At 44.2% G+C, this 497,984-nt stretch overlaps 3 protein-coding genes and 1 long non-coding RNA gene across 6 annotated transcripts in view; 3 read left to right on the top strand and 1 right to left on the bottom strand.

Moving 5' to 3' along the window:
* The window catches only part of FEM1B (fem-1 homolog B), a 28,676-nt gene extending 23,098 nt beyond the window's left edge, over positions 1–5,578 (top strand). The window contains 1 exon segment of the mRNA XM_077263237.1: positions 3,276–5,578. Coding sequence (XP_077119352.1) covers positions 3,276–4,911 — 1,636 coding nt within the window. The 3' untranslated portion in view covers positions 4,912–5,578.
* A 19,368-nt stretch (positions 5,579–24,946) lies between these two features.
* On the bottom strand, positions 24,947–271,508 carry ITGA11 (integrin subunit alpha 11). Of its 3 annotated transcripts, XM_077263233.1 has the most exons (30): positions 271,374–271,508; positions 242,896–243,007; positions 166,620–166,735; positions 160,277–160,368; positions 159,836–159,950; positions 157,825–157,952; positions 157,598–157,746; positions 157,354–157,498; positions 157,012–157,180; positions 144,069–144,139; positions 141,149–141,293; positions 119,756–119,904; positions 119,232–119,372; positions 98,825–99,028; positions 98,153–98,283; positions 95,362–95,528; positions 95,077–95,222; positions 88,565–88,675; positions 78,948–79,033; positions 48,854–49,061; positions 47,164–47,262; positions 45,802–45,878; positions 45,025–45,114; positions 39,241–39,331; positions 35,552–35,662; positions 35,377–35,463; positions 34,127–34,237; positions 33,855–33,950; positions 30,117–30,230; positions 24,947–28,545 (listed from the first exon to the last, which is right to left on the bottom strand). In XM_077263233.1, exons 1-30 carry the CDS (start codon positions 271,438–271,440, stop codon positions 28,486–28,488), a joined length of 3,588 nt encoding a protein of 1,195 aa, XP_077119348.1. In that variant the 5' UTR covers positions 271,441–271,508; the 3' UTR covers positions 24,947–28,485. The 3 variants fall into 3 exon arrangements, with proteins under 3 accessions (XP_077119348.1, XP_077119350.1, XP_077119351.1); XM_077263235.1 differs by lacking the exons at positions 242,896–243,007; positions 271,374–271,508 and having other exon boundaries at positions 160,277–160,421; positions 166,620–166,716; XM_077263236.1 differs by lacking the exons at positions 242,896–243,007; positions 271,374–271,508 and having other exon boundaries at positions 160,277–160,364; positions 166,620–166,709.
* Positions 198,234–309,560, top strand: LOC143775280 (uncharacterized). The gene is made up of 3 exons (XR_013215615.1): positions 198,234–198,325; positions 242,916–243,055; positions 309,323–309,560. It is a non-coding gene; the product is annotated as an uncharacterized LOC143775280 (long non-coding RNA).
* A 19,702-nt stretch (positions 309,561–329,262) lies between these two features.
* On the top strand, positions 329,263–347,364 carry LOC143775278 (uncharacterized). The gene is made up of 4 exons (XM_077263232.1): positions 329,263–329,374; positions 330,192–330,363; positions 337,275–337,326; positions 346,259–347,364. Exons 2-4 carry the CDS (start codon positions 330,211–330,213, stop codon positions 347,281–347,283), a joined length of 1,230 nt encoding a protein of 409 aa, XP_077119347.1. The 5' UTR covers positions 329,263–329,374; positions 330,192–330,210; the 3' UTR covers positions 347,284–347,364.
* Positions 347,365–497,984: the final 150,620 nt, after the last annotated feature.

Below are 497,984 nucleotides of genomic sequence, written 5' to 3'. Positions count from 1 at the left end.
TTTTGCACTGTGGATTTTCCAAATCCGCGGCGGAAAAATCCGCAGCAGAATCCGCAAGGTGTGCACATACCCTAAAACCGTTATTCAGTTTCCAACCATGATAACACACTAGGCATAGGTATGGAAGAATATGGCGCATAAAGACTGAATCCCTAAAAAGATCTTAATCAAACTTGGAAGATAACCTTGTTGCACTAATATGAACTTATTCCAATAAAAAAAACGGAGCTTAAAACAGTTATTCAGTTTCCAAAAAAGTGAACCCCTACATTCATGTATAGCAACTTTATGTCAAATAAATACATAAGTAAATAAATTGGTTACTCTGCTTCAAATAGAGTGAAGTGGAAAGGAAAACTAAATTAAGAAAATGAAACTGTAAAAAAAATCTAAAATGGGCATAGGTATAGATGAATACGACTAAAATATCTACCATAGGTATAGGTTAATTTGGCACATAGGGTTTTAGTATGCACCTGTCCACACTACTATGCAGAAGGGAAAAATGACTGCTCCAAAGGGAAGTCACGGTCCCCACATAGAAATCTGTGTGGTTACAGTCCCATGTGCTTCTCCAGAATTTGGCTTCATCACAGGTAGTCTGATGGCAACCAAACATAGTGCATGGATTGGTGCTGGCGTACACCTGTAATTACACAGGAAAAGGGTTATGGATGAAACCTGAAATAGATGCTAATTACTGAAAGAGCAACAAGTGTCAGGGTCCCGACCACCTCCACACACAATCACAAAAGTAGCATTCCATGTATTACCTGTGAACCGCTCATAACTATGAAAGGATTGATTCCCGCGTGATGTGCTCAGCCATAGGTTGTATAGGATGCTACTCTCAGAAGTAGCGACAGCCGATATTAGCGCGGATGGTCAGTAGTAGGCTTCATCATGGCTAACGTACAGGGTTTGTAGTAATCTGGAGTATGACAGCAGTGAAGAGCAGGGAGGGTTTTCATCTACATGCGTCAGAACATATGTATGAGGATATGTGCACATGTTGCGGTTTCCATTGCGAATTTTGTGCAAATTTCACCTGTGGTTTTACATCTGTGGATTCCTATTATGAGCAGGTGTAAAATGCTGCGGAATCCGCACAAAGAATTGACAAAAAACGCTTTTCTACGTGGAATTTTCTGCAGCATGTGCACTGCGGATAGGTTTTCATGGTACTGTACACCGCATGGAAAACTGCTGCGAATCCACAGCCAAATCCACAACGTGTGCACATACCCTGAGATTTTTTATTTTTTTCTTCCCCCCCATGAAAAAGGCTACCTATATGTAGGATAGGTGCTAAATGGCTGAAACACCGAGCCCCCTGTGAAAATATATATATATATATATATATATATATATATATATATATATATATATATATATATATATATAATTATTATTTTTTTTTTTTTCTGTATAGCTACAGTAGGGGAATGATTGAAAACTGTGACGCTGGAAAAGAAAAGTAGAAGAGCACTTAATCAATTTAAACTTCCTCTCTCCGTCGGTCTCATAGACTTTGAATTATGTCGTGCTTGGGACCCCCAGCGATCAGATGTTTACCAGTTAATGTGTGGTTATGCAAGAATTTTTTTATTTTTTTTTTCCCCATTGGTGGGAATCAACTTAAGGGGAGCCTGTTAGGTCCTGTAAGTAGCCAAAGATGCTGATTTGTCACATCAGTAGTGTGGTGTGTTTGTTTGTTTTTTTTTTGTTGTTGTTTTTTTAACAGCAGTTTCTGATTAATTGCATAATAATTTGTGCATAACACCAGCCAGTAGTCTGCTGGGAGAAAAGGAGTCCAGTGTACTGGTAGCAATGGCTCCTCCACCCTCGAGTCACTGACGTATTACTGAACATTGGGGGAACCTGTCGGTCACACTGTAGCCGTATTCTGTGGTGGGATCATTGTTCTTCTCTAGAAATCTCTGTGTTTCTCGTTGATTGCGTTAGTGCAGACTATATTTTAGAGTGAGTAAGCCTCTTGTAATGTGGTTTTCCTATTTAATTGCCCTTTAGGCTGTAGCATATACCTCCTGCCTGAGTGCACACACCCCGGTGTACGGGTTCAGGGGTGAGCACAGGCTGTGGTCTATACTTTGTATTGAATCTGTACCCCACTCTGCCTGCTTGCTCAGCCATGAACGGGTTTGAGTGATCGCTGGGGATCTCAAGACCTGGGCTCAACAATGATGTCATTGCAATTAAATAGGAAAAACCTTACAATGATTTATTTACTAGGTAAGAAAAAATGTCTCCTTGTATTGCATTAAACAATGCTGTTGAGCTGGATATTGCACATTTCAAGTTGCTGTGAAGTTCTGGCCTGAGTGTTCTGGTTATTCCTATTTCCTCACTTGTATAGTAAGGGAGTCATCAAATTTGGGATGCAGGATAGTAGTATTGTGCCTTTTGAAGCATCTTGGTCACGTCCTGGAAGAATTAACTCTAGCAGTATATGTGCCATTAACAATGTACTATGCCATTGAGCGTTTATGCTATGAGGTGCTCGCCTTATAGAGTCCGTGACATCTGTCCACCCTGAGGACTCATTGCAAAAATAAACAAAAGAACAAAACCTATACTGCCCTGTGAACGTCTGCCTAAGGCTTCTTTCACACTTGCGTCGGTACGGGGCCGTCACGAAGCGTCGGTGCGACGTACCGATGGACGTTGTGAAAATTGTGCACAACGTGGGCAGCGGATGCAGTTTTTCAACGCATCCGCTGCCCATTCTAAAGTCCAGGGGGGAGGGGGCGGAGTTCCGGCCGCGCATGCGCGGTAGGAAATGCAGGACCCGACGTACGAAAAAACATTCCCTTGAATATTTTTTTCGTGACGACGGTCCGCCAAAACACGACGCATCCAGTGCACGACGGACGCGACGTATGGCCATATGTTGCGATCCATCAGCAATACAGGTCTATGGGGAAAAAAACGCATCCTGCGGGCACATTTGCAGGATGTGTTTTTTTTCCCAAAATGACGCATTGCGTCGGAGGCCTTACGACGGAAGTGTGAAAGTAGCCTAAGATGGTGCAGTCTGCTGCACTGTTCTATAAAGATAAATGATAGACACTTATCAGTCTGACCTGAGGCCTCTGTCTGGTGATTGAAGGACTATGGGAACATTAGCTTTTACGTCAGGATTTTTTTTTTTTTGTGAATGTTTGGCTAAATGCACAGTCACAAAGCTAGTTAGGGAGTCCGGCTGCTTTAGGTGGATGGTTACTCATCGCTATTATTTCTTCTCTTTCCTCTAGGTATGTCATTGATGGAGCTACTGCCCTTTGGTGTGCAGCCGGTGCCGGACATTACGAAGTGGTGAAGTTGCTAGTCGGTCATGGAGCCAATGTTAACCATACAACTGTAACCAATTCTACTCCACTAAGGGCTGCCTGCTTTGACGGAAGACTTGACATTGTCCAATTCCTTGTGGAAAATAATGCAAACATTAGCATTGCTAACAAGTATGACAACACGTGCCTAATGATCGCTGCTTATAAGGGCCATACTGACGTAGTGCGATACCTCCTGGAGCAGCTTGCCGATCCAAACTCCAGGGCTCATTGTGGAGCTACAGCTTTGCACTTTGCGGCTGAAGCTGGACATTTAGATATTGTCCGTGAACTGGTTAAATGGAAGGCTGCAATGGTCGTTAATGGTCACGGCATGACGCCATTAAAAGTGGCAGCGGAGAGCTGCAAAGCGGAGGTGGTGGAACTGCTTCTCGCTCACTCTGATGTTGATATTCACAGTAGGGTAGAAGCGTTAGAGTTGTTAGGTGCCTCCTTTGCCAATGACAGGGAAAATTACAATATTACCAAGACTTATCAGTACTTGTACCTGGCAATGCTGGAACGTTTCCGAGATCCCGACAACATACTGCACAAAGAAGTCCTTCCCCCAATTGCAGCCTATGATATGAGAACTGAATGTAGCACACCGCGAGAGTTGGATGGTATTCGCCATGATACGGATGCATTACACATGGAGGGCTTAATTGTACGAGAGCGGATTCTCGGATCTGATAATATTGATGTGTCCCATCCAATTATATACCGGGGTGCTGTGTACGCAGATAACATGGAGTTTGACCAGTGCATTAAGCTTTGGTTACATGCACTGCAGCTACGTCAGAAGGGAAACCGAAACACGCACAAAGACTTATTGAGGTTTGCTCAGGTATTCTCACAAATGATTCATCTGAATGAGCCGGTTAAAGCACACGATGTGGAGAACGTGTTGCGATGTAGCGTTTTGGAGATAGAACGTGGTATGACGCGAGTTCAGAACCCACAAGAACCTGATGCTCATTCTACACTGGAAAATCATGAATGCAATCTGTACACTTTTCTCTACCTCGTCTGCATCTCCACCAAGACTCGGTGCTCAGAAGAGGAGCAATCGCGCATCAATAAACAGATCTATCGGCTGGTGCACCTGGACCCCCGCACCCGGGAAGGATGCAGCCTGTTGCATTCATCCGTTGACTCTGGCACCCCCGTAGATGACTTCCACACTAATGATGTTTGCAGCTTTCCCAGTGCCCCTGTAGCCAAATTGCTTATAGACTGTGGGGCAAATGTCAATGCTACAGACAATGTAGGCAACACCCCTCTTCATCTTATTGTCCAATACAACCGTCCTATAAGTGACTTTTTGACGTTGCACTCCATTATTATCAGCTTGGTGGAGGCTGGTGCTCATACAGATATGACTAATAAGGAAAAGAAGACACCGCTGGACAGGAGCACTACAGGTGTGTCCGAGATCCTCCTAAAAACACAGATGAAGCTGAGCCTAAAGTGCCTGGCTGCCCGGGCTGTGCGGCTCCACAACATAAAGTACCAGAACCAGATCCCCCGAACACTTGAAGAGTTTGTAGAATTTCACTAAATGCCTGCATAGTCTAAGCCCACACATGTGCACGCCAATACCTCCAGGGTGGGAGGTGGACATCATTTCTTGACTTCATTTGCCTAATCTGGCAGATCAAGGGTCTGATCCAATGCCAAGTCCTTTTTCTTTTAGTTTATTTGTTGGTCTTCCAGCTTTGTGCAGAACATTTTGGACAGACCTGCCATAAGGCAGGGAACTGCTATCTTTACTATTGAGTAGACATCAGTGACACCCAAAAATAAGGTGCTTTAATTTAGAGTATAGAGGTCCTGCCGGGACAGGACATCTCATGGGGAACCATAACCCCGCTGTCTTTTTAATTCCATGAAATTAGGCTTTGCACAATTTTACTTTTAATGAGCAGAGTGACTTGATATTTTCATGAACCAAGCAGCAGCTTTTTAGTTTTTGCTTTAAGAGATGTTAATGCCTTATGGGAGAAAAATGTGACTGACTCCGCGTCTCCTTGGGTCTTCACATCTTTTGCGACAGATTATGTGAGACTTTTGAGATATGTGACGTCATTGAATGTGTGCCATTTACTAGTACTGGATGTAATCCAGTTAGCCATAGGTATGAATATATTTCTGCTGGCTTTTTATATGGTTGATGTCTGGATTCTCACCTTTTCTGTCTTAAATAAAATCTCAGGCTGGCTCCTTAATGCTTGTGTCTGATATTACTCATATCCTCCTTTTATAAAAGGACAATCATAATTTATATGAAGGCTTCAGGAATCGGCACAGGTTTTTCCACTGTGGGAAATCCTAAAAAAAAAAAAAAATTGTATAAAGCCTGGCTGGTGGATCTCACATGCCCAAGTGCACATGGCACTAGAAGAAAGGGCTTCCATCCCCTGCAAATGATCAGAGCCGTACTGTTACATGCAGCATCCAGGTCCTGGCACTGGTGGTCTCAAACTCCTGCTGTGCGAAAGCTGTGCAAATTTTCCATTCCGTTCGTGCTATGGGCTTGGTCCAAATATAATAGGACTGTGGGCACTACTGTGAAGGGGAGAGGGTGCAGTATTGCTGTCTAAGGCTACTTTCACACTTCCGTCTTTTCAGATCCGTCACAATGCATCAATTTTTGAGAATGCAGGATCCTGCATTTTCCCATAGACTTGTATTAGCAACGGTTTGTGACGGATGGCCATCCGTTTCATCCGTCGTGCACTGGATCCGTTGTAAAATAGCGGTCCGTCATACAGAGAAAACGTTCATTGTAACGTTTTTTGTGCACTTTGGAAAATCGGTTAGCAACGCATCCTGCGCTGCCCGTCGATGGATCCAGTTTTTCCCCTCTGAGCATGCCCGGAAGGATTTTCAAGTCCGGGAAAAAGGTTTCTTTCTTTCTTTCTAATAGCGGTCCGTCGTGCGGAGAAAACGTTCATAGGAACTTTTTTTTTTCTGCACGTCAGAAAATCGGTCAGCGACACATCCTGCACTACCTGTCGTCTGCTGTAATGGAAGCCAATGGATGCAGGATCCGTTCCTGACCATCACACACTGAAATCCAGCGACGGATTACGCTTTTCCCCTCTGAGCATACCCGGAAGGATTTTCAGACTCCCCCTTCGTCATTACACTGGATGCGTCACACACTTTTTCCCTATTTTCATGACGTCCGTCGACACGTCATTTTGCTGCACCACGATGTACAGCACAAAACGCAAGTGTGAAAGTAGCCTAAGAAGGAGCAAATACAATTAAGTGGAACAGCTTCCAAGTGTAAGGGTACCGTCACACATTGAAATTTCCATCGCTACGACGTTACGATTCGTGACGTTCTAGCGATATCGTTACGATATCGCAGTGTCTGATACGCAGCAGCGATCAGGGACCCTGCTGAGAATCGTACCTCGTAGCAGATCGTTTGGAACTTTCTTTCGTCGCTTGATCACCCGCTGACATCGCTGGATCGTTGTGTGTGACAGCGATCCAGCGATGTCTTCGCTTGTAACCAGGGTAAACATCGGGTAACTAAGCGCAGGGCCGCGCTTAGTAACCCGATGTTTACCCTGGTTACAAGCGTAAACGTAAAAAAACAAACCGTACATACTCACCCGTCGGTGTCCTTCAGGTCCCTTGCAGTCTGCTTCCTGCTCTGAGTGCCGGCCGGAAAGTGAGAGCAGATCACAGCGGTGCTGCGCTCTGCTCTCACTGTACGGCTGCACTCAGAGCAGGAAGCAGACGGCAAGGGACCTGAAGGACACCGACGGGTGAGTATGTACTGTTTGTTTTTTTTACGTTTACGCTGGTAACCAGGGTAAACATCGGGTTACTAAGCGCGGCCCTGCGCTTAGTTACCCGATGTTTACCCTGGTTACCCGGGGACTTCGGCATCGCTCCAGCGCCGTGATTGCAACGTGTGACCGCAGTCTACGACGCTGGAGCGATGATCATACGATCGCTGCGACGTCACGGATCGTGCCGTCGCAGCGATGAAAATTTCAATGTGTGACGGTACCCTAAGTGTGTTCAGAAAGCATAAAATGTTTGCATTGCCCCCTGTGAAATCACCTTCCCCACCAGTCTTTGTGCATCCTTTTTTGCTGAGGATCTACATGTGACCTATGTCCCTCATTGGTTGTTGAGGTCTGTCCAGGGAGTATCTGCAGTAGTCGTGCTCATACACTCAGAGCAGGGTATACAGAGACACACCGCTGCAGCCAGTGATTGTCTGCAGCAGTCGCACACCCTTCCCTGTCAGAAAAAAAAACAAAAGTCCATTGGGTATGTGAGCGATGCTGGTTGAGGAAAGGCAGCCACTGCTTCTCTGAAATAAAGGAATGAGGATATGGATTTTTATCAGATTTTTGCGAGGCTCACCAATGCATCACACCTACCCAGTGGCATTTATCACATTGTGCTTTCGTTTTAGCTCCTTTCGGTCCACTTCAAAATCTCATGAGATTAATCCTTCAGAAAACACTGTGCTACTTTACTGTGTTTTATGTGATTAATCTGAAGAGATTAATCCGTTCAGCCAACTTCCCTCCTAAAAGAGACTTAAACTGGGATTTACTGCCCAGAGTGACCTGATTTGGTGAGTGCAATTATAGGGAACCTGACCGCTTCCCCTGGACCCCAAACTATCACCATGTATTTGTTGGTATCTCTATACCATTCGTAACAAGCCTTTTTAATTATTATTAATTACTAGTGATGAGTGAATATACTCGAGATTTCTCGAGCACGCTCGGGTGACCGCCAAGTATTTTTTAGTACTCAGAAATTTAGTTTTTATTGCTGCAGCTGAATGATTTACATCTTTTAGCCAGTATAAGTACATGTGGGGGTTGCCTTGTTGCTAGGGAATCCCCACATGTACTTATGCTGGCTAACAGATGTAAATCATTGAGCTGTGGCAATAAAAACTAAAACTCCGAGCACTAAAAAAACACTTGGAGGACCCCCAAGCGTGCTCGAGAAATCTCGAGTAACGAGTATATTCGCTCATCACTATTAATTACTGCAAATGCCCAAACAGTTTTCTGACTGCAGTGGCGATATGCTAATGAGTGGGTGACTAGCCGTGGGGGTGGTGTTTTTCCCAAACTAGTCAGCCCACTAATTTGTTATCGCGACACCGTAGCCATGACAAACCAACGTTTGCAAGAGCCGCATCATCGCCAGCTCTTTGTAAATCTCTGACAACGCACCCTGGCTGCATCCGTGCACACTGTGGCAGACAGCAGTGATGTAGGACACAGCCAGTTGTGAGATTTGCAGAGCCGCTGGTTGGCTGTGTCCTACATCACCATTGTCTCACTTGACATGCGCAGTGCACAGTCAAAGCTTACGGTGCAGAGCTGGCGGTGATGCTGCTCTTGCAAGTCATGTTGGTCATGCCCACGGGAGTGTGATAACATGATTAGAGGGATGACTAGTCTAGGGAGAACATCACCCCTCATGACTAATCACCCACTATTGCACATTGTCCCTGCAGTTATAAAATTGGCTCATGGCATGTCAATAAAAAGAGCTTGCTCAGGTATAGAGGAAGCAATGAACACATGGTGGCTCTTTGGGGGGGGAGCCTGGGGAAACTGTCAGGTTCCATTTTTAGAGATTCTTTCTGCTATTAACCTTGTATCTTGGATGTTGCATTGATTCTGTTCTTTCCTTATGTGAAAGTATACTACAACTACAAAAAAAGCAGATCACAGACATGGCACAAAACTAAAGTAATTTCAAATGGCAACTTTCTGGCTTTTAAGAAATACTAAAAAAAAAAATCAAGAACACAAAATGTGGTAGTCAGTAATGGTTACTTTTTTTAACCAAGCATAGGGGAAAAATTATGGAATCACTCAATTCTGAGGAAAAAATTATGGAATCGCCAAGTAAATTTTCATATCCAAAACGAACACCTGCATCAAATTAGATCTGCTCGTTAGTCTGCATCTAAAAAGGAGTGATCAAACCTTGGAGAGCTGTTGCACCAAGTGGACTGATATGAATCATGGCGCCAACATGAGAGATGTCAACTGAAACAAAGGAGAGGATTATCAAACTCGTAAAAGAGGGAAAATCATCTCGCAATGTTGCAAAAGATGTTGGTTGTTCAGTCAGCTGTGTCTAAAATCTGGACCAAGTACAAACAACATGGGAAGGTTGTTAAAGGCAAACATACTGGTAGACCAAGGAAGACATCAAAGCGTCAAGACCAGAAACTTAAAGGAATATGTCTCCAAAACAGGAAATGCACAACAAAACAAATGAGGAACGAATGGGAGGAAACTGGAGTCAACGTCTGTGACCGAACTGTAAGAAACCGCCTAAAGGAAAAGGGATTTACATACAGAAAAGCTAAACGAAAGCCATCATTAACACGAAACAGAAAAAAACAAGGTTACCATTGGCTAAGGAAAAGAAATCGTGGACTGTGGATGACTGGATGAAAGTCATATTCAGTGATGAATCGCGAATCTGCATTGGGCATGGTGATGATGCTGGAACTTTATAAATCTCATTGGAACGGCACCAAACTAAAGATGACTGCCTGAAGAGAACATGCAAATTTCCACAGTCATTGATGATATGGGGCTGCATGTCAGGCACTGGGGAGAAGGCTGTCACTACATCTTCAATAAATTCACAAGTTTATGTTGATATTTTGGACACTTTTCGTATCCCATCAATTGAAAGGACGTTTGGGGATGATGAAATCATTTTTCAAGATGATAATGCATCCTGCCATAGAGCAAAAACTGTGAAAACATTCCTTGAACAAAGACACATAAGGTCAATGTCATGGCCTACAAATAGTCCGGATCTCAATCCAATTGAAAATCTTTGGTGGAAGTTGAAGAAAATGGTCCATGACGAGGCTCCAACCTGCAAAGCTGATCTGGCCACAGCAATCAGAGAAAGTTGGAGCCAGATTGATGAAGAGTACTGTTTGACACTCATTAAGTCCATGCCTCAGAGACTGCAAGCTGTAATAAAAGCCAGAGGGGGTGCAACCAAATACTAGTGATGTTTTGAAGGGTTTTTTTGTTTGTTTTTCATGATTCCATAAATTTTTTCCCCTATGCTTGGTTAAAAAAAGTAACCATTCCTGACGACCACATTTTTTGTTCTTGATTTCTTTTAGTGTTTATTAAAGCCAGAAAGTTATTTGTGCCATGTCTGTGATCTGCTTTTTTTCTACAAAATTAAACAACTGAATGAACATCGTCCAATGCCGGTGATTCCATAATTTTTGCCAGGGGTTGTAGAACAATGTAGCCACTCTCACCTTTTTGGCCAAAACAAAATCCCAAGTTTCATTCAAGATTCAAAGATTAAAAGGTCTTCAGTTCTAAAAAGGTAAAGTATTGTGCGGTGACTGGGTTCAGCTGAGCCTGTGGGGCACTCTGGTGTCCTCTTCAGTGTGCACTAAATCTTCCTCTTTGTACAGGATGTTTTACTCACCAGAAACTTCAGCAGCCTCCTCACTAGCTACTGAAATATCCCGATGTATTGCAGGGAGAGTGCAAGTGCTAGGCTAGCCCTTAAAGAGAAACTACCATCAGAAAAAGGCTTATTGTTTGAATCCTGTTTTGTGTGTTTAAAAAAAAAAATCTTTAACTTTGTCTTTATCTTAATAATCTTGCTATTTTCACACTGTCCAAAGAGGCTCCTTTCTTTTTTCTTTTTGGAAATTCCAGGGTGGATTTGATTTAAATCTAACTGATTTAAATCACTAGTCAGTAAGGCTTGATTTAAATCAGTGATTTAAATCAAAGTTTCTACCTAAACTAGTTCTTGCTACTTTAACATGCAAGTAGATGAAGATTTTTAGAATCACTTTTTATATTACTTTTTTCTCCCCAGTTTAATGGGTTAATCATTCATATTTGGACACCACTGTTCTGTTGTACTTAGGAAGGAGAAAAATGATCCTGACCTTAATAACAATTTAAATAGATTTATTCAACTGAAACAATAACATTACAGCATAAGTTATTTGCTTAAACAAACATCCATGTTTGTTAACTAATTTGGCTAAACAAAATATATATATATTTTAAGAAACTTAGACTGTCAGCCCAGCCGACACATGAAAAACTTAAATACTACTGTCCCTGCTGTCCTCTGTAGCTCACTTGTCGTCATCTTCATCATCATCTTCTTCTTTGTTCCTATTCATAATCTGGAAAAGAAAAACAAGCTTTCCTGCTTTATTGGGTCCCAACCGATTTCTCAATTTAGAATGAATGAGTCCAATGGAAGAGAATATTCTTTCAACGCCTGCAGAAGAAGCTACTGCTGTTAAAAGTGAAATCATTACTTGAACAGTCTCTAAATCCAAGCGCTTAAGTGACTTCCACCAGTTTACTGGTGTGACCTTCCTTAAAATATCTTCAGCAAACATATATTTCTTGAATGGTTCCCCCTTAGCTCTGAAGTTTATTATAGTTGGCATTAAAGATGGATGATTGCTGGATACCCATGTCATAGCTAACTCCTCTTCCTTAGCACTTAGGTTTTGACCCTGATATTGGATATTGACAATTTGCCAAAAAATGAGCTGGAGTCAGTGCTTGTCCCATTCGTTTGTTTACTGCTTGTAATTTAATTCTGTCCATGTGTAGTTCTGTTTTTAAGTGTTCACTCAGTTCCTTCCAAATTTCAACAGCATCCGCAATAAAACAGCTATTTTTCTGTATTTTGTTTAAAGCTTGAGAGATGGGTTTCAGGAAGCTCAGCATATGTTCAACATTTCTCTTAAGCCCAATGTTGAGGATTTTGGCCGTGACAGTGCCATCTATTTTATCTCGATTTTCTTCACAAAGTGTCATCAGAATAAGCCAGTTTTTGATATACTGCTCAAAACAGTCCACCACAGAGTTCCATCTAACATCTTATGGGAGCGTTAGCTTGGTTCCACCCATCCTTTTCAGAGCTGCTGCAGCAAAATGATTATTACGGAAGTATTTAGCAATTTCAACAACATTAGCCTTTATTTCTGGAACACTTAAGTCTTTGGCTAAGAGGTGCAGCAAATGAGCACTGCAACCATATGTTGTTAGCAGCTTTGTATTCCCTCCCTGCTCTTCTAAATCTCTTCTCATCTTGGATACGTTTGCAGCATTGTCAGTGACCAAACTGAATACTAGACATTTGAATTTTTGTTCACATGTCGTTATAGCTTTTACTGCCACTTCTTGTAAGTATTCTGCTGTGTGTGCATTTCCTGACGTATCAGTTGTTTGTGCAAGGAAGACTTTACCTTCTGTTGTTATACAAGCACATACAATAGGATCATTGTGGACATTACTCCACCCATCAATACTTAGGTTAACAATTTTACCCTCCAGAGCTGTTGCACATTGCTCCATTTCTCTGTCTGCTTGCCCTTCCTCCTCACACTTAGATTCACATTCTTCTTGTGTTGTGCAGATCTATTCCACTCCAAACAATCAGAAACATATTGTCTAACTTCTTGGACTTGGCACTGAAGGGGTTGATTCAGTATTCATAGGTTTGTAGAACAATAGGATTAAGGTCTTTTTCTCAACTCTGTTCATGTTGTAACATTTTTGCTGTGAAGAAGAGGCTGGGACCTCTTCGGAGTCAAATTCAGTTTTGAGAACTGCGTAAGTAAAGCGAGCGTCTGTGATAATATAGGAGAGAAACTGCCCACTAATCCTACAGAAACCTCTGGAAGAGCATGGCATTGTGAATGTTACACATATACAGCCTTTATTCTACTGAGTTAAACAACTCCGCTTTATCTCATGATGGAAGAACCTTTGGATGGTAAAATATTTTCCTCAAAAAGCAGTTTATTGAAAAAAATCCGATTTAAATTGAAAAAAATCCGATTTAAATAAAAAAAATCCGATTTTTTTGATTTTTTTTTTTAAAACATTGATTTTTATCCACCCATTCACATGTGCATTAGCCACAATGAACAGACTCGCTTCTTTATTGAAGCATGTAATAAGCGTGTGCGAAGGTGATTGGGTTAGTCTGCTCCTCCTTCCTCCAATCGAGATCCTTCCCTGACTAAGAGATGTCAGCCCTAAACACATTGCACAGTCGGCTGAAGTCATCGGTATCGGTGGGTTCAGCCTACAGTGTTTGGGAACCTGCGTTTTTGAGGCAGTTTTTCTGCGCGGAAATGGGTCAGAAACGCTATGGAATCCTTATGCAAGCTAATTCAATGACAATCTTGAAGTGTTGTGCACATGATCAGTAAATTTCCTTAAGTATTTGCAGTGTTTGACTGAATTGAGGTCAATGGGTGAAAAACGCTGCAGAAAAAAAAACAGCTCTGCAGCAAAAACACAGGTATAAAAATGTTTGCAGATTTGCTGAGTTTTTGTTTTGCATTTTACAGGCTTTCTATGGTGTTTTCCATGCTGTCATCTGTGTCGGAAACACCGGCGTGGTAGTTCTTATCGGCCGGTAAGATAGGTGGTCAGAGCGCTGCGGGGGTCATCCTGTCGGATGTCAGCGTGACCTGCAGTAAAATGCTTAACGCAGGTCAGCAAGCATGGGCTGATCAGACTACTGGTCCCATTGGGCTGTGTCTGCTGTCAGTGATAAGTGACAGCAAGTGCCAGTGATGGGAGATGTCTCATCTGTCAGCGCCTGTGCTCACAGTTAAAAAATAAAATTGCATACATATTCAAATAAAACAAAAACCACTCTCCTAACACCAAGTGCCCCAACACCTTTGTCTCCTAGAAATAATGTAAAATAATAGACCAACATATACTCGCCTGTTCGCCATAGTCCACCTAATCCTGAGTGTCCCACGACAATCTCACGTGTAGAACCGTTTGATCGGGAGATGTAACTGCCCTACCCGTCCACCGGCGATACACTGCAGGAGGGATTACCTCCCGTCATTGTATCACTGAGCTGCCATGAGAGTTCACCGGAGTTTATCAGCTGATCAGCTCCGGTGATCTCCCCATTGGCACCACTGCTTGAGAACTTTCCCACACAGCAGTGGTGCCGTAAGGGAGATCACCGGAGCTGATCAGTTGGTGAACTCTCTCATGGCAGCTCAGCGCTATACACTGCGGGAGTGATTACCTCCTGTCAGTGTATTGCTGGCTGTCTTCGAGACCAGTCACATCAAACCTGTAGGTTTGATGTCACCTGACAATACAAAGGTGACATCAACCTCACAAATATGAACCCCACTTGCCACCGCTACAGGGCAAGTGGGAAGAGCAAAGCTAAGTGCCAGATTTGATGCATCTTATAGATTCGCCTTTTCTGGGGCGACTGAGAGCTGATGGTTTTTACTCTGGGAGGGGCCAATATCTATGGCCCCTTCCTAGGCTATTAATATCCGCTCGCAGTTGTCTGCCTAGCCTTTGCTGGTTAGATTTAATAGGGGGACCCTATGTCAATCTTTTTTTCTGGGGTCCCCCTATAACCTAGCCAGTAAAGTTTAAGCAAACAGCTGTGAGCTTATATTAATAGCCTGGGAACATTTATGGCTATTGGCTCCTTCCCAGAATATTAACAGCCCTCAGCTTTTCCCTCTGCTGGTTATTAAAATTACGCGGGAGCCCACGCAATTTTTTTTTTTTTTTTTTTTTTTTTTAAATAGTTGCTGTTTGGTTACAGCCTATGTATGTTCATTCTGTGAATGCTCCTACATAGGCTGATGACAATGTGTGTGTTTACTTATCGGCTTAGTAATGAGTGTATCTGGCTAACACCTTTTCATTACTAAAGGTACCGTTACACTAAACGACTTACCAACGATCATGACCAGCGATACGACCTGGCCGTGATCGTTGGTAAGTCGTTGTGTGGTCGCTGGGGAGCTGTCACACAGACCGCTCTCTCCAGCGACCAACGATCAGGGGAACGACTTCGGCATCGTTGAAACTGTCTTCAACGATGCCGAAGTCTCCCTGCAGCACCCGGGTAACCAGGGTAAACACCGGGTTACTAAGTGCAGGGCCGCGCTTAGTAACCCGATATTTACCCTGGTTACCATTGTGAAAGTTAAAAAAAACAAAACACTACATACTCACATTCTGATGTCTGTCACGTCCCCTGCTGGCGTCCACAGGGTTAAAACTGCTTTCGGCAAGAGCGCTGCTAATATGCACGTGCTGCTGCCGCCGAGAGCTTCCCTGCACTGAATGTGTCAGCGCCGGCAGTAACAGCGGTGACGTCACCGCTGTGCTCTGCTTTACGGCCGGCGCTGACGGTCAGTGCAGGGAAGCTCTCGGCAGCAGCATATTAGCAGCGCTCTTGCCGAAAGCAGTTTTAACCCTGTGGACGCCGGGGGACGTGACAGACATCAGAATGTGAGTATGTACTGTTTTTTTTTTTTAACTTTTACAATGGTAACCAGGGTAAACATCAGGTTACTAAGCGCGGCCCTGCACTTAGTAACCCGATATTTACCCTGGTTACAAGTGAACACCTCGCTGGATCGGCGTCACACACGCCGATCCAGCGATGACAGCGGGTGATCAGCGACCAAAAAAAGGTCCTGATCATTCCCATCGACCAACGATCTCCCAGCAGGGGCCTGATCGTTGGTCGCTGTCACACATAATGAGATCGTTAGCGGGATCGTTGCTACGTCGCCAAAAGCGTGACGTTGCAACGATATTGTTAACGGTATCGTTATGTGTGACTCAGCCTTAAGCCTGGGCTTGGTATCAATGCCAGCTGCTGACACCAAGCCCCATTACCCTCATGCTACTGCATCAGCATGAAAAATGTGGTGTTAAACTAAGAAATTACATCACAAAACTTTTTTTTAAATCTCTTTATTTAGCTTAAAAAAGCATTAATTGCTCTACGAAAATGTGGCAAAAACACAGGTTTTGTCCTGCCAAGAGATGCAGAAACATTGCAGTAATTTCTGCAAACAAATACTCAGTGTGCGCATCTAGCCTAAGAGTCTACAAAAGCTCCCGAATGAAAATTGCAAGATTATTTAAAAAAATATATACGGTATGTGTAAAAAAATAAATAAATTTTTTTTTAAGTATGCATGTAACACAAAAATCTAATTTAACCCCTTTCTGCCATCCGACGTACTATCCCGTCTATGTGCCCGTCTGACTATGGACAGGATAGTACGTCATGAGCGATCAGCTGCGCTCACAGGAGAATCGCGGCTGGGTGTCAGCTGATTCTCACAGCTGACACCCGGCACTATGTGCCAGGAGTGGTCCGTGACTTTAACCCCCGAAACACTGCGATCAAACATGATCGCAGCGTACCGGAGCCGGCAGAGGGGCTGACTGCCCCTCTGCCTTTGGATCGGAGACCCCGCGAGGTCCCGAACGCTGCCATGGAGACCCGATGTCGTCATGATGACATCCGGGTCTCCAGACCTGAGAGATTTCCTGTCATGCGCAGCGATCACCAGGAAGTCTCTCAGGTCAGTGTAATAGAAGCTCCAGCGCGGACACAGTGGGACACAGTGGGACACAGTGTAAAACGAAGAATAAAATTAAAAAAAGTTATAAATAATTGTAAAAATATATTTTTAAAAATAATTAAAAAATCAACATTTATTTGATCACTAAATAAATATTTGAATGAAAAAAATCTAAATGAAAGTACACATATTAGGTATCGCCACGTCAGTAAGGACCTGACCTATAAAACTGTCCCACTAGTTAACCCCTTCAGTGAACCCTATAAAAAGGCAAAAAAATAATGCTTTATTATACCGCCGAACAAAAAGTGGAATAACACGTGATCAAAAAGACATATAAACATGGTACTGAAAACGTCATCTAGTCACGCAAAAAAAGAGCCGCCATACAGCATCATCAGCGAAAAATAAGTTACAGCTGTCAGATTAAAACGATGCAAAAACAATTATTTTTTTCTATAAAATAGTTTTTATTATATAAAAGCGCCAAAACATAAAAAAATATAAATGAGGTATTGCTGTAATCATACTGACCCGAAGAATAAAACTGCTTTATCAATTTTACCACACGCACAACGGTATAAACCCCCCCCCCCAAAAAAAAATAAATTAAAGTTAAATTAAAAAGCGATCAAAAAATAGTGAAAATGGTACCAATAAAAACGTCAACTCGTCCCGCAAAAAACAATACCTCACATGACTCTGTGGGCCAAAACATGAAAAAATTATAGGTCTCAAAATGTGGTGATGCAAAAACAATTTTTTGCAATAAAAAGCGTCTTTTAGTGTGACCGCTGCCAAACATGAAAACCCTCTATAAATAGTAAATCAAACCCCCCTTTATCACCCCCTTAGTTAGGGAAAAATAAAAAAAAATGTTTATTTCAATTTTCTCATTAGGGTTGGGGCTAGAGTTGGGGTTAAGGGTGTGTTAGGGATGGAGTTAGAATTGGGGGGGTTTCCACTGTTTAGGCACATCAGGGGCTCTCCAAACGTGACATGGCATCTGATCACAATTTCAGCCAATTTTGTGTTGAAAAAGTCAAACGGCACTCCTTCACTTCCGAGCTCTGCCATGCGCCCAAACAGTGGTTTACCCCCACATATGGGGTATCTGGTTCATAAACTTCTTGAATGTGATTTTGAGCACCTTGAGATGTGCAATTTTTAGAATGGTGTCACTTTTGGATATTTTCTATCATATAGACCCCTCAAAGTGACTTCAAATGTGATGTGGTCCCTAAAAAAAAAAAAAAAAAAAAAATGGTGTTGTAAAAATGAGAAATCGCTAGTCAACTTTTAACCCTTATAACTTCCTAAATAAAAAAAAAAAAATTGGTTCAAAAATTGTGCTGATGTAAAGTATATGTGTGGGAAATGTTACTTATTAAGTATTTTGTGTGACATATCTCTGATTTAAGGCCATGAAAATTCAAATTTGGAAAATTGCGAAGTACAATATGTGACGAGAAAACAATGTCAGAATCACCGGGATCCGTGGAAGCATTCCAGAGTTATAACCTCATAAAGGGAGTGGTCGTTAACATGCAAACCACCCGTGGGGGTAAAGGGGTTAAGCAATAGGTACCGTAATTGTCTGACCTATTTAATCTAAGGATCTGCTCTCTAGGTATTATCTGTTTATTGGTCCCCAGCTGAATATGAAATAACACATGTATTGTAGGCATCACACAATGGGCAAATCGTGATCACAGGGCAGTAGGGCATACAGTTGAAACATGAAATCAGAATAAACCTTTACTGTTTTAGGTCAATTAGGATTACCATAATTATTAAATTATGTCAGGAGGAATGGGCCCAAAATCCGACCAACTATTGTGAGAAGCTCGTGGAAGGATATCCCAAACGTTTGACCCAAGTCATTCAGTTTAAGGGCAACGGTACCAAATACTAATGAAATGTATGTAAACCTTTGACTTTGCAGTAAGTATTAAAAATGCCTTAAAACATTCTCTCTGTCTTATTCTGGCATTTGGAAAATATTAATAATTATGGTAATCCTAATTGTCCTAAAATGGGAAATATTTACTCAGATTTCATGTCAGATATTGAGAAAAACATGCAGATGTGTCTTTTTATATAGTGTATGTAAACTTCTGGTTTCAACTGTATATGACTCTCCAGCATAAAGTCCTGATTGGCAACACCACAAGTCCAAACTGTTCCAGATGCGGGGACTGAGGCACATCATTACCACTGTTTATGGGAATATCCCCAGAGTCACTAATTTCGGGCAAGAATATATACACTGCTCAAAAAAATAAAGGGAATCTGTCACCCCAAAATTCAAGTATGAGCTGCGGCCACCGGCATCAGGGACTTATCTACAGCATTCTGTAATGCTGTAGATAATCCCCGATGTAACCTGAAAGATAAGAAAAACAGGTTAGATTATACTCACCCAGGGGCGGTTCGGTTCGGGTCCGATGGGTGCTCGATGCGGGTCCGGCGCCTCCCGTCTTCATACAATGACGTCCTCTTCTTTTCTTCCTGTTGCGGCTCTGGCGCAGGCATACTTTATCTGCCCTGTTGACGGTAGAGCAAAGTACTGCAGTGTGCAGGCGTCGGGAAAGGTCAGAGAGGCCTGGCATCTGGGCACTGCAGTACTTTGCTCTGCCCTTAACAGGGCAGATAAAGTACCCCTGTGCCAGAGCCGCGGCAGGAAGACAAGAAGAGGATGTCATCGTATGAAGATGGGAGGTGCCGGACCCGGACCGTGACACCCGTCGGACCCGAACCGGGACCGTCCTTGGGTGAGTATAATATAACCTGTTTTTCTTATCTTTCAGGGTACATCAGAGGCTTATCTACAGCATTACAGAATGCTATAGATAAACCCCTGATGCCGGTGGCCACAGCTCATACTCGAATTTTGGGCTGACAGACTCCCTTTAAACAACAGAATATAACTCCAAGTAAATCAAACTTCTGTGAAACCAAACTGTCCACTTAGGAAGCAACACTGATTGACAATCAATTTCACATGCTGTTGTGCAAATGGAATAGACAACAGATGGAAATTATTGGCAATTATCAAGACACACTCAATAAAGGAGTGGTTCTGCAGGTGGGGACCACAGACCACATCTCAGTACCAATGCTTTCTGGCTGATGTTTTGGTCACTATTGAATGTTGGTTGTGCTTTCACACTCGTGGTAGCATGAGACGGACTCTACAACCCACACAAGTGGCTCAGGTAGTGCAGCTCATCCAGGATGGCACATCAATGCGAGCTGTGGCAAGAAGGTCTGCTGTGTCTGTCATCATAGTGCCCAGAGGCTGGAGGTGCTACCAGGAGACAGGCCAGTACACCAGGAGATGTGGAGGGGGCCGTATGAGGGCAACAACCCAGCAGCAGGACTGCTACCTCAGCCTTTGTGCAAGGAAGAACAGGAGGAGCACTGCCAGAGCCCTGCAAAATGACCTCCAGCAGGCCACAAATGTGTATGTGTCTGCACAAATGGTTAGTAACTGACTCCATGAGGATGGTTTAAGTGCCTGACGTCCACAGATGGAGGTTGTGCTCACAGCCCAACACTGCAGGACGCTTGGCATTTGACACAGAACACCAGGATTGGCAAATTCACCACTGGCGCTCTGTGCTTTTCCCAGATGAAAGCAGGTTCACACTGAGCACATGTGACAGACGTGACAGAGTCTGGAGACGCCGTGGAGAGCGATCTGCTGCCTGCAACATCCTTCAGCATGACCGATTTGGCAGTGGGTCAGTTATGGTGTTGGGTGGCATTTCTTTGGAGGGCCGCACAGCCCTCCATGTGCTCTCCAGAGGTAGCCTGACTGCCATTAGGTACAGAGATGAGATCCTCAGACCCCTTGTGAGACCATATGCTGGTGCGGTTGGCCCTGGGTTACTCCTAATGCAGGACAATGCCAGACCTCATGTGGCTGGAGTGTGTCAGCAGTTCCTGCAAGATGAAGGCATTGAAGCTATGGACTCGCCCGCCCATTCCCCAGACCTGAATCTGATTGAGCACATCTGGGATATCATGTCTCGCTCCATCCACCGTCATGTTGCACCACAGACTGTCCAGGAGTTGCCAGATGCTTTAGTCTAGGTCTGGGAGGAGATCTCTCAGGAGACCATCCGCCGCCTCATCAGGAGCATGCCCAGGCGTTGTACAGTATGGAGGTCATACAGGCAAGTGGAGGCCGCACACAATACTGAGCATCTTTTCCTTGTCATGAGGCATTTCCACTGAAGTTGGATCAGCCTGTAATTTGATTTTCCACTTTGATTTTGAGTATCATTCCAAATCCAGACCTCCATGGGATATTCATGTTGATTTACATTGATAATTGTTATGTTTTATTGTTCTGAACACATTCCATTATGCAATGAATAAAAATGTATAACTGGAATATTTCATTCAGAGATATCTAGGATGTGGTATTTTAGTGTTCGAAATAAAAAATATTGCATTTTATTCTCTGTAATTGCTGATGTTTTTATCCTCCACTGAACACATTTTCCAAGTGAATAAAGAAACGTTTTTTTCACTATCTCATTGAGCTGGATTCCTCATCATTTCTTTGTATTTTAGTGTTCCCTTTATTTTTTTTGAGCAGTGTACTTTTACCTCTATGCATACATCCTATAATATGGAGCTTACTCCAACCAGGCCCTTTGATCTTTACAAAAAGCAGCATATATTCCCCCAGCTCATAAGAAACTTGTTTTCTGTATATCATCTGGTGCCCATAAGACCATTCTGCATCCATGGTTAGTCCGACTGGTGGATAAGCAGCCCCAATCAAGTTCCAAAGCAATAGAAGCTGTACTGCAGGCTCAGGGTGCATCAATGTCAGTGCAAACTATCTTCCGACATTTGCATGAAATGAGACGCTGTGGCAAGAGACCCAGGAGGACCCTACCGCTGACACAGAGACATAAAAAAACCTAGACTGCAGTTTGCTAAAATGTGTGTGAGTAAGCCAAAATCACTTTGGGAAAGCATGTTGTGGACAGAGGAGACTACGTTAGAGCTGTTTGGTAAAGCACATCATTCTACTGTTTACAGAAAATGAAAAGAGGCCTTCAAATAAAAGAACACAGTACCTACAGTCAAACATGGTGGAGGTTCAAAGATGTGTTGGGGTTGTTTTGCTGCCTCTGGCACTGGGTGTCTTGACTATATGCAAGGCATCATGAAATCTGAAGATTATCAAAAGGATTTTGGGTCGCAATGTAGTGCCCAGTGTCAGAAAGCTGGGTTTGCATCCTAGGTCTTGGGTCTTTCAGCAGAAGGACTCCAAACAAACTTCAAGAAGCAACCAGAAATGGATGGAGACAAAGCGATGTAGAGTTCTAAAGTGGCCAGTAACGAGTCTGGATCCAAATCCCATTGAACATCTGTAGAGAGATTTTAAGATAACAGGGGGGAGAAGGCACCCTTCAAATATGAGAGACCTGGAGCAGCTTGCAAAAGAAGAGTGGCCTAAAATTCCAGCTGAGAGGTGTAAGAAGCTTGTTGATGGTTATAGGAAGCGATTGGTTGCAGTTATTTATTCCAAAATGGTGTGTAACCAACTATTAGGTTGAGGCAACAATTGTGTCTGACCCATTTTGGGGTTTTTGTGTAAAATTACGTCCAATTTGTCTTTTTCTCTGTTTCTTTTGTGTGTTATTCCAATACACACAAAGGAAATAAACGTGTATAACAAAGCATGTATAATTGCAATAATTTTCTGGGAGAAATACTTCATTTTTTGGAATAATTTCAAGGGTGCCAACACTTTCGGCCAAAACTTTATAGACCTGGATACTACTGGTCATGTCAACTCAAAGCATGATTACCCATCATATCTGATCACCCCTTATTTTCCTCCCTTCTCTACCTTGATCTTTGCTTTTCCTGTTACTCCACTGTCTGTTTGAAAAATGGTGTTCAATATTTTAATTTAAAATATTAAAAAAATAAACCCCTGGGAAACACCGTATGTAAAATATGTTGCGTGTGCGTTTCAGGACATCATCCATGCTCTTCCTCCTATACACTGTCTTGTGTGTGGCTGTAAGACAACTGCCTGCAGCAGAAGCCTCCTCTTCTGTCCTATCTGCACCTTTGCTTTGTGGTATTGGCTTAAGGTGTTTATAGTTTCTTAGAATAATAAATGTTATGGAGAACAAGTTTTTTAAATGGTATTTAATCCTTTTTTTTTTTTTTTAAATAGCACAAAATACAAAAGAACATGTATTGCACCACATTCTGCATCACCAGAACAGGTAACTAGCAGTCATAGAAAGAGAGGCCTGATTGTCCTTGTGGTGGTACCACTGTATTACAACACGGACATAAGCGATGCCATCCATCTGTCCCACTCTTCATCATGCGTCTGTCCTGAGGACTGGTGACTGTATCCAGTACATGCTGCCTGGTATACAATCATGCACTAGGACGGTGTTTGTTGGCAACCCATGAACCAATATTTGAGCTCTAATTGTACAGAAATTATTGACATCCAGATCATCCCTTCTTGCAGGGAACCTGTCAGGTCCCTTTACTGTCCCCAACAAGACATAGCAGTCCTACCATAATGAGTATTGTATGCAAGTTGTCAATCACGCTTAGGAAGGTGTTCCACCAGGATGCGATGTCCTGCCGGACTAGTCCTGTCTCATTGGCATATATACGATGCTGCAGAATAAAACTACATTCTTTAAATATTGCAGTGCTAGTATGGCACATTAGAGAAATCTTCACCCATACCTCTATAGTGCCAGCTGGAGACAGGGAATGTGTCAGCAGGTTTTTGCTACCTCATCTGAGATCAGCATAATGTAGAGAAAGAGGCCCTGAATCCAGCGATGTATCATTTATTTTACTTGGTGCAGCAGTTGTGACTAGTGATGAGCGAATGTGCTCATATAAGGTGTTATATGAGCATGCTCGTGTGCTGAGTGTCTTTGGCGTGCTGGAATAACATGTTCTAGTCCTCACAGCTGCACGTCTCACGGCTGTTCAACAGCTGCAACACATGCAGAGATTTCCTGTTTGTTAGGCAATCCCTACATGTGTTGCGGCTGTCAAAAAGTCACGAGACATGCAGCCGCGGGGACTCAAACATATTATTCCAGCATGCTAAAGATCCTCTGTTAGCACCCGAGCATGCTCATATAACACCTTATCCGAGCACATTCGCTCATCACTAGTTGTGACAAAAACAGAGTTTTTAGATGCGGCATGTAGCAGAGCTGAGAAAGCTAACCGCACCTACACCAGGCTCTGTATGTACATTGTCTATTCACAGTGAGCTGCTTATCAGAGGAAGGGGCAGAGTTAGACTAGCATGCAGGAGCTGCTGTAATCCAGACAATGGTAATCACCAGGTGATAAAACCTTTAGTGTAAATAAATAAAAGCACACAGCCTGACATGTGACACATCGTTGAATTCAGTGTTTTAACCCCCTACCTCATGCTGTCCTCTGATTATACAGCAAAAACCCGCTGACCGATTCCCTTTAAGCAGGCTGTAGTAATATTATGATAGGAATGAGGCATTAATTTAAAAAAAGATAATCTCCGCAATGTGAATGATTTTTCTCAAGAAAAACTTTCATCATCACAAGTATTGTACATTTTCATATCCACAAATGTATTTTTTCCATCACATTTGAAAATCCTGTTCTGGTTAATGTGACAAATATCTGTTGGTCAGAAACAATTATTCTCTTGGAGGTGCTAAAATTATTGATGATAAAAATCACTCAGCCTTAGTGTTATTATTTCCTCTGTGTAGAGCTTACATCATGGCTGAAGGTCTGGTTACACACTAAACCATCGCTGATAAATATCTAGCGGTCGGCGGATGTTTAATAGCCTGTTCACAATGTGAACTGTAGTAGGTTATTCCGTGCACTTAGGCTGCCATTGTCCTCGGCAGCACAGGTCCTGTTTACACAGGGTGATGTGCTGCCGAGACTATTTGTCTGTTGTGTTCCCCAAAAGGTCATTGCTCCCAATGAACAAGTGTTTCGCATTTTGCTTTCTCATCAGTTGATCTTGCAGTCTGATTAGAAGGAATGATTATTGTGAACGAGCGTCCTGATTTACAATAATTTTTCATTGTAAATGCACCTGTGTTTCCGCTTTCTATGGCCGCTTTCACACGTCTAACATGATGTCCATCCCGGCCATAGGTCTCCTGATCGGAACTCAGCAGCCTTATACCTGCCCATGAGGCTCTGAATTCAGATCAGGTGACCCACGGCTGGTCTGGACATTACTATCAGTACTCAGACCATGAAGGTCGGAGACATGAAACCGGCCCAAAGCCTCATACACCTATGACCATTTCCATCTTTTCCTTGGACAGAGTCATAATACAACACCCACAGAACTTTATTTCCATATTGTGCCTACACTTTAATATTAAATCCCCCCCAAAAAACTGGTTTGCCCCACCGGAGACTGTATTATGGAGCAATGTTTTTAGGGGAGACATCTACATAATATGGTGTCATACGGAGGTTCCATGCAGTGGCTCATGGAATACCTATACCTTCAGTGTATGTAGTGACGATCCATTAGTGGATGCTCTTGAGCCCATTTGTCGGCCTAGACAGGTCCTAATATAAATGGGGCCTGGTTACAAGCTTAACCTAAAAATACTGCACTCAAAATAAGTGTTGAGAATTGTCTTTTTTTCTCATTTTGAATAAATTATAGATTTATCACCAACACCTCAAAGAAATTTTAAGATGAATCATTTGAAATGCTTGAACAGATTTCGAAACCATGGCCGCCTTCATCCAGAACCCGCCCCACCACAGAGCACAGGTTGTGCCTGATTTTGTAGCCCTGCTTTATTGAATTAAATGAGGCAGAGCTTCAACCTGTTGGTAGGTAAAGTGCTGATTTGGTATAAAGTGGCTTTTTTTTTCTAATTTTGTGCAATACTTTTAAATGCAAAAATGTGAACAAAAATTATTGTCAATTATTTAACAAAATCTTTTATGATACAAGGTATAAAACATTTGCTAGATTAGAACGTCTTAGGCTATGTTCACATGGAACTTTCATATGATTTTTTGAGCAAATTTGCTACAAATCCTTGATAAAAATCTATTTCTATGTTGTCCATATTAGGAGTTTTTTGAGAGTTTTTTTTCTAAAGCCTTTTTAAAAATTGTCTTGTGGGAAGAAAAATGCATGTCACTTCTTTGAAGCAAATCCTGACCATGCTTGGTGCTGTCAAGTCAATAGACTGCAAAAAAAAGTGCAGAAAAAAAAAACAGAATAACTTCTCCAAAAACTCCACAAAGAAAGTTTCCTGAAGCAATTTTGAGCTCAGAAAAAATCAGTCTGCACACAGCCTAGCACAGCTTTTGAGGCGGTTAGTGTAAATAAAGGTATCACGTCTAGAATATTCTTGTCTTTTTGGGGCATAAAAGTATTTACATAGTTTTTTTCTATTTTTTACTAACACGGTACCACAATATAATCTTTATTGTACATCACATTGACGAGTTTTTCAAGCATAAAAATGTTTCAGGAAGCTTTTTTTGAGAAGTTTTGTGGGGGATTTTCTTTTTCTGAAGCGGCGTTGAGTTTTAGGGTATGTACATAGCATCTCGTAGACAGTGGGGAACCCACCGGGTTTTCATAAGGTGAAGACGCTTGAGGGAAATGCCAGAATTTTCTTGAAGCGACTTCACCGGCGTCTGTTCAGAAGTTTTTGTGGCGACTCCACTGCCAGTGTCTTCCTTTCTATAATTTCAAGTATAGAGAGTGGGTGGCTTCCTAGCAGAAGCTGCCTGAAGAATGGACAGATCACTTCTTTTAACCTCTTCAGGGTTTCAGAACCTTGAAGCAGTTAAGAGACACGACGTAAGAATGGAAACGTGCACAACAATGTCGTTTTGACATTACTATGCAAAATAGGCTGAATCTGCCTGAAAAAGAAGCCGCGTATAGTATTTTTAGGTAGTTTTGGAGTGGACTTTGAGCCTAAATTCTCTAAATCCTCCTCAAAATCTGAAAATTCCTCAAAAACATGGAGGTTCTGCTCAGTTTCAGCTCCAAAAATGTATCACAAAGTCTCGATGAGCACATACCCTGAGTGCATGTTCACATGGCGTCATTTAGACACCGGCATAGCTGTCGAGTTTTGCCAGGTAAATTCGCTTCAGGAAAATTGACTGAGGTGATTGGTGGCGTATTGCATTAAGAACATGCCGAAGAATGAGTAGGTCACTTCTTTTAACCACTTCAGGGTTTCTGAATTCTGAAGCGGTTTTAAAAAAAAGTGACATAAAGAAGAACATATGCACAGCAACGTTGTTTTGTTCAGTTTACGGGGCATTTTTGTTGTGGTTTTTTTTCAGGCTCAATCCACCTGAAAAAGAAGCAGTGTACACATATCCTTAGAATAGTTTTGTCCTGAAACACCCTTTTGATAGGACAGTGCTAGTTTGAAGAGGTTTCCTTCAGGATCAGCTTCAAAGAAGTGACATACACATTTTCGATCTATCAGGCAGTTTTTAAACCATTTTAGGGTGAAAAGAGATCAAGAAACTCCTCAAATGAACAGCAAAGTTGTTACACACGTTTTCCAAGAGTTTGTGAAGTGTTGTTGCGGATTTTGGATCGAATCTGCTCCAAAAAAACTCAAAAAACATTGTGTGAAGTCAGCCTTATGGTGCGCTCACATACTGCTGCTGGTCTTGTGGCCGAAACTCCTGCTACCTGCAGTGGGCAATGTCTTCTTGGTTGTGGAACAAAACTGCAGCCACTGGCGCTCCTTGGATGGGCAGAATTATGTCAAGGAGTGCGTGATGCCGCACCTTTAAGAATAGGACGTTTTGATGGAAATTATGAATCTGTTGCTTATTGCATCCATATAAATATTGCTTTTCATTTTCCAACCTGCATTGGAAAGATGATATTTGGAATATGATACATTTCTATGGGAAACTGCTCCAATATCTGACTGCTCTAGTTATAAACATGAAGCCTGATGGTTATAAAATGGCTCCGATTTTTGTAATATATAAGTAGTCCAGTTTTGCGCTTGTGAACATTGTCGTCAACTAAAGCATGAAACAGTTATTTTCTACGAGTTACTAAAGAACGTGATCAGTGCATGATTGTAAACTATGGCTCTACTGTTATCGTAACATTCTTTTTCATCCTACTTTCCGTCATTTCATCAGACAAATTACTGCGGTTTCTCATCCCCTGCTCCCCGGCCATGTTACAGTGGTCTTTCAACAGAAACTAAAACAAAAACCCTAGAAAATGAGAGTAATAAGGATAGTAATTTCAGGTATAGACCGTGACTTCCAGGGAAACAGGCAGTGGTCTCCACCTTTTGGTAGTGACTGATAGGTTGATCCCTGAGCAGAACCTGTCACAATACGCAAGTTCAGTCTTTGGTTGTGAGTTCCTTGAATGTCAGGTCAGACAGAAATAAATATAGAGGCCAAAGAGGAAGCAGGAGCCGGTCGCCCTACTCCCCGAGGCAGCATCTGGTGGGAATGTTCAAGTCACCATCTCGTCTTCAGCCCTGTGCAAGTCGGCCTTTCTGAGATTATTGCATCTGTCCATTTGTTTTCCGCTCTCGGAGTTGCAGCCATCTTCTCCCCCTGGGCCCCTTGGGTTGGTACATATATGTAGTGGCACAGGTTGCGGGCCAAGAGTCTTATTCTGATGTTGCATTTTCATTCCAAAACGTTATCTTCTTCCTCCTTCTCATGGTGGCTCCGTTTAAAGAATCCCAACTGCATTAGAAAAAAGCAAGTTATGGGTGACCAAAAGATAAATGCTAATGTTGTATAGTCTCAGAGACTGTCGGCGTTGGAGTTCTATCACTTAACCAAAGCTTTATCGACACCTTTCTGCCAAATGGTGATGGACAATTACGTATCCAAGGTTTTTAGTGTTTGCGGCAGGACTATGTGCACTCGATGCTGCCAGTGAATCTGCAGGTCCCATATGCACCTGTACATTAACCCCAACCTATTTTGCCTATACTGTATTAGGGCAGGCGCTGACAAGTGTATTTTCAGTCAGAGTGTGATTTGCCAAAACAGCAGATCGCACTCAGCCCAGTGTTAGCCTATGGGACTGTGAACATGTTAGATATTTTCCTTGGACAGAGACTGTCCAAGGAAAAAGTCACTGCGTGCAAGGGGTGATCCGATATTCGGATTGCACTCAGCCATGCAAGTCAATGAGTGCGTGGGAAACATCGGACTGCGCTTGGATGACATCTGAGTACAGTACGCTTTCGCGCTTTGATAGAATGGAGGAGAAATTTTTTCTCCATCTGCTTCTCATCCGAGAAAATCGGATCACACTATGGTGACACTGATCAAACACAACCTTGTCTGCCCTGCTAAAGATAAACTTGTCTAAAACATATTTTTCTACAGAAGGAAGCCATTGTATGTATACATATGTCCATCTTACGCTTTAAAACCAAATAAAGGACCCACTAGTGTTGAGGAGGGTGGGAGAACTGTATGCATCTGAATGTATATATAATTATGTATACAGACACTATACAATAGCACTCCTCAGTTAATTAATCCATGAATTATAATATTGCAATACACATAAAAAAAACCTTGAGGTACACAGTTTACAGTTTTGATCAAAACGTTTTAACTCATTCACCAGTTATAAGGTGGGACCCTAAATTCTACAGATTCACCACCCCATGTGTCTGTGCCTGAAAGGAACTGGGGATGAACAGAACAGGGAATAGCTTTACCACAATTAAAAAAAACAGTCTGGGAAAGATGGTAAATAGGGTGAATGGCCCAGGAGGTGGCCAAATCCCCAGTGCACAATACAAAAAGTAAATGATAAGGTCAGCACTGCTACAGTATTAAACTAATAAGCAGCTCACATACACTGTGGCCACAGGTATATATAGAAACACTACTAAACTATATTAACCCCTGCACGAGGTATTCCAGCGCGAAACGCGCGTTGGGTATGGTGGATCCCTGGACTGATTGTTGAGGTAATGTTATGAACCTTATTTATTTGACATTGCTTTAATCAAGCCATCATTTGCTTCCTATAAACATAAGGATGAATGACCTCGGGGAGATCAAAACATCCAACACTGCGGAGACACCATCACATGTTTCTCAACGCAGTGATCCAGAACACTGCCCCCATCCCTAATGGGAAATATGCAAAAATAAAATAGTCGAAATGTATAAATGGCATTTTTATATTCTTATAGAGTTTGTAATACAAAGATGTGACCATGAATTAAAGGTAAAACCTATAACTTCATATAGGATAGCAGACTGGCTTCAGCATGACAGCGGCTTACCTTCCACAGAGCCAGGACTAGGAGCGCCAGTAGCAGGAGCCCACCTATTGTACTGATGATTATGATCCATATTGGAACCTCCCATTCTTCCTGCTTGGAAATTTCAAAGGTGATCTAAAAAAGAAATCAATTACGTATTTTCAGGTCAGTGCAAGTAATGTTACATAAGGCTAGTTTCACATTTGCGTTTAAAAACGCAGGTTAGGATCCCTAGGGTTAGGGGTAGGGTTAGTATCCCTATGGTTAGGGGTAGGGGTAGGGTTAGGATCCCTAGGGTTAGGGGTAGGGTTAGGGGTAGGGTTAGGGTTATGATCCCTAGGGGTAGGGTTAGGGTTTGGATCCCTTTATCACCTTGATGGTGGGGGCTGGCTTATCATTGTGTATTCTTGTTTTTTTCTATGGAAACGCATGCGTTTAAAAACGCAACCAAATGCATGTGCTTAAAAACGCATGCGTTTACATAGGCAGCAATACATTTTTTTGCCGCAAAAAAAACGCCTCTAGAAATTACTACATGTTGCATTTCTGCAACAAAATGCAAGCATAGAAACGACGCATGCGTCATAAAATGCAGCAAAACACATACAAAAAAACACATGCGTTTTTAATGTTAAATATAGGAAAAAAACGCATGCATTTTTTTGCGCAAAAACGTAGCGGCAAAAAACGCAAATGTGAAACCAGCCTAAGGCTACGTTCACATTTGCGTTGCGTCGGGCGCAGCCGCGGCGACGCATGCGTCATGCGCCCCTATATTTAACATGGGGGGCGCATGGTCATGCGTTGTGTTGCGTTTTGTGATGCATGCGTTTTTTTGGCGCAAGCGTCAGGGCGCAGAGGACGCAGCAAGTTGCATTTTTTGTGCGTCAAAAAACATGCCAAAAAAGGACGCATGCGTCACAAAACAATGCGTTTTGCATGCGTTGTGCGTTGCGTCGCCGATGCATCGCCGACGCAACGCCCAACAACGCAAATGTGAACTTAGCCTTAGAAGGACATTTCTAAACACAATTAAGACAGCACTAAGTAAAAAGCAGAAGGTAAATGGATGTACTCTCCAGTAGGGGGCAGTAAGAGCCTGTGTTTTTTGTAGTAATTCCGTCTTCTATGGCGTTTTTCATACTATATGCTAAAGTCAGATTTCTCCATACAATGATATATGGAATATGGATGTTCCTACAATCGAGCAGCGTGACTGACCTAAATACATTAAATATTCAGACATACTCTACTGATTCAAAAATGAAATAAATTAATTTTTTTTAATTAAATTAAACAGTCAAAGGGACCCTGTTTTTTTTTACACTTTCATATTTTACTGCTGAACACTTTCACAAACCCTTGTCAACCAAAGTACAGAGTCACACCAGGTTTTGTAGACAACTTTCATACATTGTTCACTGCGGTAAAGCTGGGTATTAAAGGGTCATTCAATGGAGAGAACGGCAATGACGGGTATGATTTTTTTGTGAGACATTTTCTCTTGGTGTACAAAAGGTATTGATGTAGGGTTTACTCACTAATGACCACAGCAGAGCTCCCGTCATCTTATGTTAGGGATTAGCTAATTGATTTGCAGGAGCCTGGTTCGGCGACCAGGTCAGTACACTGTGGCTGCCGGATGGGATCCCTGAGAGCCACCTATGACCTGCCGGCCTACACGGATGGCTCTTCTCTTGATTAGTTGGCCCGACGTAATGTTTTGTGTGAGTCACACAACAACAGTGTGCCAGGCCAGCTAATCAAGAGAAGAGCCACGGATGCTGTACCTGTACCCGCTGTACCACCATATCCCTCTGTCATGTAATACATAAGCCATAATATGTTGCCCTATAGAGGCACCATACTGCAGTCAATGTGTCTACTGTTCTATTGTACAGTCATGGACAAAAGTTTTGAGAATGACACCAAAATTATATTTTCACATGATCTGCTGCCCTCTGGTTTTTATTAGTGTTTGCCTGATGTTTATATCACATACAGAAATATAATTGCAATCATATTATGAGTACCAATAGGTTATATTGACAGTTAGAATGAGTTAATGCAGCAAGTCAATATTTGCAGTGTTGACCCTTCTTCTTCAAGACCTCTGCAATTCTCCCTGGCATGCTCTCAATCAACTTCTGGACCAAATCCTGACTGATAGCAGTCCATTCTTGCATAATCAATGCTTGCATTTTGCCTGAATTTGTTGGTTTTTGTTTGTCCACCCGTCTCTTGATGATTGACCACAAGTTCTCAATGGGATTAAGATCTAGGAAGTTTCCAGGCCATGGACCCAAAATCTCTATGTTTTGTTCCATGAGCCATTTAGTTATCACCTTTGCTTTATGGCAAGGTGCTCCATCATGCTGGAAAAGGCATTGTTGGGTGCCAAACTGCTCTTGGACGGTTGGGAGAAGTTGCTCTTGGAGGACATTCTGGTACCATTCTTTATTCATGGCTGAGTTTTTAGGCAAGACTGTGAGTGAGCCGATTCCCTTGGCTGAGAAGCAACCCCACACATGAATGGTTTCAGGATGCTTTACAGTTGGCATGAGACAAGACTGGTGGTAGCGCTCACCTCTTCTTCTCCGAATAAGCTGTTTTCCAGATGTCCCAAACAATCGAAAAGGGGATTCATCAGAGAAAATGACTTTGCCCCAGTCCTCAGCAGTCCACTCCCTGTACCTTTTGCAGAATATCAGTCGGTCCCTGATGTTTTTTTCTGGAGAGAAGTGGCTTCTTTGCTGCCCTCCTTGAAACCAGGCCTCACAGTGTGTGCAGAAGCACTCACACCAGCCTGCTGCCATTCCTGAGCAAGCTCGGCACTGCTGGTAGTCCGATCCCGCAGCTGAAACAGTTATAAGATACGGTCCTGGCGCTTGCTGGTCTTTCTTGGGCGCCCTGGAGCCTTTTTGACAACAATGGAAGCTCTCTCCTTGAAGTTCTTGATGATGCGATAGATTGCTGACTGAGGTGCAATCTTTGTAGCTGCGATACTCTTCCCTGTTAGGCCACTTTTGTGCAGTGCAATGATGGCTGCACGTGTTTCTTTAGAGATAACCATGGTTAACTGAAGAGAAACAATGCAACCAAGCACCAGCCTCCTTTTAAAGTGTCCAGTGATGTCATTCTTACTTAATCATGACTGATTGATCGCCAGCCCTGTCCTCATCAACACCCACACCTGTGTTAATGGATCAATCACTAAAACGATGTTAGCTGCTCCTGTTAAGGCAGGACTGCAATGATGTTGAAATGTGTTTTGGGGGTTAAAGTTCATTTTCTGGGCAAATATTGACTTTGCAAGTACAGTAATTGCTGTTAAGCTGATCACTCTGACATTCAGGAGTATATGCAAATTGCCATTAGAAAAAATGAAGCAGTAGACTTTGGAAAAATTAATATTTGTCTCATTCTCAAAATTTTTGTCCATGACTATAGAGAGCCACAGTGGCTCTGTATGCCTTTATACCAGCTCTACACAAGAAACTATAGAATAGTAATTAGCTTTATTTGGAAAGAAAGTGCCCAAACACAAAAAAATCACATGTTAATGAAATATGTTCACTGGATTCTGTCATATTCTCTAATATGTAAAGCATAGCTATCAAAGAAGCATTCAAAACACTAGTGTGAACAATACCTAACCCACACCATAAGTTACTTAGTGAAATCATAACATAAACTTGTGAAAACCCCGTAAGTAATATCCTAGGACCTATGCCAGCAATATATAATGAGAATAATCACCTGGCGGCTGGGCTCCTCCTCTCGAAAGATAAAAGGACTGTGGAACTTTCGGTGCAAGACAGCAAAACTAACCAGACTGACAGAGCGGAAATTCATCTGTAAAAGAAATGTTATTAACATTCAGAAAAGTCACTCTCCATTTATTTCCCCTATGATTATATATATATATATATATATATATATATATATATATATATATATATATATATATATATATATATATATATATATAATCTCTATCCAGCTCAGTCTTACCAGCTTCCGGTTCTTACCACTTTGAAAGATCTTCTCCACAGATATCCGTGAAGAGTGAGCGTTCCCTCCTGATTGGAAGCGAGACCCATAGTGCACTCAATGGACACCACATCCGAGTTAGTGTGATTCTGAAAAAGACACAAACTGACCCCTTATATTTGCTAATGGCTAATGAAAAGGCAGACAGCATGCGCAGAATGCATCCACCCAGCCCTAAACGTCATCCAGGGGAGCATGACAGGGTTTTGTGCAATATAGAATAGGAACAAAAAAAATATGTGTTTCTCTTGTGTTTCTAATGTGGTAAAATAGACCCCATAGACTTCAATGGCTTTTTGTATGGAGCCCTGTGTCCTAATATAGCAGTAAGTTCAGTATTTGTCCGGGACACACTATATGGTCAGTAACGCAGTGTATCCACATATAAAACCCAAAGAAAATGGGATTCACAAAACAACATGCTATGTTATGTGGCTAGGACATTCGGACCGTTTTTCTCGCTTGGAGAGAAATGACTGTGTGCACCTACCCTTATACTGACTGGTAGACTATTCAATCTCGCCTCTGACAGGATCCAATGGGCTTTTGAACTTGGCAGGCCCAGAGGCCTTTTTTAGGCCTCCGGTTGCCATATCCACCAATCAGGACCCTGTGATTGCACTGTGGCGGGCTGGAGGGGAAACTCTATAGGTGCCACAGTCACTACTGAATGTGGCATTTGAGGGGCTAAACTGCTGGGATCGGTGCCCGCTCCAGTCCCAGCAGCTGCAGTGGATTTTCAGCAGCATATTATAGCCAGGAGCAGCTGTGGATCGTACGGCCACGACTCCTCTGCCTGTGACATCCCTGGGACACATAAACCTGGGATATATAAACTTATGTCCTGAAGTGGAACTTACTCTCAATGAGCATTAAAGGGTTAAAAAAGGTATACAGCACATTATAATTTTTTGGAGACCCACCCATAATATCAGGTATGCCACTATGTTCCTGCTCCATAGAGGGCAAAATGACCTTCCATTTGACCTCTGTCAGGTGACTATGGGGCTATGGATACGTTCACTGTCAGGAGCTTTTCTATTGTATAAGCTCAATGTGAATACTTTTCGGCTCAATGATGACAATGATATCATCATTGGGCAGAAAAGTATTCACATCGATTTTTCTGGCTAACACGGTACTACAATATAATTTGTTATTGTACATTATTGTATAAGCTGAAAGAGAATAAGAATTGTGAACATAGTGTAAAGGGTGGAGACATTACCAGCTGTGGCACATGAGTAAGGTCCTCTTCAGAAGGCTTCCTTCTGTAATCTGTACTGTTACCCCAGACAGTGCACCTTTCATCCCCCTGCATCAGAAAACATAGGGTTAATAATGTGCAGACATTTAGATCTGATGTCTCAGGAATCTTCTCATATTTAGAAGCTCTGCTGTACCTGGTCATTGACTAGCTCTTGTAAAAGAAGCAAACGGTTTCCACCACGAGTAGCAACTGGGATGGTGATCTTAATGGTGACGTCGTCCGGAAAGAAGCCCAAATTTTGGATCTACAATGCAGAGCACTCAAGTTTACAATTTTAGCCATTTACAGAATAGCTTCTTGTCATAGCAGTATTGTAACAGTAATTTACTCAAAAATTTCCAGACCTGTGCCCCCTAGACTGGAACTTAAAGGGATTGTCCCATGAACAAAGTACATTTTAATCAATAGATCTTGGAATAGTAATAATTTCCACAACTGTATGTGTTAAAAGTGCTCCTGTGCTGTCTTTTTACATCAATTAATATTTGGAACTGGGAGTCCTCAGTGGTCGATACCTTTTAATGGCTAACTGAAAAGATGGTAACAAATTGCAAGCTTTCAAGACTACTCTAGCTTGCAATTTGTTACCATCTTTTCAGTTAGCCATTAAAAGGTATCAACCACTGAGGACTCTCAATTCCAAATATTATTCTATCTACTGGCTAACACGGTACAAAGATATATATATTTCCTGTATCAAAATGGAGGATACCAGAATGTGCCGAATCTTTATGGAACTAAAACCACTTCTGAAGAAACGTGCACAAACGGACAGCGACAGTTTTTTCTTATCTAAATGCAACAAGGAGAATCTAATTCCCAAAGGACTCTGGATTACAAACCCAATTCTTCATACCTACAAAACCTGTGTCACAGGACTTCTGAGAGACTAAGGAATCACCTTCTGAATGTCTGCTACAGCATAAAGAGTAAAGTCGAAGGACAATTTGAAACTCTGAGGAAAACACTTACAGAAAACACAGAGCAAAAATTACAATAATACTACAACAAACTATGGACCTTTCTGATTCATAACAAGGAAAAGAAACTACACAGATTGTGCCTCAATTCAGGACTCTATGCAAACAGATACAAAACAAAGCCAAAACCTGACAACTTGGACAACCACTCCATTCCAGGCACAAAAGCATCTAACTGTGTCATTAATCTCTCAGATTAAAAACCCAACAAAGTGGAGCTGGCCGTGCTTTCCAGAGGACTCTCATTTTGTCCTACTAAGGCCCTGGATAAAACTGAACTCTGCAGTGATATGGAACATTTTTTCAGGAGACAGCGCCTGAGGGAATATTTCAGTGATACAGAAGATTCAGAAAACATCCGACTGAAGGAAAAGGGATTCTAACATCCAAGAAGAGGTCAGACTGGACACCTTCAACCCCCATTTGGATAAATATATAGACTCCTTCAGACATGTGATAAAATCCACCATCATAGATACTAACAGGAGACAAGCATCCAACATCAGTGCCCAGGAGAGAAAGGCCATACAGTCTCTGAAAACCAACAAAGAAATCGTCATTAAACCTGCTGACAAGGGTGGTGCAATAGTCATGATGAACACATCAGATGATATAAAGAAAGCAAACAGACAACTTATGGACACACGCTACTACAAAAAATTGAAGTTGGATCCTACACAGGACTATTACAAGGAACTAAACAAGTTGGTATCTTGTCTACCCGATGAATCCATAAGAGCCGATGACCTGATACTAAAAAGTCCAAGAACAGGGACATTCTACATGCTTCCCAAAATCCACAAGTCTGGAAATCCAGGAAGACCAATTATTTCATGTGTGGGCACCCTTACTGAGCAGGTATCTGGATGGGTAGAGGGTGTTCTTAAACCCCTGGTAAAGGACACACCCAGCTTCATTCAGGACACAACTGACCTATTGAATAAACTAGCAGCAATAGGTCCTCTACCAGAAGGAACCATCCTGGCCACCATGGATGTGGAATCTTTGTACTCTAATATCCCACACCAGGATGGATTAAATGTCTGCAAATTCTTCATGGAAAACACAGGGACTGATGATGATTCTGTGGGGAAACTTATAAAATTCATCCTCACCCACAATTACTTTGAATTTGACTACAAGATATATCTACAGGAGACTGTCACAGCAATGGGAAGTAGAATGGCTCCACTGTATGCAAATCTTTTTATGGCCAAGCTTGAAAGTGACCTTTTGTCCTCTTGTCCCATCAGGCCTCTGACCTACTACCGCTACATTGATAGTACATGAACAGGGATTTGGGGATTCCCTAGCAACCAGGCAACCCCCACATGTACTTATGCTGGCTATCAGATGTAAATCATTCAGCTGCGGCAAGAAAAACTAAAACTCCGAGCACTAAAAAATACTCGGAGGACCCCAAGCATGCTCGAGAAATCTCGAGTAACGAGTATATTCGCACATCATTAATAATGACCACGGACAAGATAAAGATCCCCAATTCACATCAGGACTACAAGATCCCAGGTACTTTCAGCTGCATCACATCTAAAGTGGTGTACCTAATTATATGTACCAAATGTCCACCTGGGGGTCTGTATGTTAGGGAGACAGGGCAAAAACTGAGAACAAGGATAAATTCTCACTGCCACACAATAAGAGAAAAAAGAATGGATCTACCTGTGGCCAAACATTTTTGTATGCCTGATCATAGCACCATGGACCTGAAATTACTTGTATTGAAAGGTAACTTCAAATCTCAGAGAGACAGGAGAATCTGGGAATATAAACTTATGACGACCTTTGACACACTTAGTGCAGGAATGAATGTGTTGCATGGATTTATGTCTTTTTACATCAATTAAGGAATTTGCACTTCAGTCTTAAGGGGCATCATAACACAGAACCAGACCCCAATCAGAAAAAGCTTGCAATTTGTTACCATCTTTTCAGTTAGCCATTAAAAGGTATCAGCCACTGAGGACTCTCACGTCTAAATAATTTCCTGTGCTGAGATAATCTTATAAATGTGCCCCTGCTGTGTACTGCGTAATGGCTGTGTAATGGCAATGTCTGACCATGCAGGAACATGGTCTGATCATACCACATCTCCTGGGCAGGGGAGGAAGCAAAAGAGAGGAAACAGACAGGACAGCACCGGATCGCAGCTGCTGCTTTCTGTGAGGTAAAACATGTTTAAAAACAGGCAGACATGGCCATTACACAGTTGGTGGGACAACTGCTTCAAACTGATTTCCCATTCTGTTGGATGTCTCCTCTGACTGTTCTTACCTGAGGTGTTCTCCACTTCTAAATATAATACTGTCACTCACTGGGTCCAAATAATAATGCTTCACACTGTATATTGGTGCTACACTAAATAAAGAAAATATTTACATATTTCCTCTAAATATATAATTAGCCATACAGTTCCTTTGCAGTAAATAAGAACCTCACTCATCTGGCAACATATATCAGCCGAGTTTGAGACCCCTGCTCTACAACATCCTGCCTACTGATCAGATGCCATTTGCAGGCTCCCTTTAAGGCTCTAAGAAATGTACAGAATGGTCCTAGATTACCAGTCACACAGGCTTTCATCGTAATTTTATTATTTCACTGTAAGGCCACGTGCACATGTTCAGTTTTTTACCTCAGTATTTGTAAGCCAAAACCAGGAGAGGAACAATGAGAGGAAAAGTTTTGGCTACAAATACTGATGAAAAATACTGACCAAATACTGAACTTGTGAATGTGGCCTTAGTCTACTGCTATGAATGTCGTTGTTGGTTGGTTGTTTGATCTTAGTAACTGACTTCATCTCTTTATTACAGTTACTTGCCTTAAAGGTCCAGTTGAATGGAGGTCCAATTGCATTGTATCTGTCCGATGACCCCTGAGAGGTGATCTCATACTGGTCCAGGCTGGAATATCTGCAATAACAGGAAAGCTGTCAGGTCTTTGTCAAGACCACCAAACATCAAGCTTCTGTGGAAGCACCTGAGCTAGGAAAGTGAGATAACGAGAGAAAGATCCGGGATTGTCCCCATCATTTGGCTTCCTTAGATTTTAATCATAACCACGTGTCATAGTAAAAGGCTCATTCTCTCACAGCAGATTTCAACAAATGGGAGTCTATATCAACTGACTAGACAAGAAGCTCTGCAGCGCCCACACATTTCTGGCCTGATATGTGTCCGGGCAATAAAAGTGACTTAATATGATAAGTGTGTGACATGCACAGCCAGACACCTCGCAGACTGCGCTCCTTCTGGCTCCTGATAAAAGCGCCTACCATTTCTGCACAGTGCATGCTCCAAGTATATTTGGGGGTCACCCAAAGTTTTCTGGATTTCTGAGTCTCTTCTTAAGAAATGAAATGAATTGAAATAAGCTCCAAGATCCAGTGACTTATGATATGGAGCAATGATCTATGGCTCTTTGTGAAACAGTGGCTATCGTGACAGTGGAGGACTGCGGAAGGGGCAAGTGGCACCAAAATGTTGCCTTGTCCTGTCTAATGAGAAAAGAATCACTGTAACATTTCAGTCCCTTCTATCATTATCATCTTACATCAACTGGCTTTAATAGCAAAATCCGCACTGACGATGCTACACTGCTTACTGCAGTGTGCTGGAATCACAAATTTATCTCCCATCTTACCAATATATACGGTATGTATGTATATGCAGCGCCCCAGAGTCCTGGTCGTTGCAGTACTGTGGCTCCGCCACTAAGGGGAGCCATGGTGCGTTCGATGGCACTGAAGGAGTTCCTCCAATCAGGTATCACAGACACCAATATGTTTCACAGCTGGGCCTCCGGGGGGAGCTAAGGGTGCTATTCATTAGGCCACTCCCCACCATAGTGGGTAAACTGGGGGTCAGGCAGGAAGTTAGTAGAGAAAGCTGACTGGATCGAACGAAGCAACACCTAGTGAGAGAGGGTGTTGTGGAGGAAGAGACAGTAGGGTCTCTGCCAGGGGTGGGATCCTGGCAGAGGCTTGGCATTGAAAGAACGTAACGGGACCGTGCCTGCTCAGAATAGCGGCGGTGCCCTAAGAAAGGATTTGAAGCGAGATAGATTGTGCTGAGTGAGAAACGAAATCAAGCAGAAGGAGAATACCAGCAGGGGTTTTGTTGAAAGAGGCAGCACCTTGCTGAGGCACATTACCGGTGGCCGGAACGCCGAGGGAGTGGAATAATATACAGCTTTAAGCCATACTCCAAACAGCGGCAGGACAGTCAGTCTCAGGCGGGCTGTCTACCACATATCACCTATGAAGTCTTGGGGGGCAATTGCGGGAGAGGGGCGTCTCTAGGGTCCCGGAAGAACTCCAGGCCTACCTGACAAACGGGTGCCGTTCTTACTGTAACATCAGGAAGGGACGGAAGATTAGCAGAAGATCAGTTAATCGAGTTGTGAGGGAACTTAAGAAACAGGCACAACAGTTGTGGGGTACTTTCCGTAAGCACAGCAGGGAAGGACTACAACACAAAGCGCTAAGAAGGAAGGCACTGATTTCCACCTGTGAGGAGAACTCTGGAAGTGCCATTGGACCGGCCGGACTTGCGCAGCCTGGTGGACCGGATTCTGGACTGAGGACCGAGAGATCTCCAGTAAAGAGGTAAAGAGACTGCAACCTGGTGTCCTCGTTATTTACCGCGACCTGCACCCCACAACTGCACCGCTACACCACCGTTAACAGCACCCATTTGCAACGGACGTCCCCCACTGACAGACAGGGCCACGGACCGGGTCTAGCCACCGTGACAACCCCAGGACTGAGATCCCAGAGGCCCGGCTCCGGGTACCCCTCGGCCCTGCGGCGGTGTGGGGGCGCTCCAAATCTTGGCGTCACGAACAGGATCTACTTAAGCCTGAAGAATCAGGTCATGTGTGCCTAGAGACTGTGATTTACTGTACTTGAACCGTACTTTATTGAAAAGACTGTGTGTTGTGCCATTTGCCGCCAAAATCCGCCGCCATTGCAGCGCTGAGGAGAGCGCAGGAAGAGAAGAGGGGCGTGGAGTGGGCGTAGACAAGTTGGAGAGCGCGAACAGCAATGGCCGCCCAGTCTAAATATTTCTGTGTGTTGAGGACGTGCCCGTCAACAGCTGAGGTCCGCCTCCTGATCCTGGCCGGAGGGTGGAGACCATGGGGACGGGGCCGCCCACGGAAGAGACCGCGGGAAGAAGACGCGGGAAAAGAACAAGAAATGGCGGCACCAGGAGCACAGCGCGGAGCTGACCCGGCCCAGTCCGAGGCCGCACAAGCTGGGACAGGCTCCGAAACGCCAGCGCTGCGGGGTCTGACCCTCACCGAGCCACTGTTGGGCCGACCCCCTGTGCCACTGTCCGAAGAATGTGTGGCTGCAGCCGAGGCCCGACAGCTGGCCCGCCGCCTGAAGGCTGATGCCCGTGCCCTCACCCGGGTGGGCCAGCCCACCGAGATCAAGTTGTCTCCTGTTGCTGCTTACCCGGCCGCGGCGGAAGGTACGCTACCCGCACCGGGCCTGAAAATCATGCCGGATGCTGAGCACTTACGGCGTCTTATGGCAGAGTGGCGGAGCTGGCCCCAGGCGGAGCAAGTTAATTTGATTAGTGTTCCGGAGATTCCGTCCTCACACTGGGGTGTGGTGGTGGCCTTTAACCCCCGGTATGGAAGAGGGGTGATCCAGGAAATTGGAGAGCCGCTGCAGATCCGCGTGGACCGGGAGGAGGTGGAGCCTTGCAGCGGAAGGTTCGATCGTGACCTGGAGCCGGGAGACGCCGTCACCTACACGAGGTGGAGAAGGGGCACTGGAGAGACGGGCTGGTTCGCCCGAGGTGTCCAACGATGCGTCGCCCTCCAGGCTGCGGCGGGAGCACCGGAAGGAGATAATCCCGTAGGGAAGGCAGCAGGACCCGGCCCCGAGGAATCGCGAGAAGCTCGGCCTCGCCGTGCCCCGGAGGGACGGGTGCACCTGCCGACAAGGAGGACCTCCCGGCGAGGGATTTTATCGTTACTGGGACCGGAACGGCGTCCTGGCTCACCGGTGCGATCTGTTGGCCTGGTGAGGCCGGATAAGAGGTCGCCTTCCGCAGAACCCCAGTAAGATTTTATTGCTTCTAAAATGTAAATAGTTACTGTTTGTTCTTTAAGTTGCTGCTAAACCCGTCCAGGGTAAACTTTAAAAAAAAAAGGTGACCCCTTTGTTGACCCGGGGTCACTATTGTTGTTTTCTTGAAGTTTTGCACAAAGTTACACAAACTGCGAAATCATGGACTGTGCATGATTTGAACTTTCTTGTAAATAGTTTGCACCTTCTTAAAGGTGCTTCCTACTGGTTTTGTTTAAAGACATTTTGCGAAGATACCATTCCGGAGCCTTTGCATGGACTGGTAGGCTGAGAAGAAGAGCTACCTCAGAAAGACTTGATCTCCTCTTAAAGGGGAGGTTAGAATTGAACTTGAAAGTGATACTGTTTTAGAACAGTAATGTCGAGATAATGCTTTGAAGAGAAAGATGTAGAAAGCCCGTAGGGGTAGATGTAGAGTTCCGTTTAACTGAAAGTAAAGAAGTAATAACGAAGGTGAGGATAGAAGGTAAACCCTGCGTCCCCATAGAAAGTTAGTTCGTTACTAAGGACAGAAAGTAGACCCGTAGGGGTTAGTGAGTGAGTCCTTATAGGAGCCAAGCAGAGTGTGCTCCATGCTCTCAAATTGAAAGGAATGTTATGTCTATACTATGTATAGTAGAGAAAGGCAGTAGGCCCTGGCTGAACGGGGCGGTCCTGTAAAAGAAAGGAGAGGCAGTAGGTCTGGTGCCATAGGGACAGGCGGTCCTGCAGGTTCAAAGTAGGAGAATGTGAAGTTATCTTGCCCTGTAATGTGATTATAGGAAGGCCTTTGATAAACTAAGAGTGTATGTTTCTTAAAGGCAATGTTAATTTATTGTTCCAGCATTTGCACTTAGTAGAATACCCGGTTGGGTAATGAGAGTTAATTGTAGCCTGTTGCTATGATATTTGATTATGTTTTGTAACGTTAAAGTGTCCTCACCTCCCATAAAGGGAAGCCTGTTCAAGTATGCTTATTGTTTTGCACTCAACAAATTTGTATGTCTTTTTGCTAACCTGTATTGTTGTTTTCTTCCCAGTCCCGGAGTACTGTGTTTAACCAGGGGGGAGTGCAGCGCCCCAGAGTCCTGGTCGTTGCAGTACTGTGGCTCCGCCACTAAGGGGAGCCATGGTGCGTTCGATGGCACTGAAGGAGTTCCTCCAATCAGGTATCACAGACACCAATATGTTTCACAGCTGGGCCTCCGGGGGGAGCTAAGGGTGCTATTCATTAGGCCACTCCCCACCATAGTGGGTAAACTGGGGGTCAGGCAGGAAGTTAGTAGAGAAAGCTGACTGGATCGAACGAAGCAACACCTAGTGAGAGAGGGTGTTGTGGAGGAAGAGACAGTAGGGTCTCTGCCAGGGGTGGGATCCTGGCAGAGGCTTGGCATTGAAAGAACGTAACGGGACCGTGCCTGCTCAGAATAGCGGCGGTGCCCTAAGAAAGGATTTGAAGCGAGATAGATTGTGCTGAGTGAGAAACGAAATCAAGCAGAAGGAGAATACCAGCAGGGGTTTTGTTGAAAGAGGCAGCACCTTGCTGAGGCGCATTACCGGTGGCCGGAACGCCGAGGGAGTGGAATAATATACAGCTTTAAGCCATACTCCAAACAGCGGCAGGACAGTCAGTCTCAGGCGGGCTGTCTACCACATATCACCTATGAAGTCTTGGGGGGCAATTGCGGGAGAGGGGCGTCTCTAGGGTCCCGGAAGAACTCCAGGCCTACCTGACAAACGGGTGCCGTTCTTACTGTAACATCAGGAAGGGACGGAAGATTAGCAGAAGATCAGTTAATCGAGTTGTGAGGGAACTTAAGAAACAGACACAACAGTTGTGGGGTACTTTCCGTAAGCACAGCAGGGAAGGACTACAACACAAAGCGCTAAGAAGGAAGGCACTGATTTCCACCTGTGAGGAGAACTCTGGAAGTGCCATTGGACCGGCCGGACTTGCGCAGCCTGGTGGACCGGATTCTGGACTGAGGACCGAGAGATCTCCAGTAAAGAGGTAAAGAGACTGCAACCTGGTGTCCTCGTTATTTACCGCGACCTGCACCCCACAACTGCACCGCTACACCACCGTTAACAGCACCCATTTGCAACGGACGTCCCCCACTGACAGACAGGGCCACGGACCGGGTCTAGCCACCGTGACAACCCCAGGACTGAGATCCCAGAGGCCCGGCTCCGGGTACCCCTCGGCCCTGCGGCGGTGTGGGGGCGCTCTATATATATATATATATATATATATATATATATATATATATATATATTTCCAGTGCTTTGAAAAAGCATTCATACCCTGTTAACTCTTGCACATTTTTTCATGTTATAGCCCCCACAAACATAAATATATATTGTATTAGGATTTTATATGATATGCCAACACAAATTAATAAGTGTTCGTGAAGTATACAGGAAATAATACATGATTTTCTCATTATTTGAAATACTTAAATCTGAAAATTGTGAACTGCAATATACAGTACGCATATAGTATATATGACCAAACAGCACAAATACCTAGTAAACAGGAGATCGGATTCATACTTCAGGTTAAAGTCCAGTAAAACTTCATTATCGGAAATTGTACCCTCCAGTTCTTCACTGTCACTGTCAAGACATAGCATAATGAAATATCATCATGTAATAGCGTCACTAGATATAAAATAAGTGACAAATAACTACAGAACTCACATCACATATGCCAAGTACAAACTCTAGAGGTCTAACTTAATATTATAATTTGACGTATCTTTCATTTTCACCACACTCCATTCTATCCCCATCCATAGAATCCAGTCCAGTGCCAGATGGCCACCCATGATGTCTCCAGTACAGTACGGTTCACCTGGTTCCTGGAGCTGCTCCTCCTAAATAACCTACATACATACCTACATATACACATACAGGATATATACAGTATGCACACACTGGTGCCTGGTTCTCGCTTTCTTCAAACAGCTTTATGTTTGTTTTTTCAATAAGTTGCACCCTTTCTGACTCCAATACACCCTTTAACCTCTCAACTGCCGGTCTATCCCTGTATGTTTACTATAATGTATACCTTGCATAGAAAACTAACGGAAATTTTGTTCTTAATTCTTTCTAATGTAATTCATAATTGGAGAGAAATGTCTATTCTCCTTTAGCATTTCTATGATTTTATGTTTTTTTTTTCTTTTTTTACATAAAATAAAGAAGATAGTTTTAATTAAAAGATAGTTAAACATCAATGTTTGACATCAATCTACAGAACATATAGGCCATTTTGGGGTATAGATGCAACACATAACTTACCTGCCTGTGACAAGATGTATTTGCAGAGATGGCAGAAAAACATATTTACTGAATTCAAAATCAAGTCGGAACACCACCTATTAGAAAGAGATAAGTAGCACAAATTGGCAGCCGTCCTGACATGCCGTACACCTCCTGAACTAGGACTTCTAGTGAAAGATCCTTGTTGTATTTCCCACTTGAGCATTAAAGAGTTACCCAGAATCACAAGTTACCCTCTATCCATGGGATAAAGGATAACTAACTGATCTCTTGGGTCAGAGTATTAGATCACCCAGCAATCCCGAGAATGGGGTTCTGGATCTCGGGAACCACTGAATGGAGTGGAGGTCAAACATGTACACCTTCACTCCAGTAGAAATGTGGAGTTCAGATCCTGGGATCCAAAACCCTGTTCTCAGGATGACTGAGGGTTCCAATCAGACCCCCAGCAATCAGTAAGTTATGCCTTATCTTATGAATTCTGGGAATGAGCCTTTGAAGCTTTTTGGAACAAATCAGTCTTTAGATGAAGCCCTTTAATGTAGTCAATGTATGTAGAAGATTGCAGAGCAAAAGTTTCATTGTATTGCTCCATACAAAGCAGAAGAGAGGGCAAAGTTATTTTTAAAAGCATTTCTTGAGACATTTTCACATGTGGCCCACGAACAAGAAATATTGTTGGACTTTTTATAATCTTTTTAAATGGATTTAATGCAGAGAACATATGATTATGCCAAAGTTATAGCATGCAAACTACTGAAAAGGCTAAAAAAGAGGGGCGGTATGTATAATATTGTGCATTATAAGGAAGATCTTATGTTAAAACCAGTTACTATAAGCAGTCTATCAGATTTAGGTATCTCCCATAATCTGAATATATAAAAAGACTGACTATGAACTGACCATTTCCCTTGACCTCTCGAAACCATGTCAAACCCACGCACACGCATAGTGTTAAAATGGTTCTACAGAAGTGTCAAACTGGAGTTGATAGTAAATTACAGTCACAGAAGAAAAACTTTATATATTGTTCTCTCCAAGGCCACGTTCACACTTTCAGTATTTGGTCAGTATTATACATCAGTATTTATACGTCAAAACCAGGAGTGGAACAGTCAGAGGAAAAGTATAATAGAAACACATCACCATTTCTGTATTTATCACCCACTCCTGGTTTTGGCTTACACATACTGAGGTAAAAAAATCACCAAATACTTGTGCATGTGGCCTTATACTCATCATTTGTCTACTTATACGAATCATTTTCAGTATAAGAAGAGCCAGAACTAAACTTTTCTCGCATTCCAAGTCTAGAAGAGTAACTATATTAACTATGTCCATCCAGAGAGGTATTTGTGAACCCCAATAATTGTTTCCTACCTTGGCTTTGGCTCTGAAAAATGGGAAACTGACATTACAGATCTTGCTGTAGGGTACACGTTCAGCATTTTTGCATTCAATCTTAATGTCTGATTCTTCCTGTGGAATAAACATACAAAAGTAAATTTAGTCTTAAATTGAACCTTAGCCTAAACTGATACAAAAACTTTATATTAGTCTATTCCTGCATTACAACAAGGTCTTTTATGCTCCATACACTTATTTCTAGGTTGGAAAAATCAAGTTGCAAATCTGACTAGCGATATGCAAGTTAGCTGTACAACTCTAGCACATGAGCTCAACATTAGGGTACAGAAACTCTATTGGTCTGATTCCTCAAAGCTTTTACGCCAGAATTCCGACTTAAAAAGCTTTGGAAAGCCACAAAATGTTGGCCCAACGTGAGGCTATGCTAACATTTTGTGACTTATGGCATGCACATGCCACTGTCGCCCCGCTCTGACAGATTGGCTAAATTGGTGTGGGACGACGTACGTAGCAACCTTTCCTGTTTAGCTGCTGGAATCGCCTTTCTTCCACCTGTAATGAGTGCCCCCTAGCTCTTAGTATGGTCTTTGGAAGGAATAAGTCATGTGCCAGTGTTTTGTGATGGCCACACATAAATTTATACATGTAAATGAGATCTCCTCGGAGATGTCTTTTTTTTTAGCTAAACAAGCCCAACTTTTCCAACCTCTCATCATATGAGAGGCCTTCCATCTCTTGTAATATTCTAGTTGCCCGTCTTTGATCTGATTCTAACTTGTGAATATACTTTTTAAAATGAGGAGCCAAAAACTGGATCCCAAATTCTAGATGTGGCCTCACCGGTGATTTGTAAAGGGGTAATAATACGTTGGGATCGCAGGATTTTATCTTTTTCGTACATCCTAAAATCTTCTTTGCTTTTGCGGCTGCCGTTTCACATTGAGTTCTGCTGCTCAGCTAACCTGTAACCATAATACCCAAGTCCTCCTCCGGTTCTGTAGTCCTGAGTATTGTCCCATTTAATGTATATGCAGTAATAGGATTACTCCGTCCCAGGTGCATTAATTTACATTTATCTACATTAAATCTCATTTGCCAAGTGTTTGCCCATTCAGACATCTTATTCAGATCGTTTTGCAATATTGCAATGTCAAAGTCAGATTTGAATATCCTACATAGTTTGGTGTCATCAGCAAAGGCTGACACTTTACTCTCAATCCCAACCACAAGGTCATTAATAAAGAGATTAAAAAGAATCGTTCCTAGCACAGATCCCTGCGGTACCCCACTGATGACTATATCCCATTTGGAGAATATACTATTTATGACAACTCTTTGTTTCCTGTCATTTAGCAAGTTCCTTACCCATCTGCATACAGTTTCCCTCAGTCCTTGTTTCTGTAGCTTCAGTATAAGACTGTTATGTGTTATAAGCTAAAAAAAATCATTATGGTAGCTCTTCACTGAAGAAAATTGTCCTAAACTAAATACTGATGCATATATGGCTAAAAGAAACACAAGATGACTTGTCGTTACATGAACTTTCCTTGGTCTTGCACAGATTGCCTGGCCATGGAGGCGTCATACCACATGTGTCCATAATCTAAAGGTTCATTAATAAAATCCATCTCATTCTAAAGTCTTACTCATCATCTGAGCGACTCTCTAAAATGTGTTAATGGAGGGATATAGGATTGTTCACCTTGGTTATCAGACTGGCAAACTGAAGGTTCTGGGAGTAGGAAATGTTGAGCATAGTGCTGTATGCGTTCTCCCCGCGGTTTTCTAATGTGACTTCCAAGGCTACTCGTCTTCTGTTTCCTTCAATGATGAAGACAGAGTTGTCGAAAGAACGAGTAAAAATGGCACAGTCTGAAGGTGATCTTCTGAGAGAGCGCTGGCAGAACTCCCTGAACGTGACAAAAGGTACATGTCAGGAACATAATAACCACATATACCAGACCAGTATCCAGACTAATCATGGTGAATAGTACGACCTTCCAAATAGCTGAGTATTACAACAATTCCAGTATGGTCTGCTCTCTCATCATTTCTTAATGTTTGGATTCCACATGTAAGGGGAACAGTATGTACCGTATTCACAATTTTCCAATCTTTTAATATTTGGAAATACCATTCTAATAAGAGAACAGGCAGCCGCAGTTAGAAAGCTATCATTAGTTCAGACCTAGATAAATTACATTTCACAAGCAAAGGCCACATTCAGACGTCAGTTTTTCCTGTATGTGTCCTATCTGTGTTTTTTACTAGATGCAACATTATAGTCAATATTGTTATTGAATCCAAAGAGGTGTTAACATGAAAGCATAGAACATGTAAGATACAGTGCCTACAAGTAGTATTCAACCCCCTGCAGATTTAGCAGGTTTACATATTTGGAATTAACTTGGCATTGTGACATTTGGACTGTAGATCAGCCTGGAAGTGTGAAATGCACTGCAGCAAAAAAGAATGTTATTTCTTTGTTTATTTTGTTTTTAAATTGTGAAAAGTCTTTTCAGAGGGTCATTTATTATTCAACCCCTCAACCCACCAGAATTCTGTTTGGTTTCCCTAAAGTATTAAGAAGTAGTTCAGGCACAAAGAACAATGAGCTTCACATGTTTGGGTTAATTATCTCTTTTTCCAGCCTTTTCTGACTATTTAAGACCCTCCCCAAACTTGTGAACAGCACTCATACATGGTCAACATGGGAAAGACAAAGGAGCATTCCAAGGCCATCAGAGACAAGATCGTGGAGAGTCACAAGGCTGGCAAGGGGTACAAAACCCTTTCCAAGGAGTTGGGCCTACCTGTCTCCACTGTTGGGAGCATCATCCGGAAGTGGAAGGCTTATGGAACTACTGTTAGCCTTCCACGGCCTGGACAGCCTTTGAAAGTTTCCTCCCGTGCCGAGGCCAGGCTTGTCCGAAGAGTCAAGGCTAGCCCAAGGACAACAAGGAAGGAGCTCCGGGAAGATCTCATGGCAGTGGGGACATTGGTTTCAGTCAATACCATAAGTAACGTACTCCACCGCAATGGTCTCCGTTCCAGACGAGCCCGTAAGGTACCTTTACTTTCAAAGCGTCATGTCAAGGCTCGTCTACAGTTTGCTCATGATCACTTGGAGGACTCTGAGACTGACTGGTTCAAGGTTCTCTGGTCTGATGAGACCAAGATCGAGATCTTTGGTGCCAACCACACACGTGACGTTTGGAGACTGGATGGCACTGCATACGACCCCAAGAATACCATCCCTACAGTCAAGCATGGTGGTGGCAGCATCATGCTGTGGGGCTGTTTCTCAGCCAAGGGGCCTGGCCATCTGGTCCGCATCCATGGGAAGATGGATAGCACGGCCTACCTGGAGATTTTGGCCAAGAACCTCCGCTCCTCCATCAAGGATCTTAAGATGGGTCGTCATTTCATCTTCCAACAAGACAACGACCCAAAGCACACAGCCAAGAAAACCAAGGCCTGGTTCAAGAGGCAAAAAATCAAGGTGTTGCAGTGGCCTAGTCAGTCTCCTGACCTTAACCCAATTGAAAACTTGTGGAAGGAGCTCAAGATTAAAGTCCACATGAGACACCCAAAGAACCTAGATAACTTGGAGAAGATCTGCATGGAGGAGTGGGCCAAGATAACTCCAGAGACCTGTGCCGGCCTGATCAGGTCTTATAAAAGACGATTATTAGCTGTAATTGCAAACAAAGGTTATGACCTACTAACAGCTAAATCTAATGGTCACTACTCCATGCTAATTCTATTGGATCTTTCCGCAGCATTCGACACTGTGGATCATCAGCTCCTCCTCACTATGCTCCGCTCCATTGGCATCAAGGACACCGTTCTCTCTTGGTTCTCCTCCTATCTCTCTGACCAATCCTTCACTGTATGTTTTGCTGGTTCCTCCTCCTCTCACCTTCCCCTTACTGTTGGGGTTCCTCAAGGATCAGTCCTAGGCCCCCTCCTCTTGTCTTTGTATACTGCCCCTATTGGACAAACAATCAGTAGATTTGGGTTCCAGTACCATCTCTATGCTGATGACACCCAATTATACACCTCTTCTCCTGCTTTCACTCCGACCTTCTTAGAAAACACCAGTGATTGTCTTACCGCTGTCTCTAACATCATGTCCTCCCTCTATCTTAAACTGAACCTGTCAAAAACTGAACTCCTCGTGTTCTCTCCCTCTACTAACCTACCTTTGCCTGACATTGCCATCTCCGTGTGCGGTTCAATCATTACGCCAAAGCAACATGCCCACAGCCTTGGGGTCATCCTTGATTCCGAGCTTTCATTCACCCCCCACATCCGATCACTGGCTCGCTCTTCTTATCTGCATCTCAAAAACATTCCTAGAATTCGCCCTTCTCTTACTTTCGACTCTGCAAAAACTCTTACTGTTTCTCTTATTCATTCCCGTCTGGACTATTGTAACTCTCTACTAATCGGCCTCCCTCTTACCAAACTCTCCCCGCTCCAATCTGTCCTGAATGCTGCTGCCAGGATCATATTCCTCACCAACCGTTACACCGATGCCTCTACCTTGTGCCAGTCATTACACTGGCTACCCATTCACTCCAGAATCCAGTACAAAACTACTACCCTCATCCACAAAGCACTCCATGGCTCAGCACCACCGTACATCTCCTCTCTGGTCTCACTCTACCACCCTACCCGTGCCCTCCGCTCCGCTAATGACCTCAGGTTAGCATCCTCAATAATCAGAACCTCCCACTCCCGTCTCCAAGACTTTACACGTGCTGCGCCGATTCTTTGGAATGCACTACCTAGGTTAATACGATTAATCCCCAATCCCCACAGTTTTAAGCGTGCCCTAAAAACGCATTTGTTCAGACTGGCCTACCACCTCAACGCATTAACCTAACTATCGCTGTGTGGCCTATTAAAAATAGAAAAAAAAACCAAAACACATAATCAGGTTCCTTGCATCGTGTTCTCATACACTTTATGCAGTTAATAGCCCTCTGTGTCTGTACTGCTACATACTTAGGCTGTTAACTGGTTCATGCAGCTTTACATGAACACCCGAGCCTTACACTATGGCTGGTCCGAATAACTAAAGCAATTGTTACCATCCACCTCTCGTGTCCCCTTTTCCTCATAGTTTGTAAGCTTGCGAGCAGGGCCCTCATTCCTACTGGTATCTATTTTGAACTGTGATTTCTGTTATGCTGTAATGTCTATTGTCTGTACAAGTCCCCTCTATAAGTTGTAAAGCGCTGCGGAATATGTTGGCGCTATATAAATAAAAATTATTATTATTATATTATTATTCCACAAAATATTAAACCTAGGGGTTGAATAATTATTGACCCACACTTTTATGTTTAAAATTTATAAAAATTTAACTGAGCAACAAAACTTTTTGGTTTGTAAGATTTATGCATCTGTTAATAAATCCTGCTCTTGTTTGAAGTTTGAAGGCTCTAACTTATTTGCATCTTATTAAACCTGCTAAATCTGCAGGGGGTTGAATACTACTTGTAGGCATTGTAAATAATAGCACACGTGCATGCACTATATCAAGTTCAAGGGAGTAGGTACCATACAGGTGGACTATCACATAGTAAGGGAACCCTTGGAGATACATAATGGAGCCCAGTCTTGGTTTGTATTCTTCTACTAGTGGGATAAATGTGTACAGCACCCCCTTACTAGAGGAACCACATAGGTGTGCTGGTTTCACACATCTATGGGCCATGGTCCAAGTAAGTTCCGAGCTTCAGGGACTGGACGCGTGTCTCCTGACCCAAACTCAACAGTCTTATTAATGCCTATGAGACTGTTGAGCTTCAGTCGGAGACCCATGGCCAGTCTCTGCATTTGAGTCCATACTTTGACCATGAAACGTGGATGTGTGAAACTGGTCTTACTATGAGTGTAGCAAATAAGCCCAAGGGTCATGGAAAAAGTATTGATGTAAAAAAAAAAACATAAAACACCTTAATAAATCATAATATTTTGAGCAACATGTGACATTTGGCATTTAGATACCAATATAGGCGTAGCATGTGCAGGACTGGGAATGGCTACAATAGTCCATCAAATTCAAGATAAGTTATGCCAATTTAGTGCCCTAACTTACTCCATATTCAAATTGCCTCTTCAGAGAAAAAGAGGACTTAACTCTATAGCACCACCTGTTGGAAGTAGCGATCCTACAAGTCACAATCAACCCTTTAACGAGTCGTGCAATATGACTTAGGATAAAAGCCAAATCAGTATCTCAATTCGCAGACACGGTGTTTCAGGCTCTTGGCCCTCGCCTTTTTCTCAGAAGAGGCAATTTGAATATTTAATTTCCCAGAGGAGCATTGCAAGGCGAATAAGCCTCCTTACCTTGACAAGCCAGCTGGTATGTCACTCTCCATAAGGAGAAACGTTACCCCTTAGACCCTAACTTACTCCAGAAATGTACGCCAGTCCTTGACTGGAGTACGTTTTTGGCGGAGACGCACCGAATTAACAGATGAACCTAATTCAAAGTGGCTTGCACTGCTTAATAAATTAGGTGCATTGTACTCCACAGAGCCCCTTCATTAATACTGGTATACGCAATGCCAGTCTTAATCGACCCCTTTGTTCTTCTTCTCTGAGTACAAAAACTAGCTCATAATCAGCATCGGACTGGAGTATCTTGGGCCCACCAGAGAAAATCATTCTTGGGGCCCTCTATGTACTGTAGCTGCATAGAAATAAACACAAGACTGCCAGTTATGTGGTAAAACACGCTAATATCAGGGTATAATATAAGGGAGTACACTTGTTAAAGAGCTGGAGCTACATTTCCGTGCAAACTCCATGATAAATGTCCCCTGGTGTTTATTAACCACTAAGCCAATGTTTTATAGCACCAGTGCACTGGGTGAGATTTTATGAATTGACCAATAATGCAGACTTGACATGAACAATGTGTCAATTGATGGTGCAGATATTCATCGCCAATTTCATCCTTTCCAATATTAAGGGTCAGATCAGTGGTAAAGGTGTGTCATTGTGTAGTAGTAAATGCAGCAATATCTGCACAATGTCTGTGTGGATATAACCGCTGTTAATTTGCTGTGGGATTTCCATTGTAGAATTTCTGCAGCAAATACATTATGTGAATGTCCCCACTAATAGTGGCGGGGGCCCTAAATCACTTATGTATGACTCAGGAGTAGTGTTGAGCGATACCGTCCGATACTTGAAAGTATCGGTATCGGAAAGTATCGGCCGATACCGGCAAAGTATCGGATCTAATCCGATACCGATACCCGATACCAATACAAGTCAATGGGACTCAAGTATCGGACGGTATCCCTGATGGTTCCCAGGGTCTGAAGGAGAGGAAACTCTCCTTCAGGCCCTGGGATCCATATTAATGTGTAAAATAAAGAATTAAAATAAAAAATATTGATATACTCACTTCTCCGACGCAGCCTGGACCTCACCGAGGGAACCGGCAGCGTTCTTTGCTTAAAATGCGCGCGTTTACTTCCTTCCGTGACGTCACGGCTTGTGATTGGTCGCGTGCCGCCCATGTGGCCGCAACGCGACCAATCACAGCAAGCCGTGACGTAATTTTCAGGTCTTCAATGCCTAATTCTAGGCATTCAGGATTTTAAAATTACGTTCCGGCTTGTGATTGGTCGCGTCGCGGTCACATGGGCGACGCGACCAATCACAAGCCGTGACGTCACGGGAGGCAGGAAACGCGTGCATTTTAAAATTACGTCACGGCTTGTGATTGGTTGCGTGCCGCCCATGTGACCGCGACGCGACCAAACACAGCAAGCCGTGACGTAATTTCAGGTCCTGAATGCAGAATTAGGCATACAGGACCTGAAATTACGTCACGGCTGGCTGTGATTGGTCGCGTCGCGGTCACATGGGCGGCACGCAACCAATCACAAGCCGTGACGTAATTTTAAAATGCGCGCGTTTCCTGCCTCCCGTGACGTCACGGCTTGTGATTGGTCGCGTCGCCCATGTGACCGCGACGCGACCAATCACAAGCCGGAACGTAATTTTAAAATCCTGAATGCCTAGAATTAGGCATTGAGGACCTGAAAATTATGTCACGGCTTGCTGTGATTGGTCGCGTCGCGGCCACATGGGCGGCACGCGACCAATCACAAGCCGTGACGTCACGGAAGGAAGTAAACGCGCGCATTTTAAGCAAAGAACGCTGCTGGTTCCCTCGGTGAGGTCCAGGCTGCGTCGGAGAGGTGAGTATAGCAATATTTTTTATTTTAATTCTTTATTTTACACATTAATGTTGTTTCGATACCGATACCCGATACCACAAAAGTATCGGATCTCGGTATTGGAATTCCGATACCCGCAAGTATCGGCCGATACCCGATACTTGCGGTATCGGAATGCTTAACACTACACAGGAGTGATTTCAAAGTACCTTTCCCCCATGGTCCCCCCATACACTTTGTACAGAAATCTCTCTGTCACCTATAAAGCCATAATCTTTTATGAAGGGCCTCATTTTGTTAGTGGTGGAGGAAGAAAACTTTTAGTAAGTAAGGGGTGATACAGGGAGTAGGAGTTCAGTCAGTCAGGGGTGATAAGGGTGAGGGGCTCAGTCAGTCTGGGGTGATACAGGGAGAGTGGTTCATTGAGTCAGGGGTGATACATGGAGAGGGGGCTCAGTCAGTCAGAGGTGATACAGGGAGAGGGGTCTTAGTCAGGGGTGAAACAGGAAGAGGGGGCTCAGTCAGTCAGGGGTGATACAGGGAGAGGGGGCTCAGTCAGTCAGGGGTGATACAGGGAGAGGGGGCTCAGTCAGTCAGAGGTGATACAGGGAGAGGGGTCTTAGTCAGTCAGGGGTGATACAGGGAGAGGGGGCTCAGTCAGTCAGGGGTGATACAGGGAGAGGGTACAGGGAGAGGGTTCTCAGTCAGTCAGAGGTGATGCATGGAGAGGGGGCTCAGTCAGTCAGGGGTGATACATGGAGAGGGGGCTCAGTCAGTCAGGGAAGATACAGGGAGAGGGTTCAGTCAGTCAGGGGTGATACATGGAGAAGGGGTTCAGTCAGTCAGGCTCAATCTGATCATTATTATATGGCTTCCGCTCAGCTGTTTTGACCATTTACGCCATTTGTATGTGCTGTTTAATAAGTTGCCTTTTCAGATTCTAATAAGATAAAACTAAAAGGTTTTTATTTCTATTTTATTAAGTTTAAGTAAATTATTTAAATCTCTATAAAGGAAAATAAAAGAGAATTGTTTGGATGAAACAAGATAAGCTTGGCCTTTTGGATTACTTGCTCTCTAACTGACATCTATTTAGCTACCAGTGAGACCTGTTGTGAAATAATGTGAGGACGGCAGATCCAGACAGAGGAGTCATGTAACAGTATACTTTAAACAGTTCATCGTGCGCTACTGTGTCTTTTTCTTAGCGTGCAGAAGGAATGATGGAAACATTTACATTACAGAAACATGTGTTCTCAATAAATCTCTGCTTCATTGTGTGAATAACTGAAACAATCGGGGTTAACTATTCTATTGAAAAAAAGAGAAATTTTCAAACTATTGATAAAAAATATAATATATAATGTTATAGAAGGCTGATTGTTTTCCGAAATGCTGGAGAGCAGTAAAATAATGACTGTCTGCAGGCAACAGTGAAGCATGGTGGATGGCTGCAAGTTTGGAGCTACACTTCAGCAAAAGAAGTTAGAAATTTGGTCAGCATTCATAATGTCCTCAATGCTGAGAAATAGAGGCAGATACTTATCGATCATGCTGCTCCATCAAGGAGGCTTCTGATTGGCTCCAACTGTATTCTGCAGCAGGACAATAACCCCAAACATACAGCCAATGTGATTAAGAACTATCTTCAGCATACTGTACAGAAGCACAAGGAGTCCTGGAAGAGATTATATGGCCCCACAGAGCCTTAATCACAACGTCATCAAATCTGATTGAGATTATTTGAAGAAACAGAAGTAATTGCGCAAGTATTTGCAGGTTTTCTCCATTATACACTTAGCTCTAGTGAAGACATTGAGCTTATTACTGGGGCATACAAGGTCCAATGGCAGGTCAGAAACCCAAAAATAGTATGAATTTGGAGGATAAAGTCTGACCTACTCTACTAAATGTATTTTAGGTTGAGGAAACAGATGCTCAGAACATTTTGGTTCCATTTTTTCATAATTTGCATATCATTAACATGTAAAAACATCTAAATTTATAATCCATGCAATGAGGCTTAAATGCATTAACAAGCAATAACACTGATAATTAGACAAATGCAAGCCGTTAAAATCATGATAATTTTTTTCTTAAAAATCCACACAAAGTGTAAAAACATATAGAAAAAATGGGACACCACAGGTAAAAAACAGGGACATCCAAGAGATATTTATCCATAATGTAAGACTTGCTACCATGTAGACAAGTCTCAAAGGAGCATATGTAGGTTTGAACAACAGGTAAAGTATAATTAAATAAGTAAATGAGTGACATAGAAAGTAAGGTAATTAAGTAAAGACAACAAGTAAGTCTCCTATGCTAATCTGAGGGTATAAATTAATTCAACATATCCATAAGATAGTGAATACCCACATAGCTCCAAGACTGCTGCAAGTCACTATAGGGGTCTCACTGCACCAGACGCGCGTTTTGCATGGAAGCATTTCGCAAGAAACGTGTATCGGGTGCAGTAGGACTCCTTTAAAAGAGCCTACATATGGTCCTTTGAAACTAGTCTATATGTTAGCAAGTCTTCCATTATGGATTAATATACAGTTGTGCTCAAAAGTTTACATACTCTGGCAGAATTTATGCTTTCTTGGCCTTTTTTTCAGAGAATATGAAATGATAACACCAAAACTTTAAAACTTTTTCTCCACTCATGGTTAGTGGTTGGGTGAAGCCATTTATTGTCAAAATATTGTGTTTTCTCTTTTTAAATCATAATGACAACCCAAAACATCCAAATGACCCTGATCAAAAGTTTACATACCCCATTTCTTAATGACAGCTTAAATTCTTTTGTGGATGAGGTTCTTTATTTTCTCAGATGGTAAAGCTGACCACTCTTCTTGGCAAAAAGCTTCCAGTTCCTGTAAATTCCTGAGCTGTCTAGCATGAACTACGCGCTTGAGAGTGGCTTTCTCTGAAAAAAGGCCAAGAAAGCAAAAATTCTGCCAGGGTATGTAAACTTTTGAGCACAAATGTATATCTTTGGATTTCCCCCTTTTCACCTGTGGTGTCCCGTTTTTTCTATATCTTTGACGAAAGAAAAAGAAAAAAGAGGGACGGCACTACCTTCCACTTGGAGACCTTCAGCCTCTGTGCACATCAAGTGCTTTCATGCAGAAAAGAAGTCCAAATTCCACCACAAGCTACTGGGTGCTCCTCCAGAAATCACATGAAAATCAGTGCATTGCATAAGGAAGGAAGGAGGGCACTCACCGATCTGAAGCTTGACTTTGCTTTATTAAATGTTCATGATCGGTGAGTGCCCTCCTTCCTTTCTTATGCAATGCACCATTTTTTCTATATGTTTTTAAACTTTGTGCATTTTTCTAATAAAAAATGTATCATAATTTTAATGGCTTGCAATTTCTAATTATTGGTGTTATATCACTAACATGTGTATCGATCCTATTATTTACTTAACTCCATGACTTTTCCTTCTTGGTGTTGCAGTGTCAATGTTAAGGAGTATACATATATATATATATATATATATATATATATATATATATATATATATATATAATTTCACAATTAATTACATTTCTAACGCGGATCAATTTGGATAATTGTTACAAATATTAGCAGCATAGCCCCATTGATTAATAATATTATAATTTTATTTATTTATTTAGCACCAACGTATTCTGCAGCACTTTACAGATAATCAGGAATGTGTAGAGACAATAAAGACATTACAAAGTAACACACAGTTCAAGAATTACAGGAGGAGTGAGGGTCCTGCTCACAAGCTATTTCTATAAGGAAATATGGGAGACACAATAAGTAAAAAGTGTCTGTCATGTATGGTCCAGCCATCAGTATAATAAATTGGACCATACAATACAAGCACTTTTTACCTTTGGTGTTCCCCTATTTCCTCCTATATTAAAAGGCTGCGATCAGGGCCTTTACTCCTCTTGTTTGAATTGTTGAAAAATGTGTAATGTCTGATATTGGCTGTACATGTCCTCACGGAATTGTAAAATGCTCCGGATTATGCTATATAAATAAGGTTTATTCCTATATTCCTATATTAAGCATGAATAATAAACACAAAAATAAGGTTAGAATAACAAAACACGCCTACTCAATTTGTTTAGTGCAGCTGCCATTCATACAATACAGCAATACAGCAGAGCTGAGAAAGCAAACCCAAAATTAAATGTTATCACATGAGATCACTGAGCATACAGGAGAATGTAACAAGTTGCTAAGATTTACAGTATAAAACATAAATAAAGGTTAAAAGTTTTACATTTTATCAGTTTACTTGTTTTAAAAATGTTGGTCCCTGAGCTGAAACTTCAAGAATTGGTAGTGTATAAGGAGTATTCGGCTATACACACACTTGCCCTCCCTGCTTAGCCTAAGACAACATCACATTTTGTCACTATGTCAATTCAACATGTGTATACAGTAGTGTGAAAAAGTGTTTGCCCCCTTTCTGATTTCCTGTTCTTTTGCATGTTTGTCACACTTAAATGTTTCAGATCACCACACAAATTTAAATATTACACAAAGATAACACATGTAAGCACAGAATGTAGTTTTTAAATTATATTATTTTTATTATTATACATTTTTATAGCGCCATTTATTCCATGGCGCTTTTCATGTGAAAGGGGCAGATATAGACAAGCACAATAAGCATGAGCAAAACAAGGCACACACAAGTACAAAAGGAGAGAGGACCCTGCCCGCGAGGGCTCACAGTCTACAGGGAATGGGTGAGGATACACTAGGAGAGGGTAGAGCTGGTTGTGTGGCGGTTCAGCAGACTAAAGAAGGTCTTTAATATTAAGGGAAAAAGAAATCCAAACCTAAAGGGCTCTGTATGAAAAAGTGATTGCCCCTTAAACCTAATAACTGGTTTGTCCACCCTTAGCAGCAACAACTGCAATCAGCGTTTGTGATAACTGGCAATCAGTCTTTTGCAATGCTCTGGAGGAATTTTGGCCCGCTCATCTTTGTAGAATTGTTGTAATTCAGCCACACTGGAGGGTTTCTGAGCATGAACTTCCCTTTTAAGGTCATGCCACAGGATCTCAATTGTATTAAGGTCAAGACTTTGACTAGGCCGCTCCAAAGGTGGACTTGCTGGTGTGTTTTGGATCACTGTCCTGCTGCATAACGCAAGTGCGCTTCAGCTACAGGTCACGAACAGATGGCCTGACATTCTCCTTCAGGATTTTTTATGGACAACGAGAAAACCAACTGAATAAAAATTGCTGCATAAATTAATGAGTACAGAAAAAAAAAATATAGAAAAATATAATGAACATATATTGAATAAATATTATTATGGCAGAATCACCAGACATATATACAATCTGAACCCCCAAAACAGGTAAAAGGTGATAAGAAGAGTGCCAAGAATTGACTCTAATATGAATCTAAATAAAAAATAATTATGTATTATAATAAAGTGACTGTGCATGTGAGGCAATACTACGATAATGTGGATAATCAGCTGATGGCAGTATTGTGATAACTTTATCACCCTCATTGTGAGATCATAGGTGCACACTATGTGATTATCCACAAAAATTCATTATATTTTTCCTATATATTTTTTTCTGTATTTATTAATTTATGCAGCAATATTTATTCAGTTGCATAGAGTATATTACTTTTACTATATGACTGATTTATGTTCAGCTGGTCCTCAGTTGCATGCGTCCCTCTGTTCTGTGTTTTTGTTCCCACCTGCACCAATATTATATTTTATTATTAATAAAAATATATGTTTTAATTTACATGGGTTTACAGTCGTTTTTCTCGTTGTCCATGAATTAGTAATACTGATATACTCCACCACTTATCCGTGGCACACATATAATAACTGGAATATGTATATTACTATATGTTTTCTGTATACTCTATTTAATCTATATCAAATATTAAGTAAGTTATTTGTGTGTTTTGTTTTTGAGAATTTTGTGATCTAAGTCAGGATTTTTTAGTAGACAGCATTTCATGGTTCCAGTTACCACAGCAAGTCTTCCAGGTCCTAAAGCAGCAAAACTGTCCCAGAACATCACACTACCACCACCATATTTTACTGTTAGTATGATATTCCTTTTCTGAAATGCTGTTTTACTTCTACGCCAGATGTAATGGAACATACACTTTCTAAAAGAAAGTTGAAGTTTTGTCTCATCAATCCACAGAGTATTCATCCAAAAGTTTTGGGGGTCATCAAGATATTTTCTGGCAAAACTCAGGTGAGCCTTAATGGTTTTATTGCTCAGCAGTAGTTTTCATTTTGGAACTCTGCCATGGAGGCCATTTTTGCCCAGTCTCTTTCTTATGGTGGAGTCATGAACACTGACCTTAACTGAGGCAAGTGAGGCCTGCAGTTCTTTGGATGTTGTTATGGGGTCTTTTGTGACCTCTTGTATTAATTGTCGCTGCACTCTTGGGGTAATTTTGGCCAGCTGGCCACACCTGTGAAGATTTACCATTGTTCTATGTTTTCGCGATATGTGGATAATGGTCGGTCTCACTGTGGTTCACTGGAAACGCAAAGATTTAGAAATGGCTTTATAACTTTTTCCAGACTGATAGATCTTAATTACTTTGTTTCTGATTTGTTCCACAACTTATTTGAATTGTAGTAGGATGTCTAGCTTTTGAGGATCCTTTGGTCTACTTCACCTTGTCAGGCAGGTTCTATTTAAGTGATTTCCCCTTGGTGTAACTAGGGAATGTGAACTCAGTTTCCTAAAGATTTATTAAACCACAGTTAATTTATGGTTTAACGGGGGTGGGGTGTGGGGAGGGGTGTCAATCAGTTTTTCACAAAGGGTCTTGTACATTTGGATTTCTTTTCACCTTAATAATAAAGACCTTCATTGAAAAATGCATTTTGTGTTTACATGTGTTATCTTTGTCAAATATTTAAATATAGTAACATAGCAACATAGTTATTAAGGTTGAAGGAAAACTTTAAGTCCATCTAGTTCAACCCATAGCCTAACCTAACATGCACTAACATGTTGATCCAGAGGAAGGCAAAAAAAAACCATGTGGCAAAGAGTAAGCTCCACTGTTATGGTTTCCAATGGCAAGGAAACATCAGAAGCATAGAATAAACGGACAAGCTCTCGGGTGATGGAAACTAGAGCTGACCGCGATGCTAAACCTACACACCACACTAGAAGTAGCCAGGGGGCATTCCTGCGTTGTCTCTAGATGCCGCGCGCCAGCCGGAGAACTAACTACCCCTGGTAGAAGAAAACACAGTCCTGGCTTGCCTCCAGAGAATGTCCCCACAGGAGATAGCAGCCCCCCACATATAATAACGGTGAGAGCAGATGAAAAGACACACGTAGTATGAAAGCAGATTTAGCACAGAGAGGCCCGCTAACTAAATAGCAGAAAGATACAACAGAGGACTTCGCGGTCAGCTGCAAAACCCTTCAAAACACCATCCTGAAATTACCTTAACTCATGTGACAACTCATGCCACTGGAGTGGTAATTTCAGCCCAACAAGAGCTTCCAGCTGCAGAGATTCACATAAGTGCAAACTGGACAAAACATACAAAAATAGGCTTAAGGACTAAAGTGTCCAACTTAGCTGAGCAGAAAACTGGGAGCAGGAACATGCAACAGAATCACTCTGGATACATTGATGGCCAGCATTAGAATGACTGAGGAGCAAGGTTAAAGGGAACCTATCACCCCGTTTTTTTCGGTATGAGATAAAAATACTGTTAAATAGGGCCTGAGCTGTGCATTACAATAGTGTAGTTTGTGGACCCCGATTCCCCACCTATGCTGCCGAAATACGTTACCAAAGTAGTCATTTTCGCCTGTCAATCAGGCTGGTCAGGTCGGATGGGCGTGGCTTCTTCCCCCAGATATTGCGTAGTTTTCCGTTGGTGGCGTAGTGGTGTGCGCATGTCCAAGGTCCCCAATCCTGCACGGGGGGGTGAAAATAGCAGCGATGTCCGTTATTCCATTGGTGGTCGGTGGGCGCGGCCATCTTCCTTTGGCCGCGCGTGCGCAGAAGCGGCGCTCTGCTGGCCGCGGCTTCAGGAAAATGGCCGCCGCGATCTCCATCTGCGCACGCGCGGCATCCCGCGGCCATTTTCCTGAAGCCGTGGCCAGCAGAGCGCCGCTTCTGCGCACGCGCGGCCAAAGGAAGATGGCCGCGCCCACCGACCACCAATGGAATAACGGACATCGCTGCTATTTTCACCCCCCCGTGCAGGATTGGGGACGTTGGACATGCGCACACCACTACGCCACCAACGGAAAACTACGCAATATCTGGGGGAAGAAGCCACGCCCATCCGACCTGACCAGCCTGATTGACAGGCGAAAATGACTACTTTGGTAACGTATTTCGGCAGCATAGGTGGGGAATCGGGGTCCACAAACTACACTATTGTAATGCACAGCTCAGGCCATATTTAACAGTATTTTTATCTCATACCGAAAAAAACGGGGTGATAGGTTCCCTTTAAATAGGATACTCCCACATCCTGATAGGAACAGGTGAACTGAGAAGGCAAAGCTTGCAGGACACCAGTACCACAAGAGACCACCGGGGGAGCCCACGAACCGAATCACAACAGTACCCCCCCTTAAGGAGGGGGCACCGAACCCTCACAAGAACCACCAGGGCGATCTGGATGAGCCCTATGAAAGGCACGGACCAAATCAGAAGCATGAACATCAGAAGCTGTAACCCAAGAATTATCCTCTTGACCGTAGCCCTTCCATTTCACCAGATATTGAAGTCTCCGTCTGGAAACACGGGAGTCCAAGATTTTCTCCACCACGTACTCCAATTCACCCTCAACCAGCACAGGAGCAGGAGGCTCAACAAAAGGCACAAGTGGTACCTCATACCTCCGCAATAATGACCGATGGAAGACATTATGGATAGCAAAGGATGCTGGGAGGTCCAAACGAAAAGACACAGGGTTAAGAATTTCCAAAATCTTATAAGGACCGATGAACCGAGGCTTAAACTTAGGAGAAGAGACCCTCATAGGGACAAAACGGGAGGACAACCACACCAAGTCCCCAACACGAAGACGAGGACCAACACGACGACGGCGATTAGCAAAACATTGAGTCTTCTCCTGGGACAACTCCAAATTGTCCACCACCTGCCCCCAAATACGATGCAACCTATCCACCATGGTATCCACTCCAGGACAATCCGAAGACTCCACCTGGCCAGATGAAAAACGAGGATGGAACCCTGAATTGCAAAAGAAAGGGGAGACCAAAGTGGCAGAACTGGCCCGATTATTAAGGGCAAACTCAGCCAACGGCAAAAAGGAGACCCAGTCATCCTGATCAGCAGACACGAAACACCTCAAATAAGTCTCCAAGGTCTGATTAGTACGTTCCGTCTGGCCATTTGTCTGGGGATGAAATGCAGACGAAAAAGACAAATCAATGCCCATCCTGGCACAAAACGCCCGCCAAAATCTGGACACAAACTGGGATCCCCTGTTGGAAACGATATTCTCCGGAATACCATGCAGCCGAACCACATTCTGAAAAAACAGGGGCACCAACTCAGATGAGGAAGGCAGCTTGGGCAAGGGCACCAAATGAACCATCTTAGAAAAGCGGTCACACACCACCCAAATGACGGACATCTTCTGAGAAACAGGGAGATCAGAAATAAAATCCATAGAGATGTGTGTCCAAGGCCTCTTAGGAACAGGCAAGGGCAACAACAACCCACTAGCCCGAGAACAACAAGGCTTGGCCCGAGCACAAACATCGCAAGACTGCACAAAAGTACGCACGTCCCGAGACAGGGAAGGCCACCAGAAGGACCTAGCCACCAAATCTCTGGTACCAAAAATTCCCGGATGACCTGCCAACGCAGAAGAATGAACCTCCGAGATGACTCTATTGGTCCACTCATCCGGCACAAACAATCTACCAGGCGGACAACGATCAGGCCGATCCGCCTGAAACTCTTGTAAAGCACGTCGCAGGTCTGGGAAGACAGCAGACAATATCACCCCATCCTTAAGTATACCCGTAGGTTTAGAATCACCAGGGGAATCAGGTTCAAAACTCCTAGAAAGGGCATCCGCCTTCACATTCTTAGTACCTGGCAGATACGAAACCACAAAATTAAACCGGGAGAAAAACAACGACCAGCGCGCCTGTCTAGGATTCAGACGTCTGGCCGACTCAAGATAAATCAAATTTTTGTGATCAGTCAAGACCACCACCTGATGTTTAGCACCCTCAAGCCAATGACGCCACTCCTCGAATGCCCACTTCATCGCCAAAAGCTCCCGATTACCGACGTCATAATTTCGCTCGGCGGGCGAAAATTTTCGAGAAAAGAACGCACAAGGTCTCATCACTGAACAATCTGAACTTTTCTGCGACAAAACCGCCCCCGCTCCGATCTCGGAAGCATCAACTTCCACCTGAAAAGGAAGAGAAACATCAGGCTGGCACAACACCGGAGCAGAAGAAAAACGGCGCTTAAGCTCCCGAAAGGCCTCCACAGCAGCAGGAGACCAATCTGCAACATCAGCACCCTTTTTAGTCAAATCAGTCAAAGGCCTGACAACGCTAGAAAAACCAGTTATGAATCGACGATAAAAGTTAGCAAAGCCCAAAAATTTCTGAAGGCCCTTAAGAGAAGTCGGTTGCGTCCAGTCACAAATAGCCCGAACCTTCACAGGATCCATCTCAATAGAAGAGGGGGAAAAAATGTACCCCAAAAAAGAAATCTTCTGAACCCCAAAAACACACTTTGAACCTTTAACAAACAGAGAATTGGTCCGCAAAACCTGAAAAACCCTCCTAACTTGTTGAACATGAGATTCCCAGTCATCCGAAAAAATCAAGATATCGTCCAAATACACAATCATAAATTTATCCAGATATTCACGGAAAATATTGTGCATAAAAGACTGAAAGACCGAAGGGGCATTTGACAGACCAAAAGGCATCACCAAATACTCAAAATGGCCCTCGGGCGTATTAAATGCGGTTTTCCACTCATCCCCCTGCTTAATTCGCACCAAATTATACGCACCGCGAAGATCAATCTTAGAGAACCACTTCGCCCCCTCAATGCGAGCAAATAAATCTGTCAGCAATGGCAAAGGATACTGATACTTGACTGTGATCTTATTCAAGAGTCTATAATCAATACAAGGTCTCAAAGAACCATCGCTTTTAGCTACAAAAAAGAACCCCGCTCCAAGAGGAGACGAAGAAGGACGAATATGTCCCTTTTCCAAGGACTCCCTAATATACTCTCGCATGGCAGCATGTTCAGGTACAGACAGATTGAATAGACGACCCTTAGGAAATTTACTGCCAGGGATCAAATCTATGGCGCAATCGCAATCTCTGTGAGGAGGAAGAGAATTAAGAGTAGATTCCTCAAAAACCTCACGATAATCAGACAAAAACTCAGGAATTTCAGAGGGAATAGATGAAGCAATGGAGACCAAAGATGTGTCCCCATGATTTCCCTGACATCCCCAGCTTAGAACAGACATTGTTTTCCAGTCAAGGACTGGGTTATGAGTTTGCAACCATGGCAATCCCAGCACCAACACATCATGTAGATTATACAGTACAAGGAAGCGAATCACCTCTTGATGGTCTGGAGTCATACGCATAGTCACTTGTGTCTAGTATTGTGGTTTATTACTAGCCAATGGTGTAGAATCAATACCCTTTAAAGGTATAGGAACTTCCAGAGGCTCTAGATCAAACCCACAGCGCCTGGCAAAGGACCAATCCATAAGACTCAAAGCGGCGCCAGAATCCACATACGCATCCGCAACAATAGAAGATAACGAACAAATTAGAGTCACAGACAAAATAAACTTGGACTGCAAAGTGCCAATAGCAGAGGATTTATCAACTTTCTTTGTTCGTTTAGAGCATGCTGATATAACATGAGTAGAATTTCCACAATAGAAGCACAAATGATTTTTGCGCCTATAAATCTGTAGTTCGCTTCTGGACAGAAAGCTATCACATTGCATACTCTGTGGTGCCTCTTCAGAAGACACCGCCAACTGGTGCACAGGTTTGCGTTCCCGTAAACGCCGATCAATCTGAATTGCCATTGTCATGGACTCATTCAGACCAGTAGGCGCAGGAAACCCCACCATGACGTCTTTTACAGCATCAGAGAGACCTTCTCTGAAAATTGCCGCCAGAGCGCACTCATTCCACTGAGTAAGCACAGACCATTTTCAAAATTTTTGGCAATATATTTCGGCTTCATCTTGCCCCTGAGAGAGGGCTATTAGGGCTTTCTCAGCCTGAATCTCCAAATTTGGTTCCTCATAAAGCAACCCCAAAGCCAGAAAAAACGCATCCACATTGAGCAACGCAGGATCCCCTGGTGCCAATGAAAATGCCCAATTTTGGGGGTGACCCCGCAGTAAAGAAATAACAATTTTTACTTGCTGGGCAGGATCTCCAGCAGAATGAGATCTCAGCGAAAGAAACAATTTACAATTGTATTTAAAATTTAGAAAACAAGATCGATCTCCAGAAAAAAACTCCGGTATAGGAATTTTAGGTTCAGACCGAGGAGCATGTAACAAAAAATCTTGTATATTCTGAACTTTAGAGGCAAGAATATTCAAATTGGTAGCCAGACTCTGGGGATCCATCTTTCAACAGATAAAGTCTGAGCCATTCAGGGGTTAAGAGGAGAGGAAAACAGGAGACTGCAATTAGAGCTGGAGTGCAACTTCAGAGGAAGGAAAAAAAAAAAAAAAAAAAAAAAGGTTTCACACAGTTCCTTTTCTCTCCTGCTTCAGCCTATAGATTAAACATTTGGGCTGGCCATACTGTTATGGTTTCCAATGGCAAGGAAACATCAGAAGCATCGAATAAACGGACAAGCTCTCGGGTGATGGAAACTAGAGCTGACCGCGATGCTAAACCTACACACCACACTAGAAGTAGCCAGGGGGCATTCCTGCGTTGTCTCTAGATGCCGCGCGCCAGCCGGAGAACTAACTACCCCTGGTAGAAGAAAACACAGTCCTGGCTTGCCTCCAGAGAATGTCCCCACAGGAGATAGCAGCCCCCCACATATAATAACGGTGAGAGCAGATGAAAAGACACACGTAGTATGAAAGCAGATTTAGCACAGAGAGGCCCGCTAACTAAATAGCAGAAAGATACAACAGAGGACTTCGCGGTCAGCTGCAAAACCCTTCAAAACACCATCCTGAAATTACCTTAACTCATGTGACAACTCATGCCACTGGAGTGGTAATTTCAGCCCAACAAGAGCTTCCAGCTGCAGAGATTCACATAAGTGCAAACTGGACAAAACATACAAAAATAGACTTAAGGACTAAAGTGTCCAACTTAGCTGAGCAGAAAACTGGGAGCAGGAACATGCAACAGAATCACTCTGGATACATTGATGGCCAGCATTAGAATGACTGAGGAGCAAGGTTAAATAGGATACTCCCACATCCTGATAGGAACAGGTGAACTGAGAAGGCAAAGCTTGCAGGACACCAGTACCACAAGAGACCACCGGGGGAGCCCACGAACCGAATCACAACACTCCACACTGGGGAAAACAATTCCTTCCTGACTCCACATACAGCAATCAGACTAGTTCCCTGGATCAACGCCCTATCAAGGAATCTAGTATATATAACCTGTTACATTATACTTTTCAAGAAAGGCATCCAGTCCCCTCTTAAATTTAAGTAAAGAATCACTCATTACAACATCATACGGCAGAGAGTTCCATAGTCTTGCTGCTCTTACAGTAAAGAATCCGCGTCTGTTATTATGCTTAAACCTTCTTTCCTCCAGACGTGAAGGATGCCCCCTTGTCCCTGTCTCAGGTCTATGATTAAAAAGATCATCAGAAAGGTCTTTGTACTGTCCTCTCATATATTTATACATTAACATAAGATCACCCCTTAGCCTTCGTTTTTCCAAACTAAATAGCCCCAAGTGTAATAATCTATCTTGGTATTGCAGACCCCCCCAGTCCTCTAATAACCTTGGTCGCTCTTCTCTGCACCCGCTCTAGTTCAGTTATGTCTTTCTTATACACCGGAGACCAGAACTGTGCACAGTATTCTAAGTGTGGTCGCACTAGTGACTTGTATAGAGGTAAAATTATGTTCTCCTCATGAGCATCTATGCCTCTTTTAATGCATCCCATTATTTTATTTGCCTTTGTAGCAGCTGCCTGACACTGGCCACTAAATGTGAGTTTGTCATCCACCCATACTCCCAGGTCTTTTTCATTGACGGTTTTGCCCAGAGTTTTAGAATTAAGAGCATAGTTTTACATCTTATTACTTCTACCCAAGTGCATGACCTTACATTTATCCCCATTAAAGCTTATTTGCCATTTATCAGCCCAAGCTTCTAGTTTACATAAATCATCCTGTAATATAAAATTGTCCTCCTCTGTATTGATTACCCTGCAGAGTTTAGCGTCATCTGCAAATATTGAAATTCCACTCTGTATGCCCCCTACAAGATCATTAATAAATATGTTAAAAAGAAGAGGGCCCAATACTGACCCCCTGTGGTACCCCACTGCTAACCGCGACCCAGTCCGAGTGTGCTCCATTAATAACCACCCTTTGTTTCCTATCCCTGAGCCAGCTCTTACCCAACTTACACATACTTTCCCCTATCACCATTATTCTCATTTCATGTATCAACCTTTTGTGTGGCACCGTATAAAAAGCTTTTGAAAAGTCCATATACACTACGTCCATTGTGTTCCCTTGGTCCATGCCGGAACTTACCTCTTCATAGAAATTGATCAGATTAGTCTGACAGGAATGGTCCCTAGTAAACCCGTGCTGATACAGGGTCATGAGGTTATTCCTCTTGAGATACTCCAGCATAGCATCCCTTAGAATGCCCTCCAGGATTTTACCCACAGTAGAGGTTAAGCTTACTGGCCTATAATTTACGAGTTTAGTTTTTGTCCCCTTTTTGAATATTGGCACCACATTTGATATACGCCAGTCCTGTGGTACAGACCCGGTTATTATGGACCCTTTATAGATGAAAAATAATGGTCTATCAATGACAGTACTTAATTCCTGCAGTACTCAGGGGTGTATCCCATCCGGGCCCGGAGATTTGTCAATTTTAGTGATTTTTAGACGCTGTACTTCCTGCTGGGTTAAGCAGGTGACACTTAATGGGGAATTTTTGTTATCACTGATCATATTGTCTGCCATGGAATTTTCTTGTGTAAATACTGATGAAAAAAAGTCATTTAGCATATTGGCTTATTCCTCATCCTCATCCACCATTTCACCCAGACTATTTGAAGGGGGCCAACACCATCATTTTTTAATTTAATTTAATTTCTTACTATTTACTTAAAGAATATTTTGGGATTATTTTTACTCTCTCTGGCAATGAGTCTCTCTGTCGATATTTTTGCTGCCTTGATTTGCTTTTTACAGAATTTATTTAATTTTCTGTATTTAATGCCTCATCACTACCTACTTCCTTTAATTCTCTAAATGCTTTTGTCCCTTATTGCGCCCCTTACAGCTCTATTTAGCCATATTGGTTTCCTCCTATTTCTAGTATGTTTATTCCCATATATACTGTGCACTGGTCCTATCCAGGATGCTAATAAACGTCTCCCATTTTCTTTGTGTATTTTTGTGTCTCAGGATATCGTCCCAGTAAATTGCACCAAGATCATCTCTCATCCGTTGGAAATTTGCCCTCCTGAAGTTTAGTGTCCTTGTAACCCCTCTACTACACATCTTATTAAAGGAGACATGAAAACTTATTATTTTGTGATCACTATTCCCCAAGTGACCCCCAACCCTTTTATTTGCTATGCGGTCTGGCCTGTTGGTTAATATTAGGTCTAGCAGTGCCCCCCTTCTTGTTGGGTCCTGAACCAGTTGTGAAAGGTAATTGTCTCTCATAGTTGTCAAAAACCGATTACCTTTGCTGGAACTGCAGGATTCTGTTCCCCAATCTATTTCAGGGTAGTTGAAGTCCCCCATAATAATGACTTCTCCTTGAGTCGCATCTTCATCTATTTGCTTTACGAGGATATTCTCCGTTGCTTCCATTATTTTTGGGGACTTATAACAAAACCCCTATCAGTAATTTATTATTTTTTCCCCCCTCCCCTTATCTCCACCCACAGGGACTCTACATTTTCATTAGATTCACCTATATTATCACGCAGGATGGGTTTTAAGGATGATTTTACATATAAACACACCCCTCCCCCTCGCTTATCCGTTCAGTCATTTCTGAACAGACTATAGCCCTGCAAGTTAACAGCCCAGTCATGGCTCTCATCCAACCATGTTTCAGATATCCACACCATGTCATAATTATGCTCCAACAACATTAATTCTAATTCGTCCATTTTGTTGGCGAGGCTTCTGGCATTAGTATCCATACACTTTATGCATCTCTCTGTACCTCTATTCTTTCTTAAATTGTTAATTGATCTAACCCCACCCCCCATGCCACCCCCAACTTCCTTATTTGTGCCCAGGTCTCTATCTGCACTATCTTCCCCTCCTATAAATTGAATACCCTCCCCCCATTCCCTAGTTTAAACACTCCTCCAACCTTCTAGCCATTTTCTCCCCCAGCACAGCTGCACCTTCCCCATTGAGGTGCAGCCCATCCCTAGCGTAGAACCTGTAGCCCACTGAGAAGTCGGCCCAGTTCTGCAGGAACCCAAACCCCTCCTTCCTACACCAATTCTTGAGCCACTTATTAACCTCCCTAATCTCCCATTGCCTCTCTGGCGTGACACGTGGTACAGGCAGTATTTCGGAAAATACCACGTTGGAGGTCCTTGCTTTCAGCTTGCAGCCTAATTCCCTGAAATCGTTTTTAACCCCTTAAGCCCCGAGGGTGGTTTGCACGTTAATGACCGGGCCAATTTTTACAATTCTGACCACTGTCTCTTTATGAGGTTATAACTCTGGAACGCTTCAATGGATCTTGTTGATTCTGACATTGTTTTCTCGTGACATATTGTACTTCATGATAGTGGTAAAATTTATTCAATATAACTTGCATTTGCTGGGGAAGAAAATGGAAATTTGGCGAAAATTTTGAAAATGTTGCAATTTTCCAACTTTGAATTTTTATGCCCTTAAATCACAGAGATATGTCATGCAAAATACTTAATAAGTAACATTTCCCACATGTCTACTTTACATCAGCACAATTTTGGAACCAAAATCTTTTTTTGTTAGGGAGTTATAAGGGTTAAAAGTTGACCAGCAATTTCTCATTTTTACAACACCATTTTTTTTAGGGACCACATCTCATTTGAAGTCATTTTGAGGGGTCTATATGATAGAAAATACCCAAGTGTGACACCATTCTAAAAACTGCACCCCCAAGGTGCTCAAAACCACATTCAAGAAGTTTATTAACCCTTCAGGTGTTTCACAGGAATTTTTGGAATGTTTAAATAAAAATGAACATTTAACTTTTTTTCACACAAAATTTATTTCAGCTCCAATTTGTTTTATTTTACCAAGGGTAACAGGAGAAAATTGACCCCAAAAGTTGTTGTACAATTTGTCCTGAGTACGCTGATACCCCATATGTGGGGGTAAACCACTGTTTGGGCGCATGGCAGAGCTCGGAAGGAAAGGAGCGCCATTTTACTTTTCAATGCAAAATTGACTGGAATTGAGATGGCACGCCATGTTGCTTTTGCAGAGCCCCTGATGTGCCTAAACATTGAAACCCCCCACAAGTGACACCATTTTGGAAAGTAGACTCCCTAAGGAACTTATCTAGATGTGTGTTGAGCACTTTGACCCACCAAGTGCTTTCACAGAAGTTTATAATGCAGAGCCGTAAAAATAAAAAATCATATTTTTTCACAAAAATGATCTTTTCACCCCCAATTGTTTATTTTCTCAAGGGTAAGAGAAGAAATTGGACCCCAACAATTGTTGTGCAATTTGTCCTGAGTACGCTGATACCCCATATGTGGGGGTAAACCACTGTTTGGGCGCATAGCAGAGCTCGGAAGGGAAGGAGCGCCATTTGACTTTTCAATGCAAAATTGACTGGAATTGAGATGGAACACCATGTCGCGTTTGGGGAGCCCCTGATGTGCCTAAACATTAAAACCCCCCACAAGTGACATCACTTTGGAAAGTAGACCCCCTAAGGAACTTATCTAGATGTGTTTTGAGAGCTTTGAACCCCCAAGTGTTTCACTACAGTTTATAACGCAGAGCCGTGAAAATAAAAATTCTTTTTTTTTTTTTTCACAAAAATGATTTTTTTAGCCCCCAGTTTTGTATGTTCACAAGGGTAACAGGATAAATTGGACCCTAAAAGTTGTTGTCCAATTTGTCCTGAGTACGCTGATACCCCATATGTGAGGGAGAACCACTGTTTGGGCGCATGGCAGAGCTCGGAAGGGAAGGAGCGCCATTTTGAATGCAGACTTAGATGGATTGGTCTGCAGGCGTCACGTTGCATTTGCAGAGCCCCTGATGTACCCAAACAGTACAAACCCCCCACAAGTGACCCCATATTGGAAACTAGACCTCCCAAGGAAATTATCTAGAAAATTTTTATTTTCCCAAGGATAACAAGAGAACTTCGACCCCAAAAGTTGTTGTCGTCCAATTTGTCCCGAGTACGCTGATACCCCATATGTTGGGGTAAAACCCTGTTTGTGCGCACGGGAGAGCTCGGAAGGGAAGGAGCACTGTTTTACTTTTTCAACGCAGAATTGGCTGGAATTGAGATCGGACGCCATGTCGCGTTTGGAGAGCCCCTGATGTGCCTGAGCAGTGGAAACTCCCCAATTCTACCTGAAACCCTAATCCAAACACACCCCTAACCCTAATCCCAACGGTAACCCTAACCACACCCCTAACCCTGACACACCCCTAACTCTAATCCCAACCCTAATCCCAACCGTAAATGTAATCCAAACCCTAACCCTAACTTTAGCCCCAACCCTAACCCTAACTTTAGCCCCAACCCTAACCCTAACTTTAGCCCCAACCCTAACCCTAACTTTAGCCCCAACCCTAACCCTAACTTTAGCTCCAACCCTAGCCCTAACCCTAACCCTAGCCCTAACCCTAACCCTAACCCTAACGGGAAAATGGAAATAAATACATTTTTTTTAATTTTATTATTTTTCCCTAACTAAGGTGGTGATGAAGGGGGGTTTGATTTACTTTTATAGCATTTTTTATATCGGATTTTTATGATTGGCAGCTGTCACACACTAAAAGACGCTTTTTATAGCAAAAAAGTTTTTGCGTCTCCACATTTTGAGACCTATAATTTTTCCATATTTTGGTCCACAGAGTCATGTGAGGTCTTGTTTTTTACGGGACGAGTTGACGTTTTTATTGGTAACATTTTCGGACACGTGACAGTTTTTGATCACTTTTTATTCCGATTTTTGTGAGGCAGCATGACCAAAAACCAGCTATTCATGAATTTCTTTTGGGGGAGGCGTTTATACCGTTCCACGTTTGGTAAAATTGATAAAGCAGTTTTATTCTTCGGGTCAGTACGATTACAGCGATATCTAATTTATATCATTTTTTATGTTTTGGCGCTTTTATACCATAAAAGCTATTTTACAGAAAAAATTATTATTTTGGCATCGCTTTATTCTGAGGACTATAACTTTTTTATTTTTTTGCTTATGATGCTGTATGGTGGCTCGTTTTTTGCGGGACAAGATGACCTTTTCATCGGTACCATGGTTATTTATATCCGTCTTTTTGATCGCGTGTTATTCCACTTTTTGTTCGGTAGTATGATAATAAAGCGTTGTTTTTTGGCTCGTTTTTTTTTTTTCTTACGGTGTTCACTGTAGGGGTTAACTAGTGGGACAGTTTTATAGGTTGGGTCATTACGGACGCGGCGATACTAAATATGTGTACTTTTATTGTTTTTTTTTTGTTTTTTTAGATAAAGAAATGTATTTATGGGAATAATATATATATTTTTTCTTTATTTAGGATTATTTTTTTTGTTACACATGTGGAAATTTTTTGTTTTACTTTTTTACTTTGTCCCAGGGGGGTACATCACAGATCGCTGATCTGACAGTTTGCACAGCACTCTGTCAGATCAGCGATCTGACATACAGCCGTGCAGGCTTACCAGCGCCTGCTGTGGACCCGGAAGTAGTCCCTGCAGGACCCGGATGCAGCCCCGCGGCCATTTTGGATCCGGGGACTGCAGGGAGGAGACGCTCGGTACAAGGTGAGTACATCGCCTTGTACCGATCGTCTCAGGGAAGCACGCAGGGAGCCCCCTCCCTGCGCGATGCTTCCCTGTACCGCCGGTACACTGCGATCATGTTTGATCGCAGTGTGCCGGGGGTTAATGTGCCGGGGGCGGTCCGTGACCGCTCCTGGCACATAGTGCCGGATGTCAGCTGCGATTGTCAGCTGACACCCGGCCTCGATCGGCCGCGCTCCCCCCGTGAGCGCGGCCGATCGCATATGATGTACTATCCCGTCACTGGGAATTAAGTCCCAGGTCACCTCGACGGGATAGTATGTCATATGGGATTAAGGGGTTAAGGACCTTCCACCTACCTCTAAGTATGTCATTTGTGCCAATGTGCACCATGACCGCTGGGTCCTCACCAGCCCCTCCCAGTAATCTGTCCACCCGATCAGCAATGTGTCGGACACGAGCGCCAGGTAGGCAGCACACCGTCCGACGATCCCTGTCTTTGTGACAGATTGCCCTATCTGTTCCCCTAATAATTGAGTCCCCCACTACCAGCACCTGTCTGGCCTGTACTGCTCTCCTATTTCCCTCCTTACTGTAGCAGTCACTCCTCCGGCTTTCAGAGGACATGCCTGGCTGCAGCAGTGCTACCACTGTACTGGCAACCCCCTCATCTGCCAACTTAGCAAACTTATTGGGGTGTGCCAGATCAGGACTAGCCTCCCTGGCACTCTTCCCTCTACCCCGCTTTCTGAATGTCACCCAGCTAGCTGCTTCACTGTCCTGCAGCTCCATCCTACCATCCCCCCCCATCTATCCCACTGAGCGTCTGCTCAGTGAGCAGAAGACTCCTTTCCATGTTGTCAATGGATCTCAGTGTTGCCAGCTGCACATTTAGATCCAGAATCTGGGCTTCCAAATGCTCAACGTGCTCACATCTCGCACAGCAGTATGCACCCTCGACCGGCTGATCAAGGACTGCATACATGTGGCAAGATGTGCACTGGATGGCATTAACAATAGTGGAGCACATTTCCTAATAAGGATTGCACCACAGAGAAACGTTAAATAAAAAATAAATGCAAAGTATGAATAAAATACAGACAGCAATTCCTCCCTTGGAAACTCCCTGAATCCAAAGTCACTGAATCACAAGTCACACTTACCGCCGTTCACACTTACACTCAGGTCACACTCAGCTCGTTCACACTCGCTAAGCTGAAGATTTAAAAAAAATGTTTTTTTTCTCTTTCCCCTCAGCACCAATCCACCTTGCTGTTCAATGCACTTCCAAAAAGAACTTGAGCCCCAACCAGCTGCCCCTTATAAACCCTTAATTATGAGCCCGCACCCTAAATTAACCCCTTGTGAATATAGCTACTCCCACTTCAGCAACTCACACCAATTCACACAGGTATTTGTTAAAGGCTTTCCAAATACCTCTTCACTGAATCACAAGTCACACACTTACTGCTGTTCACACTTACGCTCAGGTCACACTCAGCTCGCTCACACTCGCTAAGCTGAAGATTTAAAGAATTTTTTTTTCTCTACCCCCTCAGCACCAATCCACCTTGCTGTTCAATGCACTTCCAAAAAAGGAAGGAAAAATATGTTTGGTGATCTGAAACATTTACGTGTGACAAGCATGCAAAAGCATAGGAAATCAGGAAGGGGGCAAACAATTTTTCACACAACTCTATATGAGGGGACGGTACAGAGACTTTTCTAATGATCTTTTTACACTTAGGTCTACATCGATGACAAAGGGGTATCCTCTACTTCCAGAGGAAAGAAGGTTTAATCATAATCACAGAAGGTGATTCTCTGCTGTAAGACTAGTGATACTGTGGATCTCTCTGCCACAAGATGTTGTAATGGTTGATTCAGTAGTCCATCAAGGTCCTGGATGCCTTTTTTGATGAACATAATATTACGAGTTCTGGGCACTAGATTCTTTGATGTGACGTATTTGCCTTCCTCTGGATCAACATGTTCGGTTATACGTTGAACTCGATTGACTTTTGTCTACCTTCAACCTTAAAAGCTATGAAATGTTAGCATTGTATGTGACATCTTAATTGAACATACAAATTTTGACTTTAAAAAAGTGCAAAAAAAATTAAAAGGCAAAAATGAAAAAACATTGAACCACATGTGCCATTTGGAAAAATTTAGTACAAAAACATTAAAAAAAAAACAAGATAAAAAAGAAAAGTTAACTAAACCCGTCTCCCCCACAAATGATGAATCGACCCTTGAGTATTTTTCCAGATGACAAATATAATTTTTTTATCTGCAATTCATGAGAAAAGTGCAGTAACATTATAACTGCTTTGTGATTACTATAGTTATGGCCGATAATGATTCTGAGGTCTATTATAGTAATGGCTGCCATCAGTGGTATTATAATCATGTTCATGGACAAGGTAGATTCTCACATGCACCCTATATAAATGTTTTAGCCACGTATGTGACCACTCGGCTGCTCTGGCCTAACTGGTGCACAAGAAAGCTGAGGGAGAGAGTGGATGTTACCATCGAACATACAATTACGGTTGTTCAGTTGTCAACCAACGTCTACCTAATGTATATGGCAACCCAAGACTACCTATAAATGACATAATCAAGGGCCAGAGCTCTGGAAAACATCGTTTCCAGATACTGAAATGATTTCCATAGTTCTACAATCTATCTAATATATAAAGCTGAATGTGTGTATGTATGTATGTATGTATGTATGTGTGTGTGTATATCCGGGATTGGCATCTGCACCGTCGCAGCTACAGCCACAAAATTTTGCACAGTCACACGTCTGGACCCTGAGAGCGTCATAGGCTATGTTGTGAGGCGAAATTTTAACCCCGCGCGTTCCAATTCACCAAACAATACAGGTGTATACTATATATAAGGGAGATGACAAATATGTATATACTGAGGGGAAAATGAGGGCTGTGAGTGCAAATTGAGAGGAGTGAGGGAAAATAGTGGAGTGATCGGAAAATGACAGATGTGAGGTCAAAATGACAAGAGTTAGGGGGGAATGAGAGGAGTGAGGGGGAAAATAAGAGGAGTGAGGTGCTATAACTAACCACAGATATTTACTATGCCCAGGCAACACCGGGCTCCTCAGCTAGTATAGAATAAAATAACAAATTCCAGTAATATAAAATGAGACCAGTAATAACAGAATATATACAAGACTTTATATTGCACTAAGGATGAATGCTCGTCAGATTGCCTACAGTTTGCAGGGTTTCATATTTTTACATAAGTGATGTGCTTGTTATATCATATTAAGTTTATAAATAATGACTGATACAAAGTGATACCCATGGCGTCCACTCACAGTGCAGTTGGAATATCGTGTTTCACATCCAAGAAGAGATCGGGTACACAACGCTCATCCTGATTGCATCCATTCCAGAAAGGGATCTGAACCAGAAGAAAAGGTATTATCACACAGGACATCATTTCCGATATAATGAAAAGGAGGATCTGCAAAACACGAGACTGGCACAACGCTCAGTCCATACATATTACTCTAAGGCTTGGGTCACACAACTGATTTTCTCCATCTGAGAAAATCAGTCCAATTATGCTAATCACACTCTGATAAGAGTTTGATCAAAATGGGATCTGATTTTCTTGGAGTTGGAGAGAATCAAAAAGTACACCTTCTCTATTATGTCAGTCATTGAAATTCAGACCCAACTCAGATGTCATCCAATTCTTTTCACAGACCTATAGACATGAATGGGCGAGTGCCATCTGACTCTTGGAGGCAAATCGTACATCCTGCAATTTTTTTTCCTTGCTACACCTGGTCCAAAGAAGAGATCAGACACGTGCACAACCCCATAGAATTACATGAGGACGAGTGCTATTCAACTAAACCCACAGATAGCACTTGTCCGATCCATATGGCCGTCTGCGCGAGCTATAAAGCTGATAAAAATGGCTGATTTCAACCAGAACAAATTTTCGAAAGGCGGAATTTACCAGCAAACAATTAACTTAGCCAACCAATGATTCCATTCATCATCTGGAACATGGTTGACTGAGTCTGGAATTTGTATTTGATCCATTCATACCTATGGACAAAACTTGAGATAAAGTAACCACAATTATATACATAGGCGAAATTGACAGACTGACATATCCACAAAACAGGCTATGGTAATTTCCTGCCAGAAAAAAAGCAATGTGTGGATGAGACTGGAGGAAACTCATCCACTTTGCTAGAACTATTTTCTGTTGCGTATAACCCATTAAAAAATCTGGACAGAAATCTTGCCATTCTTGTACTGGCCACTGGGCCTAATATTAAACTCATATTTGTTCTTTACAGAAGACTTTTCAGCAGTCTTTGTATGACAGGATTACAATGAGATGTAACACCTCAATGCACAGCTGATAACACAAAATCCACCATTCCCAATAAGTTGTTGTCACAGCTCACCTCTTCCCCCTCCTTGTACCATAACCTGTTCTGTACAGAGGCCTTTTCAGTTGCTTCACTGAAGCACTGCAGCTCCTTCAATGTTGTGCTAGAGACAGTAGCACATCAGTACATGGACTTAAAGAGGTTTAGCTGCAGTAACGGATATGGCCACATATGGTGCTTTGTGGCTATATATTGGTTGTCTGCTGATGGTTGGGGTGCAGAGAGTCAGACCCCCATTATAGGCACATTTTTGGTCATTTTGATTTTAAAAGTCTACAAAGAACTGGAAGTGGTTTATGTTAACATTGTTCATGGATATTGTGAACCTGTCACCAGACAATACGAGTTACGTCCTGCTTGCTTCATGTGGATGATGCGTCCCTGTATCATCCACACAGGCTCCCCGGAATCACGCTCCCTGGAATCACAAGTCCCACAGTGCGCAGGCGCTGGGCCTCTCTGACCTTTCCCGGGGACTGCACGTTGCAGTACTTTGCTCTGCCCTCAACAGACCAGATAAATACGCCTGCGCAGGAGCGCGATTCCGGGGAGCCTGTGTGGATGACACAGGGATGCGTCATCCACATGAAGCAAGCAGGAGGATGGCATATCAAAAAGATGGGAGGCGCCGGACCAAGACCAGCGACGCCCATGAGACCGGACCGCCCCCCCCAAGTGAGTGTAATAAAAATTATTTTTCTTCTCTTACAGGTCAGATCGGAGACTGATATACAGCATTATAGAATGCAGTATGTCTGCCCTGAAAGGTGGTGGCCGTAACTCGTATCGGCTAAACCTGGTGACAGGTTCCCTTTAACACATGATCGTCATTAATATCAATTGTCTTTTCATTATTTGGCCATGTATCCCTATATACTAACCACAGTGGTAGTTTTTTTACAGCATTGTGTCCTGTCATTGCCTCCCAAGTGTGGAAACAGTCATAGAATTAGGCAACAGTCTAATAAGTAGTAGAACATTGATTTTGTAAAATAAAATCTAATGAGTTTCAGAAGAAGTTGAGGTTTGAATTGAATTCATTTTCATGCAATATAAGTAATGAGTGTGATTCACTGGGAGTAATGTTCAATTATAAAGAAAAGATCCCCCATGATGGTTTTATATGTAGGGCTGGTTCTCTAATTGCTTTTTTTGGCTTTCCCAAAATTCCTCATCTGTATTGAAGTTGTGCATCTCAAGGCTTTGAAGGCTTTTTTGCTAAATATCAGCTCATATATTACAAAGCTTCATGCACAATTACTCTGGCACATGCCTATTACTCTCGTTGTTAAGAGAGGGATGGTAAAGCAGAATCTCTGCGCCTGCTTTAAATAGCAGTATTAACACTGTTTACCACTGCGTTCTTTGCCATCAGCCATTTAAAAAAAATCTTTGTAATCTTTCTATTGACAGTATATAGATGACATGATGGGTCCATCTCTTTGACTTATTAGTCCTTGTAGTCTCCTACCTTACAACTCCAAAGTGGCCTCATACCTTTACATTTCTCCACTCCAGCATGCTTGACGGAAGACAGGACCTCACTCGCTCTATAGGTCCTCATACAGGACCTCACTAACTCTATAGAACCTCACACAGGACCTCATTCGCACTACAGGACCTTATACAGGCCCTCACTCGCTCTACAAGACCTCATACAGGACACTCACTCGCTCTACAGTACCTCATACAAGGCCTCACTAACTCTAAAGGACCTCATACAGGACCTCGCTCACTCCACAGGACCTCATACAGGAAATCACTCACTCTACAGGACCTCATTTGCTCTATATGACCTTATAAAGGATCTCACTCGCTCTACAGGACCTCACTCGCTCTACAGGACCTTATACAGGAGCTCACTCACTCTACAGTACCTCACTTGCTCTACAGGATTTAATACAGAACCTCACTAGTTCTACAGGACCTAATGCAGGACCTTACTCACTTTACAGGACCTCACTTGCTCTACAGGACCTCATACAGGATCCCACTCACTCTACAGTACCTCACTTGCTCTACAGTACCTAATACAGGACTTAAAGGGAAGGTGCCATCAAAAAAATTTTTTTTCCAGCAATTGAAAAATTGTAAAGAATTAATGTTTACATTTTCTTAAAAAATATTTTCATTTGTTTATAATTTAGTAAAATATGAAAAATAATTTTAAAAGGTTTGGCATTTCCACTTTTAAACACTAGGGGGAGCAGCTACTGAAATTTGACAAAAACCTCGTGTACAACTAGCTCACATTACAGCACTGCAGTAATTATGGGCGGAGTCTGCTGACGTGTGTGATGTCTCGTCTCCTCCCCTTCTGGGTGTTTGCGAAGGGAAAAGAGAGGATGAGATTCAGGAACCCAGTGAGCGGCCATTTTGTTGGTGACTGCAGAGTAAGGCTGCCATCACACTAGCAGTATTTGGTCAGTATTTTACCTCAGTATTTGTAAGCCAAAACCAGGAGTGGAAAAATAAGAGGAAAAGTATAACAGAAACATATGCTCCACTTCTGTATTTATCACCCACTCCTGGTTTTGGCTTACAATACTGAGGTAAAATACTGACCAAATACTGAACGTGTGATGGCAGCCTTATACTGACAAGTAGACAGTCACCGAGGATGGCAGGCAGAAAGGATTCTGGGAGATATGTGGTGGAGGGAGCAGGGTGACAGCAGCACAGAGTATTTCAGGAGAGCAGTGTGCTGGTCTATGGGGGGCACCCTGTTTGTTGCGCGGAGCAGCCAGGGATTTACATAGAACGCTGTCTTTTATACACATGGATGGACCGTCTGCTCCACAGAAATCCAGGAAACATTTCTGCGGATTGATGGCCTGTTCTGATCCAGACTTTGCATGCAGACCCCATTCCCCTCCTCAGATCCTGTCTTCTCCATCCTGTCCTGGCGATGTGTGAAAGTGGGACGACAGGCGAAGTACGGGGTGACGCTGGGAAGGAAATGTAGCCATATAGTAAAGATAAAAATGAGACCCCTCTCTTCAGCAGCCTGACCAGCCCTGACTGCACCTAACTGGAGGTCATGCTGCCCCCTCTATTACCCCAGACCCGCGTGCAGGTGCTCAGCCAGAACCACCATAGAATGGGTCCCCTTTCTGAATAGAATACTGCCATACAGATCACACATAAAACCACCATATAATTCTCACATAATACTGCCACATAGATAGATCACACATAATCCCACAATATAGTTCTCATATAATCCCGTCATATAGTTCTTATATTATTGCACCATACTGATCAAACATAATACAACCATACATATCACATATAATACTGTCATATAGATCACACATAATGCCATCATGCAGGTCACACATAATAATTAGCGGCATCAAGTGTGGTCTATATGGCAGTGCTATGTTAAAAATATACATTATATGGTGGCATCATGTGTGATCTATATGGCAGTTTTATGTAATAAATATATCCAGCAATATTATGTTTGATCTATATGGCAGCATTATGTAACAAATATATATGGCAACATTACGTACGGTCCATATTACAGTATTATGTAATAGATATATCTGGCGGCACTATGTATGACCTATATGGCAGTACTATGTAATAAATATATGTGGAGGTATAATGTGTGGTCTTTATGAGTATTATGTTATAAAATATATATGGCGGCATTATGTATGACCTATATGGCAGTATTATGTAATAAATATATATGGTGGTATATTTATTATGCAAAGGCAGGAAAGTTGTGAGCTATGCCCTTCTGTGACCCCCACAATTATTATATTTATTTATTTTATTTTTTTTGGGGGGGGGGCAACTAGACCATATGCTTTGTCGCCCTATGATTTGTATGTACGCCCTTGGTGATGATCCTCACAGCTTGTCCTGAAAGACACGAGGCTTGCGGTGTCAGTGAGATTGAGGTGGGTTTCAGGGAGCACGAGATGGGTGTCGGGGAGTATGGGGTGGGTATCAGGGGGCATGGGGTGAGTGTCAGTATGGGGTGGGTGTCAGGGGGGCATGGGGTGAGTGTCAGTGAGTATGGGGTGGGTATCAGGGGGCATGGGGTGAGTGTCAGGGAGTATGGGGTGGGTGTCAGGGGGCATGGGGTGAGTGTCAGGGAGTATGGGGTGGGTGTCAGGGGGCATGGGGTGAGTGTCAGTGAGCTTAGTGTGGGTGTCAGGGCCCAGCCACAGTCTTTCCTCTTCTGCTCCCTGGATCACTAGTCTCAGACTGCTGCCACCTGCCCTCTGCTCTGGAATGTATAGTAGGAAGATCAGGCAGGAGACCTGAGGAGCTGCAGGACTACGACACTTAGGAGCTCAGTCCTGGCATACTGGGACTTGTAGTGACACAGCAGCTAGAGCTTGCCGAGTGTCATCACCCCCTGGGGTCTGCTTCCTTGTGCCAACCATAGCCCAAGTGTTAGAACAATATTATTGTGCCAACCATAGCCCACCTCTTTACACTGTGCAGACCTTTCACCTGATCCATAGGTGAAGCCCCCAGACTGCTGCCTGCCTGCACACTGATCTTCCTGCACCATGCACAGCAGGCAGCGAAGGGTTAACCATTACTGGCCAGCCTGGGTGCCGCCCCTTGTAACCACCCAGGGATCCCCGGCTGCAGAGAGTTGCTCTATTTTTAGAAACACGGACTCCAGGCTGCACCTACAGTCACTGTGTGAGTGTGATGAGGTGCAACACATCCAGGCTCCAGCCGCAAATCAGTGCTGCACAGAGAAGCAGCAGACATAACGCTCCATATACAGGGAGACACGCTGCTGCTGGGGGATTTCTGGCCCCTGGACTGAGGGAGGAAGCTTTCAGCAAGACAGTGCAGGTCGGCAGTGATGGCAGCCTGTACTGTAATACTAATTACAGGCTGCGATCACTGCTAGCACTGCAGATACTTACCCTGGACCCTCGCTCCCAGCAGCTTCTCCCCAACATCTTCGGTCATCGCAGCCCACAGCAAACAAAATGGCCGCGATCTCCTCTCACAGCTGTGACGTAGCAGCTCAGTGGGCGTGCCCAAGTCACAGCTGTGAGGCAGGAGATGGGGTCGGAGTCCGACTGCAGGCTCCTATGTACATGGCTGCCGTAAGTGAGGAGTGCAAGTGTCGTACCCAGACACTTTCACCCACACTAATGAAAATGGCGGCCTCCAGTGGCCAAAGTAAAAGGGAATAAATAAAAAAGTATGAAAGTAGTACATTTAGTTTTGTATTAAAAATAATTGATTATATAATCAATAATTATTAATACAAAAATTAAAATCACGGCACCCTCCCTTTAACTCGCTCTACAGGACCTAATACAGAACCTCACTCACTTTACAGGACCTCACTCGCTCTACAGGACCACATACAGGACCTCACTCACTCTATAGGACCTCATTCACTCTACAGGACCTCACTCGCTCTACAGGACCTCACTCGCTCTACAGGACCTCATACAGGACCTCACTCACTCTACAGGACCTCACTTGCTCTACAGGACTTCATACAGGACATCACTCGCTTTACATCTCATCTACTCTACTACACTTTCTTAAGTTTGATCCAAAACTCAAACTTAAGTTAGGTAAAGTTTTACATTTTATTCTTATTTTTTTCTTCCAATATGGCAGGCTTAACTTTTTCAGATATATGATACTTATGGTGGAAATCAAAGGTAATCTTATATGGGACTACATTAGCATAAGTTTGAATGGTCTACGTTTGCCTCCATCAGAAAAAATGCATATAATCACATAAAAAATTTATAGGGATTGATATCTATATCTGGAACTATATACCTTGTCCACCTTGTCTTGCCCTCTGATGGTTTTGTTAAAAATCGCACACAGGTGGAATACAGCTGCATTTCCCATTTGTAGTATGAATATACGTTCAATAAAAAAAGGGATATATTTTAAAAGTTGGTGTGAATCTAGCCTAGGACTTATCCAATTAGTTTTCTACTTTTGTGGCATTCTGATGAGTGCAGCCTGCTCGGCTCTTTCTGTAACCTCCATAGACTTCTTCAGTGAGGACTAACTGCACAAATGCAGTTTAGGAATACCACCCTAGGGAAGTCGCTAATTCAGGATCCACAAAACACATTTTTGCAAACTGAATCCTCATTTTCTTCTTCTTCCCTTTCTGTATCCAGATTGTCTACTTTTTCAAGACACTAATGGAAATCTTTAGGTGACCCCTTCAGCTACTTGTGAATATGATGTATAGAATATAAAGTTGAGCAAAAAGATTTGCATGGCTTTGTCCAGCATACAGTCCGATCCTCGATGCCACCTAGACCACTCTTCAATTCTGCACTCGACATCTTTGGCCAAAACCCTGGGTGCCTCAGTGTCATGATTTTGAATAAGGCTTTTCCACTAGGCCTCATATGACATAGTGACATGCATCATACCGTGTTGTACTGATATCAAAGGATCCGGTAACATCCATGTGTCTGGATACGCTCCGGCCACGTCGCTGAGGGGTGTTGAGCTGTGCTGCCCAGCGACATCCGTGTTGGATGTCGCTGGGCATTACAGGCATGCTTCCATTGGACTCTAATACTGCTAAGACTAAAATCCCTCCCAGCAGTTTTCTCAGTTCTCTCAGTGAGCTCATTAGTCTTAGATGATGAGTTTTCTGCTGGAGCCATGGGCCGGACTCCTTCCTATTTAAAGGGAACCAGTCATCTGAAATAACTTTACTAACTGCAGATATGGGGTCATTCTGTAGGTTTATAGCATTGTGAACCTGCGCGGCGCCAACAGTTAAACCCCCACTGCCAGGAAAAAAATAACTTATCCCCCCCGGCAGTGTTCAGGTTTCAGTCAAGGGGGCGGTGCCGGGCCGGGTTCGGTCAATGTTCTGTGTATATGGAGCGACCCCAGACGCAGGGCCGCGGGGTACTCGGTACCGGGCCTCTCTGTCTAAGTTCTGGGGTTGTCACAGTGGCTAGACCCGGTCCATGACCCTGCTAAGGGGCACCCAATGAAAGGTGTAGGTGGTGGTGCGTGGTGCAGTTCGCGGTGAATAACGAGGACACAGGGTTGCAGTCTCTTTACCTCTTTACTGAAGGCTTCAAGATCCTCAATCCGGAGTACGGTTAACAGGGCTGTCCGAGACCGGCCGGTCCGATGGCACCTCCAGAGTTCCCTTTGCAGGTGGAAATCTGTGCCTTCCTTCTAGCGCCTGTGTGTTGTAGTACTTCCCTGCTGAGCACCACGGGATAGTCCTCACAACTGTTGTGTCTGTTTCTGATGTTCTTTCCCACAACCTATGTCTGTTCTGATGTTCTTCTCCGTCCCCCAGATGATATGGCTAGGACGCACCCATATGACGGGTAGGCCTGGAGTTCTTCCGGGACCCTAGTGACGCCCCTCTCCCACAGTTGCCCCCTATGTCTGCTTAGGTGATTTAGGTGAGACAGCCAACCTATAATTAACTGTCCTGCCGTTGGTTTGAAGTAATGCTTGGAGCCCAATACTTCCTCGGCGTTCCGGCCATGGATGTAGTGCAGGCGCGGTTCCTTAATGTTCTCTCTTGTTCGCTAGGCCTCTGTCAGGATCCCACCCCTGACAGGGACCCTCCTGAATCTTCCCCTGCAACACCCTCTGACACAGGATGTTGCTTGGTTCCAACCCAGTCAGCTTCTGTCTAACTTTCTATCCAACCCCCAGTTTTACCAGATTGTGAGGAGTGGCCTAATACATAGTGCCCTTTGCTCCCCCTGGAGGCCAGACTATGAAGTGTATTGGTGTCTGTGATACCTGGTCAGGTGAACTCCTTAAGTACCATCAGACGTACCATCACTCCCCTTAGTGGCGGAGCATCAGTACTGCAACGACCAGGACTCTGGGGCGCTGCATATACAGCGTGGCAGCTGTAACCGCATCCCTGGCACTGACTGACAGCAGGCCCCTAATACCGAGCTGCTGTCACATCCCTATACAGGGGTTACAAGGTGAAGGTCAGAGTTCCCCTGATAATCGGAGTAGCTAGCGCAAATCAAGTCTATGAAAGCCTTGTTTAGAGCTTCCAGGTAACTACAGAGTCTTTTTACATGACCCGAGTAAATGCAAGAGACGCCATGGGTGCAGACACAGAAGTGAAGCCTGGTCAGGCTGCCATGGAAGACTGGACTGAACTTCAGACCTGGGCTGTCCAGTCATCAAGTCTAATATAATAGTTTTTATTTTGCACAATCACAAGTGACAGGATTCCTCAAGATTGCCGTCTTGACCTTTTGTGAACCTAAAATTGACCTGCAGTGCAGATCCCGCTTGCTCTTCAGAGCAGACCAAAACTTTTATATAGTTAATCAATAACATTTCATTATGTGGAAACGTTCACAAAACTTCTGCAGCTGCAGATTTTAGTGCAGAGTTACTGCTGAATTTATCACAGCGGAAAATGTGACATGATGCCCAAACTTCTCCAAATGACAAATCATACGTCTCATTTTTTTCCACTAGGTTTTATGTTACTTTCACTAAACGTTCTTTTTTTCTTTAAATAAATAACATACCGACACTTTGAGAGATGTTGGCCAACCCTCATCCAGTACAGGTCCCTGCTCTGGAAATGCCAGTTCATACTCCAAGGAAAATGTTATAGGCTTCACATAGTCTGCGGTATCCTAAAGAGGAAGGGTCAGATGTCAAAAGAAGACACAGAATAATATGTAGACATATAATAAAGATCTGTTTAATAGCAGTGATGTATGTAGACGTGAGCAATCTTCATAACAAAGATAAAATCAGTGCCCCTTTATGCTGCATCAGAGGCGTAGATAGGGGTTTAGCTCAGGGGGGGGTGAAACATCTGAGTGGGCCCCTAACCAGGTAACCCTGATTACAACTACAATGGCACACACCCTAATTGTGGGCATAGGGGAACCTCAGCAGATGACTATGGTATTACTGAAAATAAATCTCTATACAAAGACCAGCACTGATATTACCGCCACATGGTGCCCATATAGTGGTAGATACCAGTCCTGCAGAACATATAAGAGATTGCAGTACTGTAATGGATGGTGACTTAAAGCTGACATTCTTTCTGATGGAGTCATTCAGTTTCCCCGTCTTTGCCATCTTGCCCAGACCACCATGATGACTTCTCCAGCCTTGAACTGTCTGCAGAGGTTACAACAAAGACACATCTGACTTCTCACATTCCTAGTACTGTCCCCATCTATTCCTAACATGCACAAACTCCTCAACCTGGTGATACCTCAATGCTGTGCTGCTGCCGTGCTCATATTAATGCACCTGCCCTGTGTTACAATAACAACTCCTTTTACTGCCCCACATAATATTGGCCACAACTATGCCCCTTACATGCCTCCTTTGTGCTCTATAGATGGCAAAATTGCGCCTAGAAAATATTAATGCCCTGTGCAAGTGCCCTAGAAAACAGTGTCCACATTTAGTCCCTAGAAAGTAATAATGCCCCATGCGCACCTTTTGCAGTCACAATACCGAGTGCCCCTATAAAAATAATGCTTCTTAAGTGCCCACTTAGCATTTAATAATGCCCACTGAGTCCACCTATCTACAGCTCTCCTATACACAGTATGAGGGGCCCACAGCTTCCCTATATACAGTATGATGGGCCCACAGCTTCTCTATACACAGTATGATGGGCCAACAGAACCCCTATATACAGTATGATGACCGACAGCTTCCATATTCACAGTATGATGGACCCACAGCTCCTCTATACACAGTATAGTGGGCCCACAGCTTCTCCAAAACATAATATAATGACCCCCACAGAAGTCCAAACACTGTATAATAGCCTTCACAGTTTATATTAGTGTCTATAGTAATTCTCACACTGTATGATGGTCTCTAAACTGTATAATGGTCCTCTCATTGGCTATCACACTGTATAATGCCCCCACAGTAGTCCCCCGCACTTTATATTGCCTCCCACATATGCTCACCTAATCCAGGATCCTGATGAATACGGCTACTTTCACACTAGCGTCGTTTTGAATACGTCGCAATGCATCGTTTAGGAGAAAAAACGCATCCTGCAAAGTTGTCTGCAGGATGCATTTTTTCCCCATAGACTAACATTAGCGACGCATTGCGACGTATGGCCACACGTCGCAACCGTCGTGCGATGGTTGCGTCGTGTTTTGGCGGACCGTCGGCACAAAAAAACGCTACATGTAACATTTTTTTGCGCGTCGTGTCCGCCATTTTTGACCGCACATGTGCGGACGAAACTCCGCCCCCTTCTCCCCGGACCTTACAATGGGGCAGCGGAAGCGTCGTGAGACTGCTTCCGCTGCCCACGTCGGGCATTATTTTCACAACGCGCGTCGGCACGTTGGGCCGACGCATAGCGACGCCCGTGCCGACGGTAGTGTAAAAGCAGCCTACAACAGCAATGTGTGGGTGGACCAATGCAATGTCATTGTGCTGGCGCATGCAATTACGTCACCATGCAGGAACTCTGAAGTCCTGTGCATGCGCCGGGGCCTGGGCCAGTGCATCACCCTGAAATTCTGTAACCCGCAGGCCTAAAGCAACAAAAAGGAGAGCAGAAGTACATGTCACCCAGTATTACCGCAGAGCTTAAAGGGGTGGTCCCAAGTCAAACTAAATTTCATTCTAAATCCCTATTTATTGCTGTAATCTAGGTTATTTTCGAATATACTTGTATTAAAAATTCCCTAGCGTTACTGCTATTCAATATTTTTTCCTATATCTGGTGTGATGACACTTTGTTTGAGAATATCAGTGCTTGCTGGAATGAAGTGTCATCAGAGCAGGGGGCACAGACAGCCTCTGCCCCAACCCTATTCAGGGGCCGTGCTCATCCCCGCTGTGTCCCTCCCTGCGAGCTGTACACAGTGACAGTGTCAGCTTTGTTGTCAGCTCAGATCAATGGTCAACGGACGTCAGAGCGGTGTCAGAGCTCTCGGCATGCAGGAGATCTGTGACATCACCAGCGGGGACGGCACCAGTCTCCTGCATGCCGGATATTCTGACACCGCTCTTTTGCCGTGCACAGCTCACAGTCGAGGGACACAGCAGGGACAAGCGTCACTGATAACACTTCATTTCAGGGAAAGGGCAAGAGCTGTGGCAGTGACTGCAGCCTCTGCTTGCTCTGATGATGCTTCGTTTGAGTATCCCAATATGCACTTGCAGCGCCCCAGGTTCCTGGTCATTGCAGTAATATCATTCTCCTCTGGGGGGAGTGATGTTACGTTTGGAGGCAATAAAAGAGATCTCTTTACCAGGTACCACAAACATATAACACATTTCATACTCCAATCCACCAGGGGGAGCTATGCACCTATTTATTAGGGCACTCTTCACACTTAGGTAAAACTGGTGGCCTAGATAGGAAGTTAGGCAGTTGCTGGCTGAGCTACGGCTCAGGTAGTTGGTCCCTGACAGGGGTGGGATCCTGTCAGAGGCTGAGACAGAAGGCCACGGAGCTGAGCCTGCCCCACGTGCGGCAGTTCCTAAGAAAGGACACGAACAGAGAACTGTATTGTAGAGAGTGAGAAAGAAGTCATAGCAAAAGGAGTGGAAACCAGAAGGAGTTCTGCCCTGCACAGGCTGCCTCCTTGTGAGGCGCAGGATTCGGTAGCCGGACCACCGAGGGAACAACAGTCCTTTATGCCTTTCTCCAGAGACCGGCAGGACAGCTAATTTCACGTTACTGATCTCCCCCATACCCAGGAGGCCAGGTGGCACCCATGAGAGGTTGGGGCGTGCTTGAGTCCCTGTAAAAAGCCTCAGGCCACCGGTCATACTGGTTTGTCCTATCCATCAGGGGGACAGAGAGAGAGACATAACATCTAGAACATCTACAACAGTTGTGAGGACCTTATGAGAGGCTGAGCAATAAGGTACTACAAGACCCAGGCGCGAGAGTAAGCCTACTGATTTCCACCTGGATCAGGGGACTCTGGATTTGCCTCCAAACCGGCCGGTTTCTGCCTGCCCTGTGATCTGGTGCTCTGGACTGTGGATGCTGAAGTCTTCAGTAAAAAGGTAAAGAGACTGCAACCTTGTGTCCTCATTCTTCACTGCGCCTCTCACCATCCACCATCTACACACTGGGAAGCCCTGGGGATACACTTCACCTGTGGGAAGGTATACCATCTAGCTGCCATAACATCACCCCAGCGGACCCCTTAAAGCAGTGTCGGTCACCCTGACCGAATACCACAGGTGGCATCACGAACATTTCCCCTTTAAAGACCTTTCCCTTTTACTACGGACGTCCCTAGGCCTACGGACCGGGTCAGCCACCGTGACATCCCCCCGAGAACCGAAGGACCCGGTACAAGTACCCCTAGCCCTACACGGGGGCGATCCACACTGAGATTCTCAAATAGAGCGTCATCACACATGAAATAGGAAAAAAATAGAATAACAGTTAGACAGTGTAGTTAGGGAAGGATAAGGAATTCTAAATACAAATATATTAGAATATATCTTAGATTATGGCACGAAATAGATGGGGATTTAGAATGAAAATTAGTTTTACGCCCGACTACCCCTTTAACTATGGCATGCTGCATATGCTGATGCAGTTAGGAGTGTTGTAAGCTGCGGGTAGAGCCCTTGGAGCGAGGGGCCCTGGGTGACTGTACCCTCTGCCACATAGTAACTACGCTACTGGTGCCCCTGTAAATAATAATTCTTAAGTGTTTGCTTAACATTTAATACACAGGTCTGCAAGGGTCAAACATTTTGAAAAGTAAGAATTGATTTTTATATACTTTCGATTGCTGAACTCAGTAAAAATATTGAAAAAAATCCATCATGTACAGTTTTTTCACAAACACTGACTCTATAGGTTTTTTCTGGCACCCCACTTTGACTCCTTTGTGTGACCTCTAGTGGATGATTTTGGTGTCATTAGATTGGTTAGAAGCTAGTGAACACTGTGATGTGATTAGCAGCTGTGCACAGAAAAGATTTGGACCTTCCTAAACACTCTGCAGAACTTTTACACTGTATAATAAATAAAAAGAACCTGCTAGCTCTTGGAACCTGTTTTTCATGATACCGAAAGAGATAAAAGGAATTGCTTACATACTTTTCTCAAGTTTCTTTGCTCTAGAGTATTTCAGTGATGTTTCTGGGCTGAAGGAAAATGTAACATTGAGTACAATGTGAGTGAATGGAGACTCTTTGTTGCTGCATCCAACAAACAGTCTGAAAGCTGTGCTACTGCACAATGGCAGCAAGCATGCTGCAGTGCCTGTAGTGAATTCTGTGCACTGGAAGGAAAGCCATGAGAATTTCAACTTTATTTTCAAGAGGATCAAGGATGGTCAATATGTGGTGATCTGAAAATTCTGTCTTTGCTCCTGTGGCGGCAAGTTGGATACACGAAGTACCCAGGGATGGACAGGGAGTGAAATTCAGCACCGGCATTTGAAAGCACATAGGCCAATATTATTCCTCCCCTGATGCTCTGCCTCAACTGCACTCTGAGGATGCTGACACTGTTAACAGCATAGCAGACAATGCAGCCCACGACTGGACCAGCGCATCTGGCATTTGCCAGAATTGCCAGATAGCCAGTCCGGCCCCGGAAGTACCCATGCTTTTTATGTGAATGGGACAGCCAGTGTAGGACTCATCACTGGAGCCAAAAAAGTTGGCCAATGACAGTATCTTTGCAACATGGGACTCGAGAACATTGCTGCAGAAAGCTTAGTTGATCTCACTAAAGTTCTGCCTCCACTCCACATTTAGCTTGGTCTGATGAAGCAGTTTGTGAAAGCTCTACCGAAAGAAGGAGAGACTTAAGTATCTGTATACCAAGGTTCAGAGACTGTCCGAAGCAAAGTTGAAGGAAAGCATTTTTGTGGGTCTAGACATTTGGAAACTCATGAAGGACAAAGTGTCCGAAACTAAAATGAAAGTGGCTGAGAAAAGGGCTTGGGATTCTTTAAAAGAAGTCGTGAAGAAACTTCTAGGTAACAACAAAGATCCAATCAAGATTTTTCTTGTTTATCTCACGTGTATGTAATTTCACGCGCGTTTTGTGCAAAATCCATACATGATGGTTAAAAAATAGCAGTGCTTTTTGAAATTAGGGCATAAGAAAACATAAGAATCAGTCATGGCATTTGAACAATTTTCATAAACCCAAATTTTGCACACCTGTGTATAAGTAGTATTCGGCACTCCGAAACTGTGAAGAGGTGCTCGAGTAGGGTTCCCATCCATGATAGAAAGAATAAATGGAACTTCTCAATCAAGAGAGGTATGCAACAAGAATGACATTTTATTCACATTGGATTATGAATAAAATGTCATCCTTGTTGCAGACCTCTCTTGAGTTCCGAGTTCTACTTATATTAACATTTAATTATTTCCCCTGAGTCCCCCTCATATACAGTAATAATGGCCCCAGTATCACTCATGTGAGCAGGTGGTCATGTTACTGCAGGTACGCAACATGCAATCATGTGTCAACTACATTTTTTTGGCTTCTTTCAATTGCCTTCTATTAAAAGACGCCAAACTTATCTAGATAGATTGCACATTTTTATCCCAAACCTGGACAACCTCTTTAAAGGGGACCTGACAGGTGATACATGCTTCCCAAACCATGTTCAGCATGTTCCTGCCACTGCCTGTAGTATGTCAGCCATGTGTGTTTAGCTCTGCAACGCTGCTGCTGTTTCAGAGAAAAACATACTTTACCTAGGTGTCGGGGACCAAGCCGCGCTTTTGACTAGTCATACAGGCGGGTCCCCAGCGGCTTCTCCCCGCCCGCTGACAGTGACTGACAAGCCTCTGCCCACGTCTGTGTATTATTCAGATGTGTAGAACAATTCATTGTTCTTGATTTAATGGGGTAAGTGGGGTCTCCCTCCTCAGGTTAAAAATAAAATCTGTAGAAAAAAATCCATTTCTGGAGATGTCTGTGAACACTTACTTATGCAGCTTCTCAGAATTAGGACATGTAAATACATTTAGTTTATTGATCAAAGTAACCCAAAATAATGTCAATGTTACAGCACATAGAAAGGTTCACACTTACCAGAACATGGAAATTGAGCTGCTGGCACTGGACGTGTCCACTTGTGGCTCTGATGGTCTTGACGAAATGCTTGTCTCCTCCAATGTCATCAATCACAGCACGAGGAGTGTATCTCTTCTCATCAATCGTCACATTGTATTTAATGGCTGGAAGTACATAAAAAGCAATAGTTGTATAACGATATCGTGAGACATACAAATACTTTGTCCGTATTGTATTCCACAAGAGATATTAGAAATGGACACTAAATAGATATTGGGTTTAAAGCAAGAAAACTTCACTGACCCACACTTTGTCCTTGGAACTGTGGAGCTTTGAACCCTGGCGAGAAGCAGACAAATGCCGACATACATGTGGCCTCCCGTCCATTTCTGCGACATTCTTTGCTAAAAATGTTGATCTTAGGTGGCTCAAACCTGATGGTTGCATTGATTTGAATAACGCTGCGAGTCCTGAACAACACACATAAAAAATCAGAAATTACTACTTTTTACATTACATTTTTGTCAACCCTTTTAACAAAAAAACAATACGTGCTGATTTATTTTTATAATATAAATTATAGGCGGTCAGATTTCCAAATCACTGAACATTATGAGTTTGTGCTGACTCTTTTAGAGTTTACACTTAGTCATAATTTATTCTTATTTAATGAACAGTATTACCACCAGTTTAAAGGGAACCTGTCACCCCCAAAATCGAAGGTGAGCTAAGCCCACCAGCATCAGGGGCTTATCTACAGCATTCTGTAATTCTCTAGATAAGCCCCCGATGTATCCTGAAAGATGAGAAAAAGAGGTTAGATTATACTCACCTGGGGGCGCGGTCCAATCCGATGGGCGTCGCGGTCCGGGTCCGGCACCTCCCATCTTCATACAATGACGTCCTCTTCTTGTCTTCAGGCTGCGGCTCCGGCGCAGGCGTACTTTGTCTGACCTGTTGAGGGCAGAGCAAAGTACTGCAGTGCGCAGGCACCGGGCCTCTCTGACCTTTCCCAGCACCTGCGCACTGCAGTACTTTGCTCTGCCCTCAACAGGTCAGACAAAGTACGCCTGCGCCGGAGCCACAGTGTGAATACAAGAAGAGGACGTCATCGTAAGAAGATGGGAGGCCCTGGACCGGACCGCGATGCCCACCGGACCAGAACCGCAGCGGGACCGCCCCTGGGTGAGTATAATCTAACCTCTTTTTCTCATCTCTTCATACGGTGGAATCGTATTAGAAATATCGTTATCTGAATATCACCAAGATAGGCCTATGTTTTACTTATGAGATTCACAAGGATGCCACCTCCTTCATGGATCATAAGATTTCTAAGTCAGGCGTTGTCTATTTGTTTGTATTATTACAGTGTATCTGTTTGATTCTCTGATATATTTATCATTATCTATCTATCTATCTATCTATCTATCTATCTATCTCTCTTGCTCTCTCTCTCGGGAGGGTATGATTTTCATTAATTGGTGAAGGTTGAACTAGTTTTTGTGATTGTCATAAACATAGGTACTGTATATAATGTATGTCTATAATTTTATCTCCATTACTAATGGTAGTTTAAAAAAGTTTTAACATAACTATCCTTATTATTGAGACTCAGACTGGCCCACGGGGGAACAGGTGAATTCCCTGGTGGGCCCCTCTGCAGGAGTCAACCTCTCAACTGCTCTCATGAGCAGTGTTTTGCATAATACACCATGTGCGGAAAAGGACGGCATCTCGTCATTCATGTAACAATTCAGTTATTATTGTATAGAATCACAGGTAAATTTGTGAACAAGAGTCAGATATTACAAGTAGTACAACAGTGGGCTTTCAGAATCAATGTCACTGGTGGCCCACTGGCACACCGGTCCGACACTGTCACCAGGCCATGTGACTGGAGTGCTCCAATATGTGACAATCACTATTTCTTAATAATTACTGATATGAAGATGTAATAGACATCACAGCAGTTATTGGTGTATGATTAGCATAGGATAGCATTGGGATCTGACTACACGTAGGCTATATTTATATACATAATGCAGGTCCCTAAACATAATCTATGTTTCTTACCAGACAGTCTTTAAGGACCCTATAGGGCAGTGATCCCCAACTCCAGTCCTGAAAATCCACCGACACATCATGTTTTCATGACTTCCTTAGTATTGTACAAGTGATAATTCCATCATCTGTACAATAGTTAGGGAATTCTGAAAAAATGATCTGTCGGTGGCTCTCAAGGACTCAAGGATATATAGAGGGATGGTTATACGATCCACTATTGGGTTTACAGTGTATACATCCTTGCCAATTTTGTAATTACACGATTAGGTAACAATCAGCTATAAGTCAGAGTTTTACATGAATTGTCCAGACCGTGATACATTACTATAAACAAATCTATAGTTATCCTAGTAAGGTACATATACATAAGACGTAGGATGAATATTTTTCTGGTTAAGGATATTTATTTCTATGCAAATGAGACTCTTATTTATAAATTCAATCACCAGCTACCGGGAATTAAAGTATAAAGGATGACCTTCCCCAATTTGGGCAGATGCGTCCAGACAGTGAGTTAGGATGGTTGTAGTATAGAAATTAGAAAAATGTTTGAAAGCCATTTAATGGCAATGCTACTTTTTTGTACAGTATTGCAATTTTGTTGATTTGATAACTTATTTATTTGGTGTTTGTTCAGTCTATTTTATTTTTTTTGCTTCTAATAATAAATGATTAAAAGTCATATTTTATTGAGTCCTTGTAGTTTCAGTGCATTGCTCTTTAGTACAATTGGACTGAGTTATCATTATCAGTACAATGATTTCTTGTATATCTGAATATAATGATTAGTAATCTCATCCGTGGTGACCACCGGTAATAAAAATGTTACAATTTGCCTCCATCGTGCTGTCAAGGGGTTGGAGGCAATTCATTAGTAGACTCCTTCTCACCCCAGGTCCCCTATCAGAGGAATGGTCTGATTTGTTGGCAGGTCCATCACTGACTTAGAAGCAAAAGGAATAAGTAAAAGTAAACTAAGAACATATTTAGGCCTCACACAGCTATATATCTACCTACAGGATGTCCTTACCAAAGCAAAACTGCATTTCCCATGGAACCCACTGCCAGATCCACCAGTCCGTCCTCATTCATATCCATCTCACAATGAATATTGCAGCCAAAATATTCAAGTTTGGAGGGCAGGTCTGCAGCAGCAATGCGCTAGGGTGAAGGAACATAGCAAACATGAGTAGAGCAGTGGAAATGCTGCAACATTTTTGAGAAAATATACTTTTAAATAGCAGCCTTGGGCAATGTGAGCAGTACAACTAATCCAAAATGTAGGTTTATCACTGCCACATTCCCTAGACCAGTGTTCCTCAACTCTGGTCATCAAGAGCTACCCACAGGTCATGTTTTCAGGATTTCCTCAGTATTGCACAGGTGATGGAATTGCTGCCTGTTCAGTTGACGCATTATTCGGGTGATGTGGTCACTATTCTGTCCTGGCCATCGCCAACACAGGGAACAGCTGATGGGCACCAATCAGACATTGATGACCTATTCTACGGATAGGCCATCAATGTTAATGTCCTGGACAACCCCTTTAATCAGCTAACAGCTTCCCTTTAATATTACAGTATTTTTTTGTTATTTTGGCATTGTGGTAATTACTATCCATAAACTAAACTTAAGGCTCCCATACACATGGGTCATCAGAATAATGAAATAAGAAAACTGTAAAACATCTTTTAGTTCTCACCTGTTTATATCTTTTCAAAATATTCTTCTTAAATCCATGAAATATGTAAATTGCTCCTTTGTGATCATCTTCAAGAGGCGCCCCAACAACCACATCATTGAAGGAATCCTGGTTAAGATCTGGCACTGCAGCTATGGCATATCCAAACCGAGCGTTCTGTGAGCTGTCGATGTCCTGAAGAACGCCATCGGGAACAAAGTGCTTCTGGAACAAGAGAAGAATGCCGGAGCTAGAATAGGCTACCAGGTGTAATTCCATAGCAGAACTATATAGAAAATGAGCCAGACCAGTAAGGAGACCAAGAGCTTACTTTTCAACCTTAGTGCTGTTGGTAAATTGTTATTAGATTAAATTAGCGTAGACATGTTTATCTGCATTCAGTGCATTTAGGTGCTGTGGTGGCCCCTGGTTTGCACACTGCTAAGGGACCTCAATATAATACATATGCCACTTTATCATATCAATGCTCATAAGAACAAAAGGTAAAAAGCAGCCTAACTACTTTGCCAGGAGCTTATCTCCAGGAGAACAATGTGATCGGCCGTCCGACATCTCGCTCGACAATTAGTTGGCCGGCTCTCCCATACACATTAAAGTGTCAGCTGAACCCATCAATAATGATGGCATTAGGCTAATCTGTATAAAGAGCTGGGTTTTAAATTTTCCATAAAAGGCATGTTTTATGGAATGACAGCATCTTATTTTGGGACCAATCTTAGTCTGGGGTACATTGTTCCCACCAGAAGACACATGCATAACTGTGTGTAACTACAATCCTAATTATGGCAATTGCAGACACAAGGTGACATCATTAAAGGTGTTTTGCCAAGAACAAAAGTTCATTTTAACCAATTTGGTACTTAATGACCGAGCCAATTTTAACAATTCTGACCACTGTCCCTTAATGAGGTTATAACTCTGGAACGCTTTCACGGATCCCACTGATTCTGAGACTGTTTTTTCGTGACATATTGTACTTCATGTTAGTGGTAACATTTCTTCAATATTACTTGTGATTATTTATGAAAAAAATGGAAATATGGCGAAAATTTTTTAAGTTTTGCATTTTTCAAACTTTGAATTTTTATGCCCTTAAATCAGAGAGATATGTCACAAAAATAGTTAATAAATAACATTTCCCACATGCCTACTTTACATCAGAACAATTTTGGAAACAAAATTTTTTTTTGTTAGGAAGTTATAAGGGTTAAAAGTTGACCAGCGATTTCTCAATTCTGCAACAAAATTTACAAAACCATTTTTTTTAGGGACCATCTCACATTTAAAGTCACTTTGAGGGGTGTACATGACAGAAAATACCCAAACTTGACACCATTCTAAAAACTACACCCCTCAAGGTGCTCAAAACCACATTCAAGAAGTTCATTAACCCTTTACGTGCTTTACAGGAACTGAAACAATGTGGAAGGAAAAAATGAACATTTAACTTTTTTTTGCAAACATTATTTCAGAACCAATTTTTTTTATTTTCACAAGTGTAAAAAGACAAAATGAACCACAAAATTTGTTGTGCAATTTCTCCTGAATGCGCCGATGCCCCATATGTGGGGGTAAACCACTGTTTGGGTGCACGGCAGAGCTTGGAAGAGAAGGGGTGTCGTTTGACTTTTTCAATGCAGAATTGGCAGGAATTGAGATCGGACGCCATGTCGGGTTTGGAGAGCCCTGATGTGCCTAAACAGTAGAAACCCCCCACAAGTGACACCATTTTGGAAACTAGACCCTTTAAGGAACCTTTCTGGATGTGTGGTGAGCACTTTAAACCCCCAGGTGCTTCACAGAAGTTTATAACGTAGAGCTGTGAAAATAAAAAATCTAATTTTTTTTTACAAAAATGATCTTTTCGCCCCAAAATTGTTATTTTCACAAGGGTAACAGAAAAAATTAGACCATGAAAGTTGTTGTGCAATTTGTCCTGAGTACGCCGATACCCTATATGTGGGGGTAAACCACAGTTTGGGCGCATGGCAGAGCTTGGAAGAGAAGGAGTTCTGTTTGACTTTTTCAATGCAGAATTGGCTGGAATTGAGATCGGACGCCATGTCGCATTCGGAGAGCCCCTGATGTTCCTAAACAGTGGAAACCTCCCCAAGTGACCCCATTTTGGAAACTAGACCCCCCAAGGAACTTATCTAGATGTGTGGTGAGCACTTTGAACGCCCAAGTGATTCACAGAAGTATATAATGCTGAGTCGGGAAAATAAAAAAAAAAATCTCCACAAAAATTATTTTTTTAGCCCCCAATTTTTTTATTTTCCCAAGGGTAACAGGCTAAATTGGACCCCAAAAGTTGTTGTCCAATTTGTCCTGAGTACGCTGATACCCCATGTGTGGGGGGGACCACTGTTTGGGCACACATTGGGGCTCGGAAGGGAAGTAGTGACATTTTAAAATGACTTAGATGGAATGGTCTGCGGGCGTCATGTTGCATTTGCGCAGCTCCTGATGTACCTAAACAGTAGAAACCCCCCACAAGTGACCCCATTTTGTAAACTAGACCCCCCAAAGAGCTTATCTAGATGTGTGGTGAGCACTATGAACCCCCAACTGCTTCACAGAAGTTTATAATGTAGAGCCATGAAAATAAAAAAATCATATTTTTTCCACAAAAATTATCTTTTCACCCCAAATTTTTACTTTCACAAGGGTAACAGGAGAAATTGGACCCCAAAATGTATTGGGCAATTTATCCTGAGTATTCTGATAGCCCATATGTGGGGGGACCACTGTTTGGGCGCATGGCAGAGCTCGGAAGGGAAGGAGCGCCGTTTTGGAATGCAGACTTTGCTAGAATGGTCTGCGGGCATTATGTTGCATTTACAGAGCCCCAGATGTACCTAAACAGTAGAAACCCCCCACAAGTGTCCCCATTTTGGAAACTAGACCCCCCAAGGAACTTATCTAGATGTGTGGTGTGGCATTTTGAACACCTAAGTGCTTCACAGAAGTTTGACGCAGAGCCGTGAAAATAAAAAATCATTTTTTTTCCACAAAAATGATTTTTTTAGCCCCCAATTTTTTTTTATATTTTTGAAGGGTAACAGGAGAAACTGGACCCCAAAAGTTGTTGTCCAACTAGTACTTAGTACGCTGATGCCCCATATGTGGGTGTAAACCACTGGGCGCACAGGAGAGCTCAAAAGGGAGGGAGCACCATTTGACTTTTTGAGCACAAAATTGGCTGTCTCGTTTGGAGACCCCCTGATGTACCTAAACAGTTGAAACCCCCCAATTCTAACTCCAGCCCTAACCCCAACACACCCCTAACCCTAATCCCAACCCGATCCATAATCCTAATCACAACCCAAATCATAAGCCTAGTCACAACCCCAAAACACCCCTAATCCTAATCTCAACCCTAACCTCAAACTTAATCCTAATCCCAATACACCCCTAATCCCAACCCTAATCTTAACCCTAATCCCAAACGTAACCCTAATGCAAACCCTAACCCTAATGCCAACCCTAACCCTAATCCAAACCCTAATCCCAACCCTAACCCTAATCCCAACTCTAACCCTAACTTTAGCCCCAATTCTAGCCCTAACCCTAACTTTAGCCCCAACCCTAACCCTAACCCTAGCCCCAATCCTAACCCTAACTTTAGCCCCAACCCTAACCCTAACTTTAGCCCCAACCCTAACCCTAGCCCTAACCCTAGCCCTAACCCTAACCGTAGCCCTAACCCTAACCGTAGCCTTAACCCTAGCCCTAACCCTAGCCCTAACCCTAATTGGAAAATAGAAATACATACTTTTTTTATTGTATTATTTTTTCCTAACTAAGGGGGTGATAAAGAGGGGGGTTATTTTTTTTATTTTGATCACTGTGAGATTGAATTTTAACCCCTTCATGACCCAGCCTATTTTGGCCTTAATGACCTTGCCGTTTTTTGCAATTCTGACCAGTGTCCCTTTATGAGGTAATAACTCAGGAACGCTTCAACGGATCCTTGCGGTTCTGAGATTGTTTTTTCGTGACATATTGGGCTTCATGTTAGTGGTAAATTTAGGTCGATAATTTCTGAGTTTATTTGTGAAAAAAAACAGAAATTTGGCGAAAATTTTGAAAATTTTGCAATTTTCACATTTTGAATTTTTATTCTGTTAAACCAGAGAGTTATGTGACACAAAATAGTTAATAAATAACATTTCCCACATGTCTACTTTACATCAGCACAATTTTGGAAACAAATTTTTTTTTGCTAGGAAGTTATAAGGGTTAAAGTTTGACCAGTGATTTCTCATTTTTACAACAAAATTTACAAAACCATTTTTTTTAGGGACCACCTCACATTTGAAGTCAGTTTGAGAGTTCTATATGGCTGAAAATACCCAAAAGTGACACCATTCTAAAAACTGCACCCCTCAAGGTGCTCAAAACCACATTCAAGAAGTTTATTAACCCTTCAGGTGTTTCACAGCAACAGAAGCAACATGGAAGGAAAAAATGAACATTTAACTTTTTAGTCACAAAAATTATCTTTTAGCAACAATTTTTTATTTTCCCAAGGGTAAAAGGAGAAACTGGACCATGGACGTTGTTGTCCAATTTGTCCTGAGTACGCTAATACCTCATATGTGGGGGTAAACCACTGTTTGGGCGCACGGCAGGGCTCGGAAGGGAAGGAGCGCCATTTGACTTTTTGAATGAAAAATTGGCTCCAATCTTTAGCGGACACCATGTCGCGTTTGGAGAGCCCCCGTGTGCCTAAACATTGGAGCTCCCCCACAAGTGACCCCATTTTGGAAACTAGACCCCCCAAGGAACTTATCTAGAAGCAGAGTGAGCACTTTAAACCCCCAGGTGCTTCACAAATTAATCCGTAAAAATGAAAAAGTACTTTTTTTTCACACAAAATTTCTTTTAGCCTCAATTTTTTCATTTTCACATGGGCAACAGGATAAAATGGATCCTAAAATTTGTTGGGCAATTTCTCCTGAGTACGCCGATACCTCATATGTGGGGGTAAACTACTGTTTGGGCACATGGTAAGGCTCGGAAGGGAAGGAGCGCCATTTGACTTTTTGAATGAAAAATTATCTCCATCGTTAGCGGACACCATGTCAGGTTTGGAGAGGCCCTGTGTGCCTAAACATTGGAGCTCCCCCACAAGTGACCCCATTTTGGAAACTAGACCCCCCAAGGAACTTATCTAGATGCATAGTGAGCACTTTAAACCCTCAGGTGCTTCACAAATTGATCCGTAAAAATGAAAAAGTACTTTTTTTTCACACAAAATTTCTTTTAGCCTCAATTTTTTCATTTTCACATGGGCAACAGGATAAAATGGATCCTAAAATTTGTTGCGCAATTTCTCCTGAGTACGCCGATACCTCATATGTGGGGGTAAACCACTGTTTGGGTGCACGGCAAGGCTCGGAAGGGAAGGCGCGCCATTTGACTTTTTGAATGGAAAATTAGCTCCAATCGTTAGTGGACACCATGTCGCGTTTGGAGAGCCCCTGTGTGCCTAAACATTGGAGCTCCCCTACAAGTGACCCCATTTTGGAAACTAGACCCCCCAAGGAACTAATCTAGATGCATAGTGAGCACTTAAAACCCCCAGGTGCTTCACAGAAGTTTATAACGCAGAGCCATGAAAATAAAAAAATATTTTTCTTTCCTCAAAAATGATTTTTAGCCCGGAGTTTTTTATTTTCCCAAGGATAATAGGAGAAATTGGACCCCAAATGTTGTTGTCCAGTTTGTCCTGAGTACGATGATACCCCATATGTGGGGGTAAACCACTGTTTGGGCGCACCGCAGGGCTCGGAAGGGAAGGCACGCCATTTGGCTTTTTGAATGGAAAATTAGCTTCAATCATTAGCGGACACCATGTCGCGTTTGAAGAGCCCCTGTGTGCCTAAACATTGGAGCTCCCGCACAAGTGACCCCATTTTGGAAACTAGACCTCCCAAGGAACTAATCTAGATGTGTGGTGAGCACTTTGAACCCCCCAAGTGCTTCACAGAAGTTTATAACGCAGAGCCATGAAAATAAAAAATTATTTTTCTTTCCTCAAAAATGATTTTTTAACCCACAATTTTTTATTTTCCCAAGGGTAACAGGAGAAATTGGACCCCAAAAGTTGTTGTGCAGTTTCTCCTGAGTACGCTGATACCCCATATGTGGGGGTAAACCACTGTTTTGGCACACGTCGGGGATCGGAAGGGAAGTAGTGATGTTTTGAAATGCAGACTTTAATGGAATGTTCTGCGGGCATCACGTTGCGTTTGCAGAGCCCCTGATGTGCCTAAACAGTAGGAACTCCCCACAATTGACCCCACTTTGGAAACTAGACCCCCAAGGGAACTTATCTAGATGTGTGGTGAGCACTTTGAACCCCCAAGTGCTTCACAGAAGTTTATAACGCAGAGCCGTGAAAATAATAAATGTGTTTTCTTTCCTCAAAAATATTTTTTTAGCCCAGAATTTTTTAATTTTCCCAAGGGTAACAGGAAAAATTTGACCCCAAAAGTTGTTGTCCAGTTTCTCCTGAGTACGCTGATACCCCATATGTGGGGGTAAACCACTGTTTGGGCACTTGCCGGGGCTCGGAAGGGAAGTAGTGACGATTTGGAATGCAGACTTTGATGGAATGGTCTGCGGGAATCATGTTACGTTTGCAGAGCCCCTGATGTGCCTAAACAGTAGAAACCCCCCACAAGTGACCCCATTTTGGAAACTAGACCCCCCAAGGAACTTATCTAGATGTGTGGTGAGCACGTTCAACCCCCAAGTGCTTCACAGAAGTTTACAACGCAGAGCCGTGAAAATTAAAAATCATTTTTCTTTCCTCAAAAAAGATGTTTTAGCAAGCAATTGTTTATTTTCACAAGCGTAACAGGAGAAATTGGACCCCAATATTTGTTGCCCAGTTTGTTGTGAGTACGCTGATACCTCATATGTGGGGGTAAACCACTGTTTGGGCGCACGTCAGGGCTCGGAAGGGAAGTAGTGACATTTGAAATGCAGACTTTGATGGAATGGTCTGCGGGTGTCACGTTGCATTTGCAGAGCCCCTGATGTGCCTAAACAGTAAACCCCCCCCCTAAGTGACCCCATTTTGGAAACTAGACCCCCCAAAGAACTTATCTAGATGTGTGGTGAGCACGTTCAACCCCCAAGTGCTTCACAGAAGTTTACAACGCAGAGCCGTGAAAACTAAAAATCATTTTTCTGTCCTCAAAAAAGATGTTTTAGCAAGCAATTTTTTTTTCACAAGGGTAGCAGGAGAAATTGGACCCCAATATTTGTTGCCCAGTTTGTTGTGAGTATGCTGGTACCCCATATGTGGGGGTAAACCACTGTTTGGGCGCACGTCAGGGCTTGGAAGGGAAGTAGTGACATTTGAAATGCAGACTTTGATGGAATGGTCTGCGGACATCACGTTGCATTTGCAGAGCCCCTGATGTGCCTAAACAGTAGATACACCCCACAAGTGACCCCATTTTGGAAACTAGACCCCAAAAGGATTTTATCTAGATGTGTGGTGAGCACTTTCAACCCCCAAGTGCTTCACATAAGTTTATAACGTAGAGCCATGAAAATAAAAAATAATTGTTCTTTCCTCAAAAATTATGTTTTAGCAAGTAATTTTTTATTTTTGCAAGGGTAACAGGAGAAATTGGACCCCAATAGTTGTTGCCCTTTTTGTCCTGAGTACGCTGGTATCCCATATGTGGGGGTAAACCACTGTTTGGGCGCACGTCGGGGCTTGGAAGGGAGGGCGCACCATTTGACTTTTTGAACGCAAGATTGGCTGGAATCAATGGTGGCGCCATGTTGCGTTTGGAGACCCCTGATGTGCCTAAACAGTAGAAACCCCTCAATTCTAACTTCAACACTAACCCCAACACACCCCTAACCCTAATCCCAACTGTAGCCATAACCCTAATCACAACCCTAACCCCAACACACCCCTAACCACAACCCTAACCCCAACACACCCGTAACCCTAAATCCAACCCTAACCCTAATCCTAACCTTAATCCCAACCCTACCCACAACTGTAACCCCAACACAACCCTAACCCTATCCTTAACCCTAACCACAAGCCTAATCTTAACCCTATTTCCAACCCTAGCCCTAATTCCAACCCTAAGGGTACCGTCTCACATAACGATTTACCAACGATCACGACCAGCGATACGACCTGGCCGTGATCGTTGGAAAGTCGTTGTGTGGTCGGTGGGGAGCTGTCACACTGACCGCTCTCCAGCGACCAACGATGCCAAGGTCCCGGGTAACCAGGGTAAACATCGGGTTACTAAGCGCAGGGCCGTGCTTAGTAACCCGATGTTTACCGTGGTTACCAGCGTAAAAGTAAAAAACAAACAAACCGTACATACTCACATTTCGGTGTCCTTCAGGTCCCTTGCCGTCTGCTTCCCGCTCTGACTGAGTGCCGCCGTACAGTGAGAGCAGAGCGCAGCGGTGACGTGCTCTGCTCTCACTCACGGTACCCTAACTCTAATTCCAACCCTAACCCTAAGGCTATGTGCCCACTTTGCGGATTCGTGTGAGATTTTTCCGCACCATTTTTGAAAAATCCGCAGGTAAAAGGCACTGCGTTTTACCTGCGGATTTACAGCGGATTTCCAGTGTTTTTTTGTGCGGATTTCACCTGCGGATTCCTATTGAGGAACAGGTGTAAAACGCTGCGGAATCCGCACAAAATTGACATGCTGCGGAAAATACAACACAGCGTTTCCGCATGGTATTTTCCGCACCATGGGCACAGCGGATTTGGTTTTCCATAGGTGTACATGGTACTGTAAACCTGATGGAAAACTGCTACGAATTCGCAGCGGCCAATCCGCTGCGGATCCGCGGCCAATCCGCTGCGGATCCGCGGCCAATCCTGTTATGGTTTCCAATGGCAAGGAAACATCAGAAGCATAGAATAAACGGACAAGCTCTCGGGTGATGGAAACTAGAGCTGACCGCGATGCTAAACCTACACACCACACTAGAAGTAGCCAGGGGGCATTCCTGCGTTGTCTCTAGATGAACTAACTACCCCTGGTAGAAGAAAACACAGTCCTGGCTTGCCTCCAGAGAATGTCCCCACAGGAGATAGCAGCCCCCCACATATAATAACGGTGAGAGCAGATGAAAAGACACACGTAGTATGAAAGCAGATTTAGCACAGAGAGGCCCGCTAACTAAATAGCAGAAAGATACAACAGAGGACTTCGCGGTCAGCTGCAAAACCCTTCAAAACACCATCCTGAAATTACCTTAACTCATGTGACAACTCATGACACCGGAGTGGTAATTTCAGCCCAACAAGAGCTTCCAGCTGCAGAGATTCACATAAGTGCAAACTGGACAAAACATACAAAAATAGACTTAAGGACTAAAGTGTCCAACTTAGCTGAGCAGAAAACTGGGAGCAGGAACATGCAACAGAATCACTCTGGATACATTGATGGCCAGCATTAGAATGACTGAGGAGCAAGGTTAAATAGGATACTCCCACATCCTGATAGGAACAGGTGAACTGAGAAGGCAAAGCTTGCAGGACACCAGTACCACAAGAGACCACCGGGGGAGCCCACGAACCGAATCACAACAGTACCCCCCCCTTAAGGAGGGGGCACCGAACCCTCACAAGAACCACCAGGGCGATCTGGATGAGCCCTATGAAAGGCACGGACCAAATCAGAAGCATGAACATCAGAAGCTGTAACCCAAGAATTATCCTCTTGACCGTAGCCCTTCCATTTCACCAGATATTGAAGTCTCCGTCTGGAAACACGGGAGTCCAAGATTTTCTCCACCACGTACTCCAATTCACCCTCAACCAGCACAGGAGCAGGAGGCTCAACAGAAGGCATAAGTGGTACCTCATACCTCCGCAATAATGACCGATGGAAGACATTATGGATAGCAAAGGATGCTGGGAGGTCCAAACGAAAAGACACAGGGTTAAGAATTTCCAAAATCATATAAGGACCGATGAACCGAGGCTTAAACTTAGGAGAAGAGACCCTCATAGGGACAAAACGGGAGGACAACCACACCAAGTCCCCAACACGAAGACGAGGACCAACACGACGATGGCGATTAGCAAAACGTTGAGTCCTCTCCTGGGACAACTCCAAATTGTCCACCACCTGCCCCCAAATACGATGCAACCTATCCACCATGGTATCCACTCCAGGACAATCCGAAGACTCCACCTGACCAGATGAAAAACGAGGATGGAACCCTGAATTGCAAAAGAAAGGGGAGACCAAAGTGGCAGAACTGGCCCGATTATTAAGGGCAAACTCAGCCAACGGCAAAAAGGAGACCCAGTCATCCTGATCAGCAGACACGAAACACCTCAAATAAGTCTCCAAGGTCTGATTAGTACGTTCCGTCTGGCCATTTGTCTGGGGATGAAATGCAGACGAAAAAGACAAATCAATGCCCATCCTGGCACAAAACGCCCGCCAAAATCTGGACACAAACTGGGATCCCCTGTCGGAAACGATATTCTCAGGAATACCATGCAGCCGAACCACATTCTGAAAAAACAGGGGCACCAACTCAGATGAGGAAGGCAGCTTGGGCAAGGGCACCAAATGAACCATCTTAGAAAAGCGGTCACACACCACCCAAATGACGGACATCTTCTGAGAAACAGGGAGATCAGAAATAAAATCCATAGAGATGTGTGTCCAAGGCCTCTTAGGAACAGGCAAGGGCAACAACAACCCACTAGCCCGAGAACAACAAGGCTTGGCCCGAGCACAAACATCGCAAGACTGCACAAAAGTACGCACGTCCCGAGACAGGGAAGGCCACCAGAAGGACCTAGCCACCAAATCTCTGGTACCAAAAATTCCTGGATGACCTGCCAACGCAGAAGAATGAACCTCCGAGATGACTCTATTGGTCCACTCATCCGGCACAAACAATCTACCAGGCGGACAACGATCAGGCCGATCCGCCTGAAACTCTTGTAAAGCACGTCGCAGGTCTGGGAAGACAGCAGACAATATCACCCCATCCTTAAGTATACCCGTAGGTTTAGAATCACCAGGGGAATCAGGTTCAAAACTCCTAGAAAGGGCATCCGCCTTCACATTCTTAGTACCTGGCAGATACGAAACCACAAAATTAAACCGGGAGAAAAACAACGACCAGCGCGCCTGTCTAGGATTCAGACGTCTGGCCGACTCAAGATAAATCAAATTTTTGTGATCAGTCAAGACCACCACCTGATGTTTAGCACCCTCAAGCCAATGACGCCACTCCTCGAATGCCCACTTCATCGCCAAAAGCTCCCGATTACCGACGTCATAATTTCGCTCGGCGAGCGAAAATTTTCGAGAAAAGAACGCACAAGGTCTCATCACTGAACAATCTGAACTTTTCTGCGACAAAACCGCCCCCGCTCCGATCTCGGAAGCATCAACTTCCACCTGAAAAGGAAGAGAAACATCAGGCTGGCACAACACCGGAGCAGAAGAAAAACGGCGCTTAAGCTCCCGAAAGGCCTCCACAGCAGCAGGAGACCAATCTGCAACATCAGCACCCTCTTTAGTCAAATCAGTCAAAGGCCTGACAACGCTAGAAAAACCAGTTATGAATCGACGATAAAAGTTAGCAAAGCCCAAAAATTTCTGAAGGCCCTTAAGAGAAGTCGGTTGCGTCCAGTCACAAATAGCCCGAACCTTCACAGGATCCATCTCAATAGAAGAGGGGGAAAAAATGTACCCCAAAAAAGAAATCTTCTGAACCCCAAAAACACACTTTGAACCTTTAACAAACAGAGAATTGGTCCGCAAAACCTGAAAAACCCTCCTAACTTGTTGAACATGAGATTCCCAGTCATCCGAAAAAATCAAGATATCGTCCAAATACACAATCATAAATTTATCCAGATATTCACGGAAAATATTGTGCATAAAAGACTGAAAGACCGAAGGGGCATTTGACAGACCAAAAGGCATCACCAAATACTCAAAATGGCCCTCGGGCGTATTAAATGCGGTTTTCCTCTCATCCCCCTGCTTAATTCGCACCAAATTATACGCACCGCGAAGATCAATCTTAGAGAACCACTTCGCCCCCTCAATGCGAGCAAATAAATCTGTCAGCAATGGCAAAGGATACTGATACTTGACTGTGATCTTATTCAAGAGTCTATAATCAATACAAGGTCTCAAAGAACCATCGCTTTTAGCTACGAAAAAGAACCCCGCTCCAAGAGGAGACGAAGAAGGACGAATATGTCCCTTTTCCAAGGACTCCCTAATATACTCTCGCATGGCAGCATGTTCAGGTACAGACAGATTGAATAGACGACCCTTAGGAAATTTACTGCCAGGGATCAAATCTATGGCGCAATCGCAATCTCTGTGAGGAGGAAGAGAATTAAGAGTAGATTCCTCAAAAACCTCACGATAATCAGACAAAAACTCAGGAATTTCAGAGGGAATAGATGAAGCAATGGAGACCAAAGATGTGTCCCCATGATTTCCCTGACATCCCCAGCTTAGTACAGACATTGTTTTCCAGTCAAGGACTGGGTTATGAGTTTGCAACCATGACAATCCCAGCACCAACACATCATGTAGATTATACAGTACAAGGAAGCGAATCACCTCTTGATGGTCTGGACTCTGGAGTCATACGCATAGTCACTTGTGTCCAGTATTGTGGTTTATTACTAGCCAATGGTGTAGAATCAATACCCTTTAAAGGTATAGGAACTTCCAGAGGCTCTAGATCAAACCCACAGCGCCTGGCAAAGGACCAATCCATAAGACTCAAAGCGGCGCCAGAATCCACATACGCATCCGCAACAATAGAAGATAACGAACAAATTAGAGTTACAGACAAAATAAACTTGGACTGCAAAGTGCCAATAGCAGAGGATTTATCAACTTTCTTTGTTCGTTTAGAGCATGCTGATATAACATGAGTAGAATTTCCACAATAGAAGCACAAATGATTTTTGCGCCTATAAATCTGTCGTTCGCTTCTGGACAGAAAGCTATCACATTGCATACTCTGTGGTGCCTCTTCAGAAGACACCACCAACTGGTGCACAGGTTTGCGTTCCCGTAAACGCCGATCAATCTGAATTGCCATTGTCATGGACTCATTCAGACCAGTAGGCGCAGGAAACCCCACGATGACGTCTTTTACAGCATCAGAGAGACCTTCTCTGAAAACTGCCGCCAGAGCGCACTCATTCCACTGAGTAAGCACAGACCATTTTCGAAATTTTTGGCAATATATTTCGGCTTCATCTTGCCCCTGAGAGAGGGCTATTAGGGCTTTCTCAGCCTGAATCTCCAAATTTGGTTCCTCATAAAGCAACCCCAAGGCCAGAAAAAACGCATCCACATTGAGCAACGCAGGATCCCCTGGTGCCAATGAAAATGCCCAATTTTGGGGGTCACCCCGCAGTAAAGAAATAACAATTTTTACTTGCTGGGCAGGATCTCCAGCAGAATGAGATCTCAGCGAAAGAAACAATTTACAATTGTATTTAAAATTTAGAAAACAAGATCGATCTCCAGAAAAAAACTCCGGTATAGGAATTTTAGGTTCAGACCGAGGAGCATGTAACAAAAAATCTTGTATATTCTGAACTTTAGAGGCAAGATTATTCAAATTGGTAGCCAGACTCTGGGGATCCATATTTCAACAGATAAAGTCTGAGCCATTCAGGGGTTAAGAGGAGAGGAAAACAGGAGACTGCAATTAGAGCTGGAGTGCAACTTCAGAGGAAGGAAAAAAAAAAAAAAAAAAAGGTTTCACACAGTTCCTTTTCTCTCCTGCTTCAGCCTATAGATTAAACATTTAGGCTGGCCATACTGTTATGGTTTCCAATGGCAAGGAAACATCAGAAGCATAGAATAAACGGACAAGCTCTCGGGTGATGGAAACTAGAGCTGACCGCGATGCTAAACCTACACACCACACTAGAAGTAGCCAGGGGGCATTCCTGCGTTGTCTCTAGATGCCGCGCGCCAGCCGGAGAACTAACTACCCCTGGTAGAAGAAAACACAGTCCTGGCTTGCCTCCAGAGAATGTCCCCACAGGAGATAGCAGCCCCCCACATATAATAACGGTGAGAGCAGATGAAAAGACACACGTAGTATGAAAGCAGATTTAGCACAGAGAGGCCCGCTAACTAAATAGCAGAAAGATACAACAGAGGACTTCGCGGTCAGCTGCAAAACCCTTCAAAACACCATCCTGAAATTACCTTAACTCATGTGACAACTCATGACACCGGAGTGGTAATTTCAGCCCAACAAGAGCTTCCAGCTGCAGAGATTCACATAAGTGCAAACTGGACAAAACATACAAAAATAGACTTAAGGACTAAAGTGTCCAACTTAGCTGAGCAGAAAACTGGGAGCAGGAACATGCAACAGAATCACTCTGGATACATTGATGGCCAGCATTAGAATGACTGAGGAGCAAGGTTAAATAGGATACTCCCACATCCTGATAGGAACAGGTGAACTGAGAAGGCAAAGCTTGCAGGACACCAGTACCACAAGAGACCACCGGGGGAGCCCACGAACCGAATCACAACACAATCTGCTGCGGATCCGCGGCCAATCCGCTGCGGATTCGCGGCAATCCGCTGCGGATTCGCAGCCAAATCCGCACTGTGTGCACATGCCCTAACCCTACCCCTAACCCTAACCCTAATTCTAACCCTAATTCTAACCCTAGTTCTAACCCTAACCCTAGTAGAAAAAAATATATATATTTTATTTATTTTTTATTATTGTCCCTATGGGGGTGATAAAGGGGGGTCATTTACTATTTTTTTTATTTTGATCACTGTGATAGGCTATATCGCAGTGATCAAAATACATCTGAAACGAATCTGCCAGCCGGCAGATTCAGCGGGCGCAGTGCGCGTGCGCCCGCCATTTTGGAAGATGGCGGCGCCCATGGAGAAGCCGGATGGACACCGGGAGGCCCGGTAAGTATGAAGGGGGGTGATCGGATCACGGGGGGGGGGGACCGGAGCACAGGGAGGGGGGACCGGAGCACGGGGGGAGCGGACAGGAGGACGGAGGAGCGGACAGGAAGACTTAGGGGGGCTGACCACGCAACGGAGCACTGGGGGGGCGATCGGTGGGGTGGGGGGGGACAGATTAGGTTTTCCAGCCATGGCCGATGATATTGCAGCATCGGCCATGGCTGGATTGTAATATTTCACCGTTTTTTGGGGTGAAATATTACAAATCGCTCTGATTGACAGTTTCACTTTTAACAGCCAATCAGAGCGATCGTAGCCACGAGGGGGTGAAGCCACCCCCCCTGGGCTGAAGCACCACTCCCCCTGTTCCTGGAGATCGGGTGAAATTGGAGTTAACCCTTTCACCCGATCTGCAGGAGCGCGATCCCTCCATGACGCATACGCTGCGTCACAGGTCGGATTGACACCGACTTTCATGACGCAGCGTATGCGTCAAAGGTCGGGAAGGGGTTAATGCAATGTTGCGGTGACCAAAAAGAACGTAATTTTTTTTTCGCTACGCCGTTTACCGATCATTTTCATTCTTTTTATAGCTTGATAGATGGGGCGATTCTGAATGTGGCGATGCCAAATAAATGTATGTTTGATTTTTTTTAATTGTTTTATTTTGAATGGGGCAAAAGGGGAGTGGATTTGAACTTTTATATTTTTAAATTTTGCAAAATATTTTTAAAAACATTTTTTCTTTACTTTTTGCATGCTTCAGTAGTCTCCATGGGAGACTAAAAGCTGCAGTTGTCCGATCGCCTCTGCTACACACAGGTGATGATTAGATCGCTTGTATGTAGCAGAAATGCACACTTGCTCTGAGCGTCGACCACCAGGCGGCGCTCATAGCAATCCTGCAGTGACAATTATAGAGGTCTGCTGGAGACCTCTGGTTGTCATTCCGACCCATTGGTGGCCTACGATCACGTGACGGGGTCACCGATGGGCAGAATTTCCTACAAGCGCTCGTTAAATACCGCTGTCAGAGAGTGACAGGCATTTACAGGCATTTAACAGGTTAACAGCCGAGGGTAGATCCCGATTCCAACTGCGGCTGTTAGAGGCAAATGTCAGCTGTTCAAAACAGCTGACATATGCTGGGAAAGATGTAGGTTCCCCCACATCAAAGGGGAAGACCCGACATGTGCAGTACATGTACGGCGCATGTCGTGAAGGGGTTAATGTGCTGCTGGTCGGTCTGTGTAAACGGAACTTTAGTACATGCAAAATAAGGTGATGGAGTATATTACAAAGTTTCAAGATTATGCAAAGACTGATCAACAATTAAATAAAAAAATGTTTAGTTACTCACATATTATGTAACAATTAACAATCTTTCATTTGGAAACACATATTTGGTTTCTTGAAATAGTAAAAGGAATAATTTAAATAATTTTGTTGACCAGGCCATGAACACTTATGGAGGCCAGATGACATCACAAATATGTCTCTACTAAAGAGCATGAGAAATATGTGCATGGAGAAGATCCAGCAAGCGAGGAAATAATTTCTGTCTGGTTCAAAGCAAACCTGTCAACCATTTATACATATCATATGTTTAAAAACAAATAATAATAAACTGTTGGAAAATTTCAATTTTGTAAAAGAGACAAATCATGGAATCGTAAGGAACCGGGCTTCTGATTCATAATGATTTGCAAAGTAACAAAGAATATGTTCCCGCTGTAAAAATAAAGATCATTATTATATCAACACTTAATGGAGGCCCGATGCTATCGCATAGGAAGGGAGGTAATGTCACTATGGGGGCAGGCTTTGCAGCGCTGAGAATCTCTCCCCACCTATCCACTCTCTCTTTCCCCATGTGCTGACTTCTCTCGTCTGTGCTCTCTTCTTTGACCTGTCTACCCCATGTGCTATCCCCCTTGTCTGCTGTCTCTCTCCTTCCTGTGCCGTGTTCTCCCCTCATGTGCTGTCCCGTTTGAGCTGTCTCCCCATGTGCTCTGTCTCTCTCACCCTTGTGCGCTTTCTCTCTCCCCATCTGCTGTCTTCTCCTCTCATGTCATCTCTTCTTTGACCTGTGTACCCCATGTGCTCTCGTACACGGTCAGACACAGTCAATTTTTAAAATGAACTTCTGTTTGTGGGAAAACCCGTTTAATGTGACCGGCTTCCTCTGCCTGTAGACACATCGTGCATCTGCCATTGGGATCAGCCGAATGATTCACTGCACCTGCGTGGAATTAGCACAGCCGCAGTAAATCAGACTGCCACCATCCTTGTGCAGACAGATAGCGGTGGTCACATTAAAACTGCGCATGCGCTCCTCCTGTACAAAGATGGCGGTGGTCAGTGAATCATTTGGCTGATCCCGCCAGTGGCGTGTTTGCGACGGTGTTCCGCTGGTGGTACCAAGAGGCTGCGTACAGCGTATACAGTGTGTGTCTGGTGCGTATGACGTATACAGTGTGTGTGTGGTTCATACGGCGTACACAATGTGTGTGTGTGGGGTGCGACGGTGTACCGCTGGTGGTACTGGAGTGCCCACTAGGGCAGTGGGGTACTCGGGCCGGGTCCGACGGTTCTTAAGGGCGTGGTCACAGCAGCAGTGACCTGGTCCATGGCCCTGGGCATCCAATAAAAGTAATGAAATGAAGGGGAAATATAGTCTATAGGGAGTTAGTTCGTGACGCCACCTGTGGTGTTCGGCAATGGATGGCCGACACTGCTTAAGGGGACCACTGGGGCCGATGGTGACAGAGCTAGGATGGTTCTGCTCCCCACAGGTGGAGCGGGGCCCCAGGGCTACCGGTATAGTTAGTAAGGGATCGTTGATGATAGGATGCAGGACTGAGGGTGCGGGAAATGACTAGAGGACACAAGGATTGCAGTTTCCTTTACCTTTACTAGTTGGTGCAGGTGCAATCCGGGGCACGAATAGCAGATGATGATGGGGTCCGGGCAGCCTGAAAGCAATTCAGAATCCACCTAGCCAGGTGGGTTTGGAGGCCTTCTACTGCGCTGTTCTCTGGGTCCTTGTTGCTTTATGCTCTGCTCAAGTCCCTCTCACAGTCTGTCCATTAAATGGAACATTACCCGCATGGCAGACAGCTTGAGCCGGTTACAGGTGTCACTCCCTCGTGGTGACTCCGGGCTCTGGTATGCTGCTGTGTCTCTGGGTGTCAGATGGGGCCATGAGACCTGCGTTCTCCTGCCCTCTGGATTTTGTTGCTGGCCTCCAGTACCCACACAACCACGGACTCCGGCGTCCGGTTTTCTGGCGCTCAGCTCTGAAGGAGCTTGGACACAGCTCCACTCCCCAGGCTCTTCTCGGCTTTCCTCCTCTCACTCTCAAGACTCCTGACTGGACTGACTAACCCCGCCTCCAGGCCACAACTTATAGGGAAGCTCCCCTGAAAAAGGGTGTTAGAGCTCCCCCTTCTGGTCTGGAGTCAGGAAGGTGTTGGATGCTGGTATTACCTGGTAAGGTGATCCCTCCTTGCTTCCAGGCATGACATCACCCCCTGTGAGGGAGGCAATGCCACTGTGGCAACCGGACTTGTACATTACAAGGTAAGTATATATTAAGATTTTAGTAGACTCTAAATAAATGATCCCATCTAATTTTACAGTATCATTGGTTAAAGCATCACTCCATCGTTTTTTATTATTGCAGCGCTGGAGTGGTGCCACTAATCTAAATTCCCTGCCCCTAGTGTTATAATTACCAGCTGCCATCTTCATCTTTTATCTACTGTTCCAGTCAGTCTCCAGTAGTTTGTAACCTGCAGGATCACTCCAGTCTTTGCTGGGCAATCCTGAAGTCACAACTGAATGTAAGTCTATGAGAGGTAGAAAGAGGCCAGAACGAGGCTCTCATAGACTTACACTGAGGGAATGTGGTCGTTACCTCTTACTTCCGGTTAGACAGAATTTGGATTCATTAGAAGGCCGCGTGGGACTGGAGCGGCGCCAGGAGCAGCTGAGGACGGTGGCTGCTAAGTATAATACTGTGGGCGGGGACCTTAGATTAGTACCACCACCACTATTAAGGATTAAATTAAAAAAATGCTGGAGTTTTGCTTTAAGGTTGTGCATAGATTTGAGAACTCGTTTTCATTAGTACAGCTAGTTGGGGATATGCGGTGGGATGGGGGATCAGTTTGGGGGGCTTCTAATTGACCGCCCTCAGCATGCACTAACAGAGGAATATATTACTCGTTATGCTCATAGACAGTTTTATTGAGTACTATATGGCCGGACTCTGGCAAGTGCTGTTTATTTTGTGGGCAGTACATAGAACATCTTTAGTGAAAGCCGGTCACAATTAATTGGTACTTGTACAGATATCTTTTAAATATGACGCTTTAGCACAGCTTCTATTTTGCAATATTTATACAATGCCAAAAAGAAGCCAATGGACTGTTGGCCACTGGAGTAGACAATCACTTAAACAAGGCCACCATTAGGTAGAAAGTGGGCTTATACAGCTTGATCATAATTTGTATCACAAAAGCGTAAAGAGAACCTGTGAAGTCAGGATGTTTAGTTGATTGATGTCCCGTTCAGCACACTCACAAACTGAGTGGGATGTCAATCAGCAGTAGGCATGATGGGAGAACAGCCATGATTGCTCAGTGTTGTGCCGCGTGGGGCGCAGTGTGATTATGAGGTTGTTTTCTGTCACTGAGCAGTGCTATTACACTAGCATAGTCTGGATACTTATTATATCCCCTATACTGCTCTTCACTTACTTACATAATACTGACATGACAGGTTCCCTTCAAAGAGGTCCTGTCACCAGGTCTAAAGTGGCCAGTTTTTGCCTTTACTTTATTACCGCTTCTCCCCTGAGTATTGAATTTTTTTAAAAATCCACCATATAGTTTTAGGAATATGGACATTTTTATTTACTGCAGATTTTTATAGCCTTTACAAAGCCTATGCTTCCTATTGAACCCCTACTCCAGTCTTTCTGCACGCTCAGACAGGAGCTATGTTCTCCTGTCAGCTGAACTGCGCACTTCTTGGGGATCTATTGTGCGATTTGTGGGGGTCTCAAGACCCGGACTAACTGATCTACAGGCAATTCATGTGCTTGCTAAATATGAAAAATCAAGAACAAAGTTTAGTTACTCTTTAAATTTACCAAAGCAGGAGAGGTTCTTTTTGGTTCATGGATTACAATCTGAAGTATGTGACCCCTCTATATGACTTCCACTATGGAAAAGGATTATCCAGGTGGGACAGCCCTTTTTACATTGGATACATAGTTTTAGGAAGCAAACTTTTTATAAGGGAGACATTACTTATTTAGATAGAAATAATACAATACTAATCAATAAGATGTTAACATCTGCCTTTATGAATGCTTGAGAACCCAGTAGTGATTTTCATCAGTATTTCTATCAGACACTTACTTCTTTTATGATATATACAGACACTCGACCACGCTCCCGTCCATCACTGAAGAACATAGGTGCTCCAACCAATAGGACATCAGTTACTCCATCTTCATCCACGTCAACAGAACCAATCTCGCTCCCAAAATATGATCCAATCTACCAGGGACAGAAAAATATCACAAAATGACCTCATTAATTATCACAATATTGGGAGGGTAATCAGATTACACTATAACAGGAATGAAATGCTATGAATGGTTGTGATGAGCAGCAGTATTTTGGAGTCCATGCATAATGTCCTTCTCGGTAAGACTGCCGTCAGACTAGCAGTATTTGGTCAGTATTTTACATCAGTATTTGTAAGCCAAAACCAGGAGTGGGTAATAAATGCAGAAGTGGTGACGTGTTTCTATTATACTTTTCCCCTATTTGTTCCACTCCTGGTTTTGGCTTACAAATACTGATGTAAAATACTGACCAAATACTGCTAGTCTGACGGCAGCCTAACTATGATGTCCACAGCAATACTATGTGGTTACCTGATCCCCCAGAAGAGACTGATGGATGATGAGGTTGTCCATGCCCTGCATACTGAAGATGATCACTTTTCCAGTGTGGTTGAACCGTGGGGCCCCAGAAACATACAGTCTGACACGTTCCGGTGTCATTACAGACGTCACAGTGTAACCTGCCCAATACAGAAGAAGAAAGCTAAACTAAGCCTTATCAGACAGTTATATAGAATTATATAAATATTTAAAGGACACCACTTACTTAAAAGCTTGTCTTTTGGGCTAAAACATTTGGTTTCTAAAGCCTTTATGTATCACTGTACATACAGGTGCTTCACACAAAATTAGAATATCATCAAAAAGTTAAAGGGAATCTGTCACCTACTTTTTAGTATATAAGCTGGGTCAAAGCCATTAGGGGTTTATCTACAGCATTCTGTGATGCTGTAGATAAGCCCCCGATGTAGTCTGAAAGATAAGAAAAACAAGTTAAGGTACCTTCACACTGAACAACTTAACAACGATAACGATAGCGATCCGTGACGTTGCAGCGTCCTGGATAGCGATATCGTTGTGTTTGACACGCAGCAGCGATCAGGATTCTGCTGTGATAACGTAGGTCGGAGCTAGAAGGCCAGCACCTTATTTCGTCGCTGGATCACCCGCTGACATCGCTGAATCGGTGTGTGTGACGCGGATTCAGCGATGTCTTCACTGGTAACCAGGGTAAACATCGGATTACTAAGCGCAGGGCCGCGCTTAGTAACCCGATATTTACCCTGGTTACCATTGTAAATGTAAAAAAAAAAACCACTACATACTTACATTCCGGTGTCTGTCGGGTCCCCCGGCGTCCGGTTCCCTGCACTGTGTCAGCGCCGGCCGGCCGTAAAGCAAAGCACAGCGGTGACGTCACCGCTTTGCTTTAGGGCCGGCGCTTACACAGTGCAGGGAAGCGGACGCCGGGGGACCCGACAGACACCGGAATGTAAGTATGTAGTGTTTGGTTTTTTTTACATTTACACTGGTAACCAGGGTAAACATCGGGTTACTAAGCGCGGCCCTGCGCTTAGTAACCCGATGTTTACCCTGGTTACCCGGGGACTTCGGCATCGTTGGTCGCTGGAGAGCTGTCTGTGTGACAGCTCTCCAGCGACCACACAACGACGAAACAGTGACGCTGCAGCGATCGGCATCGTTGTCTATATCGCTGCAGCGTTGCTTAATGTGACGGTACCTTTAGATTATACTCACCTTGGGGGGCGGTCCGGGTCTGGCGCCTCCCATCTTCATGCGATGAGGTCCTCTTCCTTGCTTCCTGTCGCGGCTCCTGCGCAGGCGCAAGGAAAGGTCCGAGAAGCCCAGTGCCTGTGCAGTGCAATACTTTGCCCTGCCCTCAACAGGGCAGATAAAGTACGCCTGCGCAGGAGCCGCGACAGGAAGCAAGGAAGAGGTCGTCATCACATGATGATGGGAGGCGCCGGACCTAGACCGCTACACCCTTCGGACCCGAATTTGGACCGCCCCTGGGTGAGTATAATCTAACTTGTTTTTCTTATCTTTCAGGTTACATCGGGGCTTATCTACAGCATTACAGTATGCTGTAGATAAGTCCCTAAAGGTGGTGGCCGCAGCTTATATACGAAAAAGTAGGTGACAGATTCCCTTTAAATTATTTAAGGTCTTCAATACAAAAAGTATCATTACAAACAGAGTGATGTATTTCAAGTGTTTATTTCTGTTAATATTGATGATTATGGCTTACAGCCAATGAAAACACAAAAGTCATTATCTCAGTAAATTAGAATAACTTACAAAAAACACCTGCAAAAGCTTCCTAAGCGGTTAAAAATGTCCATAAGTTTCTTGCAGTAGCCTCCACAATCATGGGTAAGACTGCTGTGACTTGACAGATGTCCAGAAGGCAGTCATTGACACACTCCACAAGGAGTTATTTCTGTTAATGTTGATGATTATGGCTTACTGCCAATGAAAACTAAGTCATTATCTCAGTAAATTAGAATACTTTATAACACTAGCTTGAAAAATTATTTTAAAATCTGAACTGTTGGCCTACTGAAATGTAAATGCACTCAATACTTGGTCAGGGCTCCTTTTGCATCAATTACTGCATCAATGCAGTATGGCATGGAAGCGATCAGCCTGTGGCACTGCTGAGGTGTTATGGAAGCCCAAGTTGCTTTGATAGCAGCCTTCAGCTCATCTGCATTGTTGGGTCGGGTGTCTCTCATCTTCCTCTTGACAATAACCCCAATAGATTCTCTATGGAGTTAATGTCAGTTATGTTTGCTGGCCAATGAACCACAGTGATACTGATGTTTTTAAACCAGGTATTGGTACTTTTGGCAGTGTGGACAGGTGACAAGTCCTGCTGGAGAATGAAATTTCCATCTCCAAAAAGCTTGTCGGCAGAAGGAAGCATGAAGTGCTCTAAAATTTCCTGGTAGACGGCTACACCGAGTTTGGTCTTGATAAAACACAGTGGACCTAAACCAGCAGATGACATGGCTCCCCAAACCATCACTGATTGTGGAAACTTCACACTAGACCTCAAGCAGCTTGGTTTGTGTGTCTCTCCACTCTTCCTCCAGACTCTGCGACCTTGATTTCCAAATGAAATGAAAAATTTACTTTCATCTAAAAACAACACCTTGGACAACTGAGCAACAGTACAGTTCTTTTTCTCCTTGGCCCAGGTAAGACGCTTGCTGGCATTCTCAATTGGTCATGAGTGTCTTGACACAAGGAATGCGACACTTGTAGCCCATGTCCTGGATACGTCTGTGTGTGGTGGCTCTTGAAGCAATGACTCCAGCAGCAGTCCACTCCTTGTGAATCTCCCCCAAATTTTTGAATGGCCTTTTCTTAACAATCTGTCATGGTCTGCCTGGAGTTTCTGTTACGGTCCTTCTAGGGTTAATCCTATGTGGCCTCTCTTTGGTTTTGGGAGGGCTAAAAGTAACCACACTGGTGCTATGCTCGTTGTCAGTGATACGTCTGTTCCTGGCTGAGTAGCTGACCCTTGTATACCTATGTATATTGCCTGCTTCTGTACGATTGTTCTGTGTATGACCCGGTCTGTTTCCCGTTTGATATTCGTCTGCTGGTTCTATTCTTTCTGTGTTACTCTTGGTTCTACCCTGGTTACGTCCCTGACTTCCCGCCTGGTTGTTTGTTGTGAATTTGGATTCTGGGCTCCCCCGGTGGCTACTGGTGGAATTGAACTGGTGTCTTCATCTTCTCTGTTCACCTGTTCCCATCAAGATGTGGGAGTCGCTATATAACCTTGCTGCTCTGTTAGTTGCTTGCCGGTCAACAATGTTATCAGAAGCCTCTCTGTGCTTGTTCCTGCTCCTAGACAACTACTAGATAAGTTGGACTCTTGTCCATGTTTGTTTTTGCATTTTTGTTCCAGTTCACAGCTGTAGTTTCGTTACTGTGTCTGGAAAGCTCTTGTGAACAGGAATTGCCACTCTGGTGTTATGAGTTAATGCCAGAGTTTTAAAGTAATTTCTGGATGGTGTTTTGATAGGGTTTTTAGCTGACCATGAAAGTGTCCTTTCTGTCTTCTGCTATGTAGTAAGTGGACCTCAAATTTGCTAAACCTATTTTCATACTACGTTTGTTATTTCATCTTGATTCACCGCCAATACATGTGGGGGGCCTCTGTCTCCTTTCGGGGTATTTCTCTAGAGGTGAGCTAGGACTAATATTTTCCTCTGCTAGCTTTATTTAGTCCTCCGGCTGGTGCTGGGCATCTAGAATCAACGTAGGCATGCTACCCGGCCACTGCTAGTTGTGCGTTAGGTTTAGTTCATGGTCAGCTCAGTTTCCATCTTCCAAGAGCTAGTTCCTATATATGCTGATGCTATGATCTCTTGCCATTGAGATCATGACAGTTTGACCGGCCCACTAAAGGGTTAAAATCCTTGGCTGAGAAAGGAGAGAAATAAGTAGTCTGCTGAAATTTTTTTTTTTTTTTTTTTTTCTCCTTTGAATGGCTCTGTGTTCACCTGTTTGCAATGGATCTTCAGAGTGTAACTGCAGGTTTGAATAATCTCGCCACGAAGGTACAAAATTTGCAAGATTTTGTTTGTCATGCACCTGTATCTGAGCCGAGAATTCCTTTGCCGGAATTTTTCTCGGGGAATAGATCTGGGTTTCAGAATTTTCGAAATAATTGCAAATTATTTTTGTCCCTGAAATCTCGCTCTGCCGGAGATCCTGCACAGCAGGTCAGGATTGTGATTTCCTTGCTCCGGGGCGACCCTCAAGACTGGGCTTTTTCATTGACACCAGGGGATCCTGCGTTGCTCAATGTGGATGCGTTTTTTCTGGCCTTGGGGTTGCTTTATGACGAACCTCATTTGGAGCTTCAGGCAGAAAAAACTTTGATGTCCCTATCTCAGGGGCAAGATGAAGCGGAAATTTACTGCCAAAGATTCCGTAAATGGTCTGTGCTTACTCAGTGGAATGAGTGCGCCCTGGCGGCGACTTTCAGAGAGGGTCTCTCTGATGCCATTAAGGACGTTATGGTGGGGTTCCCTGTGCCTGCGGGTCTGAATGAGTCCATGACAATGGCTATTCAGATCGATAGGCGTTTGCGGGAGCGCAAACCAGTGCACCATCTGGCGGTGTCCACTGAGAAATCGCCAGAGAGTATGCAGTGTGATAGAATTCTGTCCCGAAGCGAGCGGCAGAATTTTAGACGGAAAAATGGGTTGTGTTTCTATTGTGGTGATTCTACTCATGTTATATCAGCATGCTCTAAGCGCACTAAAAAGCTTGGTAAATCTGTTTCCATTTGCACCTTACCGTCTAAGTTTATTCTATCTGTGACCCTGATTTGCTCTTTGTCATCTATTACCACGGACGCCTATGTCGACTCTGGCGCCGCTTTGAGTCTTATGGATTGGTCCTTTGCCAAACGCTGTGGGTATGATTTAGAGCCTTTGGAGACTCCTATTCCTCTGAAGGGGATTGACTCCACCCCATTGGCTAATAATAAACCACAATACTGGACACAAGTAACTATGCGTATTAATCCGGATCACCAGGAGATTATTCGCTTTCTGGTGCTGTATAATCTACATGATGATTTGGTGCTAGGATTGCCTTGGCTGCAATCTCACAACCCAGTCCTCGACTGGAAAGCTATGTCTGTGTTGAGCTGGGGATGTAAGGGGGCTCATGGGGATGTACCTGTGGTTTCCATTTCATCATCTATTCCCTCTGAAATTCCTGAGTTCCTGTCTGACTATCGTGACGTCTTTGAAGAATCCAAGCTTGGTTCGTTACCTCCGCACCGAGAGTGCGATTGTGCCATAGATTTAATCCCGGGTAGTAAATACCCAAAGGGTCGTTTATTTAATCTGTCTGTGCCTGAACATGCTGCTATGCGTGAATATATAAAGGAGTCCTTGGAAAAGGGACATATTCGTCCATCGTCATCTCCCTTAGGAGCCGGTTTTTTCTTTGTGTCAAAAAAAGACGGCTCTTTGAGACCATGTATTGATTATCGGCTTTTGAATAAAATCACTGTTAAATATCAATACCCATTGCCGTTGCTGACTGATTTGTTTGCTCGCATAAAGGGGGCCAAGTGGTTCTCTAAGATTGACCTTCGTGGGGCGTATAATTTGGTGCGAATCAGGCAGGGGGATGAGTGGAAAACCGCATTTAATACGCCCGAGGGCCACTTTGAGTATTTAGTGATGCCTTTTGGTCTTTCAAATGCTCCGTCAGTTTTCCAGTCCTTTATGCATGATATTTTTCGCGATTATTTGGATAAATTTATGATTGTGTATCTGGATGATATTCTGATTTTTTCGGATGACTGGGACTCTCATGTCCAGCAAGTCAGGAGGGTTTTTCAGGTTTTGCGGTCTAATTCTTTGTGTGTGAAGGGTTCTAAGTGTGTTTTTGGGGTACAGAGGATTTCCTTTTTGGGATATATTTTTTCCCCCTCTTCCATTGAAATGGATCCTGTCAAGGTTCAAGCTATTTGTGATTGGACGCAGCCCTCTTCTCTTAAGAGTCTTCAGAAATTTTTGGGCTTTGCTAACTTTTATCGTCGATTTATTGCTGGTTTTTCGGATATTGCTAAGCCATTGACCGATTTGACTAAGAAGGGTGCTGATGTTGCTGATTGGTCCCCTGATGCTGTGGAGGCCTTTCGGGAGCTTAAGCGCCGTTTTTCCTCTGCCCCTGTGTTGCGTCAGCCTGATGTTGCTCTACCTTTTCAGGTTGAGGTCGACGCTTCTGAGATCGGAGCTGGGGCAGTGTTGTCGCAGAAAAGTTCTGACTGCTCCGTGATGAGGCCTTGTGCCTTCTTTTCCCGTAAATTTTCGCCCGCTGAGCGGAATTATGATGTTGGGAATCGGGAGCTTTTGGCCATGAAGTGGGCTTTTGAGGAGTGGCGCCATTGGCTTGAGGGGGCCAGACATCAGGTGGTGGTATTGACTGACCACAAAAATTTGGTTTATCTTGAGACCGCCAGGCGCCTGAATCCTAGACAGGCGCGCTGGTCATTATTTTTCTCTCGGTTTAATTTTGTGGTGTCATACCTACCGGGTTCTAAGAATGTTAAGGCGGATGCCCTTTCTAGGAGTTTTGAGCCTGACTCGCCTGGTAACTCTGAGCCCACAGGTATCCTTAAGGATGGAGTGGTATTGTCAGCCGTTTCTCCAGACCTGCGGCGGGCCTTGCAGGAGTTTCAGGCGGATAGACCTGATCGTTGCCCACCTGATAAACTGTTTGTTCCTGATGATTGGACCAGTAGAGTCATCTCTGAGGTTCATTCTTCTGCGTTGGCAGGTCATCCTGGCATTTTTGGTACCAGGGATTTGGTGGCAAGGTCCTTCTGGTGGCCTTCCCTGTCACGAGATGTGCGAGGCTTTGTGCAGTCTTGTGACGTTTGTGCTCGGGCCAAGCCTTGTTGTTCTCGGGCTAGTGGATTGTTGTTGCCCTTGCCTATTCCTAAGAGGCCTTGGACGCACATCTCGATGGATTTTATTTCAGATCTGCCTGTTTCTCAGAAGATGTCTGTCATCTGGGTGGTGTGTGACCGTTTCTCTAAGATGGTCCATTTGGTTCCTCTGCCCAAGTTGCCTTCTTCTTCCGAGTTGGTTCCTCTGTTTTTTCAAAATGTTGTTCGTTTGCATGGTATTCCTGAGAATATCGTTTCTGACAGAGGGACCCAATTCGTGTCTAGATTTTGGCGGGCATTCTGTGCTAGGATGGGCATAGATTTATCTTTTTCGTCCGCTTTCCATCCTCAGACGAATGGCCAGACTGAGCGGATTAATCAGACCCTGGAGACATATCTGAGGTGTTTTGTGTCTGCTGACCAGGATGATTGGGTTGCTTTTTTGCCATTGAGTTCGCTCTCAATAATCGGGCCAGCTCTGCCACTTTGGTGTCCCCGTTTTTCTGTAATTCGGGGTTTCATCCTCGATTTTCCTCTGGTCAGGTGGAATCTTCGGATTGTCCTGGAGTGGATGCTGTGGTGGAGAGATTGCATCAGATCTGGGGGCAGGTGGTGGACAATTTGAGGTTGTCCCAGGAGAAGACTCAGCTTTTTGCTAACCGCCGTCGTCGTGTTGGTCCTCGTCTTCGTGTTGGGGACTTGGTGTGGTTGTCTTCTCGTTTTGTCCCTATGAGGGTCTCTTCTCCTAAGTTTAAGCCTCGGTTCATCGGCCCGTATAGGATATTGGAGATTCTTAACCCTGTTTCCTTCCGTTTGGACCTCCCTGCGTCCTTTTCTATTCATAACGTTTTTCATCGGTCATTATTGCGCAGGTATGAGGTACCGGTTGTGCCTTCCGTTGAGCCTCCTGCTCCGGTGTTGGTTGAGGGTGAGTTGGAGTACGTTGTGGAGAAAATCTTAGACTCTCGTGTTTCCAGACGGAGACTCCAGTATCTGGTCAAGTGGAAGGGATACGGCCAGGAGGATAATTCTTGGGTGAATGCATCTGATGTTCATGCCTCTGATCTGGTTCGTGCCTTTCATAGGGCCCATCCTGATCGCCCTGGTGGTTCTGGTGAGGGTTCGGTGCCCCCTCCTTGAGGGGGGGGTACTGTTGTGAATTTGGATTCTGGGCTCCCCCGGTGGCTACTGGTGGAATTGAACTGGTGTCTTCATCTTCTCTGTTCACCTGTTCCCATCAAGATGTGGGAGTCGCTATATAACCTTGCTGCTCTGTTAGTTGCTTGCCGGTCAACAATGTTATCAGAAGCCTCTCTGTGCTTGTTCCTGCTCCTAGACAACTACTAGATAAGTTGGACTCTTGTCCATGTTTGTTTTTGCATTTTTGTTCCAGTTCACAGCTGTAGTTTCGTTACTGTGTCTGGAAAGCTCTTGTGAACAGGAATTGCCACTCTGGTGTTATGAGTTAATGCCAGAGTTTTAAAGTAATTTCTGGATGGTGTTTTGATAGGGTTTTTAGCTGACCATGAAAGTGTCCTTTCTGTCTTCTGCTATGTAGTAAGTGGACCTCAAATTTGCTAAACCTATTTTCATACTACGTTTGTTATTTCATCTTGATTCACCGCCAATACATGTGGGGGGCCTCTGTCTCCTTTCGGGGTATTTCTCTAGAGGTGAGCTAGGACTAATATTTTCCTCTGCTAGCTTTATTTAGTCCTCCGGCTGGTGCTGGGCATCTAGAATCAACGTAGGCATGCTACCCGGCCACTGCTAGTTGTGCGTTAGGTTTAGTTCATGGTCAGCTCAGTTTCCATCTTCCAAGAGCTAGTTCCTATATATGCTGATGCTATGATCTCTTGCCATTGAGATCATGACAGTTGTTCCCCTGGTACTGCGTTGCTTTCTCTGGCTTCTGACCCCCGGCTTGCTTCTTACCACTCTATTCGTGTTACCCAATTATTACCGCGCTGCCCTCTGGTCTGACCTCGGCTCTATTGACTATTCTCCCGGCTCTGCTGAGTCCCACTATCCCTGCTAGGAGTCCAGGACCTAGCTCCGCCCCGATCACTCCCCCAGTGCTCATGTGATTGCAGGTCCTATTCCTCCTGCAGCACTCGTTCTGCCGTGTCCTCTTTCTACTGCAGGAGTTCCCAGGTTCCCCAGTACATCTTTGGACACACGTACAGTCTCTGGTAGTGAGTCTGATACGGTGTCCATCACACAATCCTTTCAAGGCCGCGGTTATCCCGGTTGCTTGTGCACCTTTTTCTACCACACTTTTTCCTTCCACTCAACTTTCCATTAATATGACTGGATACAGCACTCTGTGAACAGCCGGCTTCTTTAGCAATGACATTTTGTGACTTACCCTTCTTGTTGAGTGTGTCAATGACTGCCTTCTGGACATCTGTCAAGTCAGCAGTCTTCCCCATGATTGTGGAACCTACTGAAACAGACTAAGGGACCTTTTTAACACTTAGGAAGCCTTTGCGGGTGTTTTTTGTTAATTATTCTAATTTACTGAGATTATTACTTTTGGGTTTTCAGTGGCTGTAAGCCATAATCATCAACCTTAACAGAAATAAACACTTGAAATAGATCACTCTGTTTTTAATTATTCTATATAATATATGAAAAAGGGCATTCACACCTGAATGCCCTTAACTGGGGATATATTCACATGCAGGCGTCTGCTACAGACGCAGTCTACTGCATTTCATCTTTTATCTTCCATCTTTTAAATTACATCTTTTTAATTATGAATTTGAATTAGACTGAATTGGACTGGAATTGACTGGAAGGTAACAGAACACCAACCTCTACAATGTTTCGGTTTCTTTTCTCATTCACCCCCATACTACTTTCCTTCTTACAATCTCCTGCAATCCCTCCACCTTGTAAGGAACTAGTCATTTCTTCCTCCATCCTCCCCAGCCATCTCACCTTATCCTCAGAACTGTTCCTCCACATACAATCCTTTTTCTCCAGACACACACGGCCACATCATGTCCTATCCTGCTCCCACCTTCTAACGCTCTGTCTTCTACTCCTCATTGCCGGTGATGTATCCCCAAATCCCGGCCCACCTCAACACATCCCCACGCTCATTTCTAACCCCCTACCTCGATCCTCTGCACGTTTTCCCAACCATGACAACCTCATACCCATTCATCCAGCCCCCACTCCCCCGGTCCCCTTACCTGGAGCACTATGGAACGCACGCTCCGTCTGCAACAAACTGCCATTTATCCATGACCTCTTCATCACCAACAAACTCTCCTTCCTTGGCATCACGGAAACCTGGCTCACCCCCTCTGACTCAGCCTCTCCAGCTGCGCTTTCCTACGGCGGTCTCCACCTCTCTCACACCTCTCGCTCCACCAACAAACGTGGTGGAGGGGTTGGCTTGCTCCTGTCTGACACCTGCTCCTTCACTCCAATCCCGCTACCACCCTCCGCTACTCTTCCCTCATTTGAGGTGCACTCCATCCGCATCTATTCCCCCTCCAACCTCCAGCTGGCTGTCATCTACCGCCCCCCAGAACTAGCCATCTCCACCTTTCTGGACCACTTCACCACATGGCTACTTCATTTCCTCTCTGTTGACATCCCCACTATCATCATGGGTGATTTCAATATCCCGATTGACACTTCCACCTCAGCTGCCTCTAAACTTTTATCACTGACTGCCTCCTTTGGCCTCACTCAATGGTCCTCTGAGGCCACTCACAAAGATGGCCACACGCTGGACCTCGTCTTCACCCGCCTCTGCTCCCTTACTAATCTCACTAACTCACCCCTCCCCCTGTCTGACCACAACCTACTGACATTCTCTTCCCTCTCCTCTCCTAGTGTGCAACCCCCACTCCACGAACTCCCTCGCAGAAATCTCAAACATCTCAACTTACAATCACTCTCTGAGTCCCTTCTCCCTCTTACCGACATAGCCTCCCTTCATGACACAAATGCTGCTGCTGCTTTTTATAACGCCACAATAACAGCAACACTCAATTCGGCCGCCCCGCTCATGCATAGCAAAACTCGTACAGTCAACAGGCAGCCCTGGCTGACCAGCCTGACTAAAGAACTGAGACGGGCTTCCAGGATCGCTGAGAGAAGATGGAAGCGATCCCGCTCTGCTGACCACTTCACCGCATACAAGCAGTCTCTCGCCAGCTTCAAGTCCGCGCTCACTGCCGCAAAACAAACTTACTTCTCATCTCTCATATCCTCCCTGTCTCACAACCCTAAACAGCTTTTCAACACTTTCAATTCTCTACTCCGTCCCCCTGCACCCCCTCCCTCCCCTCTCATTTCTGCTGAAGACTTTGCCTCTTTCTTTAAACAGAAGATCGATACGATCAGAGAAAGCTTTGGCCCACAGCGCCCACTGCCCCTCTTAGCTGCTCACCCCTGCTCCTCCAAAACCAGCTTCTCCACCATGACAGAAGATCAGCTCTCCACCCTCCTGTCGAGATCACACCTCACCACCTGCACGCTCGACCCGCTCCCATCTCACCTCATCCCTAACCTTTCCACGGTCTTCATCCCAACCCTAACGCACCTCTTCAACCTCTCACTCACAACAGGTGTCTTCCCCTCATCCTTCAAACATGCCAAGATCACACCCATCCTCAAAAAGCCCTCCCTTGACCCATCCTCTGTGTCTAGCTATCGCCCGATATCTCTTCTTCCTTATGCCTCCAAATTGCTGGAGCAACACATCCATCTTGAACTGTCCTCTCACCTCTCCTCCTGCTCCCTCTTTGATCGATTACAATCTGGCTTCCGTTCCCATCACTCAACTGAAACTGCCCTAACTAAAGTCACCAATGACCTACTAACTGCCAGGAACAAGCGACACTACTCTGTCCTCCTTCTCCTGGACCTGTCTTCTGCCTTTGACACTGTGGACCACTCCCTTCTGCTACAAATCCTCTCATCTCTTGGCATCACAGACTTGGCCCTTTCCTGGATCTCATCATATCTGACAGATCGGACATTCAGTGTCTCCCTCCGCCACACCACCTCCTCACCTCGCCCCTTGTCAGTCGGTGTTCCTCAAGGCTCTGTTCTAGGACCCCTACTCTTCTCCATCTACACCTTCGGTCTGGGACAGCTCATAGAATCCCACGGTATGCAGTACCATCTCTATGCTGATGACACGCAGATCTACCTATCCGGACCTGACCTCACCTCCTTACTTACCAAAATCCCGCACTGTCTGTCTGCTATTTCAGCCTTCTTTTCTGCTCGCTTTCTACAACTGAACATGGACAAAACAGAATTCATCATCTTTCCCCCATCTCACTCTACCCCTCCACCAGACCTATCCATCAATGTCAATGGCTGCTCACTTTCCCCAGTCCCACACGCCCGGTGCCTCGGGGTGATCCTCGACTCTGCCCTCTCTTTCAAGCCACATATCCAAGCCCTTGCCTCCTCCTGCCGCCTCAAACTCAAAAACATTTCCCGGATCCGCGCATTCCTTGACCGTGACACCACAAAAACACTAGTGCATGCCCTTATCATCTCCCGCCTCGACTACTGCAACCTCCTACTCTCTGGACTCCCCTCTAGCACTCTGGCACCACTCCAATCCATCCTACACTCTGCTGCTCGACTAATCTACCTGTCTCCCCGCTATTCCCCAGCCTCTCCCCTATGCCAAGCCCTTCACTGGCTTCCTATTGCCCAGAGACTCCAGTTCAAAACCCTCACAATGACCTACAAAGCCATCCACAACCTATCTCCTCCATACATCTGTGACATGATCTCCCGGTACCTACCAACACGCAACCTCCGATCCTCTCAAGACCTCCTTCTCTACTCCCCTCTCATCTCTTCTTCCCACAACCGCATCCAAGACTTCTCCCGTGCTTCCCCCATACTCTGGAACTCTCTACCCCAGCACATCAGACTCTCGCCTACCATAGAAACTTTCAAAAAGAACCTGAAGACTCACCTCTTCCGACAAGCCTACAGCCTGCAGTGATCCTGAACCTACTGAACCGCCGCACAACCAGCTCTGCCCTCTCCTAGTGTATCATCACCCATCCCCTGCAGATTGTGAGCCCTTTTTTTTTTTTTTTTTTTTTTGCTCATGTCTAATGTATTTGTCTATATTTGCCCCGTATTTCACATGTACAGCGCTATGGAATAAATGGCGCTATAAAAATGAATAATAATAATAATAATAATAATAATATGAAGAACTGAGATAAATTAACTTTTTGATGATATTCTAATTTTGTAAGAAGCACCTGTAGACCGAAGAATAAAGTAAACCAGATCTGTCTTCACATCTCCGTATAAAAAAATGCATACTCCCACAAATATGCCAAAATACATGTATTAAAGTAAAAAAACTAAAAGGTTTCCATATTCTCTAATCTGACTAGCAGTTAGCAACTATCGAGCACGCTCGCCCATTCCAGGTGTAAATTGTAATGTATCCACAGGTTTCTATTGAACAGACATATGCCAAAATAATAGCATAAAGGGAATCTGTCACAAAATGTTTGACACAATCTGAGAACAGCATAATCTGCAGTCAAAGACTATGATTCCAGCAATGTGTCACTTACTGGGCTGCTTGCTATAGTTTTGATAAAATCACAGTATTATCAGCAGGAGATTATCACTAGAAGACTGGCAAGCCTGCTGCCATGTGCTGCCAAAATCATGAGCTCTGTATAACTGCGCCTTCACCACTGATCAGCAACGTTTTGGCTATGCACAGAGAAAACAGGGATTTTACTAAAACTATATAAAAGCTACAGCCCAGTAAGTTATATTTAAAAATAATCAGGGTCTCTGCCCCTCCATCATGCTGCTCTCAGATAGGTTAGCAAAAACCTGATGACAGATTACCTTTCAAGTGAAAGAGTAATCAGACAATTACCTATTGTTTAAATCAAGTTTTTGAGTTACATGTATTTTTTTTTTATTTTTGTCAATGTGTTTTTTTTTTCTTGTCATGATTTGTATTAAACATTAGCATGTAAACTTTTTATATCCACTTTATCAGTGTTAAAAATAAAAATTAGAACTTGCAGTTCTCACTCTGGCCACTGAGGCTATTTTAGACTCATACTTCCTGTCCATTCAGAAAGAGTTTTCATCAGTCTCAATATCATAAAAAGACAGGATCACAATGTCAGGTAACACTTTTATACACAGTCGATAATACAGGATCCACCAATCACAGCAGGCGATATCACAGTTACCCTGCTCCCTCTCCCTTCACAATAACCTTTTCACATGCTCATTAGATGCTTCATTACAAAATGTAGAGTCTGCTTCGGCTATTATTACTAACTAGATGGTGGCCCGATTCTAACGCATCGGGTATTCTAGAATGCACAGCCATGTAGTATATAACACAGCCACGTAGTATATAGCATAGCCACGTAGTATATAACACAGCGCACGCAGTACATAGCATAGCCACATAGTATATAACATAGGGCACGCAGTATATAGCATATGCACGTAGTATATTGCACAGCCCACGTAGTATATTGCACAGGCCACGTAGTATATAATACAGCCGATGCAGTATATAACACAGGCACGTAGTATATAGCACAGCCCACGCAGTATATAACACAGCCCATGCAGTATATAACACAGCCCATGCAGTATATAGCACAGCCCACACAGTATATAACAGCCCATGCAGTATGTAACACGGCCATGTAGTACATAGCACAGGCACGTAGTATATTGCACAGCCACGTAGTATATAGCACAGCCCACGTAGTATATAGCACAGCCCACCCAGTATATAACACAGCCTAAGTAGTATATAACACAGCCCACGTAGTATATAACACAGCCACGAAGTACTGTATATAGCACAGGCACGTAGTATATTGTACAGCCACATAGTATATAGCACAGGCCACATAGTATATAACACAGCCCACATAGTATATAACACAGCCCACGCAGTATATAACACAGGCCACGTAGTATATAACACAGCCCACGTAGTATATAGCACAGGCCATGTAGTATATGGCACAGGCCACGTAGTATATAACACAGCCCACGCAGTATATAACACAGCGCACACAGTATATAACACAGGCACGTAGTATATAGCACAGGCACGTAGTATATTGCTCAGCCATGTAGTATATAGCACAGCCACGTAGTATATAGCACAGGCCACGTAGTATATAGCACAGCCCACGCAGTATATAACACAGCCCACATAGTATATAACACAGGCCACGTAGTATGTAGCAATGTGGGCACCATATCCCTGTTAAAAAAAAAAATATTAAAATAAAAAATAGTTATATACTCACCTTCCAGCGGGCCCCGGATCCAGCCCAGGCCTTTAGCGATGCTCCTCGCGAGACCGCCACGTGATCTCGGGTCATTGCTGCAATGCATTCTTGGGACCGGAGCACGAGGAGCGGGAAAGGCTGCGGCGGACTTCGGAAGGTGAGAATATAATGTGTTTTTTTTTATTATTATTATTTTTAACAGTCTATGTTTTTACTATTGATGCTGCATAGGCAGCATCAATAGTAAAAAGTGAAGTGGTGTTTAAATCCCACCCCAATCTCGCTGGATCAGTGAGGATGAATTAGCGAAGCTGGGGATGGATCAGTGAGACTGTGGAATACTCAGTGAGACTGGATGGATCAGTGAGGATGAGATTGGGTGGATCAGTGAGGATGAATCAGTGAGGCTGCAGATTACTTGGTGAGACTGGATATATCAGTGAGGCTGGGGATGGATCAGAGAGGATGAGACTGGATGGATCAATGAGGCTGAAGATGGATGTCTGGATAAGTGAGGCTGGCGATGGATCAGTGAGGCTGGGGGTTAATGAGTGAGACTGGACGGATCAGTGAGGCTGGGGATCATGGGTGGATCCGTGTGAGCATCTTTTTCATGCAGAGAAAAGCGCCGTGTAATGCTGCAGTTGCCACCGTCTCTGAACTCGGCGCTATGCTTCCTGGGAATTATAGTGCTCGTCATTCCCAGACACTGAGCAGTGTGGCGAATTGGACTTCATTTCCCATAAACCCCCGCGCCTCTCCCCGCCTCGCAAAGATGACTCCTCCCCCTGTTTTGTGGCAGATCTATGCCTCAGCCTGTCCCAGTCCCTGTCACTCTGTTCCCGGCTGTGGTGCAGAGACACCGCACAGTGGAGCTGCAGACATGACGGACACGGCAGGCGGGGATGACGGCCCCAGTAACGTGGAGGTGTCGGTGGCGGTGCAGAACGTGGCGGACACCTCGGTGCTACAGAAACACATCAGGAACATTCTATGTTTTTACTATTGATGCTGCATAGGCAGCATGAATAGTAAAAAGTGAAGCGGTGTTGAAATCCCGCCCCAATCTAAATGATTCCTGAAACAATATAGTCTAGATAAGCCCCATTGGATAGAGGGAAAATTGCCAGATTTCTAATTTTTATTTTTAACACTGATAAAGTGGATATAAAAAGTTTACATGCTATGTTAAAATGCCAGGGTTTTGTCAGGTGATAAAATTATACCAAGGAAAATAATTTCAGAACTTTTTCCACCTTGAATGTAACCCATAATCTGTTCAATGTAATTGCAAAATAAACTAAAATAATGTGGTTGCACAAATATGCACACCCTTAAACTAGTATATTGTTGATGTATCCTTTAAATTTATTACAGCATTCAGTCTTTTGGCATCAGAGTATATCAGCATGGCACATTTAGAATTGGCAATCTTTTCCCACTCTTTCTTGCAGTAGAGCATCAAATCTATTTTGTTGTGATGGTATCTCCTGTGTACAGCACCCTTTTCAAATCAACCCACAGATTTTCAATTAAATTCAGGTTTCGGCTCGGGCTGGCCCATTACAGAACTTTGATCTTCAGATCTTTTTCAGGTAAAGCGATTTTTTGTTGATAATGAGGTTTGCTTACGGTCAAATTCCTCTTCATCTTCAACTGTTTAGCAGAGGCCTGAAGATTTTGTTGCAGAATTGACTAATATTTGGAACTTTTCATAATTCCCTTCACCAATTCCAGCTGCCAAAAATGAGTCCCTAAGCGTAATGCTGCTTACGACCAAAACAAAAAAAGAAAAAATGGTCAGCACTCACCATTCCCGATGCTAAAAAAGTCTTTATTAGAACATGGACACGGACAAGGAGAGCATGGTGTCCAGGGATGACAGCTGTTTCGCGCTACATGCGCTTCCACAGATCCCGCTGCTTACACCATGCTTCACTGAGGGTATGATGTTCTTTTGGTGATGAACAGTGTTGGAGTACCTATTTCCAAAAAAATTTTCTCCTTGGTCTACTCAGACCATAGTATGTTTTCCAACATGCTTTTGGCAGACTTGATTTAGGTTTTGGCAAAACATTGTTGAACTTGGATCTTTTTCTTTGTAAGAAAAGGCTACCATCTTGCCAGCCTATCCCACAGGCCAGACATATAAAGAATAAATGAGATTGTTGCTCATGCAGTATGCAACCAGGACTTGTCAGAAATTCCTGAGGCTTTAATGTTGCAGTAAGCCTCTTGGAAGCCTCCAAGACTAATTTTCTTCTTGTCTTTCCATCAATCTTCGATGGACATCCAATTCTAGAAATTGACACTGCTGCGCCAAATTTAAGCCATTTCTTCACGTTCGTCTTCACAGTGTTACATGGTTTATTTAATGCCTTGGACTTTTTTTGTACCTTTCTCCTGATTTACATTATGAGATCCCTTTGCTGTGTTGTAAGCTGTTTACGGACCATGATTTTTGCTGTAAAATGCAACTAAGAAAATGTCAGGAAAATTCTATTAAAACAGCTAAACTGTATATGAGGTTAATAAGAATTGCCATAAATGATGGCAGCTTTGTACTGACTACTATTTAACAGCTTAAATGTTATTGACCAATTCTGAACACAGCCACATCCCGACTGATAAGATGGTGTTCACATTCATGCAACCATGCAATTTTAGTTTTGATATTTTTTAATTTTTCCCCTCAAAATGATTTCAGTTTGTGTCTCAATGGATTTGCACAGATTATGGGGGGATATTAAAGGTGTAAAAAGTTTGGAAACGAATCTTCTTAGCATGATTTTTTTACATGACGAAAACCTGGCATTATAACAGGGGTGTGTAGACTTTTTATATCCACTGTATGGAAAAATAACATTTCTAATTGGAATTGTCAAAGATTACTCCAATGTGCTGCTTTCTGCAGGGACAAAGAGTATCACAATACATAAAGATCTATGCGTTATGAGTTGGTATGTGTATAGCACTGTATAGGAAGTCTGAGATCTTGGCTTTGGGGTACATCATTTTAAATAAGTAATCTGCAAAATGATATAATATGTGTAGTTGATTTTAATAGTTCTGTTAAATTGCTGAGTCAGGACCACTGGTTTTGATAAAGGTAAAGTTAAGGAATACTTGGAGGATCGGGCTGATGACGTTTATACTAACTTGATTGGAGAGAGACCACTGGTTTGGCGCCTTTCATAATATTGTTGTACAAGCCTGAAGTATGGCGGAAAGACAATACTAATGCAGGAGCCGCTCTCTGCTCTTACACATTCCCCCAGCAGCAAATGTGGTGGTGTGGTAAGCAACTCCAGGCAAGTGGCCAGACGTCTTTTCCACAGGACCCAAAGCAATAAGATCCATCCTGGACATTGCGGATATAAAACACTTATTTTCTCCCCACAATTTTCCGAGTGATGTTCCAAGACATAGATCAGAATTCAGCGCTGGGCATTAACCCATAAGGCTCGAAATCCTCTAGTTTGAAAGTACTGATGGGGTAAATCACATTCTAAAAGGTCGTCTTTCATGCTAACTCTGCGCCATATATTATTAAGAAGTATTTAGGAATGATAATCTATAGCTCCCGCAGGTTTCTTAGCGTTTCCAAACTGTTTTATAACAAATAGCTTTATATATATATATATATATATATATATATATATATATATATATATATATATATATATATATATATATATATATATATATATATATATATATATATAAAGTGAAAGTATAGACTGTACATATCAGATGTGATATAAGGGGCAGATAATAAATTGGGAGAAATTGGGAAAAAACGTGATAGGAGCCAATAAAAGTTTTAAGGGGAGACAGGATCTGGGCAAGTAAAGCTGAAGATTAATTTTCTATATTAGTGGAAATTGCTTTGAGGTATTTAAGTTTGTAAACTCCATTATGTGTAACAATGACTTGCCAGGACTGTATACATGTCATATTATAAGCCCCATTGGTCTATAATTGTATAAGCAGACAGGTTATGCCAGATATTCATATCGCCATGTCATACTTTTGGCTGTAGCATAAAACGTTTTATATTCCAAATGAAAAATTATTATTGCTGTGAAAACTCCAAACTTCTGAGCTCATTTAGTGGGGATTATCAGGCCCACATGATTATGAGGGTATATATAAGAACAACCGCTCGAGTCTTAGACCAGTGATGGCCAACCTGTGACTCTCCAACTCCTTTCATGCCCTCACTGCTGCAGGTCCAATGATGGGGTATTACCAGGTTAGAATAAGTTGTGATACAGTAGAGTGTATAATGTGTAAGAGGACGCCATAGATGGGGTACCCGCCTTTGATACTCATAATTAGTAGTCTGTCTTGCTATAAATCCCACCTCATGATGTGCACACTCAGCCAGCCTGGACCTACATGCCCCTTCAGAATAGGAGAAGGCGTCCTCCTTGGTTAGATAAAGACCTCCTTCTTCATTAATCCAAAATGAGGGGGGTTTGTCATATGAACTAATTTTAGCTCTTTACAGCAACCTATCAGGAGCTTTAGGATCTCCAAACTAATTTCACTGGGCAGCATAGTAAAGAACAAGTTCAAACATACTTTTCTGGCAGCTAATGGATCTTCCATTGCTGGGAAAATCATCTTTGTAACTTTAAATGAGGTTTAAGTGCTTAGAGGGTGGGCCAATTCCTGACTTGTCCATCTATCCTCCACATTGGCCTCATTAATGTCTCTTCTGCATTGCAAAAAACATAGAGGTGAATAAGAGACAGCAGTCAAGCATGTGGGGCTGGCTCTAGACCGGAGAGGACCAGTGCAATAGGCAGGAATCACAAGCTAAATTTACCGTACATACAGATCCAACATAGATTTTCTCATTGATAGGAAATCCCTTTGCAGGCCACCAGGATATGTTTGAACTTGTCTTTATCTACTCTAGCCAGTAATGTAATCACTGTACTTTGGTCACACTTAAAGAAGCCCACCCATGTGTATTTTTTAATTAAATGTGTGTACGTACATGTGCTATAGTGTGAGTGCATTAATATACTCACCTACCGCTGCTTTTTCCAGTGTTCTGCATCGTTCTTATCCTCTGCTGCATGACATCACCACCCTGCAGACTCTCCAGGTCACACTGTGCTCTGTGTGACCAGGAAGTGACTTTTACAATGTAAGCCTATGGAGTATCAGAACGAGGTACCATAGGCGTACGTTGTAAAAGAGACCTCAAGCTGACGCATAGATCATAGAGTGATCTGGCTAGTCACAATTGTGGTGACGTCACTCAGAAACAAAACAGAATGGTGCTGGACACCGGAGAGAGCAGAGGTAGGAGAGTATATAAATACACTCACACTCCATTACATGCACATATACACACATTCAATTAAAAATGTACATGGAAGTGCTTCTCTAATCTCCTGACAGGTCCGCATTAATAGGGAGGTGATAAGGGTCCCTATCTTCCCTTGCCAGATATAGTATAGGCCTTTTTGTCCATCCAACAAAAAAGCAGCCACAGAGAAGTACAAAACATAACAAGGCCTATGCATAAAACAACATAAAATTCTTTCGCTTTCTAAAGTGATAATAAAGAATTTTAGTAAAGGATGAATAGTTGTTTTGCGCAAAATCTCAAATTGATCAGTTGTTTTGTAACATTAGTCTTATTTAAATGGAATCTGTCACCAAGTGTTTACTACCCTATCTGAGAGCGAGCAGCATATGTAGGGACCCGCCCACAGCACCAATTGGAAGGTTTTGGTATACACTGTGCATAGGCAGAAAGCTGTCAATCAGTGGTGGGGGTGGTTATACAGAGCTCATGCATATGGAGGACCACATGGCAGCAGGTCTGCTAGTCCTCTAATGATAATCTCCTGCTCATAAAACAGTGATATTATCTACGGTAATCTACAACAAAGAGCCCAGTAAGTAGAATCAGAGTATCTGTCTCTACATTATGCTGCTCTCAGGTTAGGTGGCAAAAACCTGGTACAGATCCCCTTTTTTTCATTTCTGTCATGGATATGCTACCTGTATTATTGAGGGACTGAAACCATATCTTATCCACTTAAAGGACACTACTAACAACTGATAATAAATGGACCTATGAGTACTCAGACTTCAGAGCAAACATGTCTATGGTCACAATGTGGACTCTGCATCCGCCAGGATTACCGAGATATGCTCCATGGTTCTTTAGTTCATCAGGAAACTCTTCGAGATAAGATTCCCTTCGTGGTATCATCTTCCCACTACTGGTCTCTTTCAGAACAGCCCCACTCCAGTCATATGCACCCACAGCTCCCAGCAAGATCCCATCCTGAAGAAAAGGATATGCAGATAATAGTAAATAATAGTGGATGTCAAAGCGCACAACGATAGGCAATAAAGAAGGGCACAAAGGTTTGTCCACTACATATATTTATGTACAAAATGGCCAAATGGGGTCATAAAACAATAAAGAACACATACTCACTCCCTAGCCAGTAGCACTATATAAACACTCCTCTTCCAGCCTGGATTAAATGTCAAAATTGCTGCAGGTCAGTGGACTCTGATTGGCTGCAGCAGTCATGTGACACCCCTCTGCCACAAGAAGACGTAAAGAGACTGAAGGGGGACATAGAAAGCACTGTGGAGACAAACAGGCAATCCCTGCATGTGCTGCAGCCATCTAGCAGGCACGAGACATGCAGTGGTGGGGACTAAAACATATTTTTCAAGCACTTCTTAAGGACAGTGTTGTGTGCATGGTCTGTGAGCAGTGCAGAAGTCATTGTGCAGGGAGGGTGGAGGAGCTGCCATCTATCACTGGTGGATCCTATGTTATCTGCATTCATCCTGCTGGTGATAATAATGAAATGACTGCTGGAACTGAGCTGTACCGAAAACTAAGTGTCTGACTATTATGAAGCTCAGTGGTAAGCGTAAAAACTGATAATGGAGGGTTTGAATTAGGAACTCTCTCTATTAATCCCAGATTTCCTAACAAGTTATTTGAAAATGATTTTTCTAAACCAGACAACACCTTTAATTCATTATTAAGAATAACTGGTGCAAATGGAGGTGGTGGATGGAACGAACCCAATGTGAGAATGTAAGGTGCTGCATATGCAAATTGTGTTCTGTCTTGGCAAATTAAAAAAAGAGTTACGTGATCAAGAACAATTGGGTTTCTGTATATTAGAAACGGATATAATAAGAGCACATTCTGCCATATAAAAAGACGATAATTTCGCCTTTTTTATAGGATTCCTTACACATAATTTATACAAGAGTTGGTTACCAAACCACAATGAAGCAGAGGAAGGTAGAAATGTCCTATTGAAAAAAAAAAACGTTTAATCCATCCGTGAAATGGACGGAATAAGGTTGAATGTCCTAATGACTGTTGCCTAAAGGATTTGTGGCTTGTAGACTTGGACCTAACATTCAGGTTATTATGGGGTCAATTGCTGCGGCCCAGGCCAGAGTGGGGGGCTGACAACACAGAGGTCAAGTTAGTTTTGTCTAGCTGGTGTATTTTGTGTATGTTTCTTATGTCTACATTTATCCATTATACCTTTTGTATCAATTCCTTGGAATTTTAAAGATATCATTAGTAATCAATATTGCTTACATGTAGTGGAAGAAAATCTGTCCTTGCTGTGTGATAGTCTGGTGTATGGTGCGTTACAAGATACCGCTCTAATAACTGCCCCATAATGAGCCATGCACATACAGCATGCATCCATCACATCACCAGGATCGATTCTTATCCACTAAGAGTAAACATTTAAGGTTCCTATTAAATGACTGCAAGCAGAGATCTTGCAAAATGTGATATATAGGTTTCACAATACAAAAAAAGCAAACTTAATTTTATAACACTGCATTATTGCTGCTTCAAAGTCACATTTGACATTGATGATCTGTGGGTTCTTGATTTTGAATCAGGCATCTAATCATATGAATCATTCACTTTGAGGCCAGCTTGGTGTAAAAAAAATACTCTCTATGGACAAAAGTATTGGAATGCCTACATATTACACCTACAGGAGATCTTATGACTTCCACTTCTAAACTCATAGGCATTAATATTAACTTGATTCCCCTTTGTAGCTAGAACAGACTCCAATTTTTCAGGAAGTTTTCAACAAGATTTTGGAAATGGCTGTGGGAATTTTTGCCCATTCATTCGGAAGAGCATATGTAAGGTCGGACACCAAGAAGAGGGTCTGGCTCGCAATCTGTTTTCTAGTTCATCCCCAAGGTGTTGGATGGGGATGAGGTCAGGGCTCCGTGCATCATGTCATGTTCTTCCACACCAAGCTCACCCAACCATACCTTTATGGACCTGCTTTGTGCATTGGGCATAGTCATACTAGAACAGAATGATCTCACCGTGTTGGAAGCATTCAATTGTACAAAATGTTTTGATATGTTGAAGCATTAAAATTATCCTTCATTGGAACTAAGGGGCGCAAGTTGAACCCTGAAAAATGTACCCATAAAATCATACCCCCCACCAAACTTTACAGTTGGCACAATGCAGTCAGGTAGGTAACGTTCTGCTGGAATTCACCAAGTCCAGGCTTGTTCATCAAACTGCCAGATAGAGAAGTGTCATTCATCACTTCTTCAGAGTCTAGTGATGGCTTTATATTACTTCATCTTAGAACCATACTTGATGATATAAGGCTGAATCTAAATTCAGCTGCTCGACCATGGAAACCCATCTCATGAAGCTCTTACGAGTTTTAGTGCTGATGCTAATTCTAGCCAAGGCATGGAGCTCTGCGTTCATTGACTCAACAGAGTGTTGGACACTTTTTTGCACTATGCAAAACTTTTGTCCATAAAGTGTATTTCAATATGTGCTTACCTACCCATTCTCTACTGCTTCCTCTCTACCGCTGCCTCGGAGCCCTGTTGGTCTGGTTGACTCATCTTTTTGCGAAAATAGCAGATGATTACTGCAGCTAAATCGGTGACTGCAGCGGTAACAAACGCACTGCTGCTATACTGGGTCCCAATGCCAATATGACATTCTTGTCTACAATATTTTGCATACATTCCCTCCTATTTGTGTAACTTTACCAACTTCTCTACTCACCTCCACTACATGTGATGAAAACCCTGCCTGGGACATTTCAAGCCCAAATGATGTCTCATTCTTGTTGGTTCCTGCAATTAAAATAAAGTCAAAACTTGAGCAACTGAGACATTTTTGTAAATTCCTGCAAATTGAATACGACAAAAATGACTGAAAACATACTAAAAATGGATAAAAGTTGGAAACATCATTTAACATAATTACAGTTAGAGAAATTCAAAACGATATGATTGGAAAAACAGATAAATCAGTAAAACATGGCAGACAGTCAGATTTAAAAACTTTAAAACCAAGTTTCATAGTATTTAACCCAAGGATCCTTACATGACTCCAGCTGTATAATACACACAGCCATCACATTATCTTGACACTTTATCTTGGCCGAGAATTCTCCAGCAGCCACTTCCTACATTCCGACCTTGCCACATGCAGAACAATCCTTCTTGTCTCGTTTTTTAGATATTGATCTACACAGCCCAGCTACATACAGAAGACTCAAAAAATCATATTTTTCCATTGATCTACAAATACAATCTTCCTTCTGAAACCTTTGATGTCTCCTACAAGGTCCTGCCCTACAGACATAGATGGTTTATTATAGTTCAGAAGACAAAAGTCTACAACCATGATGCAATAAACCTCGTCTCTTTGGATCTTTTCATTTGAAGCACTGGTGGTTCATCATGACAGATATTAATGTACTTATTTTTAAGGCAATGACCCATGGGAAAATATTATGCAAAGTAGCTCATACCAGCCAAACCATGATAACCGTTGGTATGAGTTACTTTGCACATTTTTCCCATAGAGTATTGCTTTGAAAACAAGTCATTATGCTGAGTTGGGTGTTGTGAATTTGGATTCTGGGCTCCCCCGGTGGCTACTGGTGGAATTGAACTTGTGACATCATCTTCCCTGTTCACCTGTTCTGATTAGATCTGGGTGTCGCTATATAACCTGGCTTCTCTGTTAGATGCTTGCCGGTCAACAATGTTATCAGAAGCCTCTCTGTGCTTGTTCCTGCTCCCAGACATCTACTAGATAAGTTGGACATTCGTCCATGTTTTGTTTTTGTATTTTGGTTCCAGTTCACAGCTGCAGTTTCGTTACTGTGTCTGGAAAGCTCTTGTTGATCAGGAATTGCCACTCTGGTATTATGAGTTAATGCCAGAGTCCTAAAGTAATTTCTGGATGTGTTTTGTTAGGGTTTTCTACTGACCATGAAAGTATGCTTTCTGTCTTCTGCTATCTAGAAAGCGGACCTCAAATTTGCTAAAACTATTTTCCTGCTGCGTTTGTTGTTTCATCTCATATCACCGCCAATATATGTGGGGGGCTTCTGTCTCCTTTTGGGCATTTCTCTAGAGGTGAGTCAGGTCTTATATTTCCCTCTGGTAGCATTATTTAGTTCTCCGGCCGGCGCTGGGCATATAGGGATAAAAAGTAGGACATGCTACCTGGCTACTTCTAGATGATGCGGTAGGTTTAGTTCATGGTCAGTACAGTTACATCTTCCAAGAGCTTGTTCCTATAGAGGCTTATGCTAGTTCTCTGGCCATGGAGATCATGACAGTTTGACCGGCCCACTAAAGGGTTAAAATCCTTGGCTGAGAAAGGAGAGAAATAAGAAGTCTGCTGAGAGTTTTTTTTTTTTTTTTTTTTTCCTCTGTGCTCTTAATTGGATCACTTGCCAGTCTGTCTATGCTGCAGTCTTTCTTTTTTTTCTCTCTCCTTATAATCTTTGAATGGCTTTGTGTTCACCTGTTAATAATGGATCTTCAGAGTGTAACTGCAGGTTTGAATAATCTCACCACGAAAGTACAAAATTTGCAAGATTTTATTATTCATGCTCCGGTATCTGAGCCGAGAATTCCTTTGCCGGAATTCTTCTCAGGGAATAGATCTAGCTTTCAGAATTTTAGAAATAATTGTAAGCTATTTTTGTCCCTGAAATCTCGTTCTGCTGGAGACTCTGCACAGCAGGTTGGGATTGTGATTTCCTTGCTCCGCGGCGACCCTCAAGACTGGGCTTTTGCATTGGCACCAGGGGATCCTGCGTTGCGCAATGTGGATGCGTTTTTTTTGGCCTTGGGCTTGCTGTATGAGGAACCTCATTTGGAACTTCAGGCAGAAAAAACTTTGATGTCCCTATCGCAGGGGCAAGATGAAGCTGAAATTTACTGCCAAAGATTCCGTAAATGGTCTGTGCTTACTCAGTGGAATGAGTGTGCCTTGGCGGCTACTTTCAGAGAGGGTCTCTCTGATGCCATTAAGGATGTTATGGTGGGGTTCCCTGTGCCTGCAGGTCTGAATGAGTCCATGACAATGGCCATTCAGATCGATAGGCGTCTGCGGGAGCGCAAACCTGTGCACCATCTGGCGGTATCCACTGAGAAGACGCCAGAAAGCATGCAGTGTGATAGAATTCTGTCCAGAAGCGAGCGGCAGAATTTTAGACGGAAAAATGGGTTGTGTTTCTATTGTGGGGATTCTACTCATGTTATATCAGCGTGCTCTAAGCGTACTAAAAAGCTTGATAAATCCGTTTCCATTGGCGCTTTACAGTCTAAATTTATTTTGTCTGTGACCCTGATTTGCTCTTTGTCATCTATTACTACTGACGCCTATATCGACTCTGGCGCCGCTTTGAGTCTTATGGATTGGTCCTTTGCCAATCGTTGTGGGTATGATTTAGAGCCTTTGGAAACTCTTATTCCTCTGAAGGGGATTGACTCCACCCCATTGGCTAATAATAAACCACAATACTGGACACAAGTGACTATGTGTATTAATCCGGATCACCAGGAGACTATTCGTTTTCTAGTGCTGTATAATCTACATGAGGATTTGGTGCTGGGATTGCCATGGCTGCAGTCTCACAACCCAGTCCTTGACTGGAGAGCTATGTCTGTGTTGAGCTGGGGATGTAAGGGGACTCATGGGGACGTACCTTTGGTGTCCATTTCATCATCTATTCCCTCTGAAATCCCTGAGTTCCTGTCTGATTATCGTGACGTCTTTGAAGAACCCAAGCTGGGTTCACTACCTCCGCACCGTGAGTGCGATTGTGCTATAGATTTAATTCCGGGTAGTAAATACCCAAAGGGTCGTTTATTTAATCTGTCTGTGCCTGAACATACTGCTATGCGAGAATATATAAAGGAGTCCTTGGAAAAGGGACATATTCGTCCATCGTCATCTCCCTTAGGAGCCGGTTTTTTCTTTGTGTCAAAAAAAGACGGCTCTTTGAGACCATGTATTGATTATCGGCTTTTGAATAAAATCACGGTTAAATATCAATACCCATTGCCGTTGCTGACTGATTTGTTTGCTCGCATAAAGGGGGCCAAGTGGTTCTCTAAGATTGATCTCCGTGGGGCGTATAATTTGGTGCGGATCAGGCAGGGGGATGAGTGGAAAACCGCATTTAATACGCCCGAGGGCCACTTTGAGTATTTGGTGATGCCTTTTGGTCTTTCTAATGCCCCTTCAGTCTTCCAGTCCTTTATGCATGATATTTTCCGCGATTTTTTGGATAAATTTATGATAGTGTATCTGGATGATATTCTGATTTTTTCGGATGACTGGGACTTTCATGTCCGGCAAGTTAAGAGGGTTTTTCAGGTTTTGCGGTCTAATTCTCTGTGTGTCAAGGGTTCTAAGTGCGTTTTTGGGGTTCAGAGAATTTCCTTTTTGGGATATATTTTTTCTCCCTCTTCCATTGAGATGGATCCTGTCAAGGTTCAAGCTATTTGTGATTGGACGCAGCCCTCTTCTCTTAAAAGTCTTCAGAAATTTTTGGGCTTTGCCAACTTTTATCGTCGATTTATTTCTGGTTTTTCGGATGTCGTTAAGCCATTGACCGATTTGACTAGACAGGGTGCTGATGTTGCTAATTGGTCCCCTGATGCTGTGGAGGCCTTTCAGGAGCTTAAGCGCCGTTTTTCTTCTGCCCCTGTGTTGCGTCAGCCTGATGTGACTCTTCCTTTTCAGGTTGAGGTCGACGCTTCTGAGATCGGAGCTGGGGCAGTGTTGTCGCAGAAAAGTTCTGACTGCGCCGTGATGAGGCCTTGTGCCTTCTTTTCCCGTAAATTTTCGCCCGCTGAGCGGAATTATGATGTTGGGAATCGGGAGCTTTTGGCCATGAAGTGGGCGTTTGAGGAGTGGCGCCATTGGCTCGAGGGGGCCAGACATCAGGTGGTGGTATTGACTGACCACAAAAATTTGATTTATCTTGAGACCGCCAGGCGCCTGAATCCTAGACAGGCGCGCTGGTCATTATTTTTTTCTCGGTTTAATTTTGTGGTATCGTACCTACCAGGTTCTAAGAATGTTAAGGCGGATGCCCTTTCTAGGAGTTTTGAGCCTGATTCACCTGGCAACTCTGACCCCACAGGTATTCTTAAGGAGGGAGTTATCTTGTCAGCTGTTTCTCCAGACCTGCGGCGGGCCTTGCAGGAGTTTCAGGCGGATAGACCGGATCGTTGTCCGCCTGATAGGCTGTTTGTTCCTGATGATTGGACCAGTAAAGTCATCTCTGAGGTGCATTCTTCTGCGTTGGCAGGTCATCCTGGAATTTTTGGTACCAGGGATTTGGTGGCAAGATCCTTCTGGTGGCCTTCCCTGTCACGAGATGTGCGAGGCTTTGTGCAGTCTTGTGACGTTTGTGCTCGGGCCAAGCCTTGTTGTTCTCGGGCTAGTGGATTATTGTTGCCCTTGCCTATTCCTAAGAGGCCTTGGACACACATCTCGATGGATTTTATTTCAGATCTGCCTGTTTCTCAGAAGATGTCTGTCATCTGGGTGGTGTGTGACCGTTTTTCTAAGATGGTTCATTTGGTTCCCCTGCCCAAATTGCCTTCTTCTTCCGAGTTGGTGCCCCTGTTTTTTCAAAATGTTGTTCGTTTGCATGGTATTCCTGAGAATATCGTTTCTGACAGAGGAACCCAATTTGTGTCTAGATTTTGGCGGGCATTTTGTGCTAGGATGGGCATAGATTTGTCTTTTTCGTCTGCTTTTCACCCTCAGACTAATGGCCAGACCGAGCGGACTAATCAGACCCTGGAGACATATCTGAGGTGTTTTGTGTCTGCTGACCAGGATGATTGGGTTGCTTTTTTGCCATTGGCGGAGTTCGCCCTCAATAATCGGGCCAGCTCTGCCACCTTGGTTTCCCCGTTTTTCTGTAATTCGGGGTTCCATCCTCGATTTTCCTCCGGTCAGATGGAATCCTCGGATTGTCCTGGAGTGGATGCGGTGGTGGAGAGATTGCATCATATCTGGGGGCAGGTGATGGACAATTTAAAGTTGTCCCAGGAGAAGACTCAGCTTTTTGCCAACCGTCACCGTCGTGTTGGTCCTCGGCTTTGTGTTGGAGATTTGGTGTGGTTGTCTTCTCGTTTTGTCCCTATGAGGGTCTCATCTCCTAAGTTTAAGCCTCGGTTCATCGGTCCGTATAAAATATTGGAGATTCTTAACCCTGTTTCCTTCCGTTTGGACCTCCCTGCATCCTTTTCTATTCATAACGTTTTTCATCGGTCGTTATTGCGCAGGTATGAGGCACCGGTTGTGCCTTCCGTTGAGCCTCCTGCTCCGGTGTTGGTTGAGGGTGAGTTGGAGTACGTTGTGGAAAAAATCCTAGACTCCCGTGTTTCCAGACGGAGACTCCAGTATCTGGTCAAGTGGAAGGGATACGGCCAGGAGGATAATTCTTGGGTCACTGCATCTGATGTTCATGCCTCTGATCTGGTTCGTGCCTTTCATAGGGCCCATCCTGATCGCCCTGGTGGTTCTGGTGAGGGTTCGGTGCCCCCTCCTTGAGGGGGGGGTACTGTTGTGAATTTGGATTCTGGGCTCCCCCGGTGGCTACTGGTGGAATTTAACTTGTGACATCATCTTCCCTGTTCACCTGTTCTGATTAGATCTGGGTGTCGCTATATAACCTGGCTTCTCTGTTAGATGCTTGCCGGTCAACAATGTTATCAGAAGCCTCTCTGTGCTTGTTCCTGCTCCCAGACATCTACTAGATAAGTTGGACATTCGTCCATGTTTTGTTTTTGTATTTTGGTTCCAGTTCACAGCTGCAGTTTCGTTACTGTGTCTGGAAAGCTCTTGTTGATCAGGAATTGCCACTCTGGTATTATGAGTTAATGCCAGAGTCCTAAAGTAATTTCTGGATGTGTTTTGTTAGGGTTTTCTACTGACCATGAAAGTATGCTTTCTGTCTTCTGCTATCTAGAAAGCGGACCTCAAATTTGCTAAAACTATTTTCCTGCTGCGTTTGTTGTTTCATCTCATATCACCGCCAATATATGTGGGGGGCTTCTGTCTCCTTTTGGGCATTTCTCTAGAGGTGAGTCAGGTCTTATATTTCCCTCTGCTAGCATTATTTAGTTCTCCGGCCGGCGCTGGGCATATAGGGATAAAAAGTAGGACATGCTACCTGGCTACTTCTAGATGATGCGGTAGGTTTAGTTCATGGTCAGTACAGTTACATCTTCCAAGAGCTTGTTCCTATAGAGGCTTATGCTAGTTCTCTGGCCATGGAGATCATGACAGTTGGGTCTCTTCAATGAGAGTCAGTATACCCCTGAGCTGCGGTTAAAAGGGTTGTCTGCTGCTGGGACAACTCTTTCTTAAATATATTCCCCAATGTAAAAAATAAATCCATTACTTACCTCCCACACTGGTGCCATTCTAGCAATGTCAGCCCCAGGTCACCAGTCTTTCGTGACATTGTTATGCTACATAAGCCCTACAGCCAATCAGCGGACCTTAACCCCTTCACCCCCGGAGCTTTTTCCGTTTTTCCGTTTTCGTTTTTCGCTCCCCTCCTTCCCAGAGCCATAACTTTTTTATTTTTCTGTCAATTTGGCCATGTGAGGGCTCATTTTTTGCGGGACGAGTTGTACTTTTGAACGACATCATTGGTTTTACCATGTCGTGTACTAGAAAACGGGAAAAAAATTCCAAGTGCAGTGAAATTGCAAAAAAAGTGCAATCCCACACTTGTTTTTTGCTTGCCTATTTTGCTAGGTTCACTAAATGCTAAAACTGACCTGCCATTATGATTCTCCAGGTCAGTACGAGTTCATAGACACCAAACATGACTAGGTTCTTTTTTACCTAAGTGGTGAAAAAAAATTCCAAACTTTGCAAAAAAATAAATAAATAAAATTGCGCCATTTTCCGATACCCGTAGCGTCTCCATTTTTCGTGATCTGGGGTCGGGTGAGGGCTTATTTTTTGCGTGCCGAGCTGGCATTTTTAATGATAGCATTTCGGTGCAGATACGTTCTTTTGATCGCCCGTTATTGCATTTTAATGCAATGTCGTGGCGACCAAAAAAACGTAAATCTGGCGTTTCGATTTTTTTTTTCATTACGCCGTTTAGCGATCAGGTTAATGCTTTTTTTTTATTGATAGATCGGGCGATTCTGAACACGGCGATACCAAATATGTGTAGGTTGGGCTTTTTTTTTATTGATTTATTTTGATTGGGGCGAAAGGGGGGTGATTTAAACTTTTATATTTTTTTTATTTTTTTCACATTTTTTTTTACTTTTTTTTTTACTTTTGCCATGCTTCTATAGCCTCCATGGGAGGCTAGAAGCAGGCACAGCCCGATCGGCTCTGCTACATAACAGCGATCATCAGATCGCTGTTATGTAGCTAAAATGCAGGTGTGCTGTGAGCGCCGACCACAGGGGGGCGCTCACAGCCACCGGCGATCAGTAACCATAGAGGTCTCCAGGACCTCTATGGTTACAATGCACAAGCATCGCCGACCCCCGATCATGTGACGGGGGTCGGCGATGCGCTCATATCCGGCCGCACGGCCGGATGCGGTAGTTAAATGCCGCTGTCTGAGTTTGACAGCGGCATTTAACTAGTCAATAGCGGCGGGTGATCGCGATTTCACCCGCCGCTATTGCGCGCACATGTCAGCTGTAAAAAACAGCTGACATGTCGCGACTTTGATGTGCGCTCACCGCCGGAGCGCACATCAAAGCGGGGGTCCCGACATGTGACGTACTATTACGTCACATGTCGGGAAGGGGTTTTAAAGGGGTTTACCCGTGAATAAAAATACATTTTAATCAATATATCTTGGAATAATAATAACTTCCACAATTGGATGTGTTGAACTAAAATGTTCCTGTGCTGAGATAATCTTATAAATGTGCCCTTGCTGTGTACTGTGTAATGGCTGTGTCTGACTGTACAGGAACATGGTCTGATCATACCACAGCTCCTGGGCAGGGGAGGAAGCAAAAAGTATACAGACATTAAAGCATGGGGTCATAAATAATTATTTTAAAATAAAATATTTGTTAAAAACAGGCAGTGAAATTCTTTATCGCACAAAAAGAATCAGGCTGGTTTCACACTTGCGTTTTGATCTGCAGCGTTTTAGCGCTAAAAAACACATGCATTTTTTTTCTATACTTAACATTAAAAAACACATGCGTTTTTTAGCATGCGTTTTGACGTGTTTTTGGCAACGCATGCGTTCATTTGCAGAAATGCAACCTGTAGTAATTTCTAGTGGCGTTTTTTTGCCGCAAAAAACCGCGTGGGTTTATTCGCGGCAAAAAAATGCATTGCTGTCTATGTAAACGCATGCGTTTTTAAGCACATGCATTTGCTTGCGTTAAAAACGCATGCGTTTTTATAGAAAAACACAAGAAAAAACAAGAAAAAACAAGAAAACCCTAACCCTAACCCTAAACACAAGAAAAAACAAGAAAACCCTAACCCTAACCCTAAACACAAGAAAAAACAAGACAACCCTAAGGTTAGGATCCCCTTAGGGTTAGGGTTAGGATCCTAACCCTTAGGGTTAGGGTTAGGGTTAGGATCCCTAGGGTTAGGGTTAGGGTTAGAGTTAGGATCCCTAGGGTTAGGGTTAGGGTTAGGATCCCTAGGGTTACTAGGGATCCTAACCCTAACCCTATCCCTAGCTATTTCTGTTTTTAGTGGGTTTTCTAGTTGATTTTGATGATTGGCAGCTGTCACACACTTCTCAGCATGCTTTTAAAAAACGCAAACGCAGGAAAAAACGCATGTAAACGCCGCAAAACGCCGCGGTTTTTTTCTGCATGCAAAAACGCATGCGTCTAAAAAACACGGCGTTTTGCCGCGTTTACATGCGTTTTTTCACCACATGCGTTTTTTTTTTAAAACGCTGCAGATCAAAACGCAAGTGTGAAACCAGTCTCAGCTGTCATCCCATTCTGTCCGATCTTTATACCCTTTTGCTTCCTCCCCTGCCCAGGAGATGTGGTATGATCAGACCATGTCCCTGTACGGCCAGACACAGCCATTACACAGTACACAGCAGGGGCACATTTATAAGATTGTCTCAGCACAGGAACATTTTTTTTAAACACATAATTATTATTATTCCAAGATCTATTGATTAAAATCAACTTTAAAATTAACTTTGTTCATGGGGAAACCCCTTTAACCCCTTTCTGGCATTGGACGTACTATTCCGTCCATGTGACCTGGGACTTAATTCCCATGGACAGAATAGTATGTCCAATGCGATCAGCCGATCTCCCGAGGGGGAGTGCGGCTGATCGCGGCCGGGTGTCAGCTGACACCCAGCACTAAGTGCCAGTAGCAGTCATGGACCGCTCACGACACTTTAACCCCCAATACACTGCGATCAACAATGATCACAGCGTTCCGGAGCCGGCAGAGGGGCTGACAGCATGACAAGGAGTCCCGATCGCTCGCATGGTAACCCGATGTCGTCATGACGTCATCCAACTTACCAAAGCTGAGAGACTTCCTGTCATGCGCAGTGATGACCAGGAAGTCTCTCAGGTCAGTGTACAGAAGCTGCAGCGCTGACAGCTTCTATAGCATGCAGATCTGCAGGCCATATAAGCGATCAGCCTGCACAAAATGAGGGTCCCATAGTGGGACACAGTGTAAAAGTTAGAATGAATGTACATTTTTTTTTTAATAATTGTAAAAATATTGTAAAAAATAATAATAAAAACAAATATTTATTATATCACTAAATAAATATTTGAATAAAAATAAAAATCTAAACAATAAAAGTACACATATTTAGTATCGCCACGTCCGTAACGACCCGACCTATAAAACTGTCCCACTAGTTAACCCCTTTAGTTAACACCATTAAAAAAAATGCAAAAAAACAATGCTTTATCATCATACCGCCGAACAAAAAGTGGAATAACACGTGATCAAAAAGACAGATATAAATAAAAGTGGTACCACTGAAAACGTCATCTTGTCCTGCAAAAAACAAGCCACCATACAGCTCCATCAGCAAAAAAATAAAAAAGTTATAGCTCTCAGAATAAAGCAATGCAATAATAATTATTTTTTTATATAAAATAGTTTTTATTGTATAAAAGCGCCAAAACATAAATCATGATACAAATGAGGTATCTCTGTAATCGTACTGATCCGAAGAATAAAACTGATTTATCAATTTTACCACACGCAGAACGGTATAAATGCCCCCCCCCCCCCAAAGAAATTCATGAATTGCTGGTTTTTGTTCATTCTGAATCACAAATGTCATATGCCTGAAAATGGTATCAATAAAAATGTAATCTCATCCTGCAAAAACAAGACCTCACATGACTCTGGGCCAAAATATGGAAAAATTATAGCTCTCAAAATGTGGTTATGCAAAAACTATTTTTAGCAATAAAAGGCGTCTTTTAGTGTGTGTCAGCTTCCAAATATAAAAACCTGCCATAAAAACCTGCTTGAAAAAGTAAATCAAACCCCCCTTTATCACCCCCTTAGGGAAAAATAATAAAATTTAAAAAAGTATTTATTTCCATTTTCCCATTAGGGTTAGGTTTGGGGCTAAAGTTAGGGTTAGGGCTGGGGCTAAAGTTAGGGTTATGGTTGGGGCTAAAGTTAGGGTTAGGGTTTGGATTATGTTTACAGTTGGGATTAAGGTTAGGGTTGGGATTAGGGTTGGGATTAGGGTTAGGGTTGTGTCAGGGTTAGGGGTGTGTTCAGGTTAGGGGTGTGTTTAGGGTTATGGTTAGGGTTGGGATTAGGGTTAGGGGTGTGTTGGGGTTAGGGTTGGAGTTAGAATTGGGAGGTTTCCACTGTTTAGGCACATCAGGGATCTCCAAACGTGACATGGCATCCGATCTTAATTCCAGCCAATTCTGCGTTGAAAAAGTAAAACAGTGCTCCTTCCCTTCCGAGCTCTGCTGTGCGACCCAAACAGTGGTTTACCGCAACGTATGGGGCATCAGCGCAATCAGGACAAATTGGACAACAACTTTTGTGGTCCAATTTCTCCTGTTACCCTTGGGAAAATTAAAAATTGGGGGCAAAATATCATTTTTGTGAAAAAAAATATGATTTTTTTATTTTCCGGATCTACATTATAAACTTCTGTAAAGCACCTGGGGGTTCAAAGTGCTCACCACACATCAAGATAAGTTCCTTATGGGGTCTACTTTCCAAAATGGTGTCACTTGTGGGGGGTTTCCACTGTTTAGGCACATCAGGGGCTCTCCAAACACGATATGGCATCCAATCTCAATTCCAGCCAATTTTGCATTGAATAGTCAAACGGCGCTCCTTCCCTTCCGAGCTCTGCCATGCGCCCAAACAGTGGTTTACCTCCACATATGGGGTATCAGCATACTCAGGACAAATTGTACAACAACCTTTGGGGTCCAATTTCTCCTGTTACCCTTGGTAAAATAAAACAAATTGGATCTGAAGTAAATTTTTTGTGAAAAAAATTAAAATGTTCATTTTTTTAAACATTCCAAAAATTCCTGTGAAGCATCTGAAGGGTTAATAAACTTCTTGAATGTGGTTTTCAGCACCGTGAGGGATGCAGTTTTTAGAATGGTGTCACTTTTGGGTATTTTCTATCATATAAACCCTTCAAAGTGACTTCAAATGTGACGTGGTTCTTAAAAAAAAAAATGGAGTTGTAAAAAGGAGAAATCGCTGGTCAACTTTTAACCCTTATAACTTCCTAACAAAAAAAAATGTTGGTTCCAAAATTGTTCTGATGTAAAGTAGATATGTGGGAAATGTTACTTATTAAATATTTTGTGTGACATATCTCTGTAATTTAAGGGCATGAAAATTCAAAGTTGGAAAATTGTGAAATATTCTAAATTTTTGCCAATTTTTTTTTCACACATAAATGCAAGTCATATCAAAGAAATGTTACCACTATCATGAAGTAAAATATATCACAAGAAAACAATGTCAGAATCACCGGGGTCCGTTGTAAAATTGGCCTGGTCATTAAAATTCAAACCACCTTTGGGGTAAAGGGGTTAATGGTCTGCAATGCTCACACCTCCACTAGATATATGAAGTCCGGTACGGGAGGACAGTATAGACTGATTTGATTTTACATTAGGGAATATAATATTTAAGGAGGACCTGACACTAAGTCAGAAGTTACCAGTTTTTCCTCTTATTTTATTCCTGCTGCTTCCCTGACTATTCCGATTTTTGTGTTTCTTCAAGTCACCAATACAGTTGCAAAGATATGTGCCTTTTTCTTTAGTGGCAATTTTTATGTTCTTCATCAAGGGATTATTGCTCACAAGATAATAATTCAGAGAATCCTAATAGCACACCCTCAGATAATCATGTGAGCAAATTAAAAATTAGTACTAGATAATAATGTAAATATCTCTGAAGCCTGAATACTCAGGGGAGCAGTGGGAATAAAATAAGAGCAAAAAACAGGCACTTTTGACCAGGTGACAGGTCGAGGACAACCCTTTTAAGGCATCTCATTCAGCCACCCAATTAATCTGCTCTGTGCTAATGAAGGTCAAAACACCGTAAACAATACTGTTTACAGCTCTACAACTAGGCCTCTGGTATAGATATATGAAATATATCATACATGTATCACACAAAAAGAGATTTGATTATGTATAATGAAGAATACCTCCTTCTAGACTGAATATTCTTTCACCAAGGGCATCCACAATGTCCTTCAAGGCAGCTTCATCTGTGACATTAAAGAAATGCTTGTCATCAGGATCACTGGCAATGAACTTGATCTCATTAAGAAAAGCTTCAGGATTAATTTTTCTCCTATTATAATATCCCAAAACCTAGAGATTAAAAAAATATATATTAAATTCTATCCAATATTGGTATTGCAACTCAGTCTCAATCAAGTAAATGGATTGTAGATGCAATACCAGACACTGTCCTTGCAAAAGAGAGGCGCTGTTTTACATAACCCCTTTGGATAGACTTTTATATAGAATAGAGAAAAACTTACTGCCACTGCGTAACGTGTTATGTTGTCTCTTTCACTTCTCTCTATCACTCTCTTCAGATCTGGGCTGTCATGAGATTCTCCATCTGTAATGACGATCATAACTTTTTTGGCTCCCCTTCTTCCACCATGTTGGAAGGCTTCAGTACTATGAAAAATCATATGCACCAATACAATTTCATTTCTGGGGCGAGCATCAATCTCTCAGTCTAAAAAAATAAATGTATACAAGTTTGTGTCCCCTCACCAGGCTTTCTCAATGCCCAGCGCTGTACGGGTCTCTTCTCCTCCTCTTTGCTCAATACGTTTTGCAGCCTCTACCACTGCGCTCACCGACCGATGGTCTTTTAGGTAAAATTCATGAACGACCTTTTCCCCATACTGAAGCACACCAACCTGTCACAAACACAGGGAGTGTTAGGCTAAACGTGGCTTTGATGCACAGAAGTCTTTCCTTTATTGTCATTTATATACCTGTATTTGCCCAGGAGCAATGTAGAATTTCTGTAGGATGCTGATCAGGAAGCCTTGCACTTCTTCCCATGGGTAGATGCTGTTGGATCCGTCCAGAACAATGACAATATCCATGAAGGTTGGACATTCTGAAGAAGAACCATAACAATAAATTTTAGAGCTGCATGGCATCTAGACCAGTGTATGGGGAAAAAAAAGTTTCATACAATAAATATTAAACATTTTCCCGTCTTTTAAAGTTATAGACCTCACAGATTCTGAGAATAAATGGGCACAAACTCCCTGCCCACACAGGTGACAAAGAGCTGTGCAGTGAGACTTTAAATATTTTAAATATTTTAAAGGTTTTTGTCCTGATAAAGAGGTCGTGTGTTGCCTTGAAACGTGTGGACACTGTAAACCTGTACATTAAACTTCCTCAAGTTTTATTCCATATTGAGTCTTCATCAGCAGCACATTGATTGATGCCTCCATCCCGTTCCATATTGCTCTGGGTCTCTCTGTGACTGGCGCCTTGCAGCCGCTGATATTACGTGCCAATCAGACGTTGCTTCAGTGCAACCTTACCTGGTGAGTGGATTCCCTTTTCCTACACTCCGTCATCATCAGATAAGACCCTATTGAGCTCTTTTGTTTCCCAGTTTTCTTATCCTCAGCTATGATATGTTGACACAGACATGTGACTGCTGCAACCAATGACTGGCTGCATCGGTGACCTCATTGGTGTTGACAGGTTACCATTAAAGTCAGTTTTCTCATGTCATGGCTGGAATAGGAAGAACAGAGTCTGATGGAAGACTGGGGGAAAGGATTCTGGGGGATCAGTAAGGTAGGCAATTATTACGGCATTTTAAAGGGAACCTGTCACCCCCAAAATCGAAGGTGAGCTAAGCCCACCAGCATCAGGGGCTTATCTACAGCATTCTGTAATGCTGTAGATAAGCCCCCGATGTATCCTGAAAGATGAGAAAAAGAGGTTAGATTATACTCACCCAGGGGCGGTCCCGGTACGATGGACGTCGCGGTCCGGGGCCTCCCATCTTCTTACGATGACGTCCTCTTCTTGTATTCACGCTGCGGCTCCAGCGCAGGCATACTATGTCTGCCCAGTTGAGGGCAGAGCAAAGTACTGCAGTGCGCAGGCGCCAGGAAAGGTCAGAGAGGCTCAGCGCCTGCGCATTGCAGTACTTTGCTCTGCCCTCAACAGGACAGACAAAGTACGCCGGAGCCACGGCATGAATACAAGAAGAGGACGTCATCGTAAGAAGATGGGAGGCCCCTGACCAGGACCGCAGCCGGACCGCCCCTGGGCGAGTATAATCTAACCTCTTTTTCTCATCTTTCAGGATACATCGGGGGCTTATCTACAGCATTACAGAATGCTGTAGATAAGCCCCTGATGATGGTTGGCTTAGCTCACCTTCGATTTTGGGGGTGACAGGTTCCCTTTCAGCAACTTTTCTGTCTTAAAATTAGGTTAGTGGACACCCCCTTTTAAAGTGAATCTGTCAATAAGCCAGACTAATCTAAAAGCAGTATAATGTTGATAGACAGAGACCTTGATAACAGCGATGTTTCACTTGCTTGGCTGCTTGTTGTAATTTTGATAAAATCACTATTCTATAGGCCGAGTTCTTCACTAGTGAATTAATAAACCTGCTGCCATGTAGTCTAATCCTGCCCCCACCAATGATTGGCAGTTTTCTGCCTATGGACAGTGTACACAGAAACCTATCAGTGGTGTAGGCAGGGTTATTTTGGAGCTCAGCACTTAGAAAACTGCTAGATCTACAGTAAGGAAGATCGAGACATTATCTAACCTACAGAAACCAGTAAGTGATACATCACAGGAATAGCCGTCTTTGCTCCTACATTATGCTGCTCTCAGATGGGGTAGCAAAAACGTGGTGACAGGTCCCCTGTAAGTAAATCTAATGAATAGATGCCACAACTTTTACTTGTTATCTGAACATCGCAGACTACCCAACATATTGATTGAGTTTGAACTTACTTTGAACAGCAGGAGCCACAATCCTGGAGAAACGGAAATTGGCACCGACCCTATAACACATCCCAGTGGTATAATAGGAACTTCCACATTCATGGGACCAGAGTGGGCTGCAAGCCTGCAACATAAAATAGATCAACACTTTGACTGTCCATGCAAAGTATATTGTGCAGAAATATTTAGAAAATGATGATGTTTTAATAATGCAAAGCTGAATTATAAAAGGGAATATTTCCCACAAAAGCTTCTGAATGCACCAAAGGCAAGAGAGGCTACAACCAGCATGGCATATTGGTCACATGCAAGGGTGGTCTACGGGTACAGCATCGATACATCATACCATAGTAGAGAGGCTGATATGGCATACAGTAATGAATTATATAAGTCTGGCATACAGCTAAAAGCATTAGTACTGAGCAGACACAAATTATAATGTGACATTACCACAAAGCTATTATCTTTAGGATTTGTGACTAGGCTCATTCCCAAGCGCATGTTGTCCTTTCTCTCCGAGACGTTGAAGAGCGTCACCCTGCCTGAGAGACCTCCAGTTACCAGAGACACAGACTTCTGAGACCTCCACAGAGACCTGAGAAACCTCTGAGTTACCACAGAGACCTTAGAGACAACCAAACCACCACACAGACCTCATTCTTAAGGTATGAATCCGAGAAACACAGCATCATGTGTTATTATTTGTTGCGTTGCTAGTGAAAGAGTTCTATTTCAAGGAATATGGGAAGAACGGAAATTTGTCACATTCTGCCTGTCAGCGCTGGCTGCCATTGAAAATGTCTTTTTTTATTTTATTCAGACATTTAAAAAAAAAAAAAAAAACGAATGTGAAACTTTGTAAATAGTCATCATTGAATATTTGGTGCATAAAAAAGACTACAAACAAACTGGGTAATCTGATCTTGCAGTTATACTCCATTCCATTTGTTTTTTTTTTTAAGTTCTGCTAACATACCTTTAAATACTTCAAAACGTATGAATACCAAACCTTGGGACATACAGCGGCATGTAAAAGTTCAGGCACCCCTGGTCAAAATTACTGTTATTGTGAACAGTTAAGAAGTTGAAGATGAAATGATTTCTAGAAGGCCTAACGTTAAAGATGACACATTTCCTTTGTATTTTAGGCAAAAAAATAATAATTTTGATCTTTTACTTTTTTTTAAATTACAAAAAGGAAAATGGGCAGATGCAAACGTTTGGGCACCCTGCTTGGTTAGTACCTAGTAGCACCCCCTTTTCAAAGTATCACAGCTTGTAAATACTTTTTGTAGCTAGACAATATTCTTTCAATTCTTGTTTGAGAGATTTTCTTTCATTTTTCCTTGGAAAATTCTTCCAGTTCTGTGAGATTCCTGGGTCATCTTGCATGTACTGCTATTTTGAGGTCTAGCCATAGATTTTCAATGATGTTCAGATCAGGGGACTGTGAGGGCCATTGTAAATCCTTCAGCTTGTGCCTTTTGAGGTAGTCTAATGTGGATTTTGATGTATGTTTAGGATCATTATCCATTTGTAGAAGCCATCATCATTTCAACTTCAGCCTTTTTACAGATAGTGTTATGTTTGCATGAAGAATTTGTTGAAATGTCATTGAATCCATTTTTCCATCTACCTGTGAATTGTTCTCTGTGCCATTGGCTGCAATACAACCCCAAAACATGATTGATCCATCCTCATGCTTAATGGTTAGCGAGATGTTCTTTTCCTGAAATTCTATGCCCTTTTTTCTCCACATATACCTTTGGTCATTGTGGCCAAAAAGCTCTATTTTAATCTAATTGATCCACAGAACTTGTTTCCAAAATGCATCAGGCTTGTTTAGATGCTCTTTTGCATACTGCTGAAGCTGAATTTTATGGTGAGGACGCAATAGAGGTTTTCTTCTGATGACTCTTCCATGAAGGCTGTATTTGTGCACGTGTCTCTGAACAGTAGAACAATGTACCACAACTCCAGGGTCTGTAAAATCTTTCTGAAAGTCTTTTGTAGTCAATCTGGGGTTCTGATTTGCCTCTCTAGCAATCCTATGATGAGCAGTTCTCACTTACATTTTGCTTGGTTTTCCAGACCTTGTCGTGACCTCCTCTGTTCCTATTAACTGATACTTCTTAATTAAAAGCAAGGGCAACTTGAAAATGATTGAAAACGCTTTGCTATCAGCTCATGGCCTTCTCCTGCCTTGTGGACCTCCAACATTTTTATTTTCAGAGTGCTAGGCAGCGGTTTAGAAGAATCCATGTTTGCCATTTTTTGGGACAAGGTTAGAGGAGGTTGGGTTTTTATAAATCTGGGAAATTTGCATCACCTGGCCTTCAAAATGATGATAATGAACAAGCCATAACCCTAACAGGTTAATTGAGGTCTGAAACCCAGGTCAAAGTTAACTCAGCACACAAATATACAAGTGTGCCCAAACTTTTGCATCAGCCGATTTTTCTTTTTGTAATTTTTAAAACGTTTAATATGAAAAAAAAATATATATATATATTCCTAAAATACAAAGGGAATGTGTCATCTTTAGCTTTAAAACTTTTAGAGATCATTTCATCTTCAACTTTCTTAATTGTTCATAATAACAGTAATTTTGAAGATTGGTACCCAAACTTTTACATGCCACTGTACAACCCTTGCCCAGGAATGCCCCTTTCTTATAGGGGTTTTCTAAGAATGTAACAAAATGGCCCTCCTCACGTAATACAATCGGCAGACTGTCCTAGTCACATATCAGGATGGGGTGCAATCTGAAGAAACACAGCTCTTGAAACCTCAACTTCAACTAAAAAAGGAACTGTAGCGCGAGCACACATACCTTCATTAGAAGAGGAAAAAAGGTGGTGAAATCAGAGGAAATGCATTTGAGCACAAAGGATTTTTTTCCCGAACCTCGGTGCTCAGTCAGCTGAGGGGAAGATTTATTTCTTCACCTGTCAATGCCGTTTTCCTGCATTCCTTTTGAAACAGCGCTTCTGTCAGTTGAGACATAGGTCTCGGGAGCTGTGTTTCTTTAGACTGCAGCCTGTCTTGGCACATGACTAGGATGGGTTGCAGTACGAATTACATAACATGGGACATTTTATTGCATTCTTAGAGAGACCTTTTCATATTCACACATGGTCAAAATTGTTGGTACCCCTCGTTTAATGACAGAAAAACCACAATGGTCACAGAAATAACTTGAATCTGGCAAAAGTAGTAAAAAATAAAAGAGCTATGAAAATTAACAAATGAAAGTCAGACATTGCTTTTCAACCATGCTTCCACAGAATAAAAAAAAAAATAAAACTCATGAATTAGGCCTGGACAGAAATGATGGTAACCTTAAATTAATATTTTGCAGCACAACCTTTTGAGGCAATCACTGCAATCAAACGATTCATGTAACTGTCAATAAGACTTCTGGACCTCTTGGCAGGAATTTTGGCCCACTCCTCAAGAGCAAACTGCTCCAGTTGTTTTGTGGTTGAAGGTTGCCTGTTTCAGACGGCATGTTTTAGCTATTTCCAAAGATGCTCAATAGAATTTAGGTCAGGGCTCATAGAAGGCCACTTCAGAATAGTCCAATGTTTTCCTCTTAGCCATTCTTGGGTGTTTTTAGCTGTGTGTTTTGGGTCATTATCCTGTTGCAAGACCCATGACCGAGACCAAGCTTCCTGACACTGGGCAGCACATTTCTCTCTAGAATCCCTTGATAGTCCTGAGATTTCATTGTACCCTGCACAGATTCTAGACACCCTGTACCAGATGCAGCAAATCAGCCCCAGAACATAACAGAGCCTCCTCCATGTTTCACAGTAGGGACAGTGTTATTTTCTTGATATGCTTTATTTTTCCGTCTGCGAACATAGAGCTGATGTGCCTTGCCAAAAAGTTAAATTTTTGTCTAATCTGTCCATAGGACATTCTCCCAGAAGCTTTGTGGCTTGTCAACATGTAGTTTGACAAATTCCAGTTTGGCATTTTTATGATTTTTTTTCAACAATGGTGTCCTCATTGGTCGTCTCCCATGAAGTCCACTTTGGCTCATACAATGACAGATGGTGCAATCTGACACTGATGATCCTTGAGCTTGAACTTCACCTATAATTTGTTCAGAAGTTTTTCTGGGCTATCTTGCTACCATTCGTATTATCCGTCCCTTTGATTTGTCATCAATTTTCCTCCTACGGCCACATCCAAGGAGGTTGGCTACAGTCCCACGGATCTTAAATTTCCGATTAATATGTGCAACTGTAGTCACAGGAACATCAAGCTGCTTGGAGATGGTCTTATAATTTTTTACCTTTAACATGTTTGTCTATAATTTTCTTTCTAATCTCCTGAGATAACTCTTTCCTTGGCTTCCTCTGGTCCATGTTGAGTGTGATACGCACCATGTCACCAAACAGCACAGTGAGTATCTGTAGCCCTATATACAGGCCACTCACTGATTCCAAGATTGTAGACACCTGTCATGCCAGTTAGTGGACACACCGTGATTTAACATGTCCCTTTTGTCACATTATTTTCAGGGGTACCATCATTTCTGTCCAGGCCTATTTCATGAGTTTGTTTTTTTGATAATTCTGTGGAAGCATGGTTGAAAAGCAATGTCTGACTTTCATTTGTTCAGTTTCATAGATCTTTTATTTATTTTTACTTTTGTCAGATTCAAGTAATTTCTGTGACCATTTGTGGGTTTTTCTGTCATTAAATGAGGGGTACCAACAATTTTGACCATGTTTGTACCTGCATGAATCTTGCCTCCATTATAGTCCACTCTGTCTTTTCAGACTGTTGGCAAGAATACATTCTGGAGCTTAGCAAGATGAAGGAGACAGTATGACTGCAGCATCTGATTTGGGTTTGTTTATAGTCTGTAACCAAGGCGACACAAGGATCTGCATTTAAGATGTAGATACAAAACAGAAGGATATTTTTAATCAAGACTATTTTCAAAGTTGCTTCATTTTGTAATTTGCATTTGAACAATAAATATGGCTGTGAAAGTTTCTAGTGGGAACTACTACTTAATTAAATTGGCATTGATATATATATATTTTATATTTCTTAACATAAAAAAGATATCTTAGATGAAACTGCATATACAATGCCATGCGAAAGTATTCGGCCCCCTGGAACCTTTTCAACCTTTTTCCACAAATCATGCTTCAAACATAAAGATACCAAATGTAAATTTTTGGTGAAGAATCAACAACAAGTGGAACACAATTGTGAAGTTGAACGAAATTTATTGGTTATTTAAAATTTTTGTGGAAATTCAAAAACTGAAAAGTGGGGCGTGCAATATTATTCGGCCCCTTTAACTTAATACTTTGTTGCGCCACCTTTTGCTGCGATTACAGCTGCAAGTCACTTGGGGTATGTCTCTATCAGTTTTGTACATCGAGAGACTGAAATTATTGCCCATTCTTCCTTGGCAAACAGCTCGAGCTCAGTGAGGTTTGATGGAGATCGTTTGTGAACAGCAGTTTTCAGCTCTTTCCACAGATTCTCGATTGGATTGAGGTCTGGACTTTGACTTGGCCATTCTAACACCTGGATACGTTTATTGGTGAACCATTCCATTGTAGATTTTGCTTTATGTTTGGGATCATTGTCTTGTTGGAAGACAAATCTCCGTCCCAGTCTCAGGTCTTTTGCAGACTCCAACAGGTTTTCTTCAAGAATGGTCCTGTATTTGGCTCCATCCATCTTCCCATCAATTTTAACCTTCTTCCCTGTCCCTGCTGAAGAAAAGCAGGCCCAAACCATGATGCTGCCACTGCCAAGTTTGACAGTGGGGATGGTGTGTTCAGGGTGAAGAGCTGTGTTGCCTTTACGCCAAACATATCGTTTTGCATTGTTGCCAAAAACTTCGATTTTGGTTTCATCTGACCAGAGCACCTTCTTCCACATGTTTGGTGTGTCTCCCAGGTGGCTCGTTGCAAACTTTAAACGACACTTTTTATGGATATCTTTGAGAAATAGCTTTCTTCTTGCCACTCTTCCATAAAGGCAAGATTTGTGCAGTGGACGACTGATTGTTGTCCTATGGACAGACTGTCCCACCTCAGCTGTAGATCTCTGCAGTTCATCCAGAGTGATCATGGGCCTCTTGGCTGCATCTCTGATCAGTCTTCTCCTTGTTTGAGATTAAAGTTTAGAGGGACGGCTGGGTCTTGGTAGATTTGCAGTGGTATGATACTCCTTCCACTTCAATATGATCGCTTGCAAAGTGCTCCTTGGGATGTTTAAAGTTTTGGAAATCATTTTGTATCCAAATCCGGCGTTAAACTTCTCCACAACAGTATCACGGACCTGCCTGTTGTGTTTCTTGGTCTTCATGATGCTCTCTGTGCTTCAAACAGAACCCTGAGACTATCACAGAGCAGGTGGATTTATACGGAGACTTGATTACACACAGGTGGTATTTATCATCATTAGGCATTTAGGACAACATTGGATCATTCAGAGATCCACAATGAACTTCTGGAGTGAGTTTGCTGCACTGAAAGTAAAGGGGCCGAATAATATTGCACGCCCCACTTTTCAGTTTTTGAATTTCCACAAAAATTTAAAATAACCAATTAATTTCTTTTCAACTTCACAACTGTGTTCCACTTGTTGTTTACATTTGGTATCTTTATGTTTAAAGCATGATATGTGCGAAAAGGTTGAAAAGTTCCAGGGGGCCGAATACTTTCGCAAGGCACTGTAACTGCATATTATCTTCAATCTTTAGACCGTCTAAGCCTGAAGAAAAACCCATAAATGATGATATGTCACCTACCGATTCCAAGCTTACTGCAGTCAGTAGATGTGTCATTGGTGACTGGACATTTGTAGATGTCTCCTGTTCTCTGAGCCTGAGCTCCATTGTGATCAAAGGGGGCACCAACCACCAACCTGCATGGATTAGCAGAATAAAAAAAGGGAAATTTACAAATAGAACTTACAAATAGAGGGGCAGTTTGTCACCAGTCACAATGTAGTAATCTGCTGTAGGAAAAAAACTTTTGTCCTTTTGCTCTGTAGAGGTTCAGCTAAGCTGATAGAGATGTGCCAGGCTTGTAGTCTGTTTCAAAAGAATTGGGGATATTCTGTAGTTCTGACCTTTATACAAAAGGTCTTGAACTCTGATCCATTGAAAGATACATATCTATTGTAGTGCAGCGCTCACTGTATGTGTTGGGGGACACTTGCTTGGCAACGGGATTAAGGCACACAGGAATGGTTTCTCACTTAAATAGACCAGCCAGTTTATTTAAACACAGCATAAACCGGATAGAGTACAGTCCATTTCGTTATATTCACGAACATAATAAGACACCAGTCTGCTCATATAGCAGATACACCTCTCTCTGCCTTTCTTACAACCCCCCTTGTCTGAGGTTACCTTCCAGGAGCTCCGCTCCACCTGCTGACTCCTTGTTAGTCCTGGCTTCCAGGGAAGCTGCCTTACTGGGATCACTGTTCCGGACGATGACTTGCTCAACAGGTCAATCCCAACAGTTCCAGACCCACAGAAGGTCGGTAGCTTCCCCAATGGAGTTAGCCATCACAGACTCTGCAGGTACATGGCATCACCATGAGCTATTCAGGAATCCAGTCCTCTTGCAGGACCTTCCAACACAGAGACCATGTGATCACACCACAGTCTCATTATAACGTATGAGACCCACCCCTTGATGGGAACTGTGTGGTTAGCCAGACCCGCTCACCTCTCCGGCTAGTCCTGTAAGCCCAGCCCCTTACAAGCTAAACAAGGCTCATGGAACTACAGGTACCAGAGCAACATTTCAGGCTTACAGCGCAGAGGACCTCTTTCTTTGCAACACATACCGACCATTCACAACAACGCCGGTCACAGTCTCACACTATGCATGTTACGTGTATGTATTAAAGTGTTCCTCCGATTACACAAGAGAATGGTCATAGTGCAAGACACTATAGTGTAATCTTTTTTCATAATCACTCTTCCCAAATCTGCATCCTTTTCCTGCTGCCAGGTTACCTTGTTCAGTGCAAGAGCGAGCGTCATAGGATTTTACAGCACTTCATAGAATCATAGAATGTTAGAGTTGGAAGGGGCCTCAGTGTTGTGAATTCTGTTTGTGGGCTCCCCCGGTGGTTACTAGTGGTACTGGTGACTTGTGTGCGTTTGTCTGTCTCTGATCACCTGTGGCCATCAGCAGAGGGGAGTATCCTATTTAACCTTGCTTCTCAGTTATTCCCATGCCGGCCATCAATGTGACCAGAACCATTCTGTTGCATGTTACCTGCTACTAGTCTGCTGATCAGCTAAGTTGGATTTTTTGTCCTAAGTATATTTTTGTATCTTTTGTCCAGCTTGCAGTTATTTGACTCTCTGCAGTTGGAATGCTCTTGTGGGCTGAAATTACCACTCCGGTGTCATGAGTTGACACATGAGTTTAAAGTAATTTCAGGATGGTATTTTAAAGGGTTTTCAGCTGACCGTGAAGTTCCCTTTTGTATTTTCTGCTATTTAGTAAGTGGACCTCTCTTTGCTAAACCTACTTTCATACTGCGTATGTTGTTTCCTCTTGACTCACCGTCATTATATGTGGGGGGCTGCTATCTCCTTTTGGGGTGTTTCTCTGGAGGTAAGTCAGGCCTTTGTTTTCCTCTACCAGGGGTAGTTAGACCTCCGGCTGGCGCGAGACGTCTAGGAAACGCAGGCACGTCCCCTGGCTACTTTTAGTGTGGTGTGTAGGTTTAGCTCACGGTCAGCTCCAGGTTCCATCACCCGAGAGCTAGTCCGTTTATTTTTGTGTCCTGAGGTTCCCCTGCCATTGGGAACCATGACAGTATGGCCGGCCAAGTGTTAAAAACTCTTCACTGAAGCAGGAGTGAAAAGAAGACTGTGAAATTTTTTTTTCCTCCTTCCCACTGTGTTTGGGTTAGCTTAGTTGGACCACTTGCATTTCAGCTTTAATTGCAGTCTCAGCTTTTCTCTCCTCTTAATCTCTGAATGGCTCTGATCTCACCTGTTTAAATATGGATCCCCAGAGTCTGGCTGCAGGCTTGAATGGTCTCGCTACTAAGTTCAAAATTTACAAGATTTTGTTATACATGCTCCTAAGTCCGAACCAAAAATTCCCGTACCAGAGTTTTTTTCCGGAGATAGATCTCGTTTTCTGAATTTCAAATATAATTGTAAATTATTTCTTTCTCTGAGATCTCACTCCGCCGGAGATCCCGCTCAGCAGGTTAAGATTATAATTTCTTTATTGCGGGGTGACCCTCAAAATTGGGCATTTGCATTAGCGCCAGGGGATCCTGCGTTGCTTAATGTGGATGCGTTTTTTCTGGCTTTGGGGTTGCTTTATGAGGAACCTAATTTAGAGATTCAGGCTGAAAAGGCCTTGATAGCCCTCTCTCAAGGGCAAGATGAAGCTGAAATATATTGCCAAAAATTTCGAAAATGGTCTGTGCTTACTCAGTGGAATGAGTGCGCCCTGGCGGCGAATTTCAGAGAGGGTCTCTCTGATGCCATTAAAGATGTCATGGTGGGGTTCCCTGCGCCTACAGGTCTGAGTGAGTCCATGACAATGGCCATTCAGATTGATCGGCGTTTGCGGGAGCGCAAGCCTGTGCACCATTTGGCGGTATCTTCTGAGCAAAAACCTGTGCACCATTTGGCGGTGTCTTCTGAGCAAAAACCAGTGCACCATTTGGCGGTGTCCTCTGAAAAGGCACCAGAGAATATGCAATGTGATAGAATTCTGTCTAGAAGCGAACGACAGAATTATAGGCGTAAAAATGGGTTGTGCTTCTATTGTGGTGATCCAGCTCATGTTATATCAGCATGCTCTAAACGCACAAAAAAGGTTGATAAATCTTTTGCAATTGGCACTTTACAGTCTAAGTTTATCTTGTCTGTGACATTGATTTGTTCGTTATCTGCTATTACTGTGGATGCCTATGTGGATTTTGGCGCCGCCTTGAGTCTCATGGATTGGTCCTTTGCCAAGCGTTGTGGGTTTGATCTAGAGCCTCTGGAAGTTCATATACCTCTGAAGGGTATTGACTCTACACCATTGGCTAGTAATAAACCACAATACTGGACACAAGTGACTATGCACATGACTTCAGACCATCAGGAGGTGATTCGATTCCTTGTGTTGTACAACCTACATGACGTCCTAGTGCTTGGATTGCCATGGTTACAAATTCATAACCCAGTCTTGGACTGGAAAACAATGTCTGTGCTAAGCTGGGGATGTCGGGGTTCTCATGGGGATGTACCTTTGGTTTCTATTGCCTCATCTATTCCCTCTGAGGTTCCGGCGTTTTTGTCTGATTATCGTGATGTTTTTGAGGAGCCTAAGTTCAATTCGCTTCCTCCTCACCGAGAGTGTGATTGTGCCATAGATTTGATCCCTGGCAGTAAGTTTCCTAAAGGTCGTTTGTTCAATCTGTCGGTGCCTGAACATGCTGCTATGCGGGAATATATTAAGGAGTCCTTGGAAAAGGGACATATTCGTCCTTCTTCATCCCCTTTAGGGGCAGGTTTTTTTTTCGTGGGCAAGAAGGATGGCTCGCTGAAACCTTGTATTGATTATCGGCTTTTGAATAAAATTACAGTTAAATATCAGTATCCTTTGCCACTACTGACTGATTTATTTGCTCGCATTAAGGGGGCTAAGTGGTTCTCTAAGATTGATCTTCGTGGTGCGTATAATCTGGTGCGAATTAAGCAGGGGGACGAGTGGAAAACCGCATTTAATACGCCCGAGGGTCATTTTGAGTACTTAGTAATGCCTTTCGGTCTCTCGAATGCGCCTTCAGTTTTTCAGTCCTTTATGCACGATATTTTCCGTGAATATCTGGATAAATTTATGATTGTGTATTTGGATGATATTTTGATTTTTTCGGATGACTGGGAGTCTCATGTCCAACAGGTCAGGAAGGTTTTTCAGGTTTTGCGGGCCAATTCCCTGTTTGTAAAGGGTTCAAAGTGCATTTTTGGGGTTCAGAAGATTTCTTTTCTGGGGTACATTTTTTCCCCTTCTTCTATTGAGATGGATCCTGTCAAGGTTCAGGCTATTTGTGACTGGACGCAACCTGCCTCTCTTAAGAGCCTTCAGAAATTCTTGGGATTTGCTAATTTTTATCGTCGATTTATAGCTGGCTTTTCTGGTATTGTTAAGCCTTTGACTGATATGACTAGGAAGGGTGCTGATGTTGCCAATTGGTCCTCTGCGGCTGTGGAGGCCTTTCGGGAGCTTAAGCGCCGTTTTTCTTCTGCCCCTGTGTTGCGCCAGCCTGATGTTTCACTCCCTTTTCAGGTTGAGGTTGATGCTTCCGAGATCGGAGCAGGGGCTGTTTTGTCGCAGAAAAGCTCTGATTGCTCAGTGATGAGACCATGTGCGTTCTTTTCTCGAAAATTTTCGCCCGCCGAACGAATCTATTATGTTGGTAATCGGGAGCTCTTGGCTATGAAGTGGGCTTTTGAGGAGTGGCGTCATTGGCTTGAGGGTGCTAGACATCAGGTGGTGGTCTTGACTGATCACAAGAATCTGATTTATCTTGAGTCGGCCAGGCGTCTGAATCCTAGACAGGCGCGCTGGTCGTTGTTTTTCTCCCGGTTTAATTTTGTGGTTTCATATCTACCGGGTTCTAAAAATGTGAAGGCGGATGCTCTTTCTAGGAGTTTTGAGCCTGACTCCCCTGGTGATTCTGAACCTACGGGTATTCTTAAGGATCTGGTGATATTGTCTGCTGTCTCCCCAGACCTGCGACGTGCCTTGCAGGAGTTTCAGGCGGATAGGCCTGATCGCTGTCCGCCTGGTAGACTGTTTGTTCCTGATGATTGGACCAGTAGAGTCATCTCGGAGGTTCATTCTTCTGCGTTGGCAGGTCATCCTGGAATTTTTGGTACCAGGGATTTGGTGTCTAGGTCCTTTTGGTGGCCTTCCCTGTCTCGGGATGTGCGTACTTTTGTACAGTCTTGTGATGCCTGTGCTCGGGCCAAGCCTTGCTGCTCTCGGGCTAGTGGTTTGTTGTTGCCCTTGCCTATCCCGAAGAGGCCTTGGACGCACATCTCTATGGACTTTATTTCTGATCTTCCAGTTTCTCAAAAGATGTCTGTCATCTGGGTGGTGTGTGACCGTTTTTCTAAAATGGTTCATTTGGTACCTTTGCCCAAATTGCCTTCCTCATCTGAGTTGGTTCCCCTATTTTTTCAGAATGTGGTGCGTTTGCATGGTATTCCTGAAAACATAGTTTCTGATAGGGGATCCCAGTTTGTGTCTAGATTTTGGCGGTCGTTCTGTGCCAGAATGGGCATTGATTTGTCTTTTTCGTCTGCATTTCATCCTCAGACGAATGGCCAGATGGAGCGCACTAATCAGACCTTGGAGACTTATTTGAGGTGTTTTTTGTCCGCTGATCAGGATGACTGGGTTGCCTTTCTGCCGTTGGCAGAGTTTGCCCTTAATAATCGGGCTAGTTCCGCCACTCTGGTTTCTCCTTTCTTTTGCAATTCGGGGTTTCACCCTCGATTTTCATCCGGTCAGGTGGAGTCTTCGGATTGTCCTGGAGTGGATACGGTGGTGGATAGATTGCATCGGATTTGGGGACAGGTGGTGGACAATTTAAAGTTGTCCCAGGAGAAGACTCAGCAGTTTGCTAATCGCCGTCGGCGTGCTGGTCCTCGTCTTCGTGTTGGGGACTTAGTGTGGTTGTCGTCCCGTTTTGTTCCTATGAAGGTCTCTTCTCCTAAGTTTAAGCCTCAGTTCATCGTTCCTTATAGGATTTTGGAAATTCTTAATCCTGTGTCCTTTCGTTTGGACCTCCCAGCATCGTTTACTATCCATAATGTCTTCCATCGGTCGTTATTGCGGAGGTATGAGGTACCGGTTGTTCCTTCCGTTGACCCTCCTGCCCCTGTGCTGGTTGAGGGTGAATTGGAGTATGTTGTGGAAAAGATTTTGGACTCCCGTATTTCCAGACGGAAACTTCAATATCTGGTTAAGTGGAAGGGCTACGGTCAGGAAGATAATTCTTGGGTGACAGCATCTGATGTTCATGCTTCTGATTTGGTCCGTGCATTTCACAGGGCTCATCCTGATCGCCCTGGTGGTTCTCGTGAGGGTTCGGTGCCCCCTCCTTAAGGGGGGGGTACTGTTGTGAATTCTGTTTGTGGGCTCCCCCGGTGGTTACTAGTGGTACTGGTGACTTGTGTGCGTTTGTCTGTCTCTGATCACCTGTGGCCATCAGCAGAGGGGAGTATCCTTTTTAACCTTGCTTCTCAGTTATTCCCATGCTGGCCATCAATGTGACCAGAACCATTCTGTTGCATGTTACCTGCTACTAGTCTGCTGATCAGCTAAGTTGGATTTTTTGTCCTAAGTATATTTTTGTATCTTTTGTCCAGCTTGCAGTTATTTGACTCTCTGCAGTTGGAATGCTCTTGTGGGCTGAAATTACCACTCCGGTGTCATGAGTTGACACATGAGTTTAAAGTAATTTCAGGATGGTATTTTAAAGGGTTTTCAGCTGACCGTGAAGTTCCCTTTTGTATTTTCTGCTATTTAGTAAGTGGACCTCTCTTTGCTAAACCTACTTTCATACTGCGTATGTTGTTTCCTCTTGACTCACCGTCATTATATGTGGGGGGCTGCTATCTCCTTTTGGGGTGTTTCTCTGGAGGTAAGTCAGGCCTTTGTTTTCCTCTACCAGGGGTAGTTAGACCTCTGGCTGGTGCGAGACGTCTAGGAAACGCAGGCACGTCCCCTGGCTACTTTTAGTGTGGTGTGTAGGTTTAGCTCACGGTCAGCTCCAGGTTCCATCACCCGAGAGCTAGTCCGTTTATTTTTGTGTCCTGAGGTTCCCCTGCCATTGGGAACCATGACACCTCAGGGATCATCGTTTCCAACCCCTTGATCAATGCAGGATTCACTGAACCATCTCAGACTGATGTCTGTCCAGCCTCTGAAGACTTCCATTGAAGGAGAACTCACCACCTCTCGTGACAGCCTGATCCACTCATTGATCACCCTCAGTGTCAAAAAGTTTTTTCTAATATCTAATCTGTACCTTCTCCCTTTCAGTTTTATTCCAGTGCTTCTCGTGTTACCATGTGCAAATGATAAGGATGATCCCTCTACACTGTGACATCGCTTCAGATATTTGTAGATGGCTATTAAGTCTCCTCTTAGCCTTTTTGCAAGCTAAACATTCCCAGATCCTTTAACCACTCCTATTAGGACATACTTTTGTAGTCCACTCACCATTTTTTTAAAATGAGGAGTATAGGGTGATAATTACTTCATGTGATCAAGACTCTATGCTTCTCTTAATACATCCTAGAACTGTGTTTGCCTTCTTTGCTGCTGCATCACACTGTTGACTCATGTGCAGTTTGTGATCTATTAATATACCAAAGTATTTTTCACACGTGTTATTGCTTAGTTCTATGCCTCCCATTCTGTAGATGTAATTTTCATTTTTCTTGCCCAGATGTAGAATCTTGTATTTCTCCCTGTTAAATACCATCCTATTAGTTGCTGCCCATTGTTCAAACTTATCTAGATCCTTCTGAATCCTTTCTCTGTCTTCACTAGTGTTAGCTATCTCTCCTAGCTTGCCCTTGCTCATGCACTAAAGACCATAGCTAAGAGTGACAAACAGGGCACTGCTTAGTTTAGTGTAGCTCACAGTACAGATGTTGGGTAGTCCGTACAGAGGGTTATCAGCAGTGGCGGAACTTGATGTTTATGGGCCCCAAGGCAAAAGCTCCAATGGAGCCCTCATTTATTGCAAGTCTTTAATAGTACTGGTCTTTTCACATAGGCCAAAGGCTCCAGGGCCTGGGTGCAATTGCAACCCTTGCACTTATTATAGCCTTGCAGTGCTGGGATCCTGGGTTCAATTCCCACCAAGATTATTATCTGTTTTTTTGGTGGGATTCCTCTGGATTTTCCGGTTTCCTCCCATACTCTAAAGACATATTGATAAGGAATCTAGATTGTGGGTCCCGATGGGGACAGTGTTGATGATATCTGTAAAGTGGAAATTCATGGTGCTACATAATAAAGTAAAATAAATAAATTGCTAATATACGGTAGCAATTTAGAAAAAATATTATACTGTACCTAAATACCTTAATTTTCTCATAATAATTACACAAAAAATTATAATATTCAAACATTATTTTATTTAGACCCACTATAGACTTGCCAGCTTTTGTTTTAGCTTAGTTATAGGATAAAATAAATAAAAGAATGGTTAACTGCAAACCTACATCTCCCATCTTCCCTTAATAGATTTAGTTTGCATGACATTTGCAAATAGCTGATAGTACAGAAATAGAAAACGGAAGTTGAGAAAAATAGATATTAATTCTTCAGACTGCAAAAGTACTGAAGGACAGCAGATATATATTTCAAGACACCACCAAGAGACTTGTAAAATCCAGGAGGTTTGATAAAAACCACAAGTGACACGCAGATACAGATTGTGGGTTATACGGAAGTTTGAGGTTAGTAGCTCCACTGGATCCCAACTTGTATCAGATTTCCAGACATGATTTACAGGGTATGACTAATCTTAATAATGTTGAAATTCGGTTTAGTTGAAGCATGTTTTTCTATGCTTAAATGGTGCAGGACATTGAGAAGATCGCATCCTGACAAGGCAAAAGGCTGATACACTGCAAATGATATTCGACTGAAAATTCTGATTTTGGGGGAATGCCTGATGTTTATGGGGTTGTTTCCTCTTTCTCCTGACATCCTTCTCATCCGATGTCAACATGTTGGGTCGTTATCTTCTTGACAGAAGATAGGCCACAGCCAGGTATCTGTCAGAGCTTGTCACCACTCTCCCCACTGAAAACATACACTCACCGGCCACTTTATTAGGTACACCTGTCCAACTTCTTGTTAACACTTAATTTCTAATCAGCCAATCACATGGCGGCAACTCAGTGCATTTAGGCATGCAGACATGGTCAAGACAATCTCCTGCAGTTCAAACCGAGCATCAGTATGGGGAAGAAAGGTGATTTGAGTGCCTTTGAACGTGGCATGGTTGTTGGTGCCAGAAGGGCTGGTCTGAGTATTTCAGAAACTGCTGATCTACTGGGATTTTCACGCACAACCATCTCTAGGGTTTACAGAGAATGGTCCGAAAAAGAAAAAAAATCCAGTGAGCGGCAGTTCTGTGGGCGGAAATGCCTTGTTGATGCCAGAGGTCAGAGGAGAATGGGCAGACTGGTTCGAGCTGATAGAAAGGCAACAGTGACTCAAATCGCCACCCGTTACAACCAAGGTAGGCCTAAGAGCATCTCTGAACGCACAGTGCGTCGAACTTTGAGGCAGATGGGCTACAGCAGCAGAAGACCACACCGGGTACCACTCCTTTCAGCTAAGAACAGGAAACTGAGGCTACAATTTGTACAAGCTCATCGAAATTGGACAGTAGAAGATTGGAAAAACGTTGCTTGGTCTGATGAGTCTCGATTTCTGCTGCGACATTCGGATGGTAGGGTCAGAATTTGGCGTAAACAACATGAAAGCATGGATCCATCCTGCCTTGTATGGAGCATCTTTGGGATGTGCAGCCGACAAATCTGCGGCAACTGTGTGATGCCATCATGTCAATATGGACCAAAATCTCTGAGGAATGCTTCCAGCACCTTGTTGAATCTATGCCACGAAGAATTGAGGCAGTTCTGAAGGCAAAAGGGGGTCCAACCCATTACTAGCATGGTGTACCTAATAAAGTGGCCGGTGAGTGTAGTTTTGCTCAGCTGAACTGAGCATGTAGATATATGGCAGGAATACCTGTTAGCCAAATCTAATGTTTATGGACAGCTTTAGATTCAGTTGAATGTCCTATTTTCGTGATATATTAGATGCGGTGTACAGTTTGCAATTTCATATCAGCAACATATATAACACAGGTCAACAAAAAAAAAAATTTTTTCTGGTGTCCAAAATATTTTAATGAATTTGGGGTATTTTTGGGGTGCTGATTCTGAATATGCTATCAGTTTTGCCAGATTGGCTCAAGTTTTTGAGATTTTTGGTATCTTATTTATAGCACTTGTTGGTAAATGCGACGCATCATCTCATTAATTTCTTTGGATTAGTACTTGAACTGAGCAGTTCTCAATATAGTTTTGTGTTAATTAGTGTTCTAAAAGTTTGTTCATAGCTTGATTTTTGCACTAACTTTATGTTGTTGTCTGTTTTCCAGTGAAAAGTATGAACTCATCAAGAAGAAGTTGTCTTAACGATCCAGACTCATTCTGTTACATTTGTGGTGAATACACACTGCCAAAACATAGAAGAAACATAACAGACTTCATAAAAAAAAGTGTATTTTGCCTATTTTGGGGTTATGCTTGGGGACCAAGACAAGTTTTGGGCACCACACATAGTGTGCAAAGCATGTATCGAATTATTACGAAAATGGAGCAAAGGACAAAGAAAAAGCTTCAAATTTGGTGTTCCAATGGTGTGGAGAGAGCCAAAAAATCATCATGAGAATCATCACAGTCGCATGCGCAGCTCCCCTACATCAGTGGGGTCCCCATGCGTCTCCTCAAGTATACATAATACTTTGTCCAGGGTATCTCCCACCTGGGGGGGTCTGAGCATAACAGAGTCCCGTGCATCCCCCTCTAGGGCCACCACAGCTATTTCCGCCTGCAGAGCTGGTGTCATAGGATGCACCTGCATCATCCCTCGGATGCACTCCGTCCAACTCAACAACATGACATCGCTCCCCAAAAATTTTGGCAGGTTAACTAACATCGCTCCCAGAGAGATGCTAGACCTGGGGCCTCCCCCAACTGGTTGGTCTGCCCTTTCCGCACTACCGTGTGACATCCTGCCAACTGTTATGATCCGGTGACTTTGGAGCCACATGAACTTTCTCTGGAGTAGGTGGAAACTGTACTGACCGCAAAACCTGAACTAACACCGCAACTAGAAGTAGCCGTGGGGTGTGCCTAACAAACCCTAGACACCTCGACACAGCCGGAGGACTAAATACCCCTATAGATGGAAATAGGAATACTACCTTGCCTCAGAGCAGAACCCCAAAGGATAGGCAGCCCCCCACGAATATTGACTGTGAGTAGGAGAGGAAGGACACACGCAGGAAGAAAACAGGATTCAGCAAAAGAGGCCACTCTAGCTAAATAGGGAAAGATAGGACAGAATACTAAGCGGTCAGTATTAGTGTTGAGCCATCCGATACCGCAAGTATCGGGTATCGGCCGATATTTGCTGTATCGGAATTCCGATACCGAGATCCGATACTTTTGTGGTATCGGGAATCGGAATTTCCCAGTGTATGGTTCCCAGGGTCTGAAGGAGAGAAAACTCTCCTTCAGGCCCTTGGATCCATATCCATGTAAAAAATAAAGAATTAAAATAAAAAATAGGGATATACTCACCCTCGGACGCACCCTGGTAGTAACCGGCAGCCTTCTTTGCTTAAAATGAGCGCGTTCAGCACCTTCCATGACGTCACGGCTTCTGATTGGTCGCGTGCCGATCATGTGACCGCCACGCGACCAATCACAAGCCGCGACGTCATCCCTCAGGTCCTAAATTCCCTTCTAGGAATTTAGGACCTGAGGGATGACGTCACGGCTTGTGATTGGTCGCGTGGCGGTCACATGAGCGGCACGCGACCAATCAGAAGCCGTGACGTCATGGAAGGTACTGAACGCGCTCATTTTAAGCAAAGAAGGCTGCCGGTTCACAGCGGTAAGGTCCAGGCTGCGTCGGAGAGGTGAGTATATCAATATTTTTTATTTTAATTCTTTATTTTACACATTAATATGGATCCCAGGGCCTGAAGGAGAGTTTCCTCTCCTTCAAACCCTGGGAACCATCAGGGATACCTTCCGATACTTGAGTCCCATTCACTTGTATTGGTATCGGGTATCAGTATCGGATCAGATCCGATACTTTGCCGGTATCGGACGATACTTTCTGATACCGATACTTTCAAGTATCGGACGGTATCGCTCAACACTAGTCAGTATTAAAACCCTTCCAAAAATATCCACAGCAGATAATACAAAAAGTTCCACAATCTATCTAAAGACATGGAATGTATATCTGCCACTCCAGAGAATCCAACAAGACTGAGAAAATACTGACACAATCTAAGCAGGACAAAAAAAAACACTGAATAGCACAGAATTATTAAGCACACAGCATGTGTGCCACAGAAACAAAACCAGACACTTATCTTTGCTGATTTGGCAGAAGGCAGAAGGAACCAAACCAGGACCAAAACCTCCCAACAACCATGGACAACTGGCAAGGACTAATGAATCCTGCACGCCTAAATACCCCAGTCAGAACTGCAATCAGCAGATACACCTGACCAGGACTGCAACTCAGGGACAACTGCATTACCAACTACAACCACCGGAGGGAGCCCAAAAGCAGAATTCACAACAGTACCCCCCCTTGAGGAGGGGTCACCGAATGTTATGATCTGGTGGCCTAGGAGCAGCATGAGACGCACTCTGGAGAAGGTGGTATCTGTACTGACCGTGGTCCCTGAACTTAACACCGCAACTAGAAGTAGCCGTGGGATGTACCTACTGATCCTAGACACCTCAACACAGCCGGAGGACTTATCAACCCTAAAGATAGAAAAGGGAAAACTATCTCGCCTCAGAGAAAATTCCCAAAGAACAGACAGCCCCCCACAAATATTGACTGTGAGAGGAGAGGAAAAAACATACACAGGCTGAAAACAGGATTTAGCAAAGGAGGCCAATCTAGCTAAATAGGAAAGATAGGACAGAGAACTATGCGGTCAGTATTAAAATACTAGGAAATATCCACCACAGAAAATACAAAAACTCCACATCTAACTAAAGACATGGAGGGTATATCTGCCTCTCCAGAGATTCCAGCCTGGCTGCATAAATCCTTACACAGATTAAGCTGGACAAGAAAAAACATGAAATGCACTGAACAATAAGGCCCACAAAATGAGGCTGCAAAAACAAGCAGGACTTAACTTGGTGAAAAGAACAGCAAGCAGGAGAGACCAGGAAGGGATGTGAATCCTCCAGAAACAATGGACAACTGGCACTGACTAAAGGGTGAAGCCAGACTAAATAGCCCAGTCCAAAGTGGATACACCTGATGACTGCTGTGAAGGACAGACAGCAGCGCTACCACTTATAACCACCGGAGGGAGCCCAAGAACAGAATTCACAACAACCGAACCCTCACCAGAGCCCCCAGGCCGATCAGGACGAGCCAGATGAAAAGCATGAACCAAATCAGCAGCATGGACATCAGAGGCAAAACCCCAAGAATTATCCTCCTGGCCATAACCCTTCCATTTGACAAGATACTGAAGCCTCCGCCTCGAAAAACGAGAATCCAAGATCTTCTCAACCACATACTCCAACTCCCCATCAACCAACACAGGGGCCGGAGGATCAACAGAGGGAACAACGGGTACCACATATTTCCGCAATAAAGATCTATGGAAGACATTATGGATAGCAAAAGAGGCAGGAAGCGCCAATCAAAAAGACACCGGATTAATAATCGCAGAAATCCTATAAGGACCAATAAACCGAGGCTTAAAGTTAGGAGAAGAAACCTTCATAGGAACATGACGGGAAGACAACCAGACCAGATCCCCAACCTGAAGCCGGGAACCAACACACCGACGACGGTTAGCAAAACATTGAGCCACCAAATTGTCCACCACATGAGCCCAAATCTGCTGTAACCTGTCAACCACCGAATCCACACCAGGACAGTCAGAAGGCTCAACCTGCCCAGAAGAAAAACGAGGATGAAAACCAAAATTACAAAAAAAAGGCGAAACCAAAGTAGCCGAACTAGCCCGATTATTAAGGGCAAACTCGGCCAATGGCAAAAAGGCCACCCAATCATCCTGATCAGCAGACACAAAGCATCTCAAATAAGTCTCCAAGGTCTGATTAGTTCGCTCGGTTTGGCCATTTGTCTGAGGATGACATGCAGAGGAAAAAGATAAATCAATGCCCAGCCTAGCACAAAAGGCGCGCCAAAACCTAGAAACAAACTGGGAACCTCTGTCAGACACAATATTCTCCGGAATACCATGCAAACGAACCACATGCTGAAAAAACAATGAAACTAAATCTGAAGAGGAAGGCAATTTAGGCAAAGGCACCAAATGAACCATCTTAGAAAACCGGTCACAAACAACCCAGATAACCGACATCCTCTGGGAAACCGGAAGATCAGAAATAAAATCCATAGAAATATGCGTCCAGGGCCTCTCAGGGACCGACAATGGCAAAAGCAACCCACTAGCACGGGAACAACAAGGCTTGGCCCGCGCACAAGTCCCACAGGACTGCACAAAAGAACGCACATCACGTGATAAAGAAGGCCACCAAAAGGACCTACCAACCAAGTCTCTGGTACCAAAAATACCAGGATGACCAGCCAACACAGAACAGTGAACCTCAGAAATCACTCTACTAGTCCATCTGTCAGGAACAAACAGTTTCCCCACCGGACAACGATCAGGTCTGTCAGCCTGAAATTCCTGAAGAACCCGTCGTAAATCAGGGGAAATAGCAGAAAGAACCACCCCTTCTTTCAGAATGCCGACCGGTTCAAGGACCTAAGGAGAATCAGGCAAAAAACTCCTAGAAAGGGCATCAGCCTTAATATTCTTAGAACCCGGAAGATACGAGACCACAAAATCAAAACGGGAAAAAAACAAGGACCATCGAGCCTGTCTAGGATTCAGCCGCTTGGCAGACTCGAGGTAAATCAAATTCTTATGATCTGTCAAGACCACAATACGGTGCTTAGCTCCCTCCAGCCAATGTCGCCACTCCTCAAATGCCCACTTCATAGCCAACAACTCCCGATTGCCGACATCATAATTGCGTTCAGCAGGCGAAAATTTACGGGAAAAGAATGCACACGGTTTCATCAAGGAACCAACATGATCCCTCTGGGACAAAACGGCCCCTGCGCCAATCTCAGAAGCGTCAATCTCAACCTGAAACGGAAGGGAAACATCCGGTTGGCGCAACACCGGAGCAGAAGTAAATCGACGTTTAAGCTCCTAAAAGGCAGAAACAGCCGCAGAGGACCAATTCGCCACATCAGCGCCTTTTTTTGTCAAATCGGTCAAGGGTTTAACCACGCTGGAAAAGTTAGCAATGAAACGGCGATAAAAATTTGCAAAACCCAAAAATTTCTGAAGGCTCTTTACGGACGTGGGTTGAATCCAATCATGAATGGCCTGAATCTTAACCGGATCCATCTCAATAGATGAAGGAGAGAAAATTGTTGTGAAATTGGATTTTGGGCTCCCCCGGTGGCCACTGGTGGAATTGAACTTGTGTGCATCATCCCCTCTGTTCACCTATTCCCATCAGGATGTGGGAGTCGCTATTTAACCTTGCTCCTCTGTCACTTCCATGCCGGTCAACATTGTAATCAGAAGCCTTTCTGTGCATGTTCCTGCTACCAGACAACTTCCAGCTAAGTCGGACTTTTGTCCTTGTTTGTTTTTTGCATTTTGTTCCAGTTCACAGCTGCAGTTTCGTTTCTGTGTCTGGAAAGCTCTTGTGATCTGAAATTGCCACTCTGATGTTATGAGTTAATACTAGAGTCTTAAAGTAATTTCAGGATGGTGTATTGATAGGGTTTTCAGCTGACCATGAAAGTACCCTTTCTGTCTTCCTGCTATCTAGTAAGCGGACCTCGATTTTGCTAAACCTATTTTCATACTACGTTTGTCATTTTCATCTTAAATCACCGCCAATATATGTGGGGGCCTCTGTCTGCCTTTCGGGGAAATTTCTCTAGAGGTGAGCCAGGACTATATTTTCCTCTGCCAGGATTAGTTAGTCCTCCGGCCGGCGCTGGGCGTCTAGGGATAAAACACAGGCTACGCTACCCGGCTACTGTTAGTTGTGCGGCAGGTTTAGTTCATGGTCAGTTTAAGTTTCCATCCTTCCAAGAGCTAGTTCCTATGTATGCTGGGCTATGTTCTCTTGCCATTGAGAACCATAACAGAAAATAAAACCCAAAAAAGAAACCTTCTGCACCCCAAAGAGACACTTAGACCCCTTCACAAACAAAGCATTGTCACGAAGGATCTGAAATACCATCCTGACCTGTTCCACATGAGACTCCCAATCATCAGAAAAAATCAAAATATCGTCCAAATATACAATCAAGAATTTATCAATATAAGTCCGGAAGATATCATGCATGAAAGATTGAAAAACAGATGGAGCATTAGTGAGCCCGAACGGCATCACAAGGTATTCAAAATGGCCCTCGGGCGTATTGAACGCAGTTTTCCATTCATCACCCTGCTTAATACGAACAAGATTATACGCCCCCCGAAGGTCATCTTCGTAAACCAACTAGCCCCCTTAATCCTAGCAAACAAATCGGAAAGCAAAGGTAAAGGGTATTGAAACTTGACCGTGATCTTATTCAAGAGGCGATAATCAATACAGGGTCTCAAGGAGCCATCCTTCTTAGCAACAAAAAAAATCCCGCTCCCATCGGTGAAGAAGATGGCCGAATATGCCCTTTCTCCAAAGACTCCTTAACATAACTCCGCATAGCGGTATGTTCAGGCACAGACAGATTGAAGAGTCGGCCCTTAGGAAACTTACAGCCTGGAATCAAATCAATAGCACAATCACAGTCCCTGTGCGGTGGAAGAGAACTGGACTTGGGCTCATCGAATACATCCTGAAAATCAGACAAAAACTCTGGAATTTCGGAAGAGGAAGAAGAGGAGATGGACATTAAGGAACATCATTATGAACCCCCTGACAACCCCAACTAGTCACAGACATAGACTTCCAATCCAACACAGGATTATGTACCTGCAACCACGGAAAACCCAACACGATAGCATCATGTAAATTATGCAATACCAGAAATCGACAATCTTCCTGATGGGCTGGCGCCATGCGCATGGTCACCTGTGTCCAAAACTGGGGCTTATTTTTAGCCAAAGGTGTAGCATCAATGCCCCTTAAAGGAATAAGGTTCTGCAAGGGCTGCAAGGGGAAACCACAACGCCTGGCAAACTCAAGGTCCATTAAGTTCAAAGCGGCACCTGAATCCACAAACGCCAAGACAGAAAATGATGACAATGAGTAGATCAAGGACACCGATAACAGAAATTTAGGTTGTACAGTACTGATGGTAAATGAACTAGCGATCCTCTTTGTCCATTTAGGGCAGACTGAAATGACATGAGAAGCGTCGCCACAATAATAGCACAACCTATTCTGACGTCTGAGTCCTTGTCGTTCTGTCCTAGACAGAATCCTATCACACTGCATTGGCTCAGGACTCTGCTCTGAGGACAACGCCACAGCGTGCACAGTTCTGCGCTCCCGCAAGCGCCGATCAATCTGAATGGCCAAAGACATAGAATCACTCAGACCGACAGGCGTGGGAAACCCCACCATAACATCTTTAACGGATTCAGAAAGACCCTTTCTGAAAATTGCAGCCAAAGCATCATCATTACATTTAGTCAACACAGACCATTTTCTAAATTTCTGACAAAACAATTCTGCCGCCTCTTGACCCTGAGATAGGGCCAACAAGGTCTTCTCCGCTTGATCCACAGAATTAGGTTCATCATATAATAGTCCTAAAGCCTGAAAAAAGGAATCTACATTAAGCAAAGCCGGATTCCCAGATTCCAGGGAAAATGCCCAATCCTGTGGATCACCACGCAGCAGGGAAATGACGATTTTAACCTGCTGAATAGAATCCCCAGAGGATCGAGGTCTCAAAGCAAAAAACAGTTAACAGTTGTTTTTAAAACTCAAAAATTTAGACCTGTCACCAAAAAACAAATCAGGAGTAGGAATCTTCGGCTCTAAAACAGGAGTCTGAACAATATAATCAGAAATTCCCTGTACCCTAGCAGCAAGCTGGTCTACACGAGAAGCTAATTCCTGAACATCCATGCTAACACAAGACTCCTTAGCCACCCAGAGAAAAAGAGGGAAGAAAAGGCAAAGCAAACTGCAGAAAAAAATGACTTAACACCTTTCTTCCCTTCTGAGATGCATTTAACTCATAGTGGGCCAGTTGTACTGTTATGATCCGGTGACTTTGGAGCCGCATGAACTTTCTCTGGAGTAGGTGGAAACTGTACTGACCGCAAAACCTGAACTAACACCGCAACTAGAAGTAGCCGTGGGGTGTGCCTAACATACCCTAGACACCTCGACACAGCCGGAGGACTAAATACCCCTATAGATGGAAATAGGAATACTACCTTGCCTCAGAGCAGAACCCCAAAGGATAGGCAGCCCCCCACGAATATTGACTGTGAGTAGGAGAGGAAAGACACACGCAGGCAGAAAACAGGATTCAGCAAAAGAGGCCACTCTAGCTAAATAGGGAAAGATAGGACAGAATACTAAGCGGTCAGTATTAAAACCCTTCCAAAAATATCCACAGCAGATAATACAAAAAGTTCCACAATCTAACTAAAGACATGGAATGTATATCTGCCACTCCAGAGAATCCAACAAGACTGAGAAAATACTGACACAATCTAAGCTGGACAAAAAAAAACACTGAATAGCACAGAATTATTAAGCACACAGCATGTGTACCACAGAAACAAAACCAGACACTTATCTTTGCTGATTTGGCAGAAGGCAGAAGGAACCAAACCAGGACCAAAACCTCCCAACAACCATGGACAACTGGCAAGGACTAATGAATCCTGCACGCCTAAATACCCCAGTCAGAACTGCAATCAGCAGATACACCTGACCAGGACTGAAACTCAGGGACAACTGCATTACCACCTACAACCACCGGAGGGAGCCCAAAAGCAGAATTCACAACAGCCTACTACGCCAAGTATAATAGAGTGCAGAGTAGAGTATGTCACCACGGAACAGACAGACCAACTGTTGAGGGGAATTTATTAACAGGAGTAAGATTCTCCTCGCAGGGAGTAAACAGGGGGTTAATAGAGACAAAGCAAACAGTAAACAGTTAAGCGGAATCGAAATGGTTAACGAATGTTCTTGTAACTTATCAGTCCAGGGAGGTCCTGACTGGAGGGTCCTTATTCCAACGTGGGTACAGTCACCAGCAGTGCTTGAGATCTTGAAGTCTCTCCTCTGTCTCCTGGGAACTGGAGACTCTGGGGTTGTCTTTGCAGTCTTTTCTCCCAGTGCAGCTTGAAGCAGGACGTAACAGCCACTCTGCTGCGAGTCTCTGTATATCAGGCCGGCAGCCTCTCTTGCAGCAGCAATGCTACACACACACTGAGCAGTTTACTTTGTCACACTCAGGGGTCCTGGCTTGTCAGTGTGGTCATCGGGGCTGCGCGCTCAGGTCACTGTGAGGGGTACGTCTTCTCTGATTACAGAGGCTTCCAAGTCCACACTCTCACATCCAGCCTCCACTACGGCTGGTATCTCAGCCTTAGTGCCCTCACGGGGAGCACTCTCTCATGGGGAGCGCGGTGCTGCAGCCTGCTCTCTCTGGCGCGCTGACCCCTCTGTCTCACGCGCTCTGCTCTCCCGCTCTTTTCTGACCACACCCCCCTCTCTTCCTCTCTGCCACCAGCAGTCACATGGTCCCTTCTGTCCAGGGCAGAAAGCCTTCCCCTCGACAACCCAGCTGTCTGACTAAGTGGTTCCAGGTAAGGAGCAGGGAAAGCAACCTCCTTACATTACCAGTGTGAGACAAGTAACTAACACAAAACAGGAGAAATTAACTTTGTTTCATTACAAACTCATTTGCTGCAGCTCTCACAGCTCTGCTGTATTACAGCACTGTCTGCCTGTGAGATGGAAGCTATAGCTGAGAGAAACCTACAGATGTGTCAGCTATAATCACACACAGCTCTGCAGTGAGATCAGGAGAGGAGAGAGCGGCCATTACACATCACACTGGTAACCATTACATACCACACTGGTAACACTGGTAACTATTACACATCACACTGGTAACTCCCCCTTTCATTTATAATAAACTCTGGAGGCAGATTCTCATACAGATCAGGCTCCGGCCCATAGATCTGAAATGGAATCTATCACCCCCTTGGACATATGTAACGTATTAATATGGGCATACATTTCATAGAATAGTTAAAATCATCATGCGACATATCTGTAGCGCCCCCACTGCCGCAGGGCCGAGGGGTACCCGGTACCGGGCATCTGAGTCTCTGCTCTGGGGTTGTCACGGTGGCTAGACCCGGTCCGTGACCCTGCTGAGGGGCGTACAATGAAGGTGGAGGTAGGGGATGACGATGTTATGGTGCGGTGCAGTGCTGGTCACAGTAAATAACGAGGACACCAGGTTGCAGTCTCTTTACCTCTTTACTGAAGGCTTCAGGGTCCTCAGCCCGGAATACGGTTAACCAGGCTGCGCAAGTCCGACCGGTCCGATGGCACCTCCAGAGTTCCCTTTGCAGGTGGAAATCTGTGCCTACCTTCTAGCGCTTGTGTGTTGTGGTCCTTCCCTGCTGTGCTTACGGGATAGTCCCCACAACTGTTGTGTCTGTTTCTCGTGTTCCCTCACAAACGATTCTGATGTTCTTCCACGTCCCCCAGATCTTATGGTTAGGACGCACCCGTATGACGGGGAGGCTCGGAGCTCTTCCGGGACTCTAGCGTCGCCCCACTCCTGTTGTTACCCCCCTGTGTCTTCCTAGGTCAATTGGGTGAGACAGCCCACCTATAACTGACTGTCCTGCCGTAGGTTTGAAGTTTGGCCTGGAGCTCTATACTTCCTCGGCGTTCCGGCCACCGGTTACGCGCCTCAGTAGGATGTTACCTCGTCTTACAGCACGACTCCTACTGGTATTCTCCTTGTTGCGTTGATCTCGTTTCTCACTCAGCACAATAAACCTCGCTTCTTGTCCTTTCTTGGGGTACCGCCGCTATATCGTGCAGGCGCGGTCCCTTAACGTTCTCTCTGGTTGCTAGGCCTCTGTCAGGATCCCACCCCTGACAGGGACCCCTCCGAATCTTCCCCTACAACACCCTCTGCCACAAGGTGTTGCCTGGTTCCAACCCAGTCAGCTTTCTGATCTCACTTCCTATCCAACCCCCAGTTTTACCAGACTGTGAGGCGTGGCCTAATGCATAGTGCCCTTAGCTCCCCCTGGAGGCCAGACTGTGAAATGTATTGGTGTCTGTGATACCTGGTCAGGTGAACTCCTTCAGTGCCATCAGACGTACCATAGCCCCCCTTAGTGGCGGAGCAACGGTACTGCAACGACCAGGACTCTGGGGCGCTGCATATCTGCGGTCTTATTGCAGAGAAACCCTCTTTTATTAATTTATTGTAATGATTTCTTACAGGCTCCTGGGCGTGTCGTATCTGGGATCCGGGGTCACCACTACAAGTCACAGGACACTGTGACTCTGATGGGAGGGAGCTGGTACGCTAATGAAGACAGGAGACAGAGTTTTCTTCTAGGCATTGCACGCCCCAGAGCCTGGAAGAACTCATTACCATAAAAGAGGATTTCTCCACAACAAGACTTCAGATATGAGGCATGCAGGTAAGGAAACCATGGATATCTCTGGAATAAGACATCATATAACAGATATCAAGGTATCATTTTATTCAGCTTCCTATGACTTAAATGCCCTTATAGATGGCTCAGCAGGGTTGATGCTTCAGATTTCCTTTAAACCCTTGTGTCTTGTACAGCAACATTCCTCATATGTTTGGTTTTATACATCATGTTGGTAGTCCCAAGGGTGCCAGATTATCCAAATGAGAGGAATGAACCAAACTACATCACCTAATCTGGAAACTTTTGAGTGCCCCTGCGTTCCTGCCCATTCTTTTGGTAGGATATCTGCATAGTACGGTATTGAAATGTGCCATAATTTTCTTATAGGATTTGCATGAATCTCTAAAAAAGACTGAAGGGCAGATAATAGTATAGTATAGCTCCATATTACATATATGTCACAGCATAGTATATCTCCATATTACAAATATGTATGATAATAGTATAGTATAGCTCCATATTACATATTTATAATAGTATAGTATAGCTCCATATTACATATATCATGTACGATAATAGTATAGTATAGCTCCATATTATATATTTGTAATAGCATAGTATAGCTCCGTATTACACATTTGTAATAGTATAGTATAGCCCCATATTAAATATATGTAATAGTATATTATAGCCTCATATTACATATTTGTAATAGCATAGCTCCATATTACATATATGTAATAGTAAAGTATAGCTCCATATTACATATTTGTAATAGTATAGTATAGCTCCATATTACATATATGTAACAGCATAGCTCCATATTAAATATGTAATAGTATGGAATAGCTCCATATTACATATATGTAATAGTATAGTATAGCTCCATATTACATATATGTAATAGTATAGTAGAGCTCCATATTACATATATGTAATAGTATAGAATAGCTCCATATTACATATATGTAATAGCATAGTATAGCTCCATATTACATATATGTAATAGTATAGCTCCATATTACATATATGTAATAGTATAGTATAGCTCCATATTACATATACGTAATAGTAAAGTATAGCTCCATATTACATATATGTAATAGTAAAGTATAGCCCCCATATTACATATATGTAATAGTATAGCTTCATATTAAATATGGAATAGTATAGAATAGCTCCATATTACATATATATAATAGTATAGTATAGCCCCATATTACATATATGTAATAGTATTGTATAGCTCCATATTACATATATGTAATAGTATAGTTCCATACTAAATATGTAAAAGTATAGAATAGCTCCATATTACATATGTTATAGTATAGCTCCATATTACATATATGTAATAGTATAGCTCCATATTACATATATGTAATAGCATAGCTCCATATTACATATGTAATAGTATAGTATAGCTCCATATTACAGACATGTAATAGTATAGTATAGCTGCGTTAATACAGGCCACGCAGTATATAACACTGGGCACGTAGTATATAACACAGCCCAAACAGTATATAACACAGCCCATGTACTATACAACACAGCCCACGTACTATATCACACTGCCCACGCAGGATATAGCAGCCACGCAGTATATAACACAGGCGACATAGTATATAACACAGGCCACGCAGTATATAACACTGGCCACGTAATTTATAGCACAGCCCACGCAGTACAAAACACAGCCAACATAGTATCTAACACTGGCCACGCAGTATATAGCAGCCACGCGGTATATAACACAGCCCACATAGTATACAGCAATGTGGGCACCATATCCCTGTTTTAAAAAATAATTAAAATAAAAAATAGTTATATACTCACCCACAGGGATCCAGCGAAGCTCTGGCGATGCACGCGTGGCTGCCGCCATCTTCCGTTCCCAGGATGCATTGCGAAATTACCCACATGACTTAGTGGTCTTGCGAGACCGCTAAGTCTTCTGGGTAATTTCACAATGTATCTCTGGGAACGGAAGATGGCGGCAGCCACGCGCGCCTGGGCGGACTACAGAGGGTGAGAATAGCAGGGGTTTTTTTTTAATTATTTTTAACATTACATCTTTTTACTATTGATGCTGCATAGGCAGCATCAATAGTAAAAAGTTGGGGACACACAGGGTTAATAGCAGCGATAACGGAGTGCGTTACCCGCGGCATAACGCAGTCCGTTACCGCTGGCATTAACCCCGTGTTTGCGGTGACTGGAGGGGAGTATGCGGGCGCCGGGCACTGACTGCAGGGGAGTAGGGAGGGACTAATCGGACTGTGGCCGTCACTGATTGGTCGCGGCAGCCATGACAGGCAGCTGGCGAGACCAATCAGCGACACAGGATTTCTGTGACGGAAGTTGCTGACAGAAAGACGGAAGTACCCCTTAGACAATTATATATATAGATTTGACTCACATTTATCTGTAATATTTAATGTACACAAGAGGCCTAAAATTAATCTGTGAATTAAAGAACCTCACTCCAGGCAAAGTCTGAAGGTAAGCAATGTACTCCTGTGATAATGGCACAGAAAAGATTATTTTGTGTCACCAAGTTTTCAGCACGAAGAAACGGAATTTTTTTTTTTTTCTTTCGCAATGTGGTATGTGTAGTTTAAACCTCACTGAGAGTCTCCTAGGTATAATGCCTAAGTATTAGGTCAGATAAAAAGACAAGAAAAATGACTGCGAAACCTGTATGTGATTTTTCTTGAAAAATTGAGAACCGCACACTGGTTCCCTCATATGACCTGTGTGGTATACGTATCTACGTTGGTCTGTTCTTATATCTGTATATGCTTTATATTTCTTCTAAATATGTTTTTTTTTGCAATTTCTTTGGTTAAAAAAATGAAAAATTATTTCAGAATGCAGATGCAAAAAAAAGTAGGTTATACATGGAAGGAAAGTATCTATAATTTCCTTTTGTGCTGGGGTAGGACTTATGGTTACATAAACCTCCATAGTGCAAGCTGCCAGTCGCATTATATTAACTTGGCTTCTACCAATGGAAATTCCGTCACTTTCTTCTTCTCTCTGCCATATGAGGTAACATCAACTCTGGGAAAACTAATTCTTAATATTACAGGCTATCTAGGTGACACAGACACTGAATAACTCACACTCGCACCATTTTCTGCAGCTTTTCCTTGTCATTCATATCTTTATTTTCGTTTTTTCATGTGAAACTTTTCCCTAGCTTTCATTTACGGTTAAAATTGTGAGTAAACCTTATTTTCGTGACCCTCCTATTAGCAGAAAGATGAGTTACTGATCAGTTCCTTGATAATGGTGAATGTTGATGTTGGACTGGAGTGGTGCTATAATGTTGGGGATCCATAGTTGCATGAAAAAGCCTAAAAATGATACTGTTTCCTTCTTTAAAAAATTGCAAAAAGACCCCAAAATAATTTATGACGTGAATTAAACTATTTCAATGGCGAGTTTACGCTGATGATGTGCGATGACAGCTACCCCTCAAATACATGCATGGCTGTCAGATATTGTGCATGAATCCTGGTAACCTGCTTCCCAATACAGAGCAGCGCTGGATCAACCTTTTAAAGGGGTTATCCAGAATTACACTCTTTTTTTTAAGAGCCCAAGAACTAACAGACAGGTAGTAGCCACATACTTGCCTGTTGTGCCAGGAAGCGATCTCTGGTAGAGCGGTCACAGACAGCTTCTGCTGGCAATTTGGGAACTTGCACTGGTGCCACGTCGATAGAGAAGTGGCTTCTCTTCCACTCTGCTCTGTTGACGGGGTGTGACTCCTGACATTATACTGACTGACAGCCAGCTCCCCACTGCCTCACTGTCTCATGCTCTGTGGACAGAGCAGGCCAGAAGAGAAAGAACTGCTCTGTGGATGTGGAGCAGCTGAATCACCGGCAGGAGAGGTCAATGACTGTTCTGTGTCAGCACCAGGTAGAACAGACAGAAAGTTAGCAACTACCTACTACAAAATTCTCCATCTTCACCATGTGCACGAGCCCTAAAACACATATGTGATATTACAGTTTAGACTCCTGCTTTTCTATTGCTAGTAATCCCCAATCCATACCATTGCGTATGCATATACTCCATTCATATGGGTATCCCATGAGCTAATTGTAGAAAAACATTGTACCTTCTGAAACAAGAAACATATTTCAAAAGTATAATAAGGGGAAAAAGGTATATTAGAGAATTGAATACATGTTGTTAGTGCAGCCATCTGTTATAAAACTAAAACCTGAATATTTTCCTACTTTGCTGTCTCAAATCTGATCTCGTCAGAAACATCTCCATTGGCTTTTGTGGTTCCTCATTAGAAAGAAATTTGCAAGAAAATAAAGGCGTCTTAAGAGCAATTGCTTATGTGATTATTAGCACAACGTGAAGCCAGTTAAATTTGTGGGGGCGCATAGCTGTTATCTAAAAGATGGATGGGTTTTCCATTGCTAAGATAAAAAAAAGAACAACTTGCCCAACGTAGTGTATAAAAAAAAATGTATCCAGCCCAATTAAATCCCATTGCTTCCCTCGTCACACTGCCCAGTCCATCGCCACTCTCCATGGTTCCTCTTATACTATTGAAGTGGGCGAGGGCAAGGCCACCCATGCATATCCATGATCTGGCCCAGCAAAACCTCCACACCCAGATTCCATCTTAACAAACGTATCTTTACTGTTATACATTTTTCTTAACACAGCAGAACACAATAATAGACAATACAAAGTATGCTTATTCACAGAAATAACGTGTAATAACAAACTATCCCTCACTGTCCCTATCCACACGTTACCAGTTCCTTTGCTCCAAGAGGTTATCTTCCCACGTCGCAGGCCTGTCGGTCACAGCAGGGAGACGCTCCAGCCGAAGAGAAAAGGAATTAATCAAAACTTTGTCTCTCAGGTCCAGACTGTAGTCCTTGGGGTTCAGCAGGTAGGGGTGGAATGTTCGGCCTCTCAACAGAGGACCCGCTTACAGTTCATGGGCTCCAGAATCTGTGAATATGTCACCGCTGAATGCTCCGCAGTGTGGAAGCTGGGAACAATCTGGATGTCAGCTTCCAAGAGAGAGAGGTCAACCAGGCAATCTTTTATATCTCATCTACAGGAGGAGGCCAGCACACACAGACTTCTCTCTGCACCCAAAAGTTTCCCGGGCTCTTTCTCTTCTCCCTCCCCTTCCTGGTCACATGACATAACAGGGGGGAGTCTAGGCAATACAGTTTGTTTCTCTGTAATCACATTCGGCATAGGTATAACTTCTGGCCACACGGGGGCAGTGTCTGTCACAGATTCTATGTCAATGATAACAGAACAGTCACAGCTGGCCAGCTCATTACACTATGACAGGCATAAGACCACCACAAATACTAGCTACAGTGGTGATTATCGCATCAATGCTGTGTCCAGTGATTAGCTGCAGTGGTCACAAGTTTGTACAACCAGAAAAGGATGTACAGAGACTGTCAGTGACCACTATATGGAAAGATCACCTACAAAAACTAAGAGAAGAGTTAGTTTCATAGAATAGGACCATGTTCTGGTAAATTGGGATATCAGACCTACTGTAACTAAGGCTATGTTCCCACAATGAGCTTTTGATTAGTTTTTTACGCTGCATATTTTCGAAAAAATGCAAGTACCCTATTTTTCTTAATAGGAGCAGGAACGGTGCAGAAAATCTGCAACATCAAAAAATCATCAAATTCTCATTGTGGGAACGCAGCCTAAAGGTATACTATTGCAGCGCCCCAGAGTCCTGGTCGTTGCAGTACTGTGGCTCTGCCGCTAAGGGGGGCTATGGTACGTCTGATGGCACTGAAGGAGTTCATCTGACCAGGTATCACATACACCAATACATTTCACAGTCTGGCCTCCAGGGGGAGCTAAGGGTACTATTCATTAGGCCACTCCTCACAGTCTGGTAAAACTGGGGGTTAGGCAGGAAGTTAGGGAGAACGCTGACTGGGTTGGAACCAGGCAACACCTTGTGGCAGAGGGTGTTGCAGGGGAAGATTCGTTAGGGTCCCTGTCAGGGGTGGGATCCTGACAGAGGCCTGGCAAACAGAGAGAAAGCTACGGGACCGCGCCTGCACTTCATAGCGGCGGGGCCCTAAGAAAGGATAAGAAGCAAGATTTATTGTGCTGAGTGAGAAACGAGATCAAAGCAAGAAGGAGAATACCAGTAGGAGTCGTGCTGTAAGATCGAGGCAACATCCTACTGAGGCGTAAACAACCGGCGGCCGGAACGCCGAGGAGGTACATAGCTCTAAGCCATACTTCAAACCAACGGCAGGACAGTCAGTCATAGGCGGGCTGTCTCACCTAAATCACCTACGCAGACATAGGGGGCAACCTTTGGAGAGGGGCGACTCTAGGGTCCCGGAAGAGCTCCGAGCCTACCCGTCATACGGGTGCGTCCCAACCATAACACCTGGGAGGGACGGAAGATTAGCAGAAGATCATCTAATCGAGTTGTGAGGGAACACGAGAAACTGACATAACAGTTGTGGGGACTATCCCGTAAGCTCAGCAGGGGAGGACCACAACACATAGCGCTAGCAGGAAGGCACAGATTTCCACCTGCAAAGGGAACTCTGGAGGTGCCATCGGACCGGCCGGACTTGCGCAGCCCGGTTAACCGTATTCCGGATTGAGGACTCAGAAGCCTTCAGTAAAGAGGTAAAGAGACTGCAACCTGGTGTCCTCGTTATTGACCGCGACCGGCACTACACCGCACCATAACATCAGTACCATACCACCACCTTGAGACTGCAACCTGGTGTCCTCGTTATTTACTGCACCGCACCACCACCATCATCCACACCTTTAGTTGCGCGCCCCTCAGCAGGGTCACGGACCGGGTCTAGCCACCGTGACAACCCCAGAGAAGAGACTCAGAGGCCCGGTACCGGGTACCCCTCGGCCCTGCGGCAGTGGGGGCACTGCACTATCTCAATCCTGTAATAAGTTTATATCTTTTGGAAACAATGTCCACGAAAAAGGAAAACCAATACGTCTGAACATGGAAGTGCTAGGTATAATAAGACATAAAGAAAAGGCATGTAAAATCTTTAAAAGGAACCTCTCAGTAAATCAACTTCCCCAAACTGTAAATATGGGCATGCAGATCTTTGAAATGTAAATCCATCAACATCTTTATATCTTTTATCTGTTGGTGCATTTAATAGTAATTAGCATTTAATTCATATGAAAATGAGGTGTTGAAGGCAGATATTTTTTTCCAGGAGCATTATGACACTGTTGTTTTTAAGGGAACCATGTCGGGATGTGCAGCAAAAAAACAGAGAAGATGGAAGTCTGCAGACCCAAGCTTTGGATGTGAAATAACATTTAGACAAGATGGTGAAGAAGAAAAAGAGAATGGCTTCAATCTGAGAAGATGTCACCTGTAAGGAACGTGGATGTAAATGTTTATTTGCGATGCTGTCTTCATCTCATCAGTCCTGTGGTTCCTGTATGGTCTGCAGTCTGATGATAGCTGGTAACAACAACTCCCACCATCGATAAAGAAGCACTCCCATCTATACTTTGTATATTAAAGGGAGTCTGTCACCCCCAAAATCGTATATGAGCTGCGGCCACCGGCATCAGGGGCTTATCTACAACATTCTGGAATGCTGTAGATAAGCCCCCGATGTAACCTGAAAGATAAGAAAAAGGTTATATTATACTCACCCAGGGGCGGTCCCGCTGCAGTGGGCATCGCGGTCCGGTCCGGGGCCTCTCATCTTCTTACGATGACGTCCTCTTCTTGTCTTCACGCTGCAGCTCCAGCGCAGGCGTACTTTGCCCTGTTGAGGGCAGAGCAAAGTACTGCAGTGCGCAGGCACCGGGAAAGGTCAGAGAGGCCCAGCACCTGCGCAGTGCCGTACTTTACACTGCCCTCAACAGGGCAGACAAAGTACACCAGTGCAGGAGCTGCGGCAGGAAGACAAGAAGAGCACGTCATTGTAAGAAGATAGGAGGCCCCGGACCAGACCGCAACGCCCATCGGACCGGACCTCAGCGGGACCGCCCCTGGGTGAGTATAATCTAACCTCTTTTTCTCATCTTTCAGGATACATCGAGGGCTTATCTACAGCATTACAGAATACTGTAGATAAGCCCCTGATGCCAGTGGGCTTAGCTCAACTTCCATTTTGGGGGTGACAGGTTCCCTTTAAGCTGTTTCTAAGGGTTGGGGGTCAAAAAACTGAATTTTCTTCCCAGGTGCTGATTAACCTAAATCTACCTCTGCATTTGCAATCTTCTGACGTCCTTCACCATTTAAAAATGTTCCCTTATTCAGCCAATTTGCTAGTATGACTCTACACAGTGTGAGCTTCCATCTGTGGAAGTGTGCTATCCGCCACCCAACCACGCGCTTCCTAGTTGCAGCCTGGGCTTTTCACCTGTGCAGAGGGGAAGTATCTGATTGGCTGAAGCAGGTGTCTATGAAAAGTTCCAGGTTGTGCTAAGCTCTACTCTATAATCAATGAGCGCTTCCTGCAGGGAAAGCTTCACTCACACCATTGGCATTTCCCCTTAATTAGTCCAGTGTAACGCTCGCGCCGAGACTGGTTGGAGCGGGCGCCTGGGGGTGTGGCCCCACTGGACCACAGACCGAACTTCCCTGGAAGGGGCGTAACTAAGTAGCTTCCTAGGTGTTCGCTGGAGCCTCTGATGGTGAGGACAGACTTGTGCAATAGGAAGCTACCAGGTACCACTCCAGGGTGGAGTCGGACTGTGGATACTGATCCCACCGGGGACAAGACACAGGCAGGCAGGCACGGTTGTGGCACTGGCTGACAGACGGGTTTGGCAGGGGCCCAGACGGGCGGACTGGCTTGACGGAGATACAGGCAGGCAGACGGGCACGGCTGGCACTCAGGCAGGCGGGCACGGCTGGCACTGGCAGACAGGACTGATACTCTGGGAGGAACTGGTATTCAGATGGTTGTATGGAAACAGGTAAGAACCTGTTCAGACTGGAGAACATAAAGAAACAGGTAGAGATCCGTACGGCAAGTTGCAGAATAAAGATAGAGCAAGATTGGAAGCAAAGCAGAATCACAGGAGGCGGAGTAAGAGCAGGAGGTGGAGCTAAGAGTAGAGAAGGAGAAGGCAGAGCTATGAGCAGAGAAGGAGAAGGCAGAGCAAAGAGTAGAGAAGGAGAAGGCAGAGCAGAGAAGGAGAAGGCGGAGCCAAGAGCGGAGATGATGGAGGCGGAGCCAAGAGCAGAGAAGCTGGAGGCGGAGCCAAGAGCAGAGACGCTGGAGGCGGAGCCAAGAGCAGAGACGCTGGAGGCGGAGCCAAGAGCAGAGACGCTGGAGGCGGAGCCAAGAGCAGAGACGCTGGAGGCGGAGCCAAGAGCAGAGACGCTGGAGGAGGAGCCAAGAGCCAGAACCGCAGGAGGTAACGCCAAGAGCAAAAGAGTGCAGAACCACAGGTTGTGGCGAGGAAAGCTGAGAAGCACAGAACCACAGGTTGTGGCAGAACAGAGCAGAGAGATGCAGAACCACTGATAGTGGCAAGCAGAGCAGAGAGATAAGGCGGAGGTACACACAGCAGAGTGGGAAATGACAAATGACAAAGAAGGAACAGGAACGGACATAGACCAGAGTTCAGACAGGAACGGACACGGATACACAAACAGAACACAGATGAAGGCCTGCAGTATTGCAGCCCTCTGAGACAGGAAACAGACACGACCTGGCAGCTCAGTAGCAAATGCTAACTGAGGGGAATAGTTTGCTCAGGCGTCCTCCAATGGGTGAGGATGCCTTAAGTATCAGAGGCCTCAAGGCTATTGGCCAGGAACACCCAAGGGAGGTACACAGTCTCAATAAGAATCCGGAGTGGCTGGCGCCGCCCCCCTATGCACACAGCCAGGAAGTGTACACAGAGCAAGCCACCATGAAGCACATGGCATGGAGCCGGCAGCAGACAGATCTCACAGCATGGCACTGGGTGAGTGAGTTGATGTAACAGGCAGATGGGGAATGGAAGGCCATGCAGTGATGCCGGCAGGGTTGTTACATCCAGTTTCACACATCCATGTTTCTTGGTCCATACTCGACCTGCCATGCACGGACTGTTGAGTCAGGGTCACTGGATCCGCTGATGATCTGAGAATAGTGGTCTGAGCATGGACTGAGAAATGTATATGTGTGAAACTGGCCTTACCAGCTCTTCAGGTGTACTGAAGGGACGACAGGATGCAAATTTTAAATTTGCTTCTTTTTTCTTGTACAAATTACACCCCCTTTAATTTAAAAATCGAAGGAGACAAAGGCAGGAGCCTACTTTTTTACATCCCTGCTCACATATTGCACATATAAAGTAAATTGTGCAAGAAAAACGATAAAGAAATTACACAATAACGTGTTCTTCTAGTCATCTGACTGCTGCAGCCAATCACAGGCTGCAGCAGTCCTGTGACATCCAAATGCAGCAGGCACTTTTGCACAACAAAGAAAATATTTTGGTGTCGGACCACCACTTTAATCTAGCAATGAATGGTGTGTGATTGATGAGGAAAGATGGGAGTAGATGGATCTGTGTCCTTTACTTTTCAATCATTAGAACTGTTAGCGTTTTGTATATTCCATCTTTACTCTCCGGTGCTGATTGGAAACAGTCAACATGCAGTCCAATTACTGACGATTCTTACGCTAATTATACATTTTTTATTAATGATATTAAGTGCATGGATTGCCTGATGTACTTTTCTGATTTGGATATTGATCTCTAATCGCTTGTTAACACATGAATGCCACATGAAACCACGCTCATTAACACATGAATGCCAGATGAGGTCCATCTTATTACTGGAAGAACAACAGAAGAAAGCGAGTTCAGTACATTGACATAGTGACACAAGCGAGCTACAAAAGACATTAGTGTACTAATTAACATACTGTAAGCATACCAAAGGCATTAGATACTCAACTAGAAGTAGAAACTGCATGTAAAGAACATATTTTACAAAGCAGAAGCTAAACCCATATTTCACAGTCCATGAAAATAACACGGACATGTGAATAGCACCATAGGTTATAATGGGTACTGTACATGTGGTATCCATGAAAAAAACGTACAACATGTACGGTACTTCTGTAAAGTGACCGCAAGTAGGAACCACGACCGAGCTGTTGCTTTACATAACCCCGGCACTTAACAAGAAAATCATGTCCCAGTCCCAATGTGCTGCCCAGTGTGAGGTGCATCACACTCATGTGTGGGCCGCAGGCCTCCGCTGTCTCCAGGCCCTCACTCCGGAGCCGTCGCACATAACTCAGGGGATACACAGTTCGTATTAACCAACAACAGTTTACTGGACAGTCCAAGTTCATCAGATTCTTACACGCAGTATTGGGCACAACACTTCTTGTTACTTCTTTTCTTAATGCAGAGTGTTTCCAGCATTACTATCCGTTCCTTCTGGACTATCCCTACGTTGGCTATTCCTCTCTGGCATGGGGATTTCCTGTCCAGTCCCGCAATGCACCCAGGATCCACTACATTCCCTTCTCGCTGTTCTGCATTCATCGTCAGAGAATAAGGCACTCCTCGCAGTACCTGTATCAAGCCCTGAGCTCCAGACATTGCAGGAATGTCTGCAAGTGTTTCCAGTAAGGCTTCACACTGCCATGAATGATAGATCCTCATTGCTTACAGCAGCTTGACCGTGGATACTGTAGTTCTTTATCTGACTAACTGTCAGGAAGTAGTCTGATTTATACTAGCATTAGACCCATCCCAATGTGGGCTGTTCCCAAACATTAACTGTACCTTATCCTATATCCTTAGCTAACTAAAGTTACTATCCAATACCAGAATGTACTAAGCCTATTGTTCTAAATCATAATCTAGATCTTACCTTATGCTGTACATTACCACATCACAGACTATTCATAATATACATGTTACACTTTTGTATTACCCCTATGTTACTCATGCACTATACATTACCTAGTGCCTGGTAGCAGCAGATATCACATTCTGTACACCATACATACATTAAAGATGCATAACATTGTTCACACTACAATACAACGCGATTGATAACTTCAGGGGTAGGAACACGATATCCCAGTCCACCATTCTTACATGTGCAACATGGACATCTGGGTGAGGCCTTAAAGGAAGACTCTGGGCAAAATGTACACACTGTGTTATAATAAATCCAGCACCATAGGGGATGGACTATGACACACAGATCTCTCTTTCTCTCAAGTTTTCTTTCTGGAGAATATACTCCTTTCTTCAGTTTTTAGCACAGAGATTGCCTTTAGGAGAATCCTTTGCTATCATAGTGCTATAAATGTCTCCCAATCAGTGGTGTACACAGACAGAAGTTGGCCCCTGTGCAAGAACAGTATATGGGCCCAGTCCAGTAATTCTGTCTATGACAGAAGCTGCTTGCTGCTTAGGAGGTGTTAGTGACCCCCTTACCTCTTGGGCCCCTGGGCAGATCGCACCAATGTTATATCCCCCCTTACTCCCAATTGTGCAAGAAATGAAGTTATAGTAGTGCAAGCTGTATATGATAAGCCTCCTGGCTGAACTAAAGGCCCACTAGCCAAAGATTATGGTGGTCTTGGCTTTTTCCAGCTGCCCCATAGAGAATGAATCTAGTGGTGGTCGGGCACCTGATCTGATGTGCCATCTTGTAACGGTGATAAAAGTTCTCCATCAGGGATAAAAGATCCGTGTCCGGACAATCGTTGGAGGTCTCGGTGGTTGGACACAAATATATCAGCAAGTTATAATATATCTTCTAGATAGGTGATAACTAGGGTTGAGCGACTTTCATTTTTTTAAGATCGAGTAGGGTTTTGGGAAACCCGATTTTGTCCAGAGTCGAGTCGAGTGCAGTCGGCCGATTATCGCTAAAAGTCGGGGATCGACCGAAACACGAAACCCAATGCAAGTCAATGGGGAAGCATAGTCGGCAGTGAGTGGAGGCCAGGAAAACACCTACAGTGCCCATTTTAATGCCAAAAACATCCATTCTTGTTTCTGAAGCTTGCCAATCTTAATTAACTGTATAATAATAGTTGGGCATAGGGAATTGGGTGAAAGTTGTGGGGGGAGTAGGGCTGGCTCAAGTTTTTCGTGGGCCCAGGAAATGCGGACTACGTCACGGCGGTGTTGCAGGGAAAGGTAAGTATTTAAAAGTTGCAAGTGCTGTGATCCTGAGCAAGCAGGGGGGGGGCCCACTCGTTCGCATTGCCACTGGCACAGGGCCCCTCAAAGTACGGCGGTGTGTTTGCATGGCGGGGGCGCCTCCCACCAGCAGCGACACTTTTGCGTACTCTGAGGGGCCCTGTGCCAGTGACGTCGCCAACGAGTATGCCCCCCCACCTGATGAAGGAACCTGCACTTTCATCTGCACCTTCCTCTTTGTCCCTGTGTAAGGTGGTATAACATGCGGGAAGGGGAACCTTACTTTCAGCAGGGACAGATTCTGGCTGTGTAGAGTACAAGGGGAATGTAGTGGTCTAGGTCAATGTACCAGCAGACTCATTTAGCAGTGGCTGGGCAATGGGCAGGATGAGGAGGAAACAGATATAGGGCCAAAGAATAAAGTAGGCTACATGCAGTTCAAAATTGGTAACAGGACTAAACAGGCGGCATTGCTTTGTTCAGTGGAGTAGCAAACCCAAGAGCAGCAGACACTGTTTCAAGGGCCTAACCACACTAGTAGGCCAAATGCAGTTTAATATCTGATAGTATAGGGCGAAAGCCAGAATGTGGAAGCTCAGCTTTGTTCAGTTGAGGACAACACCAGGGAGGGGCAGACACCTTTAGTAGGCCGGAAAAGCCTATTGCATTTTTTAAAATGGTAATTTGGAGCAGAAGGTTGAAGCTCAGCTTTATTTACTTGAGGGCAACACCAGGGAGGGGCAGAAGCCGTTAGTAGGCCCTAACCACCATTTTTTTTTTTTAAACCACATAATGAGAGCCGGAAGGTTGAAGCTCAGCTTTATTTAGTTGAGGACAACACCAGGGAGGGGCACACAGACAGACACCTTTAGTAGGCCTGAAAAGCCTATTGCATTTTTCAAAATGGTAATTTGGAGCAGAAGGTTGAAGCTCAGCTTTATTTAGTTGAGGGCAACACCAGGGAGGGGCAGAAGCCGTTAGTAGGCCCTAACCACCATTTTTTTTTTAAAACCACATAATGAGAGCCGGAAGGTTGAAGCTCAGCTTTATTTAGTTGAGGACAACACCAGGGAGGGGCAGAAGCCGTTAGTAGGCCCTAACCACCATTTTTTTTTTTTAAACCACATAATGAGAGCCGGAAGGTTGAAGCTCAGCTTTATTTAGTTGAGGACAACACCAGGGAGGGGCACACAGACAGACACCTTTAGTAGGCCTGAAAAGCCTATTGCATTTTTCAAAATGGTAATTTGGAGCAGAAGGTTGAAGCTCAGCTTTATTTAGTTGAGGGCAACACCAGGGAGGGGCAGAAGCCGTTAGTAGGCCCTAACCACCATTTTTTTTTTAAAACCACATAATGAGAGCCGGAAGGTTGAAGCTCAGCTTTATTTAGTTGAGGACAACACCAGGGAGGGGCAGAAGCCGTTAGTAGGCCCTAACCACCATTTTTTTTTTTAAAACCACATAATGAGAGCCGGAAGGTTGAAGCTCAGCTTTATTTAGTTGAGGACAACACCAGGGAGGGGCAGAAGCCGTTAGTAGGCCCTAACCACCATTTTTTTTTTTAAAACCACATAATGAGAGCCGGAAGGTTGAAGCTCAGCTTTATTTAGTTGAGGACAACACCAGGGAGGGGCACACAGACAGACACCTTTTGTAGGCCTGAAAAGCCTATTGCATTTTTCAAAATGGTAATTTGGAGCAGAAGGTTGAAGCTCAGCTTTATTTAGTTGAGGGCAACACCAGGGAGGGGCAGAAGCCGTTAGTAGGCCCTAACCACCATTTTTTTTTTAAAACCACATAATGAGAGCCGGAAGGTTGAAGCTCAGCTTTATTTAGTTGAGGACAACACCAGGGAGGGGCAGAAGCCGTTAGTAGGCCCTAACCACCATTTTTTTTTTTAAAACCACATAATGAGAGCCGGAAGGTTGAAGCTCAGCTTTATTTAGTTGAGGACAACACCAGGGAGGGGCAGAAGCCGTTAGTAGGCCCTAACCACCATTTTTTTTTTAAAACCACATAATGAGAGCCGGAAGGTTGAAGCTCAGCTTTATTTAGTTGAGGACAACACCAGGGAGGGGCACACAGACAGACACCTTTTGTAGGCCTGAAAAGCCTATTGCATTTTTCAAAATGGTAATTTGGAGCAGAAGGTTGAAGCTCAGCTTTATTTAGTTGAGGGCAACACCAGGGAGGGGCAGAAGCCGTTAGTAGGCCCTAACCACCATTTTTTTTTTAAAACCACATAATGAGAGCCGGAAGGTTGAAGCTCAGCTTTATTTAGTTGAGGACAACACCAGGGAGGGGCAGAAGCCGTTAGTAGGCCCTAACCACCATTTTTTTTTTTTAAACCACATAATGAGAGCCGGAAGGTTGAAGCTCAGCTTTATTTAGTTGAGGACAACACCAGGGAGGGGCACACAGACAGACACCTTTAGTAGGCCTGAAAAGCCTATTGCATTTTTCAAAATGGTAATTTGGAGCAGAAGGTTGAAGCTCAGCTTTATTTAGTTGAGGGCAACACCAGGGAGGGGCAGAAGCCGTTAGTAGGCCCTAACCACCATTTTTTTTTTAAAACCACATAATGAGAGCCGGAAGGTTGAAGCTCAGCTTTATTTAGTTGAGGACAACACCAGGGAGGGGCAGAAGCCGTTAGTAGGCCCTAACCACCATTTTTTTTTTTAAAACCACATAATGAGAGCCGGAAGGTTGAAGCTCAGCTTTATTTAGTTGAGGACAACACCAGGGAGGGGCAGAAGCCGTTAGTAGGCCCTAACCACCATTTTTTTTTTTAAAACCACATAATGAGAGCCGGAAGGTTGAAGCTCAGCTTTATTTAGTTGAGGACAACACCAGGGAGGGGCACACAGACAGACACCTTTTGTAGGCCTGAAAAGCCTATTGCATTTTTCAAAATGGTAATTTGGAGCAGAAGGTTGAAGCTCAGCTTTATTTAGTTGAGGGCAACACCAGGGAGGGGCAGAAGCCGTTAGTAGGCCCTAACCACCATTTTTTTTTTAAAACCACATAATGAGAGCCGGAAGGTTGAAGCTCAGCTTTATTTAGTTGAGGACAACACCAGGGAGGGGCAGAAGCCGTTAGTAGGCCCTAACCACCATTTTTTTTTTTAAAACCACATAATGAGAGCCGGAAGGTTGAAGCTCAGCTTTATTTAGTTGAGGACAACACCAGGGAGGGGCAGAAGCCGTTAGTAGGCCCTAACCACCATTTTTTTTTTAAAACCACATAATGAGAGCCGGAAGGTTGAAGCTCAGCTTTATTTAGTTGAGGACAACACCAGGGAGGGGCAGAAGCCGTTAGTAGGCCCTAACCACCATTTTTTTTTTTAAAACCACATAATGAGAGCCGGAAGGTTGAAGCTCAGCTTTATTTAGTTGAGGACAACACCAGGGAGGGGCAGAAGCCGTTAGTAGGCCCTAACCACCATTTTTTTTTTTAAAACCACATAATGAGAGCCGGAAGGTTGAAGCTCAGCTTTATTTAGTTGAGGACAACACCAGGGAGGGGCACACAGACAGACACCTTTAGTAGGCCTGAAAAGCCTATTGCATTTTTTAAAATGGTAATTTGGAGCAGAAGGTTGAAGCTCAGCTTTATTTAGTTGAGGGCAACACCAGGGAGGGGCAGAAGCCGTTAGTAGGCCCTAACCACCATTTTTTTTTTTTAAACCACATAATGAGAGCCGGAAGGTTGAAGCTCAGCTTTATTTAGTTGAGGGCAACACCAGGGAGGGGCAGAAGCCGTTAGTAGGCCCTAACCACCATTTTTTTTTTTTAAACCACATAATGAGAGCCGGAAGGTTGAAGCTCAGCTTTATTTAGTTGAGGGCAACACCAGGGAGGGGCAGAAGCCGTTAGTAGGCCCTAACCAAAGTTGAAGGCCAAATGCAGTTTAATTTCTGATACTATAGGCCGAAAGCCAGAAGGTGGAAGTTCCGATTTAGACAGTGGAGGACAATTTGAATTAGGGACTGCAGACAGACTTAGTAGGCTGTCCCCTGTGGACCATGCATCCACCACATTAACCCATTGCGCCGTAATGGACACGTAATCTTCCGTGGCCATGCCTACAGGTCCATGCGTCTGTTGTCAGGTGCACCTTTGTACTCACAGATTGCCAGAGTGCATGGACAATGCGGTCTTCTACATGCTGGTGGAGGGTTGGGATGGCTTTTCTCGCAAAAGAAGTGTCGACTGGTTAGCTTGTAGCGTGGTACAGCGTAGTCCATCATGGCCTTATTAATAGTAAATAAAATATATAACTAGGCTCTATGAACTTTTAAATAGGTTCCAGGGGTACACGGGCAGCATTGGTGTGGTCAGTGGAGGAGTATTGCAAGTAGGGGCTGCAGACAGGCTATCAAAGGCCTAAAATAACAAACAGTAGGCAGTCATGGCAGTTTTACATCGGTTACATGGATACACAGGCAGGCACTCCAGGCAGCATTGTGGTCAGTGGAGGAGTATTGCAAGTAGGGGCCGCAGACAGGCTATCAAAGGCCTAAAATAACAAACAATAGGCTCATGGCAGTTTTACAGCGGTTACATGGATACACGGGCAGGCAGCTTGGTGGTCAGTGGAGGAGTATTTAAAGTAGGGACCGCAGACAGGCTTCAAAGGCCTAACATAAGAAAATGGGCTGGCTGTAGGCACTTTATAATTGGTTCCAGGGGTACACGGGCAGCAGTGGTCTGGTCAGTGGAGGAGTATTTAAAGTAGGGACCGCAGACAGGCTATCAAAGGCCTAACATAACAAACAATAGGCTCATGGCAGTTTCACAGCGGTTACATGGATACACGGGCAGGCAGCTTGGTGGTCAGTGGAGGAGTATTGCAAGTAGGGGCTGCAGACAGGCTATCAAAGGCCTAAAATAACAAACAGTAGGCAGTCATGGCAGTTTTACATCGGTTACATGGATACACAGGCAGGCACTCCAGGCAGCATTGTGGTCAGTGGAGGAGTATTGCAAGTAGGGGCCGCAGACAGGCTATCAAAGGCCTAAAATAACAAACAATAGGCTCATGGCAGTTTTACAGCGGTTACATGGATACACGGGCAGGCAGCTTGGTGGTCAGTGGAGGAGTATTTAAAGTAGGGACCGCAGACAGGCTTCAAAGGCCTAACATAAGAAAATGGGCTGGCTGTAGGCACTTTATAATTGGTTCCAGGGGTACACGGGCAGCAGTGGTCTGGTCAGTGGAGGAGTATTTAAAGTAGGGACCGCAGACAGGCTATCAAAGGCCTAACATAACAAACAATAGGCTCATGGCAGTTTCACAGCGGTTACATGGATACACGGGCAGGCAGCTTGGTGGTCAGTGGAGGAGTATTGCAAGTAGGGGCTGCAGACAGGCTATCAAAGGCCTAAAATAACAAACAGTAGGCAGTCATGGCAGTTTTACATCGGTTACATGGATACACAGGCAGGCACTCCAGGCAGCATTGTGGTCAGTGGAGGAGTATTGCAAGTAGGGGCCGCAGACAGGCTATCAAAGGCCTAAAATAACAAACAATAGGCTCATGGCAGTTTTACAGCGGTTACATGGATACACGGGCAGGCAGCTTGGTGGTCAGTGGAGGAGTATTTAAAGTAGGGACCGCAGACAGGCTTCAAAGGCCTAACATAAGAAAATGGGCTGGCTGTAGGCACTTTATAATTGGTTCCAGGGGTACACGGGCAGCAGTGGTCTGGTCAGTGGAGGAGTATTTAAAGTAGGGACCGCAGACAGGCTATCAAAGGCCTAACATAACAAACAATAGGCTCATGGCAGTTTCACAGCGGTTACATGGATACACGGGCAGGCAGCTTGGTGGTCAGTGGAGGAGTATTGCAAGTAGGGGCTGCAGACAGGCTATCAAAGGCCTAAAATAACAAACAGTAGGCAGTCATGGCAGTTTTACATCGGTTACATGGATACACAGGCAGGCACTCCAGGCAGCATTGTGGTCAGTGGAGGAGTATTGCAAGTAGGGACCGCAGACAGGCTTCAAAGGCCTAACATAAAAAAATGGGCTGGCTGTAGGCACTTTATAATTGGTTCCAGGGGTACACGGGCAGCAGTGGTCTGGTCAGTGGAGGAGTATTTAAAGTAGGGACCGCAGACAGGCTATCAAAGGCCTAAAATAACAAACAATAGGCTCATGGCAGTTTCACAGCGGTTACATGGATACACGGGCAGGCAGCTTGGTGGTCAGTGGAGGAGTATTGCAAGTAGGGGCCGCAGACAGGCTATCAAAGGCCTAAAATAACAAACAATAGGCTCATGGCAGTTTTACAGCGGTTACATGGATACACAGGCAGCTTGGTGGTGAGTGGAGGAGTAGTGCAAGGAGTGTCTGTCCCAGTACTCCCAAAATATAAATAGATGTTAATGTCTCGCAAAACAACCAAAACAAAAAAAAAAGGTGGCATACTTAGGTACAGGGGTGGGCTCATCTACTGAGTTTCTGACATAGTAATTTGGCAGTAACTATTTAATGGTGCCAATATAGGACACAGACACAGACTACTTTAAGTTGCATCATAGATGTCTACAAATTTGTATTGTCAGTGCCAGACATTGAATGATGTCAGCGAATAGACTAAAGATTGGTGGAGCTGTGCGACATAATTTTGCACGTGGTAGAGCACATTTTGAGCTGGGGTAGGGGGGAACTCTCTTGAGGCCGGCGGGACCGCCCCAGGGCCCCTCATGTTACAACGGTGTGTCTGACGTTGGGTGCGCACCACCACCGCCAGAGACACTACATTGTACTATGAGGGACCCAGTAGCAATGCCGTCAACCAAAAGCGAGCACACCCACCTCTTCAGACAAACAGCAGTCTCACGGGTGCTTGCGCCAAGTCGCGATACCACGGCCCCGTGTGGGGAGTTTTGCCATTTAGGGAGGTGTAAACATGTCGTATGCTGTACAATCAGCTGCAGCAAATTAGACATTAGAAAAGTAATTCACAGGCAAGAGCTTTTCATAGGAAAGCTAGGTGTCGGCCGGGCAAGGTGGGGCAAAAGATTTCGAAATCCAGTTGTGGTTCATTTTAATGAATGTTAGATCGTCAACATTTTGGGTAGCCAGACGAGTCCTTTTTTCGGTTAATATTGAACCTGCAGCACTGAATACTCTTTCTGATAGGACACTTGCTGCCGGGCAAGCAAGCTCCTGCAATGCATATTCTGCCAATTCTGGCCAGGTGTCTAATTTGGAGGCCCAGTAATCAAATGGGAATGACGGTTGAGGGAGAACATCGATAAGGGATGAAAAATAGTTAGTAACCATACTGGACAAATGTTGTCTCCTGTCACTTTCAATTGATGCAGCAGTACCTGTCCTGTCTGCGGTCATAGCAAAATCACTCCACAACCTGGTCAGAAAACCCCTCTGTCCAATGCCACTTCTGATGTGTGCACCCCTAACACTCCTAGTCTGCTGCCCCCTGGAGCTCGTGTGAGAACGATCACGTGCGCTGTGTGCTGGGAATGCCTGAAGCAAACGGTCAACAAGAGTTGATTGTTTGGTTGCTAATATTAGTTCCAAGTTCTCATGTGGCATAATATTTTGCAATTTGCCTTTATAGCGTGGATCAAGGAGGCAGGCCAACCAGTAATCGTCATCGTTCATCATTTTCGTAATGCGTGTGTCCCTTTTTAGGATACGTAAGGCATAATCCGCCATGTGGGCCAAAGTTCCAGTTGTCAAATCTCCGGTTGTGATTGGTTGAGGGGCAGTTGCAGGCAAATCTACGTCACTTGTGTCCCTCAAAAAACCAGAACCCGGCCGTGACACGCAACCAAATTCCTGTGCCCCCGGGAAAGGTTCGGCATTAAAAATATACTCATCCCCATCATCCTCCTCGTCCTCCACCTCCTCTTCGCCCGCTACCTCGTCCTGTACACTGCCCTGACCAGACAATGGCTGACTGTCATCAAGGCTTTCCTCTTCCTCTGGTGCAGACGCCTGCTCCTTTATGTGCGTCAAACTTTGCATCAGCAGACGCATTAGGGGGATGCTCATGCTTATTACGGCGTTGTCTGCACTAACCAGCCGTGTGCATTCCTCAAAGCACTGAAGGACTTGACACATGTCTTGTATCTTAGACCACTGCACACCTGACAACTCCATGTCTGCCATCCTACTGCCTGCCCGTGTATCCTCCCACAAATAAATAACAGCACGCCTCTGTTCGCACAGTCTCTGAAGCATGTGCAGTGTTGAGTTCCACCTTGTTGCAACGTCTATGATTAGGCGATGCTGGGGAAGGTTCAAAGACCGCTGATAGGTCTGCATACGGCTGGCGTGTACAGGCGAACGTCGGATATGTGAGCAAAGTGCACGCACTTTGAGGAGCAGGTCGGAGAACCCAGGATAAGTTTTCAATAAGCACTGCACCACCAGGTTTAAGGTGTGAGCCAGGCAAGGAATGTGTTTCAGTTGGGAAAGGGAGATGGCAGCCATGAAATTCCTTCCGTTATCACTCACTACCTTGCCTGCCTCAAGATCTACTGTGCCCAGCCACGACTGCGTTTCTTGTTGCAAGAACTCGGACAGAACTTCCGCGGTGTGTCTATTGTCGCCCAAGCACTTCATAGCCAATACAGCCTGCTGACGCTTGGCAGTAGCTGGCCCATAATGGGACAACTGGTGTGCAACAGTGTCATCTGCCGATGGAGTGGTTGGCAGACTGCGTTCTGTGGAAGAGCTGTAGCTTCTGCAGGAGGACGAGGAGGAGGAGGAGGAGGGGGTGCGAACGCCTACAGCCAACTGTTTCCTAGACCGTGGGCTAGGCACAACTGTCCCTAAATTGATGTCGCCTGTGGACCCTGCATCCACCACATTCACCCAGTGTGCCGTGATGGACACATAACGTCCCTGGCCATGCCTACTGGTCCATGCATCTGTAGTCAGGTGCACCTTTGTACTCACAGATTGCCTGAGTGCATGGACGATGCGCTGTTTAACATGCTGGTGCAGGGCTGGGATGGCTTTTCTGGAAAAAAAGTGTCGACTGGGTAGCTCGTATCGTGGTTCAGCGTACTCCATCAGGGCTTTGAAAGCTTCGCTTTCAACTAACCGGTAGGGCATCATCTCTAACGAGATTAGTCTAGCTATGTGGGCGTTAAAACCCTGTGTACGCGGATGCGAGGATAAGTACTTCCTTTTTCTAACCAGAGTCTCATGTAGGGTGAGCTGGACTGGAGAGCTGGAGATCGTGGAACTTTCGGGTGTGCCGGTGTACATGGCAGACTGAGAGACGGTTGGAGACGGTATTGTTTCCGCCGGTGCCCTAGATGCAATATTTCCTCCTACAAAACTGGTGATTCCCTGACCCTGACTGCTTTTGGCTGGCAAAGAAACCTGCACAGATACTGCCTGTGGTGCGGAAAATGGTGGCCTTACAGTGACGGAAGGGATGTTGCGTTGCTGACTAGCTTCATTGGCCGAGGGTGCTACAACCTTGAGGGACGTTTGGTAGTTAGTCCAGGCTTGAAAATGCATGGTGGTTAAGTGTCTATGCATGCAACTAGTATTTAGACTTTTCAGATTCTGACCTCTGCTTAAGCTAGTTGAACATTTTTGACAGATGACTTTGCGCTGATCAGTTGGATGTTGTTTAAAAAAATGCCAGACTGCACTCTTCCTAGACTCGGATCCCTTTTCAGGGATTGCAGACTGAGCTTTAACCGGATGGCAACGCTGTGCTCCAACAGGTTTTGGCTTTGACACGCGTTTTGGGCCAGATACGGGCCCGGCAGATGTAACCTGTTGCGATGTTGATGCCTGCTGCGGCCCCTCCTCCACCTCCGCTTCTGAACTACTGCCGCCTGCACCCTGTTCCCCCAATGGCTGCCAATCGGGGTCAATAACTGGGTCATCTATTACCTCCTCTTCGAGCTCGTGTGCAACTTCGTCTGTGTCACTGTGTCGGTCGGTGGTATAGCGTTCGTGGCGGGGCAACATAGTCTCATCAGGGTCTGATTGTGGATCTGTACCCTGAGAGGGCAATGTGGTGGTCTGAGTCAAAGGAGCAGCATAGTACTCTGGCTGTGGCTGTGCATCAGTGCACTCCATGTCAGAATATACTTGTAATGGGCATGGCCTGTTAAATGTTTCACTTTCTAAGCCAGGGACGGTATGTGTAAAGAGCTCCATGGAGTGACCCGTTGTGTCGCCTGCTGCATCCTTCTCTCTTGTTGTAGTTTTTGCTGAGGAGGACAAGGAAGCGACTTGTCCCTGACCGTGAACATCCACAAGCGACGCGCTGCTTTTACATTTACCAGTTTCGGAAGAGGAGGCAAAAGAGCTAGAGGCTGAGTCTGCAATGTAAGCCAAAACTTGCTGTTGCTGCTCCGCCTTTAAAAGCGGTTTTCCTACTCCCAGAAAAGAGAGCGTTCGAGGCCTTGTGTAGCCTGACGACGAAACTGGCTCCACAGCTCCAGACTTAGGTGGAATATTTTTATCCCCACGACCACCTGATGCTCCTCTACCACTACCATCATTACCAGCTGACAATGAACGCCCACGACGACCTCTTGCACCAGACTTCCTCATTGTTTTAAAATCTTAACCAAAGTAACTTTATTTGTTGCTGTCAAACAACTTACACGGTGAGCTATAACTTCAGTATGATTTCAATATCCCTTAACAGGTTGGTGAGACCACAAGGAAAATCAGGCACAATGTTACACACTCTGTTTTCTGTGGCACAAAATCACAGAGATGACACACACGCAGGACTGTCACTCAAGCACTAATGTCAATATTAATCTCCCACCTAATTTATTTTTTTTTTTTTCTCAGGGAGACTTTAGAAACCAAATAATATTAAAAAAAAAAAAAAAAAAGGCTTTCTATGGCCCACAATTAGAGAGAGAGAGGTGGCACACCCAGGAGTCAAGACTGGCACACAAGCTGAGAGGGCAATATTACTCTCCCACTGTTTTTTTATGTATTTTTTGTTTTTTCAGGGAGACTTTAGAAACCCAATAATATTTTAAAAAAAAAATAAATAGGCTTTCTATGGCCCACTGAATGAGAGGGAGAGAGGTGGCACACCCAGGAGTCAAGACTGGCACACAAGCTGAAAGGGCAATATTACTCTCCCACTGTTTTTTTAGGTTTTTTTTTTTTTTTCAGGGAGACTTTAGAAACCCAATAATATTTTAAAAAAAAAATAAATAGGCTTTCTATGGCCCACTGAATGAAAGGGAGAGAGGTGGCACACCCAGGAGTCAAGACTGGCACACAAGCTGAAAGGGCAATATTACTCTCCCACTGTTTTTTTATGTATTTTTTGTTTTTTCAGGGAGACTTTAGAAACCCAATAATATTTAAAAAAAAAAATAAATAGGCTTTCTATGGCCCACTGAATGAGAGGGAGAGAGGTGGCACACCCAGGAGTCAAGACTGGCACACAAGCTGAAAGGGCAATATTACTCTCCCACTGTTTTTTTAGGTTTTTTTTTTTTTTTCAGGGAGACTTTAGAAACCAAATAATATAAAAAAAAAAAAAAAAAAAAATAGGCTTGCTATAGCCCACTGAATGAGAGATAGCACACACAGCAGTGGCACACAAGCCCTGACTGAGGCCAATATTTTTCTCCCACTGATTGATGTAGTGTTTTTGTGTTGAGGTAGAATTTAGAACACAAATCACGGAAAAAATAAATAGGCTTTCTATGGCCCACTGAATGAAAGGGAGAGAGGTGGCACACCCAGGAGTCAAGACTGGCACACAAGCTGAAAGGGCAATATTACTCTCCCACTGTTTTTTTATGTATTTTTTGTTTTTTCAGGGAGACTTTAGAAACCCAATAATATTTAAAAAAAAAAATAAATAGGCTTTCTATGGCCCACTGAATGAGAGGGAGAGAGGTGGCACACCCAGGAGTCAAGACTGGCACACAAGCTGAAAGGGCAATATTACTCTCCCACTGTTTTTTTAGGTTTTTTTTTTTTTTTTCAGGGAGACTTTAGAAACCCAATAATATTTTAAAAAAAAAATAAATAGGCTTTCTATGGCCCACTGAATGAGAGGGAGAGAGGTGGCACACCCAGGAGTCAAGACTGGCACACAAGCTGAAAGGGCAATATTACTCTCCCACTGTTTTTTTAGGTTTTTTTTTTTTTTTCAGGGAGACTTTAGAAACCCAATAATATTTAAAAAAAAAAATAAATAGGCTTTCTATGGCCCACTGAATGAAAGGGAGAGAGGTGGCACACCCAGGAGTCAAGACTGGCACACAAGCTGAAAGGGCAATATTACTCTCCCACTGTTTTTTTATGTATTTTTTGTTTTTTCAGGGAGACTTTAGAAACCCAATAATATTTTTAAAAAAAAATAAATAGGCTTTCTATGGCCCGCTGAATGAGAGGGAGAGAGGTGGCACACCCAGGAGTCAAGACTGGCACACAAGCTGAAAGGGCAATATTATTCTCCCACTGTTTTTTTAGGTTTTTTTTTTTTTTTCAGGGAGAATTAGAAACCAAATAATATTAAAAAAAAAAAATAAATAGGCTTTCTATGGCCCACTGAATGAGAGGGAGAGAGGTGGCACACCCAGGAGTCAAGACTGGCACACAAGCTGAAAGGGCAATATTACTCTCCCACTGTTTTTTTAGGTTTTTTTTTTTTTTTCAGGGAGACTTTAGAAACCAAATAATATTAAAAAAAAAAAAAAAAAAATAGGCTTGCTATAGCCCACTGAATGAGAGATAGCACACACAGCAGTGGCACACAAGCCCTGACTGAGGCCAATATTTTTCTCCCACTGATTGATGTAGTGTTTTTGTGTTGAGGTAGAATTTAGAACACAAATCACGGAAAAAATAAATAGGCTTTCTATGGCCCACTGAATGAAAGGGAGAGAGGTGGCACACCCAGGAGTCAAGACTGGCACACAAGCTGAAAGGGCAATATTACTCTCCCACTGTTTTTTTATGTATTTTTTGTTTTTTCAGGGAGACTTTAGAAACCCAATAATATTTTTTAAAAAAAATAAATAGGCTTTCTATGGCCCACTGAATGAGAGGGAGAGAGGTGGCACACCCAGGAGTCAAGACTGGCACACAAGCTGAAAGGGCAATATTACTCTCCCACTGTTTTTTTAGGTTTTTTTTTTTTTTCAGGGAGACTTTAGAAACCAAATAATATTAAAAAAAAAAAAAAAAAATAGGCTTGCTATAGCCCACTGAATGAGAGATAGCACACACAGCAGTGGCACACAAGCCCTGACTGAGGCCAATATTTTTCTCCCACTGATTGATGTAGTGTTTTTGTGTTGAGGTAGATTTTAGAACACAAATCACGGAAAAAATAAATAGGCTTTCTATGGCCCACTCAGTGAGAGATGGCACACACAGGGATGGCACTGTAGCAGAAATGCCAATCTTAATCTCCCACAAAAAAAAAAAAAAAAAAAAAAAAAAACTGTCCTACAATTACTATCTCCCTGCAGTAATGTAAGCCAGGTATGGCAGGCAGCAATAGGAGTGGACTGATGCACAAATTAAATAAAAAGTGTGGACAAACAAAAAAGATAGCTGTGCAGAAAGGAAGGAACAAGAGGATATGTGCTTTGAAAAAAGCAGTTGGTTTCCACAGTGGCGTACACACAGCAATACAGCTATCACGGAGCCTTCTAGGGCAGCCCAATGAGCTACAGCGCTGAGGGGAAAAAAAAAAAAAAATAGCTTCCACAGTCCCTGCACACCGAAGGTGGTGTTGGACAGTGGAAATCGCTGCAGCACAAGCGGTTTGGTGGTTAGTGGACCCTGCCTAACGCTCTCCCTGCTTCTGACGAAGCGGCAGCAACCTCTCCCTAAGCTCAGATCAGCAGCAGTAAGATGGCGGTCGGCGGGAACGCCCCTTTATAGCCCCTGTGACGCCGCAGACAGCAAGCCAATCACTGCAATGCCCTTCTCTAAGATGGTGGGGACCAGGATCTATGTCATCACGCTGCCCACACTCTGCGTTCACCTTCATTGGCTGAGAAATGGCGCTTTTCGCGTCATTGAAACGCGACTTTGGCGCGAAAGTCGCGTACCGCATGGCCGACAAGCACAGGGGTCGGATCGGGTTTCATGAGACGCCGACTTAGCCAAAAGTCGGCGACTTTTGAAAATGATCGACCCGTTTCGCTCAACCCTAGTGATAACTTGTTTTCACTCGACATTTCCCTTTATTCACCTTTTTCATATAGATTAGTCTCAGGAAAGCTTTGAATATTGCATGGTTACAATAGGATAAAGTTATCTATCGCCTCATTTAGTATAAGCTTCCCCAGTATGGTCTGTTGACTCCATAACAGCTTCATGAATCCTGAGCTCAGGCTTTCGCTGCACGTTCACAGTTGCAGGTTGGTAGCGGATCAGATGTAATTTTATTTTATAGGTCTTGGTTCATTTTTTCAGACAAAGCGGGTTTGGGAGTCTTTCCATAAGGCTGGAAGCAGCTGCCAAAGACTACTCACAAAACCAGATGTGAGGGGAGTGTCAGTATTGGCTTATTGGGCAACAATGAAGTTAGCAAGAAAACTGTATGAATGATGGAAATATACACGACAGAACAGATGAAATCTGCCTTGCACCCAAAGATGCATTCATATCTACAGGTCTTTATAATGACTAGCAGTGATGAATCCTTGATGTCTCCCCACACACAGTCAGAACCTCATGCTGCGCACATGTGGCCACGCTGGTGATGGGGACATTCCAAAGCGACAGACATAAAGGAGGAACCTTCAAACATCTGGTCAAAGGGAGCAGAGCCAGGAAAATATAAACAGCAGCAGAAGTGTAGCCCAGGAACGGGGCCGACTCATGGAACTGTGATGTGAGATCAGACAGTACACTCCGATCTGTGGCGGTGTCACGCAATAAAAAGATTGACCTCAGTCCACATACTGTAATTCCATGAGATCCTCATAAAAGCACAGAGTTCCAAAAATGTTTATGTCCAACGGGTAGTCAGTGGCCAGGACAAGACATCAGCTGGTAACAGGTGTGGCACTCAACGCGGTCAACTAAGCCAATGAGATCTTACGTAACCACTTGTAAGAACCTTCATAAAAATAATGAAATAGTGAAAAATTCACCGAATGCTTCTTAATTCATGGAAAGTGAATGTATTTAGGGTGCTGGAAGGGTTTTTCCCAGCTGGGACATTTATGACATTGACACAGGATATGCCTTAAATATCCTATACATGCGGATCCCACCCCTGGGTTTCTCATGCAAATTAATAGAGACCCTCTCATGTATGGCCACATTTCTTTCTCAGGAAGGCTCCATTTTCAAGACAAATTTGGCTATATGAGTTACAGTGGTGGGACCTGCATCTATATCTTGTGGATGCGCCATAAATGTCCCAGATAAGACAACCCACTATGTAACTGTATATCACTAACAGATGTTAGGATCTATCACAAAAACGTTTATCATAAAAACATATGTAATGAAAACTCTTTAAAGTTTTTCCAGTTAAATTGATATCTATAACGCTGGGTGCGTTCTTCTGTCCAAACCCTCTATAGACTGCGCAGTGTGGCCAAACTCAGAAGGACACATCCAGCGGTGACAGGGAGGAGGATGAGGTTGAAGAATTGTGGCACAGGAGATCGAGGTATGCATAGGTGCTGACCGCATACTGCAATCTCTGGTGCAATGAGGACATACTGCGATCTCTGGCAAGGAGGAAGGAGCTGTGTGGCACCGGAGTCACTGCCTGTGCATAGCGCGATCTCCGGCGCCATTTTGTTGAAGACAAATTTTCATAGTGTCCTTATGCTCCCCCAACCTGGCATATGCTCCCCCATCCTATTTTATGCTCCCCATCGTGCGTGCCTATGTTGCTGTTGAACCATCCATCGATAGATACATGCATAAAAAAAAAAAAAAAACTTCTACTCACCTTTCCCCTGTTCCCCTCTAGTGCGTTGTCTACGTTGATTAAGTAAAATGACGCCAGAGTCAGTGCGTGCGGATACCGCACTATCTGATGTTATTTAATTGAAGACACTGTATATACAAATTCTCAGACACAGTGTCTTAAAAAAATTGTGCCTGAAATGTGCCAATAAAAAAGCTTGCCACCCCGGCGTAGAACAGATTCAACAGCTAGTTAAGTGTGAATGAATATGAAGAATAAATCTATAGTTCAATAATTGAGAAGCTCACAATAACCAGATGCTTCACATTGTTTTAGGGTAGTAGTGTGTGCAGTAAGCCCAGCACTGCTATCCTTTGCTGTCTGTGAAGAGCGCTATTCAGATTTTATACATTCCCAATTATTTAGCTCCAGCGTTGTTGTGCTTCTAGTCAAGTCGGTGGCACTGGGGGCGGTGAACAGTCAGTGTTCTACAGAGGGCAAGCGCTGTAATCATGAAGCGCCCCCAGACGCAGGGCCGCGGGACACTCGGTACCGGGCTTCTCTGTCTCAGTTCTGGGGTTGTCACGGTGGCTAGACCCGGTCTGTGACCCTGCTGAGGGGCGTCCAATGAAAGTTGTAAGTGGTGGTGCGTGGTGCAGGTCGCGATGAATAACGAGGACACAGGGTTGCAGTCTCTTTACCTCTTTACTGAAGGCTTCAAGGTCCTCAATTCAGAGTACGGTTAACAGGGCTGCAAGAGACCGGCCGGTCCGATGGCACCTCCAGAGTTCCCTTTGCAGGTGGAAATCTGTGCCTACCTTCTAGCACCTGTGTGTTGTAGTACTTCCCTGCTGAGCACCACGGGATAGTCCTCACAACTGTTGCGTCTGCTTCTGATGTTATTTCCCACAACTTATGTCTGTTCTTCTCCGTCCCCCAGATGATATGGATAGGACGCACCCGTATGACGGGAAGGCCTGGAGTTCTTCCGGGACCCTAGCGTCGCCCCTCTCCCACAGTTGCCCCCTATGTCTTCTTAGGTGATTTTGGTGAGACAGCCAACCTAAAATCAACTGTCCTGCCTCTGTTTGAAGTAATGCTTGGAGCCTAATACTTCCTCGGCGTTCTGGCCACCGGCTACACGCCTCAATAGGATGTTGCCTCGATCTTACAGCACGACTCCTATTGGTGTTATCTCCTTTTTGCTTTGATCTCGTTTCTCACTCTCCACAATAAACTTCGCTTCTTGTCCTTTCTTGAGATACCGCCGCGATGTAGTGCAGGAGCGGTTCCTTAACGTTCTTTTCTGTTCGCTAGGCCTCTGTCAGGATCCCACCCCTGACAGGGACCCCCCTGAATCTTCCCCTGCAACACCCTCTGCCACAGGATGTTGCTTGGTTCCAAGCCAGTCAGCTTTTCTCTCTAACTTTCTATCTAACCCCCAGTTTTACCAGATTGTGAGGAGTGGCCTAATACATAGCGCCCTTAGCTACCCCTGGAGGCCAGACTATGAAGTGTATTGGTGTCTGTGATACCTGGTCAGGTGAACTCCTTCAGTGCCATCAGACGTAGCATCACTCCCCTTAGCGGCAGAGCGATGTTACTGCAACGACCAGGTCTCTGGGGCGCTGCAATCATGTCTACTGTTCTTTGAGGGAAACAAGCTCAGCACACACACTGCAGAGTAGATTGTCACTCAAGAGTCGGTAGGAGAGATCACTGCCCACTCCCGGTATTGTGAGTGATCACTGCCCACTCCCTGTATAGTGAGTGATTACTGCGAACTCCCTGCATAGTGAGTGATCACTGCCCACTCCCTGTATAGTGAGTGATCACTGTCCACTTCCTGTATAGTGAGTGATCACTGCCCACTCCCTGTATAGTGAGTGATTACTGCGAACTCCCTGCATAGTGAGTGATTACTGTGAACTCCATGTATAGTGAGTGATTACTGCCCACTCCCTGTATAGTGAGTGATTACTGCGAACTCCCTGCATAGTGAGTGATCACTGCCCACTCCCTGTATAGTGAGTGATTACTGCGAACTCCCTGTATAGTGAGTGATGACTGCCCACTCCCTGTATAGTGAGTGATGACTGCCCACTCCCTGTATAGTGAGTGATGACTGCCCACTCCCTGTATAGTGAGTGATTACTGCAAACTCCCTGTATAGTGAGTGATCACTGCCCACTCCCTATATAGTGAGTGATTACTGCGAACTCCCTGCATAGTGAGTGATCACTGCCCACTCCCTGTATAGTGAGTGATTACTGCGAACTCCCTGTATTGTGAGTGATGACTGCCCACTCCCTGTATAGTGAGTGATGACTGCCCACTCCCTGTATAGTGAGTGATTACTGCGAACTCCCTGCATAGTGAGTGATCACTGCCCACTCCCTGTATAGTGAGTGATTACTGCAAACTCCCTGTATAGTGAGTGATGACTGCCCACTCCCTGTATAGTGAGTGATTACTGCCCACTCCCTGTATAGTGAGTGATCACTGCCCACTCCCTGTATAGTGAGTGATCACTGCCCACTCCCTGTATAGTGAGTGATCACTGCCCACTCCCTGTATAGTGAGTGATGACTGCCCACTCCCTCTATAGTGAGTGATGACTGCTCACTGCCTCCGCTGCTGTCCACTGGACTGGAGCTGAGTGGCTGCCGTGAAAATACAACTTTGAGGAGTAAAAAGAGATGCACGTTTCTGGTTGACTGCGCTGCTATTGAAAAAGTTGTCTTTCTATGCTGTGCTAGTATTTAATAGTAGCTTTATTAAGCATTTCGAGTTCATACCAAACTCTTTAAAAAAAAAAATAGACTACATCCATTTTTTTCTCTTCTACAAGAATACAAGTTTGTCATTTTCTCCCTGCAGCTAAACATGATGTTCGACTTCTGAATATGTTTAAAATAGCATTTCTCCTCAGGTTAGCATTACGGCTGCAGGTCAGGAAGTTTTCTCTGATCCAGGTTCCTTTTAAAAGCATTATCCATCTTGCATAATACCTTTTTATCCTCTAACATTAAAGCACCACTTTGACGTGTTGTTTTTTTTATTTCACCACCAAAGTGGTATCACTAACGTCTGTTCCCTGCCCCTAATCAAATATTTAATTGGAAATTTCTTCAGTTCTTCCCGGTGCCACTCTGGTCACGCACCGCCATCTTGTGATTACAGCTCCTAACTGACTGGAATTCAGCAGTAATTGCCACAAGTTCTTAGTGTAAGTCTATGAGATCCTCGTTTTGGCCTCTGGTTCGCCCAGCAAACATTGTCACGATCCAGCTGGCAACCAACAACCTGTAGAAGACGACCAAAGCGGAGCTGAGAACAGCAGAAGATGGCGGCTGGTAAGTATAACAACATCGTTAGGGATATTACATTAGTGATACCACTCCAGCGATTAAATAAAAGAAAAAAATAACCGAAGCACCTCTCCAGTGAGTGTTTTTATTTCAGGGCTGGAGTGGTGCTACTAATATAAGATCCCTAACCATGTTGTTATACATACCAGCTGCAGTCTTCAGCTCTTCCCAATGCCACTCCATCCCCATGCTGCCATCTTGTGACTGCAACTTCTGACTGACCAGATGTAAGACTATGAGAGCCTTGTTCTGGTTTCAATTTGGCTCTCATAGACTTGCTTCGAGTAGTGACTACCGACTCATCCAGCAAACAGTGTAGTAATCCAGCAGGTCACAACCTGCAGAAGACGATCGGAGGGGTGCCAATCTAATATATAAAGCTGAATGTGTGTATGTGTGTGTGTGTGTGTGTGTGTGTGTGTGTATGTCCGGGATTGGCATCTGAACCGTCGCAGCTACAGCCACAAAATTTTGCACAGTCACACGTCTGGACCCCGAGAGCGTCATAGGCTATGTTGTGAGGTGAAATTTTAACCCCGTGCTTTCCAATTCACCAAACAATTTTGCCCCTATCTACATAATGGGGAAAAAGTGAAAGGAAAAGTGTTGGAGGCGTCGCAGCTACAGGCACAAAATTTTGCACAGTCACACGTCTGGACCCCGAGAGCGTCAAAGCTATGTTGTGAGGTGAAATTTTAACCCCGCGCTTTCCAATTCACCAAACAATTTTGCCCCTATCTACATAATGGGGAAAAAATGAAAGGAAAAGTGTTGGAGGCAAATTAACAGCTGCCAGATGTGAACAAGAGGACTTAAAGAATGAGAGCGATGGCGCCAAAGAGTATATACTGTACAGTTGCTAAGGTGGGGCCCCGACATTGGATAATAACCACACCACCACGGGGATATGAACACACACACAAAATGCGCCACACACTACCACGTGCTCGAACACATATACCACCCTCAGCGCACATTTCACCACACATACACCAACCTCGCCACATAAAAGTCGAAACACAAAAGTCGCCGCTCAAAACTCGCCACGCGCAAAACTCTCCACATGCAAAACTCGCCACACGTGCAAAACTCACCTCATGGAAAACTCGCCACACGCAAAACTTGCACACGCGGAAAAATTGCCACATGCACAAAAGTTGCAACACATGCAAAAGTTGCCTCACACAAAACTTGCACATACTCAAAAGGCACCACACATAAAACTCGCCACGCGCAAAACTCGCCATGCGCAAAACTTGCTGCACACAACTTGCTACACTAACCTGTCACATGCAACTCGACACACAAAAAGTTGCTACACGCATGTCGCCACACAAAACTCATCTCACAAAAGTCGCTACATGCATGTCGCCACACGCAACTCAACACACACAACTTGACACAGGAAACTCGCCCTAAAACACACACAAGTCTGGTATTATCCTTCAAAAATAAAAATCTGATTAATAAGCTGACAAACTACAAGAGCAACAAATGTACCATATAGGAATCCGTACCAACTTATATAGCTAGTCACCATGGCAATATACAATGTACCATTAATCTGTACCATTGGTAACCGAGACCCATAGGGCCTATCATCGATTATATATAACTACTTCAGAAAAATGATGACATATGGTCCAATAAGGTAGATGAAAAAAGTACAAACTTTATTAAATTGATAATAAAACACAAGTGAATGGAAAGACAATTAGTGACACTACTCAGGTAGCACTGGATAAATAGCAGGGGGCGCGTGCCCAGGAAAAACTGTTCACTGAAGTAATGATGACATATTAATATATTGGCTATAAGAAAAAATCAGCAAAAGGAAAAAACCAAAAAATAAACAACAAAATATACATAACAAAAAATATAACCTATAAATAGGAAGCCATGCGGAAAACTACAGTGCGGACTGCCCATAAATAACACCTATATACCTATATGTACCAATAGAAGGAGTAAGGGATATCCTAACAGGCCACGTCCCCAGGAGTTCCTGTTCAGTGTGCGGTGGGTACTTTGCGGCCGTAATATTTTGAGCTATACGTAGACTCTGTGGATATGCCTTTAGTGCTCGGCAGTGGATAGGTGCCTTAATTGTGGCCTGTTATGATATCCCTTACTCCTTCTATTGGTACATAGGTGTTATTTATGGGCAGTCCGCACTGTAGTTGTCCGCATGGCTTCCTATTTATAGGTTATATTTTTTGTTATGTATATTTTGTTGTTTATTTTTTGGTTTTTTCCTTTTGCTGATTTTTTCTTATAGCCAATATATTAATATGTCATCATTACTTCAGTGAACAGTTTTTCCTGGGCACGCGCCCCCTGCTATTTATCCAGTGCTACCTGAGTAGTGTCACTAATTGTCCTTCCATTCACTTGTGTTTTATTATCAATTTAATAAAGTTTGTACTTTTTTCATCTACCTTATTGGACCATATGTCATCATTTTTCTGAAGTAGTTACATATAGGAATCCGGCAGCTGTCAGTCACATGACCTGTCTATTATGTGTATGTGTGAGCTAATATATACTGCCAGGGGGTGGGCTTACTGTTGGCTGTGGATTTATCAGGCTGCCAATTTAGCTTACAAATACTGAGGTAAAAATACTGACCAAATAACATGTGAACGAGGTCTAATACAGGAGGAGATGACATACAGATATATACTATATACAGGAGGAGATGACACACAGGTATATACTATTTACAGGGGAGATGACACACAGGTATATACTATATACAGGAGGAGATGACACACAGATATATACTATATGCAGGAGAGATGACACACAGGTATATACTATATAGAGGAGGAGATGACATACTGGTACATACTACATACAGCAGGAGATGACATACAGGTATATACTATATACAGGAGGAGATGACACAGGTATATACTATATACAGGAGCAGATTACCTACAGGTATATAGTATATACAGGAGGAGATGACATACAGGTATATGCTATGTATAGGAGGAGATGACATACAGGTATATACTATATACAGGAGGAGATGACACAGATATATACTATATATAGGTGAGATGACACACAGGTATATACTATATACAGGAGGAGATTACATACAGGTATATACTATATATAGGAGAAGATGACATACAGGTATATACTATATACAGGGGACATGACACACAGCAGGTATATACTATATACAGGGGAGATGACATACAGGTACTGTATATACTATATACAGGAGATGACATACAGGTGTATACTATATATAAGGGAGATGACAAACATGTATATACTGAGGTGAAAATGAGAGGTGTGAGGTGAAAATGAAAAGGTGTGAGTGCAAAATGAGAGGAGTGAGGGAAAATAGTGGAGTGATCGGAAAATGACAGATGTGAGGTCGAAATGACAAGTGTTAGGGGGGAATGAGAGGAGTGAGGGGGAAAATAAGAGGAGTGAGGGGGAAAATGAGAGGTGTGAGGGAGAAAATGAGAGATGTGAGGGGGAAAATGAAAGATGTGATGGGGAAAATGAGAGGCGTGATGGGAAAATAAGAGAAGTGAGGTGCTATAACTAACCACAGATATTTACTATGCCCAGGCAACGCCGGGCTCTTCAGCTAGTCTAATATATAAAGCTGAATGTGTGTGTGTGTGTGTATGTCCGGGATTGGCATCTGCACCGTCACAGCTACAGCCACAAAATTTTGCACAGTCACACGTCTAGACCCCGAGAGCGTCATAGGCTATGTTGTGAGGCGAAATTTTAACCCCGCGCTTTCCAATTCACCAAACAATTTTGCCCCTTTCTACATAATGGGGAAAAAGTGAAAGGAAAAGTGTTGGAGGCGAATTGACAGCTGCCAGATGTGAACAAGGGGGACTTAAAGAATGAGAGCGATGACGCCAAAGAGTATATACCATACAGTTGCTAAGGTGGGGCCCCGACATGGGATACTCACCACACACGGGGATATGAACACACACAAAATGCGCCACACACTACCACGAGCTTGAACACATATACCACCCTCAGCACATATTTCACCACACATACACCAACCTCGCCACATAAAAGTCGAAACACAAAAGTCGCCACTCAAAACTCGCCACGCGCAAAATTCGCCACATGAAAAACTTGCAACACGCAAAAGTCACCTCATGGAAAACTCGCCACAGGCAAAACTTGCACACGCGAAAAAATTGCCACAAGCACAAAATTTTCAACACATACAAAAGTTGCCTCATACAAAACTTGCACATACTCAAAACGCACCACACATAAAACTCACCACGCGCAAAAGTCGCCATGCGCAAAACTTGCTGCACACAACTTACTATACTAACCTGTCACATTCAACTCGACACACAAAAAGTTGCTACACGCATGTCGCCACACAAAACTCATCTCACAAAAGTCGTTACATGCATGTCGCCGCATGCAACTCAACACACACAACTTGACACATGAAACTCGCCCTAAAACACACACAAGTCTGGTATTATCCTTCAAAAATAAAAAATCTGATTAATAAGCAGACAAACTACAAGAGCAACAAATGTACCATATAGGAAATAAGGCAGCTGTCAGTCACATGACCTGTCTATTATGTGTATGTGTGAGCTAATATATACTGTCAGGGGGGAGGGCTTCCTGTTGGCTGGGGATTTATCAGGCTGCCAATTTAGCTTACAAATACTGAGGTAAAAATACTGACCAAATAACGTGTGAACGAGGTCTAATACAGGAGGAGATGACACACAGATATATACTATATACAGGGGAGATGACATTCAGGTACATACTATATACAGGAGCAGATGACACACAGGTATATACTATATATACAGGAGGAGATGACTTACAGGTATATACTATATACAGGAGGAGATGACATACAGGTATATACTATGTACAGGAGCAGATGACACACAGGTACATACTATATACAGGGGAGATGACACACAGGTATATACTATATACAGGGAGATGACACACAGGTACATACTATATACTATATACAGGAGCAAATGACACACAGGTATATACTATATACAGGAGGAGATGACATACAGGTACATACTATATACAGGGAAGATGACACACAGGTATATACTATATACAGGAGCAGATGACACACAGGTATATACTATATACAGGAGGAGATGACTTACAGGTATATACTATATACAGGAGGAGATGACATACAGGTATATACTACATACAGGAGGAGATGACACAGGTATATACTATATAAAAGAGGAGATGACACATAAGTATATACAGGAGGAGATGACACACAGCAGGTATATACTATATACAGGGGAGATGACATACAGGCATATACTATATACAGGAGATGACATACAGGTAAATACTATATATAGGAGATGACATACAGGTATATACTATATACAGAAGAGATGACATACAGGTATATACTATATACAGGAGGAGATGACATACAGCAGGTATATACTATTTACAGGGGAGATGACATACAGGTATATGCTATATACAGGGGAGATGACATACAGGTATATACTATATACAGGAGATGACATACAGGTATATACTATATACAGGAGGAGATGACATACAGGTATATACTACATACAGGAGGAGATGACACAGGTATATACTATATAAAAGAGGAGATGACACATAAGTATATACAGGAGGAGATGACACACAGCAGGTATATACTATATACAGGGGAGATGACATACAGGCATATACTATATACAGGAGATGACATACAGGTAAATACTATATATAGGAGATGACATACAGGTATATACTATATACAGAAGAGATGACATACAGGTATATACTATATACAGGAGGAGATGACATACAGCAGGTATATACTATTTACAGGGGAGATGACATACAGGTATATGCTATATACAGGGGAGATGACATACAGGTATATACTATATACAGGAGATGACATACAGGTATATACTACATACAGGAGGAGATGACACAGGTATATACTATATAAAAGAGGAGATGACACATAAGTATATACAGGAGGAGATGACACACAGCAGGTATATACTATATACAAGGGAGATGACATACAGGCATATACTATATACAGGAGATGACATACAGGTAAATACTATATATAGGAGATGACATACAGGTATATACTATATACAGGAGGAGATGACACATAGGTATATACAATATACAGGAGGAGATGACATACAGCAGGTATATACTATTTACAGGGGAGATGACATACAGGTATATAATATATACAGGGGAGATGACATGCAGGTATATACTATATACCGGAGATGACATACAGGTGTATACTATATATAAGTGAGATGACAAACATGTATATACTGAGGTGAAAATGAGAGGTGTGAGGTGAAAATGAGAGGTGTGAGGTGAAAATGAAAAGGTGTGTGTGCAAAATGAGAGGAGTGAGGGAAAATAGTGGAATGATCGGAAAATGAAAGATGTGAGGTCGAAATGACAAGTGTTAGGGGGAATGAGAGGAGTGAGGGGGGAATGAGAGGAGTGAGGAGGAAAATGAGAGATGTGAGGGGGAAAATGACAGGCGTGATGGGAAAATGAGAGAAGAGATAACTAACCACAGATATTTACTATCCCCAGACAACGCCGGGCTCTTCAGCTAGTAACAGATAAAGATGGAGGCTGGTGAGTATAACACTAGGGGCAGAGAACTTACATTAGTGACACCACTCCAGCTCTGCAATAAAAAAAGCTGAAATGGTTCTTTAAAATGATTACAGACTGTCGAATTATCAAGATCACATGAAATCTGTGAATGAACCTGGCAGCGGGGAATCAACAATAGATTTTTATTAAAGAATGATTCAAATAGCAAAAATTGCAGTGATCAAAAAGAAAATGAACATTAAGTTGGGTGGAGCACAAGGTGAGGGGCTAACGTAACGGACGGGAAGGAGTAGCGGGCAAAGCAGGGGGAAAAGGAGCCCGAAGGGGGTGTTAGTCTAAATTTAATATAAAGAATTAGGACGAATCTGGGGAGTCAAGAGCATGTAAACGAAGTGAAGGTGTGGTGAAGGGAGTGTGGTTGGCATATTCCACCAGGGATGCCACATTTTCTCAAATTTACGGACTTTATCCATAAATCTGGCAAATCTGGCAATGGGTATTCAATTGAAGAGCAACCACAGGGAAAATACCTAGAAATACCATGTCCAAACAGAAATGCACAACAGGATGCAGCAGACCTCCATGATAAACGCACAAAATACCAATGAAACAACCACTTGCAAACCCATCACATACCAGGACGATGGTTGCCAAAAATATCGACCAATACCTCATGTATTATATATACATCTTTTTTGAACATTTTTCTGTTTTCTGACCAGGTCCTTCAGTGGTGGCTATATAATTTGTGGTTTATGTCATGTGGGGTGTACTTATGGTACAGGGCAGCCTGCCTGATAGGGCTGTTGGTAATAGGCTGCTATCTGGACAATGGTGCCTTTCCCGATGTAATGGTGTGAATGGCACCCTATGCAAGCCAGTGTGCATTTGGAATGCTAGAGGTGTGGTGATTGTTTCATCAGTACTTTGCACCTGTACTGCCCCCGCCTATATAATGGGGGCCCAGCTTCATCGTTTGTGCATTTGTATTTGGACATGATATTGGTAAGATTGGCAGCCTTTTTTTTCTAATTTTATTTTTTCAGTGATTGACATCAAGACACAGTCCAGCCTATGACGAGAATGAAGAATGGCATCCCCTCTGCCTCTGTCTCCCTCCATCCCTCTCCTGGCTCTTACTGAAACCTGGATCCAGCAGTCAGAAACCACCGCTGCTGCTGCTCTTTCATATGGTGGACTACACTTTTCTCATACCCCAAGATCAGACAACAGAGCAGGTGGAGGCGTTGGTCTGCTCCTTTCACCTAAATGTACCTTCCAAGTTATCCCCCAAGTACCCTCACTTGTATTCCCTTCCTTTGAGGTCCATGCTGTCAGACTCTACGTCCCCTTCTCCATGTGAGTGGCGGTGGTGTATCGTCCTCCCGGCCCCTCTCATCAGTTCCTGGATCACTTTGCCACCTGGCTTCCACACTTTCTCTCCTGTGACACCCCCACCCTTATCATGGGTGATTTCAACATCCCCATTGCTTCTCCCCTCTCCCCATCTGCTTCTCACCTTTTATCTCTAACCTCCTCTTTCGGCCTCTCGCAGCATACTAACTCTCCAACGCATGAAGATGGAAACTCCCTTGACTTGGTCTTCTCCCGGCTTTGCTCAGTGGATGATTTCACAAACTCCCCTCTCCCACTCTCTGACCACAACCTTCTTTCATTCTCTATCAAGAACTGCCACCCCGCTCAGGTCACCCCCACTTTCCACACTTATAGAAACATACAGGCCATTAACACCCAGAAACTTATGAAGAACTTGCAGTCCTCATTGGCCCCAATCTTCTCCATCTCATGTCCTGATTCTGCTCTGAAACATTACAATGAAACCCTGCAAAGTGCCCTGGATGAAGCTGCACCTCCTATACATAGAACAACTCGGCACAGACGGCGACAACCGTGGCACACGCTGCAAACACGTTTCCTGCAGCGGTGCTCCAGGTGCGCCGAACGTCTGTGGAGAAAATCTAATCTACCCGAAGATTTCATCCATTATAAGTTCATGCTAAAAACATACAACTCTGCCCTTCACCTCTCCAAACAAACCTATTTCAACACCCTCATCACCTCGCTGTCCAATAACCCTAAACGTCTCTAAAAACAAACTTTCCAGTCCCTACTCAACCCAAGAGAGCAGGCCCCAACCACAGATCTCCGCGCTGACGATCTGGCCAATTACTTCAAAGAAAAAATTGACCACATTCGACAGGAAATCATCTCCCAATCTCTTCATACCATGCACTGTCCTTCCTCCCCCACTGCATCTAGTTCACTCTCTGACTTTGAACCAGTTACAGAAGAAGAAGTAAGCAGGCTCCTTGCATCTTCTCGCCCGACCACTTGCACCAGTGACACCATTCCGTCACATCTCCTCCAGTCCTTTTATCCGGCTGTCACCTCTCACCTAACAAAAATATTCAACCTTTCCCTCACTTCCGGTATTTTTCCCTCCTCATTTAAGCATGCCATCATACATCCATTACTTAAAAAACCCTCCCTCGACCAAAATTGTGCCGCTAATTATAGACCTGTCTCTAATCTTCCCTTCATCTACAAACTCCCCGAACGCCTGGTCCACTCCCGTCTTACCTGCTATCTCTCAGATAACTCTCTTCTCGACCCTCTTCAATCTGGCTTCCGCTCTTTACACTCTACTGAAACTGCCCTCACTAAAGTCTATAATGACCTACTAACAGCTAAATCTAATGGTCACTACTCCATGCTAATTCTCTTGGATCTCTCCGCAGCATTCGACACTGTGGATCATCAGCTCCTCCTCACTATGCTCCGCTCCATCGGCCTCAAGGACACCGTTCTCTTGGTTCTCCTCCTATCTCTCTGACCGATCCTTCGCTGTATGTTTTGCTGGTTCCTCCTCCTCTCACCTTCCCCTTACTGTTGGGGTTCCTCAAGGATCAGTCCTAGGCCCCCTCCTCTTCTCTTTGTATACTGCCCCTATTGGACAAACAATCAGCAGATTTGGTTTCCAGTACCATCTCTATGCTGACGACACCCAATTATACACCTCTTCTCCTGTTATCACGCCGACCTTTTTAGAAAACACCAGTGATTGTCTTACCGCTGTCTCTAACATCATGTCCTCCCTCTATCTGAAACTGAACCTGTCAAAAACTGAACTCCTCGTGTTCTCTCCCTCTACTAACCTACCTTTGCCTGACATTGCCATCTCCATGTGTGGTTCCACCATTACTCCAAAGCAACATGCCCGCTGCCTTGGGGTCATCCTTGATTCCGAGCTTTCATTCACCCCCCACATCCGATCACTGGCTCGCTCTTCTTATCTGCATCTCAAAAACATTTCTAGAATTCGCCCTTTTCTTACTTTCGACTCTGCAAAAACTCTTACTGTCTCACTTATTCATTCTCGTCTTGACTATTGTAACTCTCTACTAATCGGCCTCCCTCTTACCAAACTCTCCCCGCTCCAATCTGTCCTGAATGCTGCTGCCAGAATCATATTCCTCACCAACCGTTACACCGATGCCTCTACCTTGTGCCAGTCATTACATTGGCTACCCATCCACTCCAGAATCCAGTACAAAACTACTACCCTCATCCACAAAGCACTCCATGGCTCAGCACCACCCTACTTCTCCTCTCTGGTCTCAGTCTACCACCCTACCCGTGCCCTCCGCTCCGCTAATGACCTCAGGTTAGCACCCTCAATAATCAGAACCTCCCACTCCCGTCTCCAAGACTTTACATGTGCTGCGCCGATTCTTTGGAATGCACTACCTAGGTTAATACGATTAATCCCCAATCCCCACAGTTTTAAGCGTGCCCTAAAAACTCATTTGTTCAGACTGGCCTACCGCCTCAATGCATAACCTAACTATCCCTGTGTGGCCCATTCAAAAAAAAAACAAAAACATAATCAGGTTCCTCTCATCATGTTCTCATACACTTTATGCAGTTAATAGCCCTCTGTGTCTGTACTGCTACATACTTAGGCAGTTAACTGGTTCATGCAGCTTTACATGAACACCCGAGCCTTACACTATGGCTGGTCCGAATAACTAAAGCAATTGTTACCATCCACCTCTCGTGTCTCCCCTTTTCCTCATAGTTTGTAAGCTTGCGAGCAGGGCCCTCATTCCTCCTGGTATCTATTTTGAACTGTGATTTCTGTTATGCTGTAATGTCTATTGTCTGTACAAGTCCCCTCTATAAGTTGTAAAGCGCTGCGGAATATGTTGGCGCTATATAAATAAAAATTATTATTATTATAATTATTATTATCCCTCCTGATGTGGAGTCTGGGCAGGGCTTGATCACACAGCATTGACTCTGGATAACATCACTTGAACGGTTGTATCTCTTCTCCCCCACATCAGCTCCATCCAAGCTGTTGTTTACAGAGAATTACTCTGACATCACTTCTGTATCCTGAAGGCAGATTAGAGCTGGCACATCCCGCACACTTTATGCCTTCTGATCTAGGAAACTTGCACATCAAATGAACTCATTCCATAGTTCTTCCATTTAATAAGTAACTTCCCTTGGGTCAGCTTTGGCTTAGGAATACTTGTTATATAACAGGCATGGTTTCTCAGCATATGTACTCATCACACTTGACCATAAGTCTCAATCACTGACCCAGAGAGGACATGACTAATTCCTGCACGCACTGAGCCTCACCAGATGACTAGTTGACGTCATCCTGTCCTTCAGATTAAACTTGTACATTGTACATATCTAGATGAGCACAGGAGAGAAGAAATGGAGGCATCAACAATTAATACCAGAAAAACTTCTCATTTCTTTATCTCTAAGTAACCAGGGATCTCACTTGCAGATTCCTTGATGGTTATCTTTCATAAGATCAAAAATGCAACAAATTAGCCGCCTGAATACATTGCGTCATGAGTTCAGCACTGAATGATGCCATGGATGACTTTTTGTTTAGAATGGCCAGAAGCGATATATCCCACATATTGTGCATGACATATAGATACCACGTATCTGGTTAACTATGTAGAAATTCATTTTTAGAAAATTCCTCAGTCGTTTATAGCAGATGTTTACCCATAGATTTTACCACGCGGCTTTGGTTTCTATGTGATACTTTCATATTATAGGCTGAACATTTTATTTTTCATTAAAAAAGAGGTTGTCCCCTTTCAGAAAACGTCTATAGGCTTTGGTGGCCATAAATAAAGAAACCAAGTATTACCTTCTCTGAATGCAGCACTGACTTACTTACACTGCCCCGGTCTGTGAGGTTTGTCAGCAGCGTTGACATTACGTCGACAGCACTGTAGCCAATCAGTAATGTCAGCAGCTCATGTTGTTGTTTACCTGCAGTGCTGACATAACATTAGCAGCACTGCAGCCAATCAGTGTGCTTGAAATCAGTGATTGGCTCTAGTGCTGTTAATGTGATGTCAACTAATGGAGACCGGATCAGCGGTGGAGAGCTAATGTTAGATCCATTAAGGGTAATTAATATTTTGCTTGTTTTATTTATAGACATCGCAGGATGTAAAAGAAAGTTTTCTGAAAGGAGACAGTCCCTTTAAAGGGGTTGTCCGCAACTTGAATAACTCTTTCTGAATCCCTATATATCCCCCCTAGTAAAATAACACTTACACTGACCTCTGGGGCCGGCGCCATTCCAACAGTGTTGGCACTGGCTTTGAGAGTCCCAGGGATTGTGTGACACTGTTTTGTCATGCAATACCTGCGGCTAATCAGCGAAATTAGGGATGCTCAAAACTATCACAGTCTGACTGGCATCATAAAAAACTCACAGACCATTCATACTGTGATAGTGTTGAGTGGTCATAATCTCACTATTTTATTCTGTCTATTGCATAGTTCTTTGTGGCCATTTTGCTCTTACATAGGCCATATCCACTGAAAATTTGAGAAATAGATTTTATATGTGCAATATTTTTGACATTTACTAGGATTTTTATTCCATTTTTAAAAATTTTTTGCAGATCTTTTTTATTTTACTCCAAATATTCTATATGTTAAACTTGTGTGCTCATCCATCCAAACTCTTTCTTATCCTGGTTGTGTGGTGAGGAGGAACTGAAAACTAAGAAATCTTTTTCTAATGATAATTGGGAGTCCTAATGGTTGGCTACCAATCATATACAGTGGGTACGGAAAGTATTCAGACCCCTTTAAATTTTTCTCTCTTTGTTTCATTGCAGCCATTTGGTAAATTCAAAAAAGTTCATTTTTTCTCATTAATGTTCACTCTGCACCCCATCTTGACTGAAAAAAACATAAATGTAGAAATTTTTGCAAATTTATTAAAAAAGAAAAACTGAAATATCACATGGTCATAAGTATTCAGACCCTTTGCTCAGTATTGAGTAGAAGCACCCTTTTGAGCTAGTACAGCCATGAGTCTTCTTGGGAATGATGCAACAAGTTTTTCACACCTGGATTTGGGGATCCTCTGCCATTCTTCCTTGCAGATCCTCTCCAGCTCCCTCAGGTTGGATGGTGAACATTGGTGGACAGCCATTTTCAGGTCTCTCCAGAGATGCTCAATTGGGTTTATGTCAGGGCTCTGGCTGGGCCAGTCAAGAATGGTCACAGAGCTGTACTGAAGCCACTAATTTGTTATTTTAGCTGTGTGATTAGGGTCATTGTCTTGTTGGAAAGTGAACCTTCGGCCAAGTCTGAGGTCCAGAGCACTCTGGAAGAGGTTTTCATCCAGGATATCTCTGTACTTGGCTGCATTCATGTTTCCTTCAATGCCATCCAGTCATCTTGTCCCTGCAGCTGAAAAACACCCCCATAGCATGATGCTGCCACCACCATGTTTCACTGTTGGGATTGTATTGGGCAGGTGATGAGCAGTGCCTGGTTTTCTCCACACATACCGCTTAGAATTATCACCAAAAAGGTCTATCTTCATCTCATCAGACCAGGGAATCTTATTTCTCATAGTCTGGAAGTCCTTCATGTGTTTTTTAGCAAACTCTATGAGGGCTTTCATATGTCTTGCACTGAGGAGAGGCTTCCGTTGGGCCACTCTGTCATAAAGGCCCGACTAGTGGAGGGCTACAGTAATAGTTGACTTTGTGGAACTTTCACCCATCTCCCTACTGCATCTCTGGAGCTCAGTCACAGTGATCTTGGGGTTCTTCTTTACCTCTCACCAAGGCTCTTCTACCACGATTGCTCAGTTTGGCTGGACGGCTAGGGCTAGAAAGACTTCTGGTGGTCCCAAACTTCTTTCATTTAAGGATTATGGAGGATATTGTGCTCTTAGGAACCTTGAGTATTGCAGAGATTCTGTTGTAACCTTGGCCAGATCTGTGCCTTACCACAATTCTGTCTCTGAGCTCCTTGGCCAGTTCCTTTGACCTCATGATTCCCATTTGGTCTGGCATGCACTGTGAGCTGTGAGGTCTTATATAGACATGTGTGTGCCTTTCCAAATCAAATCCTATCAGTTTAATTAAACACCGCTGGACTCCAATGAAGGAGTAGAACCATCTCAAGAAGGATCACAAGGAAATGGACAGCATGCGACTTAATTATGAGTGTATGAGCAAAGGGTCTGAATACTTATGACCATGTGATATTTTATTTTTCTTTTTTCTTAAATTTGCAAAAATTTCTACATTTGTTTTTTTTTTGGTCAAGATGGGGTGCAGTGTGTACATTAATGAGAAAATGAACTTTTTTGAATTTACCACATGGACGCAATGAAACAAAGAGTGAAAAATTTAAAGGGGTCTGAATACTTTCCGTACCCAGTGTATTTATCACCTATGTTATGTATTTTCTGGGAAACCCTTTTTAAGTAAACCCATAAACCCCATTCATTGTTCTTGAACTCTTAGGTCAATTAATTTTTCAGCAAATGTTGGTAAAGCCTCTGGTGGTCTAGGGGCAATAAAAGGACTAATTGTTAACTTCCTTGTACTCTAGGTCAGTTAATAGATAATCGCCTTATAATGATAATTTTTCACAAAATATGACTTTTTATCCTAAAATTGTGTTACTTCCCTTTGCTTTTCATGAGATTGGGATTTTAGACACTTTGGTGGAGCTGCAAGGGCAGAGATACAGCATCACTTTCTCAGATACAAATATTATTACAATAAAACAGTTAAATAGAATTTTTAGATTCGATTGTGCTTCTTTGATCTTTCTTTTCTTAACAGACGGTCTAAGATACATAACACCTGATGCAATGGTCAATTATGGGTTTAGAAAATCAATGTAAACTTTAACGCTACTTTGAAGAACGACCTACTGTATTTATACATAAAGGTAATTTGCTTGTTTTTCAGCTCATGAGGTTTTTTCTACGGAGTTAATTGTGGATCCTGTGGGGAATTTCAGGGAAGCAATGGAATATGTCTAAGGCTACGTTCACATTTGCGTTGTGCGCCGCAGCGTCGTCGCCGCACCAAAACGCATGCGTCGTGCGGCCCTATCTTTAACATTGGGGCCGCATGGCGCCGCATGTACATGCGTTGTCATGCGTTTTGGTGCGTCGTACGCCGCATGCGGCGTTAGGGCGCACCTGTCAGGGCGCGGCAAACGCAACATGTTGCATTTTTTTTGCGGCGCCGACTTTTTTAAAAACGCATGCGTCGTGTTTGCGTCGCTTTTGCGTCGTCGATGCGCCTTTTTTCCCATTGATTTGCATTGACAACGCAGACGACGCAAGTACTTGCGTCGTGGTGCGTTGTACGACGCATGCGTTTTCCAAAAAAATTGCAAAAATTGTCTAGACTTTGGGGGGGCGCATGCGGCGCAAAACGCTGCGTTTTTTGTTCATAACGCAACTGCGTTTTTGTTTGCGTTGTGCGTTGCGGCGCCGACGCTGCGGCGCACAACGCAAATGTGAACGTAGCCTTAAATACATGATAAGGTCAGATCTCCTAGTGTAGCTTATCTCTAGAGTTAATAGTAACTGCAGAAGGTTCTGCAACAAAGTAACACTAGACTATAGAACTGAGTCATTGCATAGGAAGCAAAGAGCAGAATATGACACTAGCGTTATATCTTGTCCACATACCAAACAGAAAGCTTCGTCTTGGGCTAATTCAAAGTTAAAACACCCTTGAGTATTAAAAAAAAACTAACAAAGAGCCATACAGATCATCAGTAACGGAGATATAAAATATGCATATCACAGGAGTGCAGTGGTTTCTCTTTGCGTTTTCTTGGAGGGAGGATGGACTATACAGAGTGGAAGAGTATAATGGAAACTGCATACAACAACCAAGTTGCAACCATACTATGGGAACATGGCATAAGAATGTATAATGGAGAACAACTGAAGATTTAATAATTCGTCCTTTACTAGTTTTCTTTAGGCTCACACAGGACATGATGAATCTTTTTTAGCCTGTATAGAAGAGATGTACCCTTTTTCCAGTATACTTTTCCTTCCCTCAGGATTCATTACTTACTTTGTCTCAAAACATGGCATCAAATAACTTCAAACTGCTGTGTGTGAACCTGACCTGAGCCTTTCAGCCTGCTGCTCATGCGAACAGAAGCAAGTCCACGTCATCTGCTTTACTAGGAACAAATGTAACAAATTGGCGGAGCAGAGAAAGACCTTAGGGACTATCTCATTATCTGATTTATGTTTTATCCATCAGAAAGGAGAAATATAATTCCTTTGTTTATATTCCTCATTTCTTTTAAATCTGCTTCTGTCTTTCCCTTAAAAAAAACTGCATCAAAAGCTATAATGGCATTTCTCCCATTTTTTCCAAATCACTTCTTCAACAATAATATTAGTTATGATTTCTATAGATATCATGTGCAAAGTACAGCAGAAGCACCTCGTGCATCTCTGACTATTATGGCTGACATTTGGGACCTTGTCTATTTGAACAGCGTAATCTGGCCCTAATAATTTCTGTAGGCTCATAGTCACATTAATAAACTTTCCAGCTCTTATGGAACCATGGCCAGAATGTAAGCTCCTTCTCAACTTAATCCCTTCAGATAAGACGTAGCCAACACTTGAGATTCCTACAGATCCCAAATGAGATACAAACACACAACAAAAATGCAAGCATGTGGAGGCTTCTTTTTGGCCTTTTTTTTTCCCGTTCTAATAAATGTAACTGCAGTACCCCAGGTTACCGGTTGCTGCAGTGATGTTGCTTTTCCTTCGGGGAAGGTGATGTCATACTCAGAGGCAAAGGAGTTCTCTTCACCAGGTAAGGCACACACAGGCAACACATTCTGAATCCAGACCAGGAGGGGGAGCTCAATACCCGGATTCAGGGGAGCTTCCCTATGCTTTATGTTTCCTCACCTGGAGGAGGAGCTAATTAGTTGGTCCTGGGAGACCAAGGAGAGAAAACGTCTAGGAGAGAGAGGCCTGGCAGCCACGACGGAGCTGCAGCCTCTGGGAAGGAGTAACCTGTTGGGTTGAATGTGGAGCAGCCGGAAGGGAAGGAGCACAGGAGAGAGACAGAGCCCAGAGAGGAACTGTGGCAGGGCACCCTAGGAGCTGAAGCGCAGTAGCCGGGTGAGCCCGAGGCTTTCGTGGACTCTAGGACACGGAGCAGAACCGGAGGGCACTACACTATACGTCACCTGCCCACACCATGCCTGAGATGCAGCAGCACTGGAGGAGCCCGGGGCATCTGAGAGTCCCTGTAAAAAGGCTCAAGCTGCCCGTCGTGCAGGTACCTGTCCCAGGACAGGGGAAACTGGAGGACCTTGTAGGAAGCTTAAAGCAGCAGGGACCTCACTTAGAAAGGCGCAAGTAGGAAAGGCTCATGGACCTCTACTAGGAAAAGAGAACTCTAATTTGCCTCTGAGTCGGCCACCATCATCCGTGCCTGGTACCCTGGACTGTGGCCTGTCACCCACAAGTAAACCAGGTAAAGACTTACAACTCATCTTCTCTCATTTATTCACCGGCTATACCATCCATGCGACACACCATAGGACCCCTGGGGACCCTGCTTCACCTGTGGGAAGTGTAACATCTAGGCTGCCGCAACATCCCCTAGGGGGACCCCTCAAATGCAGTGTCGGTCCTCCCTTTTGACCGAACTCCACAGGTGGCGTCACAACAAACTTTGAACATTTAACCCCCTTTAACGTTGATGCCCAGGGCCACGGACCAGGTCGCAGCCACCGTGACATCCCCCTTTGCGACCGGACCCGGTACTGAGTATCCCACTGCCCTGTGGGCGCGTCATAACCCTTTATTGATAACCCTATATTGATATTGATTTAACAATGCTGAGTAATATGCTGCCCTCAGGGCCGGCGTTAGGGCCAGGCAGACTAGGCAGCTGCCTGGGGCCCCCAGCCCCTTGGGGGCCCCCAGCATCTACAGCAGACGCTTCACTGATAATAATAGCATTATCAGTGAAGCTTCCGATGTAGAGACTGGTTAAGGACCTGTAGTGACATCACGATCAGGTGACCTGCCATGTGACCGTGATGTCACCACAGGCCATGTACTCAGGGACTGGATGTTTCTGCAGTGAAAAAGGAGCGTACAATGAAGCACAGGAGCAGCGGCCACTGAACCTCCCCCATCAGAGTGATAGAAGCGCTCATTGGCCAGTGCTCCTGCACGGGGCCTCTGAGGGAAGAGAGAGCTAGAGATGGCAGCTGCCAACCTGAGCTGTGAGGTAAGCAGTGCAGCACTGTGTGAGCTGCTCCTGTCCTTCTGTCAGCTCCTCCTGCACGGAGCCTCTGAGGGGGAGCTAGAGATGGCAGCTACCAACCTGAGCCGGCAGATAAGTAGAAGTGCACCGTCCCACTGTGTGTGCTGCTCCTGGTGATGATGGCTCCTGTCCTGCTGTCAGCACCTCCTGCTCTTGTCGGCAGTCCCAGCAGAGGAGAGGGCAGGAAGGTGTCTGCTGGGACAGTGCTGCTGGGAGCAGGAGGAGCTGCAGCTGATAGTGTGGAACATCTCATTCCCTCCAGCATAAAGCATGTATCTGAGGTGTGTGCATTGTATAGTGTGTGCTGTCTGTGAGCTGTGTGTGAGCTGTGTGTGTGTGTTTATGTGAATCACATGTATCAAATGAGCATTTGTTGTGCAGCATCTGTGTGTATGTGTGTGTGTAGGTGTATGTGTGTATATAAGTGTGTGCCGTGTATGTATATAAGTGCGTGCCATGTGTGTGTATATAAGTGCGTGCCATGTGTGTGTATATAAGTGCGTGCCATGTGTGGGTATATACTGTAAGTGCGTGCCGTGTGTGTATATAAGTGCGTGCCATGTGTGGGTATATACTGTAAGTGCGTGCCGTGTGTGTATATACTGTAAGTGCGTGCCGTGTGTGTGTATATAAGTGCGTGCCATGTGTGTGTATATAAGTGCGTGCCGTGTGTGTGTATATAAGTGCGTGCCGTGTGTGTATATGTGCGTACCATGTGTATGTATATAAGTGCGTGCCATGTGTGTATATACGTGCATGTCATGTATGTATGTATAAATGTGTGCCATGTTTGTATGTATGTGTGTGAATAAATGCATGCCATGTATGTGTATAAGTGCGTGCCATTTACATGTATGTATGTGCCATGCGTGTTTGTGTATAAGTACATGTCATGTGTGTGTGTGTGTGTATAAGTGCATGCCGTGTGTGTGTATAAGCATGTGCCTTGTACATGTATGTATGTGTGTATAAGCATGTGCCGTGTAGGTATGTGTATGTATGTGTATATATATATATACATTTTTTGCATTACTCTAACTTGAATATATGTTAGTATATGTAGATGGCTGGGTATAGACACACAGTGATAGCGTGTGAGTGTGGTGTGTGTGTGTTTGTGTGTCATGCACATTTTTAAATACTGGCTGAAGAACAGACGAGAGTTCATATATATATAAACATGTTGGCAATCGTGCAACAAATGAGCAAAATGCTCATTTATAGGACATTTCATAACTTTCCCACATTATTATGAAAAAATTACAGCACATCCTGCACCCAATGTATTATATAATGTATTTAAGGAGACAGAGTCTGTCCATTTGATACCAACTACACCAAAATGGACACTGACTCCGACTCTCCAGCCCTCCTGCTTATAACATGAAACTATATGGGGACAGATTCATCTACTAGTGTTCTGTCCCCATCGTTCTTCATTAGCCGGTGTAAAGAGGCCGAGAAACAAGAGCCAAACGACTTCAATATTGTAGATCACACGCATTGAACGGCCTGAACTCAGCTCATGTCAATACAACCAAAATGTTTGAGAGTCATGGTGCAATATGTGAGCATTGGGGGCCTCATTTGAAACTTTTGCCTAGGGCCCCACATTGTCTAAAACCGGCCCTGGCTGCCCTCAGTGGCTAAAGCACTTTAGATTAAGTTTCGACCATGAGTTTCTGGGGATGCGTTTTTCAGTACCAGAAAAAGTTAATGACATTTATAAAAATCTCGTGCCCACTGTACTTCTTTTAACTCAGCGTAAACTGAACTGTGGTCCGTTTTTGAAATCCGCAGCATGTCAATTTCTCTTTCAGGTACGATGAATTTTATGTGCGGATTTCCCCCATAGAATTGCATTAGAAGCAGAAAATCTGTAGGAAAAAAAAATCACATACATAGTGCTTTTCTGCTGCGGAAATGCACCAACCATGCATGTAGTCCACATATGACTATATCAATAAAGTTTTGTTGAAACCAAATGCCAAGCATGACATGCCAAAAAGGGTAAAAACAACGCATTAAATACACATGTAAAATAATGCACTCAAAAACACAGTGAAAAGTAACTTAATTGACCTAATAAGTGCAGGAAGTCTGCAACATCAAATACTCACTGTGGGAAAGTAGCTAGTGGCTTCTATGTCAAAAACAATTATAAAGAGCATCTGTTACTATTTTATTAGGTGCAATCAAGGTTGTTACTTAATATGAGTATTTAATAAAATTCTGTCACTGGTTTAGAAAGTGTTTGGGTAATAACTTCTTTTTATATTGAAGCTGGCCAGGCATCTGGATGAGATCAACCATTTACTTTCCTTGGCCAAATGAGTGGCCAACCATGTGATATGTCTATGTTCCTATCCAGTAACCAATTGCAATACGCCACTTGGAATGACTTTTCATATCGATTTCCTCATAATCCTCTCCTGGACGTCTGCAACAACTGAGAGTGTCTGAACACACGTCTGTCTACTTATTTTGTAATCATTCACGTATCCTGTGTTACACTGCCTGTAGTAAGGGTCTGGACAAACCCCTGGCAGAATGTATATTTGCTCATTGAACATTTCTACAGATTACATTTTTGCTCAGTAACAGATGAGGAGATGTTCTTGTTATGATTTTTCCCCTTTGACGATAATGTAAAATGCACCATTCTTAATTTTGGAAAATTTCTCTCTTTTGGCTGCGGGAAGGCAATGAACATTCCACTGGCAGCCTTCGGATTCTGTCATACAGGTCTGGCGTCAGTCACCATTGTCAGTCAGTGCCAGGGTTAGGGTTACAGCTGTCGCTCCCTATGTACTGAGTGGTGACTAAAGTCACGCCTCTATGACTGAATCCGGAGGCTGCTGGGAAGAACAAAATTCATTTCCTCTCAATTTCTTGGCTGTCAGTGCAATGGCCGTACGGCAATAGAACGCTATTAACCTGCTGCAGGTTAATACCTTTTTGTTAACATGACATGTTCTCTTTAATCTTACTTTTGCTACTATGTTACTGACATCCTCAATTGTGGAAATATAGAAAGGTATTTAGGGCGATCAGTTTAAATTTGGCCCCCCCCAAAATATCCTGGCATATTGCATTGGATGGTGTATTACTCTAATAGAAACATTACTTGTAGGGGAGAATCTCTCTTTAATATGGTACCATATCAAGACACCTTCCAATGGTACATTGATGCTATATATTTTCGTTGTTGCCTTCAGTGGCTGGATGAAGGAGGCAAGAGTCTGTCTGGATCCCAGAAACTCACTCAGCTTTTATTTATGAACACACTGATTATAAGCAAACAGGTCACAGATGAGGATGTTACCTTTAGTAGCCATTCAAACCCATTTGTGTCAACTTCAGCGCATGTTATCAGGCCAAAATCATCAGGGTATGCAAACTTTTGATCAGGGTCATTTGGATGTTTTGGGTTGTCATAATGATTTAAAAAGAGAAAACACAGTAGTTTGACAATAAATGGCTTCACCCAACCACTAACCATGAGTGGAGGAAAAGTTTTGGTGTTATCATTCATATTATCTGAAAAAAGGCCAAGAAAGCAAAAATTCTGCCGAGGCACGTAAACCTTTGAGCACAACTGTATAACAAACATATGGTTTTATATTTCTGGTTGTCTATAGATTCACTTGTAGACACACTTTTTTATTATTCTTATAAGAAACAGGATAAGAAATAAAACAATATCTAACATTACCTGCAAAAATGATCTGCTAGCTGTAAATCCAGCATCGTAATAAACCCGTGTGAAAGCGTGACTGTGGGTGATCTGCACTTACCATTTCTTGTCTCCAACCAGGTGCTGCTTTACTGTATATCCAAAGAATGCATCCTTAGATCCTTGGATAATCCTTGGCTTCTTGTCATCAATGTTGAATGTGTCAGTCACACCTAAAAGATAAAAGATGGAGAATATAAAGAGCCATGCACCTCCAGAAGGTAAGGCATTACCCGACCATACTGTTGATCTTGACTTCTCATATGGAGTCTGTCAGCAAGCAGTAAAACTATTGACAGCCCTTGATAGGAGACCTGTAGAGATGTGAAAACATATCTTTATGAAGGCTTTTAGTATCAGCATACATGAGAATGTGAAGGTTTAATCAAGCTCCATGAAGTGCTATCTGGGTGGACCCTGAAAAGCTCTTAGTTCTCTTCAGTAAGCAAGACATAACCCCCCTGCTGCTCTTGAGTGACAACTGTAGCAACCAATCAAGAGTCCACTACAGCCATCAAGAGCAGAGGGTAGGTGTCATAGAGTGTTCCTGCAGATTGCTGAAAGTGTGTGTTAGAGGCCCGGACTTCCCCGCCGTGTGGAATGTATCGCAGGCACTGTTTGGTGCTCTGGTCTCCCATTCAGGTCCGGCCGCTGGGTCTGCATGAAAAACCCTTTGAAGCTTCTGGGACCCAATGCATGAAATGTAACAGTGACTGTCATCTACTGTTTATACTATTAGCATATTCCTTTGGGCCGACTAAAACTCATGGACCCCAGTTGCAATCACTACGACTAAACTTTTTATGAACTTGTAATTTTTTTTACTATCAATTTACCCCTCTTCATCAAGATACAGCCATTTACAAAAAGATTGAGTTTATCACTGCATTGCCGCGAGAAAGCAGAAATCATTCAAAATTTGACATTTTTCCCAGGAGGGGACATACTAGCAAAATCCCTCCAATGCCAGATCATGTAATGCTCAGAGGAAAACTCAAAAGATGCATCTCCGCTGCCGCACGTTAAATGTTCCAAGTTTATGACAGTAATGTACATTAAAGAAAATGATTGAACAAGCATCGTGTGTATTGGAAGAGTTGACCGGAGAAAGCTTTCTCTTTCTAAAAAGAACATGACAGCACAGCTAAATTTTACAAAGTTGCACCCAAACAAATCACAAGACTTCCTGAACTATGTCCATTAGGCCCGTTTTACACATCAGTGTCTCTTTTACATGTGGTGACAGTTTGCACATGTACTGGAGACACTTACATACGTAGACCCATTCAAATGTATGGGTCTGCGCAAAAGCCAGTGCGGAAAACACAGACATGTTCGTTTTTTTCTAGCAGCTTGGTCTGAAATACGTCACACAAAATGCGCACACTGATGACAAATGGATGACATCCGTGTGACACGTCCTGGCGGCTGGGAAAAACTACTGTTTCCAGGCATCGGGTGCTGACTACAACTCTCATCATCCTCGCTTGGTCTCCCTGTGATTGGTGAGACCAAGCAATGCTGATGACAGTTGTAGTCAGCGCATTAATTAAATAAATAAAAAATTAACCAGCTGAGGACAGGCAGATAGCTGGGGGCTGATTTTATTATTCTGGGAAGGGGCCAATATCTATAAAGATCCCCAGCCTATTAATATTAGCTCGTATTGTAAATCACCGCACACTCAAAATGGGATAATGCAAAAATATTTCACAATTTCATTGACTGGATGATTTACAATACGTGTTTACTTGGGCTACATAGTCCGTTTCACCAGCCCCTCTCTCTTTATGATCAGAGTGCACACCATTTTCTCTCTATTAATATCAGCTCACAGCTGTTTGTGTAGCACTTACTGGTTATTAAAAAGGGGAACCCAAAAAAATGATGTGGGGTCCCCCCTATTTTTAATATCCAGCAAAGGCTAAACAGACAGCTGTTGGATGATATTAATAGGCTGGGAAGGGGCAATGGATATTGGTCCCCTTCCAGAATAACACCAGCTCTGAGCCAGCCCACAAATGGCACATCCATTAGATGCGTCAATTCTGTTGCTTAGCATCGGCTTTTCCTGCATGTCCTGGTGCATTGGCAAGCGGGGTAATCATTTTGAGGTTGATGTCAGCTGTATAATGTCTGCTGACATCAAGCCCAAAAATACAGCAAAAAAAGGGGCAGCATTGCTTACCTTCCCAGGTCGCTGAACAAATGCACTACAAGACATCACTGACATCAAGCCCAGGGGTTAGTAATGGAGAGGCGTCTGTCAGACACCCTCATTACTAATCCCGTAGTCAAAAGTAATAGACACACACAGAGAAAAGTCCTTTAATTGTAAAAATCTCTCCTCGACCCTCTTTTACCAATTTATTGGTCTGCCATAAATCCATCCCACGACCCACAATGATCTCCAACTCTGCTACCTCTGGATGCTGTGCTGAGTAGTGACATCATTGATGTGACTGCTCAGCACGACATCCGGAACACACTGATAGTAGCGCGAGGACTCACCTGCAGTGATGAGCGGTAGCGCAATTAAGGTTACTGCTGATCACAGGCAGTAGTTCTCACGGTATGCTGTGTGTGAGCCGGCCTGTAACCTTACTGACGTCACCATTCAGTGTGAGAAAGTTCTCCCATTTAGTCGGAATGCGGCTGGATGATATCACATACTTGTGGTCATATCACAGCCTATTCCCGCACTTGCACCGAGAATCTGCACATTTTGAGGATTCACAAATCTATAGTCACATACAGTGACTGCAGACTTGTAGTATTAGACTGGACAACCACTTTAAGCAACGTTGCGCACAAGAGCAGGCCAAAAGTAAGAGACTGATACAAAATACAAGGACTGTAATTCATTGCTATTAAAGGTGGTTCTACAAGCAATTGATTCATGGGGTGTAGTTCATTTTTCACACACTGCTTCTACAGTTGACCTAATTTTTGCTAATGAATAAGTACATTTTTGATACCTTTTATACATATGTGGGCCATTTTAATTGCAAGGTGATTGGTGGGAGTCTGGGTCCTTAGACGCCCACTTATTGCTCAGTTCTCCCCACTCTCTCCCTCCTCCCCAAGATGTGGGCAGGTCAGGAGTCAGGAGACAGGAGTGCACAGCCCCTGATTGAGCGCACACACAGAGCAGAGTATGGATACAATAGATTGGGATTCAGCAATTAGGAGATGGGAGATTGACTCCCATCAGTCTACTTGCAATATGTCTAAAAAAGGTACCAAAGGTTTACTTTTAATACATAATGAAATGGTGTAAATTGTCACGTGTTGTTGTATTTACTAATTTTTAGACTTTTTAAGGACTGGGTGTTTTTCTACTATGTATGATGCATAAAACCATACAATTCAAATATGGTATACTTTGTTTTTCTCTTGGCTGTAATTTGCAGTGTCCTTGTGACGTGTAATTGTGATGAGACCTATTAACTCATGTACTATAAGAATCCCATAGGCTTTACGGGATCTGTTGCTATAATAAGGGCTTTAATTTTCTCTAAAAATACCATTGGTTATTTCCATCAAACATTCCACAATTCTTCCACTGTCCACGGAACATTCTGAAAATAGCCTTTTGGATTATTGAGATGGTTTGTGCAAATCTAGGACAAGATGACAATGTTTGTTTTAGCCTTTTTTGTCTTGTAGATTGTAGTAGTTTTCTCTGCTTTAATCTCCCAGCTACACCAGACTTTGTTTTTTTTTCATTCATGGCAGAATTATTTAGCACGATGTTAGATAATTATAAACTAAAGTGCAAGTAAAATTGAGGAAGTTAAAGGTTTTGGAACTGGACACCAGTGTTACAATAGATAACATATTGATAATCACTATGCATGGGAGACCTAAGCAAACTTATTACAGTATATAAAGCCTTTGTTTGGCTAGATTCATGTGTTTGGGCTCTGCTTTTGTTATGGGTGTGCTGACCATATGTATCAAGCATAGAGTATACCAAAACTATGTCCTACTTATTTCAATAAAACTGTGGGCAAAAAGAAATTGCACACAGAATCAATGGCAGACATCTGTTACTAAATTTACAGTTGTATAAATCTTTTCTTACCTTTGAAACTGCAAAACCTCTTACTGTCATTTTAGCTAATTCTCAACTGACCACTGTAACCTTCTAATAATCACTCTCTCTTCCCTCGCCAATCCATCCTGAATTGAGGAGCCAGACTCATATTTCTGTCCAACAGCTATACACCGATGCCTCCACCCTGTGCCAGTCATTGCACTGGTTCCTCATCAGCTACACAGAATGCAGCAAAACTTATCACACTCACCCACAAAGTGGCGCAGCATGCGAGAAGTTTTGGAGAAAGGAATGAGAAGTTCAGATTATTGAGGATGTCAGTCTTAGGTCATTAGTTTAAATGAGAGCCTGAGTAGTGTAATAGACAGAGATGAAGGTAGATTCTAGGGCAATGCAGAACTGTGAACAGCTTTGGGTGAGAGTGATAAGTTTGTATTGTACTCTGTAGTGGATGGGCAACCAGTGCAATAACTGGCACAGGGTATAGTGTTGTGAACTCTGTTTTTGGGCTCCCTCTTGTGGTCACAAGTGGTACTGTGTGAGTGCTGTCTTTGGGCTCCCTCTGGTGGCTCTTTGTGTCATTCTGCAGGTCTGGGGCTGGCTTCAGCTGTCTCGTTATCTGTTAGCTGGTTTCCTATTTAGCTCACCTGGACTTTCAGTGGTTGCCTGCTGTCGATGTATTCAGTGCTATTTTGATCTCTCCTGAATTCCTTCGTTATCAGTCTCTCCAAGAGAAGCTAAGTTTCTGTTTGGTTATTTTTTGCTCATCAGTGTTCAATATGTTTCTTGGTTATTTATTTGTCTTTGTCCAGCTTGCTAATATGTGATTTCCTTGCTTGCTGGTAGCTCTAGGGGGCTGAGTTCTCCCCTCACACCATTAGTTGGTGTGGGGGTTCTTGAATTCTCAGCGTGGATATTTTGTATAGGGTTTTTTACTGACCGCACAGTTCCCTGTCTGTCTTCTGCTATCTAGTATTAGTGGGCCTCATTTGCTGAATCTGTTTTCATTTCTACGTTTTGTATTTTCCCCTTACCTCACCGTTATTATTTGTTGGGGGCTTCCTATATCTTTGGGGTCATTTCTCTGAGGCAAGTGAGGTCTTACTTTCTCTATAGGGGTAGCAAGTTTCTCAGGCTGCGTCGAGACGTCCAGGAATTTAGGCACGTTCACCGGCTACCTTTAGTGTGTTGGTTAGGATCAGGTTGCGGTCAGTCCAGTTACCACCTCCCTAGAGCTTGTTCTATGTTCAGTAACTTAGCTAGTCCATTCTGTGATCCTTAGCCACTAAGGATCATAACAGTACAGCAGGCCCAAAAAGTGTTTAATGCATCGCAGAAGTGGGATAAGAGAAGTCCTGAGTACAATTTTTTTTTTTTTCCTCTCCCTTTGCTGCAGTCTGTCCATCTTCTCTCATCCCCTTAATTCTGGGTGGCTTTGAGTTCAGCTGCAGACATGGATATTCAGAGTCTGACTTCTAGTGTGGATCATCTTGCTGCAAGGGTGCAAAGCATTCAGGATTTTGTTGTTCACAGTCCTATGTCTGAGCCAAAAGTACCTATTCCTGAGTTGTTTTCTGGAGATAGATCTAGGTTTCTGAATTTTAAGAATAATTGTAAATAATTTCTTTCTTTGAGACCTCATTCCTCTGGTGATTCCGCTCAGCAAGTTAGAATTGTTATCTCCCTGTTACGTGGCGACCCTCAAGATTGGGCTTTCTCCCTGGCGCCAGGAGATCCTGCATTGCTGAATGTGAATGCGTTTTTTCTGGCGCTTGGATTGCTTTATGAGGAACCTAATCTTGAGAAACAGGCAGAAAAGGCCTTGTTGGCTCTCTCTCAGGGTCAGGATGAAGCTGAGGTGTATTGTCAAAAATTTCGGAAATGGTCGGTGCTTACTCAATGGAATGAGTGTGCCCTGGCTGCAGATTTCAGAGAAGGTCTTTCTGAAGCCATTAAGAATGTTATGGTGGGGTTCCCCACGCCTGCAAGTCTGAATGACTCAATGGCTTTGGCCATTCAGATTGATCGGCGTTTGCGGGAGCGCAAATCTGCGCACCATCTGGCGGTGTTTTCTGAACAGAGACCTGAGTCTATGCAATGTGACCGAATTCTGACCAGAATTGAGCGGCAAAGTCATAGACGTCAAAATGGGTTGTGCTTTTACTGTGGTGATTCAACTCATGTTATCTCAGCATGCTCTAAGCGCTTAAAAAAAAATCGCTAAAACTGTCACCGTTGGTACTATACAGCCTAAATTCATTTTGTCTGTTACTTTAATTTGTTCTTTGTCATCCTACTCGGTTATGGCTTTTGTGGATTCAGGTGCTGCCCTGAACCTGATGGATTTGTCGTTTGCCAGGCGCTGTGGTTTGGTCCTGGAGCCTTTAGAATTCCCTATTCCACTGAGGGGAATTGATGCTACACCATTGGCTGAGAATAAGCCTCAGTATTGGACTCAAGTGACCATGTGCATGACTCCTGTACATCAGGAGGTGATTCGCTTTCTTGTGCTGCATAATTTGCATGATGTTGTTGTTTTGGGTCTGCCATGGTTGCAGGCCCATAATCCAGTACTGGATTGGAAAGCTATGTCTGTTTCAAGTTGGGGTTGCCAGGGGATTCATGGCGATACTCCTTTGGTGTCAATTGCTTCTTCCACTCCTTCTGAGGTCCCTGAGTTTTTGTCGGACTACCAGGATGTATTTGATGAGCCCAGATCCGGTGCCCTGCCTCCTCACAGGGATTGTGATTGTGCTATAAATTTGATTCCTGGTAGTAAGTTCCCTAAGGGATGACTTTTTAATTTGTCTGTACCAGAACATGCCGCGATGCGGAGTTATATAAAGGAGTCTTTAGAGAAGGGACATATTCGCTCGTCCTCCTCCCCTCTTGGTGCAGGATTCTTTTTTGTGGCCAAGAAGGATGGTTCTCTGAGACCTTGTATAGATTATCGTCTTCTAAATAAAATCACGGTCAAATTTCAGTATCCTTTGCCATTGTTGTCTGATCTGTTTGCTCGGATTGAGGGGTCCAGTTGGTTCACCAAGATAGATCTTCGTGGTGCGTATAACCTTGTGCGTATTAAGCAGGGGGATGAATGGAAAACAGCATTTAATACGCCCGAAGGCCATTTTGAGTACTTGGTGATGCCTTTTGGACTCTCTAATGCTCCTTCTGTGTTCCAGTCCTTCATGCATGACATTTTCCGAGAATATCTGGATAAATTTATGATTGTGTATCTGGATGACATTTTGGTCTTTTCTGAGGATTGGGAGTCCCATGTGAAGCAGGTCAGGATGGTATTTCAGGTCCTGCGTGCTAATGCCTTATTTGTGAAGGGCTCAAAATGTCTCTTCGGAGTACAGAGGGTTTCCTTTTTGGGTTTTATTTTTTCCCCTTCTACTATTGAGATGGACCCAGTCAAGGTCCAGGCTATTCATGACTGGACTCAGCGCTTTGCCAACCGCCGTCGCGGTGTGGGTCCCCGACTTCGTGTTGGGGATTTGGTATGGCTGTCTTCTCGGTATGTTCCTATGAAGGTCTCCTCTCCTAAATTCAAGCCTCGCTTCATTGGTCCTTATAAGATTTTGGAAATCCTTAACCCGGTGTCATTTGGTTTGGACCTCCCAGCGTCGTTTGCCATTCATAACGTGTTCCATAGGTCTTTGTTGCGGAGGTATGTGGTGCCTGTGGTTCCTTCTGTTGAGCCCCCTGCCCCGGTGCTGGTTGAGGGCGAATTGGAGTACATGGTGGAGAAGATCTTGGATTCTCGTATTTCTAGATGGAGGCTTCAGTATTTGGTTAAGTGGAAGGGCTATGGTCAGGAGGATAATTCCTGGGTTGTCGCCTCTGATGGTCATGCGGCCGATTTGGTTCGTGCCTTCCATGTGGCTCATCCTGATCGCCCTGGGGGTTTTGATGAGGGTTCGGTGACCCCTCCTCAAGGGGGGGGGTACTGTTGTGAACTCTGTTTTTGGGCTCCCTCTTGTGGTCACAAGTGGTACTGTGTGAGTGCTGTCTTTGGGCTCCCTCTGGTGGCTCTTTGTGTCATTCTGCAGGTCTGGGGCTGGCTTCAGCTGTCTCGTTATCTGTTAGCTGGTTTCCTATTTAGCTCACCTGGACTTTCAGTGGTTGCCTGCTGTCGATGTATTCAGTGCTATTTTGATCTCTCCTGAATTCCTTCGTTATCAGTCTCTCCAAGAGAAGCTAAGTTTCTGTTTGGTTATTTTTTGCTCATCAGTGTTCAATATGTTTCTTGGTTATTTATTTGTCCTTGTCCAGCTTGCTAATATGTGATTTCCTTGCTTGCTGGTAGCTCTAGGGGGCTGAGTTCTCCCCTCACACCGTTAGTTGGTGTGGGGGTTCTTGAATTCTCAGCGTGGATATTTTGTATAGGGTTTTTTACTGACCGCACAGTTCCCTGTCTGTCTTCTGCTATCTAGTATTAGTGGGCCTCATTTGCTGAATCTGTTTTTATTTCTACGTTTTGTATTTTCCCCTTACCTCACCGTTATTATTTGTTGGGGGCTTCCTATATCTTTGGGGTCATTTCTCTGAGGCAAGTGAGGTCTTACTTTCTCTATAGGGGTAGCAAGTTTCTCAGGCTGCGTCGAGACGTCCAGGAATTTAGGCACGTTCACCGGCTACCTTTAGTGTGTTGGTTAGGATCAGGTTGCGGTCAGTCCAGTTACCACCTCCCTAGAGCTTGTTCTATGTTCAGTAACTTAGCTAGTCCATTCCATGTTGGAGACAGTGGACAAACAGTCCCTAGTATTTTGTATTAAGGTGGGGGTGATGTCAGGAGAAGATGTGTATTATTTGGTCTCATCAGCATATAGATGGTACTGGAAACCAAATCTGATGATACTTTTTCCAGTAGGGTCTGTGTATAGAAAAAAGAGGAAAGGACCTAGGACTAAACCATGAGGAAACCCGACAGGTAGGGGAAAGGAAGAAGAGAGGGCAAAGGTCACAGTAAAGGAGCAATCAGGGAGATAGGTGTCCTTGAGGCCGATAGAGCGAAGCATAGTGAGGAGAAGCTGGTGATCCACAATGTCAAATGCTTCAGAGAGATCCAGGAGAATCAGCATGTAGTAGAGACCATTAAACTTAGCTGTTGGTAGATTGTTAGAGACTTTAGGAACCGCAGTTTCAGTATAGAGTAAGGAAAGGAAATTGGATTGTAAAGGATCAAGAAGAGAGTTTTGAGATGAAGGGGAGATTAGAGACTGTAGTTAGCAGTACAGTTCTGGTTGAGGGATTTTTTTAAGTAATGTGTATGATGGCTCATTTGAAAGAGGAGGTTAAATATTTTAGATAGGTGGGTAGTGACAGCCAGGGAGAAGGACTGGAGGAGGTGAGAGGGAATGGGGTCAGTCGTGCAGATTGTAGGGCCAAAAGAAGTGAGGAGCCTTGTAAGTTTGTCTTCTGTGACAGGTTTAAAGGCAGAAAGTGAGCTTGATCAAGAGCGGGAGGGAAAAGAATACATGATACTAGAGAATTGGGAGAAAGAAATAAAATAAAAATACACGATATGCAAAATCATTTCCCACAAACTTATATATCAACTTGTTCTGCTTCGCTTGCTCTACAATATGCTGCCTAAAGATAGGACATTATGTACCATGTGACAGCTTGCCTTTAAAACATATGTGGCTCGATAAGGTAATAAATCTAATGTATAGTAAAATTGTTTAGTTTTCTTTTGTTGGTCAAAATTAGGAAAATGGTTGAATTTTCATGCAGAAATCTTTAAATCCTGGCACCAGACAAAGAGATTAGGGAAAGCTGATGACTCCGCAATATTTTCTTCTAGAAGGCGTACATATGGAATAGATGCAATACAAGCCTGATTATATCTACTCCCTCTTTATACAATGATGATCTAATAAAACAACAATTCAGTAATTGGGGTAGGACTGTGGATCGTACTCACAGGCAGACATGAGTTGCTCTGTACAAGTCTCCATATAACCACAAACCAAAACAGCTTGTTTCAGCAGTATAAAAGTAATGCTAGATATAAAACACACTGGAATAATCTTGCTATTTTCAACTCTTTTCCTAAGCTCTAGACATGGAATAATAAGGCAACAATAGTGACAGCTGAATAAACCCTAAAAACTGCACACTGACATACGCAGAGCCTGTAGTCAAAAGTGTTACATAATAGTTTCAATAGATACTAATAGGAAGGTAGCTTTCTAAAAAAGAGAGCCGCCACAATGATCACCTGGGTCCAGCACCACAATTCCCACAGCAATTCTGCAGCAATTTGGAATACATTACAAATGGCTGAAATTTTCAAACCCATCTGTGGAGACACAGCATTGTATCTTAATTAACCAGACAACTATTTTTAGCAAACCAAGAAGAACAGGCTGTTTTCTGTATGTAGACTTTTAAATTTAAGTGTTGGTCAAGAAAACATACTTTTGCTTACGTAAAGCTGTAATATTGACATTTCATATAACATATTGGGCTCTTATCCTTGATGACTAGTGATGTTTACTGATATGCTAATTATGCATCATGTTAGGTCAGATAGTTTGGCGACTTCGAAAACAGAGGAGGAAAAACTATGCAAATACATTAAAAAATCAATTAATGCTACTTGATCTCATCTCCATTCTTACCCTTTATGTCAATACTGAATGAAGGACACTTGTTAAGTATAAAAAGAGGTTACATACCTCTATAGAGAGAGACTGAGAGACAGACAGATTCAGCCACGACATCAAAACATCCAAAGGACCAGAGACAGGACAGCAGCCAATACATCATAGCTCCATCACGAGGGACACGGATCTATCATTCTACAGGAAACAACCTGGGAGACCTCAGCCCCAGTTGGAAGAATACACATCTGCTCCTTTGACCATCGCTGAACCATGGATACGTTTGGAGAAAGCCAGGATTGGGACCCACTGGTCACCTGGCTCCATGGAGATGTTCGGAGAAGCCAGGTTGTGACGCTCAGGTCAACTGGCCTTGTACCTCAATGGACTGTCATCTTCCTAAGCTTCAAACAGAAAAAGTATTTTTCTGTTTGTAGCAAACTCATGTGACATCTGCACTCCCACACCCAATTCCAGCAGATTCAGGTGGTTTTAATTAGCTGGTTCCTTCCTGCCCCATATAGTGTAGGCTTTTTAGTCCAGGAGTGGTGTCTTATCAGGTCAGGGACCCAACTATAAGGTACACATTGATGATGCAGTTGGGCTCATATACATTGAACAATATATGTGCTAAGTATCTTCTTTTTACTGTAAATTTTCTTTTAGCAAATTTTGTATTTCAAAATTTTCCAAAATTTCACGTTTGTAATATAGCACTTAACCAGCATGGCAGTAATGCAGTTCCTATTTTCTAGATGTACCATTCTAAACAATTCAGAGTGCAGCTTTATATTTTCTTATCTTCCTAAGTTTGTCATTACCTTCTCTCTGTGTGTGTGCCACAGATGGTGTAGTTGAGCCTGGAAAATGAAGCCAGGTTGTGACCCTCCGGTCAACTGGCCTTGTACCTGAATGGACTGTTATCTTTGTATGCATGTTGTTACCTCCTCTCTGTGTGTGTGCCACAGATGGGGTAGTCGACCCTGAGAGCTCTGAAGTAACAGCTGCCATTATCCCAGCGAGTCAGAAAAAGGGTGAGACTCTGTAATGTGCATCATCTTAGGGTATTTTTCTGGGACTGTTTTAAGTGCTATATGACTGTGGTTCAATAAACTATTGCCACATTGTTTTACCCTCACCCTGTGTTGTCTGAGTAGCATTATGCCCACTTTAAAGGGAGCGTTCGGCGGGACGATCCTTGGTCCATGCAATTTCAGCTAGCAGACTGGGCACCTTTCGACCCTTGTGTCTCAACACCATCAGTAGGTACTGATTGGACAATGCAATGCACACAGTGAGAGACCGGTCACTCCAGGGTAGCAGGCTGGGAGAAGCCCGCCAGGTACCCGCCTGTCTGACTAGTATCCCATGTAGCTCGGTCCCCATGGCCTATTAAAGAATTTTTTCTCTGAAATGTTGCAACTTTTCAAAATTAAACATATTTGGCTGAAATAATGCAGCCAGTGTCTGATGCATGCTGCCTGTGGATTGGGCAGCATTAATCAGCTATTGGGTTCCCTCCTGGCGAAACTGCAGAGGCAGTGAAACGCGCGTCGAGGTGCGGCACAGAGTCACACATCTCTTAGCAACATGACTTCAGGTAACTCATGGTGATACCCATATAGGGATTTGTTATTGGGGTACACTATCTAGGGATAGATGCAATGATATTTGATCTATATAAAGATGTGGATTGCTGTATTTGATATGCAGTTCAGTTATGGGCACATGCACTTTATTCAGTTTATTATGATAGATGCAGCTACAGTATATGCTGGGGTCAATACTGCAATCCTCGATATAGTTATATGAGATTGCCAACTATCATTGACAGTATTAATTAACAATCCCATGCCCCATATGGAACATTATTGGAGTGGCCATAATATGCATTGATGTGTGGCTCTTTATCTCTTCATCTTTTTGCAATCAATTCAGATTTTGTATGGGTGTGTAATACCATCCGTTTTGTAGTCGTTTTCATACGTGTTGTATTAATGTATTTGTAATGTGTTATTATAACTTTTGATATTATAATAAAATGATGTTTTAATTGGATCATATTGCTACTTTGCTGTCTCTATAAGTATATGATTTATAGTGAAGGGATCCCCATGTAATAGTATATGAGGTGTTTACTTTGAGTGTTTTCCTTTAAGTCTACATGAAGGGGGTGGCGGTCAGTTATGTTGGCTATTTACCACTTTGCTAACTTGTGTATGGAGAGGGGCATCATAAACTGCTTTGCACTAAAAGTAGAACTCTATCATCCACCTTTATACTCATCCATAGAGGTGCATGTGGTCTTTTCAGTGCTTTACTATACCTCTGTATACCTTCAATTTTGTACAGATGCCATATGTAGAGATGTATTTTCTCATGAAAGCATTGCTTTATTTTTGGCAGAATTTTTCTCTAAGACATGTGATAACTGTTAATTGCTGTAGATGTTACTGATGAAATGGGGTACCCTCACATTTCTTATCATGTTGGGAGGAGACGTATGGTGCATGTGGAGCGCCCCACCAGGGCAGCCGGGTACTCGGTACCGGGTCCGGTCTTAAAGGGGATGTCATGGTGGCTGCGACCTAGTCCGTGGCCCTGGGCGCCCAATTAAAGGGAAAGGCCTTTAAAGGGATTGGTAATGTCTATCGTTCGTGACGCCACCTGTGGTATTCAGTCAGTAGGGACCGACACTGCTTAAAGGGGTCCTCTGGGGTGATGTTGTGGCAGCTAGATGGTAACGCTTCCCACAGGTGAAGCGGGGTCCCCAGGGCTCCCAAGGTGTGTGGCAAAGATGGTGTACACCGACGAATAAGTGGAGGACACAGAGTTTGCAGTCTATTACCTGGTTTACTGATGGTAGCAGTCCTCAGTCCAGGGTACCAGGTGTAGGGTAGCTGTAGTCCGGCCAGCTTGGAGGCAATAAGGGATCCCACTTCAGGTGAGGTCCGTAAGCCTTTCCTACTTGCGCCAGATGGCGAGGTCCCTGCGGCTTAACCCCTTTCTGACCTCAGACGGGATAGTACGTCCGAGGTCAGATCTCCCCCTTTGATGTGGGCTCCGGCGGTGAGCCCGCATCAAAGCCGGGACATGTCAGCTGTTTTGAAGAGCTGACATGTGCCCGCAATAGCGGCGGGTGAAATCGTGATTCACCCGCTGCTATTAACTAGTTAAATGCTGCTGTCAAACGCAGACAGCGGCATTTAACCGGCGCTTCCGGCCGGGCGGCCGGAATTGAGCGCATCGCCGACCCCCGTCACATGATCGGGGGTCAGCGATGCTTCTGTATAGTAACCATAGAGGTCATTGAGACCTCTATGATTACTGATCCACGGTAGCTGTGAGCGCCACCCTGTGGTCGGCGCTCACAGCACACCTGCATTTCTGCTGCATAGCAGCGATCTGATGATCGCTGCTATGTAGCTGAGTCGATCGCGTTGTGCCAGCTTCTAGCCTCCCATGGAGGCTATTGAAGCATGGCAAAAGTAAAAAAAAAAGTAAAAAAAAATTTGAAAAAAATAAAAAAATATATAAAAGTTTAAATCACCCCCCTTTTGCCCCATTTAAAATAAATCAATAAAAAAAAAATCAAACCTACACATATTTGGTATCACCGTGTTCAGAATCGCCCGATCTATCAACAAAAAAAAAGCATTAACCTGATCACTAAATGGCGTAGCGAGAAAAAAATTCAAAACGCCAGAATTACTTTTTTGGTCGCCGCAACATTGCATTAAAATGCAATAACGGGCAATCAAAAGAACGTATCTGCACCAAAATGGTATCACTAAAAATGCCAGCTCGGCACGCAAAAAATAAGCCCTCACCTGACCCCAGGTCATGAAAAATAGAGACGCTACGGGTATCGGAAAATGGCGCATTTTTTTTTTTTAAGCAAAGTTTGGAATTTTTTTTCACCACTTAGATAAAAAATAACCTAGACATGTTAGGTGTCTATGAACTCGTACTGACCTGGAGAATCATAATGGCAGGTCAGTTTTAGCATTTAGTGAACCTAGCAAAAAAAAACAAGCAAAAAACCAGTGTGGGATTGCACTTTTTTTGCAATTTCACCGCACTTGGAATTTTTTTCCCGTTTGCCAGTACACAACATGCTAAAATCAATGATGTCGTTCAAAAGTACAACTTGTTTCGCAAAAAATAAGCCCTCACATGGCCATATTGATGGAAAAATAAAAAAGTTTTGGCTCTGGGAAGGAGGGGAGCGAAAAACGAACACGGAAAAATGGAAAATCCCAAGGTCATGAAGGGGTTAAAGCTTGCTGACAGGGTCCCCTCTCTCCTTTCCTAAGACAGATGGAAAGGCAGTTTGAGCCTGTTTATAGGATCTCTTAGATGACCCGGCTCTTAGGGTTACTGCTTCACCTAGACTTGTTACAGGCAATCGACATATAGTCCTATGCCCTCCGGTTCTGTCGCGTGTCCTGGAGGACAACATGACCTCGGGCTCCCGGTATCCGGCTTCTGCGCTCTGTCTCTGTCCTTCCGCTGTTCCCCTCCTGAGCCCTTTCCTCCACTGTGCTTCTTCCCTCTATGCCCTTCACAATTCAACTCCTCACGTTATCTCTCTTTCCAGAGGCTGCAGCTCCCTCGTGGCTGCTCGGCCTCTACGTCTGCTCCAGACGACCTTCTGCTCTCCTGGAGACCAACTGTCTCCCTCCACTGTCTCTCTCAGACTGACTGGCTCCTCCTCCAGACCAGGATGCATAAAGTGTAAGGAAGCTCCCCTGAATCCGGGTCCTGAGCTCCCCCTCCTGGCCTAGATTCAGATGTGTTGAATGCAAGTGCCTTACCTGTTAGAAAGAATCCGCCTTGCCTTCAAGCATGACATCACCCTCCCCGAAGGGAAGGCAACATCACTGCAGCAACCGACTACCTGGGGTGCTGCACATGTACATGGCCCACTATTAAATTCTGTTACTCACTGATCCTGGCTCTAGCGAAAGCTTTTGCTTTCTTCTCCTATGGCTGCCTCTCTTTGCAGTAGCCCATGCCAGGTTTCTCAGGTAACCCAGCAAACTCATTGTGTACAGTTGCCTCAAATTTGGCAGGTGTTTGCTACCCTGGACTTTCATGCTACTACTATTGTAATTTCCAAGTATAGTCAACCTTACTAAATGTTGTTCATATCTGCCGCTTGGAAAGCAAGATAATATCAGGTCACAACTGTTCTCGGTATTCACACTTGGTCTCTGCAATCAAGGTAACACATCTCTTCAAGTGAGTCTCCAGTTTGCCTATATTACACTGACTAGCTGTGGTTAACCATTTCTTCACTGCAAATGCCAGTTTGCATACACCGCTGCTGTTAATCATTTCAATGCTGGAAGATTTCAGAATGCATTCTTATGATTAACTGCAACCCTGCTGGAAAATTCGAGTTTCTTATACAGTACAGTGAATGTTCCCATGTGTATCTCCACACCTGGCTCTGCTTCATTTGTGCTATCCAGCTATCATGCTGACTTGGCCTTTGCTGATTTATATATTGTCTGTCAAGATCCACACCACTGCACCATCACCTCCGGTCCATTCTGCTCACTCTGACCTATAGTTTAAAGAATGCATCCCACCAGGTGAACCCTTACCTAAATCTAATGGAGATATAGAATAAGAGGATTGGTATTTTATCTGGATGGCCGATGTGTATTATCCTAGTGAGACTTATGGCTATAGGTCACTTTATAGTGATGCCCTGTGCACAGACAATACATCCACAAAATCATGCATTATGTCTTTGCTAAGAATAGTTAGTTACTCACAGAATAATGTCCTGAAAAAACCTCCAGACGGAAAGTGCACAACCCACAGGAATGCCGTAAAAAATGATCCTAACGGGAGCTGATGTTAAATTAACCCATATGTGTTCTCCGGAAAGGATTCATACTGTTCTGCAATATCTTTAATTAGTCCGTGAAGCTGATGTTATAACAGGGCAATGACATGGGTAGTAGGGGGTTATGTCAGGGGTGATGACAGTCACTACATCAGAAAACACTAATTCTGCAGCTCTGCTCTAGACCGGCATTCTTGGCCCAACTCTTTACAGTTTTTCTTCTCAGACTTTAGTCAGAACTCTAGGAGAGGAATTATATAGCATTAGGGTCTGAACTTTATTGATATGTTTCTTTTTGAACTTTATGGAAGACTCAATGTAGCCAACGAGAGGTAAAAACAAATGTACAGAGTGTGATCTCTGACCCGTGAGGGCAGATTGTACAGTATTTTGTCAACGTGTAATCTTTCCACATGTTTCATGTTAAAGGAAAGCCAGAAACTCCTCTGCGGCTTTCTACATATGTATAGCAGGAGGAGAGTTAAAAGGACGGTAATGTTATTACTATACTTTATTTGCATTCTTTCTACATTATAGCTTATTAAGGTATGAGCAGCACACTTTGTCTTTTCCAGGTGGCTTCCTCCTGGAACCTGCCTGAAAAAGTGGTAAAAATTAAATTAATATATGCACTGCAATGTAAAAACAACTCATTGTGCATATGATCAGTATTTTTTTTCTTATTCTAACCCTATTAATGCTTCAAAAGCCGTGAAATGGCTAGAAAAACTGATGTGAACATTTTTCAGGCAGCTTCCAATTTTTTTTAATAAAATGTAAAATAAAAGCCACTGACAAAATTACGAATAGGACGACAAAGAAAATACTTCAGAAAACATACATTTTGTTGAAACATTTTTAGACTCAAAAACCATGTGAAAATAGCAAAGAAAACCAGAAGAAAAGCCTTTTTTCTTGAGAAAATTCAACTTCAGCACAAATAGTAGTGTCCTCTGTTATAGGGGCTTAGGCTATGTTTAGAAAATGGATTTTGAAGTAGAAAAATCTTACATTGATTTAAATTGAAATCTGCAGATATTTATTTTACATGGATTACTCACATGTTTAAAGGAAACCTGTCACCGGCACAAACAATATTGACCTGCAGATATGTCGTCAAACTGCAGGTTAATAGTGTTACTAACCTGCCTGGTGTCATGCTGTTGCAATGCAGGTAGGTGCAGGCTCCACTAGATGGCAGTAGAGTGGAAGCAGGACTGCACCTAAACAGAGCTGGCCTGCAGTGCAGCAGTGAGGCTACCACAGGTGGCAGCAGAATAGTCAACCAAGCCGGGTTAAATCCTAGACTGTAGCACAGTACCAAAGGAATAACCAAACTCACGGTCAGAGACAAGCCAGGGAGTCAGTAATGGTTAGGAGTGGATAAGCCAAAAGACAAAAGACAGAAGCAGGTCAGGATACAAGCCAAGGCAAAATGAGGGAGTCAGCACACTAAAGGGAAACAAGGAGTCAAGACGGGAATAGGGGAAAACAGAAACACAGGTTCAGACAGAAAACACAACTGGACAAATCAGAGCAATCATAGTAAGCTACAGCAGCACTAGGCAAAAAACTATAACTGACATCGCCTGCAGGAAACAGTGGTGATAAATAGCCAACCTGAACCCAGACAGAGGATGAGAAAGGTTAACTCTTGACATGACCAGACTGGGAAAAAGGGAAAACAGAACTCAAAACCCAATCTGGATCATGACCGTACCCTCCTCTTACAGAGGGGCCACCGAACCCCCAGGTTTCCCAGGATAACGCGCATGAAACTCCTGAACCAATCAATCAGCATGAACCAATCACGCCAGGACTGATCCTCAGGACCATAACCCCTCCAATGGACTAAATACTACAGAGAACTGCTGACCATGTGCGAATCCACAATCGGTTCTACCTCATACTCCATCTGCCTATCCACAGAAACCGGTGGTGGAGGAGATGGAGACCCTTCAGAGGAAGGTACAAATGGCTTCAGGAGAGACTTATGAAACACATTGGGAATCCAAAGCAATGGAGGTAGATGTAAGCGAAAGGCAACTGGATTGACAACCTCAATTAGCTTATAAGGACCTCTAAACCTGGGACCAAGCTTAGCAGAAGGAACTTTCAGCCACATGTTCTTGGTAGACAACCATACTTTATCTCCCACCAGGAATATGGGTCCTGTAGATCGTCGCTTATTCGCAAACTGTTTATGTTTGCCTTGAGCTTCCCAATGTTCCTCTGGACCTCGCACCATACCTCTCTCAGCTGCTGAATGGCCGAATCAGCCCCTGGACACCCTGAGTAGATTCTGGAAAACTCACCAAAATGGGGGTGAAAGCCATAAGTACAAAAGAATGGAGAGGTGCCCGTGGACTGATTAATATGACTATTAAAGGCAAACTCAGCCACTGGTATCAAAGAACATCTATTATCCTGCTGGAATGTTCTTGTTGTCAGGCAAAGACGGAGGAGCAAGAGACTGAGCCTCACGAATCTCCCGCTCCAATTCTGTGGACACTGCTGCCATGACCACCCCATGCTGAAGGAGGAAGGAGGTTCGGGAGTTGATATCAGATCCATCCTGCGAGGTAAGGCATCCACCTTGACATTCTTGGAACCAGACCGAAAGGTGATAGAAAAATCAAAGCGTAAGAAAAAAGCGACCACCTCGCCTGTCTGGGAGTCAAATGTTTGGCCGACTCAATATAAGAGATTTTTGTGGTCCGTAATCACTGTGAGCCGATGAACAGCCCCCTCCTAAAAGTGCCTCCATTCTACAAAGGCCAACTTGATAGCTAAAAGCTCCCGATTCCCAACTTCGTAATTTCTCTCAGCAGGTGAGAATTTTTTAGAGAAGAAGGCACAGGGCCTCAGGTTAGTCAAAGTGTCAGGTCCCTGGGATAACAGAGACACTGGTTCAGATAGCAAACGCAGCAGGACAAATCAGAGCAGTCAGAGTCAGCTACAGCAGCACTAGGCAAAAAACTATAACTGACATCGCCTGCAGGAAGCAGCGGCGATAAATAGCCAACCTGAGCCCAGACAGAGGCTGAGAAAGGTTAACTCTTGACATGACCAGACCGGGAAAAAGGGAAAACAGGACTCAAAATCCGGTCTGGATCATGACACCTGGCGCCTGCACCTTCCAGTGAAACAGTGAACTTTATTCTCCCAGGCGGCATTCATCCACGAGGCGGCACTGGCGCTGGTTCAGGCACCACTCTAAGAATACAGAGGGGCGGGTGTAACCGCGCCCCCGGCCCTGACTGACAGCCATCCCCAATGCCGAGAGAGTTTCAGTCAGCGACGGCGCTGCCCCCATGACTGAAATGGAAAAAATAATTTTCTCTTCCCCGCTGCCACCAGGTGCCCCCGACTCATGGCCCCGATAGCAGCCACGTGGTCTGCCACTAAGGCAACTGCCTTTCAGATGTTGTCTTTGTTGGGATTTAAAACAAAGACCCCAGCGTTGCAAAGCTGCAATGCTAATCACTGTCCCAGCGTGCGCCCCTGTAACAATCTAAAGGAACGCAGGGCACGGGGTCAACTGTAAATTCCTCACAGCTTGCCTAAATTCACACACTATAGAAAGTTCTAATCTGCTGTGTGTCTGACAGTGGTGCTAAAAGTTTCTATTATAGATTGTAAAGATAAGTAAAAGCACCTGTTTTTTATGGGTTACACAACTTTTCATTCTGGAGAATTCTCCTTTATAGTTTTCATATTGTGCATATAACCTGCACCGACAAGCTTATTTGAGTGGCGGACATGGCAAAACTGTTCTTAATTTCCATGTGCCCTTTTTAACTTTAAACCATACCTAAAACTATCCAACCAGCAGTAATATTGCAGTATGAGAACTATGGACCCCACGTAGGACCTCTTCATCCAGCATCCTCCTTTTAATATAATTGTAATAATGACCTATTGCCAGTCTCTTCCAATGTCATGTCCATGTCTCCTACCTAGAAAACATTAATGGAATTATTTTTGTTCTTCAGGGAAAAAAAATCATTTTTGCTTTGTAATATTTTATAATCTGTATAAATCTAATTTTAATTCTAATTTTAATTTCAATAATCTAATCTTATTCTCTATCTCTGTCCCTCTTTCATTTTAGCAGGTTGTATTCTACATAAACACAATGCATTCTTTAAAAAAAAAATAGCATTTGCTTCGTGCTTCAGTGACCACAGCAAAGTAACTGGTGTCAAAATGATGTAACTTTTGGCAAATACAGATTTTATATTTCATTCCATTCAGACAGTACAGTCATTTTATAAGGCTCTGATGCCATCACTTCACTATAATATGTATTCACAGATGTCTGCCGATGTACACTCACTGGCCACTTTATTAGGTACACCATGCTAGTAACGGGTTGGACCCCTTTTGCCTTCAGAACTGCCTCAATTCTTCGTGGCATAGATTCAACAAGGTGCTGGAAGCATTCCTCAGAGATTTTGGTCCATATTGACATGATGGCATCACACAGTTGCCGCAGATTTGTCGGCTGCACATCCCTGATGCGAATCTCCCGTTCCACCACATCCCAAAGATTTCATGTTGTTTACGCCAAATTCTGACCACTACCATCCGAATGTCGCAGCAGAAATCGAGACTCATCAGACCAAGCAACGTTTTTCCAATCTTCTACTGTCCAATTTCGATGAGCTTGTGCAAATTGTAGCCTCAGTTTCCTGTTCTTAGCTGAAAGGAGTGGTACCTGGTGTGGTCTTCTGCTGCTGTAGCCCATCTGCCTCAAAGTTCGACGCACTGTGCGTTCAGAGATGCTCTTAGGCCTACCTTGGTTGTAACGGGTGGCGATTTGAGTCACTGTTGCCTTTCTATCAGCTCGAACCAGTCTGCCCATTCTCCTCTGACCTCTGGCATCAACAAGGCATTTCCGCCCACAGAACTGCCGCTCACTGGATTTTTTTTCTTTTTCGGACCATTCTCTGTAAACCCTAGAGATGGTTGTGTGTGAAAATCCCAGTAGATCAGCAGTTTCTGAAATACTCAGACCAGCCCTTCTGGCACCAACAACCATGCCACGTTCAAAGGCACTCAAATCACCTTTCTTCCCCATACAGATGCTCGGTTTGAACTGCAGGAGATTGTCTTGACCATGTCTACATGCCTAAATGCACTGAGTTGCCGCCATGTGATTGGCTGATTAGAAATTAAGTGTTAACAAGAAGTTGGACAGGTGTACCTAATAAAGTGGCCAGTGAGTGTATATTCATACAACTCATACAATGACGTATGTCACTCATTGGCCACATTGTTAAGAATACTGGGCGGTAAAGATTGAAGTGATCTACGTTCTAGGAAAGTGCAGTCTGCACTTTTTTTTTCTAGTAACTCTGCTTCTCTGGGCTTCTATCACAAGTCCAGTCCTCCCCAAAAACCTCTGACTGTTACTCAGGGGAGCCTGTGGGCATCTTTCTCTGACCCGTTCAAGTCTCCAGCCCATTAACAACCTTAGGGCTCATTCACATGTAAGTTTTTCCAGTACAAGTACTATCTGTTTTTTTGTTTGTTTTTTTTTTACGGAAAGCACTCACACCTATGACAGTCTATGGGGCAGTTCACAAGTCCGTTCTTTTTTCTGAAGACCAAGTGGTCCATCCAAAATTGCAGAGACATGTCCGATTTTCATCCGAGTGTTCGATCAAACTTGGGAATGAAAGTGTATGGATCAGACAGCATTCTGATGCCCCCTCTGTGGTGTCTGTTTTTCATTGACTGATAGATAGGAGAACGTAGCAAAGCTTTTCTTTTTCTCATTTGTGAAATGAAGAGTGATGACACCCTGATGACACTCTGATTAAAAGCTGATGGAACTCTGATGGAAATCACTGATGGAATTCCGTCCATTTTTCTCATATGTCAAAAAACTGATGTCTGAATGAGGCCTTACTCTGGACATTCTCAGGCATATTGGTTACAATGATAGTTTTTTTCCAGCTCCTCGTACAGTGTGATAGTGCAGCGCCCCAGGGTCCTGGTCATTGCAGTAATATCATTTTCCTCTAGAGGAGAGTGATATTACGTTTGGAGGCAAAGAAGGACAACTGCATCCAGGTATCACAAACATGCAACACATTTCACACTCCAGGCCACCAGGGGGAGCTTCTGCTCCTATTTATTAGGTCACTCCCCACATAGGTAAAACTGGTTTCCTGTAGGGAAAGTTGGTCAGTTGCTGGCTGAGTTCAGCTCAGTTAGTTGGTCCCTGACAGGGGTGGGATCCTGTCAGAGAACAAAGGAGAAAGGACACGGAGCTGTGCATGCCCTCAGAGCTGCAGCTCCCAGAAAGAGACATAGAAAGGCAGAACTGTATTGTAGCGTGCGTGAAGGAAGTCGTAGCAAAGGAGTGGATACCAGAAGGGGACCAGCCCTACACAGGCTGCCTCCTTCTGAGGCGCAGAACCCCGGTAGCCGGACCACGGAGGGAGTAATGACCTTTATGCTTTGCTCCAGAGATGGGCAGGGCAGCTAATTTCATGTTACCTGTCCGCCCTACACCCAGGAGGCACGGTGGCACCCCTTAGAGGCTGGGGTATGATAGAGTCCCTATAAACCGCCTCAAGCCACCAGTCATATGGGTTTGTACTATCCTATATAGGGGACAGAGAGAGAGAGAGACATTACATCTGTGAGGACCTTATGTGAAGCCTTAGGCCAGTCTCACACATTCAGATAATTCCGGTACCAGAGAAAACGGTTATCCGTGTCCGTGTGTCCGTGTGCTCACGTGGCACATCGGTGTGGCACACGTGCAGCAGCCGTGTGCCGCCCGTGTGCCGCCTGAGGACGACATGGACCGTGCAGGAGAGACAGCGCTACAGTAAGTGCTGTCCCCTCCATGTGGTGCTGAAGGCAGCATTCATCTCTTGTCCCCTGCTGCGCTCGCGGGAGAGAAGAGATGAAAAATCAATTTTTTTTTTGTGTTAATAATAAAGTTTGGGGGTCACCTCCTGCCTCTCACCCCCCCGTGCGCCCGCCCACTTGCAGAGAAATACTCACCCAGCTCCCGCGATGCCTCCTCTCAGCGCCGGCAGCTTGTCCTGTGTGAGCGGTCACGTGGTACCGCTCATTACAGTGATGAATATGCGGCTCCACCTCCCATAGGAGACGGGAGGTGTCCCCCAAATTTTATTTTTAACAAAAAAAAAATTGATTTTTCATCTCTTCTCTCCCGCGAGTGCAGCAGGGGACAAGAGATGAATTCCGCCTTCAGCACCACACACAGGGGACAGCGCTTAACTGTAGCGCTGTTTCTCCTGCGGTGGTACGTGCACACAGAGGAGAGTGCACACTGTTCTCCGTGTGCTCGTGTGTGGGACGCTTTGCGGACCGTGCTGCCAGAGAAAAACGGACATGTCTCCGTGTTTTGCACATGGACACACGGTCCGTGAAAACACGCAGGCATGTGCATAGACCCATTCATTTGAATGGTTCTACGTGTGTCAGTGTCTCCGGTATGTGAGAAAATTGTCACTACACGTACCGGAGCCACTGACGTGTGAAACCGGCCTTAGGCAGTAAGGAACTACAACACTGCAGCGCAAGGGAAGGCTACTGATTTCCACCTGGACAAGGGGACTCTGGATTTGCCTACAAACCAGCCGGACTCTGCCTGCCCTGTGATCTGGTGCCCTGGACTGTGGATGCTGAAGTCTTCAGTAAAGGTAAAGAGATTGCAACCTTGTGTCCTCGTTATTCTCTGTGCCTCTCACCATACCACCATCTACACACCGGGAAGCCCTGGGGATACACTTCACCTGTGGGAAGGTATACCATCTAGCTGCCACAACATCACCCCAGCGGACCCCTTAAAGCAGCGTCGTTCACCCAGACCGAATACCACAGGTGGCGTCACGAACATTCCCCTTTAAAGACCTTTTCCTTTTACACGGACGTCCCAGGGCCACGGACCGGGTCAGCCACCTTGACATCCCCCTGTGAACCGCAGGACCCGGTACCGAGTACCCCGCTGCCCTGACGGGGCGATCCAATTGCACTCTCCAGCACCAAAACACTGCTTTATGGAGACTTCCTTCCCCCCTTCGATCAACCAGCTTACAGTAGGGGAAACTATCATTCCTGCTGTTCGCTACTATGATAAGGCATTGTGGCATGGGCTAAGTTCCCTAGCCCAACAAACCTTGGACCTCATGGGGGCACAAATAGTGTGGGGCAAAGCACAACACAAGGTGGGCATAAAACAGTAATATTCAAGCAAACATGTTCCCAAAGTGCTACACACCTAGGCCCCGATTCTTCATCTTTTCTTAAGTCACTTTCCTTTAATGTGATACAGTATTATTTGTTGTTTTGGGCGCCAAATTCATAAAAATCAAGCACATGATTCATGCACTTAGAGAAAGTCAGAAATTGTCTTTTTTTCTGGCTTCTAATGCAAAAAGTTGTACATTTCAAGAAATGGCGCAAAAGTTGAGTACTGATGTACGGTACTAAAAATACATTGGGTGGGACTGCAGCGGAGTTTCGCTATATTTTGTGACTTTTTAACAAGTCACAATTGATGAATCAAGTGAAAACATCTGAAATGTCTAAACCGCCCAGAAGTAGAAAACAAAAAAAACCATGAGCACATATAAAATAGTCTTAAAAAAGACCCAAATAGAATAATGAATAGAGTGCAAGCAAAAAAAAAGGTACAAAACTAGACAAAAAAACAGGCACATAGGCAGTGATGAATCGGGGCCATGGTCCTCTTCACTTCAACTTACTAAGTCTATTAATCTGACTCTATGGCTCATTTATACGTCAGTATTTGTCACCCAAAAAATGGATCATGTCATCAGTGTTTCATCAGTGTGATAAATAAATTGTAAAGCTTTTCCTAACCATTGCAATGTTAACCATGGACAGCACATGGATGCCATTCATGTGCTGTATGGATTTATCATGGACCCATACACTTGTATAGGCACTTTTCATCTGTGCATAAAAAATGGATGTCTCTGTGACATGTGAACAGCCCCATTGATTATAATGGGTATGTATTGTATCTATGAAAAACATGGATAGAACATGTATGTGCAACACGGACGTCTGAATGAGGCCTTTACTAGTCTCTTCAGGCACACCTTGCAGGGACTGAGTTGGAGCCCGCTGCAACCACTTCATTATTTATATGTTTCTGAAGCTGCAGACTATTTTTAGGCTCCACTTTTGCTAGTGCCTTTCTTTGGTAACGAGTGTATGTTCTCTCCTAAGTCACAGGGGTCTCCTGCCCCACATGTGGCTTCAGCCACACAATAACTCACTCCCTGCTAACAGTTCACTATATAATCTCTTCTTGATATTTTGTACAATGGGGCCATCTTGTGGTCACAACTAATAATACAGCATTGGACTATATATAAAAAAACATAGCTGCATTAGTAAGGTTAGCTGCTCCTTAAAAACTAACCAACACCATTACCAAATTGGCTTTACCATTGCTGCTGATTTGCTAACATTATATATATGAAGAAGCTAGGACTAACTTGCCATTGTCACCATGATAGTCAAGATAATGAGTGCAATGGACCATTACTAGTTTACACAGGGATGCCTAATTCACAGGTAGCCTGAAAGGAAAGAAGAATTCCAAGTATGATGTATGAAGTGTTTATCAGGCCAGGATAACTATTAACCCACACATATTGCATTTATTTCTGCATGTTCACTTCAACAAGAATCATAAGCAGTAAAACTGTCACCAGGACTCTAATAAAGTATTTTAATAAGAACCCCTTACTCATATTACATCAATGTAACCATAAAGTTATGTTTATACACTATACTGAGCCTATAAAAGTACACCACGGGGACAGTGCGCATGCCCCTCAGGAGCGTATACTACAGGTTAAGAACCAAATGTCTTGTAGATATGTGTCACATAGACAAGAAGCACACTGGTGCTTTTATACATCCCGCCATCAAACTCAGCTACAGTAGTTTTCATTTGCAGATATCATTTATTTGCACTTAAAAATATGTAACCACAGTCATTGTTACTAGGTATCTTCTGTAAGTGCAAGTGCATAATGTGTGAAGAATTGAAGAGGTATTCCAGATATTCCATGATATTCCAGAAAAACAGCGCCACTTCTGTTCGCTGGTTGTGTCTGGTACAGCAGCCACTCCCAATTCAAGTGAATAGTGCTGAGCTGCAGTATCATGCACATCCCATGGACAGATGTGCTGCTATGTCTGGAAAAAAAGCAGACCTCCTTACTCTAGCCTTCGACAACTTTTTTAAAGGGAACCTGACATGTAAAATAATGCTATTAATATGCAGATATAGGGTTAATCTGCAGGTTAATAGTGTTCTGACACCGTGCAGCATCAGCAATGAGAGCCTCGCTGCAAGGAGAAAATTAACTTTATTCCCCTTGGCAGCATTCAGCATTGTCAAAGAGATGGTGCCAGCGCGGTTTAAGGCCACCACACTATGTATACAGAGCAGCGGCTGTAACCACACCCCCGACTGACATCCGGCCCTTATACTGAGCTCTAATGCTGAGCCGGCTGTCAGTCAGTGCCGAAGCTGCGTTTACAACCACCGTTTACTATACACTGAGCAGCAACTGAAGCCGTGTCGGCGCCACCTGTGTGACTGAAAGCTGGTGGCTGCAGAGAGGAATAAAGTTAATTTCCTCCCAGCAGCTGGGCTCTCAGTGCAGCAGCCACACGGTGTCAGAACACTATTAATCTGCAGATTAACCCCATATCTGAAGGTTAATAGTTATTTTACATGACAGGTTCCCAATAAAACTATCTAAATCTTATTATGTACTGGATAACTGGGGCTTAACTGATGTGAAACCCATATTGTAGAGGTGAAGTATCTAAGGTGGACCTCTCAACCTGTCAAATCCACACTTTGCACAATCCAATCTATCACTCTCCACAGTTTACATCTACAGTTGTGTATGATATATATATATATATATATATATATATATATATATATATATATATATATATATATATATATATATATACCATGGCACATCCTCCGCCAGTCAGTAGATATGTCTCTCTAGGGTCATCTTTCCAGGTATCCCCCCTCCTGCCATTTATCTGCCCTCCACTATGATATAGGAAACCTCTCCTGGTCTCCACTGCTCGGCCTGATGTGACATTGAGTCTCTCCTGACATACTTGTGGTTCCTAACATAGCTGAGATGATTTCTGACCTGTCCTCCATTGCCTCCTTTCGGTCCTGAGCTCCCCCAATTCTGCATCATCTTCAGAAGATGCCAAGCCCAGCACCCGAGCCCCCCTATCCAACTCTGTCCACCACTCTCGCCTTTCATCTTTCAAGCCTCCTGCTCCTCACATTTCTGCAATGCTTTGGGATTTTGGGCTGACGGCAGATTTTGTTTCCAGTTGCTGCCAGATGTTTAGCTCTCTAGAAGTGTCCAGCGTCATACAAAAAAAAGGAAGATTCCTCTGTATTAAAGGGACATAGCCTGTGATCCAAAATGCAGATGTTTCTAACAGTCCTGATGTAAAACCTGACAACGTCTTCAGGTGCAGTAACACTACAAGCATTGGCATATGCTATATTCAGTGTGTGTATATGTGGCACATGCCAGTCATCGTCTAGACCTGACCAGGTTCTCTCACCCTGCAGGAAATGAATGTATCATAGGTAATGAACAATAGCAAATGTCCCATATAAGACATCCCCAACATTCTGGGAAACTGAATCAGGTGCACAAAACACTGGTGCACAGTGAATATAACATTTTTCTAGCAATATTTTTCCTCTTTATAATCATATAAAATTGATAAAATTTAGTTAAAAAGTCCATCAATGGCAACCAGTGAAGTTACTTGAGTTGTACCCAATGAACTGATAGAATTCTGAAATCTAAGAGCAGCATTTCTTACTTTTCTCTGTGCATGTAGGGGTTAATAATCAATAATACATCTTTATTCTGTCTGATATCAGTGGTCCAGATGGTTTTCCAGCTCACCTGGTAAGTAGAAGAGAGCCCAGGCGGTGAGGAGCCCTCTCCAGTGATCCATGCTCCAGACTCTCATCCTGCCTGCGGGGATCCCTCTGCCAGACTGGTAGCTGGAGAAGCTGCCACTTTCCCACTTCAGTCTCCGCTATTCCCTGGCTCCCAAACTTTAGAGTTACATAGTAGACTGAGGAAGTGGGAGGACCAGACTCCGGTAGGAGGTGTAACTGGTACAGGGGACAGGACCAGAGCAAAATAGAAGGCAGTGTGAGGACATTAATCATGGGGTCATCAATAAAAGACAAAGAATGTGAACCTTTCAGTGTGGCCCCTTAAATAGACCCATGAGTCAGATCATAGACTGAAATCACTGCGGATAAACTATTCCACTATTTCAGCCTCTGTGTTGCAATTTTTTGGTTACCTGATTCTCTTTATTATTTTTTTTAAGCCAAATGAACTCCGATGAATCCGCAGTCACCGTGATTCAATGTCAGTATGAAATGATTTTACATCTGGACGCATCCTATTACCCAATAACAGCTCTTCTGCACGCCAGTGCACGGCTGCTCCATACTGATCAGAAAATGCTACTGCTGGTAGCTAATACCAGCTTCAACGTGTCACGCAATCATATTTTACATACCTGCACCCCTGTGTTTCTACGAAACTGAATTTAGATTATTATACACAGGGGTCCCATCCAACCATTGCAAATTCCTGACCTCTCCGATGGGTCAGAGTCCTTTAAATTGATTCCCCCATCTCTACCATGCTCGGAGTTGGCAGCTGTATGAATGGAGATATTTTTCCCTATATACATACTGCAATGCTAGCTCCACAAATTGAGCGCCCCGTCAGGGCAAGGGAGTACTCGTTACCAGGTCCGGTCGGCTCAAAGGGGGGATGTCACGGTGGCTGACCCGGTCCGTCGCCCTGGGACGTCCGTATAAAAGGGAAAAATCTTTAAAGGGATAAGGTTTATGTTCGTGACGCCACCTGTGGTACTCGGTCAGGGTGACCGACGCTGCTTAGGGGTCCGCTGGGGTGATGTTATGGCAACTAGATCGTATACCTCTCCACAGGTGAAGTGTATCCCCAGGGCTTCCCAGTCTCTTTACCTTTACTGAAGACTTCAGTATCCACAGTCCAGAGCACCAGCTCACAGGGTAGGCAGAGTCTGGCCGGTTTGGAGGCAAGTCCAGAGTCCCCTTGTCCAGGTGGAAATCAATAGCCTTCCCTTGCGCTGTAGTGGTGTAGTCTCTTACTACATAAGCTTCAAATAAGGTCCTCACAGATGTGGTGTCTCTCTCTCTGTCCCTCGTAGTCGGATAGGACAAAACCCATATCACTGGTGGCTTGAGGCTGTTTATAGGGACTCTAGCATGCTACGGCCTCTGAGGGGTGCCACCGTGCCTCCTGGGTGTAGGTGCGGACAGGTAACATGCAATTAGCCATCCTGCCGGTCTCTGAAGTAAGGCATAGAGGTCCTTACTACCTCGGTGTTCCGGCTACCGATGTTCTGCGCCTCAGAAGGAGGCAGCCTGTTCGGGGCTGGTCCCCTTCTGGTATCCTCTCCTTTGCTTTGCGTTCCTTCACGCTCGCTGCAATACAATTCTGCTTTTAAAGTGTCTCTTTCTGGGAGCTGCAGCTCTTAGGGCATGCACAGCTTCGTGGACCCTCTCCTTTATCCTCTGACAGGAATTCACTCCTGCCAGGAACAGCTTCCCTGAAGGACTGACTGACCTTTCCTACAGATTACCAGTTATATATATATATATGGGGAGTCACCTAGTAAATAGGATCAAAAGCTCCCCCTGGTGGCCTGGAGTATGAATGTGTTGCATGTTTGTGATACCTGGATGCAGTTATCCTTCCTTGCCTCTGAACGTAGCATCACTCTTTCCCCGGGACGAAAGCAATACCACTGTGACGACCAGGACCCTGGGGCGCCACACATACCTCCATATGAAATTGGCTTATAAAGGTATCGACCAGGTCGCTATACACCACTAAGGGAGTCCTACTACAGTTCTAGATATGAATAACCTCCATGGCTATGTTTACACAGAGTATTTTGAGGCATTAAAAAAACCATAATGTCACGATTCTGCCATTCACCAGGGATGCTGTGAGAGATAGCTCAGCCACCCTATATAATGCAGGGTTGTGCTGGGCTGTCAGTATTGTGAGTGACAGCACGGTCGTCCAGTCAGTGGTAGAGGCGTGCTAGGTTGTCAGTATTCTGAGTGACAGACTAGCCGCCTATTTAGGTAAGGCCTGCATGGTTTGCTCAGGTGTCTCCCATTCTGAATGATTGCCTGGCTATTTAATTAGTTAACACAGATTAGATCATTCCCAGTCGTAGCTTTAGGTCATTGGTGTGTGTGCCATGTTGTCTAGTGTGCTGTTATTTTGATCTTTTGCTGCCCAACTTTGGACCTTGCTTTTGACCATGTCACGACACAACGGTCGGGTAACCCGGGACCAGGGGCTCCTTCCCTGTCCCTAACACTAGGGGGCACCCTAACTCACCCTATTCCCCGAGATACTTCTGTAGGTGAAGATGCCACGGCCTCCACCCTTGCCTTATCTCCTGAGTCAGACCTCCATCTGTTCTCTTCCCCCACCCAGGGAAGAGGGGGCGCTACTGTGCATCATAGTACACCAATCCCAAAAAACAAGGCAACACAAACAAGGATTAACAGAAAACTCCAGGCATACAAAATATTCACTCAGGGGAATGCATCGGGGTGTGAAGGTACGGGAATAAACCAAAATAGAGAAGGATAAGGAATTACCACATATACAAACCAAGCAACAGTCACAGGTAACTCCTCCAACTCTCCCTCACATATGTACTCCTCTCCCTCCGTTAGCCATGCAGCAAATGCTTCCTCTGAGAAGGATTTGCAACAGAGCCCAGATTATAAAGGGGAAAGGAGTCGGTAACTGAGCTCAGCTGCAAGCACAGAGATTTCCAACATGGCCAATTAACCCCTGTTCTGCCAGAAGGAATAAATATCATTAAAATAAAGAAGTGCTTCTCTATGAGAAGTGACGTTTACAAGTGTCACACACAAGTTTTACTTTCCCTGAAGCATTTTTCTCAAACTTTTGATTTGACATTGTCTAATTTGAGGGTAGTATAGAAAAGTAGGAGACAAAAAAAGCGCAAATAGGGTCTTATCCTCAGGATTGCTTCTAATCAATTGTGAGAGAACTGCTCACCTGGTGGTACACAGTAAAGGCGTGTAGTTTGTCAGCTGCTGCAGATCCACAGGTCGGCGCTGCGACCTCTTAGAGACGTTATAATAGATGAATGTGGATAAAATCCGCGCTGCTGTGACAAATAATGGATCCAGATATAGTTATAAGGTGTTCGGGTGGTTTATTCAACTCGTTTCGAAGCTCATGGCTTCTTCTTCAGGAAGTTTCCACACAAAGATATATCTTTGTGTGGAAACTTCCTGAAGAAGAAGCCATGAGCTTCGAAACGCGTTGAATAAACCACCCGAACACCTTATAACTATATCTGGATCCATTATTTGTCACAGCAGCGCGGATTTTATCCACATTCATATATTGTCTAATTTGAAGCATATGCCATCAGGATCCAGTTCAAAGAAATGACATGCCCTTTTATTTCCACCAGGCATTTTTTTCAGGAACTTTTCGGGCAGGTGCAGACGAGCACACATTCTCTCATCTGAGAGAATTGAGTCAATTATGCAAATCACACCAAAACTCTGATCAGAGTGTGAGCATAGAGAGATCTGATAGATGATGAGAAGATGGAGAAAAAAATGTCTCCATTTTATCCATTCTGTCAGTCCATGGAAATAGGACTGAACTCAGATGTCATCCGAGTGCAGTCCGATGTTTTCCACAGACTTATTGATATGAATGGCCAAGTGGGATCCATTTTACGGATGCAAATTGTGCATGAAATGATTTTTTCCTCTGACAGACTCTGTCCAAGGAAAAAAATCGAACATGTGTATGGCTCCATAGACTAACATTGGTTTGAGTGCAATCTGATGTTTTGTCAGATCGCACCAGGACCAAATATGCCCTTGTCTGAACCTGCCTTTGAGAAAAGAAGTGCTTTAAAAAACTTATTAGATGAAGAGCAAAATTTATTTCCATAGAAATGAATAAGAAGAATTTTCCAAGCATTTTTTAAACAATTTTTGAGGAGGATTTTGTAGCAGATCTGCTCGAAAAAATTAAATTTGAACAGATCCTTAATGAGCATTTCCCCCTAAATTAAAAAAAACAAAGACCACTGAATAGAAATCCTTGAGTTCTTGTCTCATTTTTTACAATTATAACTTACTGTAAAGCTAAGTAACAACAAACATGGCTTCATTCTATTTCACCCAACTTTCCTTGAATTTTAAAGCCACGTTCATACGTTCAGTATTTGGTTAGTATTTTACCTCAGTATTTGTAAGCCAAAATCAGGAGTGGAACAATCAGGGGAAAAGTGTAATAGAAATGTGGCGCCCCAGGGTCCTGGTCGTCACAGTGGTATTGCTTTCCTCCCAGGGAGAGTGATGCTACGTTTGGAGGCAAGGGAGGATAACTGCATCCAGGTACCACAAACATGCAACACATTCATACTCCAGGCCACTAGGGGGAGCTTCTGATCCTATTTACTAGGTGACTCCCCATATATATACAGTATATCTGGAAAGTTAGTTAGTTCCAGACAGGAGTCAGTTCCAGACATCCTTCTAATGAGGACAGAGAGTCCACAGAGCTGTGCATGCCCTAAGAGCTGCAGCTCTCAGAAAGAGACATTTTGAAGGCAGAATTGCATTGCAGCGAGCGTGAAGGAAAGCAAAGCACAGGAGAGGATACCAGAAGGGGACGAGCCCCGAACAGGCTGCCTCCTTCTGAGGCGCAGAAGGCCGATAGCCAGAACACCGAGGTTAGTAAGGACCTCTACGCCTTACTTCAGAGACCGGCAGGACAGCTAATTGCATGTTACCTGTCCACACCTACACCCAGGAAGCACGGTGGCACCCTTCAGAGGCCGGTGTGTGCTAGAGTCCCTATAAACAGCCTCAAACCACCAGTCATATGGGTTTTGTCCTATCCAACTACGGGGGACAGAGAGAGACACCACATCTGTGAGGACCTTATTTGAAGCTTATACAGTAAAGGACTACATCACTACTGCGCAAGGGAAGCCTATTGATTTCCACCTGGACAAGGGGACTCTGGACTTGCCTCCAAACCGGCCGGACTCTGCCTGCCCTGTGATCTGGTGCTCTGGACTGTGGATGCTGAAGTCTTCAGTAAAGGTAAAGAGACTGCAACCTTGTGTCTTCGTTCTTCACTACTCCATTCTACCATCTATACACTGGGAAGCCCTGGGGATATACTTCACCTGTGGGAAGGTATACCATCTAGCTGCCATAACATCACCCCAGCAGACCCCTTAAAGCAGCGTCGGTCACCCTGACCAAATATCACAGGTGGCGTCACGAACATAAACTTTATCCCTTTAAAGACCTTTCCCTTTTATACGGACGTCCTAGGCCCACGGACCGGGTCGCAGCCACTGTGACATCCCCCTTTCAGCCGACCGGACCCGGTACCGAGTACCCCCTTGCCCTGACGGGGCGCTCCAGAAACACGTCACCACTTCTGTATTTATCACCCACTCCTGGTTTTGGCTTACAAATACTGATGTTAAATACTGAACGTGTGAATGTGGCTTAAGGGTATGTTCCTACATGGCAAATGTTCTGTAGTTTTTCCACCAAAGATTTTCTGGCAGAAAATTCAGAGTGTTTTAGAATAGCAGTGTGAGCTTACTAAATTTCTATACTTTGCGTAAAAAAAAATCTGCAGCATAAACTGATCTTCTGTGCAGGTATTACTTTCCAGCATGTCAATCTATGCTATGTATTTTCACTCTGTATTTTATCCTTTACAATGCAGAAGGTGAAATATGTAGAATGTTCTCAGCATTTCCACCTTGTAAAGAGTATGAAATTGTGCCGAACGATACCTAAATCAGAATTTTTTGCATCTATGCAGGGAGTGAATCACTAAATCTGTGGCTCTGATGTCTGGTAAGAACACCTGTGGGAGCTGTAAAAGCAGCAGTAGTCCTGTAATCCTGAATTACTAGAAACATAATATAAGTAAGAAGCAGATGGGGACAATCTTTAACAAGTTAGCAAAACAGAAAACCCAGTGGGAGGAAACTTTTTAAGTCAGTTTTGCTGGTATTTGCGCCAATTTATCAATTTTGATAAATTTAGCGCATCTTCTCTCTATAACTGTGTTTCTACTTTTTACTCCACCCCTTTACGGGTGAAAGAAATTTGACTTTTTAAAAAGTCGCATTTCAAACGTCAGGATTAAAAGAACAGGAAGGAGATAAATGACAATCTGAAGGCGCTCTCTCGACGGATATAGTATAAAATTCTGTGTTAATTCATAAAATATTGCGTTTTAACAGAGAGCGGCTTCAGGTTTTCTCTGGAAGTGGTACCTTAACTAACCCTGTCCCGGGGGTACTCTTGAAGGTAGCGAGGCCTGGGTCTCTGACCTTGCTATGCTCTTGTTGAACCATAATCTGTCTCCTCCCCCAGCCCATGAGGCATGGGAGAGAAATGTAAGGTAAAGAAGACACAAAGGCAAAACAGGGATAACAGAAAACCTCTATCATACAAAAGCACAAACCAACAATAGGGAGGAGGATAGGGACAGGGAGGAATAAACTAAATGGGACCAGGGACCAGGAGATAAACACAAATGTACTACAGAAAACTACAGATCCCTACTGCAACAACTCCACTCCAACCACTTAGCTTTAGCACTCAGCACAGGAACACAAATATTTCCCTATAAACCCAAAGCAAACAACTGTAAGGTATTATTAATAGTCTGGAACCTTTTGGGAAATTGTCCTCTTTCCCAGGTTATTAACATCAGCCCCAACCGTGGGCTTTCCCTCTGCTGGTTATGAAAATTACGCGGGAGCCCTTGCCATCCTGGACCATGGATCTCATCAGTACTGTTTTTTTCCAGTACAGGAATCTCGAGGATGTGTGAAGGGGGCCTTAGGCTGTGTATAAATTACATTTGAGTCTATTGTCAGATGCAAAGGTCAGGAAGAACACCTAATGTATGCTACCATAACACAGCTCCAACTTTTACCATTGTATTGGCACATTGCGTATGCTGACCATTGTCTCCAAGGGCTCATTCAGACGACAATATTTTCGGCTCTAGTGCTGTCCATGAAGAAACTGGACAGCACTCGAACCAATGTTATTTAATGGGGCAGTGCAGATGAGCAATTTTTTCCACTGATCGAATCTGCGTGTGTGAAAACGTTGGCTTTCCACCAATGTTCACCATCCAACCTGACGGAACTGGAGAGGATCTGCAAGGAAGCATGGCAGAGGATCCCCAAATCCAGGCGTGAAAAACTTGTTGCATCATTCCCAAGAAGACTCATGGCTGTACTAGCTCAAAAGGGTGCTTATACCCAATACTGACCAAAGGGGGTGAATATTTATGACCATGTGATATTTCAGTTTTTGCAAAAATTTCTACATTTCTGTTTTTTTTTCAGTCAAGATGGGGTGCAGAGTGTACATTAATGAGAAAAAATGAACTTTTTTTAATTTACCAAATGGCTGCAATGAAACAAAGAGTGAAAAATTTAAAGGGGTCTGAATACTTTCCATACCAACTGTGTGTGTATATATATATATATATATATATATATATATATATATATATATATATATATATATATATATACACACAGTATATCTATATATATATATTATATATATATATATATATACATATACACATGTACTGTACATTATATATGACAATGACCATTTATAATGTGTCAAATCAGTAGTACAGGTGGTAAAGATAAACATAAAGCTTGTCATGTTGTAATCTGAATCACCTTTCACGTGCACATGAAAAATAAAATTGCATGTTTAAGTGGAAAAGAAAGGGACAGGGGGGAAGGGGATAGGTAATTGTGAATAAAAATGAACTTTTATTGTAAATTATAGATTAAAATATCAAATTTTAAGTGAAATTACCATACATCATAGGGATGTACATTGGATCACAGTGTGACTGGTTATTTTATAAGCAACACTGTGATCCACTAGATCCCAAGTGATTCGAGTGGTAGGCTCAAGTAAGTGCACAATCTGTCTAACCGCCTCACGCTACTCCTGTCCCTGCCAGGTCTCTGAATGAGACATGGGTAATGACTACTAGGAGTTGGCGCGTTAACTTAAATCCCCACAAGGTCTCTAATTTGTGAGATACGTTAACTTCTCCTAGGAGATTAGCGTCCCTGATCAGCGCGCTTCTTTCCCTCGGAGCATGTGCTTATCAGGCGGCTGTATATTCATTCAGTCGCTTTAGCTCGCAGCCGTGTAATAAGCATAGCAGGTGAAGCCCCAGGGCCGACGATCACTGCACAAGTACTGATACGTTTACCGTGGATCACCGGCACTTACTTGAAACTACCTAATAGCTTTATAGTGTAATAATTATTACCCCTTTTGTCAGGTAGTTACTTCAGGTGAACATTAACCTGTAGATATAATAACTAAAAGCGCTTTCCATGCTACAAGCCTTTCTGAATCAGTAAGCTTAATAATTAAGAGAAATATATATGGTGTGACAGTTTAATAATGGTGTTGTCAACATCAAACCATTAGAGTATTTGAGTTCCTACGGATGAAATTGGAATCCAGCCGCTAATTATAGGGTCTGGGACTCCATTTCACATTATTTTCCTATAACTCTCAGTTCGAATCACTTGGGATCTAGTGGATTACAGTGGTGCTTATAAACTAGCCAGTCACACACTGTGATCCAATATACATCTCTATGATGTATGGTAATTTCACTTAAAATTTGATATTTGAATCTATAATTTACAAGAAAAGTTCATATTTATTCACAATTCCCTTTCCCCTCCCCCCCTTTCCCTACTATTTAATTGGTGGTGTTCACCTTGTCAATTCTGTCCTAGGAGGTCGGACTTTTTTGTTGAATAGAAAGTGACTGATGCAGAAGCAAAATCTCCTGGAGATCATGAATAGTAAAATCCATAGTTAAAAAAACAAAAACATAAGTGTTTGGGGAGATAAACTAAGTGCCTAGCGCAGTACATCAACTTACAAACTATACATAGTAATAACAAGCTCAACAGATTCCATCCCTGTGGAACTTCCTTATCCCTGTGGTGACGTCAGGCCCAATTCGCGTGTTGGTGCTGCGTTCTTCCCACACCCTGAAGAAGGCAGTGCTGAAACGCGCGTTGGGGCTAATGCCGCCCAGGGTTGGATAAAAGTGGTTAAACTTTTTTGAAAATGTTATACGTGTATCCAAAATGTATGGTAAAGAAAAAAATGTCACTGGCAAAAGACATAATGGTGTGAAAGCAAAAAAAGCATACCCGAGACTGAGCTCCTGTGCAGAGCTGGGTACAAAATGCAAAACTTTTTTCAAAAAATATTTTTTGTCTTCCAGGACTCAAACTTTTGATTTGTCTCAGCTCCTTCCATATTTTTTTGTGAAATTACTGATATTATTTTTTTTTCAGCCTATGGAGCTAACTCCCTTGGCAGGACTCGGTCACTGATCAGGATTCGACTCCTGTGCAGGTCTGGAGACAAAATGCAAATATATTTTCATAAAACAATTCTTTGACTTCAATTATTGACATTTTTGGGAAGTCTCATCTTCTTGATAATTTGGAGATAAATTCATTTTTAAGGGTCTCAGCTAAGGTGAATTTCTCTGATAGGACCGTGTGCAGGATTGGGTCCCTGCACGGGGCAAGCAGAAAGGCAACAATTTTCTAAAATTCATGGCTTCTATGACTCCAGTTTTCAAAAATTACCATCTGTTTACCCATAGCCATATATATTTAGGTCACTTGGACATTACTAAGGTTGTGTTTATGTTATAGAGCTTGAAAGGGTTTCAATACAGTCCTAGGAGACCTCAGAGTGTTATACACAGCCTTTCCAGGCAATTAGGGGCTTTGCAGTATCGATTTGGGGCAAATTGATTGAAAAAAAAAATTTGGAGGAACCCGGTAAATTCAAACTTCAAAAAATGTTACCATCTCTATTCCATACATGTTTTTTTTTAGGAAAATGACCAATGTCTAAATGTAAAGATCATAATGGGTCACAATATTAACAGGTGAGGAAGCTGCAAAATTGGACAAAATGACTAAATCAATGGAAAATTATATAGACGTGAGAGTCCTCAGTGGTTGATACCTTTTAATGGCTAACTGAAAAGATGGTAACAAATTGCAAGCTTTCGAGACTATGCAGGTCCCTTCATCAGGAAAGACTAAAGCAAGTTCTGAAGAATCACATACTTATATACAAAATCAATGGAATGAATTACGCCATCTGCTTCCGCTTTTTTACTGAATGGACTGTCCTAGGTCTGAAAACCCACAAGTAACGAGGGGTTTAACGCAAAAAAAAAGTATTTGTGGCTGTGGTGACTTCATCCCTCTACAAGGATGGTTTATGTGCCCCCAGACAGGAAGAGTTAATGCAATTAAATCACAACTTAGGCTGATGTTAGGTTTGGGAAAGAATGTGCACACGGATATTACGGTATATCTGTTTATAGTCTACCTTGCGCAATTCAAGGGACAGACAAGAATGTTCTGAAGAGAAATGGAACAGGCCTCCTAGGACAGATGTGGATCAGAGAAACTATCTATAAATCAGCACTAACCCTTCCAATGAAGGGACAGATGATAAACCCTTTGGAATGTCACAATGTGCCATAGTTATGACCTAACCACAGATTAATCTTCATCATCAATATTTTTTCCATAAAGTGGTGGAATGTTCTGAGCTGCAGCCCACTACTTTCATCGCCTGGACCCATTAACCCCTCATACTCTCAGTATTCACAAAGTGAATTGTTGTTTTGCTCCATTTTACTTAGTGCTTCGTAAATTGTTAGTATAAGGGTTCACTCAAATCTGCATATGTAAAATAGCACAGATGTCAAGCGAGTGCTGTGCTTTTTTTTTTCTCGCCTAGCATCCAAATGTCATGTGTATGCAATTCCTATGCAATGCATTTTTAACATTATCCTTTACATACTAAAATTCTCTATGTAAATTAAATCTAGGTGTCATAAATAATAACACAATTTTATATAAACATAAAGATAGGTGATAGAAATATGCTAGATATATCATAAATATATATTTTTTCCATTTTTTTCCATTAATGAATAGATATTATATAGATATATAGAAAGATAGGTAGATGGAAAGATAGATAATAGATAGAAAGGTAGAATATATAAATATCCTGCAGATATATAATTTCACAAGCCCCCTTACATATAATAAACGTGCACCCTTTAGTGTCTTTCATGTGACACTAAAGGGTGTTTTACCTTGTTTAACCTAAGAAATAAATAATTTAAAAAAACAACCTGGGGTCCCCTCTATTTTTCATAACCAGCAAATGTAAATCAGACAGCTGTAAGCTGATATTATTAGGCTGGGAAAGTCCATGGTTATTGGGCCCTTCCCAGCCTAAAAATACCAGCTTGCAGCCTCTCAAGAAGTGGCGCATCACATTAGATGCGCCAATTCTGGTGCTTCGGCTTGGCTCTTCCCGATTGCCCTGGAGCGGTGGCTATTGGAGTAATGATAGTTGGGGTTGATGTCAGCTGTGAATTGTCCAAAAACACAGCTGACATCAAGCCCTGGGGTTAGTAATGGAGAGGTGTCTATCAGATATGCTTTTTCATGGGTAGCCTTTTTTGTAATAAAGTAATGTATTTATGATCAAATTTGTCATTTTATGAATGTTTTTGTATACCTTCTTGGTGTTATTAGATTACCATTGACCGGAATTGTCAGTGCGCAGCCCCAGGAATCAGTACTATGACAGGTTATGAAGCAGATCGCGCCTGAATCAAAATGTTGGGATAAGTCCTTCAAGACATTTTCAACCATTTCTGCGTGGCCTCAAATCTATTTATCAATGTAGAAAAAATCAAGTCTGTTTCACTATGTAAATGATCTTTCACCCCAGCAAGTGCTCCTGCTGTCCACACCATATCTACCTAACACTGGTGGACACCTGCAACATTGTGACAGTCATTATAATCTATACTGAAATCTTGTGCATGTGTCGTGTATCTTCGAGCTGGGAGCATAAAAAATTAATAGTGACACCTTTTAGGATAGAATGTATATCAATATAAATAAAAAAATATAATAAAGAAAATATATAAAATAAAACTACCTGGTGTATTAAAAAACAATTGAGTAAATAGTTACTCAAAAAGTGCAAGGGACCAACACTATGGAAAACCAAAGAAAATTTCCCGGACCATAGAGATAATGATATAAAATTGTCTTTATTAATACAATTGACAGTAGTGTAATAGTTAAAACAATAAAAAAAATATATATATGTGCACACAAAAAAATGAAATTTTAACCAGACTGAGAAAAGAATGAAATATATATATTATGACCAAAAAAAATCGCCTATTGGACCTAAGGTATATCATAAGGGATAGAATATATACCAAAATACTGCCTTAAAAATGGGCAGAAAAGTGCTATAAGTGCTACAAAGAGCTATAAAAATATAAACATAAAAATTGTGCAAATATGCAAAAGAATATATGACATGAAAAAAAGGGGGCGGTAAAATTGTGCAGCAAAATGTATCACATACAAAAGGTATCAACCCAATTAATTATTTTCCATAAAGGAATACAGTGCAATGTGAATAGTAATCACATGTTAAAAAACGTGCTATTGGGGTAAAGTGTGAGCAGGATACATAAAAAGGGGGGGGGGGGGAATATAAAAAATAGGAGATATACCTTTAAGGTCAGTCTGGTCCAAATACTGTGCGCACCCCGACGTGCGTTTCGGAAACCTTTTCCTTCGTCAGGGGGTGGTATTATGTGCGCCATTTTAAGGCAATATATATACTCTCACGCTTTCTTGCCGATCAGTGCGCCCCCGGTGTGAGCGGCGCGTGCGCGGCCTTCAACCCGGAAGTCGCCGCCAGTGCACCACGTGACCGGACGCACGGGACAGAGTACCCGGCATAGCCTAGGTTACATGACGCTGCTGGCGGAGGCGTAAGGGAGCAGATCACGCATGCGCACCACCTGAGCGCAGTATGGGCATATCAGCGATGGAGAACACAAAACAGGAATACCGGAAGGAGGTGTAACCAAGAGACTGACATGATTGTTCACAAAAGAAAAACTAATCTATCACAAAGTGACATAGTGCTAATGAGAAAAAAAGAAATATATACACTCACTGGCCACTTTATTAGGTACACCTGTCCAACTTCTTGTTAACACTTAATTTCTAATCAGCCAATCACATGGCGGCAACATTTAGGCATGTAGACATGGTCAAGACAATCTCCTGCAGTTCAAACCGAGCATCAGTATGGGGAAGAAAGGTGATTTGAGTGCCTTTGAACGTGGCATGGTTGTTGGTGCCAGAAGGGCTGGTCTGAGTATTTCAGAAACTGCTGATCTACTGGGATTTTCACACACAACCATCTCTAGCCCCTTCATGACCCAGCCTATTTTGGCCTTAATGACCTTGCCGTTTTTTGCAATTCTGACCAGTGTCCCTTTATGAGGTAATAACTCAGGAACGCTTCAACGGATCCTAGCGATTCTGAGATTGTTTTTTCGTGACATATTGGGTTTCATGTTAGTGGTAAATTTAGGTCGATAATTTCTGAGTTTATTTGTGAAAAAAACGGAAATTTGGCAAAAATTTTGAAAATTTCGCAATTTTCACATTTTGAATTTTTATTCTGTTAAACCAGAGAGTTATGTGACACAAGATAGTTAATAAATAACGTTTCCCACATGTCTACTTTACATCAGCACAATTTTGGAAACAAATTTTTTTTTGGCTAGGAAGTTATAAGGGTTAAAATTTGACCAGTGATTTCTCATTTTTACAACAAAATTTACAAAACCATTTTTTTTAGGGACCACCTCACATTTGAAGTAATTTTGAGGGTTTTATATGGCTGAAAATACCCAAAAGTGACACCATTCTAAAAACTGCACCCCTCAAGGTGCTCAAAACCACATTCAAGAAGTTTATTAACCCTTCAGGTGTTTCACAGCAGCAGAAGCAACAAATAGGGGAAAAATTAACATTTAACTTTTTAGTCACAAAAATGATCTTTTAGCAACAATTTTTTTATTTTCCCAAGGGTAAAAGGAGAAACTGGACCACGGACGTTGTTGTCCAATTTGTCCTGAGTACGCTGATACCTCATATGTGGGGGTAAACCACTGTTTGGGCGCACGGCAGGGCTCGGAAGGGAAGAAGCGCCATTTGACTTTTTCAATGAAAAATTGGCTCCAATCTTTAGCGGACACCATGTCGCGTTTGGAGAGCCCCCGTGTGCCTAAACATTGGAGCTCCCCCACAAGTGACCCCATTTTGGAAACTAGACCCCCCAAGGAACTTATCTAGAAGCATAGTGAGCACTTTAAACCCCCAGGTGCTTCACAAATTGATCCGTAAAAATGAAAAAGTACTTTTTTTTCACAAAAAAATTATTTTAGCCTCAATTTTTTCATTTTCACATGGGCAACAGGATAAAATGGATCCTAAAATTTGTTGGGCAATTTCTCCTGAGTACACCGATACCTCACATGTGGGGGTAAACCACTGTTTGGGCACATGGTAAGGCTCGGAAGGGAAGGAGCGCCATTTGACTTTTTGAATGAAAAATTATCTCCATCGTTAGCGGACACCATGTCGTGTTTGGAAAGCCCCTGTGTGCCTAAACATTGGAGCTCCTCCACAAGTGACCCCATTTTGGAAACTAGACCCCCCAAGGAACTCATCTAGAGGCATAGTGAGCACTTTATACCCCCAGGTGCTTCACAAATTGATCCGCAAAAATGAAAAAGTACTTTTTTTTCACACAAAATTTCTTTTAGCCTCAATTCTTTCATTTTCACATGGGCAACAGGATAAAATGGATCCTAAAATTTGTTGGGCAATTTCTCCTGAGTATGCCGATACCTCATATGTGGGGGTAAACCACTGTTTGGGTGCACGGCAAGGCTCGGAAGGGGAGGCGTGCCATTTGACTTTTTGAATGGAAAATTAGCTCCAATTGTTAGCGGACACCATGTCGCATTTGGAGAGCCCCTGTGTGCCTAAACATTGGAGCTCCCCTACAAGTGACCCCATTTTGGAAACTAGACCCCCCAAGGAACTTATCTAGATGCATAGTGAGCACTTATAACCCCCAGGTGCTTCACAGAAGTTTATAACGCAGAGCCGTGAAAATAAAAAAATAATTTTTCTTTCCTCAAAAATGATTTTTAGCCCAGAATTTTTTATTTTCCCAAGGGTAATAGGAGAAATTGGACCCCAAATGTTGTTGTCCAGTTTGTCCTGAGTACGATGATATCCCATATGTGGGGGTAAACCACTGTTTGGGCGCACGGCAGGGCTCGGAAAGGAAGGCACGCCATTTGGCTTTTTGAATGGAAAATTAGCTCCAATCATTAGCGGACACCATGTCGCGTTTGGAGAGCCCCTGTGTGCCTAAACATTGGAGCTCCCGCACAAGTGACCCCATTTTGGAAACTAGACCTCCCAAGGAACTAATCTAGATGTGTGGTGAGCACTTTGAACCCCAAAGTGCTTCACAGAAGTTTATAACGCAGAGCCATGAAAATAAAAAATAATTTTTCTTTTCTCAAAAATGATTTTTTAGCCCACAATTTTTTATTTTCCCAAGGGTAATAGGAGAAATTGGACCCCAAAAGTTGTTGTCCAGTTTCTCCTGAGTACGCTGATACCCCATATGTGGGGGTAAACCACTGTTTTGGCACACGTCGGGGTTCGGAAGGGAAGTAGTGACGTTTTGAAATGCAGACTTTGATGGAATGCTCTGCGGGCATCAGGTTGCGTTTGCAGAGCCCCTGATGTGCCTAAACAGTAGGAACTCCCCACAAGTGACTCCATTTTGGAAACTAGACCCCCAAGGGAACTTATCTAGATGTGTGGTGAGCACTTTGAACCCCCAAGTGCTAAACAGAAGTTTATAACGCAGAGCCGTGAAAATAATAAATGTGTTTCCTTTCCTCAAAAATATTTTTTTAGCCCAGAATTTTTTATTTTTGCAAGAGTAACAGGAGAAATTGGACCCCAAAAGTTGTTGTCCAGTTTCTCCTGAGTACGCTGATACCCCATATGTGGGGGTAAACCACTGTTTTGGCACACGTCGGGGTTCGGAAGGGAAGTAGTGACGTTTTGAAATGCAGACTTTGATGGAATGCTCTGCGGGCATCAGGTTGCGTTTGCAGAGCCCCTGATGTGCCTAAACAGTAGAAACCCCCCACAAGTGACTCCATTTTGGAAACTAGACCCCCAAGGGAACTTATCTAGATGTGTGGTGAGCACTTTGAACCCCCAAGTGCTTCACAGAAGTTTATAACGCAGAGCCGTGAAAATAATAAATGTGTTTCCTTTCCTCAAAAATATTTTTTTAGCCCAGAATTTTTTATTTTTGCAAGAGTAACAGGAGAAATTGGACCCCAAAAGTTGTTGTCCAGTTTCTCCTGAGTACGCTGATACCCCATATGTGGGGGTAAACCACTGTTTGGGCACATGCCGGGGCTCGGAAGGGAAGTAGTGACGTTTTGGAATGCAGACTTTGATGGAATGGTCTGCGGGCATCATGTTACGTTTGCAGAGCCCCTGATATGCCTAAACAGTAGAAACCCCCCACAAGTGACCCCATTTTGGAAACTAGACCCCCCCAAGGAACTTATCTAGATATGTGGTGAGCACGTTCAACCCCCAAGTGCTTCACAGAAGTTTACAACGCAGAGCCGTGAAAATAAAAAATCATTTTTCTTTCCTCAAAAAATATGTTTTAGCAAGCAATTTTTTATTTTCACAAGGGTAGCAGGAGAAATTGGACCCCAATATTTGTTGCCCAGTTTGTTGTGAGTACGCTGATACCCCATATGTGGGGGTAAACCACTGTTTGGGCACACGTCAGGGCTCGGAAGGGAAGTAGTGACATTTGAAATGCAGACTTTGATGGAATGGTCTGCGGGCGTCACATTGCATTTGCAGAGCCCCTGATGTGCCTAAACAGTAGAAACACCCCACAAGTGACCCCATTTTGGAAACTAGACCCCCGAAGGAACTTATCTAGATGTGTGGTGAGCACTTTCAACCCCCAAGTGCTTCACAGAAGTTTATAACGCAGAGCCGTGAAAATAAAAAATAATTGTTCTTTCCTCAAAAATTATGTTTTAGCAAGTAATTTTTTATTTTTGCAAGGTTAACAGGAGAAATTGGACCCCAACAGTTGTTGCCCAGTTTGTCCTGAGTACGCTGGTACCCCAAATGTGGGGGTAAACCACTGTTTGGGCGCACGTCGGGGCTTGGAAGGGCGGGAGCACCATTTGACTTTTTGAACGCAAGATTGGCTGGAATCAATGGTGGCGCCATGTTGCGTTTGGAGACCCCTGATGTGCCTAAACAGTGGAAACCCCTCAATTCTAACTTCAACACTAACCCCAACACACCCCTAATCCTAATCCCAACTGTAGCCATAACCCTAATCACAACCCTAACCCCAACACACCCCTAACCGCAACACACCCGTAACCCTAATTCCAACCCTAATCCTAACCCTAATCCCAACCGTAACCCTAATCCCAACCCTAACCACAACTGTAACCCCAACACACCCCTAACCCTATCCGTAACCCTAACCACAAGCCTAATCTTAACCCTATTTCAAACCCTAGCCCTAATTCCAACCCTAACTCTAATTCCAACCCTAACCCTAAGGCTATGTGCCCACGTTGCGGATTCGTGTGAGATTTTTCCGCACGATTTTTGAAAAATCTGCAGGTAAAAGGCACTGCGTTTTACCTGCGGATTTACAGCAGATTTCCAGTGTTTTTTTGTGCGGATTTCACCTGCGGATTCCTATTGAGGAACAGGTGTAAAACGCTGCGGAATCCGCACAAAGAATTGACATGCTGCGGAAAATACAACGCAGCGTTTCTGCACGGAATTTTCCGCACCATGGGCACAGCGGATTTGGTTTTCCTTAGGTGTACATGGTACTGTAAACTTGATGGAAAACTGCTTCGAATTCGCAGCGGCCAATCCGCTGCGGATCCGCGGCCAATCCGCGGCCGATCCGCTGCGGATCCGCGGCCGATCCGCTGCGGATCCGCGGCCGATCCGCTGCGGATCCGCTGCGGATCCGCGGGTATCCGCTGCGGATCCGCTGAGGATCCGCTGCCGATCCGCGGGTATCCGCTGCGGATCCGCTGCCGATCCGCGGGTATCCGCTGCGGATCCGCTGCCGATCCGCGGGTATCCGCTGCGGATCCGCTGCCGATCCGCGGGTATCCGCGGCCGATCCGCTGCCGATCCGCTGCGGATCCGCGGCCGATCCGCTGCGGATCCGCGGCCGATCCGCTGCGGATCCGCGGCCGATCCGCTCTGTGTGCACATGCCATAACCCTAACCCTACCCCTAACCCTAACCCTACCCCTAACCCTAGTTCTAACCCTAGTTCTAACCCTAGTTCTAACCCTAGTTCTAACCCTAACCCTAGTGGAAAAAAAAAAAAAAAAAAAATTTTTCTTTATTTTATTATTGTCCCTATGGGGGTGATAAAGGGGGGGGTGTTATTTATTATTTTTTTATTTTGATCGCTGTGATAGAACCTACCACAGCGATCAAAATGTACTTGTAATGAATCTGCCGGCCGGCGGGCGTACTGAGCATGCGCCCGCCATTTTGGAAGATGGCGGCGCCCAGGGAGAAGACGGACCAACTTCGGGAGGCTCGGTAAGTATGAGGGGGTGGTGGGGGGGTGGATCGGAGCACAGGGGGGGGGATCGGAGGACCGGGGGAGCGGACAGGAGCACGGGGGAGCGGACAGGAGCACGGGGGAGCGGACAGGGGAACGGAGGGGGCACCGGACAAAAACGGAGGACTGGGGAGGAGATCGGGGGCGGTGGGGGGGGCCAGTACATGATTTCCAGCCATGGCAGATGCTATTGCAGCATCGGCCATGGCTGGATTGCAATATTTCACCATTTTCATAGGTGAAATATTGCAAATTGCTCTGATTGGCTGTTGCACTTTCAACAGCCAATCAGAGCGATCGTAGCCACGTGGGGGCAAAGCCACCCCCCCTAGGCTGAAGTACAACTCCCCCTCTCCCTGCAGATCGGGTAAAATAGGAATTAACCCCTTCACCCGATCTGCAGGGATGCGATCATTCCATGACGCCGCATAGGCGTCATGGGTCGGGAAGGCACGGGTTTTCATGACGCCTACGTGGCGTCATGGGTCGGGAAGGGGCTAGGGTTTACAGAGAATGGTCCGAAAAAGAAAAAAAATCCAGTGAGCGGCAGTTCTGTGGGCGGAAATGCCTTGTTGATGCCAGAGGTCAGAGGAGAATGGGCAGACTGGTTCGAGCTGATAGAAAGGCAACAGTGACTCAAATCGCCACCCGTTACAACCAAGGTAGGCCTAAGAGCATCTCTGAACGCGCAGTGCGTCGAACTTTGAGGCAGATGGGCTACAGCAGCAGAAGACCACACCGGGTACCACTCCTTTCAGCTAAGAACAGGAAACTGAGGCTACAATTTGCACAAGCTCATCGAAATTGGACAGTAGAAGATTGGAAAAACGTTGCTTGGTCTGATGAGTCTCGATTTCTGCTGCGACATTCGGATGGTAGGGTCAGAATTTGGCGTAAACAACATGAAATCTTTGGGATGTGGTGGAACGGGAGATTCGCATCAGGGATGTGCAGCCGACAAATCTGCGGCAACTGTGTGATGCCATCATGTCAATATGGACCAAAATCTCTGAGGAATGCTTCCAGCACCTTGTTGAATCTATGCCACGAAGAATTGAGGCAGTTCTGAAGGCAAAAGGGGGTCCAACCCGTTACTAGCATGGTGTACCTAATAAAGTGGCCAGTGAGTGTATATAGATAACATATATAAATATATAATATATATTAAATGTATGCTAAAGAGTAGGTAATAAAGTGCATTGAGGCAGCCCTAAAAAAACAGGGAAGGGTTTTTATAAATAATGACCCACAAAAATATGACTAAATAAGTTACATACATAACTGTGACAGCAGCAAAGAGTGTACTAGAAATAAAAATAATAATAATACAAGATAATAACTAATAAGTATTATGAATAGATATGATGTGCCAGTGATAGACAATATAAAAATAATATATAATACTATATAATTATATAATATAATATATATATAATATATATATAATAACATATAGTGGATGAAAAATAATAAAAATAAATATAAATATAATAAAATAATAAACTGTAAATAATACGAATATATAAAACCATGAACATTCATGATTAAGCCAATCTCAAGCTTGATGGACAGTTCCAAGGTGGTCCAAGGAGATCACTTCATGTTGTGGAAGCCCATATCTTTAATCGGAAATCATATATGAACCACATTGGGTAATAGATATAAGGTAAATCCTGTAAAAATAATCTAAATTAATAACTAGATAAAATAATAAAATATATTATGCAAGAGTAATAAAATACAAGGATAAAATGTACAGATAAAAAATACAAGATATACAATTATAAAGTAAAAACGGCTAAGATATGGTTTACAAAAAGGGAGCAAAGCTTAAATTCTCATTTAATCCATGTGGTGAGACCGTATTCAATAACCAAATCCATTTAGTCTCCATCCTAGCTAATGGTATGCTGGTTTTTCCGCCTCTTTCATTGTTTTCTATTAGGTCTATCCCAATAACTTTTAGGAGGGAGGCATCACATTTGTGATGGATTTTAAAGTGTTTGGGGATCGTTTTTAATTGAGAGATATCTTTGACTTCTTTCACTGCTTGTATACCGAGGATATGTTCACGCGTGCGGACTTTCAACTGACTCGTGGTAAGGCCCACATATATGAGCGAACAAGGGCAAGTGGCGTAGTATATTATTGCTTTGGAGGTGCAGGTTATACTATGTTTAATTTGGTATACATTTATTCCTTTTGAATCACAAAAGGATGAAGCTCTCATTATATTAGGGCAAGCTACGCATCTACCACAGGGTCTACAGCCCATGGGTGGTCTAATGCTAGATAAAGAGGATGCCGGAGCTGAATCATGTGTGTAATGGCTTCTGACTAATTTATCCCTTAAATTATGGGATCTCCTATATGTGATGTTTGGTTTATCTCCAATATATTGACATAAGATTGGATCCGCCTTTAGTATAGGCCATGATTTAGCAAGTATCTGATACATATGATCAGTTTGGCCGTGATGTTGTGTAATGAATCTCACTATCTGATTTGTAATAGGTGGCTTAGTAGAATACAGGGCCTGATGGCGTGTTGTATGTTTAGCCCTGTTATAAGCTTTTTTAACAGAGCGTTTACTGTACCCGCGGTCAACAAACCTCTTTTTTAACTCATCAGCTTGTTCTTCAAAATTTTCTTCACTAGAGCAAATTCTGCGTAAGCGCAAAAATTGACCAACTGGAATTGCCCTTATCATAGCCGGAGGATGTGCAGATGTTGCATGTAATAATGAATTCACGGAGGTGAATTTACGAAATAAATTCGTTTGTAAATTATTATCCGCATCTCTATTTATGCTTACATCCAAAAAATCCATGACATCCCTGTCAAATTTGTAAGTTAAATTAATATTGTATGTATTTTGGTTTAATTGTGCCATAAACTCTATCAGAGTTTGTGCGGAGCCCTGCCAAATTATAAATATGTCATCTATGTAGCGCACCCATTAAAGGATGTGCTCCATAGATTGCAAACCACCTGACAAGAAAAGGTCCCTCTCCCACAGCCCCAGGAAAAGAATCTTTTCCTGGGGCTGTGGGAGAGGGACCTTTTCTTGTCAGGTGGTTTGCAATCTATGGAGCACATCCTTTAATGGGTGCGCTACATAGATGACATATTTATAATTTGGCAGGGCTCCGCACAAACTCTGATAGAGTTTATGGCACAATTAAACCAAAATACATACAATATTAATTTAACTTACAAATTTGACAGGGATGTCATGGATTTTTTGGATGTAAGCATAAATAGAGATGCGGATAATAATTTACAAACTAATTTATTTCGTAAACTCACCTCTGTGAATTCATTATTACATGCAACATCTGCACATCCTCCGGCTATGATAAGGGCAATTCCAGTTGGTCAATTTTTGCGCTTACGCAGAATTTGCTCTAGTGAAGAAAATTTTGAAGAACAAGCTGATGAGTTAAAAAAGAGGTTTGTTGACCGCGGGTACAGTAAACGCTCTGTTAAAAAAGCTTATAACAGGGCTAAACATACAACACGCCATCAGGCCCTGTATTCTACTAAGCCACCTATTACAAATCAGATAGTGAGATTCATTACACAACATCATGGCCAAACTGATCATATGTATCAGATACTTGCTAAATCATGGCCTATACTAAAGGCGGATCCAATCTTATGTCAATATATTGGAGATAAACCAAACATCACATATAGGAGATCCCATAATTTAAGGGATAAATTAGTCAGAAGCCATTACACACATGATTCAGCTCCGGCATCCTTTTTATCTAGCATTAGACCACCCATGGGCTGTAGACCCTGTGGTAGATGCGTAGCTTGCCCTAATATAATGAGAGCTTCATCCTTTTGTGATTCAAAAGGAATAAATGTATACCAAATTAAACATAGTATAACCTGCACCTCCAAAGCAATAATATACTACGCCACTTGCCCTTGTTCGCTCATATATGTGGGCCTTACCACGAGTCAGTTGAAAGTCCGCACGCGTGAACATATCCTCGGTATACAAGCAGCGAAAGAAGTCAAAGATATCTCTCAATTAAAAACGATCCCCAAACACTTTAAAATCCATCACAAATGTGATGCCTCCCTCCTAAAAGTTATTGGGATAGACCTAATAGAAAACAATGAAAGAGGCGGAAAAACCAGCATACCATTAGCTAGGATGGAGACTAAATGGATTTGGTTATTGAATACGGTCTCACCACATGGATTAAATGAGAATTTAAGCTTTGCTCCCTTTTTGTAAACCATATCTTAGCCGTTTTTACTTTATAATTTTATATCTTGTATTTTTTATCTGTACATTTTATCCTTGTATTTTATTACTCTTGCATAATATATTTTATTATTTTATCTAGTTATTAATTTAAATTATTTTTACAGGATTTACCTTATATCTATTACCCAATGTGGTTCATATATGATTTCCGATTAAAGATATGGGCTTCCACAACATGAAGTGATCTCCTTGGACCACCTTGGAACTGTCCATCAAGCTTGAGATTGGCTTAATCATAAATGTTCATGGTTTTATATATATTTGTATTATTTACAGTTTATTATTTTATTATATTTATATTTATTTTTATTATTTTTCATCCACTATATGTTATTATATATATATATTATATATATATATATTATATTATATAATTATATAGTATTATATATTATTTTTATATTGTCTATCACTGGCACATCATATCTATTCATAATATTTATTAGTTATTATCTTGTATTATTATTATTTTTATTTCTAGTACACTCTTTGCTGCTGTCACAGTTATGTATGTAACTTATTTAGTCATATTTTTGTGGGTCATTATTTATAAAAACCCTTCCCTGTTTTTTTAGGGCTGCCTCAATGCACTTTATTACCTACTCTTTAGCATACATTTAATATATATTATATATTTATATATGTTATCTATATATATATTTCTTTTTTTCTCATTAGCACTATGTCACTTTGTGATAGATTAGTTTTTCTTTTGTGAACAATCATGTCAGTCTCTTGGTTACACCTCCTTCCGGTATTCCTGTTTTGTGTTCTCCATCGCTGATATGCCCATACTGCGCTCAGGTGGTGCGCATGCGTGATCTGCTCCCTTACGCCTCCGCCAGCAGCGTCATGTAACCTAGGCTATGCCGGGTACTCTGTCCCGTGCGTCCGGTCACGTGGTGCACTGGCGGCGACTTCCGGGTTGAAGGCCGCGCACGCGCCGCTCACACCGGGGGCGCACTGATCGGCAAGAAAGCGTGAGAGTATATATATTGCCTTAAAACGGCGCACATAATACCACCCCCGACGAAGGAAAAGGTTTCCGAAACGCGCGTCGGGGTGCGCACAGTATTTGGACCAGACTGACCTTAAAGGTATATCTCCTATTTTTTATATTCCCCCCCCCCCCCCCCCTTTTATGTATCCTGCTCACACTTTACCCCAATGGCACGTTTTTAACATGTGATTACTATTCACATTGCACTGTATTCCTTTATGGAAAATAATGGATTGGGTTGATACCTTTTGTATTTTGCTGCACAATTTTACCCCCCCTTTTTTTCATGTCATATATTCTTTTGCATATTTGCACAATTTTTTATGTTTATATTTTTATAGCTCTTTGTAGCACTTATAGCACTTTTCTGCCCATTTTTAAGGCAGTATTTTGGTATATATTCCATCCCTTATGATATACCTTAGGTCCAATAGGCGATTTTTTTTTGTCATAATATATATATTTCATTCTATTCTCAGTCTGGTTAAAATTTCATTTTTTTGTGTGCACATATATATATATATATATATATATATTTTATTGTTTTAACTATTACACTACTGTCAATTGTATTAATAAAGACAATTTTATATCATTATCTCTATGGTCCGGGAATTTTTCTTTGGTTTTCCATAGTGTTGGTCCCTTGAGCTGGGAGCAGGCGCAGATCTCTCCCTACTGTGGGCAGCAGCCTCATTGACATGCTAAACATCAGTGTGATCATTGCCCACAGGAAGGAGAGTACCATGCATGTGATAGGCAGAAGAACACATGGAAGGAAATTTCAAAACCGGTCAGAGTGACTTTTCCAATAGTGCAGAATAGAAAATGCCACTGAATAAGACACTTGAAGCACATGTGTACTAAGATTGGAGTGCTAATCAAAATGTTTCTTATTGTAGAATTGTAAAGTTGAAAGTTAATCAGTTTGGCTTGCTTAACATGTAAGCAAATGATGAGTAATCCTAGAGTAGAGAGAAAGGTGAGATCTTCTGGGGTATTAACAAGTTTGGGTCTAATGTGAATGTGTAGATTAGTTTACAGTAAAAGCCTCCATACACATTAAAGTACCATAACTTCAGCCAAACCAACCAAAATCGGCATCCAACAGTCTTATTTACAGGAGTATTTTGACTCTTCCCTAACAGTTAATGTCAGAGAGAAAGATCTGGTATGCCCGGTTTCATACTCCCAATCCTTTTGTCCTCTGGGAGATAAGCTGCCACCAGAGAGCGACACCCACCTAGAGAATACAAAAATGTATGTCTGTCAGCAATCTATTGATTATGGGGGGCTTAAGGAAGCACTTCCATCAAAGTTTTATTCTTTTAGTATATGAGCAGCACGGTGGCGCAGTGGTTAGCTTGGCAGCGCTGGGGTCCTGGGGTTCAAATCCCACCAGGGACAACATCTGCAAGGAGTTTGTATGTTCTCCCCATGTTTGTGTGGGTTTCCTCCAGGTTCTTCGGTTTCCTCCCACACTTCAAAGACATACTGATGGAGGATGTAGATTATGGGCCCCAATGGGGACAGTGCCGATAATGTCTGTAAAGTGCTGTGGAATATGATAGTGCTATATAATCAATGCATAATAAATAAATATATTGTAATCATCATATTATATAGCACTGTTCACTTACACCCAGTTAATTTTTCTCTTTTCTCTCCTGTTTGTATAAACAGGAAGTCTCTTATCCCTGCATTAGTCCTTCCCCTCCTGACCCAGCTGCGTCACTCCTCCCCATAACAGTGACTTTTGCAGTGAAGTAGGATTGTAGCTCTAATGATGACTCATGCAAGGAAAATAGACTTCCTGTTTCTACATAGAACTCAGAAGGATTCAGCTAGTCAGTTTAAATCACATGGTGTCATAGACCTAATGGAAAAAAGAAGAATTCACTGGCTATAAGGGAAAAAAATAGCAATTTTATGTACAAAGTGCTAGGTAATATGATGACTGCAATATTTTAAGATAATAAAAATGATGATGGGAGGAGGGCATCTAAGCTTTTGGGGAAAACATGAACCTGCCATCAGAGTTTTTTATTTTATTTGTAATGGGGTGTCTGGCTATAGAAATCCAGATGTGGCAATGTTTTGACCTATTAGGAGACTGAAACTTTGAAATATATAAAAAAGGTAAAAGTAGAATGATAAGGTGAATGGGCAGCACCATAATGTGAAGCTGTCTGATGGTGACAGTAGGGTAGTGAAATCATTCATTGATAGGAACATAACAGATGGAGCAGTCATTCAGCTTGTGGGACATCATCAGCACTTCATGTTTATTCATCAGGTCTTGAAGTCTCCCAGCTAATCGAGCGGCTGGAGAACGCAAACCCATATCTGATTATACTGGGGCTTGTGAGTAGGGCATTGTGAAAAAGCCAAGCGGATTGTCCTCTGGGAAAAAAAAGGAAGGAAAAGAGGAGACTTACAATCACGAGACAGTTCATCGTATAATGAATCTTTTGTGAAAATTTCTCTTTATTGTCAGTCAGTGAGTATTGTAGATTAGTGAGAATTTAAAACATATTTTCACCCTAAGTGCTTAGATATACTGTAATGTACGGAAATAGTTGCACAATTTTCTATATAAATTCCATTGTAGACAGACTGAAAAGTTGTCATCCATCCTCTACAATATTGGACTCGATGATGGGGATACATTGATATAAACAAGGTCTTGCAAATATTTTACATAATATTGTGTGTTAAAAAAGTATGAGGAACATAATGTGGTGCCATCCTCAGCTCAAGTCCCTCTACACGCACAAGCCCGATGATTTACCTTGTTATAAACATTGTCTCTAAACTTTTATTCCTCCATTGCCCATGCTGTCTGCTAATCCTGACTTTCTCCCCCGTGTTAACAGTGAATGCTTTCACTGGTGGAAAAATCAGAAGTTACTCAGATTGCACATTTTTCTAATACATAAAAGGTTGATCGCTATGTCATATTTATAATCACAATTGACTCCATGGCTGACTGAAGAATTCAGGTTAACATGGGAATTTTCCTTTCTGCCACCACTATTCCCATCAGGAGATAATGTGGACTATACATTTTTAGTCAACATGAATGTATTCTCCATTAACCCATTCCTGTATTAGTACATGAATAAATGTCCCTGGCAGGGGTCTGCAACTGTGGAGGGGGCTTAGGACCTGAGCTCCCACCTCATGCAGTAAATATCGACCATGCTAGGTAGCTGGCATCTGTCTTTGACAGGAGCAGGCTCCACAAACGGTTGATGCTGGCTAGGTTACATAGCCGGCATCTGTCTCTGATAGGAGCAGCCTCCACACCGATTGATGCTGGCTAGGTTACATAGCCGGCATCTGTCTCTGACAGGAGCAGCCTCCACAAGCAGTTGATGCTGACTATGCAACAAGGTGGCATGAGGTGGTAGTCATGGGTGAGTTCACTAGGTGACAGTCAGTGAGAACCCCGGCCCCTTGCACATGAATAGACAGTTCTAGTCCCAAGTCACAGTGGGTTACCTCAGATGTACGGCTGCTCTCCATGCTGGAACGGATGCACCACACGTCACACTCTTTAAGGCCAAAAAAAGTGGCAACTTATTTAATAAAGGAGAGGTAGAGAAGAAAGGTAACAATCCATGAACTGTCCCTATTCACAGCAATGGCTGCAGCAGCGAAGGATATGGCTCCCAGTCCTTGTGCCCGCTGCCCGACAGTCCACTGGGAGCCCTGTTCCTTCCAGGGGGTACAGTATGCTCCCAGCAGGGGAGCACATCCTGCCACGTGCAAGCCTGCCCGGCCACTGAACTGCAGAAAGGGACTTCCTGTTCCTTTCAGGCTACTGACCCAGCCCCCTTAAATAACCTCTTACTGTTCATAAGCTGCAGATATTACCATACACAATGGTAGAACATTAAGACAATACAAACACGGCACACAAATAACAGTAATACATCAATGTATAACCCACTGTCAATGTACCGCATGGGGGACCACTTACAGGGAAGGAGAGAGGGAGCAACCGAGGGTCCATGCCACCTCCTTACACCCCTCCCTCCTAAAACATGGTTGTCCCCGACCATGACGGCACCTGCAGAGCTAAAACAGCAAATATTAAAACATTAATAACAGTTCAACAATCTCCAATAAATATTAATAAAAGAGTCCCAGTCTCTCTTAAAGCAGGTCTGTTTGACCCTGGTCCCCTTTTGCTCCTGGGACCGGTAAAACAGATATCCTGGCCAGATGGCCAACTCATCATCAGTCCACACAGTCTTGACCCGGCTCGGTCCTCAGGTCCTCCTGACCAAGCTCCCCCCCTTTCTCCTTTGACTAGGTAATGGGCTCATCAGCAAATTGGTGCACTGTGCTTAACAGGGGGCTAGTCCAAGGTTAAAATGGAATAAAGTTCTGGGTTAAAAGAAGTCAGTCCTTGCAACAGCTACATGCACAGTTCCTGGTATCCAACCCTCATAGGGTTTTCAGGCCCGTGATCCAGCAGGGGGTGTGCAAACGTACGCAAACAAACTGGGAGGAGGGGGAAAACAAACATAGACCTTTATTTGTGACCGTGATGGCCACTCCTGACACCTCAGTCCTGGTGCCGTACTGGACTCCTTGCCCTTAAGAGATGCAAAACAGTCTCTTCACAATTCTTCACGTGCAACTAGCACAACTCACATTTTGTTCCTTTTTTAAAGGGGCTGTGTCAATCAACACACGGCCGCTGACTAGCATAGTGGACCGCATTTGGCCCTACACAACAATATAGGTGTGGGATAAGGATCTGCTGGAAAAGGAGTCTCACTGTTCCTTTGACTCTATGTCCCCTCCAGCGGCGGTCCCATAGCCCCAGAGCTTCCGGCTCTGATGTTGTATTTGCGGCCGCCTCACAAAGGCTGTTTGGCGGCAGGCGCTGCGGCCATTGCAACAGGTCACAGATCACAGCGGGCTACACGCTCCTGTCATTCTTCTGTGGGGGGACCACTTGCAGATCCATCATTAACATACACTCTCTCCCTCGTGCCATCCTCAAAAATAAAGCCGTAACCCCTCGAGCGGTCATAGTACCGGATAACGCCGCTGGTCATCTGGCCAGACATATTCCCTCCCCTGGGGTGCTGCAGCTCCTGCACAATGCAATGTTCCCACTGCTTCTTCTCCCGGATGACTCCCTGGATCCACCGGGCCTCTGCAGCAGTGGGCACCTGGGGCTCCTCCACATACGCGCCACTGGTGTCAGCCGGAACAGGCGTGGGCCGGAAGGATACAGGGGCCATCGCTAGGGACGATGGCGGAGTCAGGAGACGAGAGGCCTCTGGTGACAATGGTGGGGCCACAGGAGGTAAAGGGGCAGAGGCTGAGGTGACGGGACGGCCAGGCGGGAACTTCCTACTCACCACTGCTGCATCTGGTGACAGTACTCTGGCATGGCCGCTGGTGCTGGTGATCGCAGCTGCCACAATTCCCCACAGGGCATCCTCCAGAGTTTTTGCACTCCTTCCAGTTCCTGTCGGGGCACCGCCAATCCCTCAAACTCTTCGGTCTCCAATGGCTGCCTGTCCAGCTGCCGGAATGGATGCCACTCTTCCAGCTCCTCCATCCACCAGGCTTCCAATTGCAGGCCTGTCTCCACCCGGGCCCTAGATCGTTGCCAGTCTTGGCGGCTGATGCTGCCGCGGAAAGAGGTGCTGCGGCTTTTCATCGTGTCCAGCAATGGCATCTCATCCATCAACAGGTAGTCTGTCTTTGTCAGGCTCCTCCTGTACATGGGTGGAGTCACTTCCTGCTGCTCCATCCATTTCCCCAAGTTCTGCTGTAGGGGCGAGAGCTCTCTTCATCTCATCCATCACAATGGGGTGCAGCCTTCTTTCCTTCGGCGCCAAATCTCTTACATGATGCCCAAGAAAGGCAACACCCTCTTTCATTTTCGCACCACTGACCTCCATTTCCTGGTCAGTGTTCAACACCATCTTTAAGTCACTGTAAGCCACCATCTTTAATTCCTTCACGGCGGTCAAGAATTTACAATCACTGTCAGCCACCAACTTCAATTCCTTTACAGCAGTCAACACTTCAGAAAGCTCAGGAGTTTTCTCAGTCACTGTCAGCTTCTCGTCCGGTTCCAATGGGGAAGGGTGCCAGGAATGCCATATCAGCTGCTCCTTCCCCGGTCATAGACCCCGGATCCTTCTCTGACAGTCTTAGGGTTTCAGGGCTGCTTGGTTCCATCCTGCTGACTACGCCAAATCTAACAAGGTGGCACGGGGTGGTAGTCATGGGCGAGTTCACTTGGTGACAGTCAGTAAGCACCCCGGCCCCTTGCACATGAATAGACAGTTCTAGTCCCAAGTCACAGTGGGTTACCTTAGATGTACAGCTGCTCTCCATGCTGGAATGGATGCACCACGCGTCGCACTCTTTAGGGCCTAACAGTGGCAATTTATTTAATAAAGGTGAGGTAGAGAAGAAAGGTAACAATCCCTGAACTGTCCCTATTCACAGCAAGAGCAGCAGGCGAAGGCAATGGCTCCCAGTCGGCTTACAGGAGCAAAAAGTCTCTTGTGGGGCACACACATAGTCCTTGTGCCCGCTGCCCGACAGTCCATTGGCAGATATGTTCCTTCCAGGGGGTATGGTATGCTCCAAGCAGGGGAGCACGTCCTGTCCCGGGCAGGTCTGCCTGGGCACTGAACTGCACACAGGGACTTCCTGTTTCTTTGAGGCTGCTGACCCAGCCCCCTTAATTAACCTCTTACTCTCCCTAAGCTGCAGACATTACCATACACAATGGTAGAACATTAAGACAATACAAACACGGCACACAAATAGCAGTAATACATCAATGTATAACCCACTGTCAAAGTACCGCATGGGGACCACATACAGGGAAGGATAGAGGGAGCAACCGAGGGTCCCTGCCACCTACTTACAACTACATAGCCGGTATCTGTCTCTGACAGGAGAAGCCTCCACAAGCGGTTGATGCTGGCTAGGTTACATAGCTGGTATCTGTCTCTGACAGGAGCAACCTCCACACGTGGTTGATGCTGGCTAGATTTTCATAGCAGGCATCTGTGTCTAACAGGAGCAGCCTGACCTGAGCTCTGGACATGGCTGTTAACAATTTACAGTGGGGGAAATAAGTATTTGATCCCTTGCTGATTTTGTAAGTTTGCCCACTGACAAATACATGAACAGTCTATAATTTTTCAGGGTGGGTTAATTTTAACATTGAGAGATAGAATATCAAAAATAAAATCCAGAAAATCACATTGTATTAGGCTGGTTTCACATTTGCGTTTTTTGCCGCTGCGTTTTACCGCAAAAAAACACATTCATTTTTTTTCCTATACCCTTCACCCCCGGAGCTTTTTCCGTTTTTCCGTTTTCGTTTTTCGCTCCCCTCCTTCCCAGAGCCATAACTTTTTTATTTTTCCGTCAATTTGGCCATGTGAGGGCTTATTTTTTGCGGGACGAGTTGTACTTTTGAACGACATCATTGGTTTTAGCATGTCGTGTACTAGAAAACGGGAAAAAAATTCCAAGTGCAGTGAAATTGCAAAAAAAGTGCAATCCCACACTTGTTTTTTGCTTGCCTATTTTGCTAGGTTCACTAAATGCTAAAACTGACCTGCCATTATGATTCTCCAGGTCACTACGAGTTCATAGACACCTAACATGACTAGGTTATTTTTCACCTAAGTGGTGAAAAAATTCCAAACTTTGCAAAAAACAAAACAAAACAAAATTGCGCCATTTTCCGATACTCGTAGCGTCTCCATTTTTCGTGATCTGGGGTCAGGTGAGGGCTTATTTTTTGCGTGCCGAGCTGGCATTTTTAATGATAGCATTTTGGTGCAGATACGTTCTTTTGATCGCCCGTTATTGCATTTTAATGCAATGTCGTGGTGACCAAAAAAACGTAAATCTGGCGTTTCGAATTTTTTTCTCATTACGCCATTTAGCTATCAGGTTAATGCTTTTTTTTTATTGATAGATCGGGTGATTCTGAACGCGGCGATACCAAATATGTGTAGGTTGGGTTTTTTTTTATTGATTTATTTTGATTGGGGCGAAAGGGGGGTGATTTAAACTTTTATATTTTTTTTATTTTTTTCACATTTTTAAAAACTTTTTTTTTTTACTTTTGCCATGCTTCTATAGCCTCCATGGGAGGCTAGAAGCAGGCACAACCCGATCGGCTCTGCTATGCAGCAGTGATCATAAGATCGCTGCTACACAGCAGATTTGCAGGTGTGCTGTGAGCGCCGACCTCAAGGACCTCTATGGTTACAATGGAGGAGCATCGCCGATCATGTGACGGGGGTCGGCGATGCGCTCATATCCGGCCGCACGGCCGGATGCGGTAGTTAAATGCCGCTGTCTGCGTTTGACAGCGGCATTTAACTAGTTAATAGGCGCGCGCAGATCGCGATTCTGCTCGCGCCTATTGCGGGCACATGTCAGCTGTTCAAAACAGCTGACATGTCCCGGCTTTGATGTGCGCTCACCGCCGGAGCGCACATCAAAGCGGGGGTCCCGACATGTGACGTACTATACCGTCACATGTCGGGAAGGGGTTAACATTAAAAACGCATGCTTTTTTTGCATGCATTTTGCCGCGTTTGACAACGCATGCGTTTTTTCCATGCTTGCGTTTTGTTGCGGAAATGCAACATGTAGTAATTTCTAGAGGCTTTTTTCTGCCGCAAAAAAAACGCATGCGTTTTTTTGCAGCAAAAAAAGTATTGCTGTCTATGTAAACGCATGCGTTTTTAAGCACATGCGTTTGTTTGCGTTAAAAACGCATGCGTTTTTATAGAAAAAAACAAGAATACACACTGATAAGCCACCCCCCACCATCAAGGGGATAAAGGGATCCAAACCCTAACCCTAACCCTACCCCTAACCCTAAAGCCGGTAATTTAATTGCCGGCTTTTCATTTCTCCTGCCTAAACCCGACATGATATGAGACATGGTTTATATACAGTAAACCATGTCATATCCCCCTTTTTTTTGCATATTCCACACTACTAATGTTAGTAGTGTGTATGTGCAAAATTTCGGCGCTGTAGCTATTAATTTTAAGGGTTAAATCGCTGAAAAAATTGGCGTGGGCTCCCGCGCAATTTTCTCCGCCAGAGTGGTAAAGCCAGTGACTGAGGGCAGATATTAATAGCCTGGAGAGGGTCCACGGTTATTGGCCCCCCCTGGCTACAAACATCTGCCCCCAGCCACCCCAGAAAAGGCACATCTGTAAGATGCGCCTATTCTGGCACTTGGGCTCTCTCTTCCCATTCCCGTGTAGGGGTGGGATATGGGGTAATGAAGGGTTAATGTCACCTTGCTATTGTAAGGTGACATTAAGCCAGATTAATAATGGAGAGGCGTCAATTATGACACCTATCCATTATTAATCCAATTGTATGAAATGGTTAAAAAAACACACACACACAATATTGCAAAGTATTTTAATGAAATAAACACACAGGTTGTTGTAATATTTTATTATACTGGTAATCCACCTGATGACCCTCGTTCTGTAACAAAGGAAAAATAATAAACCAACAATATACATACCTTCCGTAGATCTCTAACGTCCCACGATGTAAATCCATCTGAAGGGGTTAAAATATTTTACAGGCAGGAGCTCTGCTATAATGCAGCTGTGCTCCTGCCTGTAAACCCCGGGGAATGAAGGTAATGTAGGTCAATGACCTGTAGTTACCTTCAGTCGCGGTGATGCGCCCTCTGCTGGATGTCCTCATATGACGTCGAGCGTGGGAAAAAGTTCATGTCTCAATGATATATATATATATATATATATATATATATATATATATATATAACGAAACCCGACTTTGCCAAAAGTCGGCGACTTTTGAAATTGGCCGATCTGTTTTGCTCAACCCTAATTTTGATGATTGGCAGCTGTCACACAATTCTTAGCATGCGTTTCAAAAAAGCAAACGCAGGAAAAAACGCATGTAAACGCGGCAAAACGCCACGTTTTTTTACCGCATGCAAAAACGCATGCGTCTAAAAATACGCAGCGTTTGCACGCGTTTACATGCGTTTTTTCACCACCTGCGTTTGCGTTAAAAACGCTGCGTTTCTAAACGCAAATGTGAAACTAGCCTTAATTATATAAATGTATTTGCATTTTGCAGTGAGAAATAAGTATTTGATCCCTCTGGCAAACAAGACTTAAATCTTGGCATGCACAGCAGTCATACATTTTTTGTATTTGATGATGAGGTTTGCGCACATGTCAGGAGGAAATTTGGTCCACTCTTTTTTGCAGATCATCTCTAAATCATTAAGATTTTGGGGCTGTCGCTTGGCAACTCGGAGCTTCAACTCTCTCCATAAGTTTTCTATGAGATTAAGGTCTGGAGGCTGACTACGTCACTCCATGACCTTAATGTGCTTCCTTTTGAGCTACTCCTTTGTTGCCTTGGCTGTATGTTTTGGGTCATTGTCTTGCTTGAAGACCCAGCCAAGACCCATTTTTAATGTCCTGGTGGAGGAAAGGAGGTTGTCACTCAGGATTTTACAGTACATGGCTCCATTCTCCCATTGCTACAGTGAAGTAGTCTTGTGCCCTTAGCAGAGAAACACCCCCAAAGCATAATGTTTCCACCTTCATGCTTGACACTGGGGATGGTGTTTTTGGGTCGTAGGCAGCATTTCTCTTCCTCCAAACACGATAAGTTGAGTTAATGCCAAATACCTCAATATTTGTCTCATTTGACCACAGCACCTTCTCCCAATCACTCACAGAATCATCCAGATGTTCATTGGCAAACTTCAGATGGCCTGCACACGTGCCTTCTTGAGCAGGGGAAGCTTGCGGGCACAGCAGGATTTTAAACCTTTACGGCGTAATGTGTTACTAATGGTTTTCTTAGTGCCTATGGTCCCAGCTGCCTTGAGATCATTAACAAGTTTCCCTCGTGTAGTTTTAGGTTGATCTGTCTGTTGTATTTCTTCCATTTTCTTACTATTGCACCAACACCCAGTGCCTTACTTATGGTTTTGTAGCCCATTCCAGCTTTGTTCAGGTCTATGATCTTGTCCCTGGCATCCTTATAAAGCTCTTTGGTCTTGCCCATGTTGTAGAGGTTAGAGTCTGACTGACTGAGTCTGTGTACAGGAGTATTTTATAAAGGAGCCTATGTAAGACAGCTGTCCTTAAAGCAGGAAATGAGTTGTTTAGGAGCGTCTAACTGGTCTGTAGGAGACAGAACTCTTAATGGTTGGTAGGGGATCAAATACTTATTTCTCACTGCAAAATGCAAATACATTTATATCATTTATACAATGTGATTTTCTGGAATTTATTTTTGATATTCTATCTCTCATTTTTAAAATTAAGTTACCCTTAAAATTATAGACTTTTCATGTCTTTGTCAGTGGACAAACTTACAAAATCAGCAAGTGATCAAATACTTATTTCCCCCACTGTAGATGCCACAATCAGTCTCTGACAGTGACATTTAGGCTGTGTGCCCACGTTGCGTTTTTTATGCATTTCTGCCGTGTTTTTTGCTGCAGCGGAAACACATAAAAATGCTTAAAAACCGCATTCCCATGCAATCCTATGGGATTCCGCAGTTGCTGTGCCCATGCTGCAGATTTTCCCGCTGCGGAATCGCATAGCGGTAAAATCCGCAGCATGTTCATTATTTCTGCAGAATTGCGGCGATTCCGCAGCCATAGGATTACATTGAACGCTCACTTTACACATGTGGCCATGCCCACAATGCGTAAACTGAGCGCTTCATGTGCGGCTGGTACCCGGGTCTGCAGGAGAGGAGATTCTTCTCCAGGCCCTTGGGAACCATATTTCTGTAAAAAAAAGAAATAAAATAAAAAGTATTGATATACTCACCTTTTGACGGCCCCCGGAGTCCTCCCGTCTCTCAGCTGTGCACACGGCTGCTTCCGTTCCCAGGGATGCATTACGTGAAGGACCTGGAATGATGTCGCGGTCACGCGACCGTGATGTCACAAAGGTCCTTCGCACAAAGCATCCCTGAGAACGGAACTTACCAGGAGCGCCGCTGAGGAGATCGGGGGGCCGTTGGAAGGTGAGAATAACAATATTTTTTATTTTTTTAATATTTTTAACATTTTATCTTTTACTATTGATGCTGCATAGGCAGCATCAATAGTAAAAAGTTGGTCACACTTGTCAAGCATTATGCTTGACAAGTGTGACCAACCTGTCAATCACTTTTCCAAGCGATGCTTCAAATCGCTTGGAAAACGCAAGCATTCTGCAAGCTAAAAATGCTTGCAAAACGCTTGTGTTTTGCGAATTCCGCATGCGTTTTACCCACGGCAGGGAGTTGAGGAAATGCTGCAGACATTTCCGCAGCATTTCTGTAACGTGGGCACATAGCCTTATGGTAAATGACACAGCTACCAGTGCTCACGCACTGGATCCCTTCAGATGCCCATGATGCAACAGAAAGCTGAGCTCCATAGTATACCCTGATTTTTCCTATAAACTGTAAACCTTGGTATCGCAGTATACACACAGTACAAGGGAGCAAACAATCGCAGGTTAGATGGGCCAAAAAATAATGTAAAGAATAAAAGAAAGTTTGTAAAACGTATAAAAATGTAAACATTTGGTATGGCCACATCCATGAAAGTGCTATCTATAAAAATAGAAAAAAAATAGAAAAAAAATTATATGTCGTAAAGAGAGACAAATTGGTATAGGCGCTTTTTTGTCACCTTCACCTCCCTAATAATACAATAATAAGCAATTAAAACATGACATGTACCCAAAATTGGTATCAATAAAAACATTTGTTCACCACACAATGGATTTGCAGAAATCAGCAGAAAAATTAGCATTTTACGAGTCTTGGAAAATGGTGACACAAAGCAAAAGAATTCTGCATTTTTTTGATCACTTAAAGAGAAAAATAATGATGTAATGCCATTGACCGTCGCTTGGGTAATCATCATGTTTCCAGGTCCTTATTACTGCACAATCAACGTCGTAACACAAAACTCAAAAAACAATTGCGAAAACTACTGCTAATGCCATGGAAAATAAGCCCTCATACATCTATGCAATGGAAAAATAAAACAGTTATGCTGTAGCTTTTGGGAAAAGGGGAGAAAAAAAACCCATGAAATTGCTTAAAATGAAAAATTCACTGTCCACTAAAGAGTTAAAGAACGCATTTTTATCTTTTTTTATACAGTAATCGACCATTCACAGATCCAAAATTGCCTTTCTTCTGCACAAAAAGGGATCAAACGTAGCTGGCAGATTTTTTTTTTACTGAGTACATCCCTTCAGTTCTAAGCCCTAGTGGTTGTCTGGATAGGTGCAGAAAGAACCACATATGGTGGACATGCCCATAAATACTACTTCATTTTTGGTTTAAAATAATAGATTTGGTACAGGAAATTTCAGGGGATTTGTGTACTAAACAGCTGTATGTTTACTAGGAATCAAACCTTTACATATGCAGAACCCAACCTATATCTTGGCTCAGTTTTTACTGCTAGCTGCTCAAGTACCTGTTTGTTTTAGGTAGAAAAGTCCAAATCTGCATTTCCCCACTGTTTGCGTTAGGATTAATAATTTTAATGATTTATGTTATTTGAGAAGTTGGGGGTCATTATGGCTGATGTGGTGGAGTATTTTAACCCCTTTAGGAACAGGTGATTTTACATTTTTGTGTCTTCGTTTTTTCCATCTTCCAGGAGTCATAATTTTTTGAAGGTTTTGTTATTTAGAGGGACAAGTTGTCGGTTTGATTGACACCATTCATTTTACTGCATAATACGCTGAAGAATGGAGAAAAAAAAATTCCAAGTGCTATGAAATGGTGAAAAAAATGCAACTCTGACATTGTTTTTTTAATTTTGGTCTTACGGCATTCATTGTGCACTGCAAACAATCTGGCAACATCATTTTCCAGGTCAGTTCATTTATGGCGATAATAAACTTGCAACAGGTTTACTTTTTTTGTGTGTCATTTAAGTGGCGGATAAAAAATTGGAAATGTAAAAAAAAAGAATTGTTTTGTGCGGTGAGCTGACATTTCTATTGATACCATTTTGGGGTTTGTAAAATGTTTTGATCAATTTTAATTGCATTTTGTGAAGGAATTGAAGCACCCAAAAGATGAAAATTTAGCTTCAATATTTTTTTTTACCAACTTAGCATTCACCTTATGGCATAAATCTTTTCATATTTTATTAGTTTGGCAATTACGTATGCGGCAATACTTTTTCTTATATTTTGATATTTACTATAACGGTAAAAGTAATTTAATTTAAACTTTTTAAAAAAATGTTATATTATTCAAAATATGTTTTAATATTTCCCCTTTTTTTTAAATTAGTCTCTTAGAGGACATGAAAATGTGATCTCTTCATCCCCTATAGTATCTTTATATGAATCATTTACTATTCAAGATGATTTTATAGGGACAATTTATGTTATGAAATTACTTAAGTTTTTGTAGGCCGATGGGATCAGAGATTTAATTTTAGCGGTACAACGTCATTATACCATTCTTCATTATTCCAAACATGGTCATAACCCCAATGATGCTTAACGATCCATTTAGGATTTCCTGCTTTCATGTTTATTTTAGGTTCCGTCAGTAGGGGGGGCACCTCAGTAATTCACTAACAGCTTCTATACAAATAAACTGTGCCATCATAACACAGTTATGTACATAAAATATGATTTTCTCCAAGAAATGTCCTTGAGATTTCCTGTTCTGGTCTAAAAAAATCTGCTTTCAGAGACTTAGCGATATACTGGAAGCAGAGGTCTGTTTATCATCCATCATGGAGTTTAATCCAAAACGCATTACTGTCACTTAGCGGAGCAGTCTAGAACCAGACGGACAGGAGATTCACATCTAAGTGTATTTTATTAATATCACACGCAGATGACATTGTTACAGAAATTGTACATTACTGCATTACTTTCCTGTGTCTTTGAACTGAGTTGATTTTCTGGAGAGTCCAATACTGTGATGTAGCGGGAGAAAGCTGAATATTGCTGAAATCACTAGAATAAAACGCTAGTGAATGAGTTTTTCTTTCCTGGCAGGTTGTTAGAGATTCTAGCTTCTCCAATCAGGGCCGGCTATAGTTTCATGTGGACCCTTGGGCAACAGAGTCTGAATGGGGCTTTCTTCAGTTTGGATTTTTTTTCTCCTTGCTGTCCAAGAGCTGTCATTTTTTTTGAGTTGATATAATTATCTAAGAAATTTTGACCTATAATTGTAGTTTTACATTTTGGGGTCCATATGACATTCTTTCCATTTTTGTGGGCGGTGAAGTGACCAGAAGACAGAGATTCTGCTATTTTAATTTTTCTTTTAGTTTCGGCGTTCACCGTATAGGATAAATGTTATGATATTTTATTAGTTTGGATAGTTGCACAAGCGATACCAAATAAGTTAAAAGCTAAAAATTAAAAAAATTACATTAGGGGAAAAGGATAGATTAGGGGCGAATGCATGACACAGAGAAGAGTCCACTGCTGCAGGTCTTTCTTTATGATCCAGAACAGACAGCTCTTCTGTATTAGCGGCTCTTGCACTGGTGGACGCAAGCCATCCATGCATTCATGGTGTGAATGGGCTCAGAGTCTCGCACTAACCTCAGATTACCATGCAATCCTGTAATATGCATTAATTAAATCTTGTACCTTGTCTCTTTAAGAAAGATGAGATGTAGAGAATTGTGGGTAGTTACAGAGAGGAGGGGGAGAAGTTACTTTCACTTTGTCATGCATGCAGAGACAAGCTTATGCAACCTGCTAAAGAGAAATAAAGATAATGAAGATTTACTAGTGTGGATTACTTACAAAGTGTGGACATTACAACTGGCGACGAGGATGGGATCGAAAATCTTCTGCTGCAGTGAGTACTAATCCCTATTTTACTGATCCACACGGCTGCACCACTGAAAAACTTCATCATGGCTGAATACTTACACAGTTTCCCACAGTTTGATATGACTGATGTCACTAATCTCTCCCATAACTGGAGAAAATGGTTGAGCAGATTTGAGAACTTTCTAGAAGCCATAGATATAAAAGAGGAGAAAAGAAAGAAAGCATTACTTTTACATTGTGCAGGCACAGGAGTCTATGATATCTACTGCACATTACCTGCATCTGAGACAGATACATACAGCGATTGCAGCAAAGCTCTCACTGATTACTTCAATCCCAAACAAAACATCAGATATGAGAGATACAAATTCAGAATTGCTAAGCAGCTTCCCGAAGAATCCATAGACACCTATGTCACACGACTGAGGGAGCTAGCACATGGATGTGCATTCACAGATATAGATGATGAAATCCTAACTCAGGTAATCGTCACCTGCTCATCTAACAAAATAAGGCGCAAAGCTCTGCAGCAAGATCTCTCTTTACATGAATTACTCAAAATAGCCCGTGCTACGGAAATAGCAGATCATCAGGCTACTACAATGGAGAATGGGGAAAAGTCACAGGTACATAATCTCGTGCATAAAAATACACAAGACAAGCAAACCCCGAAACAGAAAAAATGCTATAGATGTGGACAGGAGTTCCCTCACCGCCTGGACAGATGTCCAGCTATAGGACAGACATGCAATAAGTGTGGAAAAGGGAACCATTTGGCAGCTGTCTGCAGATCAGCACAATACAAGCCTTCTCTGCCTATGACACGGCCTGCAGATGTAAAAATGGTAAATCAGGATACAGAAGAAGCATCTGGAGCAGAAAACTATGTGTTCACCACCTCTGCCACTGGCTCTGTACAGTCCCCCTGTATCACACTCCCAATCTGCGACACCAATATCACGTTTACAATAGATACGGGAGCGTCAGTGGACATCATAGACAGCACTACCTATGAGCAATTGAAGACAAAGCCAGTTTTGCAGCAAGTACATACTAAAATCTTCCCATATGGATCTAAAATACCTCTAACTACCAGAGGGCAGTTTGATGTTGAACTGAGCTATAAAGACAATAAGCAGAAAACTACCTTTCATGCGTTACAAGGATCAGGAGGCTGTCTTCTCAGCTATCACACTGCCTTGAAGCTAGGTCTCATCCAAATTATCCATACCATAACTGATCCTGCGGACATGGATATACAAACCATGGTGAATAATTTTCCCTCCCTATTTAGTGGCTTGGGGAAACTAAAAGACTCTCAAGTACATCTTCATGTGGACGATAGTGTTCGCCCAGTGGCCCAGTCACATAGGCGCATTCCATTTCACCTGAGAAGGAAAGTAGAAAAAGAACTCCAATTCCTCATGGACGAGGACGTTATCGAAACCGTTACTGGGCCCACTCCCTGGGTCTCACCACTGGTGGTAGTTCCTAAACCAAAGGCTCCTGACCAGGTGAGATTGTGTGTTGACATGCGCCTACCCAACACTGCCATTCAGAGAGAAAGACATATCTCACCCACAATTGATGACATCATTCATGTGTTAAATGGAGCGACCGTCTTTTCAAAACTCGATCTCAATAAGGGCTATCACCAGTTAGAGCTGAGTCCAGAATCCAGATATTTGACAACATTTTCCACACATGTGGGCCTCAGAAGATATAAAAGATTGACTTTTGGGGTCTGCTCTGCAGCGGAAATTTTTCAGGATGCAATAAGGGGCGTTATTCAGAACATTCCAAATGCCTTTAATTACAGTGATGACATACTGGTGTTTGGCAAAACTCAAGCTGAACACAATCGTGCTCTATATGCCATCTTTGAATGCCTCCTCTCTGCTGGACTCACCTTAAACAAGGAAAAATGTGAATTTGATAAAAATTCATTAGAGTTTTACGGTCATATTTTTTCGGCAAAAGGGGTACAACCTGATCCCAAGAAAGTGGAATCCATTAAATCAGCCTCAATTCCACAAGATGCCAGTGAAGTACGCTCGTTTCTTGGAATGGCCAGTTATTGTGCTAGATACATTCCAAACTTCTCAACAATTAACAGTCCATTAAGGGAACTTACAAAACAGAGTTGTGTTTTTCAATGGTCTCCAGACTGTCAAAATGCATTTGAAACAATTAAAACTGAACTTTGCTCAACAACCACAATGGCCTATTTTGATCCAGCTCTCCAAACTGAGCTAATTGTGGACGCCAGTCCCGTGGGGCTGGGTGCCATCTTAGCACAATATAAAGATAACAATCAAAATCCTCAGATTATTTCTTATGCAAGTAAAAGCTTAACAAGCACGGAACGGAAATATTCACAACCTGAAAAAGAAAGCTTGGCAGTTGTCTGGGGATGCGAACATTTTCACTTATTTCTGTATGGAGCTCCCTTCACTGTTGTCACAGATCATCAAGCACTCCTTACGATCTTTGGAAATCCCAGAGCTAAAATGCCTGCACGCATAGAACGGTGGGGTCTACGTCTACAGGACTACAACTACAAAATTGTCCACAAGCCTGGAAAATTCAGCAATCCCGCTGACTATCTGTCAAGACATCCGATGACTGATGATCTACCTGAGCATTCCGCCATTGAAGAATACATATGCTTCATTACAGCCCATGCAGTACCAAAAGCTCTTTCCATTGATCACTTTGTGAACGCCACAACAAGTGACAAGACACTACGTGCTTTAATACAAATCATCCGAAATCGAAGGTGGCATGAAATTCAAAGAGAAAAATTTCCCGATCCTGAGATTGATCTGACAGAATTAAAACTATTCTCAAGTGTACGGTATGAACTATCTGTCACTGAGGAATGCCTCATCCTTCGAGGTACCAAATTGGTTGTACCTAAGACTCTGCGCAGCTTAGTAATACAGATAGCGCATGAAGGTCATCTGGGAATTGTTGGCACAAAGAAATTACTCAGAGAAAAAGTGTGGTTCCCAAACATGGATCAATTGGTGGAAGAGAAGGTTAAACACTGTTCCACCTGCCAAGTTATCACTCCATCATCACAGCTGGAGCCTTTACAAATGTCACCTCTACCCACTGCTGTCTGGGAGGAGGTGGCAGTCGATATATATGGACCGTTACCAAATGGCCAATACATTCTAGTAACAATTGACGAATATTCCAGATACCCTGTCATTTCTTTTATCTCTTCAACATCTGCTACTAGTGTGATACCAGAACTGGATAACATATTTTCAGCATATGGCATTCCAAGAGTGGTCAAAACGGACAATGGACCTCCATTCAATGGACACGTGTTCACACAATTTGCTGAATACTTGGGGTTCAGTCACAGAAAAATCACACCGTGCTGGCCGCAAGCAAATGGAATAGTCGAACGCTTCATGCGCACCATGGGGAAACGAATCAAGGCAGCTAGCCTGGAGCACACCCCACTGAAACAGTCATTGTACAAATTCATGCGCAATTACCGCAATATGCCACATTCTACTACCAATGCTGCTCCAGCGCATCTAATGTTTGGCAGAACTCTGCATATACGAATCCCTGACATAGTCAGTCGTCCTGTACCAAGTGACTCCTCTGTGCGCTTAGCAGACTCTTCCAACAAACAAACCATGAAACACTATGCAGACAGAAGGCGAAGGGCACAGCCAAATGCTATCAAAAGAGGTGACGTCGTTGTGGTGCGTCAGAGACCAACCAACAAGACTTCAGCTGCATATTGTCCCGCAAAATATAACGTTATTGACAAGAAAGGCAGCATGGTCACGGCTGAGAGGGATGGACACTTCATAACTCGAAACTCTTCACATTTCAAAATTATTCCTCAAAATAATGACAATGGACATTCTCTGGGGGAAGATTCGGCACTCAACAGTGGAGAGAATCACCAGGAGGCAACAAGTTCTTCATTAATGGACACCATCGCTGAGCCCAGACGTTATCCATCAAGAGAGAGAAGGGCTCCATCCAGACTTATTGAAGAAGCGTGACTTCTTTTCTTTAACAGGGCAAAATGGACATACGTTTTCTTGGACATTTTTCTTGTTGCATCATTAGTTCATGTTATTTTATTTTAGCTTTATTCGTTTAAAAAAAAAAAAAAAAAAAAAAAAGGGGGATGTTGTAATATGCATTAATTAAATCTTGTACCTTGTCTCTTTAAGAAAGATGAGATGTAGAGAATTGTGGGTAGTTACAGAGAGGAGGGGGAGAAGTTACTTTCACTTTGTCATGCATGCAGAGACAAGCTTATGCAACCTGCTAAAGAGAAATAAAGATAATGAAGATTTACTAGTGTGGATTACTTACAAAGTGTGGACATTACAAATCCCAAAACAGGAAGGAAGTCAATGACTCAATGGAGAGAATATAGGTAACAGATCGAGAGAGACATGGAGGAACTGCAAGTCACATATTTCTTCGGTTGATTTCCACAGTCCTACGATCCTATATCATGATTGCACAGCCCTGTAGATTGATTCGTAGAAGAAGAGGCACAGATGTTTCCCTTTTACATTTAAGGCTGTGTTGAATTGAGACAACTGCAAATAATGAGCTGTAGCATGGACTTCTGAGGGGTGAAGTGGTCACAGATCAAAAAGAAAGTTCTGAAATCAGGTGTGTATTCACTTCAAAGAGCACATACTGTTTACAGTGGTCATGCCATGGTGCTCCGGGACATTAGGGAGGGCTGGGTAATGGGAAGTTGATAGTAACGAACAGAAATGTAAGGAGATTCTTTGTAACTTGCTTTTATGTGTAGGTGGTATGTGAATAAAACATTACAACATACACTTGTAAAGTAGAGTGGTAAAACTTTTTTCAGAGTGAAGCTGTCTGTACATTTAAACAGGAGCTCTGCACAGGAAAACACAGGATTTTTGAAAGGGCGCCTCAGTATTAATGCCTGTATCGGAGATATCAAAATTAACTTTCTTTTTTCAGTCCAACTTTCTACAAGTTCTATATCATACATGTTACATAAAGGTTAGTGGTAGTATTCTTGATACTATCACTCAAACTCTAGAATGTCTTAGCTGATAATGCTTAGTAACTATGGTGGTGAAGGATGGTGGATTTGATGAACAGATAATCCCTGGAGGTCTAGGGTGGCTTGTAGGCACCACACATTTGCATGATCATTGCAAGGAGTGAAGGCCTGAGACTCAGAAGACACTTTGCTAGAGCCTGGAAAGATGAGCAATTCACTACTAGACAAACAATCCCTACCCTACTCAGGATAAGTGGGTTGCATGTCCTCTGCCACCCTAGCCCAGGAGGAAATCCAAATGGGCATTATTGTTTATAAAAATACAAAAAATCTTTATTAACACACTAGACAATAAACAAGATAACATTTATAAACGTGCATTAAGGATACATAGTAGTGGCGCCCGGCAATATATAGGTTTAGGACTTCTTATTACAGTACATACTTGTTTATGCTGGTAAGCAGTACCATGTAGCTTTTTTGCTGTTTTTTGTGAGAAAGTGCCTCGACATAAAAGTAACAACCTGTGTATCATCAATTGACAAAATCTTTAGCACACAAAAGTCAATAGGATTATAGAGGCATAGTCATACAGTCAGGCAAAAAAGTAACACACAGGCATTTTATGTGGTGCCATCCTGTATTCATGTAAATATATGAACATGGATAATCTCACCAATTGCTTAGAGCACGCCACAGAGACTTGTGAACAACCCCAATGCACGTTTCACCCGCTAATGCGCCATGCTTTCTCCCCTTCAGAATGGGGCCCATTATATATGAAGCATCTTATGGGGCCAATTATATATGGAGCATCTTATGGGGCCAATTACATATGGAGCAGTTTATGGGGCCCATTATGTATGAAGCATCTTATGGGGCCAATTACATATGAAGCATCTTATGAGGCCAATTATACAGTATATGGAGCATCTTATGGGGCCAATTACATATGAAGCAGCTTATGGAGCACATAATATAAGGAGCATCTAACAGGCCAATTATATATGGAGCATTATATGGGGCCCATTCTGTTTGGAGCAATATATGGGGTCCATCATATACTGGAGCATTATATGGTGCCCATCATATACTGTATGGAGCATTATATGGGGCCTGTTCTGCACGGAACATTATATGGGCCCATTCTGAATGGAGCAATATATGGGACCCATTATATACTGTATGGGGCATTATATGGGGCTCATTATACTATATGGAACATTATATGGGGCTTATTATACTGTATGGTGCAATATATGTTGCTCATTCTGTATCGAGCATTATATGGGATCCATTATTTTGTATGGAGCAATTTATGGAGCTCATTATACTGTATGAAGCATATGGTATGGCTGTTTCTTGGATTTAGCATCAGCAGCTGTTTTCACTGATCGTCTTTCTGGCTCTGCTATATTAGTCTGGCCTTTTACCTAATTCAATGCCAGTTGTCAATTGTTGAGCTTGGAGTCATGGCTCTCTGAGGATTTCCCTGTCACTCTGACCATTTCAGCAAAGCTAAGTCCTTGCTTGTCTTTTTGCAGTTCACTTGTTGTGGACTTTGTTGTTTAGCACTTTCTATGTTTTGCTCATTTGTCCAGCTTATCAGTATGTATCTAGTCAGCTAGCTGGAAGCTCTGGGCAGCAGAGTTTGCCCTCCACACCTTTAGTCAGGTGTGGAGATTTTTGCATTTCTCTGCGGTGGACTTTTTCTAGTTTTTATTACTGACCGCACAGTGTTCTGTCCTGTACTAATTCTTTTTAGCTAGTAGTGGCCTCCTTTGCTAAATCTTGTTTCATACTACCTATGTCATTTCCTTCTCCTCTCACAGTCATTAATTGTGGGGGGCTGTCCTATCCTTTGGGGATTTTCTCTGAGGCAAGATAGCTTTCCTGCTTCTACCTTTAGGGGTAGCTAGATCTCCGGCTGTGACGAGGTGTCCAGGGAGTGACAGGAACATCCCACGGCTACTGCTAGTGTCTGTGTTAAGATCAGGAACTGCGGTCGGTATAGTTACCACCTGCCCAGAGCTAGTCGCATGTCGCTCCTTAATCACCAGACCATAACAGTACAACTGGCCAAAAATGAGCTGAATGCATCTCAAAAGAAGGAAAAGAAAAAGAGTTCTGAGCCATTTTTTTTTCTTTAGTCTGTTTTGTCTTTTTCCTTCCTCTTAATCTCTGGGTGATTCAGGATTTGGGCGCGGGCATGGATGTTCAGGGTCTGTTTTCTCGTGTGGATCAGCTTGCTGTAAGAGTACAGAGTATTCAAGATTATGTTGTTCAGACTCCGGCCTTAGAGCCTAGAATTCCTACTCCAGATTTGTTTTACGGGGATAGATCTAAGTTTTTGAACTTTAAAAATAACTGCAAATTGTTTTTTGCTCTGAAACCCCGTTCCTCTGGTGACCCCATTCAGCAAGTAAAAATAGTTATTTCTCTGCTGCGTGGTGACCCTCAGGACTGGGCATTCTCCCTTGAGTCAGGGGATCCGGCATTGCTTAATGTAGATGCATTTTTTAAATCGCTTGGATTATTGTATGACGAACCTAACTCTGTGGAGCATGCTGAGAAAACACTGTTGGCCCTGTGTCAGGGTCAGGAAGCGGCAGAATTATACTGCCAGAAATTTAGAAAATGGTCTGTGCTCGCTAAATGGAATGAGGACGCTCTGGCAGCAATTTTCAGAAAGGGTCTTTCTGAAGCCCTTAAAGATGTTATGGTGGGGTTCCCCACGCCTGTTGGTTTGAGGGAATCTATGTTTCTGGCCATTCAGATTGATCGGCGCCCGTGCGAACGCAAAGTGGTGCACCATATGGCAGCGTCCTCGGAGCAGAGTCCTGAGCCTATGCAATGTGATAGGATTTTGACTAGAGCGGAACAGAGGGGATACAGACGTCAGAATGGGCTGTGTTTTTACTGTGGGGATTCTGCTCATGCTATTTCTGATTGCCCTAAGTGTATTAAGAGGGTCGCTAGATCTGTTACCATTAGTACTGTACAGCCTAAGTTTCTCCTGTCTGTGACCCTGATTTGCTCATTGTCATCTTTTTCTGTCATGGCATTTGTGGATTCGGGCGCTGCTCTGAACTTAATGGACTTAGAATTCGCTAGGCGCTGTGGTTTTTCTTTGCAGCCTTTGCAGAGTCCCATACCCTTAAGGGGTATTGATGCTACACCGTTGGCCAAGAATAAACCTCAGTATTGGACTCAGCTGACTATGTGCATGGCTCCAGCACATCAGGAAGATTGCCGTTTTCTGGTGTTGCATAATTTACATGATGTTGTTGTACTGGGTTTTCCATGGTTACAAGTACACAATCCAGTGCTGGATTGGAAATCAATGTCTGTGACTAGTTGGGGTTGTCAAGGGGTACATAGTGACGTTCTTTTAATGTCAATTTCCTCTTCCCCCTCTTCTGATGTTCCTGAATTTTTGTCAGATTTCCAGGATGTATTTGATGAGCCCAAGTCCAGTTCCCTTCCTCCACATAGGGACTGTGATTGTGCTATTGACTTGATTCCTGGCTGTAAGTTCCCTAAGGGCCGACTTTTCAACCTGTCTGTGCCTGAACATACAGCCATGCGGAGCTATGTAAAGGAGTCTTTAGAGAAGGGGCATATTCGGCCGTCTTCGTCACCATTGGGAGCGGGATTCTTTTTTGTTGCCAAGAAGGATGGCTCCTTGAGACCCTGTATTGATTATCGCCTTCTTAATAAGATCACGGTCAAATTCCAATACCCTTTACCTTTGCTCTCTGATTTGTTTGCTCGGATTAAGGGGGCTAGTTGGTTTACCAAGATTGACCTTCGAGGGGCATATAATCTTGTTCGTATTAAACAGGGTGACGAATGGAAAACTGCATTTAATACGCCCGAAGGCCATTTTGAATACCTGGTGATGCCTTTCGGGCTTTCTAATGCTCCTTCTGTATTTCAGTCCTTCATGCATGATATTTTCTGCAATTATCTTGACAAATTCTTGATTGTGTATTTGGATGATATTTTGATTTTTTCCAATCATTGGGAGTCTCATGTGAAGCAGGTCAGGATGGTATTCCAGATCCTTCGTGATAATGCTCTATTTGTGAAGGGGTCTAAGTGCCTATTTGGGGTTCAGAAGGTCTCTTTTTTGGGGTTTATTTTTTCTCCTTCGTCTATAGAAATGGATCCTGTTAAGGTCCAAGCCATTCATGACTGGATTCAACCCACATCTGTGAAGAGCCTTCAGAAATTTTTGGGCTTTGCTAATTTTTATCGCCGTTTCATTGCCAACTTCTCTAGTGTGGTTAAACCCCTGACCGATTTGACGAAGAAAGGCGCTGATGTGACTAATTGGTCCTCTGAGGCTGTCTCTGCCTTTCAGGAGCTTAAACGCCGATTTACTTCTGCCCCTGTCTTGCGTCAGCCGGATGTTTCTCTTTCTTTTCAGGTTGAGGTTGACGCTTCTGAGATTGGGGCCGGGGCTGTTTTGTCACAGAGGAATTCTGATGGTTCCTTGATGAAGCCATGTGCCTTCTTTTCCCGAAAGTTTTCGCCTGCGGAACGCAATTATGATGTCGGCAATCGGGAGTTGTTGGCTATGAAGTGGGCATTTGAGGAGTGGCGACATTGGCTTGAGGGAGCCAAGCACCGCATTGTGGTCTTGACCGATCATAAGAATCTGATTTACCTCGAGTCGGCCAAGCGGCTGAACCCTAGACAGGCTCGGTGGTCCCTGTTTTTCTCCCGTTTTGATTTTGTGGTCTCATATCTTCCAGGATCTAAGAATGTTAAAGGGGATGCCCTCTCTAGGAGTTTTTTGCCTGATTCTCCTGGAGTCCTTGAGCCGGTTGGCATTCTTAGGGAAGGGGTGATTCTGTCTGCCATCTCCCCTGTTTGCGGCGGGCGCTTCAGGTATTTCAGGCTGATAAACCTGACCGCTGTCCTGTGGGGAAGCTGTTTGTTCCTGATAGATGGACAAGTAAGGTAATTTCTGAGGTCCATTGTTCTGTGTTGGCTGGTCATCCTGGGATTTTTGGTACCAGAGATTTGGTTGCTAGGTCCTTTTGGTGGCCTTCCTTGTCGCGGGATGTGCGTTCTTTTGTGCAGTCCTGTGGGACTTGTGCCCGGGCTAAGCCTTGCTGTTCCCGCGCTAGTGGGTTGCTTTTGCGTTTGCCTGTCCCGGAGAGGCATTGGACGCATATTTCCATGGATTTTATTTCGGATCTACCTGTGTCCCAGAGGATGTCTGTTATCTGGGTGGTTTGTGACCGGTTCTCTAAAATGGTGCATTTGGTACCTTTGCCTAAATTGCCTTCCTCCTCTGATTTGATTCCATTATTTTTTCAGCATGTGGTTCGTTTGCATGGCATTCCAGAGAATATTGTGTCTGACAGAGGTTCCCAGTTTGTTTCCAGGTTTTGGCGGGCCTTTTGTGCTAAGATGGGCATTAATTTGTCTTTTTCTTCGGCGTTCCATCCTCAGACAAATGGCCAAACTGAGCGAACTAACCAAACCTTGGAAACCTATTTGAGATGCTTTGTGTCTGCTGATCAGGATTATTTTCGTGGCTTTCTTGCCATTGGCCGAGTTTGCCCTTAATAATCGGGCCAGTTCGGCTACTTTGGTTTCGCCTTTCTTTTGTAATTTTGGTTTCTATCCTCGTTTTTCTTCAGGGCAGGTTGAGCCTTCTGATTGTCCTGGTGTGGATTCTGTGATGGACAGGTTGCAGCAGATTTGGACTCATGTGGTAGACAATTTGACGTTGTCTCAGGAAAAGGCTCAGCGTTTTGCTAACCGCCGTCGGTGTGTTGGTCCTCGGCTTCGTGTGGGGGATTTGGTCTGGTTATCCTCTCGTCATGTTCCTATGAAGGTTTCTTTACCTAAGTTCAAGCCTCGGTTTATTGGTCCTTATAAGATTTCTGAGATTATCAATCCAGTGTCTTTTCGTTTGGCGCTTCCAGCCTCTTTTGCCATCCACAATGTTTTCCATAGATCTTTGTTGCGGAGATATGTGGTACCCGTTGTTCCATCTGTTGATCCTCCTGCCCCGGTGTTGGTTGAGGGGGAGTTGGAATATGTGGTTGAGAAAATTTTGGATTCTCGTTTTTCGAGGCGGAGGCTTCAGTATCTTGTCAAGTGAAGGGTTATGGCCAGGAGGATAATTCTTGGGTGGTTGCCTCCGATGTCCATGCCGCCGATTTGGTTCGTGCTTTTCATTTGGCTCGTCCTGATCGGCCTGGGGGCTCTGGTGAGGGTTCGGTGACCCCTCCTCAGGGGGGGGGTACTGTTGTGAATTCTGCTCTTGGGCTCCCTCCGGTGGTTATAAGTAGTATTTTTGTGAGTTCTGCTCTTGGGCTCCCTCCTGTGGTTTTGAGTGGTATGGCTGCTTCTTGGATTTAGCATCAGCAGCTGTTTTCACTGATTGTCTTTCTGGCTCTGCTATATTAGTCTGGCCTTTTACCTAATTCAATGCCAGTTGTCAATTGTTGAGCTTGGAGTCATGGCTCTCTGAGGATTTCCCTGTCACTCTGACCATTTCAGCAAAGCTAAGTCCTTGCTTGTCTTTTTGCAGTTCACTTGTTGTGGACTTTGTTGTTTAGCACTTTCTATGTTTTGCTCATTTGTCCAGCTTATCAGTATGTATCTAGTCAGCTAGCTGGAAGCTCTGGGCAGCAGAGTTTGCCCTCCACACCTTTAGTCAGGTGTGAAGATTTTTGCATTTCTCTGCGGTGGACTTTTTCTAGTTTTTATTACTGACCGCACAGTGTTCTGTCCTGTACTAATTCTTTTTAGCTAGTAGTGGCCTCCTTTGCTAAATCTTGTTTCATACTACGTATGTCATTTCCTTCTCCTCTCACAGTCATTATTTGTGGGGGGCTGTCCTATCCTTTGGGGATTTTCTCTGAGGCAAGATAGCTTTCCTGCTTCTACCTTTAGGGGTAGCTAGATCTCCGGCTGTGACGAGGTGTCCAGGGAGTGACAGGAACATCCCACGGCTACTGCTAGTGTCTGTGTTAAAGATCAGGAACTTCGGTCGGTATAGTTACCACCTGCCCAGAGCTAGTCGCATGTCGCTCCTTAATCACCAGACCATAACAGGGGAGTGTGGAAGGGAGCACCAGTCTCGAGTTGGAGCATGCAGCCACCGCTGAGTGTAAGCCACATGAGAGCAGGACCTGACAAGGTACATGACCACCGGGGGAGTAGCTGGAGGTGCAGCTAACCCCCGTACGAGAGAGAGAATGAAAGCAGGAGCCGGTAGCGCCGGGAGAGAGCTCAGACTAGCCGAGTTCAGTAACCGGAGGGTAACACAGTGTCCTAGGAATGAGACAGAGGAATGGTGCAATACAAGCCGAAGTCACAAGCCAGACAGGAACACAGTAACCAGGGGCGCAGACAAGGGGGGAGTCAGAGCACTAGCAAAAGGTCAGAACCGGAGATATACAAGAGGTACAGAATCACAAGGCAGACACAAAACAAGGGACAATCATACACAGTACAAGCACACGGAGGAACAAGCGGTATGCACAAGTATCACTAGGTCAGCTGCTCAGCCGAGATCGGAGGTATCACTGACAAGGAGCACAGCACAAGAGTGAGTTAAAATAGCCCTCCCCAAACCAAAGAGAGGCCATACAGAGTTAACCCCAACAAGCCAAGGACGGGGAAGGAAATCCATGACAACTGTATAGAGCAATATATGGGGCTCATTATTCTGTATGGAGCACTATGTGGTGCCTATAATACTGTATGGGGCAATATATGGGCTCATTATTCTATATGGAGCATTATATGGTGCCCATAATACTGTAGGGAACAATATATATGGCTCATTATCTTTATGGAGCACTATGTGGTGCCCATAATACTGTATGGAGGACCATACTGTCTGGTCTCTGAGCTATTGATATCACTCATGTAATGTAAGAAGTAAGTGAAATCGTTGGCATTGTGCTATACCTATATTTCTCTGCTGTATCTGTGCTTCATGAATTGTGAGACTCTTTCACCGGGGCCCATGAAAACCTGGAGCCGGCCCTGCTTGCACTACACAACTAGTACTTGCCCGAAATTCCTGCAGCTCCTCTAATGTAGCTATAGGCCACTTGGCAGCTGCCTGGACAATTTTCTTCTTGTCTTTTAATCAATTTTAAAGGGACATCCAGTTCTAGGTAATGTCATTGTGCCAAATTTCAGACACCTCTTAGGCTGGGTTCACGCTGCGTTAGTGTGATCCGTTAAATGGACTACGTTACACCGCGGCATAACGCGGTGTAACGTAGTCCGTTAACGCCACCATTACTTCCTATGGCAGACGCATCGCTAGTGCACGCCCACAATGGGCGTGCGCTAGGCGATGTGCCGTCATTGAGTGACGGACCCGAGGCGCGGGCTGCAGCGTTTCCGGGTCCGTCACTGCTAGCGCAGATGGAGCTAGCAGATGCTCCATCTGCGCTAGCGCTGTGCCAAAGTCGGCACTTGCATTAGCGCAGTCCATTACCGTATGTGCTGAACGGACTGCACTAACGCAATGTGAACCTAGCCTTTAATGATTGCCTTAACAATGTTCCATGGTATATACTGTATACAGTTGAAACCAGAAGTTTGTGGAAGGATATGTAAACGTTTGACTGTACAGTAAGTAATATTTGGTAAATATTAATAATTATGGTAATCCTAATTGACCTAAAATTGGAAAGGTTTATTCTGATTTCATGTCAGATATTGAGAAAAACATGCATATGTGTCTTTATATATAGTGTATGTAAACTTATGGTTTCAACTCTGAGGGTATGTGCACACGTCCGGATTTCTTGCAGAAATTTCCTGAAGAAAACCGGAAATTTTCTGCAAGAAATCCGCATTTTTTTTTTGCGTTTTTTTCGCGTTTTTTTTAGCATTCTGCAAGCGTAATTAGCTTGCAGAATGCTAAAGTTTTCCAAGCGATCTGTAGCATCGCTTGGAAAACTGACTGACAGGTTGGTCACACTTGTCAAACGTAGCGTTTGACAAGTGTGACCAACTTTTTACTATAGATGCTGCTTTTGCAGCATCTATAGTAAAAGATAGAATGTTTAAAAATAATAAAAAAAATAAAAAAAATGCTTATACTCACCCGCAGACAGCTGCTCTCCTCACCGTCGTCCGTTCCGTATAGATGGTGTGTGCGCGCAGGACCTTCCATGACGTCACGGTCACGTGAGCGGTCACATGACCGCTCACGAGCAATCACAAGACAGTGACGTCATCGGCAGGTCCTTCACCGCACACCAGCTACAGGAACCGAAGCGGCAGCATGCAGCTGAGAGGCGGGAAGACATCGAGGGTGAGTATAGGACTATTTTTTATTTTAATTCTTATTTTTTGACCACTTATATGGTGCCCAGTCCGTGGAGGAGAGGCTCCTCTCCTCCACCCTGGGTACCAACCGCACATAATCTGCTTACTTCCCGCATGGTGTGCACAGCCCCGTGCGGGAAGTAAGCAGATTAATGGACTCCTAGGTGTGCGGAATCCCCTGCAATTCCGCATTTTAATGAACATGTTGCTTTTTTTTCCGCGATGCGATTTTTTCGCGGAAAAAAAGGCTACATTTGCACAAAAAATGCGGAATACACTGAAAATAATGGGAGGCATATGTAAGCGTTTTTTTCGCGTTTTTATCACGTTTTTATAGCAAAAAAACGCGAAAAATACTGAACGTGTGCACATGGCCTTATGCCTTAGTTATTTTTTGTACCTTTCTTCTGACTGATAACTTTTAAAGGGAATCTGTCACCTAATTTTGGCCCTATAAACTGCGGCCACCGCCATCAGGGGCTTATCTACAACATTCTGTAATGCTGTAGATAAGCCCCCGATGTATCCTGAAAGATAAGAAAAACAAGTTAGATTATACTCACCCTGGGGCAGTCCCAGTGCGGTCCGGTCCGATGGACGTCACGGTCTGGGTCCGGCGCCTCCCATCTTCATACGATGACGTCCTCTTCTTTGTTTCCTGTCGCAGCTCCTGCGCAGGTGTACTTTATCTGACCTGTTAAGGTCAGAGCAAAGTACTGCAGTGCGCAGACACCGGGAAAGGTCAGAGAGGCCCATCGCCTGCGCACTGCAGTACTGTATATATGTCCCTGATGTGCTCTGCATAACACGAAAAATAGCTTTTATTATACTCCTCTACGAGGCGGTCCTGTCCGATTAGCGCCGCTGGTCTTGATCTGGCGCCTCCTCTCTTCTTGTGATCACATTTCTCCTTGCTCCGTGTGGATGACATGTCCTACATAATCTACACAGTGTCTTCCATCACGCTCCTGCACAGGTTCCATCTGTCCTGACACATACTGTAGCGCGCATGCGCCAGCACTGTTTGACTTTCCTCCGTGCATACGTATTACAGTACTTTGCTCTGCCCTCAGCAAGGCACAAAGATGTAAAGATGGACACCTGTGTGGGAGCGTGTTGGAGGAGACTATGTAGATGATGTAGGACATGTCATCCATACAAAGAAAGAAAGATGACGGAAATCACAAGAAGAGAGGAGACGCTGGATCAAGACCGGCAACATCTATCGGACCGCGGTGTAGGTGAGTGTAATAAAAGCTATTTTTTGTGTTATACAGAGCACATTGGGGACTTATATACAGCATTATAGAATGCAGTATATAAGGGTGTACACGTGCTGGCCCTACTTTATATGGGAAAAATCTGGTGACAGATTTCCTTTAAATGTGATTGGCTAATTCTGAACACAGCCACATCCCCATTTATCAGAGGGTGTTCACACTTATGCAACAACATTACTTAGTTTTGTTATTTATTTATTTTGCCTTTTAAAATGTTTTCAGTTTGTTTCTCAATAGATTTGTACAGATTATGGGTGACATTAAAGGTTGAAAAAAGTTCTGAATAAATTCTTCTTGATATCATTTTTTAGCGAAAAACAATTGGCATTTTAACAGAGATACATAGACTTTTTGTATCCAATGTATGACAGCTCCTGTCCTGCCCAGCATGATACAGGGGCTTCCTCTTGGCTACCCAAAAGCTGTTCACCTGTTTCTTCAATATTTATAGTGTTGATCCTTATTTTCCAAGACTCCTGCCCTTTGCTCTGGCATCTGGATATCAGCTTCTGGGCCAAATCCTGATTAATGGAAACCCATTGTTGACCAATCAGTGATTGTCCTCAGGTTCTCAATGGTAATGAGATTCGGGGAGTTTCCTAGCCATGGACCCAAAATGTCAATATTTTGTTCACCAAGCTACTTAGCTATCACTTTTTGCCTTGTTTCATGGTCGACATCATTCTGGAAAAGGCATTATCTAATGCCAAATTGCTCCTGGATCCTTGGTAGAAGTTGCTCTTGGAAGATGGCTAGATACCATTCTTTATTCATGGCAGTGTTCTTATGTATAATTGTGAGTGAGCCCACTCTCCTGGATGAGAAGCCCCCACACATGAATGGTCTCAGAATGCTTTACTATTGGCATGACACAGGATTCATGGCAGCATTCACCTTTTCTTCTCTGGACAATCAGTCTTCGAGATGTCCCAAATGGCCTCACCAGAAAAATAACTTTTTTTTCCACTCCTTTGCAGCCCAATCCCTGTAGTTACTGCAAAGTTATTTTCTCTGATGAAGCCTTCTTCACACTTAGATCACACTGAGAGATCTCTGCACATATAAAAACTTTGGCAGTCAGTGCAACCATGGCATATAAAGAGTTAAACAACCAGGATTGCACATAGCTGTGGTCTTGGCTGTTGCAGTGGGAGCCCATCTGTATTCTACTTCCAGCTCCCATTGCGAATGGCACAAGTGTACTCCACTTTATCGCCATGACAAACAAGTACGGAGAGGTGTGCAAAGGTGTTAAATAGCACATGCCTTCTGCACAATGCTTAAGACCGCTAAAGGTTTGGTCTCAAATGTGGAGGACATTATCCCTTATTCAACGGATAAGGGGTAATTTCCCAATTGCCATGGGTCCGACTGCTGGGACCTCCACCAGAGAATCAGGAGCCCTGTGTGGTCAATCATACACACTGCTGCTTCATTCATTCTTAATGGGACCGCCAGAGATCTCTGTGCTTGGCTGGTCTTCAGAACTCCCATAAGTATAAATGGAGCAGTAGTGAGCATGAATGACCATCAGTCCACTCACAATGATTCTCTGGATCGGTTTTGGTCCCAGCGGTTGGAACTTCAGTGATCATGAAATTAGCTCTTACCGCAAAAAAGGGGATAACTTACAAACTTGGGAATACCCCTTTAAGACCAGTGATTGGCTGCAGCAGTCAGGTCAGCGCATTTGAATTATTTATTACTGCAGGACAAGTAAACCAAGATCAAAGACACATTCACGCAAGGATATTATCAAATTGCCTACAATTAGGATAGTTTTTAAAATCAAAGACATTCCCTTTAAAAAGTATTAGTAATTTTAATTTGTATTCCATAAATCGATAGTACACGTGAAAATAAGAAACTTTGTACTATACCCCATCAAAGAAATCTGCCAGAATAACTCTTTCATTCTGTATGGATTTTCATCGTATAGATGTGAACATAACTCCATTAATTTACTGCCAGCAGAGAACCTAGTGATGAATAAAAAGACAAACTACACTGGAAAGTAGCATGTGACTTCATGAAACTGTGCACTAATGAAGGTATTACAGAACACAGAAACACATTTCATTTAGATAGAGGAGGCATCATTATGACCCAGGCAGTGTACAGCGCACCAGTGACATCACATGGGCGACATTCTAAAGGTTCTAATACAACATTCCATATCGTACAGGCATAAAGAAAGGCCATGGATGTGCCGAGCTCGACAATTATTTCTAGTATGAAGTGCATTATTTCAGGTAGGCATTGCACAGTCTGGGTCACAGCTGATTCTTTCTTTGAGGTATAACATTTTTCTAAAACAATCAGCTGTGATCCGCTGCTGTCCTGTCTGTATTCTCTCTTTTGCTTCCTCCCTGCCCAGGAGCTGTGGTATGATCAGACCATGTTCCTGTACGGTCACAAAGCCATTACACAGTACACAGCAGGGACACATTTATAAGATTATCTCATTAGCATTACATCCAATTGTGGAACTTCTTTTTATTCCAAGATTTAGTGATTAAATTGAACTTTGTTGGTGGGTAAACTCTATTAAATACTAAAGTGCGCTATAAAAAAAGAAGTAAAAAACGCATACTCACCTTCCATTAGGGCCATTCCTGTTATGTCGTCGCTTTGTCTCCTGGTGGTTACGTAACGTTATGTTTCGTGAGCGCTTCAGGCTATCGGTGGTCGCTGATAGGCTGCAACCTTCACAGTTCAGTCAGAAGGAAGTGTAAAGGCAGCAGCCGATCAGAGGCCAGTTAAAAGATCAAAAAGACTGGAGATATGCACAGCAAGTCGTTTTGACATTGCAGTACATGTTAATTCTTTTTAGCATCTTTTAAGCTCTTTTTCAGTTTGACTTCAGGCAGAATCTCTTCATAAAAGATGCCGTGTGCACATAACCTAAAGGGGACGATAATTGGGAATGAGCTTTCCTACGAATGTTTGTTCTCGGATTGTCGGCCTGTATAAATTGGACTTTACATTTATGATCTATTTAATGTGGATGGCTGATAAATATTATTTATAGGCCAAATCCAATAAATATGTTATACATTTCTTTTTCAGCATCAACCGTAAACTGAAAATGGGACATTGTGAATCGAAAATGATCTTCGGCTTCCTTGATAACATCCAGAAAGTCTTAACATATGATCTCGTTGCCTTTTCCTACATAACATTTAGTGTAATCTACAAACTGTTTGAATGGTTGTACTTATCCAAGAACATCAAAGTAAAGGTAAGAAAAATCTAGTTGTGTGAACTACATTGTTGCACTTGTAAGAGGACCGATGAACTCTCCTGTCATGTATTTTTTAGTAAATTTTTCCACTCTCCGTAATGTAACAAAGGTTGGACAACCTGGAAGTGTATGAATAAACTAAAGATCTAGTGAGACCCGCCAATAATCAGTGAACATGTGTTCTTTACTACAGTCGTTCCCAATCAGTGACTGACCGGTGTAAACATGCTAAGGATCATCAGAGGAATGAGCTTTTTATTTAGTCTATTTTTCATCTTACAAAATAATGAACCGAAAAGTCTGAAAAAAGTGGGCTGACATGGTGAAAAAAAATCCAATTGCTTTTGGGGTTCTGTTTTTATGTCATTCATTGTGCTGTTCTCTGCTAATGTAATTCTGCAGGTCAGTATGATTATGGCGATACTATACTTCTAAAGTTTCTGACATATAAAACTGGTTTGTTTCTCTATTTTCCAAGTCCCAGAACGTTTTACATTTTCCATCAATGGACCTGTGTTTTTGTGCGTTGAGCTGCAATTTTTATTGGTACCATTTTGGTTTTGCTTTCCATAGTATTTTTTTTTTAAACAGCCAAGACTACAAAATTGGAAATTATTGAGTTTTGATTTTTTTTATTTAATGTATGGGTTTATTAAGTGGTACATTAATAGTACATTGTGACTTTCCACTTGGGGGGGATAAAGATGTAAGGTAATAGGTCGGTCCTTTTTGTTCCTTTTGGGATTTATTCAATATTAAATATTTGATGCATTCTGGAGTAGAAAGAAGGCGGGAGGAGTGTGATTTTACTACAGATTTATCATTTGTCTTATTATGCTTCTCTTGTATGCACTCTATAACTGCACCATTTTTTTGCAAGGAATTTGCTACTGAGTGCTGCTCATTTGTTATGTTTGCACTTTATCTTGTGCTACTCCATTCTTTTTGTTTTTCTGGTTTAAATAATTCATAGAAAAAGTAATAGCGCCTGACTACTCTTGCAATCATCCTCCTATACCTGGATCCAAGAGCTTTGGCAGCCAATCCAATGTGAAAATAAGATGGCCTTCTGTCATTCTTATAAAAAATATTTGTGTATTTTTTCAACAAATCATTAAACACCACAAATTGAAACAAATGGGCAGACATCTGATGTATTTCGGGAATTAAGATTATGACACCTATGAATAGGTAGCTTAATTCCAAAACGCAGCAAATGTCTTCACAGATGTGTCTATTTGTGGTGTTTAATAATTTGTTGAGGAAATATACCGGTACATAATGACTAGTGATGAGCGAACGTGCTCGGATAAGATGTTATCTAAGCATGCTCGGGTGCTAACCGAGTGACTTCGGCATACTTGAAAAATATGTACCAGTCCCCGCGGTTGCATGTCTTGCGGCTGTTAGACAATCGCAACACATGCAGGGATTGCGTAGCAAGCAAACATATTTTTCCTTTTTAAGTTACCGTATATACTCGAGTATAAGCCGACCCGAGTATAAGCCGACCCCCTAATTTTGACACAAAAAACTGGGAAATCTTAATCACTCGCGTATAAGCCTAGGGTGGGAAATGCAGCAGCTACCGGTAAATTTCAAAAATAAAAATAGATACCAATAAAAGTAAAATTAATTGAGACATCAGTAGGTTACGTGTTTTTGAATATCCATATTAAATCAGGAGCCCCATATAATGCTCCATACAGTTCATGATGGGCCCCATAAGATGCTCCATACAAAATACGCCCCATATAATGCTCCATATACAAATGTGCCCCATATAATACGCCATGCAGTTTATTATGACCCCATAAGACGCTCCATATACAAATATGCCCCATATAATGCTCCATACAGTTCAGTATGGCCCCATAGATGCTCCAGATAACAATGTGCCACATATAATGCTGCTGCAATAAAAAAAAAAAAAGAAGACATACTCGCCTCTTGTCGCTGCTCCTCAGCGTCCCGTCTCTCCACACTGACTGTTCAGGCAGAGGGCGGCGCGCACACTAATATGTCATCGTGCCCTCTGACCTGAACAGTCACTGCAGAGGATGCGGAAGATGGAGCGGCGCCGACGTTGGAACGAGGGAAGGTGAATATTTAATACTCACCTGCTCCGGTGCGGTCCCTGGCAGCTTCTCCCGGACAGATGGTCTCCAGCACCCGCAGCTTCTTCCTCTGTCAGCGGTCACTGGTACCGCTCATTACAGTAATGAATATGCGGCTCCACCCGCATATTTGGGAGTGGGGTCCATATTCATTACTTTAATGAGCGGTACCACGTGACCGCTGAACAGAGGAAGAAGGTGGCGGCACCGGAGACCATGGGACATGCAAGGACCGCGTCAGGAGCGCCAGGAGCAGACGAGTATGTGACAGTCGTCGCTCCCCCTCATCCGCCGACCCCCCCCGCCTTCCATGACTCGAGTATAAGCCGAGAGGGGCACTTTCAGCTAATTTTTTTGGGCTGAAAATCTCGGCTTATACTCGAGTATATACTGTATCTTTCTTTTTTTAAGTCTTTTTTAATTTTTCCTCAACAATTGTCTTATCTAGATGTTTTAGACAGATTCATGAAATGCGACTTTTACAAAAAATTTGCATCTCACGCCATCCACCCCTCGAGTAAGTTTTCTGGAAGAGTTTTCAATCTGGCACTTTAGCACTTTTTAAAGGATTTACAACTTTTAGTGCTTAAACGTTGCAAAGAAACAGGTTAAAGACAAAAATAAAGAGGATTTTTGATTTTGCCTCGAAGTCATGAACTGGGTGTGCCATTTTGAAAATTTGACACACAAAACATAAGCGTATATAACAAGACAAAAAAGAAAAGTGATTCCAATAAATCATAAATGATGAATCGGGCCCTAAGACACCTTCAAAAGTCTCTAAATTTCCATGCCTTCAATTCAATGGAGTATTGTCACACATACACTCTGCAGCTCCAGTCAATGTCAATGGGACTTACTGAGATAGCCAGGCACTGAAATCGCTCATCTCTGACAGATCTATAGACTATGAATGGAGCAGTAATGCCCATGTGTGATAATAACCACTCTATTCAAACATGAGTGCGCTCAGCCGGCCTGAACTGCAGTAACCTCTGGACCATGGGAAAATGCAGTGTTATTTTCCCACGGTCCAGAGTTCACCTCAGTTCAGACTGGGAGGGAGCGCAGCTTCAGTTACATCATCTCTAGTCACTGAAGCTCTACTCTCAGCAGCTCATTCACCAGTGATTTTCAGCCAGGATGGTCGCATCTTGGCACCGTCCAGGTTGAAAACTGTATATTGCCCAGATATGGAATACTGCGTGGGACACAACGATGGACAGGTATGGGTATATTGTTGGTTTATTATTTTACCTTTATTACAGGAGATCGAGGGCTTTGCAGGAATTAGGTGTGGTTGTAAGTATGGTTTAATTAAGAATAATAAAGGAGTCTGTGTCTTTATTTCAATTAAAGGATTTTTTACTGGGTGTCTGTGTTTTCTTAACAGTTTGACTATGGGGTTAGTAATAGGGGCGTCTTATTGATGCCTCTCCATTACTAACCTTGGGACTTGATATCACAAAGGTGATGTCACAATCCATTTTTGGATTCGGATTTGGATCTTATCCCTACGTAGGAATAAGAGCAGGGCAAGTGAGGGACAAGATATCCTGGTCGGCGATGGGGTGAAAGAACCTATATAGGGACGATTGCAAGATCAGGGCACATCCTCAGGTGAGTGCAGGAGGTGTCCATTCCCCCGTTCCCTACCGACAGGGCCAACCATTGTTAAAGTTTTCCTGGTGTTCCCTGGTGTGTCTTTCCATCTGGTGACCGACCAATTGTTAGGTGGTGTCTCACTGCTGCGGTCACATCGTGACATTAACACCGACCGTCACATTATTTCTGGTGAGCCATGGCCCAAATGCAGGCTTTTGCTCAACTACTCCAGACTCTCACCACTGAGCTTAAGGATCTGCGTGGTGAGGTGGTGCAGCAGCTGCAGCAGTTGTTGAGGTTCTGGGCTTCGGCTCAGTTACAGGCTCAACCAGAACCCAAGATATCTCTCCCTGACAGGTTCTCTGGAGGGAGGGATACATTTTTGGTTTTTAAGGAGGCCTGCAAGCTATACTTCAGGCTCCGCCCTCGTTCATCAGGGAGTGAGGAACAACAGGTGGGAATCATCATTTCCCTTCTTAAGGGTGATCCCCAATCCTGGGCCTTCTCCCTGCCGACCGGTTCTCCATCTCTACGGTTGGTGGATGAGGTTTTTTTTTACAGCGCTGGTGTATGGTGATCCTAATGGTGTCTCTCTAGCGTAAACCTGACTCCATAAGATCAAGCATTTCTAAGAACAAGAATGTCATGATCCAGTCCGGAGTTTAGTCCTGTCTGCTCATTCTCTGAGTGGATCATGTCTAGGGTTAACTTTGCTCTGCCTCATTTTGGGCTCGGGTTTGCTATTTAGCTCCCAGGTATCCTGAGGGTGGTGTCAGCTATAGCTCTGTCTTTGGCGTGTGAACCTGACTCTGGAAGCTCTTGATTTGTCCTGCTGTGAACCCTGACTTGTCCTGTGTATGTTATCTCCCCCTGCCTGCCCTTTCCCAGTGTCTCTTTGTTTGTCTGTAGATCTGCTTGACTCCCTGTTTCTGACCTCCTGGCTTGGCGTTTTGACTCTGTTTCAGCTTGTCCCTATTGTACCGTATTTTGCCCGTCCTGGTTTACTGATCCCTTGCTATGTCCTGACTATCCATTCTATCTAATCATTTTGTACTGTAGTGCTATCTTGTGTTCTGACTTGGCTATCCTGACCTCTCTCTCTCTCGCCACTAGGTGGCGTTTGTTCAGCTGCTCTGTGAGTGCAGTCTCGCTTCTCTACCAAGCTCCCCCTGGTGGAGGTTGCGCTGTACTGCACTGCAGCTGCATGACAAAGAAAAGACTGTTGAGTTTCACATGAAAGTTCTTTTTTTCTGGCCATTTTGAAAGTTTAATGGAACCAACAAATGTGATGCTCCAGATTCTCAACTAGCTCAAAGGAAGGTCAGGTTTATAGGTTCTCTAATCAGCCAAACTGTTTTCAGCTGTGCTAGCATACTTGCACAAGGGTTTTCAAGGATATTCTAACCATCCATTAGCCTTCTTGCACAGTTAGCAAATACAGAGTAGCATAAGAACACTGAAGTGATGGTTGTTGGAAATGGGCCTCTATACACCTATGAAGATATTGCATTACAAACCAGACGTTTGCAGCTAGAATAGTCATTTACCATATTAACAATGTATAGAGTGTATTTCTGAATCATTTAATGTTAGCTTCATTGGAAAAAAACTGTGCTCTTCTTTAAAAACTAAGGAAAATTCTAAGTGACCCAAAACTTTTGAACGGTAGTGTGTATATATATATATATATATATATATATATATATATATATATATATATATATATATATGTACAGTACAGACCAAAAGTTTGGACACACCTTGGTTCTTCAAAGTAGCCACCTTTTGCTTTGATGACTGCTTTGCACATTCTTGGCATTCTCTTGATGAGCTTCAAGAGTTAGTCACCGGGAATGGTTTTCACTTCACATGTGTGCCCTGTCAGGTTTAATAAGTGAGATTTCTTGCCTTATAAATGGTGTTGGGACCATCAGTTGTGTTGTGCAGAAGTCTGGTGGATACAAAGCTGATAGTCCTACTGAATAGACTGTTAGAATTTGTATTATAGCAGCTAAGTAAAGAAAAACGAGTGGCCATCATTACTTTAAGAAATGAAGGTCAGTCAGTCCGAAAAATTGGGAAAACTTTGAAAGTGTAGTGGCAAAAACCATCAAGCGCTACAAAGAAACTGGTTCACATGAGGACCAGCCCCAGGAAAGGAAGACCAAGATTCACCTCTGCTTCTGAGGATAAGTTTATCCGAGTCACCAGCCTCAGAAATCACAGGTTAACAGCAGCTCAGATTAGAGACCAGGTCAATGTCACACAGAGTTCTAGCAGCAGACACATCTCTACAACAACTGTTAAGAGGAGACTTTGTGCAGCAGGCCTTCATGGTAAAATAGCTGCTAGGAAACCACTGCTAAGGACAGGAAACAAGGAGAATAGACTTGTTTGGGCTAAAGAACACAAGGAATGGACATTAGACCAGTGGAAATCTGTGCTTTGGTCTAATGAGTCCAAATTTAAGATCTTTGGTTCCAACCACCGTGTCTTTGTGCGACGCCTTCAAGATTGTTGGAAGACCATTTCCGGTTACTACCTCTTGAAGCTCATCAAGAGAATGCCAAGAGTGTGCAAAGCAGTCATCAAAGCAAAAGGTGGCTACTTTGAAGAACCTAGAATATAAGACATAATTTCAGTTGTTTCACACTTTTTTGTTAAGCATATAATTCCACATGTGTTAATTCATAGTTTTGATGCCTTCAGTGTGAATGTACAATTTTCATAGTCATGAAAATACAGAAAAATCTTTAAATGAGAAGGTGTGTCCAAACTTTTGGTCTGTACTGTATATATATATATATATATATATATATATATACATATATATATATATAGATAGATATAGTGTTTTGACGAATATTTTCTTTGGAAACAATGTATAAATGACAGAGAACTGCTGTATGTAAAAGCTCATGTTAAAATCGCATTGCACTCGGATGTAAATCGGATGCTATGTGTGAAAATTGCATTGTACTCGCATTGTACTCACATGACACTCGCCTGCCACTCATTCGTTTTTTCGGTCCAGATTACGGACTGTTTTTTTCTTGCATATGGGTACATACCCTAAGTATGATTTTACATATCTATTTCATTGCAATGCCTTGTGGCCTAGTTATTTCTGTGCACAATGAATATTAATATACTGACTTTGTTTTCCACAATCTCTTTTTAAAACAGATTGATCTCCAGTTTAGTGAGGAAAATAAGTGCCCAGCCTGTAAGAACAAAGGTATTCTATCCCATGTTATTATTCCTATATTCACAATATTCATAGAAACAAGAAATTATGATGATTTAGAATAATGATCAATTACTAATATCACAAAGCAGCGGATTGTTTCATCATTAACTAATTTCAACTGATTGAGAAACTGAAGACAATATGAGATCGGTTTGTATGGTATCACCTACTGACTTTAATGATAAAAATGATCATGATGGATTCACATATGAACTGGTGCTGTCTGTCCCCTGCGACCATGTTGAATTTTATTAAAATAAATGGGATCCATTGACTTACATTAAAATTTTTCTTACCAAAATTACAAAGATCACCAAGGAACAAAGGAGAAATAATCACTTGCCTAAAGGTACCTTCACACGAAACGACTTTGTAACGATATCGCTAGCGATCCGTGACGTTGCAGCGTCCTCGCTAGCGATATCGTTTAGTTTGACACGCAGCAGCGATCAGGATCCTGCTGTGATGTCGCTGAATAAAGTCCAGAACTTTATTTGGTCGTCCGATCGCCGTGTATCGTTGTGTTTGAAAGCAAAAGCAACGATACCAGCGATGTTTTACACTGGTAACCAGGGTAAACATCGGGTTACCAAGCGCAGGGTCGCGCTTAGTAACCCGATGTTTACTCTGGTTACCAGCGTAAAAGTAAAAAAAACAAACAGTACATGCTCACCTGCGCGTCCCTCAGCGTCTGCTTCCTGACACTGACTGAGCGCCGGCCCTAAAGTGAAAGTGAAAGCACAGCGGTGACGTCACCGCTGTGCTGTTAGGGCCGGAGCTCAGTCAGTGTCAGGAAGCAGACGCTGGGGGACGCGCAAGTGAGCATGTACTGTTTGTTTTTTTTACTTTTACGCTGGTAACCAGGGTAAACATCGGGTTACTAAGCGCGGCCCTGCGCTTAGCAACCCGATGTTTACCCTGGTTACCCGGGGACCTCGGCATCGTTGGTCGCTGGAGAGCGGTCTGTGTGACAGCTCCCCAGCGATCAAACAGCGACGCTGCAGCGATCGGCATCGTTGTCGCTATCGCTGCAGCGTCGCTTCGTGTGAAGGTACCTTTAAAGGGAATCTGTCAGCAGGTTTTGGCTACCTCATCTGAGAGCAGCCTGATGTAGGCAAAGAGACCCTGAATCCAGCCATGTATCACTTAGATTACTGGATGCAGCAGTTCTTACACAATTATAGTTATTAGAATTAGCAAAACAGCAGAACTGAGAGAGCTGCCCCTGCCCACACCAGGCTTTCTGCGTACATTATCCACAGACAGTAAGCTGCTTATCACAGGAGGGGGAGGAGGTTGCCAGTGCTGACAGGTCAGCTAGTCACAGCAATGATGATGTCTTAGTGATAAAACCTTAATTGTAAGCAGGGCCGTATTTAGAGTTTCTGCTGCCCTAGGCACTTTTAGCGCTGCCTCCCCCATTGGTGAGTATGACACTATCGGCAGTGACTTTGGCAAGAATCGCTGTTGTGAAAATAGCCTTTTGCAGCAGATCGGGCAGTTTTTTCTGCATCTGCCGCGTAACGGATCACTTACGGCAACACTGCGTTTGACTTCATTCATTCCCTATGGGATTTGCGGCACTTGCTGTGATCTGGCAAATGCGGTACCATACTTCCCAACTCTTGAAGAAGGGAAAGAGGTATAAAGGTTGCGGCGCACGTAGTGTGCCACGGCAAATTTTAGGCCACACCTCTGACCACACCCATTTCACAACTAGTCACACCCATATCCAAGTCCCAACCACACCCATTTAGCACTGCTGATCACACTGTTTCATATACAATAATTATAACAAAAAAAAATATGGCCACACAGTGCTCCATACTGTATAATGGCCACACATGATGATCAATACTGTATAATGACCCCACATGATGTTCAATACTGTATAATGGCCCCACATGATGCTCAATACTGTATAATTGCCACACATGATGCTCAATACTGTATAATGGCCACACACGATGCTCAATACTGTATAATTGCCACACATGATGCTCAATACTGTATAATTGCCACACATGATGCTCAATACTGTATAATGGCCACACACGATGCTCATTACTGCATAATTGCCACACATGATGCTCAATACTGTATAATTGCCACACATGATGCTCAATACTTTATAATGGCCACACATGATGCTCCATGCATACTGTATAATGGCCCCCCCTGTATGCGTGGCTCATCTCCCCCTCCCTGTATGCATGGGTGGCTCAGGCTCACCTCCCATCCCCCCCTGTATGCGTGGCTCATCTCCCCCCTCCCTCCCTGTATGCATGGGTGGCTCTGGCTCATCTCCCATCCCCCCCGTATGCGTGGCTCATCTCCCCCTCCCTGTATGCATGGGTGGCTCAGGCTCATCTCCCCCTCCCTGTATGCATGGGTGGCTCAGGCTCATCTCCCATCCCCCCTGTATGCGTGGCTCATCTCCCCCTCCCTCCCTGTATGCATGGGTGGCTCAGGCTCATCTCCCATCCCCCCCATGCGTGGCTCATCTCCCCCTCCCTCCCTGTATGCATGGGTGGCTCAGGCTCATCTCCCACCCCCCTGTATGCGTGGCTCATATCCCCCTCCCTGTATGCATGGGTGGCTCAGGATCGTCATCTCCCATCCCCCCTGTAGGCTGTATGCGTGGCTCATCTCCCCCTCCCTGGCTGTATGCGTGGCTCATCTCCCCCTCCCTGGCTGTATGCGTGGCTCATCTCCCCCTCCCTCCCTATGCATGGGTGGCTCTGGCTCATCTCCCATCCCCCCCCTATGCGTGGCTCATCTCCCCCTCCCTCCCTGTATGCATAGGTGGCTCAGTCAGACTCACCTCCCATCCCCCCCTGTAGGCTGTATGCGTGGCTCATCTCCCCCTCCCTCCCTGTATGCATGGGTGGCTCAGGCTCATCTCCCATCCCCCCCTGTATGCGTGGCTCATCTCCCCCTCCCTCCCTGTATGCATGGGTGGCTTAGTCAGACTCATCTCCCATCCCCCCAATGGGTGGCTCATCGCCTGCCCCGCCGCTCCCCATCCACGGTCCTGCTTCATCCTCCCCGGCTCCCCCTGTCCTCCCTGGCTGTCATCATATCATACTCACCTCACACCGCGCAGAAGAACGGAATCCCGGCTCCACCTCTGTCCCGACTCCCGGCGGCAGCGCAGCACCCTCGTCCTGTGTGAGCGCCGCGGTCAGGTGGTACCGCTCATTAAGTTCATGAATATGCATGCATATTCATGAACTTTAATGAGCGGTACCATGTGACCGCTCACACAGGACGAGGCGAGGGCGTGCAGTCACTGAGAGCAGACCAGGCATCGCTGGAGCAAGTGAGGTGAGTATGAATCAATCATACCGTATCATGATGTCTTCAAGGGAGCAAGGAGGCAGCGGCGGGCAGGCGGGCGGGGGGTTATGTTTAAGGTGACCCCGGCCGGACCGGACTTAAAAAAAAACAAAAAAAACCACACACCTGCTCAGGTGCTGCCCCCCCCCCCCCGCATCCCGCCGCCCTAGGCACGTGCCCTCAAGTGCCTAGTGGCAAATACGGCCCTGATTGAAAGTAAAAAACAGCAGACAGCCTGATAAGTGACACATCATTAAAATCTCTGTTTAAACCCCTACCTCATCCTGTACTCAGATTACATAGAAAAAAACCTGCTGATAGATTCCCTTTAATTTTAACTTGTCTAAATGTTGCTGTAAGGGGATGAAGGAGTGAGAGACACAAACAGTAATGCCAAAACCGAGAGTCTGCAAGTGAACGCTGCATCTGCTGAACAAAGATGATAAGAAAAGAAAAACTAGAGAGAATTACACTAGTAGGAACTGAAGAGCGAAGTGTACGTCCTCTGACGGAAAAGATTAGAGGCAACACCAGGCCATTTGACAGCTGTGGTGCAGTTAATAATTATAAAATGCCCGGGAAGGCAGAGAAGGGGAGGAGTCGGTGCCTGGACCCATAGCAGAATGGATGTGTGAGCAGCAAAGTTGGCTTCTAGCTTCCATTACAAGAGACAAGATTCGAGTGAAAACCAAAAAGACCAAGCCTGAGTGAAGACCTGAGGGCCCAGACCCGAGTGAAGACCTGAGTGGAGACAAGACCTAAGTGAAGAGCTGAGAGACCAGAGTCGATTGAAGATCTGAGAGACCTGAACTAAGTGAAGACCGGAGAGAGCAGACTCGAGAGACGAGACTCGAGTGAAGATCTGAGCGATCAAACCCTAGTGAAGACCTGAGAGACCAGACTTGAGAGACCAGACCCGAGTAAAGATCCAAGCAATCAAACCAGAGTGAAGACCTGAGAGACCATACCCGAGTGAAGACTCAAAATAACCAGACATGAAGGTGAGACAACCAAGTTGGGAGACCCAAGTAGTGTGAGCAGGGCCGGAACTGGGAGAGGCAACCGGGCGGGCTGCAGAAGGACACTCATCTGAGCTGCTACCCCTGGTACAAATGTACGGTACAGAGGGGGGGGATTGGGGCTGTGCTTCAGGAAACGGAGGTGACCAGAGTGTTGGGTGTGCCAAGTGATTAATCGATACAGGAATTGCGGTCTAACAGTAAGTAACTTAGACTCCTCTTGGGGCCTGTACGGCACTTCATATTGCTTGTGGGTGATGACAGTGACTGGCCCGTTTTTGACGGTGATGCACCCAAGGTCAAGGTATTAGGATTGAGACGTTGTTGACAAGAATAGTTGCTTAATGGTGATTATAGAACGACAGCGTATAAATAATATTGTGTAAATACCCTATTTTAGCTGTATTACTGTGTTCTTATTGTTCTTTAATTTACTGTATTGCCACTGTTCACTTTTACCTTTGAATCTTAGCTTTGTGCTTTTTTTTGTTCCTACTCCACTCTATTCTCTAGATATTGCCTTCGCGCCCTTATATATAAATCTAGTCTTGTTAGCCAATGGATCATGATCCTCAAATCTTCTCTATAGGTTTCTTTGGAACGCCCGCCAGAGCCTAGGGGTTACTCGGTACCAGGTCCGGTACTTAAAGGGGATCTGTCATGGCGGCGGCGACCCGGTCCGTGGCCCTGGATGCCCAAGTAAAAGGGACAGTCTTTAAAGGGGTTGTAAAAATAATACAAGTTCATGAAGCCACCTGTGGTACTCGGTCAGGGATGACCGACGCTGCTTAAAGGGATCCACTGGGGTGATGTTATGGCAGCTAAGGTGGTATGGCTTCCCACAGTTGAAGCTGGGTTCCCAGGGCTCCCAGTGTATAGATGATGATGGTGGGTGGTATAGCAAGAAACGGAGGACACAGGTTTGCAGTCTCTTTACCTAGTTTACTGATGAATTCAGGCAGCCACAGTCCAGGGTACCGGATCACAGGTGTCAATGGTCCGGCCGGCTTGGAAGCGATTTGGAAGTCACCCTTACCAGGTGTGGTTAGAAGCCTTCCCTCTAGCGCTGTAGTGTAGTTCCTTGCTGCCTTAAGTCTGTCACCAGGTCCTCACATGTTCTCTCTGTCCTCCAGGTTGGAAGGACACTACCCGTACAACAGGTAGCTTGAGCCTTTTTTCAGGGTTGCTATCACAACCTGGGCTCTATGCGCTACTGTGTCCTCAGGTGTAAGGGCAGACAGGTGACTTGTAATCCAGCTGTCCTGCTGGTTTCTGCTGTGAGACGTGGAGTCCCTCACAACCTCGGTCTTCCGGCTACCGGTGTCTGGGCTCAGTAGGGAGGTAGCCCAGGCGCAGCTAACTCCCCAGTTCTTCACTCTCCTGCGCTCCACTTCCCATACACGCTCACTGCAATCTGTTCTTCCTTCTCTTCTGTCTCTTGCCAGGAGCTGCAGCACGTCTCATGGCTGCACAGCCCCTGCAGTCTTCCTAACTTTCACCGTCTGACTGCTCTCTTCTCTGTCCCTCTGACAGACTGTCTGAACCTGACTGTCCCTCCAGACCAGAATATATATAGGGGAGCCACCCACAAGCTGGATCAGAGCTTTCCCTTCTGGCCTGGAGTATGAACATGTTGTATGTTTGTGATTACCTGATAAGAGAGATCCTTCCTCCCTTCCAAGCGTGATATCACTCTCCCCATGAGGAAAGCAATGTCACTGTAACAACTAGGAACCTGGGGTGTTACATCTTCTTAAGGATGAAGACCCCTTGGCTATCAAGACTAGATATGTTTTTTTAAAGAGAATCTGTTACTATGAAAAATATCCAAGAACTACTATAGTTAGTGGGCAAATGAAGAGAACCATATTTCATCTTTGCAATACTTATCGCATGGTACCTGCATTGTGATGCATCCCCTGGAATCCTGAGCTCAGAGAAATAGCACAGCGGATTCCTAGATGCTTCATAGGCATACTGACGATGGACCCTTTCAGGCTTACAGCAAGGGTGTGAAACTGAGTTCAGAGCTAATAATTACATATTTGAAATCTGTGTCTCTTTAGCATCCAAGTAGTTCAGGCCATTTTTCAATATACCCAAACACAACAAGTAACATTATGAACATACAGTGCTCACCATAAATGAATACACCCTCTTTGAGAGTCAATATCTCACTGAATAGAAGAGCAATTTTCAAAATTTTTATAAGATTGAGTTTCCTAAAATATTTTTAGCCCAAAATATAAAAGCAAGCCAATAACATAACTTTCATTACAAAACCTTCATTTTTACTCAAAGAAGTTGATGGAAAAATGAATGCACCCCACATTAAAAGCTACTACATTTAGTATTTTGATGACCTCCATGATTTTAGAGGACAGCATCAAGTCTTCTAGGCATGAAATGAACGAATTGGTGACATATTGCAACATCTATCTTTTTCCATTCTTCAAAAACGACCTCTTTTAGTCTATGTTCACATGCCTTTTTGGTACAATTTTTTCCGCAGGAAAAACCTACTCACTTGGCTGCAAAAAAGATTTGCTTAGTTTTGGTTGCATTTTTTGCAGCGTTTTTGTCATGCTACATTTGTCTGTTGTGCATGCTGATAAAGTTTTGTGCCAAAAATAATAATCTTATTCTACTTCATCAGGTTTTGGCACTAAAAGCGCAGCAAAACCTTATACCTGCCTTTTTTCTGTGTTTTTTGCACCACCAATTTCTTTCAATGGGTGAAAAACTCTGAAAAAATTGCTGAAAAAAGTGACATGCTCCATTCTGCAAAAGCTCAGGTTTTGCACAAAAAACTGAGGACAAAAAAAACAAGCTGTGTGCAAGATATTTCTGAAACCTCATAGATATATACATGTGGTCAAAATTGTTGGTACCCTTCATTTAGTGGCAGAAAAAACCCCAGTGGTCACAGAAATAACTTGAATCTGACAAAAGTAATAATAAATAAAAGATCTATCAAATTGAGCAAATGAAAGTCAGACATTGCTTTTCAACCATGCTTCCACAAAAATAAAAAAAATAAAAACTCATGAAATAGGCCTGTACAGAAATGATGGTGCCCCTGAAAATAATGTGACAAAAGGGACATGTTAAATCACGGTGTGTCCACTAACTAGCATCACAGGTGTCTACAATCTTGGAATCAATGAGTGGCCTGTATATAGGGCTACAGATACTCACTGTGCTGTTTGGTGACATGGTGTGTATCACACTCAACATGGACCAGAGGAAGCCAAGGAAAGAGTTGTCTCAGAAGATTAGAAAGAAAATTATAGACACACATGTTAAAGGTAAAAGTTATAAGACCATCTCCAAGCAGCTTGATGTTCCTGTGACTACAGTTGCACATATTATTCAGAAATATAAGATCCATGGGACTGTAGCCAAACTCCCTGCACATGGCCACAGGAGGAAAATTGTTGACAAATCAATGAGACGGATAATATGAATAGTAACAAAAGAGTCCAGAAAAACTTCTAAACAGATTAAAGGTGAACTTCCAGCTAAAGGAACATCAGTGTCAGATTGCACCATCCGTCATTGCATGAGCCAAAGTGGACTTCATGGGAGACGACCAAGGAGGACACCATTGTTGAAAAAAAAATATAAAAAAGCCAGACTGGAATTTGCCAAACTACATGTTGACAAGCCACAAAGCTTCTGGGAGAATGTCCTATGGACACATGAGACAAAAATTAAACTTTTTGGCAAGGCACATCAGCTCTATGTTTACAGACAGAAAAATGAAGCATATCAAGAAAAGAACACTGTCCCTACTGTGAAACATAGAGGAGGCTCTGTTATGTTCTGGGGCTGCTTTGCTGCATCTGGCACAGGGTGTCTAGAATCTGTGCAGGGTACAATGAAATCTCAAGACTATCAAGGGATTCTAGAGAGAAATGTGCTGCCCAGTGTCAGAAAGCTTGATCTCTGTCGCAGGTCATGGGTCTTGCAACAGGATAATGATCCCAAACACACAGCTAAAAACACCCAAGAATGGCTAAGAGGAAAACATTGGACTATTCTGAAGAGGCCTTCTATGAGCCCTGACCTAAATCCTATTGAGCATCTTTGGAAAGAGCTAAAACATGCCATCTGGAAAAGGCAACCTTCAAACACGAGACAACTGGAGCAGTTCCCTCTTGAGGAGTGGGCCAAAATACCTGTCGAGGGGTATAGAAGTCTCATTGACAGTTACAGGAATCGTTTGATTGCAGTCATTGCCTCAAAAGGTTGTGCAACAAAATATTAAGTTAAGGGTACCATCATTTCTGTCCAGGCCTAATTCATGAGTTTGTTTGTTTTTTTTAATTCTGTGGAAGCATGGTTGAAAAGCAATGTCTGACTTTCACTTCTTCATTTTCATAGATCTTTTATTTATTTATTACTTTTGTCAGATTCAAGTTATTTCTGTGACCATTGTGGGTTTTTCTGTCATTAAACGAGGGGTACCAACAATTTAGACCACGTGTGTATGAATGGCATACTTATCTAAGCTTTATTAAAAAATTTGTAATACTTATTAAAACATTTTTCTTTTGTAGAACTATCTCCACGGCTTCCACCACGAATTGAAGAGGAGAAACATTCCATTTCGCCTATTAAATCGCCTTTCAGAAATGTTTCAAAACTCAAAATGCATTTCCTCAGGAAAATTTTCGAAAATCTAATGATTTCCTTCCCCAAAATTGTTCAGAGGTCAGTGGAAATGTACAATAAAAGTTGCCAGATATCTCCTAATTGCAAAGGGTTTAGTTTATGCACTGAACCTTACATGGGTCACAATGGGTCAAAACTTGCTCCAAAACTCAAAAGGGACATCCCATTGCAAAACGTAACACCATCACCTAAGAAGACCATTGCAGCCACGGAATATTGCTCCAATACAGTGCCAAGAAAAGTGCCATTACCAATTGCACACAAGAGTTATTACAAAAAGTCAGCTTTGAGTATGAATTTTAGAAGATCTAAGAGAGAGTCCAGTAAAGGAACAGATCTGCCAATAGGCACCATATTACATTTTGGAATAAAAATTAAGCAAACCTTATCCCCTGCCATCTGCATAGATAAGTCTCATATGGAAATAAAGAATAATAGAACAACTAATTACAAAATACAGAAACATATTCTGGAATCTGAAAACATAGAAGGCTCAGCAGTTGAAAGAACAAAATTACAAACCACAGACATAAATAATAAAGTGAAGGGGATAGAAAAACATGAAAGCAATGGAATAACTATTCCAAAGTCTCAAGATTCACAAATCACCAAGCACATATATTGTAACCCTCTGCAAGAACCTCATTTCTTACCTAACGCTCTAGTAGATGATCAACACGTATCTACTGGACTTGTCAGAGAGGTCATCTATTCATGTTCGACTGGGAAGACCTCAACACGACGTTTCCACAGGACAGTTTCAGATAAACCATCTATAGTCAGGCTTCATGAAGCTTTTATCTGTTTCAAAAGATTCTTTGTGAATATCACTAAGCCATATCATCTCCTGAAGAGACTGCTGAGAGGCAGAACTACAGAAGAACTCTGTCAAGGGCAACTATCACCATAGAAATATCTGCAACAACCATTTTTATGTCACGTCCTAAGAGGAGAGTCTATCTATTCTCAATAAATAATACACTGAGACTGCTTGTTTTCTTTTGCTTTTCAAATTTTTTTTTAGAACCTACTCTGGTTTCCTCCCACATTTCAAAGACATACTGATAGGGAGTTTAGATTGTGAGCCCACATACTAGAAATAGGAGGAAACCAATATGGCTAAATAGAGCTGTAAGGGGCGCAATAAGTGACAAAAAGAAAGCATTTAGAGAATTAAAGGAAGTAGGTAGTGATGCATTAAATAAATACAGAACATTAAATAAATTCTGTAAAAAGCAAATCAAGGCAGTAAAAATTGAGACAGAGAGACTCATTGCCAGAGAGAGTAAAAATAATCCCAAAATATTCTTTAACTACATAAACAGTAAGAAACAAACAAATGATAGTGTTGGCCCCCTTAAAAATAGTCTGGGTGAAATGGTGAATGAGGATGAGGAAAAAGCCAATATGCTAAATGACTTTTTTTTTCATAAGTATTTACACAAGAAAATCCCATGGCAGACAATATGATCAGTGATAGCAAAAATTCCCCATTAAATGTCACCTGCTTAACCCAGCAGGAAGTACGGCGGTGTCTAAAAATCACTAAAATTGACAAATCTCCGGGCCCGGATGGGATACACCCCCGAGTACTGCAGGAATTGATAGAGCATTATTTTTAATCTTTAAAGACTCCATAGTAACAGGGTCTGTACCACAGGACTGGCGTATAGCAAATGTGGTGCCAATATTCAAAAAGGGGACAAAAACTGAACTCGGAAATTATAGGCCAGTAAGCTTAACCTCTACTGTGGGTAAAATCCTGGAGGGCATTCTAAGGGATGCTATACTGGAGTATCTGAAGAGGAATAACCTCATGACCCAGTATCAGCATGGGTTTACTAGGGACCATTCCTGTCAGACTAATCTGATCAATTTCTATGAAGAGGTAAGTTCCGGACTGGACCAAGGGAACCCAGTGGACATAGTGTATATGGACTTTTCAAAAGCTTTTGATACGGTGCCACACAAAAGGTTGATACATAAAATGAGAATAATGGGGATAGGGGAAAATATGTGTAAGTGGGTTAAGAGCTGGCTCAGGGATAGGAAACAAAGGGTGGTTATTAATGGAGCACACTCGGGCTGGATCACAGTTAGCAGTGGGGTACCACAGGGGTCAGTATTGGGCCCTCTTCTTTTTAACAGAATTTCAATATTTGCAGATGACACTAAACTCTGCAGGGTAATCAATACAGAGGAGGACAATTTTATATTACAGGATGATTTATGTAAACTAGAAGCTTGGGCTGATAAATGGCAAATGAGCTTTAATGGGGATAAATGTAAGGTCATGCACTTGGGTAGAAGTAATAAGGTGTATAACTATGTGCTTAATTCTAAAACTCTGGGCAAAACCATCAATGAAAAAGACCTGGGTGTATGGGTGGATGACAAACTCACATTTAGTGGCCAGTGTCAGGCAGCTGCTACAAAGGCAAATAAAATAATGGGATGCACTAGATGAGGTCTAGATGCTCATGAGGAGAACATAATTTTACCTCTATACAAGTCACTAGTTCGACCACACTTAGAATACTGTGCACAGTTCTGGTCTCCGGTGTATAAGAAAGACATAGCTGAACTGGAGCGGGTGCAGAGAAGAGCGACCAAGGTTATTAGAGGACTGGAGGGTCTGCAATACCAAGATAGGTTATTACATTTGGGGCTATTTAGTTTGGAAAAACGAAGGCTAAGGGGTGATCTTATTTTAATGTATAAATATATGAGGGGACAGTACAAAGACCATTCTGATGATCTTTTTAATCATAGACCTGAGACAGGGACAAGGGGGCATCCTCTACGTCTGGAGGAAAAAAGGTTTAAGCATAATAACAGACGCGGATTCTTTACTGTAAGAGCAGTGAGACTATGGAACTCTCTGCCGTATGATGTTGTAATGAGTGATTCATTACTTAAATTTAAGAGGGGACTGGATGCCTTTCTGGAAAAGTATAATGTAACAGGGTATATACACTAGATTCCTTGATAGGGCGTTGATCCAGGGAACTAGTCTGATTGCCGTATGTGGAGTCGGGAAGGAATTTTTTTCCCCAATGTGGAGCTTACTCTTTGCCACATGTTTTTTTTTGCCTTCCTCTGGATCAACATGTTAGGGCATGTTAGGTTAGGCTATGGGTTGAACTAGATGGACTTAAAGTCTTCCTTCAACCTTCATAACTATGTTACTATTGGGGACAGTGATGATAATGTGTCTAAATTGTAAAGCACTGCAGAATATGTTAGTGCTATATAAAAACAAAGATTATTATTATTATTATTCCCCTCACTATCACTGTCCTGCAAGTAGGGGTGTACATAGAGTTCACACAGCCCCATAGTAAAAGTTCTATTTGGGCCTCACAACACCTCTAACAATATACATATTGATATTTTTTTTTTACTGAGATGGAGAAATATATCCACGTTAGGATTCGGTTCTGCTGATCCCAACCATGTATATATTATAGTAAATTATATGTCTGAAATCTATACCATCTGGTATCTGATAAAGGATTATTCCCCAAATAACTCAAGTTATCCCCAATCACAATGATAAGAACCGGGCTCTGCAGCTCAGCCATGACTGGATTGGAGGGGTGCATGCTTGACTTCTACTCTATTAATTTTCTATGGATCTGACGGAAACAGCTGAGCGCAGCATTCAGCAGCTCTATAGAAGGAGAGCCGAGGCTGAACAGGCACAACTCTGCTCCATTCAGGATGAGTCTGCAGACCTCTGTTCTCGGAATCTTGGGGGAAGGCAGTGGTTGGACTTGATTATTTGGTGAATAACCCTTTAAAAAGCCAGGTTGAGTTTCCTATTCTTACAATTACAGTATCATTCATGAACCAAAACCAAATATGCTCACACAAACATACAGTTGTGCTCAAAAGTTTACATACCCCGGCAGAATTTTTGCTTCCTTGGCCTTTTTTCAGAGAACATGAATGATAACACCAAAACATTTTCTCCACTCATGGTTGGTGGTTGGGTGAAGCCATTTATTGTCAAACTACTGTGTTTTCTCTTTTTAAATTATAATGACAACCCAAAACATCCAAATGACCCTGATCAAAAGTTCACATACCCTGGTGATTTTGGCCTGATAACATGCACAGAAGTTGACACAAATGGGTTTGAATGGCTACTAAAGGTAACATCCTCACATGTGACATGTTTGCTTGTAATCAGTGTGTGTGCATAAAAGCTGAGTGAGTTTCTGGGATCCAACAAAACGTTTGTCCACAACTGCCAGGAAAATTGTTTGGAATGCAAAGAGAAACCTACAAATAACATCAGCTGATATATTGGACTCTTTGAGGCCCTTGAAGAAAAATGGGCTGCATCGTCGAGATGCCAGAAGAAAACCTGTCATGGTTCTCAATGGCAAGAGACCGTAGTAAAGCATACAAAAGGACTAGCTCTTGGAAGATGGGAACTCGAGCTGACTGTGAGCTAAACCTATCGCACAACTAACAGTGGCCGGGTAGCGTGCCTACGTTTTATCCCTAGACGCCCAGCGCCAGCCGGAGGACTGCCTGACCCTAGCAGAGGAAAATACAGACCTGGCTTACCTCTAGAGAAATTTTCCCCAAAAGGCAGACAGTAGCCCCCACATATATTGTCGGTGATTTTAGAGGAAATTGACATACGAAGTATGAAGATAGGTTTAGCAAATTGAGGTCCGCTTACTAGATAGTAGGAAGACAGAAAAGGGAACTTCACAGTCAGCTGAAAACCCTTTTCAAAACACCATCCTGAAATTACTTTAAGACTCTAATATCAACTCATGACACCAGAGTGGCAATTTCAGCTCACAAGAGCTTCCAGCCTCAGAAAGATTCAAACACAGAGAACTGGAACAAAAATGCAAAACAAACTTAGGACTACAAGTCCAACTTAGCTGATACTAGTCTAGGAGCAGGAACATGCAACAGAAAGGCTTCTGGTAACATTGTTGGCCGGCATAGAAATGACTGAGGAGCAAGGTTAAATAGAAAACTCCCACATCCTGATGGAAACAGGTGAACAGAGGAGATGAAGCACACAAGTTCAGTACCACCAGTGACCACCGGGGGAGCCCAGAAACCCAATTCACAACAGTACCCCCCCCTCAAGGAGGGGGCACCGAACCCTCACCAGAACCACCAGGGCGATCAGGATGAGCCCTATGAAAGGCACGGACCAAATCGGAGGCATGAACATCAGAGGCTGTCACCCAAGAATTATCCTCCTGACCGTAGCCCTTCCACTTGACCAGATACTGAAGTCTCCGTCTGGAAACACGGGAGTCCAAGATCTTCTCGACAACGTACTCCAACTCACCCTCAACCAACACCGGAGCAGGAGGCTCAACGGAAGGCATAACCGGTACCTCATACCTGCACAACAATGACCGATGGAAGACATTATGAATAGAAAAAGATGCAGGGAGGTCCAAACGAAAGGACACAGGGTTAAGAATCTCCAATATCTTGTACGGGCCGATGAACCGAGGCTTAAACTTAGGAGAAGAAACCTTCATAGGGACAAAATGAGAAGACAACCACACCAAGTCCCCAACACAAAGACGAGGACCAACACGACGACGGCGGTTGGCAAACTGCTGAGTCTTCTCCTGGGACAACTTCAAATTGTCCACCACATGCCCCCAAATCTGATGCAACCTCTCCACCACAGCATCCACTCCAGGACAATCCGAAGACTCCACCTGACCGGAAGAGAAACGAGGATGAAACCCCGAATTACAGAAGAAAGGAGAAACCAAGGTGGCAGAACTAGCCCGATTATTGAGGGCAAACTCCGCCAAGGGCAAAAAGGCAACCCAATCATCCTGATCCGCAGACACAAAACACCTCAAATAAGTCTCCAAGGTCTGATTAGTTCGCTCGGTCTGGCCATTAGTCTGAGGATGGAAAGCAGACGAAAAAGACAAATCAATGCCCATCCTAGCACAGAATGCTCGCCAAAATCTAGACACGAATTGAGTTCCCCTGTCAGAAACGATATTCTCCGGAATACCATGCAAGCGAACCACATTTTGAAAAAACAGAGGAACCAGCTCGGATGAGGAAGGCAATTTAGGCAAGGGGACCAAATGGACCATCTTAGAGAAACGGTCACACACCACCCAGATGACAGACATCTTCTGAGAAACAGGGAGATCAGAAATAAAATCCATGGAGATGTGAGTCCAAGGCCTCTTCGGAATAGGCAAAGATAACAACAATCCACTAGCCCGAGAACAACAAGGCTTGGCCCGAGCACAAACATCACAAGACTGCACAAAACCTCGCACATCTCGTGACAGGGAAGGCCACCAGAAGGACCTAGCCACCAAATCCCTGGTACCAAAGATTCCAGGATGACCAGCTAACGCAGAAGAATGGACCTCCGAGATGACTCTACTGGTCCAATCATCCGGAACAAACAGTCTACCAGGCGGGCAACGATCAGGTCTATCCGCCTGAAACTCCTGCAAGACCTGTCGCAAGTCTGGGGAAACAGCAGATAATATCACCCCATCCTTAAGGATACCTGTAGGTTCAGAATTACCAGGGGAATCAGGCTCAAAACTCCTAGAAAGGGCATCCGCCTTCACATTTTTAGAACCCGGTAGGTAAGAAACCACAAAATTAAACCGAGAGAAAAATAACGACCAGCGCGCCTGTCTAGGATTCAGGCGCCTGGCAGACTCAAGATAAATCAAATTCTTGTGGTCGGTCAATACCACCACCTGATGTCTAGCCCCCTCAAGCCAATGACGCCACTCCTCAAAAGCCCACTTCATAGCCAAGAGCTCCCGATTACCAATATCATAATTTCGCTCAGTGGGCGAAAATTTACGAGAAAAGAACGCGCAAGGTCTCATCACGGAGCAGTCGGAACTTTTCTGCGACAAAACCGCCCCAGCTCCGATTTCTGAAGCGTCGACCTCAACCTGAAAAGGAAGAGTAACATCAGGCTGACGCGATACAGGGGCGGAAGAAAAGCGGCGTTTAAGCTCCCGAAAGGCCTCCACAGCAGCAGGGGACCAATCCGCAACATCAGCACCCTTCTTAGTCAAATCAGTCAACGGCTTAGCAACATCAGAAAAACCAGTTATAAATCGACGATAAAAATTAGCAAAGCCCAAAAACTTCTGAAGGCTCTTAAGAGAAGAGGGTTGCGTCCAATCACAAATAGCCTGAACCTTGACAGGGTCCATCTCAATGGAAGAGGGGGAAAAAATGTACCCCAAAAACGAAATCTTTTGAACCCCAAAAAAAACACTTAGAACCCTTTACACACAAGGAATTAGAGCGCAAAACCTGAAAAACCCTCCTGACCTGTTGGACATGAGAGTCCCAGTCATCCGAAAAAATCACAATATCATCCAGATACACAATCATAAATTTATCCAAATATTCACGGAAAATGTCATGCATAAAAGACTGAAAGACTGAAGGGGCATTTGAAAGACCAAAAGGCATTACTAAATACTCAAAATGGCCCTCAGGCGTATTAAATGCGGTTTTCCACTCATCCCCCTGCTTAATTCGCACTAAATTATACGCCCCACGAAGATCAATCTTAGAGAACCACTTGGCCCCCTTTATTCGAGCAAACAAATCAGTAAGCAGTGGCAAAGGATACTGATATTTAACCGTGATTTTATTCAAAAGCCGATAATCAATACACGGCCTCAAAGAGCCATCTTTTTTAGATACAAAGAAAAAACCGGCTCCTAAGGGAGATGACGAAGGACGAATATGTCCCTTGTCCAAGGACTCCTTAATATATTCCCGCATAGCCGCATGTTCAGGCACAGATAGATTAAATAAACGACCCTTTGGAAACTTACTGCCCGGAATCAGATCTATAGTACAATCGCAATCTCTGTGCGGAGGTAGTGAACCAAGTTTAGGCTCCTCAAAAACGTCACGATAATCAGATAAAAATTCCGGAATCTCAGAGGGAATAGATGACGAAATGGAAACCAAAGGTACGTCCCCATGAGTCCCCTGACATCCCCAGCTTAACACAGACATTGCTTTCCAGTCGAGAACTGGGTTATGAGATTGCAGCCATGGCAATCCAAGCACCAACACATCATGTAGATTATACAACACAAGGAAGCGAATAATCTCCTGGTGACCCGGATTAATACGCATAGTTACTTGTGTCCAGTATTGTGGTTTATTACTAGCCAATGGCGTGGAGTCAATACCCTTCAGAGGTATAGGAACTTCCAGAGACTCTAAATTAAACCCACAGCGTTTGGCAAAGGACCAATCCATAAGACTCAAAGCGGCGCCAGAGTCGACATAGGCGTCCGCGGTAATAGACGATAAAGAGCAAATCAGGGTCACAGACAGAATAAACTTAGACTGTAAAGTGCCAATTGAAATAGACTTATCAACCTTCTTAGTACGTTTAGAGCATGCTGATATAACATGAGTTGAATCACCACAATAGAAGCATAACCCATTTTTTCGCCTAAAATTCTGTCGTTCGCTTCTGGACAGAATTCTATCACATTGCATAATCTCTGGCGCCTTCTCAGTAGACACCGCCAAATGGTGCACAGGTTTGCGCTCCCGCAAACGCCGATCAATCTGAATGGCCATTGTCATGGACTCATTCAGACCTGTAGGCACAGGGAACCCCACCATAACATCTTTAATGGCATCAGAGAGACCCTCTCTGAAATTCGCCGCCAGGGCGCACTCATTCCACTGAGTAAGCACAGACCACTTACGAAATTTTTGGCAGTATATTTCAGCCTCATCTTGCCCCTGAGACAGGGCCATCAAGGCTTTTTCAGCCTGAATCTCTAAATGAGGTTCCTCATAAAGCAACCCCAATGCCAGGAAAAACGCATCCACATTGAGCAACGCAGGATCCCCTGGTGCCAAAGCAAATGCCCAATCCTGAGGGTCGCCCCGGAGCAAGGAAATTACAATCCTGACCTGCTGTGCAGGATCTCCAGCGGAGCGAGATCTCAGAGACAAAAATAATTTACAATTATGTTTGAAATTCTGGAAGCGAGATCTATCCCCGGAGAAAAATTCAGGTAAAGGAATTCTAGGTTCAGATATAGGAGCATGAATTACAAAATCCTGTAAACTTTGAACCTTCATAGCGAGATTATTCAAACCTGTAGCTAAACTCTGCTGATCCATTTTTATCAGGTAAAATCAGAACCATTCAAGGATTAGAAGGAGAGAGAGACGAAGGCTGCAGTAAGCAGAGATGCAAGAAATCAACTAATGAGCAAACTCAGGAAAAAAAAAAAAAAAAAAATTCTCTGCAGACTTCTTTTCTCTCCTTTCTTCTGCCAATTATTTTAACTCTTGGCCGGCCAAACTGTCATGGTTCTCAATGGCAAGAGACCGTAGTAAAGCATACAAAAGGACTAGCTCTTGGAAGATGGGAACTCGAGCTGACTGTGAGCTAAACCTATCGCACAACTAACAGTGGCCGGGTAGCGTGCCTACGTTTTATCCCTAGACCCCCAGCGCCAGCCGGAGGACTGCCTGACCCTAGCAGAGGAAAATACAGACCTGGCTTACCTCTAGAGAAATTTTCCCCAAAAGGCAGACAGTAGCCCCCACATATATTGTCGGTGATTTTAGAGGAAATTGACATACGAAGTATGAAGATAGGTTTAGCAAATTGAGGTCCGCTTACTAGATAGTAGGAAGACAGAAAAGGGAACTTCACAGTCAGCTGAAAACCCTTTTCAAAACACCATCCTGAAATTACTTTAAGACTCTAATATCAACTCATGACACTAGAGTGGCAATTTCAGCTCACAAGAGCTTCCAGCCTCAGAAAGATTCAAACACAGAGAACTGGAACAAAAATGCAAAACAAACTTAGGACTACAAGTCCAACTTAGCTGATAGTAGTCTAGGAGCAGGAACATGCAACAGAAAGGCTTCTGGTAACATTGTTGGCCGGCATAGAAATGACTGAGGAGCAAGGTTAAATAGAAAACTCCCACATCCTGATGGAAACAGGTGAACAGAGGAGATGAAGCACACAAGTTCAGTACCACCAGTGACCACCGGGGGAGCCCAGAAACCCAATTCACAACAAAAACCATTACTGCACAAATGCCACAAAGTATCCCACCTACAATACAGAAAACAGCAAAGAGACAAGTCTCAAAACTTCTGGAACAAGGTAATTTGGAGTGATGAGACCAAAATTGATCTTTTTGTCCACAACCATGTTGTCAAACCAGGTCAACAAGGCCTATGATGAAAGGAACACCATTCCTACTGTAAAGCACGGAGGTGGATCGTGATGTTTTGAGGATGTGTGAGCTACAAAGGCACAGGACACTTGGTCAAAGTTGAAGGAAAGATGAATGTAGCACGTTATCAGCAAATACTGGACCCAAATTTGCAATCATCAGCCCAGAAGCTGCGCATGGGATGTACTTGGACGTTCCAACATGACAACGATCCAAAACACAAGGCCAAGTCGGCCTGCCATTGGCTACAGCAGAACAAAGTGAAGGTTCTGGAGTGGCCATCTCAGTCTCCTGACCTCAATATCATTGAACCACTCTGGGGAGATCTCAAGCACGCAGTTCATTTTAGACAGCCCAGGAATTTACAGGAGCTGGAGGCTTTTTGCCAAGAAGAGTGGGCAGCTTTACCATCTGAGAAAATAAAGAATATTCTGCCAGGGTATGTAAACATTTGAGCACAACTGTACATACACATAAATATACACTCATATACACATAGATACACACACACATAGACACATATATACATACATAGAGATTCATAAACACACATGCATACATACACACACATATACCACACACATACAGATGCACACATACACACACATGCATAAACATACATACACACACATAAACACATACATACACACACACGTGTGGCATCCCAGAGTCCGGTTGCCACGGTGACATTGCCTCCCTCTGTAGGGTGATGTCATGCCTGGAAGCAGGAAGAGGTCCCCATGCCAGGTGATACACAGTGCATCACAATTCCTGCTCCAGGCCAGAGGGAAGAGCACTAGATCAGACTTCTGGTGAGCTGCTCTTTCTGGTCGAGAGGAGGAGTCAGTGGAGTCTGTTAGGAGTTAGCCGAAGGAGAGAGGGGCGGAGACAAGTTCTCTGGGGAATTGCAGCTGCGTCAGAGCTGACCCTGGAGCAGAGAGCTGACAAGAAGGACTCCAGAGTCCTTGGCTGTGCGAGTGCTTTATGCCCCGACAGCCGAATCTAGAGAGCAGGGGACTGCAAGCTCCCTGGCCACACCGAACACCCGGAGGCACTGCAGCAGACCAGGAGCCCAGGGCTGCCAGTGAACAGGCAGTGCCCGTAATAGGTTTGCACTGTCTGCCATACAGGTCAGAGCCAACACGCAGGAGAGGGCTGCAGCTTAGCAACAGGCAGCAGGGACCTGAAAAGAGAGCACAGCAGGAAGGCCTCCAACCCCACCTGGAAAGGTGGGCCCCCTGAATGCTTCCAGGCTAGCTGGACTCCTTATGTCATCCATAGCTGGTACCCCGGATTGCATTATCATCTACTAAGAAGTAAAAAGTAAAAAAAGTTGCACTTTTTTGTGTCCCTTGCTTATTTTCTGCACCCCAACGTTCACCACCACCTGAACCGCCTGTTATATCTGCCCTGGGGCCCCGCTCTACCCGTGGGGAGCTGTACCATCTTTGCTGTGTCACCATCGGCCCCAGTGGACCTGAACCGCAGCGTCGGCCATCCCTTGCCGAACACCATGGGTGGCGTCACGAATCAATCCCATATCATTTCCCCCCCTTCATTTTTATTGCACGCCCAGGGCCATGGAGTCGGGTCACGGCCCCATGACTTCCCCAAAGAATTGTCCGACCCGGTTCCGAGTACCCCACGGCCCTGGTGGGCGTCGCACATGCATAAACACACATACACAGACATAAACACATACATACACACACATGTATAAACAAACACACACAAGTACAGATAGAGTTTTGTAAAGCCCTTCAATACATACCACAATTCATGAGGCACAGATTTTGCAGAGAAATTTAGGTATAGTACAATGCCAAAGATTTAACTTACTTCTCACATTACGAGTGATATCTGTCTATTGTAAATTCTGCAATACCATACAGCAGTGGGGATTCAGGTGATCGAGGGTCCACAGGTTTCAGCAGAGGTGTATTAGAGGGTTTCTGGCACCCGGGGCAAGAATTCAGTTTGGCGCCCCCCCAGAACGTATGCGATATTCACACTCAGTCATGTGCCCACGAGCTCCTCTCCCTAATGCTCTCATTGTTCAGTGAAAAACTGAGAGAAGCAGAAGAGAAGCTCGTTGGCACAGGACCTTAAGTGTGAAAGTCGCAAGTGAGTGAAGTGTCCATGTGACAACTGGAACCTGCAGAGCTGAATCCTGACATTGCAGCTTCTGAATTCTCACAACGCATGCACTGCACACGTTTAGAATTCTCCCTGGCCAGTGGACAGTCATGTCAGCACAAGCATGTGATTTGTATACCTCTGGCCACATTCCGACTAGACGTGCCCGGCCTCGCTCAGTTCATTTTCATTGACTGAGGCCACATATGTCTAGTCAGCACGTGACCGCATGTATGTAAATCACCAGCACGAGAGAATCCTGACAGCGTGCAGTGCGCACTGTGAGAACTCAGAAGTCTTCAGTCACAAAGAATGACTGCAGACTCATTACAGACACCGCGTCTGACAGCAGCACATCACGCCTGATCCTCCACAGCATTCTATCCAGTACAGCGTTCTGCCAAGACGCTGCAGGTACAAGTGCCCTGAGACAATATTGTCTCTTATGCCCGAGCTTCAGTTTAGTACGTAACTGATGAAGGTCCGCTTGAGGGACCGAAACGTTTTTGGGTACTACAATAAAATTTGCACATAAGCATCAGTTGAGTGCTAGGTTTTTTCTTTATTTATGCAGACTCATTACAAACCTGGACATTTCCTTTAATGTTCCTAACATAAATAAAAACATGAGAGTTAGTTAGTATCACAAATAACATTTACATCCAGGTACTTTACAGATGACGTCGTCTCTGGAGCCGATCTCCTTTTCTTCATCTTGTCCAGACCCCATGATGAGTTTTCTCATCCACAGCCGTCTCTGCAGACTTTCATCTTCTCCGCTCTTTTGCAGAAAGTCTCCACATGATGCCCTTAAAGATACAAGTGTCATTATAATGCTCCTGAATAAAAAATTGCCCCTCATTATATTGTCTGCATAAAATATGACCCCCACACTGTCCCTCTTATGGTACATGCTCTTTACTCTGACCTCTGTCATGGATCCCAATGGCTGGGGATCGCACTGGACAAGCAAAATAACATAAATAACGGACGAGCTCTAGGGTGATGGAACCTGGGCTGACCGCTGCCCTACTCCTGACAAACACAACTAGAAATAGCCAGGGAGCGTGCCTACGTTGATTCTAGACGCCACGCGCCAGCCTAAGAGGTAATATAGCGCCCCCACCGCCGCAGGGCCGAGGGGTACCCGTTACCGGGCCTACAAGTCTCTGCTTCTGGGGGTTGTCACGGCGGCTAGGCCCCGGTCCGTGACCCTGCCGTGGGGCGCACAGTAAATAATAGGTGTGGATGTTGGTGGTGCAGTTGTGGGGTGCAGGTCGCGGTAAATAACGAGGACACCAGGTTGCAGTCTCTTTACCTCTTTACTGGAGATCTCTGAGTCCTCAGTCCAGAATATGGTTCACCAGGCTGCGCAAGTCCGGCCGGTCCAATGGCACCTTCAGAGTTCACTTCACAGGTGGAAATCGGTGCCTTCCTTCTTAGCGCTATGTGTTGTAGTCCTTCCCTGCTATGCTTACGGAAAGTACCCCACAACCGTTGTGTCTGTTTCTTAAGTTCCCTCACAACTCGATTAAATGATGTTCTTCTAATCTTCCGTCCCTTCCTGATGTTACAGTTAGAACGGCACCCGTTTGTCGGATAGGCCTGGAGTTCTTCCGGGACCCTAGAGACGCCCCTCTCCCGCAATTGCCTCCCAAGACTTCATAGGTGATATGTGTTAGACAGCCCGCCTTAAACTGACTGTCCTGCCGCTGTTTAGAGTATTGCTTGAAGCTGGTTATTGTAATACTCCCTCGGCGTTCCGGCCACCGGTAGTGCGCCTCAGTAGGATGTTGCTCCGGTCTTACAGCACGACCCCTACTGGTATTCTCCTATTGCTTGATCTCGTTTCTCACTCAGCACAATCTATCTCGCTTCTAGTCCTTTCTTGGGTCCCGCCGCTTCCCGGAGCTGGCGCGGACCCGTTACGTTCTTTTCAATGCCAAGCCTCTGTCAGGATCCCACCCCTGACAGAGACCCTACTGTCTCTTCCTCCACAACACCCTCTGCCACTAGGTGTTGCTTCGTCCAATCCAGTCAGCTTTCTGATCTAACTTCCTGCCTGACCCCCAGTTTACCCACTATGGTGGGGAGTGGCCTAATGAATAGCACCCTTAGCTCCCCCCGGAGGCCCAGCTGTGAAATGTCTTGGTGACTGTGATACCTGATCAGATGAACTCCTTCAGTGCCATCGGACGCACCGTAGCTCCCCATAGTGGCGGAGCCACAGTACTGCAACGACCAGGACTCTGGGGCGCTGCACTCCCCCTGATTAAACACAGTACTCCGGGACTGGGAAGAAAACAACAATACAAGTTAGCAAAAAGACATACAGTTTTGTTGAGTGCAATAACAATAAGCATATTTGAACAGAGCTTCCCTTTATGGGAGGTGAGGACACTTGAACGTTACAAACATGGTTAACATTATAAATTACAGGTTATAAATAACTCCTGTTACCCAACCGGGTATTCTACTAAGTGCAAAATTGTTGAACAATAATTTAACTTTGCCTTTAAGGACATACACTCTTTATCCACTAAAGACCTTCCTTTCATCACATTATAAGGTATTTCAACTTTTTCATTCTCCTTCTTTAAATCTGCAGGACCGCCTGTCCTATCGGCACCAGACCTACTGCCTCTCCTTTCAGTTACAGGACCGCCCCGTTCAGCCAGGGCCTACTGCCTTTTCAACTACTATACACAGTATAGAACATAACATTACTTTCAGTTTTAGAGCACTGAGCCATCTCTTCTTGACTCCTATGAGAACTCAGGGTTTACCTTCTATCCCCATTAACTATCCATCAGCATTATCAAAAACATTTTCTATCGAACATTAGCCTTCTCATTATCTTTCTGTCTACTATGCATGCTGGACACCACGTCTATCTCTACGGGTCCACTGCATCCTTCTTCTATCTTTCACCTTTTTCTTCTCAGAGCACATTATCAATATTTCTTCACATTTAACCAGTTAAACACATATAACTTTTCTCATATAAACATTATCATCATTTCCTTTGGTCAAGACATTATTGCTACTCATCTTAAGCAATATTACTATCGAAGCATGACAAATGAACATCCCCTTTAAGAGAGGACCAAGTCTCTGTGAGGTAGCGTATCTTCGCAAAGAGTCCTCCTTAAAGTAAAACCAGTAGGGAGCGCCTTTAATAAGGTGCAAACTATTTACAAGAAGTTCGGATCATGCACTGTTCAGGATTTCAGCAGTTCTAAAACTTGTGCAAAAACTTTAGAAAGACAAACAAAACAAAACACTAGGGATCCCGGGTCAACAAAAGGATCCCTTTAAAAGTTTACCCTGGACGGGTTTAGCAGAACACAGGAAAACAGCAACTATTTACAGATTCATGGTATCGAGGTTTATTCTCTTGGTAGGTTGCCAGACATCAGCTGATGGTGGACATCTCCCGACCGTGCAGGCTTCAGTCCTTGGTCCACGGCTGATGCGGCGGTAGTCTGTTCCCTCTCCTTCCAGTCCCTCCATTGTAGGATCAAGTACCGCTTGTATTGTTCCCAATTCAGCACGGCAATGGTGTGACCTTCTCGCCGGACTCCATCCAGCCCAATCCAGGGGGCCTCCCACCGGAGGATGACTCCCTCCGGGCTCACATCTACGAACTCCCCCGTCTGGGTTGGTGGCAGAGGTATCAGCCTCCCCATTGCACCGGGGGATAATACCCCTAGCCCCGCCAAGAGGAAACGGTTATTGCGAAGGCGAGGATCGATCGCAGGATCGGGATCGGTCGGGGGAGCAAGGGCGCTTTCTATACCTGCGTCTGATGTGATTCCACCGATGTCGATCTGTTTCATTAACGAGGACGCTGGAGTCGACTGCAACCCGGACCGCAGCCCCTCCTCGGTAGCCTCCGGATACGGCTCCGCTCCCCATAGCTCCTCCTCGGCTAGTTCCGAAGTCAGGATAGGTCGGCTCAGCTCCGCTACCGGCTCCGAGGAACTCAGGTCCTCCCGCTGCGGTGGACGCGGGTCCTCCTCTGATGGGTGAGGACAAGCCGGGATCACCTCGCCATTGTTCGAGCCCCTGCTGTTCATCGTCGCTGTCCGGCATTCGGCGGCAATGCATGCATCTAACTCTGCCATCTCTCCAAGGTCGAGGTCCTCCTTCACCTCGTTCCCGCCATCGCAAGTCAGGGGGCGGTTCTCTGCTTTGAGGCAGGTCATCGCTTTGCAACAAGAGGCGCAGGGGGCGATCACCGTTTCTGGCGCCACTTTGGTAGTCTCCTCCCATGGCACGCCCTCCTGCTTCTCTGGCGTAGCAATGGCGGCGGTTTTTTGGCGGGAACTTTTGGCGGTAAATGGCGCAGCACAGTCTTTGCAATAAAGTACAGTCCAAGCACAACAAATCACAGTTCCTAGGCACACATGACCTGATTCTTCAGGCTTTAGTAGATCCTGTTCGTGACGCCAAGTTGTAGCGCCCCCACCGCCGCAGGGCCGAGGGGTACCCGTTACCGAGCCTACGAGTCTCTGCTTCTGGGGGTTGTCACGGCGGCTAGGCCCCGGTCCGTGACCCTGCCGTGGGGCGCACAGTAAATAATAGGTGTGGATGTTGGTGGTGCAGTTGTGGGGTGCAGGTCGCGGTAAATAACGAGGACACCAGGTTGCAGTCTCTTTACCTCTTTACTGGAGATCTCTGAGTCCTCAGTCCAGAATATGGTTCACCAGGCTGCGCAAGTCCGGCCGGTCCAATGGCACCTTCAGAGTTCACTTCACAGGTGGAAATCGGTGCCTTCCTTCTTAGCGCTATGTGTTGTAGTCCTTCCCTGCTATGCTTACGGAAAGTACCCCACAACCGTTGTGTCTGTTTCTTAAGTTCCCTCACAACTCGATTAAATGATGTTCTTCTAATCTTCCGTCCCTTCCTGATGTTACAGTTAGAACAGCACCCGTTTGTCGGATAGGCCTGGAGTTCTTCCGGGACCCTAGAGACGCCCCTCTCCCGCAATTGCCTCCCAAGACTTCATAGGTGATATGTGTTAGACAGCCCGCCTTAAACTGACTGTCCTGCCGCTGTTTAGAGTATTGCTTGAAGCTGGTTATTGTAATACTCCCTCGGCGTTCCGGCCACCGGTAGTGCGCCTCAGTAGGATGTTGCTCCGGTCTTACAGCACGACCCCCTACTGGTATTCTCCTATTGCTTGATCTCGTTTCTCACTCAGCACAATCTATCTCGCTTCTAGTCCTTTCTTGGGTCCCGCCGCTTCCCGGAGCTGGCGCGGACCCGTTACGTTCTTTTCAATGCCAAGCCTCTGTCAGGATCCCACCCCTGACAGAGACCCTACTGTCTCTTCCTCCACAACACCCTCTGCCACTAGGTGTTGCTTCGTCCAATCCAGTCAGCTTTCTGATCTAACTTCCTGCCTGACCCCCAGTTTACCCACTATGGTGGGGAGTGGCCTAATGAATAGCACCCTTAGCTCCCCCCGGAGGCCCAGCTGTGAAATGTCTTGGTGACTGTGATACCTGATCAGATGAACTCCTTCAGTGCCATCGGACGCACCGTAGCTCCCCATAGTGGCGGAGCCACAGTACTGCAACGACCAGGACTCTGGGGCGCTGCACTAACTAGCACTGCTGAGGAAATAAAGACCTAGCTTGCCTCCAGAGGAATGAACCCCAAAAGGTATAGTTGCCCCCCACATGTATTGACGGTGAAATGAGAGGAAGGCACGCACATAGAGATGAAAATAGATTTAGCAAAATGAGGCCCGCTATAACTAGAAAGCAGAATGATACAAAAGGGGTCTGAGCGGTCAGCAAAAAACCCTAATCAAAAACCATCCTGAGATTACAAGAACCCATGTGCCAACTCATGGCACATGGGGAGAACCTCAGCCCACTAGAGCTACCAGCTAGCATAGAGTCATAATTAGCAAGCTGGACAAAAAAAACAAACAACTGAAAAACAAAACTTAGCTTATCCTGAGAGATCTGGGAGCAGGTAGTCAGGAACCAAACTGAGCACATCTGAGTACATTGATAGCCGGCAAGGGAATGACAGGAAAGCCAGGTTAAATAGGAAACACCCAGCCTCTGATGGACAGGTGGAAACCAGAGACCGCAACCCACCAAAGTCACCCAGTACCAGCCGTAACCACCAGAGGGAGCCCAAAAACAGAATCCACAACAGTACCCCCCCCTTGAGGAGGGGTCACCGAACCCTCACGAGAACCCCCAGGGCGATCAGGATGAGCTCTATGGAAGGCGCGGACCAAATCAGTCGCATGAACATCAGAGGCGACCACCCAGGAATTATCCTCCTGACCATAACCCTTCCACTTAACCAAATACTGGAGTTTACGTCTGGAAACACGAGAATCCAAGATCTTCTCAACAACATACTCCAATTCTCCCTCCACCAGCACCGGAGCAGGAGGCTCAACCGAAGGAACAACGGGCACCTCATACCTCCGCAATAACGACCGATGGAACACATTATGAATAGCAAACGATGCTGGGAGATCCAAACGAAAAGACACAGGGTTAAGAATCTCCAAGATCCTATAAGGACCGATGAACCGAGGCTTGAACTTAGGAGAAGAGACCTTCATAGGGACAAAACGAGAAGACAACCACACCAAGTCCCCAACAAGAAGTCGGGGACCCACGCGGCGACGGCGATTAGCAAACTGCTGAGTCTTCTCCTGAGACAACTTCAAATTGTCCACCACCTGATTCCAAATCTGATGTAGCCTGTCCACCACCACGTCCACTCCAGGACAATCCGAAGGCTCCACCTGACCAGAGGAAAAATGAGGATGAAACCCCGAATTACAAAAGAAAGGAGAGACCAAAGTAGCAGAACTAGCCCGATTATTAAGGGCAAATTCGGCCAGTGGCAAAAAGGCAACCCAGTCATCTTGATCAGCAGAAACAAAACACCTTAAATAAGTTTCCAAGGTCTGATTAGTTCGCTCCATCTGGCCATTCGTCTGAGGATGGAATGCAGACGAGAAAGACAAATCAATGCCCATCTTAGCACAAAACATCCGCCAAAATCTAGACACAAACTGGGATCCCCTGTCAGAAACGATATTCTCCGGAATCCCATGCAAACGAACCACGTTCTGAAAAAACAAAGGGACCAACTCAGAGGAGGAAGGCAACTTAGGCAAGGGTACCAAATGAACCATCTTAGAAAAGCGGTCACACACAACCCAGATAACGGACATTTTCTGTGAGACAGGGAGATCTGAAATAAAATCCATGGAAATGTGCGTCCAAGGCCTCTTCGGGATAGGCAAGGATAACAACAACCCACTGGCCCGAGAACAGCAAGGCTTAGCCCGAGCACACACTTCACAAGACTGCACAAAGGTGCGCACATCCCTTGACAAGGAAGGCCACCAAAAAGACCTGGCCACCAAGTCTCTAGTACCAAATATTCCAGGATGACCAGCCAACACAGAAGAATGGACCTCGGAGATGACTCTACTGGTCCAATCATCCGGAACAAACAGTCTTTCTGGTGGACAACGATCAGGTTTATCCGCCTGAAACTCCTGCAATGCACGTCGCAAGTCTGGGGAGACGGCGGACAATATTACCCCATCCCTAAGGATACCAGTAGGCCCAGAGTCTCCAGGAGAGTCAGGCACAAAACTCCTGGAAAGAGCATCTGCCTTCACATTCTTTGAACCTGGCAGGTATGAAACCACAAAATTGAAACGAGAAAAAAACAACGACCAACGAGCCTGTCTAGGATTCAGACGCCTGGCAGACTCAAGGTAAATCCGATTTTTGTGATCAGTCAAGACCACCACACGATGTCTAGCACCCTCAAGCCAATGACGCCACTCCTCAAATGCCCATTTCATGGCCAAAAGCTCCCGATTACCCACATCATAATTGCGCTCGGCGGGCGAGAATTTTCTAGAAAAGAACGCACATGGCTTCATCACCGAGCCATTGGAACTTCTCTGTGACAAAACCGCCCCCGCTCCAATCTCGGAAGCATCAACCTCAACCTGAAAAGGAAGTGAAACATCTGGTTGACATAACACAGGAGCAGAAGAAAACCGGCGCTTAAGTTCCTGAAAGGCCTCCACAGCTGTAGGAGACCAATTAGCAACATCAGCACCCTTTTTAGTCAAATCAGTCAAAGGTTTAACAACACTGGAAAAATTAGTAATGAACCGACGATAAAAATTAGCAAAACCCAAGAACTTCTGAAGACTCTTAACAGATGTAGGTTGTGTCCAGTCACAAATCGCCTGAACCTTGACGGGATCCATCTCAATAGTAGAAGGAGAAAAAATGTACCCCAAAAAAGAAATTTTCTGGACTCCGAAGAGACATTTTGAGCCCTTCACAAACAGAGAATTGGCCCGCAGGACTTGAAACACCTTCCTGACCTGTAGGACATGAGACTCCCAGTCATCAGAAAACACCAAAATATCATCCAAATACACAATCATAAACTTATCCAGATATTCACGGAAAATATTGTGCATAAAGGACTGAAAGACTGAAGGAGCATTAGAAAGTCCAAAAGGCATTACCAAATACTCAAAATGGCCCTCAGGCGTATTAAATGCGGTTTTTCACTCATCACCCTGTTTTATCCGCACAAGATTATACGCACCGCGAAGATCTATCTTAGTGAACCACCTAGCCCCCTTAATGCGAGCAAACAAATCAGTCAATAATGGCAGTGGATACTGATATTTGACTGTAATCTTATTCAGAAGGCGATAATCTATACAAGGCCTCAGGGAACCATCTTTTTTTGCCACGAAAAAAAAACCTGCTCCCAAAGGGGACGAAGATGGACGAATATGTCCCTTTTCCAAGGACTCCTTAATATAATTCCGCATAGCAGTATGCTCTGGCACTGACAGATTAAATAAACGACCCTTAGGGAACTTACTGCCAGGAATTAATTCTATAGCACAGTCACAATCCCTATGAGAAGGGAGCGAATTGAGCTTAGGCTCCTCAAAAACATCCCGATAGTCAGACAAAAACGCAGGGACCTCAGAAGGAGTAGATGAAGCTATTGAAATCAGAGGTGCATCATCATGAACCCCCTGACATCCCCAGCTTAACACAGACATTGTTTTCCAATCCAGGACAGGATTATGAGTTTGTAACCATGGCAGACCAAGCACTAGTACATCATGTAAATTATACAGTACAAGGAAGCGAATCACCTCCTGATGAACGGGAGTCATGCGCATGGTCACTTGTGTCCAGTACTGCGGTTTATTCATAGCCAATGGTGTAGAGTCAATTCCCTTCAAAGGAATAGGAACTTCCAGAGGCTCCAGACTAAAACCGCAGCGTTTGGCAAATGACCAATCCATAAGACTCAGGGCAGCGCCCGAATCCACATAGGCATCGACGGAAATGGAAGACAGTGAACAAATCAGAGTTACAGACAAAATGAACTTAGACTGCAGAGTACTAATGGCAAAAGATTTATCAACCTTTTTTGTGCGTTTAGAGCATGCTGATATAACATGAGCTGAATCACCACAATAAAAACACAATCCATTTTTCCGCCTATAACTTTGCCGTTCACTTCTGGACTGAATTCTATCACATTGCATAGTCTCAGGTGCCTGTTCAGAAGACACCGCCAACTGGTGCACAGGTTTGCGCTCCCGTAAACGCCGATCAATCTGAATGGCCATAGCCATAGACTCATTCAGACCTGTAGGCGCAGGGAACCCCACCATAATATCCTTAATGGCCTCAGAAAGACCATCTCTGAAGTTTGCAGCCAGGGCGCACTCATTCCAGTGAGTAAGCACCGACCATTTCCGAAATTTTTGACAATATACTTCCGCTTCATCATGCCCCTGAGAGAGGGCTAATAAAGCCTTTTCAGCCTGAATCTCCAGGTTAGGTTCCTCATAGAGCAATCCCAGTGCCAGAAAAAACGCATCCACACTGAGCAATGCAGGATCCCCTGGTGCCAATGCAAATGCCCAATTCTGAGGGTCGCCCCGCAGGAAAGATATTACAATCTTAACCTGCTGAGCAGGGTCTCCAGAGGAGCGAGATTTCAAAGAAAGAAACAATTTGCAATTGTTCCTGAAATTCAGGAAGGTAGATCTATCTCCAGAAAAAAACTCTGGAATAGGAATTCTAGGTTCAGACATGGGAGTGTGAACAACAAAATCCTGTATGTTTTGAACTTTTGCAGCAAGATTACTCAGGCTGGAAGCCAAACTCTGGACATCCATGTTAAACAGCTAAGGTCAGAGCCATTCAAGGGTTAAGAGGAGGTAAGAAGCAGCTAGACATCAATTAAGGGCTAGGCAGCAAAACTCTGAGGGGAAAAAAAAAAAAAAAAAATTTCCCTTAAACACTTATTTTTCTCCTGCTTCAGCCCAAACAATTAACACTTTGTGGGCCGGCTATACTGTCATGGATCCCAATGGCTGGGGATCGCACTGGACAAGCAAAATAACATAAATAACGGACGAGCTCTAGGGTGATGGAACCTGGGCTGACCGCTGCCCTACTCCTGACAAACACAACTAGAAATAGCCAGGGAGCGTGCCTACGTTGATTCTAGACGCCACGCGCCAGCCTAAGAGCTAACTAGCACTGCAGAGGAAATAAAGACCTAGCTTGCCTCCAGAGGAATGAACCCCAAAAGGTATAGTTGCCCCCCACATGTATTGATGGTGAAATGAGAGGAAGGCACGCACATAGAGATGAAAATAGATTTAGCAAAATGAGGCCCGCTATAACTAGAAAGCAGAATGATACAAAAGGGGTCTGAGCGGTCAGCAAAAAACCCTAATCAAAAACCATCCTGAGATTACAAGAACCCATGTGCCAACTCATGGCACATGGGGAGAACCTCAGCCCACTAGAGCTACCAGCTAGCATAGAGTCATAATTAGCAAGCTGGACAAAAAAAACAAACAACTGAAAAACAAAACTTAGCTTATCCTGAGAGATCTGGGAGCAGGTAGTCAGGAACCAAACTGAGCACATCTGAGTACATTGATAGCCGGCAAGGGAATGACAGGAAAGCCAGGTTAAATAGGAAACACCCAGCCTCTGATGGACAGGTGGAAACCAGAGACCGCAACCCACCAAAGTCACCCAGTACCAGCCGTAACCACCAGAGGGAGCCCTAAAACAGAATCCACAACAGACCTCCCCTTTTCATACCGGCCCCCATTTTCACACTGTCCTCTCACACTGTGTCCCCCCTATAGGGCCCAGTATTTATACTGTACTCTCTCATCACACTCCCCCTCCTTGGTATACTATCCCCTCCTGGCTGTGCCCTTACACTGTCCCTCCATGCTATGCATGCACACATCCCAACACCCTCACTCCCCGTACTCTGTCCACATACGTTTTTCACATCGCTACTCATACTGTGTCTACATACATTCCCCCGTTTGCTCCCCAAACTGTCTGCACCCATCCCCCATACTGTTTCCTCATATATGCCCCCCATTCCCCGGTATTGTTTCCTCATACATGCCCCCCATCTCCCCCTTTGCTCTTTATTTTGTGTCCTCAAATCTCCCCCACGCATTAAATTCCCCATCCCCACTCCAAATATCACCCCACACATTAAATCCCCCATCCCCATGAGAAATCTCCCCCACACATTAAATCCCCCCATCCCCATGAGAAATCTCCCCCACACACATTCAATCCCCCATCTCCACTCCAATTCTCCCCACACACAATAAATCCCCCCATCTCCACTCATATGAAATATCCCCCATCTAATAATAAATCCCCCCATCCCCATTAAATCTCCCCCCCCACAATAAATCCCCCCATCTCCACTCACATTAAATCCCTTCCCCACAATAAATCCCCCCATTTCCACTCATATTAAATATCCCCCATCCAATAATATATCCCCCCATCCCCACTCACAGTAAATCCCCCCCTGCACCTTCGGTGTCTTCAGCTCCACTGGAGCACTTACCACCGCTCTGTGTCTCTGCCTCTGCTCTGCCGCGCGGGTGAGTGACGTCAGCAGCGTGATCACATGACCTGATCACGCTGCTGGCGTCACTCTGACCCGGCAGTCAGAGCTTCAATTGTACTCGCATCTCAGATGCAGTACAATTGAACACTGGGAGCCGGCGTGCCGCAGCTTCTCTGTGCCGGCTGTCAGCTTGACAGTCGGCACAGAGAACAGCTGACTCCCAGTGCGGGGGGCAGCAGAATGCAGCCACCGGGGGAGACACTGCTGACCGCCGCTTTAGGCGGCCCGACTGCGCCCCCCCCTGCCGGCTGCGCCCGGGGCACATGCCCCGGCTGCCCCCCCCAGATACGCCACTGGGTTTCAGTGTTTCATTTAAGTACAAAATCGTGAAGCACCACATTACATAGTACTGGAGAGAAACTCTCATATACTCTCCCTATACGCCTACCAGGCGTTAACAGTGTTGGATGGCTCCAAACAACACTTGTAGACAAAAAACGGAGCAGAAATATCCATAATACCATATTTTTATGTATAAAAGGTATAAATTTTATTGAATAACATATCCTAAACAACATCAATGTTAATACTGCAGTAAGTGTTGTAAGCACTCTGCACAAACAAGCAGTTACAGAAAAGAGACATGATGGTTTAAAAAACACCACAAGGGAAGGATAGTGTGTAATACACCTCCTATATGCCTATATCCCTGACAGCTATAGCCCATACGCAAACCTATACAGGGTCCCACCGGTATCCCCTTCACGTGAGTGACTATGCAGACATACAGAATATGCCATATATACTTTCAGGCTTACCCATATAGGATTGGCTGCAACGAGGTTCCCCCTCCTGGTGTGGCTCCCCTGGACGCGCGTTTCGCGTTTTCGCTTTTTCAGCAGGGTTAATTATGAGCCCGTCTCGTGCTGTTTAAATATTACCGCAACCGGAAGTAGTACCGGAATAGCGGCGCATGCGCGGTAGCGCCCGAGGCACGTCATCGCCGAGGCCGTCCCAGCAGGGCGGGTGTGAGGGGAAAAAACCTCCTCTAGACGTCATGTGACACCCGCCCTGCCCTTAGAGACGGACACAGCGAGAGACGCTCACTCCGGACGGTAACGGACATGCGCACACCGGCATACATTTAAAACCAAAATATTACAACTAGACTCCAGAGGAATAATAGGACCGTACATTCCCACCCTCCTCCATAGTGCAGAGCAAAGTGAAAGATCATATGCCTAAGCTATTATGAGCAGGGAAAATATCCTACAATCACATAACTCAGTCTGGTGAAACAGGACTAAAGTAAAAATATGCATAGATGTGCATCGTGCCAACATACACATAAAGTGACAGTGTGACACCAGGAGGGGGAACCTCGTTGCAGCCAATCCTATATGGGTAAGCCTGAAAGTATATATGGCATATTCTGTATGTCTGCATAGTCACTCACGTGAAGGGGATACCGGTGGGACCCTGTATAGGTTTGCGTATGGGCTATAGCTGTCAGGGATATAGGCATATAGGAGGTGTATTACACACTATCCTTCCCTTGTGGTGTTTTTTAAACCATCATGTCTCTTTTCTGTAACTGCTTGTTTGTGCAGAGTGCTTACAACACTTACTGCAGTATTAACATTGATGTTGTTTAGGATATGTTATTCAATAAAATTTATACCTTTTATACATAAAAATATGGTATTATGGATATTTCTGCTCCGTTTTTTGTCTTCAGTGTTTCATTACCTGTAGTATTAGACGTAAACGGTATATTGATAAATGTACCCTACTGGTAGAAGCTGTCCTCAGCAGTGTACCCTTTACAAAAGTCAATTTCCTCTTATATAGTCCTCCATATGGCATATATTGCTCCATACAGTATAATTTGCCTCATATAATGCTCCATACATAATGGGCCCCAGATAGTGATCCATACACAATGGGCCCCATATAATGCTCCATACAGAAATTGCCCTATATTGTGCTCCATACAAAATGTGCCCCATACAGAATGGACCCCATATAATGCTCCATACAGAATGTGCCCCATTGTGTGCTCCATACAGAATAATGGGCCCCATATATTGCTCCATACAGAATGGGTCCCTTATAATGTTCCATATAGAATGTGTCCAATATTGTGCTCCATACAAATTGGGCCCCATATAGTGATCCACACAGAATGAGACCCATATAGTGCTCCATACAAAATGGGCCCCATATTGTGCTCCATATGGTATAATGGGTATCATATAATGCTCCATACATAATAATGGGCACCATATAATGCTCCATTCAGTATGGAGCATTATATGGTGCCCATTCCCTGAGACAACAGAGAGTCACAAGACGCGGAAGAGATCGGACCTGTGGAGAAAGAGGGAGAGGTAAGTATGGGGGTGAGGCCGGTGCAACCATGCTGATACCAGGTTCCCCCAACTCATTGGCCCCATAGTTCTGGGAGTGGACTCTAAGTACCAGGCAGGTTCACAACGCTATTAATCTGCAGACTAACCCCATATCTGCAGGTTAATAGCATTTTCTCAGGTGACAGGTTCACCTTAACTTTAAAAATGGAATTCTCTGTAGATTTACTTGTTGTACCACAAAGTGCACCAAATTCTGTCAAGACCTCATCTACAAAGCTGTACCCAATGACTCACTCATATCCCTTCCCACTAAGCGTCTACATGAGCATGGCGACTATAACTGCACTATAAGTGGTAATATATGTATTTTATTATTTTAAAAGTAGCTAATCTTTCTTGTGTAATTATTGATCAGCAGTGACAAAGTTATGAATTTTTGTAATATACTTCTGCCTCTTTTTTCCCCAGTGGTCCAGTACTGTTTTACCTGCCTGGTTCACGCTTTGTAAGAATCTGCTTTGAACTGCTGCTCTGCAAGAACAAAGTATTCTGTATACAATCAGAGCACAGTCTGAGCCTCTCTGCTCCCCTCCCCAAAGATTTGACTGGGAAGATCCTTATTGCACACTGTTAGTAAATAGATAAGGGATTTTTGCTGGCTGAAGCAGAGTCTTAATGAGGCTGATATAGGCAGTTAAAACAGCACTGCAGGATGGTGTTTGGGAAAGAAAGAAGCAAAATAGGGTCATGAAGTATATATACAAAAAGAATTACTTTGCAAAGGCTAAGTAACAATTTAGTTTAAAAAAAAAACAGTTACTTTTTTTAGGATTTCAATTAAGTTGTAAAATTATCTTTACATGAGTTTCAAATACTAACAATTTACTAATATATTAAAAACTTTAGCAATTAAAATGAGCCGGTCAGCCAGCCCCCTTCAGAATAATGATGTGCCCACACAGGAAAAACTATCCGGAGTGTAAAATAGCCCGATGTTGCTCAGACTTAGTGGTTTACTGCTGAGACATTTCTTTAACAGGTGCAAATCTCCCATATTAACTCTGCTGTAACATTTCTAAGTATACAGTTAGGTCCATATATATTTGGACAGAGGCAACATTTTTCTATTTTTGGTTATAGACATTAACACAATGAATTTTAAACAAAACAATTCAGATGCAGTTGAAGTTCAGACTTTCAGCTTTCATTTGAGGGTATCCACATTAAAATTGGATGAAGGGTTTAGGATTTTCAGCGCCTTAACATGTGCCACCCTGTTTTTAAAGGGACCAAAAGTAATTGGACAATTGACTCCAAGGCTATTTCATGGACAGGTGTGGGCAATCCCTTTGTTAAGTCATTCTCAATTAAGCAGATAAAAGACCTGGAGTTGATTTGAGGTGTGGTGCTTGCATTTGGAAGGTATTGCTGTGAAGTAAGCATACGGTCAAAGGAGCTCTCCATGCAGGTGAAACAAGCCGTACTTAAGCTGTGAAAACAGAAAAAACCCATCCGAGAAATTGCTACAATATTAGGAGTGGCAAAATATACAGTTTGGTACATCCTGAGAAAGAAAGAAAGCACTGGTGAACTCATCAATGCAAAAAGACCTGGGCGCCCACGGAAGACAACAGTGGTGGATGATCGCAGAATAATCTCCATGGTGAAGAGAAACCCCTTCACAACAGCCAACCAAGTGACCAACACTCTCCAGGAGGTCGGAGTATCAATATCCAAATCTACCATAAAGAGAAGACTGCATGAAAGTAAATACAGAGGGTTCACTGCACGGTGCAAGCCACTCATAAGCATCAAGAATAAAAAGGCTAGACTGGACTTTGCTATAAAACATCTAAAAAAGCCAGCACAGTTCTGGAAGAACATTCTTTGGACAGATGAAACCAAGATCAACCTCTACCAGAATGATGGAAAGAGAAAAGTATGGCGAAGGCGTGGTACAGCTCATGATCCAAAGCATACCACATCATCTGTAAAACACGGCGGAGGCAGTGTGATGGCTTGGGCATGCATGGCTGCCAGTGGCTCTGGGTCACTAGTGTTTATTGATGATGTGACACAGGACAGAAGCAGCCGAATGAATTCTGTGGTATTCAGAGCCATACTGTGTGCTCAGATCCAGCCAAATGCAGCCAAACTGATTGGTCGTCGTTTCATACTACAGATGGACAATGACCCAAAACATAAAGCCAAAGCAACCCAGGAGTTTATTAAAGCAAAGAAGTGGAATATTCTTGAATGGCCAAGTCAGTCACCTGATCTCAACCCAATTGAGCAGCATTTCACTTGTTAACCCCTTCACCCCCAAGGGTGGTTTGCACGTTATGGACCGGGCCAATTTTTACAATTCTGACCACTGTCCCTTTATGAGGTTATAACTCTGGAACGCTTCAACGGATCCTGGTGATTCTGACATTGTTTTCTCGTGACATATTGTACTTCATGATAGTGGTAAAATTTCTTTGATATTACCTGCGTTTATTTGTGAAAAAAATGGAAATTTGGCGAAAATGTTGAAAATTTCGCAAGTTTCCAAATTTGAATTTTTATGCAATTAAATCACAGTGATATGTCACACAAAATACTTAACCCCTTCCTGACATCGGACGTACTATCCCGTCGAGGTGGGGTGGGCCCCCATGACCACGGACGGGATAGTACGTCCAGCGCGATCGGCGGCGCTCACGGGGGGAGCGCGGCCGATCGCGGCCGGGTGTCAGCTGCCTATCGCAGCTGACATCCGGCACTATGTGCCAGGAGCGGTCACGGACCGCTCCCGGCACATTAACCCCCGGCATACCACGATCAAACATGATCGCGATGTGCCGGCGGTGCAGGGAAGCATCGCGCAGGGAGGGGGCTCCCTGCGGGCTTCCCTGAGCCCCCCGCAGCAACGCGATGTGATCGCGTTGCTGCGAGGGTCTTACCTCCCTCCCTGCCTGCTCCAGACCCGGATCCAAGATGGCCGCGGATCCGGGTCCTGCAGGGAGGGAGGTGGCTTCACAGAAGCCTGCTCAGAGCAGGCACTGTGAAGCAGCCTGCACTTCTCTCAGATCGGTGATCTGTCAGAGTGCTATGCAAACTGGCAGATCACCGATCTGTATTGTCCCCCCCTGGGGCAAAGTAAAAAAGTAAAAAAAAAAAATTCCAAATGTGTAAAAAAAAAAAAAATAAAATATTCCAAAATAATGAAAAAAAAAATAAAATATTATTCCCATAAATACATTTCTTTATCTAAATAAAATTAAAAAAACAATAAAAGTACATGTATTTAGTATCGCCACATCCGTAACGACCCGACCTATAAAACTGGCCCACTAGTTAACCCCTTCAGTAAACACCGTAAGAAAAAAAAAAAAAAAACGAGGCAAAAAACAACGCTTTATTATCATACCGCCGAACAAAAAGTGGAATAACACGCGATCAAAAAGACAGATATAAATAACCATGGTACCACTGAAAGCGTCATCTTGTCCCGCAAATAACGAGCCGCCATACAGCATGATCAGCAAAAAAATAAAAAAGTTATAGTCCTGAGAATAAAGCGATGCAAAAATAATTATTTTTTCCATAAAATAGTTTTTATCATATAAAAGCGCCAAAACATAAAAAAATAATATAAATGAGGTATCACTGTAATCGTACTGACCCGAAGAATAAAACTGCTTATCAATTTTACCAAACGCAGAACGGTATAAACGCCTCCCCCAAAAGAAATTCATGAATAGCTGGTTTTTGGTCATGCTGCCTCACAAAAATCGGAATAAAAAGCGATCAAAAACTGTCACATGTCCAAAAATGTTACCAATAAAAACGTCAACTCGTCCCGCAAAAAACAAGACCTCACATGACTCTGTGGACCAAAATATGGAAAATTTATAGCTCTCAAAATGTGGTAATGCAAAAAATATTTTTTGCAATGAAAAGCGTCTTTCAGTGTGTGACGGCTGCCAATCATAAAAATCCGCTAAAAAACTCGCTATAAAAGTAAATCAAACCCCCCTTCATCACCCCCTTAGTTAGGGAAAAAAAAAATGTATTTATTTCCATTTTCCCATTAGGGCTAGGGTTGGAGCTAGGGTTAAGGCTACAGTTAGGGTTGGGGCTAAAGTTAGTGTTAGGGTTGGGGCTAAAGTTACGGTTAGGGTTTAGATTACATTTACGGTTGGGAATAGGGTTGGGATTAGGGTTAGGGGTGTGTCAGGGTTAGAGGTGTGGTTAGGGTTACTGTTGGGATTAGGGTTAGGGGTGTGTTTGGATTAGGGTTTCAGTTATAATTGGGGGGTTTCCACTGTTTCGGCACATCAGGGGCTCTCCAAACGCGACATGGCGTCCGATCTCAATTCCAGCCAATTCTGCGTTGAAAAAAGTAAAACAGTGCTCCTTCCCTTCCGAGCTTTCCCGTGTGCCCAAACAGGGGTTTACCCCAACATATGGGGTAGCAGCGTACTCGGGACAAATAGGACAACAACCTTTGGGGTCCAATTTCTCCTGTTACCCCTGGGAAAATACAAAACTGGGGGCTAAAAAATAATTTTTGTGGGAAAAAAAAAATATTTTTTATTTTCACGGCTCTGCGTTATAAACTGTAGTGAAACACTTGGGGGTTCAAAGTTCTTACAACACATCTAGATAAGTTCCTTGGGGGGTCTAGTTTCCAAAATGGGGTCACTTGTGCGGGGCTTCTACTGTTTAGGTACATTAGGGGCTCTGCAAACGCAATGTGACGCCTGCAGACCATTCCATCTAAGTCTGCATTCCAAATGGCGCTCCTTCCCTTCCGAGCCCTCCCATGCATCCAAACGGTGGTTCCCCCCACATATGGGGTATCAGCGCACTCAGGACAAATTGGACAACAACTTTTGGGGTCCAATTTCTCCTGTTACCCTCGGGAAAATACAAAACTGGGGGCTGAAAAATAATTTTTGTGGGAAAAAATTTTAGTTTTATTTTTACGGCTCTGCATTATAAACTTCTGTGAAGCCCTTGGTGGGTCAAAGCGCTCACCACACATCTAGATAAGTTCCTTAGGGGGTCTACTTTCCAACATGGTGTCACTTGTGGGGGGTTTCTACTGTTTAGGTACATTAGGGGCTCTGCAAACACAATGTGACGCCTGCAGACCATTCCATCTAAGTCTGCATTCCAAATGGCGCTCCTTCACTTCCGAGCCCTTCCATGCGTCCAAACGGTGGTTCCCCCCCACATATGGGGTATCAGCGCACTCAGGACAAATTGGACAACAACTTTTGGGGTCCAATTTCTCCTGTTACCCTCGGGAAAATACAAAACTGGGGGCTGAAAAATAATTTTTGTGGGAAAAAATTTTAGTTTTATTTTTACGGCTCTGCATTATAAACTTCTGTGAAGCCCTTGGTGGGTCAAAGCGCTCACCACACATCTAGATAAGTTCCTTAGGGGGTCTACTTTCCAACATGGTGTCACTTGTGGGGGGTTTCTACTGTTTAGGTACATTAGGGGCTCTGCAAACACAATGTGACGCCTGCAGACCATTCTATCTAAGCCTGCATTCCAAATGGCACTCCTTCCTTTCCGAGCCCTCCCATGCGCCCAAACAGTGGTTCTCCCCACATATGGTGTATCATCGCACTCAGGACAACTTGGACAACAAATTTTGGGGTCCAATTTCTTCTGCTACCCTCGGGAAAATACAAAACTGGGGGCTAAAAAAATAATTTTTGTGGGAAAAAATTTTTGTTTTATTTTTACGGCTCTGCATTATTAACTTCTGTGAAGCCCTTGGTGGGTCAAAGCGCTCAAAACACATCTAGATAAGTTCCTTAGGGGGTCTACTTTACAAAATGGTGTCACTTGTGGGGGGTTTTAATGTTTAGGCACATCAGTGGCTCTCCAAACGCAACATGGCGTCCCATCTCAATTCCTGTCAATTTTGCATTGAAAAGTCAAACGGTGCTACTTCCCTTCCGAGCTCTCCCATGTGCCCAAACAGTGGTTTACCCCCACATATGGGGTATCAGCGTACTCAGGACAAATTGTACAACAACTTTTGGGGTCCAATTTCCCCTCTTACCCTTGGAAAATAAAAAATTGGGGGTGAAAAGATAATTTTTGTGAAAAAATATGATTTTTTATTTTTACGGTTCTGCATTATAAACTTCTGTGAAGCACTTGGTGGGTCAAAGTGCTCACCACACCTCTAGATAAGTTCCTTAGGGGGTCTACTTTCCAAAATGGTGTCACTTGTGGGGGGTTTCAATGTTTAGGCACATCAGTGGCTCTCCAAACGCAACATGACGTCCCATCTCAATTCCTGTCAATTTTGCATTGAAAAGTCAAACGGCGCTCCTTCCCTTCCGAGGTCTCCAATGCACCCAAACAGTGGTTTATCCCCACATATGGGGTATCAGTGTACTCAGGACGAATTGTACAACAACTTTTGCGGTCCAATTTCTTCTCTTACCCTTGGGAAAATAAAAAATTGGGGGCGAAAAATAATTTTTGTGAAAAAATGTGATTTTTTATTTTTACGGTTCTGCATTATAAACTTCTGTGAAGCACTTGGTGGGTCAAAGTGCTCACCACACCTCTAGATAAGTTCCTTAGGGGGTCTACTTTCCAAAATGGTGTCACTTGTGGGGGGTTTCAATGTTTAGGCACATCAGGGGCTCCCCAAACGCAACATGGCGTCCCATCTCAATTCCAGTCAATTTTGCATTGAAAAGTCAAATGGCGCTCCTTCGCTTCCGAGCTCGGTCATGCGCACAAACAGTGGTTTACCCCCACATATGGGGTATCGGCGTACTCAGGACAAATTGTACAACACCTTTTGGGGTCCATTTTCTCCTGTTACCCTTGGTAAAATAAAACAAATTGGAGCTGAAGTAAATTTTTTGTGAAAAAAAGTTAAATGTTCATTTTTATTTAAACATTCCAAAAATTCCTGTGAAGCACCAGAAGGGTTAATAAACTTCTTGAATATGGTTTTGAGCACCTTGAGGGGTGCAGTTTTTAGAATGGTGTCACACTTGGGTATTTTCTATCATATAGACCCCTCAAAATGACTTCAAATGAGATGTGGTCCCTAAAAAAAAATGGTGTTGTAAAAATGAGAAATTGCTGGTCAACTTTTAACCCTTATAACTCCCTAACAAAAAAAAATTTTGGTTCCAAAATTGTGCTGATGTAAAGTAGACATGTGGGAAATGTTACTTATTAAGTATTTTGTGTGACATATCTCTGTGATTTAAGGGCATAAAAATTCAAAGTTGGAAAATTGCAAAATTTTCAAAATGTTCGCCAAATTTCCATTTTTTTTGCAAATAAACGCAGGTAATATCAAAGAAATTTTACCACTATCATGAAGTACAATATGTCACGAGAAAACAATGTCAGAATCGCCAAGATCCGTTGAAGCGTTCCAGAGTTATAACCTCATAAAGGACAGTGGTCAGAATTGTAAAAATTGGCCCGGTCATTAACGTGCAAACCACCCTTGGGGGTGAAGGGGTTAATAAGTAACATTTCCCACATGTCTACTTTACATCAGCACCATTTTGGAACCAAAATTTTTTTTTGTTAGGGAGTTATAAGGGTTAAAAGTTGACCAGCAATTTCTCATTTTTACAACACCATTTTTTTTTAGGGACCACATCTCATTTGAAGACATTTTGAGGGGTCTATATGATAGAAAATACCCAAGTGTGACACCATTCTAAAAACTGCACCCCTCAAGGTGCTCAAAACCACATTCAAAAAGTTTATTAACCCTTCAGGTGTTTCACAGGAATTTTTGGAATGTTTAAATAAAAATGAACATTTAACTTTTTTTCACACAAAATTTACTTCAGCTCCAATTTGTTTTATTTTACCAAGGGTAACAGGAGAAAATGGACCCCAAAAGATGTTATACAATTTGTCCTGAGTACGCCGATACCCCATATGTAGGAGTAAACCACTGTTTGGGCGCATGACAGAGCTCGAAAGCGAAGGAGCGCCATTTGACTTTTCAATGCAAAATTGACTGGAATTGAGATGGGACGCCATGTTGCGTTTGGAGAGCCACTGATGTGCCTAAACATTGAATCCCCCCACAAGTGACACGATTTTGGAAAGTAGACCCCCTAAGGAACTTATCTAGATGTGTTGTGAGCACTTTGACCTACCAAGTGCTTCACAGAAGTTTATAATGCAGAACCGTAAAAATAAAAAATCATATTTTTTCACAAAAATGATCTTTTCGCCCCCAATTTTTTATTTTCCAAAGGGTAAGAGAAGAAATTGGACCCCAAAAGTTGTTGTACAATTTGTCCTGAGTACGCTGATACCCCATATGTGGGGGTAAACTACTGTTTGGGCGCATGGGAGAGTTCGGAAGGGAAGGAGCGCCGTTTGACTTTTCACTGCAAAATTGACAGGAATTGAGATGGGACGCCATGTTGCGTTTGGAGAGCCACTGATGTGCCTAAACATTGAAACCCCCCCACAAGTGACACCATTTTGGAAAGTAGACCCCCTAAGGAACTTATCTAGAGGTGTGGTGAGCACTTTGACCCACCAAGTGCTTCACAGAAGTTTATAATGCAGAGCCATAAAAATAAAACAAAAATGTTTTCCCACAAAAATTATTTTTTAGCCCCCAGTTTTGTATTTTCCCGAGGGTAACAGGACAAATTGGACCCCAAAAGTTGTTGTCCAATTTGTCCTGAGTACGCTGATACCCCATATGTGGGGGGAACCACCGTTTGGGCGCATGGGAGGGCTCGGAAGGGATGGAGCGCCATTTGGAATGCAGACTTAGATGGAATGGTCTGCAGGTGTCACATTGCGTTTGCAGAGCCCCTAATGTACCTAAACAGTAAAACCCCCCCACAAGTGACACCATTTTGGAAAGTAGACCCCCTAAGGAACTCATCTAGATGTGTTGTGAGAGCTTTGAACCCCCAAGTGTTTCACTACAGTTTATAACGGAGAGCCGTGCAAATAAAAAATATTTTTTTTCCACAAAAATTATTTTTTTGGCCCCAGTTTTGTATTTTTCCAAGGTTAACAGGAGAAATTGGACCCTATATATTGTTGTCCAATTTGTCCTGAGTACGATGATACCTGATATCTGGGGGGAACCACCGTTTGAGCGCATGGCAGAGCTCGGAAGGGAAGGATCATCATTTGCAATGCAGACTTAGATGGATTGGTCTGCAGGCGTCACATTGCATTTGCAGAGCCCCTAATGTACCTAAACAGTAGAAACCCCCCACAAGTGACCCAATATTGGAAACTAGACCCCCCAAGGAACGTATCTAGTTGTGTTGTGAGAACTTTGAACCCCCAAGTGTTTCACTACAGTTTATAACGCAGAGCCGTGAAGATAAAAAAAATAAAAAATTTCCCCCAAAAATTATTTTTTAGCCCCCAGTTTTGTATTTTCCCAATGGTAACAGGAGAAATTGGATGCCAAAAGTTGTTGTCCAATTTGTCTTGAGTACGCTGATACCCCATATGTGGGGGGGAACCACCGTTTGGGCGCATGGGAGGGCTCGGAAGGGAAGGAGCGCCATTTGGAATGCAGACTTAGATGGAATGGTCTGCAGGCGTCACATTGCGTTTGCAGAGCCCCTAATGTACCTAAACAGTAGAAACCCCCCACAAGTGACACCATTTTGGAAAGTAGACCCCCTAAGGAACTCATCTAGATGTGTTGTGAGAGCTTTGAACCCCCAAGTGTTTAACTACAGTTTATAACGCAGAGCCATGCAAATAAAAAAAAAATTTTTTCCACAAAAATTATTTTTTAGCCCCTAGTTTTGTATTTTTCCAAGGGTAACAGGAGAAATTGGACCCCAAAAGTTGTTCTCCAATGTGTTCCGAGTACGCTGATACCCCATATGTTGGGGTAAACCCCTGTTTGGGCGCACGGGAGAGCTTGGAAGGGAAGAAGCACTGATTTACTTTTTCAACGCAGAATTGGCTGGAATTGAAATCGGACGCCATGTCACATTTGGAGAGCCCCTGATGTGCCTAAACAGTGGAAACCCCCAATTATAACTGAAACCCTAATCCAAACACACCCCTAACCCTAATCCCAACGGTAACCCTAACCACATCTCTAACCCAGACACACCCCTAACACTAATCCCAACCCTATTCCCAACCGTAAATGTAATCCAAACCCTAACCCTAACTTTAGCCCCAACCCTAGCCCTAACCCTAATGGGAAAATGGAAATGAATACATTTTTTTAAATTTTTTTAATTTTTCCCTAACTAAGGGGGTGATGAAGGGGGGTTTGATTTACTTTTATAGCGGGTTATTTAGCGGATTTTTATGATTGGCAGCCGTCACACACTGAAAGACGCTTTTTATTGCAAAAAATATTTTTTGCGTTACCACATTTTGAGAGCTATAATTTTTCCATATTTGAGTCCACAGAGTCATGTGAGGTCTTGTTTTTTGTGGGACGATTTGACGTTTTTATTGGTAACATGTTCGGGCACGGGAGATTTTTTTGATCGCTTTTTATTCCGATTTTTGTGAGGCAGAATGACCAAAAACCAGCTATTCATGAATTTCTTTTGGGGGAGGCGTTTATACCGTTCCGCGTTTGGTAAAATTGATAAAGCAGTTTTTTTCTTCGGGTCAGTATACGATATTTATACGATAAAAGCTAATTTATAGAAAAAATAATTATTTTGGCATCGCTTTATTCTGAGGACTATAACTTTTTTATTTTTTTGCTGATGATGCTGTATGGCAGCTCGTTTTTTGCGGGACAAGATGACGTTTTCAGCGGTACCATGGTTATTTATATCCGTCTGTTTGATCGCGTGTTATTCCACTTTTTGTTTGGCGGTATGAGAATAAAGCGTTGTTTTTTGCCTCGTTTTTTTTTTTTTTTTTTACGGTGTTCACTGAAGGGGTTAACTAGTGATATAGTTTTATAGGTGGGGTCGTTACGGACGCGGCGATACTAAATATGTGTACTTTTATTGTTTGATTTTTTTTTTTATTTAGATAAAGAAATGTATTTATGGGAATAATTTTTTTATTTTATTTATTTATTTAGGAATTTTTTTATTTATTTTTTTTTTACACATGTGGACATTTTTTTTTTACTTTTTTACTTTGTCCCAGGGGGGGGACATTACAGATCAGTGATTTGACAGTGTGCACAGCACTCTGTCAAATCGGCGATCTCACTTAGAGTGCAGCAAGCTTACCAGCGCCTGCACTGAGCAGGCACTCGGTAAGCCACCTCCCTCCCTGCAGGACCCGGATGCCGCAGCCATCTTGGATCTGGGCCTGCGGCGAGGAGGGAGGTAGGAGACCCTCGGAGCAACGCGATCACATCGCGTTGCTCCGGGGGTCTCAGGGAAGCCCGCAGGGAGCCCCCTCCCTGCGCGATGCTTCCCTATACCGCTGGTACACCGCGATCATGTTTGATCGCGGTGTGCCGGGGGTTAATGTGCCGGGGGCGGTCCGTGACCGCTCCTGGCACATAGTGCCGGATGTCAGCTGCGATAGTCAGCTGACACCCGGCCGCGATCGGCCGCGCTCACCCCGTGAGCGCGGCCGATCATGCTGGACGTACTATTCCGTCCTTGGGAAGTAGGGCCCACCCCACATGGACGGAATAGTACGTCTAATGACAGAAAGGGGTTAAAGACTAAACTTCAGACAGAAAGGCCCATAAACAAACAGCAACTGAAAACCACTGCAGTGAAGGCCTGGCAGAGCCTCAAAAAGGAGGAAACACAGCGTCTGGTGATGTCCATGAGTTCAAGACTTCAGGCAGTCAGTGCCAACAAAGGGTTTTCAACCAAGTACTAGAAATGAACATTTTATTTAAAATTATTGAATCTGTCCAATTACTTTTGGTCCCTTTAAAAACAGGGTGGCACATGTTAAGGAGCTGAAACTCCTAAACCCTTCATCCAATTTTAATGTGGATACCCTCAAATGAAATCTGAAAGTCTGAACTTCAACTGCATCTGAATTGTTTTGTTTAAAATTCATTGTGGTAATGTCTATAACCAAAATTAGAAAAATGTTGTCTCTGTCCAAATATATATGGACCTAACTGTATGAGCATAAAACTGCCTAGAAATAAGTTTGCTAGTGGTACATGCACATGTAGCATGATGTATCATCACATGACATAGCATTTTAATGATATTTGCTTAGCCCAAAGGAAACTTAGGTAACCAGATAGTGTATAAACTGTAACCCATAGCACCTAATATAATGAAAATCCAGAATGTAACAGTGAGGTTAATATAATGTGAGAATCCATTTTTAGAAGGAGGGTGGCAGACTCTTTTCCAAACACATTATAAGGGTCCTGAATTTGTTCACCCCCACTATTAACTCAGACAACTGATTAAAGTTTTATTGTTAATGTATAGGTGATAACTTATAAATCTGATCACGTGATCCAATATCGATCTACAGAATACGTCCCTTTTACCCTGATGCTGCTCCATTTATACCCTATAGGGCTGCCACGCTGCACTCGGCTTTTTCTGGCAGGCCGATAGAGAACAAATGGAGCGATGGTCGGGCATTTAGACTGGCCGCTTCATTCTAACGGAGATACAAATTCCATGACAGGGATACAAATTTTCCATCTTGCTGATCGGTGCGGTTCCGAGAGGTTGAACTCCCATCGATCAATAAGTATCTTGTTTTCATTAAAAAAAACCCTTTACCTCTTTTGCACCAGAGCCTGTTTTCGCCATTGTGGAAACTGCAAAGGGCAGAGGGTGCACCACATTAATAGGCATAAATAACCTGTAGACGGGTGCCACACCATGCATAAGAAGAATTGTACTGAGGAAGGAAGTAAATGCATGGAACTAGCGCACTCCAGAGGGAAAATTATGCAAAAAAGTATACGTTTATTAGCTCAATGACATACAAAACACCAAAGATAGATTAAAAACATTTAAGAACAGGTACAAAACGGCACAACCACATCCCTGGTTTAAAGCTATAAGGAAGTCAATAAAGACTATAATATAGAGTAAATTGGGGCTGTCCCCATTAGGACAACTCTAGCACAGCAGGGCAAATATCAACCGACAATATACAAAATGTCAAAATAGAAAACCTTATGTTATACAGGTTATCAAATAACATAAAACCAAAAATTGGCATCCCCAAAGATGGTAACTAAGTACATTTAGATAATTGGGCCCTACAAAAGAACCACCCTAAACTGCTAGGACATGGAGCAAATATAGCCTAAAAAATAGGAGGTAATGACCTATGAATAAATAAGAATGGGGGAATCAGAAGGCATTGAAAATGGAAACACCGGTGGTAGCCATACAAAGCCAGCATATATCACCTATGTCAGGCAGTTAAGGGGTCAAGCCAGAGAGTCAGGAATGTCCATAGCAAGAGGAGAGCAGTTCTGTGACCAGGGGGAGTGGGAAAGACCCCACGCGTATCGCTGCAAAGCTTCGTCAGGGAAAGTTTTTAATCTATCTTTGGTGTTTTGTATGTCATTGAGCTAATAAATTTATACTTTTTTAAATAATTTTCCCTCTGGAGTTCGCTAGTTCCATGCATTTACTTTTCTCCTTCCTCAGTACGTGTTTTCGCCTTTGTGACCAGGCTAATTTTTTCAATTCTGAGGAGTGTCACTTTATGAGGTAATAACTCTGGAACGCTTCAAAGTATCCCAGTGATTCTGAGAAAAATTTTTCATGACAAATTTATTGTGCAACTTCTCCTTAGTACGGCAATACCACATATGTTGAGAAAAACTACTGCTTGGGCGCGCGGCAGGACTCGGAAGGGAAGGTGCGCCATTTGACTTTTGGAATGCAAATTGGCTGGAATCGATAGCCGATGCCATGTCTGTCTGTCTGTTTTAGCCCCATTTTTTTTTATTTTTGCAAGGGTAACAGGAGAAAATGGATGCCAAAATGTTTTGTTCAATTTTTCCTGAGTACGCTGATACCCAATATTTGTTGGAAAATGACTGCTTGGGCATATGGAAGGGCAGGAAAGTTAATGAGCGCTATTTTGCCTGGAATAGATTGCGCATAGTATGTCACATTTGAAGTGCCCTTGCATTGCCAAAACAACAGAAACTCTCACAAGTGATTACATTTTGTAAATTACACTGCCTAAGGAATTCATCTGGGGGAGTAGTGAGTATTTCTAACCCCTAGGAGATTTACAAACTTATATAACATTGTGCTCAGAAAATTATATGTTACTATTTTTTCTACTAAAATGTTTTTTTGATTTGACCCTAAGTTTGCAATTTTCAAAAGGGGTAATAGGAGAAAATGAACAGTATAGTTACGCAAACAGGAATACCCCATAAGTGGCCAAAAATTACTTTAGAGGCATAGTGCAAAGTTCAGAAGGGAAGGAGTGCCATATTATGGTGCAGATTTTGCTTCACTGGTTTGAGGGTGCCATGTCACATTGGCAGAGCCCCTGGTCCAGAACAGCAGAAAAGCCCATAAGGAACCCCATTTTACAAACTACACCTATCAATGAATTCACCTAGAGATGCAGTGAACATATTGACACCACAAGTGTGTCACAGAGATTTATACCATTGGGCAGTAAAGAAAAAATAATTACATTTTTACCACAAAAAATTGTTTTTGCATTTTCACAAAGGGAAATGGGTAAAACTGGTGCCAAAATGTGTCACACAATTTCTGCTGAACATGGCAATACCCCATATGTGGATGTACAGTACAGCTTAGCCACACAGCGAAACTCAGGAGGGATCGAGCGCTCTTGGAGAACAAATTATTGTTGAATAGTTTGCGGACTCCATGTACAGAGCCCCTAAGGGACAGAAGAGTAGAATCCCCCACAAGTGACCCCATTTTGGAAATTATACCTCTCTGGGAATTTATCTACAGGTGTAGTGACGATTTTACCTCCATAAATGTTTTCCATAAACAATCAGCAGTGGAAATTGCCGTGTGAAAACTGCAAACTGCCTTTGTAGTGACCAGTACATTGTAGTGACCAGTACATTATGCCCAGCTCTTGCTTTTTGGAGACATACACCCGTAGATTAAGCTCTCATCACTACAAAAATGTCAAACATGTAATTTAGGCACACTGTGGAGCTCAGACGGGCATTTGAATTTGGGAGCACAGAATTCATTTGATTTTCTTTGGGGGGTGAAGAGCTATAGTGCTTTTACAGAACCTTTGTACTAGCTATAATGCGGAAGCCCCCTATATTTCCATTAAAAGATGACAGACTTTAGTGGGGACTTTTATTGGGAACATTTTACAAAACATTTTGGATCACATTTATCCGGCACTCTATTGGTACCATTTTCTGGCACATGACATTTTTTGATCGCTTTCTATTCAGATTTTTGGAAGGCAGAATCAACAAAAACCAGCAATTCAGGAATTAAAAAAAAAATTTTGAATTGCCATTCCGTGTATTTTTCTTCTTTTATTTATTTATTTTGTGATTTTTTTAATAGTTTTAAAACATTTTATAACTTTTTTGAATCTTTTTTACTTAATCTCTGTATGGACCCGGAGGTCATCATGTGACTTAGTAAAGTATTCATCATTGGGACATGATCCATTCAGGAAGTCCTGAGACCTGCGAGACCGCCAACTGTAGATAAACGTCGGCGCTGCACAGAGCCCAGCAAGTGCCGATGTTTATCTACAGTGGAGGGTAGGGAAGCGGTTAAGTTTCAATTCTTTATGAATGTGAATGGATGTTTGCACTTTCTCCTGAATGGTGCATTAGAGAATGTCTGCCTTTGGGTAACTCATCATAACAGGCTTCTATTTCTCAACATAAAAAGAACTTCTTAAGGTCTGCAGAATTCATCTTAATGATATTGTGTCCGTAGCCCACAGAATCCCTCTGGTGGAGATGAGTTGAGGAGACATCTGGCTTCAGGTACATTGTATTTTTATATCATCAATAGAAAGACTTCAAAGAGAACAACTTCAAAGAATAAAAATCACAACCAAGTATTCAGTGATGTGTGAGCCATCACCGTGCTATGGACACGCGTCACGTTATGCGATCTATAAAATCAGCATGCTTGCTAAACATTTGTATGAGGGCTATACAATTTATACAAAATACATTACCATTTGTACTGTAAGGATTCAATCTGAGCAGTATGCGTTAGGCATTAGGTCTTCGGTAACATTCATACAGGCTGTAATAATTATAGGGGATAACTCAGGAGACTCTTTGCGTGGAACAAGACAACTACAGGACACAGTTTTATAAGTGGTAAAGTCTATATTATCACACGGTAATTCAAACAGGTGCAGAGAGAAACTCAAATCCACAACACTTGGTGCAAATATCAAATGCAGCTCAGCAGTCTATAGGAAACTTCAGAGGAAAATGCAATCATGCAGAAAGTCTATGAAGCACAATTATTCTTGAGGATACTTGACACGAATAAGTCCTTGCTTAGTCAAAAACACAGATAGATATACTTATAAGGCAGTTCAAATACTATCTTAGCTCAACCAGGGAGGTCTGGGTAATAGTCTCAGGTTCTTGCAGAGCAGAAACAGCTTACATGTCCAGCAAATGCAGATGGAAGTAAACACGAGCAGCAGATGAAGGAGGATTACTGGAACTGGTGTATGCAGCAGGAACTCAGAGCAGAGTAGCAGGATCACCACACAGGTTCACAGGAGCAGGTATATAGCCAGGGAGTCACCAGAGGTCAGGAGCTGGATGCAAGGCAGAATACTCTAGCACAGACTGAAGGCTGGGGTGGAGTTTTATAGCAGGAAGACACAGTGCACATGAGACCAAAGACGCCATCTTGGAAAAGGGCAGTAATGCACAAAAAGGTAATAAAAAATGTTCAGAGTCCTGACATTACTCCCTCCTTAGAAGCGGCCTCGGGACGATCCTGGGCCTGGTTTCTCAGGGAATCTCTGATGAAAACGAGAAATCTTCTGTTGGGCATTGATGTTTTCCACAGGTTCCCAAGAGTCTTCCTCAGGGGGATATCCCTGCCATCTTATCAGATATTGGAGCCGATTCCTGCGAATCCTGGAATGAACAATTTCCTCCACCACAAATTGTTCTTGCCCATCAATCACCACAGGCTGCGGAGGTGGCACAACACGTCCCTGGAAGGTATTGGGAGATACAGGCTTTAGTAAAGATACATGAAAAACTGGGTGTACCTTCATAGTCCTAGGCAGCTTCAGCCGGCAGGCCACAGAGCTCACAATACCGTTGATCTTGAAAGGGCCAATTAATTTCTGTCCAAGTTTTTGTGAAGTAACGTTTAACTTCAGATTCTTAGTTGCTAACCACACGGAATCTCCTACCTTGAACATGGGTGCAGGTTTACGGAATCTATCACCCGATCTCTTATAACGTTCTTGAGCTGTGGTCAGGGATTCCTTCAGAACCTCCAGATTTTGCCTCATCGCAGTCAGCCTTTCCTCCACTGCCGGAACCGGAGAATTAATTGGAGACCTAGGTAAGATACACGGATGATAACCCAGATTGCCAAAGAAAGGTGTAAATTTAGTGGAGGCGCTCTGAGAATTGTAACGGAAGCAACTCCAACCAATCATCCTGGAGATGGCTGACATAGCATCTTAGATATTGTTCCAGTGTCTGGTTGGTACGCTCAGTCTGACCATTTGTCTGGGGATGATAAGTGGAAGAGAGACAGACATTAATATTGAGTGCAGAGCAAAACCCCTTCCAGAATCTTGAAGTGAACTGCACTCCACGGTCAGAGATGATCTCATCCGGAACCCCATGCAACCGAAAGACATTCTGTATAACCAAGTTCACTGTATCTTTAGCTGAGGGGAGGCCGGTGCACGGAACAAAATGAGCAGCTTTAGTCAGGCGATCAACTACCACCATGATTGTATTCATGCCCCTCGATGTAGGCAGCTCCACAATAAAGTCCATTGATATAGACCCCCAAGGGCGGGACGGAACAGGTAATGGTTGTAGAAGACCCGTTGGTGCCACATGAGGAGTCTTGTAACGAGCACATACCTCGCAAGAGAGAACATAGTCCTTGGTATCCTTCAGGCAAGTTGGCCACCAGAAGAATCGGCTCAGTAACTCTTGTGTCTTCTGTACCCCCCTGTGACCAGACAACTTGGAGTCATGTACCAACTTGAGGATCTGCAGACGGATGACCTCAGGGACGTAGATACGTCGATCTCTGAACCACATGCCACCCTTAAAGACAAGATTAATATCCACAGGTGGGTTGGCCAGAAATACATCACCTTCATAGGCCTCCCTGCACTCCTTCCACAAGTTCTGATCGTGGATAACGCCGATGAAATTGGCATCAGATAGAATGGTCTTGGACGGGGCTCCAGGTACAGAATCTGTAGCATGGATTCGGGATAAAGCATCAGCCTTCCCATTACGAGAACTTGGACGGTACGAGATAACAAAGTTAAATTGATTTACAAATAAGTTCCAACGAGCCTGACGAGGAGAAAGACATCTAGCGGATCTAAGGAACTCTAAATTGCGATGGTCAGTTAGCACTATGATCTGTTGTGCAGCTCCTTGCAGATGATGCCTCTATTCTTTGAAAGCCGCAATAATAGCCAGCAATTCCTTGTCTCCCACGTCGTAATATTTCTCTGCTGAGGTTAGTCTATGGGAAAAGAAAGCACAAGGATGTAGCATACCCTTCTCTCCAGTTCTTTGGGAGAGAATAGCCCCAAAGCATTATCAGAAGCGTCCACCTCCACAATGAAAGAAAGTGTTGGATCTGGGTGTATCAACAGCGGTGCTGATGTGAAACAGATCTTAAGCCAATCAAAAGCTTCTTGAGCCTGTGATGACCACTTAAAGGGCTTTTCCTTCTTTGTCAAGGAAGTAATGGGACGGACAATATCAGAAAAATTTCGAATGAAGCGTCTGTAGAAATTTGCAAAACCAATAAAACGTTGGACCTCCTTAACGTTCTTGGGTACCGGCCAGTCAAGGATAGCCTGAATCTTACCAGATTCCATGTTCAGCCCCTGGGGAGAGATGATATAACCTAAGAACTGTATCTCAGAACGATGGAACTCGCATTTCTCCGGCTTAATATACAGATGGTTCTCTTTCAGACATCTTAATACAGTTTTGACATGTTCTTCATGTTCCTGTAGAGAGTCAGAAAAGATTAGTATATTGTCCAAATAGGTCACTACAAACTGGTCCAACAAATCTCTGAAAATGTCATTAGCAAGGTGTTGAAACGTTGCAGGGGCGTTACAAAGCCCGAAGGGCATCACAAGAGATTCAAAGTGTCCATACCGGCATCTGAATGCTGTCTTTCACTCATCCCCTGGACGAATGCGCACCAAATTATAAGCCCCACGAAGATCCAGTTTAGAGAACACCTCAGCATGGCGGACTCTTTCCAGTAATTCGGGAATCAGAAGCAAAGGGTAACGGTTTCGTACGGTTACCTAATTGAGTTCCCGATAGTCAACACAGGGTCTCAGGGTCCCATCCTTCTTCTTTACAAAAAAGATAGGTGCCCCTGCTGGTGAGGAAGAAGGACGTATGAAGCCTTTGGCCAGATTTTCATCAATATACTCCTTTAAGGCTTGAAGCTCAGGTGCCGCCAAAGGGTATACGTTACCAAAAGGAATAGCTGCCCCAGGAAGCAGCTCAATGGGACAGTCATAGTGCCTGTGTGGAGGAAGCTGATTTGCATTCTTCTTGTCACACATGTCAGAGAACTCTTTATATGCTGGAGGTAAAGAAGATACCTGTACATGTGGTTCCGTAGCTTTGGACTCAGGGACAGCTTCTGTTAAAGCTGAGTTGCTCCTTGTTGGAAAGATAATCTCCTTGGTCTCCCAGATGATAATTGGGTTCTGAGAACGCAACCAAAGAATGCTTAAAATCACAGGAAAATGAGGAGAAGAAATTAGCAAGAAAGAAAGTTGCTCCTGATGATTAGGCTCTAACAAAATTTCAAGGGGTATGGTCTCCTGATCCACAGGCCCAGAGATTAAAGGTGACCCATCCACTGTTTCCATGGTAATTGGAGAGGCTCTTTGCTGAATTTCAATACCATGTTCCTTGGCAAATGCGATATCCATGAAATTGCCACCTGCACCAGAGTCAATCATAGCTGCACTGGAAATCCACTGTCCTGAACACAGGATCTTAATAGGGAGAGAACAGTGAGAGTTCTTTTCTTTAAGCTCCTTGGGGGGTGAAGTCATAGAAAGTGAATGGAATACAGCGTTCAAAGGCAGGCTACATTCAGAGATGTCAGATTCATCATCACAGTTGTCATACTCCCCTACTGCTGCTAGCACCTTGTTAGGCCATCTAGGACACTTAGGACAATTGATCAAGAAGTGGTCAGACTGGCCGCAGTAGAAACATAGACTTTCACGAAGGTGATGCTCCCGGCGCTCATTGATCTCGCGCCTCTGAACGGAATCAATTTGCATGGGCACCTCCTCCACCTCTTGAGATGTTTTACCTGCAGGCTCTTTGGAAGGAAGGGAAAAGTAAGAAATACGGTTATATGCAGTAAACTTCTCCTGCCTACTCTCAGTAAGGCGAATGTCAATGCGCACACAATGCTGTATAAATGTCTCTAGCTCTTGTGGTAACTCAGAGCGAGCTAGTTCATCTTTTACAATACTAGACAGACCCCTTTTAAAATAGGCAATTGTGCATAACTGTCCCAATTGGTATCTACCGCTAATCTCCTGAATTCAGTAGCATACTCAATAACAGAACGTTTTGCCTGGCGTAAAGACAATAAAGCAGATTCAGCGGTTGCATGGCGATTAGGATCATCAAACATTAATGCCATAGCGGCCAAGAAATCATCCAAGTTATTTAACTGTGGGTCACGAGACTCAATCATTGGATTCGCCCAGGCGAGCACTCGTGCGGTCAGCAGCATTATTACACACAATACTTTGGATCTATCATTAGGAAAACGGTCAGCATGCACATCAAAATATAGCATACATTGATTCACAAAGCCACGAAATTTGTCGCGATCACCATTAAATCTGAATAGGGGATAACTTAGGAGACTCTTTGCGTGGAACAAGACAACTACGGGACACAGTTTTATAAGTGGTAAAGTGTTATGACCCCAATGGCGAGGGTCTCAGAGGAACGTGGAAGTCTGCAGAATACAAAAATCCAGCTCATAGGGCAGTGGTAACTGGGTTGACCATATATCTACTCCTAACGCCAACACTAGAAGTAGCCGGGGATCATTCCTACGTTGATTCTAGATGACACGCGCCAGCCGGAGAATCTAGCTACCCCTGGTAGAGGAAAACAAAGACCTTTCTTGCCTCCAGAGAAGGGGACCCCAAAGCTGGATAGAAGCCCCCCACAAATAATGACGGTGAGGTAAGAGGAAATGACAAACACAGAAATGAACCAGGTTTAGCACAGAGAGGCCCGCTTACTGATAGCAGAATAAAGAAAGGTAACTTATATGGTCAACAAAAACCCTATCAAAATCCACACTGGAAATTCAAGAACCCCCGAACCGTCTAACGGTCCGGGGGGAGAACACCAGCCCCCTAGAGCTTCCAGCAAAGGTCAGGATATAGATTAGGAACAAGCTGGACAAAAATACAAAACCAAAACAAATAGCAAAAAGCAAAGGCAGACTTAGCTGAAATAACTGGAACCAGGATCAGTAGACAAGAGCACAGCAGACTAGCTCTGATAACTACGTTGCCAGGCATAGAACTGAAGGTCCAGGGAGCTTATATAGCAACACCCCTAACTAACGACCCAGGTGCGGATAAAAGGAATGACAGAAAAACCAGAGTCAAAAAACTAGTAACCACTAGAGGGAGCAAAAAGCAAATTCACAACAGTACCCCCCCCTTAGTGAGGGGTCACCGAACCCTCACCACGACCACCAGGGCGATCAGGATGAGCGGCATGAAAGGCACGAACTAAATCGGCCGCATGAACATCAGAGGCGACCACCCAGGAATTATCCTCCTGACCATAGCCCTTCCACTTGACCAGGTACTGAAGCCTCCGCCTGGAGAGGCGAGAATCCAAGATCTTCTCCACCACGTACTCCAACTCGCCCTCAACCAACACCGGAGCAGGAGGCTCAGCAGAAGGAACTACAGGCACAATGTACCGCCGCAACAAGGACCTATGAAATACATTGTGAATAGCAAACGACACAGGAAGATCCAGACGAAAAGATACAGGATTAAGGATTTCCAATATCTTGTAAGGCCCAATAAAACGAGGTTTAAATTTGGGAGAGGAGACCTTCATAGGAACAAAGCGGGAAGAAAGCCATACCAAATCCCCAACGCGTAGTCGGGGACCCACACCGCGGCGGCGGTTGGCAAAGCGCTGAGCCTTCTCCTGTGACAACTTCAAGTTGTCCACCACATGATTCCAGATCTGCTGCAACCTATCCACCACAGAATCCACCCCAGGACAGTCAGAAGGCTCCACATGACCCGAAGAAAAGCGAGGATGGAAACCAGAGTTGCAGAAAAAAGGCGAAACCAAGGTGGCGGAACTAGCCCGATTATTAAGGGCAAACTCAGCCAACGGCAAGAATGTCACCCAATCGTCCTGATCAGCAGAGACAAAACACCTCAAATAAGCCTCCAAAGTCTGATTGGTTCGCTCCGTCTGTCCATTAGTCTGAGGATGGAAAGCAGACGAAAACGACAAATCAATGCCCATCCTACTACAAAAGGATCGCCAGAACCTGGAAACGAACTGGGATCCTCTGTCTGACACAATATTCTCAGGGATGCCGTGCAAACGAACCACGTTCTGGAAAAACACAGGAACCAGATCGGAAGAGGAAGGCAGCTTAGGCAAAGGAACCAAATGGACCATCTTGGAGAAGCGATCACATATCACCCAGATAACGGACATGCCCTGAGATAGCGGAAGATCAGAAATGAAATCCATGGAGATATGTGTCCAAGGTCTCTTCGGGACAGGCAAGGGCAAGAGCAAACCGCTGGCACGAGAACAGCAAGGCTTAGCTCGAGCACAAGTCCCACAGGACTGCACAAATGACCGCACATCCCTTGACAAGGAAGGCCACCAAAAGGACCTGGCCACCAGATCTCTGGTGCCAAAAATTCCCGGGTGACCTGCCAACACCGAGGAATGAACCTCGGAAATGACTCTGCTGGTCCACTTATCCGGGACAAACAGTCTGTCAGGTGGACAAGACTCAGGCCTATCAGCCTGAAATCTCTGCAACACACGTCGCAGATCCGGAGAAATAGCTGACAAGATAACTCCATCTTTAAGAATACCAACAGGATCAGCGACTCCAGGAGCATCAGGCACAAAGCTCCTAGAAAGAGCATCGGCCTTCACATTCTTTGAACCTGGTAAATACGAGACAACAAAATCAAAGCGGGAGAAAAACAATGACCAGCGGGCCTGTCTCGGATTAAGGCGTTTAGCAGACTCGAGATACATCAGATTTTTGTGATCAGTCAAGACCACCACACGATGCTTAGCACCCTCGAGCCAATGACGCCACTCCTCAAATGCCCATTTCATGGCCAACAACTCCCGATTGCCCACATCATAATTTCGCTCGGCAGGCGAAAACTTCCTAGAGAAAAAGGCACAAGGTTTCATAACAGAGCAACCAGGGCCTCTCTGCGACAAAACGGCCCCTGCCCCAATCTCCGAAGCATCCACCTCAACCTGAAAGGGAAGTGAGACGTCAGGCTGGCACAAAACAGGCGCCGAAGTAAACCGGCGTTTCAACTCCTGGAAAGCCTCCACGGCAGCAGGAGCCCAGTTAGCTACATCGGAGCCCTTCTTGGTCATATCCGTCAAAGGTTTCACAATGCTAGAAAAATTAGCGATAAAACGACGGTAGAAGTTAGCGAAGCCCAAGAACTTCTGAAGACTCTTAACTGACGAGGGCTGAGTCCAATCAAGAATAGCTCGGACCTTGACTGGGTCCATCTCCACAGCAGAAGGGGAAAAAATGAACCCCAAAAAGGGAACCTTCTGTACACCAAAGAGACACTTTGAGCCCTTGACAAACAAAGAATTTTCACGCAAAATTTTAAAGACCAACCTGACCTGCTCCACATGCGAATCCCAATTATCAGAAAAAACCAAAATATCATCCAGATAAACAATCAAAAATTTATCCAGATACTTCCAGAAAATGTCATGCATAAAGGACTGAAAAACTGAAGGCGCATTGGAGAGCCCAAAAGGCATCACCAAGTACTCAAAATGACCCTCGGGCGTATTGAATGCGGTTTTCCATTCATCACCTTGCTTAATGCGCACAAGGTTGTACGCACCACGAAGGTCTATCTTGGTGAACCACTTGGCACCCTTAATCCGGGCAAACAAGTCAGACAACAGCGGTAAAGGATACTGAAATTTGACAGTGATCTTATTTAAAAGCCGATAATCAATACAAGGTCTCAAAGATCCGTCCTTTTTTGCCACAAAAAAGAATCCCGCACCAAGAGGGGAAGAAGACGGACGAATATGTCCTTTCTCCAGAGACTCCTTGATATATGAACGCATAGCGGTATGTTCAGGTACCGACAGATTAAACAGTCTTCCCTTAGGAAATTTACTGCCTGGGATCAAATCTATAGCACAGTCACAGTCCCTATGAGGAGGCAGTGCACTGGACTCAGACTCACTGAAGACATCCTGATAATCAGACAAATACTCCGGAACTTCCGAAGGCGTAGAAGAAGCAATAGACACAGGCAGGGAATCCCCATGAATACCACGACAGCCCCAACTTGAGACTGACATAGCCTTCCAGTCCAGGACTGGATTATGGGTCTGTAACCATGGCAGCCCTAAAACAACCAAATCATGCATCTTATGTAAAACCAGGAAACGTATCACCTCGCGGTGTTCAGGAGTCATGCACATGGTAACCTGTGTCCAATACTGCGGTTTATTTGCTGCCAATGGTGTAGCATCAATACCCCTAAGAGGAATAGGATTCTCTAATGGTTCAAGAGTAAAACCACAGCGCTTAGCAAATGAGAGATCCATGAGACTCAGGGCAGCACCTGAATCTACAAACGCCATGACAGGATAAGATGACAGTGAGCAAATCAAAGTTACAGACAGAATAAATTTAGGTTGCAAATTACCAATGGTGACAGGACTAACAACCTTAGCTATACGTTTAGAGCATGCTGAGATAACATGTGTAGAATCACCACAGTAGTAGCACAAGCCATTCCGGCGTCTATGAATTTTCCGCTCATTTCTAGTCAGGATTCTATCACATTGCATTAAATCAGGTGTCTGTTCAGACAACACCATGAGGGAATTTGCGGTTTTTCTATCACATTGCACCGAATTAGGTGTCTGTTCAGACAACACCATGAGGGAATTTGCGGTTTTGCGCTCCCGCAACCGCCGGTCAATTTGAATAGCCAGTGCCATAGTATCATTCAGACCTGTGTGAATGGGAAAACCCACCATAACATTCTTAATGGCTTCAGAAAGGCCATTTCTAAAATTAGCGGCCAGTGCACACTCGTTCCAATGTGTCAGCACCGACCATTTCCGAAATTTTTGGCAATACACTTCAGCCTCGTCCTGCCCCTGAGACATAGCCAGCAAGGCCTTTTCTGCCTGAATCTCAAGATTGGGTTCCTCATAAAGTAAACCGAGCGCCAGAAAAAACGCATCAAGATCAGCCAATGCCGGATCTCCTGGCGCCAGCGAAAAAGCCCAATCCTGAGGGTCGCCCCGTAAGAACGAAATAACAATTTTTACTTGCTGAGCAGAATCTCCAGATGAACAGGGTCTCAGGGACAAAAACAATTTACAATTATTCACGAAATTCCTAAACTTAAACCTGTCTCCGGAAAACAGTTCAGGAATCGGTATTTTAGGTTCTGACCTAGGATTTCTGATAACATAATCTTGTATGCCCTGCACACGAGTAGCCAGCTGGTCCACACTTGTAATCAAGGTCTGGACATTCATGTCTGCAGCAAGCATAGCCACTCTGAGGTAAAGGGGAAGAAGAGAAAAAAAAAAAAACTCAGAATCTTCTTTCTTATAATCCCTCTTCTGCAATGCATTAAACATTTAATACTGGCCTGGCAAACTGTTATGACCCCAATGGCGAGGGTCTCAGAGGAACGTGGAAGTCTGCAGAATACAAAAATCCAGCTCATAGGGCAGTGGTAACTGGGTTGACCATATATCTACTCCTAACGCCAACACTAGAAGTAGCCGGGGATCATTCCTACGTTGATTCTAGATGACACGCACCAGCCGGAGAATCTAGCTACCCCTAGTAGAGGAAAACAAAGACCTTTCTTGCCTCCAGAGAAGGGGACCCCAAAGCTGGATAGAAGCCCCCCACAAATAATGACGGTGAGGTAAGAGGAAATGACAAACACAGAAATGAACCAGGTTTAGCACAGAGAGGCCCGCTTACTGATAGCAGAATAAAGAAAGGTAACTTATATGGTCAACAAAAACCCTATCAAAATCCACACTGGAAATTCAAGAACCCCCGAACCGTCTAACGGTCCGGGGGGAGAACACCAGCCCCCTAGAGCTTCCAGCAAAGGTCAGGATATAGATTAGGAACAAGCTGGACAAAAATACAAAACCAAAACAAATAGCAAAAAGCAAAGGCAGACTTAGCTGAAATAACTGGAACCAGGATCAGTAGACAAGAGCACAGCAGACTAGCTCTGATAACTACGTTGCCAGGCATAGAACTGAAGGTCCAGGGAGCTTATATAGCAACACCCCTAACTAACGACCCAGGTGCGGATAAAAGGAATGACAGAAAAACCAGAGTCAAAAAACTAGTAACCACTAGAGGGAGCAAAAAGCAAATTCACAACAGTAAAGTCTATATTATCACACGGTGATTCAAACAGGTGCAGAGAGAAACTCAAGTCCACAACACTTGGTGCAAATATCAAATCATAGCAAAAGAAAAGTCCAGCTCACCATAGTCGTTATCCCAGGAAGCTCGGAGCACGGAAACGCTGTGTCAGGGCGTGAGGAGGCCAGAAATGAAGAAAGAATTCCAGCTCAACGAGGCGATGAAAAGTAAACACTTGGTACTTTATTCACTTCATGTCAGAAGGAGAGGATAAGACATCAGCATATAAGACAACAATCATATACAGTACATAAATCCCTAGCCTTGTCCAGGCGCTAACTAAACATAATAGACCCTGGCTAGTCATACATGGCTGAGCTAGCCCCAGCTCGGTCCAACAAAACAGCTATTGTACATCGCAACCACTGATGCTTGTGGTTCTCCGCGCACGGCTTCTGCAGACTGTTCTCAGAGAGGGATTCTGTCCTGTCTCTCTGTTCAGTTCCAAGACACATCCAGTCCGGTGCACATGGCCTGTGCATTCACCAGCTAACGCATTCGCCTGTTCTCCATCCAGCAGACGGACACTCCTTCAGGAGACTGCCCCACAATAAACATGTGAGTTACTACCCTGTACCTGTGACTAGCGGTCACTTTACTTCTGTTCACAGTCACCAGAGACATCAGGGAATGTGGACTATAGCGAAGCTTCGTGTCAATGGTTTGGGTAATAAATTGGTGAACGAGGAACTGTCTATTGTTTTTATTTCTGTATTTTTATATGTTTTAGGTATCCTTTTCTGGACAACTTTGGATTTGTTGGACTACGTGGGATCTGCATAGAATTTTTTTAATTTTTTTCATATAAATTTGTGAATGAGAGATAGTGTGGGGGAGTATTCATTCAAATAAAGTGTTTGTTTCTCTGTGTGTGTTATTTTATTTTTTATTACCAGATTAGTAGTAAGGGTGTATGATAGGCAAATCTCCATTACTAAGCCCACGGGTTGATGGCAGATGTGAATTTTGACAAATCAAAGCAGTCATCAAACCTAACTACCATTACCCCGATTGCCACTGCACCAGAACAATCGTGAAGAGCCAGAAAAAGTGCCAGAATTTACACATTTAATGTGATGCGACAATTCTGGGGTGGCTGCGGGCTTGTATTTTTAGGCTGGGATGGGCCCAATAACCAGGGACCAGCCTGATAATTTAACCCTGCAGCTGTCTGCGTTATCTTGGCTGGTTATCAAAAATCGGGGGGAACCCATGCCATTTTTAAAAATTATTTGTTTATTAAACCAGGCTAAAAACACAACGCAAGTGCTTTATTTAAACTGTGGATTTACCGCATCTAATGCCAGTAGCCAACATGGCTGTGGCATTAAAGTGTATGGCAGGCAATCCCCCATGTTTATTGGCTATCTAACAGCCATGAAACATGTGGAGCAGGGGACGCAAGCATTTCGCTTGAGCACCCTTGATGCTTGATCGAGAAATGATCGTACCCAAACACCCTGAGGTTGTATCGAGTATCGAGCAGTGGAGAGCATGCTAGTTCATCACTAGTGGGAACATCACGGTATGGGGCTGTTTTTCAACATACAACACTGACAAACTTAAAGCGACTGAAGGATGGATGAATGGACAAATGTGCCGAGACATTCTTGAAAAAAATCTGGCCATCTACCAGAATGATGAGGATGAAACGAGGGTGGACATTTTAGCAAAACAATGATCCCAAACACACAGTCTCAATTGATTTCAGAGAAAGAAAATAAAGCTGCTTGAATGGCCCAACCAATCACCTGACTTGAATCCAATAGAAAATTTATGGAAGGAAGTAAAGCTCTGAGTTCATAGAAGGAACCCACAGGACCTTCAGGAATTGAAGAGCGTTTATGTGGACCAAAATCACACCTGAGCAATGCATGCGACTAGTTTTTCTATACAAGAGGCGTCTTGAATCTATCATCACCAACAAAGGCTTTTGTGCAAAGTGTTAATTAAATTTCAGTAAGGGTGTTCAATATTTTTTCCGTGTATCATTTCTCATTATTACACAACTTATTTTATGGACATCTATGGTTTGATTTCTTTGCCTGTGTGAATTGGAGGGCTTGTTACCCATATCTGGTGAGAATTTCATGTCAATAGCACCTTTAGAAATACATTTACTTAGAATATTGGTGATGTGTTTGTAGAAGGAAAGTATATATGTATATATGTATACATGTATACAGTATATGTATATACAGTATATCCTTTTTTTAGCAATGACAGCGGTCAAACGTTTTAAGTCTTCACAAGGTTGGCACACACTGTTGGTGGAACGTTGGCCCATTCCTCCATGCAGATCTTCTCTAGAGCAGTGATGTTTTGGGCCTGTCGCTGAGCAACACGGACTTTCAACTCCCTCCAAAGGTTTTCTATGGGGTTGAGATCTGTAGACTGGCTAGGCCACTCCAAGACCTTCATATGCTTCTTACGAAGCCACTCCTTCGTTGCCCTGGCGGTGTGCTTGGAATCATTATGATGCTGAAAGACCCATCCATGTTTCATCTTCAATACCCTTGCTGATGGAATGAGGTTTGAACTCAAAATCTCACGATACGTGGCCCCATTCATTCTTTCATGCACATTGATTAGTCGTCCTGATCCCTTTGCAGAGAAACAGCCCCAAAGCATTACGTTGCCACCCCCATGCTTCACAGTAGGTATGGTGTTCTTTGGATGCAACTCAGCATACTGTCTCCTCCAAACATGACAGTTTTGTGTCTACCAAACAGTTCTACTTTGGTTTCCTCAGACCATATGACATTCTCCCAATACTCTTCTGGATAATCCAAATTCTCTCTAGCAAACTTCAGACGGGCCCAGACATGTACTGGCTTAAGCAGGGGGACACGTCAGTGTTGTGAACTCTGTTTTTTTGGCTCCCTCTTGTGGTCACAAGTGGTACTGTGTGAGTGCTGTCTTTGGGCTCCCTCTGGTGGCTCTTTGTGTTATTCTGCAGGTCTGAGGCAGGATCAGCTGTCTCGTTATCTGTTAGCTGGTTTCCTATTTAGCTCACCTGGACTTTCAGTGTTTGCTTGCTGTCGATGTATTCAGTGCTATTGGGATCTCTCCTGAATTCCTTCGCTATCAGTCTCTTCAAGAGAAGCTAAGTTTTCTGTTTGGTTATTTTTTGCTCATCAGTGTTCATTATGTTTCTTGGTTATTTACTTGTCCTTGTCCAGCTTGCTAATATGTGATTTCCTTGCTTGCTGGTAGCTCTAGGGGGCTGAGTTTCTCCCCTCACACCGTTAGTTGGTGTGGGGGTTCTTGAATTCTCAGCGTGGATATTTTGTATAGGGTTTTTTACTGACCGCACAGTTCCCTGCCTGTCTTCTGCTATCTAGTATTAGTGGGCCTCATTTGCTGAATCTGTTTTCATTTCTACGTTTTGTATTTTCCCCTTACCTCACCGTTATTATTTGTTGGGGGCTTCCTATATCTTTGGGGTCATTTCTCTGAGGCAAGTGAGGTCTTACTTTCTCTATAGGGGTAGCAAGTTTCTCAGGCTGCGTCGAGACGTCCAGGAATTTAGGCACGTTCACCGGCTACCTTCAGTGTGTTTGGTTAGGATCAGGTTTGCGGTCAGTCCAGTTACCACCTCCCTAGAGCTCGTTCTATGTTCAGTAACTTAGCTAGTTCTTTCTGTGATCCTCAGCCACTAAGGATCATAACAGTACAGCAGGCCAAAAAGTGTTTAATGCATCGCAGAAGTGGGATAAGAGAAGTCCTGAGTACAATTTTTTTTTTCCTCTCCTTTTGCTGCAGTCTGTCCAGCTTCTCTCATCCCCTTAATCTCTGGGTGGCTTTGAGTTCAGCTGCAGACATGGATATTCAGAGTCTGACTTCTAGTGTGGATCATCTTGCAGCAAGGGTGCAAAGCATTCAGGATTTTGTTGTTCACAGTCCTATGTCTGAGCCAAAAATACCTATTCCTGAGTTGTTTTCTGGAGATAGATCTAGGTTTCTGAATTTTAAGAATAATTGTAAATTATTTCTTTCTTTGAGACCTCGTTCCTCTGGTAATTCAGCAAGTTAGAATTGTTATCTCCCTGTTACGTGGCGACCCTCAGGATTGGGCTTTCTCTCTGGCGCCAGGAGATCCTGCATTGCTGAATGTGGATGCGTTTTTTCTGGCGCTTGGATTGCTTTATGAGGAACCTAATCTTGAGAACCAGGCAGAAAAGGCCTTGCTGGCTTTCTCTCAGGGCCAGGATGAAGCTGAGGTGCATTGTCAAAAATTTCGGAAATGGTCGGTGCTTACTCAATGGAATGAGTGTGCCCTGGCTGCAAATTTCAGAGAAGGTCTTTCTGAAGCCATTAAAAATGTTATGGTGGGGTTCCCCACGCCTGCAAGTCTGAATGACTCAATGGCTTTGGCCATTCAGATTGATCGGCGTTTGCGGGAGCGCAAATCTGCGCACCATCTGGCGGTGTTTTCTGAACAGAGACCTGAGTCTATGCAATGTGACCGAATTCTGACCAGAATCGAGCGGCAAAATCATAGACGTCAAAATGGGTTGTGCTTTTACTGTGGTGATTCAACTCATGTTATCTCAGCATGCTCTAAGCGCGTTAAAAAATCGCTAAATCTGTCACCGTTGGTACTATACAGCCTAAATTCATTTTGTCTGTTACTTTAATTTGTTCTTTGTCATCCTACTCGGTTATGGCTTTTGTGGATTCAGGTGCTGCCCTGAACCTGATGGATTTGTCGTTTGCCAGGCGCTGTGGTTTTGTTCTGGAGCCTTTAGAATTTCCTATTCCACTGAGGGGAATTGATGCTACACCATTGGCTGAGAATAAGCCTCAGTATTGGACTCAAGTGACCACGTGCATGACTCCTGTACATCAGGAGGTGATTCGCTTTCTTGTGCTGCATAATTTGCATGATGTTGTCGTTTTGGGTCTGCCATGGCTGCAGGCCCATAATCCAGTTCTGGATTGGAAAGCTATGTCTGTTTCAAGTTGGGGTTGCCAGGGGATTCATGGCGATGCTCCTTTAGTGTCAATTGCTTCTTCCACTCCTTCTGAGGTCCCTGAGTTTTTGTCGGACTACCAGGATGTATTTGATGAGCCCAGATCCAGTGCCCTGCCTCCTCACAGGGATTGTGATTGTGCTATAAATTTGATTCCTGGTAGTAAGTTCCCTAAGGGACGACTTTTTAATTTGTCTGTACCAGAACACGCTGCGATGCGGAGTTATATAAAGGAGTCTTTAGAGAAGGGACGTATTCTCCCTGTTCTGTCTCCGCCATCTAATTTGTTGCCTCCAATTATTTGTTTGCATAATCGCAGTTTCTCAGTATACAGTATTGATATATTCATGCCTTTATTCATCTGTAGTGCTTTGGCTCCCTCTAGCGGTCAGAGATATGTTGACTGTTCTATTTTTCTGCTATGTATTTTTTATGTCTGATCCTCCTTTGCAATGCATTATGGTAGCTCAGCCCACATTTCCCTCCAGTTTTCATTCACTTCCTCTAGTTTGCCTTCCAGGGAAGACGCTTACACTTCATTCCCCTTGCGATTGCATTGCCGGTATGTCTTTATGTTTTTTCTCTAGATATTTCTGCTCTATATTAGCCTAGCTTAACCAGTTGCACTCCTAGTTCAGTTACTAGCCTTCTAAATGTAATGCATAATGTTTATCATGTGTAGTATGTATCGTTCTATACCATGTACTGATTCCATGTATATCATTGTTCACAGTTTCACCGCATCAATATACCACTACGTTTAATAAAGCACAGACTCAACCACAGTCTCCTTATTGGACCCCGGTATAGCGGTTTAGCTGACTGGATAGCTACAATGAGCCTGCCTCATTTAGTGAGGACAGAGCAGTGAAACGGCAGCCATCCAACTAGTGGGATTCAAGTCACCGGCTACTCAGAGACTAAATACAGCTACAGCAATCTCTGCACAGCCAAGCACTTTCCCAAGACACCATGTCTCACAAATCGCATAGAACAAGATCTGTTACTTCCGTTTCCTCAAAGACAACATCCATCACCAGCGCGGTTGCCATTGCCCGCGCAAATGCTGAAGCCGCCAAAATACGAGCGAGCTTTGCTGACCAAGAGATGCAACTTAAATTAGAAAAAGCACGCCTAGATGATGAAGAGAGAAGGTCACGCTTAGAGAGAGCACGCATAGATCATGAGAGAGCCGATCAAGAGAGAAGGATGCAGTTAGAAAAGGCACGTGTGGATGCCGCCTTAGAAAGCCTAGCAGCAAAAAGGGAAGCTGCCGCAGCCCTCGCTGAAGCGGAATCGCTAGAAGCCACGCAAAGCCCCAAGCTGCATAGCCAAAGCAGTACGTCAAGTCTGGAGTTTCCACTACAAGACACACCACAACGCACATCTCAGTATGTTAATGAACTTCCTGATCCAAACTATAACCCTGAACCAGCACCAGAACGAGAATACGACGTCTCCAGCGAAGTGAGCGAGAGTCACCACGAGGCTCAGCTCCAGGACAGAAACAAACTCGAAAACGTGAGACAAAACGACTCTGCTAATGACTACCTTGCCCCTCACCAGGTAACCAACGTGGATCACCCTGCTGACACACCGTACGTCAGACCGAAGCAATACGACACCGGCTGGCGCCACCCTGAGGACACTAACAGGTATGAACGCACCTCACATCACTATCAGGGCGATCCATCACCAGTGTACTCCACCGACAACCGGTTCACAACAGAATTTGCCAAGTTCTTCACACGACGTGAACTGGTTGCCAAGGGACTCATGAAATTCACTGACCAAGCTGAAGGTTACAGAGCTTGGAAAGCTTCCTTCCAAAATGTCATTAGAGACTTGGGGCTACAACACAGGGAAGAGATAGACCTGTTAGTCAAATACCTGGGAGGAGAGTCAGTCAAACACGCAGTAAGGATCAGAGACATTAATATAAACCGCCCTGAGACCGGCCTCAAAGAGATCTGGAAGAGGCTGGATGAGTGTTACGGCTCAGCAGAAGTAATAGAAAGAGCCTTGTTCAAAAGAATCGATGGCTTTCCTAAAATTTCTAACAAAGGTCTCCAGAAACTTAGAGAGCTAAGCGACCTACTAAAGGAAGTCCAAGTTGCCAAATACGAGGACGACCTACAGGGACTTGCATTTCTCGACACAGCCAGAGGTGTTAACCCTATAGTCCAGAAGTTGCCCTACAATCTACAGGAGAGGTGGCTCACACATGGTTCCACGTACAAATACAAAGACAGTGTTCCATTTCCCCCCTTCTCCGTTTTTGTAGACTTTATACACCAACAAGCGAGAATTAGAAACGATCCCAGATTTGACTTTGCAATGCCATATGCCACACCGTCACCACCTGCAAATCCACGCAGAACATCTGTGGCAGTACACAAGACTTATGTTTCTTCTCCAGGTTCTAATTACAGGTCTGCTGGCTGCTCCCAATCAGAGACAAAGGTGCAGGACCCTGACAAGCAGTGCCCACTTCATCAGAAGCCTCATCCTCTCCTGAAATGCAGAGCCTTCAGAGGAAAATCTATGCCAGACCGCAGAAGCTTCCTGAAAGAGAACGGTATCTGCTACAAGTGCTGCTCGTCCACAACTCATCTCGCCAAGGACTGCAAGGTCAGTGTAAAATGCACAGAATGTGGCACCACAGACCATAACACTGCTCTACACCCAGGCCCAGCTCCATGGAGTGCACAAAACACGCCAGCTGACAGTGAGCATGGCGGGGAGGAAAGGAACACTGATACAGCTACGCCAGAGATCACTTCACAATGTACCGAGGTCTGCAAAGGGACAATAGACAGTAGGTCCTGTTCAAAAATATGCCTTGTCAGAGTATACCCAAAAGGCCATAGAGACCAGGCTGTAAGACTGTATGCTATCTTGGATGATCAAAGTAATCGATCCTTGGCTAGATCAACTTTCTTTGACCTATTCAACATCAAAGGGCCAAGCACTCCCTACTCATTAAAGACATGTGCAGGTACTGTGACAACAGCAGGCAGGAAAGCTACAGACTACCAAATCGAGTCATTAGACGGACAATTCTGCCTACCACTACCTACGATCATCGAATGTAACCAGATCCCAGACAACAGATCTGAAATCCCTACGCCAGATGTAGCAATCCATCACGCTCACTTAAAGCAAATAGCACACCTTATACCAGAACTCGACCATCAGGCCCAGATAATTCTGCTGTTGGGGAGAGATATCCTGCAGGTTCATAAAGTGAGACGTCATATCAATGGACTCCACAATGCTCCCTATGCCCAAAAGCTAGACCTAGGATGGGTCATAATTGGCAACGTATGCTTGGGACACATGCACGCCCCATCTTCTGTGACAAGCATGCTGACAAATACATTGGAGAAAGGACGACCATCTCTGTTTCAACCTTGTAACAATGAGTTCCATGTCAGGGAACTGCCACACAGCATCCAACTGCCCAATCATTTAATAGACTTTACTCACGACAGCAGTATAGTGTCGGGAAGCTATGAGGATCAGTTAGGGTGCACAGTCTTCCAGAGAACTAAACAGGACAACCAAGTGGCAATGTCGGTAGAGGACAAGTTGTTCTTAGAGGTAATGGACAAGGGACTCGTTAAAGATGAGACCAGCAGCTGGGTCGCACCTCTTCCCTTCAAAACCCACAGACCACGTCTACCGAACAACAAAAATCAGGCATTACAACGTTTCTCCTCTCTCAAGCGTAATCTGCAAAAGAAACCAGAGATGAAAGATCACTTTTTCTCCTTCATGTCAAAGATTTTTGAAAACTGTCACGCAGAACTAGCTCCCACTCTCAAAGACTCTGAAGAATGCTGGTTCCTACCCATGTTCGGAGTATACCACCCTAAGAAACCAGGCCAGATTAGAGTCGTGTTCGATTCCAGTGCCAAATTTAATGATGTCTCCCTAAATGACGTTCTACTAACAGGACCAGACCTCAATAACAAACTGCTGGGAGTACTTATGCGCTTCCGTAAGGATTCCATTGCCTTCATCGCTGACATCCAGCAAATGTTCCATTGTTTCCTTGTGAGAGAGAGAGACAGGAACTTCCTAAGATTCTTCTGGTACAGAGACAATGATCCTACTAAAGAAGTCACAGAGTACCGCATGAGAGTGCACATCTTCGGCAACAGTCCTTCCCCTGCCGTCGCCATTTACGGACTCAAAAGGTCAGCTCAGGAAGGAGAAGCAGAATACGGAGAAGATGTCAGAAGATTCATAGAAAAGGACCTTTATGTCGACGACTGTCTCAAAGCAATGCCTTCAATTGAGACTGCCATCAGTCTTCTCAGGAGAGCCCAGGACATGCTTGCCTGCTCGAACCTTAGGCTTCATAAAATAGCCTCAAACAGCCAAGAACTCATGGAAGCGTTCCCTTCTCAGGACCTATGTAATGGTCTCAGAGACCTGGACCTGGGGTCAGACCCCGCACCAATGCAACGCAGCCTTGGGCTTCTCTGGAATCTACAGTCAGACACTTTCACCTTTCAGGTCAACCAGGAAGAAAGGCCTTTCACACGTAGAGGCGTCCTGTCTACCATCAACAGTCTGTACGATCCCTTGGGTTTCGCAGCTCCTGTTACTATACAAGGCAAGGCCCTACTAAGAGACTTAACTAGGGAAACATCTGACTGGGATGCACCTCTGCCACCTGATAAGAGGATCCAGTGGGAAGAGTGGAAGAACTCGTTAGCGGCACTCTCCAACCTGAATGTGCCAAGACCATACGCCCCTGTGCCATCTACTGAAATACAAAGCCAAAGACTGTACGTATTTGCAGATGCTTCTGTCAAAGCGATTGCCGCTGTTGCCTACCTGAGAACTGTAGATTCCAAATGTCAGTGCCACATTGGTTTCATTATGGGAAAGGCCAAACTCGCACCACAACCAGAGCACACTATACCCAGGTTAGAGCTTTGTGCCGCAGTCCTAGCCATTGAGTTAGCAGAGTTCATCACATCCGAAATGGATATCGACCTGACACAGGCCAAGTTCTACTCGGACAGCAAAGTAGTCCTGGGATATATCCACAACGAAACCAGGCGATTCTACGTTTATGTCAATAACAGAGTGCTACGAATCAGGAGATCAGTTCATCCAAAGCAGTGGCATTACATACCCACAGACCAGAATCCTGCAGATCATGCAACTAGAGCAGTTGACGCAAGTCGACTAGGAAGCACAACGTGGCTGTCAGGACCAAAATTATTGCACATTGAGGAATGTTTTCCAGACACCTTTGAACTAGTAGGAGAGGACTCAGATGTTGAAATCCGCCCTCAGGTGTCTACACTTCATACAATGACCTCTGTCATCCAGCTTGGATCTTGCAGGTTCGACAGATTCTCAAGTTGGAAGTCACTTACTCGAGCTATTACCTGCCTGACTCATATAGCTCGCTCATTCAAGACCACCAGAACTTGTGGCACAGAAAAATGTAAAGGTTGGCATCTTTGTAAAAATACCTATGTTACCTCCGACTTAGAGTTCTCTAGAAATCACATCATCCTCACTGTTCAAAGAGAATCCTACTTTGCAGAAATCCAATGTCTTATCAACAAAGCTCCAATACCAGTGAGCAGCGTATTGAGAAAACTCGACCCATTCATCGACAACAGTGGCCTACTGAGAGTAGGAGGCCGACTCAAAGAAGCTGAGATGGGGTTTGTGGAGAAATTCCCTCTTATACTTCCCGGAAAATGTCATGTTGCCTACCTAATCGTACAACATTACCACAATCTGGTCAAGCACCAAGGAAGACTATTTACTGAAGGAGCCATCAGGTCTGCCGGTGTGTGGATCGTTGGTGCAAAGAGACTCATCAGTAGTATCATCTACAAATGTATTACCTGCCGTAAGCTTCGTGGTTCGACTCAAACTCAAAAGATGGCTGACCTACCAGCAGATAGACTCAGCCCAGACCCTCCCTTTACCAGCGTTGGTCTCGATGTGTTCGGGCCTTGGTCAGTTGTTACACGTCGTACTAGAGGCGGCCAAGCCAATAGTAAACGTTGGGCAGTCATGTTCACTTGCATGTCAATCAGAGCCGTCCACATAGAGGTCATTGAGTCCCTCGACACGTCAAGCTTCATCAATGCCTTAAGACGCTTTATTGCCATCCGTGGTCCTATCAAGCACATACGCTCAGACAGAGGTACCAACTTCGTCGGTGCAGCAAAGGAATTGGGAATACCTTCAAATCTAGACTATAAGACTCTTGAGAGGTTCCTCAGTGACCAAAGTTGCACATGGTCATTCAACCCACCTCATTCTTCACATATGGGAGGATCTTGGGAGCGAATGATTGGTCTAGTACGGAGAATTCTTGACTCCACTCTTCTTCAAGAAGGGGCAGCGAGGCTCACCCATGAAAGCCTCATCACCTTCATGGCAGAAGCTGCAGCTATAATTAACGCAAGACCCCTGGTTCCAGTTCCTAACGACCCTGAGGAGCCCTTGTTATTGACTCCAGCTACTCTACTTACCCAGAAAACGGGACTGTCCAGTGCCCCTCCAGGAGGATTCGACGCTAAGGACCTCTACAAGCGCCAATGGAGACAGGTACAAAGTCTTGCAAATACTTTCTGGGACAGGTGGCGCAAACAATATTTGTCTACTCTGCAGCCACGTACGAAGTGGCAATCTACTAAACCTAATCTGAACGTAGGTGACCTTGTTCTTGTGAAGGACTGTTAAATTCACCGGAACCAGTGGCCACTTGGTCTAGTTACCGCAACGTTCCCCAGCAAGGATGGCAATGTCCGCAAAGTTGAACTAAGGATGACCAAAGGGAATGAACCTAAGACATTTTCCAGACCGGTATCTGAACTGGTCCTATTGTTGCCTTCGGAAGAAAGGAGTAGTGACATCCGTTGATGTCAGACGGGGAGTGTTCTGTCTCCGCCATCTAATTTGTTGCCTCCAATTATTTGTTTGCATAATCGCAGTTTCTCAGTATACAGTATTGATATATTCATGCCTTTATTCATCTGTAGTGCTTTGGCTCCCTCTAGCGGTCAGAGATATGTTGACTGTTCTATTTTTCTGCTATGTATTTTTTATGTCTGATCCTCCTTTGCAATGCATTATGGTAGCTCAGCCCACATTTCCCTCCAGTTTTCATTCACTTCCTCTAGTTTGCCTTCCAGGGAAGACGCTTACACTTCATTCCCCTTGCGATTGCATTGCCGGTATGTCTTTATGTTTTTTCTCTAGATATTTCTGCTCTATATTAGCCTAGCTTAACCAGTTGCACTCCTAGTTCAGTTACTAGCCTTCTAAATGTAATGCATAATGTTTATCATGTGTAGTATGTATCGTTCTATACCATGTACTGATTCCATGTATATCATTGTTCACAGTTTCACCGCATCAATATACCACTACGTTTAATAAAGCACAGACTCAACCACAGTCTCCTTATTGGACCCCGGTATAGCGGTTTAGCTGACTGGATAGCTACAATGAGCCTGCCTCATTTAGTGAGGACAGAACACTCCCGTCCTCCTCCCCTCTTGGTGCAGGATTCTTTTTTGTGGCCAAAAAGGATGGTTCTCTGAGACCTTGTATAGATTATCGTCTTCTAAATAAAATCACGGTCAAATTTCAGTATCCTTTGCCATTATTATCTGATCTGTTTGCTCGGATTAAGGGGTCCAGTTGGTTCACCAAGATAGATCTTCGTGGTGCGTATAACCTTGTGCGTATTAAGCAGGGGGATGAATGGAAAACAGCATTTAATACGCCCGAAGGCCATTTTGAGTACTTGGTGATGCCTTTTGGACTCTCTAATGCTCCTTCTGTTTTCCAGTCCTTCATGCATGACATCTTCCGAGAATATCTGGATAAATTTATGATTGTGTATCTGGATGACATTTTGGTCTTTTCTGAGGACTGGGAGTCCCATGTGAAGCAGGTCAGGATGGTATTTCAGGTCTTGCGTGCTAATGCCTTATTTGTGAAGGGCTCAAAATGTCTCTTCGGAGTACAGAAGGTTTCCTTTTTGGGTTTTATTTTTTCTCCTTCTACTATTGAGATGGACCCAGTCAAGTTCCAGGCTATTCATGACTGGACTCAGCCTACATCTGTTAAGAGTCTTCAGAAGTTCTTGGGTTTTGCTAATTTTTACCGTCGCGTCATTGCTAATTTTTCTGGCGTGGTTAAACCCTTGACGGATTTGACCAAGAAGGGTTCTGATGTGACTAATTGGTCTCCTGCGGCCGTGGAAGCCTTTCGGGAGCTGAAGCACCGGTTTTCTTCGGCTCCAGTTTTGTGTCAGCCTGATGTCTCTCTTCCTTTCCAGGTCAAGGTTGATGCTTCTGAGATTGGAGCAGGGGCTGTTTTGTCGCAGAGAAGCTCTGATTGCTCTGTGATGAAACCTTGTGCTTTCTTTTCAAGAAAGTTTTCACCTGCCGAGCGGAATTATGATGTTGGTAATCGGGAGTTGTTGGCTATGAAGTGGGCATTTGAGGAGTGGCGACATTGCCTCGAGGGAGCTAAGCATCGTGTGGTGGTCTTGACTGATCACAAAAATCTGATTTATCTCGAGTCTGCCAAGCGGCTGAATCCTAGACAGGCTCGTTGGTCGTTGTTTTTCTCCCGTTTCGATTTCGTGGTCTCGTACCTGCCTGGTTCGAAGAACGTGAAGGCTGATGCTCTTTCTAGGAGTTTTGTGCCTGACTCTCCGGGAGTTTCAGAGCCGGCTGGTATCCTCAGAGAGGGAGTGATTTTGTCTGCCATTTCCCCAGATTTGCGACGAGTGCTGCAGAAATTTCAGGCGGATAGACCTGCCCGTTGCCCACCAGAGAGACTGTTTGTCCCAGATAGATGGACCAGCAGAGTTATTTCCGAGGTTCATTCTTCGGTGTTGGCAGGCCATCCTGGGATTTTTGGTACCAGAGATTTGGTGGCTAGGTCCTTCTGGTGGCCTTCCTTGTCGCGGGATGTGCGTTCCTTTGTGCAGTCCTGTGGGATTTGTGCTCGGGCTAAGCCTTGCTGTTCTCGTGCCAGTGGTTTGCTTTTGCCTTTGCCTGTCCCGAAGAGGCCTTGGACGCACATTTCCATGGATTTTATTTCAGATCTTCCAGTCTCTCAGAGAATGTCTGTCATCTGGGTGGTGTGTGATCGTTTTTCCAAAATGGTCCATTTGGTGCCCTTGCCTAAGTTGCCTTCCTCCTCCGATTTGGTTCCTCTATTTTTTCAGAATGTGGTTCGCTTGCACGGCATCCCTGAAAATATTGTGTCTGACAGAGGATCCCAGTTTGTGTCCAGATTTTGGCGGATCTTTTGTGCTAAGATGGGCATTGATTTGTCTTTTTCGTCGGCCTTCCATCCTCAGACGAATGGCCAAACCGAGCGAACTAATCAGACCTTGGAAACTTATTTAAGATGTTTTGTTTCTGCTGATCAGGATGATTGGGTGACTTTTTTGCCATTGGCCGAGTTTGCCCTTAATAATCGGGCTAGTTCTGCTACTTTGGTTTCGCCTTTTTTCTGCAATTCTGGTTTTCATCCTCGTTTTTCCTCGGGTCAGGTTGAGCCTTCTGACTGTCCTGGGGTGGATTCTGTGGTGGATAGGTTGCAGCAGATTTGGAACCATGTGGTGGACAATTTGAAGTTGTCACAGGAGAAGGCTCAGCGCTTTGCCAACCGCCGTCGCGGTGTGGGTCCCCGACTTCGTGTTGGGGATCTGGTATGGCTGTCTTCTCGGTATGTTCCTATGAAGGTCTCCTCTCCTAAATTCAAGCCTCGCTTCATCGGTCCTTATAAGATTTTGGAAATCCTTAACCCGGTGTCATTTCGTTTGGACCTCCCAGCGTCGTTTGCCATTCATAACGTGTTCCATAGGTCTTTGTTGCGGAGGTATGTGGTGCCTGTGGTTCCTTCTGTTGAGCCCCCTGCCCCGGTGCTGGTTGAGGGCGAATTGGAGTACTGTTATGGTTTCCAATGGCAAGGAAACATCAGAAGCATAGAATAAACGGACAAGCTCTCGGGTGATGGAAACTAGAGCTGACCGCGATGCTAAACCTACACACCACACTAGAAGTAGCCAGGGGGCATTCCTGCGTTGTCTCTAGATGCCGCGCGCCAGCCGGAGAACTAACTACCCCTGGTAGAAGAAAACACAGTCCTGGCTTGCCTCCAGAGAATGTCCCCACAGGAGATAGCAGCCCCCCACATATAATAACGGTGAGAGCAGATGAAAAGACACACGTAGTATGAAAGCAGATTTAGCACAGAGAGGCCCGCTAACTAAATAGCAGAAAGATACAACAGAGGACTTCGCGGTCAGCTGCAAAACCCTTCAAAACACCATCCTGAAATTACCTTAACTCATGTGACAACTCATGCCACTGGAGTGGTAATTTCAGCCCAACAAGAGCTTCCAGCTGCAGAGATTCACATAAGTGCAAACTGGACAAACATACAAAAATAGACTTAAGGACTTAAGTGTCCAACTTAGCTGAGCAGAAAACTGGGAGCAGGAACATGCAACAGAATCACTCTGGATACATTGATGGCCAGCATTAGAATGACTGAGGAGCAAGGTTAAATAGGATACTCCCACATCCTGATAGGAACAGGTGAACTGAAGGCAAAGCTTGCAGGACACCAGTACCACAAGAGACCACCGGGGGAGCCCACGAACCGAATCACAACAGTACCCCCCCCTTAAGGAGGGGGCACCGAACCCTCACAAGAACCGCCAGGGCGATCTGGATGAGCCCTATGAAAGGCACGGACCAAATCAGAAGCATGAACATCAGAAGCTGTAACCCAAGAATTATCCTCTTGACCGTAGCCCTTCCATTTCACCAGATATTGAAGTCTCCGTCTGGAAACACGGGAGTCCAAGATTTTCTCCACCACATACTCCAATTCACCCTCAACCAGCACAGGAGCAGGAGGCTCAACAGAAGGCACAAGTGGTACCTCATACCTCCGCAATAATGACCGATGGAAGACATTATGGATAGCAAAGGATGCTGGGAGGTCCAAGCGAAAAGACACAGGGTTAAGAATTTCCAAAATCTTATAAGGACCGATGAACCGAGGCTTAAACTTAGGAGAAGAGACCCTCATAGGGACAAAACGGGAGGACAACCACACCAAGTCCCCAACACGAAGACGAGGACCAACACGACGATGGCGATTAGCAAAACGTTGAGTCTTCTCCTGGGACAACTCCAAATTGTCCACCACCTGCCCCCAAATACGATGCAACCTATCCACCATGGTATCCACTCCAGGACAATCCGAAGACTCCACCTGACCAGATGAAAAACGAGGATGGAACCCTGAATTGCAAAAGAAAGGGGAGACCAAAGTGGCAGAACTGGCCCGATTATTAAGGGCAAACTCAGCCAACGGCAAAAAGGAGACCCAGTCATCCTGATCAGCAGACACGAAACACCTCAAATAAGTCTCCAAGGTCTGATTAGTACGTTCCGTCTGGCCATTTGTCTGGGGATGAAATGCAGACGAAAAAGACAAATCAATGCCCATCCTGGCACAAAACGCCCGCCAAAATCTGGACACAAACTGGGATCCCCTGTCGGAAACGATATTCTCCGGAATACCATGCAGCCGAACCACATTCTGAAAAAACAGGGGCACCAACTCAGATGAGGAAGGCAGCTTGGGCAAGGGCACCAAATGAACCATCTTAGAAAAGCGGTCACACACCACCCAAATGACGGACATCTTCTGAGAAACAGGGAGATCAGAAATAAAATCCATAGAGATGTGTGTCCAAGGCCTCTTAGGAACAGGCAAGGGCAACAACAACCCACTAGCCCGAGAACAACAAGGCTTGGCCCGAGCACAAACATCGCAAGACTGCACAAAAGTACGCACGTCCCGAGACAGGGAAGGCCACCAGAAGGACCTAGCCACCAAATCTCTGGTACCAAAAATTCCCGGATGACCTGCCAACGCAGAAGAATGAACCTCCGAGATGACTCTATTGGTCCACTCATCCGGCACAAACAATCTACCAGGCGGACAACGATCAGGCCGATCCGCCTGAAACTCTTGTAAAGCACGTCGCAGGTCTGGGAAGACAGCAGACAATATCACCCCATCCTTAAGTATACCCGTAGGTTTAGAATCACCAGGGGAATCAGGTTCAAAACTCCTAAAAAGGGCATCCGCCTTCACATTCTTAGTACCTGGCAGATACGAAACCACAAAATTAAACCGGGAGAAAAACAACGACCAGCGCGCCTGTCTAGGATTCAGACGTCTGGCCGACTCAAGATAAATCAAATTTTTGTGATCCGTCAAGACCACCACCTGATGTTTAGCACCCTCAAGCCAATGACGCCACTCCTCGAATGCCCACTTCATCGCCAAAAGCTCCCGATTACCGACGTCATAATTTCGCTCGGCGGGCGAAAATTTTCGAGAAAAGAACGCACAAGGTCTCATCACTGAACAATCTGAACTTTTCTGCGACAAAACCGCCCCCGCTCCGATCTCGGAAGCATCAACTTCCACCTGAAAAGGAAGAGAAACATCAGGCTGGCACAACACCGGAGCAGAAGAAAAACGGCGCTTAAGCTCCCGAAAGGCCTCCACAGCAGCAGGAGACCAATCTGCAACATCAGCACCCTTTTTAGTCAAATCAGTCAAAGGCCTGACAACGCTAGAAAAACCAGTTATGAATCGACGATAAAAGTTAGCAAAGCCCAAAAATTTCTGAAGGCCCTTAAGAGAAGTCGGTTGCGTCCAGTCACAAATAGCCCGAACCTTCACAGGATCCATCTCAATAGAAGAGGGGGAAAAAATGTACCCCAAAAAAGAAATCTTCTGAACCCCAAAAACACACTTTGAACCTTTAACAAACAGAGAATTGGTCCGCAAAACCTGAAAAACCCTCCTAACTTGTTGAACATGAGATTCCCAGTCATCCGAAAAAATCAAGATATCGTCCAAATACACAATCATAAATTTATCCAGATATTCACGGAAAATATTGTGCATAAAAGACTGAAAGACCGAAGGGGCATTTGACAGACCAAAAGGCATCACCAAATACTCAAAATGGCCCTCGGGCGTATTAAATGCGGTTTTCCACTCATCCCCCTGCTTAATTCGCACCAAATTATACGCACCGCGAAGATCAATCTTAGAGAACCACTTCGCCCCCTCAATGCGAGCAAATAAATCTGTCAGCAATGGCAAAGGATATTGATACTTGACTGTGATCTTATTCAAGAGTCTATAATCAATACAAGGTCTCAAAGAACCATCACTTTTAGCTACGAAAAAGAACCCCGCTCCAAGAGGAGACGAAGAAGGACGAATATGTCCCTTCTCCAAGGACTCCCTAATATACTCTCGCATGGCAGCATGTTCAGGTACAGACAGATTGAATAGACGACCCTTAGGAAATTTACTGCCAGGGATCAAATCTATGGCGCAATCGCAATCTCTGTGAGGAGGAAGAGAATTAAGAGTAGATTCCTCAAAAACCTCACGATAATCAGACAAAAACTCAGGAATTTCAGAGGGAATAGATGAAGCAATGGAGACCAAAGGTGTGTCCCCATGATTTCTCTGACATCCCCAGCTTAGTACAGACATTGTTTTCCAGTCAAGGACTGGGTTATGAGTTTGCAACCATGGCAATCCCAGCACCAACACATCATGTAGATTATACAGTACAAGGAAGCGAATCACCTCTTGATGGTCTGGAGTCATACGCATAGTCACTTGTGTCCAGTATTGTGGTTTATTACTAGCCAATGGTGTAGAATCAATACCCTTTAAAGGTATAGGAACTTCCAGAGGCTCTAGATCAAACCCACAGCGCCTGGCAAAGGACCAATCCATAAGACTCAAAGCGGCGCCAGAATCCACATACGCATCCGCAACAATAGAAGATAACGAACAAATTAGAGTCACAGACAAAATAAACTTGGACTGCAAAGTGCCAATAGCAGAGGATTTATCAACTTTCTTTGTTCGTTTAGAGCATGCTGATATAACATGAGTAGAATTTCCACAACAGAAGCACAAATGATTTTTGCGCCTGTAAATCTGTCGTTCGCTTCTGGACAGAAAGCTATCACATTGCATACTCTGTGGTGCCTCTTCAGAAGACACCGCCAACTGGTGCACAGGTTTGCGTTCCCGTAAACGCCGATCAATTTGAATTGCCATTGTCATGGACTCATTCAGACCAGTAGGCGCAGGAAACCCCACCATGACGTCTTTTACAGCATCAGAGAGACCTTCTCTGAAAATTGCCGCCAGAGCGCACTCATTCCACTGAGTAAGCACAGACCATTTTCGAAATTTTTGGCAATATATTTCGGCTTCATCTTGCCCCTGAGAGAGGGCTATTAGGGCTTTCTCAGCCTGAATCTCCAAATTTGGTTCCTCATAAAGCAACCCCAAAGCCAGAAAAAACGCATCCACATTGAGCAACGCAGGATCCCCTGGTGCCAATGAAAATGCCCAATTTTGGGGGTCACCCCGCAGTAAAGAAATAACAATTTTTACTTGCTGGGCAGGATCTCCAGCAGAATGAGATCTCAGCGAAAGAAACAATTTACAATTGTATTTAAAATTTAGAAAACAAGATCGATCTCCAGAAAAAAACTCCGGTATAGGAATTTTAGGTTCAGACCGAGGAGCATGTAACAAAAAATCTTGTATATTCTGAACTTTAGAGGCAAGATTATTCAAATTGGTAGCCAGACTCTGGGGATCCATATTTCAACAGATAAAGTCTGAGCCATTCAGGGGTTAAGAGGAGAGGAAAACAGGAGACTGCAATTAGAGCTGGAGTGCAACTTCAGAGGAAGGAAAAAAAAAAAAAAGGTTTCACACAGTTCCTTTTCTCTCCTGCTTCAGCCTATAGATTAAACATTCGGGCTGGCCATACTGTTATGGTTTCCAATGGCAAGGAAACATCAGAAGCATAGAATAAACGGACAAGCTCTCGGGTGATGGAAACTAGAGCTGACCGCGATGCTAAACCTACACACCACACTAGAAGTAGCCAGGGGGCATTCCTGCGTTGTCTCTAGATGCCGCGCGCCAGCCGGAGAACTAACTACCCCTGGTAGAAGAAAACACAGTCCTGGCTTGCCTCCAGAGAATGTCCCCACAGGAGATAGCAGCCCCCCACATATAATAACGGTGAGAGCAGATGAAAAGACACACGTAGTATGAAAGCAGATTTAGCACAGAGAGGCCCGCTAACTAAATAGCAGAAAGATACAACAGAGGACTTCGCGGTCAGCTGCAAAACCCTTCAAAACACCATCCTGAAATTACCTTAACTCATGTGACAACTCATGCCACTGGAGTGGTAATTTCAGCCCAACAAGAGCTTCCAGCTGCAGAGATTCACATAAGTGCAAACTGGACAAACATACAAAAATAGACTTAAGGACTAAAGTGTCCAACTTAGCTGAGCAGAAAACTGGGAGCAGGAACATGCAACAGAATCACTCTGGATACATTGATGGCCAGCATTAGAATGACTGAGGAGCAAGGTTAAATAGGATACTCCCACATCCTGATAGGAACAGGTGAACTGAAGGCAAAGCTTGCAGGACACCAGTACCACAAGAGACCACCGGGGGAGCCCACGAACCGAATCACAACAGAGTACGTGGTGGAGAAGATCTTGGATTCTCGTATTTCTAGACGGAGGCTTCAGTATTTGGTTAAGTGGAAGGGCTATGGTCAGGAGGATAATTCCTGGGTTGTCGCCTCTGATGTTCATGCGGCCGATTTGGTTCATGCCTTCCATGTGGCTCATCCTGATCGCCCTGGGGGTTTTGATGAGGGTTCGGTGACCCCTCCTCAAGGGGGGGGTACTGTTGTGAACTCTGTTTTTGGGCTCCCTCTTGTGGTCACAAGTGGTACTGTGTGAGTGCTGTCTTTGGGCTCCCTCTGGTGGCTCTTTGTGTTATTCTGCAGGTCTGAGGCAGGATCAGCTGTCTCGTTATCTGTTAGCTGGTTTCCTATTTAGCTCACCTGGACTTTCAGTGTTTGCCTGCTGTCGATGTATTCAGTGCTATTGGGATCTCTCCTGAATTCCTTCGCTATCAGTCTCTTCAAGAGAAGCTAAGTTTTCTGTTTGGTTATTTTTTGCTCATCAGTGTTCATTATGTTTCTTGGTTATTTACTTGTCCTTGTCCAGCTTGCTAATATGTGATTTCCTTGCTTGCTGGTAGCTCTAGGGGGCTGAGTTTCTCCCCTCACACCGTTAGTTGGTGTGGGGGTTCTTGAATTCTCAGCGTGGATATTTTGTATAGGGTTTTTTACTGACCGCACAGTTCCCTGCCTGTCTTCTGCTATCTAGTATTAGTGGGCCTCATTTGCTGAATCTGTTTTCATTTCTACGTTTTGTATTTTCCCCTTACCTCACCGTTATTATTTGTTGGGGGCTTCCTATATCTTTGGGGTCATTTCTCTGAGGCAAGTGAGGTCTTACTTTCTCTATAGGGGTAGCGAGTTTCTCAGGCTGCGTCGAGACGTCCAGGAATTTAGGCACGTTCACCGGCTACCTTCAGTGTGTTTGGTTAGGATCAGGTTTGCGGTCAGTCCAGTTACCACCTCCCTAGAGCTCGTTCTATGTTCAGTAATTTAGCTAGTTCTTTCTGTGATCCTCAGCCACTAAGGATCATAACACGTCTGGCACTGCAGGAAATCCCACGTCGCTGATTGGTCGAGACCAATCAGCGACAGGCACAGTCCGGTCGCGAATTCGCCCCTTCCTACTCTGTCAGTGCCCCCTCCATACTCCCCTCCAGTCAGCGCTCACACAGGGTTAATGGCTGTGTTACACTGCATTATGCCGCTGTGTAACGCAGTCCGTTAATGCTGCTATTAATCCTGTGTGACCAACTTTTTACTATTGATGCTGCCCATGCAGCATCAATAGCAAAAAGATCTAATGTTAAAAAAAAATTAAAAAAATTAAATATATACTCACCGACCGGCACCTTTCCCGCTCCTCGCGATGCTCCGGGCCATGCATTGTGGTCTCGCGAGATGATGACGTAGCGGTCTCGTGAGACCGCTAAGTCATCTGGGTAATTTTGCAATGCATCGCTGGGAACGGAAGCTGGCGGCCGCATCGTGCGCATAGGGACCCCAGAGGGTGAGTATATAACTATTTTTTATTTTCATTCTTTTTTTAACAGGGATATGGTGTCCACAGTGCTATATAATACTTGGGCTGTGTTATATACTGCGAGGCTGCTATATACTATGTGGGCAGTGTTATATACTGTGTGGCCTGTGTTATATACTGCGTGGGCAGTGTTATATACTACGTGGGCAATTTTGTATACTACGTGGGCAATGTTAAATACTACATGGGCTGTTATATACTGCGTGGATGCTATATATTATGTGGGCTGTGCTATATACTACATGTGCAGTGTTATATACTATGTGGGCTGTGTTATATACTACGTGGCAGTGTTATATACTAAGTGGGCAGTGTTATATACTACATGGGCTGTGTTATATACTACGTGGGCTGTGTTATATACTACGTGGGCAGTGTTATATACTACATGGGCTGTGTTATATACTACGTGGGCAGTGTTATATACTACGTGGGCAGTGTTATATACTACGTGGGCAGTGTTATATACCACATGCGCAGTGTTATATACTACGTGGGCAGTGTTATATACTACGTGGCTGTGTTATATACTACGTGGCTGTGTTATACACACTACGTGGCTCCTATATACTACATGGCTGTGCTATATACTATGTGGCTGTCTGTGTTACGTGGCCTCCGCTATATGCTATGTGGCTGCTATATTTATACATACATACATATTCTAGAATACCCGATGCGTTAGAATCGAGCCAACATCTAGTTTTAAATAACAGCTCAGGTAAATTCTCTCTGTGGTATTGTAACACCAGTAAAGGTTCCACATGCAGATCCGTGGGGAAAAATCTACTGTGTATCACTCCCATGTAGATATTCCCTAAAGCTACATTCACACATCTATATCCATAACTATGTCACATTTGTCATCTGAATTGTGTAGTGCAGCGGTATCCACATTGTGCAGTGATGAGGCAGTGACTCAACAAAGTTCAAAGCAAAACATGTTTTAATGTCGAACTCAAAGAAAATACACAACATACGATATCCTCCGGATCGCATCCAGGAAAGAAAGCAGTCCACATCCGAGAGCGATTGCACCGCCATGTATGCTGTAGGGACCTGGCCTTTTGGCTTTGCTTGGCCTTTTGTCTCCGCTTGGCTGAGTTTCCTCACACAGGTGGAGCTCTGCTCTGCACACTTGCAAAACCAAACTGACACACCCAACCCTTTGCTGCAGGGGCTTCAACAAGGAACCTATGGCGGTAGGCCACATGGAAAACCCACCCAAGAAGGAAACAGACTGCCCCACTACCATCCTGTAGTCTGTTTCAAAAACAAAAGCCCAGAGCAGGTTTTCTTATATCTGCCTTGGACAAATAGCTTGCCCAAGACCAAAACTTACTTTTACTTTGCATTGCAACCACAGCTATGCCTGTGACTGCAATGCACTCCCACGGCCTCAATACGCCTCTGTGCACATCCTGGGGGGGACACATAGCGACCCTCGCATGTGACACTGGTCACTGCGTCACATACCCCCCTCTGTTCAAACCTGTGGGGTTCAACACTTGTCACCACACAGTGAGCACATGACATGGCGTCCACATGTCCCTGTGATTTCCCCACCCGATGCTGTATTGAGAAACCAAACTTTTGTAAGGACCGGAACCATCGGTTGATGCGAGCATTCCTCTCCTTTGTGTTTCTCCTCCACACACCTCCCCGTTCTCCATTGCAAAAGACACGCCCACATTCCTGACTAACAGTAGATTTGGGCCAGTTTTGGGTGTTCTCGACCTTGTTAATTTGCAGTTTGATAACCCCGCAGCTCATCCCGTAACCTAAGTACCTGCCTTCTGGCACTCGATACTGTTTCCTTCGTACCCTTTTACCCGTGTCTTGGTGTCTATATCATGCTGGATCACCGAGGTGCGAACGGGCATACATATATTATGTTAAACCCGAGCGTCCCGTCGCTGCTGATTAGCGAGAGCTTTATTTATTTTGACCTGACCCCGGCTACATCCTTGGCCGATGCCAGAGGGTTCCCCGTGGGTAAGACCGGAGTCACCTCCGCTACCACACATCTCTGGTTCCTCCAGGCTTTCTTTTTATGCATGCATCTCTGTGTGGGACCCTGGAATGGAACTGTTCCAAACTTACCAGGGTACATTTCCGGCTCGGGATTCGGTGGGGTCTCCTCGACCTCTCCTGCCAAAACCTGTAGGGGAAACCTATCGGGGTTACACTCTGTCCTTAGGTAGACTCGGGATCTTTGGGTTCTGCGCCTGGAACAACATTTATATTGGGAGGGTTAACCCTGGTCTCCCACAGGGACCAGAACTGGTGCAAGTCTGTTCCCAACACAGTCCCATATGGAAGAGTTTTCACCACTCCCACCACATGTTTGATGTATCCACACGGTGTAGAAAAAATAACCTCCGCAGTCGGGTACTCTTGGATTTCCCCATGAATACCCATCACCTTTACTTTCCATCATTTGGGGTTGTCCCCGGCAACAAGGGACCCATGGACCAAAGTCACTAAGCTCCCTGAGTCCAGGTGAGCCTCTGTTTGGTACCTGTTCAGGAGTACCTGGCACAGCTGGGGTTCGCTGTCGGCAGTGCCTGTAGTGGCGGTACAGACTGGCTGTACATAGACACACAGCGAGTATACCCATAGTCGATGGGTTTAGATGTCAGGGGGCAGTTGACAGCCACATGTCCGGGCCCTTGAAACCGCCATCACTTAAGAGTTGCGGTACGACTATACGTTGGGGCCGCTTTAGGGGAAACGGGACTTTTGTCACCCTCATTTCGAGTTACCCCCTCCTTACTGGCTTGGTCCTGTGTCATGGTTCTCAATGGCAAGAGAACATAGAAAGCATACAAAAAGGACTAGCTCTTGGAAGATGGGAACTCAAGCTGACTGTGAGCTAAACCTACCGCACAAATAACAGTGGCCGGGTAGCGTGCCTACGTTTTATCCCTAGACGCCCAGCGCCAGCCGGAGAACTGACTGACCCTAGCAGAGGAAAATACAGACCTGGCTTACCTCTAGAGAAATTTTCCCCAAAAGGCAGACAGTAGCCCCCACATATATTGTCGGTGATTTCAGAGGAAATTGACATACGAAGTATGAAGATAGGTTTAGCAAATTGAGGTCCGCTTACTAGATAGTAGGAAGACAGAAAAGGGAACTTCACAGTCAGCTGAAAACCCTTTCAAAACACCATCCTGGAATTACTTTAAGACTCTAATATCAACTCATGACACCAGAGTGGCAATTCCAGCTCACAAGAGCTTCCAGCCTCAGAAATAAACAATAACAGAGAACTGGAACAAAAATGCAAAACAAACTTAGGACTACAAGTCCAACTTAGCTGATAGTAGTCTAGGAGCAGGAACATGCAACAGAAAGGCTTCTGGTAACATTGTTGGCCGGCATAGAAATGACTGAGGAGCAAGGCCAAATAGACAACTCCCACATCCTGATGGAAACAGGTGAACAGAGGAGATGAAGCACACAAGTTCAGTACCACCAGTGACCACCGGGGGAGCCCAGAAACCAAATTCACAACAGTACCCCCCCCTCAAGGAGGGGGCACCGAACCCTCACCAGAACCACCAGGGCGATCAGGATGAGCCCTATGAAAGGCACGGACCAAATCGGAGGCATGAACATCAGAGGCTGTCACCCAAGAATTATCCTCCTGACCGTAGCCCTTCCACTTGACCAGATACTGAAGTCTCCGTCTGGAAACACGGGAGTCCAAGATCTTCTCGACAACGTACTCCAACTCACCCTCAACCAACACCGGAGCAGGAGGCTCAACGGAAGGCACAACCGGTACCTCATACCTGCGCAACAATGACCGATGGAAGACATTATGAATAGAAAAAGATGCAGGGAGGTCCAAACGAAAGGACACAGGGTTAAGAATCTCCAATATCTTGTACGGGCCGATGAACCGAGGCTTAAACTTAGGAGAAGAAACCTTCATAGGGACAAAACGAGAAGACAACCACACCAAGTCCCCAACACAAAGACGAGGACCAACACAACGACGGCGGATGGCAAAATGCTGAGTCTTCTCCTGGGACAACTTCAAATTGTCCACCACATGCCCCCAAATCTGATGCAACCTCTCCACCACAGCATCCACTCCAGGACAATCCGAAGACTCCACCTGACCGGAAGAGAAACGAGGATGAAACCCCGAATTACAGAAGAAAGGAGAAACCAAGGTGGCAGAACTAGCCCGATTATTGAGGGCAAACTCCGCCAAGGGCAAAAAGGCAACCCAATCATCCTGATCCGCAGACACAAAACACCTCAAATAAGTCTCCAAGGTCTGATTAGTTCGCTCGGTCTGGCCATTAGTCTGAGGATGGAAAGCAGACGAAAAAGACAAATCAATGCCCATCCTAGCACAGAACGCTCGCCAAAATCTAGACACGAATTGGGTTCCCCTGTCAGACACGATATTCTCCGGAATACCATGCAAGCGAACCACATTTTGAAAAAACAGAGGAACCAGCTCGGATGAGGAAGGCAATTTAGGCAAGGGGACCAAATGGACCATCTTAGAGAAACGGTCACACACCACCCAGATGACAGACATCTTCTGAGAAACAGGGAGATCAGAAATAAAATCCATGGAGATGTGAGTCCAAGGCCTCTTCGGAATAGGCAAAGATAACAACAATCCACTGGCCCGAGAACAACAAGGCTTGGCCCGAGCACAAACATCACAAGACTGCACAAAACCTCGCACATCTCGCGACAGGGAAGGCCACCAGAAGGACCTAGCCACCAAATCCCTGGTACCAAAGATTCCAGGATGACCAGCTAACGCAGAAGAATGGACCTCCGATATGACTCTACTGGTCCAATCATCAGGAACAAACATTCTACCAGGCGGGCAACGATCAGGTCTATCCGCCTGAAACTCCTGCAAGACCCGTCGCAAGTCTGGGGAAACAGCAGATAATATCACTCCATCCTTAAGGATACCTGTAGGTTCAGAATTACCAGGGGAATCAGGCTCAAAACTCCTAGAAAGGGCATCCGCCTTCACATTTTTAGAACCCGGTAGGTAAGAAACCACAAAATTAAACCGAGAGAAAAATAACGACCAGCGCGCCTGTCTAGGATTCAGGCACCTGGCAGACTCAAGATAAATCAAATTCTTGTGGTCAGTCAATACCACCACCTGATGTCTAGCCCCCTCAAGCCAATGACGCCACTCCTCAAAAGCCCACTTCATAGCCAAGAGCTCCCGATTACCAATATCATAATTTCGCTCAGCGGGCGAAAATTTACGAGAAAAGAACGCGCAAGGTCTCATCACGGAGCAGTCGGAACTTTTCTGCGACAAAACCGCCCCAGCTCCGATTTCTGAAGCGTCGACCTCAACCTGAAAAAGAAGAGTAACATCAGGCTGACGCAATACAGGGGCGGAAGAAAAGCGGCGCTTAAGCTCCCGAAAGGCCTCCACAGCAGCAGGGGACCAATCAGCAACATCAGCACCCTTCTTAGTCAAATCAGTCAACGGTTTAGCAACATCAGAAAAACCAGTTATAAATCGACGATAAAAATTAGCAAAGCCCAAAAACTTCTGAAGGCTCTTAAGAGAAGAGGGTTGCGTCCAATCACAAATAGCCTGAACCTTGACAGGGTCCATCTCAATGGAAGAGGGGGAAAAAATGTACCCCAAAAACGAAATCTTTTGAACCCCAAAAACGCACTTAGAACCCTTTACACACAAGGAATTAGAGCGCAAAACCTGAAAAACCCTCCTGACCTGTTGGACATGAGAGTCCCAGTCGTCCGAAAAAATCAAAATATCATCCAGATACACAATCATAAATTTATCCAAATATTCACGGAAAATGTCATGCATAAAAGACTGAAAGACTGAAGGGGCATTTGAAAGACCAAAAGGCATTACTAAATACTCAAAATGGCCCTCAGGCGTATTAAATGCGGTTTTCCACTCATCCCCCTGCTTAATTCGCACTAAATTATACGCCCCACGAAGATCAATCTTAGAGAACCACTTGGCCCCCTTTATTCGAGCAAACAAATCAGTAAGCAGTGGCAAAGGATACTGATATTTAACCGTGATTTTATTCAAAAGCCGATAATCAATACACGGCCTCAAAGAGCCATCTTTTTTAGATACAAAGAAAAAACCGGCTCCTAAGGGAGATGACGAAGGACGAATATGTCCCTTTTCCAAGGACTCCTTAATATATTCCCGCATAGCAGCGTGTTCAGGCACAGATAGATTAAATAAACGACCCTTTGGAAACTTACTGCCCGGAATCAGATCTATTGTACAATCGCAATCTCTGTGCGGAGGTAGTGAACCAAGTTTAGGCTCCTCAAAAACGTCACGATAATCAGATAAAAATTCCGGAATCTCAGAGGGAATAGATGACGAAATGGAAACCAAAGGTACGTCCCCATGAGTCCCCTGACATCCCCAGCTTAACACAGACATTGCTTTCCAGTCGAGGACTGGGTTATGAGATTGCAGCCATGGCAATCCAAGCACCAACACATCATGTAGATTATACAACACAAGGAAGCGAATAATCTCCTGGTGATCTGGATTAATACGCATAGTTACTTGTGTCCAGTATTGTGGTTTATTACTAGCCAATGGCGTGGAGTCAATACCCTTCAGAGGTATAGGAACTTCCAGAGGCTCTAAATTAAACCCACAGCGTTTGGCAAAGGACCAATCCATAAGACTCAAAGCGGCGCCAGAGTCGACATAGGCGTCCGCGGTAATAGACGATAAAGAGCAAATCAGGGTCACAGATAGAATAAACTTGGACTGTAAAGTACCAATTGAAACAGACTTATCAACCTTCTTAGTACGTTTAGAGCATGCTGATATAACATGAGTTGAATCGCCACAATAGAAGCATAACCCATTTTTTCGCCTAAAATTCTGTCGTTCGCTTCTGGACAGAATTCTATCACATTGCATAATCTCTGGCGCCTTCTCAGTAGACACCGCCAAATGGTGCACAGGTTTGCGCTCCCGCAAACGCCGATCAATCTGAATAGCCATTGTCATGGACTCATTCAGACCTGCAGGCACAGGGAACCCCACCATAACATCTTTAATGGCATCAGAGAGACCCTCTCTGAAATTCGCCGCCAGGGCGCACTCATTCCACTGAGTAAGCACAGACCACTTACGAAATTTTTGGCAGTATATTTCAGCCTCATCTTGCCCTTGAGACAGGGCCATCAAGGCTTTTTCAGTCTGAATCTCTAAATGAGGTTCCTCATAAAGCAACCCCAAAGCCAGGAAAAACGCATCCACATTGAGCAACGCAGGATCCCCTGGTGCCAAAGCAAATGCCCAATCCTGAGGGTCGCCCCGGAGCAAGGATATTACAATCCTGACCTGCTGTGCAGGATCTCCAGCGGAGCAAGATCTCAGAGACAAAAATAATTTACAATTATGTTTGAAATTCTGGAAGCGAGATCTATCCCCGGAGAAAAATTCAGGCAAAGGTACTCTAGGTTCAGATATAGGAGCATGAATTACAAAATCCTGTAAACTTTGAACCTTCATAGCCAGATTGTTCAGACCTGTAGCTAAACTCTGAGGATCCATTTTCATCAGGTGAAGTCAGAATCATTCAAGGTTTAGAAGGAGAGAGAGACGAAGGCTGCAGTAAGCAGAGATGCTAGTGAATCAACTAATGAGCAAACTCAGAAAAAAAAAAAAAAATTCTCTGCAGACTTCTTTTCTCTCCTTTCTTCTGCCAATAATTTTAACCCTTGGCCGGCCAAACTGTCATGGTTCTCAATGGCAAGAGAACATAGAAAGCATACAAAAAGGACTAGCTCTTGGAAGATGGGAACTCAAGCTGACTGTGAGCTAAACCTACCGCACAAATAACAGTGGCCGGGTAGCGTGCCTACGTTTTATCCCTAGACGCCCAGCGCCAGCCGGAGAACTGACTGACCCTAGCAGAGGAAAATACAGACCTGGCTTACCTCTAGAGAAATTTTCCCCAAAAGGCAGACAGTAGCCCCCACATATATTGTCGGTGATTTCAGAGGAAATTGACATACGAAGTATGAAGATAGGTTTAGCAAATTGAGGTCCGCTTACTAGATAGTAGGAAGACAGAAAAGGGAACTTCACAGTCAGCTGAAAACCCTTTCAAAACACCATCCTGGAATTACTTTAAGACTCTAATATCAACTCATGACACCAGAGTGGCAATTCCAGCTCACAAGAGCTTCCAGCCTCAGAAATAAACAATAACAGAGAACTGGAACAAAAATGCAAAACAAACTTAGGACTACAAGTCCAACTTAGCTGATAGTAGTCTAGGAGCAGGAACATGCAACAGAAAGGCTTCTGGTAACATTGTTGGCCGGCATAGAAATGACTGAGGAGCAAGGCCAAATAGACAACTCCCACATCCTGATGGAAACAGGTGAACAGAGGAGATGAAGCACACAAGTTCAGTACCACCAGTGACCACCGGGGGAGCCCAGAAACCAAATTCACAACAGTCCTGGTTAGTCCCAACAGAGTTTTGTTGACTTTTCCCTGCTGAGGCCCGATGTGACAGCCAAAGTGGAGCAGTGTCCCGTACAAAGTCCTGAGTGGCTGTATACCACTCAGCCAATCCTACCAGCTGGTCCAGAGTTTCTGGGTCCCCTTGCATCACCCAATGCTGTATGGCTGCTGGCAGAGCCCTCACCAGCTCGTCAACCACCACCCTCTCTACTATCTGGAGCGGGATTAAGATCTCAAGCTGAAGCTATTTTTTTTACCAGCTGCAACAAGTCATAGGCCTGAGACCTGGTGGGACGGGACTCTGCAAAACACCACTGGTACACCCGATGGGTCCGCACATGCGTATTAACCCCCAGTCGGGCAAGGATCTCACCTCTTAATTTCTCATAGTCCGGGGCATCCTCCCGACTGAGGTTCAGTTAGGCCTTCTGTGCATCTCCCGTCAGGAAGTGGGCCACCACTTCAGCCCACTGTGACATCGGTAAGCTCTCCAGCTCTGCTGTGTCCTCGAACACTGTAAAGAAATCTTCCATATCTTCATCATTACTCATTTTCCTCAGCACAGTCCAGACCTTGTACTGGACCTCAGAGCGGTTAGGGATAGCAGGTGAGGGTGCCTGTTGCAAGATCAGCTCATTAGTCTTCTGCTGCTGGTAATGCTGCTCCCGCTGCCGTTGCTGAGTGAGGACCAACTGCTTCAAAAGCGCCTCCATTTTTTCCAGCAGGCTTGAAATGTAGCTTTGCCGGCTTGATCACAGACATGCTCACTTTGGGGTATGCCTCAGTTCACACTGCCCGCATTCTCAAACCATATGTAGTGCAGTAGTATCCACACTGTGCAGTGATGAGGCAGTGATCCAGCAAAGTTCAAAGCAAAACGTGTTTTAATGTCCAACTTACAGAAAATACTCAGCATACGATATCCTCTGGATTTCAGCCGGGAAACACAACAGTCCACATCCAAGACCGATTGCCGTGGGCGACTGCACAGTCATGTACGCAGTCAGCGCCAGGCCTTTTGGCTTCGCTTGGCCTTTTGGCTCTGCTTGGCTGTGTTTCCTCACACAAGTGGAGCTCTGCAGAGCCTTCTGCTCTGCACACTTGCAAAACCAAACTGACACACCCAACCCTTTGCTGCAGGGGCTTCAACAAGGAACCTGTGGCCGTAGGCCACATGGAAAACCCAGCTGAGAAGGAAACAGACTGCCCCACTACCATCCTGTAGTCAGTTTCAAAAACAAAAGCCCAGAGCAGGTTTTCTTATATCTGCCTTGGACAAATAGCTTGCCCAAGACCAAAACTTACTTTTACTTTGCATTGCAATCACAGCTATATTTGTGACTGCAATGCACTCCCACAGCCTCAATACGCCTCTGTGCGCATCCTGGGGGGACACATAGCGATCCTCGCATGTGACACCGGTCGCTGCTCACAATTGCCTCCATGTTGCATTTGTTTTTTTTTTCATCTGTTTTTTAAAAATGGTAGACGGTCTGATATTTTATTTATCCATTGACTCTTAGCAATGGATCAGTGAAAAATTGATGACAAATGGATGGAAAACCGAGTACAAAGTACGTCTTCCGTGTCTCATCTGTTTTATATGGATCCCCATAGACTTTAATGGCAGAGTCTGAATATGACATGCTCTGAGTCTCAAGGACAGGACACATAGATCCATTTTTAGTAATGATGTGTGTAGGAATTAACAAAACTCTTTGGCCCTGATTCTTTAAGACTGACATTTTGTACGTGAGTCTTAACAAGAGACGTGCGAGAATAAGATGCGCCTAATTCATTAAGATTTTCTAGCATAAGAAATGCTGACACTTTCAATGAATGTGGCAGGCAATCGTAGATCCTTCCCAGCCTCTCCCCACTTGAAACTGGGATGTAAATGGCAAAAGTTGCAAAATTATTGAGCAACTCCACTTTGAGCAAAATTTTTGCAACTAATTAAAGTGTCCCTTTTTTCTGACAAATACTTTCATGAATTGACCCCTATGGTTAGTGTGCTGAAAAAAACTGATAGCTCATGGATGTGTAAATGTGGCCAAGTTATATATTCTCTCTTACAGGTAATCTGCCTTTAAGGGTAATATGCAAATAAATTGCAGTTATATTATGGTAAGCTGATTGACTGGAACAGTTGCAATGGGGAGAAAGTGAAGTAGTATTCTCCCTGTGTCCACTCACTTCCAGTCATCAGGGTGGTGCAAGATTAGGTAAAAACTGGAAAGACAATGAGCGCAATAGGGTCTTATCCGGGTTAAAAAAAGGAAGATAAAAAGCTGAATGTGCTCACCTTTTGGGGTTGTGAAAGTGCAGATCCACAATATGGAATAACATGTGAGATTGGAAGTAAATGGGTATATGTGACACCCGCTAGGGCCGTGGGGTACTCAGAACCAGGTCGGATGATTCGTAAAGGGGTGGTCACAGCAGCAGTGACCCTGTCCGTGGCCCTGGGCGCACAATAAAAGTGGTGAGGGAATTGTAACACCCCAGGTAACCGGTTGTTACAGTGATGTTGCCTTCCTTTCGGGGAGGGCGATATCATGCTTGGAGGCAAGGAGGATTCTCTTTACCAGGTAAGCACCTACGCACAATACATTCTGAATCCAGGCCAGAAGGGGGAGCTCGGGACCCAGATTCAGGGGAGCTTCCCTCTGATAGATATATCCTGGTCTGGAAGAGGAGTTAGACAGTTGGTCCAGGGAGACCAAGGAGTGAAGTTGGAGAGAGACATGGAAGAGAAAGGAAGTCTGGAGCAGAAGGCAAACTATGGAGCTATGCAGCCAGGACTGAGCTGCAGCTCCAGGAAAGGACTAGAACCCGAGGGGTTGTTGTATGCAGTGGAGCAATTGAGGGAAGAAGCAAAGGAGTGGAAAAGTGCTCAGAGGGGAACTGTGACCAGGCACCCTCAGAGCCGAAGAGCAGGAACCGGGCATCGGGCGCCCGAGGCTTTAGTGGACTCTAGGACACGTAGCAGAACCGGAGGGCTTAGAACTGTATGTGATTTGCCCACACCACACCTGAAGACGAAGCAGCACCTGAAGAGCCCGGGTCGTGATAGAGACCCTGTAAAACAGCTCACGCTGCCTGCCACACAGTCAACTGACCCAGGACAGGAGAAGGAAGGGGTACTTTGCCAGCAAGCTTCAGGCAGCAAGGACCTCGCACATCAGAGCAAGTAGGAAAGGCTTGCGGACCTCAACTGGGAAAGGGATCTGCAGCGCCCCAGAGTCCTGGTCGTTGCAGTACTGATGCTCCGCCGCTAAGGGGGGCTATGGTACGTCTGATGGCACTGAAGGAGTTCTTCTGACCAGGTATCACAGTCACCAATACACTTCACAGTCTGGCCTCCAGGGGGAGCTAAGGGTGCTATGTATTAGGCCACTCCTCACAATCTGGTAAAACTGGGGGTTAGGCAGAAAGTTAGACAGAAGCTGACTGGGAATCGAACAGGCAACATCCTGTGGCAGAGGGTGTTGCGGGGAGAGACTCAGGGGGGTCCCTGTCAGGGGTGGGATCCTGACAGAGGCCTAGCGAACAGAAAGAACGTTACGGGACCGCGCCTGCACGAGATAGCGGCGGTGCCCTAAGAAAGGACAAGAAGCGAGGTTCATTGTGCTGAGTGAGAAACGAGATCAACGCAACAAGAAGAAATACCAGTAGGAGTCGTGCTGTAAGACGAGGCAACATCCTACTGAGGCGCGTAGCCGGTGGCCGGAATGCCAAGGAAGTACTAGGCTCCAAGCAAATACTTCAAACCTATGGCAGGACAGTCAGCTATAGGCGGGCTGTCACACACAAATCACCTACGAAGACATAGGGGGCAACAATAGGAGAGGGGTGACGCTAGAGTCCCGGAAGAGCTCCGAGCCTACCCGTCATAAGGGTGTGTCCTATCCATAGCATCTGGGGGGACGAAGCAGAACATCATAATCGAGTTGTGAGGGAACTTCAGAAACAGACACAACAGTTGTGGGGACTATCCCGTAAGCACAGCAGGGGAGGACCACAACACACAAGCGCTAGAAGGTAGGCACAGATTTCCACCTGCAAAGGGAACTCTGGAGGTGCCATCGGACCGGCCGGACTTGCGCAGCCCGGTTAACCGTATTCTGGATTGAGGATCCTGAGGCCTTCAGTAAAGAGGTAAAGAGACTGCAACCTGGTGTCCTCGTTATTTACTGCGACCGACCTGCACCGCACCACGACAACATCATCACCATCCCCTCCACCTTTATTGTACGCCCCTCAGCAGGGTCACGAACCGGGTGTAGCCACCGTGACAACCCCAGAACAGAGACTCAGAGGCCCGGTACCGGGTACCCCTCGACCCTGCGACAGTGGGGGCGCTACAACTTGGCGTCACGAACAGGATCTACTTAAGCCTGAAGAATCAGGTCATGTGTGCCTTGGAACTGTGATTTATTGTACTTAGACTGTAACTTATTGCAAAGACTGTGCAGTGCCACTTGCCGCCAAAAAAACGCCGCCATTACAGCGCTGAGGAGAGCGCAGGAGAAGAAGAGGGGCGTGGAGTAGGCGTGGACCAGCTGAAGAGCGCGAAAGACAATGGCCGCCCAGTCTAAATATTTCTGCACCGTGAGGACGTGTCCGTCAGCAGCCGAGATCCGCCTCCTGATTCTCAATGGTGGGCGGAGACAATGAAAGCGAAACCGCCCACGAAGGAGAGAGCGGGAAAAGGACCAGGAAGAAGGAGTCAGCGACATGGAGGACGCCATGGCGAGCCACCCGGAGTCGGAGCGTGGGGTAGGAGCAGAGGACTCCCCCAGCTACCCGGAGGGGCACCGCAACCAGGCCTCCACCGCTGATGTTGACTTCCTGCAGGCCGGAGTGGATGAGCTCGGCGACCAACTCCGGCAGACACAGCTGAGCACTGAGGCCGGGTGGAAGAAGACCTTCATCGGGAGCCTCATCAGACGTCTGTTGGCAGCCTCATCTGGTCCGGAGCAGGAAAGAAGTTCCAGCGCTTCGAGGCCAGAAAGCAAGGCCCTGCCGGAAAGCGAGTTGCTGCAAATGGGGATGACAACGCTGCAGTGCGAGGTCCTGCAACTAGCGTTCCAGACCCCAGCGGAGACGGAGCGGATTGGCACCGGAGGGACCGCATCTGAAGCAGGTATGAAGAACGACCCTGCCTCGCCAGCAGAGGACTTGCTGGTAGGCCCCGTCGCGGTACCCCCTCTCCCTGGGACCTATAGACTCTGGCGCCTTACACCCTGGGATCGGGCCACGGGTATGGAGCACTTCTTAAAGGCCCCGACCTCACCGATCACCTTGCCGAGCGAGGTCTATGCGGAGCTACGGCCGCCAGAGCGAGAGTAAACCTCGATGCCATGGATATGTAAATAGTTAACTGCTTATTTCCCTGCTTTTTGCTGCTTAAACCCGACTAGGGTTATTCTCAAAAGGGATCCCTTCATTTACCCGGGATCCCTATTGCTTTTATTTGTTTGCTTTTATTTTCCTTTTGCTCCCTATTCACCCATGTTATAAAGACTACCGAATCATGGACGGTGAATGATTCACAAACTGTTTTGTAAATAGTTCGCACCTTCTTAAAGGTGCCCTCTACTGGTTGTACAAAAGAAAGGACTCTTTGCGAAGAAACTGTTCCTGGAAGCAGTACCGGAGTCCTTGCTGCACATGGACTTGCAGCTTGAGAAAGTTGCACTACCTCATAGAGACTTGGTCCCCTCTTAAAGGGAACGTTCACCCATAGCACTTAACGCATAATGTTGCCTTAAACGAGTAGTGATAATGTTTTGATATAGTGAGTTATATGTAGTCAGCTAGACAATCATAAGAAATGATGATAATGTGCTCTGAAATAAAGTAATTATTGGAAAGGTGCAGTAGACCCGTAGGGGTAGACATAAAGTCCTGCATAGGTGAAAGCTAGAAGAAAGATGCAGCAGACCCGTAGGGGTAGACATAGCGTCCTGCATACCTGTCAGTAAGAAAGTAATGAGGGAAGTTTAATGTTTTATTTAATAGAAAATGTTTAATAATGTGCTAGAACACGAGGACAGGAAGTGAACCCGTAGGGGTTAGTGGTGAGTCCTCCTAGGAGCCATACAGAGATGGCTCGGTGATTCTGAACTGAGAGATGGAAGATAAGTTCTATACTGTGTATAGTAGCAGAAAGGCAGTAGGCCCGGGCTGAAAGGGGCGGTCCTGCAACAGAACGAGAGGCGGTAGGCCTGGGCAAGTAGACAGGCGGTCCTGCAGATGTAAAAAGGGAAAATGAAGAAAAAGTTGATTAGCCTTATAATGTTTTATAAGAAGGTCTTTAGTGGATTCAGCGTGTACGTCCTTAAAGGCAGTGTTAAATTATTGTTCAAGAAAAAAATTTGCACTTAGTAGAATACCCGGTTGGGTAGGAAAAGTTATTTATAGTACGTTATCTAAAGTATTTAACCATGTTTGCAACGTTCAAGTGTTCTCACCTCCCATAAAGGGAAGCCCTGTTCAAACTTGCTTATTGTTATTGCATTTCAAAATTGTATGTCTTTTTACTGACATGTATTGTTGTTTTCTTCCCAGTCCAGGAGTACTAGATTTAACCGGGGGGGAGTGCAGCGCCCCAGAGTCCTGGTCGTTGCAGTACTGATGCTCCGCCGCTAAGGGGGACTATGGTACGTCTGATGGCACTGAAGGAGTTCTTCTGACCAGGTATCACAGTCACCAATACACTTCACAGTCTGGCCTCCAGGGGGAGCTAAGGGTGCTATGTATTAGGCCACTCCTCACAATCTGGTAAAACTGGGGGTTAGGCAGAAAGTTAGACAGAAGCTGACTGGGAATCGAACAGGCAACATCCTGTGGCAGAGGGTGTTGCGGGGAGAGACTCAGGGGGGTCCCTGTCAGGGGTGGGATCCTGACAGAGGCCTAGCGAACAGAAAGAACGTTACGGGACCGCGCCTGCACGAGATAGCGGCGGTGCCCTAAGAAAGGACAAGAAGCGAGGTTCATTGTGCTGAGTGAGAAACGAGATCAACGCAACAAGAAGAAATACCAGTAGGAGTCGTGCTGTAAGACGAGGCAACATCCTACTGAGGCGCGTAGCCGGTGGCTGGAATGCCGAGGAAGTACTAGGCTCCAAGCAAATACTTCAAACCTACGCCAGGACAGTCAGCTATAGGCGGGCTGTCTCACACAAATCACCTACGAAGACATAGGGGGCAACAATAGGAGAGGGGCGACGCTAGAGTCCCGGAAGAGCTCCGAGCCTACCCGTCATACGGGTGCGTCCTATCCATAGCATCTGGGGGGACGAAGCAGAACATCATAATCGAGTTGTGAGGGAACTTCAGAAACAGACACAACAGTTGTGGGGACTATCCCGTAAGCACAGCAGGGGAGGACCACAACACACAAGCGCTAGAAGGTAGGCACAGATTTCCACCTGCAAAGGGAACTCTGGAGGTGCCATCGGACCGGCCGGACTTGCGCAGCCCGGTTAACCGTATTCCGGATTGAGGATCCTGAGGCCTTCAGTAAAGAGGTAAAGAGACTGCAACCTGGTGTCCTCGTTATTTACTGCGACCGACCTGCACCGCACCACGACAACATCATCACCATCCCCTCCACCTTTATTGTACGCCCCTCAGCAGGGTCACGAACCGGGTGTAGCCACCGTGACAACCCCAGAACAGAGACTCAGAGGCCCGGTACCGGGTACCCCTCGACCCTGCGACAGTGGGGGCGCTACAACTTGGCGTCACGAACAGGATCTACTTAAGCCTGAAGAATCAGGTCATGTGTGCCTTGGAACTGTGATTTATTGTACTTAGACTGTAACTTATTGCAAAGACTGTGCAGTGCCACTTGCCGCCAAAAAAACGCCGCCATTACAGCGCTGAGGAGAGCGCAGGAGAAGAAGAGGGGCGTGGAGTAGGCGTGGACCAGCTGAAGAGCGCGAAAGACAATGGCCGCCCAGTCTAAATATTTCTGCACCGTGAGGACGTGTCCGTCAGCAGCCGAGATCCGCCTCCTGATTCTCAATGGTGGGCGGAGACAATGAAAGCGAAACCGCCCACGAAGGAGAGAGCGGGAAAAGGACCAGGAAGAAGGAGTCAGCGACATGGAGGACGCCATGGCGAGCCACCCGGAGTCGGAGCGTGGGGTAGGAGCAGAGGACTCCCCCAGCTACCCGGAGGGGCACCGCAACCAGGCCTCCACCGCTGATGTTGACTTCCTGCAGGCCGGAGTGGATGAGCTCGGCGACCAACTCCGGCAGACACAGCTGAGCACTGAGGCCGGGTGGAAGAAGACCTTCATCGGGAGCCTCATCAGACGTCTGTTGGCAGCCTCATCTGGTCCGGAGCAGGAAAGAAGTTCCAGCGCTTCGAGGCCAGAAAGCAAGGCCCTGCCGGAAAGCGAGTTGCTGCAAATGGGGATGACAACGCTGCAGTGCGAGGTCCTGCAACTAGCGTTCCAGACCCCAGCGGAGACGGAGCGGATTGGCACCGGAGGGACCGCATCTGAAGCAGGTATGAAGAACGACCCTGCCTCGCCAGCAGAGGACTTGCTGGTAGGCCCCGTCGCGGTACCCCCTCTCCCTGGGACCTATAGACTCTGGCGCCTTACACCCTGGGATCGGGCCACGGGTATGGAGCACTTCTTAAAGGCCCCGACCTCACCGATCACCTTGCCGAGCGAGGTCTATGCGGAGCTACGGCCGCCAGAGCGAGAGTAAACCTCGATGCCATGGATATGTAAATAGTTAACTGCTTATTTCCCTGCTTTTTGCTGCTTAAACCCGACTAGGGTTATTCTCAAAAGGGATCCCTTCATTTACCCGGGATCCCTATTGCTTTTATTTGTTTGCTTTTATTTTCCTTTTGCTCCCTATTCACCCATGTTATAAAGACTACCGAATCATGGACGGTGAATGATTCACAAACTGTTTTGTAAATAGTTCGCACCTTCTTAAAGGTGCCCTCTACTGGTTGTACAAAAGAAAGGACTCTTTGCGAAGAAACTGTTCCTGGAAGCAGTACCGGAGTCCTTGCTGCACATGGACTTGCAGCTTGAGAAAGTTGCACTACCTCATAGAGACTTGGTCCCCTCTTAAAGGGAACGTTCACCCATAGCACTTAACGCATAATGTTGCCTTAAACGAGTAGTGATAATGTTTTGATATAGTGAGTTATATGTAGTCAGCTAGACAATCATAAGAAATGATGATAATGTGCTCTGAAATAAAGTAATTATTGGAAAGGTGCAGTAGACCCGTAGGGGTAGACATAAAGTCCTGCATAGGTGAAAGCTAGAAGAAAGATGCAGCAGACCCGTAGGGGTAGACATAGCGTCCTGCATACCTGTCAGTAAGAAAGTAATGAGGGAAGTTTAATGTTTTATTTAATAGAAAATGTTTAATAATGTGCTAGAACACGAGGACAGGAAGTGAACCCGTAGGGGTTAGTGGTGAGTCCTCCTAGGAGCCATACAGAGATGGCTCGGTGATTCTGAACTGAGAGATGGAAGATAAGTTCTATACTGTGTATAGTAGCAGAAAGGCAGTAGGCCCGGGCTGAAAGGGGCGGTCCTGCAACAGAACGAGAGGCGGTAGGCCTGGGCAAGTAGACAGGCGGTCCTGCAGATGTAAAAAGGGAAAATGAAGAAAAAGTTGATTAGCCTTATAATGTTTTATAAGAAGGTCTTTAGTGGATTCAGCGTGTACGTCCTTAAAGGCAGTGTTAAATTATTGTTCAAAAAAAAAATTTGCACTTAGTAGAATACCCGGTTGGGTAGGAAAAGTTATTTATAGTACGTTATCTAAAGTATTTAACCATGTTTGCAACGTTCAAGTGTTCTCACCTCCCATAAAGGGAAGCCCTGTTCAAACTTGCTTATTGTTATTGCATTTCAAAATTGTATGTCTTTTTACTGACATGTATTGTTGTTTTCTTCCCAGTCCAGGAGTACTGGATTTAACCGGGGGGGAGTGCAGCGCCCCAGAGTCCTGGTCGTTGCAGTACTGATGCTCCGCCGCTAAGGGGGACTATGGTACGTCTGATGGCACTGAAGGAGTTCTTCTGACCAGGTATCACAGTCACCAATACACTTCACAGTCTGGCCTCCAGGGGGAGCTAAGGGTGCTATGTATTAGGCCACTCCTCACAATCTGGTAAAACTGGGGGTTAGGCAGAAAGTTAGACAGAAGCTGACTGGGAATCGAACAGGCAACATCCTGTGGCAGAGGGTGTTGCGGGGAGAGACTCAGGGGGGTCCCTGTCAGGGGTGGGATCCTGACAGAGGCCTAGCGAACAGAAAGAACGTTACGGGACCGCGCCTGCACGAGATAGCGGCGGTGCCCTAAGAAAGGACAAGAAGCGAGGTTCATTGTGCTGAGTGAGAAACGAGATCAACGCAACAAGAAGAAATACCAGTAGGAGTCGTGCTGTAAGACGAGGCAACATCCTACTGAGGCGCGTAGCCGGTGGCCGGAATGCCGAGGAAGTACTAGGCTCCAAGCAAATACTTCAAACCTACGCCAGGACAGTCAGCTATAGGCGGGCTGTCTCACACAAATCACCTACGAAGACATAGGGGGCAACAATAGGAGAGGGGCGACGCTAGAGTCCCGGAAGAGCTCCGAGCCTACCCGTCATACGGGTGCGTCCTATCCATAGCATCTGGGGGGACGAAGCAGAACATCATAATCGAGTTGTGAGGGAACTTCAGAAACAGACACAACAGTTGTGGGGACTATCCCGTAAGCACAGCAGGGGAGGACCACAACACACAAGCGCTAGAAGGTAGGCACAGATTTCCACCTGCAAAGGGAACTCTGGAGGTGCCATCGGACCGGCCGGACTTGCGCAGCCCGGTTAACCGTATTCCGGATTGAGGATCCTGAGGCCTTCAGTAAAGAGGTAAAGAGACTGCAACCTGGTGTCCTCGTTATTTACTGCGACCGACCTGCACCGCACCACGACAACATCATCACCATCCCCTCCACCTTTATTGTACGCCCCTCGGCAGGGTCACGGACCGGGTCTAGCCACCGTAACAACCCCAGAACAGAGACTCAGAGGCCCGGTACCGGGTACCCCTCGGCCCTGCGACAGTGGGGGCGCTACAGATCACCTTTGCCTCCAGGCCAGCCGGACCACATCCCCACCCGTGCCTGGTATCCTGGACTGTGGACTGCTCCTACCAGTAAACAGGTAAAGACTTAACAACTCTGGGTCCTCCACTTATTTGCCGGCATACACCATCCGTGTCATATACTTTGGGAGCCCTGGGGACCCCGCTTCACCTGTGGGAAGCGTCACCATCTTTCTGCAACAACATCACCCCAGAGGACCCCTTTAAGCAGCATTGGTCCCACTGACCGAGAACCACAGGTGGCATCACAAATAGACTTTATTAAACCCTTTAAAGACCTTTCCACTTTTATTGAGTGCCCAGGGCCACAGATCAGGTCGCAGCCACTGTGACATCCCCTTTAAGAGTGACCGGACCTGGTACCGAGTATCCCCATTGCCCTGGTGGGCGACTCAGAATGTTTGTAAGGGATTTCACATGACGCCACCTGTGGTGTTCGGTTATAGATGGCCCACACGGGACCTTAACGGGACCTTTCGGGCCGGTGGTGTTGCAGCTGAGATGGTTTGGCTCCCCACAGGTGGAGCGGGGCCCTAGGGCTACCAGAACAGTTTATGAGGGATGGTGGACATTGGGGTGCAGGAATGAGGATGCAGGAAATGATTGGAGGACACAAGGACTGTAGTTTCTTTACCTTTAATTGCAGGTGCAGTCCGGGGCACTGGTGACAGGTGATCATGGAGGTCCGGGCAGCCTAGAAGCATTTCAGGATCCACCTAGCCAGGTGGATTTGGAGGCATTCCCTCTGTGCTGCTCCCTAGGTCCTTGATGCTTTAAGCTCTCCACAAGTCCCTATTGCTGTCTGTCCATGAAATAGAACATTCCCCGCATGGCAGGCAGCTTGAGCCTGTTCCAGGTGTCACTGCTGTGCCTCAGGGTATCAGCTGGGGCTGGGAGACTTGCAATCTCCTGTCCTCCGGTTTTAGTTGCTGGGCCTGCAGTTCCCACACAACCACGGACTCCGGTTTCCGGTCTTTGGCGCTCAGTCCTGGGGTGAGCCCAGTCGCAGCTCCAATCTCTCAGGTTCTCCTCACTTGCCTCCTCTTCCTTCCTCTCAGACACACACTAAGGCCCCTTTCACACATCAGTTTTTTGCCATCAGTCGCAATCCATCGAATTTTGACATTTTCTCATAGACTTGTATTAGCGACGGATTGCGACGGATGGCCTCACGTTTCATCTGTCATTCGCTGGATCTTCGAAAATTGTTTGTCCGGCGGCCGGAGACAACAGACAAAGTAACGTTTTTTGTGTACGTCGAAAAAACGGACAGCAACGAATCCGTCGTTTGCTAGAATGGAAGCCTATGGGGCTGGATCCATCAAATCCGGCGAGAGATTCCGTTTTTTTAACTGAGCATGCTCCAATCGAATAAGCCAGATCCACTAGTCGGATCAGTCCAAAAAACGGATCTGTTGCATCAGTTTTTCACAATCTGCGATGGATCCGTCGATCCGTTGAGCCAACGGATTGTGACTGACGGCAAAAAACTGATGTGTGAAAGGGGCCTAAGACTAACTAACCCCGCCTCCATCCAGAACTTATAGGGAAGCTCTCCTAAAATAGGTGTTATAGCTCCCCTTTCTGGTCTGGAGTCTGGAAAGGTGTTGCATGCTGAGGTACCTGGAAAGGGGATCCCTCCTTGCTTCCAGGCATGACATCGCCCCCAGTGAGGGAGGCAATGCCACTGTGGCAACTGGACTCCTGGGGTGCCACATATAGATCCGTGCTGCCAATAGTCCAGGATGTAGCAGGAGACCGAAAAGTTTTGAATTCATTTTTTATTCGGCAACGCTTTTCAAAGTACACATACTGTGGTCGGCGCTCATAGCACACCTGCATTTCTGCTGCATAGCAGCGATCTGATGATCGCTGCTATGTAGCAGAACCGATCGAGTTGTGCCAGCTTTTAGCCTCTCATGGAGGCTATTGAGGCATGGCAAAAGTTAAAAAAAAAGTTAAAAAAAAATGTGAAAAAAATAAAAAAAAATATAAAAGTTTAAATCACCCCCCTTTCACCCCATTCAAAATAAATCAATTTAAAAAAAAATTAAACCTACACATATTTGGTATCGCCGCGTTCAGAATCGCCCGATCTATCAATAAAAAAAGAGGATTAACCTGATCGCTAAATGGCGTAGCGAGAAAAAAATTTGAAACGCCAGAATTACGTTTTTTGGTCGCCGTGACATTGCATTAAAATGCAATAACGGGCGATCAAAAGAACATATCTGCACCAAAATGGTATCATTAAAAATGCCAGCTCAGCATGCAAAAAATAAGCCCTCACCCAACCCCAGATCATGAAAAATGGAGACGCTACGGGTATCGGAAAATGGCGCAATTTTTTTTTTTTTTTTAGCAAAATTTGGAATTTTTTTTCACCACTTAGATAAAAGAGAACCTAGACTTGTTTGGTGTCTATGAACTCATAATGACCTGGAGAATCATAATGGCTGGTCTGATTTAGCATTTAGTGAACCTAGTAAATAAGGCAATCAAAAAACCAGTGTGGGATTGTACTTTTTTTGCAATTTCACCGCACATGGAATTTTATTCCCGCTTTTCTAGTACATGACATGCTAAAACCAATGATGTTGTTCAAAAGTACAACTTGTTTCGCAAAAAATAAGCCCTCACATGGCCATATTGACGGAAAAATAAAAAAGTTATGGCTCTTGGAAGAAGGGGAACAAAAAACGAACACGGAAAAATCGAAAATCCCAAGGTTATGGAGGGGTTAAAAAACCGGACCAGGCCACCGGATCCGGCACCTTCCGGCTTCCATAGGCTTCCATTCTAGCAAACAGCCGGAAGCTTTTTTGCCGGAGACAAAAAACGTTGCAATGGACGCTTTTCCAAGAAACCGGAAGCGGCAGATTTGCCGAATCCGGCGAAAACCGGACAAAACGCAATGTCATCCGGTGCAATCCGGCACTAATACAAGTCTATGGGAAAAAAACCTGATCCGGCGGCAACATTCGCCTGATCCGGTTTTTTGAAAATTAGCCGGATTTAGCCTGACACTGAAAACCTGATGTGTGAAAGTAGCCTAACTGAGCAATTCCGGCCACCGCTGACACCAGGAACAGCTGATCAGCGGTGGTGCAGTGAGTAAAAGTCCAGAAGATCATAAATTGATGACCTATCCTGAAAACCTCTAAACTATTTACCTTCAGATTACCACTATATCTACAGGTAGTCTTTTTGCAGGTTACAGGTTCCCTTTAATATTATTTCTAGTCTTTTATTCAGCCGTGTACAGCAAGTAACAGGTTAAGTGAGCTTTTCTTTCCTTTCTGTTGGAAGAAATACAGTATAGGCTTACGCTTAGTAGCTAAGTTAGTTGGCAGCTGCCCTGCTTTATACACCAGACATTACTCAGTTATTCCACATGGTCAACATCAATACAATTCCAATGTAGTCAACCTAAACAGCTGCTGCATAGTTTGCAGTCATATTAGCTCCTGATTGAGCTTTTCAGTTCAGGCACAATCTGCTTCTTGTACATTCAATTTCCCACCATTCAAGTAGGAAGTGGCGATATCTCACTGTGTGGCCAGAATTTCCACTGACTAGATTAGCACGATGGATCGGAGATTCATTTATATTTACCACATTGTGAGCAGGAGCGTACAAAGAAATCATGGGGCCCCATAGCAGAAGTTCTTATTGGGCCGCACCACCCACCAAATAAAAATGTTCGGTTGAGTCACAGAAGAGAATATCTCACAATTTTGTGGTCCTTACAAAGTAATTTTCCTCCTTCTGGCCCCATAAAGTATGATGCCAACAAAAGTACCCCACACAGTATGATAGCCCCATAATGAATTCCTCCACAGTACCCTCTACACGCACAGTATGATGATCCTACTGTACCTGACCTCAACTTATCCCAGCAAAGTATGGTGACCTCAACACAGTATGATCCCCCAACTGTGACCCCCACACAGCACTATATGCAGTGTTATGGCCCCATACCGCGCCACACTCTATATCAGTATTTTGGTTGATATTTCAGTTGCCAAATTTAGTGCGGGAGTGTGCTGAGCTGTTGGTGTTTTGAGTGACACCTCGGCTGTCCAATCTGGGAGTGGGAGGTGCTGAGCTCCCACAGGTGTTTCCTGTTCCAGGTGATTTCCGTGCTAGCTTGTATAGTTCCACTCTGTGTGGCTTGTCCTCTGTGTTTTATGCTGTGACTTCTGACCTTTTGTGGCCGATTCACCTATCGACTACACGTTTGCATGACCCCTTGTGTCTTGATGCACTCTGACCTTGGAATTCTGACTCTGGACTATGACCTGAATACAACTTTTGTCTTACCCCTTTGTATATGATGAGCCCTCTTGATCTCTGACCCCAAACCTCTTGACTACCCAAGTCTCCGGTCTCTGCAGCAAGTGTTCTGAAGCGCTACACATCTCGGCGTAGCGGGCATCATGTAGTGACATCATTGTGCCCACTACGCTGAGACGTCAGACACCAAGGAAGAATGATGAAGCACTCTTTTATCATTACTTTCAACTGTATCGGTATCCAGGATGCCAATACAGTTTAACCCCTTTACACCCAAGGGTGGTTTGCACTTTAATGACCGGGCCAATTTTTACAATTCTAACCACTGTCCATTTATGAGGTTATAACTCTGGAACGCTTCCATGGATCCTGATGATTCTGACACTGTTTTCTCATTACATATTGTACTTCATGTTAGTGGTAAAATCTCTTTGATATTTTGATATGACTTGGGTTTATTTGTGAAAAAAATGGAAATCTGGTGAAAATTTAGAAAATTTCACAATTTTCCAGCTTGGAATTTTCATGCCCTTAAATCACAGAGATATGTCACACAAAATACTTAATAAGTAACATTTCCCACATGTCTACTTTACATCAGCACAAGTTTGGAACCAAATCTTTTTTTTTGTTACAAGGGTTAAAGTTGACTAGCGATTTCTCATTTTTAGAACACCATTTTTTTTTTAGGGACGACATACCATTTGAAGTCACTTTGAGGGGTCTATATGATAGAAAATACCCAAAAGTGACACCATTCTAAAAACTGCACCCCTCAAGGTGCTCAAAGCCACATTTATTAACCCTTCAGGTGCTTCACAGAAATTTTTGGAATGTTTAAAAAAAATGAACATTTAACACTTTTTCACAAAAAATGTTCTTCAGATCCAATTTTTTTCATTTTCCCAAGGGTAACAGGAGAAAATGGACCCCAAAGTTGTTGTCCAATTTGTCCTGAGTATGTCCATATGTGGGGGGCAAACCACTGCTTGGACGCATGGCAGAGCTCGTAAGGGAAGGAGCGCCATTTGACTTTTTCAAACTAAAATTGGCTGGAATGGAGATAGGACGCCATGTCGTGTTTAGCGAGCCCCTGATGTGCCTAATTGTGCCTAAACAGTGGAAACCCCCCTCAAATGACCCCATTTTGGAAACTAGACACCCCAAAGGAGCTTATCTAGATGTGCGGTGAGCACTTTGAACCCCCAAGTGCTTCACAGAAGTTTATAATGTAGAGCCATAAAAATAAAATATATTTAAAAAAAAAATGATCTTTTTGCCCCCAATTTTTTATTTTCACAAGGGTAACAAGAGAAATTGGACCCCAAAAGTTTTTGTCCCGAGTACACCAATACCCTATATGTGGGGATAAATCACTGTTTGGGTGCCCAACAGAGCTCGGAAGGGAAGGAGCACTGTTTTACTTTTTCAATGCAGAATTGGCTGGAATTGAGATCGGACGCCATGTCGCGTTTGGAGAGCCCCTGATGTGCCTAAACAGTGGAAACCCCCCAATTCTAACTCCAACCCTAATCCTAATCCCAACCCTAAATTTCTTTTGGGTGGGGCGTTTATACTATTCTGCGTGTGGTAAAATTGATAAGGCAGTTTTATTCTTCGGGTCAGTACGATTACAGAGATATCTCTTGTTTTAGATTTTGGCGCTTTTATATAATAAAAACTATTTAATATAAAAAATAATTATTTTTGCATCGCTTTATTCTGAGAGCTATTATTTTTTAATTTTTTTCGCTGATGACGCTGTATGGTGGCTCGTTTTTTGTGGGACAAGATTACGTTTTCAGCGGTACCATGTATATTTATACCCGTCTCTTTGATCGCGTGTTATTCCACTTTTTGTTCGGCGGTATGATGATAAAGCATTGTTTTTTGCCTCTTTTTTTTACGGTGTTCACTGAAGGTGTTCTGTCTCCACAATCCAATTTGTTCATACTTTATTTATCTGTGGTGCTTTGGCTCCCTCTAGCGGTCAGAGATATGTTACAGTTCTATTTTTCTGTTTTTGTATTTTCCATGTCTGATTCTCCTCCCCTTTGCAATGCATTGTGGTAGCTCAGCCTACATTTCCCTCCATTTTCCTTCACTTCCTCCAGTTTGCTTTCCAGGAAAGATGCTTGCACTTCATCCCCCTTGCGATTGCATTGCCGGTATGTCTTTATGTTTTCTCTAGATAATTCCTGCTCTATATTAGCCTAGCCTAACCAGTTGCACTCCTAGTTCAGTTACTAGCTTTCTAAATGTCATGCATAACGTTCATCATGTGTAGTATGTATTTGTTCTATACCATGTACTGATTCCATGTATATCATTGTTCACAGTTTCACCGCATCAATATACCACTACGTTTAATAAAGCACAGACTCAACCACAGTCTCTTTATTGGACTCCGGTATAGCGGTTTAGCTGACTGTATATCTACGTGGGCCTGTCTCATTTAGTGAGGACAGAACAGTGAAACGGCAGCCATCCAACTAGTGGGATTCAAGTCACCGGCTACACAGGGACTAAACACAGCTACAGCAATCTCTGCACAGCCAAGCACTTTCCCAAGACACCATGTCTCACAAATCACACAGGACAAGATCTGTTACTTCCGTCTCCTCAAAGACAACATCCATCAGCAGCGCGGTCGCCATTGCCCGCGCAAATGCTGAAGCCGCCAAAATGCGAGCGAGCTTTGCTAACCAAGAGATGCAACTTAAATTAGAAAAAGCACGCCTAGATGACGAAGAGAGAAGGACGCAGTTAGAGAAGGCACGTGTGGATGCCGCCTTAGAAAGCCTAGCAGCAAAAAGGGAAGCTGCCGCAGCCCTCGCTGAAGCGCAGTCGCTAGAAGCCGCGCAAAGTCCCAAGCTGCATAGCCAAAGCAGTATGTCGAGTCTGGAGTTTCCACTACAAGACTCACCACAACGCACATCTCAGTATGTTAATGAACTTCCTGATCCAAACTATAACCCTGAACCAGTACCAAAACAAGAATACGACGTCTCCAGCGAAGTGAGCGAGAGTCATCACGAGGCTCAGCTCCAGGACAGAAACAAACTCGAAAACGTGAGACAAAACAACTCTGCAAATGACTACCTTGCCCCTCACCAGGTAACCAACGTGGATCACCCTGCTGACACACCGTATGTCAGGCCGAAGCAATACGACACCAGCTGGCGCCACCCTGAGGACACTAACAGGTACGAACGCACCTCACATCACTATCAGGGCGACCCATCACCAGTATACTCTGCTGACAACCGGTTCACGACAGAATTTGCCAAGTTCTTCACACGACGTGAACTGGTTGCCAAGGGACTCATGAAATTCACTGACCAAGCTGAAGGTTACAGAGCTTGGAAAGCTTCCTTCCAAAATGTCATTAGAGACTTGGGGATACAACACAGGGAAGAGATAGACCTGTTAGTCAAATACCTGGGAGAAGAGTCAGTCAAACACGCAGTAAGAATCAGAGACATTAATATAAACCGCCCTGAGACCGGCCTCAAAGAGATCTGGAAGAGGCTGGATGAGTGTTACGGCTCAGCAGAAGTAATAGAAAAAGCCTTGTTCAAAAGAATCGATGACTTTCCTAAAATATCCAACAAAGGTCTCCAGAAACTTACAGAGCTAAGCGACCTACTAAAGGAAGTCCAAGTTGCCAAATACGAGGACGACCTACAGGGACTTGCATTTCTCGACACAGCCAGAGGTGTTAACCCTATAGTCCAGAAGTTGCCCTACAATCTACAGGAGAGGTGGCTCACACATGGTTCCACGTACAAATACAAACACAGTGTTCCATTTCCTCCCTTCTCCGTTTTTGTAGACTTTATACACCAACAAGCGAGAATTAGGAACGATCCCAGCTTTGACTTTGCAATGCCATATGCCACACCGTCACCACCTGCAAATCCACGCAGAACATCTGTGGCAGTACACAAGACTTATGTTTCTTCTCCAGGTTCTAATTACAGGTCTGCTGGCTGCTCCCAATCAGAGACAAAGGTGCAGGACCTTGACAAGCAGTGCCCACTTCATCAGAAGCCTCATCCTCTCCTGAAATGCAGAGCCTTCAGAGGAAAATCTATGCCAGATCGCAGAAGCTTCCTGAAAGAAAATGGTATCTGCTACAAGTGCTGCTCGTCCACAACTCATCTCGCCAAGGACTGCAAGGTCAGTATAAAATGCACAGAATGTGGCACCACAGATCATAACACCGCTCTACACCCTGGCCCAGCTCCATGGAGTACACAAAACGCACCAGCTGACAGTGAGCATGGCGGGGAGGAAAGGAACACTGATACAGCTACGCCAGAGATCACTTCACAATGTACCGAGGTCTGCAAAGGGACAATAGACAGTAGGTCCTGTTCAAAAATATGCCTCGGCAGAGTACACCCGAAGGGCCATAGAGACCAAGCTGTAAGACTGTATGCTATCTTGGATGATCAAAGTAATCGATCCTTGGCTAGATCAACGTTCTTTGACCTATTCAACATCAAAGGGCCAAGCACTCCCTACTCATTAAAGACTTGTGCAGGTATTGTGACAACAGCAGGCAGGAAAGCTACTGACTACCAAATCGAGTCATTAGACGGACAATTCTGCCTACCGCTACCTACGATCATCGAATGTAACCAGATCCCAGACAACAGATCTGAAATCCCTACGCCAGATGTGGCAATCCATCACGCTCACTTAAAACGAATAGCACACCTTATACCGGAACTCGACCATCAGGCCCAGATAATTCTGCTGTTGGGGAGAGATATCCTGCAGGTTCATAAAGTGAGATGTCATATCAATGGACTCCACAATGCTCCCTATGCCCAAAGGCTAGACCTAGGATGGGTCATAATTGGCAACGTATGCTTGGGACGCATGCACGCCCCATCTTCTGTGACAAGCATGCTGACAAATGCATTGGAGAAAGGACGACCATCTCTGTTTCAACCTTGTAACAATGAGTTCCATGTCAGGGAACTGCCACACAGCATCCAACTGCCCAATCATTTAACAGACTTTACTCACGACAGCAGTATAGTGTCGGGAAGCTATGAGGATCAGTTAGGGTGCACAGTCTTCCAGAGAACTAAGCAGGACAACCAAGTGGCAATGTCGGTAGAGGACATGTTGTTCTTAGAGGTAATAGACAAGGGACTCGTTAAAGATGAGACCAACAGCTGGGTCGCACCTCTTCCCTTAAAGACCCACAGACCACGTCTACCGAACAACAGAAATCAGGCATTGCAACGTTTCTCCTCTCTCAAACGTAATCTACAAAAGAAACCAGAGATGAAAGATCACTTTTTCTCCTTCATGTCAAAGATTTTTGAAAACTGTCACGCAGAACTAGCTCCCACTCTCAAAGACTCTGAAGAATGTTGGTTCCTACCCATATTCGGAGTATACCACCCTAAGAAACCAGGCCAGATCAGAGTGATGTTTGATTCCAGTGCTAAATTTAATGATGTCTCCCTGAATGACGTTCTACTGACAGGACCAGCCCTCAATAACAAACTGCTGGGTGTACTTATGCGCTTCCGCAAGGATTCCATTGCCTTCATCACTGACATCCAGCAAATGTTCCATTGTTTCCTTGTGAGAGAGAGAGACAGGAACTTCCTAAGATTCTTCTGGTACAGAGACAATGATCCTACTAAAGAAGTCACAGAGTATCGCATGAGAGTGCACATCTTTGGCAACAGTCCTTCCCCTGCTGTCGCCATTTACGGACTCAAAAGGTTGGCTCAGGAAGGAGAAACAGAATACGGAGCAGATGTCAGAAGATTCATAGAAAAGGACTTTTATGTCGACGACTGTCTGAAAGCCATGCCTTCAAATGAGACTGCCATCAGTCTTCTCAGGAGAGCCCAGGACATGCTTGCCTGCTCGAACCTTAGGCTTCATAAAATAGCCTCAAACAGCCAAGAACTCATGGAAGCGTTCCCTTCTCAGGACTTATGTAATGGTCTCAGAGACCTGGACCTGGGGTCAGACCCCGCACCAATGCAACGCAGCCTCGGGCTTCTCTGGAATCTACACTCAGACACTTTCACCTTTCAGGTCAGCCAGGAAGAAAGGCCTTTCACTCACAGAGGCGTCCTGTCTACCATCAACATTCTGTACGATCCCTTGGGTTTCGCAGCTCCTGTTACTATACAAGGCAAGGCCCTACTAAGAGACTTAACTAGGGAAACATCTGACTGGGATGCACCTCTGCCACCTGATAAGAGGATCCAGTGGGAAGAGTGGAAGAACTCTCCAACCTGAATGTGCCAAGACCATACGCCCCTGTGCCATCTACTGAAATACAAAGCCAAAGACTGTTCGTATTTGCAGATGCTTCTGTCAAAGCAATTGCCGCTGTTGCCTACCTCAAAACTGTAGACTCCAAACGTCAGTGTCACATTGGTTTCATTATGGGAAAGGCCAAACTCGCACCACAACCAGAGCACGCTATACCCAGGTTAGAGCTTTGTGCTGCAGTCCTAGCCGTTGAGTTAGCGGAGTTCATCGCATCCGAAATGGATATCAACCTGACACAGACCAAGTTCTATTCAGACAGCAAAGTAGTCCTGGGATATATCCACAACGTAACCAGGCGATTCTACGTTTATGTTAATAACAGAGTGCTACGAATCAGGAGATCAGTTCATCCAAAGCAGTGGCATTACATACCCACGGACCAGAATCCCGCAGATCATGCAACTAGAGCAGTTGACGCAAGTCGACTAGGAAGCACAACGTAGCTCTCAGGACCAAAACTATTGTACATTGAGGAATGTTTTCCAGACACCTTTGAACTAGTAGGAGAGGACTCAGATGCTGAAATCCGCCCTCAGGTGTCCACACTTCATACAGTGACCTCAGTTATCCAGCTTGGATCTTGCAGATTCGACAGATTCTCAAGTTGGAAGTCACTTACTCGAGCCATTACCTGCCTGACTCATATAGCTTGCTCATTCAGGACCACCAGAACTTGTGGCACAGAAAAATGTAAAGGTTGGCATCTTTGTAAAAATACCTACGTTACCTCCGACTTAGAGTTCTCTAGAAATCACATCATCCTCACTGTTCAAAGAGAAACCTACTTTGCAGAAATCCAATGTCTTATTAACCCCTTCATGACCCAGCCTATTTTGGCCTTAATGACCTTGCCGTTTTTTGCAATTCTGACCAGTGTCCCTTTATGAGGTAATAACTCAGGAACGCTTCAACGGATCCTAGCGATTCTGAGACTGTTTTTTCGTGACATATTGGGCTTCATGATAGTGGTAAATTTAGGTCGATAATTTCTGAGTTTATTTGTGAAAAAAACGGAAATTTGGCAAAAATTTTGAAAATTTCGCAATTTTCACATTTTGAATTTTTATTCTGTTAAACCAGAGAGTTATGTGACACAAAATAGTTAATAAATAACGTTTCCCACATGTCTACTTTACATCAGCACAATTTTGGAAACAATTTTTTTTTTTGCTAGGAAGTTATAAGGGTTAAAATTTGACCAGTGATTTCTCATTTTTACAACAAAATTTACAAAACCATTTTTTTTAGGGACCACCTCACATTTGAAGTCATTTTGAGGGTTCTATATGGCTGAAAATACCCAAAAGTGACACCATTCTAAAAACTGCACCCCTCAAGGTGCTCAAAACCACATTCAAGAAGTTTATTAACCCTTCAGGTGTTTCACAGCAGCAGAAGCAACATGGAAGTAAAAAATGAACATTTAACTTTTTAGTCACAAAAATGATCTTTTAGCAACAATTTTTTTATTTTCCCAAGGGTAAAAGGAGAAACTGGACCAGGGACGTTGTTGTCCAATTTGTCCTGAGTACGCTGATACCTCATATGTGGGGGTAAACCACTGTTTGGGCGCACGGCAGGGCTCGGAAGGGAAGGAGCGCCATTTGACTTTTTGAATGAAAAATTGGCTCCAATCTTTAGCGGACACCATGTCGCGTTTGGAGAGCCCCCGTGTGCCTAAACATTGGAGCTCCCCCACAAGTGACCACATTTTGGAAACTAGACCCCCCAAGGAACTTATCTAGAAGCATAGTGAGCACTTTAAACCCCCAGGTGCTTCACAAATTGATCCGTAAAAATGAAAAAGTACTTTTTTTTCACAAAAAAATTATTTTAGCCTCAATTTTTTCATTTTCACATGGGCAACAGGATAAAATGGATCCCAAATTTTGTTGGGCAATTTCTCCTGAGTACACCAATACCTCACATGTGGGGGTAAACCACTGTTTGGGCACATGGTAAGGCTCGGAAGGGAAGGAGCGCCATTTGACTTTTTGAATGAAAAATTATCTCCATCGTTAGCGGACACCATGTCGCGTTTGGAAAGCCCCTGTGTGCCTAAACATTGGAGCTCCTCCACAAGTGACCCCATTTTGGAAACTAGACCCCCCAAGGAACTCATCTAGAGGCATAGTGAGCACTTTAAACCCCCAGGTGCTTCACAAATTGATCCGCAAAAATGAAAAAGTACTTTTTTTTCACACAAAATTTCTTTTAGCCTCAATTCTTTCATTTTAACATGGGCAACAGGATAAAATGGATCCTAAAATTTGTTGGGCAATTTCTCCTGAGTATGCCGATACCTCATATGTGGGGGTAAACCACTGTTTGGGTGCACGGCAATGCTCGGAAGGGGAGGCGTGCCATTTGACTTTTTGAATGGAAAATTAGCTCCAATCGTTAGCGGACACCATGTCACGTTTGGAGAGCCCCTGTGTGCCTAAACATTGGAGCTCCCCTACAAGTGACCCCATTTTGGAAACTAGACCCCCCAAGGAACTTATCTAGATGCATAGTGAGCACTTATAACCCCCAGGTGCTTCACAGAAGTTTATAACGCAGAGCCGTGAAAATAAAAAAATAATTTTTCTTTCCTCAAAAATGAATTTTAGCCCAGAATTTTTTATTTTCCCAAGGGTAATAGGAGAAATTGGACCCCAAATGTTGTTGTCCAGTTTGTCCTGAGTACGATGATACCCCATATGTGGGGGTAAACCACTATTTGGGCGCACGGCAGGGCTCGGAAGGGAAGGCACGCCATTTGGCTTTTTGAATAGAAAATTAGCTCCAATCGTTAGCGGACACCATGTCGCGTTTGGAGAGCCCCTGTGTGCCTAAACATTGGAGCTCCCCTACAAGTGACCCCATTTTGGAAACTAGACCCCCCAAGGAACTTATCTAGATGCATAGTGAGCACTTATAACCCCCAGGTGCTTCACAGAAGTTTATAACGCAGAGCCGTGAAAATAAAAAAATAATTTTTCTTTCCTCAAAAATGATTTTTAGCCCAGAATTTTTTATTTTCCCAAGGGTAATAGGAGAAATTGGACCCCAAATGTTGTTGTCCAGTTTGTCCTGAGTACGATGATACCCCATATGTGGGGGTAAACCACTGTTTGGGCGCACGGCAGGGCTCGGAAGGGAAGGCACGCCATTTGGCTTTTTGAATGGAAAATTAGCTCAAATCATTAGCGGACACCATGTCGCGTTTGGAGAGCCCCTGTGTGCCTAAACATTGGAGCTCCCGCACAAGTGACCCCATTTTGGAAACTAGACCTCCCAAGGAACTAATCTAGATGTGTGGTGAGCACTTTGAACCCCCAAGTGCTTCACAGAAGTTTATAACGCAGAGCCATGAAAATAAAAAATAATTTTTCTTTTCTCAAAAATGATTTTTTAGCCCACAATTTTTTATTTTCCCAAGGGTAACAGGAGAAATTGGACCCCAAAAGTTGTTGTCCAGTTTCTCCTGAGTACGCTAATACCCCATATGTGGGGGTAAACCACTGTTTTGGCACACGTCGGGGTTCGGAAGGGAAGTAGTGACGTTTTGAAATGCAGACTTTGATGGAATGCTCTGCGGGCGTCAGGTTGCGTTTGCAGAGCCCCTGATGTGCCTAAACAGTAGGAACTCCCCACAATTGACTCCATTTTGGAAACTAGACCCCCAAGGGAACTTATCTAGATGTGTAGTGAGCACTTTGAACCCCCAAGTGCTTCACAGAAGTTTATAACGCAGAGCCGTGAAAATAAAAAATGTGTTTCCTTTCCTCAAAAATATTTTTTTAGCCCAGAATTTTTTTATTTTTGCAAGAGTAACAGGAGAAATTGGACCCCAAAAGTTGTTGTCCAGTTTCTCCTGATTACGCTGATACCCCATATGTGGGGGTAAACCACTGTTTTGGCACACGTCGGGGTTCGGAAGTGAAGTAGTGACGTTTTGAAATGCAGACTTTGATGGAATGTTCTGCGGGCATCAGGTTGCGTTTGCAGAGCCCCTGATGTGCCTAAACAGTAGGAACTCCCCACAAGTGACTCCATTTTGGAAACTAGACCCCCAAGGGAACTTATCTAGATGTGTGGTGAGCACTTTGAACCCCCAAGTGCTTCACAGAAGTTTATAACGCAGAGCCGTGAAAATAATAAATGTGTTTCCTTTCCTCAAAAATATTTTTTTAGCCCAGAATTTTTTATTTTTGCAAGAGTAACAGGAGAAATTGGACCCCAAAAGTTGTTGTCCAGTTTCTCCTGCCATCCGCTGCGGATCCACGGCCGATCCGCTCTGTGTGCACATGCCATAACCCTACCCCTAACCCTAACCCTACCCGTAACCCTAACCCTACCCCTAACCCTAACCCTACCCCTAGTTCTAACCCTAACCCTAGTGGAAAAAGAAAAAAAAATATTTTCTTTATTTTATTATTGTCCCTACCTATGGGGGTGATAAAGGGGGGGGTTTATTTATTATTTTTTTATTTTGATCGCTGCGATAGAACCTACCACAGCGATCAAAATGTACTTGTAATGAATCTGCCGGCTGGCAGATTCGGCGGGCGCACTGCGCATGCGCCCGCCATTTTCCAAGATGGCGGCGCCCATGGAGAAGACGGCCGGACACCGGGAGGGACATCGAAGCTAGGTAAGTATGGGGGGGTGGGATCGGAACACGGGGGGGGGGGATCGGAGGACCGGGGGAGCGGACAAGAGGACCGGGGGAGCGGACAGGAGGGAGGAGGGGAGCGGACAGGAGATCGGGGCAGAAAGGACGACTGGTCAGGCGATCGGTGGGGTGGGGGGGGCAGATCGGGGTCTCCAGCCATGGCAGATGCTATTGCAGCATCGGCCATGGCTGGATTGTAATATTTCACCATTTTCATAGGTGAAATATTACAAATCGCTCTGATTGGCTGTTTCACTTTCAACAGCCAATCAGAGCGATCGTAGCCACGGGGGAGTGAAGCCACCCCCCCTGGGCTGAAGTACCACTCCCCCTGTCTCTGCAGATCGGGTGAAAATGGAGTTAACCCTTTCACCCGATCTGCAGGGATGCGATCTTTCCATGACGCCACATAGGCGTCATGCGTCGGATTGGCACGGGTTTTCATGACGCCTACGTGGCGTCAAAGGTCGGGAAGGGGTTAACAAAGCTCCAATACCAGTGAGCAGCGTATTGAGAAAGCTCGACCCATTCATCGACAACAGGGGCCTACTGAGAGTAGGAGGCCGACTCAAAGAAGCTGAGATGGAGTTTGTGGAGAAATTCCCTCTTATACTTCCCGGAAAATGTCATGTTGCCTACCTAATCGTACAACATTACCACAATCTGGTCAAGCACCAAGAAAGACTATTCACAGAAGGAGCCATCAGATCTGCTGGCGTGTGGATCGTCGGTGCAAAGAGACTCATCAGTAGTGTCATCTACAAATGTATTACCTGCCGTAAGCTTCGTGGTTCGACTCAAACCCAAAAGATGGCTGACCTACCAGCAGATAGACTCAACCCAGACCCTCCTTTTACTAGCGTTGGTCTCGATGTGTTTGGGCCTTGGTCAGTTGTTACACGCCGTACGAGAGGCGTCCAAGCCAATAGTAAACGTTGGGCAGTCATGTTCACTTGCATGTTAATCAGAGCCGTCCACATAGAGGTCATCGAGTCCCTTGACACGTCAAGCTTCATCAATGCCTTAAAACGTTTTATTGCCATCCGTGGTCCTATCAAGCACATACGTTCAGACAGAGGTACTAACTTCGTCGGTGCAGCAAAGGAATTAGAAATACCTTTAAATCTAGACTATAAGACTCTCGAGAGGTTCCTCAGTGACCAAAGTTGCACATGGTCATTCAACCCACCTCACTCTTCACATATGGGAGGATCTTGGGAACGAATGATTGGTCTAGTACGGAGAATTCTTGACTCCACTCTTCTTCAAGAAGGAGCAGCGAGGCTTACCCACGAAAGCCTAATCACCTTCATGGCTGAAGCTGCAGCTATAATCAACGCAAGACCCTTGGTACCAGTTCCTAACGACCCTGAGGAGCCCTTGTTATTGACTCCAGCTACTCTACTTACCCAGAAAACGGGACTGTCCAGTGCCCCTCCAGGAGGATTCGACGCTAAGGACCTCTACAAGCGCCAATGGAGACAGGTACAAAGTCTTGCAAATACTTTCTGGGACAGGTGGCACAAACAATATTTGTCTACCCTGTAGCCACGTACGAAGTGGCAATCTACTAAACCTAATCTGAACATAGATGACCTTGTCCTTGTGAAAGACTGTCAAATTCATCGGAACCAGTGGCCACTTGGTCTAGTTACCGCAACGTTCCCGAGCAAGGACGGCAACGTCCGCAAAGTTGAGCTAAGGATGACCAAAGGGAATGAACCTAAAACATTTTCCAGACCGGTATCTGAACTGGTCCTATTGCTGCCTTCAGAAGAAAGGAGTAGTGACATCAGTTGATGTCAGACGGGGAGTGTTCTGTCTCCACAATCCAATTTGTTCATACTTTATTTATCTGTGGTGCTTTGGCTCCCTCTAGCGGTCAGAGATATGTTACAGTTCTATTTTTCTGTTTTTGTATTTTCCATGTCTGATTCTCCTCCCCTTTGCAATGCATTGTGGTAGCTCAGCCTACATTTCCCTCCATTTTCCTTCACTTCCTCCAGTTTGCTTTCCAGGAAAGATGCTTGCACTTCATCCCCCTTGCGATTGCATTGCCGGTATGTCTTTATGTTTTCTCTAGATAATTCCTGCTCTATATTAGCCTAGCCTAACCAGTTGCACTCCTAGTTCAGTTACTAGCTTTCTAAATGTCATGCATAACGTTTATCATGTGTAGTATGTATTTGTTCTATACCATGTACTGATTCCATGTATATCAATGTTCACAGTTTCACCGCATCAATATACCACTACGTTTAATAAAGCACAGACTCAACCACAGTCTCCTTATTGGACTCCGGTATAGCGGTTTAGCTGACTGTATATCTACGTGGGCCTGTCTCATTTAGTGAGGACAGAACAGAAGGGGTTAACTAGTGGGACAGTTTTATAGGTCGGGTCATTACGGATGAGGCGATACTAAATATGTGTACTTTTATTGTTTTTTTTATTTACATAAAGAAATGTATTTATTGTAACAATATTTTTTTTCCTTTATTTAGGAATTTTTTTTAAAGTATTTTTACACAGTATAATTTTTTTTTAAACTTTTTTACACTGTCCCAGGATGGGACTTCACTATATAAAGTCAGATCGCTGATCTGACACTTTGCACTGCACTGTGTCAGATCAGCGATCTGACAGGCAATTGAGGAGGCTTCTCAGGGCACTTCCGGACTTCCGGACTATTCCTGGATCAGAGGTGGTCCGGTGCTCCTTAGCCTGCACCTAGGAACGGGTGAGATTGTTCCTTTTTACTATATGCATTTAGCCACCAGTGGCACTGGTTATGTCATATGTGTCTGCTACTGGCAATGTATTGTTTTTACATGCAACTAGGTATATCATGATGCCGTGAGTTATTTATTTATCCTGACTTCAGCTCTTTTACAGGATATATCCTAGCGTTATCTTGATTTTTCTTAAAATATTTATATAGATTAATCAATTAATCCTGTTATGGGATAACTGGTCTTTGTGGTCACCATACCAATTGCTAAAGACTCCTGTCCCATTTTTTATATACACTTGGGTGTTTGGTTTGGTTGTTTTGTGGCTTCAGTTAATAAAAGTTACGTTTTATTTTTTCCACAATTACTTTCCCACTTTTGCTTTGTTATATATATGAAATATAGTGGTCTTGTCTATGTGACTTACAGTCAGCATATAGATTGTTGCTTTCTTTCAGTATTTGGAAATATAGAAAACAGAATTAAAAAAATGAAAAATTCAAATCACACACCCATCACCACCATTAAAAACAAATAAATATACGTGGAATCAGCATGTCAACAAAAGTCCAATCTATCAAAATATAAATCTCATTAATCCAAGCACTTTTTTTTACGAATTTATGATTTTTTTCCACTGCATAAAGGGAATCAATCGCGAGGTCTTCGCTAGCCCATCTGAAAGCAGTATAATGTAATGGCAGAGACCCAGCCATGTATCATTTACAGGGCTTCATGCTGCAGATTTGATAAAATCACAGTTTATCTGCTGCAGATCTACCAGTCCTCTCTGAATGCTGAGCTCTGCATAACTCCACCCACACCACTGAATTGCAGCTTTATGTATACACTGCATAGGCAGAAAGTTGCAAATCAGTAGTGGAGGTGGGCTATACAGCACTCATGAATATGGAGGACTACATGGCTGCAGGTTTACTAGTTCCTTAATGATAATCTCTTGCAGATAAAACCACTATTTCATCAAATTCCATCAAGCAGTCCAATAAGGTACACATCACTGGAATCAGAGTCTCTGTCTCTACATGCTGCTCTCACCATAGGTGTCAAAAATGTAGTGACAGATTCATTTTAAATAGAAAAAACTATAGCTGTAATTTGGTACAATTGTATTTATAATGACATGGAGAATCATGTTGCCAGCTCACTTTTACGGTACAGTAAATGCTTTAGAACAAAACCCCTCAAAAAATGCAGAATTTTACAGCATTTTTTTTCCAGTTTTCTAGTACATTGAATGGTACATTATATAGTGTAATTCAAAATTATAATAATAATAATTAAATAAGCTTTCATACAGCTAGTTGGATGGAAAAATAAAGTTTTGGCTCACTAGAAATGGGAAGGAACAAATTAAACCAATGGAAAACTGCCCAGTTGAGAATGGGTTAACTGTATTTAAAACTTGGGATCTTGTGACAAAAGTAACATTGAGGACCCCTCAAATAAAAGAGCAGTTGTCCAAAATACATCTACAGTCTAAGATGTTTTGTGCACATGGAGTAGATGGGGAGCACTGAGCTTTGTTTCATTACAAACATATCTGCAGCTTTCCTCTAAGGGTATGTGTCCACGTTCAGGAAATGCTGCGTGTTTGACGCTGCGCAGAGCCGCAGCGTCAAACACGCAGCGTCCAGATGTTACAGCATAGTGGAGGGGATTTTATGAAATCCCGTCTCCACTATGCGTGGTAACATGCATCCGGCGGCCCTGCGATTCCGGACATGCGGTGCGTCTTTTTAGATCGCAGCATGTCTGTTTACCTTGCGGCGACGCTGCGCCGCGGCAAGGTAAAACACAGGGCCCTATGTGTGGGGTGTGATGATGCCGGATGTGTGCAATGAACACATCCGGCATCATCGCGTCACAGAAGGGGGTGGAGCTTTGGGCGGAGCGAGTTTGCCGCTCCGTCCAAACTGCCGGCCATCCTGAACGTGGACACATAGCCTTATAGTGCTGTCAGCTCAGCTGTACTCCCCTTCATCCACGATGGCTGTCTGTGAGATGGAATCTTAAGAAGTGTGAACTGTAATCATGTACACCTCTACAGCAGAGGTGAGTGCATATGTGTTTGTAATGAGATACAGCTCAGCTCTGCTTTACTGTGTTAGTTATAATCACACACAGCTTTGCACTGAGATCAGGAGAGCAAACTGTCAGCCATTCTATGACTCACATGCCCCCTTTCAGTTAAAATAAGCTCTGGAGGCAGATTCTCAGGGAGATCTGTAGAACCGATTGAAGACAGTGCTCGTAAGGAAGTTTGGTATATAAATTCTTTATTCCTCCAAATAATGACAGCAGCAAGGTTTCATCCTCTATGGACTTTTTTAAGCTTTGGTTCTGAGGATTTTACATTGAGTGGATCCCTCTAGTATATTTTGACTGTGACACTCCCTTATGCCTGTGTGTTGCAGGCATGCTTATTTGTAGTGTCTCAGGGAGATCTGTGTCCGGCCCATAACAGATTATTTATATATTAAGGAAAATTTGGAGTAAGACATCGGACCACAAATATCAATCATTTTATTTAACTTTCTATGACCTGCATACCAATATAGATAGCTTCGGAGGGACGATCCTACTGATAGATTCCCTTTAAACAGACTCCTCAAGGGCCTCTCCTCCCAGTGGGAGCAGTTGATCGGCTTCTCTCTGCTCACTACTGTATCTACAGGTGATGAGCACTTTCTACAAATGGTGAGGCAACACCATCTAGTGGCTGGATCAGGCTGGTCACCTTGATCAAGGCCCATCTTAGAGAAATTTTCTGCTTTCAGAAAACTCCTGTCCCTCAGGCTGCAATTTGTTTTAAAAATAGCAAACTGGGCTTTAATCACCCTCCCTAGTTCCAGCGCTGAGTTACTACACTGCTGCACTTGGTGCCTGTTATTGGCTGCTGTGTTGTTATTATCTTCAGCGCTGATGTCATATCAAGTGAGCTCAGTGGCTCATGTCATCAGGGCTGGCGTTAGGGGGAGTCGGCAAACTGGTCAACTGCCCAGGGCCTCCACTCTGTTAGGTGCCCCCAGGCTAAGGCATGCCGCTAATAGCGTTAGACCATGTGGCCACTATGGGGCCTGTGAGTCGGGGGGCCCTGTGCCAGTTGAGGGGACCTGATGCCCGCCTGGCATCTCACATTCAACTGCATCAACATCCAGGATCCCGATACAGTTGAAAGCAATTATGTAGGAGGGAGGCCGTTCGCTCCCTCCCCCATCATTCTCCCTCAGCATCTAACCTCTCAAACAGCAGGCACAATTACATCACTTAACCCCACCTGCTGTGCCAAGCAGTGGATCTGCTGAGGAGCCATGCTGAACATACCAAAGTAGCGGGTGAAAGGGGGATAGGTGAGCATTCTTTTTTCTTAAATCAGTGACTATATTGTGTTGGCTGGAGCGGCCCCCAAACGCAGGGCAGCGGGGTACTCGGTACCGGGTCTCTCTCGGTTCTGGGGATGTCATGGTGGCCTGACCCGGTCCGTGGCCCTGCTAAGGGGCGCCCAATTAAAGGTGTAGCTGATGGTGTAGGTCGCAGTAAATAACGAGGACACAGGGTTGCAGTCTCTTTACCTCTTTACTGAAGGCTTCAGGGTCCGCAATCCAGAGCACTGCTAACAGGGCTGGCTGAGACCGGCCGGTCCAAAGGCACATCCAGAGTTCCCTTTACAGGTGGAAATCAGTGGCCTTCCTACCAGCACCTGTGTGTTGTAGTACTTCCCTGCTGAGCACCACGGGATAGTCCTCACAACTGTCGTGTATGTTTCTGTTCTTTCTCTCTCCGTCCCCAAGATGATATGGATAGGACGCACCCGTATGACGGGGTAGGCCTGGAGTTATTTTATAGGGACCCTAGGGACGCCCCTCTCCCACAATTGCCTCCGTTGTCTTCATTAGGTGTAAGAGGTGAGACAGCCAACCTAAAGTTAACTGCCCTGCCGTTGGTTCAAAGTAACGCGTAGAGTCTATTACTTCCTCGGTGCTCCGGCCGCCGGCTACGCGCCTCAGAAGGATGTTGCTGATCTTGAGGCACAACTCCTTCTGGTTCTATCTCCTTTGTGCTGTGATCCCGTTTCTCACTTCTCCACAATATGCTTCGCTTCGTGTCCTTTCTTAGGAGTCTGCCACTATAAGGCACAGGCACGGCTCCGTAACGATCTGTCTGTCCTAGGCCGCTGTCAGGATCCCACCCCTGACAGGTCCTCTCTCTAGCTCTTCCCAGCTACTTTCTCCCTAACTTCCTATCCAACCCCCAGTTTTACCCATGTGTGAGGAGTAGATAGGACCTTTTGCTCTCCCTGGCTGCCGGAGTGTGAAGTGTAATGTGTGTCTGTGATACCTGCAAGGTGAACTCTTTTAGTGCAATCAGACGTACCATCACTCCCCCTGGTGGAAGAGCGACGTTACTGCAATGACCAGACTCTGGGGCGCTGCACTGGCCATAAAACTGTATGGAGGACTATATGGAGTGCATTATACTATATGGAGGACTATAAAACCTACAAGAGAAAAAATGATCAAAAACCCTGCTGTAAATAAGTAAAAAGCAAAAAGTGCATCTAAATAACAGTTTTTAGTAATACTGTTTTTGATCAAAAATAGCATAAAAGCCATCCCACCACGACAAGGTAACTCTGATCGGGACAGTCCTACATTGACACATGGTAAGGTTTTTAATATTAGACAATGTTGACCTCAGTGTGAATAAGGGCAGACAACAGGACTGGGCCCAACCAGTAAAACACCAACCTGGGAGAGCTTTATATAAAATCTCCAGCTCAGAAAAGGGTGGCCGCATCCTGGCTTGCACAGAATGCAATAATACGATATGATACACTTTATTGATCCCAGGGGAAATTACGGTATTACAGCAGCAATACAAACAGCAGTACATAAAATATTAGGACACAAATCTTGCACAGGTATACCAACAGTACATAACAAATAAATGTGGGTAGTTCAGGTATATACCGTATATACTCGAGTATAAGCCGAGATTTTCAGCCCAAATTTTTGGGCTGAAAGTGCCCCTCTCGGCTTATACTCGAGTCACGGTCGGCCGCAGGGTCGGCGGGTGAGGGGGAGAGGGCGCTGAGGCATACTTACCTGCTTCCGGGGCTCCTGGCGCTCCCCCTGCCCGTCCCACGGTCTCCGGGTGCCGCAGCTCTTCCCCTGTTCAGCAGTCACGTGGGACCGCTCATTAGAGAAATGAATATGGACTCCACTCCCATAGGGGCGGAGCCGCCTATTCATTTCTCTAATCAGCGGTAACGGTGACCGCTGACAGAGGAAGAGGCTGCGGCACCAAAGACCAGCTGTCCGGGGGAAGGAGCGGGGCGCCGGGAGCAGGTAAGTATGTCATATTTACCTGTCCGCGTTCCACACGCCGGGCGCCGCTCTGTCTTCCCAGCGTCTCTCTCTCTCCGCACTGACTGTGCAGGTCAGAGGGCGCGATGACGCATATAGTGTGCGCGCCGCCCTCTGCCTGATCAGTCAGTGCAGAGAGACGCCGGGACAGGACGCTGAGGAGCTGCAAGCAAGACAGGTGAGTATGTGTTTTATTATTTTTATTGCAGCAGCAGCACAGCTTTCTATGGCACAGCTTTCTATGGCACATCCTATGGGGCAATAATGAATGGTGCAGAGCACTATATGGTACAGCTATCGGGCAATAATAAACGGTGCAGAGCACTATATGGCACAGCTATGGGGGCAATAATGAACGGTGCAGAGCACTATATGGCACAGCTATGGGGAAATAATGAACGGCGCAGAGCACTATATGGCACAGCTATGGGGCAATTATGAACGGTGCAGAGCACTATATGGCACAGCTATGGGGCAATAATGAACGGTGCAGAGCACTATACGGCACAGCTATGGGGCAATAATGAACGGTGCAGAGCACTATATGGCACAGCTATGGGGCAATAATGAACGGTGCAGAGCACTATATGGCACAGCTATGGGGCAATTATGAACGGTGCAGAGCACTATATGGCACAGCTATGGGGCAATGAACGGTGCAGAGCACTATATGGCACAGCTATGGGGCAATAATGAACGGTGCAGAGCACTATATGGCACAGCTATGGGGCAATTATGAACGGTGCAGAGCACTATATGGCACAGCTATGGGGCAATAATGAACGGTGCAGAGCACTATATGGCACAGCTTTCTATGGTACAGCTATGGGGCAATAATGAATGGTGCAGAGCACTATATGGCACAGCTATGGGGCCATAATGAACGGTATGGAGCATCTATTTTTATTTTTGAAATTCACCGGTAGCTGCTGCATTTTCCACCCTAGGCTTATACTCGAGTCAATAAGTTTTCCCAGTTTTTTGTGGCAAAATTAGGGGGGTCGGCTTATACTCGGGTCGGCTTATACTCGAGTATATACGGTAAGTCACTGTTAATTGACAATAGTACACCAGCAATCAGTCATTATTGTCTACCACCCTTAGGAAATTATTATGCATCCCCATAGCAGTAGGTACAAACGATTTCCTGAATTTCTCCTTCTTACTCCTTAGTAGGATTAGACGGCTGCTGAATGTGCTCTTCTGCTTCAAGGACAGCTCGTATAGAGGGTGTGTATTATTGATCATTATAGCCCTACACTTCTTCTGATTCCTATCCTCCAATACCTCCTCAAAAGAGTCCAGATGGAGGCCAACAGCCGCGCTTGCCTTCTTGATAAGTTTGTTGAGCTTATTAGCGTCAGATACTCGCACACTACTGCCCCAGCATATGATAGCAAAGAAAGATGGCGCTTGCCACAAAGGACTGGTAGAACATTTGAAGCATTTTACTGCACACATTGAACGACTTGAGATTCCAAAGAAAGTACATTCTGCTCATTCCCTTCTTGTAAACCTTTTCTGTATGACATCTCCAATCGAGTTTACTGTCAAGGTGAACCCCCAAATATTTGTAGCTCTCAACAAACCCCACCTCCTGGCCAGCAATAGTGATCGGTAAGTAATCATCCTTTTTCCTTCTATAACTTACCATCAACTCCCTGGTTTTCTTTACGTATAGTTCTAGACAGTTAGTCCGGCACCAATCCACAAAGTTGGAAACCACTCTTCTATATTCCTCTTCCCCCCAGCCCCCCACAATGCCCCCTACAATCACTGATTCATCTGAGAATTTTTGGAGGTGACAGAGATCTAATTTATACTGAAAGTCAGCTGTATACAATGTGAAGAGGAAGGGTGACAGCACTGTACCCTTAGGGCTCCAACACTGCTCCATACACTGCCAGATACCACCTCCCCCATCCTTACAAACTGCGGCCTGTCTGTCAGGTAGTCGCTTATCCAGTTCACCATCCCCTCATCTACCGCCATATCAGTCAACGTATTACATAGTGAAACCGGCTGTAAGGTATTGAAAGCACTTGAGAAGTCAAAGAACATGGCGCGCCAGAATCCAAGAATGAATGTACTGTATGTAGCAGAGACACTACAAAGAAAAAACACAAATATTGAGCTTGACTTAAGTTGGTACACATGCAGCACTTATGGAGGACTATGCTGTGCATTATACTCTGTAGAGGACTATCGGGAGTGCATTATACTAAATGGAGGACTATGGGGTACATTATACCATATGGAGAACTATTGTACAATATGGAAGACTATTGGGAATGCATTATGCTATATGGAAGAATATGGAGTACATCATACTATATGGAGGACTATGGAGTGCATTATACGATATAGAGGACTATGAGGGTGCTTTAAACTATATGGAGGACTATGGGGTGTGCATTGTACCATATGGAGAACTATGGGAGTAAATTATACTACATGGAGGACTACGGGGTTCATTATACTATATGGAGGACTATAGAGCACATTACACTATATGGAGGAATATGGGGTGTATTATACTATAAGGAGGACTATGGGGGTGCATTAAACTATATACAAAACAATGTGGGGCCCATTCTACTGTATGGAGGAGTATGTGGGGACCATTATAATGTTTGGAGGGCTACTGTATGTAGGGATCATTATACTATATGGAGGCATATGTGGGGACCATTATAATATTTGGAGGGCTATGTGGGGGGGGGCATTATTATATTTGCATGGCTATGTAGGGACCGATATAATATTTGGTGGGCTAGGTGAGAGCTATTATACTATATAGAGGGCTATGTGGGAGACTATACACTTTATGGGGGGCTATGTGGGGTCCATTATACTGTATGCAAGCAATTACAATGTGAAGGTTTCTGTGGTGCCATCATACTGTCTGAAGAGCTGTGTGGGGGCCATTATATTGTTTTCAGGGTTGTATGGGGACCATTATGCTGTTTGGAGGGCTGTATGAGACCATTATACTGCTTGAAGGGCTGTGTGGAGTCCATTATATTATGTCTCTTTATGTATGTGCTCTGTCCATGCATCTCTCATATGCAGGGCCGGACTGGCCATTTGGCAATTCTGGCAAATGCCAGAAGGGCCTGTCTGGTTGTGGGCTGCCTTGCTGCTGCATTGTTAACAAAATCTGTGTTATCAGGACACCCATACTGTTAAGAGTTGTGACGGAGCACAAAGTCGCTGACTCCTTTACTTACCCAGCAGGCCACGGGTATCATGAGACATATTGGTCTTGTAGTAAATCTTGTTTTCCCTCTATCCAGGGTAATATTAGTAATATATCCCATCTGGTGCTTGGTGACGAGGACAGCATGGGTCTGTGTGATTTCAAATGCCAGGGCTGAATTTCAGCCCCAGTCCGTACCTGCTCATATGTATGTACTCTGTGTATGCATGCATCCATATATAGATGCTCTGTATACCTGTATCCCTGTATCTCTACATATATGTGCCTCAGTAGCGTAGCTACCGGGAGGGCAGAGGGTGCGGGCACCCCCGGCCCGGTGCTCTGAGGGGGCCCACCCGGAGCTACACTACTGTAACTGTATCAGCGCGCGCGCCGATACAGTTACATTCTGCGGCAGAGTGGGGAGAATCGATCTCCCTGCTCTGCCACCCGGCCGCTATGGGGCCCCTGAGGAGGCGGGGGGCCCGGTGCCAGTAGTGGGCCCCCCCGCCATAATCGGAAGATCAGCTGTACCGGCATTTAGCCAATACAGTTGACTGCAATGATGGGAGAAAGAGCGCTGTGCTCTTTCTCCCATCATCCCCCTGTCAGTGTCGGAGTCTGACATCGCCGACACTGACAGCGGGCGTGATGACTTCACTGCCCGGCGCCCGCTGTCAGGAGATCAGCGGGAGCAATGCAGGAACCAGGTAGAAGAGAGGTGAGTATTTTTTTTTAATGGGTGCTGCTGCCTTATTACAGGGTCTGCCTATGGGGGGCTGCCTTATTACAGGGTCTGACTGTGGGAGCTGCCTTATTACAGGGTCTGACTATGGGGGCTGCCCCATTACAGGGTCTGACTATGGGGTACTGCCTTATTACAGGGTCTGACTATGGGGGTGCTGCCTTATTACAGGGGTCTGCCTATGGGTGCTGCCTTATTACAGGGTCTGACTATGGTGGCTGCCTTATTGCAGGGTCTGACTATGGGGGCTGCCTTATTACAGGGTCTGACTATGGGGGTGCTGCCTCATTACAGGGTCTGACTATGGGAGCTGCCTTATTACAGGGTCTGACTATGAGGGTGCTGCCTTATTACAGGATCTGACTATGTGGGCTGCCTTATTACAGAGTCTGACTATGGGGGTGCTGCCTTATTACAAGGTCTGCCGCCTTATTACAGGGTCTGCCTATGGAGGTGCTGCCTTATACTACAGAGTCTGCCTATGGGGGTACTGCCTTATCACGGTCTGCCTATATGGGGGTGCTGCCTTATTACAGTGTCTGCCTATGGGGGCTGTCATGTGCTATAGAGCCTGCCTATGGGGAGTGCATTATACTATATTGTGGACTATTTGGTGCATTATGCTACTGTATATGGAGGCTATCTAGGGGGCCATCATATAGTATGGAGATTACAGTATGGGGGTCATTATACATTGTTGGAGCCATTAAACAGTATACTGTGTGGGTGCATTATACTGTGTATAAGACAGCATCATGCTGTGTATAGGGGAGCTGTACAGGGGGAGACTCGGGACTTTATTAAATGTAAACTGGGCACTTATTGTTATAGGGGAACTCAGGTTACTGTGGCTATCAAAGGGGCACACAGGGCATTATTACTTTCTAGGGGCAAAATATGGGCACTGTTTTCTAGGGCACTTGCACTCGGCATTACTATATTGTAGAGAGTTGCTTTAGAATTTAGAGGGCACAGAGAACCACAGAGTAGGTGCAGTAATGGGGACACATACGGCAGCAGCGACTCAGTATAGGGGTATCAGATGCAGTAATAGGGACACATACGGCTGCAGCGGCTCAGTATTGGGGTATCAGGGGCAGTAATAGGGTCACATACGGCAGCAGCGGCTCAGTATTGGGGTATCAGGAGCAGTAATAGGGTCACATATGGCAGCAGCGGCTCAGTATTGAGGTATCAGGTGCAGTAATAGGGACACATACGGCAGCAGCGGCTCAGTATTGGGGTATCAGGAGCAGTAATAGGGACACATACAGCAGCAGCGGCTCAGTATTGAGGTATCAGGTGTAGTAACAGGGACTCATATGGCAGCAGCGGCTCAGTATTGGGGTATCAGGTGCAGTAATAGGGACACATATGGCAGCAGCGGCTCAGTATTGGGGCATCAGGTGTAGTAACAGAGACACATATGGCAGCAGCGGCTCAGTATTGGGGTATCAGGTGCAGTAATAGGGACACATACGGCAGCAGCGGCTCAGTATTGAGGTATCAGGTGTAGTAACAGGGACACATATGGCAGCAGCGGCTCAGTATTGGGGTATCAGGTGCAGTAATAGGGACACATACGGCAGCAGCGGCTCAGTATTGGGATATCAGGTGTAGTAATAGGGACACATACGGCAGCAGCAGCTCAGTATTGGGGTATCAGGAGCAGTAATAGGGACACATACGGCGGCAGCAGCTCAGTATTGGGGTATCAGGAGCAGTAATAGGGACACATACAGCAGCAGTGGCTCAGTATTGGGGTATCAGGAGCAGTAATAGGGACACATACGGCAGCAGCAGCTCAGTATTGGGGTATCAGGTGCAGTAATAGGGACACATACGGCAGCAGCGGCTCAGTATTGGGGTATCAGGAGCAGTAATAGGGACACATATGGCAGCAGCGGCTCAGTATTGGGGTATCAGGTGCAGTAATAGGGACACAGACAGCAGCAGTGGCTCAGTATTGGGGTATCAGGTGCAGTAATAGGGACACATACGGCAGCGGCGGCTCAGTATTGGGGTATCAGGTGCAGTAATAGGGACACATAAGGCAGCAGCGGCTCAGTATTGGGGTATCAGGTGCAGTAATAGAGACACATATGGCAGCAGTGGCTCAGTATTGGGGTATCAGAGGCTGTAGTAGGGACACATACGGAAGCAGCGGCTCAGTATTGGGGTATCAGGTGCAGTAATAGGGACACATAACGGCAGCAGCGGCTCAGTATTGGGGTATCAGGAGCAGTAATAGGGACACATACAGCAGCAGTGGCTCAGTATTGGGGTATCAGGTGCAGTAATAGGGACACATAAGGCAGCAGCGGCTCAGTATTGGGGTATCAGGTGCAGTAATAGAGACACATACGGCAGCAGCGGCTCAGTACTGTGGTATCAGGTGCAGTAATAAGGACACATACGGCAGCAGCAGCTCAGTATTGGGGTATCAGGAGCAGTAATAGGGACACATACGGCAGCAGTGGCTCAGTATTGGGGTATCAGGAGCAGTAATAGGGACACATACGGCAGCAGCGGCTCAGTATTGGGGTATCAGGTGGAGTAATAGGGACACATACGGCAGCAGCAGCTCAGTATTGGGGTATCATGTGCAGTAATAGGGACACATACGACAGCAGTGGCTCAGTATTGGGGTATCAGGAGCAGTAATAGGGACACATACGGCAGCAGCGGCTCAGTATTGGGGTATCAGGTGCAGTAATAGGGTCACATATGGCAGCAGCGGCTCAGTATTGGGGTATCAGGTGCAGTAATAGAGACACATACGGCAGCAGCGGCTCAGTATTGGGGTGTCAGGTAAAGTAATAGGGACACATACAGCAGCAGCGGCTCAGTATTGGGGTATCAGGTGCAGTAATAGGGACACATACAGCAGCAGCGGCTCAGTATTGGGGTATCAGGTGCAGTAATAGGGACACATACAGCAGCAGCGGCTCAGTATTGGGGTATCAGGTGCAGTAATAGGGACACATACGGCAGCGGCGGCTCAGTATTGGGGTATCAGGTGCAGTAATAGGGACACATAAGGCAGCAGCGGCTCAGTATTGGGGTATCAGGTGCAGTAATAGAGACACATATGGCAGCAGTGGCTCAGTATTGGGGTATCAGAGGCTGTAGTAGGGACACATACGGAAGCAGCGGCTCAGTATTGGGGTATCAGGTGCAGTAATAGGGACACATAACGGCAGCAGCGGCTCAGTATTGGGGTATCAGGAGCAGTAATAGGGACACATACAGCAGCAGTGGCTCAGCATTGGGGTATCAGGTGCAGTAATAGGGACACATAAGGCAGCAGCGGCTCAGTATTGGGGTATCAGGTGCAGTAATAGAGACACATACGGCAGCAGCGGCTCAGTACTGTGGTATCAGGTGCAGTAATAAGGACACATACGGCAGCAGCAGCTCAGTATTGGGGTATCAGGAGCAGTAATAGGGACACATACGGCAGCAGTGGCTCAGTATTGGGGTATCAGGAGCAGTAATAGGGACACATACGGCAGCAGCGGCTCAGTATTGGGGTATCAGGTGGAGTAATAGGGACACATACGGCAGCAGCAGCTCAGTATTGGGGTATCATGTGCAGTAATAGGGACACATACGACAGCAGTGGCTCAGTATTGGGGTATCAGGAGCAGTAATAGGGACACATACGGCAGCAGCGGCTCAGTATTGGGGTATCAGGTGCAGTAATAGGGTCACATATGGCAGCAGCGGCTCAGTATTGGGGTATCAGGTGCAGTAATAGAGACACATACGGCAGCAGCGGCTCAGTATTGGGGTGTCAGGTAAAGTAATAGGGACACATACAGCAGCAGCGGCTCAGTATTGGGGTATCAGGTGCAGTAATAGGGACACATACAGCAGCAGCGGCTCAGTATTGGGGTATCAGGTGCAGTAATAGGGACACATACAGCAGCAGCGGCTCAGTATTGGGGTATCAGGTGCAGTAATAGGGACACATACGGCAGCGGCGGCTCAGTATTGGGGTATCAGGTGCAGTAATAGGGACACATAAGGCAGCAGCGGCTCAGTATTGGGGTATCAGGTGCAGTAATAGAGACACATATGGCAGCAGTGGCTCAGTATTGGGGTATCAGAGGCTGTAGTAGGGACACATACGGAAGCAGCGGCTCAGTATTGGGGTATCAGGTGGAGTAATAGGGACACATACGGCAGCAGCAGCTCAGTATTGGGGTATCATGTGCAGTAATAGGGACACATACGACAGCAGTGGCTCAGTATTGGGGTATCAGGAGCAGTAATAGGGACACATACGGCAGCAGCGGCTCAGTATTGGGGTATCAGGTGCAGTAATAGGGTCACATATGGCAGCAGCGGCTCAGTATTGGGGTATCAGGTGCAGTAATAGAGACACATACGGCAGCAGCGGCTCAGTATTGGGGTGTCAGGTAAAGTAATAGGGACACATACAGCAGCAGCGGCTCAGTATTGGGGTATCAGGTGCAGTAATAGGGACACATACAGCAGCAGCGGCTCAGTATTGGGGTATCAGGTGCAGTAATAGGGACACATACAGCAGCAGCGGCTCAGTATTGGGGTATCAGGTGCAGTAATAGGGACACATACGGCAGCGGCGGCTCAGTATTGGGGTATCAGGTGCAGTAATAGGGACACATAAGGCAGCAGCGGCTCAGTATTGGGGTATCAGGTGCAGTAATAGAGACACATATGGCAGCAGTGGCTCAGTATTGGGGTATCAGAGGCTGTAGTAGGGACACATACGGAAGCAGCGGCTCAGTATTGGGGTATCAGGTGCAGTAATAGGGACACATAACGGCAGCAGCGGCTCAGTATTGGGGTATCAGGAGCAGTAATAGGGACACATACAGCAGCAGTGGCTCAGTATTGGGGTATCAGGTGCAGTAATAGGGACACATAAGGCAGCAGCGGCTCAGTATTGGGGTATCAGGTGCAGTAATAGAGACACATACGGCAGCAGCGGCTCAGTACTGTGGTATCAGGTGCAGTAATAAGGACACATACGGCAGCAGCAGCTCAGTATTGGGGTATCAGGAGCAGTAATAGGGACACATACGGCAGCAGTGGCTCAGTATTGGGGTATCAGGAGCAGTAATAGGGACACATACAGCAGCAGCGGCTCAGTATTGGGGTATCAGGTGGAGTAATAGGGACACATACGGCAGCAGCAGCTCAGTATTGGGGTATCATGTGCAGTAATAGGGACACATACGACAGCAGTGGCTCAGTATTGGGGTATCAGGAGCAGTAATAGGGACACATACGGCAGCAGCGGCTCAGTATTGGGGTATCAGGTGCAGTAATAGGGTCACATATGGCAGCAGCGGCTCAGTATTGGGGTATCAGGTGCAGTAATAGAGACACATACGGCAGCAGCGGCTCAGTATTGGGGTGTCAGGTAAAGTAATAGGGACACATACAGCAGCAGCGGCTCAGTATTGGGGTATCAGGTGCAGTAATAGGGACACATACAGCAGCAGCGGCTCAGTATTGGGGTATCAGGTGCAGTAATAGGGACACATACAGCAGCAGCGGCTCAGTATTGGGGTATCAGGTGCAATAATAGGGACACATATGGCAGCAGTGGCTCAGCATTGGGGTATCCGCAGGATGAGGGGTTTGTGCAGGTTGTGAATAGATGGTGATGGGGCTGGAATATGAGAAGTGAAATGTGTCTTTGTTGTATTCTCTGCAGACGGGTCGTTGCTGGAAGATGTTGTCATGTCGGTCTGGACCAGATGGAAAAGACGGGAAAAGTGAACGATTCCATCAGCAAGGAGATCATCGGTAAGACATTATCTATAACTGTGCAGTGATCTCTTATATGTTCTGTAGGGCTGGTATCTACCACTGACCATATGGCGGTAATATCCATATTGGTCTTCATATAGAGATTATCTTCAGTAACAGCGCGGTCATCTGCTGAGGTTCTCCTCCACTATTAGTGGGCGTCACCGAGTTGTACTCAAGGTTACCTGGTTAGGGGCCCACTCAGAAGCTTCGCCCCCCCGAGCCAAAACCCTAGCTATGCCTCTGATGTACCTGTATGTATGTGCTCTGTGTATACATATATCTGTAAGTATGTGCTCTAGGCGTGTGTGCTATGTGTACATACATGTGTGTGTAACATAACATAGTAATTTTAAAATGATTACAATTATACATGTTTTGCTATATACATGTTTATTTCCTTTGTGCGTATTGAAAAAACACAAACAAACAGAGAAAAAAGTCAAACTGGACATAATTTCACACAAAACCCCCAAAATGGGCTGGACAAAATTGTTGGCACCCTTAACTTAAGATTTGGTTGTATACCCTATGGAATAAATACCTGCAATCAATATCTCTTTTTATAACCATCCATAAGCTTCTTACATCTCTCAATTGTAATTTTGGGCCACTCTTCTTTTGCAAACCTCTCCCCATCTCTCATATTTGAAGGGCATCTTCTCTCAATAGCAATTTAAAGATCAATTGTTCAATGGGATTTAGATCCAGACTCATTGCTGTCCACTTCACAACTCTCCAGGGCTCTGTTTCCATCCATTTCTGAGTGCTTCATGAAGTCTGTTTGGTGCTATTGTTCTGCTGGCAGACCTATGACCCTGGATGTAAACACAGCTTTCTGACACTGGGCATTACATTGCAACACAAACAGAGAGCAGAGAGCGGAAAAAAGCGGCACTCACCAGAATCAGCACAGTGAAGTTCTTTAATGTGTCATATTATTAAAATACAACAGCAGGTTGTAGGCGATGAGGGTGCGGGGAGGGTGAGCTGGACGACGGCCGTTTCGCGCAATCAGCGCTTCCATGGGTCCATTACATTGCAACCCTAAATTCTTTGGTAATATTCAGATTTCACAATGCTTTGCACAACGTCAAGGCACCCATTGCCAGATCCAGCAAAACAATCCCAAAACATCTTTGAAATCTCTACCATATTTGACTGTAGGTATTGTATTCTTTTCTTCGTCTCATATATCCACAAGATGATTTCCCAGAAGGATTTTGGCTTACTCATGTACATTTTAGAAAACTGCAGTTTAGCTTTGTAATGTCTCTGTGTCAGTAGTGGGGCCCTCCAGGGTCTCCTGCCATACTGTAGCATTTCATTGGAATCAAAAATCAGTGAATAGTTTGTGCTGACATTTGTTGTACCCTCAACCTGCAAGACAGTTTGAGTTTCTTTGGAACTCGATTGGGGTTGCTTATCCACCATCTGGACTCTCCTGTGTTGCAAGCTTTCATCAGTTGTAAACCTCTTTATTATGTTGCGCACCACGGACAAAGGAACATCAAGATCTTTGGAGATGGCTTTGAAGCCTTGAGATTGTTTATATTTTTCAACAATTTTGTTTTTTCAAGTCCTCAAACAGTTCTCTTCTCCTCTTTCTGTTCTCCATACTTAGTGTGGCACACACAACTTCTCCCCTTTGTATCTGGCTTCGGTTGTGATTTTCATATTGCCCACACCTGTTACTTGCCACAGGTGAGTTTGAACAAGCATCACATGCTTGAAACAAAGTTGTTTACCCACAAATTTTGGAAAGGTGCCAACAATTTTATACAGACAAATTTTGGAGTTGTGGCTGAAGTTATGTCCAATTTGTCTTTTTTTCAGTTTTCTTGTGTTGTTCCAATGCACACAAAGGAAATACACATGTGTGTAACAAAACATGTGTAAGTCTACGTTCACATTTGCGGTCTGCGCCGCAGCGTCGGGCGCCGCAGCGTCGCCGCATGCGTCATGCGCCCCTATATTTAACATGGGGGCGCATGGACATGCGTCGCACTTGCGTTTTGCGCAGCATGCGTCCCTGCGGCGCCCGCGTCCGGGCGCAGAGGACGCAGCAAGTTGCATTTTTGCTGCGTCCAAAATCAATGAAAAAAAGGACGCATGCGGCGCAAAACGCAGCGTTGTGCATGCGTTTGGCTGCGTTTTTGTTTGCGTTGTGCGTTGCCGACGCTGCGGCGCACAACGCAAATGTGAACGTAGCCTTATTGCAATACATTTTCTGGGAGAAATATTTAATTTTCTGGAAACAATTTCAAGGGTGCCAACACTTTCAGCCAGGACTGTAAGTCATGTCTGTTATACTGTAATTCTGATGACTCTATGACTGCATATGGGCACTACAGCCCTGGTTCATCGAGACTGGCATTTTGTACTCTAGTTTTGATGAAAGGTCTTCTGGGGTAAGTGTTTAAAACTTGGCACATCTTTAAGCTCCTGCGTGCCGTCATAAGAAATGGTCTCCAGTCATCTTTCCTCATTGATCTCTGCTCCCTTTAAAAAAAAAAACTTGCCATATTTTGTGTAAAACACCTGAAGCCGAAAGGTATTTGGGCAATTCTAAATTTTGCAACTTTTTTTCTGTTTTACCCCAGAATTCTGGCACAAACTATTTTATGAATCAGGGCCAACTTGTATCTATTCAATCGCAGAACAATACTGCAGAAACACCAACCTTATGTTTATATGATTTAGTACTGGCTTTATAAATTTATGTGTTCACTTCAGATACATCGTCCAGATGGAAAACTGAAAAAGTAAGAAAGCAAACAATGATGAGCTGTTAATAGCAGAAAAATGAGGCTTCATAAGACTGTGCTGGAAATGGTTCTTATGATCATCAGAAGAAAAGATCATTAAAGAGGTTGTTCACAACTCAGACAAGCTCCGCAATCACCATAATTCCCCCATGTAAAATAATAACAGCCTGTACCCACCTCCTGCGCCTGCTCTCCCTTCGTCCGAAGAAACTGAGAGGGTAGCAGCCGTTGATTGGCTGCAGGGCTCAAATGGCATAACAACGTCACTCAAGCTCCGGGAAAGTAGGCACCAACATCGCCGGAACCAGAAATGAGTATATCTGCTATTATTTTGCATGGGGGAACTATGGTGATTGAGAAAGTGTTGTCCAAGTAGTGGACAACCTCTTTAAATGGGTAGCCATGATCTATCCACAGCTCAAAAAAGATCAGTGATTTCATAGATAAAATACATTTATGGACAATACAGAGATTTGGATTCCTGTCTTTTTATATACAGGCCAGTAAATATAGCAAAAAAAGCTTCCTCTATATCTAAAGGAAAGAAGATTTCACAATCATTATATATTATATTATATATAGAGCAGTTATAACTATTGCTTGATAATAACACTGCCAGATAATAGGTAGCACTAGATGCATGCATGTTTTTTCTCAATCATACTGTCTATATAAGGACTCTTTCACACGTCCTGATATTTCCTGTACCGGAGATATCTGTGTCCGTGTGTGTAATAATTGCGGCACACGTGTGGCAACAGGGTGCCACATCAGTACGACACGGACGGCCGCTGGGGAAGAAGCGCTACAGTAAGTGCTGTTCCCCAGTGGCGGGTGCTGAAGACAGCTCTCATCATTCTCCGCTGCTCTGCGGATCTGCGTGAGCAGAAGAGAATGATGAAAGTTATATTAAAGTCAGAACGATGACAAAAGGTGGGGGCTTTTGGGACTGTTACCCCCATCATCCAACACCTGCTGCTGCTAATAACAGTGACAGCAGAAGCGGATGATTGGGGTATGCCTCACCCGCCACCTGCAATATTACTAAATAAATGAATGAAAAACCCAGCGTGGGTTCCCCTCTATTTTCTTTAACCAACCAGGCAAAACTCACAGCCGGAGGCTGCAAACCTCAGCTGTCAGCTTCAGCAAGGTTGGCTATCAAGAATAGAGGGGTCCCCACATTGCTTTTTAATTATTTAAATAATTTAAAAAAATGGTGTGGGGTCCCCCCCATGTTTGACAACCAGCCTAGTCTTATTGAAGCTCACAGTTGGGGGCTGGTATTCTCAGGCTGGTAAAGGGCCATTGGTATAGGCCCCCAGCCTAAAAACAGCAGCCTGCAGATGCCCAGAAAGGGCACATCTATTAGATACGCCAATTTTGGTGCTTTGCCCGGCTCTTCCCACTTGCCCTCTAGCGGTGGTAAGTGAGGTTCATATTTGTGGGGTTAATGTCACCTTTCTATTGTCAGGTGACATCAAGTCCACTGCTTAGTAATGGAGAAGTGTCTATAAGACACCTCTCCATTACTTAATCCTATAGCTATATGGAAAATAAAGACACAGCCAGAATAAAGTCCTTTAATTGAGAAAAGACACAGACTCCTTTAATATTCTCAATTAAACCATACTTACGACCTCGCCTAATTCCACGGAAGCCCTCGATCTCCTGTAATAAAACTAAAATAAAAAAACAACAATATACCATACCCACGCCGTAATCCATGTCTGGGGGCTAAATAGTTTTCAACCTGTACGGTGCCAAGATGCAACCGTCCAGGTGGAGAACCACTGGTGAATGAGCTGCTGCGTGCGCAGCATCATTGACCAGCAGTGACATCATAGAGGTTCCCAGCTGGGCTGAACTGCCGTGACCTCAGGACCGTGGGAAAAAGTCAGTGACGAGGTCACCAAAGTTCAGCCTGGCTGGGAACCTGAACCTTGATGATCTCACTGCTGGTCAATGATGCTAACTTCAGTTACCGCTGACTTCCGGCCAACCAGAAGGGACTGGAGCGGCACTGGGAAAAGCACCTGTAATATTATGTGCAGGGACCTTAAGTTAGTAACACCACTCCGGCGCTGATAAAAAAAAAAACCCTGCTGAAATGGAGCTTTAAAAGAATTGATGAAGCTACATCTACATACGGTAAGGGTATGTGCACACTTTGCAGATTTGCCTGTGGAATATTCTGCACGGATTCTTCTTCTCTTGGCAGAAAACGCAGTTGAAAATCTGTGCGGATTTGATGCATTTTTTATGCGGATTTGATGCTGATTTGTATACGTTTTTGTAAGCTAAATAAAGCTTACAAAATTTCCTTGTCCAACCTCTTCTTTTACATGCTCCATTGAAGAATAATGTTTAGATAGATAGATAGATAGATAGATAGATAGATAGATAGATGTATCTATAGATAGATCTATAGACAGATAGATAAATATATCTATAGATAGATATATCTATAGATCGATAGACAGATATATTTATAGATAGATAGATATATCTATAAATAGATAGATAAATAGATATATCTATAGATAGATAGATAGATAATACCAAGCCCGATGTTTAGTAATAAACATAGTAAAATGGTACGTAAAGAGTTAAATAAAGACACACATACACACACACAAAATCTTTAAGAATGGATGTTGCCTCCATCCTTAAAATTTCTAAGACGGCAGTCCATTACAACAAGGTTAAGCAGCAGACATTGGGTACAACAAACCTACAGATCGGCAGAGGGCGAAAACGACCATTGATAGGATGGACGTCATCTTATTCAACTGTCACTCAGCAACCGCAGGATGATATCAAGTGATCTACAAAAGGAATGGCAAATGGCAGCTGGGGTGAAGTGCATGGCAAAAACAGTCCGCAACAGGCTCCTAGAGGGAGGACTCAAATCATTTAAAGGTAGAAAAAAGTATTTCATCAATGAGAAGCAAAGGAGAGCCAGGCTGAAGTTTGCCAAAGACCATAACGATTGGAGGACTGGAGTAAGGTAAATGCCTCCCTCACAAGGGGTGATGCCATGCCTGGAAGCAAGAAGGGATCCCCTTAACAGGTAACACTAGCATGCAACACTTTCCTGACTCCAGACCAGAAGGGGGAGCTCTAAACCCAGTTTCAGGGGAACTTCCCTGATAAGTTCTGGTCTGGAGGCGGGGGTTAGTCAGTCAGTCAGAGACAGTGAAGGAATAGGAAGCAAGTGAGGAGAAGCTGGGGATAGGAGCTGCGACTGAGCTCCCCCCCCCCCCAGGAATGAGCGCAACAGACCAGACACCGGAGTCCATGGTTGTGTGGGAACTGCATGCCCAGCAACTGAATCCGGAGAACAAGAGATTGCAGGTCTCCTGGCCACATTTGACACCCGAAGGCACAGCAGCATACAAGAGCCCAGAGTCACCACGAGGGAGTGACATCAGGAAAAGGCTCGAGCTGCCTGCCATGCGGGTAGTGTTCCAATAAACGGACAGACTGAGAGAGGGACTTGAAGAGAGCTTAAGGCTTCAAGAACCTAAAGAACAGAGCAGTAGGGAGGCGTCCAACCACACCTAGCTAGGGGGATTCTGAACTGATTCCAAGCTGCCCGGATCTCTAATACCACCTGCACCTGTGCTCCGGACTGCACCTACAATTAAAGGTAAAAAACTACAGTTCCTGTGTCCTCCAATCATTCCTGCACCCCAACATCCACAACACCTCAGAGACTGTTCTGGTAGCCCTGGGGCCCCGCTCCAGCTGTGGGGAGCAGGACCATCCTAGCTGCATCACCATCGGCCCCAGCAGTCCCTTTAAACAGCGACAGCCATCTATAGCCGAATACCACAGGTGGCGTCACGAACAATCCCCAGCAAACATTCCCTCATCCCTTTTAATTGTGCACCCAGGGCCACGGACCGGGTCAATGCTGCCGTGACCACCCCTTTAAGAACCGTCCAACCCCATTCCGAGTACTCCATGGCCCTAGCGGGTGTTGCACACCCACTGTGAAATTTGGTGGAGAATCGGTGATGATCTGGGGATGCTTCAGCAAGGTTGGAATTGGGCAGGTTGTTCTTTGCGAAGGATGTATGAATCAAGCCTCATACAAGGTTATCCTGGAAAAACAGTTGATTCCTTCTGCTCAGGCAATGTTCCCTAACTCTGAGGACTGTTTTTTCCAGTAGGACAATGCGCCATGCCACGCAACTAGGTCAATCAAGGTGTGGATGAAGGACCACCACATCAAATCCCTGTCATGGACAGCCCAATCTCCAGACCTGAACCCCATTGAAAACCTCTGGAATGTAATGAAGAGGAAAATGGATAGTCACAAACTATCAAACAAAGAAGAACTGCTTAAATTTTTGTACCAGGAGTGGCATAAGGTCACCCAAAAGCAGTGTGAAAGACTGGTGGAAATCATGCCAAGACGCATGAAAGCTGTGAATAAAAATCATGGTTATTCCACAAAATATTGATTTCCAAACTCTTCCTGAGTTAAAACAGTAGTATTGTTGTTTCTAAATTAATAAATAAATGAACTTGTTTTTTTTTGCATTATTTGAGGTCTGCAAGGAATGCATTTTTTTTGTTATTTTGACCATTTCTCATTTTCAGAAAATAAATACAAAATGTATTGTTTGGAAATTCGGAGACATGTTGTCAGTAGTTTATAGAATAAAAGAACACTTCTATATTAATTATCCCTCCTTTCTTGAGAAGCGAGAGGATTTTTAATAAGAGATAAATTACAAAGTTTTCACCAATTTGAGAGCTTGAGATAACCCCTTTCAGAAAAGTTACATAAGAGCGAATAGCCAGCTTTAGTAATGAACCAGTCTGACTTTCATTATATTACGCCTGGGTCCTGTTAAGCAAAGATCCAAAGTTCGAAAATACAGAAGATTTAATAAAGTCCATAAATGCAATTCAAAGGGTGACATGTGCAGCTCCCCCACTGCTTCTTCACTATGATATCGGAGATGCCCTGGGGGAATGTACTCTTAGGCTACGTTCACACTAGCGTTGTGCGCCGCTGCGTCGGCGACGCAACGCACAACGCACGCACAAACGCGTCAAAACGCACGCAAAAACGCTGCGTTTTGCGAGGCATGCGTCGGTTTTTGCCGAAAATCGGACGCAAGAAAAATGCAACTTGTTGCGTTTTCTTGGTCCGACGCTTGCGTTAAAAAAGACGCATGTGTCGCACAACGCAACAAAAAAAACCGCATGCGTCCCCCATGTTAAGTATAGGGGCGCATGACGCATGCGTCGCCGCTGCGTCGCCGACGCAAACCCGACGCACATTAGCTTAACGCTAATGTGAACGTAGCCTAAGGCTGGTTTCACACTTGCGTTTTTTGCCGCTGCGTTTTAGCGCTAAAAAACGCATGCGTTTTTTTTCTATACTTAACATTAAAAACGCATGCTTTTTTTGCATGCGTTTTGACGCTTTTTTTGCAACGCATGCATTTTTTTATGCGTGCGTTTAGTTGCAGAAATGCAACCTGTAGTAATTTTTAGCGGCATTTTTTTGCCGCAAAAAAACGCATGCGTTTATTCACGGCAAAAAAATGTATTGCTGTCTATGTAAACGCATGCGTTTTTAAGCACATGCGTTTGCATGCGTTTATAAACGCATGCGTTTCTATAGAAAAACACAAGAAAACACAAAAAAAACCAAGAAAACCCTAACCCTAACCCTTGGGTTACTAGGGATCCTAACCCTAACCCTAAGGTTAGGATCCCTAGTAACCCTAGGGATCCTAACCCTAGGGATCCTAACCCTAACCCTTAGGGTTAGGGTTAGGATCCTAACCCTTAGGGTTAGGGTTAGGATCCCTAGGGTTAGGGGTAGGGTTAGGGGTAGTTTTAGGGGTAGGGTTAGGGTTAGGATCCCTAGGGTTAGGGGTAGGGTTAGGGTTAGGGTTTGGATCCCTATTCGCGGCAAAAAAATGTATTGCTGTCTATGTAAACGCATGCGTTTTTAAGCACATGCGTTTGCATGCGTTTATAAACGCATGCGTTTCTATAGAAAAACACAAGAAAACAAAAAAATACAAGAAAACCCTAACCCTAACCCTTGGGTTACTAGGGATCCTAACCCTAACCCTAAGGATAGGATCCCTAGTAACCCTAGGGATCCTGTTGTGAATTCTGCTCTTGGGCTCCCTCCGGTGGTTATAAGTGGTAGCGCTGCTGTCTTTGGATCGCAGCATTTATCAGGTGTGTCCACTTATTGCAACTATGACTGGGCTATTTAGTCTTGTTTGACCCTTTAGTCAGTGCCAGTTGTCCATTGTTCCTGGAAGATTCACATTCCTGCCTGGTCTCTCCTGCTTTGCTGTTCATTTCAACAAAGATAAGTTCTGGCCTTGTTTTTTGCAGTCCACATGCTGTGGGCCTTATTGTTCAGTTCTTTTCCATGTTTTGTCTTGTCCAGCTTGGTCTGCATAAGGATTTGTTCAGCCAAGCTGGTATCTCTGGAGATGCAGATATACCCTCCATATCTTTAGTTAGTTGTGGAGATTTTGTATTTTCTGTGGTGGATATTTTTCTAGTGTTTTAATACTGACCGCATAGTACTCTGTCCTATCCTTTCTATTTAGCTAGAGTGGCCTCCTTTGCTAAATCCTGATTTCAGTCTGCGTATGTTATTTCCCTCTCCTCTCACAGTCAATATTTGTGGGGGGCTGTCTATCCTTTGGGGATTTTCTCTGAGGCAAGATAGTTTTCCCTTTTCAATCTCTAGGGGTATTTAGTCCTCCGGCTGTGTCGAGATGTCTAGGGAGTGTTAGGTACATTCCACGGCTACTTCTAGTTGCGGTGTTAAGTTCAGGGTCTGCGGTCAGTACAGGTTCCACCTTCTCTAGAGTACGTCTCATGCTGCTCCTAGGCCACCAGATCATAACAGTACAACTGGCCAACAATGAGTTAATCGCATCTCAGAAGAAGGGAAGGAAAGTGCTGAGCCATTTTTTTTTCTGTAGTCTGTTGTGTCTTTTCTTCCCTCTTTACCTCTGGGTGGCTCAGGAGTTTGGCACTGGCATGGATGTTCAGGGATTGGCTTCTCGTGTGGATCAACTTGCTGCTAGAGTACAGGATATTTCCGATTATATCGTTCAGACTCCGGTTTTAGAGCCTAGAATTCCAACTCCTGATTTGTTTTTTGGGGACAGGTCCAAATTTTTGAGCTTTAAAAATAACTGTAAACTGTTTTTTGCTCTGAAACCCCGTTCCTCTGGTGATCCCACCCAGCAGGTTAAAATAGTCATCTCTCTGCTGCGTGGCGTTCCTCAGGATTGGGCATTTTCCCTGGAATCTGGGAATCCTGCTTTGCTTAATGTAGACACCTTTTTTCAAGCGCTAGGGTTATTGTATGATGAACCTAATTCAGTGGATCATGCTGAGAAGACCTTGTTGGCCCTGTGTCAGGGTCAAGAAGCGGCAGAATCGTATTGCCAGAAATTTAGAAAATGGTCTGTGCTGACTAAATGGAATGAGGATGCCTTGGCGGCAATTTTCAGAAAGGGTCTTTCTGAATCTGTTAAAGATGTTATGGTGGGGTTCCCCACGCCTGCTGGTCTGAGTGATTCTATGTCTCTGGCCATTCAGATTGATCGGCGCTTGCGTGAGCGCAGAGTTGTGCACACTGTGGCGTTGTCTTCCGAGCGGAGTCCTGAGCCCATGCAGTGTGATAGGATTGTGTCTAGAGCTGAACGACAAGGATTCAGACGTCAGAATAGGTTGTGTTTTTACTGTGGCGATTCTGCTCATGTTATTTCTGATTGCCCTAAGCGTACTAAGAGAATCGCTAGTTCTGTTACCATCAGTACTGTACAACCTAAATTTCTGTTATCTGTGACCCTGATCTGCTCGTTATCGTCATTTTCTGTCATGGCATTTGTGGATTCAGGCGCCGCTTTAAACTTAATGGACTTAGAATTTGCCAGACGTTGTGGGTTCCCCTTGCAGCCTTTGCAGAGTCCTATTCCTTTGAGGGGCATTGATGCTACACCGTTGGCTAAAAATAAACCTCAGTTTTGGACACAGCTGACCATGTGCATGACGCCAGCCCATCAGGAAGATTGTCGTTTTCTGGTGTTGCATAATTTGCATGATGCTATTTTGCTGGGTTTCCCATGGTTACAGGTGCATAATCCAGTGTCGGATTGGAAATCTATGTCTGTGACTAGTTGGGGTTGTCAAGGGGTTCATGGTGACGTTCCTTTGATGTCAATTTCCTCCTCCCCCTCTTCTGAAATTCCTGAGTTTTTGTCAGATTTCCAGGATGTATTCGATGAGCCCAAATCCAGTTCCCTTCCACCGCATAGGGACTGTGATTGTGCTATTGACTTGATTCCAGGCTGTACGTTCCCTAAGGGCCGACTTTTCAACCTGTCTGTGCCAGAACATGCCGCCATGCGGAGTTATGTTAAGGAGTCTTTGGAGAAGGGGCATATTCGGCCATCTTCTTCACCATTGGGAGCAGGGTTTTTTTTGTTGCCAAGAAGGATGGCTCCTTGAGACCCTCTATTGATTATCGCGCTCTTGAATAAGATCACGGTCAAATTCCAATACCCTTTGCCTTTGCTTTCTGATTTGTTTGCTAGGATTAAGGGGGCTAGTTGGTTTACTAAGATTGACCTTCGAGGGTCATATAATCTTGTTCGTATTAAGCAGGGTGACGAATGGAAAACTGCGTTTAATACGCCCGAAGGCCATTTTGAATACCTTGTGATGCCATTCGGACTCTCTAATGCTCCATCTGTGTTTCAGTCCTTCATGCATGATATATTTCGGAATTATCTTGATAAATTCATGATTGTATAGTTGGATGATATTTTGATTTTTTTCAGATGATTGGGAGTCTCATGTGAAACAAGTCAGGATGGTATTTCAGATCCTTCGTGATAATGCCTTGTTTGTGAAGGGGTCTAAGTGCCTCTTTGGAGTACAGAAGGTTTCTTTTTTGGGCTTCATTTTTTCTCCCTCATCTATAGAAATGGATCCGGTTAAGGTTCAGGCCATTCATGATTGGATCCAGCCCACATCCGTGAAGAGCCTTCAGAAATTTTTGGGCTTTGCTAATTTTTATCGCCATTTCATTGCCAACTTCTCCAGTGTGGTTAAACCCCTGACCGATTTGACGAAGAAAGGCGCTGATGTGACAAATTGGTCCTCTGCGGCTGTTTCTGCCTTTCAGGAGCTTAAACGCCGATTTACTTCTGCCCCTGTGTTGCGTCAGCCGGATGTTTCTCTTTTTTTTCAGGTGGAGGTTGACGCTTCTGAGATTGGGGCAGGGGCCGTTTTGTCTCAGAGGAATTCTGATGGTTCCTTGATGAAACCGTGTGCCTTCTTTTCTCGAAAGTTTTCGCCTGCGGAACGCAATTATGATGTCGGCAATCGTGAGTTGTTGGCTATGAAGTGGGCATTTGAGGAGTGGCGACATTGGCTTGAGGGGGCCAAGCACCGTATTGTGGTCTTGACCGATCATAAGAATCTGATTTACCTCGAGTCTGCCAAACGGCTGAATCCTAGACAGGCCCGATGGTCCCTGTTTTTCTCCCGTTTTGATTTTGTGGTCTCGTATCTTCCGGGTTCTTAGAATGTTAAGGCTGATGCCCTCTCTAGGAGCTTTTTGCCTGATTCCCCTGGGGTCCTTGAGCCGGTCGGCATTCTGAAGGAAGGGGTGATTCTTTCTGCCATCTCCCCTGATTTGCGATGGGTTCTTCAGGAATTTCAGGCTGATAAACCTGACCGCTGTCCTGTGGGGAAACTGTTTGTTCCTGACAGATGGACTAGTAAAGTGATTTCTGAGGTTCATTGTTCTGTGTTGGCTGGCCATCCTGGGATTTTTGGTACCAGAGATTTGGTTGGTAGGTCCTTTTGGTGGCCTTCTTTGTCACGGGATGTGCGTTCTTTTGTGCAGTCCTGTGGGACTTGTGCGCGGGCCAAGCCTTGCTGTTCCCGCGCTAGTGGGTTGCTTTTGCCTTTGCCGGTCCCTGAGAGGCCTTGGACGCATATTTCTATGGATTTTATTTCAGATCTTCCGGTTTCACAGAGGATGTCGGTTATCTGGGTGGTTTGTGACCGGTTTTCTAAGATGGTTCATTTGGTACCTTTGCCTAAATTGCCTTCCTCTTCTGATTTGGTTCCGTTGTTTTTCCAGCATGTGGTTCGTTTGCATGGCATTCCGGAGAATATTGTGTCCGATAGAGGTTCCCAGTTTGTTTCTAGGTTTTGGCGGGCCTTTTGTGCTAGGCTGGGCATTGATTTGTCTTTTTCTTCCGCATTTCATCCTCAGACAAATGGCCAAACCGAGCGAACTAACCAGACTTTGGAAACTTATTTGAGATGCTTTGTGTCTGCTGATCAGGATGATTGGGTGGCTTTCTTGCCATTGGCCGAGTTTGCCCTTAATAATCGGGCTAGTTCTGCTACCTTGGTTTCACCCTTCTTTTGTAATTCTGGTTTTCATCCTCGTTTTTCTTCAGGGCAGGTTGAGCCTTCTGATTGTCCTGGGGTGGACTCTGTGGTTGACAGGTTGCAGCAAATTTGGGTTCATGTTGTGGACAATTTGGTGTTGTCTCAGGAGGAGGCTCAGCGTTTTGCTAACCGTCGTCGGTGTGTGGGTTCCCGGCTTCGGGTTGGGGATTTGGTCTGGTCTTCCCGTCATGTTCCTATGAAGGATTTCTTCCCCGAAGTTCAAGCCTCGGTTTATTGGTCCTTATAGGATTTCTGAGATTATCAATCCAGTGTCTTTTCGTTTGGCCCTTCCAGCCTCTTTTTCCATCCATAATGTTTTTCATAGATCTTTGTTGCGGAAATATGTGGTGCCCGTTGTTCCCTCTGTTGATCCTCCTGCCCCGGTGTTGATTGATGGGGAGTTGGAGTATGTGGTTGAGAAGATTTTGGATTCTCGTTTTTCAAGGCGGAAGCTTCAGTATCTTGTCAAATGGAAGGGTTATGGCCAGGAGGATAATTCTTGGGTTGTTGCCTCTGATGTTCATGCTGACGATTTGGTTTGTGCCTTTCATTTGGCTCGTCCTGATCGGCCTGGGGGCTCTGGTGAGGGTTCGGTGACCCCTCCTCAAGGGGTGGGTACTGTTGTGAATTCTGCTCTTGGGCTCCCTCCGGTAGTTAGAAGTGGTAGCGCTGCTGTCTTTGGATCGCAGCATTTATCAGGTGTGTCCACTTATTGCAACTATGACTGGGCTATTTAGTCTTGCTTGACCCTTTAGTCAGTGCCAGTTGTCCATTGTTCCTGGAGGATTCACATCCCTGCCTGGTCTCTCCTGCTTTGCTGTTCATTTCAACAAAGATAAGTTCTGGCCTTGTTTTTTGCAGTCCACATGCTGTGGGCCTTATTGTTCAGTTCCTTTCCATGTTTTGTCTTGTCCAGCTTGGTCTGCATAAGGATTTGTTCAGCCAAGCTGGTATCTCTGGAGATGCAGATATACCCTCCATATCTTTAGTTAGTTGTGGAGATTTTGTATTTTCTGTGGTGGATATTTTTCTAGTGTTTTAATACTGACCGCATAGTACTCTGTCCTATCCTTTCTATTTAGCTAGAGTGGCCTCCTTTGCTAAATCCTGATTTCAGTCTGCGTATGTTATTTCCCTCTCCTCTCACAGTCAATATTTGTGGGGGGCTGTCTATCCTTTGGGGATTTTCTCTGAGGCAAGATAGTTTTCCCTTTTCTATCTCTAGGGGTATTTAGTCCTCCGGCTGTGTCGAGATGTCTAGGGAGTGTTAGGTACATTCCACGGCTACTTCTAGTTGCGGTGTTAAGTTCAGGGTCTGCGGTCAGTACAGGTTCCACCTTCTCTAGAGTACATCTCATGCTGCTACTAGGCCACCAGATCATAACAGGATCCTAACCCTAACCCTAACCCTAGGGATCCTAACCCTAACCGTTAGGGTTAGGATCCTAACCCTTAGGGTTAGGGTTAGGATCCCTAGGGTAACGGTTAGGGTTAGGATCCCTAGTAACCCTAGGGATCCTAACCCTAACCCTAACCTTAGGGATCCTAACCCCAACCCTTAGGGTTAGGATCCTAACCCTAACGGTTAGGGTTAGGATCCCTAGGGTTAGGGTTAGGGGTAGGGTTAGGGGTAGTTTTAGGGGTAGGGTTAGGGTTAGGTTTAGGATCCCTAGGGTTAGGGTTAGGGTTTGGATCCCTAGGGTTAGGGGTAGGGTTAGGGTTAGGGTTTGGATCCCTAGGGTTAGGGTTAGGCGTAGGGTTAGGGGTAGTTTTAGGGGTAGGGTTAGGGTTAGGGTTTGGATCCCTTTATCACCTTGATTGTGGGGGGTGGCTTATCAGTGACCTGGTGACCAGGACATTCTTCTAATAAAAAGCTACCCCTAACCCTAACCCTAGGGATCCTAACCCTAACCCTAACCCTAGCTAATTCTATTAATAGTGGGTTTTCTAGCTGATTTTGATGATTGGCAGCTGTCACACACTTCTCAGCATGCGTTTCAAAAACGCAAACGCAGAAAAAAACGCATGTAAACGCGTCAAAACGCCGCGGTTTTTTTTCTGCATGCAAAAACGCATGCGTCTAAAAAACGCAGCGTTTGCACGCGTTTACATGCGTTTTTTTACCACCTGCGTTTTTTTTTTAAAACGCTGCAGATCAAAACGCAAGTGTGAAACCAGCCTAAGATTGATTTATGAATTACTGCTTCATTTGGTCTTTTTTTTTCTCTCTGACCTGGTGGAGCGTTAGGCCAGGATCACACATACGCGAGATACGACCGAGTCTCGCAGGTGAAAACACAGCTCTGGCGCCGGCACTCCGGATCAGAGCGTGCAGCCGCACAGCAATTCATGGAGCTGCACGCTCCACCCCGGAGTGCCGGCGCCAGAGCTGGGTTTTCACCTGCGAGACTCAGCCGTATCTTGCGTATGTGTGATCCTGGCCTAACTATGATCATTTAACGGTGTTGCAGCCTGAATTTTGGTCTGTTCCACTATATGTATGGACTTGATTCCCTATTTTTTCTATACCTCATACATGTCTCGTGGTACACACGATTCATTCTATCTTTATATTTGTATGTTGATATCTCTAATAAAGGTTGATGTTTTTTATTAATTATTTCTTTAAGTGGTGTTTTTTGGATAATTTTGTATCCTCCTTTGATGTCATATGTCTCACGAACACCTACCGTATTTACTATTATGAAGTAATTGTTCAGGCTATCTGAGGCCCCTCTTATAGATTGGTAAGTTGGTGGACACTATTTTGATTGTGCCCTAATAAAGTAAAATCTGACGCTCATTGCAATAACCTGGGCCCTATTACTAATTATCAATAAATGTGCTGCCAGATGTGATATGTTACATGTGAAGGTCATTTCTTAAACGCTATTGACACCTGTGCACAGAATATTTTATATTTCATTTGCTTTCTAAATGCAAATTTAAGTCATTTTCTAAATAGTCTAAGTCTAATCTGTACATTAAGATAACAGGCCTAATATCTTATTTATCTGTCCATGTTAGCATTCACCTAATATTCACTGTCTACCTGCACTTATTCTATTCTTTGTATGTAATTTGGCAACACATCCGCTCCAATGAAAAGTAAACGAGTGGCTGAGTAAAATGAGTATATTGCGCCGTGCTACTTCCTTAGCGCAGTATAACTGTTCTTTTAGAACTTTCTACATTTGTCTATCATAAAGATTAGTATATATTTTAAAGGGTTATACCCAAAGTCAAAATGTGGTCTTGTATTAATGTACACAAATATGTATTGATTTAATATAACGCAGTTTAAAACTTTCCCCCAACTGGCACATATTCCCATCTCCATACCTCCAAAGGATGAAGACCAGGCTCTATTTACACTCAAGTTGCAATTAGCACCATCTCGCGGTGGGTTTTGTGCTCCTGGCAGACCATGTGCAGTGCAGTCTCTCTCAGCCAACATCCTGCCAGCATAGCAATGCAAAACCTGTTTAATCTGTCAGTGTTTTGAGACTGGGCCGGAGGCAGGGCCGGACCGGCCATCGGGCACTTCTGGCAAATGCCAGAGGGGCCGACGCCAGGAGTGGGCCGCTGCCGCTATCAGTGGCGCCAGGGCCGACTCCTCCCGCCAGCGCTGACTCACCCCCCCATCGCCCACCCCGCTTTCAACTATACTGATATGTATGACCGTTGAATGGAATGATAGGGGAGAGATCGTTCGCTGTCGCTCCCTCTCCCATCATTCCCCGCTCTGCCTCGCGCTGACACTGCGGGTGCGCGATGACGTCATATCATCGCGCACCTGCTATGTGTCGGGCGGGCAGACTGCAGCTGCTGAGACTGGAGCCCGGAGCAGCGCGGGGCACGAGGAGAGGTGAGGAGAGTGTTTTTTGTTTTTTTTTATATATATCAGTGAGTGATAACTGGATTGTGGGGCAATTAGGGGGCTGTGTTACATTCTATGGGTGGGCTTTATTACATTCTATGGGGGCTGGCTGCATTACATTCTATGGGGCTGTATGCATTACATTCTATGGTGGCTGGCTACATCACATTCTATGGGGGCTGGCTGCAATACATTGCTGTATTACATTCTATTGGGGGGCTTTATTACATTCTATGGGGGCTGGCTGCATTACATTCTAAGGGGGCTGGCTGCATTACATTCTATGGGGGCTGGCTGCATTACATTCTATGGGGGCTGTGCTGTATAGGCCATTATAACTATTGTTGTATAGGATCCGGTGGCTTTACGCACTGCAATACAATATAACTGAACAGTTTAAACCATCACTCTAACTGGTGGGCCCCCTCTGCGACCTGCTCAGGGGTCCACTGCAGACCCGGGACCTACCCAAGGATCCTCCGGTTTCTTGTTGGGCCTGGTAACATTCATTATTGGTTTTCAGATATGTTTTGGAATTCTTGTGCCATTACAACCAAAAAACAGCGGTATTGTTTAATAGAAAAAAATAGAATTATTTGTTGTGCTATTGGAGGGGAAAGCAGGACAGCCGTAGAAAGTTTTATATATAGCTTTACAGAGGTCAGTGATTATGTTTTGCTATGGTTTCAAATCTGGTTCATTTTCAGAAATCAAAGTACCTTTGTTGTGGAAAAAGCAATTTTCGGTACTCTGCCCAAGGGACTTCCTGTGTGAAAATTCTTCCAAACACTTTGTGTTGTGCAATCTAGACTGCATACTGTCAGGACTCATTTTTTATTACCTTTTATGCATTACTGCCCTTTTCCAAGATGGCGTCTTTGGTCTCATGTGCACTGTGTCTTCCTGCTATAAAACTCCACCCCAGCCTTCAGTCTGTGCTAGAGTATTCTGCCTTGCATCCAGCTCCTGACCTCTGATTACTCCCTGGCTATATACCTGCTCCTGTGAACCTGTGTGGTGATCCTGCTACTCTGCTCTGAGTTCCTGCTGCATACACCAGTTTCCAGTAATCCTCCTTCATCTGCTGCTCGTGTTTACTTCCATCTGCATTTGCTGGACATGTAAGCTGTTGCTGCTCTGCAAAAACCTGAGACTATTACCCAGGCCTCCCTGGTTGAGCTAAGATATTATTTGAGCTGCCTTATAAGCATATCTATCTGTGTTTTGGACTAAGCAAGGACTTATTCGTGTCAAGTATCCTCAAGAATAATTGTGCTTCATAGACTTTCTGCGTGATTGCATTTTCCTCTGAAGTTTCCTATAGACTGCTAAGCTGCGTTTAATATTTATACCAACTGTTGTGGACTTGAGTTTCTCTCTGCACCTGTTTGAATCACCGTGTGATAATATAGACTTTACCACTTATAAAACTGTGTCCTGTAGTTGTCTTGTTCCATGCAAAGAGTCTCCTGAGTTATCCCCTATAATTATTACACATACATTATATATATGAAGACTATAGAGTATATATATAAATAACTAGATGGTGGCCCGATTCTAATGCATCGGATATTCTAGAATATGCATGTCCACGTAGTATATAGCACAGCCACGTAGTATAATGCCCAGTCCACGTAGTATATTGCCCAGCCACGTAGTATATTGGCCAGTTACGTAGTATATTGCCCAGCCACGTAGTATATTGGCCAGCCACGTAGTATATTGGCCAGCCACGTAGTATACAGCACAGAGCCACGTAGTATATTGCCCAGCCATGTAGTGTATTGCCCTGCCACGTAGTATACAGCACAGAGCCACGTAGTATATTGCCCAGCCATGTAGTATGTAGTATATTGCCCAGCCACGTAGTATGTTGCCTAGCCACGTAGCATATTGCCCAGTCACGTAGTATATTGCACAGCCCATGTAGTATATAGCACAGCCCATGTAGTATATTGCCCAGCCCATGTAGTATATTGCCCAGCCACGTAGTATATAGCACAGCCTATGTAGTATATTGGAAAAACCAAACTACTATGTATCGGGCTCCTAGAAGCGAAGAAAAACCAAAACCAAAACAAGGATCCCTAAAATGTAACTTTTAATAGAACAATTTAAAAATAGACTTTATTTGTCAGTAGATATTTAAAATGTAAGAAGGCATCTAATGTACCTAAACCACCCTGTGTCATACACTAATGAACCCTACCTGACAGTGGAGGTAGGCACCCTACTTTACCGTGGTAGGCGCCCCCACTCCTCGAAGGCTAACCCTGTTGTTACCCTAAGAGCTCCCTACAATAAAGGAAACTTGTTAAGTACTACACCAGAACACTATAGTGACACCTACCTAACAGTGGAGGTAGGCACCCTAAGTTGTTACGGTAGGCGCCCCCACTCAACGGTGGCTGACCCTAGGGTCCCTTACTCACCCTGACCTCAGGAGAGATAAAAGATGAATGTCCCAATACACCACAAGTACCCGTAAAGAAATAAAAACAGAAAAAAATGGAAAAAATAATCAGAAAAAATTATCAAAACTTAAACAAAGATACTGCAAGTACTCTTCAGAATACTGTAACCCAGAGGAATAAATTGTAGAATACTCTGGTTAAATAGACAGTAGACCGACTAGTCCCATAAAGAATCACGGGTAACCAGAGTGTAATAATACACATTAATCCGAATAAATTATTATATATTCTTCTAGCACAAAAATACCTTACAACGTGCAAATGTAAAATATGCTATCAGCAATCCTCTATTAGTCTAAAGAGGTATATCCTCATCTTGCAAAATAGTGTTCAAAGATGAAAAAACTGAACACTATAAAACACTACAGTCTCTATTGGACTAATAGTCCACAGGCTCAATACCCGGCAACTAATATGCCAAAGCAAGACAAAGGTACAAATCATTAAGAGAGAGGACCTACAGATAATAGGGACATATTGCCAGTCACTCGTGGTTGGCACTTAAATAGGAAAATTATCCCAGCTAACTTTCACCAATATCTAAAAGGACTCAATCGTCCTGCTGATCTAGACAAACAAAAACAATTGTACAAAGTATACTTATCAGCGCGCTGGGAACTCCCATCTTGTTCGTCCCACTACTGCCCCAGATAGGGGTGGTCTCGATGGTCAACTACTCTCACAGAGTCCCCATACAGTGCCCGACGCGTTTCCCCCCCTTTTTTGGGGGGATACCGGGGGTTGTAAGGAACTTAGGGGTACAGCTCCTGTATTTCTTCATCGTTGTATGTGGCTGTGTTACCCCTGATGAACCCCCGGTATCCCCCCAAAAAAGGGGGGGAAACGCGTCGGGCACTGTATGGGGACTCTGTGAGAGTAGTTGACCATCGAGACCACCCCTATCTGGGGCAGTAGTGGGACGAACAAGATGGGAGTTCCCAGCGCGCTGATAAGTATACTTTGTACAATTGTTTTTGTTTGTCTAGATCAGCAGGACGATTGAGTCCTTTTAGATATTGGTGAAAGTTAGCTGGGATAATTTTCCTATTTAAGTGCCAACCACGAGTGACTGGCAATATGTCCCTATTATCTGTAGGTCCTCTCTCTTAATGATTTGTACCTTTGTCTTGCTTTGGCATATTAGTTGCCGGGTATTGAGCCTGTGGACTATTAGTCCAATAGAGACTGTAGTGTTTTATAGTGTTCAGTTTTTTCATCTTTGAACACTATTTTGCAAGATGAGGATATACCTCTTTAGACTAATAGAGGATTGCTGATAGCATATTTTACATTTGCACGTTGTAAGGTATTTTTGTGCTAGAAGAATATATAATCATTTATTCGGATTAATGTGTATTATTACACTCTGGTTACCCGTGATTCTTTATGGGACTAGTCGGTCTACTGTCTATTTAACCAGAGTATTCTACAATTTATTCCTCTGGGTTACAGTATTCTGAAGAGTACTTGCAGTATCTTTGTTTAAGTTTTGATAATTTTTTCTGATTATTTTTTCCATTTTTTTCTGTTTTTATTTCTTTACGGGTACCTGTGGTGTATTGGGACATTCATCTTTTATCTCTCCTGAGGTCAGGGTGAGTAAGGGAACCTAGGGTACCCTACCGTAACAACTTAGGGTGCCTACCTCCACTGTTAGGTAGGTGTCACTATAGTGTTCTGGTGTAGTACTTAACAGGTTTCCTTTATTGTAGGGAGCTCTTAGGGTAACAACAGGGTTAGCCTTCGAGGAGTGGGGGCGCCTACCGCGGTAAAGTAGGGTGCCTACCTCCACTGTCAGGTAGGGTTCATTAGTGTATGACACAGGGTGGTTTAGGTACATTAGATGCCTTCTTACATTTTAAATATCTACTGACAAATAAAGTCTATTTTTAAATTGTTCTATTAAAAGTTACATTTTAGGGATCCTTGTTTTGGTTTTGGTTTTTCTATGTAGTATATTGCACAGCCACGTAGTATATAGCAGAGCCCATGTAGTATATTGCCCAGCCACGTAGTTAGTATATAGCAGAGCCCATGTAGTATATTGCCCAGCCCATGTAGTATATTGCCCAGCCACGTAGTATATAGCTCTCGCGAGACCGCTACGTCATCGTCTCGCGAGACCGCTACGTCATCGTCTCGCGAGATCGCAGCATGGACCGGTTACTGTAGCGTCGCGAGCGGGAAAGGCCTGTTGTCGATCCGGGGGGCCGACGGACGATGAGTATATAACAATTTTTTTTTATTATTATTATTTTTAACATTAGATCGTTTTACTATTCATGCTGCATAGGCAGCATGAATAGTAAAAAGTTGGTCACACAGGGTTAATAGCAGCGTTAACCGAGTGCGTTACACCGCGGTCAACGCTGCCATTAACCCTGTGTGAGTGCAGACTGGAGGGGAGTACGGAGCGGGCATTGACTGTGGGGAGGAAGGAGCGGCCATTTTTCCGCCGGACTGTGCCCCTCGCTGATTGGTCGTGGCTGTTTTGCCACGACCAATCAGCGACTTGGATTACATGACAGAGGCCGTGACCAATGAATATCCGTGACAGACAGACAGACAGAAGGACGGAAGGACGGAAGTGACCCTTAGACAATTATATAGTAGATGATATTATAAATGTTCCCAGCTATGTTGGCTATTCCATTTACTGTAAATATGTGCATACATTATAGGTTATTCCATCCATTTTCTCAGTAAATGTCACTCTCCTGTACAATGTAAAGGGTTTTTTTGCTGCTATTAAGCTCCTACATACATCGCTTATGTCTAATTACACACCTACATCCTCAGCGCTCACTAACGTCATTGTTGAATTCATTCTCAGCTTCCAGAAGGAATTTCCTCTTCTTACCCCTTATTTTTCACATCTCTGTTTCAACCTACCATCTCCATTTACATAGCACTTCTTCAAATTTCATTAATTGCCTGCAACCAAAAATGTATAGTAAAAAAAAAACCCTAGCAGCTAGATAATGCGGGTTAGCAAAATAAAACATGGGTCCCCATCCCATACACTCGATGCATTAGATAAAAAATACCCTCCTTTCCCATCTTCTTCCAAATCCTAGAACTGTGCAGCAGATTTTGTTTTCTGCAAGGAACAATGACAATTGGGTACCCAGTCTTTATGGTGTCACACCCACAGGTGGTGCATGTGGACCCACTGTGCCAAAAGGCCGGACCTGCCTAGGAAAGGGTCTAGCAAAGCGGTTACCTGGTGTTTGCTGGAGCTCCTAATTGTGGAAACAGACTGGGCTGCAGGTAGCTGCCAGGTACCACACGGGTTCTGCAGCAGCTGATCCCAAAGGTCGGGTTCGCTGACGTGGGGAGACGTGACTGAGGTCCCTGACTAGCCAGAAGAATAGACTGATTGTACAGACAACTTGGATATTGAAGATAGATTCTTGTTCACACATGTTGTTATCAGG

The sequence above is a fragment of the Ranitomeya variabilis genome, chromosome 5, assembly GCF_051348905.1.
Source record: "Ranitomeya variabilis isolate aRanVar5 chromosome 5, aRanVar5.hap1, whole genome shotgun sequence".
NCBI lineage: Eukaryota > Metazoa > Chordata > Amphibia > Anura > Dendrobatidae > Ranitomeya > Ranitomeya variabilis.
Note: the sequence above shows the minus strand (reverse complement) of the source record. Positions and strands in the feature narration are given on the sequence as shown.

What these genes read in the sequence shown, in the direction of transcription:
- ITGA11 (XM_077263233.1), bottom strand. Translation starts at nt 271,440, where the DNA reads ATGAGAGTCTGGAGCATGGATCACTGGAGAGGGCTCCTCACCGCCTGG. An exon ending in AGCTCAATTTCCATGTTCTG is followed by an intron (nt 88,676 to 95,076) that starts GTAAGTGTGAAC and finishes CTTCCTCTTTAG; the next exon opens with GATACCGCAGACTATGTGAA. An exon ending in CACGATATTCCAACTGCACT is followed by an intron (nt 49,062 to 78,947) that starts GTGAGTGGACGC and finishes TGTCACGTTCAG; the next exon opens with GGAGTTCTGCCAGCGCTCTC.
- LOC143775278 (XM_077263232.1), top strand. Translation starts at nt 330,211, where the DNA reads ATGGGACATTGTGAATCGAAAATGATCTTCGGCTTCCTTGATAACATC. An exon ending in CCAAGAACATCAAAGTAAAG is followed by an intron (nt 330,364 to 337,274) that starts GTAAGAAAAATC and finishes TTTTTAAAACAG; the next exon opens with ATTGATCTCCAGTTTAGTGA. An exon ending in CCCAGCCTGTAAGAACAAAG is followed by an intron (nt 337,327 to 346,258) that starts GTATTCTATCCC and finishes TTTCTTTTGTAG; the next exon opens with AACTATCTCCACGGCTTCCA.